Raw genomic sequence first — 464,175 nt, 5'->3', positions numbered from 1 at the left:
GTATCAGACAGGTGGTTGGCTAAAGATGACTTCTTAGTCACCATGCATTCCTCTTCTTGACGTCATCCTTAATTACAGTAATAAAAATTGAGTTCTTCATGCTATCAACTCGAAAGGAATCAATAAAACTTATGCATTAAATAAGTGCATCACACACCCTTTCCTGTGTAATTTCATGTTATTGAGCTATTTTAAAGCTGTTTACATCATACCAAGATCCCTATTTTGTTTTTCTATATATTCGAATTAGCAATAGAGTAAATATTTTTACTGCACAGGACATATAGTACTAATGAGATAAACAGAACAATAAATCAAAGTCCCATCTTAGTATAGGACAAATACTTGAAAAGATACCAAAGAGACTGAGCAGTAAGCAATAAAGCATAATCAACAAAGTGAATAATTATGCAGAGGAGAAAACAATTTCTTCTGATTTAGATTCTTACAGATTTGAACTAGGCCTCGAGAAGGTCTATGGGGCTGAAGTTGGGGTGGGGCTGGGGTGGCATTCCCAGTAGATGAGGACAACAGGAACAGAGGCCTCGAAATGGAAAAATACAAATTGTTTTGTCTGGAGCAGAGTCCAAGTGGAGAATCAGCAGGAGTGAAGATGTAAAGGGTAGACAGGGCTGGGGATGAATGGTAGTTAATACCTTCATCTGAGTTCATGCCTTCATCTCAGCTACCTGAGTGTTTGGACATCCTACCACAGTCCATAGCATGCTCCAGGCATCTGCAGATTGCCTTCATAATTTGAACCTATCTCTTTATCACCTGGTTGTTAATAGTTTCATTAAATTCACGCACTTTTTAAATTAAATACCTTCTTCAGCCTCATACAGAATTAGTAGTTCTCAACCAGGGGCAAGTTCACCCCCAACCAGGGACATTGGCAATATCTGGAGACATTTTTTGGTTGTCACAACTGCAGGGAGTGCTGCTAGCATTTAGTAGGTAGATGCCAGGGATGCTGCTGAAAGGACAGCCCCCACAACAAAGAATTATCTGGCCCCAAAAGTCAGTAGTGCTGAGGTTGAAAAAACTGTGCACACCTAAGCAATAATATCAGTGATACTACCAGCTTGATGTGCTGCTTATATTTGGTTCTACTTTAAATGAAAATAATTTTACAACTATTAAATTTTAAAATATTCTTCCCAGAGGGCACCTGGGTGGCGCAGTCAGTTAAGTGTCTGCCTTCAGCTCAGGTCATGATCTCAGGGTCCTGGGATGGAGCTCCGCATCCGGGTCCCTGCTCAGTGGAGAGTCTGCTTCTGCCTCTCCTTCTGCCCTTCCCCCTGTCTGTGCTCTCTCTCAAATAAATAAAATCTTTTAAAAAATAAAATAAAATGTTCTTCTTCGTGCTACTTGATTCAAACAGATATTTGTACACCCATGTTTACTGCAGCATTATTCACAATAGCCTAAAGGTAAAAACCCAACTGTCTATTGATGGATGAATAGATAAACAAAGTGTAGCATATAGACACTATGGAATATTATCCAACCTTAAAAAGGAATTAAATTCTGAAACATACTATATCAGAGGGGAACCTTGAAGACATTACGCTAAGTGAAATAAGCCAGTCATAAAAGGACAAATGTTGCAAGATTCCACTTATATGAAGAACCTAGAGGAGTCACAGTCATAGGGACAGGAAAATAGAATAGTGCTACTAGGCACTGGGAGAGGGGGTGATGGGTAGTTATTTAAAGGGTACTGAGTTTCTGTTTTGCAAGATGAAAAAGTTCAGGAGCTGGAGGGTAGTGATGATTGTATAACAATATGAATGTATTTAATGTCACTGAATTGTCCATGTAAAAGTGATTGAGAAGGGGGACGCCTGGGTGACTCAGAGGGTTAAGTGTCTGCCTTTCACTTGGGTCCTGATCTCTGGATCTTGGGATTAAGCCCCATGTCAGGCTCCCAGCTCAGGGGGGGAGTCTGCTTCTGCCTCTTTCCCCTATTCATGCTCTCTCTCTCTCACTCTCTCAAGTGAATAAATAAAATCCTTAAAAAAAATAAGTAGTAAAGAAAATAAAAGTGGTTGAGAAGGTAAACTCACCACACATTCCTCCACAATAAAAAAGCTTTTTCTCAAGATCACCTATAATACATTTCAACCCACTTTCAAAAACACGAGACCTAGCTCACAATAGATGGTAACATTTGTTGAATGAAATGGAAAGGAGTTAGATTTATCTTCTTCTAAGTCAAAGGAAGCAATTGAAGAACATGAGCTTTAGAAGCAGAAAAATCTAAATTTATATCCAGGCTGTGGCATTTGTTGGTTGTATTCTCTCTAGAAAGTGAACTAACACTTTGAGTCTTGATTTCTTCATCTATACTATAAAGAAAACAACCTTCATCTCATAATGTTGAAAAATGACATAACGTGTGCGAAATGCTTAATTACAGTACCTAGTAATATATTGTATGTGCTCTATGAGCGATAGCTATTGCTATTATCATGATTATTTTTTAACAGCTTTATTGGGATATAATTCGCATATAATGCAATTTACCTATTTTAAAGTACGCAATTTGGGCACTTGGGGGCTCAGGTGTTTAAGCGTCTCCCTTTGGTTCAGGTTATGATCTCAGGGTCCTGGGATCAAGCCCCACATCAGGCTCCCTGCTCCGAGGGAAGTCTGCTTCTCCCTCTCCCACCGCCCCCTCATTCTCTCTCTCTCACCCATTCTCTCTCAAAAAAATAAATAAATAAAATATTTTTTTAAAAAGTGTATAATTCAATGGGTTTTTGTATATTTACAGAGTGTGCAACTATCACCATGGTCAATTTAGAACATTTTTATCATCCAGAAAGAAAAACCTGCCCACTAGAAGTCACTGCCTATATCCCCCAAACATAACCCTCACCAGCTCTAGACAACCCACTCATTTACTTTCTGTCTTGACAGGCTTACTTATTCTGTATGTGTCATATAGATGGAATCATACAGTATATGGTCTCTTATTAAGTGAAAGACTGGCTTCTTTCACTTAATATTTTCAAGGTTCATCCACATTGTAGCATATATCCATATTTTATTCCTTTCTTTTAAATCGAGTTATATATTCTAGATACAAGTCCTTTATTAGATACATGATTTGCAGATACTTGCTCATGTTTTGTGAAGTGTCTTTTCATATTCTTAATGGTGGCCTTGGAAACACAGAAGTTTTTAATTTTGATGAAGTCAAGTTTATCTATTTATGTTTGTGCTTTTGTTATCATATTGAAGAAAGCTTTCCCTAATCCAAGATCTGTGAGGATTTACTGCTGTATTTTCTTCTAAGAGTTTTTTAGTTTTAGCTCTTATGTCTAGGTCTATGACTTATTTTGAGCTAACTTTTGTGTCATGTAAGGAAGACACCCAACTGCATTCTTGTGCATGTGAATATCCAGTTGTCTAGAACCATTTATTGAAAAACACTTCTTTTCCTGTTGAATATCACACTTGTCAAAAATCAGTTGGCCAGATATGTATGTGTTTCCTTCTGTGTTCTCAATTCTAGTTCTCTGATCTATATGTCTCTCATTAAGCCAGTATTATACTGTCATGATCACAGTAGTTTTTGTGGTAAGTTTTAAAAAATTAGTTAAGTGTGGGTGCTCCAACTTTATTCTCCTTTTTCAAGGTTGTGTTGCCTCTTCCAGGTCCCCTAATGAATTTTTAACTTCAGGTATTGAAGTGTCCTGACTCCAGAACTTCCATTGGTTCTTTTATAAATTTTCTTTACTGAGATTCTCTCCTTAGTGAGACACTGTCATCAGACCTTCTTTTTACCACTTTAAACATGGTTTCCTATATTTCTTTGACCATATTTGTAACAATTGCTTTGAAGTCTTTGTCTGCTAAGTCTGACATCTGAGCCCCCTCAAAGGCAGTTTCTGATATCTGATTTTTTTTCTTGTATATAGGTCATACATTCCTGTGTCTTTGTGTGTATCATAATTTTCTTTGAAAATGGCATATTTGAGGTAACTTTCAATATAGGTTCCTTCCCACTCTGGGGTTTGTTGTTGTTGTTTGCTTGCTAACTTGTTCAGTGACTTGGCTGGACTATTCTAATAGTCAATTCCCTCATAGCATGCACTCAGATGTTACTCCTGAGAGGGTACAGCCTTGGATATGTGTCCTGTCTCTCTGGGATGACAGTGGTCTTAACAAGACTTGTCTCCTGGGGCACCTGGGTGGCTCAGTCAGTTAAGTGTCTGACTTTGGCTCAGGTCATGATCTCAGGGTCCTGGGATCAAGCCCCTTGTCAGCAGGGAGTCTGCTTCTGTCTCTCCCTCTGGCCTCCCTCTGCTTGTGCTCTCTCTTTCAAATAAATAAATAAAATCTGAAAAAAACTTAAACCAACAAGACTTTGTCCCTTTACCTGATTTCTCTGTTAACTTGTCTGCCTCCTGTAGTATCTTACATCTAATTGTTAGCCTCCACCAGCTGCTGGCTGGTTATTCCACTGGGTTTAACATTGTCTTGGGTGTACACTGCTCCACAGTCTTGTCGAACTAAATCTAAGCCCCTTTCCAGGGGTAATCTTCAAGGTTTATTCCATCCAAGAGGGCTCTCTACAGCTGTCTCCTTCCCTGATTCTAATTTACATCTAGCCAGTTGGCAGTTTAACTTCTTGCTCAAATGGAGCTCCCAGACTCCTCTTAGCTGTTTACCAACAAAATTTCCATTGTTTTCAAGAATACCTTGTGCTTGAAGTTCTCCACATTGTATTCCAAATAAAGTCAGTTTCCATGGAGGTGAGCTTTGGAGATCTCTGTTCTTAAGGCTTGCTGCTTCTCCTAGGCAAAACCACTGCTCCAGAACATGAAGAGTGTGGGCAGGCACAATGATCTTCTTATCTTGGTGTGATAACAATGCTTTATGAACAGAGTGCTGGACAAGGGCAGTAGCCTCTAGTCTTGTCAGCTTGCCTTCTCCCCATAGAATCTCTACCCTGTGAGCAAGCTGGGGCAAAGGTGATTGAGGCCATAGTTTTTCAGCCTGTTACACCTAGGATAGAGATTATGCCTTATGAGTGGGAGGTGCGTAGAGGCAATGAGCACCAAACCTCTCAGCTAATCTTTCTTGGAATAGAGCATTTGCAACATGAAGCTGGAGGGGATGAGAAATGCTGGAAACCTGCCCTTCTGGGGGACACTACTAAGAACTGAGGGAGGTGGTATCCCTGTGTTCTTGACTTCACCTGCCCCGAGTGGAGCTTCCACCATGCTGAGCTGGGAATGGAGAGAGAGAAGGAGAAGCTTGAGGCTCACATGTCACTGACTCTCACTGCTCTTACCTAGATTTAGTGAATTTTCTTGAATAAAATTTCTTAATTTGCTGTGTGCTCTTAAGACAATTTTCAGAGACTGTGAATTGTTATGGTTTTGGTTTTGATTTTTCAAAAAATTTTCACCAGTTATGGTTGTTTCACTGTAAAGAGGGTTTATGGAGCAACTCATGCCACCATTCCAGAAGTCAGGTGCTCTGTTGTGATTATTTATCGTGAGGCACTACTTTTGTTTAGTTAGTCTGGAGGCAGTGTTCAGGGTAATGATGATTTAGGAGAGATTGCTGTCAAGTAGAAGAGGCAGCAGGCTACTGTACTGGTTCAGGTGTAAAATGATAAATGTCTGAATGTGACAGAGAGAGTAAAAAGGACAAGAGTGGTGTGGGTACAGCCAGATTCATCAGGACCTCTCTGCAGAATAAATGTGGGGTGCGGGGGGTGGGGAGGGAAAAGTCAGAGAGGACACCAAGGTGATTCTAATATGGAAGAGGATGGGCGAGTCTGATGTAGATCTCTTGAGACCGTGGTAACAGATCTATTTGAGGGAAAGGGCAAATAGTGCATTGTGACCAGAAAACTAGGACTGGAGAGTAGGTGAAAGGTCAAGTTTTGTAGGCAAGGAACTTTGCAGTCATACATTTTGTGTAACACTTTGCAATGTTGCCCACACACAAGATAGCAGAAGTCATGAGAATAGATAAGTTCCAGAGAGAGAGAAAAGCAGACCAGGTCACCTTAAATGTGAGAGAACAGAACTTCTAGCAGGCAGGAAAGAGGGAGATTGAAAAGTCATCACAAAAAAGGTAGAAATAATGAGAGCTAACACTTATTAACCCTTACTAGGAGCCAGGCATTGTTTTTTTTTTTTGTTTTTTTTTTCAGGCATTGTTTTTATAGCTTGACATGTTTTCTTCCATTTAATCCTCACAGTAATGCCACAGGGTTGGTATTCATTATCCCCATTTTTCAGATCAGAAAACTAAGACTAGAGAGTTGAACTAATGGGTTTAAGGTCACACGGGTGGTATGCAATAGAGTCCAAATTAAAACCTAAGCAGTGAAGAACATAACATTCATTCCCAAGTGTGCACCCCAGAAAAAATGTGCATACACCAGTGTTCATGGTGGTACTATTTGTAATTGCCTAAGACTATAAATCAGCCCTCATGTCCATCAACATTGTAGCATCTTCATATTCAATGGAATATTATACAGCAGTGAAAATGAAAACCCATTGCTAGAAGCAACAACATGGACATAATGTGGAGCAAAAGAAGCCAGTCACAATTTCTATTGTATGATTCTATTTATTGTATGAGTCTACTTATATTGAGGTAAAATGAATCTATAGTGTGAATGAGTCAGGTCACCTCTGTGGGGTAGCAGAGACCAGGAGAGGGCATGAGAAGGAGGTCCAGTAATGTTTTGTTTCCTGAGCTGGGTGGGGGTTACACAGGTGTGTTCACTTATGAAAATTCACCAGGCTGCACACTTACAATTCATGTGCTTTTCTGTGGCTAGCTAACACTTCACTACAAAGTCTCCTAAAACAAAAGAAAGCTGTGTGATTTGAGGAAGTACCCTTTTAACCACAGAGCTGTCAAGATGGCAGCTGTCCTGTTTCCTCTTCAATGAATGAAATGCAAAGAATAATGCAGAGAGGATTCCATAAAATTGTACATTTATTTTATTTTTTTTTTAAATTGTACATTTAAAAGAAGTTTAAGAAGCTAATTTTTTTTGACCAAATGCAACATATGGGACTTGTGAGCATCGTTATTAAAACAACTGGAAAAAAATCAAAATAATGAAACAAAAACAAAACAAAACAAAAAACAAAATAATGAAACAGAGACTTTGAACACATTGAATCTTGGATAACTTTAAGGTATTGTTGATTTTAGGTATATTAATTGTATTCTGATGGTTTTTTAAAGGCTTTATATTCCAGAGGTACATAGTGACATGTTTATGAGTCAAATGATGTAGCACTGGGATTTGCTTCAAAAAGGCATCTGCCTTTGGCTCAGGTCATGGTCCTGGAGTCCTGGGATCAAGCCCCACGTCAGCCTCCCTGTTCAGTAGGGAGTCTGCTTCTCCCTCTCCCTCTGCTCCTCCTCCCTGTTCGTGCTCCCTCTCAAATAACTAAATAAAATATTTTTTAAAAATACATTTTTAAATAAGAAGGTTTTTTTTTTAAAGATTCTATTTATTTATTTGAGAGAGAGAGAGAGAGTACAAGCAGAGGGAGAGAGAGAGAGAGAGAAGCAGACTTCCCACTGAGCAGGGAGCCTGATGAAAGAATTGATCCCAGGACCCTTGGACCAGGACTGGAGCCGAAGGCAGACACTCAACCTACTGAACCACTCAGGCACCCCAAATAAAAAGGTTTTTTAAAAAGAAGAAAACTAACATTCAGGGTGCCAGCAAAGTAATTGATTTCCATGGCTCCATATTTTTAAGTTTGTTTCTCCACTGAGATGGAGAGATCGCAGGTACCCGATTATGGATACCAAGGGAGGAGGGAATGTTCTTGCAATGCCCATGGCTATGGTTCTATTTCTCCCCGCAGTGCTCCACTGGAATGGTTCTGGCACAGGTCACCATGACTCCCCCGAACTCACTGCCACACCTACCAGTTGGTTTTCATTTCCCCCTACTTGACTTCTTGGTAGCCTGGGACTCTAGTGGCGGGCACCCCTGCTCTCTTCTTCCTCCCTGTTAGTCTACACTACAGACCTTTCTTCCCGAAGCTGACTCAGCCATGTGTTCTGACCTCAGGCCTCCACCTTTCTACCCCATACACTCTTCTGAAGTACTTTCATCTCCTCCATGTAGCTCAAGTTGCTGCAGGCTGTCTTCCTAAAATGCAATTTTGATCACTTGACTCCCTTGTTAAAACCCAGGAGCCGCTTCCCATTCCCCAGGGACCATGTTCTACCCTTTTTCAGAGGCACAGAAGGACTTTCAGTATCTCTTTGAACTCCACCTCCTTTCCAACTACCTCCTAGTCTTCCTCCTTCCATTCCCCTTCACACCTTCTATGTCCACCTGTTACATCACCAACACTTCTGGAATGTGCCATGCTATTTCTTGCTCCCATACCTTTGACTCCATCTGGAATACCCACCAATACACTACCTCACCTGGAAAACTCTACTCATCCTTTGGGACTCTGTTACAGGGCCATTTCACGTGTAAAGCCTTTCCTCATCTTCCTGTGGAGTTCATTCATTCAGTCAATCATTTATTAATTCATTCAAAAGATATTTATGCTCAGGGCCCTATGCTAAGGTTGGGTGCTGAGGTCAAGAACCCACAGGGACACCTGGGTGGCTCAATACGTTAAGTGCTTTTGGCTCAGGTCATAATCCCAGGGTCCTGTGGTCAAGCCCTGGGTCAGGCTCCCTGCTCAGCAGAGTCTGCTACTTACTCTTCTTCTGCCCCTCCCCCTTCTCAAAATAAATAAAACTAAAAAAAAAAAAACCAACCCACATAGTTCACACTTTACATCAAGGCTCTTATCTCACCAATAGTATTGATTTACTTGTATAATAGCCAGTCTTACACTTACACCCCACCCTTTGAGGTCAAAGATGGTGACTTACTCATCTTTATATCCCAGTGATAGTAAGCACTAAATATGTTTGTTCAGTTGAATTGAAGGAGAGCAGTCACTGAGAAAAGGCCTTTGGGTTTGATTATCCAAACACTCTTGATAGTCTTTGGGTCTCTATGGAGTAAAGTTCAGGATCAAGGGTGGACAGAAGGGCAGCCCCTGTGGCGCAGTGGTTTAGCGCTGCCTGCGGCCTGGGGTGTGATCCTGGAGACCCGGGATCGGGTCCCACGTCAGGCTCCCTTCATGAAGTCTCTTCTCCCTCTGCCTGTGTCTCTGCCTCTCTCTCTCTCTCTCTGTATAAAAAAAAGGGGGGGGGTGGACAGAAGAAGCCCTTTCCCTCTTGGAAACAAGAGGGCAGCAAGATTGAGTGATGAGGGTTTTCAGAGTATTTTAAAAGGCATTGGGAAGAGCAAATAGGAAATAGACTTCAGATGCTGGTAAGGGGTGCCTGGCTGGCTCAGCAGATGGAGCCTATGACTCTTGATCTTGGGGGTTGAGAGTTCCAGTCCTACATTGGGTGTAGAGATTACTTAAAAACAGAATCTTTTCTTAAAAGGAAAAAAAAAAAAAGGATGCTAGTGAGAGGAGGCAACCATTCAGAAACAAAATGAAAAGGAGACAAGGTTTGCTTTTTTTTGGTTGTGGGTGGGATGGGAAGGTGGGCCTTGGACAGGCCCAGAGACAGCATTGATGAAAAGGGGGAGTAGTCATTGTGGTCCCCTGGTGTGCCTGTGTCAAACTACATTCTTTGCATCTTTTCTTTTTAAGTTTATTTTTATTTATTTTTAAGTAACCCCCATGCCCAAGGTTGGGCTCGAGCTTACAACTCCGAGATTGAGAGTTGCATGCTCTCCCAACTGAGCCAGCTAGATGCCCCTGTCTTCATTTTTACTTAATCCTCACAGTATTTGTATTTGGGTGAAGAGATTGGCTCAACGTATGTCAGTGACTCTCCACCCTGTCTACACATCAGAATCACCAGAGGAACTTGTAAAAACATGGTTCTGGTCTCTTGGCTTTTCTGGTTTAATCTGATCTGGGATAGAACACTGGTATCTGAATTTTTGAAGTCCTTCAGGTGATTCTGTTGTACAGTCAGAGGGAGAGCAAACAAGGAATCTGTCAGTGCACTTGCTGGGATGGAATTTAACTCCTGTGGCCTGATTCCAAAGCCTACACATTCCCCCTAGAGCTGTGGTTCTCAATGTGTGGTCTCTGGAATGCTTCTAGCAAGCGGAGACCCACTTACTTGTTAACCTACTAAATCAGAACTCTGGGGTGGAGCCCAGCAATCTAGTTTGACAAGCCCTCCACAGAGCTCTGATGTGAGCTCTCAAGTTTGAGAAGACTGGAAGACTTGCTCCACAAATGTGCAGCATCAGCATCAGCTGGGAGCCTGTTAGAAATGCAGAACCTTAGACCCTATCCCACACTGACTAAATAAGAATCTGTGTTTGGCAAGACCCTTGAGTGCTTCATACGTGCATTTAAGGTTGGACAAGCACTACCTTAAACCAGTAGCTCCCAAATGTGGCAAACAGAATTAACTCAGGAGCTTTTTGTTTGCAAGTACAAATTCCCAGCTCCCCTGGCTCAGTTGGAAGAGTATGCAACTCTCTGTCTTGGGGTCATGAGTTCAAGCTCATGGGTGGGGTGTAGAGCTTACTTAAAAAAAAAAAAAAGCATACAGATTCCTGCTTTGCCTCTGAGAAAACACCAAATGGTGGATGGTGCTGGCCCTGTGGTTGGGCCTTGGCCGGCGGCCCTGGCGGCTTCCACAGAGGCTTTGGCAGCAGCACGCAAGGCAGGGTCTCTCCCCAGAGCTGAAAGAGTCCAGGCCGAGCACCAAGAGTGGATCCCTATCACCATGCTGGGTCAAGGACACAAAGATCAGGTCCTTGGAGGAGATCTATCTCTTCTCCCTGCCCATAAAGGAATCTGAGATCTTTCCTGGGGGAAAGACTGACTCTTTCCTGGGGGCAGCCCTCGGATGAGACCTTAAATAATATGCCTGTGCAGAAGCAAACCCCGTGCTGGCCAATGACCAGGTTCAAGGCATTTGTTGCCTTCAGAGGTTACATTGGTCTGGGTGTTCAGTGCTCCAAGCACGTAGCCACGGCCATCCATGGGGCCATCATCTTGGGCAAGCTTTCCATTATCCCTGTGTAGTGAGGCTACTGGGAAAACAGTATGATCAAACCCCATAGTGTCTCATGCAAGGTGACTAGCTGCTGTACTCTGTGCTGGTGCGCCTCATCCCCAACACCAGGGGCATGGCACTGTCTCAGCCCTTGTGTCCAAGAAGCTACTGATGATGGCAGGTGTTGATGATGGCTACCCCTCAGCCAGGGGCTTCATTGCCACCATGGGCAACTTTGCCAAGACCCCTTTTGATGCCATTCCCAAGACCTACAGAAAGAGACTGTGTTCACCAAGGTTCCCTATCGGGAATTCACTGACATCTTGTAGAAACCCACACTGAGGAGTCTCCTTGTGGAGGGTCCAGGCTCCATCTGTGACCACCACATAGTTTTATACAAGAAAAATGAAAATGAATTAAAGCCTCATAAAAAAAAAAAATAGGGGCCCCTGGCCAGCTCAGTTGGTAGAGCATGCAACTTGATCTCCAGATCATGAGTTCAAGCCCTGTGTTGAGTGTAGAGATGACTTAAAAAAAATAGGCGGTGCTTGGGTGGCTCAGTCGGTGAAGCCTCTGCCTTCAGCTGGGGTCATAGACTCCAGGTCTGGGACTCCCGCTTGGGGCTCCCTGCTCTGCCTGGAGTCTGTTTCTCTCTCTCCTTCTGCCCCTCTCCCCTGCTTGTGTGTGCTCTCTCTTGCAAATAAATAAATAAATACATAAAATCTTTAAAATAAAATAAAATCTTTAGAAAAAAATAAAATGAAAAAAAAAACCCCACAAATATTAAGTACAAATTCTCTAGGTATCCCACCCAGGTTTCAATTCATTAGGTTTGAGGTCATGCCTAGGTCCCTTCTTTAAACACCCCCCCACCCATAAATCTGATGATCAGTTCATTTTAGAGACTATTCCATTCCATGATGCTGCCTCTCTGCAGAAGAAGGAATTTTCTGAGTATTTATTCTTATTTTTAAAAAATATTTTATTTATTTGAAAGAGAGAGAAAGAGAGAGCGAGCTGGAGTAGGGGGCAGCAGAGGGAGAGGGAGAAGCAGGCTCCCCGTTGAGCAGGGACCCGGAGGTGGGGCCTGACCCCAGATCGTGACCTAAGCCTGAGGCAGACGCTTAACGGCCTGAGCCCCCCCAGAGAGCCCTCATTATAATTATTTTAAATAGTAACATGTCTAAATTTTCGGGACAAGAACTGAGGCTCCTCAGTCACCCCAAACCTCTCTTCTTCTTTGCCAAGAACCCACATGATGGCAGGAGTGGAGTAGAAGCTGCAGAGGACCTTCCGCAGAGTCACCCACCGCGGGCGGCAGGTTGCATGGACCTGGACCACCGGCCTGGACTCGTCCCACCAGCGGCTGCGGCTCACCGTGCCTCCTGGTGGTGGTGGTGGTGGTGGTGGTGGAGGCAGCACTCCCAGGGGTTCCCCTGACCCCCTAGGTGCTGAAGGAGCCCCCGTGAGCCTCTGGGCAGCCTGGAGGTGTCTGTAACCGCAAGACCAGGTGGAAATCCAGCCTGGGATGATGGGCCAATACCTGGGTGGGTTCTCTATCACCTACAATCCCGTGGAGCACGGTGATGGGGTGATGGCAGGGCCCTTACTCCTCCCTCTCCCCCCACCTCCCCCCCCTCCCCAAGTAGCCTGATGAGCTGACAAAGGCACAGACTTCTCTAAAAACAAAGCAAAACAAACCTCTTGCCTTGGCCCCACAGAATCTGGAGTGGAAAGAGTTGTGAATCGCAAGACCTTTGGCCCTTTATTCAGGGCCCAAACTCCCTGAGCCCTGTGACCTCCCAAGGGCCCAGCCACATTTTCCAGAGATCAAGGCATCCGGAGGGATGACTACCACCGCTGGGCCAGTCACAGTCACCCTGCCCTCAGATAGCTGCAGACACTAGAGGGAAACACTTCACCATGGGTCTTGCTCAGTCTGTCTGCTGGCCTGCCGGCTCTCTTGGCCTGAAACCAAGAGGTCCTGCTCAGTGGCTCAGCACACGTTTGTATCCATCATTCCTGTTGGGGAGTTGGCTCAGGAAAGGCCTCTGGCACCTCCTGTTTACTTGTCTGAACAGAGAGTAGTGTTCCTGCCATGTCCCAGAAAGGATATAGGAAGGTGGAGGGATCCTAAAGTGATACCAACCTTGTGTGTTGGGGGGAGGGTTCTCACAGATGGAAAGAATTATATATTCATTTTTTAGTAAACTCTATACCCAACGTGTGGCTTAAACCCAGGACTCTGAGATCAATAGTTGCATACTCTATCGAAAGAGTGAGCCAGGTGCCCCAAGAAAGAGTTATTTTGAGTCTGGAAAGGAAGGCCAGAATCAAGATGCTCATAGCACTCTTGTTCTTTTATCCTGTAAGTGTATATTAGAATCTCGTCTCTTGAGGTAGAGGATACATACTCCTATGATAAAATTATGGAGAAAAGCATGGGAATAACTAACACAAACTTCAAGATAGTGGAACCTCTGGGGACAGGGCCTCCAGGGTGCTCCTATAGTCCTGATAATGTTCTATTTCTTAAGCAGGGAGTGGGAGTACAAAGGTATCCCTTTTACTATTATCCTTCAAACTTTATATGTACATTAAATATTATATATACTTCCATGTATGATATATTTCTCAACAAAAATCTGTAAAGATTGTTCAGCACCAAGAGGTTTATTGAGTAAAAATTTGGAACCAATCAAGTGTTTATTATCTATAATCTGGTTAAATAACTTAGCATCTACTTAACAGGATATTAACTAGCCATTAAAAATAATACTCTAGGGGTGCCTGATTGGCTCAGTCAGTTAAGCATCTGCCTTCGGCTCAGGTCATGATCCCAGGATCCTGGGATTGAGCCCCACATGGGCTCTTTGCTTAGTGGGGAGTGGGGAGTCCGCTTCTCCCTCTCCCTCTGCTCCTCCTCCCTTCTTGAGCTCTCTCTCTCAAATAAATAAATAAAATCTTAATACTGTAGGGGCATCTGGCTGGTTTAGTTGGGAGAGCATGCAACTCTGGATCTTGGGGTTGTGGATTCAAGCCCGCATTGGGGTAGAGATTACTTAAAAATAAAATCTTTATTTTTTTAAAATAAAATCTTTAAAAAATACTGTAATCTTACTTTATTGACATGAAACAATGACCACAATATGTTAAATGAAAAAGGCAGCTTAAAATTACTTATGTACCAAGTGCCCCATTGATGGATGGATAAACAAAGTGTGTACACAATGGAGTATTACTTAGACTTGAAAAGGAGGGAAAGTCTGACACAGGCTACCACATGGATGAAACTTGAAGACATTACGTTAAGTGAAATAAGCCAGGTGCAAAAAATCAAAATACTCAGATTCCACTCCTATGAGATTCTTAGAGGAGTCCAACTCAGAGAGATAGAAAGTCATAAGGTGGCCACCAGAGACTGGGGGAGGAGGGGAGTGGGGCGTTGGTGTTTCATGGGGACGGAGTTTCAGTTTGGGAAGATGAAAAAGTTCTAGAGGCGGATGGTGGTGCTGGTTGCCCAACAGTGTGAATGTACTTAATGTCACTAAACTGTACACTTAAAATGGTTAAAATGGTGGATTTTATGTTTTCTATATTTTGCCACAATAAAAAACCCCAGCTGTGTGTACAATATGATTACCTCCTCCCTTGTGAGACAGAGAGAGAGGAAATTTTTCCTGTAGGGGAAAAAATTCTGGCAAGATTTATATCAACATGTCCACAGTAGTTATCTTTTTGGTGGTCAGGTTACAAATGATGTTTATCTTCTTCCTTATACTTCACATTTTTCCGTATATTATGGTTTTTGGCCATGAGTAAGTTTTACTTGCCTAATCAGAAAAAAATAAACTTGATTTAAAAAGAAAGGGGGGAATGCCTGGGTGGTGCAATCACTTAAGCATCTGACTCTTGATTTTGGCTCAGGTCATGATCTCTGCGGTTGGGAGATCCAACCCCACAGCACGCTCTGCTGTCAGCACAGAGTCTGCTTGAGATTCTCCCTTTCTCTGTCTCCCTCTGCCCCCTCCACTTGCTCTAAATAAATAAATACATACATAAATATATAAATACATAAATATCTTTAAAAAGAAAGGGATCCCATGTTCTATCAAGAGCCATTGTGATTGACACAGTTGAATGAACAGGATAAAAATAATTAAAAGGAAATCATCCTTCAATCAAAGTGACTCATCCAGTAAGCAGGAGAAATCGATCAGGTGAGTGGGCCAGCCTCAGATCTCTTCTTTGACGTAGTCATGCCCATCTTACAATCCAAAATCTTCGGAAATGACCCAATTATCTTCTTGCCAGCCTTAGAGCCAACCACCACCCTGAGTCTGTTCCTAAATGGTTTAAAAAAAATCAATTGCTTGACCTCCTCCTGACATACCCCTGGTGCACATCGTGCCCAATCTGAATGGACAACACTGGATCCCCTGAACACCCTTCTTTACAACTGTTGTTTTCTTGGACTTGGATATGGCCTCAGGACTCCACTGTCCTTTCAGCCCTAGGGGCCAACAGATCTCTCTCTTCTGATTTGTGTGCTTTATCCTCCAGAACTCATGTCTTAAAAGTGTAGTCTGAGCTGCCTGGGTGGCTCAGTGGTTGAGCGTCTGCCTTCAGCTCAGGTCACGATCCCTGGATCCGAGGATTGAGCCCCACATCGGGCTCAGCGGGAGCCCCTCTCCCTCTGCTGCTCCCCCTGCTTGTGCTCTCTCTCAAAAAAAAATAAATAAGTAAATAAAATCTTTTTTTTTTTTTTAAGCGCAGGCTCTGGCAGACCTGAGCCTCACCCTCGAGAGAGTCCTGCCTGTTCTCCTTCCTCAAGCAAGTGCAGCAGTCACCCCTTGCTGGTGTGGCTTTGCCCTATGACCCGGGGTGGGGGGCTTAGAATTAAAAGTCTTGTAGACACAGCCCTCTGCTCAGCTGGTGAGTAAAACCTTCCAGAGCAACCACTTGGCGATATGAGAGAAGGCCCTGAAAATGTTCATAGCCTTTGAGACTCTGACTTTATAATTCCATTTCCAGGAATATTTCCTTTGGAAATGAAACTGATGGATAAGGATTTATACAGAAATATGAATCAGATCATTTAAATTAGAAAAACAAGAGGAGCAACTTAGATGTCCAAGAGCAGAGAATTGATCAGGCAAATTATGGCATACATAAATTATGGACAGTTGTGCAGGCATGAATACGCTTGCAAAGTATTATTAATGTCATGGAAAGATACTCTTGATCAAAACAATGTATTTGGTATGATTTCAAGTGCAAAAAAGGGACATAGAGCAAAAATAGGAAAGAAATACATCAAGATATTGATGATTTGCCTCTGTAGTGAAATAATAGAATCTCCCCCCTGCCATTTGTCTTTATACTTACAGTTTTTTTTTTATACTTACAGTTTTTGAGTGTTCTATGTGAGTACAAATCACTTTTATTTTTTTTAAAGATTTTATTTATTTATTCACGAGATACACAGGGAAGGAGAGGCAGGGACACAGGCAGAGGAAGAAGCAGGCTCCCGGTAGGGAGCCTGATGCGGGACTTGATCCCAGGACCCCAGGAACATGCCCTGAGCTAAAGGCAGACACTCAACCACTGAGGCACCCAGGTGCCCCTCACTTTTATAATCTGAAGGAAAAAAGCCCCACAGACTTCTCACATGTAGAAGAAAAAATAATCAAAATACACTTGAACTTGGTGTCTTAGTGTGCTATTGTGATTTATAATATGAAACATATATTTGGTCTTTGTCCATGGTTCTGGCATAGAGCTCCTAAAATCATTGGAATTTCCTAAGTAATGAAAGAGGTTAAAGTATATTTTGTGTGTGTTAATGAGTGACTTTGGGAAGCACTTGAGGGTGGGGGTTGTTTTCCAGGGGAGCCAACCCTGTTATTAGAGAGCTAGAACTTATAGTCTCACTTTCCAATCTCTCAGGAAGGGAGAAGATTGGAGGTTGAGTTCAATTGCCAATGGCCAATGATTTAACCTGTCACGGGAGCTAATGAGGCCGTCCTAAAAACTCCAAATGAGGGGATTCAGAGAACTTCCAGGTTGAGGAATCAAAACGCTTCCATGGGCAACCATGCTGCACTCCAAACTCCACAGGGACAGAAGCTCCTTTGTTTGGGACCTTGTTCTAAGTATTTCTTCACTTGGCTGCTGACTCATATCTTTTAATATCCTTTGTAATAAATCAGTAACCTAGTGAGTAACCAGGTTTATGCCTGAGTGTTTTAAGCTGCTCTAGCAAGTTAATGGAACCTAAGGAGATCATGGGAATCTCTATATAATATATAATAGTTGGTCAGAAATACAGGATCTGGACTTGTGATTGGCATCTGAAGTGGAGGTTGGTCTTATAGGACTGAGCCCTTTACCTGCACTCTCTCTCTCCTGCAGATCTTTAATTCAGAGGAAATGGCTGAACAAATCCTTTGCTTGGGAGAATTGGTGTTGAAAAGCCAGAGGTAGTTCTCAGGGACAGGAAGGTGGGGCAGGATTGCTTTGTGATGAGAGGCAGCTGCCCTAGTCACATCCCTCTTGGAATGGGAAGGTCTTCATGAATGTCTAAAAAAACTGGTAACCAAGAGCCAAGGCATTGGGAGCCTGAGAGAGGTCCCCAAGCTCCTGGAGGAAGCTGTGTTCCTTTGGGGTGGGGGCCCCAGCTGGCCTGCAGGGGACAGTGGACTGAGATTTTCCGTCAGCCATGGACAGTGGCTCCTGTGGGTGGGAGGAGGCATGGCAGCTCTACAGTAAGAGACCCAAGTTCCCCTGGGTCTTCTCACTGAGAGTAGTCTGGTGGACTTCCTTTGTGGCAGATTCCTGTCCAATGACAACCTGCCATCCTACCCCATTTCTACCCCAGTGCTTCACCTTCTCTGGGACAGCATCTGGGACTTTTCTGCCATCTTGCATATCATAGGCTAACCACTCACACTTCTCAAGCCCATCCCTACATGAGAGTCAAATTCCCCAACTCTTATGGTTTGAGAAATTTTTTTCCCTTTAACTTTATCCAAATCATTACATGCCCTGCGTGGTGACAAGAGATCCAAGGCTTCCTTCACAAGTTGAGTTATGACCATCTGACCAACCATATGAATTTTGATCAGAAGTGTGGTTTAGGGAATTAGAACAGGAAGTAATCTGTAGGGTCCCCGCAGGAGACAAATAATAGCCATATAGTTTGGGGCCCTTCCAGGTCTGGCAGGTAGTCAGCCTACGAGCTTGCTCTAGGATGCACATTTTGTTGACATTGCTGGCGGGTGCCTGGTCTGGGTAAGGGGAGGGTTCTACCTGAATGTCCTAGCACATGGATATTGGCGGTGCAGGTCCAGGGGGCTGAAATAAGATGGAAAGGGTATGACGAGGCATAGCAGAAAAGAGAGCCCTGCAGAACAAGGAGAGCATGATGGCAGAGAAGAGAAAATTTCCATTTGGCTTTTCAAGCTCCTTGCCATGTCCCCAGAGGGACAGTAACTTGGCAGCTATCCGAATGCCCGATCCCTAGTCTTTCTTCATGAATTTTTTATTTCAGGCAAAGAGCCTTATCTCTCACTGGAGCTGCTTCAGGAGCCTGCTTTCCCATCAGCTGGAGACTGAGCAGATGAAGAGTTGCATTAAGGCACGAATTATCTGTCCCTTGAGAAATGAAGGGCACTCTGTGCTTTTGAAAGGACAGCTCCTACCCCCTCCCTTCCCCACCCAGGTTACTGTAGGCTTCTATGGTTCATGTAAATGTTAAGTTGCTGTTTTTACTGAGATACTATTGAGGGCTCAGAGAAAAAGGTTTTGGGGGGCAACTGCTGTGGTCTCACCTGCAGCAGGCTCTTTCCTGGTGCCACTCATTGAACATCCACGCTAAAACTGAGGAACCAAGGTGGGGGGGGGGGGCTTGACCTCTCACGATTTAGATTTCTAGGAGTCTAGATGCCTAGGGGCATGCCCAAATGGTGGCGGGGTTAAAGATGTCATCTCTTCCTGCCCCAGAACAAGAGAAGCCCTGCTCTGCACCTCTTCAGTCTGATCCCTTCACCCCCTGTTATGGGTTGAATAATATCCCCCAAAAGGTATGTTGAAATCCTAACCCCCAGCACTTCAGATTGTGACCTTAGGGGTACCTGGTGGCTGTGTTGGTTAAGCATCTGTCTTTAGCTCAGGTCACGATCTCAAGGTCCTGGGATAGAGTCCCAAATGGTGCTCCCTGCTCAGCGGGGGGTCTGCTTCTCCCTCTGCCCCTCCCCTGTTTGTTCTCTCTCTCTGTATCAAATAAATAAGTAAATAAATTAAAATATTTTTTAAAAAAAGAATATGACCTTAATTGGAGATAAGATTGCTGTAGATGTAATTAGTTCACATGAATCATGGACATATGAGGAGAGAGCGCCACGTGAACAGAGAGAGACAGAGATGCTGCAGCCGCAAGCTGAAAGCCACAGAACAGCAAGCCACAGATTGCCAATGAGCTACCAGAAACTAGGAAGCGGCAAGCAAGGGTTCTCCCTGTGGGCTTCACAGGGAACATCGCTTTGCTTCCCCTGGATTTTGGACTTCCAGCCTTCAGATCTGTGAGAAAAAATATTTCTGTTGTCTCAAGCCACTCAGTTTGTGGTACCTTATCATAGTAGCACCAGGAAACTAACACACACTCCCAGCCTAGACTCTTGGTACCAGAACCCCAAGTTCCTGCCTGATGGTACCATGCCCTCTTCCAAAGCCTGCAGGGCTCTGGGTCTGTCTGTTCTGGGTGTTCCTCACTACCAGTGCTCATGCCCTAGGTCCTCAGAATAGCAAAGGGGTGGCATTTGTTCAGGTCATGGTTATATATATGACCAATATATATATTACTATATATAACCAATAATATGTATTACTATATATAATATAATATAATATATATAATTGGTTATTATATGGGGTGGCTAAAGATCATATGTATGGGCTGGAGTGTCCATAGCCATGCATGCAAGGGTACTCACAATGTAGCAAGATCAGGGGTGGTTTGAAAAGAGAAGGGGTGGATCAAGGGCCAGAGATGGGAAGCCAGGAGCCAATTCTCCCAAGCCACTGTATTCTGACATCAATCTCTAAAGAATCTGAAAAATCCTAAGTCTGAACAATCTGAACCCAGCCTTCTCGGTTGTCATGAAAAGGCATAAATGTCAAGGTGGGTGGATGGAACATAATTTATTTAAGAGCTTATTAGCTTGATTGAATAACTTAAAAGTATTTGGACACAGTGTACATCAGCTTTCACTTGTCCTCTTGCCCAGAGCTCTTGCAGATGTAGTTGGCTTAAAATCTGGAGGTGGGGACCAGGCAATCCTAGTCCCTCTGGTTGAAATGGACTGTGAGCTGCAGGACACAAGCGAGACCTGGCAAGCTAGAGTTTTAGCCCGTGATGCCCTCTGAGTCTATTTTCTTTTACCCAAGCTTTTAGGATGGTCTTGTTGGAAGGTTCCAGCTGGGGTTTCATCTCCCTGAGAGGCAGAGAGAAGCCACTGTTGCAGAGGGAGCAGTGCCATCCTGAGGCCAGGTTGGGAATGACAGCAGGAATCTTGGAATGACCCCAGGGAAGCTTGCCTCTCCAGAAGCCTGATGCATCAGACAGGTGTCCTCTCAGATTCCATACGGCTTCATTAGAGATTCTACTTCTTGTTTTCTTACCCCCAATCCCATTTTCCTCCTAGAACATCCCTGGGCACTCTCAGCTGTTTTCTTATGGTGAAAATCAATCCTGGAAGTTTCCAAGGAATGTGGCCCCTGTGTGACCTCTCTGCTCCTATCCCCAGATAGGGGCCCACCACGCTAATCACCAATCACCGTCACAGTTTAGAGATAAAAGAAGGGAATTAAGTATGAGGAGCTTAGAGGAGCTAATCTGGGGGCAGCCACTGAAGCAGAATTCACATGCTTGCAGAGGGGGTTAAATAACTCCTTCCCCCTTCACTGAACATTATTTTAAATTGTACCAATTATAGATTAAACTGGATTGAGTGTGCAAAAATGTTAATGCCTATTTGCCACTATCCCTGGCATTGCTCTCACATCAACCTTGACAGGTGGAGATGGTTACCATCCCCATTTTACAGACAAGGAAACTGAGGCATGGGGAGATTAATGATCTCAAGGCTAGGGAATAGTAAGGGGCTTTGCCAGCTCTGTCTGATTGTGGTTTTTTGTGTTGTCATTGCTGCACTGTTCTGCAAGCATCTCTGAAAGGATTAAACATCGAAATTCCTCCTGCCATCTCTGCACTGGGGCATGGCATTCTTTTTTTCTGTTACTTCTTAAAATGTCTCCTACTACATTACTCAAGTTGCAAAATCAATACATAGTTATTGTAACTAGTCAAATATCTCCAACACCATCTCCTGGGGTGAACAGTATTAACCGTTTTGTGAGTTATTTTTCCTACGGAGATATACATAGATGCAAATTTGGAAAAATGCATGTAGAGATTCTCCACCTCCATTTGCAAAATTTAAATCAGAAGCAAAAATCACATTATGCAACTAGTTTGTGACCTACATTTTCACTTAACAATATATCATGATCATTTGTACAAATAATATTCACCCATCTCATCCCTAATAGCAGTCCAAAATTGCCTCGTACAAATGTGCCTTAGGTTATTAAGCCACTCCCCTATTGGTGGATATCTAGGTTGTCCTGGTGATTTGTGCTCTTATCAATAATATTGTGGAGTGCTTGGGGGCTCAGTCAGTTAAGCATCCGACTCTTGGTTTCGGCTCAGGTCTTGATCTCAGGGTTGTTGGATGAAGCCCTGCTTTGGGCTCTGTGATCAGCGCAGAGTCTGCTGACAATTTTCTCCCCCTCCCTCTGCTCCCCTCCACCCTGTACACATTTTCTCTCTCTTTCAAAAAAATAAATAAAATCTTTAAAAAATAATATTGCAATAAATATTTATGTAACTATGCTCTCAGAAACCAGTGTTTCACTCTTATGGGATATATTTCCAGTGGTAAAATTGTTAGCTCAAAGGACATGAACGTGAAAACTGGAACAAGCTAAATTTCCGACAACAGGAGATTGGTCAATGCACATCCCACACAACAGAACATAGCGTACAGATAATGACAAAATTTTGTTGATTTTGAAGAATATTTATTAGAAGCTATTTAGATAAGTGCCATGTTCTAAAACAGCATATGAGTACTACCTGATTTTGTGAAAATATGTGCATTGAATAAAAGACCGAGGAAGGAGGAACACTGAAATACTAACAGTGGTTATTTCTGAGTGGTGGAGTTATAGATGACCTTTATTTTCTTGTTGTGCTTGGTCTGTTTTTCCTGTACTCTTTACAGGGATCGCCTGCTGTGTGTCATAATGTGTTAGGCTCCCTTGGGTTGCAGGGGGTCAGAGCCCAGCTCAGATGTTTCACTTGGCAGAGGTGAGATTATTCTAAGGGGAGTGGGTGAGGATGCCAGGCATCTGGGTGACTGGCCCATTATACAGGATAATGGGGTTCTGCCAACCTCTGGGTATGTGGGGGGGGTGGTGGGCATCTTCTCATTCTTCAGGAGTGCGGGGGGACCATGCACAGTTCCTCCATGGCTTCTGTTTATGGAGCTCTTTGTTTCATCTCCTCTCTGCCACCCGTGTTCCCCTCCTCTGAGGGTCTTGTACTTCCCTTCTTTTTAAAGATTGATTTATAAGATTGATTTATTTGAGAGAGAGAGAGAGAGAGAAGGAGAGAGAGAGAGAGAACAGGAGCAGCAGAGAGAGAGGGAGAGAGAGAATTTCAAGTAGATTCTGAGTTCAGGTGTGGAGCCTGACTTAGGGCTCGATCCCACTACCATGAGATCACGACCCGAGCCGAAACCAAGATTGGACACTTAACCAACTGCACCACCCAGATGCTCCTCCTTTTTTTTAAGATTTTATTTTTAGGTAATCTCTAAACCCCACATGGGGCTTGAACTCGCAACCCTGAGATCAAGAGTCACATGCTCTACCAACTGAGCCAGCTGGACCACCCTCCTGCACTTCCTTTAAACCCTTCAAGAAAGCTGATCTGCTTGGGTGGCTGGTACTGGAAGCATGTGCTGGGCATAGCTCCAGGAGCAGGCCATGTCATAGGGCACTGGTCCTACAGATGACAGCCTTCCTTGGGATCCTTGGCCCAGCTGTTACAAAGGTGGTGGGGTTACATTTTATGTTATCTGTTGCCACTCTAATGGCTGTAGTGGTTTCTAGAACTGCAGTGACAAAGTATGGCCACCTAACAGAAGTGTAGTTTGTTACAGTTCTGGGGACCAGAAGACTGAGTATAAGATAATCAGCAGGATTGTTTTTTTTCTGAAGGCTATGCGGGAGAGTCTGGCTCATGTCTCTTTGAGTGGTTTGCTGGCAATCCTGAGAATTCCTTGGCTCCTAGAAGCATAACCATAATGGACACTGTCCTCTCTTACGGCATTTTCCCTGTGTGACTGTTTGTGTTCACATTCCTTCTTTTTATAAGGACATCAGTCGTGCTGGATTAGGAATTAGAAGCCTTTACATCAAACAGAACTGTTTTGGCGACTGTAAAATTCTAAGACTAGCCCAGCTGCTGATTTGTTAGCAATTTACAACTTATTTCTTCTCTACTTCCTGCAAATTATTTCTTTAATATGCAATTATAAATGTATGTCAGTGGAGAGCTTTGTTATTAAATACAATTAAAACTAACCTAATGCCAGGACGTCTGTGTGGTTCTGGTCGCGATCCCAGGGTCCTGGGATCGAGTCCCACATCAGGCTCCCTGCAGGGAGCCTGCCTCTCCCTCTGCCTGTGTCTCTGTCTCTCTCTGTGTGTCTCTTATGAATGAATGAATGAATGAATAAATAAATCTTAAATAGAAATTAAACTAATGCCTTTTTAAGTTTAATCCTTTCCTAAACCATACCAAAGCACAGACCAGAAGACCACGTTGGTCTAAGGCCGCTCCAGCCCCCCAGAAAGGAGTTATGCCACAAGCCTCCCATCTCTCTGAGCCCTGATCTGGGGAATAGCTATGACTAATCTAGCCAAATAACATTGTGGGGTAAACCAGCTTCCATCCTCTGGCCTGAGAACCTAGCCTCCATTTACGGTATTGTTCCCATGGGAAAATGAATTCCAAATTCCAAACAACTGATTTGTACATGAACTTTCACTCTGGAGGTTAGGAACTGCCAAAATGTATTCTCTTGTGGCTCAGTCTCCTGACAGCTTCCCATGAGTCGTGTCCTCTGTCTCCCTCCACATGTCCCACCTCTCCTGTATACACGCTGGACCCTCATATGGCTCCTCTACTTTGAAGCCTCCCTTGAACCCCTGGATCCTTGGGCCTGGGCTACATTGTTACTGTGCTTGGCCTGTGTTGTAGAAAAATGTCCACAAGGGTCCTGACCTCTTATAGGATCTTCAGATCCTTGAGGGTGAAATGGTATTTTCTTTATCTTGTATCCTTCCAGGAAGAACACAGGGGATTATAGCATTTATGAAGCACCTACTGTATGCCAGGCTCTGACACAATGCTTTCCTGCATTCTTTCTTTTTCTTACCCACCAGCACCTAGCTTTGGACCTAACATATAATGCATGCTCAGTAGATAACCCTGAAATGGACTGAAAATCCCCTGCTATGGTGATTTCCATGCAGCCTCCTTTCCTTCGGTGTTCTGGCCACTGAAGCACACTCTCCCAAGCTCCCTGACGCATGAGGCTGAGGGAACCAGGCAAATGGCAGGATTAGCTCCCTGGGGAACTGTCATCTGGTGTCTCAGGGAAAGTTGGCCCCTCCTCTCTACCTCCTGCCCCAGCAGATGGGACTCAGTGAGTTTGCTGGGAACAGGAACAGATTGGATCCCCAGGACTCAGAATGTAAGAACAGGTGCACTGGGTAGAAAGCTCAGTCTGCAAACACAGGTGCACATGAGGTTTTAACTTTGTTTTTCGTGAATTGACTATTCTGCTGAACTGGGCGGGGTGGGGGGCACTTAATTGCAGTTCCCTTTAGAGATGAGCTCCCTACTCTCCTGCTCCCACACCATTGTTGTGCTCCAGCCCCCCAAATCTTAGACTGTGCCAAGCCATCCCACTGGACAAATTCCACATGGTTACTACTGAGATGTTCATAGTCCCTGGCCCCTGGTCCCTATGCCCTCAAACTCTGCAAATTCTGTCTAAGCTACCTCCCGCACCTAGACTTGCTCTCTTTCCATCCTTCCCAGGGGTTGCACATGAAGCTTTAGGGGTGTGTCAGGGAGCCAGGTCAGCTCTGTGCCGCTCCTGGGACCCAGGACCTCTCCGTCCTTGCAGGGCTAGCGTCCAAGGGGAGGGGATGCCCAGCTGCCTTCACTTGTCTTGAAGACATTTTATCTGCTCCAGGAAGGCCTCTCAACCTCAAGGACTTAGGCTAGACCTAAGAGACAGTCCAGGCTCTGGACTGATATTCAATGACTTTTGTTTTCTGCCCTGCAACAGCCCTGCCCAGAGACAATATACATTTGGAGGATTGGACAATGTGCACTTGCTGTACATTTGGAGGGATTGCAAAAATAATAATAAGGACCAGGGGAAAATTAATCAATAAATATATTGAAATATTTATCCCAACCTTATAGATTGCCCCTAACATCAACTCTTTCACCAATAGCAGTCATGCCTTGATTTAGGGTGCCAGGAACAGCTTGGGTAGGGTGCACTGCCACCTTCTCAGGGACTTCATGTCTTACTGTTGTCTGTCCCCAGCCATGTCACTCACTCTTTCTGGGACACCCTAATGCTGCTGGGAAGAGCCCTTGCTCACATCCCAATTGTCAGCACAGGCACAAAAGCAGATTATGGCAAGCGCTGGAATGAGAGTGGGAAAACCAATGAGTTTAGGCAAGTTAAGAAAGAAGGGATACATTTCCAGGAGGAGAGCAAGCAGGAAGTCTTCGTGGAGGAGGTGGCATTCAGTGTAAGGATTTATTTATTTTGAAAGATTTATTTATTTATTCATGAGAGACACACAGAGAGAGGCAGAGACACAGGCAGAAGAAGAAGCAGGCTCCTCAAGGGAAGCCTGATGTGAGACTTGATCCCAGGATTCCAGGACCACACCCTGAGTCGAAGGCAGATGCTCAACCACTGAGCCACCCAGATGTCCCCAGTGTAAGAATTTAGATGTATACATCAAAGGAGATAATCAATAAAACTACAGGGCAGCCTACAGAATGGAAGAAGATACATATCTTAAAAAGGTTAGTATCCAAAATATAAAAAGAACTTATAAACAACACTCCAGAAACAAATAATCCAATAAAAATGGGCAGAAGACACAAATAGACATTTTTCTAAAGAAGGCATGTAGATAGCCAATAGATATAATAAGAGGCAGGGGCAGCGAGAGTGGCTGGCTGGGGAGCCGGGGTGACGGGGTGTATTGTACCCTGAGAATTTGCTCCAAAAGCAGAAGCTTTCCAGTTTTTAAGCTAAAATGTTGACCTTATGAAAAGATGTGTGAGGGAGCAGAGGAAAAGCAAGACCATGGAATTATAGGGAGGGTGTTCAAAGTCTGAAACGGTATCACTGAGTGGTTCTGAGCAGGCTTGAGAACCAGACTGCCAGGGATCAAATCCTGGCTGTGCTCCTGACCAGCTGCATGTCCTTCACCAATTTCCAAAGCCCTCTATCCTATGGATTCCCAAGCTGCAATGTGGACATAATAATAATCCTCATGGGGGTGCCAGTTGGTTAGGTCCAACTCTAGATTTCAGCTCTGGTCATGATCTCAGGGTTGTGAGATCAGGCGCCTAGTTGAGTTTGCATTCAGCATAGAGTCTGCTTGAGATTCTCTCCCTCTCCCTCTACCTCCTCTCATGCACTCTCTCTCAAAAATAAATAAAATGATAATAATAATCTTCATAAAGTGGGTATGCAAATGAGTTAACACACATAAAAGACATAGACTGGTACCTGGTACATAGTAATGGCTCAGTGGATGTCAACAATGTTGGTGACAATGATGGTAGTGGTGATGGAGGTGATGATGGGCTCCCCTACCAATCAAACATTCTAGGGGACCTCTGTCCCCAATCCACTCCCAGCCCCACCTCCCAATGTTAGATCCCAGCTGCGCCTCTGATTTCAGACAGGAGAAGATGCTCATGCCTCCCAGGTCTCAGGTCCCTAATTCTGTGACCATCTCCCTGTTGCCAACCCCTATCTCCTATTTCTGCTTGTCTGTTCCTCAGGAGTAGGGTCTGGGAGAGGCGAGCCCTGTTGATAGAGGCAGTATGTCATGCGTGGTCATCAGAGCAGGTTGAAGGCAGAGCTGCTTCCCCAGCAGGGCAGTGGCCCTTGCCCTTGACTTCACCTTTACTTGCTTCAACTTTCTACTTAGTGACATCTACCCTGACAGAGGCACAAACTTGACCCAGATCTCACAGCTAATGAATGGCCAAGGCTGGATTCAAACTCAGGGAGTCTGATCTTTCACCACTGCACTAAAAACCACTGCTGTGGGTCCAGGTATCAAGGAAGTTCCTTGGATCTTGAAACCTTGAGTGGTCTTGCCAGGTCAATGCTGATGAGCCTAAATGGAATTACCATAAGTATGTAATAAATAAATTATAAAAAAGCAAAAATTCAGGCCCCAACTCAGAAAAATCAATTCCTTCTATTCCAGTGCAAACAACTCCAAAACTTTGTTGACTTAAATCCACAAAACTCAGGTACCTGGCTGGCTCGGTCAGTGGAGCATGTGACTCTTGGTCTTGGGGTTTTAAGTTTGAGTTCCATTTGAGTATAGAGATGACTTTAAAAATAAAATCTTTAAAAACAAAACAGAATGAAACAAAACTCACAATACTCATATTTGCTTGTGATTCTACAATATAGGTAGAGATTGGCAGGAACAGCTCATCTCTGCTCCACATGGCATTGTTTGGGGCCACTCCACTGAGGATGTAGTTCTAGGAGGGTGCACTCACTTGGCTGGAAACTGATGCTGGCTGTTGGCTGAAGGCGCAGCTGGGGCTCTCAGCTCAGGGACGCTCCTCTTGTGGCCTCTCCACAAAGCTAAGTCCAATTTCTGTAGCATGACAGCTGGGTTCCAAGAGGGAGCACCCCAAGAGGACAAGCCCAGTGTGCAAGCATTTCTTATGCATCTGCTGGCATCTTCTTGCTAATGCTGCACTGGCCAAAGCTTGTCACTTGGCCAAGCCCAGAGTCCATGTAAGGGGGACTACACAAAGGCATGAGCACTAGACGGTGTAGCTTATTGAGAGCCAGCAAAGCGGCAGTCCACCTCCACTTATTTTTCCTAAGGTTCACCCCTCCTACTCTTGACCTCCTCTCTGCCAGTACCGCCCCCAAATCCTTGCTCCCAACCACTTTCCTCTTTCTCCCCTCAGCCATTGTTCTCTCTTCACTGAACTGCCCCTTTTCAGCCAACAAACCACTTGAGTCACAGCTGTTCCCAAACAGCTTCCCTCAGCCTTGCTTCCCCTTGACCCTCTCCATTCCTTCCCTTTCAAAATTCTTCAAAGAGCTGTTGATGCTAGAAGCAGAAAAAATCATCTAAAGTCAGTTTACTGAATATTCTGATTTGCTCACTTAAAAAATATCTTTAATATCTTCAATGAATATGAAGATATACTTTTTATTAATGTATTAATAAATGTATTCAATAATATACTTTTCATGAATATAAGTAAAAGAAAAATGTATTCATAAGAGGCCTAAACTATGCTATAACCCTTGGCTTACAGCAAATTGATATTCCATAAAAAATATACTCATGGGACATCTGGGTGGCTCCATGGTTGGGCGTCTGCCTCTGGCTCAGGGCATGATCCTGGGATCCTGGGATCGAGTCTGGCATCAGGCTCCCTGAAGGAAGGCTGTTTCTCTCTCTGTTTGTGTCTCTGCCTCTCTCTCTGTATCTCTCATGAATAAATGAATAAAATCTTTATACACACAGACACACACACTCATGTTTTGTTGGGAAAACTTTCTTCAAAATTAGTTTTTTCTGAATTTGCCAAAATTGGTACAAATCCCTCAATTGAAAAATTCTAATCCATCCACCCACCCATCCATCTATCTATCCATCCATTCATCCATTCATCTATCCTACAGATATTTACTGAATGTCATTATGTGCCCAACATTTGGGACAAATGTAACCAAACACAGACTTGGCCCAGGCCTTCACAGAGTTGACAGTCTAATAGGGGAGACAATTGTGACTCAAATGATTGTTTAAAAGAAACAATCAAACTGCAAGTATGACTAGTGCTACCAAGTAGAGGCACTTAGTGCCCTGACAGTCTATATTATGGGGTTTGATCTGCCAGGTGAGAGTTGGGGGTTGTTCTCCTTCAGAAGGGCTGCTGTTGGAAGCTAGAGCTGATGGATAAGTAGGAGTTAAGTAGGTGAAGAGGAGCAAGTGGAGCTTCCAAGCAGAGAAGAAACGCCTTGAGATGGGAAGAAGCATGACAAGCACAGGGGCCAAAGTCTTCTTCAGTCTTCATTAGCATCTCTACCTTCGATATTCCTTAGGTGTGTTCCCCAGACACTGTTCACTGGCTAAGCCAACAGATGCTTTCAATTACTTGCATGCTGTTTTCACTACAGGGGTAAAGGTGACCATGTGACATACTTCTGGCCAAAGGGACACAAATGTCTATTGAAGGCCCCAGGGAAGGCTTCTGCTTTGCTTTTTTCTTTTCTTTCTTTCTTTTTAAAATATTTTTTCAAAGATTTCATTTTTAAGTAATCTGTCCCCCCAAAGTGGGGCTCAAATGCATTTTTAAGTAATCTGTCCCCCCAAAGTGGGGCTCAAATCTCTCTTGATATCAAGAGTTGTGTGCTCTACCACCTGAGCTAGCCAAGTGTCCCTGCTTTCCTTTTTCTTATCTTGAACATGGGTGTGATATCTGGAGCTACAGCAGTTATCTTGTGACCATGAAGAAACAGCAGGAGGGAAAGCCAAGAGGATTACAGAGATCCTTGCTAGTCATGACATCACTGGGCCACTTTAACTAATCCCCAACATCTAACACCTCCAAACTTATTATATAAGAAAAATGAACTCCTATTTGTTTGAGCCAGTGAAAGTCAGGGTTTTTTTGTTACCTGCAGCTGAATACATTTGATATACTCAGGTTTCTATCCTTGACCTTTTTATTTTTCCACAGACTCTTACAAGGCATTCTCATGACTTTACATACAGCCTATTATGTCTAGACATGCAGATTTAGACCAAATCCCTATCTTTCTCTTGAGCTTTGCTCATGTGTATCCACATCACCTCAGGCTTGTGTCACAGGCCATGTCTGGTATTTTTACTGTCAGTATCTTTGCTGCAAGCCTTTTTGCTTCATAACTAATTGGCTGTAAGACAGTTTTGCCATAAAAGATAAAATCACAAAAAATAAAGAGGGGCATTCATTAAAAGGACATAATGAAACATGAAAAATGAATGACAAAATTAAAAACGCTATTGAGAAATACAAAATATTTGAGTACATTCAAAATGTATAGTGTAGATTCATGGCAGTACTGTGCAAATAACTGTTTATTTGCACAGTACTGTGCAAAAGTGTACTTTTGCACTTTTCTTCAAAATAAGCACTTGTCTTCAAAATCTCTCCTTCATAGTGTTAGAGTATTACACGTTTTCTCCCTTTTGCTTGATTTGTCCTCCTCATTTGGCATCCTGCTTTTCCTTTATTTGCTAAAAATTTTCCTTTATTAAAAGAGGTATCAATTTTCAAATACTAGATGCATATTTGTAACTGAGCTTTATATTATATTGTGAGAGCCTTCCACAGTGTTGCTTGTCCTTGGTGTATTGTCAAATGTCCACTGATAGACATTCCAAAGTTATATGGGAAATGTTGGTTCCATACTGTGCATCATTGCATAGACCATTTTGAGGACTAATATTCATATAATATAAAAATGGGAGCCAGCTCCTGTAGGGATACCTGGCTGGCTCAGTTGGTAGAGGATCACACTTGATCTTAGGGTTGTGAGTCAAGCGTCATGTTGGGTGGAGAGATTTCTTTTTAAGAATGGGAGTACTGAGTCAATGGAGAAGTGAGAGCAAACTATTAACCAGTTGATGAAACCAACAAACTATCAACAGTTATTTATCTTTTAGGTCAGAATTGCCTTATGGCAATTATGTCGTGAAAATTCTGCAACAAAATGCTTACATTGACACAACCTAGAGCCAGGGTGCCTGGATAATTCAGTCAGTTAATCATCTGCGTTAGGCTTAGATTGTGATCCCAGGGTCCTGGGATCAAGCCCTGCATCAAGGTCTCTGCTCTGTGGTGAGCCTGCTTCTCCCTTTCCCTCTGCCTGCCACTCTGCCTACTTGTGCTTTCTCTCTCTGCCAGATAAATAAATAAATAAATAAATAAATAAATAAATAAATAAATAAATAAATCTATCTTTTAAAAAGAAACTACCTAGAACCCTTATAGGCAACTCAAGCCCAATATATCCCAATATGAGTTTATATTTTCTCCTAAACCTCCTTTTTTTTCTGTGTTCCCAAATTAATTGACTATCTCACTATTTACTCCTCATTTTCCCACAGTGCCTAATGCCTTCCAACTCTTTTTTAGGTTCTTATATTTGAAAGGCTGAAGTTCAGCTGCTGTAACAAAGATCCCCAAGTAACAGGGACTAAAACAAGGTAAGAATTTATTTCCCTGTCACATAACCATAACTGGCTGGGAATAAACAATACAGGCTGGTCTGGGAGCTTTATGGTGGCGGAATCTAGCCTCCTCCTAACATTCTGTTGTTCGGCCACCACTGAGTCATCTTCCTTAGCATGGGCCCTTCCGTAGCTTGACTTGCCCTCACAGGTAGATCACAGCTAGCTGGCAGGGGAGAATTTACAGGTGGTTCTTTAATGAGATCTCCAGGAAATTGTGTGTATTACTTCTGCTTTCATTCCATTTACTAGAACTTAGTCATATGACCACACTGTGCCGCAAGGGAGGCTGGGAAATGTAGTCTTTACCCTGGATAGCTATGTGCCCAGCTAACATTTGGAGACTGTTGTTCTTATAGAAGGGAAGGATGGACATTAGAGACAACTGCCAGTCTCTGCCATTCCCTATCATCTGAGCTGGGCTTTTTCAGTAGCTTCCTCACTAGTCTCCCTGGTCTTTCCCCTGTCTGCCCTTCATGGCACAGTCAGTAGGATCTCTCTAAAGCTCAGATCTGAGCTCTTCTGTACCTGATTTTAAAACTCTTTGGGGTGCTTGGCTGGCTCAGTTGGTAGAGCATATGACTCGATCTCAGGGTCATGAGTTCAAGCCCCATGTTAGGTGTGGACCTATTAAATACATAAATAAATAAATAAATAAATAAATAAATAAACCTTCAAAAAAATTAAAAATAGGGGACCTGGGAGGCTCAGTGGATTAAGCATCTGCATTTGGCTCAGGTCATGATCTCGGGGTCCTGGGATATAGTCTCACATTAGGCTCCCTGCTGAGTGGGGAGTCTACTTTTCCCTCTCTGCACCTCCCCCCCACCCTGCTCATGTGCATTCTCTCTCTCTCTCAAATAAAAAAATAGTTTTTTAAAAAAAATTTTAAATAAAAACTCTTCACCAGAACTCAGTGCTTATAGGTTAAAATCTAAACACTGAAAATAACATTCAAGACCATTTACAGACTCACAGGCCCCAACTTGCTTTTCCAACCTTGATCACTGTTTTTTCTTTTTTCTCCCTCACCAACTCCACACTCAACCTCACCTTTATCAGCTCCTAGCACTCCTTTTGGCATTCATCCCTTTGATGTTTTGATAATACACTCCCTTCGTTTGCAGTGCTTCTCCTGCGTTCTCTGCTTCCACATACCACTTATACTTCAAGACCCCAGTGGAATGGCACTTTACTCTGTGAGTTCTACTCTGGCTCTCATACCTAGGAAGGATTAATTGCTCCTTTCCTTATGTTATAACAGTATTTGGTATAAGTCTGGAGAAGAGAACATATCAAACCAGAATCTATTATGTGTTTGTGTCTTTTCTATTAGATTGCAAGCTTAAGAGGGTCAGGAATTCTATCTTCAGAGCCTTGCTTGTGGTAGGTGTGAAATAAATGTTAAAAAAAAAAAAAAAAGGCCATATCTGACGTGGAAAAATTCCCCTCAGCACCCATCAGGGGACAGACATCCCTTTTTATTTTCAGGTCCTTTTAAAGACTTGAAATCTCTCTCACAATATAGACATTAATAATAAACTTGAGGGGAAAAATAATACATTTATGTATTTGCTTTTATATGTGCAAGATATCTCTGGGAATATCCACAAGAAACTGTTATATTTCATCAAAACTAAAGTGTCATCAATCCCAAGATGTTTTGTTATTTTGTATCCGACAAAGACATAAAAAAGCCTGCCAAATGGAGAGACAAAAGATCCAGAATAGCCCATACAATTTGAAGAAGAAGAACAAAGTTGGAAGATTGATATTACCCTCTTCAAGACTTATTATAAAGCTACAGTGATTAAGACACCATGGTAGTGTGGAGGAATAGACAAGTTCATCAGTGGAACAGAACACAGAGCCCAGAAATAGATCCCTATACATATAGTCAACTGATGCTTGATAAAGGAGCAAAGGCAATATAATGAAGGAAAAATAATGTTTTCAACAAATGGGTTTGGAACAACTAGACCTCACATGCAAAAAATTGAATCTAGACACAGACCTTAAACTCTTCAGAAAAAATAACTCAAAATGGATCATAGACCTAAATGTAAAATGCAAACCTATAAAACCCTAGAAAATGCTGCAGGAGGAAATCTAGAGAACCTTGGGTATGGTGATGATTTTTAAAATATAACACCAAAAGTGCAATCCATTAAAGAAATCGTTGATAGCCTAGACTTCATGAAAAGTAACACTTCTGCTCTGTGAAAGACACTGCCAGGGGGATGAGAAGACAAGGCACAGACTGGAAGAAAACATTCACAAAAGACAGTTCTGATAAAGGACCATTATCCAAAATATACAAAGAACTCTTAAAACCCATCAATGCAAAAACAAACGATCTGACTTAAAATTGGGCAAAAGATTTGAAAAGACAACTCCCTAGAGAAGACATACAGATGGCAAATAAGCATATGAAAAGGTGCTTTACATCATACCTCATGAATGAAATGCATATTAAAACAGCAACGGCAGAGTGCCTGACTGGCTCAATCAGTGGAGCATGTGACTCTTGATCTTGGGATTGTGAGTTCGAGCCCCATGTTGGGTATAGAGATGACTTAAAAATAAAATCTTAAAAAACAAAACAAAACAGAATGTAACAACGAGATATTATTAGGATGACCCAAATCCGGAATACTGACAACACCACATGCTGATGAGGATTTGAAGCAACACAGACTCTCATTCATTGCTGGTGGGAATGCAAAATGATGCAGTCACTCTGGAAGACAGTTCAGCAGTTTCTTACAAAATTAAACATACCCTTACCATACAATCCAGCAATTGTGCATCTTGGTAGTTACCCAAGGGAAATGAAAATTTATGTCCACCCAAAACCCTGCACAAAGATGTTTATAGCAGCTTTAATCATAATTGCCAAAACTTGGAAGTAACTAAGATGCTCTTCAATAGATTGGCTTTTTGGAAGTCTCCATCATATACCAATAGTTCATTTCGAGGTTATAGAAGAAAACAAATCCTCTGTTTTCAATCTCCTAAGCCTTTTTTGCAAGGGCTGTGAAATGACTTATGTCCCTTGTAAATAATGGTTTTTTAATTCTTTTTTGGGTGTGGACAGATGGGTGGAGTGAGGGAGGAGGTTAACATTTATCCTTGTTAAATAGGATGCTGTTGGTGGCAGCCCATTGGCCTAAAACTCTTGGCCCACTGTTCTCAAACATCAGAGCCACTTGGAGGGCTTATTAAAACACAAATTTCTGGGCCCCATATCCAGAGTTGATTCATTAAGTCAGGATAGAGACCAAGAATTTGCATTTCTAACAAGTTCCCAAGTGATGTTGATGATGCTGGTCTAAGGACCACACTACTACTACTACTACTACAACGACAACTACTACTACTACTACTACTACTACTACTACTACTACTATATTGCTGCTGCTGCTTCTTGAAGAGAAAAAATAATACATTTATTGTATTTATTAATTTTGCTTCATGTGATATGCTTTGTCCCGTTTTCTGTATGTATGTATGTGTGTGTGTTTTTTTTTTTAAATGGAATATGTATCCCTCCAATATCTGGTATTTTGGCCCATGAACTTTTGTTTCCTTGTCTTTGGGAATGTTCATGCCTTTTTGTTGTTGGGGATGCTCATGCCTTTTGGGGATATTGCATTTCCCTGTGAGTCACAGAGAGAGGCTTCTCACATCCAAGCTTCTCTCTGCTTCTATAGCTTCTCTAGCATTTACTTGGTGGACAGGAGCCCAGGCTAGATTGCTGGTTCATGGGAAATTCGAAGAGACTCTTCTTCTTTTTTTAAGATTTTATTTATTTATTCATAGACACACACACACACACACACACACACACACACAGGCAGAGGGAGAAGCAGGCTCCATGCAGGGAGCCCCACGCGGGACTCGATCCAGGGTCTCCAGGATCACACCCTGGACTGAAGGCGGCGTTAAACCACTGAGCCACCCGGGCTGCCCCGAAGAGACTCTTCCATCTCAACTTCTTTCCTCTATAGATATATTATATCTATAAAATAATGTGGGTAGATTAGATCAGGGTCATACACTCAAACGCCCTCTGGTTTGATTGTAAACAGATTACAGTAATGAATGAAGCTGGCTAAGGGTGAGGCAAGAGGGAATGAGGGAGCCTGGGGTCAAGTGGAGTATGCACATTCCTGCTTTATCTGTTGAGGGTGGTGATGCTCATGGCCGGGCAGTGATGTAGACCAGTGTTATCATGAAGCCAGAACGGCAGATTTAATAGGAAAGTTCCCCATTTACTTAAAATGTCTGAGAATTCAGGGCACCTGAGTGGCTGGGTTGGCTGAGCACCTGACTCTCAATTTTGGCTCAGGTTATGATTTCAAGATCATGAGATCGAGCCCTGTGCCGTGCTCTGTGCTCAGCAGGGAGTCTATCTGAAGTTTTTCTCTCTCTCTCACTCGTGCTCTATCTCTCTCTCTCAAATAAATAATTAAATCTTAAAAAATAAAAAATAAAATGTCTTGGGTTTGAATTCAGCTTGGGGTCTCAAGTCTGCCATCCCTGGCTTTTTAGGGCCAAAAAGGTTTTTTTCAGATTTAACAAGCCAGGAGTCTTGGAGTCTAGAGTATTCCCTTGAGTGACCTGCCAGGGTGAGAACTTCCTCAAAAATGGAAACGAGGCCTGTCTGGCATAACCTGTTCTTAGCAAGCCCACACTGGAGCCTTGTCCAGCTCGCCAGTCTGCACTTCTTAGAAAATGCTTGTTCCTCTTTTGGAAAGTCAGAACATTTGCCCATCTTCAGTCAGGTAGAGCCTCACCCGTTCTTAAAAATTCCTCAAAGATTACAAACACTGAGGAGGCCTTGGAACTTAACCAGAGAGGCGCTTGTTGACTTTAGAAGTTATTGGTTTTTTAAAAATTCTACTTTTTAAAAATAAACCTCACATCATTCTACACTTAGGTTTTTCCCAAACTCTCTTGTTACAGTATTCCATCACCATTTAAACAATGTTTGTCTTGACTCTAAATTCAGACCAGGTTTTGACCGCTTTTCCTCATATATCCCTTCCTCAATTCATATCAAATCAATATGGAGTCCTATCATAGTTGTGTGATGTTAGGAAAGTCACCCAAACTCTCTGTACCTCCATATTCCCTTCTACAAAGTGAGAGAATTCAACTGGGTGGTCTTCAAGTTTATTTCTACAGCGAGGTTTTTGGGTTAGGGATCTCTGACAATTGGTTAAAAACTATAGACACTTGGGGTGCCCAACTGATTTAGCTGGTGGAGCATGCAACTCTTGATCTCAGGGTCGTGAGTTTAAGCCCCACATTGGGCATAGAGATAACTTTAAAAAAAAATCTGTGGATCCTTATTTCAGAAAAGAAAAAAAAAAAGATTACATGGCTTATACTAGTTTACCTTGTTGCACTTGCATTTGCCAAGACCAGCACTATGTTTTTAGAAGACGGTTCTCCCCATCCAACAATTTGGTTCTAGATGAGCTGCCAATAAAAGTGCTCCCCCCAACTCTGTGCAGAAGAGTGGGCATATCAAGTCCTTTTCTGTTTTTGTTTGTTTCTCTTCTTTTGAATGGGACCAAAAAGGAAGATTCCTTTTCCTCTTTGGTAGAAAGTCAAAGGTATGAATCCGGATCTGCCTGGGGCCATTTTCCTGCTTTGCAAAGAAAGCCTTCCTGTGTAGACCTGAGGGAAGAAAGAGGCTCAGAGATTGAAGGATTGGGAGGGAAAAGGAGAGAGATTTCTCCTGGTATTTCAGTCCTGTATCTAGCTGTCCCTGACACCCATTTCTACCCTTTTGAACATTTGGTTCAGTGAACTAATAAATTCCTTTGTTTTGTTTTGTTTATGTGAGTTTGAGTTGACTAACTGGCATTTATAGCAAAATGAATCCTGGTTAGTACAGGTTAAACATTAGCATCTTTTATACCATCAACCCTTATACTTCAATACTGTCCCATTCCTTGTCCTTGTTGTCTTCCCAAAGTCTATCTTCTTTTAACGCACCTTTAAAATGTGTTATGTAACTCTGTACACAAGGGCTCAACTGGTTTGGCTGAAATCAAACAGAATTTTAGATATTATCTTCTATGTACTTCATGTTTTCACCTCCCTTCCCATAAGACTATGTTTTGGAGGACAGGGACCTGTGCCTGGGTGGCTCAATTGGTTCAGCATCTGCCTTTGGCTCAGGTCATGATCCCAGAGTCCTGGATGGAGCCCCATGTCCAGGCTTCCTGCTTCGCAGGGAGCCTGCTTCTCCCTCTCCTTCTGCCCCTCCACCCTGCTCATGCTCTGTGTGTGTCTCTCTCTGTCAAATAAACAAATAAAATCTTAAAAGAAAAAAGTTCTGAAAAGTGCTTTGCACATAGTAGAACTCACAAAATGCTGGGAATTGTGATGACAGGATGGACGCATCATGAGAGGAGCCCACTAACCTCATGCACTGTGACACTCTTAAACATGCCATGAATGCTGGCAGCACTGAGAGCCTGAGTCTCATGGATGACGACAAGGTCACATGGCAAAGGAGACCCTCCTGCCAGGAGTCCCAGGGTCCAGCCTGGAAGTGGAGAGCATACGTGACTCCCAACAATATCCCACTTCCCTTGGGAATCCCAGTCAGCCATGGCTAAGGAGGACAGCAGCTTCTGGAACTTCCCCAGTGAAACAGAGCACCAGCAGTGAGAGCCTAATTACTGACAGTAGTGGCCACAATCGCCGTCTGTTTTTAACCTGGGAGCCCCTGGCCTGGCCAGTGGGTCCCTGTCCTGAGGCCCTGGGAAGCTCCTGCAATTATAGCAAGGGAGCTGGGTACACACATAGCACACCCATCCCTACACTAGGGACGTTGTTAGCAGACAAGTAGCATGTTTTATTTACTTACGTAACTGCAATCTTCCAAAGACATGTTCTCAAGCAATGGATATTAAAAGCACATTTACTGTCATGAACATGCGGGGAGCTGGGGGTGGATGTGTGAGGGTGTGATACCACTAGGGAAGTGTTTTGACTTGAAGGAGCGTCCTTTACATCCCAGAACCACTGCTTGGATGGTGGTGGAGGGGGGCTAGAAAGCAATGGGTCTGGTTAGCCGCTAGGGGGTGCTGGGGAAGCAGGACACCTTAAATTTGGGCTACGCGTTTCCCCCGCCGGCTCTCAAAGGCCTGGGGTGGGGCTGCTTTTCCAGACCGAGCCGAAGGCACGTGGCCCGTGGGGACTGGGTGGGGACAGACCTGCATCACCCAGTCTCGTGCTATGGGTTCTTCCCGGCTTCCGCTACCAGGAAAAGCCAGGGAAGTTCTGCACCTCCAGGGAGTGAGAGGGGGGTAAGCAGCCCCAGAGATGTCTCTTAGCTTCATTACAGTTCTAAATTGGGCTTCTACGTCCAGGCCACTTCTCCAGCCCCTGAGCCAGCTCTGTGTTCCTTCCCACTCCTTCAGGCATTGAGGGCATCAGGGTAAGACGGGGAGAGGACAGGGGAGACAAGCATTTCTCCCGATAATGATCTTGTTGTCTCCCCTTGCAGGCAACGGGACACCCACTTCTGGGCAGCAGCCACCTCAGTTTTTCCAGATGAGTGGGTGTCCAGGAAGTACCCACCTAGGCGCCTCCAGCAGAATGAGTCACTCACTGGTAAAATGGCAAAAGAATGTATTTGCCGAAACCACGGAGACATTTTGCCCAGGATCTGGAAGCCTGGGGCTTTTCCGATGCTGCTTTGGTGTTGTTTGGCACTGGCCAAGGTGACCCACTGCAGCGGCCCAGAAAAGGTTTCCTGTCCCTTAAAGAGCCCTTTGGGTAACAGAACATGGCTGGGAACAGTTCACACACCAAGGGTGTTCCCCTGCACTTGAAAGGGTCGACAGAAATGGAATTCCTTTTAAATCCTCAATCCCACCATCTTCTACATCAGCAGAACCCATTGCTTTTTTTTTTTTCTTAAAGATTTTACCTTTAAATAATCTCTATCCCCAAGGTGAGGCTCAAACTCACAACTAGGAGGTCAAGAGTCCCGGGCTCCTCTAACTGAGCCTGCCAGGTGCCACTCCCCACCCTATTGCCTTCTGGATAAATGAGCAGCTTCAGAGCCTCTACTGAGTCAAGAAGCTTGCTTGCTTGCTTGCTTTGTTTATTTATTGGAATTTTTTATTTTTTATTTTTTATTTTTTTATTTTTTTTTTATTTTATTTTTTTATTTATTTATGATAGTCACAGAGAGAGAGAAAGAGAGGCAGAGACACAGGCAGAGGGAGAAGCAGGCTCCATGCACTGGGAGCCCGACGTGGGATTCGATCCCGGGTCTCCAGGATCGCGCCCTGGGCCAAAGGCAGGCGCCAAACCGCTGCGCCACCCAGGGATCCCTGGAATTTTTTATTTATTTAAGATTTTATTTATTTATTCTTGAGAGACACACACAGAGAGGTAGAGACAGGCAGAGGGAGAAGGAGGCTCCCTGCGGGGAGCCCAATGTGGGACTCAATCCCAGGACCTGGAGATGGCACCCTAAGGCTAAGGCAGTCAGTGGCTCAACAGCTGAGCCACCCAGGTACCCTCCCATTGCAATTTTTATTTGCATTTCTCCCATGGATGTTGATGTCAAGCCTCTTTTCATGTGCTTATTGGCCATTTGGATGTCTTCTTTGGAGAAATATCTATTCAGATCCTTTGCCCATTTGTCAACTGGTTTGTCTTTTTGTTGTTGAGTTATAAGAGTTCTTTGTATTCTGGGGGCTTCTGGCTGGCTTAGTCAGGAGAGCATGTGACTCTGATCTTAAGGTTGTGAGTTCAAGCCCCACATTGGGTATACAGATTACTTAAAAAAATTTTTTTAAAGTTCTTTATATTCTGGATATTAGACTCTTATCAGCCATGTTATCTGCCAAGTATTTTCTCCCATTTTGTAACTTTTTTCACTTTTTTAAAAAAATATTTTATTTTTAAGTTATTTCCACTCTCAACATGGGGCTGGAACTCACAGCCTTGAGGTCAAGAGTCACATACTCCACCGACTGAGCCAGAAGTCACCCCTCACTTTTTTGATTGTTTTTTTTGAAATACAAAAATTTCTGGTTTTGATAAAATCCAATTTATCTATTTTTTCTTTTGTTGCTTATGCTTTAGCTGTCATATGTGAGAAATCATTGTTTAACCCCAGTTCACAAAAATTTACTACTATGTTTTCTTCTAGGAATTTCATAATTTTAGCTCTTACATTTAGATTTTGATCCATTTTGAGTTAATTTTTGTAAATGGTATGAGGTAAGGATCCAAACTAATTGTTTTTCATGTCAACCTGCCCCAGTGCCATTTGTTGAAAAGACTTTTCTTTCCCCCCATTAAATGGTCTTGCCACCCTTGTTGAAAATCAATTGCCCATGAATATATTTCTAGACTCTCAGTTCTGTTCTCTTAACTTATTCTACTTCATATAATGCCCTCAAGGCCCATCTGCGTTGTTGCAAATGTCAGGATGTCTTTTTTTTATGGCTGAATAATATTCCTTTGTGTATACATATACCACATTTTCCTTATCCATTCATCCATTGTTGGACACTTGGATTGTTTCCATGTCTTGGCTATTGTGAATAATGCTGCAGTGAACATGGGGGTGCAGATATCTCTTTAAGATAGTGATTTCATTTCCTTCGGATAAATACTCAGAAGTGGAATTGCAGGATCATAGGGTAGCTCTGTTTTATTTTAATTTTTTTAATTTAATTTAATTTTTTAAGATTTTTATGTATTTATTTGACAGAAAGATAAAGCCAGAGAGCACAAGCGGGGGAAGGGCAGGGGGAGAGGGAGAAGCAGGCTCCTCACTAAGCAGGGAGCCCAACATGGGACTCCATCCCAGGACCCTGAGATCATGACCTGAGTTGAAGGCAGATGCTTAACCAGCTGAGCTACCCAGGAGCCCAAAAGATGAGCCTTTGGAACATGGCCTTGCTGACACCTTGATTTCAGATTTCTGGCCCTCAGAACTGTGAAAAGAAATTTCTATTGTCTTAAGCCACCAAGTTTAAGGTAATTTGTTGTAGCAGCTCTAGGAAACCAATATACCAATAAATATCACTTATAATATTAGGACAAATAATTGTTATTGGATCCCTAGAGAAGCACATGTAGTTTTTTTACACTACGCTTGTGTTGCTTGAAAGAGATTTTCTAACAATCAAGGTCAAATGGACTCTTGTTTGTTACACACCATCTGCTTCCCAATATTGCCTTGTTTCAGATAGTGGTTGCTTTTGGTGGAGAGACTCTATGAGGAAGAGACACAACAGAATCTCCTGGGTGATACAAATATTCCTCATCTTGATAGTGGTGTCAATGAGTGATGGTAAGTAAACATTCATCTTTGTCACAACCCACTGAGTAGTACTCTTAAGATCTGAGCATTTTCCTTTATATAACTTAAGCCTTAGTTAAAAAAGAAGAAAGCATGTGGTACCTGGGTGGCTGAGTTGGTGAAGCATGTGATTCTCAATCTCTGGGTCGTGAGTTTGAGCCACACTGGGTATAAAGATTACTTAATAATAAAATCTTTTTGGGCACCTGGGTGGCTCAGTTGGTTTGTGGCCAACTCCTGATTTTGGCTCAGGTCATGGTCTCAGGGTCATGCGATTAAGTCTTGCTTGGGGCTCTGTGCCCAGCGCTGGAGCCCAAGATTCTCTCCCTCTCTGTCCCCCTGCTTGCACATGTGCTCTCTTTCTCTCTCAAATAAATAAATAAATAAATAAATAAATAAATAAATAAATAAGTAAAATCTTTATTAAAAAAATAAAATCTTAAAAAAAAAAAAAAGTAACTTGGGCAGTCTGGGTGGCTCAGCGGTTTAGTGCCACCTTCAGCCCAGGGTGTGATCCTGGAGACCCGGGATCGAGTCCCGCGTCTGGCTCCCTGCATGGAGCCTGCTTCTCCCTCTGCCTGTGTCTCTGTGTCTAAAATTTCTGGAGAGAGGAAATCAGGTCACCTGCAAAATAAATATCCAGCCAGCCTCAAACTTCTCATCAGCAATATTAGATTCTAGAATATAATTGAAACAATTATATTGTTTCTCTCTCTCTGTGTCTGTCATGAATAAATAAATAAAATCTTAAAAAAAAAAAGTAGCTTGCTTGACAGGGCACCTGGGTGGCTCAGTTGGTTGAACTTCTGAGTCTTTATTATGGCTCAGGTCATGATCTCAGGGTGGTGAGATCAAGCTCGCCATGTTATGCTCTGCAGTCATCGAGGAGTCTGCTTGAGATTCTCCCTCTCTCCCCCCACCTATTCACTCTCTTCTCTCTCTCTCAAGTAAATAAATAAATCTTTAAAACAATGTGGGTTGGAGCATCTGGGTGGCTCAATTGGTTAAGCAGCTGCTGCCAGCTCAGGTCATGATCCCAAGGTCCTGGGACTGAGCCCCACATCAGGCTCCTTGCTCAGCAGGGAGTCTGCTTCTCCCTCTCCCTCTGCCTGCTGCCCTCCCTTCTTGTGCTCTATGTCTCTCTGTCAAACAAATAAATAAATAAAATATTTTAAAAAACAAACATATGTGGGTCATGACTGTTTTTCCCCAGACTTTTTTTTTTTTCGGTCCCTCTGTTTTTAATTGAGGTAGAGAAAAAGATCATCCACCAATTAATATTAGGGTTTTTTTAAGGTGTTTTTTGTTTGTTTGTTTGTTTGTTTGTTTGTTTTAGTAATCTCAACACCCCATGTGGGGCTCAACCACAACCATGAGATCAAGAGGCTCATGCTGTTCTGACTGAGCCAGCCAGGTGCCCCTAATATTACCTGTCGATTTAAATCCACTTTCTCCTTGAAAGCATTCTTGGTGTAACTCCCTGACTTCCTATGCCAAATGAGCCACTACTTTACAGGTCTGTGGATAGCTGCCATTCTGGGATTTCACCCCCCCCCCCCCCAACGAACGCATTGTGTTCCTTAGTAGATTTCACTTTCCTTCTCCTGAATTCCAATTTCATCTCACTAAGGTATTTCCTTGTGGTTTTATGTTTGTTTTGTTTTGTTTTTGTTTTTGTCCCACCTGCCCCAGAAAAGGCTATGGGGAGTCAATGATGGGTCCCTCTACATCTGAAAAAAAATTTTTTTTTGAAAAAAATTTTTATTTGATCTTTTGGCTGGGCATACAGTGGTTTGCAGGGTCAAAACATTTCCTGAGAAGTCAGACGGTATTGTTTCAATTATATTCTAGAATCTAATATTGCTGATGAGAAGTTTGAGGCTGGCTGGATATTTATTTTGCAGGTGACCTGATTTCCTCTCTCCAGAAATTTTAGGATGTTCTTCATGATCCTTAGAGAACTGTATCATCAGGCTCTGTCTAGGGGTTTTGCTGGGCTTTGGTTTTGTTTTGTTCGTTCATCTTGCTTGATACCTGAGCCTTTTCCATCTGAAGATTCAGGCCTTTCTTCAGTTTATATAGACATTTTCTTCTATTATTTCCAGCCTCTCTGTTTCCTTCCTTCCCTTCTTCTCTTCCTCTGGAACTTCCAGCCGGGCTGCTGTTCCTGTGCTTTAGTTTTTCTCTTCTCTGGCTCCGTGTAATCTGCTAGTCCTTTCAGGGCTAGAATGTCCCCAGCAGCCAGCCCCAAAGCCTCCAGGCACTCACCTGTCCTCGCTGGCCAGTCACATCCCCTCCCACAGCTGTACCTCTCCTCCTGTATTTTGTGGTCTGTCCAAACATACCTTCTCCACAACCCTCATGAGCTTCAGACCCAGATTTTCCTCTACCTGTTCAGTCCACACAGATGTCTCACAAATGACTTAGGATCTTAACCGCAATCAGGGTGCCTGACTGGCTCAGTTGGTGGAGGGTGAGACTTTTTTTTTTTTTTAAGATTTTATTTATTTATTCATGAGAGACACAGAGAGGCAGAGACATAGACAGAGGGAGAAGCAGGCTCCATGCAGGGAGCCCAATGCAGTACCCAGGATCACAACCTGAGCCATAAGCAGACACTCAACCACTGAGCCACCCAGGTGCCCCAAGCATGAGGCTTTTGATCTTAGGGTTGTGAGTTTGAGCCCCACTTTGGGCGTAGAGATTACTATCAATCAATCAATCAATCAGAAAGGATAAAAGTCTTAAATCACAATTTCTCCTACCTGTAAAGATAAAACACCCCTGGCGTCTCCTCTACCTTCACTGTACACTACAACTGCTGACACTTCTGGTCACCAAATATGTGTGGGGTGGGGTAGGGGGGAATGAGGGATCCCCACATTGAACAATCTTGCCACACCAACCGGATGTCCCGCAGCTCACTCAGTTCTGACATCGTCTATCTGGAAGTGGCATAAGATCCCACAGGTTAGGCGGCTCAGTCCCCAAAAGACCGCCCCCTCTTCAGATACCAATCACCAATCATGGGTCCAGTTGCTACCTGTGATTCTGACCCACTGGCTATAAATCGGGTTCCCATGACCCCTTCCTCAAATTTGATTATTTGCTTGTGTGGGTTACAGAACTCAGGGAAACAGGGATCTACTTACTCAATCACTGGTTTCTTAGAAAGGATAAAGGAGCAGCTAGATGAAGAAATACATAGGTGAGGTGCAGAAGGGTTCTGAGCACCAGAGCTTTGGAGCCTGTGGAGCCTAGTACCACCCTCCTGGTGTGTGGATGCATTCTTGTTCACCAACTCATCCTCCTGGGTTTTTGTGGAGGCTTCGTTAAGTAGGCACAATTGATTAAATCTTTAGCCATCGGTGATTAAACTCAGTCACCATGCCCTCTCCCTTCCCCAACTGTGGGAGGTGGGAGCAGGAAGGTGGGGCTGAAAGTTTGAACCCTCTAATTAACCCTCAAGGTTGGTTCCTGCAGCTACCAGCCCCCTTGTCCTTAGGGGCTTTCCATAAGTCCTTCATTAATGTAAACTTGTGTGATTGAAAGCAGATTGCTATGAATAACAAAGAGCAACTTTATTGCTCTTATACTTAGGAAACTCCTAGAATTTTTCGGGGCTAGGTGCCAGAACCAGTGAAGACAAAATATATCTTCTTCTTATAAATTGCTGTGTCACGTAACTTCCCCAACTCTCTCCCTCTCCTGTGTCAGTGAGTGGCTTCACCAGTCAACCAGGCTTTCAGACACTGCCAGCCCCCTGGGTTCAGCCCACAGGGTCTCTGGGGGATATCTTGTACCTGTTCCTGTCCCTGCCTTTCTGAGCCATGGGTCTGCTGTGTTCCCACCTTTGTTCTTCACAATCACCTTCCAGAGCACTCCACGTTTTTCACCATATTGATTGTCCTTACTTTTGTGTAAATGAGAGAAAATTTGGGAAAGGAGTGAGGAAGAGAAGAGGAAAGGGGCAAGGTGCAGGAGTGGGGGTGGTACGGGAGAGAAAGACAAAAAAAAAAATACAAACAAAAAAAGAATGGAGACTCAAAGAATAGGTCATTTCTGAAAGGATAAAGACTGCCAGTAGATCTTTGCTTTTAAGGGGCCCCTGGGTAGCTCAGCTGGTTAAGCATCGGACTCTTGATCTCAGCTCTGGTCTTGATCCTCAGGGTAATGAGATAGAGCCCTGAATTGGGCACCATGCTGGGCGTGGAGACTACTTTAAAAAGGGAGAGAGAGAGAGAGAGAGGGAGAGAGAAGAGAGAGAATTGCTTTTATACTGATGAAATGAGGGTGAAGTCACACTCTGGGACAGTTTTAAAGGGGAAAGAAAGTCAACAAGGATGACTGTCATGCTGTGGGGTGAATGTGAAGGGAGGACTCTGAAGGGGCAGGGAAGATGGAGAGGGGTTCCCCATCTCACTCCGTGCTGAGCTTTTTGAGGATGAGCTGAGGGGAGACCTCCTTCTCAGACGCTCCCTCACCTCCGCTAGCGTTCAGAGTGCCAGCTGACACCAAAGGCCTCAGTCCCAGAAGCTCCACAAAGAGTGAGAACGGGTCACATCTGGGATTACAGCAAAATCTGGATTGGTCTAGATGGGGAAGAATGGGATGAGAGAGAGCAAAAGAGAGCAAGAGAGAGATTGATTGATTTTAAGGACCAGATTGGTTAGTCTGAAATCCATAGGGTGGGCTAGAAACTCAGGCAGGAATTGGCGAAACAGAATTCCTGCTTCCAGAAAACCTCTGTTTTTTACCCATGTGGCATTCAACCCATTGGGTGAGGCCCACACACATAATCAAGGATCATATCCTTTCCTGAAAGGCAGCCACATCTACAAGGCATCTTCACGGCAACACCTAGGGTGGTGTTTGATTAAGTACCAGGTACTAGAGCCTACCCAAATTGATGCATAAAACTTACCATCAAAATAGTAAGACTGAGACCCAAAGAAATGACCAAGGTGGGCAGCTTTTCTACTTTTGAGACAAACAACCACCTGAGAGGAATTGACGAGACAAAAGCAAACCAACAAAGAAACAATCCCAAACCATGTATGTTTGGGAGCTTTAATTAGTGAGGAATTCTAAACAGAATTTGGTTCAGGACAGGAAATTAGAAAAAGTAACAAGGTGTGTGTATCAAGACTTCTCCAGCTCTGGATTGTCCTCCTCTGATGGTACAGATGTCTGGAAGTCTCTGCTTCATGCTGCAGGGACGTACTGTTCACATCAGAGATGGATTATCTTGCTTTCTGGAGGCGAAGAGGAGTCAGAGCATTCTTCCTGCCCTGGCCATTTCTTCCGTAACTTAAACTAAAAAACGTCAATATACCACTGTGACAGATTTGGGGGCCACCTGCCCAGGGCTGCTGCGGTAGGTAACATGGAAACCAGAGCAACCAGGTTTGGTGTTGCCTCTGTTCCACGAATGTAGAGATTCATGCCGTGTGGAAACAGCACTGCCTTCACATGACTCACCTTTCTGAATCAAAGTCCGGCCGTTTCCTGAGGTCTAGCTCTCGTTGATTAGAACACTGGTTAGAGCTGGTTTCACAGAAGTCCCAATGCTTTCCCACCAGGGGTGGGATAATGATGGGACAGGGACTCAGAGATGAATTTTGGTATTCATGTTTTTTATGTTTATGTAAGATTTTATTTATTTATTTATTTATTTATTCATTCATTCATTCATTCATTCATGAGAGACACAGAGAGAGGCAGAGACATAGGCAGAGGGAGCCCTGTGGGGAGCCAGATGTGGGACTCGATCCCAGGACCCTGAGATCACGCCCTGAGCCGAAGGCAGATGCTCAACCACTGAACCACCCAGGGGTCCCATTTTTTGTATTTAAATCCCTTTCACCATGATGGGCGCTGAGGGGGGCACTTGGCGGGATGAGCACTGGGTGTTATGCTATATGTTGGCAAATTGAACTCCAATAAAAAAAATTAAAAAAAATCCCTTTCACCTATTTCATCCTTCCTCCTCCCCTCTGGCAACCTCCAGTTTGTCCTCTGTATTTAGGAATCTGTTTCTTTCTTTCTTTTTTCTTGTTTGTTCATTTGTTTTGTTTTTTTTTAGGTTCCACATAGAAGTGAAATCCCATGGTATTTGTCTTTCTCTGAGTTATTTCACTGAGCGTAATACCCTCTGGGTCCATCTGTTTTGTTGTAAATAGCAAGATCTCATTCTTTTTTATGGTGAAGTAATATTCCATCATGTGTATACACCACATCTTCTGTATCCGTTTGTTTATTGTTGGACACTTGGGTTTCTTCCATATCTCAGCTATTATAAATAATCTTCCAATTCACAGAGAGGTGCATGTCTCCCTTGGAATTAGTGTTTTCCTATTCTTTGGGTAGATATCCAGGAGTGGGATTACTGGATCTTTTGGTATTTCTATTTTTACTATTTTGAGGAACCCCCATACTGTTTCCCACAGTGACTGCACCAATTTACATTCCCACCCACAGTGCACAAAGATCTCTTTTCCTTCACATCCTCACCAACATTTTTTCTTGCCCTTTTGATTTTAGCCATTCTAACAGGTATGAGGTGATATCTCATTGTGGTTTTGTTTTGCATTTCACTGATGATGAGTGATGCCGGGCATCTTTCATGTGTCTGTTGGTAATCTCTAGGTCTTCTTTGGGAAAATGTCTATACAGGTCTTCTGCCCATTTTCTTTTTAGATTATTTCTTTTTTTTTTTTTGATGTTGAGTTGTATACATTCTTTATATATTTTGGTTATATTAATATAAATATAGACTACTGATAATATATTAATAATGTAACATTTATATTAATCCTTTATAGGATGTATCATTTGCAAGTATCTTCTCCTATTCAATAGGTTGCCTTTCATTTTATTGATGATTTCCTTTGCTGAGCAAAAGCTTTAAATTTTGGTGTAGGCAGTGTTCAAATTTTAACATGAATAGGCACACTAGAAAAATAGGCAAGTCCTGACACCAACCTGGGATAACATTGCTGGATTAGTCAGCTTCTGCTAGGTGATGATGCAGTAAGAAATACTCCCAAATCTCAGTGGTTTATAACAAGCACGGCTTACTTCTCACTTACATTATATGTTGGTGACTGTAGCTGTGCCGCATATGATTTCTCAGCCCAGGACCCAAGTTGAGGGAGCTGCTTTCTGGAACTTGGTGTTCTCAAGGCCAAAGGAAAGAGCAAGGCCCCCCAGAGGAAATGTAAAATGGCTCTTAAAGCTTCTGTTTGGAGCTGGCATATGTTATTTCTACCCTCATCTCTCAGGTCATACTAAATCACATGGCCAGGCCTGATGATGGGGTGGGGAAGGTCTGTCCTGAGGGAGGTCCTGCAAATCTCATGGCAGGGACGAACAGTTCTCTTACAGGAAGGGGCACAATGGATAATGGGGACCATGCTTCAACCTACCACTCCTGGTCAGCTTTCTTTTCAGAGTGACATCTAGTCGTCGTCTTCTTCTTCTTTAAAAGATTTTATTTACTTATTCATGAGAGACACACACAGAGAGGCAGAGACATAGGCAGAGGGAGAAGCAAGCTCCTTGTGGGGAGCCTGATGTGGGACTCGATCCTAGGACCTTGGGATCATGACCTGAGCCAAAGGCAGATGCTCAGCCACAGAGCCAACCAGGTGCCTGACAACAGGCCTTCTTCACAGCATTATTTAATTAATGCAGCTAACAGTAAGAGTCTTTTTATGCCAAGGAGGCCATGGGAGCACAATAATAAGAACAGGCACTGAGGTGAAGAGGTCAGAACTTGACAAGAGGGTCTCTTGCCAGTTCATGGTATTTAATCCGCAGCATCAGAAGGAGGCCCAGCCCTCTCCAGGCCACTGGGATTTCCTCTTGGCACAGGCTTAGGTCACTACGTTCCCTTAGGTCATGGGTTCAGCCTGTCTGGGATCTTGGTAGTCGGATTTTTTGGTGGTTTTTTTTTCCCCTCCTAATAAACAAAGTCAGGGGTCAGTTGGGATGAGCTGGCCACTGTCTGAAACCTACGGAAGAGTTGTGGTTTCGCCTGCTGTAAACATGTAGGAGGTGGGGCAGGCAGATGCAGGCTGAGAGGTGAACCACCATCTCCAGAAGCCACAGGCCCCCAATTTCTCTCTCCCCTCTGATTTGTCAAAAAAATCAGATGGTTCAAATAGTAGCATTTCAGATCAAAAATAGAATCATATAATCACAGAAGGCAAGATTTGGAAGGAACTATAGATATCATCTGGGTGCCCCCTCTGGAAAAAAGAGAGCCCAGATGTGGTAAGTGAGGAGCCCAAGGTCCCCCAGGGAAAACTGGGCATGTGGCATCCCCTCATCCCAGGCCCAGCATCTGCAGGGTGGCTGGTGAATATTTGCTCCATGAGGGGAGATTGAGGAAATGGACTCGTCCATGGACACCACTCCAGGATTTCTAGGTGACAGGGCTCCAGTGGAGGGTCAGGCAGCAGTTCAAGGTCTTCCAGAAAGGAGAAGATTCCTCCTGTTCAGCTAGTGTGGGGGGGAGGGACGTTGTCACTTGTGAAGCCCTCCTGGTTTGTCACTCCAGCTTCTCAAGGTTGTGCCAAAGCATTTCCGAATACCCTGGGAACAATCTGTGACCCACACACAGAGCAAGCAAATCAGAACATAACTCGCGGACTCGAAGGGCTGACATTCCTGCTAGGAAAATGGCAGGAGCCTTGGGGGCGTGATCCAATGGAGGTGAAACTTCTGAGACTTTCCTTCTTTCCTTCTTCCAGGCTTTCCTAAAGCTGATACTCTGAGATTCCACTTCAGAAGGAGGATGTGTATAGTGTGAATGGAATGCCAAAATAAGTAAAGCTCAACAGGTTGTATTAACAGTACCAAAGCCAACCTCTATTGAACCCTTACTACTCACCAAGTGCTGTTCCCAGTGCTCTAAATGTACTTGCCGAACAAAACACCTAGGTGTTAGACAATGCTATTAAAACACTGGGGCACAGAGAGGGTCAGCAACTTGTCCAAGGTCACATAGCTAGAAGCTGAGAGTTGGGATTCGAACCCTAGGCAGTCAGGCTCCAGAACCCTGTTGGGGAAGAAGAATTTCCTCTAACTTTCAAGGTCCTTCTAACTGGACTAAATCAAATTGCCATGAGACAGTTTAATAGAAGAAAGTCAGATTTCATGGCATACATATGGGAAATCCACACAGACATGAAAATTCCAAAGACAGTCAGGCAACATGATGCTTATATGAGCTACAGAGAGGGGTAGGGAACTGAGGCTTTGTAGGGGAGGAAGACCATTAGCAGGAAGGTGAGAGGACATGTTTGTTAAACAAAAGTTACCCTATTATGCAGATACATTTCTTAGGTAAACAGGAATTTCTATTAATAGCTATTTTCCTGGTACAAGCAGGCCATGGAGGGGGAAGTGAAGAGCTGTTCCTGAATCTGCTGGGTTTTGATTGCTTTTGACTCAAACAAATGTGCATGCCAAGGTGGTCTATCCTGGGGCAGTCTGCCCTGGGCCCCTACAACCCACACTCCTAACTTCTAGGATATTGCCTCTAGCACAGATTATCACTAATGATTGAACACTTACTTTGTTGGGGACATTCAGCAAGTGCCTTAGAACTATCTTATTTCATTTACTACAGGACAAGGAGTTCTCAAGGTGATTATTCGCAATTATCATTCCCACTTAAATGCATCAGGAAACAGAATGATTGAACAACTTGCCTAGAGTCTCAGCACTAATTGGTGGTAGGACTGGAAATGGGACATTGAGTTGGTCCCTAAATCTCTTCTCCCTCCCTCATGTTCGTAAGTATTGATCGTTCTACACTACTTCTATGTATTTGAAAATTGCCTTTAAAACAACTTCAAAAACAAAAACCCCAACTACACCCTTAGTCACTGTGTTGTCCCAACCCCACAGATTACTATGCGTTTTCTTGATGGTCAAGAATGGGAAGGGAGAGAGGGCTGGATCTGGTCATCAGAATTTCCCGAACTTTTCAACCATAAAACTACTTCTCTTTCTTCTCCTTTTCTCTCTCCTCCTCTTCCTCTTCCCTCCCCTATGAGATGGGGATTCTCACGTTCTGGGAGGATGCTCAGCCATTAGAGTTGCCTCCTGGTGGCTCTTGTCCTGGGCTAGGTATCAACAGGAAGTTGGAGACGTGGTCCCAGGGGGAGGACAGTCAGCGAGACGTGCTCACAAGGCCCTAAGCACTGTCCAACCCAGCACTGAGGAAACCTCTCTGAGCACTGATTGGCCTGGCCTGTACAGACAGGCCCTAGGGGTTAGGGAAAAAGCCCATGTGGTATTTCCAGGTAACTGCAGGAGACAGAGGAGAATGTGCCACGTCAGGCTGGGGCTTGAAATTTCTCAAGTTTATCACCATAATCTATCTTTGTGACATACCTTTCCTCCTGCAAGGCACTTTCCCACATATCAGCTCACTTCATCTTCACGGTGCTCAAGTAAGGTAGGCCATGTGGCTATCACGTCCCTCATATGGCACTGACAGACTGTCAAGGTCATACCAGGGAGAACACTGGGCAGGCCCAAGGCATTGTTGCCTTTGCCACTCTGTTACCCAGAGTTGCCGTAGCTTGGAATCATTGCTTTTGGAGGATCTATTTGGTCTAGAAAATGTGGGTACAGCCCAAGGTCATGTGGGCATGTCAGGAGGTAGCCACACAAGCCACAGGATGCTGGGAATGAAATGCCCCCAGTTAAGAGGTGAGTCCTTCATGCAGGCTCTGGTTTAGGATACAAGAAGCTGGAATCATAAGCAAGGGATAGCTTGGATGTGGAGGAGGGAGCCATAGTCAAGAGGGACAGAGAACAAGGGATCCAGGAGGGGCTTCCAGGGCCTTTGGATCCTGAGCGGGTTTATCTGGCATGACGTTGGTCTGTGCCCTGCCTCCCCAAGGGGCCATTGGAAGGAGGGACCGCCAAGAGTCCAGGCTGACTCACTGCCTGGCCACCCCTGTCTTGGATCCTCTCCCTCCCACATTCCATCAGCCGCTGCTCCTTTTGCTGGTGTTTACTCCTGGTTTTACCCAGTCTCAACCTCCTCATTATTGTGTTATCGTCTTGTGTTATCGTCTTGTGTTATCACTAGCGGTTTTGCTGTGAGTGACACCTACCTTCTCTGGTTCTTTGCTTCATTACTTTATTTAAAATTTTTTTCTTAAAAAAATTTTTTTTTTTTTTAAAGAAGGTCATTTGGATGTTTACAAAAAACAAAAACAAGGCAGGGTCCAGTCCTCTAGGCTTGGAAAGGTGTGGCCAGCCACACCTCATCCTCTTGCTTTGGCTCTGCAGGTACAGTAGTGCTGGCTACCCACGGTGTGTTTATTTCTTTGTTCCCTGCAGGGACTGTCCTCTCAGGATTTCAAAGCACTTCTGGTGTCTCAATAATCACGTTTGTCTGGTGGATGGATCCCTGCTTTTCAAACATCAACTAAAAATGTAAAACCAGAGAGGTACCTGGCTGGCTTAGTTGGTAGAGCATGTGACTCTTGATCTCAGGGTTGTGAGTTCAAGCCCATGTTGGGCATAGAGCTTACTTTAAAAAAAAAAAAAAAAGTAAAGTCAGTGAGTCATTTTATAACTAGAATGATCATCCTGTTTTATTGTCTCTTCTAAAATTTCGGTTTTTATAAATGAAATTTCCCAAAGTGGTTACGTATATAAAGGAAGAAAAGGAGGAAAGCAAGTTCTGTTCTTGTATGTTCCAAAGAAGTAGCTACTATATACTAGTCAGGGCTTACTATGCGCTGGACACTCTTTTAAGTCATTAAACACATTATCTCATTTAATTTTTATAAGCACTCCATATGGCATTACCCTTCTTAGGGGTGGACCAGGGTTTTTGAGGCTCAGAAGCTTATAAAGTTGGAGGCCCTCTTCTGTAATCATACAATTGCAAACTATATGTAAATTTTAACTATATGATTATAAACACTGTACAGAGTTAGATACAGAACCTTGGCAAATAAGGGTTCCTAGTTTCATGGCCTGGTCTGCAAATGCACAAATTGAATGTCCGAAAGGCTAAGTCATTGTCTAAAGTCACACAGCTCATAATCAGTGGGATTTAAAGGCAGGTCTGCTCAGCTCTTCATCATCATGTTATCCTTCTCTGAGAATGAGAACACACACACATAGTGTGTACATAGTGTATACACACACTATGTACAGCACTGTTCTAAGCACTTCACATATTTTAACATCATTTCATTCTCACACAACACTATGATGTTGTGGAAATTGGGGCACAGAGGTTAAATAACTTGCTCAAAGTTACACAGCAGTCAATGGGAATCCTAAGAGACAATGAGAATGGGTTTGCTGAGACATACAGTTTGAGCTTGCGTTAAATAGAATGCATACCCCCAGGCCCCTTCAGTACCAAATACTCTTAAAAGGAAAATTGAACCTGAGCTTCTTGCTTCATGGCTTCTCTAAGAGCTCCTCTGACCCCAGCAAAATCCTTGGCTCTCAGCCTGACCTATGGCAACTTTGTTGAGAAGTCTGGTCTAGAGAGGCAGGATTTAAAAGGATAAGATGTACCTGAAAGAGGTAGGTGGTGAGTTTATCATAACCATACTGTTAAGTTGTGTGTGGATGTTTTTCAACCCAATAATTCTTATGGAAATACACTCTAAAAAAATCTTCTTAAAGATGATGTTTTAGGGGCACCTGGATGGTTCAGTCAGTAAGCATCTAACTCTTGGTTTTGGTTCAGGTCATGATTTCAGGGTTGTGAGATTGAATACCATGTCTGTCTCTGTGCTCAGTGGGGCATCAGCTTAGGATTCTCTCTCTCTCTCTCTCCCCCTCTGCCCCTTCCCCTGCTCATGCTCACTCTCAATAAATACATACATACATACAATCGTTTTAAAAAGACGATGTTTTATGCATAACAATGTAAACCACACAGTGAAAACCTAAAAATAATTCAAATGTCCTATCATGGCAGGATGGTTAAACAAATTATGGATGAAGCATTCCACAACATGCAAGCATGATGTTTGCAGAGAGAATAATGAAGGAGAATGCTTATGTTGTCATGTTAGGCTTTAAAATTAGTTTAAAAAATTATATATATAGCTTATTATTATTATACATTGTTGCATAACACATTATTCCAAAACATAGCTTAAAACAATACACATTTATTATCTCACACTCTGTGTGTCACACAGACACAGCTGAGCTGGTCCACCTCTTCTCACAAGTGGTGAGACCTCTTTTCTTGAGTTTCTCACAAGGCTGTAAAGTGTCAGCTGGGGCTGCAGTCTTATCTGAGGACTATGGGGGCAGGGTCTGCTTGCGAGCTCACTCACATGGTTGTTGGTAGGATTTAGGACCTCAAGGGTGTAGGAATGGGGCTGCCATCAGTTCCTTGCTGAGTGATCCTTCCTATCAGGGCAGCCTGTGAGGAGAGCCAGAGAGAAAGATGGACCAGTAAGATGGACCCTCATCTCAAAAATGACATTATATCATTTTTACCATATTCTCTTTATAAGCAAGTCACCAAGTCCGGCCCATACTCAAAGGGAGGGGATCACACAAGGGTGTGACTTCCAGGAGGTGGGGATCAGTGAGGCCATTTGAGAAGGATGTTGATCACACATGCCCCAATTTTTGACTTTGTCAAAACTGTGTGTGTAGGACCAGGATCTGAAGGACATACATGGTCAAATGATTACCGAAATTCTTTCTGGGTTGGAAGATGAAGGTATTGATTCTTTTCTTCTTAAAGTATTCCTATATTTTCTGAAGCTCTAATAATGAGCATGTATTGTTATGAACAGATGGTACTGAGTTTTACTGACTGCCCAAGCATAGAAGAGTCTGACTGTGATGGGGACCATCATTGTGAAGACAGTGGGCACAGAGTCAGGCTGCCTGTACCTACTGGCCTTTCCCAGGATCGGGAATGGAGCATCCCTGACTTTGAATCCTTTGAGGCAGTCTTGGTCTTGGCAGCAGGACCCAGAGAGAGGAGGTACAGGAATTCTGGGTGGCCTCTGGCCCAGCCTGGGTGCTTCCAGGAGAGGGCTGCAGAGGCTGGCTTCGGATCCTGGTGTTTCATCTACAGGATGAGGGGCTAATTCCCCAAAGACAAGTCTGCAGTCTTGGTTCCCTTCAGCCCCATGTATGGATCTTATGCCTTTATTCCCACCTTTGCCATGACTGAGCCTCTTCCTTGGAATGTCATCTCCTCTTTTTTTTTTTTTTTTAAGACTTTATTTTTAAGTAATCTCTACACTGAATATGGGGTTTGAACTCACAACCCCGAGATCAAGAATCACAGGCTCTTCCAACTGAACCAGCCAGGTGTCCCTGGAATGTTGTCTCCTTTTTCCTCTGCTTCAAGGCCGAGTTCTAGCTCTACTTGATCATGGAGCCCTTCTAGACTATCCCGCATCCCCTCTGGGAATCTCAATAATGTTAATGCTGTGTAGGCTTCGTCACTCATCCAACTTTTGGTCTTGTCTGTCTTAAAATGCACTTTTTCCCTTTCTCTCTTGCGTGACAGTATAGCTGATAGAGCTATAGTCGAGCACTTCCCATATATAGTTTACAAGCCTTCTATGGACTATCATTTAATCCTCAAAACAAGCTAGGCAGCTGCTTTTTTAATGCCCATTTTATAGATGAGGAAGCAGAGGCTGCAAGATGTGAAGTGTCTGACTCAAGGTCACATAGTTAGGGAGTGACAGACCTAGGGCTCCAAGAACAGATACTTGTCTGCTCTTAACTTCAAATTAAACTAGAAGCTCCAAGAGGTTCCTTAGACCTCTTGCTGTCCCCATGGCCTGGCTGAGTGCCTCTTGGTAGAGGGGGTGCCTGCTGGGTAAGGGACGGGCCAGGGGCATTTTGAGAAGGGATTCCTCTCTAGCTGATGCCAAGTAGGGGGCTGATTAGAGAAAGCACAGAAGTGTGTGTTCATTCTACGAATGGATCCGCTCTGGCCAGGGGCTAGATTCTGAGTGAGCCTCCCTACCCTTACGCCCCAGCTCAAATTTCTGCCCTGATCACCCAAGGCTGGGTCCCCTTGCTCTTCTGAAGGCTGACCTTGCAAGTCATGCCTTATCGGAAGGGTCTGATTTTGACCTAGTGATGGTATCTCCAGAGATCTTAGTTTTTCTAGTTTCTACACGTTCCCAGGCTCCTTCTGAGAACAAGAATCCAGTCCAAAATCCAACATCTGTCACTTACAGCTGTGTGACTTTGGGCATGTCCCTTCTGAACCTCCACGTCCTACTTGGATGGCAAGAACCACTGTGCCTGGTCTCACCCTTCCCTACCAAGCTATATGGGCTTGTGCACATGTTTCATAAGCTCTAGGGCTGTAATACCACTTCCTGAGGTCCTGTCATGCACTGGGCATCCTCCTGCCATTTCATTGATATTAACTCACCCTCACAGCCATCCAGTGAGGTCTATACTCTTACGCTTGTGTTTTGTGCATCTAATTCAAATCATATTTTTAAATATATAGTAATTGAAACAATTCAAAACTTGAAAGCTCTAAAATGTATGCCCTGAAAAGTCGCCCTCCCTCCTCTGTTCCTCAGCCAGCCACCCATTTTCCTTCCTGGAGGTAACCCAAACGGCCCATTTTCTGTTTATCCTTCCGGAGATGCTTTTGGGTGCACACAAGCAAACCGCCTAAACATTGTGGCTCCCCTCTCCCGCCTCCTTGAATGGTGGCACACTGTCCACGCACTCTGCACCTTGCCTTTTTCACCGCAAGACGTATCCCATCTTTATCATTTTTAGCAGGAGGACCCTGCTGTTCACAGATGTTATGTGGCCTGGCCGGGGCATGTGGCTGTCCCGGGACGCAGAGCCTGCGAGGCTGACTCTGGGGGCAGGTCTCATCCGCTGGCCGGGCCTCCAGGAGAGGCCTATTTGGCGCCTCTCCTCAATGGGCCCTGGGCAGCTCTGCTCGCCACACCTCCCCAGAGCTGGGAAAAAACCAGCCAATGGCCCAGCCTGGCAGAAGATTCGAGGCCCTGGAGAAAAAGCGTTTTGTTCTCCACCCCTTCGAGACTGGCAGAAGTTGGCCTGCCAGGCCACGCTGCCTTTCTCTTTCCTCTCTCTAAGAGCGAGGATGTTTTCTCCTCCTGCCAAGGTCTGATGGCCGCCCGGAGGGTCTGGTGGTGGCCCCTCTAAGGGCCCGGCTCCCACGCCTCACTCCCTTGGATGCCCTTGCTGGCGGTGGGCAGCTGCGGCGGGCCCTGCCAAGGCCGCGGGACCCCGCCTCCCTGAGAATGTGCATCTGCTCCCGTGTCTGGAGCTAATTGCCGTGCTGGGAAGGAACTCTCCGTGCTCGTGCTCCGTGCCAGCCGGCCTTCTGGGACCGTGTGGGGGCAGGGGGACAGGGAGAGCTGACCAGCGTGGGCTGATGAGGAAATGTCACCGGTGCTTAAGTGCGTATTTACGCTTTTCTCTGCAGAGTTCCATTGCAGTCTCCCTGTTGCCTGGTGTCCTCCAGGCTCTCTGATCCTCAAAAACAATTCGGTCTGAAAGGTCCCCTGGGAGGCTGCGAGCAGTTTCCGGTGCCCCCTGGGTGCCCGCTCCCTGTCCAAGCTTGCTGGCGGAGGGAGTGAGGGAGGCCTGGCTGGAGGCAGTGCTGGGAGCCTGGGAGCTGCTCACTGCAGCTGGCTCTGACAACTTCTCTTCCCGGGAGAGCCAGTGTCCCAAGCCAGGATCCACTCTTTTTGCCCTCAGGGCCTAGGCTACCAGGCAAAAGGCCCAGCAGCTGTGCCCCTGAGCAAATAGCAATGAGAGATTTCTCTGTGCCTCATCCTCCCTACTGTGAGATGGGCACAATGAGAAGATTTGATGAAGGGAGGAGCTCTGATGAAGCAGGAAGAGGGGCTACAACTGGAGTCTATACTGGGAGAAGTTTGGTTGGAAGAGCAGAAATAGAAGGCCTGCTGGGGGCTGGGGAGCGGAGAGGGTGTTGTGTTGGCTGGGGCCCACCCTCCCTCCTGGGGGGACATGGGTCCCTAACCTGGCATGGCGGAGACATGACCCAGGGTATCTGTAGCAATGGGTCAGCCATTTGGGGGATGGCGTAGGGGCATAGGGCAGGCCGCCCCAAGATGGGCCACTTTGGCATAAAGATTATTTTGAGTTAAAAAGCAATTGAAATCTGGTAGATTCCAGAAAAGCTCTTTCCCTCCCCCTCATTGTCTAAAAAAGAATGTAGATAGAGGAGCTGCTTCAGGAAGAGTGCTATCAGCACAGATACCTACGTTATAATTTGAACTGGGTACGGCAGACAGGGAGGCCCTTTGATCTAAGTCCTTTGTGTCCCGCTGTTTCTGAGCAGCTGCCGCCAGCAAACATTTGTTTACAACACGTTTACTCTTTCTCCTCTTCCTATGAATTGCATCTGTTCCCTTTGAAGCCTGGACCCCCGCCCTCTTCTCAGTTCAGAATGACCACGTGTATACCTCCTTTTGCCCAACCATCTTTGGAATGTCTGTGGCTGCTTGGATTCTCCGAGAATGTATGGAACTAAATTCGACTTTCTCCTTGTTAACCTGTCCATGTCAATTTGACTCTTAGTCTAGGTAGAAGGACCTGGAAGGGGACAGGAAATTCTTGCTCCCCAGCGGTGTCCTAGAGAGAGGCATGAAGTATGCAGAGTGTAGGGCCTGCACCCCAAGAACTGAGCAGCATGGTAGGGTCAGAGGGGGGGCCATTGGTGGCAGGCTTGTGGAGGTGGCACAGACTTGGAGATTCAATGGCAGCCTCAGGAACATGGTTGGGAGGCTTGGAGTGAGCAAGAAAGGGGCTGATGGTTCTCCCCAGGCTGTCCAGGACAGCAGGGGTGTGACAGTTCTCTGAGAGGTGTGGAGGAAGCCACCCCAAGGACTCACAAGTCAGGTGCTAGGAGCAAACTCTGTAGGAGAGGGCCTTGGGAGAGCCCCTCCTGCCCATTCCAGGGAGGTCCCGCAACAAGGGGGCATCCGTTTGCTACTTCAGGGAGGAGATGAGTTTAGAGCTCTGCTGGTACCTCTGGCTTTGAGAGGCATCGAAGCTGCCACTGGAGGCCCTTATAGAGAGAGGCAGGGAGTGTGGGGTCTGCCATCTGTCCTGTCTCTGAGAGCTGCTGCGGTCTTTGCAAGAACCTATCATGTGGCCCTTACTGCACTTTGTCCTACTTCCCCCACTGGGCTTCGAGCTCCTTCTGGTCACCTCTGACATTTAGCATCAGGCCTGGCAGATCCTAAATGCTCAGTATGGGGACAGGGAATTTCACAAAGCATCTTTAACTTCCCAGGGCCACTTCACAAGCGTGAATAAGTATCTGGATCAACTGTGGCTTGTAGTTCAAGGGGCCTGGCTGGTTTTCTGTGTGCCTCCCTGCCTAAGTTGCTTCCCTCCTACCTGGTAAAAGAGCTTTGGTAGCATAATTAGGTTCTTTCTATATATATTTTTTTAAGATTTTATTTTTAAGTAACTTCTACACCCAACATGGGAGTCAAACTCAGGAACCTGAGATCAAGAGTCACAAGCTCTTCCGACTGAGTTACCCAGGCTCCTTTGTAGCATGATAATGAAGCCAGGTCAACTCAGGGGAGGTGACAGAAAGGTCTGCCTGCCCTGCTGACCCTCACCTTGATGAATCTGAGAGGCCTGAGGCTCCTGGAGCCCCCATTCCACCTCCATCCTAGGATGGAAGCAGAAACAAGATCCCAGGTGTCTGGACCACACAGGGCAGCTGCCAGGATGAAGCCAGGCTTTCAGGAAGTGTGGAGAGGACACATAGGGGACAGGAGGGTTACCAGAGAGAAAAGGAGATGTCTTGGTTTCTTGCCAAACCTTGCCTTCACAGAAAAAGTAATGTTTTGTACCATCCTCTGAAATTCAGGATTGACCAATAAGATTTTTTTTCCAGGTAAGGGGCAGTATCTGTATAACCTTCTTGAGCATTGTAACTGGAGGGTACAGTTACACCCAAGCAGATGCTTGAGAGTGCAATTGTGTAAGAAAACTAGAGAAGTGGACAATCTAATTCCTGGCGTAGGTGTGGGGACTTGGGGGTCAAGGTCTGAGGTCCCCGTGACCCAAGGAAGGAACTAGGACATCGAGAGAAGCGGCTGGTAGACCAGTCATCTTTGGAAGGGAGGCAGGTTCAAGGATCAGCAAGAACTTGAGAACATCGTGCTTCTGTAACATTTATTGAACACCTACTATATGCCAAGCACTGTGATCACAAAAGATGGAAAAGATCACCATTTCCCTCAAGGAAATAACCGTCTTGTGGATAAAGAAAGGATATGGGAACAACCCAACTTTAGCTCCATCTGGTACCTGGCCTGGTGGAGGTCACAACTACTTCCTTTAACATCAACCTTTGGAGAAGCAAGAGAATCAAAGGGAAGGAAAAGAACATGCCCCAGATTGCTCCAGGCCTCCTTCCTTTGTGCAGACCTGTCTCATGGGGCTGCTCACTGAGAAGGACCTGCCCTTGGCTTAAAGCTTTGTTTTCTGCAGGCAGCCGCGGTGGCTCGGCTGTTTAGCGCCACCTTCAGCCCAGGGCGTGATCCTGGAGGCTCGGGATCTAGTCCCACATCAGGCTCCCTGCATGGAGCCTGCTTCTCCCTCTGCCTGCGTCTCTGCCCCCCTCTCTCTCTGTGTCTCTCATAGATAAATAAATAAAATCTTAAAAAAAAAAAAAAGAGCTCTTCTGCCGTCATCTTGAAATTCTTTATAATTTTTGAACAAAGTATTTTCATTGCCTGGTACTTTCATTTTGCACTGAGCCCCACACATTATTTGCTGGTTCTGGTCATCCCATTACAAAAATGGCAGAGCCAGGCTCGATCCCCACTTGGAGGACTCCGAACGCCGTGGCCTGCTTGCGTCCTAATGTTGCCTTATGGCTCATAGGCACCCAGAACTTCTTAGTTCGGTCCTGTCCCTTCTTCTGCTTCAAGTACCTGGGGGAGTTGGCCAGATGAGGGGGGTCATCTTCACAGAGCCTGGCAGGTGAAGACACACAGTTTCTGCCTCGCTCCTGCATGCGCCTCCAGGGAGGCACCCCCATTTTCACTGGTGGGTTTGCCACCTTAACATTTTCACAACTGTGTGTTTGGATCAACTAGCTCCCAGGAGCTTTATTTCCAACTGCCTGGATGCCTCCCGGGACATTTCAACTTTACATTCCCAAACACACAGATTACCGGAAGAATGACTTCCCCTCACCGCCCGCCATCCCCACCCCCAGACAGTGGCAGAGAGGGAGGGCTACCCTCCCTTAGAATGCAACTGGGCCTTTACTGAGTGATCCTTTCAAAGCCTCGGCTGGTCTTTGTGTGTGTAGCTGAGAGCTGCCTGAAAGAAGTCTGGGCTCACTGGGACCCTTTCTTGCTCCTGGCAGGACCAAGGGGTGGGGGCAGGGTGGCCGTAAAATACTCCACTCATTATCAGAGGGGCAGCCCAGCTGATTACAAGGTCCTCAGGAACACTGTCCTGTCCTCCATAAGGAGTAGGTGGTACTATCACTGAGGACGAAAGTTTGCCCTTTAGGAATGTGGGGGTATCTGAGATAGCAATGATGGGCTGGATTATTGGGGAAACAAAGAGGCTTTTCTGTGACTCACCAAGACTTTGAGGGGTCTAGACTCTGTGCCAAAGCTCCTTTGGCCAAAAGTCACCATATTGTCTGGTAAGAGCCCTCAGGGCATCAATCAACATTCTAGATTGTAGAAAGACAAATAGAGTCTAGAATCTAATTCCTAGAAAGTCAAATAGGCTAGGCCCATGGTTGTGCTGGGGAAGGAGTGGATTCTAAGCCCAAGACTCACATACCAGGGAGTTACTCTGCTGAGGTTAGTAGATACTTGGTATGCAAGGCTAGGAGCAGGGACAACCTCAGGGGCCCATGGGAAGGTGTCTAGGATGTCTTAGGATCAAGAGGTTGGCAGTGCTAGGTGAGGGGCTCAGGGGCTTCAGGCCCTGCTGAGAACTAAAGGGTAAAACAAGATTCAGTTCAAACTACTGCTGGAGAGGAATAAAAAAAACCCTTTTCTTCTCTCTGAACCTGGAGGCTTGTGACTTAAACTGACAAAAAACTGGTTAACAAATGAAAAGAGTTTGTACACACTGGAGTGTTTAATGATGAGTAACTCAAAAGGGAGGGTTAGAATTAGGGGCTCATATATCTAACTTAGTAGGGAAAAGGAAAGGTGGAACAAGAAGTTTCTTTAGGAGAACAAAGTGGACATAAGAATGTTTGTGATAATGTTTGTCTATAAATGTATGAGTAGTCTTTCTGTCGTCTTTAGGCCCCTAAAACTCCTCCAGAGAGGGGATTTCTGGTAATTTACTCCTTCCTGGGAGTAGACCTGCCCCAAAGAAGAAATTTATGGCAATCCTCATTTCTTAGAAGTTTCTGCTTTTAGTCAGATATCCATTTGTTGAATCTCAATGTCTTCAGTTTAAAATATTCTTGGGGGGAATCCCTGGGTGGCTCAGGGGTTTAGCGCCTGCCTCTTTGGCCCAGGGCATGATCCTGGAGTCCCGGGATCGAGTCCCACGTTGGGCTCCCTGCATGGAGCCTGCTTCTCCCTCTGCCTGTGTCTCTGCCTCTCTCTCTCTCTCTCTCTGTCTCTCATGAATAAATAAATAAAATCTTTTAAAAAATAAAAAATATTCTTGGGGCACCTGGCTGGCTCTGTCAGTGAAATGTGCAACTTTTTTTAAAAAAGATTTTATTTATTTATTCATGAGAGACAGAGAGAGAGAGAGAGAGAGAGAGAGAGGCAGAGACACAGGCAGAGGGAGAAGCAGGCTCCATGCAGAGAGCCTGAGGCAATCCCAGGTCTCCAGGATCACACCCTGGGCTGAAGGTGGCGCTAAACCGCTGAGCCACCCGGGCTGCCCTGAACTTGCAACTCTTAATCTCTGAGTCATGAGTTCAAACCATGTTGGGTGTAGTTTACTTAATAAATTAAAATTCAAATTAGAAAAAATTCTTTGCATCAACTCTGGGGTTCTGCATGGCTTCTCACATCACACAACTTGGCATTTGCTCCATAAATATTTTTGAATGAATGAATGAACACAGGAAGGGTTAGGTAGGAAGGCTATTGCCTGATGGCCAAGTGTGTGGCACAGGAATTGGGGCAGGAAATAAAGTCCAAATTCCCCTTTCTGGTGAGGAGGTTGCCCCAGACAGCCAAACTGGGCTCCCACCAGGCTCAGTGGCATATGTGAAATTTGGCAAAGGCTGGGCCAATCAGTTTGCTCTCTTGGTAGTTATGTGGAGGTTCATCTCACATCTCCTGGGACTCAGGAGGCTTTGAGGCCAGAGCCACAGAGCAGTAGGTTTGGGGCAAGAAGTCAGACATTTTAAGTCTGCTATTTCAGCTCATGGAGAGGGTTAAGTTTTTCTTGGCACAAATGGCAGAAAGAGGAGGGTCTGCCAAGCAGGGCTGCTGGCTCAAAAGGTGGGGAGCTTACTGCTACTTTCTTGTAGTAAGACAAGGAAGACAACCAGTTCCCAAACAGGTCTGTGATCTGTGCTTAGATAAGTCTACTAGATCCTTTTATTAAGAGTTTTATTTATTTATTTGAGACACACACACACACACACACACACACACACACACATGAGCAGGGGGGAGGGGTAGAGGGAGAAGCAGGGAGCCTGATACAGGATTTATGGGATCATGACCTGAGCTGAAGGTAGAAGCTTAATTGAGCCACCCCCCAGATGCCCCAAGGCTACCAGAGCTTTAAAGAGAGGCTCTTCCAGCTGGGGGATGAGATGAGGGGAGACTGGGTATTGGGGCGATGTCAGAGTGTTGAGTGGTTAGCCAGTGATAAACCCTCCTGGACCTGCAGTTTGCTGGCCACCCCTCAATCCTGCCCTCCTGGGGCTCTGCCTCCAGCCCTCCTTGGGTTTGATATTGTTCAAAAGAAAGCCACAGGCCTAAAATGGAGTCTCTTAGGTTAAGGCCCCACATCAGAAAACCAACACTTAATACCTAACTTAAGTGCACTTTCAACCCTCCAAGGAATGTAACCTTTAACCAACCAGCCAATATGGTATTTCCCAGTCAGCTCTAGGAAATTTACTAATAAACCCTTTACAAGGAGGAAAATCTTGCCTAAGACAATGCATTCCTTGCTAATAATTTCCTTGTTTCCTGTTCCCTCTGTGCTTTAAAAAAAAATCTTACCTTTTCTATAGCTTGACAGAGCTCCTTTCTGCTTGCTAGAGGTGATGCTGCCCAATTCACGAATTATTTAATAAAGCCCATTAGATCTTCAAGTTTACTGGGGTTAATTTTGTTTTTCTAACAATTTCCAGGGAAGAACTTGATGTTCTTCCGGAAATGGCCTCAATCCGGTCTCATTCATGAGATGGGTTGTCCAGATGTCCAGCTGGCCTGCATAGAAAGGCTTTGAGCAGGGCCCCATACAAATAGATCTTTCTAAGGCATTTCTTCCACATCCTTTCGACTCTGCAGACCAAAACCCAACCCAGATGTAGACAAGTTCCCTAGCAGGTGAAGACCCCTAGGACTTCTCTGGACTCAGGAATCAATTCTCCCTCATGTCACTGACCTCCTGGAAAGGAGGAAAGGAGACGAGCTTTACAGGAAGAAAATAAATGTGCCTGAGCAGCTGCTTGGTAAAGATCACCAGGTAAGATGCAAAGCTGGAGCTTGAATCCAGGTGCCCAGTATGATTCTTTCTGCTTGACACCCGGCTGCCCGTCTCAGGAGCAGACGATCCCAGTGAGGACACATCTCAGGCTCCCCTATGAATAGATCTTGGCTGGTTCTGAGTGTCGGGGCTTCAGGTGTTCAGAGGAAGAGAAATTTGCCAGGGTGGAGGGAGTCACCAGAGAAACCCATGAGGACAGCGGTCCATTGAAGCCGCAGCCAAAGTATGGAAAATCACATAAAGGAACCTCAGAATCTGGCCAATGCCTTCAGTTTCAGTGAGAAAACACTTTAACGTTTTTTCAACTGAAAGCATATTTATTCGCCAGCCCTGGCCCCTGGCCCTTGGTCTCTGGCTTGGAAACAAAAGGGGGTTGTTTGGTCCTGGGCCGGGATGTTTGTTCACAGATCATGATGTGTGTTCAGAGCATCTGGTTTGGGAAAGAGGGTGTGCTCTTGGAGGGTGTGAGGGTGGGCCCACCGCGTGGCTCTGCTCAAGCCCAAGTGATGTCACCAATGCTGGAAAGCAGAGAGGAGGGAGCCAGCCGAGGCACCCCTTGACTCCGTGCACTCGGATGGCATTGGGCATTGCTGACAGGTAATCACAAACCAGCAGCCTGGAGGTGATGTAGACCTTTGAGGTCACCTGTCCTCACTGTCTTGCTTCTGCACTGTCTTTCTGACACAGGCTCTTTGCCTCAGTCTCTTCCAGCACAGGGAGCCCACCACCAAGAAGGGGAGTCCATCTTCTATTGAATACATAGCTGCCATCCCTGGGGAGCACCTCCTTCTCTCTCTCTTTAAAAAAAATATTTTTATTTGAGTATAGTTGACAATGTTACATTAGTTTCAGGTATACAACACGGTGAGTCTGCTTTTCACTACACTATGCTGTGCTCGCCCCAAGGACAGTCCCCATCTGTGTCACTACAAAACATCATTACAATATCATTCACCGTATTCCCTATTCTGTCCTTGTTGTTCCTGCGACTTACACATCTCTCTTGTTTATGATCTGCTTTGCTGTCACCTCCATGCCCTGGATCTTGTTCTTTCCAAAGGGGATAGTCTTGTCATTCATTCCATAAATATTTTAGGGGTGCTTCATTTCCTATTGCTGGGCACTGTGCCCAGGCCTGGAGATAAGAAGCCTCCCCAGTGTGGATAAGATACATGAGTGACAGGCAATTTGTTTTGATAAAAGTCACTGCCATCCACTTGGTTGCTCAGGCCAGAACCTGGGTATCATCCTTGACTGCTCTCTTGCCTAACTCCACACATCCTGTCCAGCTGTCCTGTCAGCTCTACTTCCGAAATACTTCCAGGATTTATCCTTTCCAACTCCCCCTGTCACTCACCATCCCCCAGCTCCAAACACCCACTGTCCCTCCCCTGGACCACTGCCTTAGCCTCCTAGCTGGTCTCTGCGTCTCTCTCTTGCTTCTCTGTAACGCATTCTCCACAAAGCAGCCCAACCTTTAAAAATAAAGGCACTCTTCTTCCTAAAGTCCTTCAGTAGAATTTTCTTTAATGTAAGCTTTTCCTAAAATGCAATGTATATTCAAAACACACACCTTGGTGCATTTTCGCATAGTGAACACACCTATGTAGCTAGCCACCAGGGCGAGAAACAGAACATCTCCAGCCCCTAGGAGGCCCTCAGTCCCTAGCCCTCTGGCAAGAGTAACCACTCGTTCCAACTTCTAAGCCATTGGTTAGTTTTGTCTTTGGATATACATAATTACAGAACATGTACTCTTTTGTGTTTGGCTTCTTTTCCTCAACATTCCACTTTCTGAGTGGTGAAGAGTGTGGATTTTAGTCTATGTGCAAAAGTAAATACATGAAATCTGTTGAAGGGGTATAGCCATGTTGGGACACAGTTTGGAGGATCTACTACAGCTGAGTATGTGCGTGCCTTGCCTTATGATTTAGCAATTCCTAGATAAATATCTAACTGTTATGTGTGCCCATGTTTACCTAAAGACATGTACAAAGATGTTCATATCAGCCTCAAACTGGAAACCATTAGGAAAGCATTATTATTATTATTATTATAAGATTTTATTTATTTATTCATGAGAGACAGAGAGAGAGAGAGAGAGAGGCAGAGACACAGGCAGAGGGAGAAGCAGGCTCCATGCAGGGAGTCTGACATGGGACTCGATCCCGGGTCTCCAGGATCACGCCCTGGGCTGAAGGCAGTGCTAAACCGCTGGGCCACCCAGGCTGCCTGGAAAGCATTATTATTGCTCCATTTTACAGATGAGAAAAACAGAGGCTCAGAGAGATTGAAGAATGTCTAAGCCCATTCTGCTGCTATAACAAAGTACCAGAGACTGGATAGTTTATAAACAATGGATATTTACTGCACACAGTTCTTGAGGCTGGGAAGTCCAAGATTGAGACACCAGCAGATTCGGTGTCTAGCAGAGGCCTGCTTTCAGATTCGTGGATGATGCCTTCTCCATGAGCCTGTAATGTGCTGGAAGGGGCAAAAGAGCTCTCTGGCCTCTTTTATGAAAGAACTAATCCCATTCATGAGGATCCACTCTCCTGACCGAGGCGCCTCCCAAAGCCCCACCTCCTATCACCATCATGCTGGGCATTAGGTTTCAACATACAAATTTGAAAGCAGAGGACTTGCCCAAGATCACCCACTTGGCATAAGGCCAAACCAGGATTCAAATGCAGGTTGACAAGGCCCTGCCAGGGCTCTGGTCTGACTCTGGGTTCCATCCACTCCCTTCACCCTTTGTCGGTGCTGATATGTTGGCCCTTGTGCTCTTGGCTGATCAGCTAGGCTTGTGCCTTTCTCAAAAATATTTAAATTTTAGAATACTTTCATATTTATAAAAAAATTTGCAAAGACAGTTGGGGAGTCCCTATCAATTCTTTACCCAGTTTCCCCCATCGTCAACACCTTACCTTATCATGGCACATTTGTCATAACTAAGCCACCAACATTGGCCCATTATCAAGAACTAGCCTCCATATTTTATTTGGGTTTCACATTAACTTTTCCATTAATGTCCTTCTATTCCAGGATGGCATCCAGAATGCCACAGACACTTATCATCATGTCTTTTTGTTTCCTTTGGCCTGGGACAATTTCTCACACTTGCCTTGATAGTTTTGTGGAGGATTGGCCTAGGGTTTGTTTGTTTTTTTTAAGATTTTTTTTTTTTTTTTTTATTGTTTGAGAGAGTGAGAGTGAGAGAGCACAAGCAGAGGGAGTGGCAGAGGGAGAGGGAGAAACAGGCTCCCCGCTGAGCAGGGAGCCTGATGCAGGGCTCCATCCCAGAACCGTGGGATCATGACCTGAGCCAAAGGCAGACACTTAACCAACTGAGCCACCCAGGCACCCCTAGGGTTCTGTAGAATGCCTGTGCAACTTGGGTTTGTCTGCTGTTTTTCTAATGGTTGGACTGGGGTTATGGGCTCTTGGGACGAAGACTAGAGAGGCGAAGTACACTTCTTATCATATCATTTTGGGCAATGCTATCCAGAGGGACTTATCACTGATTCTGTTCATCTTGACCACCTGGGAAAAGACATTTTCTGAAACATCATTCCACTGAAAAGCTACTTCTCTTTCCATCCATCCCTTGCTTTACTTTTTGGAAACGATTCACCGAGCATAGTCCAGGCTCAAAGTGTGGGGAGGGCCAGTAAGCTCTTCTTGCTGGAGGAGGGAGTAGCTACATAAATTATTTGCATTTCTTCTGGATTCAATCATTCATTCATCTGTACTGCTATGGACTCGTGGATATTTATTTTACATTTTGGGTATTATTCCAATAACACATTATTTATTTTATTGCTTACCTTTCCCATTCTGGTGAGTGGGAACTCTTTTATTTTATTTATTACATTTTAAAAAAGATTATTCATTCATTCATTCATTCGAGACACACAGAGAGAGGCAGAGACACAGGCAGAGGGAGAAGCAGGCTCCCTGCAGGGAGCCCTATGCTGGACTCAATCCCAGGACCCCGGGATGATGACCTGAGCCAAAAGCAGATGCTCAACCACTGAGCCACCCAGGTGTCCCTGGGAACTCTTTTAGCTTAGTTTTTTTATGTTTCACATGCCTTCATCCTTTTGTTCGTTAAAACATTTTCTGGATGCCCCAGGCTCATTTTGTGTTCTCTTTGCTCTAACCCTAGAATTGGCCATTTCTCTAAGGAACCCCGATTTCTTTCATTGGAAACATGTAATACAGACCAAGGTCTGAGCCCTGCGCTGTTGCTGCTTCTAGTCCTTGTCAGCAGGCGGAGCCAGGAAATATGCGCATGCATTCTAATCTATGGGTGCCTATACTCATATCTATAATTATTTCTGTACATGTCATCCATTTCTAAATGAAGTTAAGCAGGAATGCACAGTGATGTCTGTGATAAACCCAGCACCATCTGCTTTGTTCCAGCCTCCCTCCTTTGCCGCCCTAGAACTTCCCTATCCAGCAGTGAGAATCCTGACTACTCCCATTCACCAGCCACTTCCTTGTCTCAGCCCAGATGGGCACAAGCAATGTCAGAATTGTTAACCCATATCCCTGTGAGGAACAACTGGACTGCCCCAGGGAGTCAGTGGTTATGTACAGTTCCTTTTCTCTTTAGCCCTATGGTTTCTAGTTAAAACGCTATTTCCCAAAGTTATTTAGGTCAATTCCTCTGCACACCCATCCCCGCCCCCACCCCCTGCAACTACTTACAGTAAATTTTTGTCATACATTTGCAATACATTTAGATTCTTCTACCACAGTCTGAAGTCTTCCAACATTCTGGGTGATTTTTTTGAGTGTGTGTATGTTAAAGCTCAATCTTTAGGCTGTTAAGTTCCATGCATTTGGCAGTTGCTTAGCATTCTGTATTTACCATCCCAGGATCCTACAGGATGGTCCCATCACCAAAATCACCCCATGTCTCCCCTCTGCAGTCAACCTCTTTCCGTTCCCCAAGCCCTTGTTGTCAACCACTCATCTGGTTTTCTGGCCCAGAATGTCACATGAATATAATCATACAACATGTAGGCATTTTGATCTGTGTTATCTAACCTAGCAAGGTGCATTTAAGGTTTATCCATGTTGTTGTGTGTCAATAGCTCAGTTCTTTTATCACAGAACAGTATCCCATTGTATGAGGGTTTCATAGTTTATTGGTTCACCTACGAAAAGATGACGTGGTGGCTTCCAGTTTTTGATGACGAGGAACAAAGCTGTGGTACACATTTGTTTTAAGGAAACAGATTTTTGTGTTAACCTAAGTTTTGATTTGCTTAGTAAATTACCTAGGAGTGTGATTACTTCGGGGTCGTATGGTAAGTCTACGTTTAACTTTATAAGAAACTGCCAGACTGTCTTCCAAAGTGGCTATACCGTTGTGCATTCCCCACGAGCAATGAATGAGCGTTCCTGTCGCTCTGCATTGCTGTCACCATTGGTGTAGTCGAGTTTTCTGGATTTTAGCCATCCCAATAGGTAGGCTGTGATATTTAATAGTTGTTAGCAATTTGTAAAAAATATTTATTTATGTATTCATGAGAGATACACAGAAAGAAGCAGAGACATAGGCAGAGGGAGAAGCAGGCTCCTCATAGGGACTTGATCCCAGAGCCCGGGATCATATCCTGACCCAAAGGCAGATGCTCAACCACTGAGCCACCCAGGTGCCCAGTTATTAGCACTTTTATTTCCTTAATGGAAAATTATATTGAGCATCTCTTCATATGCTTATTTGCCAGGCATAGGTCTTTTTTTTCCCCATTTAGATCTTTTGTCCATTTAAAAAAGTGGGTTGCGTGTGTTTTTATTTTTGAGTTTTAAGATTTATTTATTCTGTATACATGTTCTTTATTAGATATGTGATTAGTAAATATTTTCTATTGGTTTGTGACTTGTCTGTTCATTCTCTTAGTGATATCTTTCACAGAGCACACCCTCTATTTTTTATAAAGTCCAATTTATATTGATTTTTCTCTTGAGGATCCTGCTTTTGGTATTGTATGTAAAACTGATCCCAAACCAAAGATCATGCAGATTTTCTTCTGTTTCTTCTAGAAGTTTTATATTTTTGTGTTTTACAGTTAGACCTATGATCCATTTTGAGTTAAATTTTGTACAAGGTGTGAAGTTTGTTTTTGACTTTATTTTTGGCATAGGGACATCCAGTTATTCTAGCATTATCTGTTGCAAAGACTCCCTTTTCTTCACGTATATTGCACAGCCCCTTTGTTGAAACTTAGTGGACTTTGTTGGTGTTGCTCAGTTTCTGAGGTCTGGGTTCTCTTTCTTTCTCAGAACTTTTGCCTCCTCAGATCCTTGTAAGGCTGGCTTTTTACTGCTCTGGTCTCAGTGTGAGTATTACCTTTGCAGAGAAGACTTTGCTAGTCACCTACCTAAACTGGTCTCCCTTCTCTCCTCCGTGTTATGTCACGCGATCCTCTCCTGTTGTCTTTGTATCACTTGTTAGCACTGTAATACCTTCTTTTTCTTTTTTCTTTCTTTTTCTTTCTTCTTTCTTTCTTCTTTCTCTTCTTTCTTTCTTTCTTTCTTTCTTTCTTTCTCTCTTTCTTCTTTCTCTCTTTCTCTTTCTTTCCTTCTTTAAAAAGATTTTATTTATTTATTTGGCACAGAGAGAGGGAGAGAGAGCCCAAGCAGGGGGAGTGGCAGGTAGAGGGAGAGAGAGAAGTAGACTCCCTGCTGAGCAGGGAACCCCATGTGGGACTCCATCCCAGGACCCTGGGATCATGACCTGAGCTGAAGGCAGATACTTAACCAACTGAGCCACTGAGGCACCTCTCTTTTTTTTTTTTTTAATTGAGGTATAATTGGGGAACCTGGTTGGTTCAGTCAGGAGAGCATGTGACTTTTTTTTATAAAGATTTTATTTATTTATTCATGAGAGATATATATAGAGAGGCAGACACATAGGCAGAGGGAGGAGCAGGCTCCCTGCAGGGAGCCTGATGTGGGACTCAATTCCAGGACCCCAGGATCACACCCTGAGCCAAAGGCAGATGCTCAACCACTGAGCCACCCAGGCATCCCAGAGAGTGTGTGACTCTTGATCTCAGGGTCGTGAGTTCAAGCCCCACCTTTAGTGTCGAGATGACTTAAATAAATAAACTTAAAAAAATAAACTGAAATGTACTTTACATGTAACATTATATTAATGATATTTTTATCTTACCTATATAAGGTCCAAGTGGATAGCTTTTCCCTTCGTGCCAGGAATGGTGCTTGGCTCACTGTTAGTAGTAGGATAAAATAATAATTTAATTCTCTCTCTCTTTTATTTTATTTTATTTTTTTATTTTATTTTTTAAAGATTTTATTTATTTATTCATGAGAGACACAGAGAGGCAGAGACACAGGCAGAGGGAGAAGCAGGATCCCTGTGGGGAGCCTGTTGCAGGACTGGATCCCAGGACCCCAGGATCACACCCTGAGCCAAAGGCAAATGCTCAACCACTGAGCCACCCAGGTGTCCCTAATTGACTCTCTTTTTAAATTTTACTTATTTGGGCAGCCCTGGTGGTGCAGTGGTTTAGCGCCGCCTGCAGCCCAGGGTTTGACCTGGGGACCCTGGATCGAGTCCCACATTGGGCTCCCTGCATGGAGTCTGCTTCTCCCTCTGCCCCTCTCTCTCTCTGTGTGTCTCTATGAATAAATAAATAAAATCTTAAATAAAAATAAATTTTATTTATTTATTTAGTAAACTCTATCCCCCAACAAAGATCAAGAGTCACATGCTCTACCGACTAAGCCAGTCAGGCACCCTATTCTCTCTCTCTCTTCTAAATTAATTTTTTTTTGTTGTAAAAAAGCACATATATGATTTATCATCTAAATCATCTTTAAGTATACAGTTTGGTGGGGTTAATTATGTTTGTGCTGTGGTGAAGTAGAATCTCCAGAACAATTTCATCTTGCAGAACTGAAACTCTGCATGCCTTAAAGAGCAGCTTTCCTTTTCCCCCATTCCCCCAGCGCCTGGCAACCATGAGTCCACTTTTTCTTCCTATAAATTTGAATCTTTTATTTTTTTTAAAGATTATATTTTAAAGTATCTGCACATCCAACGTGGGCCTCGACCTACAACCCTGAGATGAAGAGTTGTGTGCTCCTCCAACAGAGCCAGCCCGGCGCTCCTCTATGAATTTGACTACTTTAGATATCTCATATGAGGGGAATCGTGGGATCAAACATTTTTTATCATTTGTGACTCCATTGTCTTTCGATTGTTGTTTGACTTAGATACATATCTCTGTGTGAGGTAGTTTTGACCTAGGTATGCTTTTGGTGAGTATGGAGGCTATGGACAGGCCTCCTGCTTTGTCAAGGCACGTTCTTTCACCTACAAACTTACACATCCTTTTCACTTGTTAAAACTATACTGTGCTGTGTCTTAGCACGTTTGTGTAGCTCTTCACCTCTGGGCACTTTGGACTGTTATCAATTTTTCAGAACCATAAATAGTAGTACCATGTGCATCTTTGTACATTACTTTTTTATTTGGGTAATTTCCTTTCAGTGAATTCGCCCAAAGCAGAATACCAGGTTTTGTAGGTCTTTTAGGTCTTGCTACAAGTTTTGTAGTTTTGTAGGTCTTGCTACAAAAAGTCAGACTGTGATTTAGACGCTGAATCAACTTGTAGTACCACCAAGTAGGTGTAAATGTATATTTTCCCATAACCCTATCAGCTTCGATTTTTGCCAATTTAATGGACTTAATTGTTAAGTTTCTGGAAGACAAAATATGTTCTCTGATGGTGTAGAGGCATGATTAAAAAATAAAAGTATACCTGGTTTCTTGTCATTTATATGAACAAAAATCTGAAGCTTTTACGTGGACTACAAGAAAATCCCCTCCTTCTCTATCTTTCCTTCACCCAGTCAGCTCCTGGTCCCAAGGCCTAGGTCTTTTGTCTTTTTCCTCAGTGATTCTAGTCAGTGATTCTCTTATAACTTTCACATTAGCCTCATCTGGGGAGCTTTTAAAAAATACTCATTCCTGGGCTCCACAGGGATTGAGATTTATTTGCTTTGGAATGCATCCTGGCCATCTGTATTTCCATAAAAATATTCCCAAGTGGCACTGATGTGTAGTGAGGGTTTCCAGCTAATGCTCACCGCAGTTACTGCTCAATAAATGCTTGTTGAGTGACTTCATGATTGAATGTGACCTAACTGAGTAACTGTGCCTTTGTGCCAGGCAACTGGTGAGGATAAACAGGACCTTTTATTCTACCTGACCAAGTGGCGTTAACCAGCAGGGACACGATGCTCCTACCTCTCTCCGTCATCTGAGACAGATTTCTGAAGAGTTGTATTCCTTTTTTATTGAGATGTAATTCACACAACAAAATCCATCCTTTTAGAATGCGAAGTTCTGTGGTTTTTAGTAATACAAAGTTATACAATCGCTATCACTATTAAATTTCAGGATGGTTCCATCACCCTTAGAAGAAGTCTGGCTCCCACGAGCTATAACTTCTCATTCTGCCCTCACCCCAGCCCCTGGCAGCCACTCATCAACTTACTGTCTTTATAGATATGCCTAGAACATTTTTTTTTTAAAGATCTTATTTATTTACTCATGAGAGACACAGAGAGAGGGGCAGAGACATAGGCAGAGGGAGAAGCAGGCTCCCTGCAAGGAGCCTGATGCGGGACTCGATCCCTGGACTCTGGGATCACGCCCTGAGCCAAAGGCAGATGCAACTGCTGAGCCACCCCGATGTCCCTGCCTAGGACATTTCATATAAGTGGAACCATGGCCTTTTGTGTCTGGCTTCTTTCACTGAGCATCATGTTTTCAAGGTTCAGCAATGTTGCAGCAAATATTAGTACTTCATTTATTTTTATGGCTGAATAATAGTCCACTACATGGATATACTGCTTGGTTTATCCATCCATCAGCTAATGGACATTTGGGTGGTTCCCAGTTGGGAGCTATTCATGCTGTTATGAGCATTCATGTGTCAGGTTTTGTATAAACATATGTTTTCAGTTTTCTTGGGCATATATCTAGGAATAGAATTGTTGGGTCATATGATAACTCTCTGCTTAACCTTTTGAGGAACTGCCAAACTGGTTTTCAGTGTCTGCACCATTTTAAAATCCCATCGTAATGTGTGAAGGTTCCAATTTCTCTATATCCTAACACTTGTTATGATTTTTTTTATTATAGTCACCCTAGTGGGTGTGTGACGTGGTAGCTCATGTGGTTTTGATTCTGATTTTCATTTTCCTGATGACTACTAATGTTAAGCATCTTTTTGTGGGCTTATTGGCTGTTTGTATATCTTCTTTGGAGAAATATCTATTCAAATTCTTTGCCCATTTTAAAATTGGGTTGTCCTTTGCTGTTATGAGCTATTAATATTCTAATATTCTTGATGTTAGACCCTAATTGGACATGTGATCTGCAAATATTGCTTCTCATTTTGTGGATTGTCTTCTTGCCTTTTTGATAGTGTCCTTGGACATGTAAAAGTTTTAAATTTTGCAGTTCAATTAATCTATTCTTTCCTTTGGTTGTTAGTGTGTTTGGCGTCACGTCTAAGAAACCTTTGCCTAATCCGGAGTCATGATGATTTACATCTGCTCTCTTTCAAAAGGTTTAATAGTTTGAGTTCTTATATTTAGGTGTTTGATCTATTTGGAGTTAATTTTTATATGAAGTGTGATTTGGGAGTCCAGCTTTATTCTTTTGTGGTTCTTCAGTCTTTCTTGCACAATTTGTTGAAAAAAAATTGCTCTTTTCCAAATGACTTGTCTTGGCACTTTTTTTTTAAATTTTTTTTTTTTTTTTTAATGATAGTCATACAGAGAGAAAGAGAGAGAGGCAGAGACACAGGCAGAGGGAGAAGCAGGCTCCATGCACCGGGAGCCTGATGTGGGATTCGATCCCGGGTCTCCAAGATCGCGCCCTGGGCCAAAGGCAGGCGCCAAACCGCTGCACCACCCAGGGATCCCTGTCTTGGCACTTTTGTTGAAAATCAATTGACATAGATGTATGGATTTACTTTTGTATTCTTAATTCTATTCCATTGATTTATATATCTATCTTTATCCCAGTACCACACAGTCTTGATTACTGTAGCTCTGTAGTCTGTTTTGAAATTGGGAAGTTTAATTCTTCCAACTTTTTTTCTTCCTACAATATTGCTTTAGCTATTCTGGGTTCCATCCATTTCCTTATTAGTTCTAGGATCAGTTTGTGAATTTCTGCAAAAGGACAGCTAAAAATTTTATAGGGATCGTGTTGAACTTGTGTATCAATTTGGGGAGAGATTGTCATCTTAACAAGAGAAGTCTTCCAACCGATGAACAAGGATGACTTTCCATTTATTTAGGTCTTTAATTTCTTTCAGTGATGTTTTGTAGTGTTCAGTATATAAGTCTTGCACGTTAAATTGATGCCTAAGTATTTTATTCTTTTTATGATCTTATAAATTATTTTTAAAAACTTACAATTACTAAGAAATTATTTTCTTAAAAAAGAAATTTTTCTTAATTACATTTTTGTATATTAAATTCTAGTGTAAGAAATACAAATGCTTTTTGTATATTAATCTTGCAACCTTACTGAACTTGTTTATTAGCTTTAATAGGGGTGTGTGTGTGTGTGTGCGTGTGTGTATTCTCTGGGGTTTTCTATATATAAGATCATGTCATTTGTGAATAAAGATTAAGATAGTGTTACTTCTTTCTTTCCAGCCTGGCTAGAACCTCCACAGCGGTGTTGAATAGAAGGGGTGAGGGTAGACATCCTTGTCTTATTTCTGATCTTAGGGGAAACATTTAGCCTTTCATCGTTAAGTATGATATTAGTTGTGGGTTTTTCATAGATACTCTATTAGGTGAGGAAGCTCCCTCTTATTCCAAGTTTGTTGATGAAGGGGTGATGGATTTTGTCAAACGGTTTTTCTGTGGCTATTGGCTTGATCATCTGTGGGATTTTTTTCCCTTTCGAACGGCTTTTTTTTTTTTAAGATTTTATTTATTCATGAGAGACATAGAGAGAGAGGCAGAGACATAGGCAGAAGGAGAAGCAGGCTCCCTGTGGGGAGCCTGATGCAGGACTCCATCCTAGGACCCCCCTCCCCCTCTTTCCGAACAGTTTTAAGAGCCTCCTGCCAGTAGTTAAGTCTGACTCCAGTCTTAACCTAGTACTCAAAATAGATGGGAGGGGAGGTGTCTCATTTGTTTTTGTTTTTTCTTTTTTGGCTAATCTGACTGCAATACTATCATTAAAATTATTCATTTGTATATGGGTAATATTTCCTTATGATACAAAAGAGTCATTTAGATAAAGGTCAATGTGACCAGCAAACCTCTCCCTATCCAGGCCCCCTGGTCTCCTTCCCCTTAGGCAACCACCATGCTCATTTCCTGGGAGACTGTGTATAGCTGCTTTCCCCGTTACACGGGCAGAGATGAATAGTTTGCCCTGGAGACCGTATAGCCTGCTTACCCTAAGATATTTTTCTATCTGACCCTTTATAGAAAAAGTTTGCCAATTCCCTTTTTAGTTTATCATTTCAAAGACATGCTATGATATGCCAGGACATCTCTGTATGTATGTCATTTTACACAGTGAATTTGGACGGCAGGAATCCTGTGAGTGGGGTTGCTAGGTCTTAGGGCCTCGGCATTGGTCACTTGGATAGGTATTACCAAGTAGCTCTCTCTAGAAAGTGAACCAATTTATACTCCCCCCAACAATGGCCTGCTCTGGCCTGCTCCCCACAGCCTCCCATTAACAAGTGTGCTAATAATTCGACAGTTGCCAATCTGATAGGTGAAACCCGGCCCTCGCTGTACTTTTAATTTGCATTTTCCCCCTGACGGCTGAGGGCGAAGCATCTTTTCTGAAGTCTGAAAAAAAAACAAAACAAAACAAAAAACAAACCCGAAACACCAAGCAGCTCCCCCCGAGCCCAAGCCTGTCGGGTCGGCTCAGGACCGGGCGCCTGGCCCCAGCGCCCCGCAGGCCGAGGGGCGTGGCCCGGGGCGGGCGGCCGGCGGCGCGGACCCCTGGGCGCCCCCTCTTCCCCCGCGGGCCGCGGAGCCCCGCCCCGGGGCCGCCTCCCGAGGGCCGGGGCGGAGCGCGCGGGCCGGGGGCGGTGCCGCGCTGCCTGATTTATCCCCGTGCAGGAGCCGGAGGGAGAGCCCCGCGCGCACGGCCCGAGCGCCCGCTCCCGCGCCCGCGCCCGCGCCCGCGCCCGCTCCGCACGGCATGCTCGGCCCCCGCCTGCTGGCCGCGCTCTGCGGCGCGCTGCTCTGCGCCTCGGGACTCCTCGCCGCCTCGGGTGAGTCGATCGCGCCGCCCCCGGCCTCGCCCCTCCTCCGCGCGCCGCTCGGAAGTCCGCCGCCGCGCCTCCCTCCACCGCCACAGTTTACCAGCTGGAGCCGAGAGCCCGGCGGTGCGGAGGGGCCGCTTCTCCCGCCGCCCCCCGGACGGGCGCGGGGATGCGCTCGGCCCCTCCCGCGCTCCCTGCGCCCGGGCGGCCGGGCCAGCGCGGGAGGCGGGGACTCGGGCGGCGGGGGACAGCCCCGCGGCCCCCCGGGAGGCGGCTTACACTTAACAAAGGAATCTGCTGTGTCGGGCCTCTCTTTTCCCATCTGTAAAATGAGGCTGTGCCCGCCTCTCGCGCGTCTTCCACCTGGAAGTTTCTAAGGACTCTCGTACTGAGAAGTCCCGTCCGGCCAGCTTTCCCCGGCAGCTCTCCCAAGCTCTGGCGGCTGCTGTGCTCATTCTGAGTTTTGCATCCCCGAGTGTAGGTGCCTGCGGGGATAAGCCAGGGCCGGGGTGGCGGAGGAAGGGACGGCCTCTAGATGGGCTCCAGGAGGGGGACCCCGCGCCTGTGGAGGGACTTGGAGAGGGCTGCCTCCTCCTTGGGCTGCTGGCTTCCGCCCCCCCCCGCCCCCCGCGGCCTTGGTGTGCTGCTGTATCTTCCTCGCTCCTCCTCCCCCGCCTAGGAGGCCTCCCGCGCACAGCTGGGCCTCCGGCAGGCCGGTCCCAGGGATGCCCCATTTCTTCCCCGTGGGGCCCACGCGGTTGCCTCCAGGGCTGGGAAGAGGTGCCCGTGGTTGGTGCACTGCAGGCACCCCCTTTATCGCTTTCTCAAAGAAAGTGGGGTGTGTGTGTGGGGGGGGGATGTCAAGGTGAGCCCTGGTGCTGCCCTCCTGTGACAGTGTCACCCCCAGGCCTGGAGCCAGACCTTTAGGACCTCCAAGCTCCCGCACCCTTGGGGACTCCCGGCAGGTGACTGTCCAGCGACCCAGAGAGGCAGCTGGGTCTCCGAAGTCCCTTTCCACTCCTCTCTGTCCCCACAACCTGTTCCTGGGGAAATCTCCCAAAAGGCAGGACACTGAGGCCCTGAAGGTGGTTTTGTAGAAGGAGATCTGGCTTTTCCAGGAAAGGGGAAGCACCATGGCTGCGGTGCGCAGGTGAGTCAGCCTGAGACCTGTGGAATGGGGGCTACCTTACACTTTCCTTTTTCCCCAGTGGACTGCTTAGCCCTAGAGCAGAATGGAGAGAGGGTTGTGGTTGGTTGGGGATAAGAGGAGTTGGATTTTGTTGGGACGGGATCCCAGGACTCTGGCCATTCCCAAGAGTCTGTCTGTGGCAGTGCCCACAGTCTGCCAGGTCAGGGGAGGGGATTAACCTGCTATTTAAAGCCAATGACTAATAGCTCATTGGGAGCCGCCTTAAGCTCCCAGGCGTGGCCCAGGCGGAGCTCTGAGGGTTCCAGCGCTCATTAACGGTGTTCCCTGCTCCCTCTGTCTCCTCCCGAGCTGGGCCCTGGGCCCGGCACTCTGGGGCTTTGGGATTTCAGGAGCTGCTTCCCCTATCCCCACCTCCAGCCTAGGATGACATGACTCTGTGCAGGGGAGGAAAAGCAATTTCTTGTGTCTTACCCCAAATGATGGGCTAAGCCCTTCTGAGGTGCTGAGGTCAGTTAGCAGAAGCCCCTCCCGCCTGGGGGACTGGGTGTGCTACACTCAGGGCTCACTGCTGTCACCCAGGGCTGCAGCTTGAAGCAGTGTGGTCCTCTGCGGCCCTCCTCTGACCTCTACAGTGCTTCACAAGTCTGCTTTCCTCCTCACAGCTTCACCTGACTTTCCTCTCTCACCAGGAGGCCCGTGGCAGCTTCTCACCGCCCCACTCCTGTCTCATCCCTCCTGGGCTCTGGAGGGATCTTCGCTGTAGCCCCGGGACACCTCCCTGCCCCAGGGGAGCCCATCCACATCTCTGCAGATGGCCTTTTCTCCATATTCTCCATCCCGGAACGGGAAATGCCTTCCCCACTCCTACCACACAATTGACAATCTCTGATTTTTTTTTTTCCCCTGGTGGACATTGGTGGGCAGCTGAAGGAAGGTTAAGAGCTCCTGGTTTACAGGACAGAAAGTCTGAGCTCGTCGTCATTCCTTCCTAAGGTCCCTGCGGGTCTGGCCCCTACCTACCTTTTCCTCTGTTTTCCTGTTCGTCAGCTTACCAAGCCCCTGAGCTCTTGCTTTTCTGTAGAACATTCTTTCCCTGCTCCCCATTCTGGCATAGTCCATCTCTTAGACCTAGCTCACATGTCCCTTCCTCGAAACTTCCAACTGTGGTGCGAACCATACCTCCAGTGGGCCTTCGTGTGTAGGCTTCTGGCAGAACTCGGGACACCTCTTCATCATCCAGGGACTGTCCCACTTTTTCCAATGGCTTTTTAGGCTTGGACCATACCTGGTTTCCCCAGCTCAGTGACCCAGCATGCACATGGTAGCGTCTCCCCGGCCCCCAGTCTTTACTGAATGAATGATTTGCTATTCTTGAGTCGGAGCTGGTGACATTGCAGGTGACTTCTGTGACTCTAGCCAGTGCCTGAATGGTGGGACCTGCTTGTTGGGCCAGGACAACACTCCCTTCTACTGCCTCTGCCCCCAAGGCTTCACTGGCCTGATCTGCAATGAGACTGAGAAAGGTATGTGTACTGGGCCCTGCCTCCTGCCCCATGACCGGCTCACACCTGCAGCCCTAGTCCCCGGCACTTCTCCCACGGTCAGCCAGCATTTCCCTGGAAACTCCCCGTGCTGCTTGGAAAGCCGGGTGTTTCCCTCCTGGGGAGTGATTTCACCTCCACATGACCCTCCTTGGTGCCAGGCTGGCCCAGGCTCCCCACAGGCAGAGGAGAGAGGGAGGAGATGGTGGGGGGTAGGTGGGCCCTGGGCTGAGTTTGCGCAGATGGTCCCCTTGGGCATCTGCTGCCGCCTGGCTCTGGCCCCAGCTCCTCCCTGATCCCTGGCCCCCCTCACCTGCCTCTCCATCCCTAGGCCCTTGTTTTCCCAACCCCTGCCACAATGATGCCGAATGCCAGGTGATCGATGACCTGCACAGAGGGGATGTCTTCACCCAGTATGTCTGCCAGTGTCCTCATGGCTACACAGGCACTCACTGTGAGATCAGTGAGTATCCGGGGGTGACTGCTCTTCTCAGGGAGGTCCTGAGCAGCCCAGGCAACGGGCTGGCCTCCTTCTCTGCAGCAGGGGCTAGTCAATTGAGGCTAAGACAGAGCCTCAGTTAGTGCTGCTGTCCTGGATTAATTCCTGCTTGGCCTCTGTCCTCAGACAATGGGCCAGGCCTGATGTCGCAGCAGGGAGGCGAAGGGTGGTAGTGACCCCAGAGGTCATGGGAGTATTGCCGCCTGGGTCACCATGAACCAGACACACAGCATCAGGGTTAAGTCTCGAGAGTTTTCTACCAAGAGGGAAAAACAAACACATTCTTAATCTTAGGGCTCAGGAGGTCCATAGGTTAGGCCTGGGACTTGGAGTCTACAGTTCCTGGCCCAGGCTATGGCCTCATCGCAGAGCTCAGGGAGGAGGGAGAGGCCTGGGCAGGCTGGGCCGTCCCCTCACGGTCAGGCGGTCAGAGGCCCGGCGTGTGCAGAGGGGCTGACCCGCCTGCCCTGCTTGGTGATCCACTCAGCCACAGAATGGCCCTGGGTGGGTGCCCAGCCTCGGATGCTGGCGGTGGCTGTCCACACTGTCCTCCCTTTGGGCCTAGCTGGAGCCTCTCCCACCAAACAAGGACTCCTCCCCGCCTGCTGCAGGAGGGCGAGTCCACATTTTGAAGGGTGTCCAGTTTCTTGCGTCTAGTGGGTCTGACACTGAGCATCTTGTTGGGAGGCGCAGGTGGGTTCCCCTTTAGGCAGCTGTGAGGATGCTGTCTGAGGTCTGCTGATCTGCAGAAGGGGGGGGTGCTGGAGTCCAGGGGAGGGCAGGCAAGGGGCCTCTGATGGCCTTCACCTCAGAGGAGGTGGCCCCGAGGGCCTGTCCCCTGGGCTCTGGGCTGAGGCCAATGTCGTTTGCAATCCTGGGTGGAGGAATGTGTGTGTGTGTCTGTAGTTGGGGGGTCTCTAAGGCAGACAGCCCTGGGTGGGGCCAGGTGTCCACTAATTACCATGCTGGGAGCCAAGGTAACCATGGGTATGCCTGAATTGGGATTTGCCACCTTGCCTCCTGCTTGGCGGCCTGGGGTTTGTCCCGGGTTGGATATGGCAGCTCCTGGGACAGGAGGCAGGAGGCAGCCACAAAGGCGGGGAGCCCCCAGAGGGACCTCTGCAGCCCCTCCTTGTTAGGCGGTGTGTTTCCTTGGAGCCCACAAGGACCCCACAGACCCAAAGGGTGTGGACCTGTGAGGTATGAGGACCTGATTGCAAATCCCGGCTGAGCCCCTGCCAGTTCTGATCTTGGCTCCGTGGCTACACTCTCCCTGTGAGTGTCCTATCCTGGAGCTCAGCATGAACCTGGGCTGTTACAGCAGGAGTAGATCTGCCTCTGGCTTCTCTGCTGGGGGGGTCTCTGGGGCATGAAAGGGGCCCAGCCCCCTAGGGCCACATCCCTGGGATAATGGTGAAGGGGACAGCCCCCTTGGCCAGGGGCAGCCCTGCAGATGGCTGGGTTAGGACCAACAGTTGGAAGGGGCAAACAGTCCGAGAGAAAACAGAATGGCATTCATACCACACCCAGAAAAGTCCTGCCAGTGGGATTGTAGAAAAGTCTAGGCAAATTTGCTTTTTTTTTTTTCTTTAAGATTTTATTTATCTGAGAGAAAGAGAGAGCAAGAGAGCAAGGGAGCTCCAGCTAAAGTAGGGGGGAGGAGCAGAGGGAGAGGGATAAACAGAAGCAGACTTTCCACTGAGCAGGGAGCCTGCCCTGGGGCTTGGTCCTAGGACTCCAGGATCATGACCTGAGCGGAAGGCAGACGCTTCACTGACTGAGCCTTCTAGGCACCCCATGACTGTCCGCCCCTCTCTTCCTCACCATGCACCTTATCTTGGGCCCTGAGAGTCCTTTCGTGGTCTGCTCTGGATCTTCGGCAGAGGCCACACTGTTATTTTATGGTCCTCTGGGGGCCACCTGACGGCCCCTTCTCCCTTTTCCCCTCCCCTCTGCAGCCTGTGCCATGCCGCTGGGCATGGAGACGGGCTCCATTGCCGACTCACAGATCTCTGCCTCTTCTGTGCACTTGGGCTTCATGGGTTTACAGCGCTGGGCCCCGGAGCTGGCTCGTCTGCACCGCACGGGCATTGTCAATGCTTGGACAGCCAGCAACTATGATAAGAACCCCTGGATCCAGGTATGGAAGGAATGGCTCTGGGATGGGCAGAGTGATGGGAAGGGGGCAAGGTAAGGCCACTCTGCCTGTCTGTGGGGGTTCATCACTGAGGTCCAGGTAGCAGGGTGGGTGGGTTCCCACAGGTGAGGGACCTGTAAGTGGAGGGCAGGCTTGCAGGAGGAAGGCCTTGGAGTGGGTAGGGGAGGGGGAGTGGATCCCAGGCTGTGGAGGGGTTGTTTGCACTGGACGAAGCCTCTGGGGTCCTTGTCCCACTTTTTGTGCCTGCCTGAGCACTAGGCCCAAACCTCTGAGACACCCTGATGAGAAATACCCCCTTCTCTGTCCTACTTGGGTCATTCCCTTTCTGGGTGAGGGGTAGGGTGGAGGGAGTGTAAGAACCCAGGGGATAAGGGTACTGCCCTCCCTGTCTGTGGTTTAGGTAAACCTGATGCGGAAGATGCGGGTGACAGGTGTGATGACACAGGGCGCCAGCCGTGCAGGCAGTGCTGAGTACCTGAAGACTTTCAAGGTGGCCTATAGCGTCAATGGACGCAAGTTCCAGTTTATCCAGAATGCAGAGGGGACAGGAGACAAGGTGAGGACTCTAAAGAGGGACTGGGGCTACACCCTCTGGGGCCCCAGTAAGGGCTCCCGATGGAGTGAGGGTATGCTGAATGATGAGCCATGTGGTAGGTTGTCAGTTGCCTCTTGGATCCCACAAATAGGGAATCCCACATTATGCCCATGTTCTGTGGTTATGAGTGATATCTCCTACTTTATAGAGGAGAATAGTGAGACTCAGAAGGTTCAGTGACCTGTTGAGGGTAGCTGTAGTGCTGGAGGTGGGATCCATTCTGAGCCTCCAGGGCTACCATGTACAGTTGTGCAGATTATATACTGCTCACGGATATCATTACTAAGCAAGTGTTGTTCACAATGGCAGGCATCATGGGTTTGTGTACTTCTGTCATTTGGGAAATTATTATAATAAAATGTCTTGAGAAAGGAGTGAAAATTTTCCTAATTTGCAGAGGGCACCCTATAGATGATAGGTGGTCCTGTGTGGAAGACAGGGGTTTATTATGCCTAGGCCCCATGATGACCAAGAAAGGTGTGAGAAGGGGAATCTGTGTTGAGGGGTGTGAGTGGCCAGAGGAAGAACTGACCCCCTGCTGGCCTGGCTGAGCCCTGCCTCTGCTTCTCAGGCCTGAAGAGGGAGGTGAGGCCAGCCCAGGAAGGTGGACTGTCCACACCAACCCATTCCTCCAATCTGCTTTCCTCCTAGATGTTTGTTGGTAACATGGACAACAATGGTGTGAAGGCCAACCTGTTTGACTTCCCTCTGGAAGTGCAGTATGTGAGACTGGTGCCCATCATCTGCCACCGGGGCTGTACCCTCCGCTTTGAGCTCCTTGGCTGTGAGTTGAATGGTGAGTACGGGGCTGGGGGCTGTGGTCAATGCTACATAATGGGCTTCCCTGCCCTCGTTTGTCTGAGCTGGGTAGGACAGGAGCAAAGGGGGGGGGGGGGGGGCTGGGCTCATCCTGGAGATGCACAGTGGAGGGATCACCTGGCTCTCAGCATGCTCCCCTCTGTGTTTGCTGCCTGCCAACTGTTGGCATTCGAGGTGGCGAGAGGAGGAAAAAAAAGAAAAACACATCCCTTCAGCTTCCAAAGAATTTTCTATTATTCTGATTGGTTCCTTGAGCTTCTAGAACTTGTAGCATTCTGGTTTGCAGATGTCAGCTCCCTGAGGGCAGGGAGTTTGTTTTGTTCACGGCTATAGTCCCCCAGTACCTAGAACAGTGCCTGGACTGTAGATGTTCAATAAACATTTAATGAACGAGTGAACGAATACAGAAAGTGAGGCCCTGATAAAAAATTTATCAAGGGCACACAGGCTGGTTTGTATTAAAACTTGATCCCTGGGCTTTTGACACCCACCCACCTACTACTACCCCTCCACCCTCCTGTACCTCCTGTAACTCACCATTCAAGAGAAATATGGGGACTTCCTAGAGTCCTAGGGCTGGGCTGGTGCTCTTCTCTTTTAGTTCTTTCTTTTTCTTTCTCTTTCTCTTTCTCTTTCTCTTTCTTTTCTTTCTTTCTTTCTTTCTTTCTTTCTTTCTTTCTTTCTTTCTTTCTTTCTTTCTCTTTCTTTCTTTCTTTCTTTCTTTCTTTCTTTCTTTCTTTCTTTCTTTCTTCCTTCCTTCCTTCCTTCCTTCCTTCCTTCCTTCCTTCCTTCCTTCCTTTCTTCTTTCCTTTTTTAAAGATCTTATCCATTTATTTGAGAGAGAGCACATAAGCAGGGGGAGGGGCAGAGGGAGAGGCAGGCTCCCCGCTGAGCAGGGAGCTGGAGGCGGGGTTCCATCCCAGGCCCTGGGGATCGCGACCTGAGGGGAAGGCAATGCCCAATTGACTGGGCCACCCAGGTGCACCAGAGGTGGTGCTTTTCTGCTGCCTTTTCCAGAGAGAGCCCCACATGGAGGGATGGGGCAGGGGGTCGCCAGTAGGGGACAGGTTTCTGATGAGCCAGGAAGAAGTCATCACTAGACAGGTCAGGCTGCCGGTCAGGCTGCGTGTCAGGTCAGGCTGCTGGGGGGCGGTGGGGGTGCAGCGGGAGCCGGGGGTGGGGGGTTGGGAGGAGTGTTGTCTTGAAAGCAGCTTGTCTCAGCCTAAGCTCTCACAGGGCTGGGTTTTCCCTTTTTTTCGGCCATGGTGCCACCTGCTGGCCACTGTTGGAACTGCAGGGCTCGCTAGGCAGCGCTGCACTCTCAACCTTTCTCGTCTTACCCAAGACCTGTCCTTTTAAAGTATGAATTTAAGTCCTCGCATTCCCTCTCCCAGGGTCATTGCCTTTTGAGCCTTATCGATTAAATGGAGAGTTAAAGACTGCTTTCTGCTAAAAGGAAATTTAGGCTCTTGGTACAGGGCAGGTCTAGGGGCTGGGCAGCGTTTGGCTATTAAAAGTTGTCTGCATGGTCCTATCCTAGCCGGCTCCCTCCTAGGCCAAGAGAGGCTGAGCCTGGCAAGCTGTGGAAGCTGTCCTGTCTGCTTTCCTTGAGGTCTGGATCTCTTCCTTTCCCTAGTCAGCATCCCAGTGGGCTGATGAGAGTATTGGTGTGTACATGTATAGGCATGTGTGTGTACATCTGTGTACATGTGTGGCGCTGACGTCTAGGTATGAGGACTCTCCCATTGGGATGATGGCTTTTGGTGGAGGCTTGAGTGACAGAATGACCCACATGAAGAACTTGGAAAGAGCATTCTAGGCAAGTGTGGAGCTGGCAAGTGCAAAGGCCCTGGGGCACATTGAAGGATAGAAGGCAGGCCATTGGGGCTGGAGCCTAGAGAGTGAGGAGCAGCTTGCTAGGTGGTAAGGCTGGAGAGGTAGATGGAGCTGGGTGGATGAGTTGGGCTATATGATTCAGTTTAAGGATTCAGGTGTTTATCCTCAGAAGAGGGGGCAGCGATGCAGGGGTTAGGGGGAGTGCTAATAGGACATGATTGGAGTGTGTCTAGAAGGGATCCCTTGGGCTGTGTGGGAGAATGAGGGCAAAGGACCATCGTGGGTGAAGGGAGTCTATGGGAAGGTAAGGTGGCTTGGATCAGGGTGTTAGACTCACTGGGTTGGGTGGATTACAGCCTACAGCCCTTGACTCAAAGTGAGCTCTGTGGACCCAGTAGTATGAGCACCACCTAGGAGCTTGTAGCAATGTGGGCTCTAGCCCCCCCCATGAGACCCGGACTTTGGAAACAGAACCTACCTTTTAACAAAATCCTTGGTTGCTCAATGAGAAGCACTACTCCAGGGGTGCTTCCCAGGGTCACACAGCAAGCAGTAGAGCAGAGTCCTGGCCCTTGGCTCAGGGCCCCTCCCAACTGCATTTCCCCTGGAAGGCTGTCTGACTTCCCCAGGAGGCCCAGAAGTGAGGAGGCACAAGCTGTGGGGAAGCAGTGGATCTGCAGGAGGGTCCACCTTGAGCATGACGCCAACAGGGCATCCTCTGCAAAGCTGCCCCGGGCCTCACAGCCCAGTGGCCTTGCTTTGTGGGAGAAGCCTGGGGATTACCTGGTGCATCACCAGCACCAGGAGGTGGTATGATTAGCAGACATCACACCTGGGAGGCAGATGTCTTTTGGTGGCAGGAGTGCAAGCGTCTGGGGAGCTGGTGATGTAAAGCACTGTGTACTACAGCCTGCTCCCAGATGGAGGCATGGCTTCCAGGGCCTGCTTCCCCGACTCCCAAGCTCCCCAAAAGGACGGACCGAGCACAGTGAGGATTCTGTGAGGTGTGAAACACACCCATCGTTCTCTTGGCAGTCTCTTCTCCTGCCGGTCCCTAACTGTTGCGGCCACCTGCAGGTGGGGATGACTAGGGCAGAACAGCTGGGCCAGCTTCCCAGCTGTGACAGCACCCTGCGTGTTCGTGTTCGGTGTTGAGTGTGAAGGCCCCCTGGGGGAAGGGCTCCGAGGGAGGGGCTGCTGGGCAAGGAGACAGGATCCATCCTGAGCCCTGGGGGTTCTGACTTGTCTGACTTCTACCTGCTGGAGGGCAGCACTGTTGTCCCGTTCATCACCTGGTCACCACCGCCAGGCAGGCCTCCATGGTTCTGGGAGGGGGCATGGATGGTGGTGATGTCACAGCCTGGTGTGGTGATTGGGAGTTTGTGTGTGTTTGTGTGACTTGGGCACAGGCTTAAGGTCTCAGCCTGTTTTCTCACCTGTAGAATGGGGTTAATGATACGGGCTTTGAGGTTTCTTGTGGTAGATTAGATGAGAGAAGTGAGCACTGGATCAGTGGGATGCTTGCTGCTAATGTTCCCAACTATGATCACGGGCCTCAGTAGCTGTCCCGGGAGTGAGAGAGAAGCGCTGAGTCCAGTGGAGGCACAAGTCCTGCCTGAGTGAGGTAGTCAGGGCAGGCTTCTTGGAGCAGGTCTCTCATGAGTCAGGCCTTGAAGGGGCTTGGAGGAGGTGGTGGCAGGGTCTAGCCTCGTGCAGAGGGGAAAAGTGATGGGTGACCTGGGAAGGGCAAGTCAGGGTAGGGGTGGGAACTGAGGGCAGCTGGCCCCGGCAAGGCATGGTGCCATGCCTGTGCGAGACTAGACGGTGAGGTAGGTGGAGGGACAGCAGAACAGTTGGCAATAAAAGGTGGAAGTGGCTTTTCTCTGTCCAGGAGGATGCTCGGGGCTGGTCAGGGTCCACAGCCCCTCCCCGTGGTCACCTCATGCACACGCTTCTGGGGAGGCTGTGGGTCCTGATCTCCATGACAGACCTCCTTGCTGGCAGGATGTGCCGAACCCCTGGGCATGAAGGACAATACCATCCCTGACAAGCAGATCACAGCATCCAGCATCTACAGGACCTGGGGCCTGAATGCCTTCAGCTGGTATCCCTTCTACGCACGGCTGGACAAGCAGGGCAAGTTCAATGCCTGGACTGCCCAGACCAATGATGCCTCGGAGTGGCTGCAGGTGGGTCTGGATGCGGGGCTGCGGGGCCCACTCGGCTGGGGTCGGTGGGATGCATGGGGCTGCTGATCTTTGGCCTTCGCCCAGCCTGGGCTTCTGTTCCCCAGGAGGGAGTGTCTCAAAAGCCTGGTTTCTTTTTTCCTCCCACATGCCCCACCTTCTTCTGATTCCCCACCCTCTGCAACTCGAGAGGGGCAGGGTGGGGGGACGCAGGGCTGCTTCCACCAAGACAGGGCCCTGAGCCCCAGGTGAAGGTGCGTGCATGTAACGGTACAGCCATCTCCACCAACTGCCCGGGGTGACAAGGCTTAGCCCATGGCCCGTAGGGCCGCACACCCTAGGACTTCTCTGCTGGTCTTGGTGTCTGAGACACAAGGGACAGTTCTTGGATTTCATGAAATTGGGGCAACATGACAGTCACACAAAACCAGAATGTCTGCTGATTTCATAGGTGAGGAAACAGCCCTGGCAGCGTGAGGATTTGCTTGGGCCTCACCTGCTGGTTGGCAGCATGTCAGGTGTGCAAGCTTGGTGTCTGGGGACTGCCTGCCTGTCTAGGAGCAGCTGGCAGGTTCCCCAGATACTCAGGGACTGGGGGCAGGAGGATTTTCTCTGGGCTCCAGGGGAGCCATTCACCTGTGGAGCCGGGTTCTGTGAGGAGCTGGACTCCTGCAGGATTAATGCCAGGCTGTGCAGAGCCCTGCAGGACACATCAGGAACCCATCCACGGGCTTTCCTTTGCTTGTTCCCATTATACTGGGGGTGGTGTGGGGGCTGGCTGTGGGTTGGCCAAGGCCCAGGCTCTGATGTCTAGTGTCACTGCAGTGAAGTGTCTAACAGAGTCTGACAAAGCAGGTGATGTGATTTATGTCCATCTTACGGATGAGGAGGTTGTGCCAGATGAAGTAGCTTTCCCAGTACTAGAAGTTATGCCCCAGCATGTCTGCCATTTCCCATTTACTGGAGGACGGTCTCAACAAAGAAAGTGAGGTTGCTTTTTTCCTGTAGGTGGACCTGGGCTTCCAGAGGCAAGTGACTGGCATCGTTACCCAGGGGGCCCGAGACTTTGGCCACATCCAGTATGTGGCAGCCTACAAGGTAGCCTACAGTAACGACAGCACGAACTGGACCGAATACAAGGACCAGGGCGCGATCGAAGGCAAGGTGAGTGTCTGGCTGGCTGACCTCCTGTCACCCCTCAAGGGGTGCCCTTTGAGTCTGGCCCGAGGCTCTGAGGGCAGGGGTGGGGTGGGGGGCTGGCTCTGGGGCCCTCCTGATACCCCCTCTGCCTCCAGATCTTCCCTGGCAACTTGGACAATAATTCGCACAAGAAGAACATGTTTGAGATGCCCTTCCTGGCTCGTTTTGTGCGCATCCTGCCCGTAGCCTGGCACAACCGTATCACCATGCGTGTGGAACTGCTGGGCTGTTAGTGGTAGGCCTGGCCGGAGTGCCCAGAAGGGCCGTGGGGCACCTGCCCCTTACCTGGTCCTCCTAGCCTTCTGTTGGCCTGCTGTCTCCTCCACCCCACCTCCTGATTGTAGGCGACCGGGGGTAGGGGTTTCAGCCACCTCTCCTTCCCGCCTCTTTCCCCTCCCCCCCACGTGGCCCTGGTACCCACCCCTCCTGCCATCCCATTTTCTTAGGCACTGTGGGAGTTGAGGTGGTCCGGGATGGACAGAACAGGGCGAAATAGGGAGCGAGGGTTACCTGCACCTCTCCAGATCCCTGGTCCTAGTCTCCTGTGTTTCCCCTACACTCTCTGCCACACCCTACGTTCCCACGGCCCAGAAGAAGGCCCTGAGGCGCCAGGCTGGAGATAACAGTGTCCTGTCCCTCGGCACGATGCTGCCACTCCTGCCGCTGCCACCTGGCCTCCAGCACTTCCCCCTTATCTCCCTGGAGGACCTCTCTTGACCCTTGGCCTAAAATGAGACAGGAGGCGGGAGGGGGGGGCAGGCTATGGGGAGAGAGGGGTAGAGGTGGGGGGGCATGGGGGGCACCCTCTGTGCTGGTTTTTTTTACCCCAGAGTACACAGGCAGCTTCCAAAATATATTTATATCACTCCCTGGAACTCTTGCTGTGGTTTATTGGTTCATCACTTGCTCCGTCCAGATGGGCTTTGGCCTGGGCTGGCACCCCCACCCTGGGCCCTCGGTCCTCCCAGAGGCCAGCATTCTTGTTTACTTGCCAGCTGTGGAGAGCTTAACAGCAGGAGAAGGGAGGAGACTCTGAGGAGTCCCACTTCCGAGGCCCGATCTCTTGCCCTCAGTTCTCCACTGCCACCTGCCAGACCCACACTGCCCTGGGGCCCGTAGCTCTACCAGGTGAGGGGCCCGGGGTGACGTGACACAGAGGCTGTCTCCGCGAATGCCTTTGCTGTCTTCCGGCACCAGGACAACTAGTGCCGAGGCTGTTGGTTTTCCCCTTTGGCAATTTCTCTGCATCTGGAGTGGTGGCCTTGGAGAAACTGCTAGAAACTCCAAGAACCTGGGCTGCTTGCAGACCTGTGGGAGGCTCCAGGGTGGGAAGGAAGTCATCACGAGGCCTCCTGGCTGAGCACACTGGTTCTTGGGAGGCTACTGGCAGGGCTGCAGGGGGCTGTACCCCTCTGCCCTTACCACCTTACCCCCCATGCAGGGACCATCAGGAAGTAGCCAGTGGGGGAGAAGGGGGGGCAGTACAGGCCAGCATCCTGGTGATCTGGGAAGGGTTGCTGGCAAGTAGAGGAGGGACTGACTAGCTGGGAAGGGGGTGTAGGCAGCCACCCTAGTATCCCAGACTGTGGGGTACAAGGTGAATTTTCTGGAACAAACTTTGGGAGCGGGGGATCCCTGGGTGGCTCAGCGGTTTAGCACCTGCCTTTGGCCCAGGGCATGATCCTGGAGTCCCTGGTTCGAGTCCCGCGTCAGGCTCCTGGCATGGAGCCTGCTTCTCCCTCCTCCTGTGTCTCTGCCTCTCTCTCTCTCTCTCTCTCTATGTCTATCATAAATAATAAACATTAAAAAAAAAAAAACTTTGGGAGCCATGCTGTGATAAACATAGGCGCCTCTGGGCAGCAGATCTGGGCCACGTGGCTGCCAAAGTGAGGGTGTGGCTTTGCTGGAACTTCATGAGGAAAATTAGTCTGGAAGTGACTCCTTCCTGAGAGCTGCCTTTGCCAGGGATTCTTAGCTGGGCAAGGACAGAATAAAAGGCCCGGGCTGTGGTCTCTGAGTGAACAGGGGATTGGGGCTCCCTACCCCTGGGGATCTTTCAGCCCACTCCTTCCTGTATCAGAGATCTCTTCCCTGGAGCTGCGTGGATGACGTGTCTGGAGTCAGTTTTTCCAGGAGGTTGCTGACCTCTGCACTCCCTTTTGGTAGCATTTTCCATCCACAGCCCTGTTCTGGTCTCTTCTGGGAACTAGCGGACAGTGGAGAAGCTTCTTTCCTCTATACCTGTGCCTCAGGATGGTTCCACCTCCCCAGTAACAAGCTGCGTCTCTGAGCCTTGCTAGAACCCAAGAAATCCCCTACTTGTATCAGGGGAAGCTGGGAGCCTCACTTGTACTGTCCACCAATCCCTGTTCATGGCATTGAATGTTTGCTCTGGGCCAGTCTCATCAGCTGTAGTCATGAGGTCCCCACCAGGCCCAGGAGCCCTGAGGCTACTCTGGTATGGCCTAAGCCACCCATGCCCTTCTGCTCATCTCTGTAGCCTTGGATGAGTTGGCCACAGCCTTCTGAAAGTGCCCCTCTGGAGAGCCTGGGGCCTTCACTCCTGACCCTCCTCATTCTCCTGGGCAGCCTCCCCTACTTCCCACACGCATTCACCATCTCCTCCCAAATTTGCTTTTTCTGTTCCTAACCACTGTCTGGGGAGCCAGTACTGATACTCCACCTGCCGGGGGGTGGGGCGGGGGGAGTTTCATGCTGGCCAGAGCATGAAACTTGTGTTGCTGTGGCAAAACTGACTTTCTTCCTGCTGTGGTCCCTCCCCCTTCATGTGTGGGTGTCAGCACTGAGACCTGGTGACTCATGTCTCCCAGGAGTCTGGTCTCCTTTCCAATTCTGGTTTATATAGAGTGGGGTCATTAGAAACTTAGGGTCCCAAGCTGGGGAACCAGATCCCATCTTGGCTCTAAGTGGCCTTAGGCAATCTACCTAAATCTCTCTGGGCCTCAATTTCTTCATCTGTAAAATGGAAATAATAGGACCAGCTCCATGGCCTTGTGGAGACTAATGGAGAGGATACCTGGATGCAAAGCCTGGCTCATTAGAGGCCTCAAACATGGTCCACATCATTGTCAGAGAAGCTTGCAAGAGTTTCCTAATTGGTATTTGAGTCTATTTCTCCTCCAATCCATCTCCATGCAGAGGTCAGACAGGTCTCTGAAGCCTGGCATTCACTTTGGACACAATGTACCTTCTAGTTCACTGCAGCTCCTTGTGCTCTGACATCCTCCTGGCTCTTGTGTAACACACACACACACACATGCGTATATGCACATGCATGCACTCAGGCTTTTGAAGTGTGTCTAGGAATAGGCTCTGGACTCGACCCCATGACCTGTGGCCTTTCTTCCTGCCTGCCAGGGTTGAAGGACCTCTTGGCTTTTCTGCTGAGGGAAAACTGTCCAGCTCAGGACCCCTGTTGGCCAGGCCAGAAACAAAACAGAAACAAAACAGCCTGTCCAAATAGGAGACCCTGGAGGTGGTGCCTGCTGGATGTCAGGATTGTCTTCCTACCCCTGTAGGAGCACTAGTCAGAAGCCTGGTTGCCCCTGCTGGCTGCTGGGCACCCCTAACTTTGCCTTCCCTTCCCCCAAGACCGCTGTTTCAAACCCCACCTCCTAGGGTCAGCGTCCTTGTGTCCTCATGCCCAACACTGACCTAACAGTCTGCCTGGAGATTTCATGATGACTAAAATCACGGGCAGGAGGGAGGACAGTGCCCCCTTGCCTTCCATGGAGGGTAAGCACACAGAACGCTTGCCTTCCTGCTCCTGAAAGCGGGGCCGGCCATAGCCCACTTGCAGAGTGCTGGAGAGGGCTCCCCTTGTTCAGTCCCACTGTTTTTGGTAAACCGGAGTGATCTAATGGGACCGTCCCGCCTCAGTATCGCGCCTCTTCCATCTTCCACTTACCCTCTTCAAGATGTGACGTGAAACTCCTGGTCTTTCCCTTCGCAGCGCCGCCGGCTTCTCTGAGGTTTGGAGGTGGTCCCCAGCCGCGCCCGGAGCCGGCCCGAGGAGGCCGCAACGCCTTCCTTTGGGCTCAGCCCGTGGGAGGGAGAGGGGCGTGTGTTCCTTTAAGGGGCTGGCCCGGCGGCATCGCGGGGGCCTGTCCGCAGCCGCCTCCTCTCAGGGCGTTCAGGATCCCCCAAATCCGCGCGCTTCCTCCGACCGGGACCCTGGCGGCCGAGGCTGGGAGCGCGGCAGCCGTCAAGGGCCGCCTGGGGACGGTACGTGGCTGCGGGTGGCGGGCTCCTGGGGCGCCCTGCGGGCCCGGCCGCCCCCTCTGGGTCTCCTGCGCCCCGCCCGCCTCCTGGGGCGGCGTCGGGGCCGGGGGAGGCGCTGGGCCCCGCGGGGCCGGGGCGGAGCTGGGGCGTGAAGTCCCCGGGGGCGCGCTCCGGGGCGGGGGAGGGGGCGGCTTGGGGAGCAGCGCGGGCGCGCCGCGAGGGGGCACAGCCGCAGCGAAACCCGATGCCCCTGCGGCCGCCGCCGGGTCGGGTCGGGGTCCCGCAGCCCCCGCGCACGGTGCCGCGCACGAGTCGGGGGCGCGGGGTGGGCGGGAGCCGGGGACCCGCGCCTCCTGGCCTCTGCCGCCCCCGCCGCTGTCCAGGGAGAGGCGGGGGGTGCCCGGCGCTTTCAGGCCCAGGTTCCCCGCGGTCTCTCCCTCGGCTGCGAGAGCGGAGCGCAGAGGGCGGGCGGCGACGGGGAGAAATCTGGGGCGGTGGGCGGCCGGCAAGGAACCGTCGCGGGCGCCGGGCCCCGCCGGCTGTGCCACCGACTCCCCGGTGCCCCCGCGGCCTGGGACCGGCCTGGACCGCGCCGCCCCGCCCCGCCCCGCGCCGCCCCGGCCGTGGCTCTGCTCCGTGCGGCAGGTGATGGAGAGGCGCCCTGGCCTCCCCCGAGGCCCTGCGTGGGCCGGCGGGAAACACCTCCGCTCCTGCTTTCCGGGGGCCGCGGGTTTCAAAGGCGCCGACGAGCCCCGTCTGCCCTGCGGGCACCGAAGTCCAGCTCCGCACCGGGAGCGGGGGCTGGTGCAGACCGGGAGGGCAATGCTGCCCCCTGCTGGTGGGTGGGGGAACTCTACTCTCCGCCTCACAAGTGAGGAGCGCCTGGGCCCCGCCCCCCAGTTCCTCCGAATTGGGGTTCCGCTCCTTCTGCTGTGGGGAGGGGGGCGGAGGCAACGGGTGCTGGGAAAGCAAAGGATGGGCGGCCAAGGGACCTTGGATTTTCTCCAGCCTCTGCCTGTTTACCAAAGATACAACTTTGGTACCTCACTCACCTCCCCACCCTTGGCCTCAGTTTCACCAACTGTAAAGAGAAGGCAGTAGTGGCTGCTCTAGGCAGTGAGAGGGGAGAAAGATCCACGGAAATAAGCTGAGACTGCAGGTTGTGAATTGTTAACAACTGCAGTAACGGGAGGTGCCTGGGTGGCTCAGTCAGTTTTAAGTGTCTGCTTTCCCGGAGGGTCATGATCCGTCATGATCCCAGAGTCCTGGGATCCAGCCCACATCAGGCTCCCTCCCTGCTCAGTGGGGGAGCCTGCTCCCCCCTCTCCTCCTCACTTGTGCTCTCCCTCACTTTCTCTGTCTCTCTCTCTCTCTCTCTCCAGTAAATAAATAAAATCTTTTTGAAAAAGCAATAGTAATAACCACTAATATTTTGTGAGTGCTTATCCTCCTGCCAGGCAGCATTCTAAGTGCTTTGCAGACATTCTCTCCCTTAATTTTTACAGAAATGTTTTCTGGTTGTAATTGTTGTGACTCCCATCTTACAAGATGAGCAAAGTGAAGCTCAGTGACTTGTCCACTGATAGACTGTTAGTAACTGGGGGAAACAGAGCTGAATCCTGGTGACCAGTCTCATTCTAGAACCTGAAATTTGCCACTGTGTTCTTCTGCCAGTACGTATTAGCAACTGTTTTTTGAGCACCTGCCATATGTTGGGGCCGGACATGATTCATCTTATATAATCCTCATCACAGCCCTAGAGTGAGTATCTAGTCTTTTTTTCCAGACGAGGACATGGAGGCACAGAGAGGTTGAGTAACTTGCCCAAGGTCACACAGCAGGGTACAGGTGTATCTTTGCCCAGGCAAGGCTCCAGCTGATATGGGGAGCCTCCCACAGCCGAGATGACTGTGTTGGACTGGATCTTGGGCCTTCCAGCTGATGGCACCTCTGTGGTAGCTCTCTGAGGGGCTGGAGGCCAGGGTAGCCAGGGTCAGGGAGCTGAGGTTGACCATGGCTTCCCTGAGTGTTAGTGGTCAGAAATGGGCCTGGGGCAGGGTGGCAGTAAGTAGCAATTGCCACTGCTGGCTCACACCTGGGTCTCAGCTTTATACTGTCACCTAAAGTTCAGGGTGGTCATTTATCTTCAACTCCTGAGCTTCCTTATTAGTCTGCTCTGGAGGCAGGGAAACTTCTGTTCATAGAAATCAAAACATCCAGCCAGCAGGTGTCAAGTCTAACTGGATACCTCAGGCTTTGTGTGCTGCACCCCTGCTCTCTAGAGAGGCCTAAGAGCAGACGGCCAGCTTCCACCTGGGTCATAGCTCCTGGATACAAGGTCAATCTTTCCTTCAGAACTCACTGTTTTTCTTGGCACCCCTCCCCTCATTCTAAAGTTGCCTGACTGCTGGGTTAGCATCCAGCAAAGAGGGGTGTTGACCAAATCACACCTCTCCATTTGTGGTGGTGGTTTGTTTTTTAAGTAGGCTCCACACCCAGCATGAGGCTCGAACTCATGACCTTGAGATCAAGAGTTACATGCTCTACTGACTGAGCCAACCAGGAGTCCCCGCAGTAGTGTTAACAAACCAGAGAGCAGACCAAGGTGGGTGTCCAGACCAGAGAAGGGCCAGATGTAATGAAGAGAACTAGGGCTGTTTGGGGGCACCTGGGTGGCTCAGTCAGTGAGGCATCTGCCTTCAGCTCAGGTCATGATCTCAGGGTCCTGGGATAGAGCCTACATCAGGCTTTCTGCTCAGCGTGGACTCTGCTTCTCCCTCTCCTTTGCCCTGCTTATATGCTCTCTCTCTCTCAAATAAACAAAATCTTATTTTCACACACACACACACACACACACACACACACACACACCAAAAACTAAGGCTGTTTTTAGCTGGAAAGGAGGAGCCAAGGATGAGGACACTATCTGGAGCTGGGGTAGGAAGATAGCCAGCATGGCTCTTTTAGAATGTAAATCAGATTCCTGTCAGTGCCTTTCATTCAGTGCTGCATCACGGTGGACAACCAAATTGTCCCACCTCTCTCCCTCTTGCTCCTCATTGGATTTCAAACTGTTCCTGCCAAAGGCCTTTGCACTGGCTGTTCCCTCCCCTGGAATGCTTTTCCCTAAGATTCTCAAAGCTCACACTTTCAGTTAGTCTCCTTCTCAGGGAATCCTTCCCAATCCATCCTGTCTCCACAAGCACCTCCCTCCCCTGCTTCAGCCTCCTCTATCACATGTAGCACCTTGACATCACGGATGTCCCATATCCTATTTGGTGTCTGTTTCCCTCCCTGGAATGTAAGCTCTGGCAGGACTTGTGATCTGTTTCCCGCATGCTGAGAACTGTGCCTGGCACATGGCAGATGTTCGATAAATACTTGCTGAGTGAGTGAGGCCATGTTCCAGCCCGTCTATTACCTGGGTAACCTTAACCATGCAACTTAGCATTTCTTTTCTTCTTAAAAATTGTATTAATTAAAAAAAATTTATTAATTAATTTATTTTTAAAAGATATTTATTTATTTATTTATTTATTTATTTATTTATTTATTTATTTATTTATGAGAGACACAGAGAAAGAGGCAGAGACACAGGCAGAGAGAGAAGCAGACTCCCTGTGGGGACCCCAGTGTAGGACTTGATCTCAGGACCCTGGAATCACAACCTGAACCAAAGGCAGATGCTCAACCACTGAACCACCCAGGTGTTCCTATTAATTTTTTGCAGGGAGGGGAGGGGTAGAGGGAGAGAATCTCAAGCAGACTCCCTGCTGAGCGTGGAGCCCCGGGATCCGACTCTGTCCCATGACTCCAAGATCAGGACCTGAGCCAAAACCAAGAGTCAGATGCCCAACAAACTGAGCCACCTTGGCACCCTGCATCTTAGCATTTCTGAACCTCAGTTTCCTTGTCTGTACAATGAAGATAAAAATTTTGACATTGTGAAACTGATAGACAGTGACATCATCCATGCAAATGCATTGTCACGTGGAAGGCAGTCTTTATATAGGACAGATCCTCAAGGGGCCTGGCTGAAGAGTTTACAACAGGGCCCTGCCTCTACCCTCTCGGCCATGTGACCTTTGGACAATTCATGTCTTGGTGCCTCTGTTTACCTGTGGATTAATTGGGGAGAGTAAAATTCTTGCTGACTGGCAGTTGGGGGGAGGAGGGTTTCTTAGAAGGGTCAAGGGAGCTGCTGGACATGGAAGCCCTTTAAAACCGACGGAGTGAGTGATGCCCAGGCTCAAGTTTGGGAGCATGTGCTGAGTGTGGTCTCTGAGGCTGGGAAGGGGTACCTAGGAGCTCGCTGGAAGACACAGAAGATGCCATGGTTTTTCCTGCCTCAGTGCACGTTTCTGAATGAATGACTTCATCACAATTGATAAACACAATGGGGGACTGATGTCAGCATAACACCGCATTGGTCCGGCAGTGATTTTTCTCAACATGCTGATGTATTGGAGCAGCCATAACAGGCTTTCTCACAATCAAAGAGGAAGCTTTTTGCAAGTGCTGGATTCCTTAAGATAAGTGCTGACAGTCCTGCAGAAAGTACACATACAAATGTATCTCCCTATCCAGGCTCTTGCTGTTCAGTGTTGAAAACTCAGGAACCAAATAGATTTGGATAATACAGCATCCCTTCTTACCAAATTGTCCCAGCTCTCAAGATCCAAACTTGCACCATCTCAACTCAAGGATGCAATAGGTTTGGGGAGAGAGAGGTGCCTGTGTGGCAGCTTCTCACAAAGTTTTCTGATAAATATAGAAATCGCATGATGAAGTTGCAAAGACATTTCCCTTGAGTTAAAAAACAAAAATGATTGAAGAAGATGGCTCCACCTTGGATGGATCAGAGTCTTAATTCTTAATTCTGGTTTCTCTTGGAATCCAATGCCCCCAGAAACCTACATCTCAAAGGAGGAACCACTTGTCCCTGTGCTGAGGGCTGCAAAGGGCATTGGGTGCCAAGGTCAGTGGAGAGTGAACAGTCCTGGTGGTGTTTATTAGGACTGTTCCTGGTTTTATTAACACTCTGGTTACAAAGCTGCGTGTTTTTTTTTAAGATTTTATTTATTTATTCATGAGAGACAGATACATAGGCAGAGGGAGAAGCAGGCTCCCTGTGGGGAGCCCAATGCGGGACTTGATTCCAGGACTCTGAGATCACACCCTGAGCCAAAGGCGGATGCACAGCCATTGAGCCATGCAGGTGCCTCACATAGGTTTTGAATGATTGGCCCCAACCTTATTCTCCCCTTCACCTTATTTTTTAATGCATTTAATGCAAAAATATGCACTTTGTTTCAGGCACATAAGTGGCAGAAACACCTCCATTTGCTCATCCCAGGGAAGCCCTTTCTCATAGGAGGGCATCTGGGCCTGTTGAACTGCTGTGAGGAGGCTGCGGGTGCCCAGGGACAAGGTGGGCCTTGTGACATCCAGCTCAATATCAACAGCCTCTTGGTCCTCATTCTCCTTCCTGGTTCCAGATGAGAGACCTCAGGAAGAGAACAGAAATGATCTCCGATGAGGTCCTGCTGTGTACCAGGCTCTGAGGTGTGTGTTCTGCACATGTCACCTCCCTGAATTTGACATGGTCATTCCAGGCTCTGGAGCTGGAGTGGGTTCAGATCCCAACTCCACCATGTCCTTGCTGTATGACCTTGGCCAGATGATTTAATATGTCTGTGCCTTGGTTTTCCCAGCTGTGAAATGAGGATACTAAGAGGTTCCACCTCCAGGCATTGTGATAAGGAGTAAATGAGGTAGTACGTGCTCATTAAACTCAGCTGTTACTATTTTTATGCTCATGATTGCAGTCCAAGTGTGGCTAAGCTGTGTTCACAAAGAGACTCAAAACGTGGTGACTTAAATACGATAAGACTTTGTTTCTCTCATGACACAGTGCAGATGGGGGAGTTCCAGGGCTGATGGGGCAGCTCTGCCATTCAACCCATGGTTTACATTTCTGAGACTAAGGTGGCTACTCTGGTGGCCAGCAGGTGGAGGAGGAGAATACCAGGAAGAGCTATCCCTGTTTTAACACAAGACCTGCAGGAGGCACCTGTTATTTCTGCTCCCTGCCATGGTCCAGCACAAGTCCCACGGCCTCTCCTCACTGTAGAGGGAGACTGCAAATACAGCTTTCAGCTGACTGATCGTGCGCTATCTAGAACCAGGCTACCATAGGAAAGAAGTAGACGTATGGGTGAAAAATATGTGGTGGTGAGTTTTATGAACTTCATTTCGCAAATGAGGAAACCTGCCTAGAATCACAAGGCTTGTAAGTAGTGGAGATGGGATTTGAACCCAGATCTTCCCACCTCTGAACTTCTTTTTTTATTTTTTATTTTTTTTTAATTAATTTTTATTGGTGTTCAATTTACCAACATACAGAAAAACACCCAGTGCTCATCCCGTCAAGTGTCCACCTCAGTGCCCGTCACCCATTCCCCTCCAACACCCGCCCTCCTCCCCCTCCACCACCCCTAGTTCGTTTCCCCGAGTTAGGAGTCTTTATGTTCTGTCTCCCTTCCTGATATTTCCCAACATTTCTTCTCCCTTCCTTTATATTCCCTTTCACTATTATTCATATTCCCCAAATGAATGAGAACATACACTGTTTGTCCTTCTCCGATTGACTTATTTCACTCAGCATAATACCCTCCAGTTCCATCCACGTTGAAGCAAATGGTGGGTATTTGTCGTTTCTAATTGCTGAGTAATGTTCCATTGTATACATAAACCACATCTTCTTTATCCATTCATCTTTCGATGGACACCGCCACCTCTGAACTTCTTTATCAGGTTGTCTGATTGGGCTGCCCAGATCCAAGTCCCCATGAGGCATTATGGGTGTCGCCTGAGGACTCCTCTTGGATGAGAAGTGAGACCTCAGGCCGGCAGTGTCCTACTGTAGTACACGGCACAGAGGGTGGGTCTGGGCCTCAGGATCTCCACAAGGGGCCTAAGGGAGCAATGGGTTCTACCTGTCAGCTTATTCTACATCTGCTCCTTCCTTTCCAGCAAGGGCTCCTGTTTCGGAAACAACAAGGTTCTCTGCTCGAATCTCACCACCCTTCCTTACAGATTCCATGCTTTCCTCACCTTTCTTTTTTGTTTAAAAGATCTATCGAGAGAGACAGGGAGAGCACGAGCCAGGTTCAGGTGGGAGAGGAGAGGGGCAAGCAGACTCCCTGCCTACCCTGAGCCTGATGTGAGGCTCAACTCTAGGACCCCAAGATTGCAACCTGAGCCAAAGTCAGACACTTAACCAACTGAGCCATCCAGGTGCCTCATTTCTTCTCTTTTTTTTTCTTTTCCCTTCCCACCCTCCTCCTTCCCTTGTCTCTTTGCTCTTCCCTCCATTCTGGTTTTCATACAACAGGCATTCATGGGGCCACAGGCTTGCAATCATAGCAGAGGGGCAATTCTGGTGTTCTGCTTTGTCCATTTTAAATTATACCCTAAGCATTTTTCCACATTGCTACATGGTAATCATAGCTGTACTTCCAGATGCCTGCTGCCACCCTGGCCTTTCTGCCCCACCAGGTTCACCGTCAACACTGCCCCTGGAGGCGTGCTTCTGAGATGTTCTTCTGATCCTGTGGCTCTTCTGCTTATGGCCACCACTGGCACCCCGGGGCCTTTGGGACCAAGGAGAGAAGGAAAAGCCTGGGCCAGATACCCAAGGGCATCTAGCTGCTCACCTCGGCCTGCTGACCCCTCTCACCACCTCTCCCCTTTATCAGCCAGGGTTTTGGCAGGAAGCAGAATTCACCCTGGGTGGTTCCAATAAAGAGACTCTAATAAGGAAGGAATGGCTGGCTTCTAGAGTTCAGGGATGGGGGCATCGAACGAGGGGGTGGAAGACATAGAGATAAGCAATGGCAGTCACCCTTTGAAGCCTGAGGGTGCAGAGGGAGAAGGGGAGGGAACAATGTTACACACCTCACAAGAGCAGGTGCTGGGGTGAGGATGAGGAGATGCCAACAGGATTGTGGTCACAAGGAGACACAGTATTCCAGAGATGAAGCTTCTCCCTCCTGCCCATCTCTTGTGGGTGCCTCCCCCAACCCCCCGGGGCTGAATCCCACTGAAAGCCGGAGGCCAGGGTGCTGGGAGAAGCCATCCCAGGATCAGGGCAGAGAAACACACAAAGGAAGTACTTCCAGCACATTCCCAGACCCCCCCCCCCCGCCGCCCGCCGCCACCCGACCCACCACGTGTTCTCTTTGGTCTCTGGGCCTTTGTGTCTTTTCTGTACCCCATGTCTGCACTCCCCATATAGCTCGTGACTCCCTGCCCAGGACTCTGTCCCTTTTCTGCACTAGAATTCCTCCAAGGCTGCTGGTCTTTTAATCATTAAGCACTCAGCAAATGGCAATGAGCAGGGGCGGGGTGGGGGGGGAGGTGAGGAGGAGGTGATTGAGGCATTAGCCTTGGTTGCAAAATACAGCAAGGGAGGAGAGGGTGTGCGCGCCAAGAAAACTTGGTAATCACCATATAATATTGAAATGCAATATATTTTTTAAAAACCAAATAAACCAACTATAGCCCATGGGCTAGCTGCCTGTTTTATTTGCATGTCCTCTGAAACCAGAATGGCCCCTAGAAGTACCCTAAGCATGGTGCTTAAAAATTTTTTTGACCTTGACTCAGGGTAAGAAACAAATTTTGCATTGTGACTTCCCCGTCACCCCTGCAGATCTCTCTGGATGGAAACAGAAGCTCCACAATGCAGAACCCCTCTCGCTAAACAAATACATCCTGAGATTGTGTTGTCTGGTTTTCTCGATGTCATTAAAAAATGCTGCTCATGGGATCCCTGGGTGGCGCAGCTGTTTGGCGCCTGCCTTTGGCCCAGGGCGCAATCCTGGAGACCCAGGATCGAATCCCACGTCGGGCTCCCGGTGCATGGAGCCTGCTTCTCCCTCTGCCTATCTCTCTGCCTCTCTCTCTCTCTCTCTCTCTCTGTGTGACTATCATAAATTAAAAAAAAAAAATGCTGCTCACAACCTTGCAAATTCAAACATGCTATCTGAAACTGTTGATCCTGTCCTATTGCCCTATATAATTTTCTCCGCGGACTAGGTGCCTCCTCCTAACCCCTCCCTCGGCTTTGTTGGCTTGCTTACTGCCCGTCTTGCCTGTGGCCTGCAGTCCCCTGGGCCTGTCAGGCAGAAGATGCTCCGTAATCAGTCACTGAGCTAGTGAACAAGTGCTGGAACCCAGGGGTCCCCAGGCCCCCTGCAGCAGGCTTCTCTAATTGGCTTATTTTCTCCTCTTTCCAGCCTGCCCCAGACTCCAGCCTTGCCCCAGACACGCTGGCCTGTGGCCGTGCCTGGTGTCATGGGCCTGCTGCTCCTGGTCCTGCTGTTCCTGCTGCCCTGCATCTCCGGGCTGCCCTTCTACAATGGCTTCTACTACTCCAACAATCCCAATGGCTGGAACCTGGGCAATGGCCACAGCGAAGGTGGGCAGCCTCCTGGCTCTGGCTCTGGCTCCATGTTCCACTGGGGTGACTGAGACCTTTCCTGGATCCTGCTGTGATATGCAGGTTCCAGGCTGGGACAGGGGATGGGGCGTGGAGCCAGTAGCCCCTTCCCTGTCTGGGCCCTTGTAGCAGGCCAGGCTCCTTTCTAAGACGAGTGCAAGGGATGGTTCAGTTACTCTGTGTTTGCTAGTCCCTCGGGCTTGGAGTGCATCGGAGCCAAATGTGCTTAAAGACAATCACTTCTGTACTTAAGGATGCTCCCAAAATGGGACACTCCTGCCCATTTTCCAAGATCCAACTTACATGTGATCGCCCCTGCCTGGTGTCCCAAGTGGAAAGGATGTTTGAGGTTAGACAGATGTGAGTCTGAATCTTAATTTTGCCACTTAGTAGCTACATGGCTTTGGGCAGGTGACTTTTTTGGGGAAGAGGGGCAGAGGGAGAGGGAAAGAGAGAGAGAATCCCAAGCAGGCTCCGTGCAGGGCATGGGGCTCGATTCCATAACCCTGAGATCATGACCTGAAATCAAGAGTCAGATGCTTAACTGGCTGAGCCACCTCAGCGCCTTTGGGCAGGTGACTTTTTATTTAGCAGTTGTGCACCTACTTTGTGTCAGGCACACTTCTAGCTGCCTTCCCAGCATTGCCTCAGACAATCCTCACAAAAAGCCTGATATATGGGCAAGGTTAACAGCCAGCACGGTGAGGACTCCACCAGGCCAAGCTGGTGCCGGCTGTCCTTGCAGCCCCGAAAGCACATAATGTGGATTATTTCATTTCATAGATGAGGACAGCGAAGCTCACAGACTTGAGCCAGTCTCCCGGGGCACACAGATCTGCAGAACCCGTGCTGAGATCTGCTTGTGGAAGGGTTGATTTGATGAACACGACCCGGCCTCCCTCAGGCTCTTGGGGGTAGGGGTGGGGGGAATGTGTTCCTTACCTCTCCCGGTGTCCTTTGGCTGCTGATGGGCCTGGGCTTGTGACTGTGTCACTGCAGTCTCTGACCCCGGGGTCACATCTCGCTTGGCCCCCTTCTAAGAAGATACTTGTGACTGCAATCCTTAATTTAGCCTCTTTGCCATAGAAGGTAACTCTCACAGGTTCCAGGAATTAGGACCTGGGTATCTCGGGGCATCATTATTTGGCGTCCAACCCCCCCCCACCCCTGCCACCGAGTTTATTTTGTTAGATAATCACGATTTTATTCTATTTTTTAAAAATATTTTATTTATTTGTTCATGAGAGACACTGAGAGAGGCAGAGACACAGGCAGAGGGAGAATAGGCTCTCCGCGGGGAGCCCAATGCAGGGCTCTATCCTAGGATCCTGGGGTCACACCCTGAGCCAGAGGCTGACTCTCAACCACTAAGCCACCCAGGTGTCCCAATAATCACGACTTTAATGAGATTCAAGAAAACTTAAAAACTTAAACTTTCTACCCATAATTTTACCACTTTTATCCATGAATATGTGTAAAATCACAAATAATCCCCCCTACCTGGGGGAAACCTTACTAACATTTCCCTCCAGCCTTTGATATAGGATTGAGAAAATTGTCTTTAACCTCTTGCTCTACATGTGGTTTGGGAATCTCCGTGTCACTTCATAGAATACAATTTTTCTCCCAAGGCCGATGAGTGGATATCCAGCTGCCAGGTTATCTTACCTGGCTGTATAGGGTTTTGTCATACGGAAACATTATGATTTAGCTAAACATTCTCATCGTCTTCGGGTTAAAGCTTCAAACACAGCTTTACTAAAGAGCATGAAGGAGGGGCACCTGGGTGGCTCAGTGGTTGAGCGTCTGCCTTCGGCTCAGGTCATGATCCTGGGGTCCTGGGATCAAGTCCCATGTCGGGCTCCTGGCTCCACTGGGAGCCTGCTTCTCCCTCTCTCTCTGCCCCTCCACCCCTGTTCATGCTCTCTCTCTTGCTCTGTGTGCTTTCTCTTTCTCAAATAAGTCAAATCTTAAAAAAAAAAAAAAAAAAAAAAAAGAGTACTAGGTGAAAACAAAGGACAAAGCCACTACATGATAGTCCTGGCTCACGTCTGTTGAGCTTTTCCCATGTGCCAGGTGTCACACTTATCTGTGTTGAGACTTACCACAGCCAGCTATAGGTACCGATGTTACCCCATGCTACAAATAAGGAGAGTGGTTTGTAGAATCAGCTGATTTTCTCTAGACTAGACTAGCTTGTGGAGAGTTGGAGGCAAGATTCAAACCGGGCTTCTCTGACTCCAGGCCTGTGGTCCCCAAGCCTCTGTGTTTACAGCCTGTCCAGAGCAGGCTTCTCCAACTTGAGTGACTGGCAAAATCACCCACCTGTAGAGCTGTTAGAACACTGATCACTGGGCCTTACCCCCAGAGGTTTTGATTCAGGAGGTCTGGGGCGGGGTCTGGGAGTTTGCATTTCTAGCAAGTTCCCAGTGATGCTGCTGCTGCTGCTGCTGCTGCCTTGGGAACCCCACTTTGACAACCACTGCACCAGAGCTCCTGGCCTTTCCAGCATGAAAGCCTCTGCAGGGAGCCTCCTATCTCCTTACCCTGGAGACTACACTTCTCCCCCACCCTGTACCTCCAGGGGTCTAAGTCCAGGCCCAAGAGCATGAGATAGTGAGACCTCTGTACGGGGTCTCAAGTTAAAGATGAGCCAGCTTCAGCCATAAACCTGGTGCTTGTGCCGCCATGGTAGGCTCTGGGTTTATTTGTACGTTGTTACTGTATGGTCTCCTATAGAAGTCCTGCCGCATCTCACCTGTGTTTCTAGGTATCTCGGGAACATCAGAATGGTGAGACAAAAAGTGAAGGGCAAGCTGTGCTCTCCTGTGGCCAGCATGGCAGGGAAGGACCCCAGGGAGATCTGAGTCCTAGCCAGCTGCCTGATATGGGGATGCTCATATTGCCTGCTATGTCAATTAGCTGCTTACACACAACACACTTAATGGCTTAAGACAACAGCTGTTTTGTTTTTTTTTGGTGGGGGGGGTTGGCTTGTGATTTCATGGGTCAGCATTTTGGACTGGCTTCTATGTCCATGGTCCCAGCTGTGCTCACTGACTTAATTGTGCCTGCAGTCAGTAGGACAGGTCAGTGAGGCTTGTCTCTGCTCCACGTGGGCTCTCCTTCTCCAGCAGGTGAGCCCAGGCTTGTTGTCATGGAGTGAAAGCAGCAGAGCCTCATGGAAACCAGACTCAGAGCAGGCACAGTGGAATAGTCACATTCATTTGGTCAAAGCAAGTGGCAAGGCCAGCCAAGGGGGAGGGGAAATAGAGTCCCCTCTTGATAGGGGCCACAAAGTCACAATGCAGAGCATGTGGGTGCAGCATTACGGCCATTCTTGCAATGGGCAACTGCTGGGCCTGGCAGAAGCCGGGGATGAGGCTCAGGGTGGCCCTTGCAGGGGTACGGGTGTGCTGCTGCAGATCCCCATTGGCACCTCCTCTCTTGCAGGCGTCTTCAATGGGGTGAAGCTGGTGGTAGAGACACCCGAGGAGACCCTGTTCTCCCACCAGGGGGCCCAAGTGACCCTGCCCTGCCACTACCACTACGAGCCGACCCTGCCGACCCCGAGGACTGTACGCATTAAGTGGTGGAAGCTGTCAGAGAATGGGGCCCCAGAGCAGGATGTGCTGGTGGCCATCGGGCAGAGGCACCGCTCCTTCGGAAACTACCGAGGCCGGGTGCGTCTGTGGCAGAACGGGGAGCGCGAAGTGTCGCTGCAGATCAGGGACTTGCGGCTGGAGGACTCTGGGCGTTACCGCTGTGAGGTCATTGATGGGCTGGAGGACCAGAGTGGCCTGGTGGAGCTGGAGCTACGGGGTGAGGCCCCATGCGCAGGGGGATATGGGGGGTGTGGGCTATGGAGAGAGAGGGCCCCGAGAAACTGTCTAGAGCTCTGTGCTTCAGACCAGCGCGTGGTCCTTGAAACCACCCCATGGGGACGCTACTGCTATCGTCACCCCCATTTAATTACTTATTTTTTAAATATGTATATTTTTACAGGTTTTATTTATTCATGAGACACAGAGAGGCAGAGACACAGGCAGAGGGAGAAGCAGGCTCCCTGTGGGGAGCCCGATGTGGGACTCGATCCCAGGACCCCAGGATCACACCCTGAGCTGAAGGCAGATGCTCAACCACTGAGCCACCCAGACATCCCATCTACCCGGGTTTACAGATGAGGAAACAGAGGCACAGGGAGGTCAACGAACTTCCCTAAGGCCATACTGCCCATAAATGGCAGAGTAGGAGTTTGACCTCAGGCAGTCGGTCTCTAGAACACAATACTCCCTCTGGCTCACACTTTATTTAGATAGAGGAAAACAGGAGGACTGCAACCCTGCCTTGACTCCAGTAGGGTTGCAGGCAGCACAAACCAAGGGGGCCGCCCAGTGTGGGTGGCAGGAGTGGTGGGCACCTGGACACACGGCTGAGCCCTCATCATGTCCCAGAGGAGTGCCTTACTTGGGGCCAGGAGCAGACTCACACAGCCAGGTTTTCTGATTTGATAAGAGAAGCATATATTTTTCTGTGAAATCTCTGGATTTCTCTTTTTAAAGATTTTATTTATTCATGAGAGACACAGAGAGAGAGGCAGAGACACAGAGTGGGGGAATCTGATGCAGAACTTGATCCCAGGACCCCCAGGGATCACACCCTGAGCTGAAGGCAGATACTCAACCACTGAGCCACCCAGGCACCCCAAAATCTCTGGATTTCTTTTTTAATCTCTGGATTTTTATGTAAAAATCTTCTCATGAAAAAACAATCACAGCTCAATGGTCTCCAAACCAGCCAGACCTTGTGTGTGGGCTCCTGTGGGTGATCTCTAGTGACTTTGACCTTCTCTCTCTCTAGGATGGGGCTATGTGTCCTCATACCTCTCCTACCTGTTAGGGAGTAGGTGGGATGGATAGAGAACGGTGTTCTGGCTCCAGGCCCACCCTGCCCTAGCTGTGGGTGGGGTGGGTAGACACCCCATCCCCTACAGTATGAAATGAGTGCCTTCTTTACCTGCTTGTGAGGAGATGAGGATAAAGTGCAAGTCAGGGACTTACTTTTACCATCAGCATCCACCTATCTAGTCCAGATGGTGACCAGAGGGGTCCTGTTCCTCATCCCTGATGCTGGGTATGATTGGGGCGGAAGGGTGCTAGCTAGCATGGTCAGGTGAGAGCCCTCTGCCAGGTCACAGACTGCTCTCTGTGTCCTCACATGGTGGAAGCGGGGAGAAATCTCTGTGTGGGATCTCTTATGGAGGGACACTAATCTCATTCATGACCTAAGTGCCTCCTGAAGGCCCCACCTCCTCATACCATCACCTTAGGCCTTGGGATTTCAGCACATGAGCCAAGGGGACACATTGAGACCCTAGCACTGGGGTTCTTGCAACAGCCCTGTGAATTAGGTGGCATTCCCATTCTAGAGTTGGGGACGTTAATTGGCTGATTCATTCATGACCTTAACAAGCTAATCAATGTTTTCTGAGTACTGCTGTGTGCCAGCCTGGTTCTTGGAGGGAGCTGTAAGGCAGACATAGACTCTGCTTTGGACCTGGAGAATGGACAGGAGATGACAGGTTTGCTTCTCTGTGTGCATAGGGGAGCCTCCTTCCCAGTGGGCATCCTTCCCTGCCCACCCCCTTCAAGCCCCTCTCTCTCCTCCCTCCCCAGGTGTGGTCTTTCCCTACCAGCACCCTCAGGGGCGCTATCAGCTCAACTTCCATGAGGCCCAGCGGGCGTGTGAGGAGCAGGATGCAGTGGTGGCATCCTTCGAGCAGTTGTTCCGGGCCTGGGAGGAGGGCCTGGACTGGTGTAATGCAGGCTGGCTGCAGGATGCCTCGGTGCAGTACCCCATCACACTGGCCCGGCAGCCCTGCGGTGGCCTGGGCCTGGCGCCTGGTGTGCGCAGCTACGGCCCACGTCACCACCGCCTGCACCGCTATGATGTATTCTGCTTTGCTCCTGCCCTCAGGGGTGAGTGCACTGGCCAAGCACAGGCCTGGGGGTCCGAGGGTGGCATCTGGGAGGTGTTAGGATCCAGAGAGGTCTCTGTCCACCCTGCTGGCACCTTCTCTTGGAGGCTTGGAGTAGGCATTGAAGGCATTGGAGCCACGTCTGGCAGAGTTTTGAGTGCTCTGCTGCTGCTTCACACCAATCACTGGTTTACTTGTTCATCAGATATTTTTTGAGAGCCTACTTGTGCTGGGGCCAAGACTAGGTGCTGGGCATCATAGACAAATAAAGCACAGCCCGTCCTTGTGAAGAGGATCATTTTGGGGGAAGATAAATAAAAACAGAAATTGGTTCATTGTCACATCATAAGCATTCAGAAAAGTGTCCTGGCACATAGTAGGTACTCAGTAAATGATTTTTTTTTTAACTTTTATTTTTAAGTCATCTCTGCACCCAGCGTGGGGCTTAAACTCAACAACCCTAAGATCAAAAGTCACACGTTCCACTAGCTGAGCCAACTGAGTGCCCCAGTACTCAGTAAATGATTGAGTGGGCAAGAGACCCTGATTGGTCCAGGCTAGGTGGGGTGCCCACCCAGGGTGAGTGAGGTAGAGTACAGACATGACAGGAAGGACCCAGCCCCATAGCAGGGGTGATGAAGCTCTCAGAGAGGGGGTCAGAATGGGGAAGCTACCTCCCAGAAGCATCCATGGCAAATGCCCACAGCCTGATGTCTCCCTGGGCTCCTGATCGCCAGGGCTGTTTGGTGAGGTCTAATGGGCTGCCGTTCCTGCAGGCCCTACTATCCTCTCTGGCTGCCTCCCCCCCACCCAGTGCCTAACCCTCACGCCCCACCTTCCCACAGGGCAGGTGTACTACCTAGAACACCCTGAGAAGCTGACCCTGGCAGAGGCAAAGGAGGCCTGCCAGGAAGACGGTGCCCAGATCGCCAAGGTGGGCCAACTCTTTGCTGCCTGGAAGTTCCGTGGCCTGGACCGCTGTGATGCTGGCTGGCTGGCAGATGGCAGCGCCCGCTACCCTGTTGTTCACCCGCGTCCCAACTGTGGGCCCCTGGAGCCTGGGGTCCGAAGCTTTGGCTTCCCAGACCCGCAGAGCCGGGAGTATGGCGTCTACTGCTACCGGCCACGCTACTCCTGAGCTAGTCCCCACGCCGGCTCTGCGCCGCCCTCTGGTCCTTCCCCTCTCGGGCTCTATTTATTGAGTGGTTCATTTTCCCTGGCAGCTTGGGGCAAGTTTTTTGTATTGTTTTTATTCTCAAGTTAATTTTTTTTTAATTACTGCTTTTTGTTTGTTTTTTTGTAAATCCAACATTCCAAATCTTCCCTTTGCTCAGGTGGACACCCCAAGGCTCTCCTAGGAATCCCTCTTGCCTCTCTCTAGGACACTGGAGGTTCATGGGCCCACAAGTGCTTTCTACCATCACCGAATGTAGCCCTGCTCCCTGCTCCAGGGAGGCTGGTGCCCAGAGCGGACAGTGACACATGGTGGCTGCAGCTCCCCCTCCCCCTCAACCTGGGGGAGGAGAGGGTAACCAGGGGGCCCCTGGAGCTAGGCACTGGGCATCATAGTCTCCTGCCTCCTTCTTCTCAGGCTGGGGGAGGGGAGGGTGTCCAGGGGGGCCCTGGAGCTGGGCCCTGGACATTATGGTCTCCTGCTGCCTCTGCTGCTGCCTCCCCTTCCTCTTCTTCTTCCTCCACCACCACCTCCTCCTCCTCCTGTCCTCCTCTGCGAAGCAGCTGGCCCAGATCAGCACAGCTGTGGAGCTAGGGTTGGAAGCGGGTCCCTAGACTTCTATGTGAAGTCCCAGGAAACGGAAAAATTTCTCCATTTTTTCCTTCTCTCTCTGAAGAGTGTATTTTTTTCTCTCTCATCTTTCCCTGCTCAGGGGGTGGCCCTCAGGTGTCTGTACTTTCTCTGGACAATAAATGGTGCTGTGACCACCCACCCCCATCCCTGTGTCTGGCCTTCTGCTTCATTCAGTCCTGGGGCCCAGCTCCCTCCCCAGGGAGAGTGGTGGGGAGTTCTGTTTTGGGGAGCTCCATGGGCTGCACCTGCAAGCTGCTGTGGTTCTGGCTTGCCTGATGGCGGAGACCTGCCTCTGGTGGCTGGCCTAGCAGTGGGAGGATCCGGCCTGTGTTCCTGCTGTCTCCCCTCCCAGTCTGGGTGTCAGTGTCAGCCCAGAACACTAGGAGGTGCCTTGGAGGACACAGAGGAGGCCATGACTGTCCCCTACCCCAGCCCCAGGGGATCTCAGAGATAGGCCCTCTCTGTGTCTCCCCCTCTGCCCCCTGTCCCCACCCCAGCTTTGGGAAACCAGACCTGCCTCCGCTCAGGCACTCCTCTGCCGTTCACACTGTTACAGAGTCAGTTTTTCACGTGGGGTCCCTGCTTCTCAGAATGTGGCCAGGCAGCAATCCTGGGAAATTATTGGAAATGCAAATCTCTGGGCCCCACCCCAGACCTGCCAAGCTTCAGTTCTCTCAGTGAGAAACTCTTATCACAAATCCTCTTGATTCTGATGGAGACTCAAGTTTGAACACCACATAGTTGCAGTCCCAACTCACCAGTGAATCCATTCATTACCTAATTATTGAGCCCCTTCTATGTGATCATCACTGGACCTCCTACTTTTGTCCACTCATTGCCTCCAGACTCGTAGGGAATCTGGACACATGTATCTAGTCACCAGTGAATCCTCAGCATACATAAGCACACCCAAAAAGATACCAGCAAACTCACACCAGCATGCACCAGCTGGCACCCAGACGCCTTCACAAACACAGTCACCAGGGCCCACTGAGCAAGTGATGAGCAGGGTGGCACCTACCTGGCCTCCTAAGGAGCAGGCTAGTGGGGGCCAATGCCCGGCCAATGCACATTCTGGCTCAAAATCTCAAGGTCTCTTGGAGAGCAATTGGAATTGTTTTCGTCGATAGCCTTCACCATTCTTGAGAGCAGGATGCCCAGACCTTCTTGCAAGTGGCCAGCGAACTAGCTAACCACAAATATGCATAAGCAAGATTCACTGTTCCCAGGCTGTCTGCAACTGTTTTGTGTTCCCTCTTATAAATCCTGATTTTGCCTCTCCTTTTTTTTTTAAAAAAAGATATTTATTTATTTATGAGAGGCAGGCTCCTTCCAGGGAGCCTGACATGGGACTTGATCCCAGGACCCCAGGATCCCGACGTGAACCAAAGGCAGATGCTCAACCACTGAGCCACCCAGGTGCCCCTTACCTCTGCTCTTGACTCACTGTACCAACCATTCCCTATATGAGCATGAGCTATCAAAGAACCAAACTATGCCAAGTAACCAGATGTCTCATTTGTCTTTTGACAATGTGCCAACTCATAAATCACACACAAAACCCATTGGCTGTTGCACACACACACACTCCATCAAATGCACAGGTACCTTCACAAAAATATGAAGTACAACATATTTGTACTGGTGTGACTGGTGTGACTGTTCCAGGCTTCATGAACAGAAAAGATTCACCTAGTTTGGGTCATTGGGTTGAAACACGTCCCAACTACCCCCCCATTCCTAAGAGCCCCTTCTGTAGACCTCAGATCCTGTTTGCCTTCTCTTTAAAAAAAGGGAAAAGAAAAGAAATAGATCTCTTCCAATGTCTTTATTATTATAATTATCATAATCTTCAGTTTTCAAAAATATAAATAGGTGCACGGAACTCTGGTGCCTGCACGGTCCCGGGGGTGTGGGGGAGGGGGGAGGGGCGGGGCGGCACTCCCCCAACCCAGCCCTGCCGGAGATGGACACCTGCTCAGGGTGGCAGACCTGGGTGAGTGGACACTGGAAGAGGGATCCTGGGAGGGAACCCGACCCCCACACAACGGAAGATCCCTCGATGGCTCTCTCCTGCCCCCTCACTCTGAGTGGAAGCCGCCCCCTCGCCCTCAGGCCTCTTCTTGACACAGATGGTGCCGCCCTCCTGGCTCCTCATCCAATACATTCAGCTGCGGTCAGGTTCCAGCTCCTCATGCCCCTTCCTCCCTCCTCCCTAACTCTTCCTGGAGTGAAAGAACCAACGATTGCACTGCTCTTGGATAAAGTCAGGAAACAAAAAATAATCTTCTTTATTTAACTTAACCCCTCCCCTTCTCCCCCTGTCCCTGCTCTGGTCCCTGGAAAGGCACAACGAGAGATTGGAGAAATGTCTCTAAACTCAGTCCATGGCTTACAATAGGTTTGCTTTGCTTTGGCATCGAGGAGGGAAAAATCAGATGCGGTTTTGGCGATTTGGGGGTGGGGGGTGGGGAGAGGTGGGTGCATACACAATGTGGGATTTGTTTTTTTTTTCCTTCTTTAATGGAATTCCTTATATGACAGAAAGCGGCAAGAAGAGGACACCATCCATGTGGGATGTCAGCCTGGCGGGGCTCCTGGGCTCAGCATCCTGGGTGCGTCCTGGAAGCTCCTCTCAGTGGGCTGTGCTGGGGTGGCTCCTCCATGGGGCCCGTGAGCTCCGCTTCTGTAGTCTGCGCTTGTAAGTGGAGGCTGGGGGGGAAGGGAGACCGCAAAATCTCAAATACTTGAAAGCTCCGAAGGAAGGAAGCATGGCAGTGGTGGGGGAGAGCAGCCTAACTTTCCCCACTTGTCCCTCCTCTGCTGGCTCCCCTCCCTGCAGAAACCATGGGTTCAAGTAGTAACCTGAGGCTTTACCCACTTTCTGGTTTTGATTTTTCTTTTCTTTCTTTTTTTTAAAGAGGATTTTATTTATTTACTTGACAGAGCACAAGCAGGGGGAGCAGGAGAGGGAGAAGCAGGCTCAGCAGGGAACCCGATGCGGTGGCTCCATCTCAGGACCCTGGGATCATGCCCCAAGCCAAAGCAGACACTTAAACGACTAAGCCACCCGGACATCCCTGGTTTTGATTTTTCTTGGCACCAGTTTGGGGTAAAAGGGGCTTTGAGTGTTGAAAAGGAAAGCAGACCAGCCGCTTTTTCCTTGTCCTCAGTGAAAGTGAGCCTGCCCTGAGGGCCGAGGGAGTGAGTGTGATGAGCCCAGGGGTAGTGCAGACAGCAGGTGTTCAGGACCCCTCCCTCCCAGAGGGTCATGGGATGGAATGCTGTGCCCAGCGAGGGGTGGGGGGTGGGGGTGGCAGTGCTCACGGTCTGTGCAGGTGATGCGAGGTTTTTCCCAGTGGCCGCTAGGCTGGCACCGGATGGTCGGCACATGCCGCTGGACGAAGCCCTCAGTGCACTGGTACCGTACCAACGAGTTGATCTCGTAGCGGTCCTTCTTCTGGCCGAAGGTCCTGGCGTGTTCCACCACAGGGGGGTCTCCGCAGGCCACTGAGGGGCACAAGCTCTTGAGAAAGGGCTCTGGGAGGGTCCTCCGAGATGACCCAGGCAAGTGATGAGCCCGTGTGCCCTCCTTTGGCTGTGATGAGACAGCCCAGAGCCCAAGGAAGGGGCACCGCACCTGGACACCTGGCCACGAGCCCTGGCCGCTGGCAAAGAGGCATTTTCATGCTGAACTAAAAGTCTGGAAACCACGGGTTCTGATGTCTGGGTTCCTCCATGATTTAGAGCAGCAGGGTGGGAATAAAAGGAGGGTCTTGAGGGGATGAGGGAAAGACAACAGGAAGGGTGAAAGGTGGGAAAGGGGGCAAGAGCCAGGCAGATTGGCTGTGACTTTATGAAAACATTGGGACAGAAGGAGGCCTGGGCAGGGTGCAAGGCCAGGAGAGGGAACAAGAGGGGCCTGTTCTACCAGCACCTCCATGTCCACAGACTCCAAGCTGGGGATCGGGACCTGACAACTGACACTCTAGGGGACCCCATAGAGAGGGGGGCTCCTCACCCAGAAAAGTCACTGTGGGTGACTTTCTGTGCTGGCACCCAGGGGAACTGTGTGTGTAGGGGCCTGTCTGTCCCCTAGCCTATGACCTTCACCCTCCCTAGGAGTGGGCGTGGCTTTTGCCATTGGCCCTGGGACGAGGGGACCCTGGGAGAGCCCCCTGCTCTCCCAGACCAGAGCCCTGCCTGCTGGGTGGGTGAGGGTACTTCCTCAGCCAGGACACCTGCCCCAGGTCCCACAGCAGGAGCCTAATGTCTTGACTCTGTGACTCTATCCGGGCAGGGCCCCTCTGGGGCAGTTGCTCACCTGTGCCCTTTTTACACGTGAAGGGCAGGTAGTAATTGCAAGGCACGTCATTCCACTCTCCCTTCTCGTGCCAGATCATCACCACGCAGTCCTCTCCGCTGACAAAGAAGTTGTCGGGCTGGTTGGGGCGCCAGTTCTCAAATTGCTGTGGGGGTGGGGGGTGGGGGCGAGGCAGGGGTGAGGATGCCGTAGGAGCTAGGCCGGGCCCCACCCTCTCAGTCCCTGATGGTGAGAGTCCATGCCCCTCCTCCTCCAGTCAGGCCAGCAGGGGCTGGTCTCATATGTTCCCTTGTTTGGATAGGACCCTGTGGTAGAGACATGGCTCCCAAGTCCAAACTGTCTCCCTAGGCTTCTCCCTCCTGCTGCGCCATGGGACAGAGTCCCCTTCCCCCACCCAAGACCCTGTTCCCATTCACCTCTTCCAGGAAGCCTTCCCTGACGTCCCCTGCTGATCTGCAGCATTTACTATGTGCACTGTCCCTTGGTGTCTATGTTGCTTTCTGTCTGCCTGCCTCCTTTAGTAGACAGAGTCCTCTGTGGGCAAGGAAGCCTTCGAAAGCCCCCATGTATCCCTTCTGGTGGTGTGTCTGCATTCCCTCATGGTCTTCCTCACCTCCCTCTTCCTTCATGCCAGGGTGCCCTCGACTGGCCCAGTCCTGGCAGAGATGACGGAGACACAGTCCCTGCACCCAGGGCTCCCAGACCGGCAGCTGCTCAGTGAGTGTATGTGGTCTGAATACACCTCTCTATGGCGATCGCTATTCCCCATCTCTGGGCCGCCAACTCCCCCCAGTGCCCCTGGCGGAACTCACCAAGGAGTGTCCATCTGACCAGCGGAAGTCCCCTTCAATGGTCCTGTCATTCAGGCCAATCCACTGGTAGTCTTGGGCATTGTCTAGAGAGAGGCATGGGTGTTGGGCATGGTGCTGGACCCCCTGAGGGGGTCTGAGAAACAAGCTCGAGAAGGCAGAGGGGATGGGGGCGGTGTCAGGAGGTGGGCAGGCTCCTAGGAGCATGCCACCTGCTTCTATGGCCTGACAAGGGTTTCAGCACACGCATGTCTGGAGTGTACTTCGGCCCACCATCCAAGCTGGCATGGCCTAGCGATAGGCACAGTGTTAGCCTGGGGCTTCGGGGTGTAGCCCTGGCTGTGAAAACCCCCTTCCTCCCTTTTTTGCACCTGCCACCACCCCCACCCCTGCAGCATCTCTGGATCCTGGTGAGGCCCTCTGCCCACAGACCCCTTGCCTCCCACACTCACTGTTGACAAACTCCTGTTCCTCAGGGGTGACGATGCTGCTCAGGTGTGACTGCTGCGCCCGACACCGGCTCTCCGCATCCACCCAGCTCTCACGGTCGGGGAAGTAGCGGTAACAGTGGCCCTGGAACTTGGTCCAGCCCTCCTCACACAGCTCCTGGTCTGCAACACAGGTCAGAGTCTTGAAGAGAGAGGTCCCGAGGCCAAATGGGGGTGTCTGGTGCGGCCAGTCTTATGCCGTTTCCAACATCCACCCTCCTTCAACGTCTGTCCTCAAAGGGAGAGGCCCATCTGGATGCGACTCAAATCAGAAGCCAGGAAGGCCTGGCCCTGGAGCCCCAGAGCCTCTGGGCACATTCCCTGATATCAGTGCCCCAGAGCTTTCCTCCTTGTTGACACCTGCTCTGTGGAGCTGGCAGGGTTCAGGAGGCCAGGAAAAATTAGTGGGAAGAGGGGAGGTGCTGAGATGAAGGCCAACATGGTTCAGGGCTCCCAGAGGACCTGGGAAGGGAGCTGTGTGTGTGTGTGGCGGGGGGGGGGGGGGGTAGTTTTGGTGTGTGTGTAAAGGTGGCAGCAGCAGGCAGCCCTGGGGGCATGAAATAGCACTTCGGGTAGGTGTAGAAGAGCAGAAATAAGTCTGCTTCGGGGCTAAAGAAGAGTCAGAGCTCTAAGTCTGTCCATCCGGGCTGGCTCTGGCAGGACACATGATGCCTCCCTTTTGGAGGATGAGGTAGCCAACCAGGTGTCCACGGCCTCAGCTTCTGATTTAACTTGTTGGTGGCAGATGAGCAGAGGGAGGAGCTTCTCTCCTCACAAACCTATCTGGGTTTACGGGTTCTGCATTTGGGAGAAGGGACTGGTTTGGAGCTCTTGGGCAGCCTGGAGGGACAGAGGCAGGGCAGGACCTGGATCCTTCAGGCTTGGGGGAGCCGTTAGGACGGTGTCTTCTCATCTCTGCCTTCAGTGACATCACGCTGGCAGCTGTAAAATGGCCCTGGTGGGAGTGTTAGAGCTCAGAAACTGGCAGATGCCACACATCAGGGCTCCCCCTTCCTCTTCAGGAGCTGGTTGTTAAACATCAGCCAGCATACCACTGGATGGAGGGGGCTCTGAGACCCTCTTTTCCTCCTTGCCCTGGGGCCTCCCAGGTGAGGGGCTGCTCCTCCTGCCTGGGGACCCGAGCGCAGGGCCTGAACCCCTCAGGCTGCGTAGAGCGTCCCTTACTGGGTGCCACTGATAGGCTGGCAGACCCAGGGAGGGAGGACCAGTACCTGATAGGAAGGAGGCTCAGTTGAAGGGGTGGATGCCTGGCAGGGTTGGAAGAGAGACACTTAGGGAAGGCAGAGACGGAGGACATGCAGAGGCCAGCAGCCCGAGGAGAAGAGGCCAAGCAGCAGGAGGGCTGAGGAAGAGGCCACTAATCCCCTGTGGCCAACACCTCCTCCAGGGAGCAAGGCAGAGGTCTGGAGAGAAGGTAGCAAGGCCTCAGAGGTAGCTCAGCACCTGAGGAGGCCAGAGACATCATTTCAGGGCTGACCATGCCAAGGGTTGGGCTGAGGAGGCCAACCTGGAGGGTTTAACTGCTCTGGGAGGGGCCAGGGCATGCAGGATGGGGGCTCTGGGGAAACAGGGGCAGCATTCCAGCCAGGCGGGAAGGTGCAGCAGGCCCAGAACCAAGCTTGAAACACCCGCCCGACCGAAATGGGAGAAGAGGTGGAGCTTTGCTTTGTTTAGCTGGGCACGTGACCCAGCACCCAGCTAGGCAGCACGAGCACCATCTCTGCGCGCTACCAGACCACAGAGCCCAGTGAGGGCCCTGCCTCCATGCCCGCAGAGCACCTCCTTTCCAGTCTGGCATCCAAGAGCTGTTGTCGTGCGGACATGCTAGACACTCCTCCTGGGGCAAATATTTTGGCATCCTGGGCAGAGATCCTTACGACTCTCACTCTCTCCCCAGCCAAGACCACGCCCAATTCCTTGCTGCCTTGGGATGGAGGTGGAGGGTGGGAGGCTGCAAGGAAGGAAGAGTGTCTAGGCCTTTTCTTCCAGAAGACTTATGGTCCTCCACCAGTCTGTAATCTTGGTAGTGCCTCCAAGGAACATGCAATACCCAAAACTGCCTCCCCGCCCTGCTTAGGGCCAAAGGGAGATTTCCCAGGAGTTTAATCTGCTTTCTGGAAGTTTCTGGGATATCCAACTTGACAGATCATAGGAAATGATTTCTCATTCTGCATGACTTATTGCTACTAGTAATGACAACCCTCATCTCCCCCTTCTGAGTTGGGATGACCCTGAGACCCAGGAGGATGGTAGGGGGAGACTAGAAAAGCACCAGAGGTGAGAGAGTTGGGGGGCTCCAGCTGGCTCTGGGACATTCCTGGTACACAGCTCCCTTGACAGAGCCTGGTTTGGGTACAGGAGCAAAGGCTGGCAAGGCCCAAGAGGGGAAACTCAGCCCCTTGTCCCCCCTGTGAGGCTCTGTTCTCCCTGGCCAGCCTTTTGGCACAAGAGTGGGGAAAAGGAAGCATGGGGTGGAATGGCACTGACATCACCTGTCACTGGTGATGAGCATAGGTTGACATGCAGCAGTCCCCACTCATGCATGAGTTGAGCATGCTGGTGACACGGGAGCTGTCAGGCAAACAAAACAGAGCTCCTGCCAGAGAACAAAGAGGTAGCATGGCCAGCATGGCCTGGTGGCACCCAAGGCCATGGAGGCACCACAAAGGTCCCATGGGCAATATGGCAGGCAGACACATGCTCACGACCCTGCTGGAAGATCTGCGGTGTCATCCGGAGAGAGAACCAATTACTCCCACCCATAGCTTCCTTCAAGACAAATGCACGAGATCAGCCTTGTCCTCTTATTCTGATGCATGCACCGACCTCAAGGTGGTATCAGCAGGTCTGGAAGCCCTGAAGAAGGTTAGTGTTTTAAAGATCCCCCAGAGCCCCACCTTCCAAAGTGTAGGCTTGGCCAGGCCTGCATGTCCAGCCCGCAATGTCTCTCCTGCGGTCAGATCAGCCAATGCCCCAGAGGAGGGTCTCCACAAGGACCAGCAAGAAGAGTGGGAGTGAGTGAGGCAGACTTCTCAGTTGAGGCCCTGGAATGGCTGTCTGGATGGACCGCGGGGGCCCCAGCCAGGGCCTAGAGCCTGTGGTTAGAAGGAAGGGTGATGGAGGAGGAGAGGGTGCAGCAGTTAGTAACATTAGCTGAAGCCGAGACGGCCGTACCGATCTCACACAGGTCCCCTCGGTAGCTGGGAAGGCATAAGCATGTGAAAGAGTCGATGGCGTCCACGCAGGTGGCTCCATTCAAACAAGGACTTGAGAGGCACTCGTCAATGTCTGCAAGAAACCAAGGGCCACTGTTAGGACTCTTGCCAGTAGCTCCTGCTTTGCAAGCATTGCAGGTGCTTTATGGGTGGCCAGCCCTGCTGCTCTCCAGAGCCCTGGGAGGGGTGGCTGGACTTCCTAAGAGCTGTTGCTGCTGCTGCTGCTGCCGCCATATTGGAGCACTGAGCCGAAGATTCAACAAGGCTTTTCTTAGATGTGTCTGATTCTTGACTGGCAAGCTTGGCGCACTGGGGCCAGGTTTCCCAGCAGGTGAAGTGAAGAGGTCTGGTGCTTCTGAAGGCAAATGCCCACTGTAAGAGTGAGCATGTAGGTCCTCCAAGATGCCTTCTCTTATGAATATTTCAAGAGGCCTTAGGGTTTCCACTGGCTCCGAATGTGAGCAAGGGATACTGGAAATCAAATTTTCTTTTCTTATCTTCCTCTGTAGTTATGAACCAAGGCAAGAGGGCAAGTCCATGAAGCACTAGAATGAATAAGCCTGAAGTGGTCTGGAGAGTATAAAACCATGAGAAAATGGCGGCATGGGATGTCTGCATGAGACTCATTCAATTCTTGGGGGTTGCAGACATCTTTGTCTTCAGTAAATCCTCGAGTATCTTAAAGATGAAGGCAGCATCATTCTCTTGGCAGGATGAAGAGAAACCAGCCCAACATTTCCCCATGCTCTTTCCAGCTTGGGGTCTTAGATCGTAGACATCTCCAGTGAGTCACAATTTCCAGAGAGCTCCATTCTGGCCAGTGGGAGACCAATATTTGGAGCTGGTGAGCCACTTAGTAAGTGGCCAGCCACCACACTGGGGTACAGGCAGGTCTCCATCAACCTCTTCTTCCCAGGAAGACTCTTCCTCCCTTCTGTTCTTCTGGCCCAAGATGTTCTTTCTAATCCAACTTCTTTGTGGGACTGCAATTGGTAAGCCATTGGCTTCTGCCCCAATTTTTATTCATCAGCCAAAGTGAGAAGTGAATTTCCTAATCCTGTCTTTCTGCCTCTTTCTGAGAAGCCAGAGACCTGGGGATCTTTTACTCTCTTCATGTTTGTACTACAAAGGCTCCTGCTGGTTTTCTCTGGGTTACTTTCCCTGGGAACATGATGAAAGGTATTGTGAAGCTCTTTTTCCCAGGAGATCAATAAGATTCTTCAATGAATGGGTGCCACTGGCTCATGGGGCATCATGATATATGGCTAAGCCTCAGTGTATGCAGCTGTGTTCATACAACCTTCAGGACCTGACATTGTCTATGGGTGTCCACGTGAGCAGCATCCTAAATATGTTGCAGGATTACTTCTTGCCTCTCAGAACAGCAGACTAGGCCTTAAAGTCAATCCCCTCTTAAGAAGGCAAAAGCACTTTCTTGTGGCTCCTTTTCGCCAGCTGGTGCATAGTAGATAGATGTCTTCTGGACCAGAGTTGGGTTTGGGCAGTGGGTGGCCTGAAAATCTCAAGTCCTCAGGTGTCTCTCTGTTCCCATGGAGTTCTTCATTTCAGCTCAGGGAGTGCGCACCATGGATTAGAGACCAACAGTTCCAAGGCTGGAACTGTTCCAAGCAAAACCAAAATGCATGGAGGAACTGATGCGAGTCCCAGCATGCACTTGGATTCCCAGCATGCACCAGGATTCCCAGCAGCAGCAGTAGCAGCAATAGGTCAGGCTGGTCGGCTGGGCAGAAGCTGGGGGCTGCTCTCCTGCTCCAGGAGAGACACTGTTCTCTCGCGTCCACTAGCATCCTCATGGGACATGGGAAGCACCGGGTGAGGGGGCATTAAGCAAATGTAGGCGCTAAAGCGGTTGTATAGAGCAGGGGACAGGAGTGGCCTGTGGGCACAAGAGCCAGGTGGTAACCCTGGCACCTCTGGACTGAAACTCAGGGAATCTGTTCCCAGGTTCAGAAGCTGTTTTGTGCAGGGCCTGGATTCACAGATGAGAAGGGGAGGAAGGGTCAACATGCTGAAGACCAGAGAGCCTGTGGGTGCCAGTAGGGCACTTTGGGGAGGCCTTCAACTGGAGGAAGGGGGCTGAGCATTCTGCATGGGGCTGTCTCCTGAGCTGCTCAGGCCTGCCAGGCCTCATCTCCTCTCCCTCCGACTGAAAGAGCCACTGCACCCTTGCAGTGCCCACCTCTTTCTGTGAAGGGCACCTGGGACATTGCTGGTCTACTGGAACCATGAGAGGAGTTGAGCTGGGCTTACCATAGAGTAGGGGGGACCCAGACAGGTGCCAGCAGGTGGGGGATGGGAAGGGCTTTGGGCAATGGGCAGACTGCAGGAAGGAAGAAAGGAAAGACAAAAACCCACTCTCTCACGAATCTTCCGTGAGCCAGATGCTATGACTCCCACACACTTCACCAGCCCAACAGCCCCGGGGCACAGATGCCATGGGCCGTAAGACAGGTAAGGAAACAAGTGGCCTGCCCATGCTGGTAGGGAGACAGACCGGAAGAATCAGGAGGAAAGAATCAGACATGGCCTAAAAGTTGGGCCTCTGTCCCCCATGGAGGGAGAGAGACACTGAAGTCTTGAATCTCGGGTGTCTCATTACCATTGAACCAGGGCTATGGGCTCCCCTTTCATCTCTGAGCAGGGACCCTGGCGAGTGTCGGCACTGTGAGTAATCTTCCTATTACTATAACCAAAAGGGGTGATTTGTTCCTGAACCAGATCTAACTTAAGGGAGAAAATAACTGAGAGCCTCCTGGTGAAAGCAAGGGGAATAAGATACTTCCAAATGATCACTTTGGCATCTGAATTGGAGAGCTCAGGCCTCCCCCTGACTAGGTCTTGCTGGGCTTTTGCTTATGTCAGAGCCTAGGACATTGGAGTGAGAATTTATTTGGCTCATAGAAAAGGCTGAAGGAAGAGTGACAGCAGGTACTTTGACTCAAATGACACCCAACTAAAAAGGTTGCCAATCATAAAGAGCATGATATGAAGGGTACTCAAGTTCAGTGCACAACCTGTGCAGTTGTATGTGGTGACCCTGGACATAACTTTCCTAGACAAAGATGAGAGAAAATCCCCTCAAGAAGCACAGAGACAATTTCTTAGCTCAGTGGATGTCCTAAACCCTGCAAAGACCTAGGATCAATCAGATGGACAGACCTGAGTAAATACATTTGCTTTCTGGTGTATCACAATGGACAGAAGGGTTATAAGAACATATTTATCAGTTCCAATTTGCTTTTAAAATAAACATCATCAAATTAAATAGTATGTTATAATTATACTATTAAGTCTTTTATATTCTTAAAGTTTGATCTTGAATGTAACTTTAATATCATGCTTCTTAAATTCAATGACAGTTGGCCTTCGAACAACATGGGTTTGTGTGTGGGTCTGCTTATATGCAGATTTTTTTATGCAGATTTTTTACAGTTTAGTATCATAAATGTATTTCCTCTTCCTTATGATTTTCTTTCTTTTTTTTTTTTAATTAAGTAAGCTCTATCTCCATTGTGAGGCTTGAACTCATGACCTGAGATCAAGAGTCTCATGTTCTACCGACTGAGCCAGTCAGACGCCCGTCCTTATGATTTTCTGAATAATGTTTTCTTGTCTCTAGCTTACTTTATTATAAGAATACAGTATATGATACATATAACTTACAAAATAAGTATTAATTGACTTTCTGTTATCACTCAGGCTTCTGGTCAACAGGTGGCTATTACTAGTTAAGTATTTGGGTAGTCAGAATTTATATGCAGGTTTTTGACTTTGCGGAGGCTGACACCCTTAACCCCCCAGGGCTGTTCAAGGGTGGACTATAGTTCCCTGTTCAAATCTGCCCATAGAATTTTCGGTTCTGTCGAGTCATAAAGGTGTGATTTGTATTTGTACTTATAACCCTGTATTTTCACTCCCTTTGAAAGTGTCCCCACCCCCCACCCCCACCTGCCCTGGGGGTAAGATTTCACTGAACCGTAAACCTCTCCACTCTAGGGGAAGAGACAGTGTCAGATCATAGGTCAGAGCCTCAAGCCTACAAAGTGAAGAATGGCAGTAAGATAGAAAAGAGGCTGAATTTTAAGTTCATGACTTTCTAACCCAGGAGTTTAGAGAATTCTACCCAGCACCACTGATTGCTGGAAAATTGGATGTGAGATGTGATTAGAAGAGAATGTCTCAACCTTAGCGGTGCATCAGAGTCACTGCGGTAGTTAACAAAAAATTTTTTAAAGGTTTTAAAAAATATACCAGTGTCAGAGTCCCTCTTCAGACCAATTGCATCGGGATAGGTCCAGGTGGGGCCCAGGTGTGGTGCTCGTTACAAGCACCCAGCTGATTCTAAGGAGCAATGAGGATTAAAACCTAAGAGCCAAGAAATGTCTCTGCAAATGTCAGCAACAGAGGTGGGGAGTATGCTGGTGCTTTTTAAGTGGATCAGAATAGGATAGCCCTGCTTTTTCAACCACTAAAAAAATCTGCTTTTCCTAAACATTGGAGTGAGAGAGGGGGAAGGGGAAGTAATCTTTATTAATGCGTCTTGGGGCCAGGTGCTGTACATAAATTGTTCTTAACCCATACAGCAGTTTCTAAGCCCTGGTTGCACACTGGACTCATCTGGGCAGCCTTAAAAACCCCCGTGCCATGGCCACAGGACCATTTCAATCAGAATCTTTGGAGTGAGACCCCAGGTATCAGGATATTCTTAAAGCTGAGAACCAGCACATGGACCCTATTACAAATGAGGTCCTGAGGGCTTGGCTAACCCCTACTTCTAGAACCTCTCTCTGTTCTGGTTGCCCTGAAGTTCACCTCCTGCGTTAAGACCAACACCTGAGAATATGTTCAAGAGGGAGCTTCTGATTTAGTTGAGCGTGTTGAACAAGTGAATGAAGACCCCAGTTCTGGATTTGACTCCAGAGGCGTCAGGAGCTAGGCAAATCCCTCAACTTTTCTGTGCCACAGTTTCAGATGGGGATAACTGCCAAGCTACCCACAGAGCTGTCTGGGAAGAAACAGCAGAGCCATTCCCCCTGCTGACTGAGGACTCGGAGCCTCACTTGCTGGAAAGCATACATAAGGTCAGACGCTGACCCCAGTGGAGGAAAAGAGTGAATCACAGTCACCCCCACTGCCTGTTTACATGGAGCATTTCCTGTGTAAGTGCCAAGTGTACAGCATATTTATATGATATAAGCATGTATTATTTTGCTCACATATATTTGCATATATTATTTACATATATATTAATTTGCATATATGTTAATATATACAAACACAAAATCTTTCTTTGTATATGATGTAATGGCTTTTGGAAGATAGCTGCCTGGCCCTATTTGTCTGGTGGCATCTGCCTTCCCCCAGGATTCGTGGCTCTGATTCTGCCTGTGTCATAGGAATGAAGCCCTTTTATGAACGATTCTGGGACAGAGGCTGGGGTGAGGGTGTGGGGGCAGTGCAGAGAGCTGCCCCCAAGCATATGAGCTTGGAGGTAACAGGGCATCAGTTCTCTTAAGGGTGGTGATCTGATGAGATGAAATGTCCTCATGGCCACAGGCCTCAAAGTGTTCAGGGAACACAGGTAGATCCTCATCATCTCTCATTCTGGGGGCCACCTCCAATTAGAGGACTTCCCAGACTCCTCACCTACCCCACAAGCTGTTTGACCCATGGCTAAGGACAGAGACCCCAGAGTGGTGGGTGCCAAGGGGCAGGGCACTTCAAAGTCACAGCTGACCCGCAGCCGTGAATCCTGGAGCTGCGGGTGGCAGCCACTGCCTGTCATTTCCTCCAGGGCAAGAAGGGGACCCAAATCTCACCCAGGTCCAAGCAGGGAGGGGGCTTTCCTGGAGAGGCTCTGCAGATGCAAGACCAGCCCCCCTCGGAGTTACCCTCCCAGGGCCTGTGAGGTAGGTACCACCCGCTCTACCTCATTTACGTCCTAGCTCCCCCACTTCTTGAAATTCACAAGTTTTGAATTTCAAAGGAAATTCAAGCATATTTGGCATTTGACTCATAGAATGACCATTGACTTAACACAAAATGAACTATTTCTCAGTTTAATTACTTGAACTTTGTTCTTCTAAAGTGCCATGTAGAATAGACTCTCTAGAGAGATGTGCCATGATTGTCCTGTGGCTTCTACACTGATGCATCACTCCTTCTCCGTCTGAGAAGCCTGGGCCTCATCTGCCTTTGGTCACCTCCTCCTTCTTGTGGCCCATTCTGAGGATAAAAGTCCTGTGCCCCTCCTTCCCCTGCCTGTCCCCCCATGGCCAATGAGGGGCTTACCTACATTGCAGTCCTGGCCAGTGTGGCCAGGGGGGCACAGACCTATGATGTGTCCCTTTATCTGCTGGCAGGTCCCGCATGGCTCCTTGGCAAAGGACCTAGTGAGGGCTGCAGCTCCCAGGGGGACGATGAGCATCAAGAACACAGACCTCGAGCTTGGGGTATAAGGCCCATGAAGCCTACGAGGCTGGCTCTGGGTGAGCATGTTTCTAGGGACTCTATTCCTCTTGAACACCTGGTCCTAGCATCTCACTGGTGTCGGGGGAGGCTCTCTAGACTGGGAAAGGTTTCTTGGCCTAGAGGGAGGTACAAGGGATCCCAAGGTAAAAAACAGAGGACAATCATCAGCTTCCTGTGCCTGGTGAGACAGGCTCTATGGTGCAGAGCAGTCACCTGTGCCAAGGTGGGGGTGAAGGCTAAAGTCAGGACCCCCAAATAATCCTTCAGAGTTCCTTAAATTGTGCAGGGTCTTAACCCTACATGAAGTCAATGTTTGGCATAGAGGTCACTAGGTTCATTCTCTCATCTCACACTCACTCCACGGGAAAGGAGTGTGAGTAGAATTTCTAGCACCATCTAAATAATCATCCTTCTCTCTCCCTGCACCAAGTACAGATACTTGGATTCACATATAAATGCTTTTGTGATGTTAGTCCACTGTAACAATAGTAATCACTTATCTCTAAGTGTGTGCTGTGTGTAAGGTGTGATACTAAGTGCTTGTTCCACATATATTTATATCCTGTTTAATATAAACAGGTCCCTGCTACTATTCCCATCTTACCGATGAGGCTCAGAGAGGTTAAGACACTTGCCCTGAGGCTGCACAGCTGGTCTGCGGTGGAGCTTGAATTTACACTGCCTCCCACTGCACTATAGCCTGAATGCCCCGAACACATTTAAAGGAAAGAAATCCTGACAGTACCTGGAATGGCTGGTGCTGACTCGTCTGTCCCTGATGGAGAAGTTGGGATGGAAGCATCATCTGTAGGGGAGGTGGCTGTTTCGGCTGTTTGGGTTTCCTCTCCTGAGTGCAAGGGGCTCGAGGCCTCGATTTCTAAACGCGCCTCTGCAGGGCGCTGGGTCTGCTGGATCCACTCAGACTCTGGGACGCTAGTGCTGATGACAACATCCAGCCCCGACGTGTGACCAGACAGGTCTCCACTGACTTCAATCCTGTCTCCAGATGCTGTTGGAATGGCTGAAGGCCAGCCCAACGCCTCTCGGCCCACATCATAGGATGTGGTTGGCTCCTCCTGGACTTCTGGGGTGGCCGAGCCCTCCCTGGGGCCTTCAGGAAAGGCTGAGGTGCCACCACTCACTCCCAAGCCTGAGGCTCCCTCCACATCGGCTTCAGGGAAGGTGGAGGTGGCTTCGCTTACATCAGGGGCACCAGAAACTCCTCCACTGGCCTCAGGGGCAGCAGACACCCCCACCGCACGCTCAGGAAAGTCAGATGTCTTGCTGCTGGATTCTGGGACTGATGACGCTTCCAGCCCAGACCCGGGGAACCCTGGTGTAGCTCCACTAATTTCCCCGGATGCAGAGGCTTCTCCACTGGACTCAAAAAGCTGAGGGGTGTGTGTCACAGGGGGTCTTTGGGCAAGTTCCTGGGAAACAGTTGGTTCAGTGACACCCTCCACGAACTCGGAAGTGATTAAAGTCACTTCTAAAAGTCCTGAGGCTTCCCCACTGGCGCTCATGGCTGTAGAGGGTTCTCCAGTGACATCCATGGTGCCAGAAAAGTCCCCACTAAAATATGGAGTACTTGATGGCTCTCCACTGGGCTCCACCAGCCCGGACTGCATCCCACTTAGGTCCAAAGATCCTGAATGGTCTCCAGACACGTCTGGTGCTCCAGAATGGGCACCACTGAGTTCCAAAATGCCTGAAGGCCCTTCTCCTGCTTCTTGGGCTGTCGGAGCCTGGGTTATAGATTCCACCAAAGTTCTGTCTACAAGAGATACAGTGGGGAAGCTGGATGGAAGTCCACTACCCTCATAGGTTCCCGAGGGCAGGCTGCTCCCAATCTCTGCTCCAGAGGATTCTCCACTGACCTCAGCAGCTCCACTTGGCAGGCCACTGAATTCTGGAAGCTGGGATGTCAACCCACTGGAGTCAGTTGCTCCAGAAGATTGTCCACTGACATCCATTGTCCCAGATGCGCCTGAGAGATCCACCTCCCCTGAAGGGAGTCCACTGAGTTCCACAGACCCTAAACCTTCTTCTTCTTTAAATGTAGTTGGGGTCACTTCGACGAAACTGGTGTCCACAAACGTAATGCCAGAAGATTCACCACTGCCACTCATGGTACTAGAAACCAGGTCAGGGATTCCAGAGGTTGTCCCACTGAACTCTGGCAACCCCGATGGCTGCCCGCTGATATCAGGGACCCCAGATGTTTCTCCACTCAGGTCAGTTATGCCAAATGGTTGACCACTGCCAGAAGGAACTCCAGAGGCTTCTCCACTGACATCTGGTTGTCCAGAGTACAGTCCACTAAGCTCAGTCACTCCAGATGTTTCCCCAGAAAACCCTGATGGCTGCCCACTGACCTCAAAAAGCCCAGATGTTCCCCCACTGATGTCAGGAAACCCTGATGGCTGTCCACTGACACCAAAGAACCCAGATGTTTCCCCACTCATATCAGGAGACCCAGATGCTTGGCCACTGAGTTCAGCTCCTGAAGGGAGTCCACTAACTGCCCCACTAATGTCCAGCTCGCTGACGGGCAGCCCAGATGTTTCTCCAGCACCACTGATACCAATAGTTCCCCTCCCTTCCAGTTCACTTGCAGAGGTGGTTGTGATCACTTCCACCAATGTGGTATCCACGAGGGAGATAGTTGGGAATCCAGAAGGAAGTCCACTAAAGTCAGGTAGGCCAGAGGATGGGCCACTCCCAAAGTCCACCCCTGAATACTCACCACTAAATCCAGAGGGGAGGCTACTTGCTTCTGGAGCTTGCCCACTTCCCAGAGTTCCAGAAGGTATTCTGCCAAAGTCCAAGGCTCCAGAAGCTGACCCAATCAAGTCTTCTTTTCCAGAGGGCAACCCACTGAGATCCTCAGCTCCAGAAGCAGAGGTCTCTAGACCCTCTCCTCCAGAAGAAAGTTCACTGAGATCCTCTACTCCAGAAGCAGAAGTCTCTGGATGACCCTCTACTCCAGAAGGCAATCCACTGAGGTCCTCTACTCCAGAGGCAGAAGTCTCTGGATGATCCTCTACTCCAGAGGAAGAGGTCTCTAGACCTTCTCTTCCAGAAGGCAGCCCACTGATGTCCCCTATACCAGAGGCAGAGGCTTCCGGACCTTCTCCAGAAGGCAACCCGCTGAGGTCCCCTACACCAGAGGTAGAGGTCTCTAGACCTTCTCTCCCAGAAGGCAACCCGCTGAGGTCCCCTACTCCAGAGGTAGAGGTCTCTAGACCTTCTCTCCCAGAAGACAACCCGCTGAGGTCCCCTACTCCAGAGGCAGAGGCTTCTGGACCTTCTCCAGAAGGTAATATGCTGAGGTCCTCTACTCCAGAGGCAAAGGCTTCTGGACCTTCTCCAGAAGGCAACCCACTGAGATCCCCTACACCAGAGGCAGAGGTCTCTAGACCTTCTCTTCCAGAAGGCAACCCGCTGAGCTCCCCTACTCCAGAGGCAGAGGCTTCTGGACCTTCTCCAGAAGGCAATCTGCTGAGGTCTTCTACTCCAGAGGCAGAGGCTTCCTGACCTTCTCCGGAAGACAACCCACTGAGGTCCCCTACACCAGAGGCAGAGGTCTCTAGACCTTCTCTTCCAGAAGGCAACCCACTAAGGTCCCCAACTCCAGAGGCAGAAGCTTCTGGACCCTCTCCAGAAGATAATCCACTGAGGTCCTCTACTCCAGAGGCAGAGACTTCTGGACCTTCTCCAGAAGGCAGCCTGCTGAGATCCCCAACTCCAGAGGTGGAGGCTTCTGGACCTTCTCCAGAAGGCAATCCACTGAGGTCCTCTACACCAGAGGTAGAGGTCTCTAGACCTTCTCTTCCAGAAGGAAGTCCACTGAGGTCTCCTACTCCAGAGGCAGAGGCTTCTGGACCTTCTCCAGAAGGCAACCCACTGAGGTCCCCAACTCCGGAGGCAGAAGCTTCTAGACCCTCTCCAGAAGGTAATCCACTGAGGTCCTCAACTCCAGAGGCAGAGACTTCTGGACCTTCTCCAGAAGGCAGCCTGCTGAGATCCTCAACTCCAGAGGTGGAGGCTTCTGGACCTTCTCCAGAAGGCAATCCACTGAGGTCCTCTACACCAGAGGTAGAGGTCTCTAGACCTTCTCTTCCAGAAGGAAATCCACTGAGGTCTCCTACTCCAGAGGCAGAGACCTCTGGACCTTCTCCAGAAGGCAGCCTGCTGAGGTCCCCAACTCCAGAGGCAGATGTTTCTGGACCCTCTCCAGAAGGCAATCCACTGAGGTCCTCAACTCCAGAGGCAGAGACTTCTAGACCTTCTCCAGAAGGCAACCCACTGAGATCCCCAACTCCAGAGGTAGAAGTCTCTAGACCTTCTCTTCCAGAAGGCAGCCCACTGAGGTCCTCGACTCCAGAGGCAGAGGTCTCTAGGCCCTCACCTTCTACTTTAGGAATGCTGGACAATGTAATTCTATCTTCATACCCTGAGGCCAGTCCACTTCCCACAGCAGAGGTGAGCCCACTGGAGTCAAGATCTTCAGAGGGCAGTCCACTTGCACTTTCCCCTGAGAGTTGCCCACTGGAGTCTGGATGTCCCGAAACTTCTCCACTGCCTGTGAAGTCACCACTGACTTCAGGTACCCCAGATGCCTCCCCAGAGCCTGGCAGCTCAGTCCCACTGGGCCCTGGGGGTGAAAGTGTGGACAACTCCTCCCAGGGGAATGGCTCCTCTGAGGGGGATGGCTCCTCTAAGACTGAGGGCACTTCCGTTCCTGAAGGGCCTTCTGTGCTCTCCTCTGTTGCTGTGCTGGTGGGAGGCCATGTTGGAGGGATCCCTGGAAGAAAGGAAGAAGATGAGATGTGTCTTTAGTAACTCTGCTCTCTTTTAAGCTCACTCATTCCTTCTACGGTAAAACTTTTCTTCAGAGGTATGCTCGGATATTTTCTGCTGGAACCCTGCACAGTGTCTGGGGAAGGAAGGAGGGAGGGGACCAGGAAACTGTGCTCTTTGAGACTCCAGGGGGCACCATCCACACAACCCATGCAAGTAGCAAGTAGCAGTCTGGTTCCCATGTAAAGTATTCAAGATCACCTCTCAAGTACCTCCACATGATCATCTCATTTGTCTAAACCCATGATTTTCAAAGTGTGGTCCCTGGACTGGCAACATCAGAATTACCAGCAACACCAGCATTACCTGGGAGCTTGACAGATAAAGCAAATTCTCAGACCCCATCCTAGTTCCACTGGGGTAGGGGCAGCATGTTGTCTTTTGTTTTTTAAATTTTTTTAAAGGTTTATTTATGAGAGAGAGAGAGAGAGAGAGAGAGAGAGAGAAATGCACATGTACAAGCAGAGAGAGGGGCAGAGAGAGGGAGACAAGCAGACCCCCTCTTGAGTGGGGAGCTGGATGCAGGGCTTGATTATAGGACCCCGAGGTCATGACCTGAGCTAAAATCAAGAGTCAGATGCTCAACCAACTAAGCCACTCAGGTACCCCCAGCATGTTGTCTTTTACGAAGTCCCTTTCCTACTTCCCCCATCCTGGAACCCTGACAATGCTGAGGCCCCTCCTGACTTTGAGAATCATTCATCCAAAGCCATCCCTCTGAGGCAGGGGAGGCCAGGTAGTGCTGTTTGGAAAAATATATGAACTTTTTCAATTCTGAGAGTGTTGTTACAGAGGATTTGGAAAACAGAGGGAAAAAGTCTCATCATTCTAAATAATCACAGTTGCACTATTTTCTTTCCATCTTGTTCCTTTGGCATTTAAAAATAACCTTGCTGGCTGAGGTGCCTGGGTGGCTCAGTCTGACTCTCGGTTTCAGCTCAGGCCATGATCTTAGGGTCATAAGATTGAGCCCCACGTTGGGATCCATGCTCAGAGTCTGTTTAAAATTCTCTCTCCCTTTGCCCCTCCCCCACTTCCCACACATTCTCTCTCTCAAGTAAATGAATAAATCTTAAAAAAAAATAACCCCACCTAGCTGGGATTGGACCTTGCATGTTCTTTGGGGCTTATTTCTCAGGTAGAGAACCTGAGACAAGCAGGTGCTAGTCCACTGGGCAGGCTCACAGCCTATTCTGGCTTAAAGGTAAATACTGGAAGTGGGTGGGGGGTTCAGGAGAGCAGTGGTGGCAGACAAGAGGATTTTAGGTGGAGATATATATATATCTGGTATATATATATATATATACCAGATATATATATATATATATATATATAGGTGGAGATATATATATATCTGGTATATATATATATATATATATATATATATAATACCAGAAACACTCTGGGATGGCCACTTACAATCATGATCTAACATTTCTCTTTTAAATACATTTAGGTTTCTTTTTAAAAGCAAGTCAATTTAAAGAAAGAGACATAGAATTAACAACAGTACAGATGGTTCCTGATATGGCCAAGGGTGATAGGGAACTGAAGCATGGAAAATATTTCTATGGGCCCGTTAGAGCCCCTTCCCATGGAAACTCCTACTAGTTGTTGCCAGGATCCTGTGCCAAGCCACAAACTCAAGCAAACAGGACTCGGTTGTGCTTGTCTTGCTGAGGGTGAGGAAGGTCACAGGCAGGTGTGGCTGCTGGGCTAGGTCTCTGGGTCAAATCCCACCTCACCTTCTGGCATGGAGAGACGGTGGGCTTTGCATTTCCGGCACCCAGAGGAGTGCCCAGGGTGGCTGAATTGCTTGGGAACAGTGCACTGAATGAGCAACTAGATAAAGTAGTGGAAAGCTCTGGTATACCATTTCTTCAAATGAACATGCCCCTGGGTGAGCTTTCTAGTAAGCACACACACATTATTGTGCATTGCTTTAATTCAGCCTTACCCAAACTGGGCCATATATGAATGTTCCATGGGGAAGAAAAAAGCCTTTGGTCAGATTCATTTGGAACACTTTGAATACATCAGCCCCTCTGCATTACAGCACATATTAGCGTATTAAAGGCACTGAGAAGGTCTGTAGTGAAGAAACCTGTTAATCTTTCTGTAAGCCAGCATGTCCCAAACCATATAACCACTAAACACTTTTTCTGACAAGGCTAGGGGACTGAAGCTTTCATCCCATCATGTCCCATTGCACAGGATAGATGGGGCTGGAAGAGCTGGTTGGGGATGCCTGGCCCAAAAGAGGACATAGAAGGAGGAGTGAAGCAAGGAGACAGGTCATACTTCCAACTACCCCTTTCCCCTTTCCCCTCTATTGAAGATCTTCCTAAAGAGAGATTTTAAAAGGTTAGAGGGTAACGGTGTAAATGTAGGAAGATAGAATGAGAGCCCTCTGATTGGCTCAGTGATGGGCACTGCAGTGTGAAATGAGAGAAAGAAAAAGATGGGTACAGTGAGTTGGGGAGTGCAGAGAGAGAGAGGGAGAGAGAGAGAGAGAGATGTGTTTTGTGAACAAAGGTGTCCTTCTTTCACTTGGCGGTTGTCCTAGAGGCCAGTTGAGGTGGCTGACACTGTCCACGGCAGCACATCCAGCTAGTGTCAGGGCTGGCAAGACAGAGCTCCCTTGTGGCATACCCTAGGCAGATAGGACAGACTTCAGGACATGCCCCAGAGACCTAGCTGCACAGACCTGGCAGTGGGGAAGTGCCCGCTGGGCTGTAGGCTGGTTCCCATTCCGTCTGGTTTTCAGGCTCAATGGTGAAGTCCAGGATTGCAGTTGTCTCCTCCCCCATGGGGACAGCAGCCACACCAGGCCCCACCTGGGTAGCGATCCAGTCCTCCACTACAGAGGGGGTGGGTGTGCCACCTTCCTCTTCTCCTGGAGAGGGTACTGCTGAGACACCTAAAAAGAGGTAGGCTGTGAGCATTCCTTCCTGCCAGTGACCCATCCCAGGCCCTTCTGCAGGGGGACTAGGGGATTTTGAGGGGTATCAGACTGGTGCAAAAACCTTGCTGGACCTCAACCCCTGCCCCTTCCAAGCTTAGTGAGATGGCTCTCATCTTCCTCAATGAGGGTTGATTGCCTCACTTGCACAATACTGATATGCACACGCCATCAGCACACACACATTATTTCAGGGTGGTCCCGGATCTTCCTTCTGCAGAATGTATTACATATGTCAGGCATTGTTTAAAGGTGTTATGTAAATTAAATCATTTTATCCCATAACAACCTTATGACACAGATACTATGATTTCATTTGCAGATAGGAAAACTAAGGCACAGAGTTAAATGACTTGCCCAGGGTCAGTGGCTTATAGTGGCAGATCTAGTCTCCAAACGCAAGCATCTGGTGCCAGACTCTGCTCTCAACTATGGCATGATGCTGCTTTTCTTGGGGACAGAAATTATGTACCAAGCGTGTCTGGGTCAAATATAGGAGGCTGCTATTTAAAATCCATGAAGTCATCCTGGCACTGGAGGGTGAAGGCAGGATTTATTGAAGGTGGGTAACTGGATTTAGGGGAAAACCAGCAGGTGGGCTCTGAGGGTCGGGGGATAGTGAGAGTGCATGGCTAAGAATGTACTGGGAGGCTAACTGGTTTGGCTTCTGCTGTCCAGAGCAGGGAGAGTGATACTGGCCAGGAGCCTCAACACATCCTCTGGGAGGGGTTTGGCTTTCTTGAGGCTGGCGGAGTGGGGCTGAGCTTCCTTTGAATTGGGTTTTAAAAGGTGACCCTGGAAGTCTGAGAAGCTGGGGACAGCTCAGGTTTTATTTTTTGTTAACTTTGTTTTGAAATAACTATACATTTGCAGGAAGTTAGAAAGACACTCAGTTTTGATGTATCATATATAAAACATGGCACAAGCCGTGACTACAATCTATATTCCAGCAGATGAAGACCTAAGGATCTCATCTGGTCAGAGCCCAGCACGGCCTTGGCTATGCCCTAGCCACACCCCCTGGTCTGTTTGATGACATCACTCTCAGAACTCTGACAGGTAATGAGGATTGACTGATGTGACAAGGTCCTCAGCGTGGGTCAATTAAAAACCTGAATTTCTGGTGCTTAGCAAAGAGTCATAGAATACTTTGACTCAACTCACCACAAACATATTTACAAGCAGGAGAAAATTTGGCAAGGGTGTACACATGAAAACAGTATATATGTATGTGTGTGTGTGTTATTTTTATTTTTATTTTTTGTGTGTGTGTGTGTTATGTTTAATATTAAGGCTAACATTACCGAGAATTTACTATGTCCCAGGCACAATGCCAAGTGTTTTGTATGTTACCCCAGTTGATCTGCAGAGCAACTCTTTGAGGTAGAAATTATTATATCACTATTTTATAGATGAAGCAGAGGAACAGAGAGGTTAAGTAACTTGTCCTGGGTTATACAGCTACTAAGCAGCAGAACTATAATTAAAATTCAGGTCTGCCTGATTTGAGAGCCCCAGTTCTCACTCATTTCTCTCTGCTTGTCTCTGGGAACCTTTAGAAGGATGCACTTGCTTTGGGGTCAATGGCTAAGGTCATGCTAGCTCCAAAGCTGCCCCTGCCCCAGAGGGGCTGACTTTTTCCTCCTTGTTCTGATAGATGGGGATAGTGGACAGGAGCCAGAAAGGGTGAACCCAGAGGAGACATGCCCCAGCCTGAAGGGAGGCTGGAGGAGAGGGGAGAACACATACCTCGGAAGCAGAAGGCATGGTGCCGGGACAGCGGGTCTGGGAGGCCTGTCTGGTTGGGGTAGAGGTAGACAGTTCTCACGCCTGGCTTGTCTCCACCGCAGGAGGGCCTCGGGGTCACAATGGGGTAACGGAGGCTGCCATCTGATAGCCAGCCGGCATAGCACTTGTCCAGGCCTTGGCTCCAGGCAGCATAGAGCTGGCCCGTGGAGGCCAGGGTGGCGTTATGAGATTCGCAGAATGCCAGGGCTTCCTGGAAGGTGAACTGCTCCAGGCGTGTGATGAAGAACACCTCCCCTGGGGGCAGAAGCAGGTGGTAGGTGTGACCCTCTTGCCTACAGCCAAAGCAGCCTCTGCGCACCAGGGGCAGGGGGTGGGGTGCAGGACAACTGAATTGAGACCAGTTGGTCACTCTACGTGGAAGCAACCTTCCCTCCTTCCCTCTTCTCTAGATTGTCTGGTTGGCAGATTGTCGGCACCCTCCCTCTAACCCTCCCGCCCCCCCGTGCTCCCCTATACCACAGCACTGAAGCACAGAGCATCTATATGCTGCGGGCCTGCAGTCCCCCATCCCCACCCCTGGGAGCTTATCGAGGGGAGAGTGGGTCCTGTAGCCACTCCTGTGGTTTGGATCCCCACATCCAGAATGGTTCCCAGGTGCCTGACTGATTTGGGGGAAGGAAGTTCACATTTACTGAATACCTGTTTGTACCAGAAACTTCTCATATGTATCTCATTTAATGTTCACAAGAGTCTCTGATATGCACACAATCAGCTCATATTTTATAGATGAGGATACTAAGGCCCAGAATGGTTAGGTAACTTGCTCCAGGTCCCAAAACAAGTGAGTGGGTATACTGAAATCTTTCCAGAACACCAGCATTTCCAAAATTTGGTTCACCAGGATAGTAATTTGGTGACTATAATTGAAATTAAAAGAAATGAGATGAAACAAAATAAAAGGCCTGTGGTTAAGGTTAAACAGCGTTAAAGAGGCTTTCTACTGCAGGACTTCTCAGAGCCTTTGATTTGTTCCTGGCCATCAGGACTCTCCATGAGGCAGATGGCGTATGTAGCATTTATTTGTAGTAAGTAAAGACTCATTTATCAGCAGAACTCATTGGTTTTTTAAGGAACCGATGCTTGCTTGCAGTGCTGGGGGAACCCACAGGAACCATGCAGGAGGAAGAAAAGGAGCTTGATCTGAGACAGGGCCTAGGCCGGCCTTTCTCAAACAGGAACAGAACTGGGTAGATGGTAATTCCCCCTCCTTTTTGTATCTCCCCCAAAATTCGAGAATGTGGCCCATACCCTCAAGCTTGTCCACATAGCAGTAGACATCGTAGGTTTCTGATGGTGGCCGCACACCATAGGTCCTGACCCCTGGGCTGCTGTCCTTGTCACCCACACACGGGGTCCGTGGGCTCACAATGGGGTATCTGCAATGGAGGACAGGAGGGACACATGAAGGCCTATTCCAGGGGTTGGGGGACACAGGGCCCAGGCAGAGGCTGGCAGGTCTCTCGGAGGCTCAAGCAAGGTGTATCTTCAGTTGTCTGGTGGGATTCACACCGGAAGGGAGGTTCTCATGCAATAAGCGACCTATGTGGCTGGGGGAAGGGTCTGGAAGCCCCTAGGGGATTCTTGGCTTCAGAAGAGAGCTCTTTATATGAAAGGGCACTGGGTCAAGCTGGAGGGGATGAGGGCAGGGGCCTTTGAGATTCTCCCTCTCTGTCTCTTGGGGGTAAATGACCAAGGACTTAATGTCACCTGGAGCCCTTCCCTACTAGCTCAGAATATGCTTGGTTCTGGGCGGGGGGGGGGGGGGGGGGGGGGGGGGGGGGTGGCGGGTAATTAGAGGAGTAGCCATGGAGTCATTAATTACTGCATAGTGTAGCCGGTGCCTGCTCTGCTGGGTGCGTGACGGGTTCTGGCTCCCCAAGCCCAACCTCTCATGGTTGGCTTTGGGCTGGCAGGGGTTGGGGGTGGGGTGGGGGGTGGCTCGTCCTTCACCTGACAGTCTGGTCCTGCAGCCAACCAGCATCACATTGTTCGTAGCCAGCTTCATAGGCAGCCTGGAGCTGCTCAGGAGAGGCGATGACAGCCCCAGTGCGTAGGCAGGCCTGCTGAGCCTCCTCAAAGGTCAGTGAGTAGCGGGCGGAGCCTGGGCGGTAGTGGAACACAACCCCTGGGTGGGGAGGAGAGGAAGAGAAGGAAAGACAAGGTAAGCTCAGGGCATGGACTGGATAGCACAATGCAGGTGCCCGTGGGGCATGGTTCTTTGGCTTTGAGGGCAGTGAGAGAGACCTGGGAATGACTTCAGGGAATGACTTCCCTTCATCCCCTCCTTCCTTTCCTACTTCCATTCCTATTCTCAACCAACCTGGTTCCCTCTGCTTATTCAAGCTGTTTCTGAAATCCATCTCCCTGAAAGAGCCTTTGAGGACTCTTCTGCCCTGGGTGTCCCCAACTCTCCTCTTTGGGCTCCTCACTTCTAGGCTGCTCATTTGTTCCTTTACTCCTTAAAACAAATGCATTTTTTCTCATGATAAAAAGAATGTGCATTCATTACAGAACATTAGGAAAATACAGAAAATGCTAAGGAATACATCAAACAATGACTGGAATTTCTTCCACCTGGCCCAGGGCCCCTGGGGGTGGGGGTGGGGGGTTGCCCTGAGAGTGTCTGCCAGAGTTTTAATGGGTGTGCCCTGGACACATTCTGGGATGTGGCCTTGTAGCATTTACCAAGTTCTCAAAGGGTTAGAGCCCTTCCTTGAGCTGCCCACTTACTCTGCCTCTCTTGTATTTGGCTACATACACATTTGTTTCTATTTCTGACACTTCCCTGGGTGATTGGCCAGGTTATGTCACAGCTTCATATCCCTGTTCTGATACTGTCCCAAATCCCTTATCCTGTCCTGTAGCAGATGCTCATCTGTTCATTGGCACCTTCCCACATGGTGCCAGTGGCACTCTTTCCAGTCCTGGGCTAACCCTGGGACCCAGCCATCACAGGTGTTACCCCAAAACTTCCCCAACACATTGTATTTGGCAATTCAGTCTGAAATTCCACTTGGTGGCATCATGGATGTGATGGTGGATGGCAGTGTCCACTTGCTCTTCCCCCAGAAGAGGGCACCACCAAGGCCCTTATGAGAGCCACCCCAGAATGTCCTTCCTTTTCTTGGATTGGAGTCTGGGGAACAGCTGGGCTCTCTGGGACATGACATCCTGAGCCCCAGACCTTGAGTAAATCCCTGGAACACCCCTATCCTAGAACAGGGCCTGGCAAGCATTTTCTGGAAAGAGCCAGCCAGGACAGATTTTAGCCTTGGTGGGCTCAATGGTTTCTGTCACAGCTATTCAACTCTGCCGTGACAGCCCTAAATGAGCCACAGACAGCGCATTGACAAGCCAGTGTGGCTTTGTTCCAATCAAACTTTATTTGTGGACACTGACTCTTGAATTTTACGTAATTTTCATTATATGTCACAAAATATTATTCTTACTTTGACTTCGTCTGCTAACTATTCATTTATTTTTTTAAAGATTCTATTTATTTATTCATGAGAGACACACAGAGAGAGAGGCAGAGGCATAGGCAGAGGGAGAAGCAGGCTCCCTGCAGGGAGCCCGATGTGGGACTCAATCCCAGGACTCTGGGATAATGCCCAGAAGCCCCTATTTGCCAATTATTTAAAATTGCTGAGTGAAATAAGTCAATCAGAGAAGGACAAACATTATATGGTCTCATTCATTTGGGGAATATAAAAAATAGTGAAAGGGAATAAAGGGGAAAGGAGAAAAAATGAGTGGGGAATATCAGAAAGGGAGACGGAACATGAGGGACTCCTAACTCTGGGAAACGAACTAGGGGTGGTGGAAGGGGAGGTGGGCGGGGGGTGGGGGTGACTGGGTGACGGGCACTGAGGTGGACACTTGATGGGATGAGCACTGGGTGTTATTCTATATGTTGGCAAATTGAACAACAATAAAAAATAAATTTATTTAAAAAAATAAAATAAAATTGTAAAATTGGGCAGCCCTGGTGGCTTAGCAGTTTAGCGCCACCTTCAGCCCAGGGTGTGATCCTGGAGACCGGGGATCCAGTCCCACCTCGGACTCTCTGCATGGAGCCTGCTTCTCCCTCTGCCTGTCATTCTCTCTCTCCATTTCTCTGATAAATAAATAAAATCTTAAAAAAAAAAACCCTGTAAAACTACCCTTAGTTCGTGGGCCATATAAAAACAGGTGGCAATGGGGCACTTGGGTGGCTCAGTGGTTGAGCATCTGCCTTTGGCTCAGTTTGTGATCCAGGGGTCCTGGAATTGAGTTCTGCATCGAGCTCCCTGCAGGGAGTCTGCTTCTGCCTCTGTCTATGTCTCTGCCTCTCTCTCTCTCTGTGTCTCTTATGAATAAATAAATAAATAAATAAATAAAATTAAAAGAAAACAAAACAAGTGGCAAGCCGATATGGCTGTCAGAGCTTGGTTTGCTGACCCCTGTCCTGGAAGGTTAGCTCAGTAAGAAGCCCCAGGGTCACCTCACATAGCAGTTCTCAAGTGGCCTCTGTCCTGTGGCAGTGACTGATGTGATGGGGGATGGGGCCTGGACCAAAGAGCCCCAGTTCTTTCCTCCACTTCACCTAGACCCATGTGGCATCTTTACTGGTTTGATGTCTACTCTGGTTTCCACCTAGGACTTCGTTTGAAGAAAATGCTTTGTGGCAAAGGAGCATGGAGATCACTGTCTGGCCCACCCCCTTGTTTTATAAGCAAGGAGAACTGAGTATGAGAGAAGAAATATTTGGCCCAGGTCTCAGGCTAAGTTAAAGGTATGGATCCTTACTTCTTTCTATGTGGCCCCCAACCCCCATGCAGCCCCCCGAGGGGCGGGCACTTACCCCCCGGCAATCGTGGCTGCCCGGGCACCTCGGTCGCGCCTGGGACTGCAGTCACCTGCACGACATGGTCCTCACTGGTGAAGGCGGTAAAGGCTGGGCCAGGTGTGGACTCCTCAGGAACACCCCAGGGCCTGGTGGCCTCTCCAGTCCTGTTCTCGGCCTCAGGGAAAGCAGTGACCCCTACATCGGTGGCGAAAGTGAAGGGCTTCTCGGGCTCCGGGACAAATGTGAAAGGCTCCTCAGGCTCCGGGGCAGTGGGGGAGAGGTCAAAGATGGGTTTCACAGTGAGGATCACGTTGCCTCGGGCTTCACCCTCAGTAATGTTTCGGGGCAGGGGCAGCTCCACATCAGGCCAGGTCACTGTCTGGATGGTGATGTCCTCCTCACCACCCACCCCAAAGAAGTTTTCTGGGATGTCCACAAAGTCTTCACCTGGGGTAGGGGAAAAGATAACTTTAGTGGCTCAACCTGGGGCTGGCTTGAGGCAGATGGGCATCAGATCCACCTCCTTCCCTGCCGGGGATGGAAAGCACCTACTGTGTGCCTGGCCGGGCCCATTGCAGGTGGCCTCAACTATGCCGTAGAGTACTCATTCTAGAAGGCCTCAGTTCCCATGTTGCAAAATAGTGCAAAGTCATCATAGCATGACATATTGACCAAGCGGCTCACAGCTTATATAACTAACCAGTCTGGCTCCAACATCCCCTCTTGATCAATGCCCACCGCCTCCCTACCTATCTTCTGGGTTCTGAAGTTGTAACTAGCCAGCAGGACAGCATAAATCAGTTACAAAGTAGAATTGAAAAATCCTGTGAAAGATGTGGGAGCCCATGACATGGATGAAAGTGACATAAGGTCATTGCCTGCCTCGGTCATGAGTGAATGAGGGTCTGGCAGGCACATTTTAATAATTTTAAGTCAATAATTTAAGAAAGAGGAAACCCACAAGTGTGCTACCACTTCAAAAAGCCTGGTTAGGATATTGAAAGGTTAAGAGAGGCTTTGAGGAAAATCCTCATTACTTTTGCAAAAGCACCCCTCTTCATGTAAAGTCACTCTGTGAGAGCCAAACATGAAGTCAGCTAGGCCATTGGGCTGTCACCAATTTTGTCACAAATGTGATGCAGCTCCCTATGACCCATATTTTCCTCTAAAAATCAGCATGTAATTGTAATTATAACCTGAACTGTGTAAAATAGAAGATAAAAATCTTATTTTTAAAAGTTGTAATCTAAATTTTCAAAATAAGTTGCTGGTCAAAACTGCTCCCCCCCCACCACTCTCCCCACCACACTGACTCTTTTCAATAACAACACGGCCCTTCTTTTAAGCACACTGGATTCAAGAGGATGGGTAACAGTGCCCACCTGGGTGGGGCATGGTTTCGCATCAGGGCCCTGCCACCTGCCCCTCAGATGGAGGGGGACATGGAGGCTTTCCCCGGTTGCACAGTCGCATGTGGCAGAGCTGTGATTCAAACCTGAGCAAACACAGACTCTAAAGCTCATGCTTTTAACCCTATTCTGAGCAGACGAGATGGGCTGGATCCTGCCCCTACAGTGCTGCTACCTTAGCTCTTCTAGGAGCTAGTGAAAACAAGGGCTGCTGAGACATGGGGTTCAGCTACCCTGAGGCCCCTTGAGGGGGTAGAAACCAACCCCCATTCTAAGCTCCCCTCCTCTGGGCCCCAATTTCCGTGGTGCTACGCCTGCCCCCTGGCTCCTGCCCCCACCTGTGTAGCAGATGGCGTCATAGCGGGATGAGGGGTCCGGGTAGCCTGTCTGGTTGGCGTGCAGGTAGACGGTCCGCACGCCTAGGAGGTTGCCTCCGCAGTTGGGCCGGGCCTTGGAGATGGGGTAGCGCACACTGCGGTCAGCCAGCCAGCCGGCACTGCACATGTCCATGCCGCCCTGCCAGGCCAGGTAGAGCTGGCCCGTGGTGGCCAGCCGGGCGCCCAGCCGCCGGCACTCGTTGGCTGCCTCTTGGAAGGTGAACTTCTCCGGAGATGTCGCATAGAAGACCTCACCTGCGAAAGACATGGCCACAGGGTGAGGACCTCCATCCCCACTCCTGCTGTGCATCCCCAGCGAATCCACAGGGTTCCTAGGTTCCATACTCCTCCAAAGCATCCTGGGTCATGCCCTGCTGTGAAACATGCCCTCTCCCAGGGCATCTTTCCATCTTTCCTATGTGTTAAGCATTGCCCACACAAGCAATCCTTTAAAAAGATTCAAATTATGATGGGAAGAGCAGGCATTAGACTTCGACGTTCAGAGCAGTGGTTCCCAAAACAGGGTCTCTAGGCCCTGAAGTGTCCATAAGGGCATAGTGGGGGCTTGCGAACTCTTTGTACTGTTTCCAAAACCTAAGAAGGGTGTATGGGGGGTAGGGGTGGGTGGTGGGCATCTGTTCCTGGGGAAGGCACTGGCTGTCCTTGCTTAGTGGCAACTCTGATTGGTCATGTCTTTGGTTAGTCAAGAGTGGGAACACAAATACTTGCTGCTTAAAAGGCTCTGGGCCCAGGGGTGAGAATCAGGAAAGGGAGCCTGGGGGTGAGAAAGCAGGGGGAATGTACCTGCCTCAGAATGAGCCAGGTTGTCAGGTCTTATCCCCAGCCAGGGGGCGGGGGGGGGGGGGGGGGGGGGGCGGAGCTGTGAACTTAGGTGGGGGTGGGGGCTGAGGCAGCAGAGCCTGGAATGTCAAAAGAGGTGATGGGTGCCAATGGGAAAAGGGGCGTCACCCACATGCCTGGGTAACTGGAGAAGCTCTGCTTGGACCAAAATTACCACCCTTTACAAAGCAGAGAAAGACTTCCTTCTTGCTACTGCCGGGGCTCTCCAGAAAAGCCCATTGGGCCAGACTGGATGGTGCTGGGGGCTGGAAGGAGGGAAGCCAGAGAGGGTGCTAGGGCAGCCAGCTCTCCTGGAAACTACATTTCTTTTCTTTTCTTTTAAAAGATTTTATTATTTATCTGACAGAGAGAGAGAGAGAGCAAGAGAGCACAAGCAGGGGAGCAGCAGGCAGAAGGAAAGGGAGAAGCAGGCTCCCCGCTGAGCAGGGAGCTCTTTGTGGTGTCCAATACCAGGACCCTGGGATCATGACCTCAGCCAAAGGCAGACACTTAACCAACTGAGCCACCCAGGTGCCCCAGAACTCCATTTCTGATGGGCCCACCCTGGAGTGGCCTGGAATGTCCTCTGTGAGGGTGACAAGACTGGCCTGGGCTTTACTGGTACAGTGAACCTCGGGAGAGTGATGGGCTGGTCAGAGCAGCTGGGGATTCTGGCTGGGAGGGGCAGTCCCAGTCCAGAAACAGAGATAGTCTTGGGCCAAGCAGTCATGCCAGACAGTTGGCAGGTGCCCATGGCTACTGAGGCCCTTCCCAAAGTGGAGAGTGAGGGATCTGTGGGCCCCTTCCTTCTCCCACCCTCCCTCCCCCACCCTCTCTGGGCATGGCAGAGAGGGTAGGTCTGGTGTGTGCTGCCCTGAGTTAGTGCTCTGCCCCGGAGAAGGCCCATGTGATCCCTGGTATCTGTTGGGGGAAGGGGACAGGCAAGGGTCCTGGGAATGGGGGGGGGGGGCAGGACCTCACCCTCCATCTCCTCAGCGAAGCAGTACACATCATAAGTCTCATTGGTGTCTCGGATGCCATAGGTCCTCACGCCTGGGAACTCATCCTTGTCTCCATAGCAGCCTTCTCTCGGGGTGTGGATGGGGTACCTGTCAGGAACCCAGAGTGGGCGTCAGGGGACAGAAAAGAACAGAAGGGGCCTGTGGTCTGTGCCCTTGTATCCTCCTCCCATGTGGGAGGAAACAGTGACTCATGGACACATTTGCCAGTATCTGCCCTGGATACACACACAATTTATTTTTACACCTTTTCCTGTACTTCATTGAGATAAATGTTACCACAGTTATAGGTGATTTACAGGCAGCTCCCTTTACCGAATACTTATCAATACCAAACATGTTCTATCCCAGGCCTGCAAACCTTTTCTGCAGAAAAGCCAGATAGTAAATATTTTAGGTCTTGCAGCTCCTAGGGTCTCATCTTGACCCCTCAACTTTGCCACTGTAGTGTGAAGCAGCCACAGAGTTCCCACACAACTTTACATAAGGAAACAAGGGTGGGTTGGATTTGGCCCGTGGGCCGTCATTTGCTGACTATCATTTGAATCTCATGTCAACCTAATGAGGCAAGTGCTATAAACACTCCATTTTAACCTGGAAGAAACAGGGGTGGGGTGGGGGTGGGACCAGAGACTTAAGCAATTTGTCCAAGGTCACACAGCTCTTTCTGTGTGGGTTTGATGTGGGTCTTGCATTCCTCTAGGCTGCTGTCTCATTTTGTTTTCCTCTTGGTAGCTTTTGTGTTCTAAGATCTCAAAGATCTATCCCAGGATTGTAAAGATATTTTCCTTTGTTTTCTTCCAGAGGTTTTGCACTTCTGGCTTTTCCGTTCAGAGTTCTCTCCACCCTGAAGCAATGTCTCATCTTGCCTTAACAGGTTCTCTCTCATGGGCTGAGATCCCTTGAGGGCAGAGCGCTATCTGTCCTTTTGGGTTACCCATCCCTCAGCAGCTGCACTCAGGGAAAAAGATGACAAAAAGCTAAATTTATGTATGTCTTGCCTTGCCTATTAAAAAACAAAACAACAAAAAAAACCGCAGTTTACATAAAAATACACAAAGCACCAAACTTTCAGGAAACAGTGAAGAAACCATGGCAAAGGAGAACATGGGCAGGAAGAGTAATGATGTGTAATTTGCACAGAGAACAGCTCACAGAGGGCAAAGTTGCTAGGAGCTCTCACTCTGCTGCAGGGCAGAGTAACAAGGATTTGGACAGGTCATGGGGTGCCATGTCATTTCTATAAGCAGAGACACCAGACACTCCAGAATGTGTCCTAGCCCCAGGGGAGCTCCCGCCTGAGCATGTCTGAGATGGTCTGAGACAAGGGGCACATTTGCTTTATTGCTCAGGCTGCATCTTCAAATGAATACCATAAGCCCCCTTAAAAAAAAAAAAAAGTAAGGCACATAAAGGCCTTCTGTGTAAGTTCTGCATTATTTTAAAATTCCTATCAGCTAATAAAATTATTCTCACTGTAGCACTAAAGCTATCTAGAAAAGCACATGATCAATTTTTTGCTTGCTGAATTCCCGAAACATGAAACATTATTTTATCTTTCTTCATAGCACAACCGAACAATTCCAAATTGAATGTCTGTTTCTGAGCAATGATATGAGGATTGTTAGAGTTGGCTCAGGCATTACTCCAGCCCCAACCCACGCTGGCATCAACTCCATGCTGGCCGGGGTTATAGCCCAGCGCCCACCCAGGGGCTCACCTGACAGTCTGGTCGGCCAGCCAGCCGGCGTCACACTGATGAAAGCCGTCCTCATAGGCGGCCTGCAGCTGTTCGGGTGTAGCAATGATGGCACTGTTCTGCAGGCAGGCACGCTGTGCCCTGTCAAAGTCCAGCGTGTAGCGCGTGGAGATGGCTCTGTAATGGAACACAATGCCTGCAAGACATGTGTGGGTGGGAGAGCAGGTCAGGCACAGCCTCCTGTCATCAGTCCTTGAATAATTATGGCTATGGTCAAAGGGGCCTTAGGGACATCGGTCTGGGCTCTATCTGATACACAGATCTCCCCATAATTGCATGTGTTCCTTCTGCCTTCACTGAAACACCTCCAGTGACAGGGACCTCACTACCTCATAGAGTATCTTTTTTCAACATCTATGATAATCCTGATAATCATAAAGTTCTTTGAATTGAACTAAAATCTGCCTCCTTTTAATTTTTTCTTGGCACTTCCGGGCCCCATGTTTTTTTTTGGGGAAAGAGACACTTAAAGCCCCATGTATCCTCAGCCTGGGGCATCCTAATGGGAAACCCATCCTTAAGCCACCCATGGACACAACCACTCTCCTTGCACCATTGAGAGAAATGAACCAGGGAGGCTTCATCCCTTTGGCTTCTGGAACTGAGAATGGGGCTGGGATGGGAGGTGAGGGAGGTAAAGACATTTATCTGGACGAAGAGTCAGGAGACTGCTCTGGCTCACTTCCAGGAAAACTTCAGACAGATCACTTAACCTCAGTTTGCTTGTCTGTAAAGTGGGGATGATCGCAAGACCTACCAAATCATGGGATTGCTGCAAAGCACAAACACAAACTTTCATTTACATGTGACTGTGGCCAGGACGTGTTTAATTCCCTCAAAGTCCAGAGAGAATGGAAACACCAGCTCCAAGTTACAGAAACACAACTGAAGCTAAGTGACTTGACTCAGATGTGTGCAAGCTGGAGGGGGAGGAACTGGGCTTTGAAAACCAGCCTGCCTCAGCCCACTCTCGTGAGGCTACCATTCTGGTTCTTTTCCCAGGTAAAGCAGTGTCCCTGTGGGACGTTCTCACCTTTCACCACGACCTCCAGGGTAGCCTCACTGTCCTCAATGCCGTGCATAACCTCACAGCGATAGATCCCAGAGTCGTTGGAGCGCAGGTTCTGGATTTCCAAGGTGGCATCGCTGGGGATGGCCGGGTAGTTGGGTAGTGAGACTTTGTCTTGGTAAGCACTGTTGATCCTCACCTGCCCTTCAGTGGCTACCAGCAGCACCACCTCCTTCTCCTTGGTAATGCGGCTCCACTTGATTCTTGGGGCGAGGGGGGCGGTGGAGGGGGCGGTGGTCACAGGGTGCATGGGGTCGATGAAGTAGCAGGGGATGGTGAGGGAGCTCCCCAGGAGGACCCGCAAGGGGGACGGTTCGGGGATGCTGACACTCAGTGAGTTGTCTGGGTCTGTGGGGCAGGAACAGAACTGTTAGTGCCTGGAGAAGACCACCCAGCCTCCCTGTCAGTTCTTCTGGAAATGACCAGATCCCATGACCCTGTTTGTATTATGGCAGAGGGTTGTAGGGGGATACTCCTGTGCTATCCAGAATTCCCAGGAAGCTTTGCCACACCTTTTCCAGAGCAACATTTCTCAAGATCTCTGGTCTCTGTACCCCAAGACTGGAACTATGGAACCAGAAAGGAATTGCAGAGGACGTCGAGGACAACTTTAGAGCTAAGCCCCTCCACCCTGCCCCACTCTCTGTTTCTCAAACTCAGGTACCCCAGGAGATACCAAACCATAAGAGAAACAGGACCCATCTTCCTGAAGTGACGGCTTGACTCAAAGATTTTGGGAAAAAAATCATTTTATGGCAGGAAAAATTGTTATGAGGAAGAATAAACATATCCATACAATGTTTAAAGCTCAGATGCAAAACTACACAGACGTGTCCCACTTGAGGTCTGCTTTGGACTCCATCCTGGCTTTGCTGAAGGACAAGGCATTCTCTTCTGCTGTTGGGGAATTGAGGGCGGGGGAGCTGGTTGGAGAAGCATCAGAGAAGAGCAGATATTTATGTAAAAGGTCCCCAAAAAGTTAGACAAGGGTGGGGGTTGGGTGTGGTGTATGATTAGGTTCACAAAAAATCATGGATAGTATTGGTAGGGAAGATACAACGTCTTTACCAAATCCAGTTAGAAGGAAAAGATCTTCCTGGAACGGGAAAGAGACAGCTTTTGCAAAAATAGTTCCTTTCATGGTAAGTCACACACTTATGGGGACTCTTGTTCCAGGAGGGCTTACAGGTTGAAAATAAAAATGTTTCAGATATTTGTGGGTGGTAGATACCATGACAGGGCAAGGAACAGGGAGCCAAGAATGTTTGGGGGTCCAGCCCTAACCTTTTGATCACTACCAGGTCCTTCCACAAAAATCTCCCTCTGGATGCTCAGCCCTAGCCCCACAATACAGCATGGTTTTAGAGCTGGCAGTTCTCCGGTTCTCTGGGGAGAGCTAAAAGTGACTGTAGTGCCTAACCCTGAAGTTTTTAAAGCTCTCCACCAACCCTATGAACTGGGTTGCCTGTGTGGGCAAACCACCCAGGTTACAGCCAGGGGCTGGATATTTGTGGGTCCCAGAGCAAGGGTACAGATGGAGACCCATATATCCTATGTATAAATATTTAAAAGTTATAAATCAAGTCCACAAAATGTTAAATAAAATATGTTCTATCTTCCTATTCAACAATGATACCTTTCAATGAAAAGCCAGATTCAAATTTAGAAGTCTTGGATTCCTTAGAGTTTTGCATTGGGCTATGGTGGTCAAGCAGGAGGCTGTCTTTCTCTCTGCCAGTTTTCTGGACTGGGAGGGGTCTGGGCTTATCCCAGGCCTCACACCTCAGCTCTGTCCACACCACATACAAACAGCCACCCCTGGACTTTTCTCTCAGGCCTGAGATGGCTCTCATCAAGGGCATGGTCCCCCTGCTCTAGGAGGATGGGCCCAGAGGAGAGACCTATGTGGCCTTGAAAGTGGCTTGGGTCCACTTGGGCAGGGAATTTTGGGCATCCTGGCTATCCGGTGGGGTCTAAAGGGTGAGCATAGATCTGTGTGGACATGTCTCATTGGGCCTAGAGACTCCTCATCGTTTAAAGAGTACTGGGGCAGGAGGAAGGCCAGAGGGAAGTCTCTAAAAGTGAAGAGCAGGGGCCTCTCTTGCCTCACTCTAAGGGAGATACAGCTCACCTTGGGGCAAACCCATCCTGCAGTCACTGGATAGTTTGTTCATTTGGTTTAGGGCTTGATATTCAGAAACCTACTTTATGCCTACCATATGCAAGACACCATGCAGGGTCTTCCCAAGGATGGCTTGCCAAGAAAAACAAAGCCCTGTGTGATTTGTTGGGGCCTTCTTTTCATTTCTCAAGGAATTTCCTCATCTTTGGTGTTCCAGCTGATCCTCTCTTGGCAGCTTTTCCTCTTTGGGCTTGTCTATAATCCTGCCCCAGCCCCAAGCTTGGTGTGTGGCAGTTTTGGATAAGATGCACAGAGGGAGGATTGGGAAGATGGGCACCTGCCAGGAGCTCTCCCCCTCAGCTGTCCATCCTAGAGGGCCGTCGGGAGCAGTATTACCTGAACAAGGGCCCCCGGACACGTGTGTGTGTGTGTGTGTGTGTGTGTGTGTGTGTGTGTTCACATGCACAGGCACTCTCTTCTTGTGGTCAGATCTGCCTTGGATAGAGAAGGGGCAGGCAGGGCCAGGAGAGGGGAGATTATAACCTCAGAAGTAGCAGCACTAAGTTCAGGCAGGACCCATTTACCCAGAATCCAGTTTTCTGTGTCCGCTGGCTACATGAGACATGCATGGGAGTGTCCTTACCTGAAGCTTCTAGTGAGCTGGCTGCTGTGATGACCCTCAGAGTCACAAACACCAAAAGTAAAGTGGTCATAGTTCACCTGGAAGAAGGGAGGCAGAGGTGTTAGTTGGAGGTTCAGATACAGTGAGGCTGAGGGTCACATGACATGTGACATAAGGTGATCAATTCTATGTGCAAGTTGCTAAAATTGCATCAAGATAAAGAGGCTGCATGTAGTTCTGGGGTTGTCTTCTCCAAGAATCCTCTCTTCACAAAGCTTTCACAGATTTCTTAGTTTAATTAACCGTGTTAGGCCAGAAACCTCCTCCTGTCTCTTTTAGGGTGCTTCCCATCTTCTAACCCGAAAAGGCTCATTCTGAAGGATCCATCCTGTGATGGTTGGTTTTGTGTTGACTTGACTGGGCCCTGGGTGCTCAGATATTTGTTCAAACACTATTCTGGGTGCGTCTGTGAGAGTGTTTTTGGATGAGGTGAATATTTAAGTTGGTAGACTAACTAGAGCAGATTGCCCTGATGATGTGGGTGGGCCTCATCCTATCAGTTGAAGGCATAAATAAAACAAAAAGACTAAACCTCCCTCGAGAGAGAAAATTCCTCCTGCCTGATGACCTTAAAACTGCCTTCTGATTTGAACTGAAACATTGGCTCTTCCTAGGTCTTGAGTCTTCAGACTCAGGTTGGAACTACACTGCTCCTTGGAGAGGAGGGAGGCAGAGGGATTGAAGACTAGGAACTAAAGACAAGCATGGGGCTTTGGGAGTGGTGCTCCTGGGGGTTTCCAGCTGTGTCAGAGTCTGACGGCCCAGCAGGTGTCGCTGTTGGCTTAGTCACCAACAGCTGGGGGGCTCCAGTCCCAGGAATGCTCAGTGGAGCGGTGGGCGGGGCCTGGGACTTCGGGGGGAACTCTTTTGGGTGACCTGGCCTGTTGTTTTGAGTGACCTTTCTTTCCATCGCTGCCATTCATGCCACATACATTGGTCACCTGAGAGAAGTAGGGCTGGCTGTGTGGGCCCTGCTGGGGGGACAGAGACGAATGCATGAGGCATGTTTCCCTCACATCATAGGAAGTCTGAAAAATACCAAAGACCTAACAAGCAGTCACTTTGCTTCTCCTTAAGTCTTCTTCGATGCTGCCTGATGCTGCCTTCAAACAGCGATCTCTGGGGTTCCAGGGCCTGGCACGGAGGGGCCACTGAGTTGTGGCACTCTTGTTCAGACCCAGTGGGACCAGTCACAGGAAGGAGTCCTCTAGAGGCTAAAAGGGTGAGGCATTCCCTCCAGTCTGGGGAGGGGGCTAGACTGGTGGGCTCCTCTCTTCCCAGAGCCTCAGCGATACCATGTCCAGACACAGGGCCTGCCTGTTTCTTCCCTCGGAACACGTTCCACTGGGAAGTTTTGGGTATGTTTTTGGAGGTGTGTTTCTTCCCAAACTCTGTGAACAAGCCCCACATTGTCTGGGATGCAGTGCCTCTCTGTGGGGCTTGGGCCTGCTCTGTTTTTCTCCCTGGCCTCCACCAGGAATGGAAAGGGCAGGGGTTTAGGATAGGTAGGGGGGTACTGGGCAGAGAAGCTAATTTTATTTCTTCTTCTTTTTTTAAGACAAACTTTGGGATAGAAACATTGCAATAAATATGCTCTTGTGTTTGTATTTTCTCAGCTGTAAAGAAAATAGGGAGAAATCCCATTCTGTCCAGCTTCCAAGTGTCTCCAGGACTCACTGAGTCTTTCATGGGAGGGGATGGACCTTGCCAGCCTGTTGACAGGGAGGCCTTTCTCCATGGGAAGCATGGCGAGGTGGTGGCAAGGGGATGGTGGCAGAGGAAAGGGACAGGGGTGTCTGAAATGAAGTGAAAACAGGAGTTTAGGGGAGCAGGAATCGGGTGCTGGATGAAGACTGGGGTTGAGGGGTTCTGAGTGTGGTTGGGTTGGTCACCAAGGAAATGGCTTTCTCAGGAGAGAAGTACTAGGAGACCTGACCAGGGGAGAGTATGCTTAGTAGTGCTCTTGAACTAAGCAGGGTGTGTGTGTGAGTGTGTGTATGTGTATGCATATGTGTGCGTGGGCAAATGTGCGCGCCCCATAGTTGGAGATAGGGAAACCCTCTACCTCTTAATTAGCTAGACTCTGTCTCAGGGTTGCCGACCCGGCAGGGCTTTGGCCTCCTTTACTCCACCAAATTAGGAAACTGGATGGGCAGCTCACCCACTTGCCTTGAATTCCTCTTCCAGCAGCATACAGTGGAGACCCCTAGACCTGAGACCCCCACCCCTCAAACGGGAGACCCCTACTTCCAGTCCTGGCTCAGCCACCTACTACTTTAACAACCCCAGAACCCACCCCCATGGCTGTTTCAAGCCTGAGTGAGTGAGATCATGGGCCAGTCAGGTTCCCCTCTCCAGAGTGGGAACTGTGTTTCTGGTTTGGAAGCTGGCACAGGGTCTGGCACTCAGTAGGCATCCAGCCAGCCACTCCCCCTCACGTCCCTGGGGGCAAGACTGGAGGAGCCTCTCAAGATGTGTGGACTGGAAGAGGGTCCTGTGGCTGGGGTTTTACAGCCATGACCTCCCTGCCAGAGATCCTGTCCACGTGGCTGAGACAGGGGTCTGTAGTCTCTAACTGAATAGGAGGTGCCCATTCCTTCACAAGGTGGCTCATACCGTGGCTAGGTGGCTGGGATGGTGTTAGACATCCTTCAAGCTGGAGTTGGATGACCCAACCCATTATAATTTCCACCTCTGAGCTCCTCCTTCAAGAACCACACTAATGAGGTCCATTCCTCTTTTGAGGGACTCATGCCAGATCTTCAGGGGTCCCGCCTGCTCGACTGTCTGCTTTCTCCCACAGAGCTGTTCTGTTCCTTCAACTACTCCTCATGTACCTTCCAGATCTCACCTCCCTTCCTGGAGCCACAGAAGGCCAGAGCTTGAATAGACATTAGTGAATGTCAAGTTCAACTCCTTCATTTTACAGATCAAGAAACTAAGGCCCAAAGAGGTTAAGTGATTTGCTCAAGGCCACACAGTAAGTTGGAGATGAAGCCAGGACCAGAACTCAGTTCTAGAGCCCCAGTCATCATTGTCCCGTGTTTCCAGCTCAACACGTCTGTCTGATGCCTCTCCGTCTCCACAGCGCCCCCAGCAGAACGCCCAGCACAGAGAGAGGTCAATCAGGAAATACCTGCTGAGTGAATAAATGAACAAATGGAGGCTCAAGCACCCCAGGCCTCTGAGGAAGGAGAAGGGGTGCTAGAGGCTCACGTTTGTTGAGCGCCTATGAGGTGCACAACTCTTTGGGGTAGACCACTCCCATTCTGCATTCAATAAATCTGAGAGAGATACATACTGCATGCGTGTGATGTACATAGCCGGCATGCCAGTGACTTTGGGAAGGTCACAGCCCATGTGCAGCCCATGGGTGTAACAAGTAGGGCCTTCCCTTCCCAGGGCCCCAGGGAGAACCCGTAGGGTGCCAGAGCCAGCCTACACTGGCCGGTCAGAGATAACTTTAGATATCTCTTCCCAATTCCGTGTTCAGTGACGTCACATTGGTATCTTGAAATTGGTCACGATGGGACTATTTCCAGCACAGAAATGAGGAAAGACTACAAATGAGGGCTTTCATCTTTCTCTGCCTTTTTGGGAGTGGGCTTACCACCACACTACTGGAAGTAACAATACTTAATAAAGACTAAGGCTAGTTTGCCTCTCCTGACTGGGACTGCTTCTATAGCCATGTTAGCACTTACTTTTTCTGCTATGTAGGCTAGCTCTGCCTCACCACGCAGATTGTGACCTCTTTTAGGGCTGAAAGTCAAAGCCTAAGTTAAAAAAAAAAATTCCCTCCATGTTAACTCATGCAGTGCCAGGAACAATAAAAAAAAAATGGAATTCAATACCTACTTATTGATGAACCAGGGGACATTGGAATTTGGTAGACTGGTTGACCAGTAGGATTTGTCAGTAACTGAGTGGCTCTGTATCCAAGACAATCCTGGGGGACAGATTTAAAATGACCAAAGCTACCCATTCCCCCAGCCATTAACTTCCAGAAAATCACTTATTTGCGGGCTAATCTCACAACAGCACCTCTTATCTGGTTGTTCATGGACAAGACCCATCCTAAATCTGCATGTAATGATGGTGGATGCACTTGAGATTGGGATTTCAAACCTAGCATAGAGAAAGGGGCAGGGATCCCACACCAGGGACACTAGTCAGAGTGATCCCAACTGCTGCTGCTAATTTTCCACATACTCTAAACAGACATGTTAGGATGGTGTGGAAAGGGGGAACCAGGCAGCTGACTGCAGCCCTAGCTCTGTCCTAAGTTACTGGGGAACTCATGGAAGCCCTCATTTTTCCCATCTGTAAGCTAGAATCACAACATAAGCTTCACCCCTGTGGGAATTGTGAAGGTATTTTTTAGTGTGTGAATGCAAATATTCTTTTTGTATTTTCTCTTCTCTCCCTCTTCCTCCTATTCCTTGTTTTCTCTCTTTGTCTTTTTCCATATCATTAATTCCCTTATTCCTATTTTGTTATTTGCTCTGTTGTCACTGAAGCATCTTCAATTCTTGACAATCATTAATGCAGGGTCCAGCTGGGGGTGGGTGTGAGTTCCCAAACAAGAGTCCCAACCCACTCCTGGACCTTCCATCAGTAGGGAGAAACCCTGCAGGTGTCCCAACTCCTGGCTCTCCTGGTGCCCCCAGAAGCCCAAAGAGGACTGGTTCCTGCAGCCCAGCATGGCACTCCTCCCCAAAGTCTGTCAGAGCAGGTGCCCAAGGGAAAAAGATGGCTGCTACAGGAATCCACTTCTGCTCTGTAGAACTGCAGGCAGTTCTTGCTAACTTCCTTCCAGGGATTTTCAGGATGGATTTCTAAAAAGCTTGAACCAAGCCATTCCTGATTAAATGGGTCATGTCTTAGCCAGGACCTACAAAAACATGAATATCACTTGCTCAGAAGTGTCTGGATGCCCATCAGCCAACTTAGAAGAAACGCCAGCAGATCCCTCCCTTGAGTTGGGTCTTCTGGATCTTTCTAATGTCCCACCATGCCATGTGAGGACCCTCACCTTTGGCAGCTGAAAGAGCTGGCCAGCTCCTTGCTGCTTCCTGTGCCTCTGATCACAGGGAAGGGGCAGCTAAGGGAAGGAAGTCCTTTCTGAACTTCAGCTTCAGAAATTAGCCCAAGGAGCTGTTTCTGCCAATGCCAATCTGTGGCCAACCTCACCGCCCCCACCAGGGGCTAGGAGGGTGCTGGTTCCACAGTAAAAAAAAAAACAAACAAAAAAACAAAAAACAAAACCCTTGCCTGTGGAAGTGGGTGGTGAGCATAATAGGGAACTAAGTGGAAGGAGCAGGTCCTGGTCAAGGAATGAAGCCCATACAATACCTTAGAAGACATCCATTTCTTTCCTCTCTGGCATTTCAGCCTTGATTCCCTTGACCCACTGATAAATGTCCTTACTGGGAACATTTAGCTGATAACTGTTTGATTTGAATCTCTTGTGACAAGAGATATGTTGTTCTCCATCTGCTCTCTGGGGTCTACTGTGAATACAGTCTTTGTGCAGTTTCCTGAAGTGGCTTCTTCTCAAGTTTTCCGGGAAACATAAGGTATGGGAGAAGGTGAATACCTTGAAAATGCAACTTGAATTCATACCTTTGGCCTACAACTTGCTTTTTGGGTGAAGATGAGCAAATTTCTTGGCATCTCTGGCCAAAAAAAATCCATGGATGAAGTCTCTCGAAATGGCTTATTTCCAGTTAGGAGAAGAGGGAGGGAACCATGTCCTAAACTTCCTCTTGTTCCTTCCAAATCACAAAACAGAAGTGTCTATGTCCCCCAGGTAGTCTGACCCTGTGGGGTGAGGTGGCAGGAGGGGTGAGGAGAAAGGGAGCTTGTATCACATTGAAAGCTGAGGTCAGAAGGGATGGCTAGGGCAAAGGGAAGCTTGGCCTATGTACTTCGTGGCAGGATGAATGTTCTTGGAGTGAAAGCCAGTCCTCCTCTCCCATGGCCTGCGAGGCCCTACATGATCTGCTCCTGTCCCTGCTCATATCATGTCTTGTACTTCTATTTCCAGCTATATTCTAGCTGTTCCTTGATCACAAAATCTTGTTTCCCTCTAAGGGCTTTTTGTACCTGCTCTTCCTTCTCTCTGGCACACACCTGTGGATCTTTCCCTAGCTGGCCACTTTTCGGCATTCCAGGCTCAGCCCAAATGTCCCTTCCCTGACCACCCTGTTCCTTCACCCCCACCCAATTTTAGTTAGATGATGATGTTGATACGAAATTATCCTTTCCTGTTTGTTGGTTATCTGTTTCCCCTATTAGAGTATACACTCCATGAAGGCAGGGACTTTTGTCTGTTTTGCTCACTACTATATTTCCAGTGCCTAGAACAATGCCTGGCACATAGTAGGTAAACAAGACATATTCATTGAATAAATGAATGGATGGCTCTTAATGAATGGGCAATGTCCCTTCTGGGTCAAGTTTGGGAATGGAAGGAGTGGTGAGTTTAAGACTGATCATAACTGTTGAATGCACCTGATTTCAAAGCATTCCTGCCTCCTCAGCCTTGGAGACCATTTAGAAACCCTCAGAGAAGGGGTAATGGGGAGCAGGGACCGTCAGGGGAGCCTGGAGCATTCCTGTAACTCATGGAAGCATCCATACATGGCCCATGGAAACACCTAATCATGTTCCTCTCCTGCTTGGAGAGCACCAGGAGTAGAGCAGGATGGCCATGCAGGGAGCAGTGACTTCAAAGATCCAGGGACAAAGCAGAGCTTGGAGCCATGCTGGTCCCTGACAAAGGCTGCATTTCCCAAGGGCTGGCCATAGGTGGTGTTTCCAAGGGTTGGGTGCCCTGCAGCCATCCTGGCCCCAAAGCATATCCCTGGGCAAGGGTAGGTAGGGGTCAGTGCTTGAGGGAAGAATTCAGCTCTACAGCATCCCTGTTATGCTCACCTCTCCCCATTCTCAGTTGCAAATTCCCAGTAAAATCAGTTTAAAGTGGAGGGGTACAGGCATGATTAATGACTCCTATTCACTCATCCAGGGACATTTAGCTTTGCCCTGTTCTCTCTGTGGAAAAAAACCCTAGGACTTGAGACCCGCCCCTTCCTGTTCTCAGCCTTCCCTTCCATCTGGGCACTTGGAGGTTTTCTCTGCATTAATTTCAGACTTTGTGTAAATATCGAACCTGGGATTTTGGAAGGGAGTGTCCTGCAGCCCAAACTTTCCATCAGGCACAAGCACCCTTTTTGGGGCAGGGATCCTGGGCCAAGAGCTGAGTTCCCTCCACTTGGTGCTGACCGCCAACCTGGCAGGACAGAGAGCTCCTTCCTGCAGGGCTTTGGGAAAGGGCTGGGGACCCAGTGTGACTCCCCAGTGGCCTCCCTGGCTGAGAACGGAGGCCCAGTTTAAAAAATTATCCTCGGTAGAGGTTTCTGGAAGCTGAGAGTCTTGGTGGAAATGCCTGCTTGTCAGAAAGGGCCATCAGGTGTTTGGGGTTATAGCCGAGTCCCTGGGCAGGCAGAGGGCCAGATGCCTGGCTTGTGGCTGACGGGAAACAGCGGGCCACTGTCTCCCTGGGGCAGACGCTCAGATTCTGTGGGTTTAGTCCTGGGTTCCAGTCAAGTCTAAGTAAGAAAATGGATTACTGGAGAAAAAAAAAAAAAACCTTAAAATTTTTTTAAGACTTTTTATTTTGGGAGGTGCCTGGATGGCTCAGTGGGTTAAGCATATGCCTTCAGCTTGGGTCATGATGTTGGGATCCTGGGACTGAGCCCTGCGTTGGGCTCCCTGCTCAGTGGGGTGTCTGCTTCTCTCTCTCTCTCTCTGCCTCTGCCCCTCCCCTCCACTCATGCTCTCTCAAATAAGTAAATAAAATCTTTAAAAAGAAAAGATTTTTTATTTTTAAGTAATCTCTACACCCAACATGGGGCTCCAACTCACAACTCTGAGATCAAGAGTCGCACGCTCCGAGTCAGCCAGGCACCTCAAACCTCATTCTTTTGACCCTAGTTTGCATGCCTCGGTTCCAGGACTGGGCAAGACTTCATGGTGAACATCCTTCTAACTCCTTTTGGGTCACGTTACTCTTTGACAGCCAGTGGGAGCTGGGGCCCCAGCTTCCAGGAGGTGATCTTTAAGTTCCTGTTCAGTTTACTTGGGGGCCTTAAGGCACATTCGAGAGTCTATGCTAACAGTGTGATCTATGGTGGGCATCTTGGGTCGTGTGGTATAAATTTACCTTTGGAGGGGCTAGAGACTAAGGTCAACTATGTGGACAGTCAGCCACGTGACCCACCCCTCAGTAAAAACCCTAGACACTGAGGTTCTAGTGAACTTCTCTGGTTGGCAGTGCTCTGTATTGTAACGCACTGTGCGCTGCTGTCGACACAACTCCACTGCACCAGCGCAGCTGGAACTCTGTACCTGGTCACCTTGGGACACTTTACATGTGCCTCTTTGCTGATTTTGATCTCTAACATTTTGCTATAAAACACCGTATAACACCATAACTGTGAATATAACAGATTTACTGAGTTCTGTGCATCCTTCTAAGGAACTTTCTGAACAGAATGGTGCTCTTGGAGACCTCCTGACACTGCACTTTACCAGCTTCTTTGGGTGAGCATGTCTTGCCCAGCATAGTTCAGGGCTGGCTGATGCGGCAGTGGACAAGACACCTTCACCCCGTGGCCATCCTTCACCCACACAGCTTTCCCTTCTTGGGGCATGTGCTCTGAAAAGCAGAGTATTCTTTATTAGCTCTCGTGTGGAAGGAGCAATTGCCTCTCATCTGAAAAAGTTCCAACCATTTCTTGTCTTTCCTCCCTCCTTCCTTTCCTCTGTCAAATTCCCACCACATGGAAAACTCTGTGGTAGGTACTGACGAGGATCCAAGGATCGACCCATGTGAATAAGATGTGTGAATAAATCCTACAGTACAAGAGGAAAAGCCTCTTTCAATGAGAGAATTCTGGGAGCTGAGAAGATGCAGAAACTGCTCCTGTCTGGGGGGGCCTGGGAGATTTTCGAAGAAGAAGTGACATTTGAGTTGAGCCTTGACAGACAGGTACCCTATGGTAGAGGGAAAGGGCATTTAGGAGGGAGGGATCTCATGAACAGAGGCACGGAGAAAGGAGTACATCCAACTGGTATAGGATCAAAAAAGTTAGGAACAAGGCTGGGACAGATTCTGAAGAATCTCTGTAATTAGGCTAGTGAGTAGCCTAGCTAGCTACTCATCACCAAACTCAAGCTTCTGTAGGTGATGGGGAGGCTCGCTGGCATGAGGGAGTGGAGTTCAGATCTCAGGTGTGTTTCAAAACTTCTGCTCCAGTTGTTTCTGGCCCTACCTCTGTGAAGTTTCCCTGTTACCTCATCGTGACCAAGTTCACCCTCCTCCATGAGAGCAGGATCACACACTGCCTGCAGCTTTGTCTGCCTCTGCAAGGAGATGCCGCCCACTGGGGTGTGCACTAAACTCATCCTTCCTTGGGTCTCCTGCATGCCTGAGCACCTACCCCCACTACTTCCTCTAAAAATTACCACGTATTGAAAGCTGACCCCTAGCCAGCATGGTGCCCAACAGCAATCGGAACAAATGCATCGTCTCATTCAATGCTCACAATTATCCCTGGAGGGGGCATGATTGCTACTTCCATTTTATAATGGAGGATACAGAGGCTCAGAGCAGGTCAGTAACTTACCTCAAATCCTGCAGCCAGGGAGTGGAAGGGCCAGGATTCAAACCCAAGTCTGCCTGACTCCTAGCCTATTCTCTGCTTCCCACATATATGCTAGTGATGGGGGCAGGCGCAGAGGATGGAGGCTGTCAGGGGTTTGTTCTCATTATTCAAAGGCTTTTGGCAATCTATGGACACAGTCCTGAAGCATGGATTCTGTTCACAAACATCTGCTGCGTGCCTGCTACAGAAGGAGTCTTCCAACAGATCGAGTTAAGCGTCAAAGATGGATTCAGAGCACCAAGATCACATTGAGGCTCTAGAATAAGGCTGAACACCCCAAAAAGCTTGCTCTCTGAGCTCCTCACAGACACCCTCTGACTCTCCACTTGCTCCAGAAGAGTTGGCAAAGAGCTGTGAGCACTGACATGATATTATGCTGCACTCCACTCTGTTTCCTCCCCTTCCAGCTGTCTCCAGCATGTCCCCAGTTCTCAGCCAGCCTTCTCTGGCTGTGTAGCTCTGCCCTGCACGGCTGTCAGGATTACGGTGCCTAATAGCCTCCCAATAGGAAGCCAGCATAGTAGCCTTCCAGAAAGCGCCTTCTAGGGACTCATGCTGTCTGCTGCCTCCCGGCTCCTCCCCGCCAGTGTTTCTTCAATGACATAGTCCTCACAAGAAGGCTGCCTTTCCGTTTGTGTTGTTTTAAATTCTTTTAAAAAGAATCGTGGCAAAATACACATAACACAAAATTTACCATCTTTTTTTGGTGGATCCCATGTTGCTTGAACTCATGACCCTAAGATCAAGACCTGAGCTGAGATCAAGAGTCAGATACTTAACGCACTGAGCCATCCAGGCGTCTCACAAAGTACCATCGTAGCTATTTTTAAGTCCATATTTTTTATAGTTCAGTGACATGAGGCACATCCACATTGTCATGTTACTGTGCCACCATCACTACCATCTGCCAAACTGAAACTTTGTACCCATTAGAGGATAACTCCCATCTCCCCCTCCCCCAGCTCTTGGCAACCACCATTCTACTTTCTGTTTCTATGAATTTGACTACTGGCTTTCCTTTTGAGGAGGAAAATCAATAACCCTATCTGACCCAGTATCTAGAGATCTTTATGTGCTATTCCAATTGGCCAATTGGACAGGTTCCTTTTTTTTTCTTTTTCTTCTTCTGGAGTGCTTTCTATATTCAAGGAGACTTTTGTGCACTCAGGGCTCTTCCGGGTACCATACTGCCTTCAGCATCCTGGGACACCTGCAGCTTCATGGGGTTGGGCTCTAAAGGCACCCAAGGCAGAGACCAGGTATGATGAACATTTCCCTTGAAAATTTCTTAGGAAGGCACCATGTTGGGGTCCCACATACCCCCCCCCCCAATGAGTCAAACACAATTGTCTTTTTTCCATTTCTGGGTTCTTTCTTTATCTGAGCAGCAGATGAATTAGTTGGCTTATTAGAGGGCCATGTTTTACAAGCAACACTTCTCATTAAAACTAGAAAGATGCTTGGCTTTTCAAGATGCCCATACTGTGAGAGGAACAAGGGACCCGATGTCTACTCTGGGAGCAGGAAATTGAGTTTCTCATCTCTGGCTTGCTCGGGACACAGATACATCAGGTAGAGGAGCACCTGCAGACTTTCTCACTGAAGTGTGTTCTCTCTTGTTAACTACGCTGGCACTGTAGCTGAGCCTAACGTCCATCTGAGCTTGGTGGGAGCAGCGGTGGCCATCTTCTTGGATGGAAAAATTCACCCACAGCTGCACAGACAGTGGTCATGCTGGGATCAGGGCCTGGGGCTCTCTGCTTCCTATTTAGTTTTCATGGCAGTCATGGTTTCTCCCACCTAGACTGAGGGCTCTCCTAGAGGGCAGGGCAGACTTCCCACCCCTTGTGTATTCCCCACTGTGTCTCATAGAGAGCTTGGCACATGGAATATTCTAATTATGGATAACTGCTTACTGACTTAGAAACATGTTCACATAAAAAGCAAACTGCAAAATGTTATATGTAATGCAACTCCATTCCATTTTTGTGTGTAGCTATTCATGGGGGAAAAGACCTGAAAGATATACATAAATTTAACTCTGGTTATCTTTGGGTGTTAGGTTTATGGTAGATTTTTATTTTTCCATTTCTAGTGTTTACATTTCCTCAACTTTCTGTGATGTTCTCTACAATTTTTCAAAGGAAAAGTGTTTCCAAAAATAAAATGAAATTTTATATCCTTAGAAAAAAATCTACATTCAGGACAATAAACTCCCCAGTGACCAAGGTGCCAGCCAGTGAAGAAGGGATGGGGTGGGGATGGGGAAGGGAGGGAGGGTCAGGGTGGAGGAGAGGAGAATGTTCTCCATGTACTATAAAACTCTTGGGAATGTGCTGAGAGACAGAATTTTCTTGCATCACAGTTAAGTGTTCAACAGACTCTGGGTCGAAGATCTTTCAAGCTCATGACTCTCTTCCAAAGATGATCCTAACTGTGAGCCAAGGAATCCCCATGAAGTTCATAGGCATGGAATGCCAAGAATGAGCAGAGCTTTACGCACATACCCTGATGGATGGGCCCCAGAATGAGCAACAAGTCCCTTTGCTTCTCTTTCTTATGCTGGATGTCTGGGTCCAATCTGAGAAATTGGCCTTCTCTCTGGGCATGAAATAGCCAGGAAACCAGGAACATTTGGAATCAGACAGCCATGAGTTCCAGCCTTGGCCATGCCTTAGTTTCACCATCTACAAAATGGGGATAATTAGACCTACTTCAAGCTTCTTGTGGCTTTGGGTCATGCAACATTTATATCCTTTCTACTCAATACATCCAGTCTCTGGTTAGCACAAAAGCACTGACCAATCAGAGAATATGTCATTTATTTGACTTGATAGAACTTCCTGGACATCTCAGATGAAGCATGGATCCAAAATATGGTAGCAAGTCAATAAAGGGTGTCACGAGTTGAATTGAGGTCCCCCTCCCCCGCCCTGCAAAAAAAGGATATGTGGAAGCCCTAACCCCCAGGACCTGGGAATGTGACCTTATCTGGAAATAAGTCCTTTCAGATATAACCAAGTTAAGGTGAGGTCATTAGGATGGACCCTTAATCCAGTATGACTGGTGTCCTTGAAAGAAATGTAAGCAGCGTGTGGAGATCCTGGCATCCATGCAGAGATCAGGGAGACAGAGATCGGAGTGAGATAGGTGCTGGCCCAGGAATGCCAAAAACTGAAACCAGAAGCTGAGAAGAGTCTAGGAAGGATTCTCTCCTTCAGGATTCAGAGGGAACATGGCCCTGAAGAGACCCTGATTTTGGACTTCTAGCCTCCAGAACTGAGAGACAATACACTTCTGTCATTTTTTTTTTAAAGAATTTTATTTATTTATTCATGAGAGACACACACAGAGAGACAGGCAGAGACACAGGCAGAGGGAGAGGGAGAAGCAGGCTCCATGCAGGGAGCCTGACGTGGGACTTGATCCCGGGTCTCCAGGATCACACCCCGGGCTTCAGGCAGTGCTAAACCGCTGTGTCACCGGGACTGCCCCTACTTCTGTCATTTTAAGCCTGCATTTTGCGGCGCTTTGTGGTGGCAGCCCTTGAAACTAATACAATGGGTAACTATTTTACTACCACCACGACTAAAGACCCTACTACAAAAGGAGATTGCCCCATCTTACTTGGGGGTCAAGTCAGGATGATTTAGATTTCTCTAGAAAATTATTTTTCATGTCTAATCTAAATCTTTCCTGCCCTTCTTTTCCCAGTGGGGACGTATCACGCCTTGGGATTTGATTTGATTTTTTAAGATTTTATTTTTAAGTCATCTCTATACCCACTTTGAACCCAGGGCTCAAACTCACAACCCTGAGAATAAGAGTCGCAGGCTCTACCTATTGAGCCAGCCAGGAGCCCCGGGTTTGTTCTTGATGGATTTTTCTAGAACCTTCTTGGTTGCCCTTTGAACCTGATCTTCATGATTGTGATATTGTGATTTGAGAATCTTGTGATTCTCTTGGTTTGGCTCTTTGACCCTCCTGCCATCATTGGGCTCATCCATATCCCCTTCTGCTCTCACTGATTGATGACAGTGGCTCTCTGTCTTTCTAGGGAGCCAGGAGAAAGGAGAAACATATCCTCAATCCTGGTCTGGATTCTGTCTTTTATTAACAAAAACCCAGAAGTGAACGTTTCTTTGAAGTTTCTGGCCCGTCTGGACTCAGAGCATCTTTTCTCCTAGGGTCTGCATAGGACCAAGAAAGGCTGACATTTCAACAGAGGCACATCTCAGGCTGTTCAGCTGCCTTAACTTTTTCAGAACCATCAAAGGTTCTCCTGGGATAGTTAGACTTCCTGGTTCCCCAGTCCCACGAGGGGAGGACAGGGCACTAAGCAGGAGATTGGCAGGGCCAGAGAAGCCCAGTTCTGCACCAGCTCCTCCCTCCCCAGCCTGCCTCCTGAAAGCACAGCCACAGAGCTGGTGGCAGGTAGAACACCTGAAAGAATTTCTTGCTGGTCCACCTTTTGCCAGTATGGTGCAGTCCCAAGAGGTAGTTGAAGGATTCGAGTAGGATCAGGGCTGGTGTGTAAAGCTCTAATCAGCTGTGCCCTGTACCACCCCAGGAGGCTGTCTACCCATGGAACACAATGGAATGGGATCCCCTGGAATTGTGCAGTGGGGGCCCCTTGGTACAACAGGGCTTGCTGCAGGGGACCGGCCCTGTTCCCCAGCTAGCTTCAAGGTGACAGAAGGCATAAGGCTCTTCTTGCATTTCCCACGTGCCTCCGTGCTCCAAGCTTGCATGGCTGCCTTAAGAGCTTAAGTGGTCAGGAAAGCAGCCGAGGAGCTTCAGGTTGGGCAAGAAGAGGTAGTCACGTGACTATCTTACCCATTGCTACAAAATGGCAGGTTCTCAGATACCAGGAACGCCCCAGGGATATTCATGATGAACAGCTATTACTGCTTTGAGGGCATTTGCTCTGTGCCCGGTACCTTGCTTTAGCTATGTTATATGATCCTCACAAACTCATGAGTTAAGAGACATTATACCTGATTTACAGATGTGGAAACTGAGGCATGCAAGACTAATCAACTCTGGCAAGGTCACACTGCCAGTGAATTAGCCAGACTGAGTCTGGAGCCCATCCACCTGACTTCTACTCCTATAAGACAATGGCTTGATGGATCCTTTTGTGAATCTAAGTGCTACAATGTCATCAGGAAGGGGGCTGGGAATAAATCATAGGTGACCATTGGTGCTCATCCCAAGTGCCCTCCTTCAGGTTGCCCGGGTGGCTCAGCGGTTTAGCACCTGGCTTTGGCCCAGGGCATGATCCAGGAGTCCCAGGATTGAGTCCCACATCAGGCTCCCTGCATGGAGCCTGCTTCCCCCTCTGCCTGTTGTCTCTGCCTCTCTCTGTGTGTCTCTCATGAATAAATAAATAAAATTTTTTTAAAAAGTGCCCTCTTTCATCCCCATCATCTGTTCTCCTATCCCAGCTCCCACCTCCCCCCTGCTAACCTGCAATTTGTAATTGTTAAGAGTCTATTTCTTAGGATGCCTGGGTGGCTGAGCGTTTGAGCGTCTGCCTTTGGCTCAAGGCATGATCTTGGATCCGAGGATCGAGTCCCACATCTGGCTCCCTGTAGGGAGCCCACTTCTCCTTCTGCCTATGTCTCTCTGCCTCACTCTGTGTGTCATTAATAAATAAATAAAATCCTTAAAGACAAAAAAAGAGTCTATTTCTTGGTTTTCCTCTCTCTCTTTTTTCCACTCTCCTTTTTGCTCATTTGTTTTGTTTCTTAAATTCTACATAGGAGTGAGATCATATGGCATTCATCTTTCTCTGACAGATTTATTTCACTTAGCCATTTCATCAGACATATTCCTTTTTAGGTCTCGGTTTTCTGATCTCTGACAAGAGTAGAAAAGCACCAGATCAGTGGCTTTCAAAAGACATAAAAGTGGAGATGTTCTGATCAAATCTGACATGGGGACCCCTAAAATCACTGCTCCTCTCTCCTTACCTCTATGGCCCCTGTAGGGTGTCATAGACAACCCCTGCAGACTCTCAAGCACAGTTTGAAAAATACTGGGCCAAAGTCATTTGTCTGGTCAGCATATTTTTACTAAGCATTTTCTAGGTGTTGGAGATTGAAGAAGATCAAGACAGGGCATCTGTGTGATGGGCTCCTGTCCCATGCAACTTTTGATTTGGTGTGACCGGGGCAGGGGGCAGAAAACCAGCAAGGAAACCAACCAACCAGCACTTTTTAGACAGTGGCACACTACAAAGAAAGTTCAACCCAGGGCTGCTGGAACATGGGGGTGGGCATGTTTATCTTCTTTAAACTGGGTGATCATGAAAGGCCTCCTGGAAGAGGTGTCATTTGAACTGAATGACCAGAATGAGCCAATCTTGCAAAGCCAAATGAGAAGAGCCTCAGGCAGGAGAGACCAGGAAGGCAAAGGCCCTGAGGCAGGAATTAATTGGGAGATGCTGAAGGTGGTGGGTGAGGGGAAGGTGATGGGGATGCTCAAGGGGAAGAGGAAACAGGCTCCTGAGGGCCTGTGGGCCAAGGAAGAGAACTGGGCTGTATTCCAAGTATAAAAGGTCTTCTGAGAGCCTCTGCAATTCCCAGAGGCTTGAGAAGGGATGTGCAAATAACCTGACCTGATTGCTGCAAGCATAAGCATCTATGGGCCAGTCATCGACACCATACTTGTAGTAACTACGGAGGGAGCTGGAGTAGTTACAGTTTTCCAGCCACTGAACATTACAGGAGCCTTATTTGGCACGTGTGCGTCTTGCTGACCCCTGAGGGTAGGCCCCTGGAGTCCCGAAGGCATTGAAATGGCAGCTGGAGCTCCTCGAGAGAAGAGTGGATGAGAGGGCCCAGGTGAGCAGAGGAAGCAGTGGGAGGTGAGGCTCTAAGCCCCTGCTAGGTCTTCCCTCAGCTAATAAAGCTGCTTCTACCTCCAACCCAGCCTTACAGCACTCCTCTCTCAGGGCTGGGTGTGGAGACGATCTATGCAATCAGGTCCCCCATACCAGGGGGATCCACTCTGCTATAACAGTAACAAAACAAGATCAGTGGAACCCATTGCAGGTTGGGCTTAGGAAAGAAGAATCACAAAATGAGGCTGCTTTAAGGGGGAATAAATGGCCCACAGGAGGGTGAAGAAGCTCTCTGGTCGAACGGTGTGGGGCTGAGGTGGGGTCGGTACTCATGGATGTAGTGTTGGGGACAGGAGACAGAGGTAAGCATGCAGACACAGCTCTTTCTTGCTCAGCTCCAGGGGCAGGGGTTCACTCCAGGGGCAAGGGCTATACATAGACATGTCCATGAGACTGGCACCCCCTGGAGTCACATGGCAAATTGAGCACACAGGGCTAGGCCTCTGGTCCAGGTGGGAGGGCTCCACCTCACTCACCTGTTTTTCAATCCTGGGAAACAATGGAACTAAAACGATCATCCTGCATGGCCTACCTTTAAAGAGAAGGTGGCAGGTATCAGGTGAACAAGAAGAAGGTGTCCAGCCTTGCTCTGAGGGTGAAGAAAGCTTGCTGGGTCAGTGACCGTGTTTGAGATTAAGGTTCTAAGCACTCCTTGTCCCTGGGCCCCCGCCTTGGGTCCCGTGCAGCTGCCTCATTCCTGCTGCAGGATCAGAGCTGGCTGACTGTATGGACCCTCAGTTCACTCTAGGAGAGAAGAGCTCCCTGGCCAAATTTGATGTAAGAAACTCAGGGAGATTTCCAATATCCATCAGCATATTCAGAATTCCTGCAGAGCAGGGGTGCTGTTTGAGCCATGGGGATGAGACCCCCTTTTACATATAATGTCCATTGACCATCTCTGAAACAGATGTTCTAGGGAACCCATTTTTGGGAATCTTGGCCTAGCTTCATTCTCCAGGGACAAATATACGTGAATCCAGGGTCAAGGACAACTATGTTAAGGAAGCAGGGCCTATGTGTCAGGCAGGAGAGAGGAGTCAGAGAGGCAGACTGTGACCTTCCCATTCCCCTAAAGGACAAACTTGGGGCAGAGGCTGTCATTCTGCCTGCAGGGAGAGGGGGGGCAGGTGACCCTTAGAGGAAGGGCTACAAGAAAGTAGTTTAGAACCAAACGCACCCAGAGGAACTATTTTGGGCTTTATACTAAGAGTTCAGAAACCAGACTGCATTGCAATCACCTGGGGTGATTCTGAAAAGCACAGATTCCTACCCTGTCCCCCAACCCCACGCAGAATCTCTGGGGTACATTAGGATTTAGGCATACTTTTTTCCCCCCAAAGCTACTCCAATGCTTTTGATTCTAGGGACAGAGGCTACTTCTGATGACAGCATCCGAGTCTCTTTTAGAGCATCTTGTCAAGCTGAAAAACATCCACTACATTCCTGAGTCATCATAAAATCCAGGTGTTTCCCTAAGCCATCTGGATATGAGGTCAAAGTGAGAGTGGTTTTTTTTGGGGGGGGGCACCTAATGGGTGAAGGAATGGGAGGAAGGTCAGGCCAAGGTCCAGGTTTGGCTGGAGAAAATCCCTCCAATATGATCAAGGGTGGAAGCTGAGATAAGAAAGCCCAGGGGTTCTGAGGGACTTGGAAGGCTCGGCTCCCCTTTGCCCTGGACATTTCCCCTAACAAGACTTTCTTCCCCCAAGCATCTGGGCAACCATCAAGGACTCTGGAGGCACACAGTGAGAAGGTGGCCCAAGGGTAGACAATGGGTAGTCTCAAGATGAAGTCTGTCTGCATTTGGGTTCTTATGGGATGGCACAGTGTTTCTGTGATAAGGCACCTCCTTTTACTGGTTTGAATGTGACATGTGATGTGGAGGGAGGAGCTTCAGCAGCCCTGACAGGAGCCCATGGCTCTGCTGAGAGCCCCTGAACTCTCTCTCTGAGACTCAGGCTCCTCATTTGCATAACTAAGGAGGCGGGTGATTTAGGTGTCCCCTGTGTCCCTTTCTGATTTAATGCTTTTTTTTTTTTTTAAGATTTTATTTATTTGATGAGAGAGCACGTGAACATAAGCAGGAGGGAACAGCAGAGGGAGAGGGAGAAGCAGGCTCCCCACTGAGCAGGGAGCAGGATGTGGAGCTTGATCCCAGGACCAAGGCAAACACTCAACCCACTGAGCTACCCAAGTGCCCCAGTGCTTCATGACTGAAAAAATAGAGGCTCAGGGAAGCCTGGCAATTCCCAAATCCACCCCTTTGGCTAGTGACTTTCAGTTAGGCCTTAATATACTGTTAAGTTCAACTCCATGGAGTGGAGCAAAGGCCTTGTTGTACAGATGGGGCTCACCCACACCTCCTGCTCCCACTGAGGTTCCCTCCTCCTGGCTGGCACAACTCAACTGCTAATAACTGCAGTACCCTCTAGAGGGTGCTGCTGTCAGCGCTGTAACCCAGGCCTGGCGCCCTACAGGAACTAGAGGACCAGGCTTCCGGAGGGCTGGGGATGGAGGCATGGCAAAGTGGAGGACCGCCCATTTGAACATTGCTGGTATTCTTCTCCTCAAGCATTGGAGGTAATTTATAGTGCAAAGGTCCGCTCATTCATTCATTCATTCTTTCAACCAGCCTGACTGTGTGTGCCAGGCATTGGATTAGGTGTAGCACACACCGTGAAGGCAGGCCTTCAGATGTCCATTTTACAGAGAAGAAAACCGAGGCTCAGAGAGGCAAAGCAATTTGCCCACATTATGCAGCCAGGCAGTGCGCAGTTCAAGTGGCTTCAAGCTCAGCGTTCTCCCACTGCCCATGCTATAGGATACACACATTGGCCTTCCCACTGGAGCAAACCCCACCCCTTGATTCTCACCCCTTGCTGGGAGTTGTGTGTGTGGTGAGGTGCTGACCCACATGCCACCCCCCCCCCAACAGAATGCATTACTGTGGCAATTGTGCCCCCAATGGCAACCTTCTTTGGCCTCATGATCACACATCCATACTTGCTGATGCTATGATTTTTCAGAGTGGGATTTCGGAAAACCTCAAAAATTATAATAGCAGTTTGATATTTTGTTGCAGGTCTACTTTGTGCCAGGTCCTGTCTTCGCTTTATCTTGAACTCTCTCAGTCATCAGATGAGCCTCATTTCATGGATGTGAAAAGTGAGGCTCAGAGAGCTTAAGTGACTTGCCCAAGGGCACACAGCTGGGATTTCAACCTACATCCGGGGCTGCCAAAGTCCCCGTTCTTTCTGCTTTACCACTGGGGCATGGCTCCTTGTTTTCTTTTGTTGTCTGCCCTTCATTGCCTGCCTAACACTCCCTTCTTGCCGCCCTCCTCCCCCTTCCCCCAGCCCCCCAGCCGTTGGACTTCTGTTGCACACAGCTGGGCATGCTCTGGCCCCATAACTAAATGAAGGTCTGGAGCAGGACTTCTCAATATTGGCACTACTGACATTTTGGGCTGGATAATTCTCTGCTGGTAGAAGGAAAGTGCTATCCTATCTGCATTTTCAGATGTTTAGTAGCATCCCTGGTCTCCACCCACTGGATGCTAGTACTATCACCCCTCCCCTATGGCGACAACAAAAAAAGTCTCTCCACATAAGGTCAAATGTTCCCTGGGGAGCAAAATAGCCCCCAGTTGAGAGCCATTGCTTTATAGGAATACGGGGTTGGGGTCAAGCTGATTATAGCCTGTCTTCCTCAATAGACAATGAGCAGCTGGAGGGCCAGAAGAGTGAATGGTTTACCCACATCTAGTGCAGTGCCTGTAGCATGTAGCAAGTGGTGCTGCAGGGAGAATGAATGAATGCTTTCCATGGATATGGTATGTTTCAGGATGAGGGCCTGAAGGCCTGTGTTCCCATCCAGATCCTCACTAGTCTGCTCTGGGCCAGCCGGGGGCACACACCTACCCCCTCCTGGCCTCTGTCCCCTTTGTGATCTCTTAGAAGATTATCACAGCCCCAAATGCCCTGGACACCTATGGAACTGCCATGCTCCACCTCAGAGGCCCAGAGTCCAGGGGCTGAGGAGGGGCTGTCCGCCAGGTTGGATGCTACACAACTGCCCAGTACTCAGTTCCTTCATTGGACCCTTGCCCCTCAAGCCAAATCAATCACAGAGAGAAGAGCAAGCCCTCCCACACCCAAAAGAGACCCAATGCAGGAGAGGTGGCTTCTTTTTTGGGTGTGTGTCTTAAAAGGGAAAATACATAACCTCAAAGGTAACCAAATATCCAAATCATGATGGCCAGCAGCGCACACCCCAAATCCACCTATTCATGAGTTTAACAAAAAGCTTCTTTAGGATACACTGTAAGGCCATTGAGAGGGAGAAAAGTCGCCTCTCACAAGCTCAGGCCAGCCCGCAGGCCCGCCCGCCTAGTGTGTGCACACGCACGCGCTGCGCGCACACACACGCACGAACACACACACCCACACACACACATTCGGCTGCTTACAAGGAGGCTCTGAGTTTTTAAAAGTAAACTCTACGGTTTCCGTTCTTGCCCTGGATTCAACTTTTGAAAAAAGGAACTGTTTTCCCGTTTTCCCTACAAAGGCCCGCACGCCCCCCTCCCTCCATTCTGGTCCTCCGGCCACACTCAGGCTCTCCCTCTCTAACCCTGCACCCGCCCAGCACCACCGCCCCTCTCAGCCACTCCTCCCCTGCAACGAGGACTCCGTTTCCAGCCACGCCCAGGGGCCCAGACCTCCTCTCAGGGATGGGGGTATCCTATCCGGTCTGGGGGAAGGAGAGCAGCTAGGGGAGACGCCACAATCCCCTTTCCCTCCATTGAACAGAGAGCTTTCTTAAGGAAAGAAGGTAGCAGTGAAGCTCCCATCAAGGCCCACAGCATGGCCAAAAGGCCAGCCTGGTGATAGCAGGAGAGGATGGCTCCTGTTTGGAGATGTTCCCACCCACAGGGGCACCTGGGTGGTTCAGTGGGTTAGGCATCTGACTCTTGATTTCAGCTCAGGTCATGATCTTGGCTCTGTGCTCAGCACACCATCTGCTTGTCCCTCTCCCTCTGTGCCTCCCTTATTCACATTCTCTCTCTCTCTCTCTCTCTTTAAAAATAAATAAATAAATAAATAAATAAATAAATAAATAAATAAATATTTTTTAAAAAGGTTCATTGGCCCTGTCACTCCTCACACTCCACTTGCAAGCAGGCCTGTTCTCCACGCATTGCTTCCTGTCTGAGTCTGGGTTGTTTTCCTTGAACTTGCCTTTCGCTCCCACCCCCAGCTTCTACTTCTTGCTGCCCCCACTCCCAAGATGTTCAAGGGTCCAGTCCAGGTGTTAGCACAGAGGCAGCAAGGATGCCCCAGGATCTGCCAGCTGGAGCCCCGGGGCAGGGATTTCTCAGAGACAGAAACATTACCAGGATCAGGGGCTTTCAAGCTTTTTTGACCATAGCCCGCAGTAAGAAATCATCAGTTAAACACCAAGTTTGTATGTATTGTGTACATACCTATGTATTATAATCACATATACACTTATCTAGGACTGCAAAATATATAACAATAATAGAAGTTTTCAGAAACAATACTTACCTTTATTACATGGAAGGCACTATGAGATTTCTCTTTCCTATGTCATTACACTGCCCTAAATTGATTTTACCAGCTGCAGATGGACATGTTCTGTGCTAGATGTCCCTGCAGGAGCAGACACAGACTAAAAGTGAGACTCCAAGCAGGGGCCCGTGGGCCTCCCGTTGCTCCTCAGCCGAGGCCCTTCTCAGCCCAAGAAGAAGGGGCTTCCGAGGGACCAGGTTCTACAAGGCATCATGAAAAAAATCCATGTGAAAAGTTGGGACATGGCCTTTTACTATTACAGAACATTCTAAATGAGTACTCTCCTGAACCTACAGATTGTGACCCCAAGGGGACCTGGAAGCCGTTAGAGGAGAGGAATTAAGGTTTCTGGTGCCTACTGAGAGCCTGACAAGGACCTCTTCAATATCATGTAGCCAATTAACTGGCTGAGTTGGGATTCACACTCAGGTCTGCCCTACCTGGCAGGTTCCCACCTTAGCAGCTCCACCCCACCATCCAGGGAGTGAGGTCCCTTGGAGCTCCCGCTCTGACTGGGGAGTTTGACAGTTTGTTCTCAACATGTGGGGATAGAAGGTGCCCCCATGGGCATGCAGGGGTGCAGGCTGCCTGGGATGTGGGTGTGTGTGAGATGGGGAGCAGGGGCAAAGTATGTGCATAGCTGTAAGAAGGGGCCTGGAGTCAGGTGTGGCTCAGACAGCACACAGACTCCCTGCAAATAAGTAATACTACGTCTATCATTTTACCCTCTTGGATTCTTTACTCCTATATTGACCAGAGGGCTTTCAAATAATAAAGAGAGAATCCCAACCTAAGTATAATTTTTATGGAAAATTCTAGGAAAAGAAAAATATTTACTTAATATTGAAATTAGTGCTACTACTAATAAATGATATTGAACGGTTATTGAGTTCAATAACTGCCCAGTGGCAGGCACCATGCTAAGGGCTTTGCTTGCATCGTTGCAGGTACTGTTTATCGAGAGGGCCAGCTACGGGCCTGCACTGAGCACAGACCTGGCACCTAGGTGGCGCTCAGTAGTTACTGGAGAATGAATGAAGGTACCAGGTGATGCGCTAGAAAGTGCACCTACATACATCTCATTTAAACCCAACTTGATATAACCTGAAAAGTTCCAGTATTTCTCTGAGAGAGTTTTTCTTCCTTTTGATAATTCCTTCATCTGAAGCTTTTTAAATTGGAGGAGCGATCTCTCCTTCTGGGTTAGAGGCACCGCCTCCTTTGGGTTTTCTCCCCAATGGCCATGTGGTTTTCTCCCCAATTGCCTTTCCATTCCTGGGCAGTCTCTTCCAGGCTCAGTGCCTGACAGGCCAACACTCCTACACTGATCTTCAAAGCACCTCCTAAGCCGCCCTGCCCAGGGCCACAGGCGATCTGATCGTCCCTTCTCCTTGGCAACCCAGAGGCAAGGGAGGAACAAGGGTTAGAGCCTAGACATCTGGATTCTTTAATCAAGATGAGCAACTGACTAGAGCCTCAGAAAACCCAGATTCTAGTTCTGCCCTTCCCCTAAGTCACATATGACCTTTTAGAAAGTCATCATCACACCTTTCTGGGTTCACTTTCTTTTGAATGTTTCCCAAGATCCAGGATTCCCCCAAATGGTCAGATGCCCACCCAGCACAGTGTCCCGGACCTGAAACACCACACTAATCCATCCAGCTTCCTTCCTTTCCTCCTGGCAGTCACCCTGACAGAATTGGAATTTACGCACCAAACAAAATGCTGGCTGGGTCCTGGGCTCCTTAGTGGTGAAACCCTAGAGGAATCCTATCAGAACCCTGCTCACAATTGCAAGGAGTAGAATGATGGAAAAGTTTGGGTTGGATACTGTCTTTCAACAGGAGACAAGCCCGCACCCCACAGTTGGGTCTGGCCTAGAATGCAGGTTAACACTGACAACTGTCCGTCCAACCCCAGGGTTAGGAAGGCTCCACCACCATTGGCTTCAACTGCAGAGGAACCCAGAGATGGAAAAACTGTCTCTGGTCATGTGTCCTCATTTAGTCTCCTCTTCCTTGAGAGATGCCCCTGCTTGGTGACACGGTCAGAGTTTGTCTCCCCTGCGGACAGCTCAGTGGCCCTGTCCCAGGTTCTGTCAATTCCCCCCAGCTTTTTGCCAGCCCTCTGGGGCGCCCTGTGGCTCCTGGAGTAGGCCAAGTGGCCAAGGCGGTGGGACCAACGGGTTCTTACAGCCTCTGCTTGGGCACCTGCCGTGCCCCTGACACACTGTTCCTCCCACTTCGTGTGTCCCTCAGAGCCTCCTCCTTCCCACTGCCAGCACAGGCCACCGCTCAGAATCAGGAGGCAACTCCTCCAGCTCAGAGGTAGCAGCGGGGATCCGAACCCGCATTCCCACTCTAAAGCTGCCAGCCTGCCCACCCCGGCTCGTTCCTGACCCTAGGACTTGAAAACACGCGCGGGCGTTCGGTGTAGAAGCTCCCTTAATTTCGGGGGATCTGCAGACCGGAGCCCCTCCTCACGTGTCCCTTTGCCCCACTCGCGCTGCGTCTGCAACAGCCAGAAAGTTTGCTCAACTCCACGGGCCGGCGGGGGGCCCCGGCACACGCCTCCCCCCACCGGGGACACGGAGCGGGGCAGCCGGGCGCGCTGGGCTGGTCCAGGCACCCCCCCCCCCTCCCCGCCGCGCCGGGAGAGCCTCTCCCCGGAGGGAAGGAGACAGTTACCTTGAAGAGTTGGACTCCTTCCGCGAGAACTTCAGTGCCACGCACCTGGGCAGGCGGCGGGGCTCCGGGCCGGGGGCGCGGGGGGCGCGGGGGGCGCGGGAGCCGCGGGGGTCGCGGCGCTGCGGGGAGGCGCTCCTGCGCGCGCCGCGCACCTCTTGCGGCTGCCGGCGTGCTGTCCGCAGGTCCCCCGGGCGGCGGCTGGGGGCCGAGTCCCGGCGGGCCGAGCGCAGGGCCGCTGCAAGGTGCCCGAGCCCCTGGCACCCGCGTCAGACGCGCGGAGGGAGGCAGAGAGAGAGGGGCCTTGAGCGGCGCGGCGCGCGTCCTCAGCTCTGCGGGCCTCCTCTGGAGCGGCGGGGAGGTAGGTGGGCGGGCGGGCGGGCGGGCATGGCGCGCGGTGACACATACATAGGGGCGGGCGGGGGAGGGGAGCCGGCGCCGAGGGAAACCCCACCCCCGGGAGACCCGAGGGGCGGCCGGTGGGGGAGGGGCGGGGAGGGCGGAGGCGCCTGGAGGGCGCTGGACCCCGGCTCCGGACCGGCGCGCCGCGGGGCAGCCGCCGGGGCGCAGGGGCGCGAGAGGAGCGCGCGAGGAGCGCGCGGCCCGGGGCCCGCGGGAGGCAGCGGCGCGGGAAGGGCTGCAATGCGGTCGGCGGCTCCGCAGTCCGAGGGGCCCTGGAGGGCTGCGTCGCCCCAGCGCGGCGCCCGCACCCGCACCCGCGCCCGCGCCCGCGGTGACCGGCCGCGGCTCCCGGGCGCCGGCGCGGGGAGTGCAGCGGGCGCCCCGCGGAAGCCACCGGGCAGGGCGCGCCGGCTGCTCCCGGGCCACGGTTTGGAAGGACCCTCAGGAGGAGCTGGCTCAAAGTTTCTGGGGATGGGGTGCGCCGGGATGGCAGGGCGCACGGAGGACAGGGCGCAGCGGGGAGGCGCGCTGGGCACTGGACCCTCAGGGCAAAAGGCTGAGGTTCTTCAAAGTCCCGGAGAGACCAAGGACGCCTCAAACCAAGCAGGCTTCTCCAGCACTTCTGTAGCTCCAGAGACCACCCTCCTTAATAATTTCGTTTCCAGTCAAAAGAATAAGAGAACCAACAGCGCTTAACACCTTCCGTGAGCTGGTTGCTTAACATGCAATAATATCTCACTTAATTTTCCCCAAAGCCCAGTGAGGTGAATATTAGGATTCCTCCATTCCCAAAAGATGTGAAATCGGAGGCTCAGAGAGTGATGGAGTTGCCTACTCGAGGCGGGGTCTGAATTCAAACCCAAAGTCGTGCTCTCTCTGCTACACGAGCTGCTGACTAAGCCACGGGAGTTTTGGAGCCACCCAGGCTGGTTGGTGGCCCTCGGGGTCCTTATGAAGGATGCTGGTGATGCTTGACCCTAAGATTTAGTGGCTTCGGTCAGTGTGGTGGAAGCCGCTTGACTCCCTCACTGGGCATGGATTGAATGAAGAAGAGCAAGAAGTGGGGTGTTTGTGGGCTGCCCATGACAGAGATAGTAGACTAAGCTTTTTCTTGATTAAAAGGCATGAAAGTGGCTCCGTTTCCCAGGGGTGACAGCTCTGGAATGTGTGGGTTTTTTGCTGGCCATCTCTGCTAGGGGGCAGGACTGGCCCTGGCCCAGTACATTCCCTTGTCTGTTCTCTACACAGGCCAGTGAAGCCTGGGGAGGGCGGTTCCCACTCCACCCACTGGTCCCTAGGAGCCATGGTGAGGTGTTCCACTGATGGGCAGTTCTTGGCTCTACCCCTTTTCTACCTGAATCTGTTGGTTTCTTCCCGTCAGGTCTCCAAGTTACAGAGCATCTTGGGCAGTGCTGACATGAGGGTGACTAGAACCTCTCAGGGGGGAGAACAACATCTTGTCTTTCAAACGAAAAAGTGGGATGAAATCTTATTAGTTACTGACCCAAGACTGCCTCGATCAGAAGAAACGATTCTTCTAGAAAAAAAAAAATCCTTAAAATTCCAACAGGAGGAGTCATGGGTTCTCATGCCAATATTTTCCTGATGCTCTAGGTGAGAACAAACCACACCCTCATCTGTAAAACGGGGTCATATCTGACTTACATCCCAGAATGTGTAGGGTTAGTGAAGGACAATTCAATTCAAAGACAAATATTGATTAGATAATTTATCTTTGTAATGAAGTGAACAAATTCTTATCTAATTATCTAATTTTGTAATGAGGCTGAGAGACATACAATGGGCTCCTGTTATATGCCAGGCGCTGTTTGATACAGCAGCCTTGCAGGTGGATATTATTTCCATTTTGCACACTAAGAAACTGAGACTCACAGGCCACCCAGGTAGTGAATGAGTGCAGGTTAGCATAGGTCATTAGTGACTCCACACTGCTGCCCCTTTGGGCTACGGCAAACACAAGATGATTGCAAAGTGCTTGGACAATTTAAAGACCACGTTCCAAAAATTAAAGGACGTAGTGTCAGAAAGCCACTGGTGGCATATGGATGTTCCCCTGTTTAATGCAGAGTGCTCTTCCTTGTGTAGTATTTCTGATGCTGGTCATCTCTCCTCTGCTCAAATACTTAATGCCCTTTCCAGGCTGCCTGACCCTATCTGCTGCTATGGGCGACCTTTAACCTCTGGCTGCTCCAAGTGTGGTCCACAGACTAGTGGTGTCAGCTGGGCACTTGTTCAAAATGCAAAAATCTCAGGCCTACTCCAGACCTTCTGCCTCAGAATCTGCATTTTAATGAGATTCCCCCCCCCCCCCAGGGGTGTTTTATATGCCTTCTGAAGTTTTAAGAACCACTGTGCTGGCATCATTCAGCAGGTTTTACTCAGTCAACCACAAAACTGCAGAATAAGAGGATCTCAGAGCTGAGAAGGGCTCTAGGAGAACATTGAGGACCACATCCTCATTGTCTGGAGCATAGGATCCTTGAACATGCTCATGGATTTGACTCCCTTCTGAGTCCATGTCCCATTTTCACATGGTTCTCAGATTTTGTAGAAGCACCTGCTGGTTCCCATCACTGTGGGTTCAACAGTGAACAAAACAGGCCCATTTCCACCTCCTGGCCTTGTCTGCCAGACCTCCTTCCACATGGCAGATCTTTTTGTGTTTGAAATCAATGATTCCACTGCTCGTGCACTTCCCCTCTTCCCCTTTAGGACTGGGCATCACAACTTCATTCTCTCCTTCCTCATCTCTCTCTAGCCGTGGATGCTACCCACTGCCACCAGTCTTCTTCCAGCAGGTTGGACTGCCCTTGTCTCATGTAGTGAGTGATTCAGACCTAAACATAGTCCTGCTAAGTGTGCTTCGCCCAGGGAGCTCACCTCCTTTGATGGGGTACTATGCTTCTGTTAACGTAGCCTACATTTATGTGCTTTTCTGGCAACCTCATCACAGCTCATTCGGAGCCTGTAGTCAACTCAGATCTCCTTTCTGCATGTACTGCCATGGCCCAGTGTCTTCCCTGGTTTGTTCTGGTCGGTGGGTTGTTCTAATCCAAGTGTGGGACTTCACCTTTACCTATCTTAAAAATTTCCCTGATAAGATAAGCTCAACACTCCTAACCCTCTCGGATCCTGTTTCTGTCATTCTCTGTGTTTGCTGTTGTTCTCATCAGTGGACTTTCTACAAAGCTGACTGGTGTCCCACTTTTCTGTCTTCACTTATCCTGGGGCTGAGTTCTAGAGCAGGGCAGGATGCCATGGCTCCCTATCCCAATTATAATGGCTGCATAATGCATCACCCCAAACCTTAGTGGCTTAAAGCAATGAGTTGTTTAATGTCGTTCCGGGTTTCTCTGAGTCAGGAATCTGGGAGAAGCATGGCCAGGCAGTTCTGCCTTGGGTTATCTCGTGGGGTTGCAGTTAGATGTCAGCTGAAGGCTTGACTGGGGCTTGAAGTTCCAGGTCTAGTGTGGCCAGCAAGTCGGTGTTGGCTGTTAGCCAGTGGCCTCAGCTCTTCTCCATCCAGCCTGCCAGTGGAGCTGCCTCATGACATGGCAGCTGGCTTCTGCCAGAGCAAGTGATACAGGAGGCTGAGTGGAAGCTGCAGTACTCAGATGTCCTAGCTTTGGAAGTCACACACTGTCACGTCTACCATATTCTTTTAGCACACAGCCCACCCTGAATTAATGTGTGAGTACCAGGGGTAGGGATTCCTGGGAAGCATCTTGGAGATTGGCTTCCACAATCCATTAAATTGACTCTTAGAGGATGGCCAGTCTCCCTTCAGTTCACTTAAGTGTAGCACCACTAGCACTTGTTTCTGTCCATTACTTGGGGACACCATGTACATATCTTGCTAAGTCCCAGTGCAAGCTCTTTGCAGAATTCCTTTGAAGCATCCTTCGAATACTCTTGTATGAGCAAGCAGTCTAGCTTGTGCTCTGGGACAACATATCCGTCCCAATTTCTTATTTTTTTTATTTTTTAAATTCAGTTAGCCAATATAGAGTACATCATTAGTTTCAGGTGTAGTGTTCAATAATTTATCAGTTGTGTATACCACCCAGTGCTCATAAGGAGGGCATGTGATATGATGTCCCAATTTCTGCAGGACAGCCTTCAGCATCCCACTCCTGATACAGCCAAAGATTGTTGTGTTGCTCTGCTACGTCACACTTTTGGTTGATATTAAAACTTGTGGACAATTAAAACCATCAGAACGTTTTCATGCTGGCCCCCGTAAAAAGGGATTCCTATCTATCTCAAGCAACAAAACAGAGTTAAGGAGGGAGAGGTTCCTTGTGTGTTCAGTAGTATTGGAAGTGAACCCCTGGTCTGGCACAGAGGACTTAGGGGGGTTTCTTAACCTCTCTGGATCTCAGTTTTCTCATCTGTGAAATGGAACGGTATGGAATTGTAGAATTGGAATGAGGGATGTCAGTCAACACCTAGTCAATGATCTGGCTCCAGGAGCAAGATGGTGAATTTTCTTCCCTTTCCTCTCCACTACAATTCAATGTCCCTCGGTAAGTGTGTGCTGCTTTCTAGATTTGTAAAAGAAGCTAAAATACCTCCTCAGAGGGCAGCGATGATAAATACTGTATGTAATGCATGTAGAGAGGTTGTGATCCTTTCTGGAAGCAAAGGGCCATGGAAGTATGATATGGAAAAGTCTACTTATTGCAGAACGGGGTGGGGGAGTGGTCTTCGGAGAATTAGTGGAACATTTGAAATGTGCCGTTTTATTACAACACTGTGCAAGTGACAAATTCAGAGGGAAATGTTCTAATAATAAAGACCATGGGGTAAGCCAATGAAACACTTACAATTTCCCACAGGTCTATGTGGCATAATGACGTCCAGACACTGGAAATTGCTGTGTCACGTAAGACATAGAAATTGAAGGGCACGTTTAAGGAAACTCTCATTTCTTGAAGATTCAGTTTGATTTATTTTCCCCCTGAATTTATAGCAGATTCTATTTTCAGTAGAACCCTGCCATTTATAACAGAGGAAATTATGGCAAGCATTTTACTCATGACTCACTAGTGTTTTTATCATTGAGAATACGCAGGGAATGACACTGAGTGGGATGTTACCATGTTGGTGTACAGCATCGTCACCATCACCACCACCACCACCATCATCAGCTAAAACAATATTTTCCAAACAGGTCTAGGGTAAGAGGAGAGGTAGAAGGAGTCTTCTCTTGGCAGCCTCAGCCCCTGAAACTCGTGGGAGCCTGCTCACTTTCTCTGTCCCCAACCCTGAATCCTAAGGGGCTGCCTCCCACAACCCCTACCTACCTGAACTGGCTCTTTCCTGTTCTTTCCCTTATCCCTGCCATCGGGGAGTTCTGGGAACTGATTGCTCAGCCCTTGTCCCATTGTGCTTGACGATTTTATTTTCTTTCATTGATAAACATGGGATCATTCTGAAAATTTTTTGTCCTAAATATTCCACACATTCCAGTAGAGATACAAAATGCATGCTTTCTAGGGACGCCTGGGTGGCTTAGCACGTGATCTCAGGGTCCTAGGATCGAGTCTTGCATCAGGCTTCCTACGAGGAGTTTGCTTCTACCTCTGCCTATGGTCTCTGCCTCTCTCTCTGTGTCTCTCATGAATAAATAATAAATAAATAAAATCTTTTAAAAATATATGCTTTCTAAATGCAGATATGGTACCCCATGCTCCCTTGCTAAAGACCAAATGTGAGAGGTACAGAAAGCATTTCCATGGCTCAAAAATCATCTGTTAATATACGGACATAGCTTTCCCCCACAAAACTTGGCATTTATTTGACACTAAAGCCTTGGGGAATAGTTAACTTGACATTTTAGCTGTTGCTATTGATCTGTTTGGTTTCTTAATGTGTATTCCTTTAAGGGGAGAACACACAGAATGTGTAAGGGGGGAAAAAGCAGTATTGAACCAGGTAATCTTTTATCCTTAGGGCATTTACTTATTAGCATTCAATCTTGAAATAATCATGAAAAAACAAGCATTATCAAAATGCTGGAGGGTGCATTGTCTAGCCTCAAAACCTTAAGTTCAAAGATATGAAATGTCAGTTCCTTCATGGGCTAGCACAGCCTCATCTGTTTTCTTTCCTGCCTTCCTTCCTTCTTTTTCTTTCTCTTTCTTTGTTATCTTTGTAAAATATGCATAACCCAAAGCTTATCATTTTAACCACTGTAAGTGTACAGTTCAGTGGCGTTAAGCACATTCACAATGTTCTACAACCATCTCCACCCTCTGTGTTCAGAGCTTTTTCATCTTCCCAGACTGAAACTCTAGACCTGTGTCTATTAGACACTAACTCCCCATCCCCATCCAAGTCTCGGGCCACCACCATTGGATGTTCTGTCTCTATGAATTTAGTTACTCTAAGTACTTCATATAAGTGGAATCATACAATATTTATGTTCTTTATTGACTGGTTTCCTCACAACTCAATGCATTTTTAGCATATACAAACACCATTATAATCACAATGAAGTGAGGACCTGGTTCCCTGGAAGATTCCTTTGTGTCACTCCTAGTTGGTACATCCCACTCAGGGAGACCACTATTTTGCCCTTACTGACAGACCAGTTTTGTCTATTCTTAAACTTGATAGAAATATTATTATCCTATGAATAATCTGTTGTGCCTGGCTTCATTTGCTCAAGCTGAAGGCAAACTGGGGAGTGTAGGCCCATCCAAGGAAACAGCCACTACCTTGCTCCAACTAAATATCACCATTCAGGAATTCAGACTCGTTGTTGGATCATATAGTATTAATATTAGTATTGGTAGTGGTGGTGAAGATGATAGGGATGGTGGTGGTAGTACTAGCAGTGGTGGTGGTAGTAGTGATGGCAGTGGTAGTGGTAGTAATAGTGGTGGCGGTGGTAGTGGTGTGGTGGTGGTGGTAGTACTAGAAGTGGTGGGAGTGGTGGTGATGGTGATGGTAGTAATAGTGGTGGTGGTGATAGTGGTGTTGGTAGTAATAGTGGTGGTAGTGGTAGTAATATTGCTGGCAGTGATAGTGGTTTGGTAGTGATAGTGGCGGTGGTGGTGGTAGTAATAGTGGTGGCAGTGATAGTGGTGTTGGTAGTAATGGTGGTGGTGGTAGTGGTGGTGGTGGTAGTACTAGTGGTGGTGGTGGTAGTACTGGTGGCAGTGGTAGTGGTGGTGGTAGTAGTAGTAGTGGTGGACGTAGTAGTAGTAGTGTGGCAGTGGTGGTACTTGTTTTCCTTGAAAGCGAAATTTCTGGATTTTTACATAAAGTCAGGCAATAACTACCTTAAACATTAAAATATGGTGTGCATCAAAACATTAAAGGATTGGCAGGACACATCTGTGAGTGGTGGGATCATGCTCTGGTGATGGCAGTTGATTAACGGACAAGGGATAATTGAAAGGAAAAATCAAGACACTGGATCTTAAGGGAGAAGCATGAAAGAAAGGCCTCTGATTTTTGAACCTGCCTGCCTCAGAGACGGGGAGTCCCCATGACAGCAGCAGAGATGTCAGGAAGAGTAGCCGACTTGGAGAAAAAGGCAGCAGGTGCCATGGTAGACAGTTATGTGTTCCCACAGAGTTGGAGGGACCATTGGGGGAGGTGGCCAGCAAGCTGAGAGAAATGTGGAGTCCAGGACTTGGGGAGATGCTCAGCCTGAGGAGAGTCCACTCACAGGAAAGCAGGGAATGTGGAATTCTACCCAATAAATGTTAAAATAGACTTTAATTGATACTGTAACCAATTAAGGGAGAGAAGCACAGTAAAGATGGAGGATGAGAGATTGTTGGATAGAAATGCAAGGATGCTGAGAGACACAGACACAGCCCCAGAAATGTAGAGAGGGAATGCCAGAGACCCTGACACACTCAAGAAAAAGTGATGCAGAAAGGGGATTCTAGAGAAACAGAAATAGAGACAAGTGTCAAGCAATAAGTTTTCATGAACCATAGACAGCACTAGAGCCTAGCCACATGACAGTTCCATCTTGTGCCTATTAGGACTTTATGGCTGAGTTTTATTTTTTTTATTTTTTTATTTTTATTTTTTTTTATTTTTAATTTTTAATTTATTTATTTATGATAGTCATACAGAGAGAAAGAGAGAGGCAGAGACACAGGCAGAGGGAGAAGCAGGCTCCATGCGCCGGGAGCCTGATGTGGGATTCGATCCCGGGTCTCCAGGATCGCGCCCTGGGCCAAAGGCAGGCGCCAAACCGCTGCGCCACCCAGGGATCCCTATGGCTGAGTTTTAAAAACTGTTGTGTTTTTGCAGCTGGAGGCACAAATGAGGCTGATGCTTCTTGGCACATATCCTTAGGCACAAAGAAATGAGATAAACAGCTCTGATCTTCTTATACACCCTGGCTGGGTCCCACCTAGTGGGCCCACCTTTGGTTTCAGATCAAGTCAGAAGTCCAGTCCCTCAAAAGTCACCCCAGCCTTCCTGAGGATTCCTGGCTTTATAGGAGCTCTGTCTAATTTGAGCTAGAGGTTCTCTCTAGAGCTGTGTTGGAGCCAGTTTAACCTTTGAAGGATGAAGAGGAGAAAAAAGGGTGAACTTCATTTTGTTTGTGTGTGTGTGTGTGTGGGGTATCATTTTGTTGTTATTTCTGGCCTCCCATTTTCCACAGTTGATGGATGAGGACCACTGAGTCCCACTGTTGTGCCTACAGAGTAAAGCATTTGACCAGGTCCTAAGTTGCGTGTGTCAAAAAAATAGCAGCCATAAGGCTACCAAAGGGACACTTACATTTTAATAAGGGAACAGGAAATTGACAAATTAGAGCAATTTAGAGCCTCGGCAAACAAATATGAATATATGAGAAAATCAATACTGAGTAAAACTCACTGATCAAGAGGAGGTAGATGACAGATACTGAGTGGAGTTAACCAGGGAAGGGTAAGAGTGCCAGGAAAACCTATGAATTAATTGAGAGGGGGGCAAATAAACAGAAATTGCACAGGAGGGAGAAGAAGGGCTTCCTCCCAGCCCCCCAGCTTGAAAATCAGTTGTTCCCCACGTCCAGGTGAGCTGGGTCCTGCTGCCTGCCCAAATCGCACACCGGTGCGCTCTCTCCCCACCCCTGGCCCCTCTGCATGCCGTGGTTGGAAACGTGGCTTTTCCAGAGTCAAAAGCCAGAACACAAGGCACCTATTCACCCTGCTGGGTTTGAAATTCTCCTCCGAAATTCCTTTAACTGCAAACACCTTCTCCCGAGTACACTGTGCATCTTTTCAAATTTCAGACATAAACAGCAGCATGGCCCCGCCTGGCAACCCCCTCTCACTCTCCTGATAAAAATAGAAAGGGCCAAGGTGGGGAAAGTCGTGGGCACAGTGGGGGTTTTGTGGATCAGCTGTTTGCATGGGTGTTCCTGACCCTCTCTGCCTATTTTGGGGAGGGGTGTCTCTCAGGGGAGCTTCAAACTGAATTCTCGGGGGATTTGTCATCCCTGGCACCTTGGCCCCTTCCATTCTGGGCCCGAGACACATCTCTGTAGTTGTGTGTTTAACTGTGTGTCCCAGGGAGAAACACGTTTACTTGTGGTCATTGGCGTGGTTGCGGGGGATGGAAAAAGTGGTGGGAAAGAAGTGCGGGGAAGCAGTTCATTTCCAGAAGCCATTGGTATGAAAACTATCACGAGACACCCAATTGCACATGGTGGAGGCCTGGGTGTGGTGTGAGTTTAAACCAAGACAGGCACCATGACCCCATGAATAAGTGAAGGGCTTTGGGAGGTCACGAGGTGTTCCTGGCGCACTTGGCTCCTGACCTATGGGACGGGGGTGAGCTAGGAGGGCAAGGTGAATTGACCAATTCCCTGAGCTGGGGCTTAGGGGACCTGTTCTAGTTCCAGATGCACCCTTTACCAGTGACATGAAATATCCCCCAGACAAAGATGGAGGATGGGATCCTGCTGCTTCTCTGCCCATAGCCATCCAGTGGCTTCTGGTCACATTCAGGGCACTGTGGCCAGCAGAGCTGAAATGATCTGGCCCTGCCTCTCCCACCTCATCTCCTAACCCCCACGGGGCTCCCTTACTCTTGCCCTTAATGTTCTGGTTCCATCTCCTCTTTGGATCGTGCTTTCAACATCAGGGAGGCCTTTGCTGACCACCCTGGCTTTTCTACCTCCCTCGCTTCTCTCTTATGGCACCTGGTCCCTCCCTTATTAGCCTGGACCACAGCTCGCTGGTGTATATTTTGATCTGTTTACTTGTGCAGTGTCTGCTAGCCTCTCTTAATGGATTGCAAACTTTGTGAGGGTGGAGACACATATTCCCTGGCCCCCACCGCAGTGTGTGGCACATGCAGCTTCTCAGTCAATATTTGTTGGATGAACGAATAGGTCTATTTTGTCCTCCTCTGTATCTTCTGTGTCTGGCGCATTTAGATACTCTATAAGTGAGTCACAGCAACTCACGTGCATGGAGCACTCTGTGTTAGACATTGTTCTAAGCATTCTCTGTCTAGCAGCTGATTTAGTAGCCATAATTATTTATTGTTTTATAACAGAAAAGAAGAAAAGGGAAGAATGGAAAGGAAAGGCAAGGAAAGAAAAGGGAAAGGAAAAGAAAAAGAGAAGAAACAGGCCCAGAGAGGTCAAGCACCATGCCCCAAATCACACAGCAAGTGAGTGGTAGAGCAGATTTGATGCCAGACAGTGAAGTTTCAGAGCCTGTGCCTTTACCCTCCTCATTCTGCTTGAATGAAGGCGTGAACAACTAGCTCATTGCAGAGGTTCATAAACATTAATTTATTCCCCACTCCACACACTTGATTGAAAGGGTCAGATTGGATCTTTATAAGACAGTGAAGATGCAGTCAAGTGTATAATCAGGAATAAGAATCAGTGGGGTAGGGTGAGGCCTCAGTACCGACCAGGCAGCCTCTCTGTCAGGAACCCCTCCCGGGGATAGTGGGGTTGGAGCTGTTTAAATGATGAGAGAGAAAGGTGTGATGGGCCAAGCCAAGGCTTGAGGCTTGAGCAGGCAAGGTTTGGAAGCAAAGACATGAGACAAGAAGGTGCGTCTCCCATGAGAGATGGTCATAGCCATCAGATGATGAAACTGATGAGAGAACAGAAGTACCACGAAGATTTGCTAGGATGTAAGGCTGAAAGTGGTGCCCAGTGCAGTCGTCACGGTGGGACCGACAGGTGGGGATTCTCTTTAGCCAAAAAGAAGTCAGGGAAGGGAAAAGTCTGTTTGTTTAGTCAAACCAGGAAACAAGTGTTGGAGCTCTGGAGTCTGATATCAGACATCAGTTCACATGCCACGGTTCAACTCCTGGCATTTGGTTGGTGCCCCGAATGTTGCCTTTTGCAGCCACCTAAACCCCACCCTAACTGCACTGGAATCCACCAAATTCTGAAGCACTGCCATCTTGCTCTCTGGGAAAAAGATCATCACCTCAGAATCTTCAAGCTGGACAAGACTCCAGCATCCTTACTCTTGTGTTAGGACTGAGCTGGTGGCTTGGACCCAAAGTTCAAAGTGGGTGATTGGGAATCAACGCTGTATGGGCACTGGGAATAGGTGATATTGATCACCTAAAGTGCCAGTTGACCTTTGACCCCTGTTTCAGTCAGCATAGGCAGGGTTATGCTGCAGGAACAACAGCCCCCCAAATCTTAGTGACTTAAAATAACAAAGATCTAATTCTCATGCATGCTTGTGTCTACCAAAGGTAGACTGGGAGCTTTGCACCAGGTTATCATTGGCATCACTCTAGGTCAGCCTGGTGGAGCAGCCACTATCTGAAGCATTGCTGGTTGCCATGGCAGAGAGGAGAGAAAGCTCTGGAGCATGATGTATTAGCAACTGAGTGCTCCAACCCAGAGTTGACACATGTCACTTCTGGTTACAAATTGCTGGCTAGAACTAGCCATGTGACCCCCATCCAGCTAAAGTGGGAGGAGAAGTATAATCCTATGTGCTAGGAAGATGAAGGACTGAAATATTGTGAACACTCAATATTACTATCTCTAGTCAATCTCTTAGTGATAAAATAAGGTTTGGGTTCCACCTGTCTATATTGTCACTGAGATCCTTTCCTTAGGGGACAGAATGCTTCCCAGAGTAGGTGGGGATGATAATGGTGCACGGGAGGTCCTGATAGCCCCAATACTGGGTACCTGTTTCCAGAACAACCCCATCAAACCTTGAGGCAGGTTTTGGACATCTGTTGGAGCCCCATTTGGTGTCTGGTATGCCCAAGGTCTAGACCTACTCTACTAAAGAGTAAAGAGAGGACAGCCTCCTTCTTATAGCTGTTCCTCACCAAGGCATTCACCTTAAGATATGTTCTGGGTCAAAGTCTTTGACCCAAGGTGGTGGGTCACCTTGACAGATGAGGCCTCCTCTGATATCCTCAGAAGGCCTCATGGCTTCATTCCTCATCTCCTGGGACCTGGTCTTAGAGGCCACAGAGCTCTCTAAAAGATGGAGGCATCACTGGACCTGGACCTCAGACCATCATCTGAACCCTGCAGGCTACACACATCTCATCTTGGGATCCCTGCTCACTCCATAAAGATGGTACAGTCAGAGAATGGAGCATCTTGTGTGGTGAGAGCAAGGACATAGGGAGGCATACCTGGAGCCCACAGTGTTCAGATTTTCCACTTGTAGCTTGGACCTGGCTCTGGGAAGCCTGCCCTTCCTCACTTAGCAAAGCAGGGAGGGCTGGGGGAGAAGCTTCCTAGCTAATTGGGAGATGGAGACAACACAGGCTGAGAGATCCCAAGCTGCTTTCTCTAGACAAGCACACAGGATCAAATCCAGGGATTGTGCTGGAGCTAGGGTCTGAGACACTTCAAATTGCTTCATTTTGTGTCCAGAGAGGCCCCAAGGCCTTGGTCCAAGTCCATTCCCTAGAGTCTTGGAGTTGAGTGATGGAAGCCTAAGAAGGGTCAGGGATGCAGCATGGAGGTAAGGATCAGATGCCAAGTCATAGGAGAAGAGCTCACTGTGAATGGAGTCCCTCTGCTGTGCAGGGCAGAGACCACTTGGAAATCAGGTAAAGGCTTCATGAGAAACCAGGGTGATACAGAGGACCCAGAGAGTACTAAGGGGACATCATGAGCAGGAAGGAACTGGCATTGATGTTTCTACATGTCAAAATCCTGCCCCATTGTCAGGACCCAGCTCATAGGCTACCCTGTGAGCAGAGTTTTATCTTAGTCTGGGATCAAAGTTCATCTTCTTTTGTGATTCTGTAACTATTGACTTTTGTCATACCCACCTGTGCTGGAGTTAGTTATGGGTGTCCTAATACCCTGATCTCACTGAATACAGGACTTCACTGCAGGGCACCTCCAGCTCAACACCTGGCTATCAGGTATCTGAGGAGCCAAAGGGAAGGCAGCAGGGTGAGGTAGGCCCTTTCCCCAACTTCCAGACTGTTTCAGTGGGGTTCCAGGGCCACTTGCCTTCCAGACCCCTGGGCTGTTTGTTTCAAAAGCACACCAGACTTGCCAATTCTGACTGGCTAAGATTGGTCCCCCAAATGTACACTTTTCAGCTTTCTTTTAAAATTAATTTTGCTGAGGCAAATTTATATATAATTAAATGTAACCATTGTAAGGGTCAAGTATGATGAGTTTTGATAAATTTACAGTCATGTAACCACCATCTCGATCATGATATATAGTATTTCCTTCACACTAGAATGTTTCCTCAGGCCCCTCTGCAGTTAATTTACAACTCCCATTGACTCCAGACAACCACTTCTTTTTATTACTATAGATTAGTTTTATTTCCTCTAGAATTTCATATAAATGGAATCATTACATGTGGTGGGTTGAACAATGGCCCCAAAGATATGATGTCCTAATCCCTGAAACTTGTAAATGTTACCTTATTTGGAAAAAAGTGCCTTTGCAGATGGAACTAAGTTGAAGATTCTGAGATGAGAAGATAGTTCTGGATTATCTAAGTGAGCCCTAAATACCATCACAAGTGTCCTTATAAGAGAGAAATAGAGGAAACCTAACATCACACACACAGAAGAAGAGGGTGTAAAATGGACTCAGAGATTGGAATGTGGGGGACACCTTAATCTTGGGCTTCTGGTGTCAGGAATTCTGAGAGAGTAAATTTCAGTTGTTTTAAGCCACCAAAGTTGTGATCATTTGTTACAGCAGCCCTAGGAAATGAATGCATGTAGTATGTAATTGTCTTCACCTGATTGCTTTTGCTCAGCCTAAATTTAATATTCCTTCATGTTTTTTGTAGCCATAGTTCATGTTTTTATATTACTAAGGAATCATTCATTGTACAGATGACATTTATTTATTTATCTGACCTACTGATTAAAATTTAATTGTTCCTAGATTCAGGCTGTTATGAGTAAAGCTGCTATGAACAACTTCATATGTGTATACAATACATCTTATTTCTCTTGGATAAATATCAAGGGGCAGAATTGTTGAGTTATATAATACATGTATGTTCAATTTAATAAGAAATTCCCAAATACTCACATAATAGTGTCCAGTGTACCTATTTAGTCAAATGTGAAGTTGTAGACTTACTGAAATTTTCCTTCTTAATTTTCTTGACTTTTAAGTGTTAAAAATCAAAGTAAGCCTTTGAATGTTCTTTCATAATTCCTATCAAGCCTGTCTTGTCATTTAAAAATGTGGACTGCCTCACAAATTTGTGCACCATCTTAGTACAGAGGACTTGGCTTGCTGGTTCCTCTCATTCTGATATTATTTTATTTTAAAGATTTATTTATTTGAGAGAGAGAGAGCATTGGTGGGGGGGGGGAGGCAGAGAGCATCTCTAGTAGACCCTGTGTGAGCACAGAACCCTAAATGAGGCTCCATCTCATGGCCCTGAATCACGACCTGAGCCCAAACCAAGAGTCAGTGACCCAACTGACTGCACCACCCAGGCACCTCCTCTGTCATTCTGATTTGATTTATTTTAAAGATGTATTTGTTTATTTTAGAGAGAGAAAGAAAGAGCACCAGGGCTAGAGGAGAGACAGAGAGAATCTCTGGTAGACCCTGTGCAAGTCCAGAGCCCTACACAGGGCTCCATCTCATGCCCCTGAATCATGACCTGAGCCAAAACCAAGAGTTGGCCACCCAACTGACTACACCATCCAGGTGCCCCATCTGTCATTCTGATTTAGAATGTGTGCATTGTCAGTCTTCCAAACATGAGTTATTTAAGTGAATATATAGAGGTACCTCACTGTGGCTTTAACTTGCACTAATGATTACCACATTGAGCATTTTTTTTGGTGTGTTTATTGGCCATCTGTGTATCTTCTTTTTGAAAAGTCTGTTCAAATTTTTTGCCCACTCTGTGTGTAGGGGGTATTGTTCAGCTTCTTACTGAGTTTACAGAATTCTTGATATATTCTGGATATGAGTCCTCTATTTAATGTAAGGATTGCAAATATTTTTCTTCCAGTCTGTGCCTTTCCCTTTCATTTCTTTAACAGTGACTTTCAAAGAGCAGAAGTCTTTAATTTTGAGAAAGCCCAGTTTTCCAATTGTTCCCTCTTTATATTTACTGTCTTTTGTGTCCCACCTAAGAAATCTTTGCTTATCAAGGTCACAAAAATGTTTCTTCTCTTTTCTTCTAGAAACTCTATAGTTTTAATGTTTTATAGTTAGGTCTGGAATAATACATCTTGAATCGTGTGTGTGTGTGTGTGTGTGTGTGTGTGTGTGGTGTGGTGTGTGGTATGAGATAAGAGTCCAGGTTATTATTTTTTTTTCTTACAGATATTCAGCTTTCTAGCACCATTTGTTGAAAAGATTAGTTTTTCCCAATAAATTATCTTGGCATCTATGTTGGAAGTCAACATGTAGGTTGTTTATCCACTCATCCATGGTTGGATCTTTTTTTTTTTAAAGATTTTATTTATTTATTCATGAAAGACACACAGAGAAAGGCAGAAACATAGGCAGAGGGAGAAGCAGGCTCCCTGTGGGGAGCCCGATGCGGGACTTGATCCCGGGACCCTGGGATCACAACCTGAGCTGAAGGCAGGCACTCAACCACTGAGCTACCAGGTACCCCGGATCATGTTTTTAGATTCTACTGGGTGATATTACTCTTTAGATTTCCTTTTTCCCATTGGTTTGTGGCTCAAATCTGCATTTTTATTGAGCAGCTCTGGTGATTCTTATGCCCGCTAAATTAGGAGACCCTTTCTTTGTAAGGGCAGTGGTTCCTAACTAGGAATATGGACACAGCCCCATCTTTAAAGGGCCTGATTTAGCAGGTATGGAGTAAGGCCCTCAGAAAAAAACTTGACTAAGAGCTAAGAGCTATTGATTCTTTGCCAAGAACAGTGGATACATCCTGTCTTCTTCATTCATCCATTCATTAGACACATCACGACTGACCCTTCTACTAGGCTCTAAGGTGTCACAGTGAACAAGGTTTGGTAAAGGGAGAGATAAGCACAGGCCAATGCAGCCTCATGTGTGGGGTACAGATGGAAGGCAACTGAACCTTGTGGGAAGAGTGGGTGAATCTGGTGGTCCTGGATGCCACTGGGAATGCTACCATTTGGGGTCCCAGAGGGGCCTCTCTTTGTCCTACAAAGACACCCTAAGATCGGGCTACACCTCCATGCTGGTTGGCGTCCAAACATGAGGCTCCTTCCTGGGGTTAAGATCACATGTCACGTTCCTTATGTGGACTTTCTGGCTTTGTCTTAGGACAGCCACCTCATGCTGTCTCCAAAAGCTGTCCCTAAGTGGAAAGTTTTGGTCTCTGGAGGTACAGAGAGGAGGCAGCTCTGTTGGCTCTGTTGGAGTTCTGTAACCACTGAGCTGTCCACATAACTTGGTCTCACCTCACCCTGCCCTGTTTGTTTTGCCGTCTGGGTTGTTCTCCTAGTAGAATGGACTGTCCCTCATGCCCAGTTTCACACCACACCTGAAGCCATTTGGGCTTCCTTCCCTGTCTTCCTCCACCTGAGCAGTGCTTCTGGGAGCATCGAGCCTGATTGCTTACAATGTGCAAAGCCAGTGAATAGGCAGGGTACTCAGGCCCCAGAGGCATTAACCAAGATTAGTTTTGCCTGATTTTCTTTCTGACCTGGGCTAGAGCCTCACAATTCTATAAGCAGAGGGGAGGCTGTTTGTGGTTCTCTAGAATGGTCCAGAAACCCCTGTGGCACAGTTTCCCTTGGTAGATTTACCTCCCTGGATAAAACATGCCACACTCTGTTGCATTTGTGATTAAAATTGTAGAAATATCACCTCTCTTTCTTTAAAGAGAGCCTAGACTAATACTGTTTCAGTGTTTGGTTCTAAGATCACCACCTTATAAACGCAAAATATACTCCCTTGGGTGGGGGAACAGGGTGTGGAGGGTACAGGATTTGTTTGGCTCCATGTTTTCGCCTGACTGCATGCTGCTGTGATTTCTCTGGTTGGGGAGGACTGGCGGGGGAAGGCAGGGGTGCTGACAGTGGCTCAGAAGAGCCTGTGCATTCGGTGCTGCCACTCCCTGGCTTCTCCTATGCTCACCTCACCCACTCACACCCTGCTTCTCACTGTGAGTCTGTCATCCCTGCAAAGCTGCAGGGAAGGCAGCCCTAACCACATCCCTCTCTTTCCACCCACCATGGCCCCACTCCCACGCCCCCACTTCAGAAAAAACAGAAGCCCTATATAAAGACCCTATACCTCAAACCCACAGCAGTTAACTGTGGGATCTTCCTCTCATCTGGTGGGGCTTCCCTCCCCTCTGAGGCCAATCCTCCATTCACCTGGGGCACCCCTATCTCCATCATATCTTCTCAGGATCCCATGCTGATGGGCTCTTCTCTCTTGTGCACGTTCAACCGCTGAGTTTTTCCGAACTTCCATTATCCTACTGAAGAAGCTCCTCCGGCTGCTGTTACCTCTAACCCCCATATAACCAAACCTGATGGATTTCTCACTCTTTGTCTGAAGGGACAGTTGACCACTCCCTTCCTCAGATGCTCCCTCCCCTTGGCTCTTGCTAGTGTTCGTTCTACCTCTCTACCTGCTCATCCATGTCCTGTAGACTCATTATTTTCCTACAAGCCATTACCTGTAGACATTCCCCAAGCTGGGGCCTACATTCCTTTATCTTTCCATTCAAAGCCAGTCACATCCTGAGCCCTCATGACTACCAAGTCCTAGATATTCCACATATTTCATCTCCAGCCTAGATTTTTATTTTGAGCTCAAAGCAGATACATCCAATTGCCTCCTTGCCCTTAAAAAAAAAAAAAAAAACTGGGGTAAAAAATGCATAAAATAAAATTGGCCTTAAATGGTTGAAATTTTCCAAGAACATAGTTCAGTAGTGTTAATTATATTTACATTGTTGTGCAACCAGTTTCCAGAGATTTTTCATGTTGCAAAATTGAAACTCTATACTCATTAAACAAGCATTCCCCATTTCCCTCTCCCATGTCCCCTAGTAACCACTATTCTGCTTTTTGTTTCCATGAATTTGATGCTTTAGATACCTCACAGAAGTGAAATATTACAGTATTTGTCTTTTGGTGACTGACCTATTTTACTGAACATAATGTCCTCAGGATTCATCTATGTTGTAGCATGTGATAGGATTTCCTTCCTTTTTAAAGCTGAATAATATTCCATTGTATATACATACCACATTTTTAAAAAAGATTTAATTTATTCATGAAAGACAGAGAGAGAGAGAGTCAGAGACACAGGCAGAGGGAGAAACAGGCTCCATGCCGGGTGCACGATGTGGGACTCAATCCCGGGACTCCAGGACCACGCCCTGAGCCGAAGGCAGGCGCTAAACCGCTGAGCCACCCAGGGATCCCACATTTTGTTTATCCACTCATCCACTGGAGGACATTTGGGTTGCTTCCACCTCTTGACTATTATGAATGATGCTGCTATGAACATGGGTGTGCAAATATTTCTTTGAGATCTCGCTTTCAATTCTTGTGGATGTAGACCCAGAAGTAGAATTGCTGAATCATATAGTGGTTCTAGTTTCAATTTTTTGAGGAAGTTCTGTACTATTTTCCAAAGCAGTTGCACCATTTAACAACCCCACTGCTAATGAATAAGTGTCTCGATTTCTTCACATCCTTACCAACACTTGTTATTTTCTGGGTTTTGTTTTTGTTTATGGTGGTTGTTCTAATGGGTGTGAGGTGATATCTCATTGTGGTTATGATTTGCATTTTCTTAATGATCAGTGATGTTGTTTTAATATGCTTGTCTCTCATTTGTATATCTTCTTTGAAGAACATCTATTTTATCTTCATCCATTTTTAACTATTGGTTATTTGTTTTTTGTAGTTGAATTGTAAGAGTTCTTTATATATTCTGGGTTATTAGCCCCTTATCAGTACATAATTGACAAATATTTTCTCCTATTACCTAGGTCTCCTTTTGCTCTGTTTCTTGTGTCCTCAGATGCACACAAATTCTAAAATTTTTTAAAAGATTTTATTTATTCATGAGACACACACACACACAGACACAGAGACACAGACAGAGGGAGAAGCAGGCTTCATGCAGGGAGCCTGGGACTCCAGGATCATGCTCTGAGCCAAAGGCAGACTTGCCTAACTGCTGAGCCACTCAGGCGTCCCAAATTCTAATTTTTAAAAAAGATTTATTTATTCATGAGAGACACATAGAGACAGAGAGAGAGGCAGAGACATAGGCAGAGGGAGAAGCAGACTCTTTGCAAGAGCCCGATGCAGGACTTGATCCCAGATCCTGGGATCACAACCTGAGCCGAAGGCAGCCGTACACCTGCTGAGCCACCCAGATGTCCCACAAATTCTAAATTTTGACATAGTCTAATTTGTTTATTTTCACTTCTTTCACCTGTGCTTTTAGCATCATGTTCAGGAAATCTTTGCCAAACCCAGCATCATGACAATTTCCCCCCCTATGTTTTCTTCTACAGGTTATATAGTTTTAGGTCTTTGATGCAGTTTGATATGGCATAGGGTCCATCTTCATTCTTTTGCATGTGGATGTCCAGTTTTCCAAACCCCATTTTTTAAAGTTTTTTTTTATTTGAGAGAGAGAGAGAGTACAAGCAGGGGGAGCAACAGAGGGAGAAGGAGAAACAGACTCCCTGCTGAGCAGGGAACCCAATGTGGGTCCCTATCCCAGGACCCTGGGATCATGACCTGAGCTGAAGGCAGACAGACACCTGACTGAGCCACCCAGGTGCCCCCCACACACACACCATTTTTTAAAGAGACTATCCTTTCTCCATTGGACAGTCTTAGCACCCTAGTTGTGTTAATCATTTGACCATTTCTTTAAGGGTTTGTATCTGGGCTCTTTATTCTATTCCATTGGTCTATATATATATGTCTATCTTTATGACAGCACCATGCTGCTCTGATCACTGTATCATTGCAATTAGTTCCTCCTTGTTCTTTTAAAAAATGTTTAGTTTTTGTTTCTGTTCATAGATGTGTGCATATATCTGTCTGTGAATGCAATTTAAGGAGGCAATTATTCTATGAGGCTTTTTCTTCTTTTGCCCAAATCAGATGCTGCCCCTCTCTGTTTTTTTGTTAGTTTGTTTTTGCTCCCCTGAGGCAACCACTTCAAGTCTTACATTTTTCATGTGGAATTCATCTTCATATACTTAAATAATATGCATAAACTTCTTGGCTTTTAAATTTTAGGCATTATCTGTTGACTTCTTATTGTTCTGGAAATGAGGATTTCATTTCCTTTCACCACCCCCTTCCAGTTTGTGCACATGTTTTGTTCCCCTTATCTTCCCAATAGAGTTAAATCAAAATTTTGGACAAGTCAGTATGCAGCATTACTATGACTATGGAATTTGCTTCACAGCTGAGGCATGTGATGTACAGTCATATTTTCTTACAGAACCTTTTGTTTTCCCCAGGCTTAATAATATTTCTATTTGATTACAATGTTTTCTGCATATGTATCGTCAATTCAACAGCAAAAGATACATGGGAACACCCTTGATACAAATCTGCTAAACAGGAAGAAGTCTACAGCTTGGGGATGGGTCACATATCCCTGGACAGAGCATCTTCCTTTGCTGGCGAGAGCCTTATTCGCCAGGAATCAAGTTCAAAAGTAATTGTCCGTGATGGAGTTTCTTTTACATATAAGGTGTGAGGCTAGGGTGACAGGGATGGATATGACAGTATTCTGCACACAATTGAGTGGGAGTTAGGCTCACTGAGGCAGTCATTCCCATAGGAGGCAAACATTGAAGAGCAGAATAAAAGAGAATACTCTAGGAACAGTTGTTTCTCAGTAGAAGATTCAAGGGGAGCTTGAGTTTAGAGCTGGTGTTTGAGATGAATTAAGATTTCAATAGGAAGAATTGATAGTGTGGAGGGAAGGACATTTAGGTGCAGCAAGAAGGGGGAAGCAAAGGTACTGCGACAGGAAGGTATAGCATGGGGTCAGGGGAAGGGGAACGGCTGTGTGGCCATGGTGTGGGATGCATGGGTCAGTATCATATAAACGAGAACTGACATTTGTATTGGGCATCTGTGATACCCACTGAACTCAATCTATTATGGTTACTATACTAGTGGTTCCCCAAATGCCATCACCTGGGAAATTCCTAGAAATGCAAATCTTGACTCATTGAATCAAAAACTCTGGGAATGGAATGCAACAATATCTGTTTCAGTGAGCTCTCCATATGACTCTGAGGCATGCTAATATTTTAGAATTATTATACTATATAATTTGATCCTTACAACAATGATGGAGCTAGACATACTTGAGAACAAATTATGAGCACCTCTTGCCGGCTTTAGGTTTAGTGATGTCACATTAGTAGCTTGAAGTTGGCCCTAGTGGAAGTGTTAATGCCATGGAAATTGGCAAATGCTACAAATCAGGGTATCAAGTCCACCCCACAGGCCAGTTATTAAATACTCACTAGCATACCACTGTCAGGTCACTTGGTTGGTAAGTGGTTGGTAGGATGGATCTGTACACTGACAGTCTGGCTCCTGAGTGCCATGCTCTTTAACCACCAAGTCAAACTTATTCCAAAAGTCTGGAAAGACAGGCTGGGGCTGCAATGTGGAAATCTTTAAGTGCATGTTAAAAATTTGGGCTTTATTCTGCACACCCTGGATTTTTCAGAGTTTTAAATAGGTAAGCGATATGGTTGTATGTTTAGGCAGGAGAATGAAATTGTTGGCTGTGGCTTTTCACTTTGCAAATACGGTGAAAAATGGGGTGACAGGGTATTGTGAGGAGAGCCAAAATAGTTGCTCTTCACAGAGAAGGGCCTCAGCATCCAGTGGGTTGTGCATTCGCAGAAGAGGTCGTGAAGCACTGCAGAGCAGAAGCCACATGCCTCACAAAGCCTCCTTGTCCTGCAGGAGAAAGGTTCCCTGTCTCTTATTCCAACGGTCTGCCACAGCATGTACTGGGATTGACGCAACCGCTGCTGGCCAAATTTGTCCCAGGAGCCCCTAGTGCAGGTCAGGATTCACTTAGCAGCCACTGTAGCAGACCACTTGGTCACTTACCCAAATTTGTTCCTCATAGAACCGTGAAGGTTTTCAGGCCCTTTAGACAGCTATGGACTTTGGGGGATGCTGCACCCACCTTAAATACCAAAGGGTGGATCTTGATTGAATTTAAGCCATCCATTCTCAAACTTTTGGTTTCAGGACATTTAAAAATGAGGCCCCCTAAAGAGCTTTTGTTTATGTGTCATATTGTTCAATTTTCCTATATCAGAAATTAAATCTGACAATTAAACATTTTAAAATTAATTTGTTAAAAAGTAACAACCATAGACACAATGCATGGTAACACAAATAACATATTTTTATGAGAAATTAATATATTTTTAAAGATTTTATTTATTTATTCATGAGAGACACACACACACACAGAGAGAGAGAAGCAGAGACACAGGCAGAAGGAGAAGCAGGTTCCATGCAGGGAGCCTGATGTGGGACTCGATCCTAGGACTCCAGGATCATGCCCTGGGCTGAATGCAGCTCTAAACCTTTGAGCCACCCGGGCTGCCCTAAAATTAATATTTTTTAACACAAAAATATTCTGTGGGAATATCTAGTTATAAAAGAGTGTTTATGTACCATATAGTTAAAATTTACTAAGAGAGTACATCTCAACCATTTTTACCACACATACACCCACAGAATAGCTATGTAAGTTGATGGATATATTGATTAGCTTGATTGTGGTAATCATTTCACAGTGTATACCTATAGCAAAATATTAAGTTATACAACCTAATGTATATAATTTTTATTTGGAAATTATATCTCAATGCAGCTTGGTGAAAAATTTTTTAAATGAATATTTTAATAGCTTTTTCAGGTAGTTATGGATATTTTTCTTTGATACTACACCAAAACTCAGCAAGAGATCATTTTTTTTAAGGTTAGGTATAATGCGATATCTGAAATGGGATCAATGAACTTTTCATACCCTGTTACATTAAAATCTATTGGAATATCTTGCTCTTTGGTTGGATCTTCTACCCACCCACAATCATTTGGAAAATGTAGCTCATTGAGTATGCACATCTTCCAAATGTTGACACATTTTGTTATACAACATAAAAAAAATCACATTTATCAATATCACCACCAAAAAGTGTTTATTGGGAAGCTGCCAAGTTCATGTTTCCCCAAATTCCTAGTTTTTGCTTGAAAGGTTGGATTTTATTATTGACCACAAACTGTCAGTTGTTTTCCTTGAAATAATGCAGGCTTTTGTTCATTTTTGAGAAACTTTTGCTACACACCCAAGTTTGAGTGACTCTAGTTTGCCAATTATTCTTTCACATGCAAATAATGTTCTCTGAAAAAAAGTGGCTGGTTTAGTCTGCAACTCAAATGATTGTTGTAAGTGCTTTTTCTCTAGATAACCATTTTCTTCAGTGTATCAGATAGCTTCAGGCTTTGATGCTTTATGCATGCTTTTCATTTCATTGCATAGGATATTAAAAAGCCATGCTAAAAAAAGACATGCAATAGGTGTTAAGATTTACCAAACTAATACTCTTACTGCTTCATCAAGGACATTCTCAAGTGAAACTGGCTTTAAAATTTTTCCTTTTAGGGGCACCTGGGTGGCTCAGGGGTTAAGCGTCTGCCTTTGCCTCAGGTTGTGATCCTGAGGTCCTGGGATGAATCCTGCATTGGGATTCCTATAGGGAGCCTGCTTCTCCCTCTGCCTATGTCTTTGCCTCTCTGTGTGTCTCCCATGAATAAATAAACAAAATCTTAAATAAATAAATAAATAAATACAATCTTTAAATAAATAAATAAAATTTCCCTTTTAATTGGCAGTGGCTGACAGTGAAGTGCACAATGGCTGTGAGTGCAGTTTGCCCCTGTTTGGGTGCTAAGACCTTGTGGTTTTATCCACCACTGCATTTGTCTCATCAACACAAATGTCAGCACAATCATTACAGGATAAAATGTAAGGTTCAAAAAAATTCTTCAATACTTTGAATACTTCTACACCACTTGTGTTTGTGGCCAAACATTACCATAAAATTACCATAAAAGATCTTCAATGTTTGTTAGTGCTGATCCTGGACAACTATAAGCCTAAATAGCCCTCCAGCCACACACATCTATACATTCATGCATTTATAATGCAAAACACAACTCTGCTGACAAGGGATCAACTCAGTCTTCATGTTGTAGTTAAGTCTTGCATTTGGCAAGTTGCTGTGCCATTGGGAAGTGGTGATGTTATTTCTTTTACTGACTTTTCATTCAGTGGGAGGATTCCGCAGCATCAACTCTACAAGACTTTTTTAATCTTCCAATTGTATGACTTACTCTGTAAGATGCTCCTGTGGCTTTTTTCATTTCTAGTTTGAAGAGCTATAATAAATAATTTTTGGCTTTTTAAGAGCTCCTAATGTCTACATTTAAACTACTTCAATTCTTTTTCTTTAAACTTTGGCCTTAAAATGGTGCTACAACTTAAATGGCCCATCAAGACTGAGGCAAGAGTGAGACAAGCAAGTGCATAGGGCACAGGATTTATGGAGGTGGTCACAGTGCCACCCTGCACTTTCAGGGCCCTGAGAGTGTTGTGATCCTGAGAATCCTGTGCCTCCTGAGAATTTGCACCCTGGGTGCCTCACTTGCCTCTCCCTGGTCCTGGCCCTGGGCACCATAATGATAATCAGAAATGTTCTGTTGTATAAGATGCAATAAAGAAAGCAGTTAATTTCTGTGAAGTTGAGGGGGAGATTGCTTTCATCATAGTTTTGATTCTTATTTACAGTTTCTCCCAGTTTCTTTAGAGTAACTTTCTCCTATCCATGAGTCTGAAAATGCTCTGACATATCACTTTCCTCTTTTTCAGGATCTCTAGCTTTCAGTGGTGCTGTAGTGTGTTAAGAAAACAAGTCTTCTAAGTATCCCCCTTTTTAAAGCTAATGATTTTGGGGTGCCTGGGTGGCTCAGTCGGTTAAGCATCTACCTTTGGTTCAGGTCGTGATCCCAGGGTCCTGGGATTGAGTGCCACATTGGGCTCCCTGCTCAGTGAGGAGCCTGCTTCTCCCTCTCCCTCTGCTGTTCCTTGTGTTCTCTCTCTCTTTCATGCTCTCTCTTGCTGTCAAATAAACAAATAAAATGTTTTTTAAAAATAGAGCTAATGACTCATTATTGAAATAAAATATATAAGTAAAATATCTTTTATTTCAGAATAAAACATAACTGTTCTAAAATAATAGCTGTAGAGAAAAAATTTTAATTCCCTCCAATTTTTGAACATTTAACACATAGTATTTCAAGACAAAACAACAAGTTGTACTTCTTGTGTTTCTGTATAGGTGCAAGGGAAACTTTGGGATTTCAGAATGTCCATTTGTGGGTGATAATGAGGTTATAAATTACAGCAAGTATAATTAAAGATAGCTAATAAGAACACATTGGAAATGCTGAAAACAAATAAAGTTAATATCAGAAAAATGCATATATTTATGCCCTATGCTTACTTTCCTTAAGATATTCTAGAAAACACAAGAATACACAGTATATTTTCCATGAACTGTTAGAGCAATGACATCCTCACCTGGGATGTAGTTTCTGGAAACCTCTGCTCTATGCTCATGGGAGAATGAGCACGAATAAGGCAAATGGAGTCTTGTTACTATAATGGAAATAGTTTTGATGTCATTTAAAGGGGTTCCAGAATCACACTATGAGAACCACTGGTCTAAGATCCTATTAATCTCCCTACCAGCAATTAGTTTAGGCACAGGTATGTGACATTGTTCTGGCCGAGAGACATGAGGAGAATTCTGCTCAGTGGTTTCTGGGAAGGTTTCCTAGCCGTTAAGAGAGAAATAGAAGGGATAACCTTTTCTTCCATTGGCCATTTTTGGCATTGGTTGTAATGCCCTGAATGTGGCAGCCATCTTATGCCTGTAAATTATACTTCATTGCTGCCTTCCTCTCACATTCAACATCCAGTGTGTTGGAAGATCCCATTAGCTCCACTGTTAAAATATATCTAGCATCGGACCTTCTTCCACACCCAGTCCAAGCCACTATCATTTCTCACTTAGGTTATTGCAATATTTTCCTAACTAATTTTTCTGTTTCCCTTGCTCCTCTTATTATCTACAGGGCAGCCAGGGCGAGTCTTTCAAAAACAAATTCAGATCCTATTACTCTTCTGTCCAAAATCTTGTGGCAATTTTCCCTTTCTCAGGGTGAAGGCCCAACTTCTTATCATAGCCACAGGACCTAACTGATCTGGCTCCTAGCTGCGTCTCTGTGCTGCTCTGCCTCTTCCTTACTCATTCTCGCTTCCTGGCTCCTTCTGTTCCTCTGACAAGCCAAGTAGGCTCCTGTCCCAAGGCCTTTGCCCTTGCGTTTCTCTCTGCCTGTAATTCTCTTTCCCTAGATGTCTGCATGTCTTGCTCCTTTAGTTCTTTTAGGCCGTTACTCCAAGATACCTTCCTCACCCCAGCCCCACCTGGGATCCCCGAGCCCCTTTATCCTGCTTTATTTTTCTCCGTGGCATTTTCTTCTTTGACATATTATATTGTCAAGTTAGGTACATTTCAGAGAAAATTCTGAAAGTTTACAGAAAGAAAAAGCAGTTCATGTAGAAATATAAGAATTACATTGATGAGTGCCTGAGTGCCTTGGTTGGTTAAGCGGCTGACTCTTGATTTCAGTTCGGTCATGATCTCAGGGTCCTGGGATCTTGCCCTGATTGGGTCAGGCTTTGCACTCAGTGGGGAGTCTGCTTTAGGCTTTTTCCTTCTGCCCTTTCTCACTCTCTCTCTCTAAAATTAATAAATAAATCTTTTAAAAAAATTACATTGACATAAGATTTCTCAACAGGAGGAAAAATGATGCATGGGAAGTAAAGACAAATAATAAGATTTGTCATTCTCTAAAAAAGAAATTTTAAATAGAGAAGAATTATTCATAACTATCAAGAACCAATTCTAGGTGATATCAGTATGGCAGGTGGAGATGATGTAGGGGATGTGAAGACCAGAAAGAAGTGAGTGAGTGCCAGGGAAAAAGAAATTAATAATAAAAAATAAACATAAATACGTTTAAGTTAGGGAAAGCAACTAGAAGAATAAAAATAAAATATAAAACTTTCAATCCAGCAGAATAAAATCTGATTCATGCAATGGAAAGTAGAGAAGAGAGAAAATCTATATAAGTAAAAGTAAACACAAAATAAGATGGCTGAAATAAGTCATAATATACTAGTAATCAAAATAAATGTGAATGAGCTAAACTCACTGATCAGATTGGATTATAAACACAACAGAACAAGTCTAAGCAATATAATGTCTTCTAAAGATGACATTATTATTATACATTATACAAATTTTCCAGAAAATAGAATTGAAATAAATAAAGTGATTCTAGGAGGCTAACATATTTTTTTTTAAGTTCTAGTTAGTTGACATACAGTTCAATATTGGTTGAGGAGTAGAGTTCAGTGGTTCATCATTTACATATAACACCTAGTGCTCATCATAACAAGTGCTCTCTTTGATACCTATCACCCACCCATCTCCCTCCATCAACCCTTGGTTTGTTTTCTGTAGTTAAGAGTCTCTCATGATTTGTTTCCCTTTCTCTTTTTCCTCCTCTTGAATGTTTATCCGTTTTGCTTCCTAAATTCCACATATGAGTGGCTAGCATATTCTTGATTCTAACGCTGATAGAGGACATCACAAGAAAAGAATATTGGGATTTATGGAGGTGAATACCTCCTGTTACATTACACCTGTTTCATTTATAAGCACAACTACAAAAATCTTAAGTCAGACATCCATTTAATCCAAATATGTATTTTTTTAAATAAGAAATTATGATCAATTACAATTTATCCTAGGAAAGCAAAATTGTTGAACATCAGAAAAACAAAGTCAGTGTAATTCACCATTTTAATGGACTAAAGGAGAAAAAGCACACCAGAGACAAGAAGATAATTCATCTATTCTATTCAATAGATACATAAATGGTTTTTGATAGAGTACACACTTATTTATGATTTTTAAAATTCTTAGAAAATTGAGATTAGACATACACTCCCTTGATAAAATTTATCTATCCAAAATCTCATAGTTAAGGAGAAGCATTTCTTTTAATAGTAGGAATAAGACAAGGATGCTTGGTATTCAACATAGCAATTGAAGTGTTGTCAATGCAATAAGACAAGAAAAACAAATAATAAACATTTAGAAAGGAAGAGTAAAAATTGTCATTGTTTATAGATAAAGATTATCAGTTATGTAAAAACTCAGCAGAATCTAAAGAATTTTTGGTATTAATAAGAGAGTTTCACACATTTTTGAAAATATTTTTATTTATTCATGAGAGACACACACAGAGAGAGAGGCAGAGACACAGGCAGAGGAAGAAGCAGGGTCCATGCAGGGAGCCCAATGTGGGACTCAATCCTGGGACTCCAGGATCATGCCCTGGGCCAAAGGCAGGCGCTAAACCGCTGAGCCACCCAGGGATTCCCTCACACATTTTTTAGATTCAAGATCAATGAGTAAAAATCACTAACATTTCCATACTCGAGGAAAGACCAACCAGAAAATAAGATAACATTTGCAATTGTAACAAAAAAAATTTTAAGACTTTATTTATTCATAAGGCACACACACACACACACACACACACACGCACACACAGGCAGAGACAGAGACAGAGACAGAGACAGAGGGAGAAGCAGACTTCCTGCAAGCAGCCCAATGTGGGACTCAGTCTCAGGCCCTGATCACACCCTGAGCCAAAGGCAGACACTCAACCACTGAGCACCCAGGCCTCCCGGTAACAAAAATTTTAATGAAAAAAGTTCTTGAGATATTTATAAATAAAATTTTAAAAATAAAATTAAGGACTTAAAATTAATATATGAATAAGTTAAGCATTAGACCTATGCCACCCAATCCATAGCAACTAGCCACGTGGCTACTGAGCACTTAAAATGTAACTAGTTCCAATTGAAATGTGATATAAGTGTATAACAAACATTCCATTTCAAAGACTCAGTTAAACAAAACATGCTATTGATTTCACCTGCATCTTTTTACTTTTTTAAGTGAAAGTTACTACTAAAATTTTTTGAATTACATATGTAGCTCATGTTATATTTCTAGTAGACAATGGTAGACCATAATTCTGTATGGAATGGCTTCACAATGTAATGATGCAAAGTATTGTATATATGTATTGTATATGATGATGTAAACTCTTTATTCAATCCAATTTCAATCATAATTCCAGCAGACAGTTTTTGTTTATTTGCTTTTTGTTTTGGTGGTCATGGTGGGGAGCATGGAAAAAATCTCAAAGAAAGGATATAAGTAGGCAGTTTACAGAAGATGAAATCTGCATGGCTAAGAACCCTTTGAAGAGATAGTTCACCTCAGTAGCAATAAGAAAAATACTTAAACAAAAAAGCAATACCATTTTGTACTTAAGTATTGGTAATAGTTAAAGAGTTGGATAATATCAAGTGCTGGTAAGATGGTGAGGAAACCTATTGGTTAGACTGTAAACTGGTTATAGGTGTCTGGAAACCAATCCAACAGTACTTAGTGAAACCAAGTTAGTGTGTATCTTGAAAGTCAGCAATCCAAATCCTGGGTATAAAGGCTCACAAGTTTCTTGCCAAGATCGATAGAGGGACATGCACATGGATGTTCATCATTACCTTATTTGTGGTAGCAGGGAGGTGGAGACAACACAGGTATCCATCACCAGGCAAGTGTATGCATGGGTGGACTGTTACACAGTGGTCCTGTATAGAAGGGCTATAGAGCATCAAGGATACACCTTCCAAACATAGGACCAAGATGAAAAAGAGTGCATTTCTACCAGTACCACCGATATCTATTAAAATCACATACACTCACTACAGCAATATCTTCAAAGGAACACATGTATATAAAAGAATGTGTATTCAACAAATTCAAATGTATGATGGAGACGGCCTGAGAGTGAATATCTGGGGGAGAAGGAAGTACTGGAAACAAGAGATGGTGGCCACTTAGGAATGATGATATGGATCATCTTCTCTATTTTGTACCTGAAACCCTAAAATAAAAGAATAACATAAAATGACAAATATTTCCCCAGAGGTGAAAAATTATTTGACTGGATCTGGAAAACAGTTCCTGTCCTCCGGGGAAGGCTCCCTGCCTTGCATCCCTCCTTGAACACCTTACTTTTCTCAGAGATGTTTTCCTGGGGCCTCACAGTGTGCCAGGCCTGTGTGAGGCTCCTGTAAGCCTGTGTAGAAGGTGAAGAACAAACTGAAACCCACTCTTTCTCCTGAGGGGGCGGATCGCTTCCCTGGTCAGGCCTGGGAGGCACCTTGGCCAGGGCAGGCAGCTTGCGAAACACAGCAGGGTCTCTGTGCAGCCCTGAGGTGACCCAACAGGAACGAGGCTGCTCCTCCTGGGCCAGAGAGAATGGGCTTCTCTGTGTGCGCTTGTTTGCTTTGGTTTCGAGCTAAAAAAAAATGATTTCACACATAATTAGGGCTGTGGCAGTGAGATTGTGTCTGAGGTGCTTTTACTGGAAATATCAAGAGGAGGGACAAGGGAGGGCTGTGTTCCTCTTCCAGCCAGGGCTTGGAAGGAGGAGGAGGAGCCCAGCAGCTACATGGAGGAGACAACAGGCAGTGTTCAGGGCAGAGAAGCAGCTTTCATGGAGGCAGGCCCAGCTGTGAGGGGCTGAGGTTGGCTGTGGAGGTGGGCAGAGCATGTGGTGTGTTGGGGATGGGAAGCGGGGGGTTAAGGAATGGGGGCTGCTACCTACTCCTGCCTCGCCTTCCCTTCTCCATCCCTCCAGCTGCCTGTGGAGGAGGACAGGCAGTTCTCGTAGAAAGAAAAGGTGGGGAACAGGTCGGGGGTGAAGAAAGAGATGGGGTGAGAGGTGCAGGCCACAGGAGAGGCTGAAGGGATGGAAAAGGAGATGTGGCAAGAAAGAGCCACCATGCTCTTCTGAATCTGCACTATCCATGTGCCTGACAACTGAGCTTCCCCTAAGCCCAGCACCATGTGACCAGGGTACTAGTCCTGACTCTGGGTATATCTGGACAGGTCCCTGAGCATTTCTGGGCCTCCAGTGCTTCCCCATGAAGCTAAGGCTGGACCCTTAGCCCTTTGCAGAATGATAGCCCAAAACGTTTGGGGAATACCCAATACCATATCTCCCTCTTGGAGATTCACGGGGCACATTATGTATTAAAGACTATGAAGAGCCCTGTTATAAAATAAAATCCTGTTTTACTTGGAATTTATGTAACAAAGTACTTTCCAAACATTTAATTACAGGAGCCCTCCCCCTCCTTTTTGTGTAATATCTATTAACATCATGTGTGTCCCAGTAACTATTGCTGCATAAGAAACCATCCCAAAACTCAATGGCCTGAACAACCATTTTATTATGCCCATAGATTTTGTGGGTCAGAAATTTGAACAGGACACAGCAGGGATGGCTTGTCTCCATTCCACTCAGGGCCTCATCTGAAAAAAACTTGAAGGCTGGGGTGACTATGGCGGGAGGTTGTCTTCACTCAGTTCCTGGTGGTTGATGCTGGCTGTGGTTGGGACCTCAGCTAGGGCTATGAGCTGGGACATCTCCATGTGGCCTGTCCATGTGCCTAGCGCTTAGCAGCCTCAGTCACATGGTGACTCATGGCTCCAAGGCAAGTGTCCCAAGAGACCCAGACAGAGGCTTACACCTCTTACTCCTTAGTTTTGGGTGTCAAGGTCACATTAAGAAGGGGACATGGGATGGGAGATATTGAGGTGTCCATATTGGGAAAATGCAATCTGCCAAACTCCCAGAAATAGAGGGCTAAAGGTCTGAGGACATCTAAGGACTGCTTGAAATCTGAAATTCTACCAGGACTCTATTCTCTGGGTCCCATACCCCTATTCTCTTGCTCACATTCAGGCCCAAACAGCCAGTGCCAGGTACCTCCCTGTTGCCTGTGATCTTGCTCTTTCCCTGCTATACAGCCCCCACATGGCCCTGGAGAGCATCGCAGGCTATAGAACTGAAGGATGGATGTAGGTGAGCAAGGTAGAGGGGCAGGGTGAGAACTAGTACCTTCCAGCTACAGGGAGTAGCCCCTGCAAAGACACTGAGGTGACAAGGAGCAGAGTGAACACCAGGCACTTGGACAGCCTGTGGTTGGGGTGTGCAGAGCTATATGTGGAGAGTGTGAGATCAAGCTCTTGGAATATACCGTTTGAGGTCTTCAAGGTCTTGTTGAAGCTTTTGGATTTTATTGTAAGAGTTGCTTACAACTCTTACCCTCTTTGGAAGGAAGAGGGTTTTAAAGAGAGATGGGCTTGATGATGATTTTCATTTTGAGAAGAACCTTCTGGTTGTTGCCAAAGAACGGGCTTGAGGGTGAGTGTGGACAGCTGGGAGGTCATTTTAGAGCTGGAAAGAAGTGGATGGCTTGGACTGATATTTAAGAGGCAGGGCCTGGCTTGGGCAACTGCATGGTACTTTTTCTGTCAGAGGGAACCTGGGAGAAGAATGAGTTTGAGCTACCTCTGGGACATAGTTGTCAAGGAGGTAGTTGAATATGAAGCACTGAAGTTAAAGAAGAGGCTAATACATAATATGAGAGTTAGCACTTTGTATCCAGTGAGCAAAAGCTATGGTGTGGATGACCATGCCCAAGGAAAGGGTAGAGAGAGAGGAGAAAGGGACCCGGCAGTGAGGAGGTGCCTCACCATGTATAAGCATTCCAAATTAACATGGTCTTGGCTTAAGAACCTGAACAAAACCCTGAGTGTCTTCAACTTATCAAAATCTGGATGGAACCAGCTGAGTCTCTGGTCATTCAGCTGGTACCTGAGCATGGGCCAGCCTCTCTGAGGGGTCCTTGCCCCTCCTCTTTCTATATATATAGAGAGGATGAAGGGTAAGGTGAGATCCTCTTGTGGCTGAAAAATCACAACAGATCTGGGCTTTTTTGTGTTTTTGGAGACTTTTGCTATATTAAAAGTGAATAAATTCTAAAACATGGCTATAGAAATTGTGGGAACATTTTTAAAAAGATTTTATTTACTTATTTGAGAAAGAGAGAGCATGCACAAGAGAACGAGAGAGAGAGGGACAGAGGGGGAGAGAGAGAGAGAGAGAGAGAGAGAGAACATGAGCAGGGTGTGAGGAGAGGGAGAAACAGATTCCCTGCTGAGCAAGGAGCCCAGTGCGAGCCTGAGCCAAAGGCCTACACTTAACTGACTGAACCACCCAGATGCCCCTAAAATTGTGGGAAAATTTTAAAGATTTGTTTTATTTGGAAATAATTTCAATCTTACAGACAACACATACAAATAAAACTAGTACAAACACACCTGTAACCCTTTATCCAGATTCTGTTAACACTTTACCCATCTGCTTTATTGTTTGCTTCCCACTCTTCCTCTTTCATCTGTCCATTCATCCATCTATCCATCCATCTATCCATCACCCATCTACCCATCCATCTACCCACCCATCCACCCCATTCATCCACCCACCCATCCACCAAGGCATCCATCCATCCATCTATCCATCCATCCACACATCCATTTACCTAACTATCATATATCCATTTATCACCAGTCTAATTTCTGAGTCATTTGCAGGTAAGTTAAATGTATCATGGCCTCTGTCCCTAAATATTTCAGTGTGTATTTTCTAAAAATAGGGATATTCTTGTACATAATGATAGTACACTTATCAGCTTCAGCAAATTTAACATTGATAGAGTACTTTTATAAAATCTATTATTTGTATTCCAGTTTTATCAGTTGACCCAATAATGTTCGTAATAGCATTTCCCCCCTACCTTCCATGTAGGATCCAGCCTAGGGTCAGGTTTAAATGTCATGTCTCTTTAGCTCTCTTTAATTAAGAATATTCCACAACTCTCTTTGTTTTGCATGATACTGACATTTTAAAATTTAAATCCAATATGTCAACATACAGTATAATACCCAGTGCTTGTCACATCACATGCCCTCCTTAATGCCTATCTCCCCACCCATACCCCCTTCTGGAACCTTTTGTTTGTTTTCCAGAGTTAGGAGTCTTTCATTGTTTGTCTTCCTCTCTAATTTTTCCCCACTCAGTTTCTCCCCCTTCCCTTATGGTCTCTTTCACTATTTCTTGCATTCCACATATGAGTGAAACAATATGACAATTGTCTTTCACTGATTGACTTATTTCACTCAACATAATACCCTCCAGTTACATCCACATCAGCGTAAATGGTAGATATTCATCCCTTCTGATGGCTGAGTGATATTCCATTGTATGTATATACCACATTTTCTTTACCCATTCATCTGTGGAAGGACATCTCAGCTCCTTCCACAGTTCAGCTATTGTGGACATTGATGCTATGAACATTGGGGTGCAGGTGTCTCATCATTTTACTACATCTGTATCTTTGGGGTAAATACCCAGTAAAGCAATTGCTGGATCATGCGGTAGCTTTATTTTTAATTTCTTTCCACACTATTTTCCAGAGTGGTTGTACCAGTTTGTGTTCCCACCAACACCAGTGTTCCCACCAGTGCAAGAGGATTCTCCGTTCTCTACATCCTCACCAACATTTGCTGTTTCCTGTCTTGTTCGTTTTAGCCATTCTCACTGGTGCAAAGTGGTATTTCATTGTGTTTTGATTTGTATTTCCCTGGTGACAAGTGATGTGGAGCATTTTTTTTCATGTGCTTGTTGGCCATGTGTAGGTTTTCTTTGGAATAATGTCCTGTTCATGCCCATTTCTTGACTGGATTGTTAATTTTTTGTGTTGAGTTTGATAAATTCTTTATATGATACTGACATTTTTTGAAGGAATACAGCATCCCTCCCTTAATAGAATGTGCCTCATTCTATGTTTGCCTGATGGTTTCCTGATGGTTAGATTGAGGTTTATATTTTTGGCTGGAACACTGCATAGGTGATAATGTGTCCTTCCTAGGGCATCACATCTGAAAGGCACATGACACCCATTTGTCTCTCATTGATTATGCTAATTTTTTTTTAAGAGAGGGAGCAGAGAGGGTCAGAGGGAGAGAGAGAATCTTGAGCTGGCTCTGTGCCCAGCAAGGAGGCTGCCTTGGGGCTCAATCTCACAACCCTGAGGTCATGGCCTAAGCTGAAATTGAGTCAGACACTTAAATGACTGAGCCACCAGGCACCCCAATGATGCTAATTTTTTATCACCCAGTCTAGGTGTTATCTGATTTTTTTCTATTGTAAAATCATTATTTTCTCCCTTGTAACTAACACATAATCTGTGGAAGAACAGTTTAAGACTACATAAATATCCTTTTTCTTGTCTCAGTTGCCCCTAGATTTAGCATCCATGATGCTTCTTGCCTGATTTGGTCTTTACTATCAGGCTTGAAAAATGATGATTTTCCAGCTTCACCAATTTCATCACATTTAATAGTCGATCCTCAAGAGTCCTGTTTCAACCAAAAGTTCTTCCTGTTCTCTATTTTTGTACCTATGTATTATCAGATTGGACTCATGAATTCCAGTCTTTTTTAGCAATTTGTAATTCATTACTATTTAATTACATGGCACTTAATTACATTGCTCAGATTGTTGTGGATGTAGTCAGTGGCTGTCTTTCCAAGCTGGGTCCCATGACCTTATGGCATGTGCCTCTCATTTTTGAGCACCTACTTTCTGGCATAACAAGATATTCCAGGCCATTTTTTTTTTCAGGCTCATCTTATACCAGCTAGAACTAGCCTTTTCTTGAGCAGCCCTGGTTCCTTTTAGTGGAGGATGATATTAGAGACCAAGATCTGAGCACTAGGGGTGCTTATTACTGCTTTGCTTCTGGGAGGCATGGAATATTTTAAATATTTTAAGTATTGACAAAACTTAATGCTTTTATAAAAATGCAATATAGGAGAATTGCTCTATTTTCAAGAGAATAATGGGGATTATAAAACCATATTATTTCATTGTGCTTCATGGCCCTACCCTGGGACATTGGAGCCAAGGCATGATCGTCCTCTTCTCTCTATGCTGTTAGTTGGTGTCTGCAACCATAAGAAAAGCCTCAGTGGGGAGAATTGTTAAAGCCTGTGTTCAAAACACTTTATGGAGTTTGAAGTCAAATCCTAATGACTCATCTATGCTGCACCTCTGGGTTCCCCTGATTCCAGCCACCTTCTGATTACATTTGCATAGTACTGGTCACAAAGTACCTCTTATATTGCAAATGCCCAATATTGTTTACCCAAAGAACAAGGTCCTCTCTGTGACCTTGTGGCCCTGACCTAGAGTTAACCAGTGATGCTAACCTTCTTGCAGTTGGGCATCTCAGTCCACCTGGGTCTCTAACAATAGGTCTTTCTTTGGCTTCTTTGAGCTTCTCCTTTCTCCTGTAAACAGTGTTAAAACAGGCTGTCCCTCCTGAGCTTGGTCCAATCAGCGCCAGAGAGAAGCTCAGACTGGCTGTGATGCTGAACATGGCTAAAGCCCTGTGTTTTGAGAAAAAACATTCATGTTTAATCTTTTTATTATTATAGCCTATTCCATTTTTAAAGTTGTGACCTCACCCTCTGACCTGTAGCATCTGAGGCCTCTGAACTGCAAATCTTCTGTAGGTTTTGGGAAGGGGGTGAACTTCACCCCAGGATGCCCCTCAGGCCTTACCCCATTAGACAAGGTCAGATATTGGGTCTGAAGGAATAAGGGCTTGGGGCTTGGGAGGAAGGTATTTAAACAGCCTGTTTCAAGGAGCATCTTCAAGTTAATCCATGAAGACTATTGGGTTACAGTCCTGTGCAAGCAGCAGAGAAGGAAGAGTACATCCAATTTTAGCCTAAAGGAGCCCACATTTTGTGGGAAAATGGGCTCAATCAACCGGAATATAATAGGCTGTGGCTTCTGATTTTAGAAGAGAGAATTGCTATGTCAATCCAAAGAAGAAAGAAGTTCTTTCAACAGGAGGGAGACTTCCTGGATGGGGTGGCATGCCAGTGGGATTCTGGAAATGAGGAAGAAGATGAAAGGAGAAGAGGAAGAATGGAGAAGTGGGCTTGAAGTGAGCCTAGGGAAGCAAGCCTCACGTCCACAGACCTGACTACCTCCCTAGAGGCTCCCCTGCTGGCTTCAGCTGAGGGTGTGAAGCCTGGCATTAAGCAGAGAATATGTGGGACAGAGCAGCCAGATGGGGGTGGGAACCAGAATTCTCTGTTGTGGGTACTTGCTGGCACCTGGGATAGGGCCTACACTCTGGGTGTGTCTACTGCCCCAAACAGTAACCTCAGGGTGGAGTCAAGGTCAAACTCAGGAGTCCCAGGAGAGCAGTGGCCACCATTAACCTGGGCAGACATCAAAAGAGGAGCTCCTGATGAGGATGAGATTGAAGTAGAAGCAGGCCAGGAAGGACATTTCTCCACTGAATATATATTCAGCTCACTCAGGAAAAAGAATAATTAATCACACTGAGGAGGGAGCTGCTCTAATTTTAAAATGATGTCTCTAGTTTGACTGAGTAATCTGGGACCAGGTTCTGGGAACATGAGCCTTTCTTCTCAACCATGCTTCTATCTCAGGGACTTTGCATTTGCTGGTTCTTCTTCCTGGATCACCCTGTCACTGAATACATACATGCCTCTCTCCTTCATTCACTTCAAGTCTTTGTTCATCTGTTAGCTTCTCCATGAAGCTTCACTGACCCCCTGGTGTAAAACTGCACACTGCCATGCTGACATTTCCTCTCCTTCCTCCATTTTTCCTCAGTTCTACTTATTGACACTTGACAGGCCACATATTTAGCTTACCTATTTTAGCTGTTTCTTCCTTCCTTCTTCCATCATATATAGCAGAATGTAAGCTCCACGAGGGCAGACATATTTGTCTGTTTTGTCCATTGCTTTATCCCCAGTGCCTATGTCAGTATTTGGCTCATTGTAGGCCCTCAATAAATATTTGTTAATAGACATAGAACCTGGGGGATCCCTGGGTGGCTCAGTGGTTTAGCGCCTGCCTTTGGCCCAGGGCGTGGTCCTGGAGTCCCGGGATCGAGTCCTGCATTGGGCTCCCTGCATGGAGCCTGCTTCTCCCTCTGCCTGTGTCTCTGCCTCTCTCTCTCTCTCTCTCTGTGTGTGTGTGCGTGTGTATGTGTGTGTCTATCATGAATAAATAAATAAAATCTTAAAAAAAAAAGACATAGAACCTATTGGAGTAAAAGAGCCTAGGCTGGTCTGTCTGAGCATTGCATTCAGCAGCAGTAGCTGAGTAACAATGTGATCTGGGGGATGTGTGTAGTAGCCTCAGCATCCTTGGCATAGGGCCTTAGGAGAAAACACAGTAGAAAGTCTCTTTCCTGGTGGTTGATGCCCAGCACTCAGTAAATTTCCATCTTGAACTCATGGCCACTTATGAGGGCTGTTTGCAAATATAACTGGGTTCTGAGGCATCCCCCATCTTCCCTGGCTCATGCTGGGTAGTAGGGAACTTTAGCTGGCCCTGTGCTTCTTGTCACAGCCCATTCCCTCCAGGGGGCTCTGTCTCCTGCAGAATATATACTTTGCATCCTCAAATTTGGGCACAGATTATAGACTTTAGTCACAGCTATACAGTCAATTTTTATTCTAGACTGTTGAGTCCATGTATGAGGTCTAAGTTTCTAAGTACTGATTGACAGTGCTGATAAGAAATGCATCTTAAAAAGTTCATCATCTGTGCTAGTCTTGGGTGAAGCATAGCTTCTGACAGAACAAATGCAGACTTCATAGAGTACCTTAAGTAGAGCATCCTTCATTTCTCTTTGGATCCAACTATTTTCTTTGCTTAAGATATAATAAAACATCTTAGAAGTGGAGGACTAAGAGGCAGGCTAAGTGACATAAAATGCTATCAATGGGGCCCATTTTGATTCAGGGGCAGACTGTCAAGACTGTTTAATTATTGTACATTGGCCAGTGTGGTAGATTAGATCAGGGATCTGGAAACTTTTACTGTAAGTGACCAGTTTGTAAATATTTTCAGCTTCCGGGCCCTGATACTCTGCCATTGTACTACAAAAGGAGCAACAGGCAAACAAGCGTACCAATAAAACTTTATTTACAAAAAATAAAGGTGTGGCTTATAGTTTATAGTGTGCTGAGCCCTGAATTTAAGTATTGTTTGGCAGTTATTTGCTCCTTTCTCTTTTCTCCCTGTCCCTGGACTTTGGGCTCAGTCATGTGACTTTCTTCAGCCAATGCATGTCAGCATATGTGATACAGAGACTTGAAATGTGTTTGTGTGGTTGGGCTTGCCTTCTGAAGCTTCTGTCATTCCCAGGAGAAGATCACACTTTGAATAGTACATTGGCTGAAGTATGATAAGAGAGCCATGGAACAACTCAGCCTAGAACAGCCAACATACAGTTGACCCACAAACATGTGGATGAGAAGAAATGACTATTGATTTAAGATGCTGAGCTTTGAGGTAGTTTGTTATACAGCATTATCATGGCAATGACTGATTGACACAGCAGTTGACACAGCTCACTCTTGTGTCAACACAACTCATCCAAAGTGAATTATCTTCTCTCCCAAATCTGCTCCTCCTCTCCTCTTTCTGTTATTCCCAGTAACACAGACGTGGTCCAACCTCCTTATCCCTGGTCCCCAGCCATGTGATGAGTCTCTAAGTTCTGTTTATTCTACCCTTTTCATTTATCTTACAACAGTTCAATATTTTTTATCCCTACTGCCACTTCCCTCCATTATCTGTCTTCAGTATTACTACAATATTCTTCTGGCAAGTCTCCTTTTTGCTGAAACAAAAGTTAAGTTACATCACTTTCCTCTGCAAAAGCCAGGATTGGATCCCCCATTGCTTCTATCCAGATGTTTAAAATCTGGGGTGTTAAGAGAAATGAGGAGGCAGGCAAAGAGTTCTTTTGGCAAAGCTTATCCAATATCGTGGCTTCTCTGTCTTGGCAAAGCTTATCCAGAATCGTGGCTTCTTTGTCCACCACTCTGTCTTGCCCAGTGATTGGTACTTTTTTTTTAAAGATTTTATTTATTTATTCATGAAAGAGAGAGAGAGAGAGAGAGAGAGAGAGAGGTAGAGACACAGGCAGAGGGAGAAGCAGGCTCCATGCAGGGAGCCCCACGTGGGACTCAGTCCGAGTCTCCAGGATCAGCCCTGGGCCGAAGGCAGCGCTAAACCACTGAGCCACCCAGGCTGCCCTGATTGGACCTTCAACTGCAACTTTCTCCATGCCATGCAACAGTTGGGATGTGAAACTCAGCTTTGCCACCCCCTGAAGAATTCAACTGACTTCCCTGATGTTCTGACAGTAGAGCTCAAAGATGTGAGCTTCTCAAAGCCCCCTGCTGTATCACCCAAAAGCCCAGGTCTAATGGCACCAGGTATCATGAGTTTCACTTCCTTTTAGACTTCCTGACTTCATTGGTCAGCCTAGGAGCTCTGCAGGCAATGGGATGGTGAGATGAGGCAGGACAGGGTCCTTTCCTCAGCTCTGTTATATGACCCACTGCCCATCTAACATCTCTACTTAAGTGTCTAACTGGCATCTCAAATATGAGCTCCTGATCATGTCTCACAGATTTGCTCCTTCTAGAATCTTCTCCATCTCCGTTAACAACAACCCCAGCCTTCCAGTATCTGAGGCACAAAATCTTGGAGTCATTCTTGGCACCTCTTTCTCTCACACCTCATCTTCATTATATAGGGAAATCTTTTTGACTCTACCTTCAAAATGTATTCAGAATCCAACCACTTTTCATTTCCGTTGTTAGCACCGTGGTCCTTGCCATTGTCATGGATCCTGTGAGTTACCACATTAGCCTTCTAGCAGGTATGTTTGCTTCTATTTTGTCCCCTGTTAGTCTCAACACAGAAGCCAGCATTAAAAACCAAGTCAGATCATGATGCTTTTCAACTCAGACACATTTATCATCTCCTCCACTTCACCAGCTCTCCCTTCCTTCACTGTCCTCATCTCCTATTACTCTCTCCCTTAATCTACTGCATCTGCTCTGGCCTCCATGTTGTTCCTGGAACATGCCAGGCAGATTCCTGCCACAAGGCCTTTATAGATGTCATTCCTCTGAGTTCTGTTTCCTATGCTCGCGTGCTGATGGGTGCTCTGTCTCTCCATTTGCATTCAAAGGTCACATACTCATGACACTCTTTTTTTTTTTTTTTTTTTTTACTCATGACACTCTATCAAAAATTCAGTCCCCCTCTGGACTGCATTCCCTGTTCCCTGCTTGATTTTCTCCTCTGCATTTATCACAAACATACTGCATATTTTGCTTTTTCCTCTTGTTGGCTGTCCATCTCCATTATGAGTACAAAAATTCTCTGAGTGTCTTTGTTCACTCAGGCTGCTAGAAGAGGCTAACATAATCCAGTGGCTATAGCAACAAACATTTACTCCTCACACTTCTGGAGGTCAGGAAGTCCAAGGTCAAGGTGCTGGCAGATTCTGTGTGGTGACCTGCTTCCTGGGTCACAGACTGCCTTTTTTCACGGTGTCCTCACAAGGTGGGAGTGGAGACGGAGCTCTCTGAGGTTAAGGGCGCTGATCCCCTTCCTCAGGGTTCACAGTCATGACCCAGTCAGCTCCCCGAAGCCTCACCTCCTAACATTATCACTTTGGGGGGTTAGAATTTCAATATAGGAATTTGGGGAGAAGGGACGCCTAGGTGGCTCAGCGATTGAGCACCTGTCTTTGGGTCAGGGCATGATCCCAAGGTCCAGGGATCAAGTCCCACATCAGGCTCCCTGCAGGGAGCCTGCTTCTCCCTCTGCCTATGTCTCTGCCTCTCTCTGTGTCTCTCATGAATAAATAAATAAAATCTTAAACAATAGAATTTGGGGGGGAAGGAGACACAAACATTCAATTTGTAGCACTAGGTATCTTCATCTGGTTCCCGAGAAGCATATTGTGAGGTGAGGATTGGTATGTAAGTGATTTATTAAGAAAATTCTCCTGAGAAGCTAGTAGGAGGTAGGGTGGGGGGTGGAGTGAAGGAGTGTAAAACAGGGAAGAGGAAGAGGCTAAGCAATGGCAATTTGAAGTGAGGTTCCAGCCTCAGCCTGGTTCCCTGGGGAAGTCTGGAGTATATATTACATCTCAGAATTTTCCTTCTATGTGGATCAGTCACTGGCTGCTGACTGCCCTCGCCCCTCCATGTGTGTGTTGGTGGGGGGGTCCTGATATCAATTCCCAGGCATTTCCTGCTTAGAGGGAATGGCTCTACAGCCCAGAGCAGCCCTCTGAAGATGACAGATGTGAGCCTTTAAAGTAAAGCATACAGAAGCTGGGGATGGGCTCACAGAATGGACAAAGGGACAGGAGGTAGAGTGTGTAGAGTGTCTGCTAAGATGGGTAAAGGGATATTTTTAAAGAGAAAGGAGTTAATATTTATCAAAGTCCTACTTTTTTAACAAGAGCTTTATATACATTGTCTTATTTAATTCTCAGAAAAGAAAAAGGAAAACTCTTTAAAGTACACATTTCTCCTTATTTCACAGAAAAGAAAATGGGAGGATAACCCATTAAACAGGATAACCAACTCACTCCACCCAGAGAATGTCAGAGCCCATCCCAATTCCAACGCAGAGTTCTCTGGTGTGAAACCCATGCTCTTTCCACTAGGACACTATCATTCCCAAAGAAAGAAATTAAAAATCAAGTTATAAAGTGGCAGAGAGAGAGGGGGTGGTGGTGCCTGGCTGGCTCAATTGGTGGAGCACAAAACTCTTGATCTCAGGGTGGTGAATTCAAGCCCCATGTTGGATGTAGAGCTTACTCTAAACAAAACAAAACAAAACAAACAAACAAACAAAAAAACCAAAAAAACCCCACTCATTTGAACTGCTGAAATAAGCTAAAGAATTATTTTTTTAAAAAAATAAAGTGGTAGGGCCCACTGTGGGCCATTGAGCAGACCAAATAAATTAAACAGTTAACATTAAAAAAAAAAAGTGGTAGACAGAGGAGGAAATCCTGCTGAGGGCTTTAATAATAAAATGCAAAATGTCTCTGAGCCTCTGAGAAAAGGGATTTTTTTTTTGTATTTGTTTTTAAGATTTCATTACTTGAGAGAGAGAGCTTGCATAAGCAGGGGGAGTGGCAGAGGGAGAGGGAGAAACAGGCTCCCCACTGAGCAGGGAGCCCAATTTAGGGCTCCATCTCAGAAACCCAAGATCATGACCAGAGCCAAAGGCAGATGCCCAGCTGACTGAGCCACCCAAGTGCCCCAAGAAAAAGGAGTTTTGTTGATTTTGTTTTTAGCTGTGTCCATAGTGCCTGGGCCATAGCTGGGGCTCCATAAATACTTGCTGAGTGAGTGAGAGAGCAAGCGAGCAGGAGTCTAGGGATTAGCTGCACCCACCTGAGTGGGTGGGGTGGGTAGCTTAAGGAAAAGGCTACCCTGGCAGCTGCCCATGGCTTCTGGACAGTGTGATGTCTGCTGAAAGGGCTCAGTGGGGGATGGGATTTGAGGGCAGGAGGCTCAGCATGGAGTGGCAGGTGGACATCTCACCAGGTGTATGGAACTCAGTGCTGGGAGGGCTGCAGGAGGCACTGTCCAGAGATGCAGGTGGGCCGTGCATCAGAGGTATCTGGTGGCAGCAAACAGCAAGGCTCACACAGGCATGAGACCCCAGGCCTGTGGGGCTATTGGAAGGGAACCCCCGAGGTCCAGGCCTGGGGAAGCCAGTGTTTAAACTGAATCTTGGTAGAAAGATTGGATCACCAGGGTGGCCCCTAGATTGGGGGTGCAACTCAAAGCAGGATCAACATTGCATTTAATTGGGTTCCATGCCTGAGGAGTGTGCCAGAGACTCTTAATTCCCACTGGGCTGGGTCTGCAGAGGAGGGCAGAGGAGGGCAGAGGAGGGCAGGTGGATCTAAATGTGAAGGTGGCTGCCACGTGCCACTCCCAGTTCTGCACTCAGCTTCCCTCTGGAGTCCCATTCCTGCCCGCCCCCTGCATCGGCAGTTCATCTGGTCTTGGTTCAGAGCTGCAGTGACTGGCAGCTGCCTTCCTAAGCCCATGACCCCTGCCACACCTGGCCAGTCTCCCTGAAGTACCTTCAGTCCTCACCTCCTTTCCACGCCAGGCTGCTTTGTAGAGGTGTTATGAGGAGGAAATAAACACATGTATGGAAAGCCTGGAGAACAGTGCTTGGCACATGCTAAGCACTCAGCAAACATTAACTGTCGTTGTGGGGTGTCAGGTCTTTGGGCTCAGCTAGGGGCTTGGAAGCCTGCTTAGGAAGATGATTCAAACATAGTTGAGGTTTAGGATGATGTCCTGATGCTGGCTTTGTGCCTTCCCACCTTCTGCATTTATCTCTCATAGCTGTCATCAGGAGATTAAAGCTGCAACTTTTTTTTGGTCATGTAACAGACACTGTGGTTTGGCATGGAAAAGAAGATCCCTCTGGGGACATATCTTCATATTCACCAGCATTTATATGAAGGAAAGTGAAGTATTTATAATAAGAAATCATGTCAATTTGCTTTCCAAAAGCACAAATCATAGTATACCAAATAGAGTGAAGATGAACAAAAAGAATCTACATCCTAGAGCCAGCCTCTATCTTAGATGTCATCTGCTCCATTCTTCCCATAGTAAAGGATGGAAAGCCTGGGCTGGGAGATGGGGAGGGATTTGCCAGGGTCATGCTGGTCAGTTACAAAGCTGGACCTAGAACCAGGCAATCCGATTCCTAGTTATGGCTCTGACTTCATCCAGCCATGTTGATTTTCCAGGACACTCCTTGGGCAGGCCATGTCCTCAGAGTCCCTTTGTATTTCCTTCTCTTGACAAACCAAGTGCAAAGAAAACTGAGGTTTGCCTAGGGCTGATCTTAGCATATCAGCAATTGTGAGCCTTGGGCAACTCACTTCATTTCTCCGAGCATTAAATGATTTCCCTTTTGAAAATGCATAATTCAGGGTGGCCTGTTGACTACAAAGTGTAGTGAGGATTGGGACGTGATAATGTATGCCAAATTGCTTAGAGTTTGAATGAACATATATAAGCAGCAGACCACTAGGTATTTACCTGAAGAAAATAAAGACACTAATTCAAAAAGATACATGGCCCCTATGTTTATGGCAGCACATTTGCAATAGCCAAGATATGGAAGCAGCTAAAGTGTCCATTAATAGACAAATGGATAAAGAATATGTGGTATACACACACGTGCGTGTGCACGCACACACATACAGAAATATTATGCAGCCAAAAAGGACAAGATCATGCTGTTTGCAACATGGATGGACCTAGAGGACATTATGCTAAGTGAGATAGGTCAAACAGAGAAAGACAAATAACATGATTTCACTCATATGTGGAATCTATAAAAACAAATGAATCAACAAGCAAATGAAAAGCAGAATCAGACCCATAAATACAGAGAATAAATTAACGGTTGCCAGAGGGGCAGATGAAGGAGTTGGGCAAAATGGATGAAGGGGAGTGGGAGGTACGGGCTTCTAGTTATGGGATGAATAAGTCACAGAAATAAAAGGCACAGTATAGGGAATATGGATAATAGTATCATAGTGGCATTGTGTGGTGTGGGATGGTGGCTCCACTTGAGGTGAGCACAGCATAATGTATAAACTTGTCCAATCATTGTGTTGTATACCAGAAACTAATGTGATATAGTATGCTAACTATACTCAAATGAAAAAATTCGGGGCACCTAAGTGGCTCAGTGCATGATCTGGGATCAAGTGTCTGGGATCAAGTCCGGCATGGGACTCCACACAGGGAGCCTGCTTCTTCCTCTGCCTGTGTCTCTGCCTCTCTCTGTGTGTCTCTCATGAATAAATAAATAAAAATCTTTAAAAATTTTAAAATTTTAAAAATGGGGTGCTGGGGTGACTTCTTTGGATGTATTGACTTTACTTTGCCTTTGAGACATTAGCAATCAGTGTACACTGGGACAGCCATAGCCTATTACAGAAGGCTTGAGAATTTGTACTTGGGATACCCAAATCACTAAGTCCACAGTTCCTGTCCCTCTATGAGGAGCAACTGATGGCAGTAACCAAACAAAGACTGAGCCTTTGGTGTGATAGAAGGGGAAAACACAACATTGCCCAGGTGGTATTTTTTTTTTTTTTTTGAAAGGGTCTAACCTACCCACAATCATGAAGAAACCATCAGATATTCAGATTGTGGTGGTTTTGGCCAAACAAGCCTGAACTCTTAAAAAAAAAAATAAATAAAAAGTTAATGTCATGAAAGAAGAAATGAACAGGGCTTGGGACCACTGTAGGTTAAAAGGAGACTAAAGAGATGTGACAACCATGATGATCCTTGATTGGAGCTGGATTTAAGAAAATAGATATAAGAAACATTTTAAGGACAAGTGGAGAAAGTTGAATATGGGTTCTATATTAGATCATATATTCTATCAGTACTGATATCTTGCGTGTGATAATGATACTGGGTTCATATAGGTCACAGTGATAGTTCTCAGGAGATGAGACACATGCTACAGTGCTTGGGGGTGGAGTGAGAATGTCTGCAGCTGATTTTCCAAGGAATCTGAAAAAACGCAAGACAACCAAAAAACTCACACAACAGAACATACACCCAAATATGAATATAGTAGGAGAAGGAGAGAATGTGAATCTAGGTAAAGGTTATATTGGTAGTCATTGTACAATTCAAATTTCTGCCAGTTTGATGTTTTAATTTTTTAAAAGATTTTATTTGTTGGTTTGACAGACAGAGAGAAAGTACAAACTGAGGGAGCAGCAGGCAGAGGGAGAGGGAGAAGCAGGCTCCCCGCTGAACAGGGAGCATGACACAGAGCTCAATCCCAGGACCCTGGGGCCATGACCTGAGCCAAAGGCAGATGCTTAACAGACTGAACCTCCCAGGTGCCCCCAGTTTGATGTTTTTGAAATAAAAAGAGGAAATTGTTACATTATGGTAGTTTCCTCCACTAAATACTGTTATTTTGATGATGCATACTATTTCACTGTAGAAATATACTACAATGTACTTAACCAAATCGGCTGCTAGATCATATATTTTATTTTATTTATTTATATTTATATTTTTATTGTTATAAACTGTAAATGTCCTTGTAATTAAACTTGAGCACACATTCTTGATTATGTCCCATACTGGTCTTCTTATTCTCATGCTAAAGGGAAAGAATTCTAAGCAAAAAAATTCTAAGCAATTTTTTAGGTCTAATAGGATGAAAAAATTCTAAGCAATTTTTTAGGTCTAATGGGATGAATTTGTAAATTAAGAGGATCTACAATATAAGCAACTATGAAGAGCAGGGGTTCTGACAGCACAGTAGGGGCACCTGAGTAGCTTCAAACAATAATGCCTCAGCTAAGAGCACAAGCAGAGGGAGCAACAGGCAGAGGGAGAGGGAGAAGCAGATGCCCTGCTAAGCAGGGAGCTGGACACGAGGCTCCATTCCAGGACCTTGATCATGACCTGAGCCGAAGGCAGACACTTATCCACCTGAGCCACCCAGGTGCCCCAAAGTAGTTGGGATTTTTGGAAAGGGGAGTAATATTTAGATTTCTCTCAAGGTGGGGACTAGGTGAGAGTTGAGGGGGCCAAAGAGGTCCCCAATTACTCTAATTCCCAGTGGGAGGGAGAGTTGGCAGGGCTGCAAAGGATAGGGTCATATTCTGACTTGCCACCTCACTCTCTGGGGCACAAGTTCATGAGTTGGCTCTGCTAGGTCACTCTTCTCCCTTCCTGCCCAATACATTCTAGAGGTTACAGAGTTGTAACCATTCTATTATTTTATTATTAGATTTACGAGACACTCAGTCTCTCTTTATTTGATCAGAACATGCCACAGTTTTCAAGGGTGTATTGATTCAAAGCCAATCAAGATCATTCAAACCACAACCAAAATCTCTCGAGAAAGCTGGTTTTAATCTTTTGTCCCTAGTAAAATGGCATACTTGCTCCTTGTTACATTTTCTTTGTAGTATAAGAGGTAGATAGACTTCCTGTTCTGAAGGCGTACCTGGGAATTTTAAGCAGTGATTTATTTTGATGATTTTTCAGCTTCGTTTGGCATCTACATCAGAAAATTGAATAATTCCTTCTTTCTCCATAAATGCCTGCTGAAGCAGTTGTTGAGAGGTGAGAAATAGTAGTTTGTGAGGTTTTTTTTGTTGTTGTTTGTTTCTTTTTTGTGTCATGATTGCCCATTTAGGACAGCAACCACCACCAAAAATAAGACATGAGAACTTCAATGAAAGCAACAAGTGTATTTGCTTATATTCTTCCATAAAAGACATGATTCCTTTATAATAATAACATATAGAGGAAAGCTGAAATGTATGGTTTTTAAAAAGTAAAGGTAGGTCACTTCAGCTGGGACTTAGAATGTTGCATTATGTGGTCACCTCAGGCTTCCTCTTCCTGTTTGCTCTGAGAAGAAAAAAGTTAGGATGCATTTTTATACCTTATTCTCAGTCAATTTATTACTTTGGGATTTACTAGAGCAAAGAAAAAATATTATTTTAAAAATATATAGAAGATGCTCCTTCTCTAAAAGGATTTTGAAGATTGCTTGCAATGAAAATTCTGTGAATCTAGGCTGGAGTCACATAATCAAATGCCCACAGGGACTGTGTAATAAAAACTTAGTAATCTTGACATTAAATGACCCCTGGAACTGTTAGAGGTAAAACAGGGAGGGCTGGACGCTATAAAAACTGTAAAGAATCCTGTGTCTCAAGGGGAAGTCCCTTAGCATCAGTGTCATTTTTTGAGTGTGTGAGAAGCCAGAAATCTGTAGTTTTGTGTTAAGTTTCCCAATTATTAAATGTTGGTCTACAATTCATTAGCATGTGGGCCAAGCAAAACTGATTTGTGGGCAAGGTTTGATTTTCAGGTTGACAGTTTGAGACATGTTATCAGATAGGAAAATCTGAAGTGCATCATTGGCAGAAGGGAGCAAATGCACAGGGTGTTCTGGAGGAAAACCTGGAGGGTTTGGTGATGGGCACGGTGCAAGGGGACGAAGGGTCTGACTGCCCGAGAGGACTAAGGATGTGGACTAGGGAGAGCTTGCTTTGGTGCAAGGATTGTATGTGTGTGTGTGTGTGTTTCTCTCAGTGAGTCAGGGGTGGGGGGGTTGGGGGGTGGGAGGGGGGAGCCAGAGGAAAATGAGTCCTGTTTTAACAGGTTATACTTAAGGTCATTACTGGGCATATCCAAGAGGAAAGGACAAGTAGGATGTAATTAACCTTGAATTCAATATGTACCTACAGCATTACGCAGCTGCAGTGTTATATGATCAGAGTTAGTGTCTGGCATCATCAAGGAGGCATTTGTCTGTACTTTGTCCTGCTCTACGCTTATCAGAAGATTGTACTCTGCTCTGGGTATCACCTAAAAAAAACAAACACTCTTTTTCTCTTAAATTACAAAAGTAATGTTTTTGTTGCAGAAAATTAGGAAACTACTGAAATTGGGAAAAGGAAAATTGCCCCAAATCCTACCACCTATACTAACAATATATATTCTTCAAGCCTTTTTTTCCCCATAAGTGTAGACCTAAATATATTACCGAATAGGAATCATAGTATGAGCACTACATTGCAATAGGTGGTTTTTTCCATAACATATCTTGAATATTTTCTCACATCAGTAAAATGGTCTGCTACAGCATGATTTTTAATGGCTATTTAGTATTTATTCCAGTCGACGTAGGTATCAAAATTCAGAGCTAAGAGTCTATTGCTGAATGCATATTCCTTCTCCATTATATAAAAAAAATGTCATCGTTAATGCTAAATCTTTGCATATATTTCTGGTGATTTTCTTAGGATAAAATGTTCCCAAGAAAATGGAATTATTAGGTGTGTCAAAGGTAGAGGGCACCTAAAAACCTGAAACAAGAAGTGGAATCTATTGTTTGTGAAGCAGGGGAATCTATTGTTTGTGCCTTGGGACACAGTCTTACAGAACAAAACAAAGGAGTTCAAGGAGTAAGGGAATTTGAGGAGTGAGGGTGTGCAAGATTGGTTGACCATTAGCGGAGATGCGGCTCTTGGAGGGCAATTATTGCTGATTGGCTGGCAGAGGCATAGGACTCTCTCTGATTGGCCTTCAGAAGCATGAGCCATTGATTGGCTGACTCTCAGAAGCTTGGATTCTAGGGTTTAAATTCTTTGTGGTACTTGTTACTATGGGTGAGGAGCAATTAGTCTTATTCTAAGAGTTAAGAGGAACTTTTTATTCTCAAGTCAAAGGGCCAAACTGTTGACCATATATATTCTTATCGTGATTAAAAACAAAAAACAAACAAACAAAAAAAACCTAAGGAACAAACTTCTAACAGGAGATCTACCTTTTTCACAAACTTCCAAGTGCACAATATGGTATTGTTAACTAGAAGCACAATGTTGTCCAGCAAATCTCCAGAAGTTTTGTGTTTTGTTTTGTTTTGTTTTGTTTGTATCTTGTATGACTGAAACTTCATATCCATTGAACAACAACTCTTCATTTCCCTGTTCCTAGCTCCTGGCATGCACACTTCTACTTTCTGCTTCTTTAAGTTTGACTACTCATTTTATTTTATTTTATTTTATTTTATTTTATTTTATTTTTTTAGTTTGACTACTTTAGATACCTCCTATATGTGGAATCATGTAGTATTTGTCCTTCAGTGACCAGCTTATTTCTGGTATCATAATATCTCTAAGGTTCATTCATATTGTAGTTCATGACAATTTTTTCTTTTGCATGGCTGAATAATATTTAAGAGTATGTGTATATACCACATTTTGTTTATCCATTCCTCTGCTAGTGGACATTTAGGTTGTTTATATCTCTTGGCTATTGTGAATAATGCTGCGATGAACACAAGAGTGCAAATATCTTTTCAAGATCTTGATTTCAATGCTTTTGGATCAATACCCAGAAGTGGGGCTCTATACTATATTCCATAGCAGCCGCACCATTTCACATTCCAGTAGTGCACAAAGGCTCCAATTTCTCTACATCCTCACTAATGTTTGTTATTTTCTGGGGGTTTGTGTGTGTGTGTGTTTTCATGTATATAGCTCAGCCATTCTAACAGGTGTGAAGTAATAGCTCATTGTGTTTTTTTTTTTTAAGATTTATTTTTTTATTTTTAGAGAGAGATAGAGAGAAAGGGGGGGCAAAGGGGAGACAATCCTCAAGCAGACTTCTCGGTGAGTGGGAAGCCTGACATGGGGCTTGGTCCCAAGATCCTGAGATCATGATCTGAGCTGCAATCAAGAGTCGGATGCTTAACTGACTGAATCACCCAGGTGCTCCTCTCATTGTGGTTTTGATTGCATTTCCTGATGATTTGTGATGTCAAGCATCTTTTCATATGCTTGATGACCATTTGTATGTTTTCTTTGGAGAAATATCTATACAAGTCCTTTGCCTAATTTTTAATTGGGTTACTTGGTTTTTTGTTGTTGAGTTGTAGGAGTTCCTATACATTCCTGATATTAATCCACTACCAGATATATGGCATATAAATATTTTCTCCCATTCAGTAGGTTGCCTTACACTCTGTTGATGGCTTCCTTGGCATGCAGAAGCTCTTTAGTTTTATACAGTCTCACTTGTCTATTTTTGCTTTGGTGGCCTGTTCCTTTTTTTTTTTTTTTTGGTGGCCTGTTCTTTTGGTGTCATGTACAGGAAACCATTGTCAAGATCAATGTCTTACAGCTTGTCTTCTATTTTTTCTCATAGGAGTTTTATAATTTCAGGTCTTACTTTTAAGTCCTTCATTCATTTTGAGTTGATTTTTATATATTGTGTAAGTTAAGGATCCAGTTACATTCTTTCACATGTAGATATCCAGTTTCCCCAAAACCATTTGTTGAAGAAACCATCTCTTCCCCATTGTGTATTCTTGGCATCTATGTTGAAGATCAGTTGAAAGTGTATATGTGAGTTTATTTCTGGACTTTCTATTCTGTGCTGTTGTTTTATTTGTCTATGCTAATACCATACTGTTTTGATTTCTATAGCTTTCTAGTATGTTTTGAAATCAGGAAGTGTGAAGCCTTCCACTTTGTTCTTCTTTCTCAAGATTGTTTTTGGCTAGTCAGGCTCTTTTGTGATCCCATATGAATTTTAGGATTATTTTTTCTATTTCTGTTTTTTAAAATGCCATTGGGGTGTTGGTAGGGATTGCACTGAATCTGTAAGATCACTTTGGATAGCATAGACACATTAACAATGTTAAATCTTCCAACCCATGAACATGAGATGTTTTTCCATTTATTTGCATCTTTTAAAATTTCTCTCAGCACTGTTTTGTGGTTTTAGCATACAAGTTTTTGGCCTTTTAGGCTAAGTTTATTCCTAAGTATCATTATTTTGGATGCTATTGTAAATAAGATTGTTTTCTTAAATACTTTATGAATTGTTTATTGTTTCTGGCACCACATTTGAAACAATATATACACAGATTCAAATACTTCTAGAAGAGACTGATAATTATGGGAATTTCCTACTCTATGAAGGAAAGTTTAAGAAACATGGTGGAAGGGTGCCTGGGTGGCCCAGTCAGTTAAGCATCCAGCTCTTGGTTTCAGCTCAAGTCATGATCTCATGATTAATGGAATTAAGCCCCAATTTGGGCTCTGTGCTCAGATGGCGAGTCTATTTGGGTTCTCTCTCTGCTCCCCCCTTGCTCGCTCTCTCTCTCTCTCTCAAATAAATAAATACATCTTAAAAAAAGAAAGAAAGAGGAAAGAAAGAGAGAGAGAGAGAAAGAAAGAAGAAAGAAAGAAAGAAGAAAGAAAGAAAGAAAGAAAGAAAGAAAGAAAGAAAGAAAGAAAGAAAGAAAGAAAGAAAGAATAGAGAAGACCAGGGTGGACTTGAACATAAACTGCAAAGCCAGTCATCTCCAAGAGGTACACTTGGCTTTTCTCTAATGATAAAGGCCCTCCAACTTTGGGATAAAGACATTTGTAAAGTGAGAGGCTTCTGTATTTACTAGACACTCATCATACAAGCTGGTTAGGCATCTGGCATTGAGAAATATGAGGCCTGTGAGTGAATCCTAGCTGGGCCACTTGTCAGCTGTATGGCCCAGGGCAGGTTATTTAAGCTCTCTGAATCTGAACTTACTCATATATCAAATGTGGAATTCAACAGTATCTTCCTCATAATAATGCCATGAGATTTATGTATAGCATGTGAACTATAATTCTGAAGACTTAGAGTGCTCTTTGCTCTTTGGTGATTTCAGTAAATATTATTGGGAATTTTAGTGAATATTACTGAGAGCACACAGCATGTGCCTCGTGCTGTGCCCTCAAGAGGCTCACAGAGAGGCAAAGATACAATCTGTACCCTGGATGGGATGACAGAGAGACAAAGGAAAGGAACTGGACTTGACACTGAAAGGTGGGGTGGGGGGCATTTTCCAGAAAATAGAGAATGGGGCACAAGAATGTATGTAAGCAAATATAATAAATATTTTTGTGAACCAACAACAGCAACAGCAAAAAGATTTTTTAAAAAGGAAAGAAAGGAAGAAAGAAACTCTCAAAAATGTTTTCATTTGTTTGGGAATGCTTTCTTTTATTTTCTGAATTTTATGCAACATTTATATAACCACGTGAAGAAATTTTATTCTCAGCCACTGCTAAAGTGGACATAGAAGAGGAAAGAATGAGGAGGGATGAGGGGACCATTGACATTTGGATTATATTACATTTAAAAATAACTTTATTTTTCAGTAGTATAGAGAAACCCATATTTGGTGACATGAGTAGATTTTCAGGACAAATTTAGCATGCTACCATCTGCAAATAACTTTTTTTTTTTTCGCAAATAACTTTTAATCCGTTAGTTGCATCAGTATTTTTGTAGCCAGTAAAGTGGTGCTGATTTATGTCTGCTTTTAAAGAAACCATTTACAGAAATGTTGTTTCCACTCATTGAAACAGCAAGCTTGAGAAGTTTTAGATTCACAAAGAGCTATTTTCTGAGGGCAGTTATATTCTAAATGTAACTCTTATGTAAAAATATAGAAATGTCATTCCAAGTCACAAAATAAAGCCAATAGGTCAAAGACCACATTCAAATGAAGCTTTTAATAGATATTTCAGTAAGTGAAAAATTCACTGCCTTGCTCAGCAGATAGTGATTGAGTGCAGCATGTCTAGGGAAGCCCACTCTGGTTTTGTGACTTCACCTCTCTGTCCTCAGGAGAGATTAGGCAGGGAGCATTGTCACCAGCTCAGGAAAGTAAGTTGTAGAGGGCATTCTTGACATGGGTGAGTGCTGTCTTTAATTAGATGACCATCAAACTTCTGTGTTCCTGTGACATGGCAGGTGTCCTCACCAATTCTACAGCATAGCTTTGTTTACAGCCAGTTGAAAAAGAAGCATGTGTTTCTTGACTGGTTTTATTCCTATCCCTAAAATTCTCCCTAGAGGCATAATGCAGGAATGTCAGGCATGCTACAGGTGTACCATGGCCAATGTAAAGCATTAGGTCTCTCAGCAGGATTGTATACCTGTGATGTCACCATATCTTGATTACTATTTGTTTTTACCTTCTACCTTGATGAAAACATTAGCAATTTTTACCTATCTCAGAAAAACAAACAAACAAACAGAACCATGAATTATGTTTGGCATTCTTTGATACTGATGGAGGCTGGTGGCCTTCTGGGATTGATTCTAAACTGTAACCACACTTGGGAGTTCAAATACACAGGAATGGGGTAGAGAAGCCAATAGACACTTAATTGCAAGGGAGATTAATATTTGAGAACCTGGAAGAAAATCTACCACAGAGAAAGGAGGACAAGCCATGGTGAAACTGACTCAGCAATGGGCTTGAGTATTGAAGGGGACCAGTATTTCATTAGTCACAGCGTTTGGTTGTGAGTTGGACCTGCTGAAGCCCAGCCCCCCAGAAGTATATATGCCACTTGAAGAAGAGGTTATGTGTGTCTAATTCCTGAGGACCTGAACAGTTCTAATAGAGTATATCACTGGGCAGGAGACAGGTGAGCTTTGGCACCTGAGAGGGGCAGTGGAGAGCACTGGGCTGTGGTCAGCAGCCCATTGGACTGAAGATAGTAGAAAGGAGTGGGATGTGACGCATAGGATGGTAAGCATGGTGTTGAGCTCCTGTGGCCGGTAACTAAGGTGTAAGCAGTTAGTTTTCATTTGCATCCTCCCATTCCCAGAGCAGTACAGAATCCCAAGTTTGGTAGTCATTCTACCTTCTTTTTTAAAAATTGGATCTTCATATCCTTTTACTTTTGAGCTTGATTTTTTTGTTGATACTTAAGAATTCTTTTATAAATTCTGGAGACTAATCCACTGTCAGGTTGATCTATTATAAATATCTTCTTCCAGCCTATGGTTTGTATTTCTTTTTTGTCTGTAATGTCTTGTCATGAAGGAAGTTTTAGTTTGAAGATTGTTAATTTTATTGGCTTTTTACATTCTTTCTGCATGTCTTTTTATGCCTTATTTAAGACATTCTTCCCAGCCCTGAGGCCATAAATACGCTAGCCTATATTTTCTTGAAATATTTTAAAAAATGTGAATCCTTCTGTCATCAGTTATTGTTGCACATCATTATGAATTTTTCATCTGTGGTGATGAGTGCAGCTATGGTTCATTGATATTTTTGGCTCTGTGGTGTTACCTTGTATGAATAGATCATGATTTTTTTGGTCTACTCTATGAACACTTAATTTGTTTTCCTTTTTTGACTATTACAAACAACACTGCAAAGACATTCTTTTACTGTCTTTTGGGGCATATGAAGAAGTTTTTGAGGGTGAAATTGCTGGGTCATAGGTTATGCACATATTAAACTTTACCAAAGGAAAATTGTTTTTTTAATTGGTTGTATAAAGTTACATTCTCTCCGTAAGTGTGGAAACATTGCCCTGACCTTATGACATTGCCAACATTTATCTCTTATTTCCTTCCTTCTACTTTCTTTAGATTTAATCTGTTTTTCTTTCTCAAATGTCTTGGTACTTTGTTGGTTGAGTTGCAATCTTCTTTTCTCTATAAGCATTTAGGCTATAAGATGTTGCTTTATTGCTCTAGGTGCATGCTGTAAGGTTTTTAAATGAATTTTTTAAACATAATCTCCAACTTATAGAAAAGTTTCAAGTAAAGTACAAAAAAAATGGTTCTTTTGGGTAAAGTACAAAAAAAATGGCATTAAAAAAATAAAGTACAAAAAAATGTTGGAGACCAAGCCAGGTTAGAAGGTCTGTCTACTTAGAAGGGAGGAGGCAGCAGTGGTAGAGACTGTTTTCAAGGGAAATGGACTAAATGGTTGCTATATTAGAGATCATGGGAGCCAGATTTCTCACTGTTAGTGAAGGAAGTTGTACCTATGGAGAGGAGAATACTGCATGAACTCTTGATGTTAAATTGGAATTGGAGGCATTAGCATGAGGTCTGTGGGTGTCCTCATGCAGCTTGGACTCTGGCACCTCCCACAAGGTACCCCCCTAGGCTGATGGATGCTGTTCTCACCAGATTGGGGCTTCAGCCCCCCCACACCAGGCTGCTTCCTTACACAGATGCCATCCTCTCCCAGCTGAGGCTCTGACTCCCCAGGTAAGCCTCCCCACCACATGGATGTGCTCCTCACTCCTTGGCTGTGATACCCATTCCAGGTCACCTCTCAGTGGGCACCTCTCTTTTACCCAGCTCTGTCCGTCCACCTACTGGTTTAGGACTCCATGGCTCAAGAAGGGAGAGAAGGAGAAAGGCATCCCATAAGTTTTGATATGTAATATTTTCAATGTCATTCAGTTTCTATCTACTAATTTCCAATTTTGTTTTTTCTGTAACCCATGAGTTATCGAGAAGCGTGTTTTAAATTCTCCAAAAATGTACGCTATTATATTTGTTTTCTTTTAGTTTTTGATTTGTCTTATTAATTGCACTGCATCAGAGCATATGATTTATATGACACTGATTCTAGTTTTTATTATGATTTGCTTTGTGCCTGGTAAATAATTTTCCCAAATGTGTTATGTGTTCTTGAAAAGTATTTCTAAGTGTTGAGTACTTGTAGAAATGTATGGTTCTATACATCTTCATAGATTAAACTTAATTGGATTACTCAAATATTCTGTCCTTCCTAAATTTTTATCTGCTTAACGTATCAGTATTAAATATTCTGTCCTTCCTAAATTTTATCTGCTTAACGTATCAGTTATTAAACTTAATAAACGTATTAAGTTTATTAAGTGCAATAAAAATCTACCACTATGATTGAGGGTTTGTACATTTTTCTTTGTAAAAAAAAAATTTCTGTCACTTTTTGTTTTATAAAATTTGGATACTAAGCCTACTATGTTATTGCAGTTGTTATAGCTTCCTGGTGAATCACTCCTTTTGTAATCATGTAGCTATTGATATTTTCAGTAATTTTCAGATATTTTCAGTTTTCCCTTTAAAGTTAAATGTAACCATGGCAGCTTGGTGTGGGGCTGGGGGAGGGTTGTATTTCTTGGTGTATCATTTTCAGCCTTAGTTTTAGCCTTTCTCTTTCATGTTTTGATTGTTTCTCTCATAAATATTATATATAAGATTGTGGATTTATAAATGTCTTCTTGTAATTTTTGATTTGTGCATATTTTTTAACCAAATCGGCAATTTTTAAAATGTGGAGTTTAGACTTTTGCTGTCTGTAATAATTACTGACAGTTCTTATTTTTGCCATCCTACTGTATGTTTTCTATTTATCCTGCATTTCCTATGCATCTTTAACCACTTTTCTGCTTTTCCGTTGTCATCATCTAGTTCTTTAAAATTTCTCTCTACATCATCAACACTTAGTGAATGCTAGCTAGTACTATTTCATTTGGTCATCCAGAAAACTCTGTGCTATATATTGCTAGGCATGGATGTATATTTGGAAATCCTGACTTCTTTTTATTTTAGTATTCTGTTTCTGCATACTCACGACACTGGCTTCCTAGGACCTACCAGAGCAATTACAACTGAAAACATATGACTCTATGACTTACATTTTCCCCCCACCAAATATATGTATTATGACAAATTTTCTCATGTCCATACTTTGTAATATCTGTGTTATAGTTTATTGTTGGCCATAAATGAACTCCTAGTTGCTGTGTCATTATAGGTAATGCCACAGTGAACATCTTTGTGCATATTTATAATTCCTCTCTTAGGAGAGATTGCTTGAAGCTACTGATCAGAAGGAAGAACCATTTTAAAGGCCTTGCCACGTATTGCCAAGTTGCCTCCTGAAATGTCACACTCCTTTTTGTGGACATTTTTCAGCAGTGTAAGAACGCCTAGAGAACATTCCAACAATGTCCTCAAGGTCACACTGACCCCAGGCGGAGTGGGGGGAGGGGAGGCAGGGGATCGGGTGCTGGTGGGTGTGGCTTGGGTGGGAACCTGAGGGACCTTCCTCAGGCTGCCACCTGCTTTGGCCGGGCAACTGGTGGGCTCAGCATAGAGTCCCCACGGCAGCAGGACCAGGCAAGATACTCAGGTGTCTCAGGTGTGCAAGCCCCCGCACTCCTGGGGACCACGGGAGGCTGGGCGCTGGGGCCGAGAGAGGGAGGACCGACCCCCTGGCACCCTGAAACCCCGCGGGGGCAGTCGGATGGGCCCCTTCAGGTGGGGAGGAGGCGCCAGGTGGGCCCCGTCGGCGCTGGCGCCGGCTCGCGCGGAGAGCAAGCCTGTGCGGAGGTCGCTGCCTTGACTTGGTGGACCTTCTGCCTCCCTCGGGGGCCGGGGCGCCTCTGCCCGCTGCGGGGCTCCTCTCGCGGAGACGAGGGGAGCGCCAGGGCCCGGGGCTAAGCCAGCGGCTCTGCCAGGTCCCAGCGGCCGCAGGAATCCGCGGGCAGCGGCCGGGCAGGGGCGGGAGGGGCGCGGGGACTGGCCGTCCTGCCCGCCGCCGCGGCACAAAGCCCGCCCTTGTTCGGCGGCTCGGATGCGCGCCCTGGGCCCAGACCTCCCCGGGTCCCCCGGCCCGCGCGCGGCCAGGCGTCCCGACTGAGCCCGGGCAGGGGACGTGCCGCCTGCCGCGGACGCCGGCCCGGAAAGGGGGGCGGGGCGCTCTGCCAGGGCTCCTGGGGCCCTGCCCGGGGCTCTGCGCCGCCCTGACCGCCTGCTGGGCCTAGACCCCCGGGTGCTTGGCCCCCAGCCGGTGGGCTTCTCACCTGCGGGTCATGGGCATCCCTCCTAGGGAGGCCGAGGGGGTGAGGGTGCACGGTCACCCTCCCCCCGCCCCCGGGGTGGCGGCTGGATGGAGGTGCTGGGTGGGGGTGGGGCAGAGGAGGACGTGGGCGCTGAGCTGGTTTTTTTTTTTTTTTTTTAAGATTTTATTTATTTATTCATGAGAGACACACAGAGAGAGGCAGAGACACAGACAGAGGGAGAAGCAGGCTCCCTGCAGGGAACCCCATGTGGGACTCAATCCCACGACCCCGGGATCATGACCTTGAGTCCACACGGCAGGCGCTCAACCACCCAGCCACCCAGGTACCCTGCGCCCAGCTGTTTTGACATAGTATTTCACTCGGAGCATTCCTCGCCAAACTCCTCCTTTGGAGGTGGACCTGCTAGCACACCCCTGCCCACCTGCTCTTCATTTTAAAATTTTATTTATTTATTTATTTTTAAAAGATTTTATTTATTTATTCATGAGAGAGACACAGAGAGAGGCAGAGACCCAGGCAGAGGGAGAAGCAGGCTCCATGCAGGGAGCCCAACATGGGACTCGATCCCCGGTCTCCAGGACCAGGCCCTGGGCCAAAGATGGCGCTAAACCGCCGAGCCACCGGGGCTGCCCCCACCTGCCCTTCAATACATGCTCTTTACCCACCTCCCACCGTGCACGGTGAGGAGTGGCTGCCCTCTTCCAACCTCTGGCAGATGGCCCCAAGGCACCTCTGAGCTGGAGCTCCCCAGACCCTGCATAACGTTCCTTACACTTGCACAGGTCATGATGATGGGCAGTCGTCCCTCCACTCACTGCTCTAACTTAGCATCCATTTATTGAGCACCTGCTGTGTGCCAGGCACGGTTCTAAGTGCTGGGAATGCATCAGAGAACAAGGCAGACCCAGTGTCTACCTTCAGGGGTCCCATGGCCTGATTCCAAAGCCTGAGTTCCTTTACTGTGATTACACTGACTTTGGCAGATCACTGTCAGCTGGCCCCAGCTCTCCCTACCTACAGATTCAACATGATGGACAGACTGCCAGGCCTGGGCTGTTCTTTGCTAAGAATCCCCTTATTGGAGACTGGCAGAGAGAACTGCAGAGGGGAAAGAAAAAGAAAAAAAAAAAAAAAGAAAGAAAGAAAGAAATCCCAGGGAAGTGAGAAGAAACATGTGTGAAAACTAGCCCTGGACGAGCATTAAATAAATGAGGGCCTGGTTAAAAAGGAGTATAGAGCTGCTATTTCTCACTGAGTTCTGTTATTTTCACTCAGCAAATTCGAGCAAGATTTCACGTTCACATTCAGGGACAGGAGAAGAAAGCCATGATCCTCAGTGGCAAGACTGTCCCTTCTCGCTGTGTAGGCTGAGGGTGGAGAGTGGTGTTGGCCTGATCTGAACATAGGGCATTGGTGACAAGACCACAGGCTGAGTCCTCCTCTGGCTCTAAACTCTCCATTCTCACCTTATTCCCTGGCACCAGCTCTGTTCTCCTCTTTCCTCCTGCTCACAAACCTTCAATGGCTCCCTATGACCACTGATTTAAGTATAAACTTCCCACAGGCCATAGCTGTGGCATGACCTCCAATCTGTCTTTTGTACCATTTCACACCTGCCCCTAGCTCCAGCCAAGTAGGACAACCTCTTGCTGCCTGTGTACCCCTCTGTCTTTGCACTTGATAATCATGGTACCTGATACATGCTCAGCACTCTTGATGTGCTAGGTTCCATGCTTCCCATATTCCGATCCTACAAGGTAGCAAGTTATCTTTTGACAGATGAGGAAACTGATGCTTAGAATAGTTTCTGTCTTGCCCAAAGTCACCCAGTAAATGGGAATTGTAACCCAGGCCTCCCAGTCCCAAGAACCTAAACCTTTGGTACACAGACCTGTGTTGGGAATCATGATGCTGTGTCATGTATGATCTCTAGTAAATGACCTTACAAAATGCTAGAAGTTTGGGGTAAGTTACCAAAAGCAAGAGATGATACCAATGACTTAGATCTCTCAGAAAACCTTATATCTCTCAGAAAACCTTTAGAGTGTCTCCTGTTAGATCTTTCTTTCTTCATTCAATACATTCTCACACCCCACATCCTCCCACCTGGTTCCGTTGTGCCCCACCTTCTCCACTAGCCACTCTGAAGCCAACTCAATTGGGGCACAAGTTTCTGGGCCAGTGCCCAGGAGCACCTGCCCTTCTCAAGCATGCCAATGTGCAAGGGGAAGTGGCTGCAATTGCCTAGGCCACCTGGAATCCTCATACTGGTTAGTCAGTACTTTTGTTACAATTTAAGATCACTGAACACCATGGTCCCCTATCATGGCAAAGGAAGACAAGGAAAGGGGGAACACAGTGGTCTAGGTTCTGTGACCACAGGAAGGAGCCTCCTAACTTTTGGTGCCAACTGGCACCTGACCCAGAGGGAAAGGTGGGGGGGAATGTTGTGGTCTTCTGTGCTTTCCAAGGTCCCAGAAAACCCAGAGAGTGCCGAATGGGAAGTCCAAGAGTAAGAGAGTAAGCCGTGGGCTGGTGGAAGGCCATTTGTTACAGGCCTTCCCTGGGCTTTGCCCACTGCCCGTTAGGCCCCAAAGGTCAAGTGAGGCAGTTGAGAAAAAATCCTCACCGTGAAGTATCTGAGGCCTTTCTGAGATGAGAGAAAGGCCCCATTTTAGCAGCTCCGCTTGGAGCCAGGACAGTATTCCCAAAGGGAGCAGGCCGGTGAATGGTCATCTGTATGCCCAGATGGACCAAGGCCTGGTCTGGAAGGGAGGAGACGCCAATTCTGGTTTCTGTTTGCAAATTCAGGGGCTCTGGAGTACTTCAATAAATAAACACCTATTTATTGAGCTCCTACTGTGTGCATAGCCCTGGGAGGGAAACAGACAAGCACTGATTGGAAAAACCACAGATCAGAATTTATCCATGCAAATGAGTTTGCTCCTTGGGGAAGGTAGGATACTCACATGTCCAGGGAAGCTGGACTATTTGAGGAACTGATCCCAGCCCCTTCTACAAACTGTCTTCAATTTTCTCAGGGGAGATGGCTGATGTTTTAAAATTAAAAATAGCTCATAGTCGTTTGGAGCTCTTTCATCTGTTGCCTGCTATGAGCCAGGCATTGTTCTTGTTGCTTAGGGAGGAGAATATCCTCGAAGTGCTTATGGTTTGCAAGAGGGGTGATTAGCAGGTTGCCTGGTTATCCTGCTAAAAGCCACCCCCCCGCCAAGCCCACCCAGTCTGGGAATGACCCCAGCCCTCAGAGAGCATAACTTAGACACTTTGCCCTCAGAGACCCCAGCCCTCAGAGAGCACACTTAGACACATTGTCTGGCATAAAGTGGCAGACAATGCCAATGCCCAGAATCCTAAATGATAATGATAGGCATCCTGGGGTGCTGAGGGAGCAAAGAGGAGGGAGCCTTAACCATATGTGGAAGGGATGGGGAGCAGTCCAGGGCTTTCCTGGGAAGGATAATAATTGCCAGTGTTCACTGAACACCCTTTATGCGCTAGGCATGGTGTTAAGCACTTTACTTGCATAGATTACTTTATTGTGTCCTCACAGCCCCTTCCAGGAGCTAGAATAGGATTCCCTTGTCCACAGTTTACATATGAGAAAATGGAGGTATAGAGAGTGTAAGTAACTTATCCAACATCACCCAGCAGGAAAGAAGTTTCAAACCCATTTGGTCTGATACCTGAGTCTGTTTAACTTCCACACTGTGCTGTTTTCAGGGAGAAGGGGAGAAGGCATATGGCTAACCAATAATATACAACCAAATTTCAATGAGACTGTTTTTTTTTTGGCACTGAAGACAGCTCTTAAGGAAGATACATGAGCCGTAACAATGGATGCAGAGCTTAGCCTCCTGACAGGGAAAGTATAGAATCTTGGAGACACAGAGGCTCTGGGAGGCAGACATCCTTGGGTTCACACTCTAGTTCCCCCGCTTTTTGCCGAGTGACGTTAGACACCAACCCCTGGGCAACCCCTTCCTCATATATAAAGTGGAGCTACTGATACCAGTTTGGCAGTGTTCTTATGAGGACTCAAAAGGATCATTTATAGAAAGCATTTAACAGATTAGCCACTCCATGAATGCCAATCATCCTTTCTCTTGCTAAAGACAAGAAAGAGAATACTCAACATGTAGGCTGATGGGATTAAAACTCTCATAGCCATCATGGGCCTGTTAGAAAATGCAGAAGACAGTGGCCAGATTAGAAGCTGGCAAAAGAACCAGAGGAACTGACCACGTTTTGTCCTAGAGAAAGGACCAAAGAGGAAGGAGAGAGGACCATTATTTTATTCTTTGCTGCTATTCTGGGATACATTGACTCCCTGGCTTCCATAGAATCACCTTGCTGTCTTCACTCTACATAATTGCATAATTGATGGTGATATGACACATCCCTCATGTTGACCCCTTTTCTGGACAGGACATGTCCACAGGCATTGCCTCAGTGAAATCATGGCCTCAGACCAGCAGTTCTCCACCATGTGTTGTGCAGAGATGGTAGCCTTATTTTCTAGCAGGGAAACTGAGGCCCAGAATGAATGCCATGTAACTAATGAGTAGAGTCAGAACTGGAAACAAGTATCTCCCCCCCCCCCACACACACACACACCACGAGACAAGTCCTTGGGAGCAGATTGTTTATTTGATAGGTCATCCTATTGAAAGAGTGAACAAAGTGAGATAGGGGGAAGGGGAAAGCCCATACAGAGCACATTAATGCAGATGACAGAAAGGGCAAATGAAGCTCCATCTCATGCGGGGGCCGTCTAAGAAACTATGTAGATTGTGTCTCTGACTTGTGCCCAGGGCAGGAGGTTGGAGCACGAATCCACCAGTTCCTATCCCTGCTGGCTGAGGGTTGCCCTTGGCAGAGAGCAAGCCCTGGTCTGGGAGAAATCTTGAAGCCAGACAGGAAGAGAGAAGGAATACGTGGTGAGGGTGGATTTTACTTTCCTGGGCCCCGAAGCCTCAGTGAGAACCTACCTTGTAGAGCTTGTGAAGTTCAAATGAGACGATGCATAGAAAGCACTTAGAACCACCCTGGTCCATTTCAGATCTGGCTGCACGGAACTGCCAAGACTCAACCAGTCTGCCCATTGAAGTGGAAATTTCATCTAGCTCAAACTGAACTGTGTTGAGTGCCAAGGGATATTAATACTTACTATTATCACATATGATCTTAGTCCTCATATTCCACACAGCCAAAGGGAGGCAGTTGGGAACGCTAACATCCCCCAGTCCTAGAATTGGGATCGCTGGTGTTTGTCTCTCCTTCCAGGTGCGGGAAGGGCTCACAGCCTGGGTGAGTCAGCAAGGGTCCCTCTCAGAAGGACTGACTCAGGGTCCTGCCCCTCCCCTCTCATGACTGGCCTCCTTCATGCCTCATTCTGGGTGGAGTGTGGAATGCTTTGCTCACCGGAGTCCAAATGCCACGTCCTGCCGAGTTCAGGAGGAATTTCACATTCTCTGTACAAACCCAGCCTGTGGAAGGATCTGACCCTTGGCCTCTCCGTGTGGGCTGCTTCTCCCCCTGCATGCTGACTCCCCTGAGCCTTTGGAGGGGAGGAGGTATGGTAGTCATCACCATGCTCACACTGGGCTCCATGGCTCCCTGTCTCACCAGGTCCTGGATATTTACACATCTGATTCCGGGCAGTTTTCTTGGCCTGGAAGGGGCAAAAGTGGCCTGAGATCCTGAGGACATAGCTGAGGAAGCACTGGTAGATTTTGCTTCTTGTTTTCCTCCTTCCTCAAGGAATAAAACCTCTCTGAACACACGATAAACAAAGTCAGGGGCACCTGGGTGGCTCAGTGGTTGAGTGTCTGCCTTTGGCTTAGGGTGTGATCCCGGGGTCCTGGGGTTGAGTCCCACATGGGATTCCCCTCAGGGAGCCTGCTTCTCCCACTGCCTGTGTCTCTGCCTCTCTCTGTGTCTCTCATGAATAAATAAAATCTTTTAAAAAAGCCACCCCAAAGTCAAAAGACAAATGACATGCTTCAAGGGGGAGGGCAGTGGGTATTTGCAATCTATATCACAGGTAAAGCATTGACATATAAATCAGTCTTTGAAATTGAGAAGGAAGGAGCAAAAATGTAATAGAAAAATGGGTGAATGACGTGGGCAGACAGTTTACAACAAAAAGAAAGGCAAATGGCTCCAGTGTAGAAAACTGTGTTCAGTCTCACAGTTAGAGAAATGCATATAAACACTTCATGGAACCTTCGTTTCTCACTTATCACATTGCCAAAAATCCCAAAGTGTGACAATCCAGGCTGAGGCTATGCTGTGTGAGTGCAAAATGGTGGGGAACTTGACATCCAAGCCAGTGGCGTAGGCGAGTACCCTCTGACCCAACCATTTTATTCCAGGGATCTACCCTGAAGATACAACTTGACAAACCAAAACATGGCTATTCACTGTGGCATTATTTATAAAATCAAAAGATTGGGCAAACCCCAATGCCCACCAGTAGGGGACTGTTTGGTTAAATAAACCCTGGTAGGTCCCAATCATGAGTACCAGGCAAGCCTAAAACAGAATGAAAGTCCCTGTGAACACATGTATAGTGATTTCTAGGATATACTGTTAAATGCAAAAACGCAAGATGCCTAAGAGTACATAGTGTTACCTTTTGTATAAGAAAGAAATGAAAATAGTAATTAGGTGTTGACTTAGGCTATAACATGAGCTGGAGGAGGCAAAGACGATAGGTAGAGTTTTCTGAGTAAGTCCTTTATATCATTTTAACTTTTGAACTATGTAAACGTTTTATATATTTGATAAGTAAAATTAAATAGAAAGAAAAAAGCAAACACTAAAACCGAATAGAAATAGAAGCAAATGAACCTAACTCCATGTTAAATTGATAATATTACCTTCAGGAGGGAATAACTACTTCAGACAACATTTATTTATTTATTTATTTATTTATTTATTTATTTATTTATAATATTTTATTTAAATTCAATTTGCCAACATATAGTATAACACCCAGTGCTCATCTCATCAAGTGCCCTCCTTAGTGCCTGTCACCCAGTTACCCCATCCTCTCACCCACCTCCCCTTTCACAATCCTTTGTTTCCCATAGTTAGGAATCTCTCATGATTTGTTCAGATAACCTTTAAATATAGTATTCTGACCAGAGTGGAATTTATTCTAAGGAAAAAAAGAAATTTTAGGAGAAAATTTAAATTTCACTTAGTAAGTTTATTGTTATAAGTAATATCAGTACTGTAATTTTGAAACTATTTTATTTTTGTAGAATAAAACAAATAAGAAAATAGATTAATTTTGTTAGGAACCAAGATCTGCAATATAAGAGAAAAGAGATACAAATAAAAAAAATTAATGTGGGGCTTGAATTCACAATGTTGAGATCAAGACCTGAGCTGAGATCATCAGTCGATGCTTGACCAACTAAGCCACCAGGCACCCCAAGCATGATCTTGGATCATGAATTCGAGCTCCATGTTGGGGACAGAATTTACTTAAAAAAAGAAAGAAAAGCACATAAAGCAGGGATACTCCAGTGACAATGAGCACACCTAGTGCCCAGATCTTGGTTTCTAAACACTATGCAGGCAAAGCACAAGAGGAGCTTGGAACATTGTCTGCAGAAAGCAAGGAGGTGCTCAAAGATGAATGGGAGTCATGTCAAAAGAACAGAGCTGCCAAATAAAAGGGGCATCCTCTGAACAAATGTGGCTCAATTTGAGCCAAATCACAAAGAACAATGATGATAATTAATTAATAATATGAATATAAAAAAGAATCCTTAGGGATGTCCCCCCAAATTAAATACAGAGGGTTAGGGTTAGGGAAAACTTTCTCATTTTAAATGATTAAGGTCTATTGGCACACGTAAAGAGTGATAGAAGTAGAAAGATAAGTTTTACAAGCTCAGCATAAGAATTAATTAAGGCAAAGATCATCAATGGATACCAACATCATTAGATGAAAGGTCACTGCAGAACTCCCCAGTGTCTAGTAACACTCCACAGAATTACTTACTTCAAAGAGAAAAATGTGCCTTTACAATAGAAATTCCTGGAGATCATCATCACCAGAAGATTTAATAGCATCACTCAGGGACACCTGGGTGGCTCAGCGGTTGAGCGTTTGCCTTCGGCTTAGAGTGTGATTCCAAGATCTGGGATCGAGGACTACATTTTGCTTCTTGTAGGGAGCCTGCTTCTCCCTCTGCCTATGTCTCTGCTTCTCTCTCTCTCTGTCTCTCATAAATAAGTAAAATCTTAAAAAAAAAAAATACTAGCATCACTCAGAGAGAGGCAACATGATAGTATATGCCTTCTGGGATGAGGCAGTGTTAAGTACACTAAGTCACTTATGAAATATTCTTACCAAAATTTGTTTGACCCGAATCTACCCAAGCATCCAAACTTAACGTCTAGTTTATAAGAAATATGAAGCTTGAGGGGTGGCACAGTTGGTGAAGCTGCTGCCTTCAGCTCAGGTCATGATCCTAGGGTCCTGGGATCAAGACCCTCACTGGGCTCTGCACTCACCAGGAAGCCTGCTTCTCCCTCTTCCTCTGCCCCTCTCCCAGCCCGTGCTCTTTCTCTGGCTGTCACTCAAATGGATAAATATTCTTTTAAAAATTTTTAAAAAGGAAATACAAAGTTTGAGGAACAAATGAAATAATACCATATGGATGCAATTAGGTAATGTGGGACCTTCTACAGAGACTCTTCAAAAAGCCAGTGTCATAGGTCTGGCTACATAATTTGCAGAGCCCAGTGCAAAGGGCAAATGTGTGGTCCTATGTTCAAAAAGCAAGAAAATAGTGCTATTAAAGGTATTCCTTTTTTTCCATGGTTTCTCTCTCTCTTGATTGGCCATGATATTTTTAATGTGTTATTTAATGCCATTTTTAAAATGACTATTTATTTATTTGAGAAAGAGAGAGTGAACGTGAAAGAGAGAGCACAAGCAGGGGGAGCGGCAGAGGGGAGAGAAAAGCAGACCCCCCACTGAGCAGGGAGCCCAACATGGGGCTTGATCGAAGGACCCTGGGATCATGACCTGAGCCAAAGGCAGACGTTAACCTACTGAGCCACCCAGGTGCCCCTAATGCCATTTTAGGTAAAGAGAAATTAGAATTTTGTGTTATTAGCATGTAATATATGTAATCTCTATATTGTGCAATGCACTTTTAAAACACAAATGTAAAAGCATTAGGCTCACATGTGGAATCAAGAAAATTACATATTTCGCATTTCATACTTTGCACAGGCATATGTATTTGGTTCTTACCAGAACAGTGGAAATGTTGCACAAAACTAACACGGCTGTTTTTATGTCATTTCTCAATACACTCTGCCAACCCTCTCTTCATTTCATGTATTTATAGATAAGGAAGTACTGGAGGGAAAAGATTGCTCTGTCTTTCCCTTTCCTTGAATGTCCTCTTTTGCAGAGTAAGTTACAGGGAAGCTGGTCACAGGGAAGTAAGGTGCATAGGGAAGGGTGTGACAGAATCTTGTGGTCACGTGTGTTTCTTAGAACCCTCCTGCCTCCTGTCTGCATTTGAATCCAGTTCTGGTTTGAGTAGAAAGACTCTGGTTTGAACAAAGGTGTCCCGCTTACTCTGTTGTAGATGTAACATACATCATGAGTCCACTGGAACTGTGTGCTCGTGGGACACCAGGGACACTATACATAGATGGGTGGCAGGGATTGGCAGCACACACCCACATTGTGTGTTTCTCCTCCCCTCATGCACATAATACACTGTCTGTTCATCAGACTTCACTTCCAAGTTGAAGATAAAATTTCAGGAGAGCTATAACAGGACATCAAACCGAGCACTGGGTCCTTGTGAGCACCCAAGTCTTCAGACAATGCACAGGTCACACATCCATGGTCACCAGGTAGAAAATGAGGACAGAGGGCTCTAACTCGGAAGGTGGCAACCTACAGCTCATGTAATAAATCTAGCTCATTGCCTTTTTTTTTCTTGGTTTGCAAAATATAACATTTTTATTATCTGGCCCTTTGCAGAAAGATCCAGACCCTTGCTCTAGATTAAAGGAGACTAAAGAAAAGAAACAGAGCAAGGAGCAAAACAACAAAATGCAATGGGGAGCTTTACTTTGATCTTTGTTTGGGAGAGAAGACAGAAAAAGACATTCTTGGTACAATTGAAGCAAATGTATGTGTTTGTAAACTATATACATGGTTACTGTATGTTCCTTCAGCTTTTCTGTACATTTGAACTTTCTCATAATAAAAAGTTCTGGGGAAATAAACAAACCTACCTGATGAGTTTCCCTGCCTATTGGGGGTTCGAAATTACTTCAAGACTCCTACTGGGGTTCTCGGAGAGCAGTCAGTGGTGTGGTGTTAAATGTTTAACAATTGGATCTCCAAGAACAGGAAAGCCAACTTACAGCATTTGCCAGTCTCTGTGGTATAAAAACTCTCACCACAGCTGATACCAAACTACCAGTATGTCACTGAATTTGAAGTTGAGAAGACATTCCCACAATCAGCGCTCACAGGCCCTTTTGAGTTGACTACAGCACGCCACTGCAATCAAGCCTGGCAAAGGGACAGATGTGACAAAACGCATCCTGATTTTTTGGGTGTCACTGAATTGGAGTTAAGGTATGGGGGTGGTTGGAATCTGGACCTCCTTTGGGAAAGAAGGAGCAAATAAGCCAAGACTTAAGGTTAAATGATCCTCCAGCCAGAGCCAGCCCCTTCCCTGCTGGGAACCTGGCTCTCATCACTGAGTTCCCGAGGGTTCGGGTTCGGCATCTCCATGCCCAATGCCGCACCTCCCAGCAGAGGGCTTACCATTTCCAGACCACCCACAGCACACCTTTTTTCCTAATAGCCTGGGCTTCCAGGGCTCTCCATTCGCCACCCAGAATCTGAACCCCTCAGTCTGGGTTTATTCTCCTTGTGGTACTCCATTCCCCCAAGGCATTCATCATCCCCTCTACCAGGGTGCTCTCTTCCCTGCCCCGCAGATACAGCCTACTTATTCTGTCCCCACCTTCCTCACTCACCTTCCCCTGGCTTGGGATGTCCTGCTCTATCTTCTTTATCTAAATTCTAGGTGTCTGTAAATGCTGGTTCAAGACCCAGCCACTCCAGGATTCCCTCCCTGACTGCTCCAGCTCCAACTTCTTTATTTGCCACCTTGCTGGAGTGATTGCCTCCATTAATCATCACCTGGCTTCATCTCCCACATCACCTCTGCCATCCCTGGTCTGCTACTTCCACGGCCACTTTCGCCATCACCTCCACCACCAATGCTCTGTTACTTCCAGTATCTCTTCCGCCATAATTATCCTCACCTCCAGTTCTATCTCCACTGACTTCTCCTTCATCACCCGCCACTGTGGGATCCACCTTACCTTCCACGGTTCAGTCTCAGCTGCCAGCTTTCACCATTATGACCACTACTACCTGTCACCACTTTTCTGTCCTCTACTCTTCATTCCTCCTCCTCTGTAATTGTCAGATATTATCTTAATTCCCTCCATGCCCCTACCCCTGACACTGAACATAGAAACCTCATATCTGACTCTTGCCCATTAGTGATATCAGTGTAAAAATGAGCATTTTCCTGTTGAGCTAAAGAGGCCTGTAAGCTCAGATACTGCTCAAAGCCCAGGGAAGGGGCATCCATAGTCCTTCTCAGGAACTAGAGGTTGGCACATGTGTGTGCGGCTAGAAGAGAGAGCAGGGACTGTTCTCTAGGGTGGGTTCCCAGGCTCAGCAACTCCTGCTCTGAGTCCTGCTTCCCCATCATTATCAGAACCAGGGTCACCCGGGCTTGCAGCCAGTGGTGCAGGAAGCAGCAGCAGTGCCAGCTGGGTTGGATGAGTGGTCAGTCTGGCCCAGCCCTTGGTCTCCCCTGTCTGCAAAGCTTGCTGGGAAAGTATGCTGGTGCTCCAAGACTCCAGCCTCAAGTGGTTAGGCCTAAGTCCCAAACATCCCTGGCTTCCCTTAATAATCACTGTGCCCTCCCACCCCTGAAATTATCAAAACCCCCCTTGAACTCATTTCTCTTTGCTTCCCTACCATCTCTAGGGTGTATTAATTCCAGATGTTTTTTCTTAAAGATTTTATTTATTTATTTATGAGAGACACAGAGACACAGGCAGATACACAGGCAGAGGGAGAAGCAGGCTCCCTGCAAGGAGCCTGATGTGGGACTTGATCCCAGATCCCAGGATCACACCCTGAACCCAAGGCAGACTCTCAACCGCTGAGCCACTCAGGCGTCCCAAGATTAATTCCAGCTGTATACAGCTTCCTGGATAAAGTACTGCTTCCTGTCATTCCCTCACAAACACCTCTTTCTGAGCTTGTTGGGGGTACTCCCCACTACCTCCATTTGGAAGTGCTGAGCCTTCTCCATGTGCTTCATGATGTGAACACTTTGTCTCTTCTCAATTCTCTAGAGATTGAACAAGACAAATATTTACATCTATTTCTGGTCTAGGTCTCCTGTGTGCTCTGATAGGTGTAATCACTGTTTTCTGGACCTCCTTTTGTGTAGTAATGCCTTTATCCCTGGGACATGGGAGGTGAGTCAGAAGCAGCTCCACAGCATGAAACCCATGTTGCCGGTTACTCATCTGATTCTCATGTTTGTGCCTTCCGGGTAAATCAAAAAGAGAAGCATGGCCTAAGTCTCCTTCCAAACTAGATCTTCTCTCTCCCCATCCCGCTTCCCTCCCTCAGGTTTCCTGCCACCTGCTAAGCACTCACAGCTCTGCTTTTGTACCTGTGGCTTCTCCTCCTGGAATGTCCTTCCCTTCTCTTCTGGCTTAAAACCCAGCTCAGGTACTGAGTCACTGGAAGGCTTCCCTGCTACCCTAGGAGGGGGGCTAGCTGTCCTCCTCCAGGCACCCAAAGTCCCCTGCTCTCCCCCACTCAGAGCATTTAACACACTCCACTGTAACTGTGAGTTTAGATCCTGCATCAGCTTTGTTCTCTCCCCATGGGTTGGGGATGGGGAGATCCTGGCTTCACCTCTAACTTGAGTTTGTATTATTGGTTTGAGATGTCTCAAGTAAGAAGTTCCTTGAACCATCTATAAACCTTATCAAGGCAGCCCATTGGGCACCTGGGTGACTCTGTTGGTTAAGTGTCTGCCTTCAGCTCAGGTCATGATCCTGGGGTCCTGGGATTGAGTCCTGCATCAGGCTCCCTGCTCAGTGGGGAGTCTGCTTCTCCCTCTCCATCTGCCCCTTCTCCCTGCTCATGCTCTCTCTCCCTCTCTCTCAAATAAATAAATAAAATCTTTTTAAATAAAAAAAAAAGCCCATAAAAGAAGGGCTTATGGATGAGAGAATTCAGTACTTCTATTAGAGGAATTTATTTTATTTTTTATGTTTTATTTTATTTTTAAAAATATTTTTAAATTAAATTTTATTTTTTTATTTAAATTCAATTTGCCAACATATAGTATAACATCCAGTGCTCATCCCATTGCATGCCCTCCTTAATGCCCATTACCCAATTATCCCCATCCCTCCACCACTTCTCCTTTCGAAACCCTTTGTTTCCCAGAGTCAAGAGTCTCTCATAGTTTATCTTTCTCTCTAATTTTTCCCCACTCAGTGTCCCCCACCCCTTCCCTGTGGTCCCTTTCACTATTTCTTATATTCCACATATGAGTGAAACTATATGATGATTGTCTTTCTCCAACTGACTTATTTTTTTTAAAAGATTTTATTTATTTATTCATGAGAGACAGAGAGAGAGAGAGAGAGAGAGAGAGAGAGAGGCAGAGACACAGGCAGAAGGAGAAGTAGGCTCCACACAGGGAGCCCGATGTGGGACTCAATCCTGGGTCTCCAGGATCAGGCTCTGGGATGCAGGCAGCACTAAACCACTGCGCCACTGGGGCTGCCCTCTCCAACTGACTTAACTTCACTCAGCATAAAACCCTCCAGTTCTATCCATGTCAGTGTAAATGGTGAATATTTGTCCTTTCTGATGGCTGAGTAATATCCCATGGAATATATATACCACATCTTCTTATGAGAGGAATTTTGAATGCACAGAGGACAGAGGAGAGCCTTGAATGAATCAGGGAGCGGTGCAGGTGTGCAGGGGCAGGGGCCAACTTAGCGTCTGGGCTAGACAGCACCAGCTGCCTCTCTGCAGGGGCTTCTGGGTTCCTGTGTTTCCTAAGACTTGCTTCCCACTTTGGAAATGGGAATTTCCTCTGCAAATGATCTGAAGCTTCACCAGCCCAGAGAAACAGGTTCACTTTTTAGCAGCTACTTCTTTGGAGCCCAGCTCACATCTTTCCTGGACTTTCAATATGAGATTTTAAAATAGTCTTGTGGCTTCCTGTGGACTATTTGCTTTTAAAGCAGGAGAAATTTCTATTTATTTCTATTTTTTCCTAACAATATTTTCCAACTGTTCCTCTTACTAAAAATGGCACATTTCTCTGGTTCTCCCCTATCACCAGGAGGTAAAGTTTAATCAAGTGTGTGTGTTGAGGTGGGAGGTTTACTCAAATATTTCCTGTGTAAGATCCAGGTCCCTACTTAGGACTGAGCCCCATATGTGTCCTTTCCCTGTGGGTTCTGAAGCCATAGTGCTCGCTCCAGGAAATGCTTGCATATCGCCTTGTCAAACATCTCTTCCGTTCTGGGTTTGGATGAGGTGATTTCAGCCCTTAGGGAAGATGTCATGTGGGGCATGCAAGCCACTGTGGGTGGATGTAGGGCCCCTGATCCAGGGGCTTCCTGGATCTCTATCGGCACAGCCCTTGCCTGGCAATGTCTGTGGGAGGAGAAGAGCTGTGAGGCATGGATGGGCAGCAGTGTGGCTGAAGGGCCAGCACTCTGGAACTAGCTCTGCTGTGGCTTGGTGTGGGTGACCTGGATCCCAGTGTTCACAAGTTTCACTGGGCAGTGGGTGCCTACTCATGACATGAAAACAGAGAAGTTCCCCCTCAGAGATTTCACTTTCCCTGGCTTCTCTCTCCCCATCCTTTCCAACAGGGAACATACACTCTTTTTAAGCAAATGAGGGGCAACTTCAGAGCATGGTGGATGGCTGCTCACAGGCTCAAATATAGCTTGACAGGGCTCACTTAGCTAGCTGAGATCATGACCACCACCCCCCGCCCCCCAATCCCAGATTCATCATGGCTTTCCAAGAACCACCTGCTTCCCTTCTCCTTTGGTAATCAGTCTCCTTCCTGAGCTGTGCCACCAGAAAGTCTAGTTCTTTCTGGTCCTGTGTCCTCTCAAACATAAGACTAAAGTCATCCTAGAAAATAACATTTCTATTTTATCTGTATTGAAGTAGACTTGGCATTATGAGTAAAGCTGCTGTAGACATTCTTGTTTGTGTCTTTTTGCTGACTATTCATACTTTCTGTTGGTTACCGGCCTACAGGTGGAATCACTGGGTCAGAGGGTGCTATTTACCTTTAGTAGATTCTACCAAATGCTTTCCCAACCTGGCCGAACCAACTTGCCCTCGCACCTGCTCCACCTCCTCCCCAACACTTGGTGGTGTCAGTCTCTTTAATTTCAGTCTTTCTGACAGGTATGCCATTAGGTTGAGGCCTTATGGTTTTAAATTCCATTTCTCTGGTGAATCATGATGTTGGGTATTTTTCCCTAGGCTTACCTGCAACTTTGGATATGTTTTTTAATGTCTCTGTTAAAATATTTTACCTATTTTATAACCAAGTTATTTCTTTCCTTATATCTGGCTTACAGAGTTTTAAAAACACACATTCTGAATAGGACTACTTTGTCAGACATGTGTATTGCAAATATCTCCCAGTCTTTGGCTTGCCTATTCAGATTCTTAATGATGTCTTTGATGTAAAGGTTATTAGTTTTAATGAAGTTCACTTTCTTTTTATTTTTTTCTTTAATGGTTAATGTCTTTTATGTCCCATTTAAAGCATGCTTGCCCTTCCCAAAGTCATGAAGATATTCTCTTGTTTTCTTGTAGAAGAATGTTTTATTTTCCTACTTCAGGTCTGTGATCCACCTTGCATCCATTTTTGTGTGACGTGTAAATTAGAGGTAAATGTTAGTTTTCTCCCAAACAGATATCCAGTTGCTCCAGTACCATTTCAAGATGGTTTCTCCCATAGAATATCAAATGGAGTTTTGTTGTAAATCAGAGCAGCTTCATTCATAACAGCCCCAAATGGAAAACAACCCAAATGTCCACGAAGAGATAAGCAATTTATGATACATTTATACAATGGAATACTTCTCAGCCAACCAGAAGAATGAACTGTGGATATGCACGACAACATGAATGAATCTCAAAAACACACTGAGGAAAGGAAGACAGAAATAAAAGAATACATACAGTTTGGTTCCATTTATGAGGCATAATTAATGTATGGTGATAACATCAGAAAAGTGGGTTACCACATTCCCAGAAGAATGGGAAGGTGTTGACTGGGTGGGCTGGGTGGGAGGCACTCTTTATATGCTCTGCACAGTCACACTGGCTGCAGAGGTCAAGAGAGGATGTGTGGCATCAGAGTCATGTTACCTGTTTGTATCTTAGCTGGGCTTTTCCTATTCCTGCTCTGAGCAGGACCATATCAGGGCATTAACTCTTTGTTGTGGAGTTCCAGAATGTGTCAAGTCCCAGAGTCCTAAGTCTTTGTCTCTAGTAGCAATCTTGGAGGAGGGGCTGTGGAAATGGAAGCTTGGATTAATGTATGCCTTCACTGCCATGAGCTGAAAGAATTCGGTCATCATCCTCATCATCTTTGTCATCATGGCTGCTAAGATTTTGCAGACTTATTACATGTCAAACATTGTCCTGAACCTTCTCTAATTAACCCTCCCAACAAGCCTGGGGTGGGAGGTGCTAGCATTAGCCCATGGTACAGATGAAGAGTTTGGATCCCTGTCTTCTCTGGTCCCTGAGGCCACATTCATATGGGAGCTCCCTTCCATGAGTGCAGATGTGAGGGTCGTCACCCAGAGCTATGCTCCTTTCCCATCTTCTCTATCTTTTAGGGCTTCTGTCTTCTGTGCGGTATGGGGCCAATCCCCTCTAGGTTCCTCTTATGGAGCCCATAAGAGTGGTATGAGGCTACATTTTGTACAGACCTGTAGAAGGCATGTGAGCAAGTGTGAAAGATGACTCACTTTCACACCAACCCACAGTTTCTGTCAACCCTCAAGGCCCAGGATTCACGTCCTGGATTTTCTCAATTTTCTCTATGGGGTGGAGACTTTATAGATAGAAGTGACACATTGAAAAGACATGCTAAACCAATCTGAGATTCCTTTCCCATCCTGTGGACCATGAGGCTGTGTTTGTATGTGTGTGTATGTGTACATGTGCATTCATGGGGTCAGAGCCACGGGGTTTCAGGACTGGGGCTGCCTTTAACCAGAGGCAAATCTGTGCCATGGGTTTCAAGGAGGCTGGGAATTTATTTTCTTCTCCATTCACTTGGCCCACTGTCTAATATCCCCTTCCCTGGGAAGTCATTTCTTTGTGTTTGGTGGGACTCTGTTGGGAGTGCTTGCCTTACCCTGGATCCGAACACAGCTGCCTGCAGGTTTGTGAAGACCCCAAGAGATGCAGTTCCAGGTCGTCTGCAGCCAAGTGCAGGGGACTGTTATGCCCCCTGGGCCATCTGCATGGGCGAGGAAGAGCTGACTTAACAACTCAGAATCAAAGACTTCTGTTATTCAGGTCCCAGAAACCCTGGAACAAAGGCAATCCTCAGCAGCCACTGGCTACGCTTCTTTCCCTGGGGGGAGAAAGAGAAGGAGAAAAAGGGAGAGAAAGGAAAGGAATAAGGAGGAGGAAGGAGGAAGAAAGAAGGAGGAGGAGCTCACTATCATAATCTAAACTATGCCCCTCTGGACCTTTCCCTAAGGAAAATGTGGGGATAGGAGGCCAGCAGATACCTCAACCCTGGAGAAGTGTCTGTAATTTTCGAAGCTGCTTTCAGACAGAGTCTCAGGGGTCTTTGTTTTTAAATATGATCATGGAGTTGGTTTGACATATGTTTAAAGAGTTTTGGAGTCAAAAGTTGGGTCCTGTGCAGTCATAAAGATGGGACATTCATTGATTTTTGTATTTATTTGTCATTACAGCACATCCCTGTTGTACTAGACCTGTCAGAGAACAAGATAGTTGTGATTCCTGCCCTTGGGTCCCATGCAGTTTTAGGGGGGATTTCCACCATAGCTAGGTAAAAATGGATGATGCTCAGGAGGCAGAGAGCGATGAGCCCAGGGAGAGAGAGAAATGTGATAAGGAGACAGGATGCTGGTAGACCAGGAGTCCGTGGACAGACCACAGCCTAGCACCTGTTTGTAGGTGCTCGTTCATCTATGTGTCATCTGTGGCAGCTCTCAGACTTACAGTGGCAGAGTTTGGGTAGTTGTGACAGAGACCATATGCCCTGCAAAACCTGAAATACTTTTTGGCCCTGTACAGAAAAAGTGTGTCACCCTTGACCTAGACTCCAATCCATTTTCTGGAGCCCCAAACAAAGTCCTTAGCATAGTGCCTGGTACATACTTGTTGTTCAATAAATGTTTGCTGTGTGAACAGGTAAGGAAGTGCCTATGTGGGGACAGAGTGGACAAAGGTGGGACATGGCAGAGAGGATCCAGAAGTATTTGGTGAAGGAAAGGAGGAAGGGTGGGGAGAGCAAGAGGCACACAATCAATCCTCGTTATTCGTAGATTACATTTTTGTGAATTTGCCTACTTGCTAACATTTATCTGCAATCCAAAACCAACACTGTGGGCATAGTCACTTATGGACACGCACAGATCAGTGACAACTTTGTATTGCCACCTGTGCGTGTTCCCACTGAGGTTGAACGAGGTGACACTCTGCCTGCTTATTTCTGCTCTCACACAGTTTGCAAGTGTCCTTCTTGTTGTCTATTCAGTGCCACGTTTTTTTACATGTTTATGCTTTTCATGGGTGATTCTTCTGTTTAAAATGGCCCTCACGTGAAGTTCTGAAGTGCTGGCTGGTGTGACATGCCTTATGAAGGAAATACGGGTTAGATAAGCTTTGTTCAGGCAGGAGTCATAGTTTAATGTTAATGGGCCCACTAAGACGTCTTTAAATGGAAACACGTGTAAGGGAAAGTTGTGGATTGATGGGTTGATGAAAATGTGACCAGAGGCTCACAGGAACCAACCTTGTTCACTCTGAAGAATGACAGTAGGCTGTTGGCTAATTCGATGTTCATGGCAAATTTATAGGACATAACTATTGTGAATGACAAGAATTCTCTATGGATCAAGTAAGTGATCTCAAGGAATAGACAAAGTCTATTAGAATTGACCAAGACAAGAGAGGTGCAGTGTAGGATGAAAATGCAAGATGGAGGGGTGCCTGAGTGGCTCAGTGGTTGAGCGTCTGCCTTTGGTTCAGATTGTGATCCCGGGATCCAGGGATCAAGTCCTGCATTGGGCTCCCTGTAGGAAGTCTGCTTCTCCCTCTGCCTATGTATCTGTGTCTCCAAGAATAAATAAATAAAATCTTTAAAAAGAAAGGAAGGAAGGAAGGAAGGAAGGAAGGAAGGAAGGAAGGAAGGAAGGGAGGGAGGGAGGGAGGGAGGGAAGGAGGGAGGAAGAAAATGCAAGATGGAGATTGGAGAGGCAAGGAGCTGGGACTCTTTGGGATGCGTCAGGGCCAGCAGCCGTGGGACCATGAGGACAACCACTGTGATGTCAGCACTTTCAGCCAGAGGCCACAGCAAGCACCAGGGACCCACACAGAGAAGGATCCAAACCCACAGAAATGCAATGAGAGATAAAAGGTGGCCCAGCTGGGAGGCAGGATGGGACAAGCACACTTGGAAGGGAAGGCTCTCCTTGCCCAGGAGAGCACCCCATGGTGCATTGGGGAGATGGGCCTTGAGGGTGGAAGCCTTCCATCCATCCCTCCATGGTGTTGGACACAGAGTGGGCAGGACCTTTCAGCGGCACCAGACTTCCTGAACCAGGCACGGGCACTCATGGAGGCATATGCCTGTAGTGTGTGCCCCCAATTGCCCTTGGAGCAGAGGAGCACTGCCCTGGGCACCAGGCCTGCGCCATGGGCCAGCTGGCGGTGGGCAAGGTCAGGGGCAGAGGGTCCTTAGCAGAGGATGCTCAGCCAAGGCTGGGGGCTTCAGGGGAACGTCGGCCCCAGGAGGGGTGGTATAGAGGAAACCATAAAGGCCTTTCTATTCAGAAACCATCCCCCAAGGAAGACTGGCTGTGATTTAGAATGGGATTTAATCCTTACCACTGATCTGGAAGTCACCAGGCAGAAAGCTATTTCCCTCCTCCACCCCAGGCACATCTTGTTATGTCAATGTTCTGTTTGCACACAAATAACCTTTTATTGGCATTAAAAGAAAAAACAAAAAACTATTAAGTCATAGGTTTTCAAACTGGAAAGAACCTCAAGAAGTCCAGTTCCTTACCTTGGAGCAAGTAAAATATTATCATTTCCACGGTACAGATGAGGAGCAGGGTGCCGGGGCCCGACGCTGACAGATACTAAGGGACCCCTCTTCCCAGGGTCCCCTCTAGCCTGGCTCGGCGCTACCTTCTTCTCTCCACCTGGTTTTGGGACTTGACTTATCTCCATCCGGCCCCTGATTTTTTCCAGCCAGTCTCTGTGTAAGGGGGCTTTGTGCCAGCTGTGCATTGGTCCGTGAGCTCCTGCGCCTGCTGACTCGGGCCTCTCTGCGCCCCCCCTTCTTGGCGCTCAGTCCTGGCCCTGCCTCCGCCACTCTGTCCAGGGCTGCTCTCCGCAGCCCTCGAGGGAACTGGCAGCTGGGGGCTCAGACACGGGTGGGCTGCTGCGCAGAGCAGGGTTCTGTGGCTCCTCAAAAACAAGCCTTGCTCTGTGTGCTATGCTGCTGAGGCCAGCTGCCGGGGGAGTTGAGGGGGGCGGACAGGGGGGTGGTGGGGAGCAAAGGAAAGAAAATCTGTTGTAAAAAGCTCAGGTGAAGGCAGCCAAGACAAATATACCCAGCCAAGGGAACAGGAGTGCTGGAAGATTCCAGATGCAGAGGCCTCCCTCCACCGCCACGCTCTGTCTGAGGGGCTGGGTAAGGGAAGGAGGAAGGTAAGTGTCAGGGCCGGGCATCCTTTACCTGCTGCCCCCTGAGCCCAAGTGGGAGCAGCTTCCCTGGAGACAGACCCTTACTGAGGACCACAGGGGAGGTGAGGAGGGTTCGACCCAACATCTCGGGCCTGGCTTTGAAGCCCACAGTCCCATGAGGGGCAGCCGGGGAAGGGGCACGTGGACAATGCCAGGCTTTGTTGCAGGTGACATGCGGCCACGAGCTCCTGCCCTCCTCCTCCTTCTCCCTGTCCTGTTCCTTCCAGATCCCTGCCTTCCTCACTCTCGTGTCACGTGGCCCTTCTGTCAACACTGGCTGAGCCCCAGGGGAGGGCAGCGGGGGGAAGGCTGAGGGAATGTGTGGGTCCTTCCTTTATGGCTGTTCTGGGAACTGAATCTGGGCCTCATGGAAATGTACGCTCTGAAAGGACAGCCCAGCACGGGACATTTACCCAGGGCGGACCCCGGGTGAGTCAGGGGGCCACACATCCTGGGAGAGATTCAGGCCAGCGCATCGCAGGCCATGAACAGTAGGGCATTTTGCTGCCTTCTCACTAATCAGGCTCTCTACACACTGGGAAAGAGAGGAGAACAGAACCTACTGTGGACAAAAAGTTGGCACAAGGTGGGGGGATCTCATGGGGCTGAAGTAAGTTTGAGGACCTGGTGGGACAAAAGCCCCTGGGGCTGGTCACTAGGCAGAGGCTCTGGGGTCTGCAAACGGCATTGGCCTCATGCCAGGGCAGAACCACAGGGCAGTGGGACAGGAGCCACCATGGGCAGCCTCCCTGTATGTCTGAGGCCACCTGGCTAAGACCCTAGCGTCTTTTCCAAATTTTTGGAGCGCTGGCCTCTGAAGAGAGTGATGCTGCTCTATACGGCCCCCAGAGGGCACAGGGGTAATGGAGAAAGAGTGACACTCAAAATAAGGAAGAACTTGTTAGTAACTGTGAAATCTCTCTGAGGACAAGTGATGTGTTATCATGAGTTATCTCCAATTAAATGTGCTCAGGCAAAAGCTAGGGCAATAGGAGACTTTGAAGGGACTTCTGGAGGGGAGTCGCCAACTGGATAGCTCGCCAAAACAAATACTCTTGAAGGGCCCATCCTTAAAAGTCTTTGAATCCTAGAAACCATGTCTGTGACATGCACCCTGGCAAGGGTCTTCATATCACCGAGCCTCAGATTCTCCATGTGCAAACCTGAACTTGTCTAGGCCGCATCATGGTGGGGACCAAATGAGCTTTGACACCCTTCAGGGTGTACTGACACAGAACGTATCCCGAACATGGGTTCTCAGTAGATATGTTTGGCTGTGAAATTACCAAGGTCAGTAGTTGATGAAACCAATGGCAAGACCCCAAGAAGGTCCACAAGCTCTAGAGTCAAGCCTTGCCTCACTGTTCCCTCTATCAACCGTCCTCTCCTATCTGGCTTTTATCTTTTCTTAAAAGACTGATCTCAAAGATGATCTCTTCTAAGTTTAACCTCCTTGCCCTGTGAGGGCTAGACCAGCTGCCCCTTCCCGCCTAAGCTGGTGTTCCCTAAGGCTTTTCTGTAATGATCTGTTTTCTGGCTGCTCTTTCCCAGCCCTGGCTGGGCTCCCGGAGCACAGGGGTGGTGCTTTCTGCATCATCGAGGTGGGAGAGTTTAGTGGGGAAGAACATGTGCTTTGGAATCGAGCTCACCTGGGTCCCAGTCCCTGCCTGTTCTTGGCTAAGGGCAGAAACTTGGCCTCCCAAAGTCTCAGTTTGCTCATCTGTGAAATGGGGATAATAAAGAGAGGCCGTCCCACTCACAGTTGTGGGGATTAAAGCAAGAACACATGTGGAGTGCGTAGCGCAGGGCCAGGTGCACTGTGCACGTCCCATAGATGGAGCGCTGTGACCGCGGTTATGGAGGCAATGCCCAACACACTATGAGTACTGAATAGATGGAGACAGACATCTCCTTCTGCGTGGGCACCATGTACCATCTCCCCGCAGCAGAAAGGGCCCTGTGTTAGGAGGCAACGAACAAGATGAGCCTCTCAAGGGCAGGGAACTCGGGCACCAAGAAGTCCAGAGTTTTCCTCCCCCGCCCACCCCTCAACAGCTGCCTGGAATCCTTCAGAGGCCCTAGAGGACAGTCCTTGCTGGGGAGCCTGCAAGGTCCCTGGTGCCACAGACCGGGCTCCATCCACTCTGACACAAGCCTCACTCCCAGGCTGACCCTTGCGTCTGGAGTTTGTTTAAGGGAAGTGGCAGAAGGAGCAGCAGCATTGCAACCACTCATTGTCTGGCTGGGTCTGACACACGACAAAGCAGCCCATTGAGGGCTGGAACCCCCCTAGTCCCATAAACAGCCTGCAGCAGGGACACCTCCTCCCACATTGACAGAAATGCCCCCAGGGGGCTCTATTTAAAGTTCCACACACTGGAATAAGCACAGGTAGGTTTATTTCTGATTGTCCACATGGCCCTCTGGGATTCTCTCTGAAGAATGACTCCACTTCCCTGTTGCCCCAAAATAACCCCCTCACACACACACACCCATCCCCAGACATTTTAGTCTCTCTGGGTCTTTTCATTAAAACAACCAACCTAGTCTATTAGCTCTTTTGCTGTTGTTGTTTCTTTCCGAAACATGGTTCAGCCCAGTCTCTCTGAGAGGTCAGAGTCTGGGCCAAATGGGAATGTTTAAAATTTAATTGTTTTGATGTCACCAAGTAGCAGAGACCAGAATTTTTTTTTTTTTTTTGAGACCAGGATTTTTTGGTAGGGAGGTAGGTTGTGGGGCAGGTGCAGGTTGTGAAATCCAGGCCACCTTCAAATTTGGAGCACATGATGATTGCTCTCTGCCTGGCAGAAAGAACTTCTGAAAGCACAGATGAGAACAAAATGACCCCTGGGCCCCAAAGGCCTGCCTTCCATCTGGCCACTCAAGGGGAACTCACTGGTGATGACAGAGCCAGTGCCAGGTGTCAGGCTCTGAGCCCGGCATGTGTGTGTTGTGCACCCATCCTGGGTGGCAGTATAATGAGAGATGAGGGGAGCTCTGCAGATAGGCGTTGGAGTCCTGGCTGCACCAGACAAGCTGCTTATGTGTCTGTGCCTCAGTTTCTTTGCCTGTATGAGAGGATAACAAAAGAACCACTTCAGAGGGTTGTGGCAAAGTCAAAATGAGGTCATGTTTGCCAAGAAGTTAGAACAGAGCCTGGGTCTTGGCAAACGATCGATGATTACTATTTCTACATTAGAGAGGAAGAACCCAGGCTTCAGAGGTCATGCGACTTGCCCAGGGTCACCCAGCCAGTCAACAGTGGAGACAGGATTCAAGCCCAGATCAGCTTGTCCCACTTTATATGGCCAAACAGAGGAAGAGGATTCCAGCTGGCTCCTGAGCTGAAGGAGCTGGTGAGCACCCTGCCTACCCTCTCCCATGCCCACAACCAAGGGGAGGCCAGGGAAATCAGGTGAGTCCTAGGATTCTGGGTTTTTGTCACACTGAAATGTAGCCAATGCTTCCTGTGGCTTATATTCGATGCATATACGGTTTTTACAAGCACTTTATGTATATTAACTCAGTTCTTGTAATAATCCCCTAGGAGATAGCTACTATTATTATCATTCCCACTTTATAGATAAGGAAACTGAGGCCCAGAGAGGTTAAGTGACTGACTCCCTATCACACAGCTACCACACGCTAGGATTTAAACCCAGGTCTGGCTCCAGAATCCATGCTCTTAACCATCATGTCAAACGTTTACACGCAAAAACACCTACTACGGCAACTTACCCTTGCCCCTGCCCCTGCCCTCAGCACTCCATTCCCTATATCCTTTGTCACTTTTTGTCTCTATGGTGCTTGTCCTTCTATAACTTACCATATACTTTGCTTATTGATTGTATCTATTGTTTATTGTCTCTGCTCTATCTTTAGTGAATGGAAGCACCACCAGGTGCTTGCACACAGTAAGCACTCAGTAAATACTGAGCTTATAAATGAATGAATGAATGAATGAATGAATGAATGAATCACTGGATGAAGAAGCAAAGGGCTCCTAGGAGTTGCACTGTATTAAGTATACTAAATACTGTGATTTGTTTAAGCACTCATTTGGTTGAGTGGTGAGCCAGGACTCAAATCCACATCTCCAAAAGGCTCTTCTTAATCATGGCTTTTCTCTTAAGAAATTATGCATTTAGGGGCGCCTGGATGGCTCAGTGGTTGAGCATCTGCCTTTGGCTCAGTTTATGATCCCAGGGTTCTGGGATTGAGGCCCACATCAGGCTCCCTGCAGGGAACCTGCCTCTCCCTCGGCCTATGTCACTGCCTCTCTCTATGTGTCTCTCATGAATAAATAAATAAAATCTTTAGAAAAAGAAAAAGGAAAAAAAAGAAAGGATGCATTTAGCCATTATGTTACTGTATATAAATATACATACATATGTATATAGGTATGTATTTTTAAAGGACAAAACTCTGAAAGAAGTCTGCAATGGGGTTCATTGTTCGCTTAGCAAACAGCTAATGCCAGACTTTCCAGGTGCTGCATCGAGAAACCAAAACAGAGAAGCAAACAGTTTGTAAGCAGAGCTGCTGGGTGAAAAAGACTTTGAAAGTTGTAGTGGACCTAAAAGAATATGCCCCCCTATGTAAATCAAAATGAAAGTCCCACTAAAACAATGGAAGTGTAAGGGAGTCCAGCAAAATTCTGATTTTTCTGGTGTTGGGGACTTTGATGCTTCTCTTAGAAATATCAAAACTCCAACTTTTTCCCAGAAAAATCTTGTGTGTGTGTGTGTGTGTGCCCCTGCCATACTGGTGCTGAGCCAGCATAGGGATGACACCGTCGCTGCCCTCAGGGAGCTCAGTCCAGTGGGGATACCGGAACACAGCACCCAGCAGACTGTGAGGCATGGTGCATAGAAGCCAAAGATGAGGTACATTGTGGGCCAGGTATTGGGGAACTCCCACAAAGCTTCAGAGAATCCACCCAGAAGAAGGAGGGGACATTTGGGCCAGCTTCTTCCATCACCCAGGTTCCCCAAGGTTTGAGGTTCATCCGTTTGGGTCACCTCCATGAGGGTCCCATGGGAGTGCTTGGCCTGGGATGATAGGATGATGCCACCTGTCATGACGCAGCTCCTGTGATCGCAGAGCCTGATCCCCACGGGGGTAACCAGAGTCCATTCCAGGGAACATCCCCTGTGCTCCACCTCCTGCTCCACCCTTAGAGCAGCTGACCTCCCATTAGACCCCTGCTTTACTGTGAACCCCTGGGGGCAGGGCTCGTCTCTCTCCCAGTCCTGTAGTGCTCTGTCTTGCTCCACTGCTGGGCCCCACACACTTCCTGGAGATGCCCCAGAGCTGTCCTCATGCAGCTCCTCCAGCATTGGTTAGTTTCCTGACAGCTAACATTTATCAAGCACCGAACATGCTCCCAAAGCTCTGCTGCTTTATCTCAACCCTCACATCCAATGCCCACCCTCCCCACCCCACCCCCACCCCCACCTTGCAGGGAAATGCTGCTGTTATTTCCATTTCACAGATGAAGTAACAGAGGCGGAGAGAGAAGTCAGCTACTTCCCACGTCACACAGACTGCAGGGGCTTCGCTGACCCTGATGGCAGGTGGTTGACTCTGGGTCATCAGGCTTTCTCTATTGCCTCCCTCCTGTGCAGGGGAGTGGCCCTCGGGCCTGGAGGTGGACTTGGGAGGGGCAGATATGAGGACATCCTAGACATAGCTCCACCTCCTCAACTTAGGTTCACCCTGCAGCTGGAATGCAAGAACATTCCCATGAGGTCTTTCCACTCCCATCCTTGGGTGGGGGTCCAGGCATACCCCTTACACCAATGTTGTGGAACCTGAAAGCTGATATCTCCTAGGCTTGCCCTCCTACGAAGGTGGTGTGCTCCAGACTTTTCTTGACACATCTTCCACCCCTACCATGGCTTCTTGGGCTTCCCAAGGTGCTCTCCCCCCAAAAATGTATTAAAGGCATCTGTCCTTCTTCCCCAAGTGGGGCTTTGTGGAGACATGGCGTTAAGACTGCGATGAGAATTTTAATGATGAATTTTTTGGTGTGAATGAAATTTTGGTAGGGCCTTGTATCAACCACCGCTAAGCTGACTTTGAGCCTTCTAACTAGATAGAGCTCCTCCATCCAGGGCTCTTGATGGTTCTGAGCTGGTCTGCCTGGGGTCATCTCCACACCTCTCCTCCTGGAGCAGTATGAGCTCAGATGGCAGCCAGCCTCAGTATGTGGGCTCAGCACCCACTCCCTGCCAGGCCCCAGGGGAGCTGCGGGTTTGAGCACATTTCACCTTGGGATCAGCTCCTGCTGTCTCGGATGCACCAGGCATCCAAGGACCTCAGGACAGAGCTGAAGCTCTTCCTTCTTCAGGAACTGGGAGATTGCTGGCAACCTCGGGGAAAGATTTCATATTTTTTGTCTCTTGCTTCTCTTTAATAGCAAACGGGTGGAAAATGCAGAAAACCCTGTGCTCAGCAAAATCTCCCTCTATAGGAAATAGCTGTAAACCACGGTCCAGGATGAACACCAGGCCAGCTTAGGTGTTTCTCAGAGGTTCTGGCTTGATTACATAATGCCTGCTGGCCCAGCCCAGGCGAGCTGGCACCCCTGGAGCTTGGCAAGCCCCCTTTACTCTGTGAGCCCCCTGCCCTGGGCTGGGCAGGCCCCTGGGAAGGCACAGGCTTTCTCTGTGGTTAACAATTGGTCTGTTTAATAACTGACTCCTCCCTCTGCCCCTTCTCTCCTACCCCCAGGCTCCTTTTTCATGGAAAAACAACAGTTTCCATGATGAGCTCAGTGTAGTGGCAGGAACCGAACCTGTCTGGGCCTTCGTCTCCCCATTGGAGGGGTGAGGATTAAGTGACCTGTGGTTTGTGCTCGGAGCCAACATTCCATGATTCTATGGTTTTTCTCATGGAGAAAAGCTTCTCCCTGTTCTTGAGTCTGCAGACCGTGACTGAGAGGGAAGGTTTCCAGGCAGAGCCATCAAGCCCCCCCCTCCTGGTTGGCTGTGACTAATCTTGTTCTCTTCCCCACCTAGCAACGATGCACACATACACATAGGGTAGCAAGCAAGCATGCCTCACGTGGCTTGCTTTCATTCATCCATACATCCATCCACCCGTCCATTCATTCACTTACTCATTCATTTGTTCCATGACAGTTCATTGAGCTCCCACTGAGTCCTGTAGACACAAAGGTGATGGGATCCCCTCCCTGCCATTGAACTCACCGATTACTAGGGGAGGGATAGCATGTAGGTCAGATAGAACGATGCTGAGTGAAAGGGCTAGGGGAATGGTCCTAAGGACAGAAGTGCCCGCAGCATCATAGAGATACATTCAGCAAGCATCACACTAGACCGAGTGTACACATGCCTACGAGGTGCCCTCAACAGTCTGGAGATGATGTCTCTGCTCCTGTGCCCAGGACGGTTGGCCAAGGTCAGGAAGGGCATGCACATGGGGAAGTCCTGGGAACCAAACCCAGGACCCATGAAGGTCATCAGTTTGGCGATTCTTATCTTGACCACAGTACACAAAGTTCAGGCTTGGGACTCTAAGAGAAGACAGGGGGAGAAAAGTGCCTCATTGTAGAATTCAAGAGCCAGTGTTGTCATGTGCTCTTGCCTTCTCTTGAAGGCAAGAGAACTGAGGCATGGATTGGTCCAGTCACCTGCTCAGCGTTACCCAGGTAGGAAGAGGCTAAGCTAGAAGGGGGCCAGGTCTGCTGACTCCAGGCTGTCTCTGGCCGGCTCTGGTTCAGGCACACTGCTGTAACTGCTTATGCCACCCCGCCCCCCTTCCTAGAACTTTCCCTGGGAGATCCTGAATCAGACTGCCTGGCCACAGCAAATGCTGCTGTGCTAGCAGACACGGGGTGAGCTCATCCCCTGAGGTGGCGGTGGCAGGACTGTAGTGGCAGCTGGGCTTCTGCTCCCGTCTGAAATCATGGATGAAAATAGCTTGCCTGCGGTCCATTGATACTCAATACTCTATCATCAGATTGGGGAAGTCAATTAAAAGTGTCTCGTTTTTCCCCCCTGGGGGCCTGGGAACTGCACAGAAGCCAGAGACCAGTGACCCACAGGAACCAGGCCATAAGTTCCCCTTTACAACTGCACTGAAGTCAGAGGCTGCAGGCTGCACCTCACCATTCTATGGGCTGTGTCAGGCAGCTCCCAGGGATTGGCGACAAGAACTGAGCTCTAGTCTGGAGAATGGGCTCAGGCTCAGATTGCAGGAACATCTGGTGCTCCTGGAAAATGCACAGGAAACAGCTCAGGACGGGAGGGCCCTGGGATTGCCCTGAAACTTCCTGTGGGCAATGAGGCAGAGGCCAGGAGACCAGGCTGGTATGAGTTGAGAGCGACTGTGGCTGGTGCCAAATGGGACCTCAGGGACACTGGTTAATGCTCAGACCAGGCCAGAGGTATGAGTGCCCAGGAGAATGCAAACGCCTCTTCTGTCACATGGGAAATGCAGAGAGGTGGACCACTTCTCCTCTGCAGCTCAGTGCTGACTCAGGGCCAGGGAACTGGGCTCCTCCAGCCCCACTCCCGCTCTGGCATCAAACCGGACCCTTCCCCGAGACCCAGTCCTCTGTGGCCTGTAGGTGTAATGTAGCTCCCTCCACCTTATGACTCAGCTTGCCCCCCTTCCACCTTTGCCCCCCACAGCCCTTCCCCTCTCTAGGCCCCCTGGGGTTCCAGCTTTCCTCAGCTGGCAGGTGATGGCTATGATAGCACCCGGATAAGAGGCTGACCCAGCGTTTCTTCCTACTTAAGAATCTAACACCAGCATCACCTGGAGGGATTGTTAAACCGGAGTGTTGGGCCCTACCTCCAGAGTTTCTGATTCAGTAGGTCTGGAGTGGATCCTAAGAACATGCATTTTGAACAAGTTCCCAGGTGATGGTAATGCTGCTGGTCCAGGGACCACACTTTGAGAGCCACCGTGCTAGGCAATGACTGCATGAGAAGGGGACGCAGCAGTTAGCTGACCTAGCCAAGAAAGCCCCCACCCCCACCCCCACCCCTCCGGAAGAGCTAGTCGTGCAAAGGTCTAGGGTTTTCTTTTTTTTTTTTTTAAGATTTTTAAAAAATTTTTTATTTATGATAGTCACAGAGAGAGAGAGAGAGAGAGAGAGAGAGAGAGAGAGAAGCAGGCTCCATGCACCGGGAGCCCGACGTGGGATTGGATCCCGGGTCTCCAGGTTCGCGCGCTGGGCCAAAGGCAGGCGCTAAACCGCTGCGCCACCCAGGGATCCCGGTCTAGGGGTTTCTAAACTCTCCATGGGCACTGGGCAGTTTAGTGAAGCCTACGGAACCCTTCCCAAAGCGATGTTTTTAAATCCATAACATAATACACATCGGGTTGCACAGGAAAATGATGAAATTGAAATCCAGCTCAAGCCACAGCCCCCCCCCCTCGTTTAAAAATCCCCCCCTCCCCCGGAAGGAGTGTTTGGAATAATCCGTGCAAAGTCCCTGGGGTAGAAATGACTTTGGCAGGTTGGGGGATGAGACTGGCTATGGGCAGGCGGCTGGCTTTCGTGCCTAGTCCCAGCTGCTGGACTCTCTCCCATCTCTCCCCTACAGATCGCGTTGGCCGCTGCACGGAGAAGGCGGTGTTGGCAGAACCAGAGGGGGCGCCGAGGGCACAGGCCCCTCGAGGCCTCCTGCCGGCCTGGGGCTGGGACAGGGCGCGAGTCTCCGGATTCGGGGCAGCGCCCGGAGCCCGGCCGGGGCGCAGGACGCGCGGCGAGGAGGGGACGCGCACCCGAGTCGGAGCCCAGGGCTCGCGCGGGTCCCAGTCACCGTGGGACCGGGGCCAGCGGCTTCCCCGCCCGGCGGCACGGGCGGCCCCGCCGGCTGAGGAGGGCTGTTTGCCGGGGGAGGCGGAGGCCCCAGGCGGCGGGCGCCCCCGAGGCTGCCCAGCCGGGCTGCGGGCGGCTCGGAGGGCGGGGGGGGGGGGGGGGGGGGGCGGGGCGGCCAGGTGGCCCGGCGGCCCGGCGCCTCCACTCTGCTGCCCGCGGCGCCCGCCCGGGACAGTGGGAACCGGGCGGGGCTAGCCTCGGGCACCCCTCCGCCCCCTTCTTTCCCTTGCTCCTTCTCCTTCCCCTTTCCCTCTCCTTCCTCCTCCTCGCCCCACCTCCTCCTCTTTCCTCCCACTCCTCCCCCATCTCGCCTCCTCCGTCCTCTTCTCACCTTCTCCCCCTCTTCCTTCCCCTCTCCCCTCTTCTGCCCCTCCTCTCCCCCGCCCCCCTCCTTTCCCTTCCTCCTCCCCCACCTCTTCATCCTCCCCCCGCCCTGGTCCTCCTCCCTGCAGAGTGGTTGGAAAAAAGGGTACAGCACGGGGGCTGACGCCAGGGCAGACCAGTGCTCAAGACCACCTCTCAGTGCTGCTGCTCCCACCCACCTGGGTCCTTGCTCATCCAGGTCCTTGGTCTTGGAGTCCAGGGCTAGAGGCCTGGAGGAGACGCCTCCCCCACCTATCCACGGGACAGCTGTTGGCTTCCTGTGTAGAGAATGGGTTCCCCACATTCCCAGGTTCATTGCCACAGCCCCCCATTCCCTCACTCGGATCCTTCCATTGCAATCTGGAGATTGTTTCGGGGAGGCTCCATCATTTATTCAATCAAAAAGCTTTATTGATCAAAACCACAATGAGATACCACTTTAAGTGGTGAGAATGGCTAAAATGAACAACACAGGAAACAACAAATGTTGGAGAGGATGTGGAAAAAGGGGAACCCTCTTGCACTGTTGGGGGGAATGCCAGCTGGTGCAGCCACTCTGAAAAACAGTGTGGAGTTCCTCAAGAAGTTAAAAATAGAGCTACCCTACAACCCAGCAATTGCACTACTGGGTATTTACCGGAAAGATACTGATGTAGTGAAACGACGGACGCCTGCACCCCAATGTTCATAGCAGCAATGGCCACAATAGCCGAACTGTGGATGTCCATCGAAAGATGAATGGATAAAGAAGATGTGGTCTATATATACAATGAAATATTACTCAGCTGTCAGAAAGTATAAATACCCACCACTTACATCGATGTGGATCGAACTTAAGGGTATTATGCAGAGTGAAATAAGTCAGAGAAAGACAATTATCATATGGTTTCACTCATTTGTGGAATATAAGAAATAGTGCAGAGGTCCATAAGGGGGAAGCGGGGGACACTGAGTGGGGAAAAATTAAAGAGGAAGATAAACCATGAGAACCTCCTAACTCTGGGAAACAAAGGGTTGCAGAAGGGGAGGTGGGTTGGGGGATGGGGTAACTGACTGACAAGGGCACGTGATGTGATAAGCATTGGGTGTTATCTATATATTGGCAAATTGAATTTAAATAAAAAATAAAACAGAACAGTGCACAAGTTTACCACACCTAAAAACACCACACACACATAGAAAACTTTATTGAAAAACTGCTCCTTACTGGCTCCAAGCAAGGCCCTAACACAAATTAAAATTCAGTCTCTCTGACATGGAAGACAGAAAGGTATAATAGCATGGTGGTGGAGACAGATATAGAAGCATGAATTCAGTACTTATTGTTTGCCAGGTCTTTGAAAGTAGATAGTATTATCCTCATTTACATATGAGGAGACAGGTACCATAGAAGGTGGACAAAGATAATAGATGAGTGAAATTTCCATTTACAATATATAAAACCCCAAAAAGGTCAATCTCTTAGGTTATAGAGATTGCTTTCAAAACCGACCAGCATGGATATAATTTAAAAAACTGAAAATGTCAAGTATTGGCAGGACAAGGAGCAACTGGAATTTTCATACACTGTTGGTACAACACGGTACAAACACTTTAGAAAAATGTTTGGCAGTTCCCACTAAAGCTAAGCCTGCAAAATCCTTGTGATGCAACAGCTCCACTCCCAACTGGACTGAGTGCTTCTATTCACCAAAAAACATTTTTCAGTAATGTTCATAGTCATAGAAGCTTTATTCATGCATACTAGCCCCAAATTGGAAACAACCAAATGTCCATCAACAAGGAAATAAATTATGGTATAGTCATGCAGTGGAATATTATGCAGCAATGAAAAAGCATGCATTAGTGCAGCGGACACAGCATCAATGGATCTCGCAGATAATATTGAGTGAAAAAAAGCCAGACACAAAGGGGAACATACTGTATGACTCCATCCATATGAGGTTTTAGGATAGAAAGACTGACCTAAAATGACAGATATCAGGGTAGTGGTTACTTTAAGAGGTTATGGACTATGGGTACACACAGAGCCTTTGTGGGAGCTGGAGATGCTCTAAATCTCCATCTAAGCAGTGGTTGCACTAGCATAAGCATGCATAAAAACTAACCATGCTCCACACTGCAGATCTATGTACTTCACATCATGTAAGTTATGTCTCAATTTAAATAAAACAAAGAGCTCCTGCCAATCAACAGGAAAAGCTAGGAAATACAAACATTTTATCAGCAAAGACTATACATTGGTAATTCACAGAAAGAGAAGTCCTAAGAGCTAACAAGTATTTGAAAAGATGCCCAATCTCACTAGTAGTTAGACAAATATAGATTGAAACATCTGATCACTCCACAACTGTGAGAATGACAAATATCAGCAAAGTGGACAGTACCAAGTGTTGGCCAAGATGTGGGGAGCTGCGCTGCTGGAGGGAATATGATTAGTTGGCTCAGGCAGTGCGAAAGCGGGCAAGCCAGCAGCCCTTGGTGATATCAAGTAAGTGCACACCTTGGAACCCAGAGATCCAACTCTCAGTGCTTGAACAGGTTGGCAAGGGGGCCAGAAGGATAACATGTTCACTGGGACATTTTAAATGGGAATGCTGCATTGTACTCAACCTTGGTATTCATCAAAGGAAGGGATAAGTCAGGTGGTGGGACACACTATGGAATGTTAAACAGTAGTTAGAAGCAACAAATTTGTAATTGCTGAATGTGCATACATGGATCTCAAAAAATAGAATGAATTGAAACAATTCTAGATTGAAACAGAACTAGATTTCCAGCATGGTACCACATATATAAAATAACACCCTCCCCCCACGCACACACACACACACAATCGCTCTGCACATTTTATGAAAATATGTGCATATTTAAGGGCATATGGTAAACATCAGAGTAGATGCTTAAGGGAGATTGAAAATAAATATTGGGGATGAAAGAGAAATAGAAAATAAAATAGAACCCGGTCATTCTACTTCAAGAGAGAAATGAAAGCATATGTCTACACCGAGACTTCTTTTTTTTAAAGATTTTATTTATTTATTCATGAGAGACACAGAGAGTCAGAGACATAGGCAGAGGGAGAAGCAGGCTGCCTGCGGGAACCTGATATGGGACTCGATCCCAGGACCCCGGGATCACAACCTGAGCCAAAGGCAGATACTCAACCACTGAGCCACCCAGGTGTCCCTACACTGAGATTTCTATATGTATGATCATAGAAGCTTTATTTGTGATAGCTCCAAACTAGAAACAACCCAGGTGTCCATCAACAGATAAATGGATGAACAGATTTTACCTCAACCATACAATGGAATGCTACAATTAAAGAGGAAAAAAAACCCCACTGATACGCACAACAATATGAATGACTCCAAAAATAATTATACTCAATGACAGAATCCAGACTGTATCATGCCACTCACATAAACTCCTAGAAAATGTGAACTAGTCTAGAGTGAGAGAAAGCAGATGAGTGGTTGCCTCCAGAGTGGGGGGTAGGGAGAGAGGAGAGGTGGGCAGAGGGATTACCAAAGGGTTTGAGGAAACTTTTGGGGGTGGAAGATTTGTGCCTTATCTTGATCATGGTGCTGATTTCTCAGGTGTATACATATGCCGAAACTCATCAGATTGCACACTTTAAATATGTGCAGTTTGTTTAATGTCAATTGAAGCTACAAAAATAAAAGAAAATAAGAAGAGGGTTTTGCATTAACTGATACTGATAATATACCTGGAACCAAAGGATGTGGTGATTAACCCACCTTGTTGCCCTTGAAATTAAAGCTAACAAAAACCAAAAACGAAGACAGCACATAATAAAGCTTAGCTGGTTAAATGGCATGCTCAGGCTCTGCAACTGGGATGCTGATTCCTACACTACCAGGATGACCTCTGTGGCTCAGGGCTTGAGCTAGTTCAAGGTTCTCTGTAAGCACTTGTGTTTGGTGAAGGCATTCATTCAAGCCCTACAGTCATCTCTAAGAAAGGCTCTGGGCACTCAGAGATGAGGGATAAGGCCTCTAGGCCCTCCCACCCACTTGGACAGATAGTCACAAAGCTAGGTGAAGTCAGGGAGGGCTTCCTGTAAGAGGTGATGCTTGAGTTCAGAGGTGTGTGGGTCAGAGTAAACACTTGCTATTATCTGTATTATTATGGCTCCCCATGATCTTAGAGAGAGGAAAACGGAGAGGAAGAGGGAGTTCCAGGAAGCAGGCCCTGATGGGTGAGTGTGTGGGAGAGGTGGAGGTGGGCATGTTGATTGGATTTGGCTGTGACCAGGGAATAGGTCAAATTACAGGGGAGGTCTTTTCAGGGCTGGTTGCCATCCCCTGGAAAGTAAGCGTCCCAAAAGACATGGGGGCTCAGGTGTAACGAAGACTCCCCCCAAGTATTCACCTGGCCTGGAGCTTTGCGTGGGTGACCCAGAGTCTCAGCAGTAACCTGACATCCTGAGCAATCTAATCTGCAGATGCTTTAATCCATCAAGAGTGTCCTCACTGGGCCTCTGTCTGCTCCAAGCACAATAGGAAATCCATCAGAGTTGGGTTCCTCCCTTGCTTCCTTCCTTTCCCCACACACTTACAGGCTCTGCTCAAGACCTACCCACAGGGCCACTGTCCTCATCAGGCCATGACCAGGGCAGGTGAATCCCGAGTCCCAGGAAGTGTCGGGCAAAGGCTGCAGGGATGAGCAGCCCCTCAGCCATGTGGAGGGCGGCGGCTGTTCTTGATTCCCTGCCATGAAAAAGCCCCATTGTGGGGTCTTTGAGGGAGAATATATTTATTTTGTTTCCTGAGCTGTGTGAACAGTGCACTGTGCCACCAGGATTGAGAGGGCTCTGTGTGGCTGGGGAGGGATTACGTCCCCCTCCTGGGTGGTGTGATGTCAAAAGGCCCCATTCAGTGGGGGCTGGCAGCCCACCAGCAGCCCCAGACTCCTGAGCTGTCCCTGGGGGGCAGCTTGGTTTCCCTCTTTCTCTCTGAAGGAGGGGCTTGGGGCTAGGTGTGGGGCGGGGCGGGGGGGAGGCAGCCGTCTGAGGCCCAGTCCCTGAGTCTCCAACCTCTTCAAATTCAGGTGCTGTCCTCCTCTGAGGTGAAGCAGGGATGCAAGACTGCTGCTTGATCCCTGACTCACTTCCTGGAAGGACCTCTCATTTCTGCTTGAGATGTTACTTTGAAGGGAAGTTTCACACCAGGTCACAGAGATTTGCTAAAGGCAACCTTCGCTATACAACTCCAAATCCACGCTCTGAATTTATGTGCATATAATGTCTATGATTATTTTGTGAATAGCACAACTGTGTTGTGTTATGCTTGGTGTAGGTGTGGGTGTGGGTGTGAATGTTGAGTGTGTGAGTGTGTGTGTGTGTGTGTGTGTAGTGTTAATTTGTTCACAGGAAATGTTTTAAACACATCTTAATTTTTGCAACCCTGTTCTGGCATTTTTCTGTTTTTTAGTACAATGGGAGCCTCAGTCCCTGGAAATGGACCTGGAGTCTCTTGGGCTGAGGGCCCTTGGCAAAGGGACCCTGCATCTTGAGCATGTCTGGACACGAGCGGTGAGGTGAGTGGGCAGGGTGCCTAAGTCGCTGGGCAACCATGGAAACAGTGGGTGGTAGGGCCAGGTATCCTGCCAATAGCCAGAGAGGCCAGGAAGAGGGTCCTTCCTCAAAGTTGGCTGGTTCCCCAGGGTATCAGGCCATTGGTAGGGAACGTGAAGTTCAAGTCTTTGCTGGGCTGTTCCTAGTCTCTCCCCTTATGCCAGTCTCCCAGGTCAAGCATGGGCTGCCTCTCACAGAACATGATACTCACCTCTGCTCGGGAAACCCCACTCAGGTCTCTACTGTTCTGTCCTCACATGGTCTGCCTGGCTCCACTAACAGAACAGGTGTGACTGCAAGTATGAGGGGCAGAACCCAGAACCCCCAGCTGCCATGGGGTCTTACGTCAGTGAGAAGGTAGCTCATTGTCTCCTTCCTGCTCAGTGGGCTGGCCTCCTGCCTCTAGTTTCGGCTGTCTCTGCCTCACTGAGTGACCAAAGGAATTCACCAAGCTTTGGTTCTCCCATCTGCACAGGATTCCATAGGTTGGTCTCAGGGGGCCCTCTCAGCTCCGATTTTCTGTAAGCATTGGAAACCGGATGCAGGTATAAATGGGATCAGATGGAAAATCTTTACATGGGCATCTGGAAGGTCACACTGGGATGCTGGCAACTCCATGTGCCCCAGCGCAGCCTGAAAGGAATTTTCTCCTGGCCATTTGCATCCATGCTCCTGGGAAGGTTAAGGATGTTTGACTAATATACAACCCCTCTCAACCTTTTTCCTCCTTGAAAAGAGCCATAGGGTGACAGGCACTGAGGGGGGCACTTGACAGGATGAGCACTGGGTGTTATTCTGTATGTTGGCAAATTGAACACCAATAAAAAATAAATTTATCATTGAAAAAAAAAAGAAATTGCCATAGAGGAGGGCGTGATGCCGGCATTTGGAAGAGAGATGGGTAGTGTAGAGAGGAGGCTAAGGAGGGAAGGCATTGGAAGCTGGCTGTAAGGAAAGGCTCTGCTCATCCCTGGGGAGCCCTGAGCACCCAGCTGCCTATCCTAAAATAGGGTCTGTTTTGGGATTATGGCCCAGTCTCAGGAGAGACAGAGGACCCCCTCAAAAGAAGGAAGAGGGCCATTTGCTGTCCAGTAAGGCCTCCTGGTGGGGAGGCATCTCCATGTGTGGAGTGACTGGGCACACACTCTTGGCCTTGATCTTGTACTCAAGGGTGAAAGGAAGGTGAGGGGCTGTGGGTTCTGTGAGAGGCCAGGATCACCTGGGCTGGGCATGGCTTAAATGCCTGGTGGATGCATATGTGAGCAGTCTTAGCTCAGATATGACAATTACCCTGGGTTTGGGGAATAGGGTTCTGGCTTCCCTGGAACATGACCTAGTCATCCTAGAGTAAGCTGGAGTGTTCTTGAAGGATAAAGGATGGATTCATGGGTAGATGGATGGATAAAATCAAAGCAGTCAAAGGGAGGAATCCCTAATCTTTTGTAGATGACTAACTTCTATAACAAGAGAGGAAAGTGAAATTTTATCTTAATGTTTTGAGCCAGATGGACTAAGAGAATGGATTCTGGTTGGGGTTATGGAAATAGTCAGCAAAGGGGCAGTAGAGAGAGATACACTGTGGGAACCAAGGGAGGAGGACATATTAGGAAAACAAATAATGTCCAATCTCATGGAGCTCAAAGAGAGGGAAAGCAAGTTGGATTTTCTCTTTGCTGGATCCTGGGAGACAATTTTAGTAGACTGTTGGCAAGGGCTAAAGAGGGGTTGTCTCTGCTCCTGGAAGACAGACAGGAATGTCTCTGGCTTTTGCATCGTGCTTTGCAGAGGTGAAACCTTATTTCAGTACAGCCAGCACATTCACAAAGTACAGACATACTGCCTGCAATGTCCAAATAGGATTCCATCAGGACAGAGTTCCCCAAAATAGACCATATGCTCTATTGTCTCCCATCTAGTCATTTATGAGTGATACTATAGTGCATTGGGAAAAGCCCAGTGCCAGATGTCAGAAGATCTGGTTTCTGATCCTGCCTCTGATACCAACCAAGTGGATTTCCTTGGCCAGATCATTCAGCTGGATCCCTTTATCCATGTACCAATGAAGTTACTTACCACTCCTTATCTGCTGTTGCTGTTCACATTGGATGCCCCCCCCCCCCAAAAAAATGTATTACCTTGCCTATGGTGACTGCTCAGTAAATACATTTGTTGAGTGGATGGCTAGGTGGATGAACAAGTTCTGGAGCTTAGTTTGCATATCTATAAACCAGGGGGTATGAATTCAAGCTTCCTGAGGTCCCTTCCATCTCCAGTCATTTATGACTAAATATATATATTTTGTCATAAGCAGTGTTCTTCCAAAGTTTCTTCAACCTGGCTCATCTGAGGCAATTTGGCTTTTGTAGATTATTTAATTTAATCTCCTTGAGGGTAGAGACTGTGCCATTTATCATCACAGCTCCAAAGCCTAACTTCTATGACCAGTAATAAGATCTTAGCAGATAAACATGAAGCATTCATTGACTGAAAAAGTAAATCACTTCCAACTATACTTTGATCCTCTAGGAACACAAAGATATGTAGCATGTGGTTCTAATGCCATCATGTTGCCAGCTGATCAAGGATTATCCTGATGACAGGACAGGATGTGTCCGATGGCCAATTTCTGGTGTGACATCTGCATGTGGCTTTTTAACTTCAAGTTTGGGCTTGTCCCTCCATCCGTCAGCTCATCAACCCAAAATCAGGAAGCATCATGTCCAGGCCCCAGGCACAGTATAAAAGGGATCCTGATGACTTGGAAAATGTCCAGAGGCAAGTGGCCAGGATGGTGAAGGGTCTGGAAATGACCATGAAGTGAGGAGTGATTAACAGAACCAGAGGAATAAGCCAGAGAAGATGGAGACATGGTAACTACTGAGAATATCTGAAGGGTTGTTACAAAGTGTGTTGTCCAAGCCAGCTTGGACTAGGGTAGTTTTTATCCCTCCAAGGGCCTCCTGAGAACAGACCTGCCCCTGGCAAATGTAAAGTAACAGGGAGGCCAATTTCAGTTCCACTTAAGAACTCCAGAAGGTTTTTCTCATCCGACGTATAAGAACATAGATTTGACCACCCAGTGAAGTAGAGAATGGGTGACAATTGCCAAGGATGAAGGACAGGAGATTGTCATAGGCTGGGTGGTTGCACTAGGTGACTTCTGAGGTCCCTTTCAATGTAAAGATTCCAGGATTCTAGAGAATTTTGCACTAGAGGAAAAAGAAAGCTCCTTGCTTTGTCAATTTAGAAACCATCCTCTGGTTTTAGCCATGGTTCATCTCATTCCTGGCTGGTGTCCTCTAAACACATTTCTCTATTCGGCGGTTTTGGCCTTCCAGCTGAAATGACTATAAACCTCTCTCCTCTTCATCTTTAAAAAAAAAAAAAAAAAAAAAAAAGATAAAAAGATCTTTTTCTTTTCCAAATAAAGAGCTTAGGAGGTCTTGGGAAGCCTGTACCCAAATGGAGGAATTCCATTTAAAAAAATCATTAAATAATTAAACAAATAAGCAGTAAACCTCCAAGCCAAAATTAGATGACCAAATTCAATTGGCCCAGCTGTCCAGAAAACAGAGCTTTTGTCTGTCTTCTAGATCTCTTCAAGGATGATGGATTTGCCTGACCAGAGATTGGACTCATTAAATTCACATCTGGGGATAGGTAGATGGGAAACCCTCTGAAGCTCAGACCTCCTGATGGTGGATGGAGAGGGAGAAATGTGGTCTCCATAGCAACTCCCTGGGGCGACCAGGACAGCCTCTTTTCACCTGGAGCCAAGCCTTCGAACTCAGCCACTCAGCCCAAGGTTTGCACACCAGGGGCCTCCTATCTGGTGGTTGGTGATGTCAGTGGAGCCTGTGATGGAGTGATTTTCTTGGAATTATGCAGAATGTGGCCCATAAAAAAGAAATGAATCTATCAGCTGCAGGGCTGAAAATAAAAACTGATTCACAACCACTTTATTTGTGACAATACCACGCCAACCAGAAGTCTCCCTTGGCTCCCCCACCCAGGGCTCTGTTGGGTTTTCTTTTCATAGTAGCACAAACTCTCAGAGTCAGAATGGCTCTCTGGGCTCATCCAACCCCCTCATTTTACAGATGAGGTTTCGTTTGAAGCTTAGTTCCAAGAGGGCTTGGCGTCCAACAGGAAAGCGTTAACATTTTCCAGAAGCAGCCCTAGCCTCCCAACTGAAGGCTACTTTAACATGTAAGTCCACGTCTTGTTTCAATTAGCTCTGGTGCTCTGGGCACAATTACTGGAAAATGGGTGAGTTGAGGGTTGAGGAAGTGATGTCACTGGAGACCCCAGGTAAAATCCGGGTGACGACGGGATGACAGCCACCAACAGAGCCCTCACTTGTTTGGTTAGTGATGGAGGGAGACACGGGGTGCTGCTTCTGGAGCTGGTTCTAGGTGGTAGCTGCTGGTCACCAGGGGCCACTACTGGGAGAGGCAGGTCAGTGAGGTGGGTAACAGACACAAGGGCGCCGCCTCTTGGTTGGAGAGATCATGGGGCTCCCTGTTTGGATCCTTTGTGGGCAAAGGAACTGTATGTAGCTTAATTTGCTGGGCCTCTTCTCCAGGGGTTTGAGATGTTTGAAGAGGAGCCTTTTTACCAGCCACATCCTCAACACTATCATCCCCTTCACCAACCAGGGCTCATCCACCTGCTAGGTCTTTCAAGGAAACTAGGTTCTATTACCCTGATGAGGTGTCACAGAGGAAGGGTTCAAATTGCCTGGAATCATACTCTGTCTATAAACCCACAGGAGACCCTGCCTGCATGGGTTTCTCATCCTTGTGTGTGTGTGTGTGTGTGTGGTGTTTTGGGGGAAGGGAGGGTAGAGGAGGGAGGTTGAGCCGTTAATGCTGACAATTGCAAGTCTGTTCTGAAGCCAGAGGAAAAAATTAGTACAGACTAAAGAAAGAAAATTTCAGGGTTTCCAAGAATACTTAAATAATTGCTGTTATTCCGGCCCTCAGATTGGTGGTTTGTTTGAGTAATGGCCTGGCAGGAGTCCTTGACACCACACTTTGTCCTGGAGGCCAGACTGGCTCTGTCATGCCTGTGGGGGATATCCTAAGGGCATGTGATATTTCGGGGGTCCTTGGTGGCCAGGCGAAGTGATGAAACCTTGGGCTACAAGGTGAGGTGGTAAAGATGGCATTTCACTGTGGGAGCGCATGTCCACAGGCTTGTAGCCAGTCAGATATGCGGGCCTTCTCTGAGGTGTGAGTTCCCTACCCTGCAAATGCCTAACCTATATTATTACTCAATGAGATCTCAGTGTATAGAAGGAGGCTACAGATGTCCTGATCACTTGGGGGCACCCTCATCTTGCATAATGCTGCCCTGGGTTGAGCTGGAGGCTCGGTGCTTGTGGGATCCCTGAGCATCCACTTTGTCCCTTGTGTCTTTGTGTGTGTGGTTGGGATGTGATTGCTTTATCGGTCATGATTTGTTCAGGTGCCTCTTCCCCACATAGGTAAGGACATCAGCTCCCTAGGAGAGAAGGGAGTCTTTTCTGGAGCTCTCAGAGGAGCAGTAGGGCTGGATCCTGGAGGCCCAGGATCGGGTCCCAACTCTGCCATTAAGTGACTGTGTCCTTTTGAGCAAGTCATTTAATCCTGCCAAAAAAATGATGGGGGCAGGACTCAGCCCATATCCTCAAACACTGAAGGTTGTGACCCATCAGCCAGGGTTCATGACATCCATTTGGGCAGAGTAAATACAAGCAGCCCTACTCGAGGTGGGCTGCCCATGAGCTCTGGGAATTGACTCTTCCTTTCCCTGGGGACTCCCACACCAAGCTCAGCAATCTTTCCTTTCTGACTTTTGAAACACCACCTTTCCAGGAGAGTAGGGCTCTTGAACCACTGTCATTCCCCACTGAGTAATCTGAGTGTTTTCAGGGAACCCTACATGCCCCCTCTACACATTGCTTCCTAGGTGATCTTCCAAGAGTGGCCAATGTAACTTCCTCTTTTGCTAGAGCAGAAATACACACACACACACACACACACACACACACACACACTCACACAGAGGCTAAATCTTTTTCAGAACACTGTCATCTCCCTTAAGAGATGTCATTGTAAAGTTGAAGTGTGTAACTCTTGTTTCTCAGGGTGTACCCACTCACAACAGATAGATTCAAGACCTGGTTGCAGTAGAAGTGGTTTTAGTGTTTGAGTTCAGGGTCCCTCTCTCACTTCTTGGAACAGCCCTCATTGGGTATCTACCATTTTCTTATACTGAAGGACAATCCCAGAGGCTACTCCGTTAAGTGAATGTTGCTATCCTGATGACAATTCAACCATGGCTTCCCAACAAGTCCCAAATACTTAATGTAGTACCCAGGCTGCAAATGGCCTGTCCCTGCCAGATTCTGCACCTTGATAGCTCTTTCTCTCTCTCTCTCTCTTTCCCCACCTCCCCCAACACTGCTCTGTTCTCCCTGCCCTTTGCTTCTCCTACCTATTGTGGCAAGTGGCCCCCAGGGGAGCCCTAGTTCAGAAGAGAGCTCCTCATTTCCTCAGGATCTGCATGACAGACAACAGTCAACTCTGTGGAAAGTGTTTTAATCCAAATAATGAAAAATAAGACAGCAATCCACCTTCCTCAAAGATTTCAATAGTTACCTTCTGTAGGGTCATATAATGGGGTTCTCAAAACTCCCTGAGTCACATAAGGAAGGCAGGACCACGGTCATGAATGTGAGACATCACTGGTAGGATCTAGACTCCTTGCCATGCCTCCTGAGGACTCTCCTTGCTCACTTGAAGACCTTTGGCACTTGAAGAGCACCACAAGGGGGCGCCCTGAGCATAAACCCAAGACTGGCTTTACTCCCACCTGAGAAGAAAGTAGTCCAGGGACCAGCTGACTTATTCCTCCAAGGCAAGCTTCCTAGGGTCCCTTGAAGGTCCTGGGGTGGACTATAGGTTGTCTATAAAGGCCCTGAAACTCCATGCAATATTTTGGGCATATGTACCTGTATATTTCTGGAATGAGGGTCCAAAGTCATATTCTCAAAGAGATTTTGAGAACAAAAGATTAGGAGCTTCCAAGGGGCCTTCTCATAACTCCCAAAGGAGCAGGGTTTCCCATTGTTGCTGAACCAAACAGAGGAAATCAGGGAGCATGGATTTAAGATTCCCCCTGGGTTTGGCTATCTGAAGCAATGACCTCCCTTAGCATCTAGAGAAATGTGTTCAGAAACATTTGGTAGCCTGTCGGAGCATTTATTTTGTCCAGATTGTCTCCTTCCTGGACTACAGAATCAGAGCATCCCCGGATTGAGGGACCTTGCAGTTTTCTCTACTTTACACCCTATCCTGGGTCACCCATCATTTCTCAGAGAGGGCCCCGTACAGTGTTGGTCAAAGTGGAGTTGGTGGGTTTGTGTTGGTGGCAGACTGTTACTGGTCCACAGGGAGGTTAGTACAGAGAGTGAGAGTAGACATTTGGAAACTTTTATAGCAACTTGACATTGTTGAAAGACCCAAGAGAATGATCGGAGTCAGCAAATGTGGCTTGGAGTTTAGTTTTGTGCAGGAGCGTGTTCGGTGGCACAGCTGTGATGATAGGAAAAGTAATTACCCAGATTAAGGAGATTGGGCCAGAATGTGAATCAATGCACTGCTTCCCTTCATCGAGAATGTCTTGCCAAAAAAAAAAAAAGAAAGAAAGAAAAAGAAGAAAATAGCAAAATTAACAGGCTTAGTGAAGAAAGAAAAAGTGTGAGTTACAGAAAGCTAAGATGTTAAGCTGAAAATGATTGTCTTTATCATGTGTGTTAGTACGGGAGCTAGCTGTAAACAACTATTGTCCCATACAAAGTAAAATGGTTATTAAAGGGAAGGTCCTGTGGAAATATTCATTCTACGGAATAAACTTTTGGAATTTCTGCAGCAAACTTTTTAAATATGTCGATTGGACAACCAGATTTGTGTATTTATCCAATATCCTCAGTTATTTTTGATGACCTGAATACTTCCCCGCCAGGAAAGGACTGTGCCATGCTTTTTATTAAAATTTTTTTCGTGTTATATCATTTTTACTAAATTAGCCATTCTATGCACATATGTCAGATGAATCTTCCAGAAACTTCATTTTTTAAATCATGTCATCACCCTTCTCAAAAATCTCAAACATTTTCAAAAAAGGCGAAAAATCCAAGCTTCTCTACGTGACAGTTAAGATCCCCTGTAACTGGGCACTGACTCATGTTTCCAGCCTTAGTACTGGCTGCCTTTTTAAAAAATAAAAATGGAAAAAATAAATAAATAAATAAATAAATAAATAAATAAAAATGGTTTATATTTAAGGGGTAAATACGATTGTTTGCTATATAGATACACAGTGACGTGATTACTAGGATCAAGTTATTTATCATATCATCCCCTCCCAGTTAGTGTGCGTGGTGAGAATATCTGTAATCTACTCTCTTAACAAATTTCCAGGATGCAATTCAGTCTTAACTATGGTCACCATTCTATACATTAACCTCTGACTTAATCATCCTATGTAACTACAATGTTGAACCCTTTGACCAACATCTCCTGACTACTCCCATAGCCTGCCCCTGGTAACCACTCTTTGTTCTGCTTTCTGCTTCTATGAATTTAATTTTTTAAAATTTCACATATAAGTGAGATCATGCAGGGTTTTTTTAAAATTCTGTGTCTGGCTTATTTCATTTAGCATTATGTCTGCCAAGTTCATCCATGTGGTTGCAAATGGCAGGGTCTCCTTCTTTTGGGGGGCTGAATGGTATCCCTGTGCGTGTCTTTATGTATATGTGTACGTATACATTTCTTTATCCATTCATCTATCAATGGACACTAAGGTTGTTTCCGTATCACCATGCTTTCCAATATCAGATAAGATCAAAGGACAAAAACAAAGAATTAGAAATTTGGGGAAAAAAATAGAATTTCTACAGACTGTTGTAATGTGGTCCATAATTTGGGGTGCCTGACTGGCTCTGTCAGTTGAGTACGCAACGCTTGATCTCAGGGTTCTACGTGTGCGCTTCACCTTGGATATAGAAATGACTTAAAAATAAAATATTAAGAAAATGCGTTACATAATTTAAAACACTTATCAACAAGGTAGCATATGCGTATCTTGATGCTGCATATTTGTAAAAAGTTGTCAGTTTACAGAATGATGAAACTCTTTGAATTTTGAATAAATTGGAATGGAATGGAATTTTGAATTTGACCGGATTTTATTTTCCATCAAAAAAATCCATGCATAATAAATTCATGGTTCCAGAATCCATTTTTTCCACTGAAAGATTATTTAAATTTAAGTATAATTTTTCAGGGTAGTTGTCGAAACTGGCTACTGAAGAAGTACTGGAGATGAATGTTTTAAAGCTTCATCATTTAGCTTGCCTTGGATAAAGGTTAAAAAAATAAATATCCTGAGCTTGACAAAACTTTTTAAAAATCTCTGTCCATCCCTACACTCCTATGAGACTGATTTCTTGTACAGAAATCTAAACTGCGAAACAGTTTAGAGGCACGTTGTCTCCTGTGACTAGCATTGTCATCAATTCAACCTAAATATATAAGATTTTTGTTCAAAATGTGTGATACAGTGTGATACAAAAGAGTGATACAGTGAATACCCATCTGCCCACTGCCTAGATTCTTCAATTAACATACATAATCCCTCCATCATGTGTCTTTTTTTTTATGTACTTGAAACATCAGTATACACCACTTCAGCCCTAAACACTTCAGTATTCCTAAATATTTCAGCATTCCAGGGTTTGATATTTATTTATGGTTATTTTTTATTCTTTGAGCTAAATTGTTTTAAAGATTTTATTTATTCATGAGAGACACAGAGAGAGAGGCAGAGACATAGGCAGAGGGATAAGCAGGCTCCTTGAGGGGAGCCCAATGCAGGACCCAAACCCAGGACCCCAGCATCATGACCTAGCCAAAGGCAGACGCTCAACCACTGAGCCACCCAGGTGCCCCTCAAGCTAAAATTTTTATGTAGTGCTATGCACACGCCTTGAGAGTGCCAGTCAGTGAGTTTTGGGAAATGTGAAAACCTGTGTGTCGCAAACATCTGAAAATTTAGAGCGATTTCATCACCCCAGAAAGTTTCCTCATGCCTTTTCTTAGTCCATGACCCCACCCAAGAGGGGACCACTGTTCTGATTTTTAATTCCCGCCGTAGATTAGCCTATGTCAAAATCCTACAGTATATACTCTTCTGTGCCTGGCTTCTTTCACTCAGCATAGTTTTTGAGATGCATTCATGTTGTGTGTGTGTGTGTGTGCTTCATTCCCTTGTACTGCTGAGTCACATGCTATGTCTGACTATGTCACCATAGGTTTTGCTGTTTTTCCTGTTGATTTCCAACTTCTGATCATTATGAAAAAGCTGCTATGAACATTCTTGCACACATCTTGTAGAGTATGCTTTCACTTGTGTTGAGAGAATAGCAAAGACAGGAGTTGCTGCTGGCTCATAGGGTCATCGAACGTTCACCACCTTCGCTGGTGAGGCATCCAGCACATGTCAGCTTGCGCATTTCCTGTAACTTTCCATCTCAAGGGCTCGCTGTTCCACAGGCACTCTTAACCCCCTAGATCTTACAACTCTGATGCACACAACCTCTTGATAGTCTTTGCACAGCTCTTCGCTCTATCTGGGACAGGGCCACCTCTTTCTTGCCCTCCAGTTCTCAAATGACATGTCACTTGTATAGAAGGATGTTCTAATAGTAGTGTCTGCCCATCATGCTCCATTCTATGACCCTATTTTGTCTTTTTCATCTTGCACATCACTGCTATAAGTTCTCTTTAAAGTATTTAACAAGTTTATGGGTTTGTTGTCTGACTCCCTGACTCGAGGGGAGCTCTGTGAGACCAAGGGTCTGGCCTCTGCATTCAATGCTGGGTTTCTGGGCTTCCAACAGTCACAGTGTGGACACCATAAATTTTGGTTGAATGAACAACTTGAAACCAGTAGTCATGGAGTTGGGGAGAGTATTCTTGCCACACCCATACACACACACACACAGGCACAATAGAAATAATTATAGGGCAGCCCGGGTGGCTCAGCGGTTTAGTGCCGTCTTCAGCCTAGGGCCTGATCCTGGAGACCCAGGTTTGAGTCCCACATCAGGCTCCCTGCATAGGGGCTGCTTCTCCCTCTGCCTCTCTCTCTCTCTCTCTCTCTCTCAGGAATAAATAAATAAAACATTAAAAGTAATAATAATAATAATAATAAAAGGGTGGAAGGAAAATTTTGAGGTAGTATAAATGTATATGGCCTTGGTGGTGATGGTTTCATGGTGTTTATTTATTCCCAGTTTGAGTTGTATACATTCAACATTTACAGCTTTTTACATGTCAATTACATGTCAGTAATGTGATTTCATTTCATTTTATTTTTTTAAAAGGTTTTATTTATTTTTTCATGAGAGACACAGGAGAGAAAGAGGCAGAGACATAGGCAGAGGGAGAAGCAGGCTTCCTGCAGGGAGCCCGATGGGGGACTTGATCCCAGGACCCCTGGAATCACGACCTGAGCCAAAGGCAGACACTCAACCACTGAGCCAGCCAGGCATCCTCACTAATGTGATTTTAAAAACATAAAATAAGAAGGTAATTATGAACCCTACCATGGTAACATGGCAAAGTGATTATAAACCTTTAAAAAGACAAAATCACATATTATAATTATAATAATGTAAAAATAAGATTTTATGGGGTCCCAAATTACAACAAAGCACAAGATTATAATACTAAAAAAAAATCAATTGATCAATCAATAATCATGGGGATCTTGTCATCCAGGACAACACAGACTCTCCTTCAACGTACCGTCATAAATGAGCAGGTCACTGTTCAGACTGACTCTCAGGGGCTTTGAGTCACTGACCTTCTAACATAAGCTGATTCATCAAGAGCTGCCTCCGGCCGCCTGGCCAGCTCTGTGCAGTCGGGGCCTGTGAAAGGGGCCCTTGTCACGTTTTACTGTGTGGTCATTCACTGGAATTGGCTCTCCTGGCCGAGAATTTTAAGTTTTTGAAAAAATTCAAACCATCCTTGAAGCACACAAGCCAAGTGTCCAAGAGCAGGTAGGGGAAGGATGAATACATTTATTTGGGGGGCTCCTTAGGGAAACTGCAGAAGGCAGGAATCCCACCCCCTGCTGCCCCCCTGAAACCCTTCCAGACTTCCCTACCCAAAGCTCCCAGTGTATCAGAGCTCACAGGATGGGGTGGGCGGGAGCACCCAGGAGGGGCTCCGAGGTGGTTAAGGCAACAGGATAGAGGAGTGAGGCCATGGCTGCCCTTGGGAGCATCAGATGTCTGGTGCTCCTGGCCTCTCCACATCATCAAGACTTGTTGAATGTTTGCTCCCTAAATATTTCATAAATCTGTCCCCACCCTCCGCCCCTGATCAGCCTTTGCTTCCAAATATCGTGAGATGCATTGTTACAGGAAGTCCTTTGCCTTCCCAAAAGCCACCCCGTTTCTCCCTGCAGAGAAGGGCCTGTCCTCGCCCGAGTCCACACAGGGGAGGGAAAGAGAATTGCTTTTGTGTAAATTATGTAGTCCAAATTTTTTTTTAAGGGCCATCATCACTCACCTGGACTGTGGAATTTGGGTGCCTCCAAACTGGCCACAGAGCTTCTTGGCTGGCCTCCACTCTGTTTTATTCCTAGCAGCCAGAGGGACAGTTCCAAAGTCGGCATCTGATTGAGCAGCCCCTCCTTACAAAACGTCACCAAGCCATCATCACGGACAGCTAAAATCCAACTTCTTCCCTGGGACTCAGGCCTATCCATACCTGGTGCTGCTGCATCACACCCGTCCGCTGCTCTGGCTATGCCTCCCCTGCAACCCACCTGGGTTCAGGTAGGACCCAGGAGCTTACAGTGTCCTGCCCACACTGTGTCGCTTCATAGTAGGGCAAAAGCTCAAAACTGTCAGTCTGGGAGCAACGGCAGATGGAGTTGGTAGACTCCAGGAAGGCTTCCTGGAGGAGGCGACAGGGAGATAAGTCTTAAAGGGAAAGAGTGAACAAGGCAAAGAAGAGGGAGAGGAGTTTCAGGATTAAATTCTTTGCTCCAGGATCTCCTGGATCTTATGTGGCAGAGTTAATACTTCTGCTGCTTGAGTGAGGTTGGGTGCTGGTATGGGGAAGTGGAAGGGAGAATAGAGCACGGCACTCTGGAAGCCAGTCTTTACGTCCAGTAGGGTCAGGGAAATGAGGCTTTGGGATGACAATGGGGAAGGAGTTGGAGCCAAGACACTTCCGTAAAGCCAGGACAGCATGGTCTGCAGCCTCAGAGCAGGGGCTGACAAAGGAAAACCATGTACCAGCAAGAGGAAAGGACAAAGAGAACCATTGTGGGTTGAAGAGCATCCCCCTCGCAAACTCATACCTACTCTCAACCTCAGAAAGTGACCTGATTTGGAAAGAAGGATCTCCAGATGGAATTCACTCTTGATTGAAGGTGAGCCCTAAGTCCAACAGGGGCAGGAAGGAGAAATCTGAACGCACAGCTAGAGGCAGAGATTGGGGCAAAGCAGCCACAAGCCAAGGGCTGCCAGGAGCTGAAAGAGGCAAGGAAGGACCCCGCACCCCCACCCCTACCTGCAGATAGCCCAGCCCTGCTGCCTTCTTGATTCTACATGCAGCCTCCAGAATGGCAAGAGAATACTTTCTGGTTGCTTTAAGCCACCAAGGTTATGGTCATTTGTGGCAATTGCTCTTAAGAAGCCGAGATGAATACCCAGAAATGAAAAGTCTAGTCTTTATTACATTTTTAAAGTTGTTTTTTTTAAGATTATATATTTATTTATTCATGAGAGACACACAGAGAGAGGGACAGAGACATAGGCAGAGGGAGAAGCAAGCTCCCCATGGGGAGCCTGATGTGGGATTCGATCCTAGGACCCCGGGACCATGACCTGAGCCAAAGGCAGATGTTCAACCAATGAACCACCCAGGTGCCCCACATTTTTTAGTTTATAGAAAAGTTTGCAGACCCCTGCTGTAGTGTACAGTGGTCACCTGAATCCACCAGCCCCTCACCATAACCCGTGGTCCCCGGTCCATGAGTCCCACTCATGCAGGTAGGGTAGCTGGTGGAGATGCCTACAGGAGCCACAGAGAGAATGAAACTAGTAAAGGAGTCTGAGGGGTGGAGGCCAATTTTGGGGGGGCAAGCTGTACCCGTGGGGGGGTATTGGAAAGCTAGATGCAGAAACGCCTCCGTAATATAACCTCATATTTATGAAACAGGGGGGAATCCACATGTACCCCAACAGACGTGTGTGTTTATACGGACACCTATGTCAAAATATGACTTCAGAGCTCGAGGAGTAGGCCAAAGGCTGTGTAGTAGGTGGGAGGCGTGGGTGTTACCTACGTGGAGGGGGGTGGGCGCTCCTGGGAGCAGGCGGGAAGCCGAGCCAGCCGGAGGGGAAACCGAGCATATGTGATACGATCATATTCCTGTTTTACGTCAGATTATATATGTAAAGAAGGAAAATATATAAGAACAAACCAAGTTGAAGAATTACAAGCAACAGAAGGTAAAGGCGCAGAGTAGCTGCTCAGCTGCAGCCAGCCACCGTCCTAAGGGAATGCAGCCCCCCACCCTCACCCCGTCTGATCTCCCCATGCTGCAAAGAAACCTGGAAATCTGGATTTGCGTGGGACATTGAAACACTGAGCAGCTACCAAACGCTTAAGGAAGAAATAATGCCAGTTCTACATCATGTCTTCTGGAAAACACTGAAGGAAAACCAGACGCATCTGGGGTGACCTCCAGCACACACAGGTTTGCAACTCCCGACCTGGAGTGATGGAGCCTGCACACCTATGACCAGAGTGGGGCCAGCACCTTCTGATTCATCTTTGAGAAATGAGGGAGAGAGGGAGGGACATGTACTGAGCATGCCATGATGAGCCCTTTACGTGCTTTTATTGATGGAATTGATCCCAGCGGGTATTAAGCCCATTGCACAGATGGGGAGACTGAGGCTCTGTTGAGTAACTTGCCCCGATCATCCAGCTAGTAAGTGTCTCTGAGTGTCCCGCCTCACCTGTCCCTCTCTGGTCTCCTTGCACATCTTCCCTCTGTTTCCTGCCCCCACCACTATGTCCCAGGCTTACTTCTTCCAGGTCCAACAGGCATGCATGGCAGCTGGGCAGGCAGGACTTAGCCAAATCCAGCATGTGTTCTGATGGGGGCACCATTCACCGACTCCTACACAAGCATGGACAAGGGGCTGCTCTGGAAAATCAGGCGAACCTCTCACTTTATGGTTGGGAGACTTAAAGCCCAGAAGGGGCCACCCCTTGCCCAGGGTCACACAGCTGGAAACCCCCTTCCCGAAGCCCTCCCTCTCAGGCATTATTTAATGGATCCAGAGTTGTCTTTAAGCCTCAGCGGAAAGTCACAGGGTGAGTTCAGGGAGGTCGGTAGGGAACAGCCTGGGAGCCACACAAGGTGACCCCCCCCACACCTCCTTCACAGATATGCCCTGCACCCCAGCCCCTGCCAGAGCCCCCTGGAAGGCCAGGTGGGTCCAGGGCTCCCCTAGCACCTGAGGGCTGAAGGAATACTGGGGAGCCCAGGCAGATTCTCAGGGTTTGCTCTGTTTCTCTTTCCAGCCACAGCTTTTCCCCAGGGTTTATTATTAGCAAAAATGACAAAGCCCCTCATGGCCAGAGGCTGGCTGCTGGCTCTTAAGCCCTGCTGGCGCCTCTCAGCAAATAGTTCCTTTGGAACAGGGCAGCTCTTCCTGAGGAGGGAGCAGGGCTGGGGGAGGTACCCATGTCCCCCACCCCACCCCTTGGGGGAGGTCCCTGTGCGAAGCATAACTGCTCCCCTAACTGCTCCCCCGAGCAGGTAACTCTCTTGGGCAAGAGGCCTGAGCCTCTGTGCCATGCTCTCAAAAGGGTTGGTCCCTGCCACTCTTGCCACGGTGTTCCCTGGCATGACTTGGAAACCCAGTAGGCCTGTGGTTCTCCCTCTCTTGGTTGTGTTCCAGGCCCACTCACAGCACCAGGGAAGTTGGCTATGTCCTTGCATCTTAAGGATGATATGCATCCCTTCCTGCACCATCTCTCCTGCATTATAAGACATCTGCTGGGCTGCCTCAGGCCACTCGGACCCCAGGATTCCAGCCATCTTCACCTCACTGCCCCCTCCCTGTCCAGTCCTGGCTGCATCCTCGGGGCTGCCACTTCCAAGAGGCCCAGCTACAGATATCCTCCTCAGATCCTGCCCTTAAAGTGTGTGTGTGGGGGAGGGGACTATGGTCCCTCTCTGCATCCCCCCTCCCCTGGAAAGCCTGAAGGCCTCCCACATCTGCATCTGGGCACCACTCCATTGTTCACTTCCAACCCCCTCCTGCTCCCTGGATTGGAAGCTACTAATCAGTCTCCTGGGCCAGAAAAATCCTCACCCAGTAAGCACCACTCCTAGACCTTTCCAGACTAGCACCTGAAGGACAGCCCTGAAACTTAACATCAAGCATTATGGTCTTTTATTCTGTGCTTCCTCCATGACACTCCACTTTGGGGTGATGCTGGGTTTGTGTCTCCCTTCCCAGAGGAGAAAAGCCAAATGTGAAGGCAAAATTGGGGCGGTGGGAAATTCCAAACAGTTACTACTTCACATGGCATCTTGTCACCACCGTGTTGCTCAAGGCAGGTCCCCGCTCACTTTTGAGCCTGCCCTCCTCCAGGTGGGGCTGTATCACCTCACATGGCAGCTTTTTCTTGTGTTCAGCAGTAGGAATGAAAACCCAGACACAGGTCTCTTCAGATTCCTATGAAAGGAGGCCATGGGCTGAAGGCCGTGGGCTCTGCAGGTGTCCTGGGTCCCCACAGCCTCCAGCTCCCACCCTCAGGGCCCTGCTAAAATGCTAGAGTGCTGGGTTGAGGACCACAGCCTTGATATTTTTATCTGGTGTTGCCATTTCCTAGCCATGTGCTCTCCGGAAAGGCACTTAAATTTCTTGAGCCTTAGGTTTCTCATCTGTAAAATGGGGTTAACAGTACAATCCACAATCCCTTTTCTGAAACCCTTGATGTGTTTCAGAAATCAGAGTTTTTCAGCTTCACACGGGTAATATGGAGCATGTACTCCATATTATGTTAACACCCTGATGGGGTCTGAAAGCATCTTGTAATCAAACACATTAATATTTCTTTAGCTGAACTCTTGAACATTCACACTAAGTGCAGTAAATAAAGACTATACCTTGCCCCATGTCTGTTCAGGTCAAATTTTGTTACCAAATAAATGTTTTAAAAGTTCTTTTTCAGGGGTGCCTGGGTGGCTTAGTGGTTGAGCGTCTGCCTTTGGCTCAAGGTGTGATCCCAGGGTCCTGGGATCAAGTCCCACAGTGGACTTCCCGCGGGGAGCCTGCTTCTCCCTCTGCCTGTGTCTCTTCCTCTCTTTCTGTGTTTCATGAGTAAATGAATAAAATCTTTAAAAAAAATAATAAAAATTCTTTTTCAGTTTTCAGAGCCTTTCAGAGGTTTGGGGTTGTAGATAAGGACCATACCACCCTGTGTCTCCGTGGACAGTGGCACACGGCATAAAGAGATAAAACACGTTCACAGCTTTGAGGCCGCACCGAACCCAGCTGTAAGGCTTGGGATAAAACAAATCTCTTGACAAGGCCAAGGGCAATGAGTGGGGAGAATAATTCTGGAACGGCTGTGCCATTAGCCAAGCGTCTGAGCCATTGATTCAAAAATCAACGGATCCTGATTGCCCCAAATTTGCCTAGAGCTCAGAAGCTGCCAAGCAGATGTCTGGCATTTCTGTCCTCACAGACACCAGCATCTCGCTGAGCCCCTCCCTCTGCTTTGCCAATCACACCTGCCCCACCCACCCACACCCAACATCCTGTCCCTTGGCTCTGAAAGGGCCCTGCCAGCACCTGCAGCCTCTCCTCAAAGGTATATGCCTCGGGGTGCCTGGGTAGCTCAGTCAGTTGGGCATTCACCTCTCGATTTCGGCTCAGCTCAAGTCATGATCTCAGGGTTGTAAGATCGAGCCCTGTGTGGGGCTCTCTGCTCAGTGTGGAATCTGCTTGAGATCCTCTGTCTCCCTCTGTCCCTTCCCACCTCTCCCTCTCTAAAAAACTAAATAAATTAAGTAAAGATGTGTGCCTGCATGCATGCAATGTATATGTGTGTGCACACACATGTGCAATAAGACCAAAAGCCCTATACAGTAATTGGTAGCCAGGAAAGAACCACAAGCCTCTTCCTTTCTAACTCTCAGCCACAAAGCCTCAGAGCACAGCATCCTTCGTGTCACTAGAGGCAGAGCGAGAGCCATGGGGAGGGGCCAGGGACAGACCCATCTGGCTGCCACTCATCTCTGTACTGGGACGAAGCATGCGTTCTTCCCATGGGGGCAGGCTGGGTGGACTGGGAGGGCTTACGGGAGGTGCCCCATGATGGGTGAATCTTAAGCAAGATTTGACTGTTTTTTTTATGACACCCGGCATTCCACAATTCTGGGTGCAAGGAATCTCACATTTTTACATTTTCCTAAATCAAACTGAATGCAACCTTGGATCTGGCTTCCCAGGACGATGAGAAATTCCATCTCAGGCTAAATCCCCTGGGTTTAGCAAGCAAACTGGAGAGGAACGGGCTCATGTGAGGTGCTCCCTGTCCAAGTGCTCATGCTTCGTGAATGTGGCTCTCGCTCCCTCCCTGGCTGATGGGGATTCACATGGGCCATTTGTCACAACTCCAAGGCAGGGTCCAGCCCCTTCACTTTGTAGCTCAAAAGAAAGTTTAGAAGCCACCACCCTTCAGTCCAACCTTCTGGTCCTAGAGAAGATACAACTGGGGAGGTGGCAGGGTCACCCACTGCGCAGCAGAGTCAAAGATTGGACCCAGGCTTCCTGGTTCCCAGGCCACCTCTGTTTTCACTACCACACCCTGCTTATGACAAGTGTGGCAACAACATCCTCGGGGCTAGTCCTAGGGGCTAGGCCACATCCTCCCCGGCTCTGCCACAGACCTGCCACGTGACCCAGAGGAGGTCACCTTGCAGCTGGGTGAGTCCATTTCCTCGGCTCCAGGATGGGGGTAGGTGATGCCAGAGGCCCTTGGTCCCCTCCTAACCCTTCCTCTGCCCCATCTGCCCTAGGCTGTGCCCATCTTGGAGATTCAGACTTGCAGATGTGACCTGGCCTCCCTTCCCTTCTGCTCACCCTCCCTGCCTATTTTCCTCCTGGACTGCTACGATCCTATTTATTAGTTAAATCCTTCCTGGTTCGACAAACCCTCCCTTCCCTTCACCTTTGCTTCGTGGTAAACATACTTCCCTTTCACCAAATATGTTTTTCTCAGTCACTTACCAGTAGTCACACTCTTGAGTGATCATTTTCAAAAACACAAATTGCTTACAGGTGCCTCGGAAGTCAGAGGCCTCCCAGACTTCCTTGCTCCTGCTCACTCCTGACTTTCCACTTATGGGTCTGGCTCAGCAGCCCAATGCCCTCATCCTGTTTGGGTAGCTCATCTTTCCTTTATGCTTAGAGAACCCTTCTGCTGGGGGTGCGAGGGGCTGACCCCGGGCAATAGGAGAGACGATGGAAACCCAGAGTAGAAGAGAGGTGGGCCTGGGGTCCACAGCCAGACCACAGAAACATCTGCCTCTCACTCCAGTCATGTGGCCCCAGAGCCCTAGTTGGGTACTGCTGGGGATGAAACAGGACTAGTGTGGAGGGTAGTACCCAAGAGATGTGGTTTCTTCTTCTAGGTCTGCCATAGGGCAACTTGTGACCATGGATCAGTCTGGTCCTTGCGGGGAGCCTGTTTCCCATTTAGAAAATAAGCAGGTTGGGATTCTGGAGCAGTGGTTCCTACAGTGTTCCCTGGAGGGCTGAGGTCCTGGCGAGGTTCTCCTAAGGCCTGGCAGGGGTGGTGGAAGTTGCTATGAGGGTGTTACCCTCACCTACCACTTCTCTAACCAGAGCAGCCTGGCATGAATCAAGCTTCCACCCAAGATCTCATTTGAAAATGAGGTTGGAAAGACTGGGAAAAACCCCTGTGCTGATCTTTAGGATGCTGGTTGATAAATGATAGAATAGCTGCAAGATGGACTAGCATGCAGCTGGAAAAAATGAGGATACTGTAAAAAATAATGATGAGGCAAGGTCTCTGGGATACATTAGATAAAAACAGGAAGATGCAGATGATGTGTAGTATGTTTTTTTATTTTTTTTTAAGATGTTATCTATTTATTTGAGAGATATGGAGCACTAGAGAGACAGAGCAAGTACGAGTGGGAGGCAGAGGGAGAGGGAGAAGCAGGCTTGCTGCTGAGCAGGGAGCCTAACATGGGGCTCGGTCCCAGGACCCTGGGATCATGACCTGAGCCAATTTACCAACTGAGCCACCCAGGTGCCCTGTGGAAGTACTGTTCATAAAGTATGGATACAATCCACTCTCCTGATGGCGGGCAGCAACAGTGAGCTGCAGCTCCCAGCCAGCCACACAACCACATGGCTGACCAGCAGCCTGATACACTGAGAGCCATTCTGTGTCCATCACGCAGACATGCTGGTTTTCCCTCTCAGGACACTCTTCAATAAATTGCAGGAGATATTCAACACTGTTATAAAACGGGCTTTGTGTTAGAAGACTTTGCCTGACTGTAGGCTAATCACGTAAGTGTTCTGAGCATGTGTGAGGTAGGCAAGGCTAAGCTATGATGTTCAGTAGGTTAGCTGTATTAAATGCATTTTCATTGTATGATACTTTCAATTTACGATGGGTTTAGCAGGATGTAACTTCATTGGAAGTCGGGGAAGATCTGGATAGCTCTTTATAGCAGCTTGACTTTGAACCCTGTAAATACATTATGTTTTCGAGATAATCTCTACACTCCCTTGCAGCCTTGCTGAGTGGTCAGAGGGAAGAGCTAAGAGGTGCCCATAAATGTCTGTCTCGAAAGGCAAAGGGGGAAGGGAGGCACCTTGGGTCTAGAGGCCCCGGGGAGGAGGAGCCGTGGCCCCAGGTCCACCTGCTGGAATGCCGCAGCCTCCCCAGCCCTTTTGCACCAACAGTCCCATGGAGAAGGCCTTTGCCGCCCGAGGCTCCCACCCCATTCCTGCTCCCCAGCCTGGCCCGGGCTCCCTGTCTCCTGGGGTGGAGGCCAGCGCCGCCCTCATCAGCTGGCCAGCCAGGCCGGCCCCACCCGCCGCCAGCAAGCCAGAGCCTCCTCCACGCAGCGCTGTCTCCCGCTGACGCCAGCCCCAGACTGTGGCCTGAGCCGCATCCAGAACAGAGCTCAGGGCACAGATGTTCCCATTCTCTGGCTCTGGACAAGCTTCTTGGAAAAATCACGGAGCCAGCCTTCCTCAATCCACCTTTGAGTGGAGAGAGAGGGGCCCTTCTCTCCTGCGGCTGTGGGCACCTGGCTGCCCGCCCCGGGGCCGCCGGGCTGATGCATGCGGCCCTTGTCTTGCTGCTGGCTCCTGTCCGAAGGTCCCTGGTAGGGGCGGGTGGGCTGAGGGGCGGCGGAGGCTCCCTTCAGCCCCCGTCTCAGGGCTGCGTTCATTCTGGCTTTTTCTGGCTGGCTGACCAACAGGAAGTGGTCTGGCTGAGGTGGGCAGCTGTGCAGGACCCCAGGGTAAGGCATGGCAGCCAGACGGGGACAGACATAGTCCAACACAGACTCCCAGACTCAGGGAAGAGGGGGAGGGGCTCGGTGTTTATTGAGGGGTTATTATGCGCTGAGCTTTGCAATGAGACAGACTTGTATTCAGATCCATAATTTGTCATGGAGTACCTATATGGCCTCGAGGAAGTTCCATGATGTTCTCTCTAAGCCTCAGCTTTGTCATCTATAAAATGGGGATGACAATAGCTATATCCCTGAAGGTCAAATGAATGGGATACTCAATCACCCAGTCAGTTGTTGGTGCTGAAAAAAATACTTGGCGCCCTCTCTCTCTTGAGTATAAAGTGCAAAGTCAGTGCCAGGCAGGGTTTAAGATCCTGAACTCAACAGCATGGGTTCAAATCCCAGCTCTGCCCACTTACTAGCTCTGTGATCTCGGGCCAGTTACTTAATCTCTCTGTGCCTGTGAACATGGGGACAATGCATCCACAGTCCATAGGACTGCAGGGAGGACCAGTGAATCCCAAGCAGTGCCTGGCATGCAGTGAGCACTGTACATGTTACCCTCTTGTCAAGTCCACATGGACCCTGTTTTAGCTGACCAAATATGTGAGTTCTAATCTGAGGGTCTCCTCTGGAGCCAGGCTGGGCTGGTGAGGGTTCACCCCAGTTGGTCTTTCCTGGGTCTGCTCCTGGCCAGGGGTGGGAGGGGAGGGAGAGCTCAGTTCATCACCATCCCCTCACCCCATTCCAACCACCATCTGTTTTTCATAAATCCCTCCAGTGGTTTGCCTGGGAAGGACAGTGAGTTTCCTTAGGCCACAAAGCCCTCCAAAACCACCCATCAGGGCAACCAGGCTGCTCGTGGGGTGGGTGGGTCCCTTTGGGCCTCCTTCCCACCCTACATCTGGCCCTGACAAACCTTAGGGCCACCGCTACCCTCTTGGCACCACTGCCAAGGGAGGTCACTCCCCTGGTCCTGGCTGTAGCCTGCCTGCCCCTTGGGCTCCTGGGTGCCCACTGCTGCCAGCCACACACCATCCCCTGGGCTGCCTGATGACCATGGTGGTCCAAGTGCATGCTGATCCAGGGGCCAGCCGCCCAACCGCCCCAAACCACTGGTCCATGAGAGCACTGTCATTGTCAGCCTGGGACTGTTCTTTATGTGAACCCCTTAAAAGAAATAGTGATTTTTTTTTTCTGATGCCCTGTGCAGACAGAGGGGCTTCCGGATTGTTTCCGGACCCTGGCAGAGGCTAGCAAGGGCCCTGGATCCCTCTATCATCTCTCTCACCCTCTGCCCTACTCCCACGGGGCCTGGGACCCCAAGCTTTCCTTCCCTCCTCCCAGAAACTTGGTTTAAGCTTTGTCATTGGTGTCAACCAGAACTTGCCCAAGCACAGGCACCTAATGACACAGTTTTCTGTATCTTCAAGTCAATAGCAGGGCAGCCACCAACCCATTAGTAGGAAGCCATGACTTCTGTATTGAAATAAGCCCTCTGTGTTACGGGTGCATTATGAGTCCTACTACAAAACATGATGCAAAAGTCTGCCCTCACTTCCAATAACACGTGAGGCTTCAACGATAAATAGGTAGAATATAGATCCACCAAGCACAGGTTTGGTCTCTTCTGTTTATTGATGTTTTCCAATGTTAAGAAGAGAGCCTAGCCCACTGCAAGTGCTTGTTGAATAGAATATAACCCAAGTGTGCAACCCGAGGCTCCAGGCTGGACCGCCTGGCCGGGATACCTTCCATTGCTTCTACCTTTAGGGGAAATATTTGAGAATCACTGGGTCATGCATTATCTCATTTAATCTTCTTTACAGCCCTATGGCATTGTGCATCTTCACTGAGGGAAAGCACTGAGCACCTGGACTGCCCCCCATATTTGAGGATGTCCCCATTTCGTGAGTCTTGGTGAAAGACAGGGCATCACTCTCAATAAGAAGCTGGAAAAGCCCCCACTGGTGGGACTGGACACACACACCTAAGGAGAAGGCGGCACAACGATACAAGATTTGATTGGAATTCACCCTGCTGGGACCTGCAGTAGCATAGCAGCCAGTGTGCCCTGCCAGTGCCACGGTGCCTGGACCAGCCTTCCCCTGGCTGTGCCCTGGCTTCCCATCCCTGACAGGCAATTGGAGCCCAAGCTGGGTCTGGTCCCTTCCTGGTGATTCTCCAAGGTACCCAGCATCTTTCTAGTACCCATGCTTGAGGGATGTTTTGTGTAGATTGTAATCAAGATCTTTGACATAATGATCCCCATTTTGGGGATGAGTAGCCAGGCTGAGGGGCAGCATTGACTGAGCACAGTACTACTATGTGCAAGGCTGTGCTTGGTCCCACTTTGAGGGTTAGAGATGTAAGGGGCAGTTTCATTAAAATGTGATGGGGGGTACAAGGGGCCATGGAAGGTGAAGGTTTGGGGGCAGCAGGGGGGCTTCACAGAGCAAGTGGCACAAGTTGAGACTCAAAGAGAGAGGAAGGGAAGGGATTTTCTAGGTGTGGTGTGTTTGGGATACAGCGTGTTACTCTGCAGGCTGGAGTGAATGGTTCAGGGGAACCATGACAGAAGAGGACACAAGGGAAGGTGGAGGCCACTCACTGCCTTATTAATGAGCCTGGACTTTGGAGCAGTCTTCCCCAGTTACAAGCAACAGAAATAGATTTGGGCTAATTTTATCAGAAAAGGGACTTTTTTGAAGAATATTCTAGTAACTCCCAGACCTGTAAGTTAAAAAAAAAAAAAAAGAAAAGAGAAATGAAAAAGTTTCGTGAATTAGGTCTGGAAAAGAACAAGGAACTAGGAAATGGCAAGAGTTTAGATAGTGAGAGCTTCTGGTTTGTCAGGGTGCTACTGCTGTTGCTGCTTCTGGAATCAGTGAGAAATATTCCTGCAGACTTGAATCAAGCCACACGAGATTCAAAGCTTTTGGATGTGCTGCTTCAGTGGCTCAGTTGGTTGTGTCCAACTCTTGATTTTGGCTCAGGTCATGATTTCAGAGTCCTGAGATCAAGCCCCACGTTGGGTTCCATACTCACTGGGGAGTCTGCTGGAGATTCTCTCCCCCTCTCCCTCTGCCTCTACCCCTCCAACAAGAAATAAAAATAAATAAAAATTTTTAAAAAAGGTCTTGAATACAAAGACCAATTAGTCTAGCTTTGGTAGGTTTAGGAACTCTTGATCTGTAATCCCACCAGGTCTGCATACTCTAGAGAAGAGTAGATCTCAAGGAAATATTGAAGTGTCATTTCCAAAAGCAGGAGAAAAGAATACTATCCAATGAATACCCACCAGACTTGACTATGAAAGATACTTTGAATGGGAGGATGACACCATTTTGACTTTTAGGAAGACAGGTTGAAGTAAAGAGTAAAGCTAAGTGAGACTGATAAGGGCCCAATGGGAAAAAATTTACGTAGCCCAGGAGAGTGATAGTGTGCTCATGAGCTAAGGCAATGAAGATGCTAATGAATGCAAGAGATATTTGGAAAATGGAATCTGTAGGATTTGGAGAATGTTTGGACATAGAAGTGGAAGAGAGAAAGAGGGGCTGAGGAAAGCCCTGATCTCTGGCTTACATGACTGCATGGATGGATGGATGGATGGATGGATGGAATCATGAAAGCAAGATAGAAATAAACAAGAAAGGTAAAAGGGAATGATGACACTCTGCAGAATTTGGGGACATGCTGGGTTTGAAGTGCCGGTGGAGAATCCAGTTGGTCAGGTTCAAAATTTAACAAAGAGGCTAGTGAGTCATCACCTAAAGGGACGATTGAAGTTATGGATGTAAGTAAAATCACCCAGGGAGTTTAGGCAAAGTGAGAAGTAGGCATGGCTGAGGAGGAAGAGCTGAAGGAAACACTGCCATTGAAGGGGTGGGCAGAAAAAGAACCTGAAGAGAAGTATGTAGCAGCCTGGAAAGAATCAGGAGGGGTTCATGTAAAAAAACAAAAAACAAAAAACAAAAAAACAAAAACACAATTCCTGGAGGGAGAGACCAGGGAGTCACAGAGGATAATCAATCTATTGCGTTGGACAATTTGAAGGTCATTGAGTGCATTGGCTAGGGTTCTTCCAGCAAAATCCTTGGGACAGAAGCCAGTGCACTGGAGAGAGAGAAGGAGCAGACTGTAAATACATCTTCCTGGGGCAAGTACTGGCTGGGAGAGGGGCGTGGAGGGCGAGAGGAGAGGTGCGACAGTAGCCGGAGAGGAGCCCAGGGGCAAGGGAACATAGAGTGTGAAGAGGGCCCTTTACCACGTCTTGCCTTCAATCCAATGGATCATCCAAATATTGACCCTGAATTCCAAAGGAGACAAATAATTTTTAATGCCAAAAACATGATAAAACATGAATCATGATGACAGTGGATGACATCAGTTATGTACATAGTAGGCTACGTCTATTTGTTATCAAACAGTGTAAACAGTCCAACGTCTGCTGGGGCTCAAAACAGGAAATAAAGACAAAAATGGTGAAGGTTCTTATGATGGCCTGTCGCTCCCTGTTGCTCCATCAGCGCATTTCTGAGAGGAGTACATTCATATTTCCAACTAGTATCAGTGTTTGATTGGTTTCTCCTCCTAATTCTTTCAGTATTTCTTTTAATCTGTGTTGTTTACTAGAGTGGCCAGTAGCCAGTAACCACATGTGGTTTTTTCATTTTAAACAAATTAAACCTAAATAGAATTTTATTTTAAAGATTTATTTATTTATTTGAAAGAGAAGGAAAGAGACAGAATGAGTAGGGGGAGGGGCAGAGGGAGAGGGAGCAGTAGACTCCCCATTGAACAGGAAGATGGTCATGGGGCTCCATCCCAGGACTCAGAGATCATGACTTGAGCCAAAGGCAGACATTTAACCAACTGAGCCACCCAAGTGCCCCAAACCTAAATAGAGTTTAAAAACTCAATCACTCAGGCACACGCCACATTTCAAGTGCTCAAAAGCCACATGTTGTTAATGGCAACTGCATTGAACAGTGCAGATATAGAATATTTCTATCACTGTAGGAATGAACTGTGGATACATGCAACAATGTGGATGGATCTCAAAAATATTATGCTGAGCAAAAGGGTGTATACTATTTGATTCTGGTTGGATGACATTCTATAAGAGGCAGAACTATTCATGGAGGTAGTAGACATTAGAACAGTGGTTGCTGGAGGAGGGCATTCAGTGGGAGGGACGATAAAGGAATTTTCTGGGACAATGAAAATGTTTACGTGTCCAGAGGTGTAGGTTATCTGGCTATATATGGTTTTATGGGCGTTTGTCGAAGCTCATTGAGTCATATTCTTCAGATTAGAGTATTTCTGTGAATAAGCCAGAAAAAAAAAAAAAGAAAAGAGAAATACTAGATGACCTCACTTGTATGTGAAATCTAAAAAAGCCAGATTCACAGAACCAGAGACCAGAATGATGGTTACCAGGAGCCCAGGGGGTAGGAGCAAGAAAGGAGATGCATGCTGGTCAAAGGGAGGAGGAAGAGCTAAAGGAAATATGTTATGATACAAGTAAGTTCTGCAGATCCAATGTACAGCATGGTGACTATTGGTAATATTGGTAATGATACTGTATTATATACTTGATAGTTGCTAAGAGAATGAATCTGAAATATTCTTACCACAAAAAACCAAAAGGTAATTATGGGAGGTGACAGATGTGCTAACTAACCTATCGTGGTAACCACTTTGCAATATATATCCGTATCAAATCATCACGTTGTACAAAACACACACAATGTTGCATGCTAATTATAACTCAATAAAGCTGGAAAAAATAACAAAATTTTATTCTTCCCTTTGGGGATACAATGCCTTCTCTTAGTTTTCTGAAAATATTACTTTTTTAAAAAGTTTCCTCCTTGTATTGTGTTTTTTTTTTGTTTTGTTTTGTGTTTTAAATATTTTATTTTTAAGTCATCTCTACACCCAACCTGGGACTCCAACTCACAACCTTGAGATCAAGAGTCACATGCTCTACCAACTGAGCCAGCCAGGTGCCCCTCCTTGTGTTGTGTTTATTCCTTCTTGGTTCTCACCTTCTGTTCCTTTGGGTAACTTCGAAGTAGAAATAACTTTCCTCCAAGGCCCAGTGACCCATCCTTTGCTGTCTCCTCAGATTGCGGTGTGAGGCCCTAAAAGCCTCATTGGGAAAGCTTTCTTTGAGTGGGAAGGGCTTACTGACTGTGGGCTCACTGTTAATGAAGCAGGGGTCCAGCTGGTTCGCTGGGAAACCCCATGGCGCTATCTGTAGGTCTTGTCCATTAGCTTGGTTGGTTTCCGCAGGGAGAATCCAGACTGACAGCATTTTGGAGGTAGAGTATGGAAAGACATACAGACCTGAGAGGTGTCACTCAGAATGCTCCCAGTCCAGGGCTTCTCTAGGTGTACTTCCCCAGAGCCTAAGCCTCATGTTTTCCACCAGGGTGAGCATGAGGGAGGGGAAGCAATCACCAGCCTTACCCACTCAGCCTCATTCCAGTGATCTAACTGCTTCATATTCAGATTTCCAACCTACTCTCCAGTTTGAAACCTGCTGTTCACGCTTGCCCATCACATATCTACTCTCATTCTCGTTTTCCCCTAACCGCTTTATTAGGAACATACAACAAACTTCTGCATAAAGGGTACAATTTGATAAAGTTGGGTGTATCTATTGCTATGGACTGAATGTTTGTGTCTTCCCAAAATTCCTATGTGGAGATCTCATCATCCTCCATATGACAGCATTTGGAGGTGGGGCTTCCGGGAGGTAATCAGGTCACAAATGGGGAGCCCACCTGAATGGGGTTAGTGCCCTCATACAATAGGCCACAGGGAGCTGGCTCACCCCTTTCACCACATGAGGACACCATGAGAAAACTATGGTCCCTTAACCAGACCTTCATTCTGCTGACACCTCGATCCTGGACCGCCCAGCCTCTAGAACTGTAAGAAATCCATTTTTGTTGTTTATAAGCCACTCTGTGGACTAAAATGTGTATGTCTCCATGAAACCCTCACCACAATGGAGATAATGAACATTATCTATCCCTTCCAGAAGCTTCTCCATGTCCCTTTTAATTCTCGCTTTCCCTTCCTGCTCCTTCCTGTACCTCGTCCTTACATGACCTTTGCCCTGTTGCTGCTCTGTACTTTCTAGAACTTTGGAACCATACAGTGTGGACTCTTTCTGCGTCTGACTTCCTTTATTCAACATAATCATTCTGAGATTTGTTTCTATTGTGTGTACTCATAGTTCATCCATGTTTATCGCCACAGTATATTACACTTTGTTTATCCATTCACATGTTGAATGACATTTGGGTTATTTCCAGGTTAGGGCTGTTACAAATAAAGCTACTATGAATGTTTGCATACGAGTCTTATTATGAACAAAGGCTTTCATTTCTCCCAGGTAAATACCTACAAGTAGGATGGCTGGGTCATATGGCAGGTGTGCAACTCTCTCCTTCTTCTTCTTCTCCTCCTCCTCCCCCTTTTTCTTGTCCTCCTCCTCCTTCTTCTTCTTTTTAAGATTTTATTTATTTATTGACAGAGATAGAGCACGAGAGAGCATAAGCAAGGGAATTAGCAGGGGGGGAGGAAGAAGCAGGCTCCCCACAGAGCAGGGAGCCCAATGTGGGGCTCAATCCCAAGACCCCAGAATCATGACCTGAGCCAAAGGCAGATGCTTAACCAATGAGCCAACAAGGCACCTTTAAAATTGGGCTTTTATTTTATTTTTAAAAATATTTTATTTATTTATTCATGAGAGACACACACAGAGAGAGAGGCAGAGTCATAGGCAGAGAGAGAAGCAGACTCCCCACAGGGAGCCGGATGCAGGACTCGATCTCAGGACCCCAGGATCATGTGAGCCAAAGGCAGACACCCAACCACTGAGCCACTCAGGCACCTCTAAAATTGGGCTTTTAATAAGAATAAAATTCTGGGGTGCCTGGCTGGCTCAGTTGGTAGAGCACATGAGTTTCAATCTCAGGGTTGTGAGCTCAAGCCCCACATTGGGTATAGAGATTATTTAAAAACAAAAGCTTTTTTTTTAAAGAATAAAATTATTTTTGTTGAATTGCAAGTGTTCTTTATATATTCTAGATACAAGTCCTTTGTCTGATATATGCGTTGTTCTTTGCCTCTGGTAGATTTTTATTATGATGAAAGTTCCTATTTGGTCTCTTCCCATTAGTTCAGTTTTTCAGCCTTTGGCATAGGAGTTAAGTTTCTCAAGTACTTCAGTGCTCTTCCCTGCAAGCTCATCCATGACCTTCATCAGCTGCCTTGGCCGCCTCTGTCTTTCTGGGGACAGGACACCAGTCCCCTGCACACACTCCTTCAGGTGTGTCGGGCTCCCTGCTCAGTGGGAAGTCTGCTTCTCCCTCTCCCTCTGCCTGCTGCACCACCTGCTTGTACCTCTCTATGTCAAATAAATAAATAAAATCTTTGTTAAAAATAAAAAATCCTCTCTCAGCTCATGCAAGGCCGCCATCTTGTCTGAAACCTAAAGCTCCTCTATGTTATTAATCTGCCCCACATCTCTTTGACAATTTATGTAAGCGTGGTTATTGCCAGCTGACAAGATATTATATATTTAATTGCATTCCATACATTTCCTGTGCTAGAATGTAAGCTCCATGAGGACAGGAACCAGAGATTTTATTTTCTCTTCTCTTCAATGTCTAGAACTGTGCTTGGCACATACCAGGTACATGATAAATATTTGGTGATCAAATGGAGTCTTAAAGCCATTGGACTGGTTGAAGCAGAAAAGGCACACAGAGGAGAGATGGTCAAGGCCCAGGTCCTGAGGAATCACAGAGGAAGAAACTCACTCTAGAGAAGTTGAATTATGTAGAAAGATCTAATAAGATGAGAACCTAAAGTTTCTCAAAGTTGCCAATATGGAACCCACTGGTGATCAAGTGAGAATAGTTTCCATGAGAGGTGGGAAGAGAAGGCAGAGTTAGGATTTAGAGCAAATGAGAGATGAGAGAAAGGAAGAAGGGGGTGAGGTGTAGATGGTGTTCGAGATGCTTAGGGGGTGAAGGTGTCTCGGACAATAGCTGGGAAGATTTAGGAGCTAGGGTTTCCTTTTGTTGGCTTTTAAACTGGGAGATGCTACAGCATGCCTTGCAAATTTACGTGTGAATAATATAGGTTCAGTTCCATTTCCCAATGCCTGGTGCTGAAGGCCAGGATTCCTGAGGCCTGGCCCCATTCTCTGTTTGGCCTGGGACCCTTTCCTCTCCACATTAGCATGATGCTCATGCCACTCTAGGAGCAGAAGACATGAGGTTTGTCATTCCCCTCCATAGGTGACAAATCCCAAGCATCTTTTCCCCTAAGATGAATTCAAGTCCCGAACCTTCCCCTGCATCCCTGCATGACTCCGGCCAAGTACCTTGCCCTCCCGTGCAGTGGTTTCCTCACCAACACCCTTCCCCTCATCTCCAGTGCCATGGTGTTGGTGGTGGGGCTGTAGGACGGAGTCAGGTCATGAGTGTGGAGCCTTGGGAAGGGGATCTATGTCCTTAGCAGAGACATGACTGAGCTGGCTCTGTCTCCACCATGTGAGGACACAGCAAGAAGATGGCTGTCTGCAAACCAGGAAGAGAGCCCTCACTAGATGTCAGATCTGCTGCCACCTGAAGCTTGGACTTCTTTCCCAGCTTGAAGAATTGTGAGAAATAAAAGTCTGTTATGTAAGCCACCCGGTCTATGGCATTCTGTTAGAGTGGCTCAGACTGCTAAGACACTGGCTGTACCCCAGGAGGCATCATCTATTGAGTTGGAAGGTTTCATAGCTTAAGGGGCAGGCCCGAGAGGGCTGGACAAAACGTGCCTCCTTCCTGGAGGACCCAGAAACAGCTGGATCCCCCCTCCTGCATTCAGCCCTTGCCAGTGGCCAGGTCCCCCTTCCCGGTTCAGAGCCCCGATGCATCTTTGTTCAAAGCGATCTTTCACTGAGCACCCGTCTGTGCCCGGAACTTCACATCCATGTCCCTGACCCTTGCACTAGGTAGTGATTCCCCACCTGACTTCCCCACCTACAGATCAGGAACTGGAACCTCGGAGGGGCTCCAGCTCAGGAGTCCCTGGCCAGAAGCAACCGAGCCAGGGCTGGCCTCCAGCCTGCTGCCAGCCACATCTCGCCCTTCCGGTGGCTGCACTGCCGTCCAGGCTCCTGGGGCTTCCTCACTGCTGAAGAGTGCCAGCCTGGGTCTCTTGCTTCTAGCCTTTTCCTGTTGCTTAGAGGAAGGATGCTAGCTCATATCAAAAGAATTTTTATTTTAAATCTTCCCCTCCTTCCTTTAGACTCCAGCTAGTCCTGGGTGCTGTAAGATCTGAACAGCCAGGACTCATCAGCTCTTCTTTCAGACTTGAGGGTCTTGGGTGGGGGTCCGCCAAGCAGAGTGCCACAGCCCTCGTTGGAGGACACTGTGCTGGTGGCAGGGTGGGGGTGCAGGGTGCTGAGCCGGGACTGGCTGGCAGAGCTGAGTCTGTGTCCCTCTTCCTCCGCCTGAGCCCTACACAGTGGAGGACGGAACAGGAACACAAAGAGATGGGGACACCCAACCCCAAGCAAGGGACGAGCCCAGTGTCCTGAAACCGAGGCCCAGACTCGCATTCTCTGGGCCTCCTGCCCTGCCCCTGGGAACAGAGGCCAACGGGTTCTGCCACCGAACACACAGCACACGGTTTGAGATCAGGGTGCTGGGGCCCGGCCAACGTTTGCCTTTTCCTACACGTCTCGGCAAAGCTGCTCCAAGCCCTCTCTCTTCCCCCAGCAGGAAAAGCATATGTTCTTTCCATATAGAGGGGAGATTGTTCCAGGAGTGAGTAAGCCTCTTGGCGGCGGAGCCCGGCCCAGCCCGCAGCACGCCGGGCAGGAAGCGGGCAGCCTTCTGACGGCTGTTGGAACCCGACTGGGCTGGCTCCTCACCCTCGGAGACAGCGGGCTTTTGGACGGGGCCGGGCCAGCGCCTGAACAGTTAGCAGGCCGGGCCGGAGAATCCTTTCCCCGAATAGAAGCACTTTCATCCATTCAGGCCGGGCTGGGCGAAGGGGGGCGGGAGGGCTAAGGGGCTTGGGAGGTGCACCAGAGCCTTCCAGTGCCCCACTCCAGGAGCAAAAGGGCCTGGCTTAGTGAAGCGGGGCCATTCTGAGACTGTCGTTCCCAGCCACTTCCAAATTCTCCTCGATGCCTCAGGGTTGGGTGGCGAAAAAGTGCCCCCATCCTCAGGACCTGCATTCTTCTGCCAGATATGTGTGAACATCCAGCTCTGGGCCTGAGGACGCCACTCATTCCCTTGTCCCCATGGAGTCCTGGTTCCCTTGCCATCTTTTCCTCCATTTCAGAATCCACTGAGAATAGGCCTGATGGGAGTGGGCAGAGAAGGGGAAACCTTTGAAGAAATTGGGGGCCTAGAAATTCAAAGACTTCAAAGGGTAGGGGTGAGAGACGTGAGGACGATCTAAAGGTGGGTGACAGGTCACCATGCGGAAGTGGGATTGGTTGTATCCCGGGCAGGAGCTTCAGTGGCGCAAGCCCGACACTTGCACATCAGGGGCCCCAACCCACCCAGGCGTGCTTTCAAGATAGTGAATTCTGTCTTTGGACATGTCCAGGGCCACCCCATCAAAAGGAGTCAGGTGGCAGGTGGACCAGAGCTGAGGTCTCAAACTGGCGGCCCGTGGGCCAGACACAGTCCTGAAGATGTCTCCGCTGGTCAGCGTGTCTGCATGGCCACAAGCCACTGAGGTGGAGTGGCAGCTGCCCAGTCCAGCCAGACACGGCCTCCCAGTTCTGCACTGGCCTGAGTCGCTCCTTTATTTCCTAGACTGGTCCCTTAGGCAGGCACGCCCGGGAGCTTTGGAGAAGAGGCCCTGCCCACACTCCCCCTTCTTCTCTCAGCTCACCTGTAGGCCCACCTGGCACAAGAGGTGGCGGCAGTACCTTCCCACGGGCTCAGGGAGTTGCCCTGCCCCAGCTGGGGTGCCAGATAGAGCTTTCACTTGGCCAGGGAGCACCATCGCGCTCCCCTCCACGTTCTTGAGCTGCTGTTATGTTGGGATCTATCATGGTCTCTGGGGACTGGGTCTTATACCCAGGACGGCAGAATCCCTCACCTGGCCTTCCTGCCTTAGAGCAGAGCTAGTCCCCTGGGGTATTTAGGGCCTGGGAAGGGCACCCAGAGCAGGTGTACTGTGAACTGAGATGAAGAGACAAAGTGAGGAAGGGCACCCCCTAGACCCCCCGATCCAGGATGGTGGCCCACGGGAGAATGCTAGTGGCAGTGGGTCTGAAGAAAAGTGGGGTGGGATTGGGGAGGTGGGGGATTGGAAACTGACAGTGGGGAGCAAAGTGGGGCAGCTAAAGCAATCGGGACGGAGAGAGCAGAAGGCAAGGCGGTGTAAGCCCGGCTCCTCCCTCCCCCTGTGTGCCTGGGTGGAGCCCCACTGCCCTTGCCAGACTGAGGGTGGGAGAGCAGGAGGGGTGGCCTTCCTGGGCAAGGAGATGCCACCTGAAGGCAGATCGAAGGGCGGTTTCACTTCCCTGAGAGCTGTGGGATTCGGGGCTAATATTCCCATTTTACACATGAGGAGACTGAGGCAGAAGCCGTGCAAGGGCCGAACCTAGCCCCTGGGCAGGAGTGGGGCTCCTGGGTGTCCACCTGGTCCGCTCTCTGAGCTGCTTGTCTAGGCCTTCGGGAGCGGGTCTGCTGTGGATGGCAGAATTCGTCACAAAGCAGCCGCTCAGCAAACATCACCTTCCTCTCTTCCCAGCGTCATGACCTCGTTGAATGACACCAACACGGGCAGGCAACAACCCCAGGTGTGCTGGGACCCAGGTGGGTCAGGAGTCCGGGGTGCAGTCCACGGCAGGCCTTTATTTCTGTTATGATCACCAGCGCTGGGTGCTATTCACGGGTCCCTACCGCCCACCAGCTGGTGCCAGGCACCCTGTGTATGACATCTCCGTCCTCTCCTCTGTCCGTGGACGGCTGGGGCACCTGCTGTCTCGGAGGCGGGACAGCCAAGTCAGCCTGACTCTGAAGCTGGTGCTCTCTTGAGGACCAACCTCTGTGTCTCCTATGTGACTCTGCCACACCCGAGTACTGGCTCTGCAGGTGGTAGGAGCCCACAGCACATGCCCCACCCCCGGGGTCCTGACCCTCACCTTGGTGCCCACCTGGGAGGGGCACCCAAGCCCCAGCGCTGAAAGCCAGAAGCTGGGTTATCTTATCTCTGGGAATCCTGGCTCATCCCTCCTTTCAAGGAGACCTGTCGCAGCTGTGGAAAGGACTTCTGCCTGGGAGGCTGAGAGCCGGGGCTGTAAGTCACTCTACCTCAGCGGTTAGTGGGGTGGCCTACAGGGTCCCCGTTGCAGCCCCCCTCCCGTCTCATGCCTAAGTGTTTTGGGGCTGGTTCTTAGGGGCCCCCTGACGGAGGACGGCCCAAGGGCACCACCTGGTGGCCAGTCTCAGCCAGGCAAGGCAGCCGCAGAAAGTCCAGCAGCAGGTGGGGCAGCAGCGCACCCAGGAAAGAACAGTGAGGGGAGCAGGCTGCACCTCCCCGCTCTCCCAGACGTGGGACGGAGCACTCCGGGCTCCCCAGAGGTCCCTGTGCACATGAGAGGCGCTGCCTTTACAAGGCAGTCTGAGTGAAGAGCTCTCAAGTTTGGGGTCAGAAGAACCTGGATTTGAATCCCTTGGGTCCTTAACCTCACCCTGAGTCTCTGGTCTATGTAGTGAGGCTATTTAGGGCACAGTTTTCAGGGATGCGGACCTCTCTGCATGAGCAGGCATCCAGGGGAGATGGCAGGGGTCAAGGCTGGACCAGCAGCATGTGTCTACCCTGGTGGTACTCAGACTGGAAGCCAGGGACTCTCAACTGTGGCCATACATCACAATCACCCGATGCTTAGCTGTGGGTCTCAAAGCATGGTCCTGGACCAGCAGTGTCAGAATCATTGGGGAACTTGTGAGAAATGCAGATTCTGGGACTCCATCCCCCACCCCCTACCTGCTACATTGGAAATTCTGGGGGTGGGGTCCAGACCGTCCAGGTGATGTTGATGCTCCAGTGTGAGAACACTGTGCTTAGGGCCTGGAGTGGCTTAAAAGGCATCTCAGGTGATTCAAATGTCCTGGGCATCAGAATTACCTGCCCCCCGCCCACCTCCCCACACACAGGTTACAAGGCACCTGGGCAACTTATCACAATAACAGCTCTGCAGCTGCTTCTAACGAGCAGTCACTGCTCTGATGTGGACCCTTCTCCCCACATGCTATGCATGCCCTTCCTTCCTTCCAGAGGGCTGGGTTCCATGGCGGAATGCAGCTGCTCTCCCCGGGGTTCTCCTAGACCAGTGAGTGATGCAAACAATAACTGCCCGTTACTGACATTTCCTGGGTACCTAAGCTCTGAGGGGCATGGTGCTGGGGGCTTTGTATGCGACATCTCACAAGAACCCCATGGACTGTTAGAATTCCCCATTTTACAGATGGAGACACTGAGGCACAGAGAGGCTAAGTAACTCACTCTAGCTACTAAATGGCAGAACTAGGACTCTAACCTAATTCTGATTTCAAAATCCACTTGCTTTGCTTCCCCATTTTACATGAGGAGGGTTGACTTGCTGAATTCTCAGGCCACATTGTTTACACCTTGGCTTCAGAGCTCACCAGTGCCGTGGCACCCATTTCAAGATGGCACACAGGGACCTCTGAGCCAGGTGTCACTCCCCTGAGCATCAGTGCAACAGGAAAAGGGAGGCAGAGGCAAGGGTTTAGTTGCATGTCACCCAGATCCCTCCAGTGTCTTCTTGGATGCACAGAATTCATTATTAAGGAAATGGCCCCCATTCCAGCTCAGTCTTCATTGTCCTCTAAGCATCACACAGACTGGGGCCCATCACCCTTATCCGGCTCAGAGAAAGGCAAGAGGAGATCCAGGGATGGAGTAGAAAAAATAGCTATTTTACCACAAAATATGCATTTCCCAAAAGCAAGGGAGTTGTTGTCTTGAAGAGGCCAAGACCATGGGGAAGTTCCTGTGGAAGGGGCCGAAGGGAGCTCCTGTCCTGGAGTACCAGGTGGGCAGCCCTCAGCGGGCTCGAATTCGCCGGGAGATTCGGTAAAGCTCCATCGTTGCCTTGGCGTCTTCCACCGAGCTGTGCCCAAAACGGCTGTTCTGTAGACACATGTACAGAGTGGGGGCTTGGGGTGGGCTGAATGCAGAGACCCCGTGTGATCGGGGCCTTCCCCTACTCACACCCAGGTTTCCAATGCCCTGAGGTGGGTAAGTCTCCCCAGGCTTCAGACACCGTGGACTCAGCAGGTGGCGGGAACAGGCCTGGCTTCTACCTGTTGGCCCCTGAGCTAGGACACAAGGCCCAGGCATGGCCAGGTATCCGCCTTCCAGCTTCCAGAGAACCAGGCTATGCCTTCAAGGTGCTTATCCGGCACAGGGAAGGGGGTGCTGCAGACTTGCTGTCAGACACATACGGAGCTCCAGGGCACCAGGCAAATATAAAAAAAATATGTCAAAATGATGTTTCTAAAGTGCCACCTGCTCAGCACTTCAGTGAACCCACATGCTAACCATTGTGTCCTTGGTCCTGTGTCCACCAGGCTGATGGAGGGGCCCCAGTTCAGGCCCATTCCCTGAGACCCACACAATTCCGGGTCACCTAGCCAAGCAGTGCCTCACACCTCAGGCTGGGGCTCCTGCTCTGCTCTCCTCAAGGTCTCAGGAAGGTCTCCTTGGAAGGTCTCCCCTTCTAAGGCTCACCTTTTGGACATGTGCAAACCTGCCATATATCCTTCATGTCTTTGGGCTAATGGGCTGCCCTCCCTGCAATCTAGAGTTGCTCAAGCACAGGGCCCAGTCCTGGAGATCCAGCATCTCATCCAGCCGGGCCCAGAGTAGGTGTTGATAAATATCTGTTGACAGGGAAGGCCTTCACGTGGAGCTGCTCCTGCTAGGGTGTGGCCCACCTCCCTTGGCCCTGCCACCTCAGTGATCTCCCAAGCACCAGTGCCCATGCGCCTTTGCCTGGGGCTTGCCAGAGACTTCGAGTGCTGAGGAATGGGCAGCAGCAGCAGCAGCCATGCCTGACAGGAGCTGTGTGTCAATACCTCTGCTCCCTGCATGCATCGGAGCTCTGTGGGATTGCCCAGAGGCCCGCAGTGGGATTAAACCTCAGTTATCCACAGAGTCACTGGCTTGAGTTTAAAAACAAATGAAAACTTTCTTGGGTGGCTTCCCTTCACTGCCTCTTATCCTCGCTCTACCGTGTGTCCCAGGGTCTCCTCTTGAATAAACCACCGCACTCTGGTCCTGCCCTGGGGCCTGGAGGACCCCTCCTTGCTGGCAAGCATACAGCCTCTCATGACTGTGGGGGAGACAGAGCATCTTTGGGGCCGCATGTTGGTTCTGGAGCCACTGGAAGACATTGGCACCCTGGTGGGAAGTCAGGGGGATGCTCACCTGGATGCGCCGCCCAAGGAGGCGCTCACTGAGCACCCGGAGAGAGACGCGCCTGCAGTTCTGTAGGTTGGCTTCCCGCCACAGCAGCCTGTCGGTGGATGTGTCGTAGATGGAGTAGTTGCTCATGTTCGCTTTCAGGGCCTGGAAGTCATGCTTCAGGTCGTGACCCACCACCAGCTTGCCTTCCAGGAGCTGCAGGATCTGGCCAGGGAGACACGCAGCACACACATCACGCAGGGTCCTCTGGACGGGTCTGGGGCGACTGGCAGGAAACAGCCCCTCCTCGACGTGCTGTGTGACTTTCAGCAAACTGACCTCCCTCTCTGGGCTTCAAACCTATCATCTATAAAATGAGAAGACTGGACCAGGCCTCTCCTCTCACTCAATGGTTTGGGTCCATGCTAAAGGCATGTCCCTATGACTCCTTCAGTGGCTTCCCCATGTGATAGCTGTGGCCCCTACTAAGCATGTCCCCTGTGCCAGGCACTCACCTAAGTACGTCACATACTTTATATCCTCTAATTTTTTCAACGAGCCCACTGTGGCAGGCAGAATAATGACCTCCGAAAGATGCCCATGCCCTAATCCCAGAATCTGTGAACCCATTGCTTGGCAGAGGAAAGTTACAGTTGCATACAAGCTTCAGGCTGAAGAGGACCTCCCAACAGGGTGATCACCGCCATCACCTGCGTGCACCCAACATATGGCAACGACTCTTCTGTATGGAGGTCAGTGGTTTGCCCTGAGGACCTGACATGCAGCTGCTGGTCTTGAAGAGGGAGGAAGGGGGCTCTACAGGTTGGTAAGGCCAGGAAACGCACTCTCGCACAGAGCTATCAGAAGGGAACACAGCCCTGCCTACACCTTGATTCCAGCCCCGAGACCCGTGCCAGACTTTGAACTGTGGAACCGTGCAACTCAACACACCTGTGGGGCTTTGGACCACTCAGTTTATGGTGTTGTTACAGCAGCCATAGGAAGCCAAGGCAGCGATGAGAGAGGCCTGTATTTAACTGAAATTTTGCAGCTGGGAAAAACCGAAGCACCAAGAAAGTGAAATAATTTGCAGATTTTAAAGCAAGTTCTCAGATTCCTTGGCAGCTCCTCTCTCCAAAGATGAAGCTCAGGTCCCCTCGCCTCCAATGACTATAGGTCAGCCTATGTGGCCAGCACCCCAGCAGCCCCCAGGTCCCCCGAAGCCACCCTGCTGGAAAGACACACAGAGGTGGAGAGCTGGGCCTGAGGGCCCCAGGGCCAGCCACTGGCCAGGTGGGCTGACGAATCTCCCGGTGATCCCAGCTCTGGGCCTGCGGGACGCTTCAGCCGACCAGCTGGCCCCATCTGCTGAGCCCTGTCCAGATTGCAGATGCATGAGCAAAGTAAATATTGACATTGTTTAAAGCACTATGTTTAGAGGTGATTTGCTAAGCACCATTAGATAACCAGGGCCGTGACATAGCTAGTTAGTGAGTTAGTGGCAGAGCCAGCCTTCAAAGCCAGCAGGCTGCTTGTCACCGCCACACTTCGAGCAGGCCTGCTCCAGGCCTCTGCCAGCCAAGCCGCTGAGCTTTGAGAAGCAACCTCTAAAGTCCCCTCTCAAGTGCCCAGGCCTGCCATCTTGCCTCCCTCCTGACTCCTTCCCCAAGGTGGTCCTGTGGACAACCTCCTACCTCAGGCCACATGGGCCACTCCCTTTTCTTTACCTTGGCTGCCATTGGAGAGAATGGGAGAGGGATCTAGGGGGAGCTATATCAGGCCCCAGCTGGAGGGGCAGCTTGGGGCTCAGGCCTCCCCTTGGACGGGTCTCCAGTAGCTTCTGTGCCTGAGCAAGGAGACTTCTTACGTGGCAAATACCCTCCCATGCCCTGCTTCTACTTCTAGTGGCCTCCTGGGACATCACATGGGGCATTATATGCTCTCCCTTGGCGATCACAGGATCACTGTGGCTACTCTATAGAAGAAGAAGCCAAGGCTCAGAGACACAAGTTGACTTGCCGCATCATGGTCACATTGGTGGTAGCAGGGTCTGATCTACAGGCAACAGGCAATGTCACCAGCCTGCCCGTCACTCCCTACAGTGTTCCATGGTTTCATCGGGGCCACTGCTGAACAGAGCCCACAGTCAGCCTAGGGACTGGAGAGGCTCGCTTGAGGACTGAAGCTGTGCTTGTCGGACGGACACCAGGTCTGCTCCCACTTGGGCCAAGGCATCACCTGGAGAAGCCCCAGAAATTGGGGATTCTAAACTTCGAATTTCTACAGCTGGCGCTGATACTGCAGATCTAGGGGTCACGTGAGTGGTGAGGGTACACGCCCTGGGCAGCAGCTCCAGTCCTCTGTGTGGAGCAAAGTGCACCTGCTGGCACCTGGGGGAAGGGCAGCATGCACCAGGTCCAGGGCCATGCTGGGCGACCATGGGTCATGTGCCTTTTTTTGCTGATATCTTTTAAGTTCCTGAACAATCTGGCCTGTTCTCCCTGACCGACAGGGAGCTGGCTCAGGCCCAGTTCACACAAAGCCCTAAGGGACCGTCTGCCATCCCAGAAGCAGCAGCCACGACAGCCACAGGTCCCAGACACAAGAGGATTGAGTCACTGTGAGGCACATTCCTGGGAACTTCATCACTTCCTGAGCCCGCAGGTCTCAGGAGACAGGCGGGGAGGTCACTACGGGAATCACCATGGGACCCATGATGACACAAACGAAATACGAGGGGTGGACAAGCAGAAGGAACAGGAAGCAGGGAAAAGAGAAGACTATTTGGCAGAGAGAGAGATGCTGGCAACTTTTCAGACCAAAGATGCTGGGCTCTGGGCAGGGAGAGACAGCCAGCATTTGCTGTGCGCTCTCTGAGAGGTTAAAGACCATGTCTAGGCTCCTGTTTTCCCACCTGTAAGGTCAAGGCCTGGAACAGCCAGGGCTCTGCTGACTTTCTGAGGCAGGGCTGGGGAGGGAAGTGGGGGGCCTGCTGGAGCCCGGGGGACAGGGAGAAGGCACCAGCTGGCGAGACCTGCCCTGAGTCAGTGTGGGGAAGCAGGTGTGTACAGCACAGGAAGGGGGGTGGGGGGAATGTCTCAAATTCCTGGAGAGAGTTGAGTGAGGAAGAGAAGGGACTTCACCCATCTGCTCTACCTGCCAGTGATTGGCCAGGGACTTTCCTCCCCCAGGCACCTCTTGACCCAGAGTATTCTGATTCCCATGCCACAGAAGAGGGGCTTGGGGGTCGGAGGGGTTGAGAGGCTTGTCCAGGTGATGCGGCTGGTGACTTGAGAGCTGCAGTGAGGTGTCCGGATCTGCCCGCCACCGCCACTGTCTTTGTAGTTGTCATGGTTACCCCCTACCAAGAACCTGGTTCTAGTTCAGCGTTACTACTGTCTGAGCTGAGGGCAGAGATGGGCATGGGTCAGCTCTCAGTGAAGCCTTCCTGAAGCAGAAATGTGGCGCCTGTGAGGCCGGGATGATCACACCATCTTACCAACAGGGAAAGGAGGGTGCAGAGTGGCATGTGCCCACGTCACATGGCAGGCAGGAGCAGGGCCTGTAGTGTCCTTCTGCTGCATACCCACGATTCTTCCAGGTATTCCCCAGCTGAGCCTGATCAGGAAAATCACCTGGGGCCCTTGTTAAAAATCCAGAGGGCTGGGTCCCACTGTCACCCTTAAGAGTGGCCCAGTCCCCTCTTCCCTCCTGTCCTGTGCCCTGCTCTGCAGGTGTCCCCACCCAGCGTGTGACTGCATCCCACAAGGCTGCGTATGCTTGGGGTATCCTGGATGGTGAAGTCATCCTCTTTCATCTGGCCCCAGAAACACCCGCCCAGTGGCGGGGCCCCAACAGGGCACTTGGCCCAGGCAAGGCGGCTGTATTGGAAACAGCTGCAGGAGGCTACTGCGGCCTTCCTTCTGTCTGCATTTCCCTCCTAAACCAAGAAACTTCATGGGGTTCAGCTAGTTTGTTTGCCAACTAAAAATGTAATTATCGGTCCCTGGTCCTGGTCATGGGTAAATGCTACTTGGCATACTGGGTTAACATTAAAAGAGCATTAACTTACAAAAATAAACTACAAGCTATTAAAAATTACTGTTAGGAAAGAAAAAAACAAAACCCAAAAAACCAGCATTAGCCACCATGTGAGAGCCCCATATCTGAACACTGAATTATGTTACAGCTTGCTGTGTGTCCTTAAATAAGTTGCTGCCCCTCTCTGGACTTCAGTCTCCTCATGGGTTCTCTCCCACACTGACACCCTGATTTGTGGGGCTCTGTAGACCAGTTTCTCAACTTCAGCACTGTCGATACTTCTTCAGTGTGTGTGTGGCCAGGGCAGGGGCAGTCCCGAGCATTATAGGATGGTTTAGCACCATCACAGTACTCTCCCCACTGGATGTCAGTAGCAGGCCCCTTGCCCCACTTATGACAACCATAAATGTTTCCAGATATTGCTAAATGTCCCTTGGGGAGCAAAACCACTCCACATTGGGAACTGCGGCTCTAGATGATGGTCAGACCTAGAGGTTTCAGAAGATAACAGGCGGTAACTTTCCACTATAAAAGTAACGTAAACCACTTTACAAAAAATAAAAGTAAAGAAGAAATAAGGGAGTGGTGGGATCCCATGCACAATCTCAGTGCCCTATGGCAAGGTTGTTGTGGGGACCAAAGGCAGAGGTGCATGGAAAGTGCTCAGAACAGTGCCAGGATGTGGTGCTGGATATAGACACCCGCGCTGCTTCACCCTGCATGTCACAGATGCTCCTACTGAAGGGCCCAGAGCAGTTTAGCAACAAACCAGAGGACAGAGACCCACGTCCATGCAAGTCTAAAGACTGTGTGCTTGCACTTCCCCCCCTTTCCTGGGCTATGTGTGTATCATTGTGTCTCGACAGCAAAGGCCAGCATGAGGCCAGAGGCAGTTTTGTTCCACACAGCTACCAGAGCTCCTGTATTTTGTGAAAATCAGTTCAACTGCAACCCCACAAACATTCTCAGGGTACCTTCTGTGCACAAAGTATACCATCCCGTCTGGGGGCAGAATAAAATACATCACAGGAACGTGGAACTAGGCAGGCCATGCGTGGACAGGCAAGCATTAAAGCCCAAGAGCCACTGTAAGGAAAACAAGAGGCCCCCACTGCGGGCCCCCATGCAGGGAGGCGGGGATGGGGGACAGGGCAGGGAAGCATCAGGAAGGACTCCTCTGGCCTGGGCCTGCCAGGATGGTGTCAGATGTAGGGGCAGGGTTGGGGGCCGGGGGAAAGTAGGGGTGTGGCGGAAGCACAGGCTGGATGATGGCTGAGCTGTGAGGGAAGGCAGCAAAGGCAGGTCGGTAGGGTTTGGAGGTCCATGAGCATTGTGCTGGCGACCTTGGCCAACAGGGAGCCATGAGAGATACTTGAACAGTGGGATGGGGAGGCTGTGATCCCAGCCAGGCCTGAGAAAGCCTGTCTGGCACTGGGGTAGGAGAGATTGACGGCCAGCATACCTGCTGCTGGGCAGAAAATGAGAGCCAGAACCTAAGACCACAGTTCTCAAGGGAGGTCAGAAAGGGGACTCAGACATATAATCTGGGTGTGCGCCCTCCTTCCTCCACGGGCACAGTTGGTGACTGTCAGCCATGGGCTGGGCACTGTGCTTAGTGCGACAGGCCACATCACTGAATCCAGTGTACACGAGGCCAGGGAGGAGGCATTAGCACTCCCTGTCACTGACAAACAGGTTCAGAAAGGTTTGATAACTTGCCAAAGGTCACACAAACCAGTGAGTGACGGAGCAGGAAATGTAAAACCCCAGATGTGGTTCAATGGTCTGGCCAGTCTGTAGATTCTTGGTTCCCCCTTTGAATGGCTGCTCAGTGCCTACTCTGGGCAGGGCTCCGAGTGACACACCTGAAGCATCAGGCTTGGCACGACCTCCCCCTGAGATACAAAGCATTCCGCACCAAATCTGGATGGGCACCTAGGCATCCCAGTGCCCAGGCCAGGGCTCCAAGGCATGCTCTGGGCTCTCCTGCCCTTTCCGCCACTCTGCCAGGGACGGGGGGAGGGGAGGGACTGCGGAGACAAGGAGGAAGGACGGGCACATGTAGTCCAGCTGACTGCTCAGTGGGGATCTGAGTGTGAGGAGCTCCTGCCATGTCCCTGGGCCTCCCGTTGACACCTGAACACCCAACCCCTTTGGCCACCTCCATCCTAGCATTCTCTGCCCCTGCTGATGGCTCCCCAGGGGCTCTGACTCACTCCCTATTGATATTTCTTTCCTCACTACCATCTATCCTCCACAGCATCCCCCCCCCAATTCTAGTCTTCTCAAAACTTGGGTTCGATCCTGCTATCCCCTTGCTCAAGGATCTCCCATGGCTCTCTGTGGCCCACTGGGTTGCAGACATGGACTCCTCCCACCCCTTCAAAACCCACCAGCCTCATGGAGTCTTTCTAGACCCTAACTGATTACTGTACCCCCGGCATTAGCATTAGCATGTGGGCTAATGGCCTCCTCATAGTCCCTATAAAACAGCACTGTCCAGTAGACATATATTGTGAGCCACATATGTAATTTTAAATCATCTAATCACCATATTGAAAAAGGTAAAAATAGGTGAAACTAGTTTTAATGTTTTATTTAACCTAATATTGTCAAATACTATAATTTTAACGTGTAATTGATATAAAAGATTATTGAGACCTCTTATGAATTTTTTGATACAAATCTCTGAAATTGGGACGTCTGGGTGGCTCAGTGGTTGAGCGTCTGCCTTCGGCTCAGGTCCTGGGATCGAGTCCCACATCGCGCTCCCTACAGGGAGCCTGCTTCTCCCTCTGCCTATCTCTCTGCCTCTCTCATGAATAAATAAAACAAACAAGCAAAGCAAAACAAATCTCTGAAATCCCACGCACATTTTATACTTACAGCACATCATGGTTCATACCAGCCACTTTTGGGGGCTCATAGCCACATGCAGCTTGGCGGCCCCCTACTGGACACACAGCCCTTGAGGCATGAGCCTGACTTCTGAGTCCTGACCCCCTCTAGTTATCTGGATCTTTGGGAGTCACTTAGTGTTAATGGGTTGAATTGTGTCCTCCCGCCCTCCCTGCCTTCTGCCACCTCCATTCATATGTTGAAATCCTCACTCCCAGTCCCTGAAAATGTGACTTATTTGGAAATAGGGTCATTGCAGATGTAATCAGCAGAGGCCATCAGGGTGGACCCTGATACAATATGATCTGTGTCCTTATAAATGGGCAAGAGGGGGCCACAGAATGTGCACACCAGGAGAACACCACACGGACTGAAGGCAGAGATTGGGGTGATGCTTCTACAAGCCAAGAAACAGAAGACTGCCAGCCAGCCCCCAGAAGCTGGGAGAGAGATGCAGCATGGATTCTCCCGCAGGGCCTCAGAAGGAAGCAACCCTGCTTACATCTTGAGCTCTGACTTCCACCCTCCAGGATGATGGGACAATACATTTCTGTTGTTTGAGGCCCCAGGCCATGGTACTTTGCTGCGGTGGCCCTAGCAAACCAATACACTTGGTTCAAGGGGGTCTCAGTTTCCACATCTGTAATATGGGGATAACAGACGATCGTATCAGCTGACGTGTCTGGAGTCCTTACACAGGCACTCTCTCTAGGCACGTTCTCAATCCTCACAACAATCCTATGAAGTCGCTACTATTATTATGCTCAGTAATCTTTTACAGGTGCAGGAAGCTGGGTACACGGAGAGGCTGCCCAAGGAACTCGCCCAGGGTAACTGAGCTGCTATGTCAGCAGCCAGGGTTCAAGACTGGCCCTCTAACTCTGAGTTTACAGCTCCTGAAAACCATCCTGGAGGGCTGTCCCATGAGGCGTGAAGGAGGTCCGGCCATTGCTCAGGAAACGGGAGCTATTGTTATGTTTTATGTTTATCCTGAGCGTGGAGCCTGGCACATGTATGGGGCGTGCAGTCGGGACCAGCCCCAGTCGGCGTTCCTCTGGGACTTCCCCCAAGCCTAGAAACCAATGCGCTGACTCGCCCTTCTAAACCTTCCCAGAAGTGACTCAAGCTAGTGCGAGATGGGTTGAGTTTGCTTTCCATCTAGTGACTCAGAGAAATAGAAACAGAAACTGGGACCTGAAAAAGTTATCACAAGGTGAGGCAAGATGGTGGGAAATCTTGGGGCCTCATACCAACCTCAAACTGACGGAAGGTCTATGGTAGGTGTGAGTGCAAGCTCTTCCCCGCAGCCCAGGACTCCAGCCTGTTTTCCAAGACCCCGAGCCCCCACCAAGGGCCCAGCCAGTGAGACCACATTTCTTCATTTCCTTGTGGGGCCAACCCAGGGCAGCCAGGGTAGAGAAAGCATCCCTCCATGGGAACATCAAGCAGAACCCAGTTTCCCCATGAGTAGCCCAGGAAGGTGGACCGGACGCCCTGAACGCTGCTCCCAGATGTGAGTCTAAGGCTGTCTGAGGGCAGGAGGCCTTCTCAGGGATCTGAAGGAGACCCTGATAGGGTTCTCGGAGCCCAAGTGCTCCTTCACGCAGAGGTGGAGGGGATCTGTCGTGGCTGGGGTCATAGGTCACAGATCTGGCGCCTAGGGAAGGTGCCAGGGAAGTGTGCATGTGCGTGCATGTGTGTGTAGACACGCAGGGGTCCGCAGCCTCCCCGCCGCCCCAGCCTGGCTGGCAGACAGCCCTCCACTCACCTCCAGCCTGGCCACGGCGAACGGCGTGGCCTGCTCCATGTGCCGAGGCGTGATCCCGCTGACCGGGGTCCTGTAGTCAGTGATCTCACCCTCGGGCCGGATGAACTGGTCGTAGAGCACGGTGCCGTGGAGGTCCACGAGGCTGCAGCGGGCCAAGCCGCTCTCCCGACCGGGCCCCACGCCCACCATCTCACAGTCAATGGCCACCACGTCAGTGCCACTTGCCATGTCTCATCAGGACCCTGAGACACACTGGAGAGGGCAGGCGGGGGCGGGAGCATCACTCAGGGCCAACTCGGGCCACCACCCCGCAGCCTCTACCCTCTGCCCTGCTTGTCAGGAGCACTGCCTGGAGGCAGGCAAAGCTGGCTTCCTGCCACCCCAGCCGGCTTCCTGAGCCCCGGGGTCCCAGGGCCTGGGGAGCCCGCGGGCCCCTCTCACATCCTCCCCTGGCCACCACCGCAGCTCCCACTCACCTGCCTGCTGGCCGCCCGTGCCCTCTGCTCGCGTCTGCCCCTCTGGCGACGCCTCTTAGCTACTGCAGTGGCCCCGGGCGGTGACTCATCTCTGACTTCACGCCGGGAATCCCAAGCCCGGTTCAGTTTCTGGTTTGTTATCAGGCGAAGTCAGAGGAGGGAGGCTGGGCACGTGGGCTGCGCTGCTCCAGCTCTTTGCGCTGCCGGCAGGTGGGGAGCCAGGTGACCCGAGTCACAACCGACCCGGGAGGCAGGCTCCGCGTCCACCCGTCTGACCGTTGCCCCTGCCCCTACCTGGGTGCTTGGAGCCCTCCCCATCTCAGATGACGCGGCTGATGAGAATGGGGTGGGTTGCCACACCTTCTTTCCTTCCCTTTCTCACCCTCCATCTGCTGGGAGAATAAACATCCCCGGCACCGGAGGCCGCAGAATGTCCCACAACTTCCAACCTGACACTCAGTGAGGTCTCTTATGGGGGTAAGGGGGAGCGGGCTCTTGGGACATTGAGCCTGGGGCTAGCCCCAACCCCCACCCAGGAAGGCTGAGAGGGAGGCCCTAGAGTCTCCAGAGCTTTGGGGGTGCTTCAGAAACAACCATCTGCCTGCCCTCAACGGGCTCTGCTTCCGGCTGGGCTAACACTCTGAGGACAAGGAAAGAAAGCCTGGAAGTAGCCCCACCAGCCTGGCCATACTTCCTGGGGACTACACCCAGCTCCCAGGCTCGAACTCTGACCTCTTACAGCAGTGCCTGACACACAGACAGCATTCAATACTTATTGACTAGATGGAATGAGTTATGGCTGGGACAAAACCAGAACCAGCTTTCAGTGAGGAAAAGGCAGAAATTGAAATCTTTCCTCACTATCAGCTATCCTCCACAGCACTCCTTCCCTAGTCTCCTCAAATCTGGGTTTGATCCTGCCATGCTCTTACTCAAGAATCCTCTATGGCTCTCTGTGGCCCACTGGGTTGAGAGGAAGTCATCATCATATGCTGCAGCAAGACTCTTGCCTCCTACTCCAGATTCCCAAGGAGTAAGCTTTGAGCAGTGGGATCTGATTGCTCCCAGATGCCATCAAGATTTGTGGCTTGGAAAGGAATTTCCCCAGGTCCCTGGTATTTTCACCAAGTGATGTCTGACTGTAACAGACCTCAAAAATAAAACAAAGTACTGAAATATGTCTGAATAATAAGGTATTGCTCAAGTTCGTCATTGAATTGGCTCGAATTTGAAGCATGAAATTATTTTTGGTTCCCATCCTGATTGAGCAACTTTTGCTTGAATTCAGACTGGGGACTTTGTTTCTCAAATGCATAAAGGATCATCACCCTGATTTAGGGAGAGAATGAAGCAAAATGTGTCACTTTACATGAATGTGCATTGAAAAAGTAACCCCCTAAAGATCCAGTGGTGAGGTTTCTGCTTCTACAACCCCATAGGACCCTGTGCACCTCACCCCTTCACCCTGCTGGTTTCCTCAGGTCTCCTCCTCTTTGTCCCAGCGTCCAGAGCCCACTCCGTGGTCACTGACCCTGCATTTCCCCTTTGCTCAGTCCCCACCTGCCCATCAGCTCCCGGGTCTTCCTGCCTCCATGCTGTCCTTCAAATCCCAACAGATTTATTTTCTCCAAATCTAATCTCTTGCACTGTGATTTCCAGTTGTCCAAAAAAAAAAAAAAAAAAAAAAAAAGCAAACTTCAACGCCCATGCAGTTTCCAAGAACCTGGAGCCCTGCCTGGGTCATGTTGAATTTTTTTTCCCAGGTACTGTGAGCTCTGAGGTTAGATACAGACACTTGTGAAAGCCTAGGAGAGGAATCCCTGACCCCAGCCAGGGGGAGGAGTTTCCTGAGGGGATGCTTCTCCAGTTTACCTGGTGTCACCCATCGGCCAGACCAAGCCTGCAAATCTCAGGTCAGGTGACAGCAGGAAAGTTAGTCACTCAGGGCAAACCTCTCAGCCCTTACAAGACACACACTCTCCTTCAGAGGCTGCCACCTTGTGGCAACAAGCACAGGGCACAGGCCAAGTGGGTGATTCATAACTGAGTCAGGCACTGATCCCTACCAGCACCCTGACCTTTGAATTCCTATTCAACCATGTCTCAGCTGTGCATGTGCCCGAAAATGCACAGGCATGGATTTCTCAATTCTGTGACAGGTAGAAGTGTTTCAGTCAAATGTCAGCAATTTCATGTAGTTCATGTAAAATCACAATGGAATTGCTTTTTAAAAAGAAAAAAAAGTGAAAAATGAACTATATATCAGTAAACGTGCAAAAAGATGTTCAAAATCTCTAATCATTAGAGAAATGCAAATTAAAACCAAAATGACGTAGGTACCTACACCCACTAGGATACTGACCCTCCCCTGAAAAAAAAGAAAAAGCACACAATAAAACCCCAAAATAACAAGTGTGGGTGAGGATGTGGAGAAATGGGTAAGCTCATGGACTGTTGGTGGGACTGCAAATTGGTGCACCCACTGTGGAACACAGTATGGCAGTTCCTCAAAAACTTCAAACAGAACCACCGTATGATCCAACAATCTTACTTCTGGGTATACACCCAAGGTAACCAAAAGCGGAGTTCCAAAGGTACGGCACACCTCCCTTCAGTGTTATTCTCAAACAAGCAGGGGAAGTAACCCAAGTGTTGAGGACTGACCAGACCAACAAAATATGGTCTATACATCCAAATGATTATTCAGTCTTAAAAGGGAAGGAAATTCTAACACATATTAAACATGAATGAACTTTGAGGACCATATGCTAAGTGAAATAAGCTCATCACAAAGACAAATACTATTTGATTCTACTTACATGGGGTAGTCAAATTCATAGTAACAGAAAGTAGAATGGTGGTGGCCAGCACCACCATTAGAATAGTAGAATAATAGTAGAATAATGGTGGCTGGAGGGAGGAGGGTGTGGGGAGTGTGTTTAATGAGCAGTTTTAGTTTTGCAAGATGAAAAAGCTCTGTCATACAGATTGGCTGTACAATGGAAATATACTTACCATCACTGAGCTGTACCCTTAGAAAGGGTTAAGATGGAAACCTGTATGTTATGTGTGTTTCATCACAATTAGAACTAAACATTTTCTTGAAAAGTAACAGCTTCAGGAGAAACAAACTTTGTGCTCTGCAATAGGGCAGTTATAAAATTTTTAAAAATAAACTACATAAATTCTGTAGCTCTAAAATGTTCTTGTCACATCCCAAAGCATTATCTTGAAAGCCCCCACCTCAAAGGCCAAAGCACCCAGCAAGACTCAGTGCCCCAGCACCCCTCAATCCCTCCATCAAGCCACCCTCCCACTCCAGCCTGAGAATTCAGAAAAGACCACTTCACTCACTTTTCTAATTGAGTCTTTTTTTTTTATTTTTAAAAATTACTTATTTATTTATTCATGAGAGACAGAGAGATAGAGAGGCAGAGACAGAGGGAGAAGCAGGCTCCATGCCCGGAGCCTGATGTGGGACTTGATCCTGGAACTCCAGGATCTCACCCTGGGTGGGGGGAAGGCAGGCACTCAACCACTGAGCCATCTAAGCATCCCATTTGAGTTTTATTCCAGAACAAATGGTTTTACAACAAAGCTGATTTTAAACCCAGTACATTTCCCTACTGGTAATAACTCCATCTTTTTCAACCCACAGCCCAAAGAATCGAAACTACTACAGCCCGGCTGGCAGTTTGGCGCCAGCTACAGATAGATGTTTAAGGACTCCAGAACAAAGCCCTGGAACCAGGCCAGCAGAGGTCAATGCCTCAGCCAGCTCCCTGCTCTGCAGCCTGGGAGGGAGCTGACAGACAAGCTGGAAGTAGTGTGGTTTCAGCAGTGTCTGAGTTCCTGGCCCTGTTGCTTGGGTCAGGCTGACATAAAAACCATTGTTATTTCCCGCATGCAGAGGGACGCTGAGCAGACACAGGTCACACCTCCATGCTGGGTCCTTAGCCTGCCCCTGTTGGAACAGCCAAGCAAGGACAGCCCTGTTGCAGACAGAGCCACTCCATCCCAGGAGGCTGGCTCAGGTGTTATTCAGAAGAGGCTGCGACCAGCCTTAAAGAAAACAGAGCAGGTCACACTGACCTCAGCTTGCTGCGTGCCAGGCACCGGTACCTGATCCCCATGACAACCCGGGGAGGTTGGCTGTAGCATCATCCTCATTTTACAGAGGAGGAAACAGGCTCAAGAGTGAGGTCACAACTTGCTCAAGGTCACAAGTCTGTGTGGACCTGAGGTCTTGGCTAACCTAAATACCCCAAATGGGCCCTTGTGAATCAATGAAAGAGGGGAGACATATGAGATCCCATCAGATCCCAATAATCGTGATGACTACGGATCAAAGAGCCTGAGGGGACACCAGCTCGGGAGTGGACACACTCCCTGGCCCTAGCCCCATGGACACGCAATCTGCCCCCTGCACACTGGCAGCCTTACTTTTTTTTTTTTTTTTTTTTTTAAGATTTTTAAAATTATTCATGACAGGCACAGAGAGAGAGAGAGGCAGAGACACAGGCAGAGGGAGAAGCAGGCTCCATGCCGGGAGCCCAACGCAGGACTTGACCCCAGGTCTCCAGGATCACACCCCAGGCTGAAGGCGGCACTAAATCGCTGAGCCACCCGGGCTGCCCTGGCTTTACTCTTAATAAATAAAGGTCCCTTGGGTGTAGCTCTGCACAGAGGTCCCAGAATTCAAACTGCTGTCTTGTTTCTCAGGCTTGTACTTAAGAGAGCCCAGCATTGTGGGCATGAGGAATGCCCGAGTTAGGTCAAAATTAATATGCCACAGTCTCCACCCAACATCAACAGAGCTGCTTTCCCCACTCTCAGAATAGTGCCTGGTGATGCCTAGTGCCAGCTCCCCTTGGGCCTGCGGGCTCTGCTATCCCATCATAGCCTAGCACTGAGTTCCTACTACAGCTATGGCCAGAGCTGCAAATCTGAGAAAGGTAGGAACGTCCCTTAGAGGGGCTTTCACTCTATAGATTCAGGACATGTTCACTGTGAACCTAACAATGCCCGCGGAGGAAGATGCAGAGAGCAGTAAGAGAAAAGGGCCTTACCCCAGGTCACTGAACTAACACCCCACGAGGAGACCTCACCCTCTGAGACAGCACAGCATAGGGGGTGGGGAGGCCAGTGACGGCTAGGATGGTCTGCTGGCACACCCCCTCCTCTGGCTGGGTCCCCATAGCTCACCCACCTGACATTTTCACAGTGCCTATAAAGTGCCATTAGCAAACCATGGGGGGGAAGTGCCCACAAGAGCCCTGGGCAGAGGGAGCCAAAAGGATAGATGGTCCCAACTCCCCGGACCCTGGCAACAGGCTAGCTGCACCCTGCCCTGCCCAGGATGAATTGCCCAGGGCTCTCCTGCCTCACTCCCTTCTGTCCTGTGCCTCCGTTTCTCCGCGGGTGCCCTGGGCCAGGTCCTCCGGCCAGTACTGGTCCTCCATGTACTGCTCCATGTCCGTGCTGCTATCAGGCTCTCGGTCCTCCGGGCGGGGCGGCAGGCTGCTGGCCTGCTGCTGCTCCCACTGCACCTCCACCAGTCGATAGAGCTCCATGGCTGTCGTGGCATCTTCCACTGATGAGTGCCCGTGCTGGCCAGCCTGCGGACAAGAGCCCTCATCACTGCCCGCCATTCTGGATCTGGTGCAGGCCCAGAACTCTCGGAACAGCTGTGTATGCATAGCTCAGGACGGGGGCAGGGCATGGGTGACGCTCAGGAGAGCACAGCAATCTCAGACATCCCATACCCCACCTATCCTCTCTGACTCTGCGTCCCCAACTCAAACATAACCCATGGTATAACTGACTTCAGAGACTTGAAGAGCGGACGGAATAATGAGAAGGACAGTGGGAGCGAGAGTTACTGGCTGCCCCTGGGAAAGGCTCCGCCTTGTGGATTCTCCATGAAGGGCAGGGACAGAGCCAGGGACCGGGTGGAGGACAGATCTGCAAGAGCTGCAAGAGCCCAGCCTGCAAGAATGTGGTTGGCTGTCACAATAGGGATGGTGGAGAAAACACCCAGGGCTGCCTCTACGTGTGGGACATCATACTTAGCCCTGGTTCCCGGGACTGGGGAAGGTGGAATGACTGGAAGTCCGAAGGCACAGCCCATGGCCCCTTCTCCCGTCCCACGCACCTGGATCTTCTTGTGGAGCAGCTGCAGGGCCAGGTCCTTAAGAGACACCCGGGTGCGGGTGTGGAGGCCAGGCTGGTGGAGGAGGTTGGGCACGTAAGTGGTATCCCGGGTCTGGCTCCGAGGGTGCACGTACTTGAGGGCCTGGAAGTCATTGTGGAGTGCATGCCCCACCACCACCTTGCCCTTCAGGAGCTTGAGGATCTATGAGTGAAGGAGGCAGGAAGACCCTGCTGTCAAGCTGGCACGAGACATGTGCTGCCACCCTGGCCACTGGCACACAGATCCCTCCAAAGGAGTGGGGGGGAGTGTGGAGAGGGCACCCACGAGCTCCATGGTCAGCCACGCAGCCTCACGTCTGAGTCCTGGGCCTTCGACTCACTATGACCCGGGGCACACTTAGGCTCTCGAACAAGTAAGAGTGCTGTCTCCCCGGGGTTGGTCTGAGCATTTTAAGAAGTAGCTCCTGGAAGAAGTCTTCTAGTTGATCAATACAAGCAACTCTGTTCTACTGGCACAGGCTCTCTGCTCAGCCTGGAAGACTTCCCTGCACTCCCCCACCCCACTCAACCTTGTGCCAAGTCCTCTCGGGGCGCCTCGGCTTCCATGCCAGGAGACTTCCCACATGACTGGCCCAGCCACATCAGGACCCGGGCTGTTCTCTCCCATGGTAGTGGAGTGGATTCATCACGTTTTCTAAGGACACCTCTAGGTCTGGCACAGTCTATCCACCTGCCCCCATGTTAGCTCAGTGTAAACAGCAGGGACGATGTTTGACTTGACTAGTGATGCTCGATGAAAGCTCAGTACACAGAAGTCGACGGATAAAGGCCCACTGGATGACGTCCACAGAACTGTGCCTGGCACTAGAGATAAGCCCATTAACAGCAGCTTTTGTTAGCATTAGCCAACATGGCCTGTCTCCTCAGGATCCTGCCCCTGGACAAGGGGCCATATAGGACTCTGCTTCCCACCTCTGAAACCTTTGGTCTCTGGCTCAGCGCTCACCACGTGCATAGTGCATGCCTCTCTTCCCTGCCTTCCATCCTCCTCAGGCCCCAGGGAGGTCATGTGCACGTCTGCACAGCATGATGATTTTTCAAAGCCATACCCAAGCCCATGAGAATCTCCATGGAAGGATCTGGGGACAAAGATTCAAGATTTAACAGCGCTTTAGGTGCTTCCTATGGTCAAATACGTTTGGGAACTCCTAGCACATTAGTGCGATCCCAATCACTAATTGATCTTTTTCAAAGCTCTGGATAACTAAAAAAATATGGAAACACTGATGCCTGAGGATGACAGGACTGTGGGCCTTACAAATGCTAAATAGATACATCATACTTTTACAACCGAAAAGAAAATGTAATTTGTGAGCCTTTCACATCTTCCAAGTGGCAGTCTTTCCACAAACATTATCCTAAAGACTACCCAGCAACCCTTCCATGGAGGTGGGTCCAGATTTTATGCACCCTTGTTTATGGAGAAGGAAGCCACAGGTTACACAGAGGTTAAGTAACTTTCCCAAACTCGTTTCCAGCAGCTGAGTGGTGACTCAAACTCAGGGCTGCCTTTCCCTGGCCATCCCCCACCCACACATGTCCCCACCTATGTCCTCACCTCTTTCTGGGCCACCTGGAAGGGGATGGCCTTGCGCATGTGCTGCCGAGTGACACCACTCCAGCGAGTACGGTAGTCCACGATGGGCATCTCAGGCCGAATGTACTTGTCATAGAGGACATCGCCATGGTAACTCACTACAGAGCAGCGGGCCAGCTCACTCACCCGCCCTCGGGGTCCCGTGCCCACCATCTCACAGTCGATGGCCACACATTTGCTGGGCCGGGGCCCTGCGGATTCCTGGGGGGTAGGCTTTCTGCTCCACGAGGCACCTCCAGGTTCATTCCTCAGATGCTGCATCCCACTGCTGGTGGCTTCAGTGCCCGGCAGTGCCTCTGATGGCATGGGCAGTGGGGAGGGTCCCAGCTTGGGGGGCATGCTCAGCAGCCCCTGCTCCTGCAAAAGGGCTTTCCGGGCCATGAATCGCTGGTGCTGTCGACTCTTCCGCTTGTGTTTTCTCCGAAGCACATCCTTGGCATTCAGGCTAGCCAGGGAAGGGCACGGGCACTGGGCAGACTCTGGGCCTTCCCGGGGTACCATCCCAATAAGCTCACACCTCGGGGCAGGCGAGGCCTGGTGGGGGTGATCTGCCAGCAGGGCGGCGCTCTGCAGAGTCAACACAGGGCAGAGAGGCTGGGTGAGAAGTGTGCAGGGCCGGCCCCGCCCCCGCCTGCAGGGCTCCACTGCCCACTGCCCTAGAGCCCTGTACTTTGTCTCAGGCTCCCAGACTGAGCCCAGGACCTTTCAAGTAATCACTGCACTGAGTCAAGCTCCCCTGTGAATCACTATCCCAAGTACTTTACATAGAATCACTGAATACTCCCAACAACCTGAACAAGTATGATCGTTCTCATCTCACAGGTGAGAAAGACAAGAGTTGATACGAACCCAGCATCCAGGGTCTCAACCTTCAAGCCAGAGCTCACCTTCAGGAGCATCAACAAGCTTTAGAGAGGTATAGATATGGGAAAAGTTACAGAAACACTGTGTGTATGCATACATACATACACACACGCAAATCTCATTTTTAAATTTTTTAAATTTAAGTTATCTCTACACCCAATGTGGGGCTCAAACTCATGACCCCAAGACCAAGAGTCGCGTACTCTTCCAACTGAGCTGGCAACACAATCTAATCCCAGTTTAAAAACAAAAAACAAAAGAATCCTTTGTGAAAGCACAGGCCCTCATCCTCAGCAGAAACTGGAGAAAAAAAATTCACAAGAGGCTCACCATAGTTGTATTTTCGATATCTGTCAACCAAAATAAGGTAATTCATTAAATGACTTTCTACCTTACTAATCACAACAGCATCTAAAACAGTTTTTGATAGCTAGGCATTTTGCTAAGTCACCAGAGACTAAAGGCAGGGGTATGCTCGTAAGCTGGCTCAACACACAAAAAGGGAAACAGAAAAGGCAGTGTCCACAGGTCCCTCCATTACTGGACACTGGGGATTTCTGAAGTTCATGTGGGTTTGCAAATCCCATGCAACAAGGCCAGCAGGTGCCCAAGAGCGAGGGACCATGCTTGGACAGCTTCACTCACTTGCTAAGTCACCTGGTACATTTTTAACAGGCCAGAAAACCAGGACTTTCAAGTAGGCAGAGCAGGGTTTAACTCAGCTGTTTAGAAGTTACCTGAGCTAGCTTCAGGTTCCTTGCTTGCGAAATGGTCCTACTACAACCTGTCCTAATGAAGATGAGAGGACACAATACACGTGTGCTCGCTCTGCATCCACTGTATACAGTAGGGGCTCAGTAACTACCTGCTCCCTTCTCCCCAGAGCAGTTAAAGCTCTCCTCCTGATTGGTCACCAGCTCTTCCCAGGCCAAAGCTGCCTTGGCCAGGACTCACTGCCCTCCCAACCACAGGCTTTCCCCTTACCTGTCTTCCCACTTACATACCTCCTAACCTTTCTACATCCTCCAGGAAGCCCTGCTGGAACAACCCTCTATCCCTAAGGGTTGTTCCACCCTAAGGCTCCCTTGGGTCCCAGCTCTGCCAGTTGCTGAGCAGAGAGTAACATAGGCAGATCCTGGCCTCGAAAATAATTAGTCTCACTGCAGAGACAGAAACAGAGCACAAGGCGTGCGCAGGGCTGGGTTAGAATTGCTAGGGAAGCAGAGCTGGCCCAATGATGATTCTGGAAGGCTGGTTGGAAGAAATTAAATCTCTGTGAAGAAGAAACAGTAACCCTCCAGGTGACAAGGAGATGAACTGGTGGCCATGTTAGGGGCAAAGGCCTGAAAGAGGAAGGAAGCCAGGGTTGGAAGGGGAGCCCTCCCTCCCCAAGCAGCCTGATGCCACTAGGGCATAAAACACAAGGTAGATCAGGTCCCAGCTGAAGGAACTGTCCCTCTCACCTTTTCACCACTTAACCTTCTGTCCCCACCCTGGGAAGGCTACCACACACCTTGGTGGCCCTACCCTCAGCCCCCTAAGCTGCTACCCCCAGAATGGCCTCTGCTGATCAAATGAGGGAATCCCAAGTCCCAAGGGAAGTCACTGACTTCCTGAGCCCAGGCACTTACAATCTAGCTGGGGAACAGAGAAATTCACCCCTCCACACCTGACAGCACAACCAGAGAAGCATTTACTACACTTTAAGACAACAGTTACAGAGCGTCTACCCCAAAGTGCTCCAAAGGCCGGGTCAGAGCCCTGTGTGTCTTTGCCTCTTCCCCAACAGCCAGCCCAGGACCCGGCACACAGCAAGTCCTCTTCAGAAGTGTGTGAAGGGAGCTGAGGCCGGGCCTGCCAGACTGTGGGAGCAGCAGGGCTGGAGGTGAACCGGAATTCAGGGAACTCCTCATCTGGCGAGGAGGCAGCCAGCCTCTTCCCAGGGTGTGCTCAGGATGGGGGGTAGTGAATGAACGAAGGATTCATCTGTCTGAGTACTGGACAGACAAATGCCAGGTTAGTGACGCCTGCCAGTGGAGGGACATGTTGAAAAGTTTCAGGAAGGTCTGCTAGGAGCACAGAACGGGAAAGGCACTCAGAGGAAATACAGACTGAAAGTCCAGAAGGCAAAGGTCCTCCACTGAGAGGGCAGAGGGCTGGTGGACCAACTGACCAGGAGGTAGGGGGTGAGGAGCCCGATGGAGGGAACAGTGAGAGACCACTGTTTCTGGACGCTGGTGAAAGTTTGGGCCGAATCCAGGGATTGATGGAGAAAGAAATCCCTACTGCCTTATAGGCAGAGCTCTGGAGAAGAATCCAAACAGGGACAGAGATTAAGAATGGTGGGAGGAGAGCCACTTGGTGATGCCTGGGCCAGGGCGACGCTCCGTGACCCATCCTGACTCATCCTCCCTCCGGCTTGCTCATTCACTCCCCAAGAAGCCTTCTCCCTTTTAAAAGCGCACCTAACTATAATCAACGTCCTCACCTTGACGAGTCACAGATTAGAGCCGACAAGCATAGAAGCTCAGTTTGCCTCAGCTTGGCAATGGGGAGAACTGGGACCTTTCCCTTCCCTTCTCCAAGGTCAGGAGCTGAGCCTGGGAGCACAGGGTGGGTGGCCTCCCTGACCCTCCCTGCAAGATTCCCAGGAACCCAGAAATCAAGTTCCCTGAGAAAAAGTGGCCTTGTGTTTCAAGAGATGAAAGCAAGTCCTCTTCTACATGCCCTGACCTTGCTGACACGTCAGAACCAACAATTAATTATCTAGGACATGCCTGGCCCATCCTGGGCCACCAGACAGGGGGTGGGGGTGGGGGTGGGGTGCTCAGCAACACTGGAGAGAAGTTTGGCTCAAATAACACAGCTGTTTCAGTAAGGACACACTCAAATCTCCTCCCAGCCCAGAACCACGTCTTTGGGGATCAGCAGCCAGCAGGTCTTGCGGTGACAGGTGATGGGGTTTGTGGCCCAAGGCAAGGACTCCAGCAGGAGAGCCCCCGAGCCAAGGCCCCAAAAGCTACCAACCTGCGGGCAGATGGGGAAGGCAGTAGGCGGCTGTAGGCTGCCTTCCGGGTGCCCGGGCCCTAAAACCTAGATGTCCTGGGACCACGTCACCGCCCCCCTGACCACAAAATGGAGGTGGATGAAAACCGAGCGTGGATCTAGGTTTGGGGCTTCCCCCAAAGCAGTTAGAACGCCCGTGTCAAACGTCGAGTCCCAGGCCTGCCCCCCCACACCCCGCCGTCCCAACTGCCATCCAGGGCCACGGGGCCTGAGAAGCCGTACTTTGTATTTTGATGAGCGCGCGACCCCACGCCCGAGCCCTGGCCCAGAATAATTGCTCGGATCTGGAAAACCCGGGCTCGCCGAGGTTACCCCCCGCCCCCGCCACACACGCGCCCCGAGCTGCCCAAAGTTCTCGGCAGGGCAAGGAGAGCCCGGGAGCCCCGCCGACCCCCCGGCCCCCGAAGAGCGCCCCGGGGAGGCCCGGCCTCGGCCACGGAGGGCTCGGGTGGTCCCTCGCCGGCCGCAGGGCCGAGCCCGCCAGGCCGAGCCCCGTGCCCGGCGCCCCTGCGCCCAGCGCCCAGCGCCGCCCCGCAGGCCCCAGGCCCCCGAGCAGGGGAGGCGCCCGGGCAGGGCCTGCACGCCGCAGGGCCCCGAGAGCCGCTCGGCCGGGCCCCGGCGTCCCCGAGCGCAGGCCGGGAGCGGGCGCCGCGCGCGGGACCCTAGGGCCGGGGGGGCGCCGCGCCAGCAGACCCCACCCGCCCCGCCCCGCCCCGGCCGAGCCCGAGCCCGAGCCGTAGGCCGAGCCGTAGGCCGAGCCCGGGCCCGCCGTCCCCAGCCGCGCCCCGGAGCACCTGAAGCGCCGCGCGCGTCCTCCGGGCCGCACGTGGTGTCCTGCAGCCCGCAGCTCCCACATGCCCGGGCAAGCCCCGCTCCGGCTGCCCGCCCATTGGCCCGCCGCGCGGCAGCGCCCGCCCAGCGCCGCTGCTGATTGGCCGGCAGCCTGGCTCGCGGCGGATAGGCGCAGGCCCGCAGGGGGGCGGGGACGCCTAAGGGGGTGTGGCTTGTGCGGGGAGCTGGCGGGACCCGCGGAAAATTTTAAAGCAACCGGAGCGGAGCGTGGCCGCCTGTTTCCCGGGTCCCATTCCCTTTTGCACGGCGCTCCCTGGGCCAGGATGCGGCCACCAAAGGCTGGCAGGAGACACACCCACATTTGCGGAACGGGAATGGAGAGCCCTTCCCTCCTCTGTGTCGTGGGGATTCCGTGAAATAATACCCATGAAGGGCACTGAAGAAATTTTGGGGCCACCTGGGTGGCTCAGTGTTTGAGCATCTGCCCAGAGTCCTGGGATCCATCCCCCTGTCGGGCTCCTTGCACAGAGCCTGCTTCTCCCTCTGCCTGTGTCTCTGCCTCTCTCTGTGTCTCTCGTGAATAAATAAATAAAACCTTTAAAAATAATAATAAACAGTTCACATTTATTATGGGAGCACTGCTGTGTGCCAGGCAATATGCATATATAATCTGTACAAGAACCCCACGAAATATGTACTATTATTTCTATTTGACAGTTAAGGAAATTGACATTAAAAGAAATTAAGAGGAAACAGCTAAGATCCAAACAAAAGTCCCTTACCAAAGCAGTCTGATTCCTCCTAGCTCTGTCTTGCAGTGTTGCAAAAAGAGGGCATTGCAAAGGTTCCCAGAAGGCCAGTGGTACCCGTGTCCAGGAATCTGCCACCTCTGACTGGAATATAGATTTTAGGGAAGCAGGACAAAAGACGAGGCCCCTAGAGAGATTAAGTCCTTCTACTCAGACTTCTGATGGCCTTGGGGAGCTAGGAGCAGTTTAATCCAGAGCTGGTTCATTTGCTTTTGGGGAAGCTCCCTCTGGCTGCAGTGCAGGGAGGAATGGATTATTAGATCTGGAGAAAGAGGGTTTGGGGGTGATTGTGGACATTCAGGCAAGGTAAGGTCCTGGGGACCATCGTGGTAGAGAGGATAAAGAGCTTGGGACAGATTCCAGAGCTCCTTAGGAGGCAATAGCGATAGGATAGAGAGTAGTAAAGAAGAGGACAGAAGGTCTTCAGACAGGGACACTTCGTGACAGTTTACTCTGGGGGCAAGGACGGTTTTCAGGGACTCCGTATTCAGATCCTCTACTCCTATGGGTCTGGACCTAAGCACATGCCTGGAGTCCTGGACGTTCAGCCTCCTTCTCCTGTTTTATAAGGAGCTGTCTCCAGCTTTACAAAGGAAAGTCTCAGGCACACACTCATTCTGCATCTTGCTCTGCTGCCTCCCCCTGGGAAATAAAGAAGGGTTTCTGATTTACTTTCACTGTGATCCAAGGAGGATTTAATCCTGTTGTCAGCCAATAAGTCATTCAAAATATATACTTTTTGAGCATGGGTAATCACCAGGAATTAAAAGAGCTGAGAGACACTGACAGAATAAACCTCCTTCTATCTGCTTTCTATGTGGACCAATGTTTATCGGTGCTTACAAAAGGCCCAAACTCTGTCTCGTTGTTAGAAAAATTAATATTCATCCCTGGATCTAAAAAGTTACTGGAAAAATAACTGACTCTACTATTCATGAGAGACACAGACAGAGAGGCAGAGACATAGGCAGAAGGAGAAGCAGGCTCCCTGCAGGGAGCCTGATGAGGGACTGGATCCCTGGATGCAATCACAACCTGAGCCAAAGGCAGATGCTCAACCACTGAGCCACCCAGGCATCCTTTCAATGGCACTTCTAATGAAAATTTACTTCTTATGTTTAAAGAGGATCTCTCCTGTAACAAAGTGCTTTATGTTTGTTATTTGATCACATGTACTGAAAATACTTGCAACAATATCTCAACTTAGAAGGGAAAAATTAACGCCTAGAACTCTATGGGTCCCAGAGCACTTTTAGTGTTAATGAGATCAAATTTATATACATAATTTTGTGCCATAAAGGCATGATTGGCTGCTCCAGATAATATTGCCAAGCATGAAAATATAGTATGCTGGGATTGACGCCATAGTGGCTGAATGGAAATAGAAGTTCAAGAAGGGAAAAGAATGTTGCATATAATGTAAATGAAAAACAAATCTGGTTTTAGTAAGGAGAGACAGTACTTGAAAGGATTATTTGGAACAGGGTGGGAGGAGGGGAGAACTATAGTCATAGGGGGAGTGCTCTGACCAGAAGATCTGCTAAGTTAGGCAAAAAAAAAAAAAAAATGGGGGGGGTTCTTTTATAGGGAGGAGTAAACAAGGCTAGAAAGAATGCCAATGGGGGGAGGAATGAACAGGAGTGATCTAATCCAATATCCAGATGGTAGGTCGTAGAGTCTTTGGGAGATTGTTTTAGCCTAAGGTCTATTCTCTGGAGGGGTCATTAAGGAGGAATTGTAAACTGGCTGTCACTGAGGGTGGGCCATAGTTGAGGGGTCTAGAGGAAGAAGAGAAGCTTAGCCAAAGTTTGGTTAACAAGCATTTTGTTGGGGATCCCTGGGTGGCTCAGTGGTTTAGCGCCTGCCTTTGGCCCAAGGTGTGATCCTGGAGTCCCAGGATCGAGACCCACGTCTGGCTCCCTGTGTGGAGCCTGCTCCTCCCTCTGCCTGTGTCTCTGCCTCTCTCTCTCTGTGTCTTTCATGAATAAATGAATAAAAATCTTTAAAAAAATAAAAAACAAGCATTTTGTTCTGATTGATCAGTGTGCCCCGCAGGTCAGATACCCATCCATGAGTCAAAGAATGGGCATTCAGAGTGTCTGTGCCAAGCCTCATTATAGGTAAACAAAGGGGGAACCCATTAGTCTTATCTCAGTGAAATGTGACAAAGTGTTTCTTTGAATAAGTCATTTCCAGAACACAAAAGGATTTGAGAATTTCTTAACCATTGCTGCTTTCCAGGAGCACAAGGCTCAGGGAAAATTCAACATTGTCAGTAAGAGTCTTTCATTTATTTTTAAAATAGATAACGATGGGGCGCCTGTGTGACCCAGTTGGTTAAGTGTCTGCCTTTGGCTCAGGTCATGATCCTGGAGTCCAGAGATCCAGCCCCACATTGGGCTCCCTGCTCCACTGGGAGTCCACTTCTCCCTCTCCCTCTGCCTTTCCCCCTGCTCGTGCTCTCTCTCTCTTTTTCTGTCAAAAAACTAAATTAAAATCTTAAATAAATAAAATACATAACATTATCAAATTGCTATGATATTTAGACTTCACTGCACTCATTTAAGGACACTTTTTAAAAAGATATCCATATTTACAACACATTTTTTAAGATTTTATTTATTTATTTGACAGAGAATGAGAGACAGAGTACAAGCAGGCAGAGCAGCAGGCAGAGGGAGAGGGAGAAGCAGGCCCCTGCTAAGCAGAGAGCCTGATGTGGGACTCCATCCCAGGACCCTGGGATCATGACCTGAGGCGAAGGCAGATGCTTAACTGACAGAGCCACCCAGACACCCCACAATACATTCTTTATAACTATGTACACTTATGATTAAAAATATTATCAAGCAGAAAGGCTCCTGAGTGGCTCAGTTGGTTGAGAATCAGCTCTTGATTTCAATTCAGGTCATGATCTCAGGATAGTGAGATGAGTACTGCATTGGGCTCCATGCTGTGTGTAGAGCCTGCTTAAGGTTCTCTCTCTCCTTCTCCCCTGCCCCTCCCCACTTGTGTGCTCTCTCAGAAATAAAATAAATAAATTAAAATAAAATAAAATAAAATAAAATATTAAAAACATATATAATCAAGCAGGGGCGCCTGGCTGGCTCATTCAGTGGAGCATGTGACCCTTGATCTTGAGGTTGTGAGTTCAAGCCCCAATGTTGGGTGTAGAGGTTACTTAAAAAAGAATAAAATCTTAAAAAATATATATTATCAAACAAAAAACTTGAAGGTCCCCAGGTATATAATACAGATGGCCCAATACTGGCATCTTGACTGTGGATGGAAATATCCTCAACCTCACCTTTAGGGATCTCACTCTCTCATTCCTGGAGTGAAAACATCTCCTTCCACAGAAGCTGTGGCTTCTATATAGCAGAACCCTTGGAGCTGGGCTTGGTGGGAGAAAGTCCATAACCGAAGTCTTGTCGCTACAGACCCTACCATTTCCGCCTCTACCTTACCAATCCCGAAGCATTTGAGACATGCTCGATTGGTATTGCACTTACAAACCATCATTGCACTTAGAATTCATCAAAGCACCATTCTTCCTGCCACGTATCAGTTTTGAGGACTGTTTAGGATGCTATGGGATTCTCATGCTGCTGGACCAGGTGCAGACTTGAAAGGTGGTGTCAATCTGGTCACTTTGTAGGCCAGTGGTTCTCTAAGTGTAGTCCTAGACCAGCAGCAGAGGCATCACCTGGGAATTGGCTGGACCTACTGAGGCAGAAATCCAAGGGGTTGGAGCCCAGCAATCTGTTTTAATGAGCTGTTTGACAGCTTTTGGGTTCATGTTCAAGTTTAAGAGTCCTTATTTAGATCGTATAAAGCTGACAAAACTTTGGGAGCCAAATGAAAATAATTTACTCATTTTATTCAATCAGATTCCCTCTGTATAGCATGCTTGATCCAACAGAGACTTTGGACTTATTTGGACACAGCCTGTCACCAAGACGCTTGGGGTACCTTTATGCCTTCCCTCAACTTCTGAGAACTTCCAGGATTCTTAATGCAGGTTAAGTCTCACGTAATTGAATTTGTTTAATGGAAAATGTAGGGGCTCTGATCCAGTGGAATTGTATCCTCCACCATTACGTGTTCCATTCTAGACGAGGGAATATCTTCACAGATAAAATCAGCTTTTACATTTGTGGTCCTCAATCTCGGGTGAACATTGGAATCGCCTGCAGAGCTTTCAGAAATACTGAAGCTTGGTCACACCCCAAGACTTTGATTTAACTGGTCTAGAGATGCATTTCTTTTAAAGCTCATCAGAAGATTCCAGTTTGCAGCCAAAGAGACTCGCGGTCAAAGCGCAACTACCTAGAGAACCCAGCAGAGGGCGCTGCGTCCCCGCTCATCCAGGGAAGCAGATGTGCGCGCTGGAAACCTGCCTGCTGGTTGCACAAATCTGCTGCACGCAGTTAAGGAAAGAGGACCCAGATGTCCTGACCCTTGGATCATCAACTCTTTTGTGTTCTGACACCTAGAAAGTTTCATTAAGAAGTTGTAAGCTGTGGGGCGTCTGGGTGGCTCAGCTGGTTAAGCATCTGCCTTTGGCTGGGGTCACGGTCTCTCCCTGGTCAGTGAGGCATCGCTTCTCCCTCTGCCTCTGCCCCCTGCTCTCTCTCTCTCTCTCTCTCTCTCTTACTCAAATAAATAAATAAAACCTTAACGAAAAAAAAAGAAATTGTAAACTATTTTGCTGAATGACCTAGAGGTAAGTCACACGCCCTCTCTAAGCTTGGTTTCTACTTTTTCTGATAAAAAAAAAAGGGTGGTAAAAAAAGAAAAAAAAAAAAAAAGGTGGTTTGCAGGGAGGGGGAGGGAGAGGGGATCTGTGGCCTATATTCATTCTTTCAATATATATTAAGTTGATGTAAATATATCAACATATGTTTATATGTAAAATATAATTATATATTATATATATAATTATATAATATAATTATATATTGTATAATATATGTATATATTAAATGGATAAGATACTGATCTGGGAGGGAAAAGATAAACATCTGAATGGGATAAAACTCCTACCTGATAGGGGAGACGATCTTAGAGAGACTGTGAGTAGTTCTCATGTGTTCCTACTTCAGGGAAGGAGACCTGTGGATGACCCAGGTCAGGGAAGAGAAAACCATGAAAGACGAGGCAAAGAGACTACCACTGAGTATTTACATGTGCCATTACATATTATGACACTTCTCTGGCGTAATTATCATTAACAGCTAGCATGGTTAGTTGTGATAAGTTCCTTTGTACAAGTGAGAACTCTGAGGCTCAGAGATGTTAAGTGACTGGTTCAAAGTCACACAGCCAGTAAGTGTTGGAGCCAGGATCTGAACTGGGGTGTCTTGCTTCAAAGCCCAAATTCCATTCCCACCCCCACCCCCAGGGAGTGCCTAGTTCCCTCTGGTTTACATTCTGCTACACAGCAGCAAGGGCTCTCTGACGCATCTCTCAACTCCAGAGTGCCGCACCCCACTTTCCTCCCCAGATGTTCCTTTCACTGAGGCAAGGTCTCTCCCCCTCGATCCCCACACCAGGCATGGTGGCTGAGGGCTGTCAGGGAGAGATTTGACTTCCTTCCCCTCTTGTTCCTTCTGCCCCAACGAAGGACAGACACCCGCTGAGTGACACCAATTTGCAGCCTTCTCAAGTGTGAATGAGATTTCTAATAGGACCGGTTTGCCCACTGGCTTCAGGCAGGGTCAGGAATAAAGAGAAATTTAAGAGGCAGGAAATGGGAGAGAAGGGAGCCGGTTTGGAGGAGCTGAAGCAGCCACTGAAGCTGTGACAGCAGCAGCCTCTGGTGGGAGTGAAGCATTTGATTCCTTCAGAGGCTTAAGTTCTTTGCCAAAGGTCACACAGCTGGCAAGTGTAGAAGCAGGATGAGCGCAGCTAATGGTTGCATTTTTAGCATTCCCTAAAGGAATACAACTCCCAACCCAATTTAAGTTGGTAAGGGGCTTTAGTGTTAAGATTTTTCCAGCCTTTGCCTCCCTAGGCGGCTGACCAATCCTCCGCTTCTTCAGCTGGAGGGTTCCAGGGTGCCTTGTGCCTGCTGTGAGTGAAGAAGGCTGGGAGGGTATTTGGGATTGTTGCTTGAAAAATGTGTCTCCAGTGAAGGTCTCATCACAGGAACTTGGTGGCCATGTTAGAGCAAGTTGCCCCACATACAAAGCCATGGAGATGGGCTGGGGAATCCTTTTAAGGATGACCTCTTCTGTCACAATGGAGGTGGCCTCCCAGCACAGCTACCCTACCCCAGTGTTTCCCTTGGTGATGCCTCTGGACCCAGCAGCACTGAAGCAGATTCTGGGGTCCTGAAGTTGCATACATAGGAGTCTACGCTCTCAGCCCTGAGGTAGGCAGTGGAAATGCTCCAGATGAGCCAGGGGTCTCTGTATTGCTGCCAGGGCACTGAGCATGATAGGTGCCTCCGCCATGAGTACCTGCTCCTCTGTGCCTGCACATACCACTGCTCTGCTGCCAAACACAACCCAACTATGGGCACCCAAGGGAAAAATGGTGGTTGGGTGAATTCGTGAGTAATTGAGAGGAACTGTCTTTCCTTGCCCTTTAGGGATGTGGAAGGAGCCCAGCACTCCAGAGGACAGACACCCTCATCCTCACACCACACCACCACACCCCCCTCCACGCTCCTCTGCTCACACTATAATCTGTCCTTGTTTCTGGAAGAGTCTGCTCGAGGTGTGCTGGGTGGTTTCCAGAGGTGTTTTCCAGGACATAGAGAAAGCACAAAAAGAACCTTGGAAGGAGAGCCAAAAAGGGGGGCATGGCCCTCTCCACACCCTGCTGCAGTGGCCAGCACCATGTGGCAGACTGGGACTTGTTGTTGGATGCAGTGAGACAACAACAAAATCACTAGTCTTCCAGATGGGGCGAGCCAGTCCACGCCCACACCCTGGCCTCTCCTGTAGGTGACTTCAGCACAGGCATGTTCCAGGAGGGCCAGGCCTGCTCCCTGCACCCCTCGCCCAGCCCAGTGCGTCCCCTCCCAGCTCTCGTCCATTCCCCAACCTCCAACCTCTGAAATCTCCCCATCCTCTGCTCAGAAGGGGGAGGGAAAGGGTGGTGTCTTCTTTTCTTGTTCTTGCCTCTGGAGTGTTTCATTTTCTATAAGGAACATACTTCTTTAATAACAAAATCTTATTTTTCAAGGGAGTCAGGAAGGCAGCTCATTTCTCTACCTTTCTTCATTAATCATAAAGCAGTGTGTTATCATGGAGATGAGGAAAAAGGAAGGACTCCAGGTAACGGTGACCCCTCTCTACCAGGTCTCCCTGGTCTCCCCAAGGCCTGCAACTCCACAGTCATGGTCCAAGGTGAAAATCCTCCCAGTGTTTACTGAGCCAGAGTCCAGAATGAAGTTGGGGGTGAGGGTGCGGGGGCAAGCAGAATAGAAAGGAGATGAATAAGGGACAAGTAGTGGCCTCTCAGCCCCCACAGCGTCCCCTTCCCTGGAGCCCCAGTGCCTGGCTGGGTCACTGATGGAGGAGAGGCAAGGCCGCCCCTGTCTAGCCCAGCCCTTAATTGCACTGGCAGGACATATCTGCTTCTTAATTGCCAAAAGCCACAATATCCTGGTGGCTCAGAGAGCACGGCCCTAATTTTATTTCTGCAGCAGCTGAAGGATAATTACCTTTCCCTATTGGTGCTGCTTTTAATTCTTTCTCTTTTTGATTGAGAACTCTCTCCCTGTAGCCCAGCTTTCCAACCTTTGGTTTGTTATCTTCACCCAGAGTGGGGCAGTGCTTGCTGCGAGACACAGAGTGGGGGACTTGGAGAAGACTGGAAGTGCCCGGCTGAGGCCCAACGCCTTCTAGCTGTTAGCCCCTCACCATGAGAGCACGGCTTTTTTTGTTCATTATTATATTCCAGTGCCTACTGCAGAGACGGGCTCATGAAACTCGTTAGCAAAGAGGCAGAATTCAGAGACAGAGTTTGATCATGGGGTGTGACTACAATAGATCCGTTTTCATTAATTTTTTCCTGGCAGGACCAATAGAAATGGACATAGCTCCAGTTTTCTTAATTTTTTTTTTAACTCTGGGCACTTTCTTGGTTGGGTGAAGATGCAAATAGAGGGGCGCCTGGCTGGCTCAGTCCGTAGAGCATGCAACTCTTGATCTTGGGATCATGGGTTCCCGTCCCAGGTTGGGCATACAGCTTACTTAAAAAAATAATAAAATAAAAAACACTTTATTATTTTTTAAGATGCAAATAGTAAAGGAGGCCATTACAATCTCAGAGAAAAGTAGCTTGAAAACATGACCTGCCCTTGAGCTCCCCACCTCCCTCTCCCCACTTCTAGTTTCTTTCCTCTGAATTTAGAGCCATCCCCTTGGCAATGCTGGTTTCCATGGTTTCCTCCCTGACAATGATCCCCAAACCCCTCCTCTCTTTTTCCTCCAGACGGTAATGGGTGATAGGGATCCTCAGTGTGGCCACTCCATGTAACCATGGTAACGATGAACTGAGCCTTCATTTATCTTTTGTAAAGAGAGCTAGGGAATAGAAGCTTTTGGAAGGAAGAGATGGGGGAGGGTCCAGGGCTAGAGCTGCCATTGTCATAAAGAGGAAATTAAGAGACTTGTCTTGATACTAGCCTGTAGGATTCAGTTCAAATATTTTTGAGCCCCTATTTTAAGCTCGACTAAGTTCCAGGGAATCAAAGGTGTGCATGACATAGCACCTAATATTGAAGAGCTTATAGTCTAGTGCTAGGAATCATGGTGCCACTGAAACCCTGGCTAGGATGAGGCCATTAAAGGAGGTGGCCCTTGAGAACATCATCATGATCAAGTATGTGTCCACTCCAAGCATCCCCTCCAGCTAAAAACCAAGAAAAGACTGATTACGGGGGTCTGTACTCACATTAAACCTTCTTCCAAACTGTTGTCAGTTTCTGTCTTGGAATGGGGAGGAGACTTTAATGCCCCTTTCTTTCACAGAAGTGTAAGCTAAATGCAGAATCTCCAAATAGGACTATTTGGTGTAGGGAGAAAGAAGGAAAACATACCTGCCCAAGTCCAGTGCCACAAGGGGCTGGGATAATCTTCAGTTCCAGGGATCATCATCACCTACCTGCCACAAACCCTCTTGGGAAGTGCTGTATCTGCTTCTACACTCAACTGGAGTGTCATCATCTTCATCCACCCAGATTGTTGTCACTGAAAATGCAAGCCGAAGGAGAAGCTATGAAGAATTAAAGTAAAAAAACAAAACAAACGAACAAAAACAAAGCTACCAGAGACACCAAAGTTGGACAGAATGAACCCAAAAGCTGAGATACAGGTTTGTCATAGGTAACACAGCTCTTCCCTCTCCTAGCTTCTCCTCCTCACTCTTGAAAGTTTTCACTAAATCCTTGAGGGTGGGAACCAATTCTGAACTTCTAGGAGAAATCACAAAGATTCCATGGACTTTTTGAGTGCTGATACCACAAATCTGCACTGACTTGGAGAGATGCTCAAGATATATTTTTATTTTTATTTTTATTTTTATTTTTATTTTTATTTTTATTTTTATTTTTTTATTTTTTTAAAGATTTTATTTATTTATTCTTGAGAGACAGAGACACAGACAGAGGGTGAAGCAGGCTCCATACATGGAGCCAGATGTGGGACTCGATCCTGGGTCTCCAGGATCATGCCCTGGGCTGAAGGCAGGCGCCAAACCTCTGAGCCACCCGGGCTGCTCTCAAGATATATTTTTAAATGAAAAGAAAAATCTACAGGACAATGTAATTTTTGTTCAAGAAAGCTACAAATAACTAGGTAGCAAAATTTGTTCTTGCGAAAGCAAGAACTGGATTAGCCAAAGTTCCTGGGTCCTAGAACTCTGAGCTCCATCCTTTGCTGCTGGATGAAACTAAGGCATATTCAAACATTCTGGGTACTCTGTTCGCTCAGCTAGTCAGAAAAGGATAAATGGCATCCTCTGATTGGTTGGCAAGGCAATACAAACTAACCAATGAAATAATGTCTCTCCTTTACTGGCCAGTAAGATCTCAGTTCTCTTCTTGAAAGGAAAGAAGATCCTTTGTCCATAAAGAAAATAGGCAAAAAGGGAATAATAATTAAAAAAAAAAAAAAAACCACTGTTGCTATGGGACATTATTGATGTGATCAGTGATAGCTGTCCCAGAGAATTCATAAAGGAGGCATGTCTTTGGGAAGAAAAGTACAAAGTACCAGCTGTCTGGTCTGCATTAAAAAGAAGTTTCTATAGTAACATGTGAAGGAGAAGAATTTTAATGTAAATCTCCCCAAAACTAGCCAATGGAGGGTAATTTTGACCTTCAACTTAGGTCGAAGTTATAATGTTTCTTTCTTTCTTTCTTTCTTTCTTTCTTTCTTTCTTTCTTTCTTTCTTTCTTTCTTTTTCCATCGGCAATATGTGAAGGAAAAGGCAAAGAAGAGAAAATGAAATGTGTGTTTTCTGATGCAGGGAGTCACAGATAATGATATGACAGCTACAGTTTGAAACAGATTTCCCTGTTGTCAAGTCATAGCTCAGTTTAAAACAATGTTTTGGAAATGGAAAGTTCATGGCTCTTAAGGAAAAGTATTCTAGGTGAAATAGTGCACAGAACACAGGTTGTCCTATTAACTTGCTAGTGATATTCCTTGAAATCATTCTGAGACTGTTACAAATGCCTTTGGGAAATGATGGGTAAAATGCTTTCCCACAGATACTACAAACGAACGCAGGTGGATAAAGCAGACAGGTGAAAAATGGAGTCAGTGTTTGTCAATTAAAGGAAAGGACGAAGATCCGAGGATTAGAAGCGTTGAGTGCCATATTTGCTAACTACAAAGGCAGACTGGAGAAGAAATAAAGAGAGGAGAATCCCATGGAATCAAAGGCAGGTGATGCCCATGGCAATTTGTTGAGGGAGCAGCATTTCTACTGACCTGCGCTATGTGGTTTGTGGGAAGAAGTCTGAAGAGGGGGTGATCTAGAATTCAGCTCCCCTCTCATGATGGATGTTGTTTAGGGAGGGAGGAACCACGGGCAAGCCAAAGAGAAATGCTTTCTGTACCAGAGACACCTTTGGACAATTCCCCTGGCTTCCTTGCATTCATCCATGAAGAACAAATATGTTTTTCTCATTTAAAGAGAAAATAAAGAGAGGGAAGATCAGACCTTCCATCTAAGGGACCAAATGAAAAAAAGGAAAAAGAAAAACCCCCAATTGTAAATCTCAGATAAATGGCAGGATAGAATATGCTTACCTCAGTGAAGAGGTCGGGGGAGAGAGTGGGAAGTGTTGCCATGGTCGAAAGGTAGCTGCTTCACCATAAACTTGACTTAAAAAAGAAAAAAAAAATTCACCGTCTACAATTTTCTTTTAAACCCCTGGGATTTTATAGGACTAGTTGTGACTCACATCCAGCCCAAGGAAAGCAGGGCTCCCCAGTAGATAATTTAAAGAATCAAGGTGCTCACGGATAATCAATGGCTAAAACCCCACCACTCACTGTAACCAAGGCAACAGGAGGCTGGGGCTGGTTGCCAGGTAACCACACTCTAGCCTGGGTCCCGTCCCTCTCCTCCTCCCCCACATCCGTTAGCCCTTTTGTGATAACGTCTTCCCCTCTGCGTCTTTTTTCCTCTCTGGCAAAAGAATCATTCTGCTCCTCGTGTTAAGGGCACGCTCTGGGCTCCTTCGGCTAAAACTGAGGACCTTGATGTTCATTTTGGACAGATTTCATCTACACCCAGATACTCTGACCCAGATAAAATGTGCTTCTTATCTGGCTTCAATAAATATCTTCTCCCTCCATCCCTTCCTTCATCCGCGTTAGGGAGTAAGGAGATTGCGGAGAGAGAAGGAGAGAAGGAAGAAGCGCAGGTTGGTGGGAGCGAGAGAGAACACGGCTTGGATGTGGCAATACTTTGGAACAGAGCAGTACCTGGCGTTCCCACTGTCCAGCTTTCCCCTAAACTCACCTTTTCCAGGCGCGCCTCTTCTCTCTGGCACCCTCGGGCACTTTGCACCAAGTTTTTCCTATTGGTCTTAGAGAAGGGGAGATAGAGTGTCCTCCTAGAATCCGACACCTACGCTCCCGGAGAAATGGGGAGGATGAGTGTGTCCCCCACCCCACCCCGCCCTCGGCGAACTCTGCCTCCTGGCCTCCACCGCGTGGGGCTTGAGGAATTTAGGGCAAACGGAGTCGGGGTGCGGCGGGTCCGGGCGCTGTCCAGCCTCTGGTGCTGAAGCCGGAGCCTCGGATTCACCGTGCAGGGACTCGGGGACCTCCAGCTGCCGGCTCCTGGCCTCCGAGGTGGGGATCCGAAGAGCAGGAGCCCTTTGCCCGGGGTAAGGGCGAGGCTAGGACGTGTCTGCCAAAGAAGTGCTTTTTCGGCAGACCGGAGTCCCTCGCGGGCGTCATCCCCGGAGCCTCTCCCTTCCCTTCCCTTCCTGGAACTGTGTAATTATCTGCGGCCATCGCGGCAGGTAGAAAGAGCCCCTTGCCCTGGGATGAGTATCCACCCAGGCGACTCCTGGCACTCCCCTCATTTTCTCCTTCGGAACAGGCTGTATCCCCGGACTCCTGGGGTGGGCTCAGATCTGGTGGTGGGCAAAGCCGGGAAGGAAAGCCTGGAACACCGAACCCCGCCACTTTTCTACATGCAACAGGTCTGCTGCATCTGGAGTCTGAAGGGCGAGCAGAGCGGAGACCGGGTTGCCGTGATGGGCCTGGGGAGACCTGGTCCGGAGAGCGCGCGCTCCCGAGGCCGGTGCTGCCCCTCGCCGAGCGGGCGTCTGACCAGCCAGACCAACCGCAGCCCGGGGTCGGCGTCCCGGGGCTGGGGAGCGCAAGAACCCAACGCCCCCAGAACTCGAGCGGGCCGGGGAGGCCGGCAGGAGTGCTCAGCTGCCGAGCTGCCGAGCTGCCGAGCCGCCTCCCGCTTCCCAGGCGCCCTCGCCTCGCCGCCTTCTCTAGGTGAATCTGTCAGCGGGCAAGACACCTTTGGCAGGTGCCGAGCCCGCCCGCCCCGGGCCCCCCGACGCAGCCTCGGGCTCAGTCTCGCGAATTTCAGCTCCGGTTGGATGCTCCGCGGGTCTCCGGCCCTTGCCCCCGGGGGGAGGTTGGACGGCGGACCCTGGTCGGGGTTTTACCTGGCACGGGGCGCCACGGCCAGGGAGGAAGTCAGCTGCCCTCCACGTCTTTCTGGAAGAAAGCCCCCTTACGACCCCGCCTTGGGCTCGCCGCTTCTCCACCTAGAACTGCAGAGCAGGGGCGGGTGGGGCGGGTGGGATGGGGGCCGCGGGTTGAGGAAGGTATTCTGCGAAGCACCCCTTGATTACTTGCCTGTCTTGGGTGATCTTCTGTCTCCAGCGGTGGCCGCGCCGCCAGGGCGGGAGGCAGGTGCTCCGGCTGCAAACAGTCGCCACGGCTGCGGGGGCCCGGGGAGAACAGCTGCTTTAAAGCCGAGACCAGCCCACAGGTGGCCTGTCAGGGCCACGGACATCCATGACGTCATCCAGAGGACAAGTGGAGAAGGGAAGTTGGTGGTGCGGGGGGTGGGGGTGGGGGGTGGTCACGGCGCTTCACATCAAAAGTCCCCTGTGGCCATGGCAACAGCTCGCGGGGGGGGGGGGCGCACCAACCGCTCGCCGCCTCTCCTCTGTCCTGCGGCGGGGCTGGGCTCCGGGATCCCGCGCTCCACGGCCGCAGGATGCTGGAGCGGGAGCCAAAGCCGACCTTACCCGCCCTGGACGAAGCCCTAGAGCCAGTCCCGGGTCCACCTCTCCGTTCGCGCCCCTGTTTCGCTGTCCTATAGCTAAACTGGGGAGGAGAGGGGCTGCCTGGCCTCAGGGAGACCCCAGAGAGCATCTCGCAGAAACCTCCGTTCCCACAGGGACATCCCATAGCCTCCCCCTTCAGCTCCCACTGCCCCACCTGGGCAGTCGGACCCCGCGTCCCTGACCGCACACACAGCCTGTCCTTCCTGAACTCAAGAATGCGAAGGCTTACCCTTCTCACCCACTCTTCACGTACTGAGGGAGCACACCCAGGGAGCGCCCACACGGAACCACCTGCCGGTGTCCTCACTGGTTGACACGGATCAACGAGGCTCCATTGCTTCAGAGAGCAGAGCAAACCGAGAAGAAAAGAGCAAACCCACCATGGATCTAATGTACATCTAGGGTTTCCATGCTGGTTTCCAAATGGGGCACAGATGTGTTAACTGGGGGGGGGGGTTTGTCTCACAGATTTTTTTTTTTTTTTTAATGAAGTACTTGTAAACAAGATTGAAAATGTTCAGATAGAAATCTGGGCATTCTATGTCTTTCAAAGGTAGGACTGGGGTTCTGCATGCAGTGGAGTAGCACTGACCCTTGTAGAAAGGACTGGGGTCCAGTCCAACCCAATGAAGCCTTCTATCCTTTTTGTCAGTGTCACCAAGGCCATTAATCAACTATTTTCCTTTTTTTCCCTTTATAATAGTAAAAAGGAAAGTGAAATATTTTTGTACCCATCTCAGTTGTTCACTTCCTTAATGCCACCTTCAGGCCCCCAAATCATGTGAATTTTCTGCCCCCCTATGTCCAACAGGAGCTGGTAAGGGCTTTACGCAGGCTGAAATTTTTGTTTCACTACTGGCTGGCAGGTGCCCTACAGGTCCAACCTTTGACTGGCACATAGACATCTGTGCTGCTCATATTTGGACAACATAGGGAGCAGGATATTTCCTGCTAATAAGGGTAGGTTTCTTTTTCTCTTACATTTTCACATTTCAAAATACACAGGTGTTGGAAACATTTAAAAATTTGTATTTTTCATTGATCATCACCGAGCCACAAAAAGACAAATACTGTATGATTCTACTCATATGAGGTACCCAGAGCAATCAAGTTCATAGAAACAGAAACTAGAACTGTGGTTGCCTGGGGCTGGGGGAGGAGAAATGAGAAATTACTATTTAATGGGCACAGAGTTTCAGTTTTGCAAGATGAAAAACTACTACAGATGGGTGGTGGTTATAGTCGCACAACAATGTGAATATGTTTCATGTCACTAAACTGTACACTTAAAAATGGTTAACTGCATATTATATGCAATTTACCATATCTAAAAAATTTTAAAGGAGGTGGTTATAGTTATAATGTCCAGCAAACCTTGAATTGTTCTGTTTGGAGGGCAGAAGAAGAAGAAGAAGAAGAAGAAGAAGAGGAAAAAGAAGACGACTCGGGATGAGAAATGCTAAGCATTACTACATTTTTTTCCCCTTTTTAAAAAGTTTTTTTTCTTTTTTTTTTGGTACCGGGAGTGGGGTACGAATAAAAAGTTTTTATTAAGTAATCTCTACACTCGACATGGGGCTTGAACTTAACAACCTTGAGATCAAGAGTCCCACACTCTACTGACAGCCAGCCAAGCATCCCTGCTACATTTTTTCCAATGATTTGTTCAACAAATATATATGGAGTACATGGTATACACCAGACAGTACACTGGAGCCTCAAACACAAAGACAGTGGGACAACCAGTAAAGTCTAAAAACAAATATACTTAAATTTTTGTAAGTTCTTAAAAAGAAAAAATAAAGGGGTGCTTGGGTGGCTCAGTTGGGTAAGAGATGGACTCTTGATCTCAGGGCTGTGAGTTTAAGCCCCAGATTGGGTTCCATGCTGGAGCCTACTTAAATAAATTAAAAAAAAAAAACAGCTAAAAAGATAGAAATTATATTTAACCTCCAGACCAGCAGAGGAAAGAGGAGGAATGAGAAAAATTCAATCAATCAAGTAGAAGGTTAGATAGGAAAACCAAAGACAAAAGCCCAAAGTAAACAGAAAACAACAAATAAAATGGCAAAAATACTTTTAATATTACTAATCACAACAGGGGCACCCGGGTGGCTCAGTTGGCTAAGTGTCTGCCTTCTGCTCAGGTCGTGATCTCAGGGTCCTGGGATGGAGCTCCACCCCCCACCCCTCGGGCTCCCTGCTCAGCTATAACCAAATTATAAGAGACATACATAGTCACATAAACATAGAAACTTTGAAAATCAAGAGTTGAAGAAAAAGTATATTTAGACAATATTAACTAGAATAAATCTCGTATGAAAACTTATGTAGGGGATGCCTGGATAGCTCAGTGGTTAAGCTCTGCTTTCATCTCAGGGCGTGATCCTGGAGTTCAGGGATCGAGTCCCACAATCAGACTTCCTGAGGAGACCTTGCTTCTCCCTCTGCCTATGTCTCTGCCTCTTTCTCTCTCTCTGTGTGTGTCTCTAATGATTAAATAAAATCTTAAAAAAAAAACTTATGTAGAACTTAATGTAGAATTTAAAGCAAAAAGCATTAAATGGGGCATGACTTAATGATTTTAATGATAAAAAAAAGTAATTGGCCAGGAAGATAAAATTGAATTGGTGAATCTTTAACAAAATCTACCATGCTCTACCCTAAAATACATGTGACATAAAATTCAGATGGTTATACATGCAAATCTTACCACAACTTTGAGGAATAAAATATCTCTATATTAAAGAACCAACCTGACCGGGGAAAAAAGAAAGGGGGAAAGGAAAGGAAAGGAAAGGAAAGGAAAGGAAAGGAAAGGAAAGGAAAGGAAAGGAAAGGAAAGGAAAGGAAAGAAACAATAACAAATCACAAGAAATAGGGGAAATAAATGTATAGAGCAAACTAACTTATAAACAAAGATGTAGAAAACAAATTTTTAGTAAGCCAAACTTACATAATAAGTAAGATTTATTCTATGAATGCAAGAATTTTTAACATCTGGAAAATCTAGTTATGTAAATTAATTCAATTTCAATAGATTAAAAGGAAAAAATCTTATGAACAACTGAATAAATCTAGAAGCATTTGATAAAATTCAATATTGATTTAAGATTAAACTTTTTAACCAACCTAGCATGAAAGGAAATTGCCACTCCTTAATAAAGGGTATCTACTCACAGCTAATATCACATATAACATTGCAGTATGAGAAGCATTCTCTCTGAAGACAGGAATGTGACTGCTTGTAATCAACATAGTACTGGATTGGACTATGAGAATACCAAATTGTCATCCTTTCAAAATATACATAGAAAATGTAAGAGAATCTATAGACAAATACTATGGACTACTAAGATTGTTTGAAATAATACTACTGTCAAAACTCAGCAGCACAATTGAGATAAATCAATGAAACTGAAAGTTCATTCTTTGAAAAGATCATTACAATTAACAGTTCTTTAGCTAGGCTGACTGTAAAAAAGAGAGAAGGAGATTAAAATTGCTAAAATCAAGAGTGAAAGAGGCAACATTACTATTAACCTTATAGAAAATTTTTAAAAAGATTTATCTATTTGAGAGAAATAGAGATAGTGACAGAGACAGCATGAAAGAACACGAGGAGGAGAGGGAGAAGCAGGCTCCTCACGGAGCAGGGAGCCTGGCATGGGACTCAATTCCAGGACCCTGGGATCATGACCTAGGCTGAAGGCAGATGCTTAATCAACTAAACCACCCAGGCGCCCCAACCTTACAGAAATTTAAAAATATATTTATATAAGACAATAATATGAACAATGGTATATTGACAAATTAGATAACCCAGATGAGAGTGGAGAATACCTGGGGACACAGAAATTTGCTGAAACTAACTCAAGAAGAAATAGAAAATCTGAATGGACCATAATAAGTAAAGAGATCAAATCAATAGTCAAAAATCGTCTCACAAAGGAAAGCCCAGGACTAGATGGCTTCACTGTTGAAGTCTACCAAATGTTTCAAGGAGCAATAGCAATCTTTTGCAAAGTCTTCCAAAATATAAAAGAGAAGAGGAGGGAATGTTTCTAAACTCATTCTCTGAAGCTAGTATTACCCCAACATCAAAACCAGATAGAGATATTGAAAAACTATACAACAGCCCTTATGAATATAAATGCAAAAATCTTCAACAAAATATTAGAAACAACAAAATATTAGAAAACCAAGTCCAGCAACTTGTTAAAAGGATTATACACCATGACCAAGAGGGATTTATCCCAAGAATGCAAGATTGGTTTAAAATACAGAAATCAGGGCAGCCCGGGTGGCCCAGCGGTTTAGCGCCACCTTCAGCCCAGGGCCTGATCCTCCAGACCCGGGATCGAGTCGTGGAGCCTGCTTCTCTCTCTGCCTATGTGTCTGCCTCTCTCTCTGTGTCTCTCATGAATAAATAAATAAAATCTTTAAAAAAGTAAGAAGAAAATACAGAAATCTATATAATACCCTGTATTAATCGAATATGGATGAAACCCATAAGATCAACTCAACAGACATGAAAAAGCTTTTGACAAAATTCCACATAATTTCATGTGGAACTCCCAACTAACTAAGAATAGAAAGGAACTTCCTCAACCTGGTAAAAGTCATCTACAAAAAACCCCACAGCTAACATCACATTTAATGGTAAAAGAATAAAGCTTTCCTTCTTAGATCAGGAACAGGATGAAGATGTATACTCTCACCACTTATATTCAATGTTGTACTAAAGTTTCTATTCAGGACCAATTCAGACAATGAAATAAAATTAGATTAGAAAGAATTAGAAAGGAAAAAGTAAAACTTTATTTGCAGATGACATGGTCTTTATAAGTATAATGGAAAAGTCTGAGGAATCCACATACACGTACATGCCAATAAACAAAATTAGCAAGTTTGCAAAATATCAATATATAAAATCACTTCTATTTCAATGAACAATCCAAAAATGAAGTTAAGAAAACAATTCTACTTGCTATAGCATCAAAAAGAATAAAATACTTGGAAATAAATTTAATGCAAGTTGTGTGAAACTTGTACATTGAAAACTACAAAGCATTGTTGAAAGAAACTTAAAAATCTAATAAGTAGAAAAATATCCAATGTCCATGGATTTGAATAATTAATATTGTTAAAATGGTAATACTCTCCAAATTGATCTGTAGATGCAACGCAATTCTTATCAAAATTCTAGCAATGTTTTGTGTTTTTTTCTTTTTTGAGAAAGTGACATGCCCATTCTAATATTCATATAGGAATATAAGGAACCCACAATAGCAAAACATTCTTGAAAAGGAAGAGGAAAGTTGGAAGGACTCACACTTTGCAATTTCAAAACTTACTGCAAAACTACCATAATTGAGACGTTATAGTACTGGCATAAATATAAATATAAATCAATGGAATAAAATTGAGGATCCAGAAATAAATTCATACATCCAACATCTATGATTTTCAACAAAGACCTCAAGATAGTTCAATGGGGGAAAGTAGAGTTTCTTTAATAAATGGTGCTAAGACAACTGGATATCCATATGCAAAAGAATGAATTTGGACCTGTACCTCACACTTTACACAAAAATTTACTCAAAATGGATCAAAGTCTTAAATGTAAGAGTTAAAATTACAAAGTCCTCAGAAGAAAATATAGGTATAAGTTGTAGTGAACTTAGGTTAGGCAAAGGTTTTTAAAATACGACACTTAAGGCACATGCAATCAAAGAAAAAATATGGATAAATTGGACTTAATCAATACTTAAAAGTTTTTTTGTTTCAAGGGACATTGCCAAGAAAATGGATGACCCACAGAATAGGAGAAGATGTTTGCAAATTATATCTGATAAGGGTCTAGGAACTTTAAAGAACTTTTACAACCCAATAATAAAAAGACAAATAACCAAATTTAAAAATCAGTAGAAGATTTGAATATGTTCCTTTAAAGAAGATACACAAATGGCCAATAAGCACATGAAAAGATGTCCAACATTGTTAGTCATCAGGGAAATGCAAATCAAAGCCAATGAGATACACTCACTAGGACAGCCATAATTTTAAAAGTGGACAATAACAGGGACTACTGGCTGGCTCAGTCAGTGAAGCATGTGGCTCTTGATCTTGAGGTCATGAGTTCAAGCCCCACGTTGGGTGTAAAGCTTACTTAAATAAATAAACCTTTTAAAAAGTGGACAATAACAAGTGTGGGTGAGGATGTGAAGAGATTGGGACCCTCATACACTGCTGGTAGGAATGAAAAATGTTAGAAAACATTTTGGCAGTTCCTCAAAATGTTAACAAACATTACCCTATAACCCAGACCCAATGATTCCATACTTAGGTATATACTGAAGATAATTGAAAACATATGGTAGACTTAAAACTTGCATACAAATGGTCATAGTAGCATTATTCATAATAGCCCCAAAGCGGAAACAATCCACTGTCCATTAGCCAATAAATGAACAAACACATGTGATAGAGCCATATAGTGGAATATTATTCAACCATCAAGACTGAAGTGCTGACAACATGCGTGTACCTTGTAAACATTTGGGATGCCTGGGTGGCTCAGTGGTTGAGCATCTGACTTTGGCTCAGAGTGTTATCCTGGGGTCCTCGGATCGAGTTCTGCATCAGGCTCCCTCCAGGGAGCCTGTTTCTCCCTCTGCCTATGTCTCTGCACCTCTCTCTCTGTGTCTCTCATGAATAAATAAAATCTTTAAAAAAAAGAAAACATTTTGCTAAAGGTGATGGAATTTCTTTTTGCAGGTGATAAAGATGTTTCTGGAATTAGACGGTGATGTTTGCATAACCTTGTAAATATACTAGAAACCACTGAATTGTATGCTTTAACAGGATTAAAATTTTATGGTATATGAATAGTTTCTCCATTTAAAAATATCAGTGGGGTGCCTGGGTGGACCAGTCAGTTAAGCATCTGCCTTTGGTTCAGGTTATGATCTCAAGGTCCTGGGATTGAGCTCCACATCAGGCTCCCTGCTCAGTGGGGAGCCTGCTTCTCCCTCTCTCTCTGCTTGTGCTCTTTCTCTGTCAAATAAATAAAATCTTTAAAAAAAATCAGTAGCATTCCTGAGGAACACCTAATTTAAAAAGATAATTTAACAAATGAACTGATCCAAAAAACAAGAAAACCCTTTATGTATCAAGGAATAAATCTAATAATGATATGGCACTCATTGAGAAGATTCTAAAATTTTATTGAAGATTATAAAAGAAGACCTGAGTACTTGGAGAGACATGACATATTTGTGGATATGGCAATGACACTACAATGTTAATTTTCCTAAGTTAATTTATAAATTTATTGCAACTCTAATAAAAAGCCGGGGGATTTTCTTGTGCGAACTTAACAAACTGATGTTAAACTTAATATGAAGATGGCCAACAAAAGCCAAGAGAATTATGAAGATTAAGGAAGAAGACTTTCTTGTCAAATATCAAGGTTTATAAGAAAACTATAGTAGGGGCACCTGGCTGTCTCACTCAGTGGAGTGTGGGACTCATGATCTTGGGGTTGTGAGTTCAAGCCCCACATCAGGTGTAGAGATTACTTAAAAATAAAATCTTTTAAAAAGTATTATTATTATTATTAAAATTTTATTTATTTATTCATGAGAGACAGAGAGAGAGAGGCAGAGACACAGGCAGAGGGAGAAGCAGGCTCCACGCAGGGAGCCCGATGTGGGACTCAATCCCTGGTCTCCAGGATCAGGCCCTGGGCTGAAGGTGACACTAAACCGCTGAGCCACTGGGGCTACCCCATATTATTATTTTTTAAAAGAGTTTATTTACTCATGTAAGACACACAGAGAGAGGCAGAGACTTAGGCAGAGGGAGAAGCAGGTTCCCCACAGGGAGCCTGATGCAGGACTCGACCCCAGAACCCTCGGATCACAACCTGAGCCAAAGGCAGATGCTCAACTACTGAACCACCCAGGTGACACTAAAATCTTTTTTTTTTTTTTTTTAAAGCTATAGTAATGAGTATTGCCTGGAACAGCCATAGAGATGTTAAAATAGTCTAACAGACTAGAATAGAGAGCACAGAAACTGACAGAAGCTAGTCTGTATGTGTTTGGCACTTGGAATATTTATATGAAAAAATTCTTAAGGGAAATAAAATAAAATTAGGTTCTTATCTCATACGATTCCCTGAAGTAATTTACATTTAGAATTAAAAGCAAAAACGTGGTAAACTTTTATTAAAAAATAGAAAAATATACCGGGGCATATCTTTATGATTTCATGACAGTGAATGATTTCTTAAACAAGACCCAAAAAGCACAAAGAAAAAAAGTATTCAATAACATTTACCTTTGAGACTTTAGTGGAGGCTGGGGTGCCTGGGTGGCTCAGTCGGTTAAGTGTCTGCCTTCAGCTCAGGTCATGATCCTGGAATCCCAGGATGGTGCCCCGGGGCTCCCTGCTTAGCAGGGAGTCTGCTTTTCCCTCTCTCTCTATGTTCTCTCTCTCACTTGCTCTCTCTTTCAAATAAACAAATATATAATCTTAAAAATAAAACAAACTTTAGTGGAGACAAAAGATATCAACTAAATTAGAACCAAGTTCATTGGGAGAAGATATTTGCAAAGCATATCAACAATAAAGAATTAATATCTAGAATCCCTTAAGAACTTGAATAAATAAGTAAGAAAAAGATAAAGAAATGTTGAAAATTGAATAAAGGATATAACCAGGCAATTCATAGAAAAGGGCACTCCAATGGCTAATAAACTTATGAAAGATGCCCAAACTGACTAGTTATGAGAGTAATGCAATTAAAACAACCAATCGTACCCATTAAACTGGAAAATTAACCAGAATAATAATCCCAAGTGTTGGTGAAGATACAGTGAAATAAGAATTTTTAGGCATTTGTTGGAAGTATAAATCGCTATCATGTGGCAGCATCTAACAAATTTGATGGTATGTATATCCTTCAACTCAGTAACCCTCCTTCTAGTTACATACTCTAGGGAAATTCTCCTGCATGGTCACAAGGAAACATGAGGAAAATCGTCACTACACTGCTGTTTGAAGAATAAGACATGGGTACAGCTGGCTGGCTCAGTCAGTAGAACATGGAACTCTTGATCCTGGGGTCATGAGTTCAAAGATAGAGTTTACTTAAAAAAAAGAAGAAGAATGGGGCACCAGGTGGCTCAGTTGGTTAGGTGACTGATTCAATTTCAGCTCAACTCTTGATCTCGGTGTCATGAGTTTGAGCCCCATGTTTGACTCCATGTCTACTTAAAAAAATTAAATTACTTTTTTTTAAAAAAAAGTAAGGGGTGCCTGGGTGGCTCAGTCAGTTAAGTGATCATCTCCTGAGCTATTTCACAGCTTAGACTGGACCACACTAGCGTTCTGCTTTGTAGCTCTTGCCGAAATGACTTCTGCAAAATGTCCTAAAATAAGACAATTAAACACAAAGCATTTGTCAATATCACAGGCAAGGGGCAGTTAAGACATAAGCCCCCAGGTGTCAGCAAAAAAGACCATCAGCATGTTGACATTAACCTAATAGGTAGATATATGAGCAAAGCTATGATTGGCAGGACTCAGCACACCTTGATTGCTTAAGATAGTTCTGCAAAAGAGCTCATAAAACCCCTTAAACTCAGAAACTCCAAGGGCAACCCTTTAGGGTCCCCTCCCTCTTGAGGAGCTTTATATTATTGCTCAATAAGCTTTGCATTCTGCCCACCACTCTTCATCTCGTCTACCTTTTTATTCTTCAAAGTGTCACGACCAAGAACTGCAGGCACTAAACATCTACATCCAACATGGGGCTGACTCACAATCCTAAGATCACAAGTAGCATGCTCAAAAAAAAAAAAAAAAAAACACAAACAAAAAAACCCCCCAAAAAACAAAAAAAAAACAAAAACACAAGAATCTCATGCTCCACTGATTAAGCCAGCCAGACATCCCTATATCATTTTATTTCTTGTTTAAAAGCATCTGAGGTGGGGCACCTGGGTGGCTCAATTGATTAAGCATCTACCTTAGGCTCAGGTCATGATCCCAGAGTCCTGAAATTGAGCCCCATATTGGATTCCCTGCTCAGTAAGGAGTCTGCTTCTTTCTCTGCCCCTACTCCCCTTCCTTGTGCTTGCTCTCTCATTCTCTCTCTCTCAAATAAATAAATAAAATATTAAAAAAAAATCTGAGGCAAGTACATCAACAGCTGTTAAAACCAGGAAATAGATACATGGCCATGTTTTGTATTTTCTGAAGGATTTTACATATCTTTGAAATTTTTAATGATTTATTTTTAAAGTAGATACAAGCCCTGCACAAGGTTGTTTGATGGTAGAAATTGATGTTTGATTTTAGGAAGCTGTTGGACTCCTGGGTCACAGGTTCTTTTTCTTCAGATGAGGATGGCGACCCTTCTTTTGCTACCTGATAGGGTTTTGGTGAGCATCAAATACACTCACTCAAGAGAGCACTTGGAAAACTATAAATTCTGCTTAATGCTAATACTATTGTTATCACATAAAATGAAATGGCAAAAACATAATTAGCTAAGAACAGCTCAGTCTGAGATTTACAGTGAGAGCACACACTAATTTTGAATTAGATTAGAGATAAAGGGAAGGTACTCAATTTTTCCTTAATGTTTCCCCAGGGTGTTCTAAGCAGTACAGATAAAGGCCACTTGCCCAGGGAGGCAGGTGAGAAGGTCCTGGGCTTAACTGTAAGTATAAATCTGTCCTTTGGCAATCTACCAGGATATCCATCAAAGAAGCCTTTTAGTGGAAAATGCCAGAGGCAGCAACCGAAGGCAGCTTGTAGAAGTGATGGGCTAGTTACACAGGCACATTTAAGAGAGGATGTAGGTGAATTCTTGACATTTTCAGGGCATGAAGGCCTGCAAGACTTGCCTGTGAGCAGCTCCATCTCTCCTGCTTTTGGAGAGGAAATTGCTGAGTTAATTATATACACGGGAGACACAGTGCTAGTTGACTGACTACTTCTGATTCGCATTATTATTACTGAAATGATCTCGGCTTTTTAGCTAGATTGGGAGAAACCAGTTTCCTGGACAAATCTCAATAGAATCATGGTTTTCGCATCGTCAGGTGGAAATCTTGTTAAATGCTCCAAGGACCTTGGTTTTATGGGTTTATTTCCACAGCCCCTGGCACTTTAGCTAAGATTTCATTCTGAAATAACATTTCCCCTTCGTGAAAAATGTCTTGTTGCTCCAGGCTCTTGGGTTCAATGACCTTTATGAATTTCTGACTCCTGGAGGCCCAGGAGTGAATTGGAGGATACTCGCATATAACCTCTCAGCTGGCCTACAAGATGAAGAGGGGACTCCTATCAAGGGGAGTCTTGATAGGAGGGAACTCCTCCTATCAAGGTCCCATCCAACCATTCAGAATGATATTAAATGTAAAAAGATTTTTTCTTTTTAAGTAGATTTTATATTTTAGAGCAGTTTTAGGTTCATAGCAAGCTTGAGCAGAAAGTCCAGAGTGTTCCCATATCTCCCCTGCCTCTACACGTGCCTAGCCTCCCCTCAACTCACATTTCTCACCAGACGGTACATTTCTTACAACTGATGAGCCTACACAGACACTTTACTACACCCAAAGTCCATAGTTTACATTAGGGTCCACTCTTGGTGTTGGAATTCTATGCTGTGCATTTTGACAGATGTATAATGACATTTATCTACCATTATAGTATCGTCAAAGGATAGTTTCAGTGTCTTAAAAATCCTCTGTGCTCTGCCTGTTCATTCCTCCTTCCTCCCAACTCCTGGCAATCACTAGTCTTTTTACTGTTTCTACTAGTCTGTTTTACCTTTTTTCCCAAATATCATGTAGTTGGACTCACACAGTATATACACCTTCCACATTGGCTTCTTCTGCTTAGTAATATGCATTTAGGTTTCCTTCATGTCTTTTTTATGGCTTGATAGTTAGTTTCTTTTTAGTTCTGTATAATACTATTCCATCGTCTAGATGTGCTACAGTTTATTTATCCATTCCCCTAATGAAGGGTACCTTGGTTACTTTCAAGTTTTGGCAACCAGAATAAAGCTACTATAAACATCTATGGGCAGGTTTTGTGTGGATATGTTTTCAACTCACTTGGGTAAAAAAAAAAAAAAAAGATTGCTAGATCTTATGGTAAGAGTATGTTCAGTTTTGTAAAAAAGTATCAAACTATTTTCAAACAGTGGCTCCACCATTTTGCATTCCTGCCAACCATGAAGGAGAGTTCCTGTTGCTATATATCCTCACCAGCATTTGGTGTTGTCAGTGTTCCAGATTTTAGCCATTCAAACAGGTGTGTAGTAGTATCTTATTTTCATTTTAGTTTGCATTTTCCTAATGACAAATGATATGGACACATTTCCATCTGCTTGTTGGTCATCTGTATATCTTCTTTGGTGAGGTGTTCACTCAGGTTTTTCCTTTTCTTATTTTTGAGTTTTAAGAATTTGTTTATTTTTGGACATACAGATATTTATCAGACACTTATAAAATATTTGTCAGACATTTCTTTTACAAATATTTTCTCTCAGTCTGTGGCTTGTCTTCTCATTCTCTGGACAGTGTTTTTGGCACAGCAGAAAAATTTAATTTTAATGAAGTCCAGATGACCAACTATTTCTCATATGGATCATGCCTTTGGAGTTGTGAGAAAGTTTTTACCATGCCTAAGGCCATTTAGGTTTCCCCTGTGTGATTGTCCAGCAGTTTTATAGCTTTGCATTCTTCATTTAGGTCTATACGGTACTTTTGCTTTAATTTTTGTGATGCATATAAGGTCTGTGTCTAGATTCACTCATGTGACTGTCCAGTTGTTCAGCACCATGTGCTGAAAAAACTATTTCTATCTCTACAACTGAACAAAATTCCCAGTAGACTGAGTCATTTCCTGAAATTAGAACATTGCTTGCCAAATAAGAGATACCTAAGGCACTGTCAAATTCTGCTTTTCCAGCTCCTATCCTTTTCTGTTTTTTATGTTTTATCAACCTCCCTTCTGTTGCACTTTCTACCTTCCTTCCTTCCCATTTTTAAGTAATTTTAGACTTACAGAAAAGTTGCAAAAATAATACAGAGAATTAATGTATACCCCTTACTTTGCTTCCCCTAATGTCAGCTACTTATATAGTCACAGGGTAATTATCAAGGCCAGAAAATTAACATCTTTACAATACTAATAATGAAACTACAGGCTTTATTTGAATTTCACCAGTTTTCCTGCTAATGCCCCTCTCTCTTCTTCTTGGATCTCACACTGTGTTTGGTTGACATAGCTCCCTAGTTTTCTCTGATCTGTAGAAGTTGCTAATTTTTTCCTTGACTTTCACATCCTTGATGAAGAGCATTGGTCAATTACTTGGTAGAATGTCTCTCAATTTGGCTTTGTGTGTTTTCTCATTGATTGGATTGAGGCCATGCATTACTGGGAAAAATAGTACAGAAGAGATCTCAGGTCTTTCACAGTACATTGTATCTGTGGGTACCTGATGTTATCTTACTACTGATGATGTCAGTGAAGTGGTGTCTGACAGGTTTCTCTACTATAAAGTTATTTTTCCCTTGTAATTGATAAATATCTTCGGGGAACTACTCTGAAATGATGCTCTATCTGCTTCCCCTGGTTTTAGCCTCTATCTTGTCTGCAACAAGTATTATTGGAGACACATTATTTCTTAAAACATTGTTAAAAACTACATGGATATATTCTTATATTCAGTTTACAGAATATAACTTTAAAGGTTCTTCTTCACTCTTGCCACTCAGTACCACTTCCAACCCAGAGATAATGTCTCTTCAATGGTGTCTGTCCAGTGCTTTTTCTATGTACATCAAGAAAAATCTCCATTCTATTCCTGCTCCTCAGCCACCCCTTGCTCTTTCTGAAGGCAAAAAATGTCATTAGTGGCTTGGCTATTTATCTAGGGATATTTATGAATATGTGAGTACTGTTTATATGTATACCCTTCCCATTGTTATGCAAATGGTAGTATACCTTGAATACAATTCTGCTCCTTAATTTATACCTTTCCCTAAATGCAACTTGGAGATCATTCCATATTGGTACAAAAAGCATCTCCTCCTTAGAGCTAATGATGGTAGAGCATTTTATTGCAAGGATTCCGTTGTATGGACTATTTAATTAGTCCCCAGTTGGTGGATATTCAAGTAGGTTTCAATCTTTTGGTCTCTCAGTAACGTGGCAATGCATTATATCTTCATGTTGGTGCAAGTGTTATTTATACGATAAATTCCTGGAGGTGAAAATACTAGATAGAGGGCATGTGCATTGATAACTTCTACAGGGTATTAGCAAATCATCTCCCTATCAAAGCTTTATCAGTTTGTACTTCCATTAGCAATATATGAGAGAACCCCTTTTTCCTCGCTCTTATTAACATAATGCATCATTAAATGATTCCATCTTTTTAAATCATATGTAAAAAATTATATTCAATGTAGTATTTTAAAGTAAATTTTATTGACATTTAACATATATGCGGACATATGTAGTAATCATAAGCATACAGCTCCATTTATTTTCATAAAGTGAATTCGTCTGTGTAATTGCACTCAGATCAAGAAATAGAATTCCAGCAGCCCCATCATATCTCCAGCTCCCTACCACCCAAGACAGATTTCTAAACACCTTCAATTAGTTTTGCCTGTTTTTGAATGTTATATAAAGGTCATTATGCAGTCTGTCCTTTTCCTGAACTCAATATCTCAATATAGTCTTATTTTGCAATTAAATATATTGTGTGTACAATGGGATATCACATTTTATGTTTTAACAGCCATTTCTTAAATCCCTTTTTCTGTGAACTCTTGATTCATATCCTTTGGGCATTTTTCTTTTGGGCTATTAGTCTCTATTTTTGTTGGTTTATGGAAGATTGTTACATATTAGGAAATAGCCCTTTGTGATATAAGTTGCAAATATTCTTTCCCAATTTATCATTTGATTTTGCCTATTGTAGTTTTTGTCACAGAATTAAAAAAAAATGTATGGTGATTGAATGTATTAGTCTTTTGGAGATTCTGAAGTTTGCTGTCATATTTAGAAGGGACTTACCTATGCCAAAGTTATTCTTTAATTACCCATAATTTGCCTAGTTTTGTTTACATTTAAATATTTAAAACAATTGGTGGTCTTTCATTTCTGAATACCTTGTAATTTGATTTTTTAATTTTTTCTTAACCTAAGAGTATTTAGGAGAATATTTTAGTGACTTTTTAAGGCAGATAATATTTTGGTTATCCTTTTAAAACTACTAATCTTGAATTTATTTCATTGTGTTCAGAGATTGTGGCCTCTTTATGATTTTTAGGATTTGTCTAGTTTTCCTTTGTAGCTCAAAGCTGGGTCATTTTTTGTTCCCCGTGTGCTGTATGTGTGCATAATTTCATTCGCTTTTGTGTGTATTTGGTGTGTGTACACATATGTAAAATACATTTATATATGGTCAAGTTTAATTATGCCATCAAATCTTTTACTTTTACCTAATATCTGATCGATGTGGCCCAAACCTTCCACCATGTGGTTTTATTAATCTCTCTTTGTTTTTCTATCCATTCTTGCTCTCTATATTCCAAAGCCATGCTCTTAAGAACATAAGGGATCATGATTTTTTTTACTTTAATTTTACCACCAGTTGATACACAAATGTGTCTCATTGTTAAAATGCAATGAAACAGAAATAGAGGTGAAAAATCACTACTCAGTGTTATTACATTAAAGCAACAATGAGATACCATTTTTCCAGGAACAGATTGACAACATTTTTAAAAGATTAGTAACGTTCCAGAGCGCCGGAGTGGCTCAGTTGGTTAAGTGTCTGCCTTTGGCTCAGATCATGATCCCAGGGTCCTGGGATGGACCCTGTGCTGAGCTGCCCCCCCACTCCCACCCACCCCATCTGATCTAACCATCAGACCCCCTTTCCTCCCCCTGTTCATTCTCTCTCAAATAAATAAATACAATCTTAAAAAAAAAAGATCGGTAATATTCCGTGATAGCAAGCCCCTGTCGTGGGTGAGAGTACCCCTGGGAAAGGTCCTAGAGCATTGCCTGTCACGTATGTTAGAAGAACAATAAACAAGACTTCTTGTTACAAGTGAAATGACTGGTTGTGCCATTTAAAAGCTTGGTAAGTATTACCAAGTTCTTCACCTAAAAGGTTTTGTGTTTTTTTTTTAAGTTTATCTGTTCATTAAATAGCCTCTATACCTAGCATGGGGAGAACTCACAACCCCAAGGTCAAGAGTCACATGTTCTTCTGACTCAGCCAGCCAGGTACCTCCTTCACCTAAAAAGTTGTAATCACTCTCTATCAAACCCACTGTGGGGATGCCTGGGTGGCTCAGTGGTTGAGCATCTGCCTTCCCCTCAGGTCGTGATCCCAGAGTCCTGGGATCAAGTCCTGCATCTGGCTCCTCACAGGGAGCCTGCTTCTTCCTCTGCCTATGTCTCTGCCTCTTTCTGTGTGTCTCTCATAAATAAATAAATAATATCTAAAACACAAACAAACAAACAAACCAAAAAATAACAACCTGCTGTGCTCGGAGTAACCCCAGCCCTAGTCTCCTTGCCCTTGTAGAGTAAGAGAAATGCAATCTGAGCCATCGTTTTCTCTCCTTCCATCAGGGTCGTGCAAAAGTTCTGGGTTTTTGGAGATGCTAAGGCATCGGCTTCTGGCTCACATGGGTTTCCTTGGAGCCATGCCTTGTGCCAGCCAGCTGCCCACTGCACAGGTTAAGGAATGCTTTGTAAGGTTAGGAGTACAGGTACTCCACCCCACCTGAAGTTTTACCATCATCTTAGGAGTGTGCATCCTCCTTGAATAGTAAGGGCATAGACTTTGTCTCCTCAGATCCCAGGAAATCTCCCTTCCCCAACATCACAGCTCTTCCCTTGCCCCTCCAAGACTCCTCACCTTATCCCTTATTCTGTGGCTTACTATTTCATAAAAGGGAAAAGGCCTTTGCCTACAGGCTGTGTCTGCTTACTGTCCTATTTAGAAATTTCAAGTCCTGCTTGGCTGCCAGAATTGAGGAGACAGGAAGGAACATTTAAGGGTAAAGAGATAAAATGTGATATTTTATAAATTATCCTACCACAATATCTGTAATTCTGTTTCCAGCTTAAAGGCTAACGCTACTTTATTCTTTTTTCTAATTAAAATTTTTTAATTAAAATTCAACTTGCCAACATAATGTATAACACCCAGTGTAATGCTACTTTATTCTGTCCCAGCTCACTTCGTATGTGCACCCCAACACACACAGACACACACACACAGAGCTCCTGCACGCCATTTAAAAAGACAGCTGGACCATCGGGCGCCAGGGCCAGCCAGGCCTTTCTCACACCTTTCCAGGAGCTGCTAACTAGGCACTCTGGCTCTGGCTCTTCCGAGTTGGTTTCTCCTGCAGGAGCATCAAGGTTGCCTGGCAACCACCAGCAGGTTGGCCTCTCATATGGTTTCCTTTAAGAAAATGGCAAAGCTCTCTTTCCTGTCACCGTGCAAGCAAGGCCTAATTAGTGTGAACCGGGAATCAATCACGTAGGATTGGGAGCTGTGGCGCAGGATGGTAAAAGGGTGTTAAAAGCACAGAGGGATCTGGAGTGGGCACTTGGGTGCTGGTGTGAAAATAGTCACCATTTCTGAATTTTACCTTTTATTCCCTCCATGATGGAGTTCAGGGCAGAGCTTAGCAACGGGGAGCTCCTTAGGCTCGAGCCTGAGCTCCCATTGAAGGAATAGGTCATCTTTAATCTGGAGAAGACTCTTCTCAAGGATTGGAGACATGGAAGTCTTTAAATATTTGGAACCTGAGAGTGCAGGAAGGGGATTAGTCTGGTTCTAGTTGGTGTGGGAGGGAAACACACATGGGCCCATTTTATAGAGTGGATTTGAAAACCATAAGTGGTCGATAGAGGAGAGAGGGTTTGTTTTGGGAGGCAGCAAGTTCCCGGCAGGACAGGTATGCATGCTGGGGGAAGGTATGCACAGGTAAGCACTGACGCCCACATCTATGACACCTCATCTTGGACAAGTCTGCATTCCTGAGTGGACACGGGTAGCTCAGTGTGTGGGCGCTGAGTCTACCCTCCTTGTACCCTGAGTTCCAAGAACTGGCCATCCTCTGGTCTCCACTGGCAAGTGGTGGGCCTGCTATCAACATCCACTGCATACACATGGGCATTTCAGCCCAAGGTCTCCTGAATCCACAGGTAAGGTTGGGGTCACAGCTGGTGTGGCCGACGCCGCTGCTGGGGGACACTGAACACAGAAGGTTGGGGCAATCTTGTGGAATGGACAGTAGAAAGGATCGGCCTACTCTTGCTGAAGTGGACAGCAGTGTGAGCAGGGACAGGGCAAGGGTTTTAAGTGGCACTTCTGCAGTTGCAATGGGGATGGGAAAATCATGGAGTGCATGAGAGGTCGGAGTGGAAGAAGTTGATGCCAAGTGATGTGGAAGTTCATTTAGATATTGAGTCTGTCAAGCAAGGAAGGACAAGTAATCAGGAGAAGCAGGCTCTTAAGGGGCCAGCTATTACACAGGGACCCACACTGCCATTTGGTGTGATGTGCCAGGTGCTTTCTTTTTAACTGTCTTTAATCGTCAACAATGGGTAAGGCAGGGAATATTACCCCCACTTTACAGATGAGGAAACTAAGGCACAGAGCAGACACGAGACCTGCCCTGAGTGACTTAGGAAACAGCAGAGTCGGGAGTCAAATACAGATGTGTCTTCTTTAAATTCTATCTCTTTCTGCCTTGCTGCTGCCCCCCTACCTTCACCCCCACCCCACAGTGGACAGGGATCCAGGCAATAGGACGACAGTTGTACACACACAGTCTGGGTCTCTTGGTGGGGAAGGGGGGTGTTAAACCTGGGTCTCTTGGTGGGGATGGGGGGTGTTAAACCTGGGGAGCCTAAGGAGCTCCCTGTTGCTAATGCTCCCTGTTGCTCCCCGTTGCTAATGCTGAGTTATGCATTCCTTTTTTAAAAAAAATTAGATTTTTCTTTTAAATGTATAAGTAGAGGGATAACAGAAAGAGAGTACATGCATAAAGGACACTTAGGCATACAGCTGGATGACTTTTTACAAATGCACACGCCTGTACAATAATCACCCAGGCCAGGATACAGAACATTCCCAGCAGCCTCGATGTGTTTTTCTTAACACAAATCAGAACTCTATTGGAACAGCTAAATATATACATTAATGGGTCATGTGCCACAGAATAGAGCCTAACAAGATTTGCTAACATAGGTAGTGTGTTTTCTCTGCAAATGCTATGGTTTCCAGAGCCCAGAAGAGGAGGGGATGAGGCGATTGTACAGCAGATAAGATCCTGAAGGCCAGCGTTTGAGATGATTAATGGTCCCTGGGCTGCAGCGTCTTTTCAGACTGATATGGAGAGAGGGCAGCTTTGTTTAAATTCTCGCTGTTCCAGCCTCCCCCCTGTCCCCCAACCATGCTTCTGTTATCTCAGCGAGGTCAGAATTAACCCGTGTTTAAACCATCAGAAGCCTTAGAGAAGGTGAGTCATTGATAGAAACTCATTTCTTAACAAAGTCAAAGAGGAATTTCTGAAGTGTCACCTGGGAACACAGAACACTGCCTTATAGCCCTCAGGGTTTGGAGGGCTTCATTCTCCCCGGCAGGTGTGTGGGACCCCTGCGGCCCCCTAGCTTTGAGGAGGTGAGCCAGGAGGCCTGGGTGGCGTTGTCTGGAGGATGAAAGTGCCAGATGGCTGGGCAGGTGTTCCAGCTGACTTAACAACCTTATCAGATGCCCCGAGGGGCCCTGCCCTCAGTAGATAGTAATGTTTTGTGAAGGCAGCAGGGGAAGGTACCCCCGCTCCTCTCTTCCCTCTTCCCATCTCTTGAACCTGTCCCATGTTGGTCAGAAGGCCATCCAGTGGTTCTTAGCTGCTGACTGTTACCCTGTCCCTCTCGTACCAGATCCCTGGCAGAGGCTTCTGGCCAGGTCTCTAGAAGGATGTTGGCTGTCTCCCAAATTCACCAATTGTGGACTGGCAAATGTGGCAAATCACACCCTGGCTGGTTGTGAGGTAAGATTCCTGGTTGAGTGGAAGGTGAGTTATCTTACTATGGTCATGTGGAAGGTTTGGGCATGCCCAGACACCCACATCCTAAACTGTTCTGCCCTCCTGTATTAAACTGTGGGATTATAGCCTTTAGTTTTGGTCAATGGGGTGGAAGAAAGAAGAGAGTAACTCTGGGTGGCCTTATCCATGGAAGTGGCCAAATTTCACATCCCAACTACTGTGGTTATTGGTTACATATCACAAATGTCAATTTCCAGTTACAAATGCCCACCTCCACCATCTTGGGACAAAGCCCGGTTCTTTACGATGATACCTAAAATGATGTCCTTTTCCTATATTCAGCCTTTGGAGACTAGGGAGGCTAGATGTCCCCAGGAACACAATCCTTCCCAGCACCTCTGCTCCCATAAAAGATAGAAAGGAGCCTCCAGGTCAAGGTGGCTCCCTGCACACATGTGTTTTCCTCCTGCCTTCTCAAATCCCATGGTGAAGGCAATGATGTACAGAAGGACCCATGGCCCATGTATATAGCCATAATGTTGAGGGAAACAGGATGAGAGATCAACAAATTTCCACAAGAAAGAAGGTAATGGGGAACGCTGACCAGAGTAGCTGAACACTCATAGTGTTGTAGAGGAAACGGTTGCCGCTTGCATAGAAAAGCTCAAAATTCAGAGTTTGATAAAAAAGAGTGGCTAGCTGCTTAACATCTGTTCTAGGAGGAGGTAGGAAAGCTTGTCTGGGGACAGACCCCTGGGGCTCCTGCTATGTTTGATGGGGCTCTGGAGCAGCGGCCCTCAAACTCTACTACCCTCTAGAATCCTCAGAAAGCTCTGAAATACCCCATGCTCAGGCTGTACCCCTGGTCAATTTAATCAGAATACTTGAGCATGGGTCCCAGGGCTCAGCAGCTGTAAAGCTCCCTAGCTGCATTCACTGGGCAGCCATGGTTGAGAACTGCTAATCCAGAGGACACACTTTGTTCAGGCATTGGAGAGGGGGTGAGTTAGCTTGTTCACTGCCAGCTACCTCTAAGAGAAGCCTGCTAGTTGATAGGAGGGGCTCCCTGGATACATCCCCTAGCCTGGGCCCTCATCACTGGAAAGGTGGCCCCATGTTTCCCTCCCCATGTTGCTCTCTCTGTTCTCTATAGCCTCTAGATGATCTTCCTAGGGATTGATGCAAAAATCCTGTCGCACCCCTGCCCTCCATTGCAGACCAAGTTCAGGCCATAGAGACTTCCCCAAAGATCTCCTTGCTCTTCTTTCTAGCTGAATTTCCTACCCTGGCCTTATACTCTGGTCAAATGGAGGGCTCACCTCATCCTTCTTGTGTCCCCTTACCACCCCAGTGCCTAGCTAGGTGATCTGTGTATAGAAGATGCTCACATAAAGGGCTTGTTCTGCTGAATTGAGCTTCACCAAGTGCAGTATCTTTGTGCTGCAGAATGAAGGAAATATAATCTGTCTTCGCTGAGCTGCTCTGGCCATGGATGGCCTGTTCTGAGGGTAAAAGTGGGGATTATAAGCAGCATGAAAACTCAGCATTTTTCTCAACCTACCATTTATGCTATTATTTGTGTTTTATTTGCAATACTTTCAGTATAAATATCTGTGCTGATTTGCCAATAATTAAAATAAAACATGTTCATTATAAATTTAAAAACCAGAGATACCTAGGTAGTAGAAAGTGAATCTCTCCGTTACCCTTTCCAGGAATAACCATTGTCAACAGATCGATGTCTAAACCTGCTGACTCTTTATTACCTATGCAAACTTTTCTCCCTTTCAAGTGGGTCCACACTTCACATACAGCTTTCCCCATGAACGATAGTCACCAATGTGTCCCCCGTTGATACTGGCTGATATTCCACCTCCATTTGTTAAATGAGTTGCCTCTTGGTAGATGGTTACATTGTTCCCAACTTGAGCTGTAGGGTTTTTAGTCTATGAAAAAGTAAAGGATAGAAATAATTCATGAAAAACAATGAGAACAAAAGAAATAGCACTCTATCTCTCATCCAAGCACTACCATTTTGTCATAGTTGTTTCCAAGCATTGCTCTTCCCATAGGTTTTCATTAAAACATTTTAGCATGGCACGTACACAATTTGGGTCCTACTTTGACACTTGCTTCACCATAAATGTACACCATGTTGTGAGTCACTTGTCCTTACTGTTGGCTTTGGGAGTGGCTTTCTAGTCCTCGAGATGCCATCAGTTGCCCAGTAATTGCCCCGCTGTGAGATATTAATGGTTGCAATGAATAGTTTGGCATGGATGGTTCCACTCCCCTAAGACCTATAGTTATAATTCCTGGCCGGAGTGATGGTACTCTCCTTCAAGAGGCTTACCACTGGTTCTATGGCTTTCTCAAAATGACTCTTTTAGAGTGGAGTATGTCTTCTAGAAGGTGTCTCTCACCATGTGCTTTCTCACCCATGCCCTTCTTCTGTGGCTTCCTCCCCTGACAGCTGTGCACCAGATCTAGTCAGAGATGACTTCTTGAAAACCATCCCTAACTAAGGGACACCTGGGCTCGCTGTCATCTGCTGTGTGTGTTCACATGGCCCTGTGCTGCCCCAGCCAGCATGCTCCACACCCATTCTCCTTTACAGTGTGAGTTACTCACCACTGGATCCTCTCTGGATGACAGGGAGGATCACAGGGACTGGGGAGCAGGACGGAATGCCTGGTCTCTCTCCCACAGACAGCCCTCTGGCTCCCTCTAGGCCCTCTGGGGATCTGTAGCCTACAGGTAGACAGGGGGTCAATTCTAGCTCAGCTACCCCCTTCACTCCTGCCCTCAGAACAGGTCCTCATTCCATGGTGCTTGGGCGGCCAGACCCCAGAAGTTAGGTGGTGGTTGGGAGGAGGCTTGTGCTTTGTGGGTGGCCAGGCCACCCCTGTTCTTCCAGCCAACCCAGCTGCCCACCCCAGGAAGGACTGTTTGTTCAGTCTTCATAACAGAGGGGCGATTACCGGTGCTGGAGGGGAGGACCAGCTGTTCCAAGTCCCCAGCCAGTCCTGTCCCCTCACCTGATGGCCTCCCTATGTTTTATCGAATCTCTGTGTCTCACAATTACCTGTAATTTCATTGCCTTCATGGGAAGAAGAGTGCTTTTCCCTGCAGCTAAGATTTTTCATGTTCTCTGGATTTTGCCTCCTCAACCCCCAGCCTCTTCTCTTCATTTCCAGCAAGTGACATGAGCAATCCTTTCCCCCGGAGCTCTGCCTGCACCCCTATCCCAGCCACTCACAGCTCAGCTGTTACCCCTTGTCCTGTCCCTGAGAGAGGAAGGTGGAACAGGATGGCCCTCGGGTACCTCTGGGACCCCCAGTTTAAGGGACACACTCCACGAGGCCCTGCTATATGGCTGAAATAGCTACTGCCACAGGAAAGAATGTGCTGATGGTTCCCTACTTCTTTTTCCTCCCCAGAGACCTTCTTCCCACCCCAGATCACAGGCATATCTAGAAGGAGGAGACTTCAGGTTTGGCTTACCCCATTCATTCATTCACTATTATAACAAATACTTGTTATGTCTCTAATATGTATTAGGCATTAGATAATAAAAAAACTATTTAATGCAGATTTATGAGACGTGGCCATAGATATAATTTTAAGACATGGTAGCTGCCTTTGAGAAGTTTCAAATCTGTCTGGGCATAGAAGTGATCGTTGATAGCTAATCAGACCTGGTATCATTTGAAGTAATACTGTTATCCATTTTTTAAAGGAATAGTGAACCTGAGTGAACCTCAGAGCCTTTAGCCCTCTATCCTGTCACTGTGTACTTTACCCTCTGTGATTCAGTAATGCCAAACCGCATTTTGTTCTCTGTAGACACTATGCTGTTTTGCATTTCATATCTTGGCCCATGTAGTCCCTATTGTCTGGATCACCATCCCTACCTTTCCTTTGGCATCTTCTGTGGTGTTTGTTCTCAGAGTACTGGGGTGAGTGCCCATCTACCCACCTTGCACAGACCTCCAGCTGAGTGCTCCCCACATCATATAGAACTTAGCTGTTCATGAGTGTCTTTCCAACTAGACGGTAGGCTTCCTTGAGGCAGAAATCATGTCTTATTTACCTTAGTCCTGCCATACCCAGCACAGGGCCTGGCACAGAGCCAGCAATCTAAAAAGATTGGCTGAAAATAACAGACGGGTGAAGTCACGTGTCTAAAGTTGCACTGCTCACAAAGGGCAAAAATGAGATTTGAGGGGTACCTGGGTGGTTCAGTGGTTGAGTGTCTGCCTTTGGCTCAGGTTGTAATCCTGGGGTCCTGGGATCGAGTCCCAAATTGGGCTCCCTCAGGGAGCCTTCTTCTCCCTCTGCCTATGGCTCTGCCTCTTTCTTTGTGTCTCATGAATAAATAAATAAAATCTTTTAAAAAATGAGATTTGAACCATGGTTGCTGCTACTGTAAGGCACCTTTGTGTGAATTAGGACAGAGCTTCCCCTCTTAGTGGATTGACTGCAAAAAATGCAAGTCTTCTGTGTGGACCACTGAGAAAAAGGCATTCCTTCTCTGGCTGATGCAGCGCTGTACCAGGATCCCAGCTCGGCTGAGCCAGCAAGGACGAGATTTCAGCCCCATTCTGCTGCCCAGGCATCCCAGTTCAGACACAGCAAGGGATGGCCTGTTTAAACTGTGTCAGTCCTCATTTTGAAGCCCATACTCTTTTTCTCTGCCAAATGAATGGGAGCAATTCTCCATAAACATTTCCAAGCCAAAAGGAAACTCTGGTGTGCATGTGTGTGTGTATGCTTTTGGGCAAGAGCAAACCTCATCCTGTTGCCTGAGCATAGGTACCTGAGGCAGTGGGAAGATTGTCCAAGACAGACTAAAAAGGCTGTGGGATCCTCAAGGACAAAGAAAAGCCACTGCTGGGGCAGGAAACATTTAGCTGAGAGCATGGAGGAAAGGTATGTCTTCAAACACTTGATAAGAATTTGGATTCATGGGGCACCCAGGTGGTTCAGTGGTTGAACATCTGCCTTTGGCTCAGGTCGTGATCTCGGGGTCCTGGGATCGAGTGCTGCATCGGGCTCTCTGCAGGGAGCTTGCTTCTCCCTCTGCCTGTGTCTCTGCTTCTCTCTCTGTGTCTCTCATGAATAAATAAATAAAATCTTTAAGAAAAAAAAGAATTGGGTTCAAAATCTGAAGGCTGAGGGACTACAAGCAGAAACTTTGCATTGCCTGCAATTAGCAATAGAGGATGTATTATAAGGAAGTGAGCCTTGTAGAGAGAGAAGAGAGTGGGGGGATCTAAATGAGGATCAAGTGAGACTGAGCTTAAGTTTCTGCATCTGTGAAGTGGGGGATAATAAGACCGAACTCGTGGGGGACTAAAGGACATAATATAGGTGAAATGATTGTCATAGCATCTGGAGTATAATAAATATGTACTAAGTGCAGATTGTGAGGATTTTCATGAAAGGATAGATGATGGGGACGGTGATGGTGATGATGATGGTGTTAATCATGCTGTTTGTTGGTGATGGTGATGATGGGGAGTGGTGGTGTAATACTTAGGATAAGAAATGTCTGCCACTGAATATAGAGGTGAAAAGAGCTCAGCCAGCCTCTTTTAGAATGGGAGAAAGAACAAGAGCCTCTCATCCTGCTTTTGTTCCCATCTCCTCCTCTTGTGGCTAATGCACATACCAAGCAGAGCTGCTAAAAGCCTTGGCAGAAGAGCCACAGGAGGACAGAGTGAGAGGAGAGAAAGCTCTCAGGTCCTCCAGGTCCCCCTCCCTAGTACTCCATCATCCCACTCACTTGGGGACCTGGTGTGCCCTGGGACTCCTGAGAGGGACAAAGGAGCACGGGCTGTGTGGGGGCTCAGGACTCAATGTTCTTCCTGGGCTGGGAGCACAGTGGGAGGGAGTGGTGGGCAATTAGAAGTTGGAACATCTGGGAGAGGCAGGCTGAAGAGCTGTGGAATAACATGTGTCATCTGAGGCACTGCCTTGACTGGTGTCAGCATTCAGCAAATCTTTATTGCGTGCCTCTGTGCCCTGGCACTGTGTTAGGCCTCTGGAATCAGTAGATGCAAAACCAAAGTGGTCACTCTTCTCATGGAGATGACTTTAAACGTGGCCCAATCCAAAGATACTATTACTTTTTGAGTAAAAGCATTCACAGTTACTCAGGCCAAATATTTTGGAACATGCTTGCCTCTTCTCTTTCTCTCTCTCACACTGCTTATCCAAGCCATAAGCAATATATCTTTAATGTATATTTCAAATCTGACCACTTCTTACCACCTTCAAGCCTTTATCACTCAAATCCAGGCAGCTATCATCTCTTGCCTGGACTATTGCAATAGCCTCCTGGCTGGTCTCTCAAGTGTCTTCTCTCCCCATGACAGCCAGAGTGAACCTTCTAAAACACAAGTCTGCTTCTGCTATTCCTCTGCTCAGAGCCATCCTGCAGCTCCTTATTTCATTCTGAATTGAAGGCAAAGTCCTTCCAAAGACCTCCCAGGCAGTCATAGTCTTGGTCACCTTTTTAAACATCAGACTCTGAGAGCAATGAAATGAAATCCACTTCCTGGAAAAGTCCAGGAGGAAAGACAGCCTCAGGCCTCCTCTACCACCAGCAGATCTTCCAGGAAGCACAGTGAAACAGCCTCCCCATGCTAGACTCTGCCTTAAATCAACAAATAGCAAGAATAATAGTGGGAAGTCAGAGGGTTTTAAAGACACTCTTATAAATGAAAATCAAATGAAAGTTAAACGTTAGGGGGCACCTGAGTGGCTCAGTTGGTTAAGCTTCCAACTCTTGATCTCTGCTCAGCTTCTGCACTGGGCATGGAGCCTGCTTATGATACTCCTTCTCCCTCTCCCTCTGACCCTCTGCCTCTAAAAAACAAACAAACAAACAAACAAACAAACAAACAAACAAACAAAAACAAAAGAAACAAAACCTGCTAAACTATTTTCCACAATGACCGCACCATTCCTACCAGCAATGTAAGAGAATTCCAATGTTCTACAACTTCACTAATATTTATTATTTTCCTTTTTGAAAACCATAGCTGTCCTTGTGGCTGTGAAATGGTACCTCACTATGCTTTTGATTTGTGTTTTCCTGATAATTGATGATGTTGAGCACCTTTTTATGTGCTTATTGGCCATTTGTGTATACCATGTTTTGCCTATCTTTCAATTGGTTTGTCTTTTTTGTTGCTGAGTTGCAAGAGTTCACTTTTCAAGATTTTTTTTTTCTTTTCAAGATTTTTGAATTTATTCATCTGAGAGAGAGAGACAGAGGGAGCACAAGCAGTGGGAGGGGCAGAGGGAGAGGTAGAAGCACTGAGCAGGGAGCCCCACGGAGACTTGATCCCAGGACCTGGAGATCATGATGTGAGCCGAAGGCAAACAGTCAACCATTTGAGCCACTCAGATACCCTGAGTTGCAAGAGTTTTTTTTTTTTTTTTTTAATATTCTTGGGGATCCCTGGGTGGGTCAGCGGTTTAGCCCCTGCCTTTGGCCCAGGGCGTGATCCTGGAGTCCTAGGATCGAGTCCCATGTTGGGCTCCCTGCATAGAGCCTGCTTCTCCCTCCGCCTGTGTCTCTGCCTCTCTCTCTCTCTGTATCTCATGGACAAATAAATAAAATCTTAAAAAAAAATAAATAATAAAATAAACATTCTTGATACTAGACCTTTATCAAATATATGATTTGCCAATATTTTCTCCCATCCTGTGGGTTGTCTTTTCACTTTCTTGTGTGTTTTGAAGCACATTTTTAAATTTTAATGAAGTTCAATTTAATCTATTTTTTCCTTTGATTGCTTGTGCTTCTGATGCCATATCTAACAAACTATTGCCTAATCCAAGGTCATAAAGAATTATGCTTATGTTTCTTTCTAAGACTTTCATAGGTTGCTCTGCATTTGATAGTTTCAATGACATTCTCTTATGTTATCTAATAATCAAATCAGATAATTACCAAATATTAGATATAAGAACACAGACTTGGAGATGGTGATGCCTAAAATCACGACAGAGTCCGAACTTGGTAGTGTGGGAGAGAACCCTGGAAAAAGGGAGATAGGAGTTCTGGTCACAGTCTCCATTCTGCCGCTTGGGTCTGTATGAACTTGTACAAGTCATGTCCCTCTTTGGGTCTCAATTTACTCATGCATGGGCAAGGGAGTTGGTCTTGAGTAATGGCAATAATATTTTACTGAGCATCTATCACATTCCAGGCTTTGTGCCAGGCACTTGAAGTATAACACCTCTAATTCTTTTTTTTTTTTTTTTTTTAAAGATTTTGTCTATTTATTCATGAGAGACACAGAGAAGCAGAGACACAGGCAGAGGGAGAAGCAAGCTCCCTGCAGAGAGCCTGATGCAGGACTCGATCCCAGGACCCCAGGATCACACCCTAAGCGGAAGACAGATGCTCAATCACTGAGCCACCCAGGCATCTCTAACACCTCTAATTCTTTCAGTAACCTTACTAGATAGGTAAATTTTCATTTCCCAGAAGAGAAAATGAAGACTCTGCAGTCAGTACCTGAGAACACTCAGCCTAGAAATATCAAGACTGGGCCAAGTACCCACCCTGTCCCCTCTTACCCACTCACCCTTCCTGAGTCTGTGTGCTCATCTGTAAAGGCTAACCAACATTCCTTCCCTCCAGAGTTCCTGTGAACAGTGTGGGTAGAGCCACTCATTCATGGGCACCTCCAAGATCCCAAACCCTATTGCAGGCGAGGACAGAACAGAAAACAAGACAAAATCCCTGCCCTCATGGAGTTGACATTCTAGCAGGGGGAAGGGAAGCACAACAAAGAAGGAAATTTGTGCGTACACACACACACACACACACACACACACACACACACCAGATAGTGATGGGTGCTATCACTATCAGATAGTGATGGGTGCTAATGAGAGCAACCAGGAAAGCAGGTGACTCGTGCGCCGAGAACTGCATGATTGACGCTGGGACATGTGGGGGCAGCCTGTCCAAGTAAAGATCATGGGACTAGGTTGGAGCAAGAAGCTTTTCTGTACTTGCACTATATGCCAGCCACTGTATTGGAGCAGGGTGTTCAGAGAGCAGCACAGTCCTAGGGGTTCAAGGGCGCGCTGCACAGGAGCGGACCACACAAAGCTGATCGTTTCTCCGCCCATGAAAAGGCCGCATCTAACCAAAAGATGAAACATTCTTTATCCACGTGCTTGCAAAGGTCTCCAGCAGGTGCAGAGACATCACCCTAAGAGATCTCTGACCCGTCCAGGTTAGGGCTCCCGGTTCCTTTCTTTCCTTTGCAGCCATGGGCCCCTTTGGCGGCGATCCCCCTCCGGCCACCAGGGTGCGCTGTAGCTGTCTCAGCGCCCGCTGACGGCGCCGCGCTCTCCCCCCTTCTCGTCTCGCTGCACCGCACTTCCGGGGGCGGCGGAAGCCGGCGGGCGCGGGGGCCGGAGGCATGGCGGGGGCGGGGCCGGGGGAGGCGCGCGCCGAGCTGGCCGGGGGGTCCCTCGCCCCGGCCCTTTGAATTCGGACCGTACAGGTGAGGACTTCTCCTTTCTTGGCCCAGCCTCCAAGCCCGTCCGGCCGTCCCGGGGGCCTTCCCGGGTTCCCGGCGAGGGGCGGCTCCCTCCCGGCAGGCCGCCGAGGCCCCGCGGCCCCCGCCCTCCCTGAGCGGTCCCTTCCCATTGAGGCCCCGCCCCGGGCTTCTCTTTCCGGGGGCGCCCCCTTGGGTGCGTGTGCCCGCCCCTCGGTATCCCCTTACGGTTCTGGAAGCCGGCGCGGCCGAGGGAGGGGGCGTGCGCCGGCGCCCCTGGGGAGGCTGGGACGCCGCCTCGGGGAAAGCACTTGCTCGCGTCCCGGCACAGCTAGGCTTTCTGCTTTCACTCACAAATAACGTGCCGAACGCGTACGCAGGGACCAGCCAGGCTCAGAAAACCGAGGTGACCCAAGCGGACGTGGTTGCTTCCTGCCTGGGGAGTACGGCTTAGTGGGAGAGTCGATCATTAAAGCACACAACCTTGCAAGTAGCAGTACGTGTTCACGTCGTGGCAGTCACGATGGAGAGGGCAAAACAGAAAAAGCGATGGGGGAGGCCTGCTTCGATAAGGATGACCAAGGAAGACTTCCTGGAGGAGGTGACCCTGGCGCCGCCACTGGAGAAGTTACGGCGAGGGCTTGGGGAAAGGCGTCCTACCCCTAGGCAGAGGGAAGAGCCCCTGTGGGTACCCGAGTTAGCAAAAAACCCCAGGGTGAGGCAGGTTCAACCTTCAGGAAATGAGGCTTAAGATGTGTCCACCGTGGTGCCGGGCAGACCGTGTGTGTGCTGGTCAGGAGCTCACCTTCTGGTGCCACAGGTAGGAATAAAATGCAGAGACAAAGCTGCAAGCGTGGCAAGTGCCCTGAAGGCGAGGTGTGGCTAGCAAGCCGCTCTTTTAGCTAATGGGCAGGTGGAGGCAGATTCCCCTGAGGAAGGGATGGTTAGGCTGATGTCTGAAATGGGAGGTAGCAAGGGGCAGAGAAGAGCTTTTTTAGGTTTTGGTTAATAAGTGTCGGGTTTCTGAGGCAGGAGATAGAATCCCTATTGAAGCAAGGGTTGGAGTTAACGGGAGAAGATGGGGGCACCTGGTGGCTCAGTGGTTGAGCATCTTCCTTTGGCTCAGGCGGTGATCCCAGGGTCCTGGGATGGAGCCCCCAGTCGGCCTCCCCACAGGGAGCCTGCTTCTCCCTCTGCCTGTGTCTCTGCCTCTCTCTGTCTCTCATGAATAAATAAATAAAATCTTTATTTAAAAAAAAAAGGGAGAAGATGGGGTTGGAGAGACAGAGCTGGGACCTTTGAGCACCTGGCTGGGATGTTAAGGATTTTGATTCTGATCATAAAGAGCAACGGGAAGATAACTGGCCTGTTCTAATCCACAGGGGCAAGGACGTGGTCACAATAGCATTTTTGAAAAGATTACTGGCTGTTGAAAGAAATGGATTTAGGTAGGAAGCTGGTGCAGTTATTGCAGATGTGAAACGATAAAAGTTTGGATGAAGGTGCTGGCAGGTTGTGATAGAAATAAGTGGAAGATGAGAGGACTCTTTAGGAGATAAAACCTCCAGAGTTTGGTGACTGATCAGAGGGCTGAGGGAAAGGGGTGTCAAGGAGGACGGTCAGGGTTCTGGTTCTTGGTGGTGGGAGGGTTGCTGGGCCATTCACTGGACTAGGGGAGCTTGGACAGGGAAGGCTTTTGGGAAAATATCGTAAGTTACTCTTTTTTTCATAAGTCTGACTAGAAGAGAGTATATAATACTTTTTTCTGTAGTATTTTAATTTTTATGAGTGTGTTTTATTTTTATGATGAGAACAATAAGAGAACAAATTTTAAAAGCCGTAAATAGCTCCACCATGTCTCTAAAAATCATAATTGTGTGTTATAAAATTGTGTGTGTGTTGGGGGGTGGGGTGTAGGGAAGGGGAGAGAGTGCATATGCTGAGATAAGTGTTAGGAAAGTCAGTGAGGATTTCCTGTAGAATTTGGAGCTGGAACTAACAGGTCCTCTGCTTACCCTACCCCTTCACACCTCTCACCCCAGTTACTGGTGTCTTTGCCTTAAGAAGACAAATGAGAGAGTTTAAGATGGGGCTATGCAAAGTATATGTCAGTTTTCTTACAGTTAAGCATTGATTTTGTTTAATAGGTTTAGTGGCTCTTTCTAAGTTGAGTACCTGTGATATACTTGGTTCGGCTCATCAGTCAGTCTGCTAGATGTCCTGCCATCCCTGGCCTTATCTGCCTTTGCCTTCCCATTCTGGTCATCCTCTCTGACTCCAGCCCCCATCTTAGGTTGGCAGGGTGCTAGTTAGCAGGCTTGTCCTGGGCAGGGATTGAATGACGCAGTTTTGTGTATTATTTGGTATTTTGAAATGCTTAAACTTTAATTGTGTGTTTTTTAGGCTGTATCAGAATAGCTACATCAACAATGTCAGTGTTACAAGGTGTAACTGTGTGAAACTTAGTATCTTACTGAGTTGTTCAGATATGGAGGATATTGCTCACTTTATCATGCCAAGGTCCTTTGAGAAAACTTATGAGAGAGATTGCTTTTAAGCTCTAGTATTGGGAAGATGCTTCTTGCAAGCATCTGTTAAGTTTTTATCTTATTGGCTGTGCAGATTCTGTAACTGATTGTGTTTTCCTTTTTACTTTGTATGCTGAGAAAATCAGGGCCAAATTAGAAGGTTGGGAGTCCTGCAGGTCCGTATGGTATGTGTACATCTGGCTTCATCATCCTGTCCTACCTTAGTTTTCTCTTCATGGTGATTGTTTTTTAAATAAAAATTTTGTATAAGTACAAATACTACTTTAAAAGCATATGTAATCTTTCTTAAATTTTTTTTTACTTATTTGAGAAGACAGAGCCTGTACACAGAGGGAGAGGGAGAAGCAGACTCCCTACTGAGCAGGGGCTTGATCATGACCTGAGCCGAAGGCAGACGCCTTACTGACTGAGCCACCCAGGCACCCCAAAAGTATATGTAATCTTTAAAGAACAACAGTATAGTGAATGCTGATTTAAGAAAAAATACAGCCTTCGCGTTTACCCTCATCCCATTTCTTACTTCTCACAGGTAACCACTGTTCTGAATTTTATGTTTATAATTCCTTTAGTTTTTGTAATTGTATATCACATATGTTGATAGCCTTAAACTAGAAATTGTTTGAAGCTTATATAAAGAGAATCACAAAAATATTCTGCTCCTTGCTTTCTTCAATCACCCTTGTATTCTGAGATCCATGTAGGTTGATATGTATTAATTGTAGTGCATTAATTGCTTCAAAGATTCCACTGTATGAATATGCCTGAAGGACTTGTTCTGGTCTTCTGTTGATGGGCACTTGAAGCGTCATCAGTTTTTACTTTGGCTGACAGTCCTGCTGCGGACATTCATGTTATTTATGTGCAGACATTTCTCTAGATCAAGGTTTCTCATCCTTAGCACTGTTGACATCTTGGTCTAAATGTGGAGGGCTGTCCTGTTTACTATTGGATGTTTGCCAACATCCTTGGCTTCTATTTGCTGGACACATATCACCCCTCCTTCCCAAATTATGACAACTAAACATTGTCTACAGATGTTCCAGAACTGCCCCAGTTAGGAACCAGTGCTCAAGATCAGTTGTTGGCAAACTTTTTATGTAAAGGGCCAGACAATAAGTATCAGGCTTGTGGGCCATGTGATCTTTGGTCTCAACTAATCATCTATGCCTTTGTAAGGCAAAAGCAGCTATAGATAACGTGTACATGAATGGGAATGGCTGTGTTCCAATAAAACTTTATTTACAAAAACAAGCAGGCAGATTTGGCCTGAGGGCAGTAAGCACTCTTGCTGTAGTCTAGATCAGTAGGAAATATATTTGTATTCTCACCAAGTACATATAATTCATATATATAATGGAAACATTTTATAAAATAGTATTTACCCTTACTATGTATGATACAATTTGGTGTTTTCTATTTTATTCCACTTTTTATAATGTCGGCTATATCCACTAAATTGATTTCAAGGCCTCACTAATGAATTATGACTAGCAGTTTGAGAAATTTAGTTTGCTCATAGAGGTATGCACATCTTTAAGTTGACTAGATAGTATCTATACTTACAGCATTTCAAATTTTTAGAAGGGGACAATATAAATAAATACCACATTGTGTGTATATTTTTATTTCTCAAATATAGACTGGATCAGTGACTCCCCTGCTGAAAACCTGCAATAGCTGCTGTGGCATGGTGGGGCATGAAAATGTTTTCCAGTCTGGCTCCAGTCTACCTTCCTGGGCTTCTCTTTTATCACACACACTGTGCCTCCTGGGCTCTCACCACTTGGAGTTACCCTGTTTCCCAAATATATCATGCCACACCTTCCAAGTGTATTTTTAAGGCTCCCTTCTTTCTGACTTGCTCCTCTTTTACTTTGCCTAATGAATTCTTTTCTTTTTTTTTTTTTTTTTTTAAGATTTTATTTATTTATTCATGAGAGGCTCAGAGAGGGAGGCAGAGACACAGGCAGAGGGAGAAGCAGGCTCCATGCTGGGAACCCTACATGGGACTCAATCCCAGGTCCCCAGGCTGGGCTGAAGGCTGCGCTAAACCGCTGAGCTACCTGGCTGCCCTGTCTAGTGAATTCTTGATCCTGCAAGGCCCATGTTGGAAAGTTGCTCCATTCATTCACTTGACATATTTCTGAGCACTTAGTGTCTCAGGTACTACTCAAGGTGTTGAGTATTCAGCAAGGAATTGGGCTGGGTGCGTGGGGTCTGGTGTGTGATGACAGATACTAAAAAGGTAAACAAGATAATTTCAAAACATGACGAGGACTGAAGAAAATGAAACAAGGTAGGATGATAGTTGACGTGAATGGGAAGGTAGGGGAAAAGCTGAAGAGTTGCTTTTTTAGCTGACACTTGAATGTTGACACAGAATCAGCAAAAGGAAGCAAAGAAGTTGACCAGCTTCCTTCTGGTCTCCATGGTTTCTCAGGAAATCCATAGACATTTGAATCATTCCCCACCAGGTAATAGATCATCTACCTGGTTACTTCTAAGATTTCTACTTTGTGTTTCAGTTAAGTTTGACCGTAATGTGTCTGGGCATGATTTCTTTGGGTTTATCACATTTGGGGTTTTCTGAACTTCTTAAACCTTGAGTTTATATCTGTGAGGGTTTGTTTCTGGATTCTCTGTTCTCTTCCATTGGTATATTTGTTTTTATGCCAGTACCACACTTTTTTTTTTTTTTTAATTTGGCTTTGTAATATGTTTTGAAATCAAGAAGTCTGAGTCTTCCAACCGTTCTTTCACACAATTGTTTTGGCTGTTTGGGGTTCCTTGACGTTACATGTGCGCTTTAGGATGACTTTTTCTTTCTTTTCAAAAAAGACCTTTGGGATTTTGTTAGGGATTGCATTGAATTTATAGATTGTTTTAGGTAGTATGGATATCTTAACAGCCAGTAAAGAAATACATTTCTTTAATGAATGTGCACTGAATGTCACTCTTAACACTGAACAAATTTGGTGTAATTCTATGTTTATTTTTCTGAGTATTCCCAATAGCAAAGTGTGCTTTGAAGGTGTTCTGGTGAATTAGGTCCTTCCCTCAGACCTGTTTTTAAAGTCAGAAATGTCAGGACTGCTTGCTGACTATAATCAGAGAAGGGAGAAATGCTGATCACTCTCATCCTGCGAGTTCCTGGGTCCAGGGCATAAGGAGGAAAATCTCTTTCACTTGCGTATATTTATGTTTTGGTCAATTCTGTTTGTTTGTTTGTTTGTTTTTTCTTCTTCTTTACTTTTCTACACAGAGATGTGATAATGGATCATCATGTTTCCACCATCAAACCTCGAAGAATCCAGAACCAAAATGTCATTCACCGCTTGGAGAGGCGGCGGATCAGCTCAGGCAAGGCAGGCACCCACTGGCATCAGGTCCGAGTATTCCACCAGAATGTCTTCCCCAACTTCACAGTTGTCAATGTCGAAAAGCCGCCCTGTTTCTTGCGTAAATTCTCACCTGATGGACGCTACTTTATTGCTTTCTCTTCAGACCAGACGTCTCTTGAAATCTATGAGTACCAGGGCTGCCAGGCAGCTGAGGACTTACTGCAGGGCTATGAGGGGGAAACCCTGTCCAATGGCAATGACCAGCGGTCAGTCAGCATCCGCGGTCGGCTCTTCGAACGCTTCTTTGTCCTGCTGCACATTACCAACGTGGCTGCCAACGGGGAGCACCTGAACCGGGAGTGCAGCCTCTTCACTGACGACTGCCGGTGTGTCATTGTGGGCTCTGCTGCCTACCTCCCGGATGAGCCGCACCCTCCGTTTTACGAGGTATATCGGAACAGCGAATCTGTGACCCCTAACCCGCGGTCTCCTCTGGAGGACTATTCCCTTCACATCATTGACCTTCACACTGGCCGCTTATGTGACACCCGTACCTTCAAGTGTGACAAGGTGGTCCTGTCACACAACCAGGGGCTATACCTGTACAAAAACATCCTGGCCATCTTGTCAGTGCAGCAGCAGACCATCCATGTCTTCCAGGTGACTCCGGAAGGCACTTTCATTGATGTGAGGACCATTGGCCGTTTCTGCTATGAGGACGACCTCCTCACTGTGTCAGCTGTGTTCCCCGAGGTGCAGCGGGACAGTCAGACAGGCATGGCCAATCCCTTCAGAGACCCCTTCATCAATTCCCTCAAACACCGGCTGCTCGTGTACTTGTGGCGCCGGGCAGAGCAGGATGGTAGTGCGATGGCCAAGAGACGCTTCTTCCAGTATTTTGACCAGCTGCGGCAGCTGCGCATGTGGAAGATGCAGCTTCTGGATGAAAACCATCTGTTCATCAAATACACTAGTGAAGACGTGGTAACCCTTCGAGTCACAGATCCGTCACAGGTATGCTGTGCTCTCCTGCTCTTTACTACTCCCATCTGTTTGGTAAAATGGGAGAGTTTCTCTCTTGGCCTATAGCCAGCTTCTTAGAAATGTGCATTTTATGTATTCTTGAGTTTTTGTTATCCTTGGCCTCAGACTTAAAACAGTTCCATTTTTCTCTGGCCACATGTATTTATTTGGACGAATGGAAGCTCAGTCTCAAGCCATTGATATGTGGGTAGTCAACTCTGTGATCATTACCCTAATACTTGACCAGAGCATTTTCAGTATCCTTGAGATAGACGCCCAAGTGCTACAAGGTCAAAATTTGGACTACCTGTGGATAATCCTGCCCTGATTTTGTGAGACTGGCTTTTTGGTCTGACCTCTTTAGTTCTAGGAATGAGAATGAGCCCACCATGCCACAAAAATTTTCTAAAAATTTGGTCTCTCTTTCCTGCTTAAATGGATAATGTCAGTGCATGTCTTCATAAAACCTTTGGGAGGTAACTAATAGGTAAGTTCATCTAACAGTTGAGTGTTATGACTTTATCCTGACCATACCCATGTGCTGGACCATAGGTTGGAGAGCAACCTACAAAATTAAAAGGAAGCCAAGACTTATGATCTCCCAAGTGAATCATCACGACCATAGGTCCTAGGGTTTTTCAGTGTGGATGAAAGATCTTGGAGGGGAGAGAGCTATTTCTTAAATGGGAACCTAGGGGTGTTAAGGGCACAGAAACCTCCCAGGACTCTTGGGTTGAAATACCATGTTGAAATTCAGGCTACTTTTGGGCATTTTTCTTTGAGAAGCTCTCTACTTTAGTGTTGATGGAGTAAGAGACCTACCTTTCTGTACCTTTGCCACCTATTCTCCCGTTTGCAGAATGTCTCCTTAGGTGTGAATTTGGGAAATCACAATAGAGAGCAAACCAGTCAGCTACAAAGAGGGCTGAGTCTTGTATCTCCCACTGACTTGCAGTTGGTTCTATTGTAAGAGACTACAGGCCATTGTTTCCTAAGACCTTACCAGTCATCCATGGTAAAATGTTTTCTAGTACTTTCTTTGGAATCATAGCTTGTATATTCTAAAAAAAAAAGGTGGGTGGCAGGGAGTAGTATGGTTGGAGATAGTTTTTCTGGATTCTTTTCTTCCCTGTTAATGATGAAGTCACCCATTGAGCCATCACAGATGAGCATCTAGTTCACGTTATGTTTCATAGGAGATTGTCAGTGACACTCTTGGCTCCTTTCACCTTCTGTCCTGTATTTCCCAGTCTGTCCTGGAGGGAAGGCTAGTAAAGTTTGTGTAATTTTATATTCACATAATTGTGATGGATCCTGGTGGAGCCCTGATAATGATCAAAGTGTTGTCCAGGTCTATAGAAAGGACATGAGTCAATCTTTTATTTAGGTTTGAGCTATAATTACCTTTTTCTTTTGGAGGGCATAAGTTATCTGTGATAGCTGCATTTGAGATTATCCTCCTTCCCTTTGCTAAAACATGACCTACTTATTTCTGGTAGTTATAATGAATTGTGGCTGGAATCAGTACTAGAGCTCAGTGTTTTGCTTACAGAGTTTGTAACCTTAAACCCAATTTGCCCTAGTTGTCCTCCCACCCCTTTCCCCGTTTTAATTTGAGAGGTTCCAATAAGGTTAATGAGTAAAAAGTGCACCCACATACAAAGCCTTGCTAATATTATGGGTATTATTCTCAGGTTACTCTCCAGCCTCCTTAATTTACAGCCATATTTAATTTCCAGGTGACTGTAAAAGTCATGTAATGAAAGCTCTGGGAAGGACTAATGACTAATAAAACAGGTGGGCACTGTGGCTCTAGGAATTGATGACAGAGACTTAAACTCAGTCATAGGAGGGGGAGTACTAACCTTAATTTTCTGGAAACTTCTAGATCACGCTTGCAGATTGATTCACACTACCACATTCATTGTGACAAAAACCAGGGGTTCCTGGGGCTTCCTTGTTAGATAGAGCAGAGCACTGGTTGTTTAGAGGGCTAGTCACCCAGGGCCCATTCAGAGAAAGTAGAAAACTCTGCCACCTATGGCATTTGAATGCTTTTCAGGTTCCCCCTCTGATCTTAATTGCTACAAATCTCAAATGTATCGTCCAAATGCTCTTGGCTGAAAGAACATTTATGAAGAAAGAAATGGAAAATGCCTCCCTGATTTTTCATTTGTTCAGCAGCAGTTCCCTGCTTGGTTACAACTTGCCTGGGCAGTTTTAGGACACAGTGTACTTCAGGTTTCTCTCTGCATGTTAGAAATCTTAAGAAGGAAAATAAATGTCCCTAAATTGAACTTTCAACTGTACATATACAAGAGAAAATAATTTGCCAACAGGCAGCTACAGGCTACCAATCACTTTCTCAGCAGGGAGGAAAAATAAATCTGGCATTTTAAAAAAGTGCTTTTTATTTCAGGCTGGGTTGGGGAGCAAGGAGGGAATAAAGAGTAGGAAGGAAAAATATTGAATTTGCAGAGTCAGAAATGCAAGATTGGAAACCTTTCTACACATGTATGTGGGCCAGTTCACTAATTCTAGCAGCACAGATACGGTGGTAAATCCGGCAGTTCTGACCATGACTGATGGCCCTTGGCTGATAAAGTTTACTGAGGCTTCCTCCTCTCCCAGAACCACCTGGAGCCACATTTTTATGCTAGTGCAGGAGAAGTGTTTGCTTGTTTTACTTGAGTACTTTGAATTTTCAACCAAGTGGTAGGTTTCCACGGCTGTATACCCAGCTGTCTCATAGCTGTCTCTGTTCTTCTGCAGGCATCGTTCTTTGTGGTGTACAATATGGTGACAACAGAGGTGATTGCCGTGTTTGAGAATACATCAGATGAGCTTCTAGAGCTCTTTGAGAACTTCTGTGACCTCTTCCGTAATGCAACCCTACACAGTGAAGTCCAGTTTCCCTGCTCAGCTTCCAGCAACAATTTTGCAAGGCAGATCCAGCGCCGGTAAGCTCTTCCACCAGGCTTAACAGGCTTAATTTTTCTTTAGACAATTCACTGGTGTTAGGCCAGTAGTCATGTCCTCCAAAAAACCCTTCCGATATTCTCTCTGCTACCTTGCTTTGGTTAGGTCTGCCTGTTGTAATCCCTTGGGTCATCCTGAACTTCTGTCTCTCAGCACCTATGGAATTAGTTGTGCGTTATCTGTGATTCCTCCTAGAGGAAGGAGAGCAGTGTGAGAGCTGCCTAAGAGATGCAGAAAGGTAGAGACTATATCTTTATTATTTATTCTTGTAGTTTCATGATGCACTGTCAAGCATTTAAGTATTTTTTGAGTGAATGACTAAGGAAATAATTTTAGAACTTTTGGTTAAACATGATGTGTTGAGCACATGTGTTTATCTCTGCTCCATCCCCAAGCCCCACTAAAATGACAATAAAGCAGTAAGAGGTATAAATTTAACAAGAGCAAAGAGAATGGGAGAGGAGAGACATTGAAGACGGGAGATGATTGGCAACAGGAGAGGGATCTGAATCAGTGTCGGGAGCTGATAAGCTAATTGATCAGCGGTAACCTATGACTTGGCACACTTCAGAGAACAAAAACTTAAGACTGCAGAATTTAGCCATCAAGAAACAGGTTGCCTTGCTCCAGAGAACTCTGGAAAGGGTTGGGGAATCGGATGCCCCTAGTCACTCTGACAATACCTGTGACGTAAGCTTAAAGCAGGAGGATTGGGTAAAGGTCTGGAAAGGCCCCATTGCCCCCTTCTCTAAGCCTGCTCTGCCAGATAACTGTCTTCCCCACCTTCTCAGGAGGCTGGAGGTTTAGTCTCTGGAGAAACTGAGCCATATAGGCACTGGTTTCACATTCATGAGGCACAGCTGAGGCAAGGATGGGATTTGTCATGCTAAAAACAAGAATTAGGTGAAAGCCGACAAACTGAAGGTAAGATTCCTGTCCCCTTTATCAGATATGGCAGCCAAGTGTATACTTCTCAGGCAGGAGGTTAGAGATTTTTCCCTAGGGGAAAAAAATGACCAACCCAGAGAAGAGACCCTCAGATATTCATACTTGGAGTCCCTCTTCAAACACCTGGGTGACCCTCACTTAATACCCCACATCAGCCAGGTCTTCCTATGAACTAGAGTTCCTGATAGAATTATCTGAGCACATGATTATGACATGAACGGTTACTTTGGGTCATTCGCCCAAGCTGAATCCACTCTAGTCTGTAATGCCTCATTCGACGCCACATACTAAATTGCTCCTCCAACTCTAGCCAGTTAGGGAAAATATCTGCTTTCAGGTTTCAAGATAGGTCAGACCAGAGTGAACAAATGACTCAGAATAAGCATCACTGCCACTGGAAAAAATGAACAAAGCAGGTACATTAATGTAGTGGCATCATCTTTATGTGAAAGGGTAGTACTCAATTAGAAATAGATGGATGCTGGTTTTCAGACAGGTTACTTGCCTTTTCCTTTTTTTCTGGTTCACATAAATTTTCTGCCCTATAAGCATTTCTGTTCAGCATAGAAGGATTTTTGGAGGCAGAACATGGATCAGATTTTGCTTTTTTCATTTTGGAATGAATGTTTCTGCTTTTATTATTTTTAAAAAGATTTATTTATTTATTTTGAGAGCAAGGTGAGGGGTAAAGAGAGAGGGAGAGAGCAAATCTCAAGCAGACTCCATACTCAGAGCCCAGTGAGGGGCTGGATCAGGATGAGATGACCCTGAGATCAGGACCTGAGCTGAAACCAAGAGTCCAGACACTTCACCAGCAGTGCCACCCAGGCGCCCCTGAATTTTCTTCTTTTAAATTAACTTTAAAATCAGGCAGATCATTATCAATAATTACAAAGCTCAGTACAGCTGGCTGAATGAAACCATCAAGGAAGTCACTAGGAGGTATACTTAAACGAGGACAGGGATTTTTATCTTATATTCACTGCTGTATCCATAGCACCTAGGCCAGTATCTTTCATGTGGGAGAAGCTTATTAGGTATTTGTCGAATGAATGAAGTCACCCAGTAATTAGAGGAAGCTGTGTTTTTTGAGAATTATTTCAGAATACATCTGGAATTAAGTGAAATTGTAAGAAGTCTCAGGAGGAGAAAATAAAGGTTTAAAAGAAAGGCAGAGTTCCAGCCCTGTGATCCTCAGAATTTTGCATCATACCACCAAAATATTTTAACAACTGTAGATAGCCTCACACATGAATTTTTTTTTTAATTTTTATTTGTTTATGATAGTCACACAGAGAGAGAGAGAGGCAGAGACACAGGCAGAGGGAGAAGCAGGCTCCATGCACCGGGAGCCCGACGTGGGATTTGATCCCGGGTCTCCAGGATCACGCCCTGGGCCAAAGGCAGGCGTCAAACCGCTGCGCCACCCAGAGATCCCCTCACACATGAATTTTTAAGTTGATCTTAAAATGTTCTTGCTGTTATATTTAAATAACTGCAGAAGATGCAATTTTCGGTGTATATTAAATATTGATTTTTAAAAATAAAATTATTATAAGCCTTTTTCCCCCAGCTTTATTGAAATACAATTGGCATATAACATTGTATAAGTTTATGGTGTATAACTCAACACCTTTAAACATAACCCAGGGAATCTAGATGCCATAGTAGTTGGTGTTCAGTATTTGATTATAAAAAGGAGAGAGCCAATTATGCCCATACTTTTGAAATTTTACATTGTTTCTTCTTATGTTCAAATTCATATATCTATTTTATCTCCTCCACAGAATTGTATCCTAGTGCAACATATTCCATTAACCGTCTTGTCATGCTTTGCTGCATTGAAAATATAATATGTATGTAAATTGGAATTATTTTTTATTTCTTGTGAACATATGACTCTATATGCTCAATTTTATAGTCCCTAGTAATCTTTTAGTAAAAATAAGTGAAGGTGGATCCATTATAGGTTAAATGTCCAAGAAAAAAAGAAGGATACGAAGGATCATGAGTAACTTAAGAAAAATATTTTGAAAGAGACCAAAATAAAACAAACAGTAGAAAAAATAAAGGAGGAACATTGCAATTGCTGAAATAATTGAAGCTGTAAAAAAAAAAAAAAAAAAAAAAAAAATTCCTAGAACAGAAATTTAAACTTTGTTAGACATAGTTGAGGAATTCTCCAAGAAAGTAGAATAAATAGATGAAAGTAGGAAAATGGGAGAGAAATGATTAAAAAAAAAAATCAGAGAATTTGCCCAGGAAATCCAATATCTGGTTGTTTCCAGAAGGTGCAGTAGAGAAAATGACAGGGAGGAAATAATGTAAATAGTTTTCTGGTCCTGAAGAACATAATTTCTAGATTGGCAGGACCTTTCATTAGTGTGTTGGGGCTGGCTCATAATGGCTCATGAAGAGCCAGTTAAGCTATCAGGAATTTTTGCAAGCTGTTGCCAAAAGTGGTCATTATTAAAAATTAATTATTTCCTAGTTATTTTACTATTATTCTCTTGAGTTTATATGCATATTTTATCTATATGGTGAAAATACAGTATAGTTGTGTGCTACTGCTCATCTTCAGACAGCTCCACATTCAGTGATGTCACATTGGTACCCTGAAATTGACCACAGCAGTAGGATTTACAGCACAGAAAGTGGCAAGTGCTGTAAATCATGGCTTTTGCCCTCAGATAAAAAGTTATTAAATCTTTATTAGGCAGTCTCCAGTTCCATCAAGTACCCAGTGAGAAAAAGACCCATACTGAGGCATATCATGAAATTCTGAGACATTGTGGGAATGCCTGGGTGGCTCAGTTGGTAGGGTGTCTGACCAGTATTTTTCTTTTTTTTTTAAGATTTTATCTATTTATTTGACAGAGCAGCAGTGGGAAAGGGAGAAGCCTGAGCAGGGAGTCTGACGTGAGGCTCCATCCCAGAACCCTGGGATCATTACCTGAGATGAAGCCAGATGCTTAGCCAACTGAGCCACCCAGGAACCCCTAGAGTGTCTCACTCTTGATTTTGGTTCAGGTCATGGCTCAGGTCATGTGAGATCAAGCCCCACATTGGGCTCAAAGTAGAGCCTGCTAAGGATTCTCTTTCTCCCTCTCTTTGCCCCTCCCCCCTAAATAAATAAATAAAATCTTTTAAAATGAAATTTTGGAACATTGAGGATAAATTGAAAATTATAAAAACTTGCAGAAAGAACATACATTTCACATGTCAAAAAATAAGTCATCAGAATGGTATTGGACTTAATAATAACACTGAAAGCTTGTAGCCAATAAAATCATGCATTCTGTGAAAAAAAAAATGATATCCAATCTAGAATTATATATCCTATAGGATGGAATAAAGACCTTTTCAGACATGAAAGTTCTCAAAAAATTACCTCTCATGTACCTTTTCTAAGAGAGCCTCTGGAAAATGTGTTTTCCACACAAATCATAAAATATGGTAACAGGAAATAGTCTGAAATTGTGTAGTTGGGTGAAACTGATGGTTTAGGAAAAGATAAGAAGAATTGATTATACAAGAGGTTGTGGGATCTAATACCTAGGGAGGAGGTTCTGTGGTGCTGGGAGGATAAACTCTGCAAATTTAGAAATACTCATGAATTGAAAGAGTCACCTGGACAGAGTAAGAGTGAGCCAGGGGACATCACAGGGATGACTGCCTCATCTTTTTCTCAATGGGGAGCATGGAGAGTGGAGGTAGTGGTGCTGCTGGGGAAGACGAACTGCTTCAACCTCCAGAGGTTGTCCTGGAGGCTTTGACTTAGGATCATCATATAGCTGTGGGCCGGCCAGCCCCCATGGTTTGAAGCCAGTGAGCCAGGCAAGGCATAGTGTGGATTATGAGAGGAGGTAGTAGGGGTGCCTAGGTGGCTCTCAGTGGGTTAAGTGTCTGCCTTGGCTCAGGTCATGATCAGAGTCCCTGGGATCAAACCCCATGTCAGGCTCCCTGCTCAGTGGAGAGTCTGCTTCCTTTCCCTCTGCCACTCCCTGCCCTTGCTTGTGCATGCTTTCTCTCTCTCAAATAAAATCTTAAAAAAAAAAAGAGAGAGGTAGTATTAGAACTTGGCTGAAAAGAAGCTGAAAACCAAAAACCTCAGGATCTTTGATTCAAGCTCATTCAAAAGGGAAAGAAAGAAATTCTCCTTGGCCCAAGATTTAATGTTATGATTGACACCGAGGCTGTGAAAATTAGTCTCAAGAGGAGTAACGGAAAAGCAGTATTGATAGCTTGGCTGTCTTCGAGGGAAATAAAATTATTGATCTCCATCCAGCATCAAAGGTTAATGGTAAAGACAGAATCCATCTCATCAAGTTTTCTGGCCTCCACAAATTTGGGAGCATTCAAGTTTTAAAATTTATTTCATTAGTTTTCATTCCATTAATTTCAGGCATGAGATGTTATGTTTTTTCCTGGACTAAAAAATTATTTTCCCCTTGAATTTTAAACCATATGATCTGCTTTGATATGACAGAGAGAAAAAGAGAGACAGAGACACAGGCAGAGGGAGAAGCAGGCTCCATGCAGGGGTCCTGATGTGGGACTCCAGGATCATATCCCAGGCCAAAGGTGGTGCCAAACCGCTGGGTCACCGGGGCTGCTCTGTATCCTGTTTCTTTTACTTACCGTTATGGTAAACATTTCCTCTGTTACCATGTAATCTTTGAAAATCACAGTTTTCCATTAGGTTTTTAATTTTCTGTCAATTTATCATAAAGAACGCTGTATTGAATGTGCACAGATATTTTTCTGCATATGGGATTGCTTGCTTAGGGTAAATTTCTGGAAGTGTAGAAATACTTGGTGACGGGATATGTATTTAGTGTTCATGACAGTTGTGAAAAATGATTGCTTTGTTATTATTACTACAAATAAGTGAGATACGTGATTGTGTCTGCGTTACTATTCTTTAGATACTGGTGTTTCTGTGGGAGTACAGGTAGCTAGCTCTGAGCCTGAAACAAGGAATGAATAATTTGTCGAAAGTTTTGATGAAAGTTGGCTTATCACTGATCCTGAGAGGAGTCAGAGGCTGCTCTTCTCCACGAGATCCTCTGTTCTCTATAACTCCTTTCTAATGCAAGGTGAAGCTGTTATTTGGGGGAAGTAGATTTGAGTAGAAATGTTGTCATAGAATAGTTATGCTCGTTTTAAACTTGTTTGGAAAGTCTTTGTTAACTTTTCTAAAGTAATTTAATGTTCCCATTTCAAATTCTGTTTTCTGCTTTTTGAGAATATTTGTAGCCAGGCCAACTTGTGATGTGTGAGTTCTGTCTGACTTCCTTCACTATCTAGATTTCTATTTACAGAATGAGTTGTTTTTAGACGTGTTTTATCAGTTTAAAATCCAAGGCAGCATTGTGTGCCTGCTAACACAGCCTTCCTCACTGGTGCTTTATTTTAGGTTTAAAGACACTATTGTAAATGCCAAGTATGGAGGGCACACGGAGGCAGTACGCCGACTACTGGGTCAGCTCCCCATCAGTGCCCAGTCTTACAGTGGTAGCCCCTACCTTGATCTGTCTCTCTTCAGCTACGATGACAAGTGGGTGTCTGTCATGGAGCGACCTAAGACTTGTGGAGATCACCCTATCAGGTATACCGTCACTGCTTCAGCTGCTAACTGCCTGAGGGCTAAAGATGGCCCACTTTCCACCTCTTCTTCTTGGACCTCATTTCACTGTGATTGTGTCCACTTGTACTCATGGGTCGAATTGGAAGGATAGGCTATTTCTATAATGTGAGTGCTTTTGATCATGTAGGCCCTGGTCTCATAAATGAAGGAGTTCTGCTCTCCCTGGTCTCATAAATGAAGGAGTTCTGCTCTTTGCTTCTCATCAGAACATCCAATCCAGATAAGTGTTGTTCCTTTTTAAAGGTATCCAGGGTAGGAAACCGCATTCCATTTCATGATAGTGTTTATAGTTGAGACTTTATAATTTTATTTCACTCAAATTATTTTATCTCCTCATGTTACCTAGTAGAAAAGATAGCAGAGATAATTTGGGAAATAGGCAGGTTTTGGAGAAACTCCTTGCTTCCTCACTTGAGAAATTTTGGAATGTAAACTACTGCATTATTGCTATAGAATGTCTTAGAATCAGTCCTTCCCTTACAAATGTCCATTCCCCAGTCTCCCATTCTCTCCATTTTGGGAGCTTGTGATGTTCTGTGTACTATGTTAGGTACTAGGGAGAGTAACTGGAACCTCCACTGCAGGGTGATTTCAGGGGATGTGTGTCCCTGGAACCTTGGGCTGAAGAGCGAAAGGCCTTTTTCACTCTGCAAAAGGTGGTAGGCAATGTTTCACGATCCAGCTTTGTTGTGTATTAAATAGGTTTGTGTAACACATTCTGTACAGTTAATCACAGTTCGTGGTATTTCCTTTGGGAAATTGCAGTCATGTTCCAAAAGCCAGTTAACTTTTTTTTTTTTTTAATTATAGAAAGCTTTAAACCTATAAAATGGGAGAGTATAGTGAACCTGCATATACCCACCATCCAGTTTTAACAGTTATCAACTCATTTTTAACGTTGTTATCTCTTACCACACCCTGCCCCCAACTGCCACCCTTGATTATTCCGAAGCAAAACCCAGATTTCATAGCATTATACTCAGATTTTGGTATGAATTTCTAAGACATAAAGACTTAGAAAAAATACAACCATTATTGTATCTTAAGAAAATTATCAAAAATTAATTAAGATCACCAAGTACTTAATTTTCACGTTTTCCTGTTGTTTTGTAAATATTTTTTTTATGGTTCCAATTTGTTCCCATCAGGATCTAAACAAGGTTCATACATTGCCTTTGGTCGCTACTCCCTTAAATCCATTTTATCCTATAGGTTCTGCTTCCCTCTTATTTTCCTTGCAGTGAAATTGTCCTGTAGTGTTACCCACATTCTGGTGTCTGCACACTATCCCTGGAGTAGTATTTATGATTTTTCTCATTCTCCCACATTTCCTGTGAACTGGTAGTTAGATGTAGAAGCTCAAACAACTCACTTTACCTTACAAGCCCTTTGTGTGTTGGAGACTGTGTGGGTAAGGTGAATATGGTTTTCCCATGTAAAAGCATATCATGGACTTCATGTGATATTGTCAAAGTAGCATGGGATACATTCCTCTCCTTTCTAACCTACCTTTCTAATTTGAAAAGAATAACCTAAGTAACAAATTTGGAAGTGGCTATTGCCCCTAACTAAGGGAATTTTTCACTTATTTTTAATTTAAAATGAGAAATATGAGGATATTAAAGGCATTGGAGGAAGAAATGCCATGACTTGACCACCTGTATTATGTGTTCCATTCTGGTCTTTGTCAGTATGCATGCTTACATGTACATTGTTGTCATCCTGGTTAGCATCATCCTTTGTAGTCTGCTTTTCTTTTTTTTTTTTTTATTATTTATTTATGATAGTCATACAGAGAGAGAGAGAGAGAGAGGCAGAGACATAGGCAGAGGGAGAAGCAGGCTCCATGCACCGGGAGCCTGACGTGGGATTCGATCCCGGGTCTCCAGGATCGCGCCCTAGGCCAAAGGCAGGCGCCAAACCGCTGCGCCACCCAGGGATCCCTGCTTTTCTTTTAGAAATGTTTTTTCATGTTGTTCATAGTCCTCAGAGTTAGAGTCTTAATGACGGCATATTATTCCCTCAGTTAGTTGTACCACAATTGATTGAACTAGTCCCCTGTCACTGAACCTTAATTATGTCCTGCATTTTTACATTGGAGCTGCACTAGAGTAGCTGTCTTTATTCATACACTATGTTCTCCATTTAAATTAAATTCTGAGGATGTAAATTCTTGGAAATGGAGTTACTGAGTCAGAGGCTATTAATATCTTTATGTCTACCATGTGTTTGCTTTCCAAAAGGGAAGTTATAGAGCTCTTCATTTTCTAGGACTTTCCCTAATTCAGCCCCAACCCCACTGAACATCTCTAGTTCCCAATACCCTACGGTGTTTATTTTTACATATGGGAAAATGTCTTAAAGTATGAGGTTGAATGGAAGTATTCGATGAAAAATTAAAGGCTACTTAGTATTTTGTTTTTATCTGTGAAAAGAGGAACCTTCTAAAAGAATTTATTATTATTAGCACCATGCTCTAACCCACTGAGCTAACTGGCCAGGTGGTAAGAGTTTATTCTTAAAAGTGAAAAACTCAAATATGGGCTGAGATCTGCACTGTCGTGTACAGCAGCCACTCACCACGGATTGAGTGGTGGATTGTTAAACATTTACAATGTGACTAGTCCAAGTTGAGATATGCTTAAGTGTCACACATCAGATTTCAAAGGCTTAATAAAAAAAAAAAAGTGAAATATCTCATTAATATTTGTTTACCTGGGTTACAGATTAGATACCAGGATTGGGTTAAATAAAGTATATTATTAAAATTAATTTCACCTTTTTCTTTTTAACTTTCTTAATGTGGCTACCTGGAAATTTAAAAGTATACATGTGGCTTAATTTCATTTCTAGCCCTGGCCTAGACAGTCTTGGGTCAGCTTTTCTGGAAAAGGGGAAGCTGTAGTTAAGGCTGTAACTAAGGGTCATCTTGGGAAAGAGAAATGATCCAATGACTTAGGACAGCACAGTAAAATTCATAATGACCCTGTGCATAAAATGAGTTGCTCAAAGGCAGTTTTGCGGTTCCAATAACTTGGGGCTGATGTAAGAGGAGATAGTGTAAGATTAAAAAATGAGTTGCCACATTCCTGTGCTGTGCAGATTTGTAGATGGTGGTGAATATCTGTACCATCCTCTCTTTCTCTCCTTGTTCTGTTTAGGTTCTATGCCCGGGACTCTGGTCTGCTCAAGTTTGAGATCCAGGCAGGCTTGCTTGGCCGCCCCATCAACCACACAGTGCGACGCCTTGTTGCCTTCACCTTTCACCCTTTTGAGCCTTTCGCTATTTCAGTGCAGAGGACTAATGCTGAGTATGTTGTCAACTTCCATATGCGACACTGCTGCACGTAGGTGCCTCACCAAAGTCCGGTTATCTGGTCTTCCAAGACATTCCCCCCTTCTCATCTCAAGGGGACTCTGAAGCAAAAGCTCCCGACTACCAGCTTTGTTGGTTCCAGACTGTAATACCTCAGATGGGGAGAGTTGGAGAAAGGAGTGAGGGTGTCTCAGTCTAATAGAATCTTTATCATATTCAACTACTACTGGTTGATGGAAAGTCATCTGGTCTTTACCTTGTGGGAATGTCTAGCATTAATTAAGTCTGTTTAATTTTTGTTTTATATTGCATTTTATTGCTATGAAGATGAGAGCATTACCCCTTCCCCCTTGGCATCTGTTCTTTGGCATTATGGTATGCAGTCTGAAGCAGGGATGTCTTGTTTACTCACAGGAACTGTGTACGTCCTTTCCACGTAGCCAACAACAGGGCTGTCTTTATAAAAAAAGAATAATAATAAAGCCTTGGTATTTTCTTACTTAAATATATCCCGTTTGATGATTGCCTTATGTCCTGATCTCACCAAATGCTTCTCACATCCGTGGGTTCTGGGAAGGACTGTGAAAGGGGCCAGAGGCCATGGCTCCAGCGGCCACCCTTGGGAGAACTTAGTGGTGTGTGCCTGCATGGAAGACTATTCTCTGCCAGGACTGTTTTCTTCCCTGGGGTTTTCTCCTGGTAATTGTTACAGCTGGAGGAACTGGGCATAATTGCATGTTGTCATGTGGAAGCATGCTCCCATCTGTACCATCTGTGTCATGCAGGTGGAAGAGTGAGCAGTTCTCTTTGGCCATAGCAGATACAAACACTGTGTGGCACGTACGGCGATTGGGGAGCTCTAGCTGGCAGACACCAGGCGTCTCTAAAGAGATCAGACCGGTTGTGCCCGGACGGCTGAGCCATTGCAGCTCCTACAGACGCTTGCTGGGCCCCAGCCCACCCCCTTCTATATGGTCTCAGCTAGTGTCCTCCAGTGGGCTTGTCAGGCTGTTTATGTTTCATCTGCATAATGTATCCACTGTTTATGTAGTAAGCTTGTTCAGTAACATCTGACTTTGAAAGCAGCCTGGAAATGCTGGGTTTCAGAGCAGGTTGTGAAAGGAGCCATGGATGCAAACAGATGGATTCTGTATCCCTCTGCCATCCAGATTGACATCCCTTGGGAACATGACAAATGTAATATGAGATACTGAGCCCCACTAAAAGCAGTTCAGTTAATTTCATCATCTTCAATATTGAACAACTAAATTCATTCTCATTTGGCATTCAGTACAGGATTTGAGCACTTACTATGAATCAGGTAGATGCTGTGCTACTATGTGAAGGATGAAGAGAGAAATAGACAAATAAAGAGAATTCTAGTGCAAAATGACAAAAGCCCCCATAGTGGTTACTTGGGGATAGTGGAGGAGGATGAAGGAGAGGTGGAGAAGGAAAGCTATCCTGGAAGGATACCCTGGAAGGGCCATTGGAGCTGAATAAATGGAAGCATGTCCTGTGAACCAGGGCAGAGGACAGACATTTCAGGGAGAGCTCCAGCATGTGTCCCAAAGACACACTAGCATGGACAGGGCCATTGGGGCTGTGGAATGATAACTAACATGGCTGAGCACAAGCTATGGGGGAGGCCAGGGGAATGTGACTGAATCACAGAAGTCTGGCGCACAGTGCTAGAATTTTGTGCAGTGGAAGACCTACTCCGAATTTCACAAAGACCATCGTTAGCAGCCTGGAAGATGGTTTGGGGGAACTAGAGACTGGAGATTGGCTGACAGACCAGTGGTAGTAATCCAAAGGGAAATGGGAGAGAGGATGACATCCCTGGGCATCGGGAAGGGTGAAATACTGATTCTTCAAAGGTTATAACAACATCAGGGTCCCACAGCAGTCACACATATGTGGGACTCAGAGAATCTTCCTTTGTAGATGTACCTTACCTGCAGCTTTATCTTTGCACTGGGTTGCTCGACTGCACCTGAGGGACTCAGCAGCATGGAAGGAGCATGGCGTGTGAAGTTGCTGGGGTCTCAGTGTGAATCCCCCCACTTCCACCCATTAGCTGTGTGATCCTGGGCCCATTCCCTAATCTTTCTGAAGCTTAATTTGTACTTCCTTCCACCTTACTCATCCACTCTCCTAGTCAAATCTTAGGTCTTTCATCACGTCTGCCTACTGAGCAATCCTCATGTACCTTCCTTGTATGCTTACTCTCCCTCTCCCTGGAATTGCCGATTGACACCTTCGTTTCTCTTCAAAACCCCTCCTGTTTCTCATGATCACCTTGCCACTGACTCCATGACAGCAAGAGAAACAATTGGATGGGAATTTCCTTATCTTTCACCATATCAACCATGTGACTTGCATATGCACTCCTTCCAGAGTGAAAGAGCCCTACTTCTATAAAAGGCCAACTCCTCTACCTGTTCACTGGGTCCTCTCTCCTCTTGACTTCTCAATGTCCTCCCTTCTGCAATGATTTTTTTCTGCATCTTTCTCTTGATAGGTCATTTCAGTCAGTGCATTAGATGCCCTCTAGGATCTTTCTATAAATACCTGCTTTGGCCTCTGTTTTAGTTACCGTTAGTTATCACCCGTCTCTCTGTTACCCCTCACAGAAAAACTTCTTGGAAGAGTTGTTGAAATTAAATGTTGTCACCCCACCACCCATTTTTCCTCAGCCCACTGCAGGTAGATTGTAGTGCTCACACCCACTGAACTACTTGTCTAGGCACCAGTGACTTCGTGTTGCCAGTTCAGCACTCATCTCCTGTCCCTCTTCTACTCAGCCTCCCATCATTGGGCATGATTCATTTCTTAATCAAGAAACACTCGCTTCTCTAGGTTTCCATGAGTACATGTTTCTGGTTTTCTTCCTATCTTGCTGATTGTTGCTTCTTGGTCCCTTTGCTGTCTTTTCTTCTTCGATTCTATGTTTAGATGCTAAGTACCCCCGCCCTTGGCCTTGGAACCTCACTTCATTTCTTCTGTATATAAATTCTTTAATTGATTTCTTGCATTCCCCAGGTTTCAAATTCTATCCATATGCTGATGAGTCTCAAAACTGTAACTCCAGCCCTGACCTCTTCATTCACCTCCAAATTCATATTCCCATGGCTTACATGGCATCTTCATTTGAATATCTAATAGATACTTCTTTTTTTCTTTGTAAACTTTTCTTTTCTTTTTTTTTTTTTTTTTTTAAGGATTTTATTTATTCATTCATAGAGACACAGAGAGAGAGGCAGAGACACAGGCAGAGGGAGAAGCAGGCCCCATGCAGAAAGCCCCATGCGGACTCCATCCCAGGTCTCCAGGATCACACCCTGGGCTGCAGGCGGCGCTAAACCGCTGCGCCACTGGGGCTGCCCCTCTAATAGATATTTCAAAACCACACCCAAAGCAATGGTCTTGATCCCATCCACCCATCTCCACCTCCAACCTGTTTTTCCTTCAAGAATTCCCATATGGCTTCAGTGTCTACCCTTTGACTTCAGGCAAAAACTTAAGAACTGTTTTCGATTTTCTTTTTTTCTATCCCCCTCCACTCCCTGCACTGCTTGCACCTCTGACTTCACTCTGGGGATGTGCCCTGAGCAATCTAAACCAGGCATGGTAATCCTGTACTCCTTGTTAGTGACCAGAACTAGAACTTTGGTCGATAGCAATTGGCAGGAGGGATTGGTTTATGATTGTCATGTGATAAATCAGGTCAATGATACTGTGAGGTAGAGGAACTGTTGGGGGAACCCTTCTCTTTTGAAAATGTCAGTGAGGAACCGTGTGGCCCAAGTTCCACTCTCCACCGCCCTATGATCCTGTTCGAAGTTAGCCCGAGAAGGAAGTTAACCTGGAGGGCAGAATGGAGAGAAAAGAACCCAGATCATAGATGACATAGTTGGTTGACTGGATCACACAATGCTGAAACCCACCCTATAGCTAGATTTCCAGTCCTGTGAGACAGTAAGTTTCCATACTGTTTAAGCCACTTCGAATTGGTTTTTTTGTTTCTTATAATTGAAAGCAAAGTAATAGATGCAAAGAGAAAGGCAAGTCCCCTGGGGAAAGACTCATGAAATTCCTGCTGGCTAGGTTCTTAGATTGGGTTTGAAAAGGCCTGACTGTGATTCCTGTTCTTTGATTTCTGTGGGATTCCTGGCTCCCCTAGAGCCCCCTGCATCCATACCTCAGGTGGCCTCTTGTACCTGAAAGGATGTAACTAAAATGAGAAAGCATTCAGCCCATTGAGCACTTGACCCATATGAACTTCGCAACCCCTATGTCTTCATATTAACTTTGTTTCTAAGGAATTTAAGGCCACTCTTGGTAAATTCTAGTGCCTTCTCTCTACAGATATGCAGTGAATCTCAATCTTTGGAGAAATAAGTTCTTTGCATCCAAAATGTTTAAGAAAAGTAGAGACTTCTGGGAATATATCTTTCAGATTTAATTCTTCCTGAAACTCTCCTCTCTTCCCTACTCTGCAGGGTTTGGCATGTCAACGATTCGTGCCAAGCTGCCCTGGACCTTTGAAAGGCTCCATTTAAATTTAGCAAAACCTCTTTCATTCTGAGTCCTTGTAGAGAAGCACAGTGTAAATCATTGAAAAGCCTAAATTAGATAATTTTTAAAAGAACGATAGCTTCATTATTTTCAAGTACACAGAGTAACTCCATCTCATCCATGAAGTGTTCCTTTGTAGAAGCCCTTAGAGACTTTTCCTTAATGAATGGATTATAATTATTGGTAATCAGCATAACAGTTCTCTGCGCTACGTGCTTCAAAAGGAATTGACCATATTAAGTGATTTTGATGTTCCAGAGGGCAATTTTATTTACAACATTCATCTGCTCAGTGTATACCCTTTATAGCTATAAACCTCTGTTTAAAAAAAAACAAAGAACAAAAAACTTCTGATGGCTCTCTCCATCATATAGGACATTTGATTACCAAAGGCAGAAATAATGTAGGAGGAGAGACATACATAGTGGGACTCATTCTTTACTCATGGTGTCCTGACAGAAGAACCCCAGGAACAGCTCAGGCTGGCAAGTGCAGCCAATACAAATGCTGAGCTTGATAAAAGAACTTTACTGAGTTTCCATTCCTCCGTAACATGGGGCTGATGTTTACTTTGCAGGGCTGATGTGAGCACTAAATGACTATTAATTAAGCTCTTCATACAGTAAGTACTCAATACATGCTAGCTGCCTTTCTCTCTCTAGATTGCTTGATCTGTGTGGGAGGCTCATGCCTCTTTAATATCACAGAGACCACCCAGTCCTGGTAGTGCCTCTCCATTCCTTGCTGACCAAGAAACACAAACTTGCCCCTTCTCCACACCCACCCTGCACAAGAGACTGGTGGCTTGGCTTTGGAGGTGGTGCCATTCTGCTGCTATGGCCTCTGTCCCCAGCATACCCCCGTCTGAGAAGATGAGAACATCCCTAGCCCTCTTTGCAGCCAAACACATTGGACTTAGAGGAGCCGTGTTTGCTGAGTTTATTGTTGTCAATTGTGAACATGTATTAAGCATTTACGATGTGGCATGAAGCTATGTAAGCACCTTATGCTGGAAGGTATTCCTTCGTTTCATCCATTCTGAGATACATTTCTCAGCATTGGAGCATGTCTAATACCAATGTCTTATCGGTGGTGCTAGACCATGACTTGACATCACTACTGTTGTCACCTGTGCATGTGAAGGCTGGGCTTGCTCTTCTTATTGTCACATCCCTGTTGAGTAAATGCCCTGTGAATACCATGTGTGTTAAATGTACATGCTATTTAAAATATCTTCAAAAAAAGATTATGCTGTGATTTGGTACTGAAATGAAAGGTTATTTTGTATATAGAAAAGTATGGAAGCAGAGCAGTGTGGTTAATTTTGGTCTCAATGAAGTAAAGTTTTGCACTGAAGGAATGAACATGAGGCCATATCTCTTTGCAAAACGCAATCAAGAGCTTTTAGGAACTAAGAAAGAAAGCAAGGTAACCACTGGCAAATGAGATTTTATTGACAGGCTGAGATTCGTGCAGAAGGACTGCCTGTCAAACACCCAACAAGGCACGTGAATGAAGGGAAAGCTATCACATGCCTTGGAATAAATGGAAGAAGTTTTAATGGAATAAGAGGCCTGGTGTGATCGATTCATGCAAAGCACAGGACTAATCATTAAGGTGTGAACCAATTTGTCAGAAACTTCATGCTGACTTTGAACAGAAGCTGATTAACTTCCAGGGGCCACATGATTCCAAATAGGAAGAAGGTGAAACTATAGCTGAAGTCAAATGAGAAGTGCTGATGACTCGGGGTTCATAACATGCCCCTAATGCCTCTAAAAAAAAAAAACCAGCCTGAAATGCTCTTCGGATAAATATATGTTTTAGGGGTACTATGACTTGTTTTAATCCAACACACAGACATGGAAGTGACTGTCACAAGGAAGAAGTCTGTTTGACTTACAGGCCTCTAGAAACAGGACGTGAGGGATGACTTGCTTCCATGGGGAAGCACCTGGGTCACTCAGGAGATAAGGGGAGCCAGGGGAAATGTGGGTGAGAGCCTTTATTATGGTTTCTGCAGGAAGGAACAGACAAGGCAAGCTGAGTAGGTTTGGGATTGGCTAATTGGAATAATTTTGATGGGCTCTGGAACATAGTGACTGTCCCTAGTTGTCTGATACTTGGCTCTGAGGTATTAGGGCAGCTGGATAGTGGCCCAGGATGTAAGAGCACTATAGAGGAGGTGGCTGGGGTATTGGCTCTGTATTGATTGGTTTGCATAGAAAGTCACATTCCTAAGGGGGTTGTTACTATCTCTAGGAATTAGCTAACCCTGGGAGGGGTGGTCCCTATAGGGTAAGTGAAATCCTAACATGTCAAAGCATCAAAAAATAAAAGGAATGGTTAATACAGTATAAAATAGTAGTTCCAACTAATAAGAAAGCATTGTCATGGTATAATTATCTGGGTTCTTTTTTGTTTGTTAGTGGCACATCGTTGGTAGCCAGCCTCCAAGATGGCCCACAGTGAGCCCACCTCTTAGGTTCATGCTCTTGTGTAGTTCCCTCTTACATTGTATCTGGGTTTCTCTGTGTGACTACTACAGTACAGCAGAAGTGTGAGCAGGTCACTTTCAAGCCTAGGTTATAAAAGGTATTTCAGGGCTAGGCTTCCACATCCACTCTACTTCCCTTGAATCAACTCACTCGGGGAAACCAGCTGTTATGAGGATATTCAGGCAACCTTCTGGAGAGACTCACTTGGCTTCTTGCTAATAGCTATGTGAAAGAGACATTTTGGAAGTGGAGCCTCCAGCCTTAGTCAAGCCAACAGATGAATGCAGCCTTGTGGGAAACTCTGAATAGGAACCACTCAGCCAAGCCACGCTTGGTGTGGAGTCGGCTTGGGTTTCTCTCCCTCTGCCCCTCCCCCCCAAATAATTAAATCTTAAAAAAAATTCTCTTTCTCCCTCCCTCTGCCCCTCTTGCTCATGTACACATTCTCTCTAAAATAAATCAATCTTTAAAAAAAAAAACCAACAACAAAAAACCACCTAGCCAAACCACTTTCAGATTCTTGACTCTCAGAGATTGTGTAAGATAAATGTTGTTTTAAGCTGCTGAATTTTGGGAGTAATTTGTCATATAACAATATATAATGCAAATAATGGTGTGTTTTGCAATATGAAACCTTGTATTTGAAAAATGCCATATTATCCTCATTTTATAAATAAGGAAACTGATCTCAGAGAGACCAAGTGATGTGCTCATCATTACTAGTTAGTGGCAGGTAAAACTGTAACGCATCCTGTGTAAGAATTAATTTAAATTTATATAGGTCTGGATATAGATAGGTCTAAACTGGTATTTTACTGATTACCAATAACATTAATAGGAAATTCTGCTGTTTTTGTGCTTCTGTATCCACTCCCTCCATTATAAGGAGGATGACCAACAAAAGTATCTTTTATTAAAGGTTGAAAATATATTCCACATATTTCTCTCTTTACACTGGTGTGTTGATTGACTTACTTGTTCACTTACGTATTTGAAATGTATTGAGGACCTACGAAGTGTCAGGAACTAAGAACATAAGAATTTGGAAGCCAGAGACCCAACCTTTGAGCTTCTAGTCTGAAAATGTTTCCAAATACAGCCATGCCTCAGAGAGATTGCAGGTTCAGGTCCATAGCACTGCAAGAAAATAAATGAATACTCCAATAAGGCAAGTCAAATGAATGTTTTTGTTACCTGTGTGTATAAAAGCTATGTTTAAAAAATTTTTTAAAAATCTATGTTTACACTATGCCTAGTCTGTTAAGTGTGCAACATTATGCCCAAAAGAGCAGTGTACATACCTTAATTAAAAAATACTTTATTACTAAAAAATGCTATCATCACTGCTTTCACTGAGTTATAATGTTTTTGCTGGTGGAGGGTCTTGCCTTGGACTGGTGGATGCTACAGGTTGGCACAATTTCTTAAAATAAGACAACAGTGAGGTTTGCTGCATTGATGGACTCTTCTATCACGAACAATTTTTCTGTAGCAGGTGATGCCATTTGATAACATTTTTCCCATAGTAGAACTTCTTTCAGAATTGAAGTCAGTCTTCTCAAACCCTGCACTGCTATTTCAACTAAGTGTATGTGGTATTCTAAGTCCTTTGTTGTCATTCCAACAGTCTTCACAGCATCTCCACCAGGAATAGATGCCTCTTAAGAAACCACTTTCTTTGCTCATCCACAAGAAGCAACTCCTCACCCATTCAAGTTTGATCATGAAATTTCAGCACTTCAGTCCTTCTTCAGGTTCTACTTATAATCCTTGTTCTCTTGCTATTTCCACCACATCTGTAGTGCCTTCATCCATCCACTCATGGCATGAACCCCTCAAAGTTATCCATGAGAGTTGAAATCAATTTCTTCCTGAATCCTGTTAATATTGATATTTTGACCTCTTTCCATAAATTATGAGTGGTCTCAATGGCAGCCAGAATGATGAACCTGGAAAGGTCCAGGTTTTCAATTTACTTTGTCCAGATCCACCAGAGGAATTACTATCTGTGGTAGCAATAGCCTTACAAAATGCATTTCTTAAATAATAAGATTTAAAATTACTTCTATGTCCATGGACTGCAGAATGGACATTGTGTTGGCAGGTGTGCAAACATGAGTCTCATTGTACATCTCTGTCAGAGCTCTTGGAGGATCAGGTGCATTGTCAATGAGCAGTGATATTTTGACAGGAATCTTCTGAGCAGTAGACCTCAGTAGTGGGCTTGAAAAACGTAGTACAGCATGTTGTAAACATACGTACTGTCTGGGCTTTGTTGTTCTCCTGATAGAGCACAGGCAGAGAGATTTAGCATCATTCTTCAGGTCCCTAGGATTTTCAGGATGGCACGTGAGCACAGGCTGAACTTCAGGTCAGCAGCTGCATTAGCCCCTAATGATAGAGTCAAAACATCCTTTGGAGCTTTGAAGCCAGGCCCTGACTTCTCCTCTCTAGCTATGAGAGTCCTAAATGGCATCTTCTGATAGAAGGCTGTTTCATCCACATTGAAAATCCAGTGTTTAGTGGAGCCACCTTCGTGAATGATCTCCTCTAGATCTTCTGGAGAATCTTTCCTTAAGCCTCATGAACCCACCTCTGCCAGCTTCAGACTTGTCTTCTGCAGTTTCGTCCCCTCCCTCAGCCTGCACAGAATTGAGGAGAGTGAGGGCCTTGTTCTGGATTAGGCTTTGGCTTCAGGGATCTTCTGTCTAGACCACCAAGACTTTCTCCTTATCAGCAATAAGGCTGTTTCACTTTATCATTCTTCTGTTTAGTGGAGTAGCACCTATAACGTCTTTCCAGAACTCTTCCTTCCAGACAAGTATTCATAACTTGTCTGTTTGGGGCAAGAGGCCTAGCCTTTGGCTTATCTAGACTTTCAACACACCTTCCTCTCACTAGGCTTAATCATTTCCAGCTTTTGATTTAATGTGATAGTTGTGTGACTCTTCCTTTCACTTGGACACTTAGAGGCCATTGCTGGGTTTTTAATTGGCTTAATTTCAATATTGTTGTATCTTGGGGATCAGGGAAGTCCGAGGAGCGGGGGTGGGGGGTAGACAGAGCAGGCAGAACACACACCAAACAATTACATAACATCAAAGATCGCTGATCACAGATCGCCCTAGTAAATATAATAATAATGAAAATCTTTGAAATATTGAAAGAATTATCAAATGTGACCCAGAGACTCAAAGTGAGCAAATGCTATTGGAACAACGGTGCCAATAAACTTGCTAGACATGGGGTGCCATGTGAACACAGGGTATCGGAGAAATACCATAATGTGAGGTATGTCTATGCCTACCTATCTCCCTACCTGTGAAAGAAAAAGGTGCCTGGGCATCCCTCTGGCTCACCCATCGCACCGTCAATGAAGCACCAGGTAACCGGTGTCTGAGTGTGAAGTTGGGAAGGAGGAGCCACGGGGTGGACTGCTGTGCTGTGGGAGCCCATGCCTTCTCTGTGCCTTGTTTAACTATGTCTGATGATGAAGTTCTGTCCCTCACAGGGAGCACTTACAGCACCACAGGGCAGCTGTCTGAAACTGCTGCCTGGTTCTGCTGGCAGAAGCGGGATTCTCAGGCCCCATGCTGCACATCCCATTCATCTTCCTGAGACCAGAGATCTCCTGGTCTTCAACTACTGTTTCTCTTCCAAACTTAGTAATTAACTTTCCAGGATTAGGAGAGGAGACTGTCACTTAGCTTTAATTAATTGTTGAAAGAACAGAGAGGGGTCTATGTTTCTACTAAAAGGAAAATAAAAAAGGGAGAGATTGGAAATATTCTGAATGGGGGAACGCAGAAGTCAAATGAATGGTGATTTTCAAACTCAGCTTCTTCTCATTTTTCTTTAAATGTTTTTTTGGGGGGAGGGGGTTTATGAAGTTTTAAATGTGTCCTTAAGGAAGGATGTATTACTCAGAATAAATGGCCTTTAGATTATTTTCCAAAGTCAGTTGTTAAAAATTTTTTTTTGAATGTCAGTCTGGTTACATTTTTTAAGAATAAAGCTTATCTGAAAAGTGACTGTCAACTCAGGGTGGGTTACAGATAAAACTGGAGTAGTGGGCATGTTAGAATCCTGAAGGAAGTTTCTTTTGAAAAAACCAAGTTGATATTTTTATTGAGAGAATGAAAAAATAGTGTCAGTTTTCACATGACAAATTGTAGAGAGTTAAAAAAAAAATCTCTGATGAGGTTATGTAGAAGAGAAGGATTCATGATTGAAACACATCTCAAAATCCTGGAGGGACATGAGATTGTCCAGGTTGCCAAATAGAGGGATGAGTTTTAGACGGTTGAAAAGTATTGTGTTGGGAAAATAACCATTTTCTGAAAAGGCAGAATGAAAAGAGCTGGAGTGGGAATCAGGTACATTTCTATGGGTCTCTTGAAGAGTGGGTTCCGGGAGCATCAGGTGGAGGGCCAAGGTCAGAGAAAGACAAGTACCCCCTCACAGAGTGGATCCGTGATTACCCAGGTGCTTTTGTCTTCTCGATTTCGGTTTATAATTCTGCCATTGAGTAAGCGCCTTTTCAGAACGGGGGGTGGGGGGAGCCAATAAAGTTGAATACATACAAATAGAAACATATATAACAAAAATTATCAAAACAAAATCAAATGACAAATGACAATACATTTATCAAAAGATTGACTTCCTTAGCATAAGACGTTTTGAAAATGTATGATGAAAAGATGAACAATCCCAAGTGAAAAATGGGCAAAGAATCTTATTAGCAGGGTGTTCACAGAAAAAAATAAGTACACATGGACAAGAGCTACATGAAAATGTTCGCAGTATTTTCTTCTCACCCATCAGATTAGCAAAGGTTAAATGATGACTCCGTGTTGTCAAGAACGCAGAGTGCCCTCCCCACACTATTGGTGGGGGAGTAAGCTGACTCAGACTCCCTAAAGGACAAAAGAACAGTGTCTTCATAAATGTTCATATTTTTTAAACCCAGTTAAATTCTATATATTAAGGCAAAACATTTGTGTATGTAAGACATATGTACAAGGCTATTTCAATGCAGGTTTTTCATTATGAGAAACTAGAAACTACTAACTGTGCATCATAGAGAACAGACAAAATAAATTATAAATGTCCATAAAATTGAATCTGATACAGCTGTTGAAAATAACGAGGCAGGTCCATACTTATTGATTTGGAAAGCTCTGTGAGCCCTAGTAATTGAACAACTGTGTCTAGTGTGATGCCATTTTTTTGTAAAGATATAAAAACCAACTAAAATCTGTACTGAAATTGAAGTCAGCCTAGATATAAATATATGCATGCTCACCGAGTCATGGAACACTTTGGAAAGCATATGAAGATGCTATTAATTATAGTTACCTCTGGAGAGCAAGCAAGCTTATTTCCTTTATCTTTGTAATTTTTTAATATCAGCATGTATTTCTTAAAAAATTTCAATGAGGTCTTTTTTCAATTTTTAACTGTACAATTAAAGCACAAACCAGAAAACTTACCAGCTTATCTCTACGTACAGTTCAGTATTGTTAAATTTATTCACATTGCTGTGCGACCAATCTCTGCAGCTTTGTCATCTTGCAAATCTGAAACTCTGTAGCCATTAAATAATAATTCCCCATTTCCCCCTGCCCAGCCCCTGGCAACCACCACTGTGCTTTCTATGAGTTTGACTACTTGAATAACCTCATGTAAGTGGAATCGGACAGCGTTTGTCTTTTCCTGTGTCCTTTTGTGACTGGCTAATTTCACTTAGCTTAATGTCCTCAGAGTTTGTCCATATTGTAGCTTGAGTCAGAATTTCCTTCATTTTTAAGGCTGAGTAATATTCCATTATATGTGTATACCACACTCGGTTTATCCATTCACCCATCAGTGGACACTTGGGTTGCTTCCATCTCTCGGCTATTGTGAATAGTGCCTCTGTGACCATGAGTATGCAAATTCAACTTTGAGCTGCTTTTAATTCTTTTGGATATATATGCATAAGTGGGATTCAATGAGTTATTTATTTTTTAATTTTTTTTAAAGATTTTATTTATTTATTCATGAGAGACACACAGAGAGAAGCAGAGACACAGGCAGAGGGAGAAGCAGGCTCCCTGCAGGGAGCCCAACGAGGCACTCGATCTCAGGACCCCAGGATCGTGCCCTGAGCCGGAGGCAGACACTCAACCACTTAGCCACCCAGGTGTCCCTCAATGAGTTTTTTAAATAGTACTTAGCCAATGAATTCACCTGTAGCAGCTGAGGTGATATTAGGTAGGTGCCCTGTGGGCCAGTTGAGCTGTGTAGTCTGAGGCCGGGATTTTCTTTACTAGTCTCCAGGGGCTTAGCAATTTCATTCCTGTCCCCTGAGCCTTTCCTTTGTACAGACAGGAGGGGCGTTCTCGGGCTTGTGCACCCGCTGCTCCCTGCCCGCTCCTGCCTGCATTAATTCAGCACATTTCTATAGCTCCCCGAAGGAGGAGATGCTGCAGCAGCATTTAATTAGCGGCCGGGAACATGCTTTCCCAAGGACACGACTTATTTCGCAGCCAGCTGTTGCCAGTGGCTCCCTAGCAACATGCAGCACTCACATCTGATTGCTTCTCTCTTAGGGGGTGGCTGGTCCACCTGCTGTCACCAGCCTAGGGTGGGGGCACGAGGCAAGGGGTCCCTGGGTCTAGGGCTAATTCTCTAAAAGAAGTAAATGATCGGAACCTGGTATCCCTGCAAAGCCAAATGTGGTACTAAAACCTCTTGACCCTTGAACTACCTATCCCACCCCTCCCTTAAGCTCATGATTAGAGCAGACAGAAAGAACATCACCAGCTATAGCACAGATAGAGCGACATGGTCTAGAAAGGTCCATTGGAATTGTGAAGTGCACTGAGAGACTTTGGGGAAGAGAGAATGATCTCGCCCCATAGTAGGCAGAGCCTGCCTTTCAGAATGGACTTGGTGGGGGGGGGGGGTGCCTGGGAACACCACCTCTAGGACAAGGGGAAGAGGAAAGCCTCATCCCCAGTGTCCCCCGAATTGTCTGGGTTTCCTGAGGCTTTGGAAAGAGGGCGTGGGGAGAGAGCTACCACTTTGAACGTGAACTTGCCATTCCTCAAGGGGTCTGAGAGGTGGCTGCTCAGGAACCTGACTTCAGGCCTTGATTCCTCCCAGGGGCTTCTTCTGCAGAGGCTGCAACTGGACGTTTTGAGGCAAGGTGCTGCTCAGTGACCTGCTCTATTTGGCCTATGTGGTGCTTTCACAATTTTGAGGATTTGTAAAACGTCTTGCTTTTTCACGCGGCCATCAGGATCCCCACAGTGGGACCCCTTTAGACTGGCTCGCGTGGCCCCACTTCACCTGTCCATCAGCCTGTGGCATGTGGGAGCCCCAGGCACACCCTTCTGCATCCACAGCGGTGAGGGAGGCTGCATCTGCAGGGGTCCACTTGCATTTGCTCATTTGTTCCACAAATGTTTCTTGAGTTGCTTCTGAGTGTCAGAGCTTGAGCTAGGCACTGGGCCGAAAGGACCAGTAAGATGTGGCCTTTGCAGTTCTGCATTTATGGGACAGATGGGCAGGCAGACGAGACAGGTTGGGGATTCACTGAGAGACTGACCAGTGCACCTGGAGTCCAGGAGCAGAAAATCTGGGTGCCTGACCCACACTGGTGGGGTCAGGGCTGACTCTGGGCAGAGATGCCACCTGAGCCCAGTTCCCAAGGATGATGGGGGTTAGGCTGGTGAGGAGAGAGGAGTGGAGGGGAGAGGGAAGAGAAGGAGACCTCAGCCAGAGGGATCTGTTCAGGGATTGGCACACAAGACCAGAGACCCAGGTTTTCCCCTAGGCCAAGAGTGCCCAAGGGGGTGGCCTGCTGAGGGATTGCACTTAGCCACGCAGAGTGTCATCAGGGAAACCATTTATCCGGCTCCAGAGTGGATCTGACGTGGTGAGGGCAGTCAGGAGGCAGGGAAGTGCTGGCAAAGAGGTTGTGGAGGTGACAGAGGAAGTGAGGTGTCTGTGTGGGGCTCTCTGCGCTCCCCTCTGTCACTCCCCCAGCAGGGAGCAAAGCTGCCTTCAGAGGTGGGCTCCAGGGGGGCCCCTCCTGTCCTCTGGGACCCAGCCTGCCTCTCACAGCCTCCTCTGCCTGCTTTGTGCCTTCTCCCACCTTACTACTCCTGAGGCCTGGCAGCGGGACCCTGGAGTATTATTGGAGGCTCAGCCAGGTGTGGCAGAGTCGGGGCTCTGGAAGTGACAGTTCTTGTTGGATGATGAAGCTGGTTGAGAACTCGGTTTCCCTCCAGCTTGCTGCCTCTCAGTGCTGGGCACCACTGCCCATGGCCTGTCCCAGCTGGCTCCTGGGCCCACCATACCTGACTGGGCCTCTGTGACCTGTGGCCCATGGAGGGTGGTCAGGAGTGCTGGTGGCCTGGCAGTGACTGTGGGGTAGGGGGTGCAGAGCAGTTGTACATTGGGGGCCTGGGGAAGGAACACTTAGGGATGAGTTAGGCAGGTGGGAGACAGAGTGCCTACCAAGACTGGGAACCCAGGGAGAGGCTGTCGTGGAAGGGACAGTATCCGACACGGTTGAGGGGCCATGGGACACCCAGTGAGGCATCCACAGGAGGCCCGGTAGTGAGCCTGGAGAGCCAGAGCTCTAGACTGGAGGTCAGGATTGAAGGGCCAAAATCACCCACGGCAATGTTTTGTTGAGAAAAAGATATAACAATTGCTGTGCCAAGTATTTGAAACCACACGCTCATTAACTCCTTTTTTTTTTTTTTTTTTTTAAGATTTATTAATTCATGAGAGACACAGAGAGAGAGAAAGGCAGAGACACAGGCAGAGGAAGAAGCAGGCTCCCTGCGGGGACCCCAGTGCAGGCTGGAGGCACATTCACTTCACCTCTTTTTGAGGGCAGGCATCCAGTGAGGGCAGCAAGTTTGGCCTCTCCAATTCTGAGGCTACCTCTTCCTAGGCTCTGACCCCACTCTGTTGCCTCCCTTAGCCTCAGTTTCTTCACCTGTATATGGGCACAAGAATACTGACTTTGGGGTCATGAGGATGGAATAAGGGACCGCACGCCCCACACAGTCTGTGGTCTGACATGCACAGCAGAGAGCGCCCTGTAAGGGAGCACATGGCCCCTCCAGCGTCTGGGTGGAGCAAGCCAGTGTTGGAAGGGTTAACCAGGCAGTTTCTGGTCCTCCCACCCATGAACGGAAAGGCTTCCTTTTTCCCATTTCTCGAGAGACCGTGGGGGGACGACAACCTTTGGTTCTGGCTTCCCTTCCAGCTGCTTCTTATTGATGAAGTGAAAATGGAAGCCACCAGCTCAAGGTTGTCCTGCTGTGTGGGCAAAGGGCCGGCTTGCCTCAGCTCGCAGGCCCCTTCCAGGCCATGCTTCACATCCCTGGAGCCACAAATCAGCAGGAAGCCTGGCTCAGGGGTGGCCACGCAGACAAAGGCTGTGGGAGACAGTGTCTTCTCCAGAAAATATCAACATGTGTGTAGTGGCTGCAGTTGTCACAGAACAGAGGGCAATCTCATAAGGCACCCACAAGAGTTTCAAGTTCAAGACCTCCATTCATTCCCGAATGATGCTAGTGGGCTCACCCTGCAGCTCTGCTTTTCATACATTGTCATTTGCTTGGTACCCCCCCCCCCCCCCCCCCAGCATTCAAACCTCTTTTTGGAGTTTGCAGGATCCTACATTTTATGGGTTCTAGTTGGGAGCAGGACCCGCTCCCATGAAGGGGCCTCAGCTGAGGCTTTGCTGCTGGCCCACCCCCAACAGAGCTGTGGGGTCAGCTCTGCAAGAGGCGCATATGGGCAGCTCCCTTCCGGAGTCCCAACTATGAAGTCTTAGCATCAAAACTGCCTCTTCTATGTACAGTTTGCATGTGGAAGTAGCCTACAGTTATCGAGATCATCTACTGCTGGAGTAATGAGAATCAAGCAAAATAATTCTCATTTTTATAGAATGGCAAAGCAACTCAGAACAAATGGGGGGAATTCTCCGACAGGCCAATACTAGTAGGTGGGCCTTTCTCTTTGTAGTCTTTCTTCTAGATTCTTAAGGTCCCTTCATAGGTTTCAGGACACGTTTTGAAGAGGGTTATAAAGCTATTGCTTTGACTATTCTTTCTGGAGTGCAGACAGACCAAGCTGAAGGCCCTGCTTGAGTTAAAGGGGCTGTCTGCTGCCCAAGATGCCTTCTGGAAGGTCAGCTGGCATTTTCTTGGCCACTTGAGCCAGACACTGTGCAAACTTCTTTATGTATGTTAACTTACTGAACCCTCTCAGCTAACTCTCTTGGCTCTCTGGAGCACCTACTATTGTCTCTACCTTATATGAGGAACTCGGGCACAGAGAGACTACGTAACGTGCTGACAGTCACACAGCTGGAACCAGAATTCAGATTAGACTTCCGAGTCTGCCACCCAGTCAGCCCCTCACCCCTGCCTGTGGTGAAGGCCCTGGGGAATGACGTGGGATGGAGGAGGGCAGATGGCGTAGCTGGGGCTCACACTGCCAGCAGGAAGCTCTGTGGGAAGGATGGAAAATCCCCAACTGAGGTACAGATCCAAGCCTGGGGGAACAGGAGAGATGCTCTGAGGGATAAGGAGCCTCTAAAGACACCTGTGAATCTTTGGCCAGGGAGGGTGGGTGGCAGATGGGCAGCCATGGAGCACAGCCCTGACCAGCTGTTGTTTGCAGAGTAGGCCGAGTGCATGGTGACAGTTGGATTAGGTGTACCCAGCAACCTCAGTGACCATCAGGTGGAGACGCACTGTGGGCTCTTCTGGCTGGCCCTTCCAGCACCTACCCGCCCTTGGAGCTTAGCGCTTGCTAATCTCTGTCCCCATGGCGGCAGGAGGTTGACAGGGCCATCGCTTAGGCCATGGAATCTCCCACCTCTTGCCAACCAGGGAGCTTTTGATCAGAGAATCTTCTCCCTTCCAGAAAGTAAGATGTAAAATGAGAATGACAGGCCCAGCATCTGTAACTGGGGCAGACAGTCTCTCCTGGCCTACTCTCAATTCCCCTTTCTTCTCCGGCCTTCTGTCTCCTTTGATTTGGGTCCGCTGATTTCATTTGTGCCCTTGTGTTTCCTGCCTCATTTCACAAAGGTTTTTGAAGCAGTTATCAAAAACGCATTCCAAACAATAGGACAATAAAATAAATATCTGCATGACTCGGGGCCAGGAGAATACATGAATGAGCCCCTAGAGGTGTATGTGGGATGCTACGGTTCCTTAGAAACCCCTTTTCAGAATACTGCTTCTGCAACCGTTCCAGTCTGTCTCACACTTTAAAGCTACCTTCTTATTTTGGGCATACCTTCTTTTTTTTTTTTTTTTTAAGATTTTATTTATTTATTCATGAGAGACATAGAGAGAGAGAGGCAGAGACACAGGCAGAGGGAGAAGCAGGCTCCATGCAGGGAGCCTGACGTGGGACACGATCCCAGGTCTCCAGGATCAGGCCCTGGGCTGAAGGCAGTGCTAAACCACTAAGCCACCCAGGCTGCCCTGGGAACACCTTCTTTTTCATATTACACAAGCAGTTGGTTCATTCAGTAAATAGTCATTAAGTATCTAATAATAAGAAAAAAAAAAACATCCCCCACCTTCATTTCTAAATTCTTTTGTTGCATTTTGGAAATAGCCCCTTAGAACCAGACACTGGCCGAGGTTTCAAATTCCAGGTAACACTCTAGAATCCATTCCTACATGTCATTTTAGCTGTTTGCCCTGTTGGTAATCCAGAGTCTTGCTACTTAGTGTTTTGGAATATTTCTCCAGAAATGTTCTAGAAAACTGCTGTAAAAATCACGTGATGGAATGCTCTCCAACATTCTCACGGCATCTTTCTGGAAAATGGCTCAGTCAGCAGCTGGATGGCATTCCGCTGGATGGCATTCCTCCAAGTGATGGCACCTCTGCAGTGTGGAGCCGTGGAGAGCTGGTGAGGGGTACTGAGGCCAGAGCTGAGCCTCCTCCTCTTGTTGCTGAGCCCTCATTATGTACCCCTCTCTCTTCTACTCTGCGCCCCCCCCCCCCCATAAATCCACAAGGCCCTGCCTTCGTGAAGTTACATTCCTTCTGACAAGCAGAAGCTAAACAAGTAACAAACGAGTGACATCCTCTGTTGTTGTTGTTGTTGTTTTAAAGATCCCCCTGGCTGCTGGGTAGGAAGTGGGTCATGCCTGGGGCTTCCAGGGCAAGAGGACACAGGGAGGCCAATCAGCAGTAGGCCAGGGCAGCAGGCCAGGCAGGACTAGGGCGGTAGTAGACACGGTGAGAAGTCAGAAGGGGATCTAATTTGGAGGTAAGGCCAACTGGACCAGCTGATGAATTTGGCATAGGGGTGAGGCAAAGGAACCAAGGATGCGTCCAAAGTGTCTTGGCCTGACCTGGGCCAGCTGTTCCGTTAGCTGGCTTAGGTAAGACAGGGAGAGGGAAAGAGTTTTGCTCTGGCCACATCAGGTGGAGAGATCTGTTAGACCTTTCAGTGAGAAGATCTACAACTTCCTAGTGATCACCCAGCACTCTGCTAGATCTGGGCTGCGGGTGCAGGAGCAGAGGGGATGGTCCCAGGGGGTAGACTGCTCAGGAATTCACTGCCTGGATCAGGGCAACCCAGACCCCTCTGGACCCCCAACCCCCACCCCCAGGCAACTTACTCTGGCCTCATACATTCATTCCCCTGACACACGCAACACATGTTCATTGAGCACCGTGGTGGATATTTTCCATTTGCCCCTGAAAGGCACAGTTTCTGGTGTCGTCAAAATGGACAACATGTCCTTTTCTGCTGTTCCATTTAGTATTCCAACTTTTGAAGAAACATGAAAGCCAGCTGAATGAACAGATGGATAATAAAATATAATGAATAAGGCCCACGAGGCTGGGCTCCAGTAACCTGGGCCAGCGGGAGGACAGGTGAACTCAGAACCTTTTTTATCCTGTGTCCCCGCTCCTCAGGCCACCATGGCCCTCTGCTGCGAGGTGCTGTCATGCCTCTGACGGAGCCCTGCTCAGAAGCCTTAGGCATGACCCAAACTCCTTTGCATGGCTTTCCCAGGGTGGCCTCAACAGCATTCCCAGCCTGCCCCAGCCCTGACTGCCACTGAGCTGTCCCTGCACTGTCCCAGAGGGCTGTTTCCAGAGCCTGGGGCTGGCCAGCCCCCTTTCCTGGCCTCTTGGCAGATAGTCTGCTGTTCCTTGCCGCCCTCCCACCCCCCAACCATGCCCTCCAGGCTGTCAGAGCCGCAGCCCTCTGAGCCTTCCTTCCCTGGTCCCCTCCTGGCACCCCCTCCTAGCCCCAACACGAATCCCAGCCTTGCTCCCCATGCTTCTTCTACACTCATCCTTCCCGGACAGGAAACCCAGGTCCCCCCAGGAGGCACTGCTGACCTGTGTCTGGGAAGCGAGATTTCTTCAGTCACAAGGTATGGAGGAGGCAGGAGGCTATGTCCTGTGGCCCACCAGGCTGTGTGTGCAGTACGAGCTTCTCACTCGATCCTCGAGGGCTCCGCCTGGATCTAACTCACCTTCGTGCCTCCTGCTCACTTGGCCCAGCCCCACTTGTGCAGGATGGTCAAGGGGCCAACTCCTGGTGCTTTGGTTTTGTAGCTCGAGGCCCATAGCTGAGGGCAGGTGATGCTACAAACCCTCATGGTCTGAAGCCCTGAAGCCGTGCTCTTCAGCAGGCCTGGTGTAGAGTTAGGGCGAAGGCATCACCAGGAACTAGTTAGAAATTGAGCCTCTTGGGTCTTTATCCAAGACCCATAGAATCAGACACCTACATTTTAACAAGCATCTCCCAGGTACTCATGTGCACAGTCAAGGATGAGGACTAGTCACATCCATGTGAGACCTTAATAAAAGATAGAAAAACAGTGCCAATAGCTGCCACCCCATCCGGTGAAGGAAGAGCTTCAAAGTTCAGAAAGGTGTACTGTTACAGGAAACAGAAACGACTAGCTGTTTTTGGTTGAAGAGGATTTGTTATTGGAGATTAGGTGTTTACAACGCTGTCGGAGGGGCCCAGAACATCACTGCAGACCCTCTAGGGAACTGTGCTTTTGTCCCATCTGAAGGCTGGGCTTTCAGAGCGAGTGTGGGCCTGGGGGCCTTAGACCCCTGTCTCTCCTTGACCCCAGGGTGGGGACACTGCCACTGCCCCTGCCACCACCAGCTCTCGACACCAGCAGAACTGGAAGAAACCCAACATCTCGACCCAGCCAAATCAGCGGGATGGGGTTGATCTCTTCTTCCTTCCAAATCTTCTGCTTAGTGAGACCTTACATAGGGCCAGGACTGCTTTGGGCTTTGAAGTCAAGTGATGGGGGGGAAGGCTGGCAGGGCTCAGGGTGCCTATGGAAGAGGACTAGAGAAGCATGACTAGCTGCGGGAAAGTGGTGAGCCTGCTCCACGCCACCTCTAAGGCAAGATGGTTCTACGAGAGAGTTTTGGGGAGCAAAGTATTGATGGCACCTCTGGGAGCTTGGGTAGAACATTCGGGCACAGACAATGGTGCCTGCCTCTGCTTCTGGCCTGGAGGAGCCGGGAGGTGGGAGACTGGTGCGGGAGGGCTAGGGTAGGGCCAGGGTTGGGTAAGCCATGCTGTTGGCATTGGGTGGGGCCAGGGTCAGTGGGGCATCCCCAAGGTTTCTATGGCTCAGTGGACACTGAGGAAGGAGCCCCATTCTGTCTGCCTTCCCACCCTACCCCATGCTTGGGAGGGTAGTGTTAGAGGCTGGAGACGGAAGGGGAGAAGCTCTGGACAGCCACGAGATCGAAGTTTTGTTATGGGTTTGGCTGGGCTTTGGATCCCTGAAAGACAGTGGTAACCATCAAAATGGGACTTATTCTTACAGTTTAACAGGTGATGGGGTTGAAGGAGCACACCTGCTGTGACAAGCACTGGGTGATGGATGGGAGTGCTGAATCCCTATAGTGTACACCTGACATTCATATTACACTGTATGTGAACCAGAAAAAAAAATTCAAAGAAATTTTAAGAAGTACCCACAGAGCCTTGGAATCTTCCTGGGATGGAGGCTCAGGGGTGTTGAGAGGGTCTCACAGGGTTGATTTGAGGCAGTGAGGAGAGGAAGAGAACCGGATCCTGTTAGACTCCATCCAGGATCTGTGCCTGGACTTGCCCCTCATCGAGGGGCTGTTGGAGCTAGCTGCGTCCTTGGGGGACCTGGGGGGCGGGTGGGCCTGCACGCTGCCTGTGGTGTCCTGGAGGCCCCGGGCCCACGCGGTGACCCAGTTTTCTGCCTCCGTCAGAGCCGAGTGAGCTCTGATTATAGGGGGTGTGAGGGCTCTAAATGACTGCAAAGTACTTTTCAATCAGATAGAAAATAGGTGAGAAATGCATTTCCGTTAATGCTCCAATTATCCCAATCCTGACAGGACCAAAAAAAAAAAAAAAAAAAAAAAAGTGCCTGCTCCCTGGGACGTGCTGTCAGGATCCCCTGATTGTCCCGGCCTGCCTGGAAGTAGCTTTGTCCTCGGCTCACACAGCGAGGGGCTGCAGAGCCGTCCTGGTGGTCCTTGCTGTGGCCGAGCCCCATCTTCGAGGGCCTGGAAAGCAAAGCCAAGGAGGGAGCCCCCCTGCCCCTTGGTGTGGGGTCTGCCCAGGGTGCACCTGTTCCTGCATGTCTGTGCAGACCTCTGACCCCGGCCCCTTCTGTGAGACCCTCCCTGCTTCTCAGCTCTCTTCCACCCAGAAACAGGACTTCTGCCTCCCAGGCCTCTCTTGGATGGGCCCTGCCAACAGTTCTGATTGCTGCTGTCCTCCATCAGGTTCTCATCTCATTTCCAGGGGGAGAGCCCATTCCTTGCCTCTACCAACTTCCAGCGGCCCCAGGTGGTCCCTGGCTGTGGCCGCATCCTCTCCAGTCTCTGCCTCTGTGCTCGCACAGCCTTCCCTCTTCTGTCTGTGGTGCAGAGTTGGCCTCCATTTTATAAGGATACCTGTGATCTCGCTCAGGGCCCATCGGGATCGTCAAGGTCATCTCCCCATGTTGAGATCCTTAAGCACAATCTGCAAGGACCCGATTTGCATCGAGGTTGACATGTACAGGTTTCAGGCTTAAGACCTGAGATCTCTGGGGACCATGCTTCGGCCCGAGAGAGCCTCCCTACCTCACATTATGTTCTGAGCTGTGTGCAACTTACTGCACATACTGTGTCATCTCTGTCCTCTGCTTTTCGTTCATGCCATCCTCTGCTAGAAACAGGCCCCTTCACCCCTCACCCCCAGCATCTGCCTTCTCATACTCTTATTTTCAGCTCAGATGTCACCTCCTCTAGGAAGTGTTCCTTGAACTATCACACATGTTCTTGCATGTGTGTGCATCCATGCACACACACACACACACACACACAGGTGCCCCTGTTCTGTGATAGTACTGGTGGTATTACAATAGACTTTTCCAGAATTTGTCTCTCCCCACATTAGCCTCTAAGCTGCTTAGGGCAGCAACCAGGTTTCACACATATTGTATCTGAGTGTTGATAGATTTTTGAGGAAGGAGGGAGGGAAGAAAGACCCCTGAGGGATAGACTTTTGAGTCATTTGGCTTTTTAATTTAATTTTTGGCTGCAAATTTTTAACAATCTGGCTTAATCTACAGTTGAGTGGATTTAAGGGAGTAGGAGGACAGGTGATTGGCTCCTACAGAACATTTTCTGATTAAAATCACAGGGGAAAAAAAAGCTTTTGAAAAGTAATGCTAATGATGGCTGCAAGAAGGCACCTGCATTCACCATTGTGTTCCCAGCCGGGTCCCCACAGCATGCAGTGTGAGGGGGGCAGGGGCACCCTGCAGGAGCACCCGCTGTGCAGCATGCGGTACACGGTTATCTTAGCAAGTCCCTAACAGCCCTCTGAGGGTGAGAAGCTGAGGTTCAGACAGATGCAGAGATGGTCTCTAAGGGCTAAGCCCTTCCCACCTCAGCAGGCTAGAAGGGATGGGCAGCCGGGGGAGCCCTGGAGAAGGCACAGGGTTGGGGCAGAAGAGCTAATTGCCTTTCTAGGACACACAGGTAGACCTTCGTCACACCCCTGAGGCTTTCCCCCAATGCAGTCACGTGTGTCAAGGCCTCGGCTTTCCTCCCGGCCACACATGAGCTGCAGGCTCCTGGGAGGCCAGAGCCGCATCCCACTCAACCCCCTCTTTGACTTGACGGTAAACCGAAGTCTGACGGGGGACGGGGAGCATGACCTGACAGCCTGTGTGTGGAGTCTTTGCTCAACTGGGTCTAGACGACATTTGTTCTGCTGGCCAGGGACCCTGGACACTATGCTGCCCCTGAGTTGACATTTTGTTTCTGTTCGATGGGATTACGCAAATCCAAATGGTTAAGCTGCCATTGGGTGCTATGGAAACGGAGCGCCCTGCTTTGTCTGCCCCCTCCTTCCAGCCAAGCAACAGAGGCCAGCTTCTCTGGCGAGACTCATGCTAAATCGCAGAGCATGTGCACAATTTAATTTGGACCTGGGCAGGCAGAGGGGAGAAGCCAGATTAATTACCAGAACAAATTTCCAAGCCAAGTCAGATGTCTTCCCCCAAACACTGGACCACCAGCAGGATGGGGGTGGGGTGGGCATTACAGGGTCTTTTTAAGTATCTATTAAAAATGTTATGTGCATACTTTAGCAGATAATTTATATAATGCCCAACTCTGCAGGTTCTATACCTTTTTTTTTTTTTTTTTTTTTTTTTTTACCAACCAGTCCTTCATTTCGATTTTTATTCTATTTTAGTTGGCTCATTCAAGATTTTTTTTTTTTTTTAAGATTTATTTATTCATGAGAGACATAAAGAGAGGCAGAGACACAGGCAGAGGAAGAAGCAGGCTCCCCACAGGGAGTCTGATATGGGGCTTGATCCTGGATCCTGGGATCAGGCCCTGAGCCAAAGGCAGACACTCAACCGCTGAGTCACCCAGGCGTCCCTTAGTTGGCTTGTTCATTAATCTGTATAGGCACCAATGTGTACATGGCACCCCATCATAAGGATGAAAAAGGTAAAAAGTGAAGTCTTTTTTCCGTCTGTTTCTCAGATACTGTTTCCTTCCCTGCGGAGATGCTACCATTTTGGGGTATGTCTTTTCAGACACTCAACACATATATTTATGTACCCATACCCTGTCCTTTTGTTCAAAAATGAGTAACTGTACTATGCACATTGTCCCCCTCCACACCCCTTTATTTTTCACTTAGCAATACATGTTGGCCTGTTTCAGGGCTAGTATTTCATTATATGGGTGCGTCCTGATGTCTTTAGCTGGCCTGCCACTGATGGGACATTGAGGCTGCAGTATCTTGCCATTACTCACAGCACTTCAGAGTCTAAGCTGCGCTGTCCAATATAGTTGCCACCAGCAATGTCTTCCTAGTCACATTTCAATTAATTTGAGTTGAATAAAACTTAAAATCCAGCTCCTCAGTCATGCTGGCCACATCAGTGCTCGAGAGCTGCGTAGGGCTGGTGGCTCACAAGCCAGTGGTGAGGATATGGAGCATTTCCAGGGTACAGGGAGTTCTCTGGGATAGCGCCGTCCTGTAGGGTGAATTCCTAGAAGGGCATTCTGAAGCCAGAGGTCTATATATCTTAAGAGTTGACAGACACTGCCGAACCTCCCTCTGAAGAGGCTCTAGCTATTTCTCTTCCCTGCAATCAAAGCTCAGAGAGGAACGGCACGTTTTATTTCCGAACGACTGTATGCACTGCGAGGGGGAAGAAATGTTCCCTGTGTGCTGCTTGCAAGGACATTGTGTTTTGTTGGTGGTGACCAGTCGAACATCGCTGTCCCCAGCTTAACAGGGGGCGCGCCCATCACAGGGAGCCCCACATGGGCGGTCTCCCTGAGGTCTGGCTTCCTGCCCCCTTGTTAAGGGCTGCCTCTCCCCAGATCTAAGCCACCTCCATCTGCTCCCTGAGGTCCAGAGCACCTCCACGCCCTGGATCTGGACCCACTATGTCTCAGGGAAGAGTGCTGGCATCCTGGCACATTCCCTGTCTCCGTGACACAGCCTTTATTGGAAGACTCAGCCTCCTTCTTCGCCTCCCACTCTCTCCTAGCTCTTCTCTCTTTGGCAGGTGGTGATCTCTGCATCGCCAAATCCAGGTGGTGTTGCCCTGTCCTCATCTTGCCAGAGCTCTTAGCCACAGCTTGCACTTTGTCCCTTGGCTTCTGAGATGCCATGCCTGCTGCCTCTTTGATCATTTCATCCCTGCCTCCTTTGCAGCCTCCTCGTCCTCCAGCAGTTACAATCGGCCTCTTGTTTTCCTCCTTCTCTACCTTTTTTTTCCTGGGCAGTCTCACTGCCACCATGGCTTTGATTAGCATCGTGTGGGGAATAACGGTCATGCAGTTTAATTCCCATTTTCCGGTTACTAGTAAGACTGAGCATCTTTTCATGGTTTCTGGCCTTTGTATTCCTTATGAAAGCAGGTTAGAAGCAGAGCAGACTGGGACCCAGGTTCCCGTGCAGACCAGGGTTATGGCCCGACCGGACTTCCCTTTGTGGCCTCAGCAGTTAAGACTGACAGCTTTCTTTGTCTACAGCTTATAGTTTCTCGCCTTGAACCTGAGATTTACTCACACTCAGTTTTAGATGACAACATACCCAACTTCATCACCTGTAAAGGAGTGAGCTTTAGAGTCCCCACCGCTCAGGTTCCTTCTACAGCCTTCCGCGCCCCCACTTCCCCTTCTTCACACCTGTTGAACCTGCTCTTTATTCTTGTGCTTGACTCCTTCCTCTTCTCTCACCCTCCGGTCAGCTCTTTTCTCCATTTGTCTTCCTATCTGGTCTGAACCCCATGACTTCCCAGAGCAACCAACCTGTACCTGGTAACCCGACGAGCTCTTACCTCCTTAACTTGGGCCTGGTTGCTTTGCCAGTTTCCAATCCTAAGGATGCTGATCCAGTTGCTTCTGCCTGCCATCTTCTCTTAAGGGACACAAGCCTTCTCTTGGATCCCTTAAATAGAGGGGCCATTCATGCCTCTTTTCTGGAACTTCTTTTTTTCTAATTTGGCCCTGTGTCTGTCTAGCTTCCTTAGACTGTGAACTGCATACAGGACAGTCATGCCAGTGGCATCTCTGTTCCCCCAGGGCCCAATCTGTTTGTGCAAAATAACCTATGTTTGCCTAATTTGGTTGAACAGAAAATTTCTGCCTTGGCAGTGACTGCTCCCAATCACTTGGCGCTGTTACTCCTTAGATTTAAAAAGCAAGATGTTTATCGGGTACAGGAAAAAATGCATAGAGAGAAATGATAAAGGGGCCCAAGTGGATGGTATATATGCATTCTTTTGAATGGACATGTCAGGGTGAGGTTTCAGGCAGAGGTGTCTGGAGAATGGCTTTTCCTCAAGTGCAGTGAGATTCTGCTAGCATTCAGGGACTCTCATGTCAAGCAGGCTCATTTTAGTGGTGACGGTACATCTTGGTATCTGGTGATGACCTTGGCTCAAAGATGGGAAAACATTGCATCTATGTGGAAAGGAAAGAAGTTGTACTTGTCTTTGCCTGCATAGAGGCTTCCCTGATGTAACCAGTCCTGGGCCAGCAGCTCTGAGCCTATAGGAACAAACCTGTGAATGCACTCATAGAAATAATCCGAGGGCCTGCTGCCTGGAAGCGAGGGAGTGTCTCACACAAGCTGATGCCAATACTCTACTTGTGCAACTACTTGGGACCCACTGCCCAGCTCTGCCCCTTTCCGTCTCTGCCTGGGGGAAGTGCAAGCATGCAGCCCACCTGTGTTCTCAGGACTACCAGGAGGCCTGTTGCTGAGAAGGGTTTGTGGCAGCAGGGGGCGGGGTGGCCAGCGTTTGAAGTCAATGCTACCTGCCTTAATTGGTCAGGCTTCAGTGAATGTGCCTTAGTCTTCCCTAGGAGGGGCCGAGTCTATGAGAGGCCAAGACCTAATGAAGAGAGCACCGCCTTCGTTGGCCTCCCCTGGCCTGGACACAGCAGCGTGCCCTGAGAGCTCACAGTAACAGTGCACATTCTCCTGCACACCTTGACCACCAGCTCTGGCGGTAGCCCCAGGCATCCGTTTCTGGGCCCAACACCATTGATCTTGTATGGCTCCCAGTGTCCTCTCTGTACTTGAGCATTATCTTCCATTTCAAAGCCCTTCTGTAAATAAAAGCATGTGTTTTTTTTTTTTTTAATTTTAAATTTTATTTCATTTGAAGTCATTATTTTATTTTTTTACAGTTTCTTTGAAGGCTTTTTTCATTTTTTAAAAATTTAAATTCAATTTGCCAACATATAGTATAACACCCAGTGCTCATCACATGCCCTCCTTAATGTCCATCACCCGGTTACACCATCTCCCCACCCATTTCCCCTTCTGCAACCCTTTGTTTGTTTCCCAGATTTAGGAGTCTCTCATGGTTTGGTAAGAAGTTTTCTGATGCTACAGCATATGGAGGATTTCACTTCAGGAAGAACAAAGGCCACCATTCTAACCACACCAGCCTGCTCCCCTCCCTTCTTGCTTCTGGTTGGGCTCAGCCCCTGGGACGCCTCGCAGGGGATCAGAGGGTGGGTGGTCACAGTCAAGGCGTTTCCTTCCTTTCTGGGCCAGGCCAGGGTTTTGGCAGAGGCTGTGCTCCTCACAGCCAGGTTCTGGGAACCTTGCCTTGGCCCTGCCAGCCTTGGGTGGGAATGGCTTCCTGTTCCTAATCCTTGAGCACTCCAGCACCTTTGTTTTCTCACCCCTGCCCACATCTCTGTAAAGAGCCCTCCTTCAACTTCTCTTCAAAACCTTTCCAGCCATCTGTCTCTTGCTGGGGCCCTGCTGGATAATCTGTCCAGGTGTCCTCTGTCCAACCAAGTAAAGGCTGAACCCTATCAAATCCTGGAGTGGTTCTCAGGAGCTGTGTGAGCACTTGTGTTTTTTCACGAATAACATTTACATGTAGTGAGACACAGGGCTCCTTCTAGCCTTGGCCTTTACCCGACAGGCCTCCGAGTGGGTTTTTTCAGTCAAGGGTCACAAGGAAACCTTCGCAGCTCCTGCTGAAAGAAGAGAGGGCAGCAGGGAGATATTTTTCCTCTTAAATTTGTGCCCAGGGCAGCCCCGGTGGCACAGCAGTTTGGCGCCGCCTGCAGCCCAGGGTGTGATCCTGGAGACCCGGGATCGAGTCCCATATCGGGCTCCCTGCGTGGAGCCTGCTTCTCCCTCTGCCTGTGTCTCTGCCTCTGTCTTTCATGAATAAATAAAACCTTTAAAAAAATAAATTTGTGCCCCAGATGTGGTCTTTTCTGCCTCCAGCCCTGCATGACAGTGGTTTCCCTGTTCAAGAGGTGCCTGTGCATGAAGTCCCTGGGGTCCAGGCCTATGGCCTCTCTGTGCTCAGCAGGGCCCTTCCTTCGGCTGGCTCCGGCTGGCTCCGGAGTGAGGAACGATGCTTCTCCGGACGCGTGCTGCTCCTTCCCCTTGGCCATGCCCTCCACCCTGGCCCTCTCTGCCCACGGAGCCGGCGTCCCTCCCGTTGGGTCTCTAGAACTCCAGCCTCCCGCTCCCATTTGGCGTCCGGGGGCACTCAGAGCTGATGAATGAGCAGCCAGTTCTGCCTGGAGCTCCTGCTTTTGTCCTATCCACAATAGTGTATAGGGCTCCACACTATCTATTGCTCCTGCCCATTCCTCCATCCACTCTATTTTCTAGAAAAGCCCATTTTATACTCCTCTCCTTCCTCCCTCCAGGGTCCCTGGGTCTTGGGTGCTGGGAATGTGGAGGGAGGGCCTCAGTGTGTGTCAGGTGACGTCACCGCAGGGGAGTGCAGGTAGGCCTCCCACACCACTGGGAACTTTAGGCTAATTTTAACTAGGCCAATTGACAGTGGAACTTCTACAACCAGAATACTCCAGAGGGAGGAGGCAAGAAGTTCTCAATCTGGGGCCCGAAAGGAAACACCTGGAAGCAGTGAGGAAGCTGCCTAGTAAACAGCGGCTCATGTCTATGTTTCCCCCGTGTCTGGGGTCTCCCCTCCATCCAGTCACCTTCTCACTTTTGGAAGGCAGCCTGGATTGCTGTTTGCAACTCTTCAAGCAGAAACAATCACAAATTACTTCAGGTGGCAGAGATATTTTTATTTTTGCAGAGCAGAGGCAGCATTTATTGGCTATGGAGTCTAAGTGGCAGCTGTCCTGGAGCTCCTCTCGAGTCCCTTCTGGACACTGGTCTCCAGTCGGAGGAACAAGAAAGGCCACCACGCTAGGGGGCAAGGCTCCCCCTTTCTCCCTGAGAGGTCTCTAGCAAGCCCTCCACTGGAGACAAGTCTGACAGGGTGCCTTCTACGAGGTCCAGCTGGAGGTAGGACTGGAGGGCAGGTTCAGGGGCAGGCTTCCTTTCCATCACAGCCTCCGAGCCTTCCTGGGGCGGCAGCCATTGTGCGGGATAGGAGTGTTGTCTGTGATGGAGATCACCTCCAGACCCCCCATGGTCAGTCCCTTGATGGCAGACTGGAAGGAGCAGAGAACAGCAGAATGCCGTGGTCCCACACACGATGACCCAGCATGTCCAGGCAGGGCTCGGAGGGGCACCAGGGGGCTGTGAAACCTACAACTGTTCTCTCACAACAGACACCCAACCGAACCAAACCCTTCACCGTGTCCTCACCACTGTCAATTTCTCTAGAAACACCTGCCACTTCCCACCTCGTGCTTTACCATCTGAAAACCGAGATTACCTATGAACCCCTACACACCTACCTTAAGCATTATGCTTCTGTAGTGTCCTCTGTCTGGAATGTACCCTCCCTCCCCACATACCTGGCTAATGCCTCACTATTCTTGAAAGTCATTACAGATATATCACCTCTTCGAGGATATACCCAGTGGGCTCCCAGCACCTTGGGCGCAAGCTTTACCACTGTACCCACGAGTCTGTGCTAAGGGACCTGCCTGTGACAACCCCCCCACCTTTCTATGCCCAGTGCCTGGCACACAGCAGGCACTCAGTATGGGTCTGATAAATTAAACTCGATGACCTAGACTTGCTTTTGAGAAGCTCTGTAGGTTAGAAGACCAGAAAGAAACTCCAGCCATCCTGGAAATCCGCCAGAGGCTTCTTCCATTCTCGACTCTACGCTCAAGCCCGTTTCTCTCACTAAAGAAGCACACTCACTGCAGAGACTCCTGGCTACTTACCAAGCGCCCTGGCCCCAGGCCCTTCACCACCACTCGGATGTGGGTCACGCCCTTCCCCGTGGCTTTCTGGAGAGGAGAGGTGAGTGGTTAGTGCTCTAGAAAGAGAACTGCTACATCCAAACCCTCTTGCTGCTACCATTTGGAGCAAGAGGGTTACGAGTTCTGGGGGAAAGGCACCCACACACGTAAACAGGCAGAAAACAGGGAAGGAAGCAAAGGACACATGGTCACAGTGCAGGGCAGACACCAGCAGAGAGCACAGAATGCGTCAGATTCTAGATTTATAGTCAACTGTGATCCTGGTTAACCCAGGGCGGCACTGCCACCTGATGGAGATTTCTAAATATCACTCACCTTTTCCTCAGTAAATGCAGAATTTTAAGGCTGAGCCTAAATAACCCATTGAAAAAGTTATCGTTTTCAGGTGTTTTAAATTTTAAGTGTTATTTAATATTTTCTCTCTTGATTATAAAAGTAGTTCATTATAGAAAGTCTGGAAAACACTCAACAAAGTCACTCAACCTGCCATGCAGAAGCCACTATTAACACCGACCTTCTAACTGTATACAATCTGTATTGTATACTGACGATCATTAATACATGGCAAATAATATGTTGGGGCATCGAGCTTTATTTGAAGGCCAAGGTTTTCCCTCAGGAAATACTTCTTGTTTGGCAGAGTGTGAACCTTTGTGAGGCTGGTGCTATGGTAGACAGCACGTAGGCCGCGATCCCAGACCGATGACTGAGCAAGTCGCACTCTGGACTTTAACTGGCTCTTAAAGACATGGGTAATACTAAGCATCTTCTGAGGATTTAAGGTAACGAATGTAAAGTGTCTGGTGTACAGCAGACGGTCAATAGGACCATATTGCCAATGTGCTTCTAGAAAGGTCCGCAACAGTTCACAATGAAATTAGTATTGCTTGAGAGAGAGAGAGAGAGAAAGCGACAGAGAGACCTCTTCAAACTGCCGCCAAGGTGGGGTATTGAACAAGAGTTGTCCAATAGCATTGTTTCTGAACGACTTCAAGAACCTTCCTCACAGGGATGAGCCATGCAGAAAATGGAACCCATCATAGAGGGAGCCAGAAGGAACACACACTTACCACAGCGGCGGCTATGCCTGCTGTTTGTGCAGCAATGCCCGTGCCCTTCTTGGCGTTCCGGAATCCCTCCGTGCCACAGGAAGTGCGGGCAAGGGGCTGGTTAGCGGCAGAGACCACCTGGATCTGCGTGCTGAGGAAGCAGGGAAGTGCACAGGCTATGACCACTGGCCAGGGAAGTAAGGGCACTGATCCAGGGCTGTATGAGCCCGCGGAAGATCAGCTGCTTTCCCTTTGAGCTTCTCAGATGAATGCTTTTTGAACTCCTACAGGAGGTGTCTAGAGGTCAGAATCATCCCCTAAACCTCATCAAAACCTGACATGTCAATCAATCTAAGGACTGCTCTGTTAATGGACCACATGTTTGTGTCACCCCAAATTCAAGTTGAAATCCTAACCCCAGGGATGCCTGGGTGGCTCATGGTTGAGCATCTGCCTTTGCTTCAGGTCATGATCCTGGGGTCCTAGAATCGAGTCCCACATCGGGCTCCCTGCAAGGTGTCTGCTTCTCCCTCTGCCTGTGTCTCTGCCTCTCTCTGTGTGTCTCTCATGAATAAATAAATAAAATCTTAAAAAAAAAAAAAAAAAAAAGGAAATCCTAACCCCAAATGTGATTGTATTTGGAGGAGGGGCCCATGGGAGGTGAGTAGGTCACAAGGGTGGAGCCCCCATGAGAGGAATTAATGCTCTTATTATAACAGGGATAGTGACTTAAAAAAAAAATCCCACAAAACCATTATCATACCTAACACAGTAAGCAATATTACTATAGTGGATAATTTTAATGCTAAATGACACTGTTCCACCATCAAAAAACTTTTAAGTGACACTTCTTTTCTAGTCATCTCTGACTTTAAGAAATACTTAGACATGATTTTCATTACTCCTTGGCCACCATCGCTCCATCTTCTGGCCTGAAGAGCTCTCTGAGGCATCATGTAAGGAGAGAGGGAGAGGAGCAGCTAGGGGGAAGATAGGGGGTAGCCCCGGTTCTGGGCCATCTGCCTGTCGGCCTGGCTACAACTGCCCTTCCCCCCTAGCGGAGCTCCCAGGGTGTCCAGTGCAAACAGAAGCATAAGAGAAATGCCTGTCCCTGATACAACTTCAACAGCGATCTACAGGGCTGGCCATAGGTGCTTCTACACACAGGGAACACTAACCTATGTCCTTGTTAGCCTGAAGAGGGGAGAAAAAGAAATCCAGGTGCTCTCATTTGGAGCTTCTCACATGAATGCTGGGTGAATCCTGTGGCATCTCAGCTGTGCCCCACACTCCATCCCCAACGAGCAATGGTTTCTTGTATGGTTCTCTGAATTGCTTCATGGGCAGGCTGTGACCAAAGATTGACCCCCTCCCCCGGCAGGGGCTGGTCTGCAAAATTGTCCCTGATGTCAGGATGGCTTCTGCTGTCAACACGCAGCTGGGGAGGCCCTCAGCACTCACGTGGAAGTCACACATTAAATCACAACTCTCGTTTAGCCCTACAAGGTTGGGGGTCAGTGCACAATGGCCCAGGGTTAAGTGCTTCTTGCAGATTTACATTTTGGTAGGTTTGTTTGTCAATAAATCATATCCTCTTAAACCACTGCTCTCATGTTTATCTCACCCATCCTCTGTTCCCCAGGATCTAGTAACACTTAGCACACCTTCTTAAATGTTTTCTGCAACTCCTGAGTGAGGCCAGGAGATACTAGTCCTAAGGCACGCAGAGAGAGCTGAACACTGTAACGTGCTCAACCTAGCTCACATTTCATGAAATCTGAATAAACTTTACAAAGACATGTCGTTTCCCAAAACAAGGAGGAGAGGCGTTGGAGGGCCTCTGCATTGACACTACCAAGAGGAATGGGGGCCCCTGGGTGTGCCCCCCCAACCACTCTCCACCGCCCATGAAGGGGAAAGAAGCCCCCTTGAAACCAGCCCAGGTGCTTCTGCCACTTACTTGTTGTAGGATGCTTTAATGTGTGCGATTGGGATCTCTTCGAATTTCTTTCCTGCCCACCTCAGAGGGCTCTCCTGTCCTGGAACTGGAGGGTAAATGCTGTAATTAAAGAAACACTTGAGGTAAAAACTCTACCCCGGATCTGCTCCTAGGGTAGCCACCCCAGTCCACCTCAGTTCAAAGCCCAGTTGGCCATGCTGTGCTCTCTTTAATTCAAATACAGGTGTCCTTCAAGATTCCAGACACAAGTAAGCCTGCTGTTGCATTCTGCCTACATGCTCGGATCAGACCCGTGTGTGTATCCCCTAACACCTCCTGAAATTCAATGGACTTTAGTTTAGAAAATACTCTATTACAGGAGTACAATCCTGCCCCGGAGCCCTACCTGTCTTCCCAGAGATAGATTTCAAAAACAAAACAGAAAATAGCATAACGGTCTTCAAGGGTGTTCCTTCCTGCCCGGCCTGATCTGGAGACAATGCGACCCCTCAGCAAGCTGTGGGCTTCTCGACCTGCAAGCCAAGATGGAGAGTGGATGGGGCTCTGATTGGACATTAATGTTTAAAACTGCATCATTTCCCCATAGATCGTTTCACCTACTGACTCCGGGATCTAAGAACTAAGCCTACTAAAGTCTGGATGTGCTAGTGTAATGCCTTTATATACAGCAAGGGTTTTTTTAAGTTTTATTTATTTTATGAGAGACAGAGAGAGGCAGAGACACAGGCAGAGGGAGAAGCAGGCTGCCTGCAGGGAACCTGATGTGGGACTCGATCCCAGGACCCTGGGATCACTCCCTGAGCCAAAGGCCGATGCACAACCACTGAGCCATCCAGGTGACCCACGGCAAGAGTTTTGAACTTGAGAGGATTTGGAGCTTGAACCATTTAACTGAAGGCACGGAGATAGGCCTTTAAGCCGACCAGGTCCAACGTGCAAAGGAACAAGTGGTTCACCCTGGGGCAGCCCAGACCAAGGAAAGACAAAGCCTTCTGGGCACTGGCCTGCTGCCTCTTCATATCTGTCCTCACAACCGGGAGAATAGAGAGGGGCCAGCATACATAGTGTCTCTTCGGAAGGGCCATGGATTGAAAACAGCCTCTGCTCTCCACTGCTGAAGGGCTGGAAGGGAAGGCTGACTCCCATCACAAGCAGCTCAGGCAAAGAAGTGCCACCAACCCTGACGGACCATGATGGTGTGGCAGCCGCTGGAACCTGGCCAGCTCAGCTGTAGTTCCGCTCCCAGATAAAGAAAGCCTGGCCTCACGGTCTGCACCCCACTTCCTAATTGTGGCTAGAGACCATATTTTAAAAATGCAAATGCATGTAGAAAAATGTGGGATTATAGCTCCTGGCTCACTACTCCCGTCACAATTCTATGCATGGCTTCTGTAAGATCCTTCCAATCCCTTGGCTTCTGTTTCTTGACCTCCTTTTCTCCAATGATCCTGTGTCCTCTGGCCTAGCCTGGCTGCTTCCTCATGTGGTCACACCTGGCCTTTGTCATTGCCACGTCTGCACACCTCGTCATGACCTCAGGCTACCACCTCCAGGCACACCCCTGCTACCCTCACTCTAGGAACCCTTCTCCAAGCCCACTGATTCACTTTCCCTCACTGCCCCCAGGCCTTTCCTTCTCTCCTGGCCTCTAGTAAATTCCATGACCAATCATTATAATTGCTCCTTTTGCATACCTCTGCCTCTTACTTCATCGTCCCCTCCTGGCAAACTCTAACCATGGCTGAATCCATCTCTCCTGCCACTCTGAACCTGGGCATGCCCCTGCACAGCTGGCTACGGAAAAATCCATACCAATGTTGACTGGTCTCTATACGTATCGTGGTTTCTCAACTTCAACACTATTGACATTTTGGGCAAGAGAATTCTTTGTTGTGAGGGGCTGGCCTACGTGTTGTGAGGTGTTCAGCAGCATCCTCAGCCTCTACCCACTAGTTGTCCCTCCACTGTCCTAAGTTCTAACAACCAAAATGCCTTCAGACTTTTGCCAAAAGTCCCCCTGGAGGCCAAACTGCCTCAGCTGGGAACTACTGCTTTATTTTATGACTTCTAGCATCAAGTGGGCCCTCAGACTGCCTGGCAACCCGCACTGTACACATGTCCCCAATTCAATTATTCTTCCACTCTCCTGGATGACTACTTTAAACCGTCCTTTGTCTCCCTAAGCCTCCACCTCCTTCTCGTCTCCTCACAGCCAAATGATGACCTTCGGAGAGAAATACAAGCAATCAGAATTTCTTCTTGCTTCTACTACCAAACATCTGTGCCCACAATCTTTCCCTTCTCTCCTCTTATGATGCTCCACTTGTGTTAGCCTCTCAAGGACATCATTCCACCAATGTTTCTACCCCATGTCATTCCTGTCAGCAGAACATGCTGACATCCCCCAACCTAAAAACAAACAAAAACCTCTTTATCCCAAAACCTTCCTGAACTCCTGCCCATTTCTCTACTCCCTCTCAAAGAATGGACCATACTTGATATTTCTTTCTGTCTTCTATTTTCCTTGAACCCACACCAATCAGACTTTAGTCCTATTATTCCACCAAAAATACTCTAGGCAAGGTCACCAACCAACTCACTGTGTTAAATCAAACGAGCAGTTCTGTCATCAGCACAGTGACTTATTATATCAATAACATCTGACACGGCTGATCTCTCCAGCCTTGAAACCACGCTAGGTTTTCTTACCACCTCTCAGGAGTTTCCCTCTTTGTCTCCTTTGCTGATTTTTCCTCATCTCCTAAATTTCTAAACACCAGAGGACTCTAGGTTTCGGTCTTAGGACCTCTTCTCTTTATCTACAGTTACATTCTTGATGATCTCGCAGTCTTGTGGTTTTAAACGTCATCTACACGATGAATCTTCCAAATGTGTGTGTGTCTCTAGCCCCCATCAGTCCCCTGATCTCCCTTTCTAAAAGCCCACACTGTATCTCCATTAGATGTTAATTAAGCATCTCAAACTTAACCACCCAAAGCCAAACTCCTACAGTCTTCCCCATTTTCAGAAACAACAACTCCACCTTTCCAGCTGCTTAGGCCAAAGATTTTAGTGTTCCTTCTTCATTCTTCTCCTTTTCTCACACCTTACACGAACACATCTTGTTGGTCCCACTTTCTGTATGTTCTTACCCCGAAAGCTGTCATCTTGACCCAAGCCACCATCATTCCCTGCCTGGATTATTTAAAAAATCTTCTAACCACTTAGAAGACTTCTCCCGGCTTCCATCCTTGCTTCTCGACAGTTCCATTATCAACATGGCAGCCAAAGGGACTCTTTAAAATGAAGCAACATCATTTCAGCCCTCTCTTCAAAATTCTCCAGTGGCTTCCCATCTCATTCAGAGTCAAAGCTGTTTGAAGTCCTTAGGAAGACCTACAAGCCGGTAGGGCTGCCTCCTCACAGATGGGCGGCACCACTCATCCCCTTCCCCTGTTTTACTCCTCATGCCACACTGACCTTCTTGTACTCCTCCCAATTGCTAGACACACTCTCACCATCTGTCGTACCCTCACGTTTTATGTGTTTTCTATTTACTGCCCCCTCCCACGAGAATTTTTTTTTTAATTTTTATTTATTTATGATAGTCACAGAGAGAGAGAGAGAGAGGCAGAGACACAGGCGGAGGGAGAAGCAGGCTCCATGCACCGGGAGCCTGATGTGGGATTCGATCCCGGGTCTCCAGGATCGCGCCCTGGGCCAAAGGCAGGCGCCAAACCGCTGCGCCACCCAGGGATCCCTCCCACGAGAATTTGAGTCCTATGGGGACAGGGTTTTTTGAGTGTCTGGTCATTGATGTGTCCCTAATGCCTTAAACAGTGCCTGACATTGCTGAACGACTATAACAGGATGTTGGCTTAAATTCCTTCAGCAGCATCCCACCTCCCACTGCCTACAGTGGGAACAGTGTGAAAGCTGCACGATTACAGATGAGACCCTCAGCATTCTGATTCCTTCTCCTGTTGGCCTCTTGTGCCATCACACTCACACCTGAATGTACCACGTGCCTTTACACAAACTATTAGCTTTGCCTAAGATGACCCCTTTCCCATTGTCCAGCTGAACTCCAACTCCGTTCAGTTCTCAGCTCCACATTATCTTGCCGGCAGTCTTGGCTGATCTCCTCGGGAGTGAGACACTCATTCCTTCACCTCTCATCCACTACTGACCAGATTATGCTGCATTTGTTTGCATGGCTATCTTCCCCAGTAGCCTGTGACCTACTCGTGGGGTAGAACCATCTTCTGTACTTGCATTCCCAGCATCTAGCACAGCGCCGGGCACCAAAATGGTTGTGAATGCACGCAGGGGTGGTGGCACTGATGGAAATGCAACGTGTCAGTCCCTAGGGCGGAGCACAAAACCCATCCTGCAACAACTCAATAACCTACACCACCGCGGAGCACCCCCAACTCCCACGTTGCAACCGAGACCCAGGGAAGGTTGTGAGTCAGCCTTGGGACCCCTCTCGGTGGGAAAAAGGTGATACTTCCGCTCATTCACTGATCAAAGTGTTCACAGAGCGTCTGCTGTGTGCCAAGGCTCATCGCATTTGACCCCCGCAACCTCTCTCGGCACCTTTTCCATCTGTATATGAGAAAGCTGGGGCTCAGGGACTAATGTGCACAAGCTCCCAAAGATGTCAAGTGGCACAGTTGGGAATTCACTGGTCCTCGGACTCTGGACCGTGACGCCGGTGTCCCGAGACTTAACTGGCCCTCACCTGAAGCCGCTGCGGCTCGGAGTCGAAGCCTCCGCCTTCTCCCCAGCCTCCTGCTTGGCAGCTTGGTTTTGCAGCTGCCGGGCGCCGGCGTGGATGGTGGAGGCTGGCGCCCCCGCCACGACCCTGAGGGGAGAGAAAGCTCAGTGAGGTCCAGGCCTAACGGCCACTTGCAGTCCAAGCAGCTCAGGGGCACGCGCAGGAGCGCAGTCGCCGGGGAGTGGGCGGGGGGGGGGGGGGGCGGTGATCATTCTCACCTGGGCGTCGGGGACCAAGCCCACGACCGCAAGAGCCAAGACCTCGTCGTCCGTACCACCTGCATGGCTGGAATTGACCCCCGTCAGCCGCCGTCCGCGGCGACCGCGGCGCCAGCACCACGAGAGCTTGTGGGGGAGAGCGTACAAGGAAAGTCATCTCATTACTCTTCATAAGGCCCACTAAAGATTTTTACTCCCATTCAAATGCTCTACGATAACTAACATTGAGAGTGCCCACCGAGAGTTTCTTCCTTTTGCCCTAATCTTCTAACATGAAATCTTCGCCCACCCCTCCATATTGGAATGGTTCATTCTAGTAGCTCCCCGGACGGCCCGCGGGCTCTCACGCGCTGCCTTGTGGGAACATGCGATTGGCCCAGGCCCCGCAGGGAGCCGCGGTGCACTGTGGGAGGGTCGGAGTATGGCGGCGCCCGTAGGGCGGACTGTGCTTGGGGTGACCAAGGGCTGGCGGCGGCTCGAGGGGCTCCGGACCGCTAGCCTCGGTTCTCGCAGCCTGTCCCTCGCGGCCGCACCCTCGAGCAGCGGGTCTCCATGGCGTCTTTTGGGCGCGTTGTGCCTGCAGCGGCCACCGCTGGTTTCGAAGCCGCTGACCCCGCTGCAGGAAGAGATGGGGGCTCTCTTCCAGCAGGTAGGATGGAGGTGCGGCCGGCGGCTTCAGGGTGCTGTTGCGGAACCCACAGAAGCACGTGGGCCAGGGCTGGATTCCGACTCCGGCACCAGTCAGTCTGCGTAACCTTGAGCAAGTCCCTTCGTTTCTCTGAACTTCACGCTCAACCTGCGCACCAGTATCTGCCTTACAGGGTTGGCTCGCTGCGTACAAGGCGTTCGATGTTGTCGCGTTAGGCAGCTCTTTAGAATTGTTTTCCTTTGTGGTCGGATACACGGTAATTTTAAAAAATTTTTTAAAAAGATTTTATTTATTTATTCACGAGAGACACACAGAGGCAGAGACACAGGCAGAGGGAGAAGCAGGCTCCATGCAGGGAGCCCGATGCGGGACTCGATCCCCGGAATCCAAGATCACGCCCTGAGCCGAAGGCAGACGCTCAACCACTGAGCCACCTAGGCGCCCTGGTACTTGCTGATTTAGAGAAGGGGGAGTCTGATGTGATGTTTATAGAGGAAGGTAGTGGGCACATCTATGAGATGCCTGTGATAAGCGGCAGATGAGGAAACGGGCAAACATTAAGTGTAGTGGCTGTGAGGGGCGTAAATCCCCACAGATAGTGATTGAAGGTTGTTTCCCTAGAATTTGAGATGTTTGTGTGTGGTGTGTGTGTGTGTTGGCTCCTAAGAGCTCTAAACTTCACTTCGTGGTTTTTGCTTGGTTTATTTATTATGTAAATATTGATCATTTTATAGATAGTCACTTATCACCTATTTTGCTAAGTGCTAGAGATGAGTAAGACAGACCTGCTTCTGGTTCTCCGAGTGTTCGGTCCAGCGGAGGTGGGCCAGTCAATAACCAAATAATCCCATGACTATAACCGCAGACCCCGGTGAGTGTTGTAAAGGAAGACGCAGGGTAAAACGTTTTAACGGGGACATCTAAGTTGATTCAATGGGTGGTGTCAACGAATATCTCCCTAAGAAAGTGATGTTTAAATTGAAATCTGGGAGCACCTGGTTGGCTCAGTGGTTGAATGTCTACCTTTGGCTCAGGTCGCCTGCTTCTCCCTCTGCCTGTGTCTGCCTCTCTTTCTGTGTGTCTCATGAATAAATAATAAAATCTTTAAAGAAAATAAATTGAAATCTGAAGGATAAATAGGAATCTCCTAGAAGAGCATGAGGGAAAACATTCTAGGAAGAAGGGAGTGCATCTGTAAACTCCCCGAGGCAGGAAGGCTCACTGTGAGATCAAACACTGACAGAGGAGTGTGGTAAGTGGGCAGGCAATGCCTGTCCCAATCCCTCTGTTCTTTGTAGCAGCTTGACTTCCAATCACATCCTAACATTTTAGCAAATGTAACTCAAGCCCAAAGTGCGGGTGACCTTTTTTTCCTTTTTTTTTTTTTTTTTTTTTTTTTGTGGTGTTTTGATTTTATGTTTGGTTATGCTGGGTGGTAAACTTCTGAGTCTGTCAAGTGTGCTATAGCTCTGTTTTCTCTTCTACCTGTTCTTTGTTTTGGTGTGGCTATTTTGTGCTTTTAATTTTCCTAGATTGAGGTAGAGAGAAGTAGGTATTCAGACCATGAGCTTCGTGCATTGGATGAAGCCCGCCGACTGGCAAAGAAGAAAGCTGACTTGAATGATGAGGAAGATGATGAACAGGATATACTGCTGGTGCAGGATTTGGAAGATGTATGGGAGCAGAAATTCCTACAGTTCAAACCTGGGGCTCGCGTAACAGGTGTGTGGTCTTTTCAGGCCAGCAGGAGAGAAAGGAAAGGGGAGTATTGTGGTTCCTAGATAAAGGACATTGGCTTAGCCTTTGCTTTGTATTTTAAGTAACAAGTGATTGCAGAACTTCCTTCAGGTGGGAGGAAAATAAATCCTTTTCCCTGTTTCTCACATCCACCCTAATAAAATTTTTAAAGGCAAATGTTATTTTTGAGTGGAAGGTAGGGGTGTTGGGATAACCTATTCTCTCTCAGTTAAACTTTATGAACGTTATTTGAGTTTAACTCCTAGTTCAGGTGTGAGAGTGGGGGGAAATTAAGCCTTTCCCACTAGTTTCCTGTGTTTTATCTGAAAGCTCTCCTAAAGCAGAGGATTGAGTTCTCTTATCTTTGCTTCAGAGATGAAGCCTGAAGAACAGAGAAAGTGGGGCCAAGTTAAGTCACTAATAGTGTCAAAACCAGTGAAGTAGTAGTGTTTGAAGTAGTGTGGGTAGCTGCTTTTCCAAAGGCTCAAAGTACTTTGTGTTGTGCTCTTCAAAGGAGAAGTTCAGCTTTTGGTTTTCTCTTCTTACATTGTAGTTTTCTTAAGATTGTGAGACTCTGAAAGAGGTCTGAATTAGAGAGATGGATCAGGATTGTAATTTGATTATAAGAGGACAGAGGTTGTGGCTCTACCTTAAAAGAAGACTGCAAAACTCTGTTCTTTCTTGGTTCTGGCAGATCACAGTCTTTGTCTTCTGTGATCCCCTTTTCTTCACAGAAGCCGATAAAAAGAATGACCGAACCTCACTGCAGCGGAAGCTAGACAGGAACCTTGTTCTGTTGGTCAAAGAGAAGCTTGGAGACCAGGATGTTTGGATGCTTCCCCAGGCAGAGTGGCAGCCCGGGGAGACCCTCCGAGGAACAGCGGAGCGAACCCTGGCCACACTCTCAGGTGAGTTCTCTGCTTCCCTCTGAACCTCACAAGACTTGCTTCACACTAAGCCACAGGATATGCAGGCTGACTTGTTAGGATGGCTGGAAGGATTGGAGATGGGTTGTTAATGGGAACTCTGAAATCAATGAAAGTTTCAACTAGAAAAAAATCTTAGATTAGGCAAAAGTCTTTGTCCCAGAGAGGTTTTTAAGTTTTTCTTCTATTTCTTTTTTTTCCCTTTTATATAATATTGCATTTGGTCTTCTTGATGGCAGAAGAAATAGTTCTTTTTTTTCCTTGTAAAAAGTATTTGCTTTGTTGAACTCCATATTTTTTTTCCATCCTTTGTGTGGAGTTGAATTTTCCCCCCTCAAATCTACTATTTCATTCTCCAGATAATATCCACCATGTCTGCTGCTGCTTCTGAAGGGAAAGCAAGAGGTCTGTCAACAGGTTTTGATCTGGAAGTTTTAGCCAGTGGCTCCTTTCTTCATAAAGGCTCTGCTTGGTCTTAGTTCCAAGCTTGGGGAGGTTGGTAAAACTGCTGGGTTGGCTGAGTAGATCTTGTTCTGCCTTCACCTCCTCTATGGAACTTGGGAGTTCCCTTGTGGGTCCTTCCTCCTCTCACACCTCTCTTTGAGTGGGCCGGTGTTGCATCAGGGCACTTTGTGGTTGCCTTAATAGATTTAACAACTGCTTTTGTACCTGAAGAACGGAGAGGTTCAATTTCTGCTCAGTGAACCTTGTCTTCCCAACAACACGCACAGCCTTCATTTCCAGGTTTTCATGGTTTTGCATATTCCACAGGAAGAGATAATTCTAGTACTTTTTCAGGCTTAATTGGCCCATACCTTCTCTTGAGTCCACTGTTGTAAGATATTTAATTGTAGTAGGTAGCCATCGTAGGTCCTGCTGATTCGATGGGTCCTACTCGCCTTCTCTTTAGTGGCATTTCTGTCTCTGTTTGGAACGCCAGTGGAATTCAAAGTTCAGACAGGATTCCGATCATTAGTATTTATGCCAGATTTTCAGATTTTATGCCACTGAAAACTTCATTATTTATTATTCATAAAAATGATCATGGTGTGCTTGTTTGGCTTTCTCTTTTCCCACAATTTTGATTAGTTTAATCTATGAATTTCTTGAAGTGGGTTTTATTTCATATCTGCATAGGATGAATCTTTTCCTGATCTGCTTCGCATAAACTTACCTTTTTTTTTTTTTAAGCAACATCATTGTACTGAGAACTTAAAAAACACAAAGTACCTTTAATTCTTTCATATCTAGAATATGGCCTGTCACTCGTAATTCTCTCTTTAGCCCATACTTAAGATCCTGAAGAAGTATTTGGTGTTTCAGAACGTTTCTGTCTAGATAATCCACTGCCTTCTGAAATTGACTTTGAATTTTGAGTGTCTCTTTGAAAATGAGGACATTTTTCATTTCTTGGCTCTGGTGTCATTTTGAGGAAGATGTCTTGGTGACTCAGTAATGGACAATCTGTATTTTCCCTGAGAAAGTTGTTTCTGCTGTGATTTAGGTTCTGCCCCAGGGCCCAGTACAGGAGCAGCCAATTAGAAAGTGCCTAGACTTTCTGTACGAGGCTTATTTACTTATCTTAAAATGGGTGGTTTGAGGGGCAAGCATTCAATTCAACACACATCTAGGGGTCTGAAAATACCCTCTAGGGATGCAGGCTAGCGAGATCATCCCTGTGCTTTCCCTGTCCCCCACTGAGATTTAAAAATTTAGTGTGTACTTTCAAAATTGACAGTCCTACCACTCTCAGACTGCATCTCTTCTTATCCTTGCAGCTTTGCTTAGTGGCCTGACACTTAACTCCTTTACCCAACTGGAAATGTCAGAGTTATCTTTGACCTCATTCTTACAGTCTGAAGTTATCAAGTTCCACCTGTTCTATTCTAAATATTCCTCTCTTTATTCCCACAGTGTTAACTGTCACCCTTTTTGCTTCTCGCCAGATCAGGTTTTCTCATCCTTGGCACTGTTGACATTTGGGGCCAGGTAATTCTTTGGGGCGGGGGGAGGCTGTTCTGAGCGTTATGGGATGGTTAGCAGCATCCCTGGCCTCTACCCGCTAGATGCCAGTAGCACTAGCCCATCCTCACTTGTCCTAGTCTAACAGCCAAAAATGTCCCTAGACATTGCCGCCAAATATTACCCTGGGAGTGAAATCACAGTGGTTGAGAGCCATTGTGCTAGACCTTTGAATTAGATGCCAAATAAATTCCCCATGGCTTTCATGTCATTCCCTTCAGTGCTGCCAGAATGAACTTTCCAACAAATCTCTTTGCCTAGAAGGTTTCCCAAAAAAGTTCAGACTTGCAAGAATGGCCTATAGATCCGTTTGCTCTGGTCCTGAGCTTGCCAGTCTTCCATCTGGCTGCACATTGATGTATATTCTGAGTTCCAATCTAGCAGACCTTCTGTGTTCCTCCAGTGATGTGGTCATTCATGTGTCTGTTTTGTGGCCTGCTGATCTCTGACTGGAATGGTATACTCCTCCTTGGCGTGACTACTCAGTTTTGAAGACTCGGCTTATACATTATACCTTCTGTGGTGGAACCTTCTCCAAGCCTCCATGTAGACAGAACTAATCCTCCCTCTAGGTTCCCATAGTATTTGTGTGTGCCTTGATTCACATTATGCAACATTTACTCTGAGCCTACCATTTGCTGGATACTGTCTGGGCAGTGGGGTTACAGTGATAAATAGGACACTACCCCTGCTCTATGGGAGCTTATGTTCTAGTGGAGTATATGCTCTTTCACTTACTTCCATTGCCTGGTAATCTGTTTATTGACACATTTTTCCCCCAGCTAAAATTCTGACTCCTTTGAAGGTACAGACAGGATCTATCCCCTTCCATCCTCCCAGCTCTCAGCACAGTGCCTGGCTCACAGCTGAGTGTTTACTGAATATGTAGATTTGGCAGTGTCAATACCACTTTACTGGCCCTGCCACCAGTGCAAACACCTGCCAACAAAGCAGCAGCCAGTGTGTGACCCTTTGCTCCTTGGCCACGAAAAGCCTGGGGGGCTTGCGAGAGCAGGAGTGAGACAGAATGGAGTGGGGAGGGGACCTTCACCATGCTTCCGTGTCCTCCTTGTCACCTAGGAGGTGGCATCTGGGTTTCCTGCCAGGATCACTGTGTTCAGATGCTCAGCTTCCCTCACACATATGTGATTGACGCTTGCTCTCCCTCTCGTCTGCCACGCAGAAAGGGCTTCCACCTTGGCACAGCTTTTCCTCCTCCTAATGTTCCCGCTGTAATGAACAGACATGAAAGGAAACATACGAAAGACACATTGACATTAAACGGTGCATAACAAATAAAATGTGTTGATTTATTGTGAAGTTATTAAAATGGTAATATAGAATAATTAAAATGACAAAAGCTCAAGAAATGTAAAAGTGTACACCCATATATATATGTATATATGAGTCAGAGTCCATTTCTTTCCTCCCCTTTGGCACCTCATTTCCCACGTCCTGCAAGATGGGCTTCCTCCAGGTGGAATTCATGGTGAAGGATGGACACATGTACGTTTTTGTTGGCTGCTGCCCAGTCCTGCAGAATGTGCATAATGCTGGACATTTTTAGGTCTGGTGTAAGGAGTGCCTGCTTGTCTAGGCCCCACCAACATATGGAAACGTCTCCTTAATTTTTGCTTATCCAGTCAGTAAAAAATGGTCTCTTTTGGATTAGCGGTTTCCTGCTTGCTAGTAAGGTTGACCGTATTTTATTTTCATGGGTTTATTGGCTGCTGAAATTTCTCCATGATCCTTTGCTCATCTTGTAGTGAACTGTTTCTTTTTTCTTCTTGATTTGACTGTATTTTTTAATCTGTTTTTCCAGATATATAGAAAAATATATATTCAGTGAAATAAGTGGAAAAATTCGGGAAAGTATAAAGAAGCTTGCCAATGTAGTTCCACCACTCATAGATACCCACAGCTGACATTTTGTGTTGTAGATGAACTCATGTCATATATCAGTTCTTCATCGGATGCTCCAGTAGTGTGTTTTTTTTTTTTTTTTTCTGTAAAGTTTTTATCTATTCATGAGATACAGAGAGGCAGAGACATGGGCAGAGGGAGGAACAGGCACCCGGGGTTGAGGGGGTGCCCAGTGTGGGACTCCATCCCAGGACCCCGGGATCACAACCTGAGCCAAAGGCAGATGCTTAACCACTGAGCCACCCAAGCACCCCCATCAGTGGAGTGTTTTTGTGTTTTTGTTTTTTTAGTACTAAGAGAAGCAATTTGTTATATGTGGTGAAAAAAATTATTTTTAAAGATTTTATTTATTTATTTATGAGAGAGAGGCAGAGACACAGGCAAAAGGAGAAGCAGGCTCCTTGCAGGGAGCCCGATGTGGGACTCGATCCTGGGTCTCCAGGATCATGCCCTGGGCTGAAGGAGGCGCTAAACCGCTGAGCCACCCAGGCTGCTCTGAAAAAATTGTTAAAACAGTTTCTAGTACATGTAGTATAGGGTAAGAAGTAATACTAGTTTTAGAGGCATCCGCTAGTAACAGTGTTTGGTGTATCCTTTTATTTTTTATTTATTTAATTTTTTTTTTTTTTGGTCTTTTTAGGAATTGCAAGCACATACATACTTCATCTGTTTTTCCCCCGCACATAGTAGGAGCATGGTTATATACCTTCGCTTCTCTTCTTTGCAGCCTTTAAGCATCTCTCTGTATCAGCATGTGAAGCCATACCTTAACGCTTTCTGACATGAGCATATGATTCATAATATACATGTGCTACAGTTCATTTAACCAGTCTTGCTTTTAGAAATAAGCTGTAGTGAATGTCTTGTGTACCTACCTTTGGTCACATGGGCAGAGAAACATTTCTGGGAAGATCAAATTCTAGAAGCCAAGTCGCTGGATGAAGGGGTATGCATAAGGTATGCATAATTAAAGTAGATAATTCTTGCCAAAAATAGAGGTTAACACTAATTTCTACCCCCCTGATGGTGTGAGAGTGCTCATTTTTCTCTTGACAAGCAGTGTACAGCTCAAAGTTTTGGGACTTAGTAATGACATGTTGTTTGAATTCTTACTTCTTTAATTGTTAATAAGATTGAGCATCTTTTAATGAGTTTATAGGTCAGTGGTATTTATTTTTATGTGAACTTCTTGTTCTATGTTTAGTTCATTTTTCTTTTGGATCTATTGGCTTTTTCCACATTGATTTCTAAATACTAATACCCGAAATTATTCCTCCTTTGTGGAGTGTGTTGAAATATTTTTGTTAGTGTGCCCTTTTGTCCTTGACTTTTATGCTTTAATTTTCTTTATAGAAAGATTTAGTTTTATGTAAATAAAATGTTTTTGTCTTTTACAGATTTTTAAGATTTGTGTCTTGGTGAGGGCTTTCCCTCTCAAAAATGATATGGAAAGTATCCTACATTTTTTCCTAGTACTCTTTCAGTTTCTTTTTTCTTTAATGAAAAATTTGAAAATACAAAAACATTTAGAAAATATTAAACATCTATGAAACCACCATCCAGAATGCACAATCCTTTTATGAAAGTTAAATTTATATGGTTAAATCTTTGATCTGTGTAGTGTCAGTTTTGATGTAAGGACTGAGGTTGGTGGAATCCAGCTTCATTTTTCCTGTTGAGCTAGCCAGCTTTCCAAATGCCAGGATTCGTAGGTCCTTTCCCCTTCCTTTGAAATGCTCGGTTGGGGTTAAACCTTTGTTATAGATTCTAGGTAAATTCCAACCACCTGTCTGTGTCTTTTAACTATTGATATGATGTTTTCACCCTACAGAAGTCAAATTGGGTCCTCTTTTTGCTTTTCAAGTGACACTCCCTTTAAAAGGCTAAGAGTGGGGCAGCCCTGGTGGCACAGTGGTTTTTTGCCGCCTGCAGCCCAGGGCATGATCCTGGAGACCCTGGATCGAGTCCCACGTCGGGCTCTCTGCATGGAGCCTGCTTCTCCCTCTGCCTGTGTCTCTGCCTCTCTCTCTCTGTCTCTATGAATAAATGAATAAAATCTTTAAAAAAAAATAAAAATAAAAAATAAAAGCTAAGAGTGGGCAGCCCAGTGGCTCAGCGGTTTAGCGCCGCCTTCAGCCCAGGGCGTGATCCTGGAGACCCGGGATCGAGTCCCATGTTGGGCTCCCTGCATGGAGCCTGCTTCTCCCTCTGCCTGTGTCTCTCATGAATAAATAAATAAAATCTTTAAAAGATTAAAAAAAAAAAAAGAGGTTAAGAGCTTTGCTTTACAGATACCCAGTGTAATAGTCCTTCATTAACAGTGATGGCCAGGCTGAGTCTAGAAGCTTGGTGCCCTGACTCCAGGTAATGGTATCTGAACTGCATCACTAACTTCAGTTTGAGAGTAGTAGCTTGGCACATGGGATAGATCCAGTGAATCTGGAGCCCATGAGCCCGTGGGCCAGGAGCATTTGGATGGAGATGGGGAGAGGCTCTTCAGGAATGACCCTCGTCCTCACTCCCAGAGATTGCTTTACCTCACACTGGAAATGACTCTCACAGAGACCCCCTGGCATTTGAGGGGCCAAAAGTAAACAGATGGGTGCATCCTCATTTTCCAAATCTTCCCCTCTTCCCTTCAGAGAACAACCTGGAAGCCAAGTTCCTGGGAAATGCCCCCTGTGGCCACTACAAGTTCAAGTTCCCTCAGGCATTGCGGACAGAGAGCAGCCTTGGTGCCAAAGTATTCTTCTTCAAAGCCCTGCTATTAACTGGAGACTTCTCTCGGACCAGCAAGAAGGACCATCACGTCTGGGTCTGTAAGGAGGAGCTGGGTGACTATTTGAAACCCAAGTATCTGACCCAGGTTAGGAGATTTCTTTTGGACCTCTGATGGGCGGTGCCACCTGTGGACAATACTCGACCAGGCCTGGGACGGTTCCTCAAGGACATCATGTACTTATCCCATCTTTGCAGGGAACAGCATGCAGCCAACTAAATTCAGAGAAATAAACAAGTTTATCATTGTGTGGGTCTCAGCTGATTTGTCCTTCGAGGATGACTGGCTTTTCCCTGTGCAGAGAGAGCTGTCCCATAGGGTGCCTTTCCCTTGTTTCCAAACTGATAGTTGTGTGTTGCATTACTTCATAGTGAATCAATTGGCTTCCTGGGCCCAGAAAGAACCAAAGGAAATGACCTAAGAGCCCTGAGTTCTGTAAAAGCTAGTCTCATGCAAAGAAGGTAGTTCTACCCAGTTCCTTAGCCATTATCCATTTTGTGTTTTCCTCCCTTTGTTTTTGATATGGAGGTGTATCAGGCTAGCCTAGGAAGTTATTTCTTCCTTTTTCTTTTCTTCTCTCTTTTTTTAAGATTTTTTTTTTTTAACTTTTTTAAAGATTATTTACTTTTTTGGAGAGGGGCAAAAGGAGAGGGAAGCAGACTTCCTATTCAGCAGGGAGTCCAACCTAGGGGTCAATCCCAGGAGTCTGAGATTATGACCTGAGCCGGAGGCAGACACTAGACTGGCTGAGCCATGCAGGAGCCCCCTTTTCTTCTCTTTGTTGTTTTCTTTTTTTAAGCGTTTTGTATTTAAGCATTTGAATTTAGTCCTGTTTTGAAACAGTTGTGTGAAATAAGCAGGGTCTGATTGCCCTCTCCATTTTATAAATGGGGGAGTCATGGCCATATGGGATTTAGGCTGAGAATCTTAGGTCACTGATGGTACAGGAGGAGAAGGCTGACCTCTTGCTTCTGGTCTTGGGTTCTTGATCCCTCCTTGTGTTGCTTGAGTCCTCACTGGTCCCAGTGCTTGGCAAATGGGAGGTACTCTGAACATTTGTTAAATGATTAGAAGAGAGGGAAGGTCTCAGGCATGCCTCTGCACAGGATGGCGGTTCCAGTAGCAAGGCTGCTGTCCTGAATCCCAGTTTCCTGCTCTCCTCTCAGCCTTCTGGGTTAAACAGACTGGCCTGTCTGATGTAAGGTGGTGAAATGGAATTCCTGTTTCTGCTTCAGATGTAGCCTTTCATTCTGAGTCAGGTAAGTTGCTTTCCATGATCAAAATGAAGGTGCTTAGTCCTGATAATGCCCTCCTTCCTCTGTACCCCCATGTGCCTGCTCTTCCCCCTCATCTCAGAGGGAGACGTCCTCCAGCTGAGGCTTGCAGATTTCATGGGCAGTTGTGATGCCCTGGGAGTGAGAGGTGGGTGCTAGGAGAGGGCAGATGGAGGACCAGGGGTGCATTTCTCTTTCAGGGTTTCAGGGTTAGTTGTGTATGTGAACTATACTGCTATACTGCCAACTATACTCGCCTGAGGGACCTCCAGCCTAGAACGGAGGGAATTCCCAGAGTGAGGTGGAGACTGTGGTGTTGTGATTTATAATAAATATACAGTTGGTCTCTGTACCCACTCCTTTCATAAAACTAAAACCTGTGGAATTTCCTGTGCTTAGAGCAATCAAGGTGTCTTCTGTCATGTTAATGAGGTGAGTTTTAGGGAGTCCCTTGTAACCTAAGGATTGGGGCTGGTTGCCAGGGAAGCCAACCATGTGACTAGAGGGTGGGAACTTTAGTCTAACTCCCTGACCTGGGAGTGGGAAGGACCTAGATGGAGTTCAATCACCAATGGCCAGCAATGGAATCAACCTTGCCTAAGAGATGAGTCCTTCATAAAAATCCAAAAGGATGGGTTCAGAGAGTTGCCAGGGTTGGTGACCACTTGGGGATTTGGGGAGAGTAGTACAGTCCTAAGACAGCATGAAAGCTCTGCCCCCTTGTCCCCCATCTTGCCCTGTGCATTTCTTCCATCTGGCTGCTCCTGAGTTTATGTCCTTTTATAATAAACTAGTATTCTAGTAAGTAACCTGTTTGAGTCCTGTGAGCCATTCTAGCAAATTAATTGAACCCAGTTTGGTAGTGGGGCGGGGGGGGGGAATGTCTTAGAACATCTGACGAACCTGTTGTTCAAAAGCACTAGTGCCTGGACAGGTGATTGGCATCTGAAGGATGGGGGGATGCGGGAGGTATCTTGAAGGACTGAGCCCTTAACCTGTTGGATCTGATGCTCTCTCCAGGTAGATTGTGTGAGAAGGGAGCTGAATTGTAGGACACCCAGCTAGTGTCTGAGAATTGCTTTGCGAGTGGGAAGAACTCACACACTGGGATTGGTACCAGAATCTTTTTTTTAAAACAGTTTAGTGTTTCTTTGTTTTGTTTTTTTTTAAAGATTTTATTTATTCATTCATTCAATGAGAGACACAAGGAGAGAGAGAGAGGGAGAGACACAGGCAGAGAGAGAAGCAGGCTCCATGTAGGGAGCCTGATGTGGGACTCAGACCCAGGGCTGAAGGCGGCGCTAAACCGCTGAGCCACCCGGGCTGCCGGGTAGCAGAATCTTAATGACTATTCTTAAGATGCTCTGTTTTGTTATCAAGTTGTTTCTTTAATGGGAAATAACACGTACAATTGGTAAATAGAGAAACGGTGTCAGGATAATGCAAAATTAGGTTAGTTCGTATAACATTTTCCCCAGAACATTAATATTTTGAAGTGATCAGGGACAGGATTGAATTACCTTAAGAAAAAAGCCGCAAATTTTATAGAAGTGCCTTCCTTTATTACGAATAGTAGCTGGTTTAGTAGCTTCAAAAATCACTGTTAGTGACTCCACGGTGTTAGGCTGTCTGGGGAAATGGAGTGGAAAGAAAGATGCTGGGAAGGCACCACCCTCCCCTTTGTTTTACAGAATTGATGAAGAAGGTCCCTTCCTGGATCACGTTTTTTATTTTGATGGAACTAGTCCCTGTGTGTCAGGAAGAAGCATGAGCCCCGGGAGCAGAGACTCAAAGGACCAGTGCACATGCCCAGTGGGGGCTTAACTGCAGCAGCATCACTGGGTTATTTGTGCCCTGGCCACAAGATCCCATAGTATCTGTGTTGTCTGCTCTAACCCCCTTTTCCCAGAAGGCTTGTTATTTTTGGAGTGTGATCTTGCAGAATGCAAGCTCTTTTGGCATTACAGTCAAAATGACTATTTGCTGAATGCCGGCCTGAATCTTCTACCGGCTGCCAAACATGACCAAAAAATCGTTTCTAGTGTATACTCTGGGGAAAAGATCATCAGGGAACCAGGAGGTGATGTTCTCTGTGTTTTATGGGGACCTTTCAAGAGAATGATGGGAAGAAGCAAGAGTTAAGGTGTGAAATGCAGGCATCAGGAGTTGTGGTCTGAGGTGTGTTTGTGCACCCTTAGAAGAAAATGCAACTGTGTGTAAGACACATGAAACAGACTACCGAGCTCACTAGAAGTCTCCTTTAAAAGTTTAGGGCCTACCTGGTGCCTTGCCTTCCCAAGTGATTTTTAGTCACTTCCGTTTTTTTTACCTTTGCTATTACTATGGAGAAAATATTAACCACTCTTAAAAAAACTTGTTTTCCTAGTAACCCAGCCTCAAGAGTACTTCCCTCTGTACCTTTTCTGCACCATGTAGGTGCTTCTAGACTTAGCACTTTATAAGACAATGAGTTGTCTGCCTCCTACACCTAACTGAACTTCTGAGTCCTAGGACAGAGCCTGCCTCATGGCCACCCTTAAAAAAATTATTTAAATGAATCACTCCTCCTCCTTGAGCACTGAACTTAGGAGTCAGGAAACCTGGGTTTGAATTTCTTTTGACCTTAGGTAGTGTCAACGGAGAAGGAATTCACTGAAAATTTAAGCAAACTGCAAATTATTTGGGTAGTTAGTTCTGCCATTTGGGATACACGGTCTCAGGTAAAAACCTTACTGCATCCTGAGGAAGACAAAGAAGGGGCAGAGTGAAAAAGGCAAAAGGTCACAAGTACAGCTCTCATTCAGGTCCTCTATGTAAAACGGGGATTGAAACTAGGTTAACTAGGGGGCACTTACTTAGGTGGCTCAGTCAGTTAAAACTTCTTGCCTTCTCAGAGTCCTGGGACCAGTGCGTGCCAGCATGGGGTTCCCTGCAAGGAGACTGATCTTCCTTCTGCCCCTCCCCACCAACTCCTCTCTCTCAAATAAGTAAAATCTTTTTTAAAAAAAGGAAACTAGGTTAACTGGGGTTGGTTGGGCCAATATGCAAATGAAGGGTTGAATTGGCTGTTTTCAGAGTGAAGAACAGATGATTGTGGTGAGTAAGGGAAGTCCTGGCTGAGGGCTTGTCACTGGCAAAAAGTTCCTAGTTCCTCTGATAAGGATGGGCATAAGTTTCTCCACCCTTGTGGCCTCCTGACCCTATCTTAAAGACATTCTTGGGGTGCCTGAGTGGTGCAGTCAGTTGATCCTCCAACTTTTGATTTAGGCTCAGGTCATGATCTCAGGGTTGTGAGTTGGGGAGCTCTGTGTTGGGCTCTGCTCTCATGAGTGCTCTGAGTAGGCTTGTCCCTCCCTCTCTCCGCTTCCCCAAGTACCCCCTCATTCTCATGTGCATGTGTGCACTCTCTCTTTCTCTCAAATAAATACAACCTTTAAAAAAATAAAAGACATTCTCTCACTTAGACTTGCTTTCTCCATCCTGAAATCACCTTTTACACAAGTTGCTCGTGCTACTGGCCAAGTGGAGAAGCTGTACTCGGGACCCTACCTACACCTTACGTTTCTATATAAACTAGACATCATGAGCCCTGGTTTATAGATGAGAAAATAGGGAGTTTAGTTAACTTGCTTAGGGTGACTCACTAGTAAGTCCTGGATCAGCACTTGAACTCAGATCTATGCACAAAGCTAGTTCTTAAGTTTTCTTGACTTAACCTTTCTCATCCATAAGAGGAAGATGATCCTCTTTCTCAGGTATTCTGATAATTTATGTGAGAATACTTCACACTGTGTCTGGCTTGTTGTAAACACTAAGCAAATGTTTGCCCCTTCCAACGTATTTCGGCTCCTGAATGCTCCCAAACCCACCTGTATCATCTTTAGCTTTTGCAGCTCCCAGTCTCACCTTTTCCAGGTGATGCCTTGTAGCAAACAAGTGTTTCTGACCTATTTGTAAAGGGACATGGGAAACTGGAGATTGATGGATTTCAGCAGACGATTTCAAAATGGGTGGGTGGCAGGTCAGCCCCCTAACCACATGCAGCTGGCTGGACATGCCAGCCTTGTCCCACCCTGGACCAGGCAGTCCAGAGCCATGGTTAGGTGCTGGCCTTCGGAGCACTGACAACAGGATGGACTTGCAGTCCTGTTCTGTTACCCCAGCAGGGGGGAACACACAGCTAAAAGGTCACCAACCCAATTATTAAGAGCTCACAGATCACTAAGCTGCAGGCACACACAGCAAGTTAAAGGCTGTTTGCCTAAAATATTAGGGCAGCTTCCATGCCCCCTTCTCTGCTGTATTTATTTCCTAGAAGCCTGGATGATAGCCAGCCCCTGCAGGCTATCTGTCACCTCCCACCTGCCTTGGAATGTCAGTGTGAAGCCCACAGGAAGGGAAGGGGGGAATTGCTCTTCTTGCTTCCAGGAGAGGAGTCCAGAATAGACAGGCTCAGGGATAGGTCCAGGCAGCTGAATCACTGCTGCAGCTGAGGGCCTGGCCCTGGGGGTGCCCTGCGAATCGGGTTATGGATGGCCAGAGAGGGCATTACTTACTAGTCCAGAGCAAGGAATAGGTGCGTGTGCATGTACACATATGTGCACACACACACACATGCACAGACATGCACACACATCAGCTACCCTAACCCAAGTCATCCTCAAATGGACGGAGGAGCCAGCACTAGATTTTGTTGAGAAGATTTGGCAGCACAGACACACCATTAATTTTCTGAAGATATCCAGGCCCCGAGTATCTGCTAGGGGGCTGAAGAAGGGGCTAATGTGGGGAGAGAGATCCCCAGGTTCTCTGTTGGCCCAGAGGGAGAAATTGGCTCTAATAGAATCACATGAGGGCCACTGAGGATAACAGGACTGTTGGCAAAACTGGGAACATCCTGAGACTACAGGGTTTGGCAGGACACCTCCAGGACACCTCCAGGTCAAGATGCCTTGGGATAGACAGGGCTAAGAAGAGAGAGGACACCCCACACTAAGCAGCAGTAGAGGTGGAGAGGGGTGAGGCAGGGCTTCAGGATCCAGGCGGGGTTGCATCTTACGCACGAGCACCACAAGGTGGCAGAATTTGCTTGACAACCACTTTGTCCCTTGCAATCTCCCTGCACCTGGCCTCAGGCCACTGCCTGGAGAGGCTCCCTGCCCAGGCCTTGCAGAACCCCAGTGCCATGTCCCCTGGGGCCAAGGGGCAACCTGAAGCTGACGTGCCACTGGCCAGCCCAGATGCAGGGCATGTTCCGTACTCTGCTTCATTCAATTCTCCTGTCAGCCCCATGTGGCAGCAATCTTGGGGAGGTGAAGGGACACAGCCTCGTAGCCAATGTGTGGTGGAGCCAAGATCGAACCCAAAGCCACCCACTGCCCCATGCTGCCTAGACAGCTGTCTTTGTATCATTGAGTTCCCACACCTGTCACCAAGGGGCTGCCTGCTGCCGGAAAGGCCCGAACAGGAGTAGTTTGGGAGCATAGGAAGAAGATTTGGAGTTGAGAACAATGAGACTGAACAGAGCTTGAAACCATTGAACTTAGAGAATGATAAGAGTAGTGATCCTCAAGTCTGCATGTTACTTCTACAAGGGAAGTCAATCAGTCTCCTTTGGCTCAGAGGCATTAAGCTTGAAATGCAGCAGGAGGGATTTCAGGGAGACTACAACATGAGAAGACTTCCTTGACGTTTAGGATTATCAAACATCAAAGTGAATCCCTGAAACATTTCACTGACCATTCAGCAAATATTTGTGGAGGAGATGGTTTGATTGCCAAGCACTGAGGATAAAATGTTGATCAAAATACTCCTGGCCAACGTCTTCTCGACGGTTTAGTGCTGAGGGTGGTGGCAGGAAACAGACCCATCAACTAGCAAAAGGGAACTGTGCCATGGGAACCCAAGAGGCTGGTCTTGGGCCCAGTAAGGGCCTCTGGGACACACATGGCTAAGCTGAGGCCTGAAGAATAAGGAGGACTGAGCTGGGGGAGTAGAAGGAGTGGGGAACATGTGCCCACAGAGGCCTGAAAGAAGTTCTGTGAGGCTGGAGTACGGTACATGTGGGAATTATTTTGCAATGTCTTAAAGACGCTTAACAGTTGTGTTGTCTGAAGGATGACTTCCATCCTTCCATCCTGCCAACCAAGAGAATGGGTTCCATCATCTCTTATTATGGTGAAGCCACATCTTCTCCCGGGGGCTGGATTCTAAAGTCAGTGCACAAATCATGTGCAAAGCTACTACTGAACCATCATTTAGAAAGATTTTGCTGGTGTTTCTTCCAGTGATGGAACCAATCATGGTTTATTTGGTTGAGCACAAGATTAACTGGTGGCTTGTGCTCAGGGGCTAGGTCATATAAAATACTAGGACTCCCATACCTGTTACCAAGGGGAAATTGACTGCAGGTGTATGTACCCTGAGGAAGGGCCCAAATTGGGGGCAGTTTGGAGGAACATGAAGGTTCTTTTCATGAGATGCTCACACAAAGATAGGCTTTCAATATCCAAGGTGGAGATGCCTTACCCATTGCAGGCTTACTCCAGAGCAGGAGCCCATGGGAGCAGTAGCCTCATTTACAGTGGATGGAAATGCCCATACTGTTTACACATTATTAGTCTCACCTTTAAAATCCCTGAATAGTATTTTGAATTCTTAGAAGTCAAAGGTTTATATGATGTGATTCTATGGGTATTTATCTGGTTCCCACTTGTTTCTGTAGCTCCCTGCACACTCTCATCTGCACTGGCTAATTATCAAGCAATGAAGCATATGTTTTAGCTCATACACCCCAAAGAGACTTGGTCTTAAGGGTGACAAATTAGCACATTTTTTTTTTTAAGAGGAGAGATTTGGGTTTAGGAAAATTCTTAAGTCAGAGATGGGAGTGAATAAGTGATTAAGTTGGGTAATTCTAGCCTCAGCCAGTAAGAATATGGAGTGATTGTAGCAATGATTGTAGATTTTATGTATGGCACACAAACTGTCTGAAAGCAGTTCCAAAAACTTCACTGAACTGTAGCTGCATCAATAAAATAAGAATTTGGGGGATCCCTGGGTGGCTCAGCAGTTTAGTGCCTGCCTTAGGCCCAGAGTGTGATCCTGGAGTCCGGGATCGAGTCCCACATCGAGCTCCTTGCATGGAGCCTGCTTGTGTCTCTACTTCTCTCTCTCTTTCTCTCTCTCTCTGTGTCTCTCATGAATAAACAAATAAAATCTTAAAAAAAATAAAATAAAATAAGAATTTAACTTTTTAGAAGGTGACTGCTTTGGAGCAGGTGACACTCATTTGGATGGAAAAGTATGTTTGTTTAAAAAAAAATGATCGTCCTTATATTCCTATTCATATACATCCTTCTCTGAACACCATCCTCATAGCCATTTTGTGTGCATACATGACAATGACATGTTTTGTATACATATCCATCCCTGACAGAGACACACGGCCACATTTTCTACCACGTCCATAAAGAACATTTTAGTATACTTCCTTTCTGCCATCCCCATTTCTCATCAGTCTCTCACACAGCCACACACACACACCACCCCCCACACCCTTGAACATCATGCCACACAGCTTTGAACATTCACATCACACATACACACAGCTTTGAGCATTCCCAGCACACACACACCTCTTTGAACATTCCCAGCACACACACATACCCCAAGAGCTTTAAATATTCTCATCACACATACACATACCCTTGAACACTCACATCACATACAAGCCCTTGGATGCTGGCTCCTATCACACATTTATACAAACCCTTGAAATCCATCTGATACACACACACACACACCCTTGAACAGTCACCCCAAAAGAAGCACATGCACATTCTATACACATGGACCTTTGAAATAGATAATGCACATGCGCATTCTTGAGCATTCACATCACACTCAGACTTGAATATTCACCTCACATGCTGCTTGGGTCATTTGCCTGTTGCTCTCAGATCCGCTCCTCATACTTTCCTGCTGTGCTCTGTAGCGTGTGTGCATGCATGCATGTGCATGCATTGAGGTGGGTGCTGACCCCTGAAAATTGAGTTTTCCAAGCTTCCTTGCCACTGGGTTCCAGTTGGGTTTGGCCAGTATGAGGTACTGGCGAGAGATGGGAAAGTGGAGGGAGGATCAAGTGTTTCTTCTCATTCTTTGCATAGGTGGCACTCCCAGCATGCTCTCTGTAGTCCCACCTTCCACTAGCAGCCTTCTTCTTGATTCCAATTCCTGCAGGTTGATCAGGACTCCTGGCAGCACCACTTCCTTCCTCTGTCCTTCCACTCCAGGGGTGGTGGTAACCTCTACTCTTGCTCATCTCTGGACTGTTTCCCCATCCTCTGTTTTTGTTCAGTCTTTTCAAACACCTGTGTAAGTAGTTCCCTGGATTAAATTCCCTCTTCCTAACTATTTGGCACGGGTGGCTTTTCCCTAACTGGACCCGACTGGCTGCTCTGCTGACATCCACACTTGGGAATAGTCTCTTCCCTAACCAACAGACTTTCTTCCAACTGTGCTCAGATCTTGGTTGGATCAAATGCTGGCCTGGAGAATGTGTTGGGTATTTGTTGAATAAATGAGTACAACGGCCCCTCCTCCCTGTTCCAGCATATAGTGGGGACAGAGCTTGTTGTATTCCTGGACTGAGTGGCTTGGGGGCATTTTCAGCCCTCCCTGGATGGGTCGCAGATGACAGCAGTGAACCCAGCCTCATGAGATCCAGGTCATCCCAGCCAGAGCCCATGTGGAGAGTGGAGCATGAACAGCCCTTGGCTGAGTCATGGAAACTTTCTTGGAGCCTAATGTGTAACCAGATTTTGCATTAGTAGACTAGATATGATTTCAGAAACACAGAGACTCTCAGTGCCTGAGATAAATCAGAGAAAATGGAGATGTCTCTCTTTCCCTAATGGTTTGGGTGCACCTGTGCTCTGAGCATGGGCCCCCAAATCTAAATCCCTGCTTCAGAAACTGATTGGGGCAAGCTGTTCTTTGTTTCAGCATTCTTGCCTAGGGAATCATGAGCAACTGTTACCCATTGCTTATTCCAGTCTATAGAATGTCTAAGAAACCATCTGATCTTGAACAAGTGCCTCCATGTGAACAAGCCTCCATGTGAACCTTGGCTTTCTCATCTGCAACATAAAGAGGCTGGATTTACAATGCTGGTAGGGGCTGTGGTGGGCTGGTGATTAGGGGTGGGTCCCAGACAGTACATGTGTTGTCCACAGGGAGGCTCTACACACAAATGCATACACAGCCCCAGATTCTCCAGGCCAAAAGCTGTGCTGCCCCGTGGCTTCACAAGGCACATGGGGCCCCTCCGCAGAGTCTCCCTGCACGCGTATGCCTCTGAGGGGCCACCTACTTGTTGCAAACGGAGTTAAGGCATTGAAGGCCAATGCAAACATGCAATGATATGGTGAGGCCGAAGTCATCAACTAAGGCATTAACGCATTAAATGAGCTCATAAGAGTTAGGCAGAATTATAGGGAGGTTGTGGGAACTCAGGGGAGGTAAAATTTGAGAGGGAAGACACAGCCAGGGGAAATAAGTAATAATGCCAGCATCCAAATATTTTCACAGGTATTTGATTCATTTTTGCATCTTTTTACTTCAAGCAGACTGTGTGCCATGTCCTCTGTTGTCCAGTGTCCCACACTTATGTGGACTTTGCAACAGGCCTGAAGAAGGCAGGGCCACTTATGTGGACTTTGCAACAGGCCTGAGGAAGGCAGGGCTGTATCAGCATTCCTGGCGGACAAGGGAAGCCAAGAGATGGGGATGTGAAGTGGCATCGCCCTTGTCCTACACCTAGTGAGTGGCAGAGCAGGGACTTCAAGTCCTTGTGAGGCAGGAGGACACCCCGGTGTATTGGACATAGTCAAGAGGGTGGTCACCTGCCTCAGGGTGGCCTCGAGTGATTCCATCTGGCGAGCAACAGCTCCTGATGTGACAAGAAGTGATGCTGGCTGGATTCTCTAGGTCAGTGGATGGAGAAGCTGAGATCCTTTACATTTTAGTGTGATGAGGCATCTCTAGTCTTGGATCTCATGCAGAGCCAGAGGCAAAGGCAAGAGACCCCAGGGAGGCCTGACTCCCAGCCTGGGACTTCTGTTCAGACACCATGTGGAGTCTGCCTGGCCTCAGCATGAGATCCAATCCCTTCTGGAAGGCTCTGAGAACCTAGGATTCTCCCTTCTTGTCTCCAAATTCCAGGCTCTGAGGAACCCGCATGGCCATGGTGACAGGCTCCTTGGCCCTTATGACCCCCTCCCGGGAGACCAGGGAGTGTACTGCACATGGGGGCCTGTACAGGTAGAGAGGGCTAGGCTCTTTGCTCTGCACAACTTTCCCTTAGATTACAAGATAATGCATATGAAGGAACATTAGCTCATCCAAGTTTATGGATTTTGTGGAAATCAAATTGTAGTAATCTCTCTGGCCATCTGGTCTTGGTGCCGGTAGCCAGAATCTCCCAGAAACCTTCTCAGGTCCACATGTAGGGCTGGGGCTGGGACTGGATGAGATCATTGTGCCCAGGGCCAGGCCAGGATTTTCCAAGGGGTCCAGATGGGTTTCTGCACCCAGTACCTGAGTAAGGAAGGCAGGACAGGGGTCCACTATAGCTTCAGGAGGGATGTGAATACCCATTCATTACCACTAATACCACATATGGATGGTTCACCTGTTAGTGTAATGAAAACTCAGCCTTGCATTTTAGAAGGCATCATTAGGCACATTTCTAGGGATTGGGGGAGGTGAGGATGGCTTTTCTTAGATGCAAACATCCTCCTTAAAGAGTGCAACCTGAACAATGGAGTACACTTCTGGAGGCCTGGGTCTTCCCTGCCTGTGAGGAATTGAAGTCAGATTTTCTATAGCTAGTCATTTGGGCTCTGCTTTCGTGGGTGACAGAGAGCCCATAGCCCACTGAAGCTTTTGAGTGAGAAAGAAGTGCAGCAGGACAGTGTAATATAGAGGTGAGGCGTATGGACTCTGGCTCTAAACGATCACGTTTGGTTTTTTTGTTTTTGGAGAGGGAGGGCGGGGGAGAGAAAATGGCTCACCCTGCACCCCTGGCACCTAGGTTGCTACATGGAGCCCGACACAGGGCTCAATCTCATGACCCTGAGATCACGACCTGAGCCAAAATGAAGAGGCAGACGTTTAACGTACTGAGTGCCCCAGGAGCCCCTAAACAATCAAGTTTGAACTCAGCTCTGCCACTTAAAGGCTGAATAGCCAATAGCTAAGTGGCCTTGGGCAAGTCATTTGACTTCTCTGCACCTCAGTTGCTCATCTGCAAAATGGAATATAAATAAGATGGACTAGTGGGGATAGTCTGACCCAGGAGTGTGTGGAAGAACGGGTGTCTAGAGGTGGTCGGCAGTGGGGAGGGAGTGCTGTTTTGTAGTACCTGCCAATCTCCATGGTGTAAACACCCCCACTCTGGCTAGTTTTGAGCCACCATGGTGGTGTCACTAGCTGAGGAATTAGGAAGAGGTGCCCATATTTGGCTCTCAAGAGCTGGCAGGAGCTCTGGCCTGGTACCACTGATATGATAAGGCTGCTTAAGAAATACTACAAATTTTCATGCTGGCTGGTAAATAGGTACTGCCTCATGAGTCCTACTCCTAATCCGTTAGCCATGGCCCCTTCCATCATGCTCTTCCCAGACGTCCCACAGGCCTGTTAACCCTGTCCCCCTGATTTGGCCAATATCTGTTCTAACATGTTAAGGCTGGGCCAGACCAGTAGGCAAATTACTGGAATATCACGAGTCTGCAACCAAAAGGTGCCAGGCCAGTAGGCTGATGACCCCAGCTTGTGGACATGATTCCCAGGTCCACCATTGTCAGCTTCCTGCCCATTGTGTTCGCCAGAACAGCTAAGAGACAGAGCTCTGTATCTGGTGGAACTGGGCAACAGGGAGTACACATTACTGTTAAAACAGAGTTTGCACATGATTTGCCTAAATGATTAAAAATTGTAATCAATATGAACTGCTTCACCAGGTTGGAATGCAAATACTGTCACATTTCTTTAATTTCTTCAATTAATTGCTTGAGCAGTCTTTATTATTCAGAAGTTCAGGATCTCTCTTTTGAGGCTTCCTGCCCTCATTGAATTGTTGGCTCAGTATGAAGGAAGGAGACCTACTTCCAAATGCCAGGAAAAAAACAACAAGAGTCTGATGAGCCTGCTAACTGGCTATCTGGGTAGGTGGTTGCTGTGGTGCCCTCATTCAGTGCTCCCATCCTGACCTGTGTGCTAAGGTAGTTGGATCTGGGCAGGCAGGAAGCAGAAATGAGTGTGATGGGTTGGGGGTGAGCAATAGAAAGTGGTGGGATCTGTGGTGAAGTGGCATGTGTACTCCCTCAACCTATTGTGGCCAATGTGGGTTCCATGTTGCCAGACTTTCTCATGCTTTCAAAATAAATGAGGTATATGTTGGGTTTTGTTTTTGAGTTCATGAAGCTTTATTAGAAATGGACATTTTTCCATAGAGATTATGTCAATTTACATCTCATCAGCAGTGTATGGGTCCTAGTGGCTGCATAGTCTCACCAGCTCTTTTGGCTGTTCCAGGTGGGTGTAGAGTGGTACCTCATTATGGTTTTAATTTGCATTTTCATGATGAATAATGATATTGAGCATCTTTACCTATATCTATTGGCCATTCAGTGTTTTCTTTTGTGAAGTTCCTTTTCAAGTCCTTTTCCTCTTTAAAAAGTGACTTATTACTGTATTATATATGTATAATATGTATTATGTGCTATATATATTTGTTTTCTATTCCTTATATATTCTGAATACAGATACATTTGCTGTGAATATGGCTTGCCTTTCACATTCTTGGTGGTGCTATTATTTTGTTCCTTAAATGTTTGGTAGAATCTATCAGTAAGCCATCAGGGTCTGAAGTTTAATCTGTATAAATTTTTAACTACAAATTCAACTAACAAAGATGGAACTTTTCTCTTTCTTGTATGAGTTTCATAAGGTGGTGTTTTTCTTTTCTTTTTTTTTTTTAAGGTGGTGTTTTTCAAAGGATATTTTAAATTTCTTCTTAGTTGTCAAATCTATTAACAAATTCTTTGCACTATTATCCCCCTATTATCTTTTCAATATCTGTAGAATCTGTAATAATGCATTTTTTCAACATCTGTAGCATCTCCTTATTATTCCACATATTAGTATTGTGTTCTATCTCCTTTTGCCTTGATAATTCTTACTAGAGAGTAGCCAATTTTATTAATTTTAAATAACAACAAATTTCTGTTTTGTTGGACTTCTCTGTTAATTTTATTTTTTCTATTTAATTGATTTTTTTGCTCTTTGATTTTTTTGCTCTTTCATTTTCTTTCTACTACTTTGCGTTACATATACGTTTTTTTTAGCTTTTTGTGGTAGAATCATTGGCCATTATTTTTTACATGCCTTTAAAGCTATATATTTTCCTCTAAGCATTGCTTTAGGTTCATCCCATAGGTTTTAGTGTGCTGTTTTTTCTTTTTTTTTTTTTTTTTTTTTTTTTTAGTGTGCTGTTTTTTCAGTTCAAAATATTTTCTCATTTCCTTGAAATTTCTTCTTTGATACTTGGAGTTATTGTTTTTGTTGTTACAAAGAGAGTTACTTAATTCCTATATTTTTAGAGATTTTTAAGTTTTGCTTTATTAATGATTTCTATTTTAATCCATTGTGGTCAGAGAACAGATACTATATGGTTTTAACTCTTTGGGATTTATCAAGACTTGATTTATGTCCCAGCATAGGATTATTTTGGTGATTGTTCCATGTGACTTTAACAAAAGTTATATTCTGTAAGTGTTGAATCTTGGTTTTTAAAAAAGTATTCATTTATTTAAATAATCTCTACACCCAGTGTGGGGTTTGATTTCATGACCCCAAGATCAAGAGTTGCATGCCCTACTGACTGAGCCAGCCAGGCATCTTGACTATTGTTTTCTATAAATATTAATTAGGTCAAGGTAGTGGTAATATTTCAAATCTACATATTTCTTAAAGTATACAACTGTGATTGTCGATTTATTTCTTTTATTTATGTGAGTTTTTGCTTCATGTATTTTGAAGCTCTGTTATTAGGTGGATATGCTCTATTATTAGATGCATATGCATTTATGATTCTTGAGTCTTCCTGATAAATGGACACTATTATCATTATAGCATATTCCATTTATTCCTAGTAATATTCTTTGTCTCAAAGTCTTTTGGTGTGATACGAATACAGTTACACCAAATTTTTTCTGATAAACATTTATATGGTATGCCTTTTTTCATCCTTTTACTTTCAAACTGTGTCCTTATATTTAAAGTTTGTCTTTTGAAAAAAGTATAATTTGAACTTGATTCTTTATCTGGACAATTTTTTTAATTAAAGTGTTTCATGTATTTACATTTAGTATAATTAAGGATATGTCGGGCTTTATGTTTGCCCTTTTACTATGTGTCTGATTTCTTTCTCATATATTTGTTCCTCATTTCCAGTTTCCTTTTGAATTAATCAAGCATTTTTAACCATTCCATTTTATTCTTTTGTTGACTTTTATAAACTGTACCTTCTTATGTTATTTTTAAATGTCTAGTGTAGAAATTACAATGATAATACTTAATTTTTTTGCATTTAATAAATCATATAATTAATATTAATCAGTATTATTACATTTAACAATGTTAGAATCTTAGAAACTATGATTCCTTTTACTTCCTCTCCCACTATTTCTGCTATTTTTCTTGTATTTCATATCTGGATATGATATAAATCCTACAGTTCAATGCTATTATTTGTTTGCTTTCAGTATTTTATATATATATATATAAATATATATATTATATATTATAATATATATATATATATATATATATATATATATATATATATATATATGATTGCCAATATTTACCCTTTTTTGTACTCTTTATTCCTTCCTAAAGATCTGGGCTTCCATCTGTTCCTCAGCCTGAAGAGCTTCCTTTAGTATTTTTTTTTTAGTGCAGTCTGCTGGTGATGAATATTCTCTTTTGTTTTTCTGAAAATGTCTTTATTTTGCTTTCATTTTTGAATAATGTTTTCATAGCATATAGAATTATAGATTGACCATTTTTTTTCTTGTAGCATCTAAACAATGTTATCCCATTGTTTTCTGAAATCCATTGTTTGCTATAAACAATGTTTACATTGTTGAGATGTTTGCTGTAAATCTTATGGTTATTCCTTTAAATTTAATGTTCCTCTTTTCTATGGCAGCTTTAAAATTTTCTCTCATCTTTGTTTTTCAGTGGTTTTACCATAACTTGCTTAGTTGTACTATTTGTATTTATTCTCTTTGGGATTCATTGAGCTTCTTGGATCTATGGGTTGGTATGTATCACAAAATTTAGAAAATTCTGGTCATCATTTCTTCAAATACTTCTTTTTGTTCCAATTCTCTCTTTCCTCTTCTTTTTGGATAATTGTATTTATATACACTGTTTGTTTGTTTGTTTTTTCCTCACAGCACTCTGATGCTGTATTCTGTTTAAAATTGTTTTTTTCCTTTGGACTTCAGTTTTATAATTTTCTCATTGACCTGTTTTTGAGTTTGCTGATCCTTTCCTTTGCTTTATCCAGTCCATTATGAAGTGATTTCTTCATTTCAAATACATATATTTTTTAGGTCTGAAATTTCCATTGATTCTTATTTAGAGTTTCTGTTTCTCCAATGAAATTCTCCATCTTCTTACCCATTATGTTTATACTTTCCACTTATTTTTTAAAATATTTATAATTGTTATTTCAGATTTCTTGTCTGTTAAT

The 464,175-nt window shown here is 47.0% G+C and overlaps 8 protein-coding genes, 1 long non-coding RNA gene and 1 pseudogene across 29 annotated transcripts; 5 read left to right on the top strand and 5 right to left on the bottom strand.

Annotated features, from left to right (window-relative positions):
• Window positions 1-65,562: 65,562 nt before the first annotated feature.
• On the top strand, window positions 65,563-92,017 carry MFGE8 (milk fat globule EGF and factor V/VIII domain containing). The gene is made up of 10 exons (XM_072737299.1): window positions 65,563-65,824; window positions 79,013-79,167; window positions 81,706-81,831; window positions 82,181-82,312; window positions 84,307-84,488; window positions 84,907-85,062; window positions 85,753-85,897; window positions 89,761-89,945; window positions 90,951-91,106; window positions 91,238-92,017. Exons 1-10 carry the CDS (start codon window positions 65,790-65,792, stop codon window positions 91,373-91,375), a joined length of 1,410 nt encoding a protein of 469 aa, XP_072593400.1. The 5' UTR covers window positions 65,563-65,789; the 3' UTR covers window positions 91,376-92,017.
• A 2,908-nt stretch (window positions 92,018-94,925) lies between these two features.
• Window positions 94,926-112,817, top strand: HAPLN3 (hyaluronan and proteoglycan link protein 3). 2 transcript variants are annotated; one of them, XM_026001112.2, is made up of 5 exons: window positions 94,926-95,387; window positions 104,687-104,868; window positions 108,343-108,711; window positions 110,565-110,867; window positions 111,712-112,817. In XM_026001112.2, the coding sequence occupies exons 2-5, from the start codon at window positions 104,745-104,747 to the stop codon at window positions 112,002-112,004; spliced, it is 1,089 nt and encodes a 362-aa protein (XP_025856897.1). In that variant the 5' UTR covers window positions 94,926-95,387; window positions 104,687-104,744; the 3' UTR covers window positions 112,005-112,817. The 2 variants fall into 2 exon arrangements, with proteins under 2 accessions (XP_025856897.1, XP_025856902.1); XM_026001117.2 differs by lacking the exon at window positions 94,926-95,387 and adding an exon at window positions 100,701-100,949.
• Window positions 112,818-114,486: 1,669 nt separating this feature from the next.
• ACAN (aggrecan) lies at window positions 114,487-176,765 on the bottom strand. 3 transcript variants are annotated; one of them, XM_072737296.1, is made up of 18 exons: window positions 176,678-176,765; window positions 151,723-151,799; window positions 148,922-149,305; window positions 147,850-148,024; window positions 146,092-146,219; window positions 144,232-144,525; window positions 142,500-142,931; window positions 139,607-139,781; window positions 138,905-139,032; window positions 137,597-137,890; window positions 135,593-135,805; window positions 128,768-132,829; window positions 121,490-121,603; window positions 118,259-118,417; window positions 117,810-117,892; window positions 116,998-117,142; window positions 116,001-116,183; window positions 114,487-115,385 (listed from the first exon to the last, which is right to left on the bottom strand). In XM_072737296.1, exons 2-18 carry the CDS (start codon window positions 151,790-151,792, stop codon window positions 115,309-115,311), a joined length of 7,116 nt encoding a protein of 2,371 aa, XP_072593397.1. In that variant the 5' UTR covers window positions 151,793-151,799; window positions 176,678-176,765; the 3' UTR covers window positions 114,487-115,308. The 3 variants fall into 3 exon arrangements, with proteins under 3 accessions (XP_072593397.1, XP_072593398.1, XP_072593399.1); XM_072737297.1 differs by lacking the exon at window positions 121,490-121,603; XM_072737298.1 differs by lacking the exons at window positions 121,490-121,603; window positions 176,678-176,765 and adding an exon at window positions 173,967-174,063.
• Window positions 176,766-176,878: 113 nt separating this feature from the next.
• On the top strand, window positions 176,879-291,068 carry LOC140595471 (uncharacterized). The gene is made up of 4 exons (XR_011997102.1): window positions 176,879-177,035; window positions 273,649-273,754; window positions 286,408-287,294; window positions 288,313-291,068. It is a non-coding gene; the product is annotated as an uncharacterized lncRNA (long non-coding RNA).
• Window positions 291,069-310,418: 19,350 nt separating this feature from the next.
• ISG20 (interferon stimulated exonuclease gene 20) lies at window positions 310,419-321,419 on the bottom strand. The gene is made up of 4 exons (XM_026003212.2): window positions 321,129-321,419; window positions 320,653-320,904; window positions 311,970-312,170; window positions 310,419-310,670 (listed from the first exon to the last, which is right to left on the bottom strand). Exons 2-4 carry the CDS (start codon window positions 320,878-320,880, stop codon window positions 310,584-310,586), a joined length of 516 nt encoding a protein of 171 aa, XP_025858997.1. The 5' UTR covers window positions 320,881-320,904; window positions 321,129-321,419; the 3' UTR covers window positions 310,419-310,583.
• A 3,063-nt stretch (window positions 321,420-324,482) lies between these two features.
• AEN (apoptosis enhancing nuclease) lies at window positions 324,483-348,481 on the bottom strand. 4 transcript variants are annotated; one of them, XM_072737272.1, is made up of 8 exons: window positions 347,828-347,914; window positions 347,635-347,686; window positions 346,461-346,526; window positions 345,743-345,817; window positions 343,590-343,675; window positions 328,900-329,505; window positions 327,283-327,483; window positions 324,483-326,746 (listed from the first exon to the last, which is right to left on the bottom strand). In XM_072737272.1, the coding sequence occupies exons 6-8, from the start codon at window positions 329,437-329,439 to the stop codon at window positions 326,513-326,515; spliced, it is 975 nt and encodes a 324-aa protein (XP_072593373.1). In that variant the 5' UTR covers window positions 329,440-329,505; window positions 343,590-343,675; window positions 345,743-345,817; window positions 346,461-346,526; window positions 347,635-347,686; window positions 347,828-347,914; the 3' UTR covers window positions 324,483-326,512. The 4 variants fall into 4 exon arrangements, with proteins under 4 accessions (XP_072593373.1, XP_025856950.1, XP_025856974.2 ...); XM_026001165.2 differs by having other exon boundaries at window positions 346,461-348,481; XM_026001189.2 differs by lacking the exons at window positions 345,743-345,817; window positions 346,461-346,526; window positions 347,635-347,686; window positions 347,828-347,914 and adding an exon at window positions 345,422-345,558.
• A 29,335-nt stretch (window positions 348,482-377,816) lies between these two features.
• Window positions 377,817-426,656, top strand: DET1 (DET1 partner of COP1 E3 ubiquitin ligase). Of its 15 annotated transcripts, none has more exons than XM_072737264.1 (6): window positions 377,856-377,932; window positions 380,789-381,004; window positions 383,738-384,830; window positions 387,612-387,799; window positions 394,186-394,377; window positions 397,578-398,237. In XM_072737264.1, the coding sequence occupies exons 3-6, from the start codon at window positions 383,748-383,750 to the stop codon at window positions 397,765-397,767; spliced, it is 1,653 nt and encodes a 550-aa protein (XP_072593365.1). In that variant the 5' UTR covers window positions 377,856-377,932; window positions 380,789-381,004; window positions 383,738-383,747; the 3' UTR covers window positions 397,768-398,237. The 15 variants fall into 15 exon arrangements, with proteins under 15 accessions (XP_025857032.1, XP_072593371.1, XP_072593365.1 ...); XM_072737263.1 differs by lacking the exon at window positions 377,856-377,932 and adding an exon at window positions 378,127-378,527; XM_072737262.1 differs by lacking the exon at window positions 377,856-377,932 and adding an exon at window positions 378,131-378,746.
• Window positions 426,657-427,913: 1,257 nt separating this feature from the next.
• On the bottom strand, window positions 427,914-437,174 carry MRPS11 (mitochondrial ribosomal protein S11). Its single transcript, XM_026001267.2, has 6 exons — window positions 437,040-437,174; window positions 436,786-436,908; window positions 432,042-432,140; window positions 430,103-430,232; window positions 428,994-429,059; window positions 427,914-428,306 (listed from the first exon to the last, which is right to left on the bottom strand). Exons 1-6 carry the CDS (start codon window positions 437,102-437,104, stop codon window positions 428,199-428,201), a joined length of 591 nt encoding a protein of 196 aa, XP_025857052.1. The 5' UTR covers window positions 437,105-437,174; the 3' UTR covers window positions 427,914-428,198.
• Window positions 437,175-437,452: 278 nt separating this feature from the next.
• MRPL46 (mitochondrial ribosomal protein L46) lies at window positions 437,453-447,323 on the top strand. Its single transcript, XM_026001256.2, has 4 exons — window positions 437,453-437,688; window positions 439,221-439,410; window positions 440,160-440,333; window positions 446,939-447,323. The coding sequence occupies exons 1-4, from the start codon at window positions 437,461-437,463 to the stop codon at window positions 447,187-447,189; spliced, it is 843 nt and encodes a 280-aa protein (XP_025857041.2). The 5' UTR covers window positions 437,453-437,460; the 3' UTR covers window positions 447,190-447,323.
• LOC112918558 (tudor domain-containing protein 3 pseudogene) lies at window positions 440,827-443,427 on the bottom strand (annotated as a pseudogene).
• Window positions 447,324-464,175: the final 16,852 nt, after the last annotated feature.

Source organism: Vulpes vulpes, chromosome 14 (assembly GCF_048418805.1).
Source record: "Vulpes vulpes isolate BD-2025 chromosome 14, VulVul3, whole genome shotgun sequence".
Classification (NCBI taxonomy): Eukaryota; Metazoa; Chordata; class Mammalia; order Carnivora; family Canidae; genus Vulpes; species Vulpes vulpes.
The sequence above is the reverse complement of the archived record's forward strand: the minus strand, read 5'-3'. Positions and strand labels throughout refer to the sequence as shown.

Excerpts from the sequence above, each read along its gene's own strand:
- MFGE8 (XM_072737299.1), top strand. The coding sequence starts at position 65,790 with ATGTGCCTGAGCAGCTGCTTGGTAAAGATCACCAG. Across the intron at positions 65,825-79,012 it reads TGCTTGGTAAAGATCACCAG|GAGCCGGAGGGAGAGCCCCG; the intron begins GTAAGATGCAAA and ends ATCCCCGTGCAG. Across the intron at positions 85,898-89,760 it reads CCTTGGCTGTGAGTTGAATG|GATGTGCCGAACCCCTGGGC; the intron begins GTGAGTACGGGG and ends CCTTGCTGGCAG.
- HAPLN3 (XM_026001112.2), top strand. The coding sequence starts at position 104,745 with ATGGGCCTGCTGCTCCTGGTCCTGCTGTTCCTGCTGCCCTGCATCTCC. Across the intron at positions 104,869-108,342 it reads GGGCAATGGCCACAGCGAAG|GCGTCTTCAATGGGGTGAAG; the intron begins GTGGGCAGCCTC and ends CCTCTCTTGCAG. Across the intron at positions 108,712-110,564 it reads GGTGGAGCTGGAGCTACGGG|GTGTGGTCTTTCCCTACCAG; the intron begins GTGAGGCCCCAT and ends CTCCCTCCCCAG.
- ACAN (XM_072737296.1), bottom strand. The coding sequence starts at position 151,792 with ATGACCACTTTACTTTTGGTGTTTGTGACTCTGAGGGTCATCACAGCA. Across the intron at positions 139,782-142,499 it reads GCAGCCACGATTGCCGGGGG|GGGTTGTGTTCCACTACCGC; the intron begins GTAAGTGCCCGC and ends CTCCCCACCCAG. Across the intron at positions 118,418-121,489 it reads AGGGGACCTGTGTGAGATCG|ACCAGGAGCTGTGTGAGGAG; the intron begins GTACGGCCGTCT and ends CCTGTGTTGCAG.
- ISG20 (XM_026003212.2), bottom strand. The coding sequence starts at position 320,880 with ATGGCAAGTGGCACTGACGTGGTGGCCATTGACTGTGAGATGGTGGGC. Across the intron at positions 312,171-320,652 it reads TCGCCGTGGCCAGGCTGGAG|ATCCTGCAGCTCCTGGAAGG; the intron begins GTGAGTGGAGGG and ends CTCCCTGGCCAG. Across the intron at positions 310,671-311,969 it reads TCCTTGGGCGGCGCATCCAG|AACAGCCGTTTTGGGCACAG; the intron begins GTGAGCATCCCC and ends ATGTGTCTACAG.
- AEN (XM_026001189.2), bottom strand. The coding sequence starts at position 345,488 with ATGAGAGGGGAGCTGAATTCTAGATCACCCCCTCTTCAGACTTCTTCC. Across the intron at positions 329,506-343,589 it reads CCCAAGAGGGTTTGTGGCAG|AGCGCCGCCCTGCTGGCAGA; the intron begins GTAGGTGATGAT and ends TTGACTCTGCAG. Across the intron at positions 326,747-327,282 it reads TGCTCCACAAGAAGATCCAG|GCTGGCCAGCACGGGCACTC; the intron begins GTGCGTGGGACG and ends TCTTGTCCGCAG.
- DET1 (XM_026001206.2), top strand. The coding sequence starts at position 378,667 with ATGAGGCTTAAGATGTGTCCACCGTGGTGCCGGGCAGACCGTGTGTGT. Across the intron at positions 378,747-383,737 it reads CTCACCTTCTGGTGCCACAG|AGATGTGATAATGGATCATC; the intron begins GTAGGAATAAAA and ends TTTTCTACACAG. Across the intron at positions 394,378-397,577 it reads TGTGGAGATCACCCTATCAG|GTTCTATGCCCGGGACTCTG; the intron begins GTATACCGTCAC and ends TGTTCTGTTTAG.
- MRPS11 (XM_026001267.2), bottom strand. The coding sequence starts at position 437,104 with ATGCAGGTGGTACGGACGACGAGGTCTTGGCTCTTGCGGTCGTGGGCT. Across the intron at positions 430,233-432,041 it reads ATTAAAGCATCCTACAACAA|CACGCAGATCCAGGTGGTCT; the intron begins GTAAGTGGCAGA and ends CTGCTTCCTCAG. Across the intron at positions 429,060-430,102 it reads CAGGCATAGCCGCCGCTGTG|AAAGCCACGGGGAAGGGCGT; the intron begins GTAAGTGTGTGT and ends TCTCCTCTCCAG.
- MRPL46 (XM_026001256.2), top strand. The coding sequence starts at position 437,461 with ATGGCGGCGCCCGTAGGGCGGACTGTGCTTGGGGTGACCAAGGGCTGG. Across the intron at positions 439,411-440,159 it reads ACCTGGGGCTCGCGTAACAG|AAGCCGATAAAAAGAATGAC; the intron begins GTGTGTGGTCTT and ends TTTTCTTCACAG. Across the intron at positions 440,334-446,938 it reads AACCCTGGCCACACTCTCAG|AGAACAACCTGGAAGCCAAG; the intron begins GTGAGTTCTCTG and ends TCTTCCCTTCAG.